Below are 446,688 nucleotides of genomic sequence, written 5' to 3' on the forward strand. Positions count from 1 at the left end.
TCTCAGAGCTCTACGGACAATTATTTTGACCTCATGGCTTAGTTTTTACTCTGACATGCACTGTCAACTGTGGGACCTTATATAGACAGGTGTCTAATCATGTCCAATCAATTGAATTTACCACAGGTGGACTCCAGTCAAGTTGTAGAAACAACTCAAGGATGATCAATGTAAACAGGATGCACCTGAGCTCAATTTCGAGTCTCATAGCAAAAGGTCTGAATAACTAAATGTGGAAAAGGGAAGGGGTCTGAATACTTTCAGAATGGACTGCATGTCATTTTCTTGTAGCAACAAATACGTTTACAAAACATCCTGTTACAACTTTGACATCATTGCAGCCATTTATACCAACTGCGGCTGGGAACAGAAAAAAATGAAATTGAAAAAGTAGTGATTTCATCCTGCACTGAAGACTGGAAGACTAAACATGCAAACACTACACATATTGATGTGAAATAACAAACAAACTCTTCAGCCATAACACCCCACATGAAAGAAATACTATGGTATATTTACATACTATAGTATTCACTGGAGTGTTATAGCAGATGTTACTGTAGTACATTTTTTTCTTATTTTATTTAACTAGGCAAGTCAGTTAAGAACAAATTCTTATTTTCAACGACGCCCTAGGAACAGTGGGTTAACTGCCTTGTTCAGAGGCAGAACAACCTCGTCAGCTCAGGGATTTGATCTTGCAACCTTTCGGTTACTAGTCCAATGCTCTAACCACTAGGCTACGCTCCCACCCCACTGTAGTGTTTTGGCAGACATTACTGTAGTATTCTATAGTATATGCAGTTTTCTACGGTATAAATACTGTAGTATTTCTGTTGTTTTTGTAGACTTTACATATTTCCTAAAGTGATTTTGATAAATCTTATTTGACATAGAAGTGGGGGCTTTCTCCTTGAGGAAACCTACTGGACAAATACGTTTGATACCGGAGCGCCGAGGCATGCATCGAAGCAGCTAACTTCGAAACAGTGTGCCGATGCGTGTATCACTTTATTCAAAGTTCTGTTCTGTGAAGGGAGTAGTACACAGCGTTGTACGAGATCTTCAGTTTCTTGGCAATCCTTCGCATGGAATAGCCTTCCTTTCTCAGAACAAGAATAGACTGATGAGTTTCAGAAGAAAGTTATTTGTTTCTGGACATTTTAAGCCTGTAATCGAACCCACAAATACTGATGCTCCAGATACTCAACTAGTCTAAAGAAGGCCAGTTTTATTGCTTCTTTAATCAGCAAAACAGTTTTTAGCTGTGCTAACATAATTGCAAAGGTGTTTTCTAATGATCAATTTAAAACGATAAACTTGGATTAGCTAACACAACGTGCCATTGGAACACAGGAGTGATGGTTGCTGATAATACAGCTATGTAGATATTCCATAAAAAATATGCCGTTTCCAGCTACAGTAGTCATTTACAATATTAACAATGTCTACACTGTATTTCTGATCAATTTTATGTTATTTTAATGGACAAAAAATTGGCTTTTCTTTCTAATACAAGGACATTTTTAAGTGACCCCAAACTTTTGAACACTAGTGTACGTCATCAATGACGTCCAAAGCTTTGTTTGATTACATGCTTTTTCAAACCGTGTGTTGCAAAATACAAGATCCCACTGATTTTGCTGTGATGCCGGTGCTTTCACTGTACTTACAAGTATAATTAGGATTTTATATTTAGAGCTTCTCCTGGTAGCTTAGTAGGTACGGTAGGGAACTACGGAACATTCGTTGATGTGAGGGTATGAGGTAGAATCCTGTTGAAGACGCGCTGCTTTGGAAAAGATTTATGTGAAACCACACTTTCTGCACTGTTGTTCAAGTTATTTGCTTTATTTAGTATAGTATAAGCTTTCATCCCCCCTCCTCTCCCCTGTAACTATTCCCCAGGTCATTGCTGTAAATGAGAATGTGTTCTCAGTCAACTTACCTGGTAAAATAAGGGTAAAAATAAACAATTAATTCTGTCTTAAGCATCCTAAATAATGGTAAGCCACTGAACGTTCCAAACAAACCCCTTCATTCAAAGAAAATCGAAGGAGCATGACAGATTTGGCATTCTATTTCAATGCAGAGCGTGTCATCCGGACTTGTTTGAACAGGAAATCTTGCATTTTGTTACAATGGTGCACTTACTTGATTTCACCTTTTATGAAAAATAGTTTTTTAACCTTGTTGCTTTTATTTCTTAAAGTAGAATGGAAAAATGTACATATCAGTATTTTGTTTTTATGTATGGAGTGAAACTTATATTCAATACTTATTGTGTGAATTCACATACCTAATAAGCTCCCACCTTTATTTGTCTATCCATGTTACATGTACCTACACCGTGTCACGTTATAAATTTGATTTTTGTTGTGTTATTCATAAGTTACTATTGAATGGCTTGCAGCTTTAAGACTTTTGGTGTAATCAACCTTGGGATGTTACATATTCATAGAAAATAAATTAACTGTACTTCCAGTAAACTACATCCACATGAAGTCAGACTAACACACGCATACATCCCCCTTAAGCTCTACAGCCCCTTCTCCATTCCATTTTCACAACAGAGCCCAGTGTTTTGAACACAACACTCCCTGCGCCCTTTGACCCCCAGCACTTTCAAGTCCCCTGCACCTGCCTCCCCTAGCCAGTGTCTCTCAGAAGGTCAAAGGGACTATGAGGCTCACAGTGGATGGAAGCAGCGGCGGACATGCTGGCTTTGCATATCATTGTGTTCCCCCATGAGGACGGCTAAAAATACATGGGCCACTATAACCACCACCTGCTAGAAGAGGCCGGGGTGCTGGTTCAGGGTCAGATATGAACTTTAATCCTCCTGATGGTTAAAGTGAGGATTTGCGGTTTGGTAATCTGATCCTAGATCTGTGGTTAAAGGAGACTTCTACCTCGAGCGAGTGAGTTTTTGGTACTGCTGGGGAGCACAGGAGGGATAGTTCTGAGCTCTCTCTAGAACAGAACAAGTAAAAAAGTTTGTAAGAACAGAGTTTGTCAACGACAGTCCTGGGTTCCCAATGAGTATGCAGGTTTATGGAAGGGGATTGCCAGTTCAAATCCCAGGTCTGATGGGGAAAATCAGGCAGAATGTGGTCAGCTTCCCTCATACTAAAACCTTTTCTTAGGGCTAAAAAGCAAAACAGATTTGTAGACATGGACCACTTCATTGTATAACCCCAGGAGGGACCTCATCACAAATGTCACGGCTTGAATGGTTGGAGCATAGTGCTTATAAAACTAGGGTGAGGGTTATGGGTCTGAAAATAATTGTGGTTAGACTTGTACTGCTTTTTAAATTGTTATGTATGGATTATGAATGTGTTATGAAGTCCTTATGTTGGTAGCCTTCATTAAAGTGTTACCCAATATGGAATACAGTATGTGTGGATTAACTGTGGATTAAAGTTTCTGTACCATATAACACCACTGATTCCCTACAATAGGGCTGCCCAAACCTCTTCCTGGTGATCTACCATCCTACAGGTTTTCAGTACAGCTGATTCTACATATTAGCTGCTCACCAAGACTTTAGCTAGCTGAATCAGGTATGTTAGGTTAGGGTTGGACTGAAAACCTACAGGACGCTAGCTCTCCAAGAAGAGGGTTGGACAGCTCTGTGCTACATCAAGGGAAAACAACCACATGTAGACCTTACAGTGATTTAAAGTTACCACTAGGTGGTAATATAGCTCCACTGCATTGCACAGAGAACAGCAGGAGCATTCAAATTGCTAACAAACAGAACAATATTCAGCCTTATATCTGGAAGTTGTGATGAAATTTAAATTGTTCCTTTTTCCTGATGCTATCTTGATCTATGTTTTAGAAATTAACACTTGGAATGACAGAGTACATAGGCCTAGACCATTCTGAAAATATTGCATTCTTGGATGGCATATAAACCTGTGCACCTCGTCAAATTAACTATTAATTAAGCCTTTGCCAATTTCATTTGAACTATTTTTATGACATAAGGGCACTGGAACAAATAAAACCAAATCAAATGCAACTTTATTTAGGTCTCTATTCAATCCGCATTGCAGAAATTCAGTGTTACAGCATTATTGTGATGTAAAGGTTCCCATGTTAGTGGAGACTACATTCACAGAAAATTCTGCAAATGTCAGCTCAATAGGAAATGACCTTTAAATGTCTAGCGCCCTATCTGTAATGCTTCAGCGATACAGATTGAATAGAGCCCTAAGGAGCATTTAAACATATCAACACACTTTACATTCAAATTAACAAAGTAACACATATTTTTTTTAAACAAGACAAACTGTTTTATTGTGCGAAAGACAGAAAAAATATATAATAAACATAGAAAGAAGACAGCTTGTTTTGGTTCAATTAGCCAGATGAGGAAACTCCTTTAGGCACTCGGTTCAACTGGCCAATCATCTCACAATTCCAATTGTAGGCTGCAGTCCCTTGGTGTCTCCCAAATGACACCCTATTCTCTCTATAGTGCTCTATAGTCCCAACTCCCAGTTGCCATTTGTGGCACTTGTGAAGTTGGATCTGTGTCAGAGAGGTCAAGAAAGAACATGAATTATGTAGGTGGAGGAGCCTCTGATCTTATCTGTAGGGGGCCTCATTGAACTCACGGCCCCAACTGTTCGCCACCTCTGTCACACAATTCCCCCGTCAGCCACACATGACGGAAAAAACACCCTTGCTAGGGAACATTCAGCACCCTGTCTCTTTCTTGCTTTTTCACACCCGTCCTTGTAACAGAACGACGGATGACACGTGAATTGACAACATGGGGTCTTTCTCTTCTTACACTCAGGAAAACCCCTCCTTTCTTTCGCCCGTCAGCAACACATGACGGACAAAACACCCTTGCTCGGGAATATTATGCACCTCTGTATCTTTCTCACTTTCTCACACCCGTCCTTTTAAAAGAACGACGGATGACATGTGAATTGACAAAATGCGAGCTCTCTCTTCTTATAATCAGGAAAACCCCTCCTTTCTGCATGTTTTTTTGGTTGTTTTTGCTGTCTTTTGTTTAAATATGGATGCCGACTTCTGTTGGTTGGGGTGTGTGGTGTATTGGGGGCCGTAAAGGGACCCGCTGTCAGTTGTGACTACTCTGTGGTAGAGTGAGGTAGTGTGGACTGTCAGACTTTGAAAAGTGGCCCGACACCCATTTGACTTATTCACTGACCCGAGCCCATGGCCCACTGCTTCCATGCTGTCAATCACAGGAAGGTGAAATAAGACTGTATTTTGAGCTACCAAGGCTCTCTCACAAACACGTACTGTATGTACTGGGTATATATACACACAAGCATACATGCTGATGTGAACATTGAAATTCAATACTATAGAGTTAAAATTTGAATACAAACCCTGTGTGGAAATGTGTCACGTGACATCATAATGATGTCATTTTCTGGTTGTAAACTATTTTGGGGGTTTCTTTTGCAACCAGCTAAAGATGTATTTTCATGATGACATTAAAGTTCCAGTTCTCTGCCCCTTCCACTTGGAACAAAATAACATAAAATTATAGGAGCTTTGGTTTACAATAAAGTAATGAAGCAACACAAACATAGGCACAGACACATGCATACACACACATGATAACAAATGTGCTATACACACACGCGTACACATGGATTTTGTGTTGTAGGTATGTGGTAGTGGAGTAGGGACCTGAAATCTGTTATGAATGTATTGTCATGTTTTTAAAATTGTATAACTGCCTTCATTTTGCCAGACCCCAGGAAGATAAAACCTGATAAAATTCAAAAGTTAAATAAAACATTCCAGTTGTTATCTGGTCAGACAACCATATAAAAAAACACTGTGCATTTAGAAAGTATTCAGACACATTTGGTTACGTTACAGCCTTATTCTAATCAATCTACACAATACCCCATAACGACAAAGCAAAAACACGTTTTTAGAAATGTTTCCAAATGTATATTAAAAAAAAAGGAAATATCACATTTACATAGGTATTCAGACCCTTCACTCAGAACTTTGTTGAAGCAACTTTGGCAGCGATTACAGCCTCGAGTCTTCTTGAGTATGACGCTACAAGCTTGGCACACCGGTATTTGGGGAAATTTTCCCATTGTTCTCTGCAGAACCTCCCAGTGAGGTTGGATTGGGAGCGTCGCTGCACAGCTATGTTCGATCGGGTTCAAGTCCGGGCTCTGGCTGGGCCACTCAAGAACATTCAGATACTTGCGTCCTGCGTTGTCTTGGCTGTGTGCTTAGGGTCGTTGTCCTGTTGGAAGGCGAACCTCCGCCCCAATCTGAGGTCCTGAGCACTCTGGAGCAGGTTTCCATCAAGGATCTCTCTGTACTTTGCTCCCGTCATCTTTCCCTCGGTCCTGACTAGTCTCCCAGTTCCTGCCGCTGAAAAACATCCCCACAGCATGATGCTGCCACCACCATGCTTCACCGTAGGGATGGTGCCAGGTTTCCTCCAGACGTGACACTTGGCATTCAGGCCAAAGAGTTCAATCTTGGTTTCATCAGACCAGAGAATCTTGCCTTTTGGCAAACTCCAAGAGGGGTGTCATGTGCCTTTTACTGAGGAGTGGCTTCCGTCTGGCCATTCTACCATAAAGGCCTGATTGGTAGAGTGCTGCAGAGATGGTTGTCCTTCTAGAAGGTTCTCCCATCTCCACAGAGGAACTCTGGAGCACTGTCAGCGTGACTATTGGTTTCTTGGTCACCTCCCTGACCAAGGCCCTTCTCCCCTGATTGCTCAGTTTGGCTGGGCAGCCAGTTCTTGGTGGTTCCAACCTTCTTCCATTTAAGAATTATGGAGGCCACTGTGTTCTTGGGGACATTCCGTGCTTCAGAAATGTTTTACCCTTCCCCAGATCTGTGCCTCGACACAATCCTGTCTCAGAGCTCTACGGACAATTATTTTGACCTCATGGCTTAGTTTTTACTCTGACATGCACTGTCAACTGTGGGACCTTATATAGACAGGTGTCTAATCATGTCCAATCAATTGAATTTACCACAGGTGGACTCCAGTCAAGTTGTAGAAACAACTCAAGGATGATCAATGTAAACAGGATGCACCTGAGCTCAATTTCGAGTCTCATAGCAAAAGGTCTGAATAACTAAATGTGGAAAAGGGAAGGGGTCTGAATACTTTCAGAATGGACTGCATGTCATTTTCTTGTAGCAACAAATACGTTTACAAAACATCCTGTTACAACTTTGACATCATTGCAGCCATTTATACCAACTGCGGCTGGGAACAGAAAAAAATGAAATTGAAAAAGTAGTGATTTCATCCTGCACTGAAGACTGGAAGACTAAACATGCAAACACTACACATATTGATGTGAAATAACAAACAAACTCTTCAGCCATAACACCCCACATGAAAGAAATACTATGGTATATTTACATACTATAGTATTCACTGGAGTGTTATAGCAGATGTTACTGTAGTACATTTTTTTCTTATTTTATTTAACTAGGCAAGTCAGTTAAGAACAAATTCTTATTTTCAACGACGCCCTAGGAACAGTGGGTCAGCTCGGGGATTTGATCTTGCAACCTTTCGGTTACTAGTACAATGCTCTAACCACTAGGCTACGCTCCCACCCCACTGTAGTGTTTTGGCAGACATTACTGTAGTATTCTATAGTATATGCAGTTTTCTACGGTATAAATACTGTAGTATTTCTGTTGTTTTTGTAGACTTTACATATTTCCTAAAGTGATTTTGATAAATCTTATTTGACATAGAAGTGGGGGCTTTCTCCTTGAGGAAACCTACTGGACAAATACGTTTGATACCGGAGCGCCGAGGCATGCATCGAAGCAGCTAACTTCGAAACAGTGTGCCGATGCGTGTATCACTTTATTCAAAGTTCTGTTCTGTGAAGGCAGTAGTACACAGCGTTGTACGAGATCTTCAGTTTCTTGGCAATCCTTCGCATGGAATAGCCTTCCTTTCTCAGAACAAGAATAGACTGATGAGTTTCAGAAGAAAGTTATTTGTTTCTGGACATTTTAAGCCTGTAATCGAACCCACAAATACTGATGCTCCAGATACTCAACTAGTCTAAAGAAGGCCAGTTTTATTGCTTCTTTAATCAGCAAAACAGTTTTTAGCTGTGCTAACATAATTGCAAAGGTGTTTTCTAATGATCAATTTAAAACGATAAACTTGGATTAGCTAACACAACGTGCCATTGGAACACAGGAGTGATGGTTGCTGATAATACAGCTATGTAGATATTCCATAAAAAATATGCCGTTTCCAGCTACAGTAGTCATTTACAATATTAACAATGTCTACACTGTATTTCTGATCAATTTTATGTTATTTTAATGGACAAAAAATTGGCTTTTCTTTCTAATACAAGGACATTTTTAAGTGACCCCAAACTTTTGAACACTAGTGTACGTCATCAATGACGTCCAAAGCTTTGTTTGATTACATGCTTTTTCAAACCGTGTGTTGCAAAATACAAGATCCCACTGATTTTGCTGTGATGCCGGTGCTTTCACTGTACTTACAAGTATAATTAGGATTTTATATTTAGAGCTTCTCCTGGTAGCTTAGTAGGTACGGTAGGGAACTACGGAACATTCGTTGATGTGAGGGTATGAGGTAGAATCCTGTTGAAGACGCGCTGTTTTGGAAAAGATTTATGTGAAACCACACTTTCTGCACTGTTGTTCAAGTTATTTGCTTTATTTAGTATAGTATAAGCTTTCATCCCCCCTCCTCTCCCCTGTAACTATTCCCCAGGTCATTGCTGTAAATGAGAATGTGTTCTCAGTCAACTTACCTGGTAAAATAAGGGTAAAAATAAACAATTAATTCTGTCTTAAGCATCCTAAATAATGCCATAGATTCCGTTTTTGAAAAATATTAAACTGAAGGCAAAAAATGGAAGCATGATGTAAGATGCAAACTTACTCTAGCGTTCCAACTGAATATAGGCTACTAAAGCCAACGACTTACTGCTGCACCACATAGTTTTGCTGAAAACAGTGTATCTGATAATCACACGCCGCTATTTATTGCTGACAAGCAGATGTCACTAATTAAGCTCAATTTGGTGAAAGCCCCAAAGCCTTGGTAATCCTATCATTAACAAATACTCAAAGAGCACATTTCCCATAACCAGGAGGTAAGTCTGGCATCTGAACAGATAGTTTAGAACTTCTGCTCTTTTCTAGAACCTGTAGGGACACACTATATGGTCTATATTTGGGATGTAGGTTTCTCACTAATGGATGGGACAAATTGGGATGATGGGGATGGGTGGGGTATATGCAAAATGAAATACTGTACTGTTAGTATAGTTTTAAAAAACTATTTTTGCGGGACACTGTGGTGTATTTTCGGACTTTAGTTTAGTATTTACAACAGTATTTATTTCCGGATAATACTCTAGTATTTACTATAGTATTCTACAGTTTTCTACAAAATTCAATGGTAACTATTACACAAGATCGAAGGATACCACAATGTGTAGTATAGTATTCTACAGTATACTAAAGTTAACTACCAAATTCTATAGCAAGTTTCATGTGGAACAGCCTGGGGATGGCTTAAAGTGCTATTTGCTGAAGTTGTTGTTAAAGTTATTGTTGTTGATGACTCACCCTGACCAATAAGTTGACCACAACAAACATTAGTGCATTTCTTTTGGTCGGGAACTAGGGGACTGAGATCACACAGATATCCTGCAGATTATTTTGAAAGGGAAATTACTTGATGACCATGCTTCAAAGAGGGAAAAATGTCTATAACATCATCATTTGTAAGTGGAGGTTCCTCTAGGTAGAAAATCGAGGGTGGTTCTCCTCAGCCCCCACTGAAGTGCGTACATTATGCTGTACACACACAGATCATCATGCATGTACACACACACACACACCTTCATGCATACTCACTCACTCACTCATTCACTCACTCACTCACTCACTCACTCACTCACTCACTCACTCACTCACTCACTCACTCACCACTACACCACCACAACTCACCACTCACACAAAACCACCCACACACACACACACACACACACACACACACACACACACACACACACACACACACACACACACACACACACACACACACACTAGAGACCCACACCGCACCCGATCTACCAACTACTACACTATCAGTCGTGCTATTCCAGCTTCTCACAAATGAGAAGGTGTTGTATTTGCCTGCATCAGGACATCGTTCCCCTCCTTTTTGGAGCTTCTTTAGATACCTCCCATCTTAGTCTGAAGCTATTTCAGTTGGGTCATCCAGACGACTAGACAAGGGTCTCCCTCTCCCTGCTTCCCTCGGCCCATTTAAAGGCTGTCACTTCCCCTTTGGTTCCCGCGCCCATCCAGCCTCCCTGGCAGTGCGACCGATGCATGAGTGTTCAAAATGGCCCAGACCGTCTAATTGCATTATCCTCAAATGGCACATCTGAGTCGAAGAGGTTGGAGCATGGTTCAGAGCATTGCTCATTTGCATTCCTTTGGTCGCGCTTGTTCTCTACTGTACCCCCCCATCCATCCCTTCATCCCTCTCTCCCTTCCTGACTCTATCACCACTTGCACAGATTTTGTACACTGACTGTGTCACTTGTGTGGTGATAACTTATGCAGTACATCACGTGTGCGTGGTCTGCTTCACCTGATATCAGATATGCGTGGATCATGCATTTCTGAAATGTATGACAAAGGTCAGTAAATAACGATCCTACTTCCTGGGTATGATACATTTGTTCCTATTTCCTTCTCTGGTATTGGCTGACTTAGTATAAGTCCATACAATACATGGGTGGGACCTAAATTTGAAATCCTATTCAAAATCAGTCCTAGGCAAAAAGTTTGCTTTCATTTTAGAGGGATCCTGGTACACACACACACACTTTTGATTGGCATGCAGACTCGCAGCTGTCAGTTTAATTGACCTGCGGCGGCCCGTAATAACAAACCATCTTCTTGCCGAAGGCAGCCACATGATTGACAGCGAAGCTATCCTTCCACTGAGGAAGGAGCTGCGGGTATGACCGAGCAATCCATCAGCACTCCACGACTTTTGGGGGAAAGCCACAACGACTAATGAGGACGTGAATATTAAGTCTGGGGTCGGCTCACGTTGTTGACACTTTGCTGATAGGATGCTTGATTTGTTGTGCGAGGCGCAAAGCAGAAACACTGGCTTGGTATAATTCAAAACTGCATTGCTGTCTTCTATTGCTTTGACACAGCTTAATAAAAAAAATCCTTTACATCTAGGGAGTCCTGAATAAAAAAAAACTGATTTGCCAGTTTTGACCAAAGGCGCGTTGGAGGAAGGAGTATGTTTTGTTTAAGCCATTGGAAGTGAGAACATAGAATGTGCCATTTCCCACAGCATGAAACTATTCTTTCAAATCTAAAAGTATACAGTCATGTCCCCTGTTAACCCTGCTGAAACATACAGCATAGACCAGCATAGGCTGGTGACCAGACGTCATTGTGTTTTCACTGGTGACCAGCCTTTGTTGTGTTTTCGCTGGTGAACAGACTACGTTGTGTTTTCGCTGGTGACCAGCCTTCATTGTGTTTTCGCTGGTGAACAGACTACGTTGTGTTTTCGCTGGTGACCAGCCTTTGTTGTGTTTTCACTGGTGAACAGACTACGTTGTGTTTTCGCTGGTGACCAGCCTTCATTGTGTTTTCGCTGGTGAACAGACTACGTTGTGTTTTCGCTGGTGACCAGCCTTTGTTGTGTTTTCGCTGGTGAACAGACTACGTTGTGTTTTCGCTGGTGACCAGCCTTTGTTGTGTTTTCGCTGGTGAACAGACTACGTTGTGTTTTCGCTGGTGACCAGCCTTTGTTGTGTTTTCGCTGGTGAACAGACTACGTTGTGTTTTCGCTGGTGACCAGCCTTTGTTGTGTTTTCGCTGGTGAACAGACTACGTTGTGTTTTCGCTGGTGACCAGCCTTTGTTGTGTTTTCGCTGGTGAACAGACTACGTTGTGTTTTCGCTGGTGAACAGACTACGTTGTGTTTTCGCTGGTGACCAGCCTTTGTTGTGTTTTCGCTGGTGAACAGACTACGTTGTGTTTTCACTGGTGAACAGCCTTTGTTGTGTTTTCGCTGGTGAACAGACTACGTTGTGTTTTCGCTGGTGAACAGACTACGTTGTGTTTTCGCTGGTGAACAGACTACGTTGTGTTTTCGCTGGTGACAAGCCTTTGCTGTGCTTTCGCTGGTGACCAGCCTTTGGTTTGTTATCGCTGGTGACCAGCCTTCACTGTGTTTTTGCTGGTGACTAGCCTTCACTGTGTTTTGGACACTAGTGATCAGTTTAAACTGGTCACCAGCGTACCAGCATATACTGGTCACCCGCAAAACCAGCATCAAGCTGGCTTACAAAGTGATGTCTAATTCCTATTGGAATCCAGCCTGAGTGGGGTAGTGACATGCAGTTTATGAACGATTTGTTATTTTTGAACTACTCTTTTTACTGACTCGAGAGTCATGATTCATTTTTTCTGAGTGACACATTTTTGTCATTTGTTTGACCTGCTGGCTGCAATGAATTCTACAGCAGGATTAATACGCAATCCTCCACACCGGAGACGTATTCCGACCAATAACTGGGTGTCATATATGCTCTCAAGCAAAATAGATAATGCTGCAGGCAGCATAGAGAAGAAAAATACATGTTTAGAACTGATAATTGATCTCATTAATTAATGTAATTAATTTATTATTGAATGTTATGATGAACACATCTTTGTAGAACCAACTAGTCTGGTTGCGGCCACAACTAGACCCCTTTTCAAATGTACCAATAAATTATTGTATTTGTATGCCAAGCAATCAAAAATGTGCATTGTTGAAAAGCACGCATTTACGTCTAAGTCACAAATGACAGCACCAATAATCCCTGTATGGTAAAGAAGATGTGAATGAGAGTCTTGTAGAATCATGACTATTTCGAGTGCTCTGGGCATCAATTAATCGAAAGAGTCAGTAAAAGGATCCAATCTTCCCATCACTAGAGTGGGGATAGCCAACAATCTAAACCAGAACAACTATTTCAGTAACGAGTGCAATAAATCGAACTAACAGATTGGATTAGTTGAGAAAAATGTATGTTATTCATCTTTGTGTAGAATAAGATATATTAATTGATTAATTAATCAATGTACATGCAAAAACACAGATATTGAAACAAACAATTCTAAAAATCTAACTGCAATACAGCATGCTGGGAAATATAATAATGATGCATGGTTTTGCAGACCAGCTTGACCAGCATAGACAAAAAAAGGTTATTGAGTGGGTTATTTACTGCTGTGCCACCAGGTCTGTGGGCAAGAGTAAGATTGGTCACAGATTTAATGGCAAGAATTCACTTCTGCACTTTGCTAAAAGTTGCCCAGAATCAAGTCAATAATCATCTGATTATCTGACAACACCAGTGTGCATCAAGGCTTTGGGCATTTATTTGGGCGGAAGTGCATTCATGTTTATGCAGTGCCACCAGGTACAGTACATCTTTATTACCAATAACATACAGCGCCTTCTACACACAATACCCCATAATGTCAAAGTGGAGTTATACTTTTTTATATATTTTTTACATTTATTAAAAATGAAAAGCTGAAATGTCTTGAGCCTATAAGTATTCAAACCCTTTGTTATGGCAATCCTAAATAAGTTCAGAAGTAAAAATGTGTTTAATAAGTCACATAATAAATTGCATGGACTTCTGTGTGCAATAATAGTGTTAAACATGATTTCAAACACAGATTCAACCACAAAGAACAGAGGTTTTCCAATGCCTCCCAAAGATGGGTAGCTATTTGTAGGTGGGTAAAAAAAAGACATTGAATATCCCTTTGAGCATGTTGAAGTTATTAAAATTTGGATGGTGTATCAATACACTCAGTCACTAAAAGTAATAGGCGTCCTTCCTAACTTGCTGCCGGAGAGGAAGGAAACCGCTCAGGGATTTCATCATGAGGCCAATGATCACTTTAAAACAGTTACAGAGTTGAATGGCTGTGATAGGAGAAAACTGAGGATCCACAACATAGTACAGTAGTTACTCGACAATACTAACCTAATTGACATAGTGATAAGAAAGGAAGCCTGTACAGAATACACATATTCAAAAGCATACATCCTGTTTGCAACAAGGCACTAAAGTAATCCTACAAAAAAATAGCAAAACAATTACCTGAATACAAAGGGTTATCTTGCGGGCAAATCCAATTACAACACATTACTGAGAACCACTCTCCATATTTTCAAGCATAATGGTAGCTGCATCATGTTATGAGTATGCTTGTAATCGTTAAGGACTGGGGAGTTTTTCAGGATAAAAAATTAACTGAATGGAGCTAAGCACAGTCAAAATTCTAGGTTTCCACCAGACACTGGGAGATTAATTCACCTTTCAGCAGGACAGTAACCTAAAATACAAGGCCAAATCAACACTGGAATTGCTTACCAAGAAGTGGCTGAGTTACAGTTTTGAATAAAGTCTACTTGAAAATCTATGGCAAGACCTGAAAATGGTCATCTAGCAATGATGAACTACCAATGAACTACCAATCTGAACTACCAACCTCCAGAGCTTAAAGTATTTGTAAATGTATAATGGGCAAATGTTTGGCCGCCTTTCCTTCCTTCCTGCTGCCAATGACTGGAACGAACTGCAAAAATCACTGAAGCTGGAGACTCATATCTCCCTCACTAGCTTTAAGCACCAGCTGTCAGATTAGCTCACAGATCACTGCACCTGCACATAGCCCATCCAAATACCTCATCCCCATACTGTTGTTTATTTATTTTTTTTGCTCCGTTGCACCCCAGTATCTCTACTTGCACACTCATCTTCTGCACATCTATCACTCCAGTGTTTAATTGCTATATTGTAATTATTTCACCACTATGGCCTATTTATTGCCTTACCTCCCTTATGCTACCTCATTTGCACACACTGTATATAGACTTTTTCTATTTTATTATTGACTGTATGTTTGTTTATTCCATGTGTAACTCTATGTTGTTGTTTGTGTTGCACTGCTTTGCTTTATCTTGGCCAGGTCGCAGTTGTAAATGAGAACTTGTTCTCAACTAGCCTACCTGGTTAAATTAAAGTGAAATAAAATACAAAAATGAAACAATGTTGCACATTCCAGTGACTTACCCAGAAAGACACAGCTGTAATCGCTGCCAAAGGTGCTTCTACAAAGTATTGACTCAGGGGTGTGAATACTTATGTAAATGAGATAATTCTGTATTTAATTTTCAATACATTTGCAAAAATTATAACTAATTTGTTTCACTTTGTTATTATTGGATATTTTGTGTAGATGGGTGAGAGAAAAAAATGTATTTTATCCATTTTGAATTCAGGCTGTAACACTACAAAATGTGGAATAAGTCAGGGGGTATGAATACTTTCTAAAGGCACTGTATATCCACACACTCAAAATTTGGGAATGGTTAGGGTACATTGTTTTAGACCATGCCGCCAAATATGCTAATGTGCCCCCACCAGCACATTGCCCCTACCTACATTTCAAAGTGCAGTGAAAGTAAGGTAAACAACAATTCATTTTACAACAATAAAACCTTAATTCAACTGGAAAAATACTGTATTTTTACTGCAACTCAGTAGCTGGTAACTTACTGTCAAATTACAGGTAATTCTTTACAGTGTCTGCCATACGCACATATACTATATACTATAAGTATAACTGTAGAACCTGCAAATGGTCTACCTGGAACCAGGGGTTCTTCATGACAGGGTTGGAACTCAAAAGGCTTCCCCTACAGGGACAAATCAATGGGTTCTACATGGCTCCCCAAAGGGTTCCTCCATTAGGGACAAATGACATAACTCTGTAACCAGAGAGTTCTTCATGACAGGGTTCTATGTAGAACCCAAAAGGGTTCCCCTACAGGGACAAAATGAAGAACCCACGAGGGTTCCTTGGGAGAGGGTTATAAAAAATCTAAGGGTTCTACGTGACACCCAAAAGGGTTCCCCAATAGGGACAAATGACGGAATATCTATAGGTTCTAATCTTTTAATAATCTTTATCATACTCTCCAGCGGTGTATCAGGAAATTCAGGCAACAGAGGTTGTGAGGTTGGCTCCCAAATGGTCTGCAAAACCACGGCCATCATTATCATATTTCTCAGCATGCTATACTGCAGTTTCATTTTTAGAATTGTTTTAGTATCTGTGTTTTTGCATGTAGACTGATTGATTAATTAATCAATTATTGTATATTTTGCTACACAAAGATAAATAACATACATTCTTCTAAACTAATCCAATTGAACCCGTTACTGAAATGGTTGTTCTTGTTTAGGTAGTCTCATTTATGCATTTTTCTGAATGCAGATTATCCACTCTGGCTGAATTCCAATAGAAATTAAAGATCACTTTAGAAGCCAGCATGTTGTGACTTGATGCTGATTTTGCTTTAGTTTATGCTGATCACCAGTGTCCAAGACACAGCAAAGGCTTGTTACCAGCAAAAAGCCTGAATATAATCAAATTATAAAACAACTAACTATGAATGAAGGACAATCCCCGAATGTCATTCATAACACTTTAAAAAAAAATGTTTAAGTGACATCTCTTTGCATTTATCAAATGGCACTGTATGGCCTAATAGTTGGAATAGTTTGTAAGCCTCACATGTAGCATATTATAATATTAACTCCTGCAGAATTAGGTGTTCCTCGCATTAAAATGATAGACCACATGTACATTTTGTCTTGGGAACAGGAGCTGAGAAACATGATTTATTCCTTTCATAATCTTAAGAGAATGCGATTGCGCGTTTAGGGACCTAGTGTAGCCTAAACGTGCAATTTCTTTCAGCAACATAAAAGCTGACAGTATTTCATTTTCAACCACATAAAATACACCTTCCTAATATTGAGTTACACCCTCTTTTGCCCTCAGAACAGCCGGGGGCCCTAATCAGCCGCTTATGTTGCTTATGCCTGGAGCCGACCCAGATTATAGTATATTTAGAAAGCATATAAGTCACTCCAAGCCTTATTCATACAGTTTTGTTGAATAGTAAATACATCAAATGAAATATGTAATATTTCTATATATATATATATATATATATATATATATATATATTTCAACTTGTGTTCTCTATAGTGACTACACCTCAGCAATTTATATATAAAAAAATGACCAGAGAGGTTTAAACCTTTCTTAGAGTATGCAGCATTACTAGTTATTGTTTATGGCCCTCTCATGATAAATAATTACTTTTGGGGAGGGGATTACATACATTACATTTTAGATTACATTTAGTTACATTTAACTGGTTAACTCCTGCGACCTGTACAGGTTTCCTTGAAGTGCGTTAATGCAATCAGTCGTAAAGCAATACAAAGCCTATATTGTACTATGCAAAGGAATAAAGCACACATAAAAAGCCTGTTGCAATAAATGCCTGTATATAGAGGGCCTTGAGGACGAAAAGTAAGTCCCCACTGGGCACACACTGGTTGAATAAACGTTGTTTCCAGGTCATTTGAATGAAGTTCCAAACGTGGAATAGACGTTGAATTGACTGTCTGTGCCCTTCCAACATTGTGTTCATCAAGTTTTTCAGGGCCAAATCCCAATTTGAGATTTTTTGTGGGTTTATTAAATCATGCATTGATATCAGTGAGAAATGTGCACAATGCGTTTTCAAAGGGTTGAGCCCTGATTGATTGGAAACAGTACAATCCCTCCAACAACGTTCCATACAGTCTTGGATTCATTGAGGAAGCAATATGGAACAAACTGACAATAGATCATATTCAATAGTACAATTTTATTGAAAACTAAAAAAAGTCAGCAGGTTGCAATTTAAATTAGTTCAATGCACAATATATATGTATATATTTATTGTTTTGGTATGTGATGCATACATTGTGCAACAACCTTTAATTACTCAAATATACATTAATGGCTTGTTCCAGACACACAACAACATTTACTCAACTCAGACTGGTAGCATATCAACATTTTGTTTCTTAATATTTAATCCTATAAACATACAGTATGTTATTTACTCTGTACACACGATAAACAGTCAAGAAGACAAGTCTTAAATACTGATATTTACATTCATGCTATTTTGTTATACTTATTTTGTACATTATAATACATAACTATGTTCATGTAGTGGAGTTAACTGTAGGTATGGGCTGTAGGTATAGACTATGCAATGAGTGTGTCCAGTATGGTTTCTTTTTTAGCATGAAATGAAGAAGGAAGGACAGCTTGGACATACAGACAGTTAGCTTTGTGTGCAAGATGATGATCTATGAGCTCTGTTATCATTGTATTTTACTCTTCTTCTGATGTGAATAAATGTTTGATTTTAATGTATGTTGAATTTCAGCATCTTAACCCATTATGACCCACTTCCCTACAGCCCACTAAAGCTGTGTATCCTTAGGGAGAGGGGGATTGGAAGAATCACTCTTCAGAAGAAATATAACTTTTTGATCTAACCACGGGCAGATCATTTGGCAAAAAAATATATATATACACACGTCAAAATGTTCCCAATGTTTACGTAGATTAAAGGGATAGTACAACCAAATTACAAAATTACATGTTTGTTTCCTAACCTTCCTAACCGTAAATAGTTTGCTTATGCATCTACTGACCACTATCGACTTACAGCATTTTCCAATCAAATGCAATATTAGCAATGACTTCTAACCAAGTCAATGACTTCTCACCAAGTCATTGAGCTACACAATCCCTTTTGGAGACTTTGGGATGATTTGAGCGTGACATTTAATTCATGATGATATCGGGTACATTGACTTTGAGAAATAATCAACCATGTTAGCTACAATGCTTTTAGGAAACACACCTTGAAAACAATGCAGTACCAGACATATTGTAGGTGGAGTAATTTACCGCGGTAGCAATTAGGGACCGTTAGAAAATGACTGCATGGGAGGGGGGGGGGGTCCAACTCGAGACGTCATTAACATAACATTTTTTTAAAAATGCACCCCCCCTCCCCAACGTCAGATTAAAACAAGTACCTTTTATAAACACATTTCATGCAATTCTAGTCAATGTCAATGTACTGAAGAAATTAGCAAAATGAATTTTTTAATATCCGTTTTTCTGAGCTAATAGTCGTCAGGCCAGAACATAATATAATAGCAGCCCAATTCATAGGCCTACACTATTTTGAACACCATTTTGAACACATCTGTTTAGTACATCACTAATTCAATGACAGTAACATACTCATGTAGATAAAATGCTCTATTTAATCTGCATCGTGGAAGTTCAGCTTTACATCGTGATTGAAATTTAAAGGCAATGTTCACGGTAAACTCTGCATTCGTCAGCTCAATCGAAAATTACCTTTACATTTCAATCGCAGAATCTGTCACGCTTCAGCGTTACAGATTGAATAGAGCCCAAAATGTCTCTAGTGAATTAGTTTTGTAGCTTATGTCTATTTATCTGTGCGTTGATTGGGGAAAAACAGGTAGCCTACCCTACTTTTTATTAGCTCAAAACAATCAGCTTGGTTGCAAGAGAAACTGTCACTCCCAAAATGTCCCAAAAGAAAGGCCGATTTAGAATATAGAAGTTTCAGGGAAGAATGAACAGAGAGATATGTATTAATCTCACCACATTTCTCCGATGCTAAACCAGTGTGTCTTGTTTGCAACTAAACTGTCGCTGTTTGCAAATAATTAAATCTAAGATGTCATATGATTCTAAGCATTGTAGCCTACTTGCCACCCCAGACAGAGAAAAAGTAAGCTTTAACTGCTGGCTGCTCTTCCATGGCTTAACCCAACAAGAGAAGGTCACAAGCGCATCCCTAAAAACTGCCTGGGTTTAAAAATCTTCCCTTTTAGAGAAAGTGAATAGCTCAATTGGTAGCGACAGAGTTCCACATTGTAGGTCTATTAGATTACTTCCCAAGCAAAGTAAAAACTAAAATATTCTCGTCTATAAAACTTCACAGCTCAACCTCTGAATGACAGAGATAAACCAAAGATATTCCCCATATGCATCGGAGTCGCGTCTTTGGGCATTTTGCAGCTTGTTTCTAGCATAAAGCATCGGGGAGAAAAACATTGTTATAAAGTCACTTTATATATGCAGAATCCGTTTTAATTTCTTCAAAATCTTAAGCTAACAAGGGGTATGATTTTTGCCAGTTTCTTTAACAAGAAAGTAGGCTATGGTATACCCTCACATAGGCCTGCCCCTTCAATTCGAGCACTGGTTTTAACTTAACAGACCAAGCCATTCACAGACACAGAGGTATTTAAGGATTGGTGACACTATTGGAGGAATTGGCCGACAAATCTATGGATAGCCGTTAATTTCGTCTGTTAAAACAGGTAGGCCTACCTTTTATTTCTTAAATAGGAAGAAATAGGCTTCAACACAAAGATCTGTTGTTGTTAGTTAATTAGTTGAATTAATTACTAAATTTAGCATAATTTCATCACCATGTGCTGTCCACCTCTTGATTGATTGCACCGTGGCTTCCGCTTCACGTTTCTGCACCACAAAGCTTTCAAGGAAGCACTCGAAATCTGGATTATTCTGAAAAACATGTTGTTTTGTGGCCTTTGGAGAGGCAAATATCAAAGGTGTGACGAGTGTGATGAGTATGAGCCCAGAGCCGACGGCGGCAACCAATGTGGGTACTGTGGCGTAGGCTAGTGTATAAGGAAAGTACCAAAACCCCTTGATAGGGGAGGCGCATGCAAGCAGATGGGTAAAGTTTGCTAGGATGGACTAAATTGTATAGGAAAACCTGCAAAACAGCAAATGTAAACCAGAGGAAAAAAGCCAAAGCCAAAAAAAAGTTACACACCCCTCCCTTATTTTGGAGCGCCCCTCCCGCGCAGTAATTTTATAACTGTCCTTTAGATATTTAGGAACTGCAGGTTAGCCATTAATGAAATGCTGAACCCTGGCTTTGTTAAGGGTGGAAAGCCCATAGGCAAAGCTAACATCCAAAGTTTTCAGTGCATTTAAGGTGTAGGTCATTAACCCAAATCCAGAAGACTGAATCCTGGAGCCAAACTTTCCAATAGAGACTTTGACAAAAGAGCAAAACAAGTACAGAATGCATTTTTGGAATGCATTTTTTGGGGTAACATAATTATAAATAAAATAAAAAAGTGAATTCTACCTTTCTTAAAGGTAGACTCAGCAATATTGCATCATCATACACAGCGGGGCAATTTTTTTAAATGTTTCATTTTATTTGACTAGGCAAGTCAGTTAAGAACAAATTCTTATTTTCAATGATGGCCTAGGAACAGTGGGTTAACTGCCTTGTTTAGGGGCAGAATGACAGTTTTATACCTTGTCAGCTCGGGGATTTGATCTTGCAACATTTTTGATTACTAGTCCAACGCTCTAACCACTAGGCTACGCTGCCACCACAAGCAATAACTAACGAACAAACTTGAAAGACTGCCGCTATTGGCTCTTCCAAATTTGAGCCCCCTCTTGAGGCATGCCCACATTTCTGTAAGCAGGAAGGCGCTCCGCTGTGCATCATGATGTCATATTGCTAAATCCACATTGAATATAGCCCCTGTAGAAACTCTTTGAGTCACATATGTGTATTTCTATGGGCTGAGTTCTCTCATTGATTAATATAGCCTAGACATACTGTAGTACACATACTACAGAAATTAAAATGCAGATCTGCGTCGGAAAGCACTAAACAGAATCCATAACTGATCGGCATTGGATACTCTCACGTCCTATTTTCATAATAAGGAAACAACCCTTGGGAACATATCTCATATCCTTTGAAATTGCATAGTCAGAGACCAAAAGCAATATACTGAACTCTTCACGATGACAGTTCTTCTTTTGTCATATTTTGGTGTACAGACCACTGCAATCCTTGTCCATCAACATGATTTTGTGTTTCAAGGAGAATGTCAATTAACAAAGGCTGATTTGTGCCTTAGTCATCAAGAAACCTTCAGAGGGAGGAGAGGAAGGGGAAGGGGGGAACAAGACAATGAAATGTGGAGGGTTGCGGGAAGTGCAGAAAGAGAAAGACAGAAATCATTGCATTCAACAGAAAGTGCATGCGATTATTTATCCTCTGTATTTTGTGTCGCTTCTGTCCACTTAGGGGTCTCCAAGGTGATGTATGGACTTACAGATTTGGCCAATGTGCTGGCAGCTGTTATCGAGTGCCCGCTAGACATTGAGTCCACACTAGACGAGCCATCCCGTTAAGGCTTCCAGTGCTAAGCCCTCAAGCCCTGCGTGTGAAGGAGTCAGCTACTGAGTTCCAAACCCGGATTAATATATTTATCAATGCTATTCTCTTTCACAGACCTATTTCGGCCAAGCTCTCTTTCATATGTTCCCACAATGGCCTGAAGCATGATTTGCTGTTGGGTTGCAAGTTCATACTCTCCCTCCAACCAGCCCCCCTGCCTTCTCAAAGTCAAGGAGGGCTTCTTGTCATTTCTAGTGGTTTGGGGTTGTGGTTGCCGTGGTCCTTCTATCTGGGCACTTCCTACACCCCTGTGTTGTTGGTGTCCACCGTCTTCTTGCTGCGCGAGCTCATGGCGTACTCCCCTCGGCTTGTTCCATTCTCCTCCTTCCGTAGGGGTTTCCTATGACACAGGTGACAAAAATAATCAGATGTCAACATGTGAACAGTACTGCTCCTGTGACTACATCTGATGCATAAAGTTGTTCTATGTCTTGCGTCTGTGTCCTTTCACTCCCTTGTTGGTGCATTTGAAATCAATTGATTCTGAAGAGTATATCCACATTTATGGTAGAGAAGACAAGCGTTGGCCAACGGGTCACAAGTCAAAAGTGAAATGTGCATGCAAACTCCACAAGCTTCAAAATATTTATGCTTACTACACAAGTGGGGAGAATATTATTTTGACCGCAGATGGATACAATGAAGCTAGCAAGTTAGCTAGATAGATAGGTTCAAATTGTTTACAATTACTTATAGCTATTACCTTACTATTACTGCAGCTACAGCAGCTAGCTAGCCTGCCAAATTGTTAGTTTGCCAGCAACACTCGTCTTACTAGACAAGGCTAGCTAGTTGGCTAGCCATGCACAGAATACTACATATAGCCTATCAAATCCATTACCATTCTAACAAATGCTAGCATGGAAAGTAGCCAAACTGGATGGAAGTGAGCAAACCTCAGTCAACCAATCATACCATCCGACACTACTCTGCAGAATCTGCTCCTTCAGAAATGAGGTGTGTAACATCTTCCATTGCCCTCCACTGAAGCCAATGCGCACATCACTCGTCTTTTCTACCAAAAATCTGTCTTAAGCATAGGTCAAAGATCTGAAGGTCTTGAGATCAATAGCTAATAGAATCCAAGCTACTGTATACCTACTATTATGTTGAAAAGCACTGTGATTAAAACAAAAATCACACAGGAGTTGGTTACGAAAGCCATTAAATATTATGATTGTAGAGGAAGGCCTATCTAAACCATAAATATACTATTGTGTAAGTTACTGGCTGCGCAAAAGGATTTAGTCAGAGTTTAATGCATGTGACACATTAAACTTATCTAATCTAAAAAAATAGAATAATGGCATCTAAATGGAAAACGTGACAAACACACTTCTCCCAAGAGGTATACTTCCCTGCGGATAGTTAAGACGTAAATCCACACAACATCTTTAATTTGTAAATATGAATAAAAAATGGCCACCAGCGTTTGAGAGCTTAGACCTGGAGAGCTTAGAGCTGGGCCTGGTATAATGCAGCCAGTGAGCAGTATATTGCAGTGGCTGATTCACAGCTGCTGAGGGTCATCAAAGTGAGTTATCCTGTTCTCCAAATGACTTTCTGCCGCCTTTAATGGCCCCGTGAGCGAACACAGTGGCCTCCTTCCCTAACTCAACCTACCCATCCTGTCGCTCCCCTAATTAAGAGATCCAAGATATGTGACCCTTTCAGGCAAGGACCCAAATAACTCAATTATGGGTCCCTGCAGGGATGGCAAGACTGGGCTTGATCAATGTGTCCAGGAGGTCCTGGGAGGGCTCTGTGATCGTTCTCCCCATAATGTCACTTTTAGATGATGTGGACCGTCGTGCTGTGTCCATAATGGTAACAGTAAAATAAGATGGACATACAGATCTCTTTAAGATCTCAGCTTTTTCAACCAGAATAAAGTCTAGATATGCTGTCTGCTTTTTCAGGGAAAGACACTGAAAATGACTATATGCTCCTCATACGTAGCTGTAGTGTGAGACAATCACCTTTGTTGGCATTATAATTTTTCACCCCATACTTAATCCGCATATGGAGGGTGAGGTATCTCAACTTTGCCTGGTGACGGTTTTGGGATACAAGGCCTCGGTCTGTCTGAAACCCTTAAAAACAAACTAATGGGAAACTTTCTCAGTTCTGAAGCCACTCAGCCCATACACATTAATCCAGTCACTTTCCCCACTACTTATCTGGGGTAGCACCTCTATCAATGTTTCAGCAATGGTCGGGAATGCTTTTGCTCATTTGTCGTGATACTGTAAAAACAATCTGGGTCCCTCAGGGATGGGTGGATGAGACACGTCCTGTAGCCAGGCCATCTGTCCTCCAAACATGATTTTGATTGAATATGGCCCATCCTCAAGGACTTGGGGTTTAGTACCATTTTCTGTTTATCATCAAACATCACATTAGAGTGATGCGCGCACATCCCAACATCAACAAGCTCTGTAGCAGGATAGCTAATGCTGGGACCTTGGCAAACTTAACAGTGAGCGAGTGATGACCATGAAAACGCGCAAAACTGTTGGCTATAGCTATGTTCAACAATAATATTATTCTTCTATTACTCTATTTGTGATATTTTACTATGCCTCACTGGATTGCTAGGTAATCAATCCTCTGATGACATCTGTAATGTTGTAGACGATAAGCATGTGATTACGTGTTTGTTAACTTGCACGAGCTGCATTTGAAATTGCATGTGATCGTATCCACTGCTAGGTACACAAAGAGGTTTCGGAGTTGCGCGTGGAACTTTTCATGTTACGGACAGGAAATGGGTCTATACGATCGAGCATCCTTTACGATGCCAGAAGAAACTATGAGCAATCTTTACGATGAGCTAACTGTATTGTTCAAATGCAGTAAGCTCAATCAGCCATTTAAAAGGTCAAATCTTTTGTGAGGAGACAATCTTTGCAGACCGCAACAGCCTCCTACCCTTTCATGCCCTTCTTCACACACCGATTTAATGCATGGTACAGTACCAGAGACTGACGTTCACAGCAAAGAAATTCACAGCACACGAATTGAGGGCCCCAGATGCTTTCAAACATACTCTGCTGCTACAGGCTACCATGCCATCCAAGGGTCATTACCCTAATACATACACCAGGGTCCATTAGAGAAGACAACATGGATCATTGCTGAATATGAGTCAGGGCACGAAACTCCCAGTCTTTCATTGTCAAGGCTAACGCTAATTCCTTCTGCTGACCATATAGTCATTCAGTGGCAGAGGAGTCAGTGACACAACCACAGAATAAATATTCTCAAGTAGAAGCCATGGGTCTGTGATTCATTTACTATAATCACACCATCACCCCTGTCCCTCTGCTAGTAAGCCCTCTGTCTTTTTCAAGGAGTCATCCTGAGCAAGTGAGCAACTGAGAACTATCAAGCCCAACAAAATGGCTGCTGAGGGGGCCAAAAGCCACTCCTGTGTTGGTTGTCCCCTCTTCAGATACAAAGTAGTGAGTCAAATGTTGTAGGGCCTATATCAAAGTTGAAAGTCCCTGTGCTTCTGTTAGAAGTAGACTAAACTGCCTGATCTGTTTAAAAAGAAGCCATTTATGAGCCAGTTTCCTTCTCAAGATGTGTAGGCTATAGGCAGCACTAGAAGTTCTGTCGTTATTTTGATGGCTGTAGTCTTTTTGTTGTTTTGGCCACTGGTCAAGCCATACCCATTGTAACTGGCAGCTCTGTGGTGGCTTTCTGTTCAGGGCCTTGGGGCGCTACATAACGTGCCAGGGGGAGAGTCAAGAAATTAGCTTTCAGCAGAGTCGCTGTGTCACTCCTTTCATTTGGGCTGACTCAGCTGGCAAACACGCACACTCACACACACTCAACCTTCCTCTCCTCCTTTCCCTGACGGACTGCAAAACCTTGAGACTGAGGTCCTAGCAGCGACCAGACCCTTTCCCATGGTCCTTAAGAGGACTTGGCGACTGCCTTGGTTGACTGTGTGTGTGTGTGTGTGTTTGTTTGTGTGTGTGTGTGTCTTCACAGGGAAGTGGAAAGGCAAACATGTCTTCCAGTCACAGCACTGACTTCAATCACCATTACCAGCAAATGGAGATCATGTAAACATTTACAAGTGCAGCACTTCTTATCTCTATGTACACAATGATACACTATGCAGTAAATACTACTGTGACCCAAAACAGAGACTAATGTTTCCTGGAGCTTGAATGTATAAACATTTCCAGCAATTAAACAGATGCAACGTTGAGCGTTACTCAAATATTTAATTTTTTTTTACAGCAGCATAAAAAGGAAAAGAAGCATAAAAAAACCTGACAGCATGACACATTCAGGATAATAACTGAAATGTAATCTTGGTTAACCCAGAACTAAAGTCTTGTGTAATTGGTCAGATGCTCAGTTAAGTTCTGGGTCCATATGTGTTAAGAGAAGAGATAAGGAACCGTAACGAAGAGCACCAACCTCTCTCTTTGCGATTCACGGGCAAGTCTATGGGCCAAATGTCCCCTCCTCTTCTGAAATTCAAAAGATGCTAACACCTGTGAAATCGTGATTTGTCCAAAGCACCGGAACTAATGCTGCTCGTTATCACACGCATCCCGTTGTATCATGACAGAACTACGGTACCATTTATGTTTATGTACTGTAGGACGTCCACCAGAGATTCGTTGAAATTCAAATTGGGATATTGATATGGGTGAACTGTAAAACACCTCTCAAAGTGTGAGTTCTGGAAAAGTTCAGGAGTTCAGCAGCATGTTTTTTGCAATGTAATGGTAAGTTCCCATGGTTCTGGTAAATTCCAGAACTTCCAGATTAACTTTTATGACATGGGTGTCCACATTTAAATACATTTTTGAGCAGACAAATCTGTGAAAAGGCTGTTCGTCCAAATTTTGCACAAACTGTTTAAGATTATTTTATGTCTTCTCAACAAGAAAATTGTCAATCATATTACGATCAACTTTACCAGCCAACCAGGGAAAGATGTCATATTATGGTTGTCTATTTTGATCAACCAAAAATTACATCAATAAGACGTGTCAGATTTGCCTATTGGGCTAGATCCCTTCCCTGTCTTGACCTGGGCTCAAAACAGGTGGATCGAAACAACAACACTTCATACTCATGGAGTACAGTCCTACCACTGACCTAGAAAACCCAGTGAACTTCTAGGTCTCAGGGCGATGACGTCATCACCACACAATGTCTGCTACTAACGCACACACGGCTAACTACAGGTAACTGCCAAAATAAAGGAAACACTTGAGTAAATGAGGGATAAAAAGAATACAGTACCAGTCAAGTTTGGACACACCTACTCATTCAAGGGTTTTTCTTTATTTGTACTATTTCCTACATTGTAGAATAATAGTGAAGATATCAAAACTATTAAATAACACACGGAATCCTGTAGTAACCAAAAAAGTGTTAAACAAATCAAAATATATTTCCTATTTGATATTCTTCAAAGTAACCACCCTTTGCCTTAATGACAGCTTTGCACACTCTTGGCATTCTCTCAACCAGCTTCACCTGGAATGCTTTCCCAATAGTCTTGAAGGAGTTCCCACATATGCTGAGCACTTGTTGGCTGCTTTTCCTTCACTCTGCAGTCCAACTCATCCCAAACCATCTCAATTGGGTTGAGGTCATGTGATTGTGGAGACCAGGTCATCTGATGCAGCACCCCATCACTCTCCTTCTTGGTCAAATAGCCCTTACTCGGCCTGGATGTGTGTTGGGTCATTTTCCTGTTGAAAAACAAATGATAGTCCCACTAAGCGCAAACCAGGCAGGATGGAGTAACTCTGCAAAATGTTGTGGTAGCCATGCTGGTTAAGTATTCCTTGAATACTAAATAAATCACAGACAGTGTCACCAGCAAAGCACCCCCACACCATCACACCTCCTCCTCCACGCTTCACGGTGGGAACCACACATGTGGAGATCATCCGTTCACCTACTCTGCGTCTCACAAAGACACGGTGTTTGGAACCAAAAATCTCAAATTTGGATTCATCAGATCAAAGAACAGCTTTCCACTGTTCTAATGTCCATTGCTTATGTTTCTTGGACCAAGCAAGTCTCTTCTTCTTATTGGTGTCCTTTAGTAGTGGTTTCTTTGCAGCAATTCGACCAGTCTCTTCTAAACAGTTGATGTTGAGATGTGTCTGTCACTTGAACTCTGTGAAGCATTTATTTGGGCTGCAATCTTAGGTGCAGGTAACTCTAATGAATTATCCGCTGCAGCAGAGGTAACTCTGGGTCTTCATTTCCTGTGGCGGTCCTCATGAGAGCCAGTTTCATCATAGCGCTTGATGGTTTTTGCGACTGCACATGAGGAAACTTTAAAAGTTCTTCAAATCTTCCACATTGACTGACCTTCATGTCTTAAAGTATGATGGACTGTTGTTTCTCTTCGCTTATTTGAGCTGTTCTTGCCATAATATGGACTTGGTCTTTTACCAAATAGGGATATCTTTTGTATACCAACCCTACCTTGTCACAACACAACTGATTGGCTCAAATGCATTAAGAAGGAAAGAAATTCCACAAATTATCTTTTAACAAGGCACACCTGTTAATTGGGGCGGCAGGTAGCCTAGTGGTTAGAGAGTTGAGCCAGTAACCAAAAGGTTGCTAGATCGAATCCCCGAGCTGACAAGGTACAAATCTGTTCTGCCCCTGAACAAGGCAGTTAACCTGGCTTAGGCTGTCATTGTAATTAAGAATTTGTTCTTAACTGACATGCCTAGTTAAATGAAGGTTAAATAAAAAAATGTAAAAGCATTCCAGGTGACTACCTCATGAACCTGGTTGAGAGAATGCCAAGATGTGCAAAGCTGTTATCAAGGCAAAGGGTGGCTACTTTGAAGAACATAAAATATATTTTGATTTGTTTAACACTTTACTATATGATTCCATAAGTGTTATTTCATAGTTTTGATGTATTCACTATTATTCTACAATGTAGAAAATACAAAAAATAAAGAAAAACCCTTGAATGTAGGTGTGTCCAAACCTTTGACTGGTACTGTATATTGTAGAAAGCAGGTGCTTCCACACAGGTGTGGTTCCAGAGTTAATTAAGCAATTAACATTCAATCATGCTTAGGGTCATGTAGTGCATAAAAATGCCCAGTTGCCCAATAGAGATCCAGACACTTGAAGAATCTATGCAAAGGCACATTGCAGCGGTTCTGAAGGCTAGTGGTGGCCCAACGCCCTATTAAGAGACTTTATGTGGGTGTTTATTTTATTTGGGCAGTCACCTGTAGCTAGCAATTATAGCCGCAATGTGTTGGTGAGTTTTTTCCTGCCCTTTTAGTCTGTAATTTACTGTGTGGATGTACACTCACATTTCACATTACCTACAGAGTATCCCTGGACAGGGAACTCCTAACCAATAAGGCCACTCTACTATTTATATTTCTAGCCTGTCCCAGTTTGGAATGTGCTGTGCTAACTCTCCCCCTTCTCTTTAGAAATGTATTCGCTAGCACCTGCAATCCCCATCCATCCACATAAGACTTGGAGTGTGTGTGTGTGTTGTATGGTAGAGCGTTGTGCGTGCAGGATGGCACCATGGGGATGTTTCATTGCAGAGCTGAGTTCGGGGCCAAAAATAACCCAGCTGCCCCCCTCGTAGGGCCGCACACAGACGGGCCCTCAATGTGCCCTCGGCTCTGGCCCCTCAATAATAGATAGTGTGTAGTACACACATGACAGGTGGCTCATAACACATTGCAGGTGGACATAAATATTTCAAGACCCTTTTACGCAAGCCTCTCACTTTGTAGAAACCGGATGGACAGTGTTTGTGAGATTGTGTTTTCGCAATATTTTTCTTTTTTTACATTTGCAAAAGTACTGTCTTTGGCGGTTGCTCTGGTAACAAGCAAGTCCACATAAAAAGTACAACAGTTTACTATAGAATACTATAGTACTTACTATATAATTATATGGTATTCTGCAGTAAACTTTAGTATACTGTAGAAAACGATACTACAAACTGAAGTATCACTCAATTGCGTAGTGCTTAATAAAAGTTTTTGTAGTATACTGTAGAATACTATACTCATACTGTAGTATCCCTCGATCGTGTAGTGCTTACTATATCATTTTGTAGTATACTGTAGAATACACTACACACTGTAGTACCTTTCAGTCAATACCGTTTTTCTCAATCGCGTACAAGCAATCTGTGGATATCTGTTGAAGCGTATCTATAGCAGAACAGCACTGTTCAAATGCTCAAATACATTTACAGAACTTCGGATACTTTTCTTGCATTAGTACCTGACTTACATATCTTAGACCAACATTTGCAAAACCTTAAATACAAATCTCATCAGTGAATACAAAATTCACTGTTAAGTGTTCTGTTCACAGAATATAACACATCGCTTTCATCAAAAGAGAAATATGTGCAATTGTGATCACTGTTACAGAAAATCAGTAAAATATTACTGCACAAAATTCTAAATCATTACTGCACAAAATTCTAAATCATTCTATCAGTGTCATACCATGTACAATATATGGAAAGGGGACTGTCATTGTTATGATTTTTTACAATATTGTGGAAATGCTGAGATGCAGAGAATGCAGTTGGTCACTTCTAAGTAACTTTGGGTTACTCCTAAGTCATCATCTTCAACATTGTGGATACTGTTGCTGTGCACCAATGGAACGTCTACAGAACAATGAGCAAACCAGCCCTTGTATTGAATACATGGAATAGGATTGTGATGATACCGATGAATGAATCCTGCAGACAATGTGCTTTTAGTTTTTTTTAAATGATCAAGAACACAACTTGATTTGATGTGTATGAAATTGTTTGTTTGAATATGCATAAAAGGAGAGTAATTGCCCATAATTCTGCAGCTTTGCATAGTTATTCTTCAAATTATGATCATCATGATTTAGTGACTGCAAAGAAAATGTATTGATCTACTGGAATTTTTGTCTGCTTGGACTCAAGATCTTTTCGCAGGCAGTCATGTTCTTTTGATAAATCTAGTTGTAAGTTTGATGGTATAATGTAGTTTTGATGAATGTATTTATGTTTCGAGAAGGAAAAAACATTTTGAAAACGCATTTACTGTTTTGCAAAAGGCCACAGAATTCTGTGTCTTGTGGACTCTGTTTTGAAAATTGACAACATTGTTCCAAAAATAATGCTTGTACCCATTTGTGAAAAACTGTAATACCACTCACTTACTATAGCATTTTGTACTACACTGCAATAGACTGTCCTATAAGACAAAACCCAGTCCCTACCTGCTGAGCTGCTGTTCAGGTGCTATAAACTGATCAAAATCTAACTACATTGGTAAATAGGGTGTCAGTGTTTGAAAGCAAATAGGGTGTCGGTGTTTGAAAGCAACTTTGCATAAAAAAAAACACTGGCACCACATCGAAATCAGTGGGATCTCGCATTTTGCAACACACGGTTAGAAAAATCATGTGATCAAAGGAACCTTCAGACATCATTGATCACGTGCTACTGTTACTTTGAAACTATCTGTTTATGCTTTGAAATGAGTAACATATTATTTATTTTTTTACAAATAAAACATTTACTTAAGACTGTGGCTCCATTGCATGATTTAGGATGTTAAATAAACAACTGAACAGCCTATGATTATCAAAACACATAATTTAAAAGTTAGAAATACAATGTAGCCAGTGTTTCACAGAAAATAAAAATAATATGGTGATTTGATCCTGTGCCTCCACAAGGCAGGAGACTCAATCACCACTGCTCTAGAGGCAGAGCAATCCAAGATGGCGTAGCAGTCAGATGTCTTTGTCCTTCGTCTTGTCGTGACCCATGTATATATTTTTTTATATATTTTTCTTCGCACATCTTTTTCATATATTTTTTTCTAAACCTCAACTTCAAAATACTCTCCTGCAACCCAATTAGCCTGGAGATAGCCCATGCTAAGCCCTTTCTCCCGGCTAGCTAAAGAGGCCCATCAGCCACTCCTGGGCTACAATACCCGGACCCCTTCTACTGCTGGTACGGGGCACGGAAGCCCGCCGATCCTTCACGACTGGACTACGACATAATCTGCTCGAGGGGGTACTCAACTGGCCTCTACATAGCGACGTCCCCTAAATGCCCATCTGCTAGCCGCGGCCCACTAATCCATCACGACTGGTCTATCGACGTCACTGCAAGCGGAGGCTAAAACAGACTTTCCTCCGTCGAGACGTCCCTCTAAGGCCTGTCTGCTAGCTTGCTAGCCCCGGCCTGCTAGCTGTCTGAATTGCCGTGTCTCCAGCCAGCCCAACCACTCACTGGACCCCTATTGATCACCCGGCTACGCATGCCTCTCCCTAATATCAATATGCCTTGTCTATTACTGTCCTGGTAAGTGATTATTGTCTTATTTCACTGTAGAGCCTCTAGCCCTGCTCAATATGCCTTAACCTACCATGTAGTTCCACCTCCCACATATGCAGTGACATCACCTGGTTTAAACGTCTCTAGAGAAAATATCTCTCTCATCATTACTCATTGCCTAGGTTTACCTCCAATGTACTCACATCCTACCATACCTCTATCTGTACATTATGGCTTGAATCTATTCTATCGCGCCCAGAAACCTGCTAATTTACTCTCTGCTCCGAACGCACTAGACGACCAGTCCTGATAGCCTTTAGCCATATCCTTATCCTACTCCTCCTCTGTTCCTCTGGTGATGTAGAGGTTAATCCAGTAGGAGCTCCACTCCTACTCCCCAGGTGCTCTCATTTGTTGACTTCCATAACCGTAAAAGCCTTTGTTGCATGCATGTTAACATTAGAAGCCTCCTCCCTAAGTTTGTTTTATTCACTGCTTTAGCACACTCTGCCAAACCGGATGTCCTAGCCGTGTCTGAAGCCTGGCTTAGGAAGACCACCAAAAACCCTAAAATGTCCATCCCTAACTATAACATTTTCCAACAAGATAGAACTGCCAAAGGGGGCAGTGTTTCAATCTACTACTATCGAGGTCGGTACCCAAACAATTTGAGCTTCAACTTTTAAAAATCCACCTTTCCAGAAACAAGTCTCTCACCGTTGCCGCTTGCTATAGACCACCCTCTGCCCCCAGCTGTGCAACATGCTTAACACCCCGGCCATCCTACAATCTAAGCAAGATGCCCTCAATCTCACACAAATTATCAATGAACCCACCAGGTACAACCCGAAATCCGTAAATATGGGTACCCTCATAGATATCATCCTAACCAACTTGCCCTCCTAATACACCTCTGCTGTTTTCAACCAAGATCTCAGCAATCACTGCCTCATTGCCTGCATCCGTAATGGGTCTGCGGTCAAACGACCACCCCTCATCACTGTCAAACGCCCCCTAAAACACTTCAGAGAACAGGCCTTTCTAATCGACCTGGCCCGGGTATCTTGGAAGGATATTGACCTCATCCCATCAGTAGAGGATGCCTGGTTATTCTTTAAAAGTGCCTTCCTCACCATCTTAAATAAGCATGCCCCATTCAAAAACTTTAGAACCAGGAACAGATATAGCCCTTGGTTCTCTCCAGACCTGACTGCCCTTGACCAGCATAAAAACATCCTGTGGTGTTCTGCATTAGCATCGAATAGCCCCCGTGATATGCAACTTTTCAGCGAAGTTAGGAACAAATATACACAGGCAGTTAGGAAAGCTGAGGCTAGCTTTTTCAACCAGAAATTTGCACCCTGTAGCACAAACTCAAAAAAGTTCTGGGACACTGTAAAGTCTATGGAGAATAAGATAAATCCACTATAATTGAGAATTTCAGTAAGCATTTTTCTACGGCTGGCCATGCTTTCCACCTGGCTACCGCTACCCCGATCAATAGCCCTCCCCCCCCAGCAACTCGCCCAAGCCTCCCACATTTCTCCTTCACCCAAATCCAGATAGCTGAATTTCTGAAAGAGGTGCAAAATCTGGACCCCTACAAATCAGCCAGGCTAGACAATCTGGACCCTCTTTTTCTAAAATGATCTGCCGAAATTGTTGCAACCCCTATTACTAGCCTGTTCAACATCTCTTTCGTATCGTCTGAGATTCCCATAGATTGGAAAGCTGCCGCAGACTCAACAGCCTTGGTTTCTCAAATGACTGCCTCGCCTGGTTCACCAACTACTTCTCTGATAGTTTGAGTTCAGTGTGTCAAATCGGAGGGCCTGTTGTCCGGACCTCTGGCAGTCTCTATGTGGGTGCCACAGGGTTCCATTCTCGGGCCGACTCTCTTCTCTGTATACATCAATGATGTTGCTCTTGCTGCTGGTGATTCTTTGATCCACCTCTACGCAGACGACACCATTCTGTATACCTCTGGCCCTTCTTTGGACAATGTGTTAACTAACCTCCAGACGAGCTTCAATGGCATACAACTCTCCTTCCGTGGCCTCCAACTGCTCTTAAATGCAAGTAAAACTAAATGCATGCTCTCAACCGATCGCTGCCCGCACCTGCCCGCCCGTCCAGCATCACTACTCTGGACGGTTCTGACTTAGAATATGTGGACAACTACAAATACCTAGGTGTCTGGTTAGACTGTAAACTCTCATCCAAAGATTCACATTAAACAACTCCAATTCAAAATTAAATCTAGAATCGGCTTCCTATTTCACCACAAAGCATCCTTCACCCATGCTGCCAAACATAATCTCGTAAAACTCACCATCCTAACGATCCTTGACTTTGGCGATGTCATTTACAAAATAGCCTCCAACACTCTACTCAACAAATTGGATGCAGTCTATCACAGTGTCATCCGTTTTGTCACCAAAGCTCCATACACTACCCACCACTGCGACCTAGTCGCTCTCGTTGGCTGGCCCTCGCTTCATACTCATCGCCAAACCCACTGGCTCCAGGTAATCTACAAGTCTTTGCTAGGTAATGCCCCGCCGTATCTCAGCTCACTGGTCACCATAGCAGCACCCACCTGTAGCACGCGCTCCAGCAGGTATATCTCACTGGTCACCCCCAAAGCCAATGCCTCCTTTGGCCGCCTTCCAGTTCTCTGCTGCCAATGACTGGAATGAACTGCAAAAATCACTGAAGCTGAAGACTCATATCTCCCTCACTAGCTTTAAGCACCAGCTGTCAGAGCAGCTCACAGATCACTGCACCTGTACATAGCCCATCTGTAAATAGCCCATCCAACTACCTCATCCCCACACTGTATTTATTTATTTATCTTGCTCCTTTGCACCCCAGTATCTCTACTTGCACATTCATCTTCTGTACATCTACCATTCCAGTATTTAATTGCTATATTGTAATTACTTCACCACCATGGCCTATGTATTGCCTTACCTCCCTTGTCCTACCTCATTTGCACATGCTGTATATAGACCTTTTCTACTGTATTATTGACAGTATGTTTGTTTATTCCATGTGTAACTCTATGTTGTTGTTTGTGTTGCACTGCTTTGCATTATCTTGGCCAGGTCGCAGTTGTAAATGAGAACTTGTTCTCAACTAGCCTATCTGGTTAAATAAAGGTGAAATAAAAAATAAATAAAAGAGCCACCTGCCAGGTGAGAAATACTGTAGAGAAGAATATGTAGACAAAGCCTGGAAGTAGTATCCAGCAGAAGTCAAAGCTTTGTACGTCATTTATCACGTGGTAACTGCTTGTCAACTTTGGGTTTAAAATAAACTTTTTCGAATCACTTTTACATATTACCAAAACACTTTGGATCCAGGGGCGAAAATCTGATATCAACTTTGGGGGGGACAATTACATGACATTTTCTCAAGAGCAATTCCTGAGGGGGACACCAAAAGTAGTGCTGTAACACATAGCCTACATTGTAATATGGTAAATGTATATTGAGGAACCAAAGAAATAAGGTGTTTGCCGTACTCCTAACTACCGGTACCCAAAACTACACAACTATTCACAACAGCAATACCATTGCCTTTAACAAATCTTAGTTCAGTCACCAGTTTAAGTTGAGTGGGGGTATCCATGGCATTTTCCAATTATGTTCCTATTTTACAAGTAAAAAAAATGGAGAACCTTTCATAATGTTGCCAAACAAAGACTCAACAAACTTACCTGAGACTCCCTGTCTATGCCAGTCTGTCCCTGCATATCTGTCCCCAACTCTGCTGTCTGTGTGCAATCTGTTGCCTGCTCTGCCTAATGACATCATTGTGAAACATTTCCATTAGAATTTCATTTCTTTCTTATGAACATTTTATCAACTAGTCTTTGAGATATTAGGCTACTAGGATTCTTACTTTGCGTTTTGGTGTAGTGAAAAATACTCTGATGTCCGTCTTTTATTTTTCTGCCATTTTTCTACCTGGCTGGCTGGCTACACACACACACAGTGTGTAGGTTATTTACAGTAGGAGATGGGCTTCTATCATCTTATCTTTTATCATTCTATTTGGGCTTCGATCTAAAAGGTAGCTAGCAAATGTGAAACGGATTAAAATGACAAGAGTTGACAGCTGTATGAGTTCACCATTTACATAACATATGCTGCAACCTTTTGTAATTTTAATAGTTTGTTTCATATTGGCTGGCTTCCAACAATAGCTGAATTTGCAAAGCTAGCGAGCACCAATTCAGTTTCAGTGGTGTTTGCTATAATCTTTGCTACCTGGGTTAAATCAGTTTATCGCTAACCTTATCACAGGGACTTTGAAGCACTAACTTACGTCATCTGCATGCTGATCTCGGAATAAATTAACCATAGCAAAGATTCCATCTTTGACGAGGCCACATAAATGGAATAGGTACTAGCTAGCTTAATAGTTAATATTTGCGCTAGCTGTGCATATTCAGCTAGTGTGTGTGCGCGATTGACTGGATTAAGCTCACGTCAGTTACGTTCATTGAGTGCCTTTCAGACAGTGGCTACGACCCCTCTGTTACCTTGCCAGTGGATCAAACCATTGTGAGGAAAAGGGTGGGGGGGTCGCAATCTTTTGAAACTTAAAAACGCGCTGTTAAGTGTCTATAATCAGCACAATTGCTTTCATTGCGTATTATTAATATTATTTAAATTACATAGTTATGTTTCAGTGATATATTTGGGGGGGACAAATCATATTTTTCCCAGGATGGGGGGGTCGTGTCCCCCCCGTCCCCCCCGCGATTTCCGCCCCTGTTTGGATCAATAATGTGATAACTAGGGACTGTGCGTTATTTACAGTGCCTTCGGAAAGTATTCAGACCCCTTGACTTTTTCCAAATTTTTGTTACGTTACAGCCTTATTTTAAATTAATTAAATCGTTTTTTCCCTCATCAATCTACACACAATATCACATACTGACAAAGCAAAAATTGATTTATATCACATTTACATAAATATTCAGACCCTTTACACAGTACTTTGTTGAAGCACCTTTGGCAGTGATTACAGCATTGAGTCTTTTTGGGTAAGGCGCTACAAGCTTGGCACACCTGTATTGGGGAGTTTCTCCCATTTTTCTCTGCAGATCCTCTCAAGCTGTGTCAGGTTTGATGGGGAGCGTTGCTGCAGAGCTATTTTCAGGTCTCTCCAGAGATGTTCCATCAGGTTCAAGTCCGGGCTCTGGCTGGGCCACTCAAGGACATTCAGAGAAGCCACTCCTGAAGCCACTCCTTCGTTGTCTTGGCTGTGTGCTTAGGGTTGTTGTCCTGTTGGAAGGTGAACCCACACCCCAGTCTGAGGTCCTGAGCACTCTGGAGCAGGTTTTCATCAAGGATCTCTATGTACTTTTCTCCGTTCATCTTTGTCACCTCCCTGACCAAGGCCCTTCTCCCCCAATTGCTCAGTTTGGCTGGGAGGCCAGCTCTAGGAAGAGTCTTGGTGGTTCAAAACGTATTACATTTAAGAATGATGTAGGCCACTGTGTTCTTGGGGACCTTCAATGCTGCAGAAATGTTTTGATACCCTTCCCCAGATCTGTGCCTCGACACAATCCTGTCTCTGAGCTCTACGGATAATTCCTTCAACCTCATGGCTTGATTTTTGGTTCTGACATGCACTGTCAACTGTGGGACCTTATACAGACAGGTGTGTGCCTTTCCAAATCATGTCCAATCAATTGAATTTACCACAGGTGGACTCCAATCAAGTTGTAGAAACATCCCAAGCATGATCAGTGGAAACAGGATGCACCTGAGCTCCATTTCTAGTCTCATAGCAAAGGGTCTGAATACTTATGTAAGTAAGGTATCTTTTTAAATGTTCAATACATTTGCAAAAATTTCTAAAAACCAGTTTTTTTTATTTAATCCATTTTAGAATAAGGCTGTAACTTAACAAAATGTGGAAAAAGTGAAGGGGTCTGAATACTTTCCGAAGGCACTGGACCTCTCTGAAATGAAAATGGATAGCCCTCCCTTCAGTAAAATATATTTTTACCCGACCCTCCCTGAACGCTTGAAATCAACAAGTCACCCTCCCCTATACCCAAAATAATAATTAAAACAAAGTGGATAACAGAGAACATGCTTAACGTTTACCCTCACTCCTAGGACAGACCAGATCCTTAGATATGCAGTTTTAGAAACTGTTCTTCGTTTTGTAAGCATTACATGGCAAAGTAGCCTGAAGGTTGTGGATTCGCAGACCACCGCGGACAACGATAGAGGTGAAAAGATATAAAACCACTGCATGAATCTATAATCTTATTTGCGCTCCGAGAAAATACAATTTCATCTGTCAAATAGGTAGGCCTACCTCTTATTTCTTGAATAGGAAAAAATAGCCTCCAACACAAAGTCCTCTTGTTGTTAGCAGCCTAAACTCAAATTAAAATGAAGACTGTTTAAATGAATTATGCCTTCTCAAATTAGCCTACATTCAGCACCCATGCTCTGTCCATCTCCGTGGCTGCTGCTTGATAGTAATGTCAATTATGTAAATTACCAGAATATTTCTTATTGTGAGGTCAATAAGTGTGATAAATAGCTTCATTAAGGGCAATGAAACATATTGTTTTTATTCAAATCAATTATAGCAGGAGCAAGCTTACCTCCGGTGCTCCTTCTCATCTTTGCGTTCTCCCTCTCAAACTAAACAGGACATTAGTAGGCCTAGTCCACGCACACAGATATTGCATCCACAGCACAGTCATTGGTTAGGCAGCACAAAAGTGTTTACATCAGCAAGAGCAGTGCAAGCTGGGGCTCATGATTGAGAACACCTATTCATTACAGTGTGTAATGCAGTGTAGCCTAGTTTTAATGGCGCCGAGGGGATGGCTGCCGTTTTATGGGCTCCTAACCAACTGTGCTATTTTGTGTGTTTTTGTACATAATGTTGCTGCTAACATCTCTTATGACCGAAAAGAGCTTCTGGATATCATAACAGCGATTACTCACCTCAAACTGGACAAAGATTTTTTCTTCGTCCGACACGAAGGATATACTGCTTCTCCGAGACCAAGCCCAAATCCCCGAAATTTGCGTGAAGACGGAAACACAAGGGGCAGAGTTTGGGGTGCCTTGTTAGAATTTGTCGTTCTATTGGCCAACGTGCAATCACTGGAAAATAAACTGGATGATCTCCGGTCGAGACTATCTTACCAACAGGACATTAAAAACGGTAATATCTTTTGTTTCACCGAGTCGGGGCTGAACAACGACACAGATCATATACATTTGGCTGGGGGTGGCTACTTTGAAGAATCTCAAATATAAAATATATTTTGATTGTTTAACACTTTTTTTGGTTACTACATGATTCCATATGTGTTATTTCATAGTTTTGATGTCTGCACTATTATTCTAGAATGTAGAAAATAGTAAAAATAAAGAAAAACCCTTGAATGCGTAGGGGTCTCCAAACTTTTGACTGGTACTGTATTTACTAGGCGGTGTCTGAGAGAGGCCCAAAAAACTGTCAAAGACTCCACTCACCTGTCATAGACCGTTCTCTCTGCTACCGCACGGCAAGCGGTACCAGAGCGCCAAGTCTAGGTCCAAAAGGCTCCTTAACAGCTTCTACCCCCAAGCCATAAGACTACTGACCATTTAATCAATTGGCCACCCGGGACAATTTACATTGACACCCCCCTTTTTGTTTTTGCATTGCTGCTACTCACTGTTTATTATCTATGCATAGTCACTTTACCCCTACCTCCATGTACAAATTATCTTGACTAACCTGTACCCCCGCACATTGACTCGGTACCGGTACCTCCTGTATACAGCCTCGTTATTTTATTGTGCTACTTTTTCTTTTCTTTTTTACTTTAGTTTATAACTATATTTCTCGAACTGTGCTAGCATGCTCTTCATATATCCTAGGCCTACAGACTGTAGTATAGGCTATGGATCATTTCATTGAGACCAAACTAGGCACACTTGATGTTGCATGACCCTCCCCCATTTTCCTCCAGGTAACAATTATGTACATTTTGACCGCTCCATTAACAATAACAACTACTAGAGCCGTTTCATTTACAATTACTGTTGGAGAAAGAAAAAACATCTAAATAGGATCTCTCAAGAGTTGATACTAGAGTGCTACAATTTCCGGATAGATTCCTCCTCCTTGTGACAAAAAGCTTCCAGCGGAGGTCGGCGACAAGTTCGACACCTGTCAGATGGTAATGTGAATTGTTACTTTGATGCAAGCATTGATACGTTGTGTCAAATCAGTAGTGCTTTGAAAACTGCATCAGTGTGGCGGAGCTCTGGTATCAATCATCCCATCACTAGTGAATACGATAGTTTATAAATATAGTAATACTACAGTATTTATACCATAGACAGTAATTATACGATAGTATTTTTTCATGTGGGAGAGTATCTCCGAATACCTTGATCAACATAGATGCTTAGATCATGGGTTCAATTACCTCTAAGGCCATCCATATGAAAACTGTATGCATGACTGTAAGGGGCTTTGGATAAAAGCGTCTGCTAAATGGCATATATTTGACAAAACCATTTGAAAGGTTTGACCAGTTTAACCATGTATTAACAAAACCATAACCCTATCCAAATCAGGCATGGGCAATCCCTGCGAGATCAGGGATCTAATGTACTTGCCCTCTTGCTCAGTTGTGCACCGGATCCTCCCACTACTCTTTCTATTCTAGTTAGAGCCACAAATAGGCTACAATAAAACTGCCCTAGAGAAGACATAAATTGGTCCTAAAATTGTATCTGTTCTTCATCTAGGTCACAACAATAGACAAACACAGTCTGTAATCAATTATAAGTTTTGATGTCTTTATTGAAAACACTGTGTAAACATTCACAGTGCAGGGTGGGAAAAGTATGTGAACCCTTGGATTTAATAAATGGTTGACCCTCCTTTGGCAGCAATAACCTCAAATAAATGTTTTCTGTAGTTGCGGATCAAACAGTTTTGGTCATGCCACAGCATCGCAATCGGGTTGAGGTCAGGACTCAGACTGGGCGACTCCAGAAGGCGTATTTTCTTCTGTTGAAGCCATTCTGTTGTTGATATACTTCAGTGTTTTGTGTCATTGTCCTGTTGCATCACCCAACTTCTTCTGAACTTCATTTGGCGGACAGATAGCCTAACATTCTCCTGCAAAATGTCTTGATAAACTTGGGAATACATTTTTCCGTCGATGATAGAAAGCTATCCAGGCCCTGAGGCAGCCCCAAACCATGATGCTCCCTCCACCATACTTTACAGTTGGGATGAGGTTTTGATGTTGGTGTGCTGTGCCTTTTTTTCTCCACACAGTGTTGTGTGTTCCTTCCAAACAACTCAAATGTAGTTTCATCTGTCCATAGTGCGACGACTTCCGCCGAACTCGGTCCCTCTCCTTGTTCGGGCGGCGTTTGGCGGTCGACGTCACCGGCCTTCTAGCTATCGCCGATCCACTTTTCATTTTCCATTTGTTTTGTCTTTGTCTTACACACCTGGTTTCAATCCCCCAATTACGTGTTCATTATTTAACCCTCTGTTCCCCATGTTTGTTTGTGAGTAATTGTTTGTATGTAAGACGGTCCGTTATGTCGGCTCGCTTTATTGTATTATATTTGTCTATTTTGAGTAAATTAAGTTTATTTACTCATATCTGCTGTCCTGCGCCTGACTCCTCAACACAAGCTACACACAGACCACATTACACATAGAATATTTTGCCAGTAGCGCTGTGGAACATCCAGGTGCACTTTCGCAAACTTCAGACGTGCAGCAATGTTTTTTTGGACAGCAGTGGCTTCTTCCGGGGTGTCCTCCCATGAACACCATTCTTGTTTAGTGTTTTACGTATCGTAGACTAGTCAACAGAGATGTTAGCATGCTCCAGCGATTTCTGTAAGTCTTTAGTTGACACTCTAGGATTCTTCTTAACCTCATTGAATATTCTGCGCTGTGCTCTTGCAGTCATCTTTGCAGGACCGCCACTCCTAGGGAGAGTAGCAACAGTGCTGAACTTTCTCCATTTATAGACAATTTGTCTTACCGTGGACTGATGCACATCAAGGCTTTTAGAGATACTTTTGTAACTCTTTCCAGCTTTATGCAAGTCAACAATTCTTAATCTTAGGTCTTCTGAGATCTCTTTTGTTCGAGGCATGGTTCACATCAGGCAATGCTTCTTGTGAATAGCAAGTTTTTTTTATAGGGCAAGGCAGCTATAACCAACATCTCCAATCTCATCTCAATGATTGGACTCCAGGTTAGCTGACTCCTGACTCCAATTAGCTTTTGGAGAAGTCATTAGCCTAGGGCAGGGCTGCCCAACCCTCTTCCTGGAGACCTACTGTCCTGTAGGTTTTCAGTCCAACTTAATTTAGCGTATCTGATTCAGCTAGTTAAGGTCTTGTTGAGCAGCTAATTAGTAGAATCAGGTGTGTTAAATTAGGGTTGGACTGAAAACGGCAGGACGGTAGATCTCCAGGAAGAGGGTCGGGCAGCCCTGGCCTAGGGGTTCACATACTTTTTCCAACTTAAATTATTTATTCAATATATTCAAGAAAAATACAATAATTTGTGTGTTATTAGTTTAAGCACACTATGTTTGTCTATTGTTGTGACTTAGATGAAGATCAGATCAAATGTGATGTCCAATTTATGCAGAAATCCAGGTAATTCCAAAGGGTTCACATGCTTTTTATTGCCACTGTAAATGGACTGACAGGACCATGAGGGGCTTCATGGGAGTAACGGTCCATTACATGGTCCATGGAAGAGAAAAAAACTCCCAGACTGGAGTCAGTTCTGTTGAGCTGTTATAGATTCACAGGGTCAAACACTGGGGAAAGAATCAGTGATACATGTGAAGTAATCTGTGATAATGTTGCCATAATACATACATTTGATTATATTATATGTGATAACGCGGCAAATATGAAAAAGGCCTTCACAGTTTGTTTCCCCAAAGCAAGCAATGACCATGATGATGATGATGATGTGGATAACCCCAGCCTATGGGAAGAATTTGGTGAAGAGTACAGTGCTGATGTAGAAGCTATCCAAACCAACTGCAGGCAACAGCGCTTACAGTGCTTTTCCCGTTCATTACAACTGGTGATTAGAGAAGGACTGAAGGAAACAAAAAACATAAACAGTGTGATGGCTAAGGTAACTAAACTTTGCAGCTTACTACATACTACCTGTGGTCTGAAAGAAGCATTTGAAGCTGTGTTTGGAGCCAATCGTAGTATCCCTGCTGCTGTGTCTACCAGATGGAATTCCATCCTCCGGCTTGTTAAAGCAATCACCAATCTGAATCAATAAAGCCTCAATACTCTACTTGAGGCCCAGGGAAACAAGGAGCTCTGCTTATCACCAAGGGAATGGAGCCAGCTATTGGAGCTAGTGGACATTTTGGACCCTTTTTGTCCAGGCCACCGACCTTACTCAGGGGGAGAAAGTGGTGACTCTCAGTGCTGCCCTTCCTTGTGTACTGTCACTCAACTATCACCTGCAAAGTATACTGAGCACAAGTCGTCACCTAGTCAGTCTAGTAAAAGCACTGCAGTAGTCACTCAAACACCGATTCCAGGGGGTGTTTGTGAATGTCAGAATGGAGCACTTGGATGAACAGGCAACAAAACTTCCATTTGGTGACAATGTACATACACTACCGTTCAAAAGTTTGGGGTCACTTAGAAATGTCCTTGTTTTTGAAAGAAAAGCACATTTTTTGTCCTTTAAAATAACATCAAATTGATCCGAAATACAGTGTAGACATTGTTAATGTTGTAAATGACTATTGTAGCTGGAATATCTACCTAGGTGTACAGAGACCCATTATGAGCAACCATCACCATCACTTTGAGAAACAGACGCCTCACAAGTCCTCAACTGGCAGCTTCATTAAATAGTACCTAGTGCCTAAAAGGCCAGCATCCCAGAGTCACCTCTTCACATTGAGACTAGTGTTTTACATTTTAGCAGACGTTCTCATCCAGAGTGACTTACAGTAGTGAATGCATACATTTCATTTCATCCATTTCTTTATTTTTATAATTTTTTTGTACTGGTCCCCCGTGGGAATCGAACCGACAACCCTGGCGTTGCAAACACCATGCTCTACCAACTGAGCCACAGGGTACTCTTTAACGAAGTTGCCAGTTGAGGACTTGTGACACTGTAATGTACTTGTCCTCTTGCTCAGTTGTGCACCGGGGCCTCCCACTCCTCTTTCTATTCTGGTTGAGCCAGTTTGCGCTGTTCTGTGAAGGGAGTAGTACACAGCATTGTTCGAGATTGCAAATGGGTTTTCTAATGATCAATTAGCCTTTTAAAATGATAAACTTGGTTTAGCTAACACAACATGCCATTGGAACACAGGAGTGATGGTTGCTCATAATGGGCCTCTGTACGCCTATGTAGATATTCCATTACAAATTGTCATTTACAACATTAACAATGTCTACACTGCATTTCTGATCAATTTGATGTTATTTTAATGTACAAACAATGTGCTTTTCTTTCAAAAACAAGGATATTTCTAAGTGACCCCAAACTTTTGAATGGTAGTGTATACATAATGGCTGCACTGCTGGGCCCATCTTTCTGCCTGTTCTGGCTTGATCATGATGTCCGCATACCACATGAAGATAAAGCTGAATTGAAGGAGAGTCTGATTGGTAGGTACAATGCATTGCAACATGCAACGTTTCTATGTCACTTGCATTCAAATAATAATGTTATTTTTTTCATGTACAATGTGTACTGTTATATTCTTGATCATATACATCATTTAATGAATTTTTTTCAGACCTTGTTTTGGCTGAGGCACGGAAAGTCACCGTTACGGAGAGCAGCAGTGGAGAAGAACAACCACCTGCCAAAACCTCCAGACTGTTCTCTGGCTACCGCAACAAAATCAGCAAGAAGAAAGGAGACATAAAGTAATCTGTCATAGCAGAGATTATTCGCTACATTGAAGTATCTTCTGATGAAAATGAAGTTGATCGCTTGGATTTTTAGAGAATCCATGCAAAAGACTTTCCAAGGCTCAAGCAGGTAGCAATAACAGTGTTGGCTGTGCCTGCCACCAGTGCCCCAGTGGAGAGGGTGTTTAGTCATGGAGGCCTCATCATGCACCCTCATCGTGCCAGGTTCAGTGCAAGAATGCTGACAAATTTGATCTTTCTGAAATGTAACCTGTCTGCAACATAAATGTTCTCTGTCTTAGGGCACAGCATGTAATTTGCTACTTGTTACAGGAAATTGTATTTCTGTTAAGTGTCCAGGTCAGTATTATATTTTAGGGATTAAGGTCATTATGTTTGATATATAGGACATTTTAGTAGTGCAGTTATTGAACAGTTGTCAGTCATTTTGGTTTACATTCATGCTTGTCATTTATCTTCCCTCACCTACAGATTTTCTGTTTGTGTGACAGAATGAAGTGAAATATAGACATGTTTGCCACAAAATACCATGCTGCACTTTAAAATATTATGTTTGCTTTTTTTTCATATCCGGTACAATTACTTTTATTAATGTAAACTGTCTACATTTTAAAAGGACATTTATTTTGATTTAAATAGTGCCTGATGTGCTTTCTTTCATTCAAGTATGGACTAATGAACATGGCAGTCTCTTAATTTAATTTACAAGGTTTATAGACCTAACTCACAGCAGGAAGAAAGCCATTGCCCAAAGGGTCTTGAGACTTGACTTAGACTTGGTCCTAAAAGACTTGAAACTTGACTTGGACTCTACCTCAAAGACTTGTGAACATCTCTGGCCTCTAGGCACGCCTCTGTTCAAAAATATAATTTTGGTCTGGGCACTCCTGTGTCCCTTTTCTATCTCTCTCCTATCCCTCAACCTCTTTCAAGGAAACATAAGTCAACAACAGCACAACAACAACTGCTTTTTCAGAAGGGGGGGGGGCGGCAATGATTGTTTATGCCCAAGACCACTGTCTGCCAACAAGAGGGATGCCCTAATGTTCGGCACCCTTTGGATATATTTTATCTGTGCTGATATTAGTCTTCCAGGAGCAAGCGTCTCCACCCTCCATCACCCCCCCCCCACATCTACCTATCATCCCCCCCATCCCCATTCCATCTATCCCTCCCTCCCACACACCCCCAACCCAACCTCTTTGTCTCTCTGGCAAATGATGTACAGGTATCCTTTCGAAGAAAAACCTATCCCTTCTCCTTCCCTTCTTCCTCCTCTGTGTCATCTTTCCCCTCCATCAGGACAGGAGTCTCTCCCTCAGGCACCCTGGCAAGGCAATAGCCTGTTCTCCAGTACACTTGGAAAGCCCATGGTTGACACTTCTGCAGAGTTATATAACTCTGTTATTTCTCCCATGGCCAAACCTTTCACATATTGTTATTGATTGAGCCAATCCATATGACTGGCCCAATACAATTACAGAGGGTAGGACACAAACTATACATTCAATGACACCCGCACATGCACGCACGCACACACACACCCACACCGTATTTGATAGCCAAATGCCCTGGTTAACCTCCCAATAAGGAGGTGTCTCACCAAAACAAAGAATGGACCACTGACCAGCACTTCCAGATTCATGATTCAATCATCCTCATGTCACAACAACACAATGCAAGCCTTCCCCTCAAGGCTGCCTCTGCTCTCTCTCACCAGTCAGCATTTCCTTTAATGACATGTCGTTACCGTAGCGATTCTCCTAAGCTTTTAGAGTATGGCGGCTGTAAAACAGTGATAAGGTAAATGGTCGGTGTGTTTTTTGTGATGGTGTGCTCTTTGTGGGAGAGACTGAGCCCCGTGGCACTGTTTTTATTCCACTGTTCACTGAGCGTCACTGAATAATGGGTCTAAATGCCCATAAAGAAAGACATAAAAAAAAAAAAAACAGACTCTGCTAGACTTAGCATGCTCATTAGGGAGAAAATTGCTGCCAGCTGGGGTTCCCATCCTGAGTTTATTTGCCCCCACTCAAATTCTCAGGCACAGAGAAAGAGAGAGAACAAGAGGGGGAGGGGAGGAGGGGCAGACTGCACATGGGAAATGAGTGCACCCTGGCACATTTACAGGAACGCCACTACAGACGTGACAACAAAATATACAGTTTATTTACAGTAGCTATACAAATTGGATATACTGGATATTGCATACTGGATATCTAGTGCCATAATTCAGGCGCAATACTTCTGAAAAACCTGTCTCAGTGCTGGTCAGATAACATTTATTGTGAAAATATATTCACATGTATCATTTATGACAAAAAGTTAGATTTTTGGTTCCAACCGCTGTGTCTTTGAGAGACGCAGAGTAGGTGAACGGAAGATCTACACGTGTGGTTCTCACCGTGAAGCATGGAGGAGGAGGTGTGATGATTTGGGGGTGCTTTGCTGGTAACACTGTCAGTGATTTATTAAGAATTCAAGGCACACTTAACCAGCATGGCTACCTCAACATTCTGCAGCGATACGCCATCCCATCTGGTTTGCGCTTAGTGGGAGTATCATCTGTTTTTCAATATGACAATAACCCAACACACCTCCAGGCTGTGTAAGGGCAATTTGAACAAGAAGTAGAGTGATGGAGTGCAGCAGCAGATGACTTGGCCTCCACAATCACCCGACCACAACCCAAATGAGATTGCTTGGGATGAGTTGGACCGCAGAGTGAAGGAAAAGCAGCCAACAAGTGGTCATTATATGTAGGAACTCCTTCAAGACTATTGGAAAAGCATTCCAGGTGAAGCTGGTTGAGAGAATGCCAAGAGTGTGCAAAGCTGTCATCAAGGCAAAGGGTGGCTACTTTGAACAATCTCAAATATAAAATGTATTTTGATTTGTTTGACACTTTTTTGGTTACTACATGATTCCATATGTGTTATTTCATAGTTTTGATGTCTTCATTATTGTTCTTCAATGTGGAAAATAGTACAAATGAAGAAAAACTCTTGAATGAGTACGTGTGTCCAAACGTTTCATTGGTACCGTATATCCCAAATATATAGCTTATATGCATTTTCTCAATTTCAGGTGCTTGTCAATATGTTGTTGTGAGAAAAGTGCAGCAAGTTTGCAATCCAAAAACTGTGGCCTACTACAGTACATCAAACAGGCTGCTAAAAATATCAACAAAAATCTACTTTGAGTCTGCCGAGACCTAGAGAAAGGAGATATATTTAGAATCCTCCTGACCCTTTATGGGAGGAACAAGCTTATGACTAACTATAACAAGCCACAGTAGTAGCTACCCTGTCACTGGATGACTCAATCATTGGAAAGTGAAAATGAGCCCAAAACACATTATACACAAAGGTTTATTCAGAGGATGTTTCTTGAGGAAACATTATCAAGAGAAAAGCTTGGCAGAGGACAAAGATAGTTAGAAAAGTGTGAGTAGTGTGATATCTTATTTTTAATTTTTTTTTGGGGGGGGGGGGTTTCTTAAAACTGTATTGTTGGTTAAGGGCTTGTAAGTAAGCATTTCACTGTAAGGTCTACCTACACCTGTTGTATTCCTCGCATGTGACAAATAAAATTCGATTTTGATTTGATGTCTTTTTTTCTCTTCATTGCCTTTCTATGACCCTATTCATCCCTCGGAAAGTGTGCCTCCCTCTATTTCTTCCCCCTGTTCCTTCCAGTCTGTCACAACCTCATTGTTTGCCTCTGAGGGTGGAACACAACAAATCAGATACCCTTCTCACAAATAAGATACCCTTCTCACTCCATTTCCCTGAACTATGGCATTGCCTCAGAAAGAGAGAGAGAGAGGGAAAGAGAGAGAGAGAGGAGGGGTGGAGAGAGAGGTGGGGGAGAGACAGGTGAGACAGGTGAAAGAGAGAGAGAAAGAAAGATGGCGGGATGGAGGAAAGGAGGGGGGGTGACAGAGGGAGAAAGGGATAGAGGGATTTGATAAGAAACATATATTTGCCAGGCCTGAATATTTGGGATAATAAAATTGAGTGATGTGGTGATATGGGGACAGCAGCCAATTCCAAAAAGCTCCAGTGGATTCCTGGGGAAAGCCTTAAAACTGGCACATACCTTTCTGGTTCTGTGCGAATGAATGAATCCGTCTGCCCTCAGATCAGCCAACTTCTATGCCTGAGCAGATCAGGCATACATAATAACTCACTCAATCCAAATCCCAGGAGTCTCCTTCGATTTTGACTGCTCTGATGCATCTGTTTGGGGCCATTTCCCTTGAAGCTCTTTTTTTGGCAAGTCTTTTATCTACTTCCCTAACGGTAACGGTATGTCAATGTTAGCTAGACTCAAGTGCAGCTCAGGACACATAGGCACATAGGCACTGACACACACACACCACTCTTCTGGCTCCTAGCTCACCTCAAAGAGTAGCTGGATCAGGCTGACATACTGTAGCTGGATAAGTCTGACATACTGTAGCTCAATCAGGCTGACGTACTGCAGCTGGATCAGGCTGACATACTGTAGCTGGAAAAGCCTAATATACTGTAGCTGGATCAGGCTGACATACTGTAGCTGGAAAAGCCTAACATACTGTAGCTGGATCAGGCTGACATACTGTAGCTGGATAAGCCAAACATACTGTAGCTGGATCAGGCTGACATACTGTAGCTGGATCAGGCTGACATACTGTAGCTGGATAAGGGTGACATACTGTAGCTCAATCAGGCTTACGTACTGTAGCTGGATCAGGCTGACATACTGTAGCTGGATCAGGCTGACATACTGTAGCTGGATAAGCCAAACATACTGTAGCTGGATCAGGCTGACATACTGTAGCTGGATCAGGCTGACATACTGTAGCTGGATAAGGGTGACATACTGTAGCTCAATCAGGCTTACGTACTGTAGCTGGATCAGGCTGACATACTGTAGCTAGATCAAGATGGCGTAGCAGTCAGACGTCTTTGTCTTGTCGGGTCCTTTGTATATCTTTTTACATATTTTTCTTTGCATATCTTTAAAAAATATTTTCCTAAATCTCAATTTCTAAATACTCTCCTGCAACCCGCCTCACCCAATGTGGCGTGGATCTGCTTTTTTTTCTAAAGTATTTCTATTTACTTCGGATCTGGAATCCCTCAACTGAACATAAGCTTTTCATCTGGATCTTCACAACTAGCTAACCGCAATCCCGGGTGACTACTCCTGGCTAGTTTCCATCCCGGAGCAAGCACCAATTAGCCTGAAGCTAGCCCGGCCAGGGCTCCTGTGCTACCACCGAAGCCCACTCTTGGGCTACAATATCCGGACCCATTCTGCTAACCGCGGCCTACTAGCTACCTAGAGCTACTTGGAACCCTACTAATTCCACGACTGGTCTATCGACGTCACCGCACGAAGAGGCAAAAACAGACTTATTCCCATCGCGAAGTCCCACAAAAGGCTAACTTGCTAGCCCCGGTCTGTTAACTGCTAGCTTGCGTGCCCCGGTCTGCTAACTGCTAGCTTGCCTGCCCCGGTCTGCTAACTGCTAGCCCCGGTCTGCCAACTGCTTGCTTGCTAACCCGGTCTGCTAACTGCTAGCTTGCCAGCCCCGGTCTGCTAACTGTTAGCTTGTTAGCATTGGCCTGCTAACTGTCTGAATCGCCGTGTTCCCAGTCAGCCCAACCACTCAATGGACCCATATGTTCACTTGGCTACGCATGCATCTCTCTAATATCAATATGCCTCGTCCATTACTGTCCTGGTAAGTGATTACTGTCTTATTTCACTGTAGAGCCTCTAGCCCTGCTCAATATGCCTTAACCAACCATGTTGTTCCACCTGCTACATATGCGATGACATCACCTGGTTTAAACATCTCTAGAGACTATGTCTCTCTCATCATTACTCAATGCCTAGTTTTACCTCCAATGCACTCACATCCTACCTTACCTTTGTCTGTACACTATGAATTGAATCTATGCTATCGTGCCCAGAAACCTGCTCCTTTTACTCTCTGTTCCGAACGTGCTAGATGGCCAGTTCGTATAGCCTTTAGCCGTACCCTTATCCTACTTCTCCTCTGTTCTTCTGGTGATGTGGAGGTTAATCCAGGTCCTGCAGTGCTTAGCTCCACTCCCACTCCCCAGGTGCTCTCATTTGTTGACTTCTGTAACCGTAAAAGCCTTGGTTTCATGTTAACATTAGAAGCCTACTCCCTAAGTTTGTTATACTCACTGCTTTAGCACACTCTGCCAACCCGGATGTCTATGCCGTGTCTGAATCCTGGCTTAGGAAAACCACCAAAAACCCTGAAATCGCCATCGCTAACTATAACATTTTCCACCAAGATAGAACTGCCAAAGGGGGCGGTGTTGCAATCTACTACAAAGATAGCCTGCAGAGTTCTGTATTACTATCCAAGTCTGTACCCAAACAATTCGAGCTTCTACTTCTAAAAATGCACCTTTCCAGAAACAAGTCTCTCACTGTTGCCGCTTGCTATAGACCTCCCTCTGCCCCCAGCTGTGACCTCGATACCATATGTGAATTGATTGCCCCCTTTCTATCTTCTGAGCTCGTGCTACTAGGTGACCTAAACTGGGACATGCTTAACACCCAGTCCATCCTACAATCTAAGCTTGATGCCCTCAATCTCACACAAATTATCAATGAACCTACCAGGTACAACCCCAAATCCGTAAACACGGGCACCCTCATAGATGTCATCCTAACTAACTCGCCCTCCAAATACACCTCTGCTGTTTTCAATCAAGATCTCAGCGATCACTGCCTCATTGCCTGCATCCGAAATGGATCTGCGACCAAACGACCACCCCTCATCACTGTCAATTGCTCCCTAAAACACTTCTGCGAGCAGGCCTTTCTAATCGACCTGGCCGGGGTATCCTGGAATGAAATTGACCTCATCCCGTCAGTAGATGATGCCTGGTTATTCTTTAAAAGTGCCTTCCTCACCATCTTAAATAAGCATGCTCCACTCCCCAAAAAATTGAACTAGGAATAGATATAGTGCTTGGTTCACTCCAGACCTGTCTGCCCTTGACCAGCGCAAAAACATCCTGTGGTGTTCTGCATTAGCATTGAATAGCACCCGTGATATGCAACTTTTCAGGGAAGTTAGGAACAAATATATACAGGCAGTTAGAAAAGCTAAGGCTAGCTTTTTCAAACAGAAATTTGCATCCTGTAGTACTAACTCAAAAAAGTTCTGGGACACTGTAAAGTCCATGGAGAATAAGAGCACCTCCTCCCAGCTGCCCACAGCTCTGAGGCTAGGAAACACTGTTACGACAGATAATCCACTATAATTGAGAATTTCAATAAGCATTTCTCTACGGCTGGCCATGCTTTCCACCTGGCTACCCCTACCCCGGTCAACTGCCTGGCACCCTCCACAGCAACCCGCCAAAGCCCCCACCATTTCTCCTTCACCCAAATCCAGTTAGCTGATGTTCTGAAAGAGCTGCAAAATCTGGACCCATACAAATCAGCCGGGCTAGACAATCTGGACCCTCTCTTTCTAAAATGATCTGCCGAAATTGTTGCAACCCCTATTACTAGCCTGTTCAACCTCTCTTTCGTATCGTCTGAGATTCCCAAAGATTGGAAAGCTGCCGCGGTCATCCCCCTCTTCAAAGGGGGTGACACTCACCCAAACTGCTACAGACCTATATCTATCCTACCCTGTCTTTCTAAAGTCTTCGAAAGCCAAGTTAACAAACAGATTACCGACCATTTCGAATCCCACCGTACCTTCTCCGCTATGCAATCTGGTTTCAGAGCTGGTCATGGGTGCACCTCAGCCACGCTCAAGGTCCTAAACGACATCATAACCGCCATCGATAAGAGACATTACTGTGCAGCCATATTCATCGACCTGGCCAAGGCGTTTGACTCTGTCAATCACCACATTCTTATTGGCAGACTCGACAGCCTCGGTTTCTCAAATGATTGCCTCGCCTGGTTTACCAACTACTTCTCTGATAGAGTTCAGTGTGTCAAATCGGAGGGCCTGTTTTCCGGACCTCTGGCAGTCTCTATGGGTGTGCCACAGGGTTCAATTCTCAGGCCGACTCTTCTCTGTATACATCAATGATGTTGCTCTTGCTGCTGGTGATTCTCTGATCCACCCCTACGCAGACGACACCATTCTGTATACTTCTGGCCCCTCTTTGGACACTGTGTTAACTAACCTCCAGACGAGTTTCAATGCCATACAACTCTCCTTCCGTGGCCTCTAACTGCTCTTAAATGCAAGTAAAACTAAATGCATGCTATTCAATCGATCACTGCCCGCACCTGCTCGCCCGTCCAGCATCACTACTCTAGACGGCTCTGACTTAGAATACGTGGACAACTACAAATACCTGGGTGTCTGGTTAGACTGTAAACTCTCCTTCCAGACTCACATGAAGCATCTCCAATCCAAAATGAAATCTAGAATCGGCATCCTATATCGCAACAAAGCATCCTTCACTCATGCTACCAAACATACACTCGTAAAACTAACCATCCTACCAATCCTTGACTTTGGTGATGTCATCTATAAAATAGCCTCCAACACTCTACTCAACAAACTGGATGTAGTCTATCACAGTGCCATCCATTTTGTCACCAAAGCTCCATACACTACCCACCATTGCGACCTGTACGCTCTCGTTGGTTGGCCCTTGCTTCATACTCGTCGCCAAACCCACTGGCTACAGGTTATCTACAAGTCTCTGCTAGGTAAAGCCCCTCCTTATCTCAGCTCACTGGTCACCATAGCAGCACCCACTCGTTGCACGCGCTCCAGCAGGTATATCTCACTGGTCACCCTCAAAAGCCAATTCCTCCTTTGGTCGTCTTTCCTTCCAGTTCTCTGCTGCCAATGACTGGAACGAACTGCACAAATCTCTGAAGCTGGAGACTCATATCTCCCTCACTAGCTTTAAGCACCAGCTGTCAGAGCAGCTCACAGATCACTGCACCTGTACATAGCCCATCTGGAAACAGCCCATCTATCTACCTACCGTCATCCCCATACAGTATTTATTTATTTATCTTGCTCCTTTGCACCCCAGTATCTCTACTTGCACATTCATCTTCTGCACATCTACCATTCCAGTATTTAATTTCTATATTGTAATTACTTCGACACCATGGCCTATTTATTGCCTTAACTTACCTCATTTGCACTCACTGTATATAGACTTTTTGTTTTCTTTTGTTCTACTGTATTATTGACTGTATGTTTTGTTTATTCCATGTGTAACTCTGTGTTGTTGTATGTGTCGAATTGCTATGCTTTATCTTGGCCAGGTTGCAGTTGCAAATGAGAACTTGTTCTCAACTAGCCTACCTGGTTAAATAAAGGTGAAAAAAAAAAAAGTAAACCAATAAAGATCAGGCTGGCATACTGTAGCTGGATAAGCCTAACATACTGTAGCTCGATAAGGCTGACATACTGTAGCTGGATCAGGCTGGCGTACTGTAGCTGGATACGCCTAATATACTGTAGCTGAATCAGGCTGACATACTGTAGCTGGATCAGGCTGGCATACTGTTGCTGGAACAGGCTGACATACTGTTGCTGGATCAGGCTGACATACTGTAGCTGGATCAGGCTGACATACTGTAGTTGGAACAGGCTGACATACTGTTGCTGGATCAGGCTGACATACTGTAGCTGGATCAGGCTGACATACTGTAGTTGGAACAGGCTGACATACTGTTGCTGGATCAGGCTGACATACTGTAGCTGGATCAGGCTGACATACTGTTGCTGGATCAGGCTGACATACTGTAGCTGGATCAGGCTGACATACTATAGTTGGAACAGGCTGACATACTGTAGCTGGAACAGGCTGACATACTGTAGTTGGAACAGGCTGACATACTGTTGCTGGATCAGGCTGACATACTGTAGCTGGATCAGGCTGACATACTGTAGCTGGAACAGGCTGACATACTGTTGCTGGATCAGGCTGACATACTGTAGCTGGATCAGGCTGACATACTGCACTCTTGCCCCAGCTGTCAGCCGTGATCTTTTCACCCATTTTGAGGATAGAAGGGGAAAATATTCTACTGGAGAGCCACATTCAGTGAGTTGATTAACATCCACTGAGGTTCGCTGACACTGAACCCATCTCCAACAGCTTGAGGTGTCAGCATGCTCACTTTGAAACTATCACTCTGATAACCATGTTAGGGCTAGCAACATGATAGGAATGGCTCTGAGTATGTCTTTGTGGTGTTGTATGTTGATATGAATTATTTTTTAAAGCCAAATATTAGGTTCAATACTGATCAAATCACAGGAAAAAAAGTATTGGCATGGGGAAGATTGGACAAAGCTAACTATGGACCAATCACACTCTTATAAGATCTTTACAAAGGGTTTACAAATACTATATATAAGGGATTATCCACATGATCTGTGGAATCATGTTGTATTACACTAAGGCCTCTTCTATAGAAGTAGAGGTGAAGACAATGTTACCAGCGTCAGACTGAACATAGATTATCCTAAATGTATCCCAACATGTTTGGCATGACAAGGAGTGGTAAGGAAAGGAATGTTAGCACTAACAGACTGGATTTATCCAGACTATCAGGTTATAGATTGTGTCCTAAATGTTTACACAGTGTCTTTGTTCACAATCTACTGCCAGTGCACACACACTTCTTCTGAAAACTTGAAGCATCAACCTGTGAGGTGGGTTTACCTGGTAGGATTATATATATATATATTTTTTAAGTATCATATTGTAACACTCATGTTTAACCATTCTGTAATTTTCTGTGACCATGGGAGGAAAGAGCTAATGCGTAAATAGCCCAATGCAAGTTCAATGCAAGGGGGTGTGTACGAGTCAGAAAGAGTGAGGCCTACCTCTTTATGGCCTTATAGCAGATGATGACCATCAACAGCAGGAAGGCAACCGAGGCACAGCCCACCGTCCCCAACACCACGATCTCCTTCCACCACGGCTTCATGGGAGGCACTGTGGAGGGAGCCACTGCAGAGAAAGGCAGAAGGGAGGAAGAAAAAGAGATGACCTTATTCAAGTTTAAGTTCATTTTCGTTCAAGTTCCATTTCACATCAAACACATGAAGGAGATAGTAGGACCCAGTGAGTGAAATAACCAGTTTACAACCAACTGATCTCTGTTACAACCAGGTAAAGCTGGCATTTTTATGAGGAGATAAAGACATCATGGGGAAAGCCGTCCTATTTCAGTTGTTATCTGGTCAGTTAACAAGATGACAACCACATAAAGTTGCATTATATGATGAAAACAAAGATAGATGAGATAAAACAGTAGAGACCAAAATATGAAACAGCCAGATAGTCTAACAATAAAATCACCTGATGGCTTGCATTGCTCAATAGTAAAGACATGGCGCCCCACTCCAGATCATCCATCATGAATTACCCCGAGAGAGAAATTCTATAGGTTCATTACACCGCTAACTCAGCCAGCAACCTATTAGCGCTTTTGCGGGTCCTGGACATTGGCTGTGCCACTTCAAAGTTTGGATTAGTTTCTACTTTTTCAGTGTGGGGACATTATGAGCAGCAGTGTTTTATCGAGCATGGGTTTGAATGGAACCATAAAAGGCAGGATCATCCAGAAGGGGACGGCTCATTCACGGCTTAATCGCCCGGAAGCATCAGATGGGCGAGCAGCCTGTTCTGTGGGCCCACCGAGGCACTTTCTGAATGGATGTATGGCGTGGTGTGCTAGCTGTGTTATTTTGTCTGTTCTCTGTGTGGCTTTGGGTCTCACACTCAAGGCCTGGGGGCAACATCTGGCTTAAAACCAGGTGTCTTATGGCCCCGCACTGATATTTGAATCAATCTATCTACATACACATACATTCATACATACATACATACATACATACATACACACACACACACACACACACACACACACACACACACACACACACACACACACACACACACACACACACACACACACACACACACACACACACACACACACACACACACACACATATATATTATGTGTGATAAATTCACACGAACAAACGATGTCTCAATTGTCTCAAAGCTTAAAAATCCTTCTTTGACCTGTCTCCTCCGCTTCATCTAGACTGATTGAAATGGATTTAACAAGTGACATCAATATGGGATCATAGCTTTCAACTGGATTCACCTGTTCAGTCTATGTCATGGAAAGAGCAGGTGTTTTTAACGTTTTGTATACACAGTCCACAGTACAATCTATAGTATATGTTTCTTTCTTTCTTGTAATACTGTTTCCTTGCACTGTCCAACAATGATTAAAGGTGATACAAACAACAAGGCCAAAAATAACTTGAGTTGTCCTTGGGCCGTATTATAAATGTAGAATTGATTTGGGAGGGGGAATCTGAGATGGATAGCCAGGCGATCCCCTACCCCCCTCCCCACTTGGGGTTAATTGTTTCCGGGAACACTCAAGCCTGGTTCTCCGGCTGATAAGCACTTCTCCGGAAGGATAAGTAATGCATCTCTGTCTCCTCTGTGACAGCCGATAAGATTCCTCGGATAAACCTTCAAAAGGGAAATGGAGGGAACACCTTAATCGAGTCTGTGACGAGACCCACCTGTTGTTCACTTGCGTCACACCACTCCAACTCCTGGCAGAGGCTTTTCAAAACTCTGTGTCTGATTTACTGGGGGATGTGTGTGTGTCTGCTAGCGCCATGTTGATCCCAGATCATTGCAACATTACATCATCTCCAGAGCATTAGACCCTGCACATCCCAGCAGGTCATCTTCAACATAAGGTTTGAATGTTCCCATATTAGGAATGGTTTAAATAGCCAAAAATAAACAAGACTTTGCAACAGTAATCATTCAGACTAATATTATTATTGGGGGAGAGGGCAGTCTTTTTCAGTGTTTTCCCAAAGTGCTACAACAGTGTAGCTCCATCAAGGGCATCAAATCCGTGATGCATTGAATGACAGGCTGATCTACAAATAATAATGAGTAGTTATTTATCATGCAAGGTGATGTGTAAATCAGTCAGTCGACAGTCGCCGACTGCAATGCAGTCGATGTTAAACAAGCCCATTGTAACGGCCGTCGTATGAAGTAGACCAAGGCGCAGCGGGTTGAGTGCTCATTTTAACGTTTTATTTTAATACACTTGAACACTTAACAAAAATAACGACAGCTAAACAGTTTTGCATGCTAACCCTAGCAGTGCAAAAACATAATATATATTTTGACAACATTTTGTGACATTTTGTTCATTTTTGCAAAGGTTTTTTCTGCTGTTCGTGCACACAAATTTTTCTCGAGGCAAGCCAAAGTTTGGAAGCCGAATTTCACGCCCCTTCGTCGGTTATTGGTCAGATTTTTCAATTAAGTGTTTGTTGTCATTCAACGATAGACGTTTTTATGCACATTTTGTCACTTGCGAAATACTGCACCAAACATCTTAGTTAGATGTAAAACTGTACAACTAAAATCTCCTCGGCAAAAACGTCAACATTAATGACACATTTCTTGAGTTATCTTAGATTAATTCTGACTATTTTGAGGAAGTGTATACTGGCTATGGCGTCTCAAGATGGACAAACAGTGCTACTGCCGCTTTTAAGGGAGTATGTGAGCACACTCGTTCGGTTCGCCTAGCTGAGTTCGGCCTTTAGTGTAACAACGCATCCCCCATTCCATCTGTATGAAGGAAATCACCAGATGGCTCTGATCCCAGGTGACTAAAACACACACGTACCCAAACACAAGTACCACAAACACTCAAAAACACACACACAAGCCCACGTACACGCACACACCACACACACACTTACATGAGCATGCAAACACATACACACAATCATAGGCAACTGCACTCATAAGGTGCAGACACACACTTGGATTTATTAGGTAAGAAACCCCAAATTTGCACGACCCAAAGATAGGGAATGAATGGCCAGTATTTATTTCAAGCATTAGGCAGAGAGAGAGAGAAAGAGAGAGGGGGAGAGAAAGACAGACAGAGACATAGCGAGGGGCAGTGGGGATGCCAAAAGGGAGAGTGCATGCGCTCGCTGAGCTCCCTGCCACCACATCCCCAGTCCCTTAGACAAGCAGGGATGTCACTGTCCATCTCATCCCTAGTGCTGACTCCTAAAAACAACACCAATCCTCACTCACACACGCATGCACAAACAGACAAACACGATCACACACACGGCACATGCACATAAAGACAAGCACACACATGCACACACGATCACACAATCACACACACACAAACACAAGGACCCATAAAAAATTACTGTTTGATCCTTCCACTGCAACATTCTTCTGATGTTTGATTCTTACACTTATTTGGAGTGACTTGTGCATATGTTATGGCTGGGGTGAGGAAGGACCCAGAGCGAGGACTGACGTGAATAATCTCTGGTTAACAAGGGTGCGAGGCCAAGGGCCCCTAAGGCTCCTACTGCAGCCTCAGACTGCTACAAACGACACGCAGCCTGTCCTCGGAAGACTCCTCAACCTCAACTGCCCCAACCAACGCAGTTCAGCCGCCACCAAAGCAATATGTCTGCCTCCACAGCGCCCTGCAGGCCTCCGGGTTAAAGAACCCGATAATTGGACTGTCATACGTTTCCTGGGAGGGAAGTAACAAAAGGAGAGATACCAAGGGAGAAAGGGAAGAGAGTAGGGAAGAGAGGTGCCCACTGCGACCTACAATATCACGGCTTCTTCAACGTCATTGTAATACATTGGTTAAACAGCTAGGATTACTGTCCCTGCTGCGCATTCAAAATATTTCATGTGTGTCAATATGAGTGTCTATGTACGAGTGGTCCAGGGAAATAAACCCACATGCAAACGCCATGCTCTACCAACTGAGCTACGGAGGACCACCCAAGTACCACCTTTGTACCAAACCAAAGACCATTAGCTTACTGGGTAACGATTGGTGAATCATTGGCATTTGAAAATGTTGCACTTACAATTACATCACTCTCTATCTGACACCATTTCACTGTTTCCTTTCCCTTCCCTATAGTGACTAACATAAAATGAGAGAGAAACTTTAAATTTTATAGCTAGAGATGAGAAAACAATAAATAGTACATTATTTCTTTGTTGAGCACAAAAAAAAAAAACTGCTCTCTTGATGGCACTGTCATTTGCTTTTGTTTGGATAGGTCACTCAGTCACCCTGTATAGGGACTAAGCTGGGGTCTGGCATGGCAATGCGATTCATCGATGGTTCCGCAAGGAATACAAAGGCCTCAGTCACTGAGTAATAGGGATAAAGCTGTAATGGTCAAGGACCAGGATGTAGGACCTGTACTGTTGTCATATGATCTGTCTCACCCATTTAACTATAACGTCACATGGGTTCAGAAGTGGGAACTGAATCATAGCCTCCACTTGACTCACATCGCTCTACCTAATCCATACAACTGTAACGTAACAAATAGCTGTGTAATAGGCTGTAAAAGGCTAGTTATGCAGTACTTATCATTTTTTTATGCTTTTATGCTTTTTTTTGTAAGAAGGGTTTCCGGAATTGTTACAGAAATTTTCAATGGGAAGTTAAGCCCGGGAATTTGGGGACCTTTCTAGGTCTTGTAACACATTTTGGTCAAACTATCCCCAATTTAATGGAATTGCAACCCTCTGCATGCACAATGCATTCTTCCATCACATGTGTTAATTCACCTCTCTCTCTGGTCACCCCTAAAGCCAACTCCTCCTTTGGTCGTCTCTCCTTCCAGTTCTCTGCTGCCAATGACTGGAACGAACTACAAAAATCTCTGAAACTGGAAACACTTATCTCCCTCACTAGCTTTAAGCACCAGCTATCAGAGCAGCTCCCAGATCACTGCACCTGTACATAGCCCATCTATAATTTAGCCCAAACTACTACCTCTTCCCCTACTGTATTTATTTATTTTATTTATTATTTTGCTCTTTTGCACCATATTATTTATATTTTAACTTTGAACTTTCTTCAAATTATAAATTCTACCATTCCAGTGTTTTACTTGCTATACTTTATTTACTTTGCCACCATGGCCTTTTTTTGCCTTTACCTCCCTTATCTCACATAATTTGCTCACATTGAATATAGTCTTATTTTATTTTTGTCTACTATATCATTGATTGTGTAACTCTGTGTTTTTGTATGTTGTCGAACTGCTTTGCTTTATCTTGGCCAGGTCGCAATTGTAAATGAGAACTTGTTCTCAACTTGCCTACCTGGTTAAATAAAGGTGAAATAAAAAATAAATAAAAATGTGCAGTGCACTCTTCCATCACATGTACAGCTGATTCTCAAGATCTTGCACACTAATGAGATGCTACAGAGCCCACACTACTACACTGTCTGAGCCAAGGACTACATGCTTTCTGGTAAGTTTTGATTACAATACTGGGGTGGGGTGAATATATTTTATATGACATACATGCTTTTTTGTTAACTAGTTAATAGTAGCCTACAGTAAAGTGTGTTTAAATAATGTCTAACTTGTTAACCTCTTATGGCTAGGGGCCAGTATTTTCACGGCTGGATAAAAACGTACCCGATTTAATCTGGTTACTAAAACTACCCAGTAACTAGAATATGCATATACTTATTATATATGGATAGAAAACACCCTAAAGTTTCTAAAACTGTTTGAATGGTGTCTGTGAGTATAACAGAACTCAAATGGCAGGTCAAAACCTGAGAGATTCCTTTACAGGAAGTGGCCTGTCTGACCATTTCTGGAACTTCTTTGCCATCTCTATCTTTTACTAAGGATCTCTGCTCTAACGTGACACTTCATACGTCGTCCATAGGCGCTCAGAGCCCGGGAAAAACCTGAATGTCGTCATCCCAGGCCCAGGCTGAAACACATTATCGCCTTTCTCAAGTGGCCGATCAAGGGACTGTGGGCTTAGGCGCGTGACCTGGCCGCCCCCGTCTTTGTGATTTTTTCCTCTGTTTGCCGAAAAGGAGATCCCGGTCGGAATATTATCGCTTTTCTACGAGAAAAATGGCATAAAAATTGATTTTAAACAGCGGTTGACATGCTTCGAAGTACGGTAATGGAATATTTAGAATTTTTTTGTCACGAATTGCGCCATGCGCTAGACCCTTCTTTACCATTTCGGATAGTGTCTGGAACGCACGAACAAAACGCCGCTATTCGGATATAACGATGGATTATTTTGGACCAAACCAACATTTGTTATTGAAGTAGCAGTCCTGGGAGTGCATTCTGACAAAGACAACAAAGGTAATGAAACTTTTGTAATAGTAAATTGGAGTTTGATCAGGGCTAAACTTGGTCGGTGTCTAAATGGCTAGCCGTGATGGCTGGGCTATCTACTGAGAATATTGCAAAATGTGCTTTCACCGAAAAGCTATTTTAAAATCGGACATATCGAGTGCATAGAGGAGTTCTGTATCTATAATTCTTAAAATAATTGTTATGTTTTTTGTGAACGTTTATCGTGAGTAATTTAGTAAATTCACCGGATGTTTGCGGGGGTATGCTAGTTCTGAACGTCACATGCTAATGTAAAAAGCTGGTTTTTGATATAAATATGAACTTGATTGAACAAAACATGCATGCATTGTATAACATAATGTCCTAGGGTTGTCATCTGATGAAGATCATCAAAGGTTAGTGCTGCATTTAGCTGTGGTTTTGTTTTTTGTGACATTATATGCTAGCTTGAAAAATGGGTGTCTGATTATTTCTGGCTTGGTACTCTGCTGACATAATCTAATGTTTTGCTTTCGCTGTAAAGCCTTTTTGAAATCGGACAGTGTGGTTAGATAAAGGAGAGTCTTGTCTTTAAAATGCTGTGAAATAGTCATATGTTTGAAAAATTGAAATTTTTGTATTTTTGAGGAATTTGTAATTCGCGCCACGCCTATCATTGGATATTGGAGCAGGTGTTCCGCTAGCGGAACGTCTAGATGTAAGAGGTTAACAATTTCTGCTAGTTAGTTTTTGCTACCATGTGCATTTTAGCTTGCTTGAACCTGCTACCTGAGGAGTGTTAATTCACCTGTTTCCATACATGTTTCTGTAAGGTTCTGCTTTACTTTTCTTAGTCAACCTTGTGTTATTTTTCTTTGTGTTCTTGAACGTCGCACTGTTTCTTTGTGTTATAGAACGTAGCCATGTCTTTCATTCTTGTTCATTGTTTTCACCTGTGTTCGTTTCTCACCTGGTCTCATCAGTTCCCTATTTAGTTCAGTTCTTTCTGTTTGTATGGTTGTGAGGTATTGTTTGTTTTTGTCTGCCTGCCTGTGACCACGATTCCTGCCTTCTGCGAAGGTTTAATAAACATCTGCCACTCTCTGTTCGTGAATCTACACCTTTTTCTCCCTGAGTATTCATTACAGTTTCATTTTAAAACATGTATCTTACAAAGGAGTTGTTTAATCTAACTACTTATCTGTACATGGATTTGTATTTGGGGTTTTTTACTCATTTTTTTCTAATCTTTACAGGAAAATGCCTCAGCCCTATCTGATGTGTGGAGACATTTTACTGCAGCTAATGTAGAAGGAAAAGCTGTGTACATTGGCAAATACTGTGCCAAATCATATGTGAAGAATGCAACAAAGATGCAGAATCATCTGACCAAGTGCATGAAGTTCCCTCAGCGCTCACAACAAGCAACCTCTGACAAAAGTCCCTCTACTTCTATTCGAGGTGAAAATGATGAATCAGACACCATATCAATAGCAACAGCTCATGGTCCTCCTGGAATCAGATGTTTTTTTGACTCAATGGAGGAACGTAGTCAGAGAAATGCTGATGAATGTCTTGCTCAAGGTGTGTATGCAACTGGTTCACCTCTGATGCTCACAGGCAAAGTGTATTGGAAGAGATTTCTGAATGTTCTTCGCCCAGCATACATCCCTCCAACTAGACATGCTTTATCTAGTCATTTGCTGGATGCAGAGTTCAAGTGAAGGTCAAGCAAATCATAGGGAAAGCAGACTGTATTGCAATCATCTCTGATGGGTGGTCGAATGTTCGTGAGCAAGGAATAATTAACTACATCATCTCCACCCCTCAACCAGTATTCTACAAGAGCACAGACACAGACACACCGGGCTCTACATTGCAGATGAGCTGAAGGCAGTCATCAATGACCTTGGACCACAGAAGGTATTTGCACGGGTGACAAACAATGCTGTGAACATGAACGCTGCTTGGTCTAAAGTGGAGGAGTCCTACTCTCACATCACACCCATTGGCTGTGCTGCTCATGCATTGAATCTGCTCCTCAAGGACATCATGGCGCTGAAAACAAGAGAGCCAAGGAAATGGTTAGGTATGTGAAGGGTCATCAAGTTATAGCAGCAATCTACCTCACTAAGCAAAGTGAGAAGAATAAGAGCACCACATTGAAGCTGCCCAGCAACACCCGTTGGGGTGGTGTTGTCATTATGTTTGACAGTCTCCTGGAGGGGAAGGAGTCTCTCCAAGAAATGGCCATATCACCGATATGGACAGCTCCATCAAGAGGATCCTCCTGGATGATGTATTTTGGGAGAATGGTAAGCAGTCTGAAACTCCTGAAACCTGTAGCAGTAGCCATTGCACGGACTGAGGGAGACAATGCCATCCTGTATGATGTTCAGACTCTACTTGCGGATGTAAGAGAAGAAATCTGTACTGCCCTGCCCACTTCACTGTTGCTCCAAGCAGAGGAAACTGCAGTTCTGAAATACATCAAAAAGCGTGAAGACTTCTGCCTGAAGCCCATACACGCCGTAGCGTACATGTTGGACCCAAAGTATGCTGGCAAGAGCATCCTGTCTGGTGCAGAGCTCAACAAGGCCTATGGTTTCATCACTACCGTGTCTCGCCACCTTGGCCTGGATGAGGGCAAGGTTCTTGGCAGTCTGGTGAAGTACACTTCCAAGCAAGGGCTTTGGGATGGAGATGCAATATGGCAGTCGTCCCAACATATCTCATCAGCCACCTGGTGGAAGGGACTTTGTGGATCTGAGGCTCTTTGCCCTGTTGCCTCCATCATCCTCCAAATCTCACCAACATCAGCCTCCTCAGAGCACAACTGGTCCTTGTTTGGGAACACACACACCAAAGCACTCAACAGGCTGACCAATACAAGGGTTGAAAAATTGGTGGCCATCCGGTCAAATTTGAGGCTTTTTGAGCCCGACAACAAGCCATCCTCAACAAGGTTGGAAAGTGACAGTGAAGATGAGGCCTCAGAGTCTGATGTTCAAGAGGTGGACATTGAGGAAGTCTAGGGAGAAGACATGGAAGCCCTAGAGCAAGACAACCAAAGCTTTAGTTTCTAGACTATAATTTTACAGATGTATGTTGAAAATGATTTTGGGAGATGCGATGGATCATTGGGGTTCATTCAATATTCCCTTTCTTTGTTGTTCAGTGAAATCATCCCATGTGAAGAGTCAACTCATTTAATTAAAGTTCAATTCATAGCTAAATTGTTTTTTTAATTTCTATTGGAAGGATTTAATAATTTGCAATTATGTCTACTTATGATAAGGTAAAAGATGTATGTTTCTGTCTCCATATGATATGGTAAATATATTCAATGCAAAAAACATCTACATTTAAATGGTATTAATAGGAATTTGCATATATTTCCGTTAATGCCCATATATTCCCGTTAATTCCCACGGAAAGTTTCCACCTCTGAATATTCCTCAAAACGTGCAACCCTAATGGTAAGTAGCAAAACAGCATACATACAGTAACTCCCTTCTTAAGTGTATTCCCTTGTAGACTATAGTATGGTCCCTGTCTTCGTCTACTGCTGGCTGACAAGACAACCACAATTTCCCCCTCTGGGGATCAATAAAGTTTACTCAAAATTCGAATGTAAAGTGTTGCCAGCAGTTCCTCTCATGAAAAGCTCTGAGGACATTACCAATTCCTGTGGGTTCATTCCAAGAAACCATGGTGTAAACACAGCTGGGAATTTCCTGTTAACGCTAGCTATCATCATGAGCCCTTTTACCCCGGAGCAAGACCCCAGAGACATTGACTGGTGAAAACAACATCCCAGAATACATAACCCATGGGACTTGACTTCACACTGCTGTAGGTTTGGTCAATGTTTGTAAAAATGTGTTGGAGAGTGAGTGTGTGTGTGGGGGGGGGGGGGGGTTGTTCCATGCATGAATCTGTGTGTGTGAGTATGTCTCTGGTAGCATCCATATCCATGAAGTATACTGTGTGTCTGAAGTGTGTCTGTGTCTGTGCGTGTGTGTCTGTGCACCTGTGTGTGTGTGTGTGTGTGTGTGTGTGTGTGTGTGTGTGTGTGTGTGTGTGTGTGTGTGTGTGCGTGTGTGTATGCTCCTGCACAGCGAATACACATTACACACTTCACCGGGGATGACTGTGATAGATACCCCCCTTCTCTCTTAGACAGGAACAACACAAGTATACATACGGTAAGGAGCCAGGGCAGCACCATGACTTCAGCAAAGGAGCAGGGCTATTAGATTAGGCTATTTTTATACCTGCCCTGGACGTTAATGGAGTTATGAGGCTCTGCATTGCCAGGCCAAACTGATTGCAGAACCGAGTGAACAGATAGCATGCAGGATACAAATACAAACAACAGTCCTCGGCCAACAAGGTTTTTTACATTTTCAACATGGAATGCAAGGCCCTACTATTTCTTAATGTTGCTGGACACTAGGAAGAGTAGCTGCTGCCTTGGCAGCCACTAATGGGATCCTTAATAAATAAAATACAAATACACATTTCAAACTTGTTGTGTTTGGCCCGTTGTTCTAGTCCAGCTCTGTCTGGCGAAGTTCTCTTTAAGACCAAAATATATTTGGATACTGAACAAAAATTTTAACGCAACATGTAAAGTGTTGGTCCCATGTTTGATGGGCTGAAAAAAAAGATCCCAGAAACGTTTCCATATGCACAAAAACCTTATTTCTCTAAAATGATTTGCACAAATTTGTTTACATCCTTGTTAGTGAGCATTTCCCCTTTGCCAAGATACTCCATCCACCTTACAGGTGTGACATATCAAGAAGCTGATCATTATACAGGTGCACCTTGTGCTGGGGACAATAAAAGGATACGCTAAACTGTGCAGTTTTGTCACAATGCCACAGATGTTTTGAGGGATTGTGCAATTGGCATTCTGACTGCAGGAATTTCAACCAGAGCTGTTGCCAGAGAATTGAATGTTAATTTCTCTACCATAAGCTGCCTCCAAAATCATTTTAAAGAATTTGCAGTATGCCCAACCGGCCTCAGAACCGCAGACCACGTGTAACCACGCCAGCCCAGGACCTCCACATCCAGCTTCTCCACCTGCGAGATCGTCTGAGACCAGCACCAGGACAGCTGATGAAACTGTGGGTTTGCATAACCAAAGAATTTCTGTCAGAAACCATCTCAGAGAAGCTCATCTGCGTGCTCTTCGTCCTCACCAGGGTCTTGACCTGACTGCAGTTCAGCATCGTAACCGACTTCAGAGGGCGAATTCTCACCTTCGATGGCCACTGGCACACTGGAGAAGTGTGCTCTTCACGGATGAATCCCAGTTTCAACTGTACTGGGCAAGCGATTTGCTGATGTCAACGTTGTGAACAGAGTGGCCCATGGTGGCGGTGGGGTTATGGTATGGGCAGGCATAAGCTACAGACAACGAACACAATTGCATTTTATTGATGGCAATTTGAATGCACAGAGATACCGTAACGAGATCCTGAGGCCCATTATCGTGCCATTCATCCGCTGCCATCACCTCATGTTTCAGCACGATTATGCACGGCCCCATGTCGCAAGGATCTGTACACAATTCCTGGAAGATGAAAATGTCCCAGTTCTTCCATGGCCTGCATACTCACCAGACATGTCACCCATTGAGCACGTTTGGGATGCTCTGGATCGACGTGTACGACAGCATGTTCCAGATCCCACCAATATCCAGAAACTTCGCACAACCATTGAAGGGGAGTGGGACAACATTCCACAGGCCACAATCAACAGCCTGATCAACTCTATGCGAAGGAGATGTGTCGCGCTGCATGAGGCAAATTGTGGTCACACCAGATACTGACTAGTTTTCTGATCCACACCCCTACCATTTTTTAAGGTATCTGTGACCAACAGCATATCTGTATTCCCAGTCATGTGAAATCATAGATTAGGGCCTAATGAATTTATTTCAATTGACTGATTTCCTTACACGAACTGTAACTCAGTAAAATCTTTGAAAGCATCACACAGTAGCTAAGTAGCTCAGTTTGTAGAGGTAGTGGCAACAATATCAAACATAATATATAATAATATATGCCATTTAGCAAACGCTTTTATCCAGAGCTACTTAAAGTTTTGCGTGTATACATTCGACGTGGTCCCGGGAATCAAACCCACATCGCCATGCTCTACCAACTGAGCTACAGAGGACCACCCGAGTACCACCTTTGGACCAAACCAAAGACCATTAGCTTACTGGGTAATGATTGGCGAATCATTGGCATGAAGTAGCACCTCCCAGGCACTAGGAATGCGGGTGAGCCGGTGGCAACCATTCATATTGGTGACAATTGAATATCAACAACTGAATATCAACGTTGCCCATCTGAGCGCCTAATCACAGAAGGCATGAGGGTGATTGGTTTCAATGCCAGTGCCATGTTGTTTGGATGGGGGCTGTGACCATTGAGATCCTATATGTAATTATATGGCTGCGACTGCCTGTCTGCCCCGGGGCTTTGGGGTGGACAGTGGAAGAGCTGGACTGGACGGAATACGCCCCCCAGTGGTCCCACTTGGCCATCCCAGAATCCCTTGCTGGGCTCTGGCTCCCTGACTGAGATGGTTGCTCATCAAGCTGACAGGCCTCCAGCCCAGAGACTGAGTCACTGCCACGGGGGGGGTGTGTGTGTGTGTGTGTGTGTGTGTGTGTGTGTGTGTGTGTGTGTGTGTGTGTGTGTGTGTGTGTGTGTGTGTGTGTGTGTGTGTGTCTGTCATCGGCCCAGTAAACAGAGAATGTTTGCTTAACGTCAGGTAATATTCCCTTCAATTCAGCCAATTCAGGAACTGAATTGAAATTGTAATGCATTGAAATTCTAATCAATTCTAAAAGAATGAAACTATCCTCATTGAAAATATAAATAGCTATTTTCAATGTGGAATTTCAAATAATCTTCTGAATTGACCGAATAAAAATGCAGTTTACCCGAACACAGTTCCAAAGGTTATAGCATAACATGAACAATGTTAACCCAAAAACATTCTGAGAACATTGTCAAACAGTTTAACAACTGGAGTATATGGTGGACCGTTAGGAAAACATTCAATGCCATCGAGCCCACACCGATGTATTACACTCTAGCATATTGTGAAAATACCAATTAGATTCCCCTTGCAGTCAGACGCCAGTCAGTTGCCAGACCAATGAGTCAAATCAACTAAAATAGCATTTTAATTGTGACATGCTTCGTAAACAACAGGTGTAGACTAACAGTGAAATGCTTACTACGGGCCCTTCTGTATTGTATATAATAATATATAATAATAGCTGTAATAATAATAGAAAAATGTAAAACAGTAACATGAGGAATAAATACAAATTATAGCTTGGCTATATACATGGTACCAGTACCAAGTCAATGTGCAGGGGTATGAGAAAATTGAAGTAGATATGTACATATAGATAGGGGTAAAGTGACTAGGCAACAAGATAGATAATAAACAGTAGCAGCAGCTTGTGTGGAAGCGTGTGTGGCGAATGTGTTCCTGTGTGTATTTGTGAGTGAGTGTATGTGTGAGTGTGTTGGTAGAGTCATAAAGTCAAAAAGTGTTAGTGCAAAAAGGGTCAATGCAGATAGGCCGGCTAGCTATTTGGTTAACTATTTAGTAGTCTTATGGCTTGGGGGTAGAAGCTGTTCAGGAGCCTTTTGGTCCCAGACTTAGTGCTCCGGTATCGCTTGCTGAGCGGTAGCAGAGAGAACAGTCTATGACTTGGGTGGCTGGAGTCTTTGACCATTTTTAGGGCCTCCCTGTGACACCGCCTGGTATAGAGGTTTCTGCCTCCTGGGGGGTTTGCGTTTGGACAGTGATAGCTCCTTAGCAATGTGGGCCTATCCACTACAGCACCATCGATGGCCCTCTGTTTACTGTAGTCGACGATAAGCTCCTTTGTCTTGCCCACGTTGAGGGAGAGGTTGTTGTCCTGGCACCACATTGCCAAGTCTCTGACCTCCCGATAGGCTGTCTCATTGTCATTGGTGATCTGGCTCACCGCCGTTGTGTCATCTGCAAACTTGATGATGGTGTTAGAGTCGTGCGTAGCCATGCAGTTGTGTGTGAACAGGGAGTACAGGCGGGGACTAAGCTCGCACCCCTGAGGGGCCCCTGTGTTGAGGGTCAGCGTGGCGGATGTGTTGTTGGCTACCCTCAGAAAAGAGAACTCTTTGTGTGACTGTGGTTCCCACATAACGGGGGGTTGGTATTGTCTCGTAGGTGGCTCATCCACATGCTCGCCTGCCAGCGTGCAGCTGCTTCAAAGGTCATCTCAGCGCCCGCTGCTCCACAGCCAGCTAGCCTCCCCCAGTCCGCACTCTCTTACTCATCACAGAGAGAATGAGAACAACTGGTTCGCAACTATCACCATCTCCACAATCCACCAACAGCAGGATGCCATGAGCTGAGGCCATTTTCAACTCACATCAAAGGCAGCGGGCCCCTTGGGAGTAGGTTGGAGTTTTTCCTGGACCATTGATACAGGGTCAGATGTTTTGTCCTCCTGATAATGGTTAGAGTTAGGAATGGGAGTAGGGTAATCTGATCTGTGATTAGAGGTGACTTCAACCTGGAGCATCCTGTTGTCATGTACCATAAATCGAATTTGTCGAATCACGGCCAGCTTTTCTCATTAATGTTAAAGAAAGTTAAAATGAGCAAAATGGCAAAGAACAGAGAGCTGCCTATACATGGTGTAGGGAGGAGTGTATGTGTGTCTGTACTGGTTGTGCAAAGACACAGAAGAGGTCTATATTGAGAGAAATATTGCCGCCTAGGCGCCTACCAATGTAACCAATGAAAGTTTCCTGAGGTGCCATGGCTGGCTGGGGCAGCAGGAGAGAGATCTACAGTCGATGGCTCAGTCAAATCCCTGGCCCACCTCTTAAATCCTGCTTTAATTAAAGTGGAAGTGCTGGAGCAGGTCCAGAAAGAGAGCGTGCATACTAGAAGGATACTCGCACTGGTATCCTTTTAACCACAGATCTAGGATCAGGTTCCCCTACCACCGATACTAACCGTAATCATTAGGGGGATTAAAATATTTATGACCCTGGATCAGTGGTTAGGTTAGGAGAAATTCTGACCTCCTTTCATGGGGTTTCAGGAATGAGGTGAACACCTATAGTACACTACCCTCACTGGGGTACTCGGAAATAGGTCAACCTTAGACGGGCATTATGCCAGACAGAACACCAGGATTTCCCCCATTCCATCCCTTATCTCCCATCTCCCATCCTATGAGGTAGGTAGCTGAGGCAGGTCACAGTGCCATCAGGGCTGTGACAGTCATGGAATTTTGGATGACGGTTATTTGTCTGCAAAATGTCCGCTGTCACCATTATAGTTGTTTGAATAGCAAATATATATTTTTTAAAACATAAACAATAACTGTATGTGCTGCTGTTGTTGCAGAGAGGGGGGGGGGGCAGTTCTTCTACAACACCTTGCTGATACAAGGAGCAACAGCGTTTCATCACGTTCTAAAGAGTCCTTGTTACAGCGGATATGCGGACGTTCCATCTTTTTGAAAGCCCGACCATCACAAATCAAATCAAATCCAAATGTCATTTGTCACATGATTCATAAACAACAGGTGTAGACTAACAGTGAAATGCTTACTTCTGGGCCGCCCTTCACAATGATGTATAGAGAACAATAGAAAAATAATAACACAAGGAATGAGTAACGATAACTTGGCTATATACAGTACACGTGGTACCAGTACCATCTTCAGTCAGCTGTTCCACAACACAAAATTCTAAAACTGGCTAGTTTGCATCCTCTCGTCTCTTCTTATATCGTCTGTTAGATGTAAACCAGGCTTATTTATACTTTGCTGCATTTGGGTAAAGTTTTTACGACTTGAATATGAAGTAGATTTTTTTTTAATGACAGTCTTCATCCATATTTGTCAGGGCTTTCAGAAGGATCGGACCAATACGCAGCGTGATCGTAGTTCCACATCTTTTATTCAATCGTGAAACTAATGCAATATACAATAAACTTAAAATACAAAACAAGAAAGCCGTGACGCAGAGCAGGCATACACTACTCACAAAATGAACAACCCACGGCATACAAATGGAAAACCCCCTACATAAATATGATCTTCAATCAGAGGCAACAAGAAGCAGCTGCCTCCAATTGGAGATCAACCCCAAACAAAACCCGACATAGAAATAGAAAGCCTAGAACCCAAAACATAGAAATAGCAACCCAGACAACCAACCAAATACCCCCTGCCACGCCCTGACCCATCTACTATAGAAAAATGACTTCTTACAATGGTCAGGACGTGACAATATTCGTAGGCTACACGATTATAAAATGACTGTGCCATCTCTAAATAGCACACGTGTCCACGTGTCCACACACACACACACACACACGTGTCCACACACACACACACACACACACACACACACACACACACACACACACACACACACACACACACACACACACACACACACAGTAGGATTAATCAACAGATTGTAAACAAGTGGTTGACAAAGCCCTCACACTCATTCACATTATCAAGCTAATTAACCTTAAATTAGGCAGCAGGTATGGGTACATAAAGAAATCATTTCACTGACTTTAAATGTTCAAGGCCCCTCACATTCGTATAACCTGTCCTCCATTCACTCACTTACCGATGCCTTATTTACTTTCTTACTTATTGACTGACTGATAAAATGTACCTTTGCCAATAACTGCCAATCTTCTAATGCCCCACATTACTAATGGGTGCTGAATAACCTGGACCGGAGCTCAAGATCAATCTGGGGATCCCATCAACAAGATTGGCTGCTGGATAAATCTGAACTCGAGGAAGTGTGTGTGTCTGTGTGTGTGTGTGTGTGGTGTGTGCATATGCCGTGGGGGTGGTTAGGCTCTTCTATATTCCTCTGGTTATAATGTATTAGTTATACGCATTATGACAGTTTGTATTATGAAGATGTGTTCTCAATGACTTGTTCAAAGATGAAATAAATAAGTAAATGGGGTCTCTGATCAGTTTAGAGGGAAGGAGCCCAATCAGACAACTACTTTAGATAAGAACTTTAAAAGCTTATTTGGCTACAAATGGAACCAATGTTATTAAATGTTGCTGCATTTTTCTGTAGTTACTGCACTTTTCAGTACTGCACTTTTCTGTAGTTACTGCACTTTTCAGTACTGCACTTATCAGCAGTAACTGGCCAATATAAATCAATAATACAGTGCTCTTTGTTACGAAAACAACTACGATGCTACATATTGCAAGAGCAACTTAGTGCTAAGTGCTACTAACAAGCTAGTGTGGCACAACAATAGCCTGGTACTGGGTAGTGGGTACTGTCTGACATGTTTTTCCCTTTATTTCAAATGACAGCTGTATGCTGAAGGCACAGAGTCAGCTGTATAAGGCAGAGACACTTGCTACATCCCAAAAAGGCACCCTATTCCTCCCTATGGGCCCTGGTCTAAATGAGTGCATTATAAAGGGAATAGGGTGCCATTTGGAACATAGACACTGTAGAAACAAGAGGCATCTAATGCCAACCGCAAACTAAACCCAGCACTATCAGAGATGGGTTACTTTTGTACACCTTAGGACGTATTATGCATTTATATAACTTGGCCCGGGAGAAATGGAGAAGTTACTTTACACCTTGCTTTCAGTGGTGCTGCTATGAGAGACTTCTCATCATCAGTATGTACAGCTACATGGCACAGCCCACATCAGCTAACCACTTCAGTGTTGTGGGCGCCGCATGTCAACATACAGGCCTGGACTAGTAAGCCACGTGGGCTCACTTCAGCAAACACTCCAGTGCCGAAATACTTCACGATCTAACTTACACAGTTGTGTAACGCCACGCCAATGCGGCATTTAAGTGTGACGGTGTTAGCGTGTTATCTCCGGCAAATGCTAATGCGAGACCATTTTCCACTTCTGATTTCGCAATCTTTCCCACTTTGCCGCAGGTGGAGAAAGGAAACAGTATCGTTCCTGTACACATTCCTGAATAATTAAACAAGGAGAATGATAGGGGTGTGGGGTGGGATACAGCAATCGGCATGTTTTTTATGTTCTGACCACGACAGTCGGCAGCACCTGACTGATTCGGTTCGGAGACAGCTGAGCCAAATGGCGAAACAACACCCCCCCCCAACACACACACACAGTCTCTCTCTCTCTCTCTCTCTCTCTCTCTCTCTCTCTCTTTGACTTCCTACATGAACCGGCTGCCTAATTACTCTTGACATGGTCTGAATTAGCATAAACAGGCATATGAACTCTACGCTAGCTAGCACACTCACTCGCAAAGCCCCTGCGGATTGATAGCCCGGCAGGCTCGATGGGCTCTTAGTCTTTCTTTCTCTCCCTCTCTCTCTCTTACTCTCTCTCTCTCTCCTCCCTCTCCTCTGTAACGTTGATTGACAGGAGGGGGAGTCAAGCCGACAGGCCTCCAGGGAGGAAGCTGACACGTAAAGAAGAGCCCTTGTCATATCAAAGCGGCGCACGTCACACCGTTACTTACTCACACACGCACTTCAAACCTCATCATGTCTCGTCACGGACGAAGGGACGGGATTCAGTTTTTCAGGTGGGTCTGAGACTAATTGAAAATTAACAAGGGCTGAATAGTCACCGGGCTATTTTCAACAGCGGCTTTATTTAGCAAGGGTGAACAACAAACACCCCAAAGAAAAGCCAGGGGGATAAATAAAGATAGCCTACATATCTGTTCAAAGACCATCATTCATCTTCAAATTGCTGGAAAGATGAGAGCGATAATACTTTTGTGATCCGTGTACTTTGAGATAAATCTTTGCTCGTTAAGGAAAAGAACACCCTGGATTGAATATGGCTGTCTATTTATAACCTCTAAATCCAGTACTAAATCTTCCCAACAGGATAGTTTGATAAAACCCTGTTATTTAAGTAAATTCCTAAGTAAAATCCTTAATGAATTAAGGTTGCTCAGACACCCAATGGTCCAAATGCCCAGTGTATGTATGAGTAACAACTCCTTATAGATATGACGATTGTTACAATGGCTCAGTGGGTTAGAGCATGCTGCTGGCAATACCAGAGGGGTATACTACGAATCTAGCTAGATGTACTCAGGCTTTTCTGAAATTAGCAAGCTTCAGTTATCATCACATTCCAGCTCAGGCTTCATCCATGTTACGAAGGTAGATTTTGATTGTGCACCCGCCGCTTACTTAATCGCTCGAGCCGGGCTTGTAACTGAATGTTGGTGCCTCACTGCTTCCACTGAGCCGGGAAAGGGAGGTGGTGGGGGGGGGGTTAGTGGGAGATGAGGTGGCCGCCACACGTTAGACCCACTCACGTTTGTTTGAGTCGGAGCGCTGCTGAGCTGAGGTTTCCCGTGGTCACCCAAGGGGATACACTCACTCTGCAGTCGGCGGTTCTCTCAGACCTCGTGCATGACAAGGCATCAGCAAGCGGAGCCTCACTGTGCTGCACCGGCAAGTCACTTTGGATGTTAAAATTTACTGCAGCCTGAGCCAAACTTCAGTTTTAATCCTCAGTTTTTGGGGATGGCTGTAGGCTTGAATAAAATCAGGGCTAAGTAGACCAGAACGTTTAAAATGCCTTTTTTGTTGTTGAAGCTACTCTTTTTTTACGATTCTTTCTCTCCTTTAAATCTTTTATCACTCTCTCCCTCTCTGTACAGACAGGTGCAGGAGGCTTTGTTGGCCCCCTAACTTTCTCATGCATATTTGAGGCATTCATTTTTAGATATACTTATGTTCTTCCCCCAAAAAAGCCTACTAGATTTTCTCACCAAAAAGCCCTCAAGTCGAATCTTCACAAGAATACCATTCAGGCCATATCATTCAACACACCCTCATCCCTAAATGCATCCACACAAGCTTAGTGAGAAGTCATACTTCTGTGGAGGAGGTGTTTCGAGGTGGTCTCACAGAACCATGTTTGTTTATAAGTCACAAAGTAGCAAGGCCTCAAAATCCCAGGTCATGTCAACAGAATAAATCTGAACACCAGAAATGAATGTTTCCTTTTACTTACCAGAAAAATTGAAAGAAAGACATGGTAGAGAGAGAATTTTAGAGAGAAAGGGAGGATGATAAAAGCCCTCTTCTGACTGGAGCAAGGAACCAGACACACTATCAATAAAACAAACCCCAGCTTCTCCCTCACTTCTCACTGGCTTGTTTTCTTTTTCGCTCCATCCATCGCCCAAGGTTTAAACAAAAGCCTGGAACGAATAGCTGTCAAAAGCATTATAGCAGATTGATGGCGCAACCTTCACCGTGCCATACCCACGAAGTATCACTGATCAATAGTCTCTCAGTGCATGAGGCCAGGCTAGCTAGAGGCTCAAAGACAGATCTAAGATATAAACCTCTAGATGGGATGGAGCTGCCAGGCTGTCACCGCTAACAGCCTCATACTTTACGGCCAGGCCCACAATTCAAACCGAGAGGCCAGTTCTAGGGAAATTTGAATTGCGTAAAGAAGGAAAGCAATTTGCTAATCTGTTGACTGGCCAAAATGTAGGTGCGTTCAATGCTAATTCTATGGGTTTAGCGCTTAGCTAATCTTGATGGTGATGGCTAACATTGGCAGGAGTGGTGAGGAAGGAATAGCTATGATATGAATACTTAGTGACTTAATTTAGTGCTCTCCATTTTCAGAAAACCTGATCATTCATGAGTTGGATACCATATGGTGTATGTTACCTACATGTCGACTCAGTGACACTGGGCTGTGGGGCTGGACTCATAAGGGTCCTAGTTCAATCAATTGTAGATAACGGAAACTGCACTGCCGATTTAATCTCAGTGTTTACGCTGTGGGGCCAAGAATTTAGACTGTGATTGTCTTTGGCCTATATTACAGACTGGGGAACGGTGAATTCACTCCCCACAAGGAAACAGAGAGCCATGCTGTGGTCACACAGACAGTGCTGCTGGCTTCTACTGGTTGACACCATCCTGCTCAGGTCCAGATTAGCATAAAATTGGGTATTTGGCATTTGAGCCTGAAAATACAGTATAGCATGCTAATAGGGTAACATTTACATCGTTTTTTTTGGTTAGAAAATAACATAAGCAGTTGATGGCATTGGCTTGTTTAACAAATTCAAAGTGTGAATTGCAGTCTCTCGTTGCCCATATAGTGCTTTAGAAGTAATGAAACAAGTACATTTGTAATTTGGCTGAACTATTCATTTAAGCTGCCCATAGACCAAGCTGTGATAGTAGCATTTAGTATGCACAGCCAAATTGACGCATAAGAATATATCTACTTCAGAAAAAATTTGCATAACTGCCCTTAGCTGCCGTGAGTCAAACAGGGGCCTTTTAGACATCCTGGGGTGAGATGACTTATCCGTTTTGCCTGCAATAACGATATGCTATTGGTGAGGCGGTGTAGTTTGTGACCACAGGCAGTTCACAGCTGCAGTTCACGAATCGTCCTCACTTACTCATTTTCAATGAGTTCAACTGATAATTTACTTCAAAATATAAAAATTGGCAAATGTTTGATGTTTTCAAACTTCAAAAAGGGTTTGTAGTTGAGACTAACCCCCATCCCACCCCATCTGTTGTGTAGCTCCATCCAGCTATCACTTGAACTCCTTTGAGTATGTGGTGGGTTGATTTGGGTGAGACTTGGCAACAACCTCTGATCCCTGCAGGAAAGTATCAAGGCTGGAAGCACCTCATGAGTCATGTCACCTTTCAGGTTGAGTGATACCAATGCTCTGCCTTACGGCAGTAGGCTAGTAGGCTATCAATCAAGTCATCTAATTGCTGAGGGTGGAATGAGGGGGGGCGGGATGTTACTTTGCAAACCAATCAGGCCAGTGGCAAAGTCATCATGTACGAAAGTCCAATACTTACCAGTGAAGACCAGAAGTCTGGGGGGGTGGAGGAGGTGGTGGCGGGGGTGGCAGGGGAGGGTAGGGTCTACATTGGCACGCCAGCTGGCAGCTCTCACCCGCCCTCTCTGCCACGTTCCGCGCACATGAACTCTGGGGCTCTCCCTGAGTGAACTGCACAGCAGACGGAGAGAGAGTGGGAGAGGGAGAGAGAGGGAGAGAATTCAAGCCAATTGGTAAGGCAACACCACTGTATAGCAGTGCTTATTTAATAATCCCAACAAAATAGTAATTAGTAAGTATTACATAATTACCATATCACCATTTCATTCATAAGTAAAATGTAAGTAAATAGTAGCTAACAGGTGGACTGTTAAATTAAGGGTATCTATTGTTCTGGCTAGTCTAGGACTTGATAGCGTGGATGGATGGGAGCCGGTGGAAAGGGAGAGGAATCTCTTATGACGTTCAAGAATATGTATTTGGTACCCTGGTTGGTGAGAATTCCACAAAATGCATACTTAAGATGAGTGCACTATAAAAGATGCTTGGTGAAAGTCTACACACCCCTTGCACTGTTTTCACATTTTTCTGCCTTAAAATGAAATCTAAAAAGGGATTACAATTTATTTTCTCTATGTATCTATACAAACTGCTCCACATTTTGAATGTGAAAGAAAAATTATATCAATTTGTCTTAATTAATACAACATTTAAAACGAAGATGTCTTGATTGCATATGTCTTCACACCACAGAGTAAATACTTGGTGGAAGCACCTTCGGCAGCCATTGCAGCTGTGTAAGATTTTACCAAATCTGCACAACTCTTATTAGGGAAACATATAATTATTGTTTTTGTCAAAACAAAAAAACTCTCCTGCTGGTGACAAGCATACACATAAAACGATGCTGCCAACACAATACTTGAAGATACAGAGGGTTTCACAACATTGCATTCACTCCACATTACTGGCCTGTATAACAAGATGAAAAGAAGGAAGCCGGTGTTAAAGATTCCATTCCAAATCGTCCATTATGTTCGCAACAAGGCCCTTACCTTAAGTAATACTGCAAATATAACATGACAAATAAATATTTGTTTTGTCTTAAATTGAAAACTTCAGGTTTGGGTCAAATCCAATACAACACATCACATATGTGTATCTTCAAGTATTGTTGTGACAGCGTCATGTTATGGGTATGCTTGTCACCGGCAGGGACTGCCGGGAGTTTGTCAGGATCAAATTAAATATGAAAGGAGCAAAGCCAAATCAAAAAGTTACAGGACAACTTGACCCAGTCTTCTGAACACATAACCTAGTTTTATTTTTCAGCAGAACAATTACATACATTTAAATACCAAAAGCACACCAGAATGCCTTTTCAAGAGGTGTTGAGTGTTCCTGAGTGGTCCAGTCTCAGTCCTGGCTTGAATCTGCTTGACAATCAGAGACAAGGTTTGAATATTGCTAAATTTACTGAGCTTGAGCAATTTTGACAAAAACATTGGATATACAGTATGTTTCCCTAAGTTGTAGAAAGTTGGTAGAATCTTATTCATGATGTTTCACAGCTGTAATTGCTGGCAGGGGTGCTTCCACCAAGTTTTCACTCTGTAGTGTGAAGACATATGAAAATAAAGACATCTTCGGTGTATTTTTATTAGTGAAGATACAGTACATTTCTAGAATGTTTCTTTCACTTTGAAAATGTTAGCAGGTTGTGTAGATACGTATGAAAAAAACCTAATTCAATTCCTTTTTAGATACAGCTTTAAGGAAGCAAAATTTGAAGACTTTCACTAGGCACTGTACACTACAATTACATGATGCTAGCATACCAAGGTGTTTACATTGGGCAGAGAGATCCAGAATACCTCACTATACTGCAAAACAGTACCTAGTACTTGGGTCCTGGATCCTGGACCAACTACTCAGGTAGTTACCAGAACTTGCTTAGCCCAGGGTGTGTTTAGATTTAAAAAAAGTATGCTTAACAACGCAGATCAGGGTACCCTAGTACCAAGAACCTTGATTTCCACTTTCCTAATGAGTGTAATTGAATCTAGGAAATAGGACAAAATGGGAGAGACTACTGCCCTTTTCACACGGAGCCAAGCCGTGCAGAACTGATCTATACCATGCTTACCTGGTCGTATATCAGTGACCTGCAGTCAGGGTAGGCAGGGTAGACAGTACTTACCCAGTGATAATCTAATATGAAAAGCTGTTATGAAAAAAAATATATATATACAAAATTGTCATTCTTTTTTGTTGTCTACTGTTTTTTTCTCAACGATGATGGTGTTTTTTTTGCTCAAAATCTCATCCCGGGATAACCTTTTCATGCATTCAAATCCATTCAACTGATGACACGCGCGGCAGTTCCTGACTCCAGTCACTGTTAATGGACAGGGTCAGCATATAGGTACCTATAGGCGTCGCTGCTTTGCAGCTTTGAACAGAGCTTGAAGTAGCTTCATTTGTTGCAGGCGAACAGTGAGTACTGGACTGTCCACTTGTCTAAAACATCATTACCAAATAATACTTTTTACCCAGACTTTTACACATCTTGGACATTTACAGTGCATTCGGAAAGTATTCAGACCCCTTCACTTTTTCCAAATTTTGTTACATTACAGCCTTATTCGAAAATTGTTCCTCATCTATCTACAAAACAATACCCCATAATGACAAAGTGAAAAACATTTTTTCTGCAAATTTAGAATTTTTTAAAACAGAAATACTTATTTACATAAGTATTAGGACCCTTTGCTATGAGACTCGAAATTGAGCTCAGGTGCATCCTGTTTCCATTGATCATCCTTGAGATGTTTCTACAACTTGATTGGAGTCCACCTGTGGTAAACTCAATTGATTGGACATGATTTGGAAAGGCACACCTGTCTATATACGGTCCCACAGTTGACAGTGCATGTCAGAGCCAAAACCAAACCATGTGGTCGAAGAAATTGTCCGTAGACCTCCGAGACAGGATTGTGTCGAGCCACAGATCTGGGGAAGGGTACCAAAAAATGTCCGCAGCATTGAAGGTCCCCAAGAACAAAGTTGTCTCCATCATTCTTAAATGGAAGAAGTTTGGAACCACCAAGACTCTCCTAGAGCTGGCCGCCCGGCCAAACTGAGCAATCGGGGGAGAAGGTCCTTGGTCAGGGAGGTGACCAAGAACCCAATGGTAACTCTGACAGAGCTCCAGAGTTCCTCTGTGGATATGGGAGAACCTTCCAGAAGGACAACCATCTATGCAGCACTCCACCAATCAGGCCTTTATGGTAGAGTGGTGAGACGGAAGCCACTCCTCAGTAAAAGGCACATGACAGCCCACTTGGAGTTTGCCAAAAGGCACCTAAAGGACTCTCAGACCATGAGAAATCAGATTCTCTGGTCTGATGAAACCAATATTGACAGCTATGGCCTGAATGCCAAGCATGTCTGGAGGAAGCCAGGCACCGCTCACCACCTGGCCAATTTCATCCCTACGGTGAAGCATGGTGGTGGCAGTATCATGCTATGGGGATGTGTTTAAATGGCAGGGACTGGGAGACTAGTCAGGATCGAGGGAAAGATGAGCGGAGCAAATTACAGAGAGATCCTTGATGAAAACATGCTACAGAGTGCTCACCTTCCAACAGGACAACAACCCTAAGCACACAGCCAAGACAACGCAGGAATGGCTTAGGGACAAGTCTCTGAATGTCCTTGAGTGGACCAGACAGAGCCCGGACTTGAACACAATCGAACATCTCTGGAGAGACCTGAAAATAGCTGTGCAGCGACTCTCCCCATCCAATCTGATAGAGTTTGAGAGGATCTGCAGAGAAGAATATGAGAAACTCTCCAAATACAGGTGTGCCAAGCTTGTAGCGTCATACCGAAGAAGACTTGAGGCTGTAATTGTTGCCAAAGGTGCTTCAGCAAAGTACTGAGTAAATGGTCTGAATACTTACGTAAATGTAATATTTAGTTTTTTGCTCAAATTTCTAGAAACTTGTTTTTGCTTTGTCATTATGGGGTATTGTGTGTAGATTGATGAGGAAAAAAACGATTTAATCAATTTTAGAATAAGATTGTATCGTAACAAAATGTGGAAAAAGTGAAGAGTTCTGAATACTTTCCTAATGCACTGTACTTTCGCTTTGTGGACGTAATGGGAATGGGGCTTCTCCTGCCACTCACTGCGGGCCTGAGCCTTGGCTTCGACAAGATTAATGCAACTAAGTACAAGGATTCTACGTGCGTGGGGGCGCACTCGCGCTGGAGGATTCTGCTCTCCGACCGGCTGTATGCCCTAATGGATGGTAGAGTTGCACGGTATACCAAAACTTCAGTACTTTTTCAGATACTAGAACATGAAAAAACGGTTTGGTACTGGAATTGTTGTTACTTTCGGTACTTCTGTCAAATGTGTCACACGTCGTCTACTGATTGAGAGAAGATCAAATCTGTCTATCAGCACAGCTTACTCGTTGCTTGCTTTAGCCTGCCATGAGGAACCACTGAACTCACTTGGAGTCTGGGCTGCATCACCGTTTATGTTATGCTGCACAGAAGTTAACACACTTGAATAATCATCAAGATCATCTTTGCTCAAGCCTGGAATGGACTTTGTGTGTGCATGACCTCATGGGTCTTAAAGAGAAGTTGCGCACTTATATAAAATAAGAGATTGCTTGTTCTATGCAAATGATGTTGCTCAGAACAATAAAATAGGTCCCAAATTAAAGGTCAACAGATTGTTTTCCATCTGTCGACTCATGAAATCAGCCAAAACAAGCTCAAGAACTCAATGCATGCAAACACTGCTATTCAATACGGATTCACCTGTATTGTGAATCTGATTTACCCAGTTTATCAATAGAGATTTACCATTCAAATAAATGATAACCATTAGGTTGTTATGTAGTTAGATTTGTTAAAAAAAAATGTATTGTATAATTCATTCATTAATGCATACATAAAAAAAAATCAAATGTAATGATATTGAACTGAAAAGATCTGTCTGGATCAAGTGCCATTCTGTGACTTTGGCTATTACGCCTTCTTTTTTTCCCGTGGTATCGTTTTCATATCATTTAGGTGTCAGGTATCGTGATGGTATCGATTATCGTGCTACTAAACCTGGTATCGGTATCGAAGTCCAAGTTCTGGTATAGTGTGAGCTGCGTGGGAGAACTGTGCTACCAGCTACTGTTTGTGTGTCTGTGACTTTTTATGTCAGTGTGACATTGAAACCGAAGGAGACCTTGGGGATGCGTCTCCCACACGACCATGGGCCTTCAGTGTGCATGCAGAATAAAATAATGGACATGGGGTTCTGCTGTGACTTCTACAACGCTGTCACAGAGAGGTTCACCCTGAAGGACAGACAAATGGACTAAGGTACAGTAGGCTAAATGCAATTTCCTTAACAATTTGCGGGTTAGACTACTGTTGAATGAACATTAGAAAAGACAACATCCCTTTGATACATTTGATTTATGAAGCTAGAATTTTGTTTTGCTTAGAATTTCTTTTTTTTACTGTATTTTTCAGTCATTTCAATTGTTGATATGGAAATTTCGTTATAACCTTTTTATTATGTGTGTGGGTGTAATAATATTTCATGTAATAATATTATTGTGTGTGTGTGTGCGTGTGTGTGTATGTGTGTGTGCAGTGCAATGGAAGATTTATACATCCATTGTGAAAGGCTATGGAGTTAGCATTGCTAACTATTCAGGTGAAATGCATCCATATATTGGTCTTTTAGTGCCACATATTGGTTGTAACTGTGGCTGCTACATCGGTCTACGGCTGGGCTGAGTTGAGCAGTGTGTCATTTTGTTGGAAGATATGAAATATGCCACAATCTGTGGCTACGTTGGTATTTACATTTGGTGATTTCATTTTTTTTATATTTCAGTTATTAGCCCATGTCACTCTGGTGGAGCTATCTGTTGTATGGTGAACTTAGGCTTCGTCAGGGTTAATTTGTGAATACATCTGGCTTTGATAATAGCCAGTGCCTATCCAGCCACCGACCACACCGCACGTCACTGTCGTACATCAACCAAAAATGTATGCACTGGCATTGGATAAAAGCACCTGCTAAATAGCATTCTCTATATTATTACATTATATTATAACCATAGTTGCTGGAACTGCACCATTTGAAAATAAACAGAACAGTATGGTTTGCGTCATTATGATAGTATGAAAAGGGTATAAGATACCAAAGGCTCCATCCAGTATCTGAGACAGGCGGCACTATGCGAAAAGACCCTAAGTCAGACTTTGATGGCGTTTCATTAGTATCCATAGGGCCCACTGTAGGAGATCCCATCCTCAGTGCTAGGCAGCCATGTGGCCAGCTTTCCACCACAGATGAGACTCCCACCTGAACCCCAAGGCCTCACACTCTCTGTTACACACTCCTGCACACATTCTCAATCCCTCACACACACATCTGCACACAGATATGCCCGGCAACCACCCAAATACTTAGTCCCTCACACACATGCATGCATGCACAACATACACTCCATCACAGTTCACACACATGCATGCACGCAGGAACACATACACATACACACACATACACTCTCGCCCTTCACACACTAATGATCGAGAGAAGAGATTCCCACCCACTTACAAGAAGGGTAGGAGAGAAGAAAAAGGCTAAGGGCTCGTCTAGGAGAATGCCCACCCCCACTCCCTCCCTCCCCCACCCCCCAGAGGTGAACCCTGACACTGCCTCCCCCAGCAGTGAGCCTGGTGGGCAGCCCCGTGGAACGGGAGAGGAGAGCAGAGCGCTGGAGAGCTCAGGGGCTCTGGAGTAGAGATCTAGTGCATGGTGGGTAGCAAAGCTCTTTGCCTGGGACACTTCAAGCTGAAGCTCCCTCCTGCACCCACGCCTCTGAGAGAGCGCCTAGCATTAGCCACGCGCCCAGTTGAATGCGGCGTCTAAGCGCATTAGCTCTCTCGCCACTGATCCAAATCAAAATACAATCGCCCGCACCCCTTCCCCCGCATTGTGCTTGTCATAATTGTGCATAGGAGCTAGGTATTCTACCAACGTGACCATTCTACCATGTATCAAACCTGGATTGTCCTCGAATATTATCCTTTGTTAGCACGCTGAGTTTATGCCTAGGTTTTAGCTCAGAGGCTAATAGGTCTCAAAGAATGTTACCTGTCACATAGCTTAGGAACACAGGAGGCTGCTGAGGGGAGGACAGCTCATAATAATGCCTGGAACAGAGTGAATGGCATGTCATCAAACACATGGAAACCATGTGTTTGATGTATTTGATACCATCCTGCCTACTCTGCTTCAGTCATTACCACGAGCCCATCCTCCCCAATTAAGGTGCCACCAACCTCCTGTGTTCAGGAACAACCTCTGTTACATATCCTACATAGCATGATACCAGGGAACTTGTAACAATGGTATAGTGTGTATGTGTGTCTGAGAGAGAGAGAGAGAGAGAGAGTGAGAGAAAGAGGAAATTAAATCATAATTAACACATGGCTCAATGGCCAACTTGGTCAAATATACATAAGCATATTTTGTCTTGTCCAGAAACCCCTCTCTACAGTGCCTATACCCTCTCTCACCCACTCCCATTCCCTCTCTCAAGAACACCAAACACAGGCACTTACTCAAGAATGCATGCACCCTCACTTACACATGTTATGCATACACATTTCCAATTGACTCAGTGAGACAGTAGGAGTTGCATCATCAATCAACTGACATTAATTACTTCCAGATTATCAACTCCAAAAATTGGTGCCATGATAAGTGGCAGTCAACTGTAAAGCGACTATACTTTAACCACTGATGCAGAGTATCTTGTCAGTACAATGTACCCACTCATTTCATGGTGCATGAACCGATAACTTGGCAATTTATCATCATTATTCCCATTACACAAACCCCCTTCCCAACATCACATAGACAAAGCTTAGTGGTATAAGAATGGTGCGTAAACTAGTATGATGTGCTACAATAGAAAACGTAATTAACCCACCTGGAAAAAAAGTAAAAACGACGTTAGAAAGCAGTGACCAAAAACAAAATACGAAAAACCTAAAATGAGCGGCAATATCTCTCGGACCAGCATTCCTCCTTCGCTCTCACAGCCCTCGTGTAAAGGAAACAAGCATGAGACGCATAACACTCGTCTATTTTCAAGAACTTAATCCAGTGTCGACTCGACAACGAAATCTCTATCGGACGTTTCCAAAAAGTGATTCTGCCACATTCTTGTCCTGTTTTCACAATTGTTGGTGGCATGAGAGAGCTTGAACAACCATCCGTCCTGCATCCACAAACCTAGTTAATTTAATTAGGCCTACTAGAAAGTTGGAATCACCGCGCAAATGTGCAGCGCTTTTTGGTTGGTATCCACAGCTGAAAAGTCCAAAGTTCTCCAATATAAATCAGCGGGCCGTGATGTTTTAGGTGGTAGTCGCAGTTTTGGAGTCATCCCTGTCCTTGCATTTAACTCGAATGACGGCCAGGGATGAGCCACGAAAGTTAGACATGCTGAGAATAAGCGCACGCCGCCTATCCCTATAATTTATAATTCCGTGTACATGCCTACTGAATGAGCTACGCGGCTCTTACTTGGTAATATGTCTTGGTTTATTGAGGCAAAAATTGCGGAGGCATCTTCAGAAGCCAGAGGGTGAACATTGCCTGTACACATAGGCTACACTTGGGTAAAAGCGCATTAGGAAAAATACGTGCAACATTGGTCCCGCGCGAAATTCGGTGGTGAAAAAAGCAACAATTCTGCCTATAACGGCTCTAATGCATTAACATCAAATCAATGCACATTCACTCTCTGCAAAGTGTCACTGAACATGTTAAAAATAACTGTGTAGAGAAGAGCGACGGTGCGCGGGTATCAATATCAACTCCGCATGTAATGATGGGCATCTACAATTGCTTGGGTAAGTCACAGCGTAATTTCAGTCAGCAAACACACACACACATTCAGCGATTTGAGCTTAACAGACAGAGATGTTAAATGAAGAAGATACTGTACGACCGCGTTGGGGGAGTGAGAGAGATATGTGTGTGTGTGTGTGTGTGTGTGTGTGTGTGTGTGTGAGAGAGAGAGAGAGACGGCGAGAGAGAGACATTTCTCATGTCTCTATATAGGGTTATCTTGGTTTCCTGCAGTTAGTGTGAGAGGTGCATGCTCCTTACATTTGCACTTGTTTGGAATATTTATTTCGATGCATATAGTGTGTCAAGATAATGTAAATGTGATTTTGGTGCATCCTAGGAGCAGGCACAATTCATTTGAATAATAATTCGGTATTCAATTCATTATGAAACTCATGTGTGCATTACCATGTCTTGTATAGTTCTGTAAATACATAACTTGATAAGGGCAGAGAAGAAGAAAAGAAGCACTCTTCCATTACTAACAAGGCATGTTGACTGTCAACAGCGGTTTATTTATGTGTATTGTAAATGCCTGGTCATGCAAGTGTAGTGGAATTGCTAAGAAGGGGAGAGGAAAATGCACCACCCCAAAATTCATGCAAGACAGAACTGTTTTGTTTATTTAGATTTAACCTTTATTTAACCACTGTAACTACTAGCTAGCACTAGGACTATCAGTTGAATTTCCTTCCCAGGCAAGTGAATGCTTTTGTAACAAGGTTGGTTATGTTTCCAGTTGTCAGTGCAGAAATATTTATTCAATATTTCTGTATTTATATTGGTTGGTTCAAGTCAGATGTCAATAAGGTGTTATGTAATTGGCTACGCTTGCAGATAGGGGGTGATCCCGAACTTCAATTCTTCACAGTTTAATAATGACATGCAAGCATAGGTCATGTTCTGAAATAGTGCATTCTATTTACGTATTTAAAATGGGTATGAGTTCACTATGTACATTTCCTGACAGACAGACAGACAGACAGACAGACAGACAGACAGACAGATAGATAGATAGATAGATAGATAGATAGATAGATAGATAGATAGATAGATAGATAGATAGATAGATAGATAGATAGATAGATAGATAGATAGATAGATAGATAGATAGATAGATAGATAGATAGATAGATAGATATTGTCGGCTTCCTGGGATGTGCTTTTGTATGTTATTGCTGTATGAGCGAGTTAGCTAGCATGTTCTAATTGTAATGGCCGCATTAGCTCCATGCTAATTCACAGTTATTTCCATGCAAACAGAGGAATCTTCAGCCATCAATATACTGTTGTCCTGCACATCTAATGTGCTTCCTTGTGTCTATCGTCAGGTACTTACATTTATTTTATTTTATACTATTTTTGTCATTGTTTTGATGTATGATTACAAACTACTCAGTATTGACATGCAAGTGACGAATCACGAATCTACAGTCATCAACGTACTGTTGTCCAGCACATTTAATGTGGTTCCTTCTATCGTCAGAATAAACACCAATCAACTGGGGGGGGGGGGGGGCAGTTCTTTATTTAAAAACACAACGCAAGAGAGTTACGAAGTACGATCACATCTGCTACACTGGTCCGAGACCCGTGTTCTTGTCTTTGTGGGATATCTGTTACACTTTCATGTGTTTAAAACCCTACAATAAAACACAGATAAAAGATATTTTGTTTTTACACATGTCAAACTGTGCGACCGTCACATCACAAATTGTCTGGTGTTACGGTGTGGTTACTACATGATATGGCCCTACAACGCACGTTACACACACTTCACTTATTGGCTTGCTCCACTTGTAGGAACATCTAACTTATAAAAAACAAGTAAGTCCAGGACAAGGTGTAGCCAACGAGTACCCTTGATGAGACTCTCACACTCAGAGAAGTTCATCATTCATATTGATGGTGGTAATAACAAACAATTCTGATAGTATTCACAATTTGTTACATCAATGTATACTTTCAGAATGAGTGGCCCAGCATTTGAATTGAAAGTGTCCATACTATATCTTGTAGTGGTGTTAGTCCATAAGGCTCCTAGTGTCTCATTAGTGTAGTATAAGCTGTTGCCAGAAGAGGCGCTGTGGCTTTTCATCACTCTAAGGTGGAGCATGTTCCCCGCCGTCCTCGTATGCCACAGATAATCTCCTGGAGCTGCAACAGCTGCAGACCTGCAGCCATGAGCTAATTAAAGTATACACTTGCCAGCCCAAAGTATACACCTGCACACTCTCTATTTAGAAACGGTGGATATTCCCTTCAGCCAATGCTTACACCAAACTTATGCTTTAAAACCCTCCATATACACCACACCATTTTTTTAAACAATGAGCCTTATCCCACTCCAGTAGCAAAGTTGAGGTGAAGGGTCACTTACCGTCATTAGCCAATGGAGCCATGACGTAAAGTTATGTTAGATCAGTGCTCAAAAGGAATACACGAGAAAAACAAGTGGTCCATAAGTTACGATATCGGCTAACGATAAAAGTGCCAGCCATTTCTTTCTCCCTCTCAAATGGAAAATTCATGGGCTTAGTTAGCCAGAGAGATTTATCATAAGAAGGAGACCTCCCCCCACACATATTGCTGCCAAGGCACAGCGGCAGCGAGCTAGTGTAGACAGCTGAAGTTTTACTGCACCGGGCAGGGCTGCAACCTGTTCCCCCTTTTATTTGAATTAGTCAGAGGCGCCCTTCAATGTGATTATCCCAGACGAGGTCTCTCCATTAGATAGCAGTGGCGGTAAATCCTCTCAAGAAGACATATTATATAAATGCATTGGCCTTGTTCTATGGACCGAGCAGTGGAAGCTGCCTACACACACACCCAAAAGAAAAACATCCTGGGAATTGGTTGTTTCTGCGATCATTAAGGGATGGATTTACAACGGCTCCATGAGAAATTCACTTGTACCGGCTGCTCTGCTGGACAGAGTTGTCGAGACTATAGCCCCAAGCTTAGACTCAGATTGAAGCAGTGGGGCCAAATAATTTAGCACTATTCCCAAACTTGCCAAGGCTGGTCTAAGTGAGAGAGTAATTTTTGTTGTTGTTGGTTTCTGCTCTCTTCAAATGTAAAACGTCAAAGACACTAGACAACCTGCTTTGCTTTGCTTGGACCCTCCCCCCAGTGGAAGAATAAAGGGGAAGCTGCTGACCTTCATCAAGGCGAATGAGGGCCTGCCATTAGTGATAGGCAAGAGGCCGAGTCAATGCCATTTCATTAGGGGAGGCATGGGGGGAATCCGGGGGAGATTAAAAGCTGGCAGTTGAGGAGGGAGACGGAGAGGAGATGGGCAGCTTGGTGCTGCTCAAACGCTGCCAGGAACCCAAGACAAGCTTGGGTCTGCATCGAGGGCCCTTTTTTCTCAAGCCCTTCCTCCCACATTCCCTCCCTCTGTCTGGGGTGCTGACCCAGCTGAAAGAGGGGCATAATCTGATTGTACATTCAAACTGCAATATCTAACTTTTTGGGCAAGCTGACCTAATTCACATAGAATTTGTCATTCTCATTGAAAGCAAGTTCAAGAAGTGGTAGATCTGTTCTATGTGCGCTATTTATAAGCTTCTCGTTTATAAGTTTTGTTTTTTGCATCTTTCATTTACGGTTTTGTACACCAGCTTCAAACAGCTGAAAATATAATATTTTAGGTTATGGAAAATATAGTTCACAGCAGTTTAGATGGTACAATGATTCTCTACACAATGACTGCTTGTTTTGTCACATAAACTGAAATTAGGCGAACATTTTTGCAACCAGGAAATGGCAGAGCGATTTCTGCATATTGTACCTTTAAGGTAGATTTGACTGATAGTTCATTCAATTGAGTAGAGACCATTAGGCCATGGCTCAATTACGATTGGCATTTTTTCTCTCTCTCTCTCTCTCTCTCTCTCTCTCTCTCTCTCTCTCTCTCTCTCTCTCTCTCTCTCTCTCTCTCACTCCTCTCTCTCTCTCTCTCTCTCTCTCGTCAATGTTGATACTTTATCTCCCTCTCTCTCCTTAAAATGTCCCTTGACATCCCTTGGAAGGTACGAGTCAAGTTTTCTCCAAAACCGATGATGGCTCAGAGGGTGGCTCTAGCCGATACAGATGACGATGGGGAGAACTGTATGGCACCAATTAAGTATATGCGTGCCATGGCATTGGCGCCATCCTCATAGCTATAAAGCTGTCAGACAGACCTTTTAAATGTCTCCTCAGGTCTGTTTTATGAGAGTCCAAATGAAATCATTGCCGTAACTCCTGCGATGACTGCCCTGAGACCATAACCATCAACCATGTTTACAGACAGTAAATAAATCATTTTAATGACACTGATAATGCCAAAATGATGAGGTGAGAGAGAAGTGGATTTAAGGCGATTAAATATTTTCACCGTCTCAATTGCTCCCCAGTGACATCATTAGCTGCAAATGAGGTCTGGTCGACCAAGATGTCTTTTAGTACACTATGGAGAAGTGGTTTGTCTTACGTTGTAATAACGTTAGGAGGTATTTTCACATGACAACCTTCAGTCTGACCTCTCTTTCACTGGACACTACTGTGGATATTACTGTGAGTTGACTCGTTATCTGCTGTGACTACATTACAGGAGAAGTGTCAATAGAGTAGTGTTGCCCAAATGTACTACCTGCCTACACTTGGCTGAGCATGCCTGTTTTTTAAGGCTTGTTACAGGAAACTGAAATTGGACAGATCTGAATGGCGCTATCAAGCTCTGCAGACTGCCTTTTGTTTTGATCAATATATGATATATAGAGTGCATTCGGAAAGTGTTCAGACAACTTCCTTTTTCCAAATGTTGTTATGTTACAGCCTTATTCTAAAATGGATCATTTGTATTTATTTTCTAATCTACACACAATACCCCATAATGACAAAGTAAAAACAGGTTTTTCAAAAACAGAAATAACTTATTTACATAAGTATTCAGACCCTTTGCTATGAGACTCGAAATTGAGCTCAGGTGCATCCTGTTTTCATTGATCATCCTTGAGATGTTTCTACAACTTGATTGGAGTCCACCTGTTTGATTGGACATGATATGGAAAGGCACACACCTGTCTATATAAGGTCCCACAGTTGACAGTGCATGTCAGAGCAAAAACTTAGCCATGATGTCGAAGGAATTGTTTGTAGAGCTCAGAGACAAGATTGTGTCGAGGCACAGATCTTGGGAAGGGTACCTAAAGGACTCTCAGACCATGAGAAACAAGATTCTCTGGTCTCATTAAACCAACAAACTCTTTGGCCCGAATGCCAAGCGTCACGTCTGAAGGAAACCTGGCACCATCCCTACGGTGAAGCATGGTGGTGGCAGCATCATGCTGTGGGGATGTTTTTCAGCGGCAGGGACTGGGAGCCTAGTCAGGATCGAGGGAAAGATGAACAGAGCAAAGTACAGAGAGGTCCTTGATGAAAACCTGCTCCAGAGCGCTCAAGACCTCAGACTGGGCCAAAGGTTCACCTTCCAACAAGACAACGACCCTAAGCACACACCCAAGACAACACAAGAGTTGCTTCAGGACACATCTCTGAATGTCCTTGAGTGGCCCAGCCAGAGCCCGGACTTGAACCCGATCTAACATCTCTGGAGAGACCTGAAAATAGCTGTGCAGCAACGCTCCCCATCCAACCTGACAGAGCTTGAGAGGATCTTCAGAGAAGAATGGGAGAAACTCCCCAAGTACAGGTGTGCCAAGCTTGTAGCGTCATACCCAAGAAAACTCGAGGCTGTGATCGCTGCCAAAGGTGCTTCAACAAAGTACTGAGTAAAGGGTCTGAATACTTACGTAAATATTATATTTCAGATTATTTTGAATAAATTAGTAAAACAATTTAAAAACCTGTTTTTGCTTTGTCATTATGGGGTATTGTGTGTAGCTTGATGAGGAAAATAAACAATTGAATCCATTATAGAATATGGCTGCAAAGTAACAAATTGTGGAAAAAGCCAAGGGGTCTGAATACTTTCCAAATGCACTGTAAGGTCCTGTGTGGATCAGTTGGTACGGTAGAGAATGGTGCTTGTAACGCCAGGGTTGTGGGTTCGATACCCACGGGTGACCAGTATGAGAAAGTATGAAAATGTATTTATTCACTACTGTAAGTCGCTTTAGATAAGAACGTTAGCTAAATGACTAAAATGTCAATGTAATCAATACTCCCACTCCGTGTCCACCTCGGCTACGGGTTGCCTCTCCTAGCAGCTGGCCGTGTCTGTAATGGAAGTATGGGCAGCTCAGGCCTTAAATGGCAATCTGATCGCTGCTCTGTGAAAAGTAGGCTGCTGGAGAAAAAGAGTGCCATTTTAGGTGCTACTGAACTGCATTATAAAAAAATAATGCACCTTTTCTGTCATAAACTGTCTCGCCAAACCAAACATTTGCGCATTATTTTGTCTTTGAAGAGCGTTTTTCTCTTCGACTCAAGCTTGTCCTGATGTGGAAGACAGAAAATGAAAGAAAGAAAGAAGCACCATCTTGATGCACACTAAGCTGGAATGCTGAGGAGAAATTACTTTTGTTATCACCTACACTCATACAATTGGTTTGACCACCCATGCAAGACTATTGCCAAGTCTTTCGTTTTCTCTTTCTTTTCCGAATGAAATGTAATTAAACTTGTCCGGTGCAAACTGGGAAGACTAGAAGAGAGCTTAATTTAGTCTGAGGACAAAGCAAGGCATTTATCTATCAAACTCATCTTAAAAGGAGCAGCCAGACGTTGTGTGTAATTCTGAAGTGCAGTTAACTGGGAAACCAATTGTTAGAGACCTACGGTTCAATTTATGTTATTTATTACTTCAGGGTGCTGTCATAGGAGCCAGAGTGGACTCTGCTCCAGCATAATCGTTCCACGGTTGATAAGATTACACGTGCCTTTGGCAGTGCTACTCTCCTCAGAAATGTTTTGCTTTTGCTCTCTGAGAAGAAGTAGAGAGGGGAGTTGGCTTTTCAGTGGCTGCTGGGCTGTCTGAGCCCCTCCTGCCCCCACCTTGGTCGGAATCGATAGCCCGAATGAGGCCGTAAATCACAGAGCTGTTGACCTGCCGACTCACTCTTAAGTCCACGACTTGACAAAAAGCGTGTGAGAGAAACGAGGACCTGTCACAACACCATCTATCACCAACACACCCTTTCCTCTGGACATTTTCTCCCATCACAGCTCCTTCACTGCCCTCTGAGGGTTTGCACAGTTGGCAGGGGCTCGCTGCCTCTACCCAGATAAGCTATGGGTCTCCGTGGGCCAAGACAGGCCATTCCATCAGTGAATAATGGAGTGTGCAGCTAAGACTTACAGCTGTATTTTGGTATCCATTACTAGAAGTGAAATCAGCTGACAGTTTTATGTACATTGCCTTCGAAAAGTATTCAGACCTCTTGACATTTTCCACATTTTGGTAGGTTACAGCCGTATTCTAAAACTGATTATACAGATTTTGTTCTCATCAATCTACACACAATACCCCATAATGACAAAGCAAAAACAGGTTTTCGTACATTTTTGCTAATTTATTCCAAATAAAAAACTGAAATATCACATTTAGTTAAGTATTCAGACCCTTTACTCAGTACTTTGTTGAAGCACCTTTGGCAGCGATTACAGCCTTGAGTCTTCTTGGGTATGACGCTACAAGCTTGGCACACCTGTACTTGGGGAGTTTCTCCCATTCTTCTCTGCAGATTCTCTCTGCATGTAGATTGCTGAGGATTATTATTTTTAATACATTTTAGAATAAGCTGTAACATAACAAAATGTGGAAAAAGTCGAGGTGTCTGAATACTTTCCGAAGGCACTGTATCTCACTTACTTTGCTCTCATAGTGGACGGGCGTCAATGGGAGTTATATACTCATAAAAATACATGAAGGTAGTAGTAGAATTTGGGGATAAAGTGTTATTCAAGGAAACGATATACATGACTATAAAACCATACGTATGTCTCTTCTGTAGCTCAGTGTGGTCCTATGTAACTCAGTTGGTAGATCATGGCTCTGACAACACCAAGATAGTAGGTTCAATTCCCAGCACCACCCATACATAAAAAATGGATGCACGCATGACTGTTGTTTCTTTGGATAAAGTGTCTGCTAAATGGCATATATAATTACAGTTGAAGTCAGAAGTTTACATACGCCTTAGCAAAATACATTTAAATTAAGTTTTTCACAATTACTGACATTAATCAGAGTAAAAATTCCCTCTCTTAGGTCAGGTAGGATCACTACTTATTTTAAGAATGTGAAATGTCCGAATAATAGGAGAGAGAATGATTAATTTCAGCTTTTATTTCTTTCATCACATTCCCAGTGGGTCAGAAGTTTACATACACTCAATTAGTATTTGGTTGCATTGCCTTTAAATTGTTTAACTTGGGTCAAACGTTTCGGGTAGCCTTCCACAAGCTTCCCACAATAAGTTGGGTGAACTTTGGCCCATTCCTCCTGACAGAGCTGGTGTAACTGAGTCAAGATTGTAGGCCTCCTTGCTCACACACGCTTTTTCAGTTCTGCCCACAAATGTTCTATAGCATTGAGGTCAGGGCTTTGTGATGGCCACTCCAATACCTTGACTTTGTTGTCCTTAAGCCATTTTGCCACAACTTTGGAAGTATGCTTGGGGTCATTGTCCATTTGGAAGACCCACTTGCGACCAAGCTTTAACTTTCTGACTGATGTCTTGAGATGTTACTTCAATATAGCCACGTAATTTTCATCCTTATGATGCCATCTATTTTGTGAAGTGCACCAGTCCCTCCTGCAGCAAAGCACCCACACAACATGATGCTGCCACCCTCGTGCTTCACGGTTAGGATGGTGTTCTTCGGCATGCAAGCCTCCCCTTTTTCCTCCAAACATAACGGTGGTCATTATGGCCAAACAGTTCTATTTGTGTTTCATCAGACCAGAGGACATTTCTCCAAAAAGTATGATCTTTGTCCCCATGTGCAGTTGCAAACCGTAGTCTGGCTTTTTTATGGTGGTTTTGGAGCAGTGGCTCTTCCTTGCTGAGTGGCCTTTCAGGTTATGTCGATATAGGACTCGTTTTACTGTGGATATAGATACTTTTGTACCTGTTTCCTCCAGCATCTTCACAAGGTCCTTTGCTGTTCTTCTGGGATTGATTTGCACTTTTCGCACCAAATTATTTTAATCTCTAGGAGACAGAACGTGTCTCCTTCCTGAGCGGTATGATGGCTGTGTGGTCCCATGGTGTTTATACTTGCATACTATTGTTCGTACTTATGAATATGGTACCTTCAGGCGTTTGGAAATTGCTCCCAAGGATGAACCAGACGTGTGGAGGTCTACATGTTTTTTTCGAGGTCTTGGCTGATTTCTTTTGATTTTCCCATGATGTCAAGCAAAGAGGCGTTGAGTTTGAAGGTAGGCCTTGAAATACATCCACAGGTACACCTCCAACTGACTCAAGCCATGACATCATTTTCTGGAATTCTCCAAGCTGTTTATAGGTACAGTCAGCTTAGTGTATGTAAACCTTTGACCCACTGGAATTGTGATACAGTGAATTGCAAGTGAAATAATCTGTCTGTAAACAATTGTTGGAAATATTACTTGTGTCATGCACAAAGTAGATCGACCTGCCAAAATTATAGTTTGTTAACAAGAAGTGGAGTGGTTGAAAAACGAGTTTTAATGACTCCAACCTAAGTGTATGTAAACTTCTGACTTCGACTGTTTATAAATCTTCATGGTGGGCTTTAACTAGACCAGCTTAGTTTCATGGACCAAACTGTGTCATGTCATTTGATTTATTTTTACCCTTAGCTCCTCCTGAAATAATTTAAACAGGAGAGAAAGATAATAATATATTTTAATATATTAATACTCGTAATATCATCTCCCCCTCGCCGCATCATCATCTCTCTGAAGTCTGAATTCATTACTCATCCCAGAAAGGTACCTAAAGCCACTGAAGTGAGCTATTCTTTTTTTTAATCAAGCCTAACCTCATTCCTCTCTCTTGCGCTGTGTAAAGCAAATGCAAGGATGCAAAGGGCCTGGAACATCAAAGTACCCCATCCAAATAAAATTTGGGGCCATGGAAGTGAGACTGAGTGGCCGGAGGCTATGGGACAGTAACAGTGAACATATCTGCTGACTGGATGGCTCCTTGGGGCGAAGATGGAGCATAAAGACTGGCGCATGGGGAGCCTGGTCTGGGACACAGTTGAGCTTCAGGGCATGTTAAAAGGGATAGTTCTTCCAAATTACAAATTGTGACAGTGGCCAATGCATGAATTGCTGTCTTACCTTGTCCATAGACTGCTTATGTAGTGGACGTCACGCTGCTTGGTTAACGAGTACCGCTTCCTCCTTATTCAGCTCACACCAAGGCTCAAACCAAGACCTCTGCCTTGCTAGCACGTGATCACTCTCCCAAAGTGTCTTACCAGTCGCGCCATGTGAAAAGCTAGCTATTCGGCGGCACAAGTGGGAACACTTCAGGCTGACACACATCCCCATGTGCTACATTCACCCACCAAACCTACTCCACAGCGACCCCAGCATTGTGCTGAGCGCAACTGCAGTCAAGGCACCATTTGTAACGGATGTAACGCTGCTTGCTAAGCGAGTACCGCTTCCTCCTGATTAAGCTCACACATCTCTTGTGTATATCCTGTGCAATGGCAACCTGCTCTTGTACTGGCTTATGTACAGTTGTGGTTCTGCTTGTTGACTTTATTAAGCAATTACAGACTCTATTGAAGTGGGCCTATGCAGAGGATTTCTAAGGGCTAGTGTTGCCCTTCAAACTGCCTGTCTCATCTTGGTGAATCCCTCCTATCAGGTTATTATGCTCCCCTATTTGAATACCGTGGCTAGGCCCTGGAGTGGGTTTATCTATTTATTTCAGCTCCAATGTCATATTTAAATTACATCTGGGCAGAAAATGGCTTGCAAGTGCTGCCACTAAAGCCCTCCATGGTCAAGTTGTGAACAAGAGACAAAGATAATGGTTCTTTACTGACAATGGGGACCTGAGTGCTTTTGGAATTATTATGGGGGAGAAGGGTACCCTCAACACTTTCCAGGCACCACCTCTCAAATCGAAGTCCTTACATTGGTTTCTGACTCTGACACAGAGTGTAAATTATACTGGGACATTCGGGGGGTCTTTATTTTTTTCACAGGACTTCCTATTTGTGCCCCCCCCCCCCAAAAAAACAAATGGGCCTAATAGTAAAGACATGTATTTTAACGGTAAACATGTATACCTGTTAATGTGGCATGAACACAACCAGTCGTTATGTTTTAATCTGATTGTCAAACAAATCACTTCAAAAAGCAGGCTACCTGCACACGTTCGTCCACTCCAAAATAGGCCTAATTCCAGCATCCAAACAATACACTGTGCACCGGCAATTTGATGAAGAGAAAGAGACATTTGTTAAAAAACACCCAAAAGTGTAATGACATTCTGCGATTGTCATTAGGCCTAAATGAATTGATGCGTCTTGCTGACAAATGGTAATTTTTGTTGTCAAAGGAAAAGTCGGTACACCTGAAACGGGGCTGAAATACACAAATGCAGCTGTGTTGGTCCTGAGCTCATGAAACAATGTTGCAAGTTCGCTAGTGGGCTGAAACCAGTCTATACAATTTTGCAAGTTTGCTAGCAGGCTGAAACCAGTCGATAGTATGTAGCAAGTTTGCTAGCGAAAGCTCAAGACAGACTTAGTGCCTGTGCCCAAGAACACTAAGGTAACCTGCCTAAATGACTACCAACCCGTAGCACTCACTTCTGTAGCCATGAAGTGCTTTGAAAGGAGTACCAGTACAGGATCAGTACAGGATCATGGCTCATATCGACACCATTAACACAGAAACCCTAGACCCACTCCAATTTGCATACCGCCCCAACAGATCCACAGATGATGCAATCTATATTGCACTCCACACTGCTCTTTCCCACCTGGACAAACGGAACACCTATGTGAGAATGCTTTTCATTGACTACAGCTCAGCGTTCAACACCATAGAGCCCTCAAAGCTCATCAATAAGCTAAGGACCCTGGGACTAAACACCTCCCTTTGCAACTGGATCCTGGACTTCCTGACGGGCCGCCCCCAGGTGGTAAGGGTAGGTAACCACACATCCACCACACTGATCCTCAACACAGGGGCTTCTCAGGGGTGCGTGCTCAGTCCCCTCCTGTACTCCCTGTTCACTCATGACTGCATGGCCAGGCACGACTCCAACACCATCATTAAGTTTGCTGATGACACAACAGTGGTAGGCCTGATCACCAACAACAACGAGACAGCCTATAGGGAGGAGGTCAGAGACCTGGCCGTGTGGTGCCAGGACAACAACCTCTCCCTCAACGTGATCAAGACAAAGGAGATGATTGTGGACTACAGGAAAAAGAGGACCGAGCACGCCCACATATTCATTGACGGGGATGCAGTGGAGCAGGTTGAGAGCTTCAAGTTCCTTGGTGTCCACATCACCAACAAACTAACATGGTCCAAGCACACCAAGACAGTCGTGAAGAGGGCACGACAGAAACCTATTCCCCCTCAGGAGACTGAAAAGATTTGGCATGATTCCTCAGATCCTCAAAAGGTTCTACAGCTGCACCATCAAGAGCATTCTGACTGGTTGCATCACTGCTTGGTATGGCAGCTGCTCAGCCTCCGACTGCAAGGCACTACAGAGGGTTGTGCGAACGGCCCAGTACATCACTGGGGCCAAGCTTCCTGCCATCCAGGACCTCTATACCAGGCGGTGTAATGGGAAGGTCCTAAAAATTGTCAAAGACTCCAGCCACCCTAGTCATAGACTGTTCTCTCTGCTACCGTGCAGCAAGCAGTGCTGGAGCGCCAAGTCTAGGTCCAAAAGGCTTCTAAACAGCCATAAGCCATAAGACTCCTGAACACCTAATCAAATGGCTACCCAGACTATTTGCATGGCCCCCCCCCCCTTTTACACCGGTGCTACTCTCTGTTGTTATCATCTATGCATAGTCACTTTAATAACTCTACCTACATGTACATATTACCTCAACTAACCGCGCACATTGATCCTGTACTGGTACTCCCCTGTATATAGTCTCGCTATTGTTATTTTACTGCTGCTCTTTAAATACATGTTACTTTTATTTCTTATTCTTATCCGTATTTTTTTAAACTGCATTATTGGTTAGGGGCTCGTAAGTAAGCATTTCACTGTAAGATCTACACCTGTTGTATTCGGCGCATGTGACTAATAACATTTGATTTTATTTGATTTGAGAGAGGCAGACATGCAGAGTACAGAGATTAATGCGATTGAAAGAACCTGACCCAACTGTCACTGGTTTAAACCATGACAGAAAGGCGGGGTATGTTCATTTAATTGGGAATAAGCTTGTATTTTCATATTTATCACTGTAGCAGTACAAAATCGCATTTTAAACAAATAGGAGAATGGTTAAATTAGAGACCCCCCCTAAAGTTGAACTTTTGTTGCATTGAGGGGAGCTCATGTCTCATTCTGTGGGGGCTGAGCCCCTACGGCCCCCCTGTAATTCGCACACTGCTTTCACATTTTCTGCACCAGTTCAAACAGGATACAACAAGGTGGAATAACAGAGAAATATGTGTCACATTTTTGGTCAATAAGACAATGTATTGAATAGTAAAATAATTAACTTGGAAGCCCACCCAAAATATCCCTTGTAGCAGGCCTTTCAGGATAGTTTCTCTCATGACAAGATTTTATTTTACCTTTATTTAACTAGGCAAGTCAGTTAAGAACAAACTCTTATTTACAATGACGGCCTAGGAACAATGGGTTAACGACCTTGTTCAGGGGCAGAACGACAGATTTTTACCTTGTCAGCTCAGGGATTCGATCTAGAAATCTTTCATTTACTGGCCCAACTCTCTAACCACTAGGCCACCTGCCGCCCCTGATATGCCAATTATGATTACATTTTTCTCACACTAGAAAAACATACTTGACTGGAATATCATACTTGACTAGCCGTTACTGACACTTAAAATGGATAAATAAAGTCCAGACCCTGGAGAATGTTTACGTTGTGTGAGTCGCAGGCTTGCGAGTTGTCATAAATTCTTGGGACTTGGCATAAAAAAGTGGCACAGAGTTTTTTTAAGTCAGTAGCTCAACCTGAATAAGTCTATGTACCTAACAAGGAATTGTGGGGAAGTATCACAATCACATAGGCCTTTTCTCATTTGGCCAAAAGTCTGTTCTCCTCCTTGACCCAGCAACTGATAACTGGTTGAGTGATTGAGGAGATGTCAGTTCGTTAGTAGGCGAATGGAAGTGTCCTCCCCACCTCAATAGCCACCTTTCATCGAGGATAGTATTGTGTATTAGGCTTGGGTGTTGTCCAGATTGTCATACCAACATACCTACCTTTTGCCATACTGGGATATTCGGTAATACCGGCACTGAACACACTGTTTTTAAACCCCACTGATACTCTGTAATCCGAAGGTTAACAATGCTAAGAAGTACATGTAAAATCCCATTGAGAATGCTAACTAAATGCTAACGAGTCCAATATGAACATTTTGTACAGTTTCTGACCTAAACTATACAAAAAAAATGCTACCCACAGTTTGCTCTTGATCCAGGAGGAGATTCTCTGCTGTTACCAAGCAAATGCTTGATTTGGGAAGAAGTTAACCACTTAGCTAGATAGCTAACTAGCTACTAAATTAGCAAACCAAATTTACAACTGCAGAGCATTTAGCACATTTTAGACAGTTAACTTAATAGTTATAAGATATCTAGCTGGCAAACATTTAGTTGTGAATTCCATACTGTAATTAGATCACCTGGCGCATACTGCACAACAGTGAGTGACTCTCATCATTGTGTGCTTGTAAACAAACACCACCTGACACACGGCTGGGGACTACGATAAGCTTCATAATAATGTAACAGGTGAAATTACCTAACGTATTGCACAAGTTGACTGCAGATATTTATTTAGAAAGTAGCTACAAATATTCACATTTATTAAAAACACTTCAAATACATAGTTTCAACGATATTGATGGTATTGAAAAACCATCCCGTGGCTTTTTCCATATACCTCGGTATGTATATATGGTATACCACCCAAGCCTAATGTGTATCCTACCTAAGTCCTTCATAACTAAGCCTGCTACACCCTCTTTGAATCAACTTTTATTTTCTAGGAGGAGAAAAGCATGCACACATTTAAAAACAATATGCTACATATCTATAAAATGTCTTGCACAACTAACTTAATTCGTTTTTATCACTTTACACATCCACCAATGTAAACATAATTTCCCTGATGACACGAGAGTGGAGAAGGAGAGTCTCATTTCACACAAACTTATTTTCTTCCTTGGTCCCTCTCCTTGCCGCCTTTCCTCGTTTACCTTTGACCTTTTTCAAAGGGAGGCGAGAGAGGACAGAAGAGAGAGGATGCAGGAGTTGATCAAATCTAACTGAGAAAAGACAATAATACTGAACGCTGTGAAAGTAACCAGGAAGTGACTACCCCCTCAGCCTTGTAGTTTTTCAACTTTTTTAGTTTTTTGAATGGGTCTTCAATGCCAAAAACGTAGCGCTATGGCCTTAAAGTGCAAAAACTTCATACATAACAAACATAATATGCACATATATTTATACTGACTCTACACACCCACTCACATGCAAGCTTCTGCTACTCTGCTTATCTTATATCCTGTTGTCTAGTCCCCTTACCCATATACATATCTACAGTTGAAGTCGGAAGTTTACATACACTTAGGTTGGAGTCATTAAAACTCGTTTTTCAACCACTCCACAAATTACTTGTTAACAAACTATAGATTTGGCAAGTCGGTTAGGACATCTACTTTGTGCATGACACAAGTAATTTTTCCAACAATTGTTTACAGACAGATTATTTCACTTATAATTCACTGTATCACAATTCCAGTGGGTCAGAAGTTCACATACACTAAGATGACTGTCCCTTTAAACAGCTTGGAAAATTCCAGAAAATTACGTCATGGCTTTAGAAGCTTCTGATAGGCTAATTGACATCATTTGAGTCAATTGGAGGTGTACCTGTGGATGTATTTCAAGGCCTACCTTCAAACTCAGTGCCTCTTTCCTTGACAATATGGGAAAATCAAAAGAAATCAGCCAAGACCTCAGAAAAAAAATGTAAACCTCCACAAGTCTGGTTCATCCTTGGGAGCAATTTCCAAATGCCTGAAGGTACCACGTTCATCTGCACAAACAATAGTACACAAGTATAAACACCATGGGACCACGCAGCCGTCATACCGCTCAGGAAGGAGACGCATTCTGTCTCCTAGAGATGAACATACTTTGGTGCGAAAAGTGCAAATCAATCCCAGAAAAATAGCAAAGGACCTTGTGAAGATGCTGGAGGACACAGGTACAAAAATATCTACGGTGAGGGAAAAAAGTATTTGATCCCCTGCTGATTTTGTACGTTTGCCCACTGACAAAGAAATGATCAGTCTATAATTTGAATGGTAGGTTTATGTGAACAATGAGAGACAGAATAACAACAACAAAAATCCTGAAAAACGCATGTCAAAAATGTTATAAATTGATTTGCATTTTAATGAGGGAAATAAGTATTTTACCCCTCTGCAAAACATGACTTAGTACTTGGTGGCAAAACCCTTGTTGACAATCACAGAGGTCAGACATTTCTTGTAGTTGGCCACCAGCTTTGCACACATCTCACAGGAGGGATTTTGTCCCACTCCTCTTTGCAGATCTTCTCCAAGTCATTAAGGTTTCGAGGCTGACGTTTGGCAACTCGAACCTTCAGCTCCCTCCACAGGTTTTCTATGGGATTAAGGTCTGGAGACTGGCTACACCACTCCAGGACCTTAATGTGCTTCTTCTTGAGCCACTCCTTTGTTGCCTTGGCCGTGTGTTTTGGGTCATTGTCATGCTGGAATACCCATCCACGACCCATTTTCAATGCCCTGGCTGAGGGAAGGAGGTTCTCACCCAAGATTTGACGGTACATGGCCCCGTCCATTGTCCCTTTGATACGGTGAAGTTGTCCTGTCCCCTTAGCAGAAAAACACCCTCAAAGCATAATGTTTCCACCTCCATGTTTGACGGTGGGGATGGTGTTCTTGGGGTCATAGGCAGCATTCCTCCTCCTCCAAACACGGCGAGTTGAGTTGATGCCAAAGAGCTCCATTTTGGTCTCATCTGACCACAACACTTTCACCCAGTTGTCCTCTGAATCATTCAGATGTTCATTGGCAAACTTCAGAAGGGCATGTATATGTGCTTTCTTGAGCAGGGGGACCTTGCGGGCGCTGCAGGATTTCAGTCCTTCACGGCATAGTGTGTTACCAATTGTTTTCTTGGTGACTATGGTCCCAGCTGCCTTGAGATCATTGACAAGATCCTCCCGTGTAGTTCTGGGCTGATTCCTCACCGTTCTCATGATCATTGCAACTCCACGAGGTGAGATCTTGCATGAAGCCCCAGGCCGAGGGAGATTGACAGTTCTTTTGTGTTTCTTCCATTTGCGAATAATCGTTGTCACCTTCTCACCAAGCTGCTTGGCGATGGTCTTGTAGCCCATTCCAGCCTTGTGTAGGTCTACAATCTTGTCCCTGACATCCTTGGAGAGCTCTTTGGTCTTGGCCATGGTGGAGAGTTTGGAATCTGATGACTGATTCCTTCTGTGGACAGGTGTCTTTTATTCAGGTAACAAACTGAGATTAGGAGCACTCCTTTAAGAGTGTGCTCCTAATCTCAGCTCATTACCTGTATAAAAAATACCTGAGAACCAGAAATCTTTCTGATTGAGAGGGGGTCAAATACTTATTTCCCTCATTAAAATGCAAAGGAATTTATAACATTTTTGACATGCATTTTTCTGGATTTTTTTGTTGTTATTCTGTCTCTCACTGTTCAAATTAACCTACCATTAAAATTATAGACTGATCATTTCTTTGTCAGTGGGCAAACGTACAAAATCAGCAGGGGATCAAATACTTTTTTCCCTCGCTGTACAACTGGACTCCATATAGCTGGTTTAAAGCCACAATATACAACCTTATATTTTGAGTTATAATGGAGTAAGACAGTTGCACTAAGATCATAAGGCATTGATAAGATAGAACTGTAATTTAAATTCAAGAACAAAAAAATCTATGGGTATATAGAGTTGAAGTCGTAAGTTTACATACACCTTAGCCAAATACATTTAAACTCAGTATTTCACAATTCCTGACATTTAATCCTTGTAAAAACTCCCTGTTTTAGGTCAGGTAGGATCACCACTTTATTTTAAGAATGTGAAATGTCAGAATAATCGTAGAGAGAATGATTTATTTCAGCTTTTATTTCTTTCATCACATTCCCAGTTGGTCAGAAGTTTACATACACTCAATTAGTATTTGGTAGCATTGCCTTTAAATTGTTTAACTTGGGTCAAACGTTTTGGGTAGCCTTCGACCAAGCTTTAACTTCCTGACTGATGTCTTGAGATGTTGCTTCAGTATATCCACATAATTTTCACCCTCATGATGCCATCTATTTTGTGAAGTGCACCAGTCCCTCCTGCAGTACCCCCACAACATGATGCTGCCACCCCTGTGCTTCGCGGTTAGGATGTTGTTCTTCAGCTTGCAAGCCTCCCCCTTTTTCCTCCAAACATAACGATGGTCATTATGGCCAAACAGTTCTATTTTTGTTTCATCAGACGAGATGACATTTCTCCAAAAAGTACGATTTTTGTCCCCATGTGCAGTTGCAAACCGTAGTCTGGCTTTTTTATGGTCGTTTTGGAGCAGTGGCTTCTTCCTTGCTGAGTGGCCTTTCAGGTTATGTCGATATAGGACTCGTTTTACTGTGGATATAGATACTTTTGTACCTGTTTCCTCCAGCATCTTCACAAGGTCCTTTGCTGTTCTTCTGGGATTGATTTGCACTTTTCGCACCAAATTATTTTCATCTCTAGGAGACAGAACGTGTCTCCTTCCTGAGCGGTATGACGGCTGCGTGGTCCCATGGTGTTTATACTTGCGTACTATTGTTTGTACAGATGAACATGGTACCTTCAGGCATTTGGAAATTTCTCCCAAGTATGAACCAGACTTGTGGAGGTCTACAAATTTTTTTCTGAGATCTTGGCTGATTTCTTTTGATTTTCTCATGATGTCAAGCAAGAGGCACTGAGTTTGAAGGTAGGCCTTGAAATATATCGACAGGTACACCTCCAATTGACTCAAATGATGTCAATTAGCCTATCAGAAGCTTCTAAAGCAATGACATCATTTTCTGGAATTTTCCAAGCTGTTTAAAGGGACAGTCAACTTAGTGTATGTAAACTTCTGACCCACTGGAATTGTGATACAGTGAATTATAAGTGAAATAATCTGTCTGTAAACAATTGTTGGAAAGATTACTTGTGTCATGCACAAAGTAGATGTCCTAACCGACTTGCCAAAACTATAGTTTGTTAACAAGGAATTTGTGGAGTGGTTGAAAAATGAGTTTTAATGACTCCAACATAAGTGTATGTAAACTTCCACCTTCAACAGTATGTATATGGGAAATTATTTCAGATTGTGCCTTTAACACAACAGAACATAACATACTGCCTGATGGTAAAAAATGTCTGCTGCTCGATGATTGGTATCTCTTGAGACACAATTTCAGCAAAAAACGTCCCGCTAATTTGAGATTGAGGGTATAAGATGCTCGTGGAATGGACTTCACCATTGCCCTTGGTGTTGGCCTTCCCTGACTCAACGCATTGTCAGCAGTGTGTGTGAGTGGAAAGGTCACAGATGAGGAAGGAGGTCGGCTGAGACACAGGAGTAATGTGCTGAAATGTCAAAGTGACCTGACCGCAAATAACTACACACCCTGAAGGACAGTAGAACTGACGCAAGACACACACAAACACACCCACAAAGTAAGGAGTCAAACACATACTCATAAATATCATTGGACAGGAATTCAGGCTACTTTTTATCTGCATATGCCTGCAAATTAACAAGCACTTAGATTTTAGTCTCTTATGTCAAGGTAAGAAAACAAATCATGTATGTACTGTACATTTGTAATTTGGGTGAACTATCCCTTTAAATGTGGACAGACTACCAATGACTTACAAAAAGCTAACCTTAGAACAGGGAGCCCAGCTGGCAAAACTGGTTGCAGTGACATCATTCTGACGTCTTTTATGACATTAGAGGTGAGTTCAACAAAGGTTGTGTTTGCGGCGAACATGTTACTTAATAACAATTTCAGTTGAAGGATTTGAATGAAAATTCCTAAATGTTACAGTGAAGCACCAAATAGCTCCTTTTAGTAAGCATTACTTTGCTTTTTTAGTGGTAATATTCACACTGCAAATTACTTTGCTATTCTTATTATGTAATAGAAAACCTACATGGCCACATTATTATTTGTAGTGGCAGATAAACCCGGAACAGACACTTACGTTTGCCGCACACTACCTTCTCAGACTGTTCGCTAACATTAGAGGATGGGGCCAAGCCACCAGCAGAATACCCTTGAAATTGCTATAACTAACAGGAGACATAATAAGGTTTGGCACATCCTGACAGCCATTGTAAAACATAGCTGTCCTTATCACAAAGTAGAAGTTGCCCCACAGATCTAGGATCAGATTCCCTCCACCTCAAACCTAACCATTAGGCGGAGGAGAAATCTGACCATGGATCAGTGGTTAGAGGAAAGTACCTACTTCTTGTCATGGGGCTGCTGCTGTAACTTTAATGTATCCAGAGGATACTGGTGAAGTCAGTGCCATCCTGGGTGACTGAAGCTTATGTTCCTCTCTCTCCTTTCCTCTTTTATTTGATCCTGTGGGTTCAAATCAACGAGAAACAAACCTTTTAACCGAAAGGCCATCCAAGTTTTTGATGCAAGGCCAAAACGAAAGGAACCGCAGTGAGACATTTATATCCCCCCTCAGTAAGACTTCAATGCAAAAGGACAGATTTGCTTGTTTGACGACAAGAACTCATGGAAGATGTCCACAAGTCCAGGTTCAGGATCAAAGCTCTATCGCTCTAATGTTTAAGGTTGTAAAATATTCGACCAATTAACTGCCATTTGCATCACAGAGGAACAACAGAATCAATATGTCGTCCATCGCCAATTCATAAAACTGAAACCGAAACATCAAACCTTAGCTTGATTAACATTTAGATTAGGAACGGTCCAATTTCATTTTGAATTATGGTGCTAGGTCTCCTCAGAAGTTGCCCTTTTATTCAAAGGTGTGACCCTGTTACTTGAATTAGATTATTCATTGGGTTTGTCATTTGTTCTCTTATTCAGAATAATAACCTTCAATCAATAGTTCTCTTTGGTGACAAGTAGCCTTGTCTAGGCCAGAACAACCCATAAAGCAGGAGGCTACAGTATCTCCTGTTTCTGTAGAGTGAGGCATCTTGAAATACAAGTACATCCCCTGGACAGGATGCTAGTCTATCACAAGACATTTGGTGACAGACACTAGCTAAATGCAGATGGACCAGACTTTTCTCCTAATGCTGGACTGGCTTTGTAATGAGGGACTCAGGTACTCCGACTTTGTATACCAATGCTGATGATAAGCATTTCATACATCTGATAATACATCTAGTTAGCACTTCTTAGGAAGTCATGAATGATTGGCAAAGCAGATACGGAGAAGACATGAAAGTAGTGATCACTGGGATCGAACCCTCTGCCGCTAATCTAGAGTCAGTCCGGAGTCTGCAGTGCTAACACTAGACTAGACCCGACTTAGCTCCTCTTTTGTCACGCATGTCCCTCTGTTTCATCCAACCGTAGCTGGAAAAAAAGTGAGGTATGGTTAGTATACGATCTCCTGTGTTCAAATAGTATTTGATTGGGCCTACCTGAAGTACAAATGGGAAGACAAGTGAAGTGCCAAATTGCACCAGACAGGCAACCTCAATCAAGCACAGCTAAAGTGTGAACCCAGATCTGGCTAATATTGTATAATAGAATAGATACAAATACATAGAAATTGATGTCAGAATCTTCTAAAATTCCATATGCATGATGCCCCTGTATTCCTTTCGCCTTAATGGTTAGATTAGCAATCTCCCCTCCTTACTTAGCACTTCTTCTGAGCGATAGCACTGAGGGCAAACCTGCTTTTCTTCCCCATTCAGGCCGCCAACTTCCCCATTAACAATGATGGAGTGTGTTTTGGGAACAGATTGTGTTTATCATTCCAGAGTCCCCCACTTCTCATTTGTTTGTGACAGGACAACAGGCCATAAGGCTCACACAGGGACAAAGACAACCCACCGCCTCCACTTCATCACTTTGTCTTAATTTTGGTGTCTGCCGGGACCCGATCAATGAAACCCTGTATTGGGGAGGTAAATTACAGAACAAACACATGCATACAGACAGACACACACACACACACACGCACCGACCCACTCACCATTGCTCTCCAGGGTCCAGGGGAGTTTACCCTGCATGGCCTAATATGAGAATTTATCAACATTTTCTCTCCCTTTGGATGGAGAGAGTGAGCACGGGCAAGAGGGAGGGGTAGAGAATTGTTACTGAAACAGAGAGATGTGTCATTGTTAGCTGATGTGTATCACCCATCTCTCGTCTCCCTTGCAAACACCATCATTGAGTTAAAATGGGGATCAAAAGTTATTTTTAACATTTCAGTCTTTTTACAGTCCTACATAAAATAATGACTTTTGTCATCCCAAAGCCTGTGTTATCATGATGGAGATACAGTACTATGTTACTAGCAGCACAGCATTCTATATATCCCTCAAACTCAACTGTGGACCTCGAAGCCAGTCCCTCTGCTATTTTTCATTATTCCCCTCTAATCAGGGATGGACTTAGACCTGGGACGCCAGCTGGGTGCAATTCATTATCAGGTAGAACAGAAAACCAGCAGGCTCCGGACCTCGTAAAGTAAGAGTTGAATGCCCCTGCTATATACTGTAGCATACATTCTCAGAAATAAAGGTTTAGATTTGTTCTTAGAGGAGTAGAACCGCTTATCACTGGGGTGGTACCGTGTAAGGTCATCGTTTGTACGTTTAGTTATAAGTACATAATTGTACCCCAGTTGATACCTCAGATAGTACCTGTCTTACATATAGTCCACAGGTACAAAAGTGTGTTGTTAGAAAAGGTAAATGTAGCCTTTATAGGGTGCCACCACAGTGACAAAGCTATATGTTCCATGTAAGTGACAAAAATGTACCTCTACCATAGATCACTTAAACTGGTACAACACTTCCACTCACAGGAAAGCCAATATAATTTTGTGGTGTGACTTGCCTTTTTGAGTAAATTGTGGACTTACCACCCATGACTGTATCTGTTAGTGACAGAGACATGGTTGTAGAATTAATTCATTTTCAGTCCCATGGCCTTCACCAAGTGAGTTCCTAGGAGTATGTTATCATTACATTTAAACTCTTTATGGCAATACATTAATATTTAATAAGGGATTATTTTGAAGCCTAGTTTTACCCTAATACAGTGGCCTGAAACTCATGGTTTATAGGCCACATCAGGCCTGCAAGTAAGGTTGCAATATTCCCATAACTCCCAAAACTCCCAGATTTTCAAGAAATACTGGTTGAAAGATTTCCAAAGCATAAGATTAATCAATCAATCAAAGTACATGCAAAAACACAGATATTAAAAACAATTATACATTTTAGGGTACCACCCCGGTGTCAAAGATATTAGTTCCTTTTAGGGGGAAAACATTCATCATTGAACTTATGGTGGGTATTCAGGGCATTGAGGGTACACAAAATACGTTTGTACCCTGGGAAACAGAAATGTACCTTCACTCTGTAACCATTTTTTTGAGAGTGAGTATGTGATTTTTGTACCTTTATGTTCAAAATATTGGGTACAAAAATGTACCATTATACCATGTGAAATCATTATGTGTACCTAATGAAGGTGCATTATATGTATTTTGATATTCTTATACCTCAGTGAAAAATACTCTACCCTAACCGTACCCTTATTTCTAAGAGTGAAGCACCAGCCACTCCCTAGAAAGGCAATGGGTCTCCACTAACATTTGACAGCTAGGTTATTGGAAAACATTTTAACTGCTCTTTCTCAAATTCTATCTTAGTCCCAGTAATTGGTAAATTAGCAAATGAAACTCATAGAACGAGCTGGACTCTTTTCTCAAGACTTCATTAACTTGGATGCCATACTTAACTGCTGAGCAAGTGAGGGGGAGAGTGAGAGTCGGCTTACCATAAAAATGTCTGTCCAAAACAAGAAAAAACAAGCCTTTTTTGTATTTTCCTCCATATTGCTAACAGAACGTATTCCTACAGATTCCTAAACTAACCTACACATTTTTTATTTTTTTTCCCCCTGGTGATGATGAGAATGCGTGGCCTTTGTTATTTCAGTAAACAATTTTTTCTCAGGTGGTTTGTCCCCAGGCTGTGCTGTGTGAGCTAAAAAAGACAGCATCTCACTGCAGCCCCAGCCTTATCTGATTCTTAAAGGCCCAGTGCAGTCAAAAAAAAAAGATTTTCTGGGTTTTCTATATATCTCCACACTGTGTTGATGACTAATACTGTGAAATTGTAAAAATTATGATAATGCCCTTTTAGTGTAAGCGCTGTTTGAAAAGACTGCCTGAAATTACAGCCTGTTTTGGTGGGATGCAGTAGTAAATTAGTTAATAGACTAATAAGAAAGGGAATTCCAAACTTCTCTGCCAAAAGCAGCTAGTTTTCAGTTTTCCAAACCACTCCAAGACAGTCCTAGTTAAATTCTTGCTTGAAAAATTGCACTTTGCTAAGAAGCTATTTTGGTTTCTTTTTTACTATTTTAATTGAAAACAATCACAGTAAGCTACTTAATTGTTACCCAGAAATGATTTGATATTGAAAAAAATAAAGGCTGCATTGGACCATCAAACAACCAGGTCCCCTTCAGTTATCTTGACAGTTTCAGCGGCTGCCAGTCTGACTGCCAGTCTGTCTACCACACTGTATACAGAGGAGGATGCAAGGGGGGTGGGTGGTCTGGGTGTTCAACAGGGGAGGGAGGGGTGCAGACAGAGTACCTCCCATGACATCGATTACATAAGATGCAGATTAATGAGCCTTTGAGCAGATGTCACCTCAGCTTTGGGACCAGAGGACAGTTCAATGGATGGAGCAAAGAGCAAAGGCTGATGAGTACAGGAGGAGGGCTGTGCATGAGAAGCTGATGTCCTCTGGCATAATTAAAAACATAAGGTAAAAGTTCCTAACCACAGATCTAGGATCAGATTACCCAACCTCAAATCCTGTGCTTCACCATTAAAGGGATGGACCAGTGGTAACAGCTCAATTCTACCACCTTTTGATAAGACCTGTGTATCATGGGATAGGACGATGGAGATTGTGTATAGACACTGGGTGCATTCCAATTTTCTACCATTCTCCAGAAGTGTGCACTCATTCACTCCCCCTCATGCATTTAAAAGCATCTGATCGATGCAAGCATGGCTGAAAGGAGTTTCCACCATATTCCTCACAGCAACCCATTATTTTTAAGTCCATGAGGGGGAGTGTAGAAGTATACACTTTGGGATAATGGGAACATAGCTACTGATCTAAGGTCATTTTTGTGTATCCCCCTAACGGTTAAAGGAGGGGGGGTTGAAGAGTAATCTTCACATTATAAAATATTGTTGTTCTTGTTGCAGAGATTTGGACAGCACTGGACTGTATCAGCCTGTTTCATATCCAATTAGAGATGTTGTTGTTGGACGTCTGGTTTATTGGTTTGGGGATATTTATGAAATTGAGTCACCGAAGCATGGCAAATAACAGAGATCAAATTCTGGGCCAGGTCTCTCTCGCAAGAAAAGACATTATCTAAAAAAACTAAACTGGATGAATAATGGTTAATAAATACAGAGAGACCTGGTAAAGGGCATCCACATTTGCCTTGGCTTATCTTCCATCTCCCTCTCTTCTTGATAAATGTCACAAGAATCATATTAGACAAACTCTCAAATGATATCTGTTGTCCATCTAGCCATACAATAGGCAAAGGATGGAGAAGCACTCGGACAAAGCTTTAGCTCGCAAAAGGCCAGATCTGAAAGTCATCACCGATGTGCGGCAATGTCATGCAAATAGCAGCAGACAAGGGGAGAGGCGTAACGAAATGAGGCCCAGATTCCATTCGATAGATATATAGCCTGGCCGGAATGTCTTCCTCCCTGCCCAGACGAATGGGCTACTCCGATCTAAATGAAATCTTACAAGCAGGTTTTATCAGGGCTAATGAAATCAGGCTCAGAAGTAATGGCGGCCTATGGTCTTATAACTGTTGCTGCAGCAGAGGGATGGAGAGAGAGGCTGACAAGGCTGTCTTCTCATATTGTTTGTTTACCCAGCATCTGTCCTACTTATTGGGTTTATACTGGCCACCACTGTGGACCAGGGTAAGGTATATTATACAGAGAGAGGGTACGACAGGTATGCCCATTTTTATGTCCAATATTTTATGTCTAAACGCTTAATTGCCATTGTCAGATGCAATTAGGCACTTGAGTAAACATTAATAATGTATTCATAATCAAATGATAAGCCATAGAGACCTTCAACAATAGCATTTTCCAAGTGTAATCCATTGCCCAAATTTAGATTTTGCCTGTTGTGGAGCAGAAAATCATATTTTTTTTTAATACTTTTTGGGGTGAATCCTTTGCAAAATAGTTCATTGGACCCTGATCAAAAGTAGTGTACTTAATAGGGAAAGCTATACCGTTTGGGACATGTCCATAATGCCTGTTCTGAATACTCTGATGACAACATCACTAGAATTGAGTTCACTATTATATATTGAAACACATCTAGGCTTCATTAGTAAGGGATTTGGTATCTGGTGTGTAGTTTATTTGAAAATGCCAACTTTTGAAATACTCAAGGTATAGTTTATATAGAGTTTCAACTGAAAGGCGACTATTTTCTTTGATATTCAAAAACAGGTTTCAGAAAAACAAATAATATTTTGAAAGTATTTTGAATACCTCTCAGAAAACCAAATAATATTTTAAGGTATTTGAATATATGCAAGTTATTTGATGGCTGCCAAATATTTGATGAACTGCAAACAAAAACTACAACAGTTAGTTGAATTAGTCTAAATATATGATCATAAGCACATGGTTTGGAGGGCTCTTAGATATTAATCATAATATAGCCTGTAGTCGAGAATTAAATACATGGCGGACATGGAATCATCTCAAAATTAGAGTAGACTGGCAACAGACAAATAGAGAACACAGGAATAAATACCCTGGGAATAATGGGGAAAATGGGTGACACCTGGAGGTGGGTGGAGACAATCATAAAGACAGGTGAAACAGATCAGGGCGTGACAAACACATATACTAAGTATACAAAACATTAACATTTCCATTTCATAGACTGACCAGGTGAATCACTTTTTAAATCCACTTCAATCAGTGAAGATGAAGGGGAGAAGACAGGTTAAAGAAGGATTTTTAAGCCTTGAGACTATTGAGACATGGATTGTGTATGTGTGACATTCAGAGGGTGAATGGGCAAGACGAAAGATTAAAGTGCCTTTGAACGGGGTATGGTAGTATGTGACGGGTGCACCGGTTTGTGTCAAGAACTGCAACGCTGCTGGGTTTTTCACTGTCAACAGTTGCCCATGTATATCAAGAATGATCGACCACCCAAAGGACATCCAGCCAACTTAACACAACTGTGGGAAGCATTGGAGTCAACATGAGCCAGCAGCCCTGTGGAACACTTTCGACACCTTGTAGAGTCCATGCCCTGACGAATATTGAGGATGTTCTGAGGGCAATAAAATGTTGATCCAATAGTAATTACAGTTTTATTACACAGACACAAGAGCAGTTGGTCCCGCTTTAAATGAGGTACAGCTTATAAAGGCTTCATAAAGCCTTCTACAAAGCCTTCATAAACACTACATAAATGTGTCACACATCCTCTATAACTGTATGTCATACTCTATAAAGGGTTCATAAATTAGGCATATCTGCATAACCCACTATGTCAAATATGACCAAATCTGTGCTTTATAAAGGGTGGCATAAGCACCGCTCAATAAAGGCTTAATAAATCATATTAAATTGAGGCTTCACAAAGCATGTATAACCTTGTCATGCATATTCGTAGAGCATTGCAACGCAACGATAGTGGGTTCGATTGCCAGGACCATCCATACATAAAAATGTATGCACTCATGACATGAAAATCGCTTTGGATTAAAGCGTTTGCTGAATTGTATTCATTATATTACTCTAAAACAATTATAAGAATGCCCAACCTCTTTCCCTTTTGGGTGCATAGCCAAATTTGGCTCAACTTTGGAAGGCCTTTTTTGTGTTTACGGACATATTCAGCAAATCCCTATCCCAGTCTGTTGTCCCCACATGCTTCAAGATGGCCACCATTATTCCTGTTCCCAAGAAAGCTAAGGTAACTGAGCTAAATGACAATCTCCCCATTGCACTCACTTCTGTCATCATGAAGTGCTTTGAGACACTAGTCAAGGACCATATCACCTCCACCCTACCTGATACCCTAGATCCACTCCAATTTGCTTACCGCCCCAATAGGTCCACTGACAATGCAGTCGCCATCACACTGCACACTGCCCTATCCCATCTGGACAAGAGGAATACCTATGTAAGAATGCTGTTAATTGACTACAGCTCAGCATTTAACAGCATAGTACCCTCCAAACTCGTCATTAAGCTTGAGACCCTGGGTCTCGACCCCGCCCTGTGTGACTGGGTCCTGGACTTTCTGACAAGGCCGCCCCCAGGGGGTGAAGGTAGGAAACAACATCTCCACCCCGCTGATCCTCAACACTGGGGCCCCACAAGGGTGCGTTCTCAGCCCTCTCCTGTACTCCCTGTTCACCCATGACTGCGTGGCCATGCACGCTTCAAACTCAATCATCAAGTTTGCAGACGACACTACAGTGGTAGGCCTGATTACCAACAATGACGAGACAGCCTACAGGGAGGAGGTGAGGGCCCTCGGAGTGTGGTGTCAGGAAAATAACCTCTCACTCAACATCAACAAAACAAAGGAGATGATTATGGACTTCAGGAAACAGCAGAGGGAGCCCCCCCCCCCATCCATATCGACTGGACAGTAGTGGAGAAGGTAAAAAGTTTTAAGTTCCTCTGCGTACACATCACGGACAAACTGAAATGGTCCACACACACAGACAGCGTGGTGAAGAAGGTGCAACAGCGCCTCTTCAACCTCAGGAGGCTGAAGAAATTTGGCTTGTCATCGAAAACACTCACAAACTTTTACAGATGCACAATTGAGAGCATCCTGTTGGGCTGTATCACTGCCTGGTATCACCGCCCTCAACCGCAAGGCTCTCCTGCTGCTGGGTTGTTGCCCTCCTACGGCCTCCTCCACGTCTCCTGATGTACTGGCCTGTCTCCTGGTAGCGCCTCCATGCTCTGGACACTACGCTGACAGACACAGCAAACCTTCTTGCCACAGCTCTCATTGATGTGCCATCCTAGATGAGCTGCACTACCTGAGCCACTTGTGTGGGTTGTAGACTCCGTCTCATGCTACCACTAGAGTGAAAGCACCGCCAGCATTCAAAAGTGACCAATACATCAGCCAGGAAGCATAGGAACTGAGAAGTGGTCTGTGGTCACCACCTGCAGATCCACTCCTTTATTGGGGGTGTCTTGCTAATTGCCTATAATTTCCACCTGTTGTCTATTCCATTTGCACAACAGCATATGACATTTATTGTCAATCAGTGTTGCTTCCTAAGTGGACAGTTTGATTTCACAGAAGTGTGATTGACTTGGAGTTACAATGTGTTGTTTAAGTGTTCCCTTTATTTTTTTGAGCAGTGTATTCTGTATTCTACACTGCATCTTGCCTTTACCCCATCGCGCATCCAGATATTTATATGTACATATTCTTATTCACCCCTTTACATTTGTGTGTATTTATGTGTATAAGGTAGTTGTTGTGAATTTGTTAGATTACTTGTTAGATTTTATTGCATAGTGGGAACTAGAAGCACAAGCATTTCGCTACACTCGCATCAACATCTGCTAACCATGTGTATGTGACCAATAACATTTGATTTGATTTGAATTGCTAGCTAGCTAGCTAACACATTTAGCTAGCTAGCAGGCTCGGCTAAATAAAAATCCTCATAGATACAGCCACGTCTCATAGTCACGTCATGAGATTTGTAAATGAACATGCAGTACTTCCAGCAAGCAAAAACGCAAGAACCACTCATCCGCCAGCTCAGGGAAAAGCTACACGATTCACAGCCCTGTGTATTGTTCAATTTCTTTGCATTGCTGGACGTTTTGAAACTTAATGTATTTGTATTGTTTTAAAAATGTTAAAATAAAAAGATACATCTATGGTTTAAACATGCTTTTAATGTTTATTTGTTTTATCAGTTAGTGATAATTCCCTAAGTGTTAATACATTTGTGTTTACATCATTAAGCCTTTTTGTGTATGTTATTAATGACCCAAGGTGTCCGACTTTATTGTAAGTACAGCGTCATATGATACAAGGCATTTATGTATGTGTTATACATTATCAAAGGGGTCTGACTTTAAAGTAAATACAGCGTCATTTGATATAGAGTCTTAATGGATGTGTAATGAAGGACCAAAGGTGTCTCACTTCAAACAAAGTATTACAGGACACTACAGGAAGTGTCATTAAATATGTTATTAACGTTTTGCTGATTTATGTAGGTTGTCTCATGAACCACAGGTTACTGTAGGGTGTGTGAAGTATTTAAATGGGTTGATGGACCTGCAAAGCTTGTGTGTGTGTGTGTGTGTGTGTGTGTGTGTGTGTGTGTGTGTGTGTGTGTGTGTGTGTGTGTGTGTGTGTGTTTGCTTGCTTTTGTGCTGAGTTTCACTATTTATCAAGGCCACTTGATAGGCTACTGATGTTTTCATCATTTGACCGTGAGTTGTGACTGTGTGTCTTGGTAGTCGTGGTGTTTTTTTTCTTTTGTCATTGTAAAAAGAAGCTGTTACCGTGTTCCAACACATATGCTTTCGGTTTCATAATTGTAAGAAAGGCACTCCACAAATAAAATTGATTGACCAATTATTTTATTTTTTTACATATTCCCTACAGTAACATAAACTAATGAAAATGCTATTGTGATATTTCAAATAAAATGAATATAATGTTCTAATGTTACCTACTAAAATATTTTTTTTGTGATAGCATATTAAATGTATTAATTACACTGTTAGAACGTAAGCTCAGGAACCTGGGAATGGACACCTTCCTCTGCAACTGGATTCTGGACTTCCTGACGTGCTGTCCCCAGTTGGTGAGGGTAAGCAACAACACATCCGCTACACTGACCCTCAACACGGGGGCCCCTCAGGGGTGCGTGCTTAGTCCCCTTTTGTACTCCCTGTTCACCCACAACTGCGTGGCTGCGCACGACTCCTATACAATGGAGGTCAATGACCTGGCAGTGTGGTGCCAGGACAACAACCTCTCTCTCAACGTCAGCAAGACAAAGGAGCTCATTGTGGAGTACAGGAGGAAACAGAGGACCAAGCCCGCCCCCATCCACATCGACGAGGCTGTAGTGGAGAGGGTCGAGAGCTTGAAGTTCGTCAGTGTCCACATCACTAAGGAATTATCATGGTCCACACCACCATCTTCGTGAAGAAGGCATGACAAAGCCTCTTCCCCCAGGAGGCTGAAAAGATTCGGAATGGGCACTCAGATCCTCAAAAGGTTCTACAGCTGCACCATTGAGAGCATTTTGCCTGGCTGCGTCACCACTTGGTATGTCAAGTGCTTGGCATCCAACCATAGACTACTGTTATTATTTATTATCTATCCTGTTTCCTAGTAATTCTATCCCTATCTACCTCAATTACCTCGTACCCCTGCACATCGACTCAGTACTGGTATCCCAAGTATATGGCCAAGTTATCGTTACTCATTGTGTATTGATTCCTTGTGTTATTATTTTTCTATTATTTAAATTTTTCTCTCTCTGCATTGTTGGGAAGGGCCCGTAAGTAAGCATTTCACTGTTAGTCTACACCTGTTGTTTACGAAGCATGTGACAAATGCAATTTTATTTGATTAATTTAATGACCTGGCTCCTACCTTCCCCCACAAAGTGGCACAGTTCTGAAAGGATTGGATTGGTGAATGCAATATAGCTCCACTGTGCTCTCTGATACGCTCAATGGAATTTTTGCCATGTTGCATAACCTATTGAACCTATTGAACCTATCAGATCTATCAGAAAAATTGGTATTGGGTATCTAGGGTGTCAGTCATGAAGACTGTGGCCCCCAGTTAACACAACACAAGGCCTTTACTAGACACATTTGAATTGGGAGAGCTCTCCTCTCCTCTCTCCTCCTCTTTTTTTTTGAGGGAACAGTAGGAAGTGTGCACCAGAAGTTGCCACAAAGATGTAGGATCAGGTAACTTTACCCTCAATTCCAACCCTGACATTTAATGGAATGGCAAAATATCTGACCCTGTGTTAGTGTTTAGGGCAACGTCTACACAACTCACTTGTAAATAACCCAGCATTATACTGCCCTCTAGTGGGGCAATATAAGTACATTTCTTGTGTTGAGCTGTATTTACACTGAATGAACATTCTGTATGTATATGCCTATGGTTGATATTATTTGAATCTCTGGTGCAGAATTTGATATCTTTACAGATTACACAAATCAAACAAATATGGTCTGAACAAGTGGTCAGATGACACGGATGCTATACAGGACTGTTCTGCTAGCAATCCAATGGCATTGCGGAGTATACCACCTCAGTCACCGGCTTCATCGATAAGTGCATCGACGACATCGTCCCCACAGTGACCGTACGTACATATCCCAACCAGAAGCCATGGATTACAGGCAACATCCGCACTGAGCTAAAGGCTAGAACTGCCGCTTTCAAGGAGTGGGACACTAATCCGGATACTTATAAGAAATCCCGCTATGCCCTCAGACGAACCATCAAACAGGCAAAGCGTCAATACAGGACTAAGATTGAATCCTATTACACCGGCTGTGACGCTCGTCAGATGTGGCAGGGCTTGCAAAATATTTCGGACAACAAATGGAAACCCAGCCGCGAGCTGCCCAGTGACACAAGCCTACCAGACGAGCTACAGTGGCAAGAACAAGCATGTGTACCCTTTGGAATTACCTGGAATTCTGCATAAATTGGTCCAAAAATGTTATCTGATCTTCATCTAAGTCACAACAATAGACAAACAAAGTCTACTTAAACTAATAACACACAAACAAGTATACGTTTTCATGTCTTTATTGAACACTGTGTAAACATTCACAGTGTAGGGTGGATAAAGTATGTGAACCCTTGGATTTAATAACTGGTTGACAGGCAGCAAGAACTTCAACAAAATGTTTTATGTTGTTGCGGATCAGACCTGCACAACGGTCAGGAGGAATTTTGGACCATTCATCTTTACAAAACTGTTTCAGTTCAGCAATATTCTTAGGATGTCTTGTGTGAACCACTCTCGAGGTCATGCCACAGCATTTTAAATCCGGTTGAGGTCAGGACTGTAACGCTTGGACGTCGTGGGTGTGGAGTCAGGCGCAGAGGCAGAAAAATGTTTGGTACAATATATATATTTAATAAGTACCACAAAAGAGGAAAAAATGCCCAAACACAACAGGGCGTAACAAATCCAAAGTCCAACACGATACACAACACGAACACAGAAAAAACACGTAACAAGCCCGCACATAGAACAGGTGGAGAGGCGGGCTTAAATAATATCACTAATTAACTAACAGAACACAGGTGCAACTAATAAAGACATGACTAACAGAAAAACGAAAAGGGGATCGATGGCAGCTAGTAGGCCGGTGACGACGACCGCCGAGCGCCACCCGAACAGGGAGAGGAACTACCCTCGGCAGTAGTCGTGACAAGGACTCTGACTGGGCCACTCCAGAAGACATATTTTCTTCTGTTAAAGCCATTCTGTTGTTGATTTACTTCTGTGTTTTGGGTCGTTGTCCTGTTGCATCACCCAACTTCTGTTGAGCTTCAATTGGTGGACAGATAGTCTTACATTCTCCTGCAAGATGTCCTGATAAACTTGGGAATTCATTTTTCCGTCAATGATAGCAAGCTGTCCAGGCCCTGAGGCAGCAAAGCAGCCCCAAACCATGATGCTCCCTCCACCATACTTTACAGTTGGGATGAGGTTTTGATGTTGGTGTGCTGTGTCTTTTTTTTCTCCACACAGTGTTGTGTGTTCCTTCCAAACAACTCAACTTTAGTTTCATCTGTCCACAGAATATTTTGCCAGAAGCGCTTTAGAACATCCAGGTGCTCTTTTGCGAACTTCAGATGTGCAATGGCTTCTCTCTAGTACAGTCGTGGCCAAAAGTTTTGAGAATGACACAAATATTAATATCAACAAAGTTTGTTGCTTCAGTGTCTAGATATTTTTGTCAGATGTTACTATGGAATACTGAAATATAATTATAAGCATTTCATAAGTGTCAAAGGCTTTTATTGACAATTACATGAAGTTGATGCAAAGAGTCAATATTTGCAGTGTTGACCCTTCTTTTTCAAGACCTCTGCAATCCGCCCTGGCATGCTGTCAATTAACTTCTGGGCCACATCCTGACTGATGGCAGCCTATTCTTGCATAATCAATGCTTGGAGTTTGTTTTTGTTTGTCCACCCGCCTCTTGAGGATTGACCACAAGTTCTCAATGGGATTAAGGTCTGGGGAGTTTCCTGGCCATGAACCCAAAATATCGATGCTTTGTTCCCCGAGCCAATTAGTTATCACTTTTGCCTTATGGCAAGGTGCTCCATCATGCTGGAAAAGGCATTGTTCATCACCAAACTGTTCCTGGATGGTTGGGAGAAGTTGCTCTCGGAGGATGTGTTGGTACCATTCTTTATTCATGGCTGTGTTCTTAGGCAAAATTTTGAGTGAGCCCACTCCCTTGGCTGAGAAGCAACCCCACACATCAAATCAAATCAAATCAAATGTATTTATATAGCCCTTCTTACATTAGCTGATATCTCAAAGTGCTGTACAGAAACCCAGCCTAAAACCCCAAACAGCAAGCAATGCAGGTGTAGAAGCACGGTGGCTAGGAAAAACTCCCTAGAAAGGCCAAAACCTAGGAAGAAACCTAGAAAGGAACCAGGCTATGAGGGGTGGCCAGTCCTCTTCTGGCTGTGCCGGGTGGAGATTATAACAGCACATGGCCAAGATGTTCAAACACATGAATGGTCTCAGAATGCTTTACTGTTGGCATGACACAGGACTGATGGTAGCGCTCACCTTGTCTTCTCCGGACAAGCTTTTTTCTGGATGCCCCAAACAATCGGAAAGGGGATTCATCAGAGAAAATGACTTTACCCCAGTCCTCAGCAGTCTAATCCCTGTACCTTTTGCAGAATATCAGTCTGTCCCTGATGTTTTTCCTGGAGAGAATTGGCTTCTTTGCTGCCCTTCTTGACACCAGACCATCCTCCAAAGGTCTTCGCCTAACTGTGCGTGCAGATGCACTCACACCTGCCTGCTGCCATTCCTGAGCAAGCTCTGTACTGGTGGTGCCCCGATCCCACAGCTGAATCAACTTTAGGAGACAGTCCTGGCACTTGCTGGACTTTCTTGGGCGCCCTGAAGCCTTCTTCACAACAATTGAACCGCTCTCCTTGAAGTTCTTGATGATCCAATAAATGGTTGATTTAGGTGCAATCTTACAGGCAGCAATATCCTTGCCTGTGAAGCTTTTTTTGTTTAAAGCAATGATGACGGCACGTGTTTCCTTGCAGGTAACCATAGTTGACAGAAGAAGAACAATGATTCCAAGCACCACCCTCCTTTTGAAGCTTCCAGTCTGTTATTTGAACTCAATCGGCATGACAGAGTAATCTCCAGCCTTGTCCTCGTCAACACTCACACCTGTGTTAACGAGAGAATCACTGACATTATGTCAGTTGGTCCTTTTGTGGCAGGGCTGAATTGCAGTGGAGATGTTTTTTTGAGATTCAGTTCATTTGCATGGCAAAGAGGGACTTTGCAATTAATTGCAATTCATCTGATCACTCTTCATAACATTCTGGAGTATATGCAAATTGCCATCATACAAACTGAGGCAGCAGACTTTGTGAAAAGTAATATTTGTGTCATTCTCAAAACTCTTGGCCACGACTGTATACTCTTGTATTCTTTAACCTCCTTTAGCATTCTGCACTTTCCAGCTTTATGCAAGTCAACAATTCTTAATCTTAGGTGTTATTAGTTTAAGCACACTGTGTTTGTCTATTGTTGTGACTAAGTCGTTGATCAGATCAAATTTTATGACTAATTTATGCAGAAATCCAGGTCATTCCAAAGGGTTCAGATACTTTTTCCTCCCACTGTAAATGGCTTTTATTATGCTCGCTTTGAGGCAAGCAACACTGAAGCATGCATGAGAGCACCATCTGTTTCTGGATGACTATGTGATCACGCTTTCCGTAGCTGATGTGAGCAAGACCTTTAAACAGGTCAACATTCACAAAGCCGCGGGGCCAGACGGATTACCTGGATGTGTACTCAAAGCATGCGCGGACCAACCAGCAAGTGTCTTCACTGACCTTTTCAACCTCTCCTTGACCAAGTCTGTAATACCTACACTTTTCAAGCAGACCACCATAGTCCCTGTGCCCAAGAAAGCAAAGGTAACCTGCTTAAATGATTACCGCCCCGTAGCACTCACATCGGTAGCCATGGAGTGCTTTGAAAGGCTGGTCATGGCTCACATCAACACCATAATGCCGGAATTCCTAGACCCACTCCAATTCGTGTACCGCCCCAACAGATCCACAGATGGCGCAATCTCAATCGCACTCCACACTGCCCTTTCCCACCTGGACAAAAGGAACACCTATGTGAGAATGCTGTTCATTGACTACAGCTCAGCGTTCAACACCATAGTGCCCACAAAGCTCATCACTAAGCTAAGGACCCTGGGACTAAACACCTCCCTCTGCAACTGGACCTGGGCTTCCAGACGGGCCGCCCCCAGGTGGTAAGGGTAGGCAACAATGCATCTGCCACGCTGATCCTCAACACTGGTGCCCCTCGGTTGTGGGTGCTTAGTCCCCTCCTATACTCCCCGTTCACCCACGACTGCGTGGCCAAGCACGACTCCAAGTTTAAGTTTAAGTTTCATTAAGTTTGCTGACGACACAACAGTGGTAGGCCTGATCACCAACAACAATGATGAAACAGCCTATAGGGAGGAGGTCAGAGACCTGGCAGTGTGGTGCCAGGACAACAACCTCTCCCTCAATGTGAGTAAGACAAATGAGCTGATCGCGGACTATAGGAAAAGGAGGGCTGAACAGACCCCCATTAACATCGACGGGGCTGTAGTGGAGCAGGTTGAGAGTTTTAAGTTCCTTGGTGTCCACATCACCAACGAACTATCATGGTTCAAACACACCAAGACAGTTGTGAAGAGGGCACGTCAACACCTTTTCCCCCTCAGGAGACTGAAAAGTTTTGGTAGGGGTCCCCAGATCCTGAAAAAGAGCTACAGCTGCACCTTTGAGAGCATCTTGACTGGCTGCATCGTCGCTTGGTATGGCAACTTCTCTGCATCTGACCGTAATGCGCTTCAGAGGGTAGTGCGAATGGCCCAGTACATCACTGGGTCTGAACCTCTATACCAGGCGGTGTCAGAGGGAAGCCCTAAATATTGTCAAAGGCTCCAGTCACCCAAGTCATAGACTGTTCTCCTTGCTACTGCACGGTAAGCGGTACCGGAGCGCCAAGTCTAGATCCAAAAGGCTCCTTAACAGCTTCTACCCCCAAGCCATAAGACTACTGAACAATGAATCACATGGCCAGCCGACTATTTATATTGACCCCCCCCTTTGTTTTTACACTGCTGCTACAAATACAATTTGATTTGATTTGAACTACAACCCCCGTTCAACCCACAGTCTTCTATAACAGTGTTTTCGAATACTTATAATGGATCCTTCCTTCCTTCCATCCATCCTTGAGGAAATGACTGGTCTGACAAGGTTTAATAGACAAAAGCAATACTTAATACATTGTTTAATATTTTAATAATACTATTAATAATAACTGTTTTTGCATAACACCTCTCATACACATTGCAGCCCAAAGTGCTACACAAATGATAAAACATATAGGTTAAATAATAAAAACGTGATAAAATAACAAAATATAAAACAATATGATAAAAACACTTGAATAATATAAATATTATATAAATATATAATGTAAATATAAAAGGAAATAATTATGAGAAAATCAACATATTTAACTTATACAAGAGTTGCTGAATATCTTTCAGACAAATTAATTCCAGACATGACTTTGTCAACCCAACAGCACAGTTTATCTAAAAATGCTAGCGGGAATCTATTGTTAGCTAGCTCTAAATTTAGCCTTCAGTACTGTATAAAACATCATAGAGCACTGTTCTTAAAATGCACTCTAAAAATAGGGATCTGAATGTTTGATAAACACAGGATCAGTTTAAGTTTGCTGACGACACAACAGTGGTAGACGACACAACAGTGGTAGGCCTGATCACCACTTTTGTAAGTCGCTCTGGATAAGAGTCTGCTAAATGACTTAAATGTAAATGTAAATGTACAAATCTGTATAAAAGGATCCTTCTACCTTAGGGTCAGATTATTTTGAATTAATCGCCTAATTCTCTCATTCTTTCTCCTTTCCACTCAATAGAGTATAATATAAATAAATGAATAGAATAGAATATAGCTTTATTTCAGAAGAAACTCCAGTTTTGGCAAGTGTGATAAGATGTAAATAGATGTAGATATATAGAAAACATATAACAGCAAAATGCACACATAACAGACACAAGTGCTATTCAAGGTCACATAAGTCACACACATTTCATTTTCATTTAAAAGCCGTACTGATGCCGGTACAAGCCTGTTAGTGGCTCTCTTGTTTTGAGAGATAAAGACCATCTCTCCCACTTTCCCATAGTTTTTTCAAACAGCAATTGCATAGACCCACAATTGTAATTGGGTAATAATGCATGGTGACTTCTCCTGACCGACCTTAACACACTATGAACATTTTCTGCAAATCTCTTTTGTATTGTAGGTAGTAAAACACATCAGATGCAACTGAAAGGTGCTTAAAGTATAGTAAGTCCATGCATCAAAATAGAGTTTCCAAATGTAAAAGTTAGGTGTAATAAATTGTCTTGGCATATTAAGGTCGTTTTTTAGCATTTATGTATTTTATGACATGAGTAGTGAAGTGTAGTAGTGAACAGTTCTTCACTTGGACTGAAATAGGTGCTGATATTCATTTACTCGTCTTCCAGCCCAAGTCAAGCACTGGTAGTAAAGCAGTGAAAGCCATTGCCCAAGAATCTGCCAGATCCCTATATTTGTTTTTTGCGATTGTTTTCTTTTTTAAAGTGATTTTGTGATTGTGTTTATAATGGAAAACTATTTTAAAAATACATCTATTATTACATCTATTATTAGCAGAGGTGGGACCAAGTCATTGTTTTACAAGTCACAAGTAAGTCTCAAGTCTTAGCACTCAAGTCCCAAGTCAAGTCCCAAGTCAAGACAGGCAAGTCCAAGTCAAGTCTCATGTCAAGACCGTCAAGTATCAAGTTAAGTCTCAAGTCCTAAACTTTGAGTTTCGAGTCCTAAACAAGTCATAATGTGCTCTTCACCAAATGAAATACCATTTCATATTTTTAACAAGAGTAATATTATATAACATTAACGCAAATCATGAATGCTTTTAAAAATATCTATATATTTATTACTTTCCAAATAAATGTTATATTTCCATGGAAATACATGGGTAGCCATGAGAAAGACACACCCCCAATAGTGATCGACTATCGAGGATCGCTATGGGGCGCAATCGGCGATGTAGGCTTGTACACAATCGCCCAACCTTAACACACATACACACACTCTCTCTGTGCGGTTACAGTAGGCTAACGTATGTCAATAGTTTTAGGAACAGCAGTAACATCAGGCAGGATTTAGGCTACCAGCTGCCTAGCCAGTTGTAGCTCAACCTTGGGTGCAATGATCATGTTCCCGCACTGACTGACTGTGTGGAGGCTCATTGATTTAACGTTACGTTAGTCTACATGATACACCAGTAAAGTAATAAAATATATAGCTGTCGGCTATATTAGCCATGACTTAACGTTCTTTGTGCAGCTTCAAATGTCGAACAATGTTGGAAATTACTGCGCCTCTGTAATTTTCTTCCCGCATGTTTTGCAAGTTGCAATCCGTTTTTTGTTGAGACAGCGTTGTCTTTATATCCGAAAATAATAATTTTGGGTATCATCTTTCCAAGGGTTCCATCTGAATTCACCTGCCGATGTTCCTTTGCACTGCCACGCACAACTTTTTCTCAGTTGGCACAATTTGATTGGCTGCTCATTTTTAATATTTGTGCTTGGGGAAGGTATCAAGTCAGGTCGAGTCATAAGGCTCAAGTCCAAGTCAAGTCACAAGTCATTGGTGTTAAAGTCAAAGTCAAGTTGCAAGTCATCATATTTGTGACTCGAGTCTGACTCGAGTCCAAGTCATGTGACTCGAGTCCACACCTCTGATTATTAGTGTCACAGAACCCCCCGATACTGCTGCTCATTCCGTTCACCAGCTCCGGAGGTCTACGTCACCGGCCTTCTAGGTGTCACTGAACTGGATTCATTACACCAACCCCAGACTGTCTTGTCTCATTACAGACACCTGGTTCCCATTCCCCCTGATTAGTATGTTATATATGTGCCCTCTGTTCCCCATTGTCCTTGTTGGTTATTGTTATCTTGTCCATTGGTCCTGTGAGTACCTGTGCTGTTGAATTGGTGTCCATGCTACGTGTATTTGTGCACTTGTTTTATGGGACTCGTCCCATGTATTATTTAGAGGTTTACATTTCGCTCTTTTGTTTGGGTGGAGAAAATAAAACTCCTTATTGCGTATTCCTGTGACTGTCTCCAATCATTAGACAATGTGACAGAATAACCAACCCAAATAAATGGAGACAGCAGGAAAGACCGAGCTATCGACCATCGTAGAGACAGTCCAGCATCACGAGGACTGTCTCTCCAGACTTGGCAGCGCCATGGACAGCGTGCTGGCAACCATCATGCGCTTGGTGTGGAATGTGCAGTCCCTACAATCTCCAGCACCAGCTCCGGCACCAGCCCCCACACCACGACCTGCCTCTGTCTCATCTGAGCCGGCCTGTGGAGGAGGTACAGATGGAGTTAGCCTGCCGTGATGACAACCTGTCACTCGACCAGCTCATCAGTATGGCGATTCGTTTGCACAACCCCCTGGGGTCCCGACGAAGACCTGAATGGAATCTGGAGCCCATGACTACACCTGCTCCGTGGCCAGAGCCAATGGAGTTGGGCTCTGCACGTTTGCCCGAGGCAGAGCGTAGGAGAAGGAGGAATCTGGGCATCTGCTCCTATTGTGGGGAAAGGGGTCATTTCTCCCCGACCTGCCCTCTATCCACAAATAGGCGAGGAGGTGACAAGCCAGGGAATTTTCTTGCTCCAACCCAGGTAGGATGCAAGATCTCCCCTCCTTTTCTGTCAACTCAACTAGTGTGTTTTCCAATTAAATTCCCTGAATACCCTAGCCCCTCTCTCCAGTTAGCTCTGATTGATTCCGGAGCTGCCGGGAATCTTTTAGTTAGCGCACTGGCCACTGCTTTACGCATTACTTTGGTTCCCCTACAGTCACCCATTCCGGTTTGAGCCCTGGATAATTGTCCAATTGGGACAGGGCTCGTACTTCACATCACTATTCCCGTTTCGCTGCCGACCCATGACACTCATTTAGAACAGATCACCTTTTTGATTATAGACACCCCCACGCACCCCGTTATTTTAGGTCTACCCTGGTTGAGTTGGCATAACCCTGTTACTTCCTGGTCCAAGAGGCGACTGCTGGGTTGGTCGCGGGAGTGTCAGGCGAGGTGTCTCGGGTGTCTGTCAACACCACTACAGTGGAAAGTCCGGACCACGCCCCTCAAGTGGAGTTACCGGAGGAATACCAGGATCTGCACCAGGTTTTCTCTAAGACCCAGGCTACATGCATGCCTCCTCATCGCCCCTGGGACTGTGCCATTGACCTGCTGTCTGACGCAGCCCTCCCGAGAGGACACGTCTATCCCCTCTCCTATGCAGAGACCGAGGCCATGGAGACCTACGTACAGGAGAGCCTCCAGGCGACCGGGTCTGGCTCTCCGCCCAGAACCTGCCCCTTCGCCTGCCCTGCCGGAAGCTGAGCTTGCGGTTTGTGGGGCAGTTTAAAGTCCTGAGGGTTAATGAGGTAATGTAGTGTTTGTAACTCCCTGCTGATTACCTCATTAACCCGACTTTTCATGTGTCTCTCCTCAGGCCAGCGGTGCCTGATCCCCTTGCTGAGGCTGGACCTAGTGACGCCCTGCCTCCTTGGTCCTGTGAGTACATATGCTGTTGAATTGGTGACCATGCTACGTGTATTTGTGCACCTGTTTTACGGGTCTTGTATTATTTAGAGGTTTACACCTTGCTCTTTTGTTTGGGTGGAATAAATAAAAAAACCCTATCACAAATTCCTGCGCCTTTCTCCAATCATTAGAAAACATGACAATTAGTAGTAGAATTGACTGAGTCACAAGTGACTTTATAAGCAACCTGTCAAAGCTAGAGAGAGAAATGTTATAACCACCATCCTCATTCACATTACTGCCTTTTGAATAGGTCAAAGGTCAACAAAATGTTCTTGTGCCCCAACATAATATACAAATGAGACGACATTTCAAAATCCGTTTTGTGGCATTTAAAAAATGCTGAGGAACGTCATTAATGATTCATACCTCTTTTATTAGGCCATGCAAATTAATAAATAATGAAATATATTTTTTCCCCATTCACTTATAAAATATAAAACAGACAGATTGTTATCAGAGTCTGCATGCTGGATCTATTGGAGCATTGAGAGATCCCAAAGGTGCTTAAAGTTGGATAAATCCATGCATCAAGCAGAGATAAGACTGCATAGGGGGTAGGGCCTTGGTGTGTTTCTGGACAGGGCCCATGTCCCGCTCTGGGGCAGAAGCCTAATAGCTCCGGGGTAAAGTTCCCCCTAGGTACAGATCGACGATCAGGTTCCCCTCCCCCAATCCTAACCTTAACTATTAGTTGGGGAAAATGCAAAACTGACCCAGAATCAGCGTCTAGGGGCAACGTCACCCTACTCCAAGAGCTATTAAGAATGATCGACAACTATTGTATTCTTCTATTCCACCAGCAGGGAGAGTACTTGTACCATGGGAACTTGTCAATCATCCCAAGTTGCACAGTAGCTTCATAAGACCTTTTCCTATCTAAATATAATCATTTTGTGACCTGATATTGCATGAGCTACAATATACTAAAGGAACGTCATGAAACACTACACCTACACACCAGATCTGGGATAACTATAGTTTTAGCTATGCTTTGTGGAAAGTACACACTTTTCCTGGGGAACAAATAGTTACTTTGGCTTTGACTACAACTACTTGAATTACAGATCCCCAAAAAAGTACTACTTTTTAAAACTATTTGAATACAGATCTTGGAAAGTGACTACTTTTCTGAAACTATTGGATTAGCTGCCTTCAACTAATGGCAGGGTTGTATTTTAATATGTGTATATATATATATATATATATATATATATATATATTTATTTATTTATTTATTTATTTAACTAGGCAAGTCAGTATCTGGAACTGCATGTTGAAGACATAAATAAAATGAATAGAGCACACAATCTCCGATACTATTCTCCGATACTATTCCAATCTATCTGACAGGCATATTTGACTACACAGCAAATTTCTATCTGAACATTTCATAAATGTCCATTCTCCTGACTGTCCATTGCCCCAGGTGTACATAATCAAGTCAAATCAATTAATCAGTGATATTTTGTATAAATAAGTTGAGGCTCAACGACTGTATGACTCTTTCAACATACCACTAATTTCGCAATTCATTTTATGATACCTGAAAATACTGCAGATGGAGGCATCTGACGATAAGTGTTCTTGTTTCAAACACACACTATAGCATCTTTAAAGGGATAGTTTACTCAGAATATAAACTAACATGATTTCTCAACCTACTGTACCTATATAGTTGATTCAACAATGCAGTGGGATATTTGGGATAGTTTTTCCAATCGACACTTAATAGCCATATTTTGTTACTGTTAGCATTAACAGTAACACTTAATATTAAACTGTTTGATCACACTTCAAATGACGTTCAGCTTATAAAGGCTTCATAAAGCCTTCATAATGCTCTCATAAGCACTACATACTGTGTTACAAAGCATCTATAACTGTATGTTATGCTTTATAAAGGGTTCATAAATGTGGCATAACTGTGTGACACGATCACCAATGTCAAATGTGACATAACCCACTATTTCAAATATTGTATAAACATGTGCTTTATAAAGGGTGACATGTTGTGCTGAAGGATGACACACGCTCTAAAGTGAAGTCATGTTAGTCACATTACACCTAATCTCGTTCCCAGATATTTCCGCTGAAATGCGCGGAAGGTCTGGTGGACCAACACATCAAACTTGGCCTTCATTAGTTAGGGTTAGGTTTCAAATACAATTTTAATAAGAAGAGAAATTGTGGAAAAGGGCAGGGTTTAGTAATAAGTATGACTTTGTGCCTGTGTTAACTAGTTAATGACCAGGGGGTAATTGTTTTTGCTAGCAAAGGACATAGCCTGATGACAAATACCTTACTCATTAAGGTCACTCCCATATAATTCTATGCTCACTCCCACTAAGGCCAACTTTGAATGGTTGATATCCCAGGCATATATGTGCTGTGTGCACAGTAGCCTGGGGACAACATTACACTAAGAAACACTTAACTTGATGAAAGCCCTGAACATAAGGACATTGAAAGTGGCTTTCTCTCGAACCAAGTTACATATTCCACAGAACACAAACACAACAATATAATGAGCCATACAGTGCAGTGCTAGGCCCAGTCAGGTCTTTGACACATTCACTCACTCCCCCACTGAAAGATCAGCAACAAAATGCTGGCACCGTTGTAACAGGTAGTAATCAAGCCCTGGTCTCGAGCATGGGAACAGAAGAGGAATACCTGGTGTGGTAGTCTCAGGCTGGACCACTCCAAATCATCTTGGCTCTGACACACACACACAAGCACAAGCTTTGCAGGTCTATCAACCCATTTAAATAACTTGCACACCCAACAGTAACATGTGGATCATGAGAGAACCTACATAAATCAGCAGAACATTAATAACTTATTTATTGACACTTTATATAGTGTCCTGTATTATTTAGTTTGAAGTGAGAGACACCTTCGGGCTGTGAATAGTGTAGCTTGTCCCTGATCTGGCAAACCAATGGTTCTTGCCTCTTTGCCTGATGGAAGAACTGCATGTTGGTTCCAACCTTAAAAGTAACAACAACGACAGTTAGCAGGTGTGTTAGGAAATACTTTTGAATGGGGACATTATACTATAAATGGGGACATGGGAAACTCCATTCGATTCGCATTATTATATTCCTCTTTCATTTACAAATCTCATGATATGACTATAAGACATGGTTGTATCTACGGGGATTTTTATTTAGCTGAGCCTGCTAACTAGCTACACCTCGTTAGCTACATTTCGTTGCTACAATTGCTGTGAAGACAGAAATTATTTGAAATAAGGATTGAGGTAGCTATGTAATCTAACTCAACACTTTACTACAAATTAATTGAAAGGTTAACTTACTTGTTTTTCACTGTCCAGTGGCACCACAAGTGGGCATTTTATATGTGAACTCATCACATGTGCGCTTACTGTGCTAACCAAACAACAGTGCAGGGAATGTGCACTGAATTAAAGGGCAACATTATTTTCCCCAGAACTCAAAATGTGTCCCCTGATGTGGTTAAAGCATTGTTGTGAACACAGAACATTCAAATTTGTGGTTTTCTATTTAAAGAATTGGGGGGGGGAGGCCTTCCAATGTTTTTTGCTGTGAGAGTGTGTGTCATCCTGCAGCATTGCATTTTGGTGAATGTTGATGTCAGGTCCAATATTGGCTATGCACCCAAGGGGGAAAGCGTTTGGGCCTTCCTAGAAATGTTTAAGTGTAATATAATATATACGATTTAGCATACGCTTTTATCCGAAGCGACTTTTATCCGAAGCGACAGTTATGCGTGCATACATATTTACATATGGGTGGTCCCGGCAATCAAACCCACTATCCTGGAGTTGCAATGCTCCACCAAGATGCATGACAAGGTTAGAAATGCTTTGTGAAACCTCAATTTAATATGATTCATAAAGCCTTTATTAAGCTGTGCTTATGCCACCCTTTATAGTAGGTTATGTCACATTTTAGATTGGTGGTTATGTCACAGTTTCACCACATTTATGAACCCTTTAAAGAGCATGACATATGGTTATAGATCATTTGTGACAGATTTATGTAGTGTTTATGAAGAATTTATGAAGCCTTTATAAGTAGGACCCACTTGGGTCATGAAGCCGGTAACCGATGTGGTAAACTCCTCAATGTTATTGAATGAATCCTGGAACATATTCCAGTCTCTGCTAGCGAAACAGTCCTGTAGTTTAGCAACGAAAATACTTCCATATTGGTACTTCCTGTTTGAGTTTTTGCTTGTAAGCAGGAATCAGGAGGATAGAGTTATTGTCAGATAAGTCCCATAACTCCCATAGAGGGACAGAAAACTGGCAGTACTGATGACCTCAAGGTCTGGATATGAGAAGGGGGAGGACTAGGGAAATGGGCTACAGGGGGTTTAGAGTTAGCAAAGGACTACAACAGGTGTCTAACCTTGTTTAATTTCAGATAATACCATGGGCCATATACTGTAGAGGCCCTTTGAATGTGTACTGTGTCACTGTTGCCAGAATATCTAATCTGTATCTATCTATCTATGAGCAGCACAGAAGTCACTTGAGTGCATAGGAATCTATCCGGTTTAATCAACAGATCTCAGGGATTTTTTTTGTGCAGATTGAATCTGTTGACCCAATGTTATTTAGTCTGTGCTGGATTCTGTGGCGACAAAAGATGCACAAGAATAAACAATAAAGACCCTGCGTTGCGTTCGTGTAATGGTTGTCGTCTGGAATGGAGGACCAAAACGCAGCAGGAATGTGGATACTCATCTTGATTTATTTCAAAATAAAGTGAACACCAAAATAACAAACAATGAAGAACTCACAAACAACAAAACAGTCTTGTAAGGCTCACACAGGCAAAACAAGAAACAATCTCCCACAAACACTAAACCAAACAATTACCCATATATAGGACTCTCAATCAGAGGCAACAAGAAAGCACCTGCCTCCAATTGAGAGTCCAACCCCCCATTAACCTACACATAGAAATACACCAACCCAGAAAGAACATAGAAGTACAAAACATAGAACATAAACCAAAACCCGGAAATAATAAATCAAACGCCCTACTAAGTAAACCACCACCCCGAACCACATAAAACAAATACCCTCTGCCACGTCCTGACCAAACTACAATAACAAATAACCCTTATACTGGTCAGGACGTGACAGTTCGCCAGCACACATTTGATGCTGTTTGTATTTTGCTCCACTGGTTTTACCCCTGCTGCATTTAGTGTGGCTGCATTTAGCCAACAATAGGCCAGGCTGTCACTCATCAACCTCACGAGGTATCAACCAGACATGGGTTCAAATACTATTTGAAATGTTAACACTTTGAGGCTTGGCTCAAGCCTGCCTGGAGTACAGATGGATGGTGTTTGCAGTTTTGGGACTATTCTATTGTTAAGCCAGGCAAACTAAATCAAGCATAGATCAAAAAATGAATAATTTGAAATAGTATTTAAACCCAGGTCTGGTATCAACACTACAGTTGGTACAACTGGTGGCATTGTATCGTTTGTACTGAGGACATATTCTTCTGTTACACCTGATAGGTGTGCATCGGATAAGTGCAAACTCTTTTTATGTGCACTGCAGTTCCTTGGTTCCAAATGCCTTATTTATGGGTGCTCCAGTTTAGTGTACACACTCAGTCCCAAGCCATGTAGTTAGTATACCACAAAGTTAGTATACTTCATAAAACAATGTGTAAGTCCCAAATGGTACCATATTCACTATATAGTGCACTACTTTTGACCAAAAGGCCTATATAGTGCAAACAGAGCCTATGGGCCCTGGTCAGACTGTATATGAAATAGGGTGGCATTTGGGACGCACCCAATGTCTTTAACGACAACATGAGGATGTGTCATCGAAGTAGATTTACCCATGCATTTTGTTCTTTACAAAAATGCTATTGTTTTCCATTCATTCTGATCCGATCCATATTTACCAAGGCAAAATAGGCCAACAGAATACAAGTGATTTGTATTTTTAGTTGCCAGTTCAGAGAATGTCTAAGACATGAATTCATGTTACTATTTAAAATACGCAGCGCAGTCTATTTGCATGAGTGGTTTTGTTTTCACAGCCTCCTTCCAAACTGAAGTTACAGATATGCTAATGTGTGTTGTGGAATATGCTCTTGTCAGCCAAGACAGCACAGAGTCAGACAGAAGTAGCTAGTAGACTGCTTTTGCTAAGAAACTCTGTCCTGTCCCTCAAACTCAAGTCAGGAAGAGACAGTAGTAGCTAATGAAAACAAACCATCGTCCCTAAACGATAACAATCAGTCCAGCGGCATCACACAAACGTCCGCCACAAACGCCCCAAAATCCTCAAAGGCTGCTAACACAAACAAAACAAACAGAGAAGGAGAGCACAGTGTGGGAAGAGAAGCAGCAAAAAACTGATTTTTTTTTTTGGGGGGGGGGTGATCTATGTCCTACAAATTTAGACTTCATGTTTTTGGTTATGTCACAAACCTGGAAACCAAAAAGCACCTTACCATATGAACAAGTTATTTTGCATTTTCAAAATAAATGTTACTTTCGGTAAGGGGTGGAGGGGAAGGGGTGTGGGACCCTCTGATCCCCCATGGGAGCTTTGTTCCCCCTGGGCTCTCACACTCCAGTTCACGTCTACAGCGACTTCCCTCGTAACATGACTGTGATCACGTACAGATGCTAAGGATTGGCTAAGGACCGTACCACAGCTGCACAGCTATACGTAGGGCTAGATTCAATCAAGTAACATCCGCATAGCGTTGTTTGCCGGTGTTGGAGGTGGAACTGCATTAGAGCTGTCAAAGCCACAAGCGGCTCGTTGCATAACCTTATTGCGGACACTGCCATTGGATGCAACGAAACCATACCCGACTATAATCCGACAAATCCCATGCAGCTACGTTAGAAGATCATGCATCCGCGTTACAATTTCAAATAATCGAATTAGACTGATAGGCATAATTTCCCCTCCAAATGACCATGAAAACATGCATTATCCTAACATCAATGGTTTTGACATTTCAGAGTCATTATTTTTAACATCGATAGAGCCTACACTTTCTGGCGTAGTTTTTAAATTCTAACGTGGTAGGGATAAAAAGGAAGGGAGTGGTTTGTGACACACGAGCATCCTCTCACTGATATGTCAGCTCATACTGCAGTCAGGGCCAAATTAATGCATGGGTTTACCGGGGCCCAAGAGGCAGCAAACAAAATAATTATGAATTATATATACAGTATATTATATTGTATATATTTAGTTTTTTTTTCACTGCAACCGCCAACCACAGGAGGACTTAGGAGCCCTCTCTCAATGAATGAAGACAGCCTGCTGCTGCCTGCTGTCGCTCTTCTAATCATCAGATGGGGGGAGGAGAGGAGGTACATGGGTAACTGGGGGGCCCTGCCTTGACTAGGTTACTGATTAATACAAAAATAAAAATACACTGCATTATAAATATATGTGACTTATCAAGTGTGTGAGTCAGGGTCTGGGCCCAAGCCGGTAGGGGGCCCAGGAGGCAAAACAAATAGAAATTACATAATTGTTTTATCCAAACACAAGAACCCGCTCTCAATCTTCAAAATACACCAGTGAGCATCATTTAGCCACAGAGGATCAATAGTTTCAAAAAAATAACTGTGGATTAAGTTTTATCACAAGCACATACAGGTAACTGCCAAAATAAAGGAAACACCAACATAAAGCGTCTTAAAGGGGTGTTAGGCCACCACGAGCTGCCAGAACAGTTTCAATGCACTGTGGCATAGAGTCTACAAGTGGACCTAAACCAAGCCAGGAAAATGCACCCCACACCTGATACATATACTTTGTATCCCTCATTTACTCAAATGTTTCTTTTATTTTGACAGTTACCGGTATGGCTACAGCCAGGAAGGCCACAGTTTGGGCAACATGCATGCCAAATATGCAGCTTGTTTGGTTGTTTTGGAACCTCTAAACCTGGCAATTTCACTGTAAAACTCATGTGTACATTAGCAATGGCTGCTAGTCCTGACTTTAATGGGAACTGCCATCTAGGGATTCTATTCCTATGATTGGTTGTGGCTGTAGGTTTTTTTTTCTTTACAGATTTCAAAATACAATCGTGGGGAAAACGTAGTTTGGAAAGTAAATGCCTACTGTTGAAAAGAGAAGACTAATCTGTCTGTAGAACCAATAGAAGAAAAAATTAAAAATATATTCTCAACAATAAATTCTAAATTTTTTGCGAACAGCAGCACTGTTTTTCAAAGTAGATCATTTCGGTTATTTGTGTGGTATTAAAAATGATTCAGCCAATGTCTTTTGTCATGTAAAGGAGGTAGAATTGCATAACATTTGTTTTTAAAAGGCAGATTTGTTTTGCTGAACCTGATTTTTTTTAAATGTGTGGAAATCCCTAAAAACGGCTGTGCTCAACTGTGGCCTATACCACATCTCAAATGTTAAGACTTTATTATAAAGAGGCTTTTTCTTCAACAGTAAATTTACCACACATCGAATTGCATCTTAGTACACGGATTTGTTTACAGAAAATGACGGTGTGCCACAAAGCCCTTAGGCCTATGATTTCTTAATCCGGCCCTGACCGAAGTGACACCTCCAACACCGCCAAAACATCTTTGTGGATGACGCCCAATGCTGGTAAAAACTGGTTAACGCTCAATCTCATTGAATCTAAGCCTTATTCTTAAACAATGTTGATCAAATTCTCAGAGATAGACAGATATAAAAATATATATTATAGGCCTATAAACAGCAATCGTTATCATATCATGTGCAATTAAAAAATATATTTTTTATTTAAGCTTTATTTTAACAGGGAAGACATATTGAGACCTAGGTCTAATTTTGAAATGCGCCCTGTATAATACAACATAATTATTATTTGTACCCCTTTTTCTCCCCAATTTCGTGGTATTCAGTTGGTAGTAACAGTCTTGTCCCATCGCTGCAACTCCCATACGGACTCGTGAGAGGCAAATGTCGAGAGCAGTGCGTCCTCTGAAACACAACCCAGCCGAGCTGTACTGCTTCTTGACACAATGCCTGCTTAACCCGGAAGCCAGCCCCACCAATGTGTCGGAGAAAACACTGTACACCTGGCAACCGTGTCAGCGTGCATTGCACCCAGCCCACCACAGGAGTCACTAGAGCACAAAGGGACAAGAACATCCCTGCCGGCCAAACCCTCCCCTAACCCTGGGAAAATTGCGCGCCACACCATGGGTCTCCCGGTCGCGGCCTGGACTCAAACCAAGATCTCTAGTGCCACAGCTAGCACCGAGATGCAGCGCCTTAGACCACTGCGCCACTCGGGAGGCCCGGAATACAACATAAATATACACATTGTGCACTATATATATATATACACACACACACACACCAGTCAAAAACTCATCAAACACCAGTCACCTACTCATTCAAGGGTTTTTCTTTATTTGTACGATTTTCTACATTTTAGAATAGTACAGTAGTGAATACTTCAAAATTATGAAATAACACATATGGAGTCATGTAGTAACCAAAAAAAAGTGTTAAACAAATCAAAATATATTTTATATTTGAGATTTTTCAAAGTAGCCACCCTTTGCCATGATAGCTTTGCAGACTTTTGGTTATCTCTCAACCAGCTTTATGAGGTAGTCACGTGGAATGCATTTCAATTAACAGGTGTGTTTTGTTAAACGTTTATTTGTGGAATTTCTTTCCTTCTTAATGAGTTTGAGCCAATCAGTTGTGTTGTGACAAGGTAGGGGTGGTATACAGAAGATAGCCCTGTTTGATAAAAGACCAAGTCCATATTATGGCAAGAACAGCTCAAATAAGCAAAGAGAAATGACAGTCCATCATTACTTTAAGACTTGTAGGTCAGTCAATGCAGATAACTTCAAGAACTTTGACATTTTCTTCAAGTGCAGTTGCAAAAACCATGAAGTGCTATGATGAAACTGGCTCTCATGAGGACCGCCACAGGAAAGGAAGACCCATAGTTACCTCTGCTGCAGAGACTAATTTCATCAGAGTTACCAGCCTTCGAAATCGTCAATTAACTGCACCTCAGATTTTAGCCCAAATAAATGCTTCAGAGTTCAACTAATAGACACATCTCAACATCAACTGTTCAGAGGAGACTGTGTGAATCAGGCCTTCATGGTCAAATTTCTGCAAAGAACCACTACTAAAGGACACAAATAGTAAGAAGAGACTTGCTTGGGCCAAGAAACACGAGCAATGGACATTAGACCGGTGGAAATCTGTCCTTTGCTCTGATGAGCCCAAACTTTTGATTTTTGGTTCCAACTGCTGTGTCGTTGTGAGACGCAGAGTAGGTGAATGGATGATCTCCGCATGTGCGGTTCCCACCGTGAAGCATGGAGGAGGAGGTGTGATGGTGTGGGGGTGCTCTGCTGGTGACACTGTCGGTGATTGATTTAGAATTCAAGACACACTTAACCAGCATGGCCTACCACAGCATTCTGCAGCGATATGCCATCCCATCTGGTTTGTGCTTAGTGGGACTATCATTTGTTTTTCAACAGGACAATGACCCAAAACACACCTCCAGGCTGTCTAAGGGATATTTGACCAAGAAGGAGATTGATGGAGGGCTGCATCAGATGACCTCGCCTCCACAATCACCCGACCTCAACCCAATTGAGATGGTTTGGGATGAGTTGGACCGCAGAGTGAAGGAAAAGCAGCCAACAAGTGCTCAGCATATGTGGGAACTCCTTCAAGACTATTGGAAAAGCATTCCTCATGAAGCTGATTGAGAGAATGCAAAGAGTGTGCAAAGCTGTCATCAAGGCAAAGGGTTGCTACTTTGAAGAATCTAAAATATATTTTGATTTGTTTAACACTTTTTTGGTTACTACATGATTCCATGTCTCTAATTTCATAGTGTTGATGTCTTCACTATTATTCTACAATGTAGGCAATAGTAAAAAAATAAATAAAAGAAACACCCTGGAATGAGTAGGTGTATCCAAACTTTTGACTGATACTGTATATCTACACATTAAAATACAAAAACACAGTCACGGTAAGCACAAATAAAACATCACAAATAAACCAATCCTGTGATAGGCTTAGGCAACTCAGGTGTCTATACTTCAACAGAAAATGTAAATAAGACGGAAGTTTATGAAGTAAGGCGTAATGCAGAGATCTACAGTCTTTAGCAAAGTCCAAACAACCTTTTGATACAGGATGCAGTGATGAGTATCAAAACTGTCACCTGTAACAAAACGAAGAGCACTATGGTAGACGTTATCCAAAGGTTTAAGCGTAAAAGCATCTGCACTTTGATAAATAATATTACCATTATCAAGAGCAGATAAAAAAGGTTGACTGAATAATCTTCTACCTACAGCTTAGAGAAAGGCACGATCTGTTTCTGTTGAAAAAGCCAACTTTAAATCTTAGCTTCTTAACCAGCTCATCAGGTATCAAGGTAAGACCCAGATACAGACCTTGTCGAAGTAACAATGTTTATTACAGCAATACGGCAAAGGTACATGACAGCAGGCAGGCTCAGGTCAGGCAGAGGTTGGTAATCCAGAGGTGGAGCAAAGGTACAGGACGGCAGGCAGGCTCAGGCGGGTGGGTACAGTGTCAGGACAGGCAAGGGTCAAAACCAGGAGGCCAAGAAAAGAAAGACTGGGGAAAAGCAGGCGCTGCCAAAACCGCTGGTTGGCTTAACAAACAAGAGGAACTGGCAACAGACAAACAGAGAACACAGGTATAAATACACAGGGGATAATGGGGAAAATGGGTGACACCTGGAGGGGGGTGGAGATAATCACAAAAACAGGTGAAACAGATCAGGGTGTGACACATCTATATGTTTTTTAAACGGCAAATGCATATCACTCCAAATGCCTAAGTATTTATATGCGGGAACATGTTCAGTTGGAAAAACATCTAATGAGTGAACATGTAGTTCATCTAAAACTGTCACGATTGACATATAAATAATTGGACCAAGACGCAGCGTGAGTAGAGTTCCACATTTTAATAATAGTGAAACTTCTCAAAGAAACAAAGATATAACGATGTGAAATACGTAGCGCACATAAGCACACATACAAAACAAAACAATATCCCACATCGCAGGTGTGAAAAGGAACACACTAAGTATGATCCCCAATTAGAGGCAACGATTATCAGCTGCCTCCAATTGGGAACCATACACCAACATAGAAATATACTATCTAGAACCCCCCCTAGTCACGCTCTGACCTATTACACCATAGAGAACCCAGAGGGCTCTCTATGGTCAGGGCGTGACAGTACCCCCCCCCCAAAGGTGCGGACTCCGACCGCGAAACCTGAAACTATATGGGGAGGGTTAGGGTGGGCAACTAGCGTCGGTGGCGGCTCAGGTGTGGGACGCAGCACCGGCCATGGCTCCGGCCATGAAGCGGGACTGGACGCCGTGCCTGGACTGGGCACCGGCGCAGAGGAAGGCTCCGGCCATGGAGCGGGACTGGACACCGTGCCTGGACTGGGCACCAGCGCAGAGGAAGGCTCCGGCCATGGAGCGGGACTGGACACCGTGCCTGGACTGAGCACCGGTGCCGAGGAAGGCTCCGGCCATGGAGAGGGACTGGACACCATGCCTGGACTGGGCATCGGCTCAGTGGAAAGCTCCGGCCATGGCACCGCTCCTCAGAGTGAGTGCGGGGAGCCGGCACTGGTGCGTGGAGCCGGCACAGGTTTCACCGGACTGATGACACGCTCCTCAGGGCGAGTGCGGGGAGCCGGCACAGGACGTACCGGGCTGGGGAGGTGCACTGGAGGCCTGGTGCGTGAAGCCGGCACAGGTTGAACCGGACTGATGACACGCTCCTCAGGGCGAGTGCGGGGAGCCGGCACAGGACGTACCGGGCTGGGGAGGCGCACTGCAGGCCTGGTGCGTGGAGCCGGCACAGGTTGAACCGGACTGATGACACGCTCCTCAGGGCGAGTGCGGGGAGCCGGCACAGGACATACCGGGCTGGGGAGGTGCATTGGAGGCCTGGTGCGTGGAGCCGGCACAGGTTGAACCGGACTGATGACACGCTCCTCAGGGCGAGTGCAGGGAGCTGGCACAGGACGTACCGGGCTGGGGAGGTGCACTAGAGGCCTGATGCGTGGCGACGGCACAGGTTGAACCAGACTGATGACACGCTCTTCAGGGCGCCTGTGCTGCAGAATACACCTAACCAACATCTCTCTCCGATCTCCCTCCTCCAACTGCTCCATCGACTCCCAGACGGTCTCTGGCTCTCTCCTCGGCTCGGCCGACCGCCCCTTGTGCCCCCCCCAAAAAACCTGGGGTTGCCCTTGGGCTGTTTGTGGCCGCAGACCCCGGTGTCGTCGCTGTACTTCTTTACTCCTCGGCGACTCCCGCCAAGGAAGGGTCTCGCATCCACCCAATATCTCTTCCCATGTCCAACTCTCCTTCACCTCCTGGGCACGCTGCTTGGTCCTGTAATGGTGGGTTATTCTGTCACGATTGTCATATAAATAATTGGACCAAGGTGCAGCGTGAGTAGAGTACCACATTTGAATAATAGTGAAACTTCTCAAAACAACAAAGATATAACGATGTGAAATACGTAGCACACATAAGCACACATACAAAACAATATCCCACATCGCAGGTGGGAAAAGGAACGCACTAAGTATAATCCCCAATTAGAGGCAACGATTATCAGCTGCCTCCAATTGGGAACCATACACATACACCAACATAGAAATATACTATCTAGAACCCCCCCTAGTCACGCTCTGACCTATTACACCATAGAGAACCCCGAGGGCTCTCTAGGGTCAGGGCGTGACAAAAACATTCTTAAGAGAGTTTAAAAACAACATGTATTTTGTTTTGCCCATATTAAGCACAGGTTTTAAATCAGCAAGGTATTCCTGCATAGCTATAAAATAGTTTAGCACAGCCAGATCAACAATCAGGGCAAATGCATACATAATAGCATAATCCGCATATAGATGAAGTTTACCCAATTTTTTTTTACAGATTTACAAATGGTTGTTTACAGAAATAGTGAAGAGAAACGGTCCAAAAATGGACCCCTGTAGTACACCTTTACTTCAAGCTATTCAGACCCCACCAATCACAATGGCCTGAGTTCTGTCACTAAGATTATCATGAAACCATGAACAGGCATCAGAGCTCAGAGCTTATCGAGGACAACTTATTCAATAAAATGTGGCTCAGTTGGTAGAGCATGGTGTTTGCAATGCCAGCATGGTGTGTGCAACGCCAGGGTTGTGGGTTCGATTCCCACGGGGGGCCAGTACAAAAAAATGCATGAAATGTATACATTCACTACTGTAAGTCGCTCTGGATAAGAGCGTCTGCTAAATGACTAAAATGTAAATGTAAAATAGCATGATCAACAGTATCAAAAGCTTTTGACAGGTCCACAAACAAACTGTCACACTGATCTGTTTCACCTGTCTTTGTGATTGTCTCCACCCCCTCCAGTTGTTGCCAATCTTCCCCATTATCCCCAGTGTATTTATACCTGTGTTCTCTGTTTGTCTGTAGCCAGTACATTTTGTTTCGTGAAACCCTACCAGCGTTTTCCCCCTTGCTCCTGTCTGGTCTAGTTCCTGTTTTCTAGTTTTTCCAGGTTTTGACCATTCTGCCTGCCCTGAGCCTGCCTGCCGTTCTGTACCTTGCCACACCAAACTGGATTATTGACCCCTGCCTGCTCTGACCCTGAGACTGCATGCCGTTCTGGACCTTTTGCACACTATCTGGATTACTGACCTCTGCCTGCCCTTGACCTGTTGTTTTGTCTCCCCCTGAAACCTGTCAAAATACGTTATGTTCAATAGGTGGTTGAATGCCCTGTCTGATGGTTGGTATTGCTATAGTTGAAATGGCTATAAGATTGCATAGAACTGCACCATTGGCCTACAGTGCATTCGGGAAGTATTCAGAACCCTTGACTTGTCCACATTTTGTTACCTTATAGCCATATTCAAAAATGTATTTAAAAAATCCTCATCAATCTAACCACAATACCCCATAATGACCAAGCAAAAACAGGTTTTCGAAATATTTGCAAAGTTATAAAACATTTTTTTTTTAAATATCACATTTACATAAGTATTGAGCTCCTTTACTCAGTACTTTGTGGAAGCACCTTTGGCAGTGATTACAGCCTCAATTCGTTGTGGGTATGGTTGTACAAGCTTGGCACACCTGTATTTGGGGAGTTTCTCCTTTGAAGCTCTCTCAGGTTGGATGGGGAGTGTCGCTGCACAGCTATTTTCAGGTCTCTCCAGAGATGTTCAATCGGGTTCAAGTCCGGGCTCTGTATGGGCCACTCAAGAACATTCAGAGACTTGTCCTGTAGCAACTCCTGCATTGTCTTGGCTGTGTGCTTAGGGTTGGTGTCCTGTTGGAAGGTGAACCTTCACCCCAGTGTGAGGTCCTGGGTGCTCTGGGGCAAGTTTTCATCAAGGATCTCTCTGTACTTTGCTTTGTTCATCTTTCACTCAATCCTGATTAGTCTCCCAGTCACTGCCTCTGAAAAACATCCCCATAGCATGATGCTGCCACCACCATGCTTCACCGTAGGGATGGTGCTAGGTTTCCTCCAGATGTGATCCTTGGCATTCAGGCCAAAGAGTTCAATCTTGGTTTCATCAGACCAGAGAATCTTGTTTCTCATGGTCCGAGAGTCTTTAGGTGGATTTTGGCAAACTCCAAGCAGGCTGTCATGTGCCTTTTACTGAGGAGTGGCTTCCATCTGGCCACTCTGCCATAAAGGCCTGATTGGTTGAGTGCTGCAGAGATGGTTGTCTTTCTGGGAGGTTCACACAGGAACTCTGGAGCTCTGTCAGAGTGACCATCAGGTTCTTGTTCACCTCCCTGACCAAGGCCCTTCTCCACCGATTGCTCAGTTTGGCCAGGCGGCCAGCTCTAGGAAGAGTCTTGGTGGTTCCAAACTTCTTCCATTTAAAAATGATGGAGACCACTGTGTTCTTGAGGACCTTCAATGCTGCAGACATTTTTTTGGTACTCTTCCCCAGATCTGTGCCTCGACACAATCCTGTCTTGGAGCTCTACGGACAATTTCATCGACCTCATGGCTTGGTTTTTGCTCTGACATGCACTGTCAACTGTGGGACCTTATACAGAAAGGTGTGTGCCTTTCCAAATCATGTCCAATCAATTGAATTGACCACAGGTGGACTCCGATCATGTTGTAGAAACATCTCAAGGATGACCAATGGAAACAGGATGCACCTAAGCTCAATTTCGAGTCTCATAGCAAAGGGTCTGAATACTTATTTAAATAAGGTATTTCTGTTTTTTATTTTGTATAAATTTGTTTGTTTTTTTCCCGCTTTCTCATTATGGGGTATTGTGTGTAGATTGATGAGGAAAACAATTAATTGAATCCATTTTAAAATAAGGCTGTAACGTAACAAAATGTGGAAAAAAGTCAAGGGGTCTGAATACCTTCCCAAATGCACTGTATCCATATTAGTAATTGAGGTAGGAGAAGAAAGGGTTAACACCATAGGGCCTGACGCCGCAGCCAATGTCAATATGAGGATCACCTTAGTGTAACCAATGGCGGAATGTTATTTTTATTTATTTTTTGACATTTTATTTTACCTTTATTTAACCAGGTAGGCCCGGTGAGAACAAGTTCTCATTTACAATTGCAACCTGGCCAAGATAAGTGCGAGACAAACAACAACACAAAGTTACACATGGAATAAACAAACGTACAGTCAATAACACAATAGAAAAAAAGTCTATAGACAGTGTGTGCAAATGGCATGAGGAGGTAGGGCAATAAATAGGCCATAGTAGCGAAGTAATTACAGTTTAGCAAATGTGTTAGATATGCAGATGATGATGTGCAAGTAGAAATACTGGTGTGCAAAATAGCAAAAAAGTAAATAAAAACAATATGGGTATGAGGTAGGTAGATTGGATGGGCTATTTACAGATGGGCTATGTACAGCTGCAGCGATCAGTTAGCTGCTCAGATAGCTGATGTCTCCAACTTCAGCGATTTTTGCAATTCGTTCCAGTCATTGGCAGCAGGGAACTGGAAGGAATGGCTGCCAAAGGAGGTATTGGCTTTGGGGATGACCAGTGAGATATACCTGCTGGAGCGCGTGCTACAGGTGGGAGTTGCTATGGTGACCAGTGAGCTGAGATAAGGTGGAGCTTTACCTAGCAAAGACCAGTGGGTCTGGTGACGAATATGTAGCGAGAGCCAGCCGACGAGAGCATACAGGTCGCAGTGGTGAGTGGTATATGGGGCTTTGGTGACAAAACGGATGGCACTGTGATGGAGTTTTACGAGGGTATGTTTGGCGGCGTGAGTGAAAAAGGCTTTGTTGTGAAATAGGAAGCCAATTCTAGATTTAATTTTGGATTGGAGATGTTTAATTTGAGTCTGGAAGGAGAGTCTACAGTCTAGCCAGACACCTAGGTATTTGTAGTTGTCCACATATTCTAAGTCAGAACCGTCCAGAATAGCGATGCTAGTCGGGCGGGCGGGTGCGGGCAGCAATTGGTTGAAAAGCATGCATTTAGTTTTACTAGCATTTAAGAGCAGTTGGAGGCCACGGAAGGAGTGTTGTATGGAATTGAAGCTTGTTTGTTAACACAGTGTCCAAAGAAGGGCCAGATGTTTACAGAATGGTGTCGTCTGCGTAAAGGTGGATCAGGGAATCACCCGCAGCAAGAGCGACATTGTTGATATAGACAGAGAAAAGTGTCGGCCCGAGAATTGAACCTTGTGGCCAGGGGCGGAAATCCCGGGGGGGACGGGGGGACACGACCCCCACATCCTTGGAAAAATATGATTTGTCCCCCCCAATATATCACTGAAACATAACTATGTAATTTAAATAATATTAATAATACGCAATGAAAGCAATTGTGCTGATTATAGACACTTAATAGCGTGTTTTTAAGTTTCAAAACATTGCGACCCCCCCACCCTTTGCCTCACAATGTTTTGATCCACTGCCAGTTCCTTAGTTGGCAAGGTAACAGAGGGGTCGTATCTACTGTCTGAAAGGCACTCAATGAACGTAACTGAAGTGAGGTTAATCCAGTCAATCGCGCACACACAGTAGCTGAATATGCAGAGCTAGCGCGCAAATATTAACTATTAAGCTAGCTAGTACCTATTCCATTTATGTGGCCTCGTCAAAGATGGAATGTTTGCTATCGTCAATTTATTCCAAGATCAGCATGCAGATGATGTAAGTTAGTGCTTCAAAGTCCCTGCGATAAGGTTAGCGATAAACTGAAGTCCAAACTGAACAGAACTACACTCTCTTCCACCATTGTCTTAAATATATTTAATGGTCTCGTTGCAAAAGCTAAATTGTCGCAAGGGAACTTTTATTTATTTATTTATTTTATTTTATTTCACCTTTATTTAACCCGGGTAGCAAAGATTATAGCAAACACCACTGAAACGGAATTGGTGCTCGCTAGCTTTGCAAATTCAGCTATTGTTGGAAGCCAGCCAATATGAAACAAACTATTAAAATTACAAAAGGTTGCAGCATATGTTGTGTAAATGGTGAACTCATACAGCTGTCAACTCTTGTCATTTTAATCCGTTTCACATTTGCTAGCTACCTTTTAGATCGAAGCCCAAATAGAATGATAAAAGATAAGATGATAGAAGCCCATCTCCTACTGTAAATAACCTACAGTGTGTGTGTGTAGCCATCCAGCCAGGTAGAAAAATGGCAGAAAAATAAAAGATGGACATCAGAGTATTTTTCAGTACACCAAAACGCAAAGTAAGAACCCTAGTAGCCTAATATCTCAAAGACTAATTGATAAAATGTTCATAAGAAAGAAATGAAATTCTAATGGAAATGTTTCACAATGATGTCATTAGGCAGAGCAGGCAACAGATGGCACACAGACAGCAGAGTTGGGGACAGATATGCAGGGACAGACTGGCAAAGACAGGGAGTCTCAGGTAAGTTTGTTGAGTCTTTGTTTGGCAACATTATGAAAGGTTCTCCATTTTTTTGACTTGTAAAATAGGAACATAATTGGAAAATGCCATGGATACCCCCACTCTCAACTTAAACTGGTGACTGAACTAAGATTTGTTAAAGGCAATGGTATTGCTGTTGTGATTAGTTGTGTAGTTTTGGGTACCGGTAGTTAGGAGTACGGCAAACACCTTATTTCTTTGGTTCCTCAATATACATTTACCATATTACAATGTAGGCTATGTGTTACAGCACTACTTTTGGTGTCCCCCTCAGGAATTGCTCTTGAGAAAATGTAATGTAATTGTCCCCTCCAAAGTTGATATCAGATTTTCGCCCCTGCTTGTGGCACCCCCATAGAGACTGCCAGAGGGCCGGACAACAGGCCCTCTGATTTGACACACTGAAGTCTATCTGAGATGTAGTTGGTGAATCAGGCGAGGCAGTCATTTGAGAAACCAAGGCTGCTGAGTCTGCCGATAAGAATACTGTCACGTCCTGGCCAGTATATAAGGTTAATTGTTTTGTAGTTTGGTCAGGGCGTGGCAGGGGGTATTTGTTTTCTGTGGTTCGGGGTGGTGTGTTTTGTGTAAAGGGTGTTTGATTTAGTAATTCCGGGTTTTGGTTTATGTTTAGTAATTCTATGGTTAGTCTAGGTTGTGTGTTTCTATGTTTGGTTGATTGGGGTTGGGACTCTCAGTTGAAGGCAGGTGTTGTCTATCTGCCTTTGATTGAGAGTTCCATATATTAGGGTGTGTTTGTATGTGTGATTTGTGGGTGATTGTTCTGTGTTTCGCCTTGTGCCTTACCAGACTGTTTTTGTTGATCGTTCGTGTTTTGTATGTTCGTTTTGAAGATAATTAAAAATCAAGATGAGCATTCACGTACCTGCTGCGTATTGGTCCTCATTCACCGACATCAACCGTGCCAGAATCACCCACCACCAAAGGACCAAGCAGCAGAGGAAGGAGCAGACGGAGTTCGAGTTGGACTGGCGGGAGAAGTGGACTTGGGAGGAAGTTCTGGACGGGGCCGGACCCTGGCATCAGGCTGGGGATTATCGACGCCCGCAGTGGGAAATTGAGGCAGCCAAGGCAGAGAGGCGGTGGTACGAGGCCAAGTACGCGCTGAAGGAGAAGCACGAGAGGCACCCCCAAGAAAATTTTGGGGGGGCACACGGGTAGTTTGGCTAGGCGTAAGAAGAGCCGGAAGCCAGCTACTCGTGGTTATATGGAGGAGCGTATGGGGTGGAGAGCGCTATGTTTCGCTGAGGAGCGCACTATCTCACCCATACGCACGCACAGTCCGGTGCGCGTTATTCCAGCCCCTCGCAGGTGCCGTGCTAGAGCGGGCATCCAGCCTGGTAGGAGGATGCCTGCGCAGCGCATCTGGTCGCCGGTACGCCTCCGAGGACCAGGCTACCCAACTCCCGCTCACGCACGGCTACCATCAGGCCCCTGCACAGCCCAGTCTGCCCTGTACGAGCACCCCGCTCGTACAGGGCTACTAGTTCCATCCAGCCAAGGCGGGTTGTGCAGGAGGTAAGATCTAGACCGGCTGTGCGCCTCCATAGCCCTGGGTTTCCAGCTCCTGTCTCTCGTGCGGACCCGGAAGTGCGTCAACCCAGTCCGACTCGTCCTGTTCCCGCTCCCCGCACTAGCCTGGAGGTGCGTGTACATAATCTGGTAATCCCAGTACCAGCACCACGCACCAGGCTACAAGTGCGTCAACCCAGCCTCGCCAGTCAACAGTCTTCATCAGAGCTGCCCGCCAGTCAACAGTCATCATCAGAGCTGCCCGCCAGTCAACAGTCATCATCAGAGCTGCCCGCCAGTCAACAGTCATCGTCAGAGCTGCCCGCCAGTCAACAGTCATCGTCAGAGCTGCCCGCCAGTCAACAGTCATCGTCAGAGCTGCCCGCCAGTCAACAGTCATCGTCAGAGCTGCCCGCCAGTCAACAGTCATCGTCAGAGCTGCCCGCCAGTCAACAGTCATCGTCAGAGCTGCCCGCCAGTCAACAGTCATCGTCAGAGCTGCCCGCCAGTCAACAGTCATCGTCAGAGCTGCCCGCCAGTCAACAGTCATCGTCAGAGCTGCCCGCCAGTCAACAGTCGTCAGAGCTGCCCGCCAGTCAACAGTCGTCAGAGCTGCCCGCCAGTCAACAGTCGCCAGAGAGGTCAGACTGCGCTGAACTGCCGGAGTGGTCAGACTGCGCTGAACTGCCGGAGTGGCCAGACTGCGCTGAACTGCCGGAGTGGCCAGACTGCGCTGAACTGCCGGAGTGGCCAGACTGCGCTGAACTGCCGGAGTGGCCAGACTGCGCTGAACTGCCGGAGTGGCCAGACTGCGCTGAACTGCCGGAGTGGCCAGACTGCGCTGAACTGCCGGAGTGGCCAGACTGCCCTGAACTGCCGGAGTGGCCAGACTGCCCTGAACTGCCGGAGTGGCCAGACTGCCCTGAACTGCCGGAGTGGCCAGACTGCCCTGAACTGCCGGAGTGGCCAGACTGCCCAGAACTGCCGGAGTGGCCAGACTGCCCAGAACTGCCGGAGTGGCCAGACTGCCCAGAACTGCCGGAGTTGCCAGACTGCCCAGAACTGTCCGGAGTGGCCAGACTGCCCAGAATGTCCCGAATTGCCAGACTGCCCAGACTGTCCCGAATTGCCAGACTGCCCAGACTGTCCCGAATTGCCAGACTGCCCAGACTGTCCCGAATTGCCAGACTGCCCAGACTGTCCCGAATTGCCAGACTGCCCAGACTGTCCCGAATTGCCAGACTGCCCAGACTGTCCCGAATTGCCAGACTGCCCAGACTGTCCCGAATTGCCAGACTGCCCAGACTGTCCCGAATTGCCAGACTGCCCAGACTGTCCCGAATTGCCAGACTGCCCAGACTGTCCCGAATTGCCAGACTGCCCAGACTGTCCCGAATTGCCAGACTGCCCAGACTGTCCCGAATTGCCAGACTGCCCCGACTGCCCCCCGGCGAAGCCAGAGTGGCCCGACAGCCTGGAACGGCCGGAGCCAGAGCCACCTCCAGAAATAGGTGGGTTGGGGAGGGGGGGTGTAGCACAGTGCCGTCGTTGACGGCAGCCACCCTCCCTTCCCTCCCTTTAGAAAAGGGGACTTTTTGTTGGTGTTGCTTGGGGTTATTTTTTGTTAAGGTGCTTCTGGGGTAGCACCTTTAAGGGGGGGGGTACTGTCACGTCCTGGCCAGTATATAAGGTTAATTGTTTTGTAGTTTGGTCAGGGCGTGGCAGGGGGTATTTGTTTTCTGTGGTTCGGGGTGGTGTGTTTTGTGTAAAGGGTGTTTGATTTAGTAATTCCGGGTTTTGGTTTATGTTTAGTAATTCTATGGTTAGTCTAGGTTGTGTGTTTCTATGTTTGGTTGATTGGGGTTGGGACTCTCAGTTGAAGGCAGGTGTTGTCTATCTGCCTTTGATTGAGAGTTCCATATATTAGGGTGTGTTTGTATGTGTGATTTGTGGGTGATTGTTCTGTGTTTCGCCTTGTGCCTTACCAGACTGTTTTTGTTGATCGTTCGTGTTTTGTATGTTCGTTTTGAAGATAATTAAAAATCAAGATGAGCATTCACGTACCTGCTGCGTATTGGTCCTCATTCACCGACATCAACCGTGACAAATACGGTGATTGACAGGGTCGAAAGCCTTGGCCAGGTCGATGAAGATGGCTGCACAGTACTGTCTTTTATCGAAGGCGGTTATGATATCGTTTAGTACCTTGAGCGTGGCTGAGGTGCACCCGTGACCAGCTCGAAAACCGTATTGCACAGCGGAGAAGGTACGGTGGGATTCGAAATGGTCAGTGATCTGTTTATAAACTTAGCTTTCAAAGACTTTAGAAAGGCAGGGCAGGATGGATATAGGTCTGTAACAGTTTGGGTCTAGAGTGTCACCCCCTTTGAAGAGGGGGATGACCGCGGCAGCTTTCCAATCTTTAGGGATCTCAGACGATACGAAAGAGAGGTTGAACAGACTGGTAATAGGGGTTGCAACAATGTCGATAATTTTAGGCAGAGAGGGTCCAGATTGTCTAGCCCAGCTGAGTTGTAAGGGTCCAGGTTTTGCAGCTCTTTCAGAACATCTGCTATCTGAATTTGGGTGAAGGAGAAGCTGGGGAGGCTTGGGCAAGTAGCTGCGGGGGGTGCGGAGCTGTTGGCCGGGGTTGGAGTAGCCAGGAGGAATGCATGGCCAGCCGTAGAGAAATGCTTATTGAAATTCTCGATTATCGTGGATTTATCGGTGGTGACAGTGTTTCCTAGCCTCAGTGCAGTGAGCAGCTGGGATGAGGTGCTCTTATTCTCCATGGATTTCACAGTGTCCCAAAACTTTTTGGAGTTAGAGCTACAGGATGCAAATTTCTGTTTGAAAAAGCTAGCCTTTGCTAACTGACTGCGTTTATTGGTTCCTGACTTCCCTGAAAAGTTGCATATTCGATGCTAGTGCAGTCCGCCACAGGAAGTTTTTGTGCCGGTCGAGGGCAGTCAGGTCTGGAGTGAACCAAGGGCTATATCCGTTTTTAGGTCTACATTTTTGAAAGGGGCGTGCTTATTTAAGATGGTGAGGAAATTACTTTTAAAGAATGACCAGGCATCCTCTACTGATGGGATGAGGTCAATATCCTTCCAGGATACCCGGGCCAGGTCAATTAGAAAGGCCTGGTCACAGAAGTGTTTTAGGGAGCGTTTGACAGTGATGAGGGGTGGTCATTTGACCGTGGACCCATAGCGGATGGAGGCAATGAGGCAGTGATCGCTGAGATCCTGATTAAAAACAGCAGAGGTGTATTTGGAGGGCAAGTTGGTCAGGATAATATCTATGAGGGTGCCCATGTTTACAGATTTAGGGTTGTACCTGGTGGGTTCCTTGATCATTTGTGTGAGATTGAGGGCATCTAGCTTAGATTGTAGGACTGCCGGGGTGTTAAGCATATCCCAGTTTAGGTCACCTAACAGAACGAACTCTGAAGATAGATGGGGGGCAATGAATTCACATATGGTGTCCAGGGCACAGCTGGGAGCTGAGGGGGGTCTATAACAGGTGGAAACAGTGAGAGACTTATTTCTGGAGAGATTCATTTTTGAAATTAGAAGCTCGAACTGTTTGGTTATAGACCTGGATAGTATGACAGAACTTTGCAGGCTATCTCTGCAGTAGATTGCAACTCCTCCCCCTTTGGCAGGTCTATCTTGATGGAAAATGTTGTAGTTGGGGATGGAAATCTCCGAAATTTTGGTGGCCTTCCTAAGCCAGGATTCAGACACGTCAAGGACATCAGGGTTGGTGGAGTGCTAAAGCAGTGAGTAAAACAAACTTAGGGAGGAGGCTTCTGATGTTAACATGCATGAACCAAGGCTTTTACGGTTATAGAAGTCAACAAATGAGAGCACCTGGGGACACGCAGGGCCTGGGTTAACCTCCACCTCACCCGAGGAACAGAGGATGAGGGTACGGCCAAAGGCTATCAAAGCTGGTCGTCTAGTGCATTAGGGACAGATAATAAAAGGAGCAGATTTCTGGGCATGGTAGGATAGATTCAGGGCATAATGTACAGACAGGGGTATGGTAGGGTGTGGGTACAGTGGAGGTAAACCTAGGCATTGAGTGACGATAAGAGAGGTTGCATCTATGGACGCACTAGTTATGCTGGGTGAGGTCAGAGCATGTGTGGGAGGTGGGACAAAGGAGGTATCTGAGGCATGTTGAGTGGGACTAGGGGCTCCGCCGTAAACTAAAACAATGATAACTATCCTAAACAACAGTATACAAGGCATATTGATATTAGAGAGAGACAAAGCGAGGCATAAAGCAATCACAGGTGTTGATTGGGAGAGCTAGCTAAGACAACAACGGGTAAGACAACAACAGTTAATCAGCTAGGACAACAACAACAGGTAAAATGGCGATGAATGGGCAGAGAGGGTCAACTACACACAGGGCCTGAGTTCGAGGCTGGGGTCGACAGATAAACAAAAATAAACAAAAACGGAGTACCATGATTAATGAACAGTCCAGCAGGCGTCAGCTATGTAGCCCAAGTGAACAGCAATAGATGAAACAGGGAAGCCGCTAGGTAGCTGTTACTACGTTATAAAGTGACTTACATGGGCTTTGGTTGCTATTGTGCAACAGCCCAAGCCCTCTACGTGATTTGAAGACTGAGGTGGTTTTCAAGTTTATGGAATTCACATTTTAACTAAAAGCACTGGGTGAGCAGACCACAGTGGGCTTCTCTTTTAAACTAACGATAGCAGAACTAAGAGTTGAGTTCAAACAAATGGGTACAAGATTACAACTGACAATAACCCTGGCAGTGTAGATAACAGTACGATGATAATGCTTAGAAAGGATGGGAGATATTACCTGAGTTCGGCTTATTCTGTCTGTGAGTTGATATTGTAGCCCTTTCCTGCAATCAAATGACCTTGTGACCTCATGGGTGGAATGTTATTCATATTTTTATTTCAAAAACCCACAGTAAATCCTGTGTTTCTATGTCAGACGGTTTTGTTATATTTCAGTCTTCTGTGATGTATATAAAGTGTAATAGTGGGATGCAAACTCAAAATTGAGTACATTTCAACTATATCTGACATGGTACATGTGTCTTCCTTTTTTTAAGCCCATAACCATGTGTGTGAGGTGAATACTTTTGTTTCAAAGTAGATTTGTTTAAGACTACCAATAAACACTCTGTGTGACCCTGATTTAGCCCACTGCAGTAAAATCTTCATCAATGAGCTATTGCTGTCACACACCACTAAGCAAGCTCAACAAGTACATATTAAATGTAATTCAAGAGCAACAGAAAATATATTGTGGTTAGATAAGGATTGGCTGAGGTTCCTATTGGATCCAAACCTATAACCGTTTCTGATTTGCACTGTGAAAAATGTGGATTCAATTTAATTTGTTTTCCTTTTGGACTTTCCCATCTATCAAATGCATTTCCTAGAATAAGAAATCTCATGGAATCGCACTGAACCCTTGAACTTCAAATCCATGTATGTGGGAAAGAAGCCAAAAAACTAACTTTCCGACAAACACACATGCTAATAATAATAAGGATAATACGCATGAACACTTGTGATAATAAACATTTTGGAGATGACTTAATTCTGAACCATGAAAATTCTCATGATTCAAACTGTCCCCTTCCTTCTGGGTCATCCCTATCTGACCATGCTACAAAAGATAGAATTACTATTTGATTTTATTTTATTTGATTTTATTTGGATCTCTTTTAGTCCCCATTTGGACTAATCTTCCAAGAGTCCTTAAATATTAAAATACAATTTATATACGAACACAATTTCACATATAACACACTATTACAAACATACATAATATACTAACGTAATAAACCAATAAGTAATCAATCTAAAAAATATGAATTCTTCATCTACTGTAATCCCACAACATTTCTGTGTATTATATTTAAATTGTTTTAAAATAATGTTTAAATTTATATATTGAAAGGTTTCTGATTTGCTCAGTTAATTTATTCCATTTCTTTATTGCTCTAAATCGAAATGTTCTTTTGCCTATTTCTCTTTTCTGTCTGGGTAACGCATAGATGGTGGACAATCTATTCCTAGTATTTACGGAATGTCTGTCTCTTACCAACTGATTACCGTTGTGAATAGAACTTGGCCGTTTTAAATGATGTATATTATGAAATAAAATAAGCATGTTTTTTTCAATTATCTTGTCGATTGATGACCAACCAAGAACATTGCGTATGACTGCAACAGAAAAACCATATCTCCACCGTAAAACAATCCTTGCTGCTTTGTTCTGTGCAATCTGCAGCCTCCTAACTTCACTTGATGATGCATTTCCCCAGACCACAGAACAGTAGTTCACTTGACTCTCAATTAAAGCTTGTGTTATTTGCTTAAGAATTTTTCCTGGTAAATATTTAGCTATCCTTCTGATTATGCATGCTGTTTTAATAATTTTTTACATAGATTAGTTATTTGAGATGACCATGATAAGCAGCTGTCTAGCTGCACTCCTAATAGTTTGGTTTCTGCCACTTCTTCAATTTGTACTCCTCCCATACTTAATTGTATCCCATGCTGTTTTGGCCTTTTCCTAATGGAACAGACCAACATAACTTTGGTTTTCTTGGTGTTTAAAACAAGTTTATTCTGGCAAACCCACTCCCTAATATTCTCCAAATCTCCTTGTAAAGCTTGCTGTACCTGTTGGACCGATTGTCCTGCTGCATAAATTGTAGTATCATCGGCAAATATAGTAGCTTGAGTTTCAGCTACTATTCAGTGCTCTCTTCCCACAAATCACATAATAGTCACACAACAAACAGTTCAATATACAAGTTTAATTTGATCTGAAGGACATGAAGCACAGGTATCAGAGAATTAACAGAGGTCATTGAACATCTTTCTAAACAGGAAGTTTTGATCCTCTAAAAAAACCTAAGGAATTAATCTCAGAATTCCAAGTCGGAAACTCAGGCATCTTTCTAGACCTCCAATTTTACGACCTGGAAATCACCGATGTCATGATTTGACCTCAGTTATTTCCGAGCTCCCAGTTGTCTTGAAAGCACTAATAATGCAGGTCAATCTCATAGGAAACAATCAAATGCTATAAATACAATCCAGTTACCAGGAAGAATCAAATCAATTCTTTGGAAAAATAAACAAGAGATCTGAGAACTGAACGCTCCAACTTCCCAACATCTATCTATTCCTATTGAAACTCCCATCAAAATTCCCATCAAAACTCTTTATAAGCTTCATCCCTAAACACCATGGGAAGGTTTCCCAGACACAGATTAAGCATAGTTATAGAGATTCTCTATACCACGTGTAAGTGACATCATCCTATAGTGTACTTCCGGGGCCATGTCCCGACTCTTTTGAATAAGCTTCGAAATGTTATCATAGAATTCATGAAAAAGTGGTCATATAAGATATATACAGTACCAGTCAAAAGTTTGGACACACCTACTCATTCAAGGGTTTTTCTTTATTTTTACTATTTTCTACATTGTAGAATAATATTGAAGAAATCAAAACTATGAAATAACCAAAAAAGTGTTTAACAAATCAAAATATATGTTATATTTCAGGTTCTTCAAACAGCCACCCTTTGCCTTGGTGACAGCTTTGCACACGCTTGGCATTCTCCCAACCAGCTTCATGAGGTAGACACGTGGAATGCATTTCAATTAACAGGTATGCCTTGTTAAAAGTTTAATTGTGGAATGTTTCTCCTTCTTAATGCATTTGAGCAAATCAGTTGTGTTGTGACAAGGTAGGGGTGGTATACAGAAGATAGCCATATTTGGCAAAAGACCAAGTCCATATTATGGCAAGAACAGCTCAAATAAACAAAGAGAAATGACAGTCCCTCATTAATTTAAGACATGAAGGTCAGTCAATTCGGAAAAACTTCAAGAACTTTTAAAGTTTCTTCAAGTGCAGTCGCAAAAACCATGAAGTGCTATGATGAAACTGGCTCTCATGAGGACTGCCACAGGAAAGGAAGACCCAGAGTTAGATCTGCTGCAGAGGATAATTCATTAGAGTTACTAGCCTCAGAAATTGCAGCCCAAATAAATGCTTCACAGAGTTCAATTAACAGACAACATCAACTGTTCAGAGGAGACTGTGTGAATCAGGCCTTCGTGTTCGAATTACTGGAAAGAAACACTACTAAAGGACACAAATAATAATAAGAGACTTGCTTGGGCCGAGAAACACGAGCAATGGACATTAGACCGGAGGAAATCTGTCCTTTGGTCTAATGAGTCAACATTTTTGGTTCCAGCCGCCGTGTCTTTGTGAGACGCAGAGTAGGTGAATGGATGATCTCCACATGTGTGGCTCCCACTGTGAAGCATGGAGGAGGAGGAGTGATGGTGTGGGGGTGCTCTGCTGGTGACACTGTCGGTGATTGATTTAGAATTCAAGACACACTTAACCAGCATGGCTACCACAGCATTCTGCAGTGATACGCCATCCCATCTGGTTTGCGCATAGTGGGACTATCATTTGTTTTTCAACAGCACAGTGACCCAAAACACACCTCCAGGCTGTCTAAGGGCTATTTGATCAAGAAGAAGAGTGATGGAGTGCTGCATCAGATGAATTGGCCTCCACAATCACCCGACCTCAACTCAATTGAGATGGTTTGGGATGAGTTTGACCGCAGAGTGAAGGAAAAGCAGCCAACAAGTACTCAGCATATGTGTGGAACTCCTTCAAGACTTTTGGAAAAGCATTCCAGGTGAAGCTGGTTGAGAGAATGCCAAGTGTGTGCAAAGCTGTCATCAAGGCAAAGGGAGACTTTATCTGTCTGGGCAACCGCCCCCATGTACTGTACTCTCTGGCCCTACCTGCTGCCCAAAACAGCTAATTTGGGAAGAGCTAAACCAAAAATGTACCTCCTTCTGTCCTCATCCGTACTCTGCTGGAGAAAATACAAGTTCCCCCTAACCACTGATACAGGATCAGATTACTGGTCATTCGTCACTTACTGCGCAACATTTATCACTTCCAACTGAATGAAAAACAAAATACTGGTCACTCACACTTGGTTTGTTGTTTTAATACTTCTTAAAACTTCAAGATTTCTGTTTTAAGTGTTTTATTTTGGGTGTTCCGCAGGTCCGAACCCAAAAATATGCCTGCTGGACTCTTCCGAGTCTGATCTGTCACAGGCAAAAAGGCAATGAAGTGCTAGACATGTTCACGGTAGTAAAGAAGCAGGATTTTACAGACCTATACACTTGTGATAGGTGTAGACAACTGTAGACAAGTGTAGACAAGTGTAGACAACTCAGTGTCGCAAAAGAACGGATCATTGAAAAATTAGAGGAAATCAAGCTCCTAAATGACCATCTGCTTTTAATGCCACACTGCTAAACAATCAAGGGGATCATCCCGGGTGCTCGACATGACTGGGGTTCTCTGCAGTAGCTGCTGTGGATTCGAAATTGGAGAACCCTTCTGAGTTCCATGTCAACCCTCTGTGGAAAGAGTTCTACATGGACTCCAAAAGGGTTCTACCTGGAACCAAATGTGTTCTACCTGGAACCAAAAAGGGTTCTTCAAAGGGTTATTTTATGGGGACGGACGAATAATCCTTTTATTTTCCAGGTTTATTTTCCTGTATTGGAAAGCGTCACGCCTGGAGGAAACCTGGCATCATTCCTACAGTGAAGCACGGTGGTGGCAGCATCATGCTGTGGGGATGTTTTTCAATGGCAGGGACTGTGAGACTAGCCAGGATAGAGGGAAAGATGAACGGAGCAAAGTACAGAGAAATCCTTGATGACAACCTGCTCCAGAGCGCTCTGGACCTCAGACTGGGGGCGAAGGTTCACCTTCCGACAGGACAATGTCCCTAAGCACACAGCCAAGACAACGCAGGAGTGGCTTTGGGACAAGTAACTTAATGTCTTTGAGTGGCCCAGCCAGAGCCCGGACTTGAACCCGATTGAACATCTCTGGAGAGACCTGAAAATAGCTGTGCAGCCACGCTCCCCATCCAACCTGACAGAGCTTGAAAGGATCTGCAGAGAAGAACAGGAGAAACTCCCCAAATACAGGTGTGCCAAGCTTGTTGCTTGAAGAAGACTCGAGGTTGTAATCGCTGCCAAAGGTGCTTCAACAAAGTGCTGAGTAAAAGGTCTGAATACTTATGTAAATGTGATATATCCTTAATTTTTGTATATTTTTGCAAAAAAATCTAGAAACCTGTTTTTGCTTTGTCATTATGGGGTATTGTGTGTATATTGATGAGGAAAAAAACAATTTAATACATTTTAGAATAAGGCTGTAATGTAACAAAATGTGAAAAAAGTCCAGGGGACTAAATACTTTCCGAATGCACTTTATCTTTTGATTTCTAAGTAATTCTAAGGTTTGTATCATTCACAACTAAAGTTGCCAAATAATTCTAAATCTAGCATATAGGACCAGTTTCAAATGATCACTTTTAAGCTCAACATAGACACTTCATATCCTCACTCTCGCTCCGGAATGGGAAAATTACTATTTATATTTCATTCAGCTAAGTTAATTTATATTCTTCTTATTCAGTGGATTATATGTGGCTTATATGCGTGGTGGCCTGGAGATGCTAAATGTGTTCATTTTAATTAAGAGTCAAACTGGCAGTCTTTTGCATGACAATAAACGGCTGACAAAATTTCATGACCGCCACAGCCCTACCCATGCGTCAATCTAAGTAACATAATAAAGAATTCCCATCAAACTCCAGCAGGTAGCCTAGTGGTTAGAGTGTTGGCCCCTCAGACTGGGGGCGAAGGTTCACCTTCCAGTAACCGAAAGGTTGCTGGATTGAATCCCTGAGCTGACAAGGTAAAAATCAGTCGTTCTGCTCCTGAGCAAGGCAGTTAACCCACTGTTCCCCTGGTGCCAAAGAAATGGAGGTCAATTAAGGCAGCCCCCCGCACCTCTTTGATTCAGAGGTGTTGGGTTAAATGCAGAAGACACACTTCAGTTGAAGATATTCAGTTGTACAACTGACTAGGTAGCCCCCTTTCCCAGTTTAGGCTATAGATATCTGTTTTTTTGCAAGGGCTTTGTCTTAATGCACTACATCCGCCCATGTCGGCCTTCCCCATCTGCGGTGTACGGTGGCCGAGCTACAGCGGTGTTTGTCAGAACATGAGACATCCAAAAAAGCTGTCTTCTCACAAAAACGTCTGGTTTGGCCAATAAAATGTCTCCCACAAAAGACCCACGGGACTCATCTAACGTTGGTACCACCAATGTGCCAACTTCTGTTTGTAGCGTCCAAACCGTTTGGGCTACAACCAATGAGTAACAATTCATGTCTGATCTGCGATTGTGTGACTGGGGGACTGTGTCATCTATCTCTGACTTGGATCAGGCCCTTAAATGTTTTACTTCTCTGTTTAACACTGTTGCAGATAAGCATGCTCCGTATAAAAAATGAAGCGTAAAGGATAGATCAAATCCTTGCTTCATGCATGAATTGTCGGAAAAAGTACAGGAAAGAAATTTAGCTTGGGCTAAGGCTAGATTGACTGATACTACGTCTGACTTGCAGTCCTTCAGGCATTTGAGAACTATAAGTTTATCTCTGTTTAGAAAAACAAAGTCAACACACTGTACTTCTTGAACTGTGTATCTGACAATGTTGGGAACCCAGCAAACTTATGGAAAGTAGTTACATCTCCGAAACAGCACTCCACTCCCCCCTCATTACCCCAGCAGGTTATGACAGCCTCTGGTCCCATAATAGACCAACTGGAAATGTATGGTGCTTTTAATAACCATTTTGCCTCAGCTGGCCATACATTTGAAAGAATAGTTTCTGTAAATTCCTATAATTCCAGTAGAGGGTGTCCTTTATTCACCTTGAAACAGACTGTAGAGAATAATGCACTCCCAGATACACATTCTCTAGTTTAATTTCAACCATTTTATATATATGATGTCGTAAGTGCCTTGCTGAAAATCACTGTAAAAAAAATCCACAGTGGCTGATTCTCTTGATACCTTCTGTCGTGTCTTTGGGGTACCATTAAACTGAAGACATGTTAATCAATTAACTCCCTGTAATTATTATCACGCGATTAAACTGATTAATCGTTTAATTGTAATTAACTAGGAGATCGGGGCACCAAGGAGAATATTCAGATTACAAAGCTATAATTTTCCTAATATAACTTTCCTGTATTATAATATTATATTCTATTATAGTATAGGCCGATTATCTTCTGGTTTAAATGGTGTATTTTACCTCGAGTCCAGTCTCATTCCAAACGTCATAAATTGTTGTATCTGCACGAACCCAGTCTTTACTAAAATCATCCATACATCAATTGTCTTAAAATCATTTATTTACTACACTAAGTAATTAACAGAAAACATACAAACAGTAATTATCGTCACAAAGGATTGGTATAGTAATGTGCCCTAATGGCTAACAGGCATGGCTGGTCTGTTAGACAATGGTGTCACGTCCTGACCAGCAGATGGAGCTGGTGTAGTAGTTTGGGGGTCAGGACGTGGCAGTCTGGTGTGTGTCTTGTGACTCCTGATCAGGAACAGCTGGGAATCGTTGTTCCTGATTGGGAGTCACATATGTAGGAGTTGTTTGTCACTGGGGTTTGTGGGTAATTGTTTCTTGTTTAGTGTGTTTGCACCTGACAGGACTGTTGGCTGTCAGTTTCCTTGTTTTGTTTGTTATAGTGTTCTTTCTAATTAAATTGAAAGATGAATACTAACTCCGCTGCATTTTGGTCCATTCCTGAAGACAGCCCTTACAAATGGGTCATAAACGGTCAGCTGAGAAGTTACACAGAGTTCATTAATATTAACAATTGACAATTGAAGGCTCACTCATTCAGGAACAATTGCAATCAATATATATTTACGCTCAGTGTGTCGTCGTGATCCTTGTTCGAGCGTCGTTCTGATGGAGAGCTCTCTCTCTCTCTCTCGGTTAGAATGGATCTTTCAAAGCGACATTCATTAATGTCGTTATAGAATGGATGTTTCGTTGGTCTTCGCGTTCAATGATATAATTTACTTAGCTGCAGACTAATAATTAATATCAAAGACTTGTTCTTATTCTGTCGGTATCAATAGTCTAAAAGTTAACCATGTGGTATAGTTCACTTTCAGTAGAGGAATTGGATGGTAAAACCTATTGGCCATGGAGTGGAGGCCTGGTCTCAAATGTAAATCAGGGTGGGTTTTATAGTGACCCTTGAACAGGCTTGTCAAATGACGCCTGGTCCTGTCTGTGTCCCTTGGGGGCGTGCCGATGGCTGAGTGAAGCTTGGTACAGAAATCCAATTCTATCACATTAACATCAGTACATAGCATCTCAATGTATTACAAATAGCTTTATCCTTATTAATACATTTTATACAACCATTATGATGCAAGTCTCAAGCTGAGGCTATTATATAAACAGTTTTATGGTAATATGGCTATATTGTCTCTTCTGAGTATCACAAAATTGTACCAAGCGGACAGGTTCGTAGCTGGATTCTTCACCAATCTTCCATACCTTCTCCAGAACACAAATGTCGCTTGGCTCCCCAATTCTGTGAGTTGGAAGAATTTCCTGTGTCTCTCTATGGGCCATGTGGCCAGAGACTCTCCTGGAATTTTACAACCCTTTCACACAGGGACTGGGTGGGGGAAGGTAGGTTGGGGAATGGTGCAAAAGGGGAGGGGGTCAACTGTCCTCCCTGTACCAAAAGAGGCCAACGTCATGACATACCCCCCCGGTGGTTTGGATCTTGTTTATCCTGCAAGTTACAAATCAACATAAAATCATGACCACGTGATGTCCCATTGGTAGATCATTGTTGCAGTCCTCTCTGGTGGTTGAACTTGGTAGGCTCTCTGAAAGCGGAGCCGTCCACCACAAGGATGGGCAGTTGATGTCCGGTTGGTGATCGCCGTTGCGGTCTCCTCTAGTGGTGTACCTTGGTAGGTTCCCTGGAAGCTGTAAAGTACCCCAGGAAGGGCCAGGGGATGTCCTGGTTGGTGATCGCCGTTGCGGTCCCCCCCTCTGGTGGTTTACCTTGGTAGTCTCTCTGACAGCGGGCACCCACAAGGATAGGCTGTGGGTGGCCGGATTTGGGGTCGCCGTTGCGGACCCGTCGTCCAGACTGGAAGATCTGGGCAGTAACTTAGGCAGATGTTAACAACGCACGCACACACACTCATGAAATATATATAATTACATTCATTCCCCAATGAGCGGCGTTGTGGCACTAAGTGATGGTTGTATGGGGACTTTGTTTATGGCTCTATCACTTCCTAAGTGTCAAAGGAACTGAACCGAAAAGGAATGAAAGCATAAACAAAACAAAAATATACAAAATATAGTTCTCACACAAAAAAAAAAAAAATCTGATTGGACTGTATTCTATATACATCCAATGTTCTGGCAAAATGATTATCATGGCATTGTCTCTAATGCCATATCTAGGGTTTTTCCTACTTGGGGTGTTGCTTAGGCGCTATCCTAAGTTTAACTATATGATAAGTCTACAGCTGTAATGCACTAGTTTTGGGCAGTCTACAGGGATGACCTATGGACTTCTGGGAAGAAAACTGGTGAGTGCTGTAGAGTCAAAGGCCTAGAAGTAAATGTTCAACTTTACTAAGGCTGGTATATTGCTTGGGCCCTTAAGTGGTCCTAGCATAAATCCTAATTGGATGTTCCGTTGTGCATGTGAGTTTATGCTTACACAAGCGCTCATGTCAAGGGAAGAAAACCAAGTATCCGGGCAGATTACAACTTGTTCAGAATGAGTCTGACGTAGTCAGGTAATTTTCAGGTCAATGCCTGGAGGTCAGTCAGAATTGGTGTCAAGGGAGTCTGTAGTAGTTTTTCTACAAGTCACTGTGTCTTCCACTACTGTAGTGGCGATAGGTATGAAGTCTATTTCATAGCTATGTTATCCACGGAGGAGCTAACCTCACGACGGAAGTACTCTTTAAGTATTGGACCAGTAATACGTGGTGTGATCATGGTTCATGACTTCTAATAATTTTCCTCCTGAATGGAGGGTCCTATTTATTAGTGACGTGTGTTAACCATTGGAAGAGTGCACTGGAGATTCCCCTCCACGTGTTGCACTCTGAGTGACTCCTATGTCGCTGTTGTCAATGGTAATTTGATTGGTTAAATCTCTAACCTTCTTACTGATTGTAGCTGGACTGACTGTTGCTAGTATTGGTACTGGTACTCAAGGGGACCAGTTATCCAACCGATTTATTCTGAAATATTATCTACCGGAACACATGATTGGAGCATTTTACTAGTTGTATTGTATTTGGCAAAGAATGATTATTGTTGCCATTTGTTTTGGAGGTGGACAAGTCCACTGGACTTCCTTTACGACCAGTGTGGTACACCTCAGTACTATCTTAGATGTCTTCTAAGATAATCCCCGTCTAGGGGCCTGTCTGCTCCTCACTGTTCTCATAGGAGAGTTTACAACTAGATTTGATTTATGCTCTGGCGGCCTCGTACGGTGTTGTCCGTAGTCTTGACCCCCCCACCGGCCTCGATGAGGCTCATCATGGGTCTGGACTACTATTCCCCCCCTTTGTGCCTCGGGACCCCCCCACCAGCGGGTGGTGTTGGTGTCCGATGCGCAAATGAAAAGGTCGGACCCTATGTACGAGTTGTCAGCGGCCGCGTTGTTATGAGAATGGCTGTAACCTTTCAACCAAATCTCCTGGTGTATGTGCTTCAAAACGCTCAGTGGCTGTCGAGGCATGTCAGTCACCACCGCGTCCGCGTGTGGCAACCTCTTCAGTACCTGCGAACTGAGACGAGGATATCGGTCTGTGATATCGCAAAGTGTTTCACCAGTGGGAGTCATCGGGTCAGTTGCTGGACTGATGCCATTAGTGTCATTGTAAGGGGTGACAGTCCCCAACAAAGCGGAAGGTGTATCATTGGAAACAGAGTATACTCTGCGCATCAATGTTTTTCTTGCTGAGACGGCCGCAGTGCTTGCGGAAGTGTCCAAAGGGCAAGAGAAGTTCATCTCAACTATCGTATTGCACGACTGCAAAGAGGAGGGAAGTTGCTTATTCACAGAGACAGCTGGCTCGAAATCATGAAAAGAATGGTCAATCAGATTGGCTGATGGAATGTGTCGAGATATCGTAATATCTCCGTGGATCGGATTCTGTACCAAGAGGTTTCTAAACGTCTTTTTCCCAAGGGGTGCTTTCGACAGATACCCCTCGTGAAGGACTGCGTTGCAGCTAGCGTTAGGGGAAGACAGTGTAGTCAGTGGAGAAGGCACTGTGGCCTGTGACCATACCTGGTTGGTTTTCCAATCCATCAATGGGAGTAACCGATCCATCAAGTCTGCTCCAAGTAGCAGGGTTACAGTTTCGAGGCTGGTAACATACACAGGGTGAACGAGCGATACGTCCTGGAAGTGTAGTTTCATCATGACTCTCAATGTGAGAGGCGAGGTAGTCTGAGTGACCCCTCGAAGTTTAGTGTCGCATCGTTCCACTTTTAACCAACGTTTAGTTGGCTTCAAAGCCCTTTTGAGATCATCAAACAATGTTTGAGAGATGAGTGATATTGTCGCACCCGAATCAATTAGCGCATGACAAGCTAAGCAGTCCTCCAGGACTGTTTCCAGGTATGGCCGTTTAGATTCGTGGTTAGTGGACATATTCCCCACAAAGTGGAGTGGTCGTTCGCAACGACGTGATGTGCCATGTCTGTTCAAGATGGAAGCAGATTGACTTTTCAGATTTTGAGTGGGCTTGGCTTTAACGAAGCGTTTGACCTTTTTCTTCGCAATTTTTGTATCAGAGTCTATAGACAGAGCCCGGGGGCTTGTTTCTTGATCAAGCGGGCCCTGGATAGGGTCTTGAATGAGAGCGGGAGAAATTTGAACTTTAACGTCCTTGCTATGGGTGTTAATTCCTGCGGACCTTGTGTCCGGTAATTCCCCGTCTAGTCCTTGTGACTTATCTTTTACCCTTTTCTCAAATTGTTCTCGCTTAAGTTCTTCCCGTAGTGGGACTTCTGGAGAACATTGGTCTACGTTTTGATCGTCCTTCAACCCTTTGTTACCCTTTGTTACCCTTGTGCTCTGACACTGTTTGTGGGTTGGGTGCAGGAACGTAGCGAACGGGTCGATTGTAGCGGTAGTCATGTGATGGCTACGTACTTTACAGTTATTTCGACCGCAGAGGTTATTGGAATCATGGTTTCGTGGTAGAAACTGTTGTTGTGCGTCATCTCTCAACGCTCCAATACCTGATAATGCACCCTCTAACTGGAGTGAGTGCTCCTGGTTAAACTTCAAAACCGAGTGGTCAGGGATCTTAGCATTGTGAACTTTTGATGCCTCAAAAGCTGTGCTTGCAAGCTCTCTGAGTTGTAAGATAGGCAAGCCAACGTGGGCGGCAGAGCCCAAGTAGGTAATGAAGGTGGGATACATGTTCGACAGAAACATTTGTTTGAATGGTAACAGCTCTTCCATTCCTGTTTCTGTGAGTAGGCCAAAGTAAGCTGAACGAAGCCTATGATAGTAAGCTTGTGGGTGTTCGTTCCGAGCTTGTTTGACGGTGTTAGCCAGTGAGCTATTGTGTTTGCGAGTCGCAGAACCACTGAATTCTAATTTCAAAGCTGTGGCAAGTTTAGCGTAGTCATTTAGCACGTGTTGCTGTTGTAGGCGAATGAACCTCGTCACGTGTCTATTCGACGTTCGCTTCAACAGGTAAACCCTGTCAGAACCCGTAGCATTCGGGTAGCCACCCAACGCGTCCTCTATGTCAGCTAGGAACGTCTCAGTATCGTTTGGCTGACCTGGAACGGGGTCAAAGGTGGGGAAATTCTTGATGAGTTTGTCAAGGTATTCCGCGCCAAGCGGGCGGAGAGGGTTGGCTTCATCCTGTGGAGAGATTGGGGCCGAAAGGCCAAGAGAGGAAGCCAAGCCTTGTTGTTGTTGGCCAAGAGGCGCCATATTACTCAGTGCCGAAGGGCCAAGAGGAGAAGACTGAGGGACACATGAGGGAGGCAAGGTCTGAAACCTATTGTCTTCACTCCTGTGAGTACAGGGCTCCGGTTGCTTGGATGGGTAGTCGCGCCGTAGAGCGTGACCATTCTGGATTTCCTCCAGATGGTACCTAAGGGTGGAATTCTGCTGCATTGCAGAGTCCACTTGAGCGCTTAGAGTACCGATTTTGGACACGTGAGTGTCACACCTGCTCCTTTCGGTCTCAAACTTATCTGTCATGGTTTGCAGATAGAGGTCTTGAGTACGGAGCGAGAGATTCAGTGATGAGATTTCCTCTGCTTGCTTAGAAATCAATATTTCCATCCTCATCACCTGAGTTCTCTCATCATTCATTTGGTCAGCGACTTCAATAAGTTCTGCTGATTTATCATCCAACTTTGTCATTGTGTTCATTAACTGATCGTCTTTGGTCTGCAGCGCTTTGAGGAGAACCGTGTTATTTTGAGTAACATTCAACAAAACAGCATGCATGTTGTCAAGTTGAGCGCTCCTGTTTGTAGATATCTCTTCAGATTTATCTAGTTTGGCGTGGACATCATCGTATTTAGTTTTGGCTAAATCGACTTGTTCCTGTAGCATATGATTTTGTTCCTGTAGAAAACGATTTTGTTGAAGAGCTTGTGCTTGTTCATCGTCATACGTTTTTGCAATTACATTTAATTGTTCAGTTTTCGAACGCAGTTCCATAGCTAGCAGAATTTTTCCCTTGTCTGCATTGGTCATTGGTTTCCCGGTTCTCTCCACCTGTCCCTTTATGTCTACCGTTACCTGCTCGTGCTTCAGCTGTGCACTGCGGTATTGGACAGATGGCAATCTCGGATGGCAAGACATCAGAGCTAGACTGGAGAGAACCTTTACGAGGCCTGCGCCCGATGGTTGATTTTGGAACATTGTTGTCTGCTTTTCCACTAATGGCATAATTAGGGTTGTTATCGCTGCTGAGGTCAGAGATCAATCCATTTACGGGTGGAGGTTCACTAATTAGCGGGCGAGTGGGGACCACCCCCTCTGATAGCCTGCACATTATTAGAACATTTGAAAGGAAAAAATTTTTTTCCTAATTTTCCAAAATTTGGTTTTGGAATGTGGAAAACTGCAAAGACGATTTTAATCTATTTATAGACGTTAATGAACCATCAGTACTGTACAGTACTGTGGAAGTTGGACGTGAATGAATTTGCCAAAGCAAATTGAATTAATCAATGCCAATGATTAGTCCTACCTGGGTAGACTATCTGGGTATTAAACTTGAATTACCTGAGAGGTTGCTTCATCAAGGTTAATATGCAAAGTTTAAGTTCTCATTTAATTGGAAGAACCTAGAAAGGTATGTTCGACAATTTAACTTATTAAATTGGATGAGACGATAATCCATACAATCTCCATTGATTGGATATCATAAGTGTAAACCGTAGGTCAAATGTTGGGACCCTTCACCACTAGGGTACGCTCCTCCCTGGGGCTGAAGCCACATGGGATTCACTCCCGTCAGTAATGGGTTTGGTGAATGTGCTTTGCTAAAGCAGATTTTACTGATTCATCTATTTATGATATATCAAACCTGTATAGGCTATCTGGGAATTAACTTTGAATTACCTGAGAGGTTGCTTCATCAAGGTTAATATGCAAAGTTTAAGTTGTCTCATTTAGTTGGAAGAACCTAGAAAGGTATGTTCGACAATTTAACTAAATAAATTGAATGAGGCAATGATACCCAAGCAATTCAGATTGCGGGGTTATCATAACAGTAATGTAGTTTAAATGTTTAGGGTACATTCACCGCTATACTTTCCCTTAAGGCCGAAGCCACATGGGGTTCACTCCTTGAGTAATGGGTTTTACTGATTAATCTATTTATGATATATCAAACCTGTATAGGCTATCTGGGAATTAACTTTCAATTAACCTGAGAGCATTGCTTCTTCTAAGTTAAGTTTGGAAAAAGTTAATCATGTCTCATTATGGACGCCCAATCAATTTTGGATATTTTTTAAAAGATCCACTTGAAAAGGTAAATCTGGCAATTTCACTTGTTAGTTAAATTGAATGAGACGTCATATCCAGTCAATTGCGATTGTCTGGATATGTTACCGTGCTCCACGTTTGAATTTCCCCTAGAGATGTACTGGCAATTCTTCACCACCAGGGTGCAGAATGCTGAAATTAAACGGAAGTACAAAGGTCGGACTTCCGTCGCGCTACGGAGGAATTTTAAATGTGGTACGGAGGAGGGTAAAATGTTCCCTCTCTGTTAGCTTGCCCGTAATGCTAAGCTATTGCTACTTGGTTCAGGATTCAGAATTTATCCCTCACTGCTATCGACATAAGACCGGAGCTACTCTAAATAGCTTCTCTCAATGGAAAATGCACAATCACTTTGTTTAGATAGCAGGCTGTTTGTACAATTCTGTTTGCACAATTGATATATAGAATTTCACAGCAAAGTCCAATTCTATCTTAGATTCCTCGCACGGGGGCTCCATATATGTCGTGTCTTTTGGGTACCATTAAACTGAAGACATGTTTATCAATTAACTCCCTGTAATTATTATCACGCGATTAAACTGATTAATCGTTTAATTGTAATTAACTAGGAGATCGGGGCACCAAGGAGAATATTCAGATTACAAAGCTATAATTTTCCTAATATAACTTTCCTGTATTATAATATTATATTCTATTATAGTATAGGCCGATTATCTTCTGGTTTAAATGGTGTATTTTACCTCGAGTCCAGTCTCATTCCAAACGTCGTAAATTATTGTATCTGCACGAACCCAGTCTTTACTAAAATCATCCATACATCAATTGTCTTAAAATCATTTATTTACTACACTAAGTAATTAACAGAAAACATACAAACAGTAATTATCGTCACAAAGGATTGGTACAGTAATGTGCCCTAATGGCTAACAGGCATGGCTGGTCTGTTAGACAATGGGTCATAAACGGTCAGCTGAGAAGTTACACAGAGTTCATTAATATTAACAATTGACAATTGAAGGCTCACTCATTCGGGAACAATTGCAATCAATATATATTTACGCTCAGTGTGTCGTCGTGATCCTTGTTCGAGCGTCGTTCTGATGGAGAGCTCTCTCTCTCTCTCTCTCTCTCTCTCTCTCTCTCGGTTAGAATGGATCTTTCAAAGCGACATTCATTAATGTCGTTATAGAATGGATGTTTCGTTGGTCTTCGCGTTCAATGATATAATTTACTTAGCTGCAGACTAATAATTAATATCAAAGACTTGTTCTTATTCTGTCGGTATCAATAGTCTAAAAGTTAACCATGTGGTATAGTTCACTTTCAGTAGAGGAATTGGATGGTAAAACCTATTGGCCATGGAGTGGAGGCCTGGTCTCAAGAAATGTAAATCAGGGTGGGTTTTATAGTGACCCTTGAACAGGCTTGTCAAATGACGCCTGGTCCTGTCTGTGTCCCTTGGGGGCGTGCCGATGGCTGAGTGAAGCTTGGTACAGAAATCCAATTCTATCACATTAACATCAGTACATAGCATCTCAATGTATTACAAATAGCTTTATCCTTATTAATACATTTTATACAACCATTATGATGCAAGTCTCAAGCTGAGGCTATTATATAAACAGTTTTATGGTAATATGGCTATATTGTCTCTTCTGAGTATCACAAAATTGTACCAAGCGGACAGGTTCGTAGCTGGATTCTTCACCAATCTTCCATACCTTTTCCAGAACACAAATGTCGCTTGGCTCCCCAATTCTGTGAGTTGGAAGAATTTCCTGTGTCTCTCTATGGGCCATGTGGCCAGAGACTCTCCTGGAATTTTACAACCCTTTCACACAGGGACTGGGTGGGGGAAGGTAGGTTGGGGAATGGTGCAAAAGGGGAGGGGGTCAACTGTCCTCCCTGTACCAAAAGAGGCCAACGTCATGACACTTCCTACTGCAGCTCTCTGCCCTACTTATTGCAGAATCATTAACCTATATTCTTAACTTGGCAATTGTTTCTGGTGGCACATGTCCTCCCCCTACACAAAGGAGATCCTTCTGACTTAGATGACTACTGTCCAATTTACAAGTTATCTTGCCTTACCAAAATTGTTGAATCCCTGGCCAACTCTCAGCTAAGAAAGTTTTTAACTTCTCATTCTTGTATTTTTTTATTTCACCTTTATTTAACCAAGTAGGCTAGTTGAGAACAGGTTCTCATTTGCAACTGTGACCTGGCCAAGATAAAGCAAAGCAGTTCGACACATACAACAACACAGAGTTACACATGGACTAAACAAACATACAATCAAAAATACAGTAGAAAAATCTATATACAGCATGTGCGAAGGAGGTAGGATAAGAGAGGTAAGGCAATAAATAAGCCATGGTGACGAAGTAATTACAATAACTATTACATAACTATTCTACTCTAAATATACACCAGTCTGGTTTTAGAACTGGACAAAGCACCGTTTCAGCTGCTATGCTTGTTCTAGATGATGTGTTAAATTGCTTAGTTCATAAAAACCATTGTGCTGCCTTATTTGTAGACCTTTCCAAGGCCTTCTACACTGTTACACAATTACATTCTCATTCAAAGGCTGACTGAAATAGGCCTGGATCAGGCTTCTTGCATGTGGTTTGAGAATTATCTGTCAGATAGAACACAATGCGTGATTTCTGATGGTGTCGAGTCTAGTTTCCTGGATATTACAACAGGGGTCGGTATTGGGACCTGTTCTTTCTAATATTTATATAAATAATATTGGTCTATCTGTTAAAACTTGTAATATTCATCTGTATGCAGATGACACTGATATGTATTCCATTGCCAAACTCTTGACCAGGCTATCTTAGAGCTGAAATCTGACTTTGTTGCCTTACAGAAAGCCCTGGTTAGTTTCAAACTTGTACTTAATGTGGACAAGACTAAAAATATGTTGTTCTCAAAAAAGTTTCAGATGATCTACATATTTATTAATTGGATGTCTCTCCCATCAATTGGGTTCCCACCTAGAAATATCTGGACATTTGGATTGACAAGATTTAATGTTTAAAAAGCATACGGATGTGCTAGTTAAAAACCTACAGTGGCTTGCGAAAGTATTCACCCCCCTTGGCATTTTTCCTATTTTGTTGCCTTACAACCTGGAACTAAAATAGATTTTTTGGGGGTTTGTATCATTTGATTTACACAACATGCCTACCACTTTGAAGATGCAAAATATTTTTTATTGTGAAACAAACAAGAAATAAGACAAAAAAACTGAAAACTTGAGCATGCATAACTATTCACCCCCCCAAAGTCAATACTTTGTAGAGCCACCTTTTGCAGCAATTACAGCTGCAGGTCTCTTGGGGTATGTCTCTATAAGCTTGGCACATCTAGTCACTGGGATTTTTGCCCATTCTTCAAGGCAAAACTGCTCCAGCTCCCACAAGTTGGATGGGTTCCGCTGGTGTACAGCAATATTTAAGTCATACCACAGATTCTCCATTGGATTGAGGTCTGGGCTTTGACTGGGCCATTCCAAGACATTTAAATGTTTCCTCTTAAACCACTCGAGTGTTGCTTTAGCAGTATGCTTAGGGTCATTGTCCTGCTGGAAGGTGAACCTCGGTCCGAGTCTCAAATCTCTGGAAGACTGAAACAGGTTTCCCTCAAGAATTTCCCTGTATTTAACGCTATCCATCATTCCTTCAATTCTGACCAGTTTCCGAGTCCCTACCAATGAAGAACATCCCCACAGCATGATGCTGCCACCACCATGCTTCATTGTGGGGATGGTGTTCTCGAGGTGATGAGACATGTTGGGTTTGCGCCAGACATAGCGTTTTCCTTGATGGCCAAAAGCTCCATTTTAGTCTCATCTGACCAGAGTACCTTCTTCCATATGTTTGGGGTTCTCCTACATGCCTTTTAGCGAACACCAAACATGTTTGCTCATTTTTTTTCTTTAAGCAACAGCTTTTTTTTCTGGCCACTCTTCCCTAAAGCCCAGCTTTGTGGAGTGTATGGCTTAAAGTGGTCCTATGGACAGATACTCCAATCTCCGCTGTGGAGCTTTGCAGCTCCTTCAGGGTTATCTTTGGTTTCTTTGTTGCCTCTCTGATTAATGCCTGGTCCGTGTGTTTTGGTGGACGGCCCTCTCTTGGCAGGTTTGTAGTGGTGCCATATTCTTTACATTTTTTAATAATGGATTTAATGGTGCTCTGTGGGATGTTCAAAGTTTCTGATATTTTTTTATAATCCACAACTTCTCCACAACTTTGTCCCTGACCTGTTTAGAGAGCTCCTTGGTCTTCATGGTGCCGCTTGCTTGGTGGTGCTCCTTGCTTAATGGTGTTGCGGACTCTGGGGCCTTTCAGAACAGGTGTATATATACTAAGATCATGTGACACTTAGATTGCACACAGGTGGACTTTATTTAACTAATTATGTGACTTCTGAAGGTAATTGGTTGCACCAGATCTTATTTAGGGGCTTGATAGCAAAGAGTGTCAATACATATGCATGCACCACTTTTCCGTTTTTTATTTCTTTGCATTTTTTTAAACAAATATTTTTTTTCATTTCACTTCACCAATTTGGACTATTTTGTGTATGTCCATTACATGAAATCCAAATAAAAATCTATTTAAATGACAGGTTGTAGTGCAACAAAATAGGAAAAACGCCAAGGGGGATGAATACTTTTGCAAGGGTCTGTAAGATGGGCTTCTGTTTTAGAAATAGATCTTGCCTCTCCCTAAATAGCAGGAAGCAGATTGTACAGTCAACTTTCCTGCCAGTTCTTGTCTATGGTGACACCATTTACCAGTTTGCAGCAGCCACTACTCTTAAACCTTTGGATGCCGTCTACCATAGCGCCCTTCGCTTTATCACAGGTGACAGTTTTAATACTCACCACTGCATCCTGTATCAAAAGGTTGGCTGGTCCTCATTAAAGTCCTGCAGATCACTTCATTATTCCCTTTTTGTTTACAAAGCTCTCCGACTTAACCAACTTCACTGTTAGAATATAAAAACATGAGACACCAAACCTCTGATTGACAAAGTTGGTTTACTCGTGATGTTCCTCAGGTCTCTATCAAACTAGGTAAATCCACTTTTAGATTTAAAGCGCCTCATTGCTGGAACCATTTACAAAATACATTACAATTTGATGTTCTGGTGCCGCTCGGGCAATTTAAAATATTGATTGGGGACCTTCTTATTGGGGAACGTAATTGTTTTTCTTTAATATTTGTGTTGTGTTATTGAATTTTTTATTTTGTCTATGAAATTGTATATGCAGGGCCCCTTGTGAAAGAGACCCTTGTCTCTATGGTGACTCCATGCTTAAATAAAGGTAAATATAAATATATTTTTATAACGCTAACAGCTAAGGTTAGCATTAGGATAGTCTAATCTGATTCCAGATCAGATCTTAAACTGTTCTGGTGGAGTTTTCCTTCCCTCGTCCCCGATAGGGGTGATAAACATGATCCGTGGTCAGGCAGTATCCTGTAAATGTTGTTGTTAAGAGTGTTATCAAGGGCATCTCGGTTGAGTTTAATTGACCCCCATAAGGCTCACTACACAGACCACCCAAAGGGAGATGGAGAGGGGTGGGTAGGAGTTGATATAGGCTTGGGTGGTGTGATCTATTTTAGGCTGTGGTCCGATTCCCTCTCCCTTCTCCCTGAACAAGTATACACCCATCATAGGACCTGGTAGAATACTCTGCAAATGCATCCTTCCTTTTTTGCTTCCTTGAAGTAATCACTGATCTGACATAATGTAATTGGTGAAGGTTATAATGGAAAGCTTGCTCACACCAATCTAGTTATATTAGTGATTACTTCGAGGAAAGTAGAGGTTCATTTTAAGAGTATTCAAACAGAGCCATTCATTTAAAAGGATTGTATAAGAAATATGTCCGAAACTCCACTCTAGCCCCACGCTTACACCAATCCAATGTTTTTGAGAAAGGTGTAGAATGGGAAACCAACCAGTGACAAACGTGTTGATGTCTTCAATAATTATTAATGTCTTAAATAATCTTGGTGAACTTTTTTGTTTTACATCCAAAAGCCTTCTGCTCTTCTCTTCAAGTATGGTTATTACAACCTAATTGACACAGCTCTGTACATCATGCATGTATATAATGCACATGTCACGATAGGATAAGTATAAAGGTATGGTAATTCAGCTTGACAAATGCAATGAACAGACACAGACAAACATTGCCAACACAGCATGTATTTATTGATGATGGCAGTGAGTTGGCAGTTTTACAGACGTGTCATTGCAACTGGATGCCGCAGTGACATTAGGGGCCATATTCATGAGACATTAGACACCATGCTACTGCAATAATCAGAATATTAAAAAAAAGACATCATACAAAAACATACTCATGACAGTCATGCAGAAATGTCTTCCATGGTCCCTTCAAAGTGCATGTTATTTTCCCGTTATTATTGTGGCCATTGAATATCATTTATACTGTAGATAATGTGTGTTGTTATACATTAGCAAGGTACAGTATTTGATAGCATGGTGGCTAATATGTTGAATACAGCCGTGGTTTGTAGCGTGTGTGAAGACGTTGGGGTCTTCTTCTTTACGACGTTCTTGATGAAGGACGTGGTCTTTGGCGGTACTCTGGGATGTGGTGCATGATCCAGCCAGCCGGAGCAAGCATGCCGACAGCAAAGACGGACATGATAAAGAAGCTTTGCTGTGAGGGAGGAAGGGAGAGGAGAGTAGACGAGACAGATAATAAGAGACAAAGTAAGAGCCATACGTATGCACTACTGTACTAAACCTTCGAAGCCACTTGAACATTTCACAGAGGACCATAACATAATATTATAAGCCTTATAATAGGACATTATAATAAAACATTAAATAAGAACATTATGTGCGTGTTCATACAAATAGTAAAGCCTTATACCTGCAGGCTTTAAGTGTTAGTAAAATATAAATGAGAATATTACTGCCATCTGATATTTAGAGCTAACATGTCTTCTGTTTAATGTCCAAATCTCCAATCGAGTTTGCTGTATTTGTATTTTGTATGGCTTCAATTAGCAATATAAAGGAAAGCTTAATTTCTTCATTCTATTGAGTATACAAGTGTCACTCGAACTACTCCACCCACAAGTATCAAAGGAACTTGTGTTTGAGCCTTCCTTTCTCTTTAGTGGTAGTGTTACAAATATATGAAGGCTTGTTGTGCAATTAACTTTACTATGTCCCTGATACAAATCCCAGGAAAGTATGTCTTCAACTCATTTCAGCCCGGCTCATTTCAAGTTGAAGAACTTATTTATGTCTGCAATAAATTCCCATATCAAATATCAACACCAATATCTACTCTGTATTTATTTCATCACTTCAAAAAATGTGCTCTGGGTTATTGGAGTATGGGTATTATCAGAGGGGTTGGGAATAGTCCATTGCGGCCTACACACTGCAGCAGGGATGGGGCCCACAAAAAATCTGAATTTATCATGAGGGGCCACAGTTGCTCGCGGGACTGCGTACCTGTCACGTGTGCTCCCTCTCTGGCCTCTAGGTCACCAGGCTGCTCGTTAGGGCGCACACCTGTCACCAGCATTACGCACATAATGACACTCAACTGGACTCCATCACCTCTTTGATTACCTGCCCTTTGTATGTAACTCCCTTTGGTTTCTTCCCCAGTTGTCATTGTTTCTGTTTCATGTTTGTGTTTCTTGTTTTGTTAATTTATTTATTAAATGTATTCACTCCCTGAATTTGCTTCCCGACTCTCAGCGTACATCGTTACAGTACCTGTAGTGTATATCATTTTTTTTTAATCCAATGTCCTTCAAAAGGGAGCGCGGCCAGTGGGCCACCAGTTACCCATCCCTGCACTACAGCTAAGCGTCTCAAAGACTACACACTTTCCCAGGAGGTCTAGGCAGGCCACATTGATCCACATCAGAGCCACCTGCCCCGGGCAGTCGATTTTATTATATCCCAGGCAGCTCCCTCATGGAGCTGAGGCGTTCATTGTGTCCATACATTATACATTAGTAACCCTTTACATACTTCCAGCCAAGAGGAAAGCCTATTTTATAGCTCCGGCTTAGAGCTTTCTGGCGCATCCTTGTCTGTCCATTAAAGTCAGTCTCAACCTCTAAGTCTGAACTCAATCTTTGATGTCTGAATTGTCTAAATTGTTTACTTCCGTCATGTATTCTAAACAGACTGTAAAATATAAGCAGGGTAGAAGTATGGAGAGGGGTGTCAATCAATAGACATGGATCACATCCTTCCTTACCAAGGCTTTTATCCACATGGCAGTTCTACGTGTGAAACACATCAGTCTTTCTATAGTGGAGAAATGGCTCTGTGCTTTGTTTGAGAGCACTCAAAAATGCAGACATAGCGGAAGAGCCATGGCAGGACACAGCAAAATAAACATTTACCCTGTGTCCTTATCAAATCTACAGCGTGATTATCCTGGTGAAACAACCACCCAATCCAAAGACAAGCTTGCTGCTCTCTCTCTCTCTCTCTCTTTAAATTAAATGGAATGTTTGTGGCAGGACAAACAAAATGCTGGTCTGTCCGTCTGGTAAAAGTAAACTGGAACTTGGGGAGCACAAACCCAAAAATGACTAATCAAGTCAAGCATCACCTGATGTTTAAGTTATTTCAGTTTTTGCTGATTTTTTGTTGATGACATTATTAAATGCGTGAGTTCACCTGCGATATGAAGGATGACAATACAGGGCACTATGACAGTTATTGTAATGTTAATACATTAAAAGGCATTTTTTCGGCTACAGATTAAGCCTAGTCCTGGTCAAAAAAGCTAACTCAATGGAGAATCGCCATCAAAAATTTGTTTTAGTGCCGGACTAGACTTATTTATTAAGTTTTAACTTTGAAATATGATGGTAAAGAAACATCAAACACAATGGGCTAGTTTAAGCCTAGGACTAAAAACCATGCACAATAAAACATCTAAATCCTTTGAAACTTCTTTTAAGTTCAGGACTATGCTTAATCTAGGCCTCAGGAAACTGTCCCTGAATGAATATAGAAGCAACAGTCCCTTGGCACATTGAGTGAGTTCCAAATTAAAGAGGGCTGTCTACTGTATCAGCAGAGAGTCCCTCAGTGCAACACTCACCCCAGGTCCGATCTTGGTCTTGGGTGGCTTGCTGTAGATGCTGGACCTCCTGTCTTGCAGGACCATCTTAGCCCGTACCAGACACGCTGCCTGGGGGACCCCCTTCAGGGCCATGACCATCCCGACAGCTGTGGATGTGTGTGGATGTGAGGGATGGGGGAGGAAGTCAGCGCATGTAGCTCTTGAGCTTCGGGTCTCAAGAGTGCTGAGGAACCTCCCGACACATGTGAAATAGACCCAAGGACCAGTCACATTAACATGGGTGGAGTCAGGAGGATGGTTTTTAAGCAATCAGAAAGGGGGGGGGCTATCAGGGCCATGTTGTTCAACAATACATCATGTTGTCGTCAGGCAGATTTGTGAACTTGAGGACTGCATGGAGACACTGTCTGGAACTTTCTGAGAAACCATCTGTTGGATGGCCTTAAGTCAACGTAGGGTTCGGCATGATTTGTATCTGTAAAAAATGTTGAGCTAAGGCTGTGTCGAAGACTTGATTTAAAGGGAGTTGGTCTTCGATTGATGTCAAGGTAGTATTTAACCCTGACGCCATAAACCTTTTTTCCCCAATGATCCAACTTTATGGACATGAACAAGTGGGCCAGAGCTCATCGTCCTCTAATGATGTAATAAGCATAAAAAAACAAAGCATCCTTCTGCTTTCATGACTGATTAGTACTCATTATCTGATTTCAGTATGTCTTGGTCATTAAAGATACACTTGAAAAGTTTAGTTGCTAATTGTTTGTCAGATTTTGGCTTGAATGTTGGATTTAGGGTTCATAAACATATGTTAAAACAATTTCTTATCTCATGAAAACCAAAAAATCTGGCAAACATTAGTCAGACAATATAAGCTTTTGCTCATAGAGGTCTAGTCTGGACAATATTTTCTATAGGGGACTCCTTTTTGCTCAAAAGGCAAAGGTTTCCTATAGCCTCTCTATTCTACTATAGGCCTACAGTGATTTTACATAATTTTAGAGGGAAGAAGATAATTAATAAAGGGTGATAAATAGAACCTGATACACAACAAAACACGGCACCTGGCCCTCTGGTCTTTGTCTGTCCAGCAGGTGTCTTAATTGTGCCTTCAATGGCCGCCTGATTGGTAATGATCTGATTCTCCATGCAGATCAAAGGAGGATAAAAGGTGTAGGGGGAAACAGACAGCTGTGTTTTGTGTCATCTGTCAACATGGGGCTGAAAAGTCATGCTTCACCAGTGACAGCAGCACTGTTGTGGACTAAAGTAACACGGAACGCAGTCACTGTAATCTACGGGGGTGGATGAAGAAGTGTTTCACTAAATACAACGCCATTTGGTATAGGGAAAAGTGTAACGGAACCAGACCAACGAACGCAATTTAATTAGTGTATATCTCAACAGCCAATGGAGTCAAGCTCGACGGTAGTATGTGTATGGTCAATTATTATTATTATTTATTATTATTTATTTATTATTAAAACATTTTATTGTAATGCGCTTTTCAAAAACCCAAAGTCTGCAATGTTTTCTATTTGTTAAAACACATTACTGGCGTCAGACCAATGCTTAGGGCCCACAACCCCCTACCAAACACTGTCCTGTTTAGAGTATGAAGGTAGGCTAATATTGAACCACGTGGGTCAATTGCAACCAAGGGGGAGAACTGCATAGCGGCGCATTAAAGGCACTGCATGGTCAATCTGACATCTGCATTGGCCGTGCAGCATTTACAGTGATATGGCCTCTACAGAAGTCTGGGCATTCATACTTCTTGCACTTCGCGGAGCAGCGCAGAGCTGTTGTGAAGGAAGTTGTCAAGGAAGTGAGTTTGTGCTTATACAGGAACTCCTGCCCCCACATACCGACAACCAATCATGTCAACGCGAAGCTATTTTCGGCTCAAGCATAAATTGGCTCTTAGTGCTGGATTTCTTAAAACGCTACCAATGGGAGATTACATGCACCTGCATGTTAAAACAAACTTGCTTGCAACCAAAAACCAACAAGAATAACCCAGCAGATCAGTTGATCGCATGTTGTTAATGTGTCAAAATATTTTGAAACTCACAGAAATATCAACCTATCGGAAACATTAAAGATCGCAAGGTTGGAAATGTATCTAAAATACTTATTGTAAGAAAGTGAGGTCCTATTTCTTACAAAACATTTAATCTTAAATGTCAACGTAATAAGAATATAAATTGAGTCACTTAAAATAATTTGATGAGACTACAATTTAATTAAAACAGATTATATACTGCTCAAAAAAATAAAGGGAACACTTAAACAACACATCCTAGATCTGAATGAAAGAAATAATCTTATTAAATACTTTTTTCTTTACATAGTTGAATGTGTTGACAACAAAATCACACAAAAATAATCAATGGAAATCCAATTTATCAACCCATGGAGGTCTGGATTTGGAGTCACACTCAAAATTAAAGTGGAAGACCACACTACAGGCTGATCCAACTTTGATGTAATGTCCTTAAAACAAGTCAAAATGACGCTCAGTAATGTGTGTGGCCTCCACGTGCCTGTATGACCTCCCTACAATGCCTGGGCATGCTCCTGATGAGGTGGCGGATGGTCTCCTGAGGGATCTCCTCCCAGACCTGGACTAAAGCATCCGCCAACTCCTGGACAGTCTGTGGTGCAACGTGGCGTTGGTGGATGGAGCGAGACATGATGTCCCAGATGTGCTCAATTGGATTCAGGTCTGGGGAACGGGCGGGCCAGTCCATAGCATCAATGCCTTCCTCTTGCAGGAACTGCTGACACACTCCAGCCACATGAGGTCTAGTATTGTCTTGCATTAGGAGGAACCCAGGGCCAACCGCACCAGCATATGGTCTCACAAGGGGTCTGAGGATCTCATCTCGGTACCTAATGGCAGTCAGGCTACCTCTGGCGAGCACATGGAGGGCTGTGCGGCCCCCCAAAGAAATGCCACCCCACACCATGACTGACCCACTGCCAAACCGGTCATGCTGGAGGATGTTGCAGGCAGCAGAACGTTCTCCACGGTGTCTGTCACGTCTGTCACGTGCTCAGTGTGACTGAGCACGTGCTCTTCATCTGTGAAGAGCACAGGGCGCCAGTGGCGAATTTGCCAATCTTGGTGTTCTCTGTCAAATCCCAAACGTCCTGCACGGTGTTGGGCTGTAAGCACAACCCCCACCTGTGGACGTCGGGCCCTCATGGAGTCTGTTTCTGACCGTTTGAGCAGACACATGCACATTTGTGGCCTGCTGGAGGTCATTTTGCAGGGCTCTGGCAGTGCTTCTCCTGCTCCTCCTTGCACAAAGGCGGAGGTAGCGGTCCTGCTGCTGGGTTGTTGCCCTCCTACGGCCTCCTCCATGTCTCCTGATGTACTGGCCTGTCTCCTGGTAGCGCCTCCATGCTCTGGACACTACGTTGACAGACACAGCAAACCTTCTTGCCACAGCTCGCATTGATGTGCCATCCTGGATGAGCTGCACTACCTGAGCCACTTGTGTGGGTTGTAGACTCCGTCTCATGCTACCACTAGAGTGAAAGCACCGCCAGCATTCAAAAGTGACCAAAACATCAGCCAGGAAGCATAGGAACTGAGAAGTGGTCTGTGGTCCCCACCTGCAGAACCACACCTTTATTGGGGGTGTCTTGCTAATTGCCTATAATTTCCACCTGTTGTCTATTCCATTTGCACAACAGCATGTGAAATGTATTGTCAATCAGTGTTGCTTCCTAAGTGGACAGTTTGATTTCACAGAAGTGTGATTGACTTGGAGTTACATTGTGTTGTTTAAGTGTTCCCTTTATTTTTTTTGAGCAGTGTATATTAACTGCCGAATGGTTTGATTTAGTTACTCACAGTGGAGTGTATTCATAGCTGCCAAGGGAAGCCAGGCTACCCTAAAATAATTAACAATATTATTTTTACATTCAATCATTTATCTTCATCTCTCTGTGTTTCATAATTTTCCTTCAATTCGCAAGAGGCTGAATGTATCTCACAGGAGAAAGAATCTGAGCGAGCGAAACAGCGTCCCTCTGTCTCTTTAGGTGTAGGCCATCTATCTGATGCTGTCTGGTCCAAATTATTATGACATTGTTGCCGACCTGTAGCATTGAAGGCAATGGAAGCCAGCGAGCATATGGCCTCCCTTGACAACAAAAAGTATAAAAAAATTGCCAATCAGCATTGAGCTGAACTGAGCGAGCTGAACTGTGAATGGTGCTTGTGCACCAAAAAAAAAGTGTCAAGGGAAGCCAGCTTTCATTTGAGAGCAAATGTCATTGACAGAAAAACTTTAATTGTTGCATCTCATTGTGTTGTTGTCCTCCGGTGGCTAGCTAGCCAGCTGACTAAAATTGTCCCTTTCCTAAATTAGCCATGAATGGAGATAGGGATTTGGACTTGTGGTTTTACTTAATTCTCTGTACTGGCCAATGATTGTAATGGTGATTCTGATCCAACCATTAACTCCCTGGCCTAACAGGATGGAAGTTCAATATGTAGCTAGATGTAGAAGGCTAATATTAACTAGCTAACGTTGCCCATGAATGGAAGTTAGGCTAGCGGGCAAGCATTTTAGCCAGGACAACAAAGCTAGGACAACAAAAAATAAAAGCGTGTACTGTATGACAGAGTGATAGACTGTTTCGTCAACATGAAAATGAGGAGGATGACATTGGCATTTCTCTCAACATGTTTTTCTACTTGCACAAACTTGCACACACAAACACACACACACGCACACAGAAATCAGACCCATGGACAGCCACATCATATTTAGCTTACGTTGATTGGACTAAATTGTTTTTGGGATCTTTTAGTTGTCACAAGTTATGTTCTGGTGTGCGACGGGTTTTGCACGCTCTTATTTATTTTGTATATTTTTGGTTTTCTGAGTTTTTGTATATTCATTAAACTGCTCCATTTATACCAAGTTCACTCTCCTGCGCCTGACTTCCCTGCCACCAGCACGCACCCTTTACAGGAATAGTGGAGACAGCTCCTGTTTTCTTTGCGACTTGCGGTAACTCTCTGTGGTTCTAAATCAATAGTAGTTTAGTGGTTCGAAAATGGCGGAAACATTAACTTGAATGACCATGCTGTAGGTCATGTAACTGACTGTTACTGTACATGCAATATGCTTTGTGGACTTCACTGGACAGAGGTTATTATCCAGTTTTGTGATAAAACAAAGGTGTGGTTGGATTTATTCTGCCACTGTGTCTTCTTATTGTCTCGGCCTTTAAGCCTATATATCACGGTCGCAGGGCATATGTTAGGTTATAGAGCAAACAACGCAATTATCACAACATATGGGGAGGGGGGGGGGCTTGGCTTCCCAGGTGATTTTACTGTTTTTGAGCCTGTTGTTCAGAAAATAATCGGATAGGATCATTCTGATCCAGATGCCACAATATAAAGATCACAGAATCCCGATTTTCAGTGCTTTGGATAGTTCTCAACATTTTGTTTAGCCAAAAAGAAAGCCCAGTTTTTCAAAACTTTTTATCCGGATTCTGTAGTCCTCTTTTTTCTATCGACAATCAGATCACTATGGCTATTTTTTGGCTGTTTTTTCATAAAATAATCGGATAAGATCATTCTGATCCAGATGGCACAATATCAAGATTATATTAGAGCTCCTAAAGAACTCTCAGACCATGAGAAACAAGATTCTCTGGTCTGATGAAACCAAGATTGAACTCTTTGGCCTGAATGCCAAGCGTCACGTGTGGAGGAAACCTGGCACCATACCTATGGTGGTGACAGCATCATGCTGTGGGGATGTTTTCCAGTAGCAGGGACTGGAAGACCAGTCAGGATCGAGGGAAAGATGAACGGAGCAAAGTACAGAGATATCCTTGATGAAAATCTACTTCAGAGCGCTCAGGACCTCAGACTGGGGTAGAGGTTCACCTTCCAACAGGACAACGACCCTAAGCACACAGCCAAGACAATGCAGGAGTGGCATCGGAACAAGTCTCTGGATGTCCTTGAGTGGCCCAGCCAGAGCCCGGACTTGAACCCAATCTAACATCTCTGGAGATACCTGAAAATAGCTCCCCATCCAACCTGACCGAGCTTGAGAGGATTTGTAGAGAAGATTGGGAGAAACTCCCCAGATACAGGTGTGCCAAGCTTGTAGCGTCATACCCAATAAGACTCAAGGCTGTAATCACTGCCAAAGGTGCTTCAACAAAATTCTGAGTAAATGGTCTGAATACTTATGTAAATGTGATATTTCCATTTGTATTTTTAATACATTTGCAAATTCTTCTATAAACCTGTTTTTGCTTTGTCATTATGGGGTATTGTGTGTAGATTGATGAGGGAAAAAAACTATTTAATCAATTTTAGAATACAGCTGTAACGTAACAAAATGTGGAAAAAATCAAGGGGTCTGAGTATTTTCTGAAGGCACTGTATAAACACTTTAAAAAAAGTGTTAAATATTTAACAAAAGTCACAATCTCACTGGATAACTAAAATAATTCAAAACACAAATCTATATTGTTCAGAAGTCTTCCTCATCTGAAAACGCAACCCCAGCATTATTCAAGCATGCTTCAAGTAAGCAAATGAAGTTGTTGGAGCATGGTTAACTTGATCTGCTCTTCAGCTAGACAAGTCTGCTTTTTTTGCCCTCTGTTTCCTTCTTCACAAGATTTCCATAAGCATTATCACTGGTGTATTTCATTCTAATCACTACCTTTGAGTTTTGAAAATGCAAAAACAACATTTAATCCTGATTTAAAGGTGAGATTGGAATACCAAAAATCCTTATCCCTATCCGGAGGATCAAAATCAAATTTTTTAGTTTTGAAAAACCCAATTCTGACATTTAATCCTAGCAGATAAGTTTAATAAACTGGTCCCTGAAGGGCTAAAATGTCTTGAAAGATTTTTGTTGAAAGCAGGACTAAAAGTTAACACTGACAGCTTTAGGGAACGGTAATGCGATGGCCAATAATGGTGGCAATTGAGATCAGCTGTGCAGGGAATTTTTGTGGCAATTGATGGTTTAACAAGAGAGCAGCTGGCGATAATCTGGTGGCCATTGATGATCACAATTGACAGAGTATGCCTAACTCCAGTCCTCGAGGGCCAGTGTGACTGCTTCAGCCATGAATAACCTAAAGTACAGAGTAAGGCATACATTTATTTTTGTTTTGACAAACTATGACACATGGACAGGGTCAGTGATTAAAAAATATATAATTTATAACAAAAGTATTTATTTGAGAAGTATGGAAAATAAATGGAGTGAAGAGGAAGACGAAATGGAAGTAGGTCAAAATAGAAATACACGGCACTTGTCTCAGAAATAAAGTAGCTATTGGTCACAGAGGTGCACTAGCCAGAAGAATTCAGCATGTTAGCCTAACATTTTAGCATGCCGACAAAAGAGTTTTATTAAAAACGAGCATTTTTTCTTTTTGATTTGTCAGTTGGGATAATTAGGAGTAACGTGCCATCTACCATCCCTGGATTGAAGTACATTTTCCAAGCCATGTCTAGCGCCGGCTCTGCTCTGTCCTGATTGTAGTTGCTTTCACAAGTTGAGCTGAAATTTTCAACATAGACACAGAATTCACATGTTAACACCACCTTTTCACGTGAGGAGAATAACTTGTTTTCACCTCACATGTGACTTGCAGTTTCCCCATGTGAAAATCACTTTCAGTTTCACTTCACATGTAAGACAACTCCCCATGTGAAAATCTTACTTTTACATGTGGAATTGCAAGTTCACATGTGGGGGGAAATATACCTAGTGTTACCAGGGGAGGCATTAAGCGTGTTACTGCTGCAGGCACGCCTCTCTTCTTCATATGTCGGTCCATGACCGTTGGAGGAAGCCCAGTAAAAAGAACGGAAAAGCTAGCTCTGTCTACTTGTTTTTTTTTATCCTGTTTTCCCATTTCTATGCATGGTTACATTTTCAAAATCTAGAGAAAACATATTTAAGTAAACTGATGAGTTTTCTGGTTTATAGATTCATAGTTTTGACCGAGTGAAACATGTGAGATTTGTTCGATTTACATGAGTGTAACCAAGCTAAGTAGCTAGTTAGCTAGCTTACACTTGTATGCAAGTCAATGAAAACAAGATGGCATTTTGGATGATTTTAAAATGTCTGTTCTATTAATGTTTTTCCCCATTGTTTTTTTTTAAACGAGGGCTCATATTGAGTGTATTTACATGTGTACATATGAACCACGCTAATGATAGGGAAGCATTAGAGTCAACATGGGCTAGTATGCCTGTCGACACCTTGTAGAGTCCATGCCCCAGCGAATTGAGGCTGATCTGAGGGCAATATATTGGTGGTGCAATTCAATGTAAGGAAGGTGTTCCTAATGTTTTGTACACTCAGTGTATGTTAAGACAATTTATTATCTCATGAAACCACACAAATCCTGCAAACTATGTTTTTGCTCATAGCGGTCTGGTCAATATTTTCAATATGGGACTCCTTTTGACTCAAAAGGCAAAAGTTCCCTATAGCCTCTCTATTCTACTGTAGGCCTACAGTGATTTTACATAATTTTAGAGGGAAGAAGATAAATAAAGGGTGCTAAATACAACCTGACACACAACAAAACACGGCACCTGGCCCTCTGGTCTTTGCCCAGCAGGTGTCTTAATTGTGCCTTACAATGGCCGCCTGATTGGTAATGATCTGATTTTCCATGCAGATCAAAGGAGGATAAAAGGTGTAGGGGGAAACAGCCAGCTGTGTTTTGTGTCATCTGTCAAGATAGCGCTGAGAAGTCATGCTTCATCAGTGACAGCATCTCTGTTGTAGACTAAAGTAACACGGAACGCAGTCACTCATCTAGTGTGGGTGGATGAAGTGTTTCACTAAATACAACGCCATTTGGTATAGGGAAAAGCCTTACGGAACCAGACCAACAATCGCAATTTAATTAGTACATAGCTCAACAGCCAATGCAGTCAAACTCGATGGTAGTCTGTGTGGTAAATTATTAATACATTTTATTTGTAATGCGCTTTTCAAAAACCCAATGTTGGCTTGTTTGATGTTTGTTAAAACACATTACTGGCCTCAGACCAGTGCTTAGGGTCCACAACCCCCTACCAAACATTGTCCTGTTTAGAGTGTTAAGTTAATATTGAACCTGGTGGATCAATTGCAACCAAAGGGCGTAGCTGCAGATTAGTGCTTTATTTCTTAAAAAGCTATTAATGGGGAGATTACATGCACCTGCAATTTAAGACAAACTCCCTTGCAGCCAAAAACTCTAAAGAATAAACCAGCAGATGTAAAATGTGCACTGGGAGTCAGGAAGCAAGTTCAGGAAGTGAACCATTTAATAAATAAATTAAACATAATACAAAACAAGAACCACAAACACACATACAGGAAACAGAAATAATGACACCTGAGGTAGGAACCAGAGGGAGTGACATATATAGGGCAGGTAATCAAGGAGGGGATGGAGTCCAGGTGAGTGTCATTATGCGCTGATGAGCACAACGATGGTGACAGGTGTACGCCATAACGAGTAGCCTGGTGACCTAGAGGCCGGAGAGGGAGCACACGTGACAGCAGATCAGTTGATCGCATGTTGATAATGCGTCAAAGAAAGTCTGATACTCCCGCCCTCAATGAAATATCAACCTATCAGAAACATTAAAAATCACAAGGCTGGAAATGTACACTACCGGTCAAAAGTTTGGGGTCACTAAAATGTCCTTGTTTTTTAAAGAAAAGCAGTTTTTGTCAATTAAAATAACATGAAATTGATCAGAAATACTATGTAGACATCGTTAATGTTGTAAATGACTATTGTAGCTGCAAAAGGCAGATTTCTTTATGGAATATTTACATAGGCGTACAGAGGGCCATTATCAGCAACCATCACTCCTGTATTCCAATGGCATGTTGTGTTAGCTAATCTAAGTTTGTTTTAAAAGGCTAATTGATTATTAAGAAACCCTTTTGCAATTATGTTAGCACAACTGAAAACTGTTGTGCTGATTAAAGAAACAATAAAACTGGCCTTCTTTAGACTAGTTGAGTATCTGGAGCATCAGCATTTGTGGGTTCGATTACAGGCTCAAATTGGCCAGAAACAAAGACCTTTCTTCTGAAACGCATCAGTCTATTCTTGTTCTGAGAAATGAAGGCTATTCCATGCGAGAAGCTGTGCTAACATAAATTGCAAAAGGGTTTTCTAATGATGAATTAGCCTTTTAAAATTATAAACTTGGATTAGTTAACACAACGTGCCATTGGAACACAGGAGTGATGGTTGCTGATAATGGGCCTCTGTACACCTACATAGATATTCCTTTAAAAATCAGTCATTTCCAGGTACAATAGTCATTTAAAACATTAACAATGTCTACACTGTATTTCTGATCCATTTGTTATTTTAATGGACCAAAAAATGTGTTTTCTTTCAAAAACAAGGACATTTCTAAGTGACCCCAAACTTTTGAACGGTATTGTATCTAAAATACTTAGTGTAAGAATATGGTTATATTTCCCACAAAAGTTCATCTTAAATGTCAAGATAATCAAAATGAATATAAATTGTGATTTAAAATAAATTGAATTAAAACAGATTATATATTAAGTTAGATTTAGTTACACATTTTATTTGTGGACAGTTTATGGATATTTACTTTTCCCCTTTTGATAATAAATTACCATACTGTATTAAGACAAGTTATTGTTAATGGATTACATCAATTGGAAATGAAAAAGTAAGTACACCAACATGAGTTTTCCCTTCATAAAATGTGTAGGATAATTGCCCATTAGATTTTCCATGGTATACTAGAAAATATTTCAGTTGTATGGAATGATTATCACAGTTATATTGATGCTTAGTCTGGTCAATGAGTATGTTTATTATATCCTGAAGATAATGGGGACAGTTTTTTTAAACGTTTAATTTGGATCAGAATGATACAGATTCTGTAATGCTCTTTTTTGGATGTTTTTGAGCTGTTTTCTTTCCAGAAAATAATCGGATAGGATCATTCTGATCCGGATGCAACAATATCAAGATCACAGAATCTGGATTTTCAGTGCTTTGGATAGGTCTCTATGTGGTCATCTACTGAGCGAGTTAAATTACAACATTTTGTCTAGCCAAAAAGACAGCCCAGTTTTTCATAAAAAAATTAAAAAATCTTGATCAGAATTAGCCAGATTATGTAATCCTCTTTTCTCTATCCACGATCAGATCAATCTTACTATTTTTAATAATAGGATCATTCTGATCCAGATGCCACAATATCAAGATTACAGGCTCTATTAAAACATATAGAGCTTGCATATCACTTATAAGTAAGTAGATGCATTTATTTGACACTTCTCAATATAACAACTGACCACATACCTATACTGCAGTTAATTTAACATAATGAACCTTTGGTTTTCAGATGGAAGAATGTTTTTTTTTTAACCTCCTCACCACGCTAATGATATGTACTTTGGTTACTTTTAAGGAAATTTGTATCTAACATTAATAGTTACATGCTAATTGTTAACCGCTAGCTAGCTTAGTGCTAGGCGCTAGCTTAGTGCTAGGCACTAGCTTGGCTGCCATTTCGTCCGAGATAGCTATTTTTTGCTTTTTTTATGTTAACTGTCTATTGTTTTTTCTTACATTTAATAGATAGGCCTAAACATGGAATGAATGTAAACAGATGTAAATAGGTACTTTTCTACAAAGAGATGATTTTGAATTGAACAGTCAATATTGTAATGAAACAGGCAGGGAGCAGGCCTCAAACCCTCCCAGGGTCGTTACAATATTCTGAGATTGAGAGAAATTGACAATAAATATAAATTGTAAGAGAAACCCAGTAAAAATGAACTCTACGTGTCTCCTTATTTATCCTGTTTAACATGTTAAAATGTACATGTGAAAGTGTAGCGGACATGAGACAAGTCACAGTTGCTCATGGTCACATGATAAGGTAGCCACTCCTGCAACTTCAAAATCATTGTTGGCCCTCTTGGTCTAATGGTCAAGACATATCCTTTAAGGCTTTAAAAGTTTTCTTACACTATATTTTTTTTAATATATTTTTTTAATTTAACCTTTATAGCAAGTCAGTTAAGAACACATTTTTATTTGCACTATGACTTTGACACCATGACTGAACATTCAAAGCAACTGGGAAATGTTCATGGTAGGCATTGTGGTCACTTTAGCTTGCTACATAACTTCTGAGTGGAAGCTGGTGACTTGAAAAAATTAGGAGGATGGGAGACCCACGGTATAGGTGCGGAATGCACGGAGACTACAAAGTGTGTTTCAAAAATCAAAGACAAATTACTTTAACCTAAAGCATTTAATAAAGACATTTATAATACAATATTATGGGGAAGGGGAATGAGAGGGCTACTTACACAGTGTTGGAAAGGGATCACAGCAGTGATTGAATGAGGGTATGTGGCATGAGTTGAGGTGTTGAGGCCTGACCAGTGCAGGACAGGATTTTACTGGGAAGACAAAAAACAATAACACAAGACACTACACAGTTAGACAAAAGAGCTAAGAATTAGTTAGTCCAAGCAAGGAGTAAAATCTTTGATGTGTAATAATGTGATTGTGTATGTGATTGACTCTACATTCAGTAATGAGAAAAAATTGATAGGGGTACTCACAGTGCTTGGAAGGGAAACATTCAATGTGCCAGTAGATGAGCGGGCACATGAGACGTTGTGGCTTCAGTTCATGTCAGGAGAAAGTTGACAATGGTAGTGGAGTAGTCATCACCTCTTAATCAGGGAACATGAGGGGACTTAGCTGTAAATAAAAATAGCAGATACAATCTCAAAATTCATAAAGTCAAACACAGACTGTGCATCTCGCCCACTTGACACATCAAAGTAGCCCAAGAAACGTTCCTGAATAAAGCCCTGATCATCCACATACCTGACAATAACTGACAACTGCAAGCTGACTGGTGGCACCATAGGCCCCTGGGCGGTGGGGCAAAATGTACCCCTTGGAGTCTGGAGTTTTTCCTTATATGTTAATCTAACTAGGAAAACTCTGGATCCTATAAGGTATGACGGTGATTAATCAGTTGTAAAAAAATGTTTTATATGGGCTATGATGGGACCAGTTTTTCCTAATCAAGTTTTAAAAATCTCCTGAAAAAAACTCCTGGCCCTGGGGGGATGAAAACCCTATCAAACTGCAGCTACCTTATATTTGTTTATATAAATTATATTTAGACTAGATTAGGTGGGTGATTTCCCCTACCCAGATACATAGACAACAACTGATAGACAATAGAACTCACAGGGCTGAGCTTGCTATATGCATGTTTGCATCATGCAGGCATATGCAACTGTAGGCCTTATAAAATAAATTACTCACATCTGCCATCTCTATTATGTCGATTGAATAATTCCAGGTAATCATTTTTGATTAAAAACGTATTGGCAGCCTAGCCAGCCCAATTTTGAATATAAACTAAATTTGATCACATTCACATTTTCTCCTGACACACAAATGGACTATAAATACATAACGTTACCAATTAGTTTACCCTGACCAGATGAACAGGGCGCATAGGCTGTATGCAGCTGCTCTTATTAGTAGCCTACAGTTGATCAGACGTAAAAATAGTCTCGCTTTAATCACATACAGCATGTTAGATTTCTAATGTTTAGGTGTAGCCTTTGCTGCTGCATAACATGTACGTCATGAGTTTTTGCTTGTGTCTGTGAGGGAGAAAGTGCAAAGCCTACTTGAGCGCATGCGAAAAAATGTGCTGCGTCAACCTCTTTCTTTAATCTAACTTTTAATGGATGATGCGATGGAAGCTAACAAATCATTCAGAATTGTTTGAGACATCCCAGAAAAGATGTTCAGCATGTAAAGCATCGTAACATGCAATTACAGGCGGCTTGATGATAGGCTCCCTGTTGACCAGTTATACATTTGATACCAGTTGGCATTGAACGTTCTCACCTTTTCACCCTTCTTCATGAAACTGATCCTAGGTAGAGGTCGACCTTCGCTTTTAATTCGCACCTTTTCCGTGTACCCTAGAGAATGAAAGGGGTTCTTCAACAATAACTCCACAACATTTTCGGCAGCGTTGGCCATTCTACCATTCTGGCGGAGAAAATTGCACACTGGCGCTGGTAGCTAGCTAGCTACTGAAGTTAGCAAGGCAAATGAAAATAAATTGCACTAACTGGACACAAAAATAAAGTTCTAAACCCAAACTCCTGTAATTTGAAAAAACGAATTTGAATTGAATATTTCCTAAAAATGCTCAACTACCACTCTTAATCTTCATCCAACAATGTCACCGAGCTTCTCAACATATAGAACCCCATAATGCTCTGTGGCACAATACAAAACACTAGATTCGTTATCTGATCCTACATCTATGAATGGATGGGCAACATGTCAGTTCATACTGCAAAAGCTTTGATTGGTTGGAGACGTCCTCTGGAAGTGGTCATAATTACCATGTATGTCTATGGAAGGGGTGAGGCTAACCAGCCTCCTAGGTTTTGTATTGAAGTCAATGAAGCCAGAGGAGGAAGGAAGCTAGCTGTGCTCCGGCTACACCATGGTGCTAGCCCAGAAAGTGCTGTTGAAGTTACTGTAGACCTTCAATGCAAAACAGTGTATTTTAACCAATTATTTGGTGACATATGCATATATTTAGTAAAGTTTTATCTAAAAAGGATAACTTTTTTAATGTTCACTATTTTTATGAAATTGGTCCTCCTTCTCTTCCTCCTCTGAGGAGCCTCCACTGATACAAATAACACAAGAGGGAGCCCAACGGCAATTGATTTGGGCCAGGCTCTGTCTCTCTCTCTCTCCTCCCTGCTTCAGTGACCAGGGACCAACAATGTTTATCGCGCTGTCCGTGGTGCTGAAGCTGCAATATAATTAAAGACACTTCTACTTTCTTACTTAAAAAGTTCTGTTACCGAAATGCATATTTTTCTTAAGAAAAACATTCCCTATTCCCTCAACCCTTGTTCTTTACGTGACACGTATAGTATGCATTGCATGCATGTGAACAATAGGGCCTGACCTATAGCATATCATTATCACATCAATAAATTGGTCAAAACAAACTCTGAACACCATAACACGTGACAGCATAATGGATGCAGAGGACATGACAAATAAACTCAAAATTAGTTTACTGGTTTCTAAGGAGGGAAAGGGGAAGTCCGATATGTGTAAGACTTTTGACTTAGTTGTGGGAGCTTACAATCCCACCAAAATGGACCATTTGGAACAGTATAAACGACATGAAATAAAGTATAAGTGTACCAGAGAATCTGATCTAATGAAAAAATATTGTAAAGCCTTTATTAATGCAAAGACTAAAAACTGTTGCATGCATTCGTGAATGAAATTGTCGACATGCGGCAGTTTATTTATTGTTTAGGCTAATTATTCAAGGCTCCCTTTGTTATAAAAAAAAATGCTTGATGGCATTTCAAAGCATGGATGACTTGTACTGTATGCTGACAAACAAATTAATGATTGATTTATTGACACAGTATCCTATAGGCTACATTGAAATATAGGCCTAAGTTACGGTATTAAGGCAGCAGCTAAACAGGACGCACTCTTAGGCCTACAGCACGATGTTGGTTATACAAGGCCACTATACTAAGCCTACTAATGACAACGACATGAGTTATTATAATGATGATCATAATAATAGTAATAATAACAATAAGAAAAATGAGGGTGTAGGAGCGAGAAATTGCTTTATCCAACATGTTGCAGTTGCGTGAGGCTTAAGAGCTCACAGAATCAGTTGGCTACTAAACAAATTCTCAAACAGGCAACTGAAGCAGGATCTGTCTTATTTCTTTAGATATATATGGATGATTTATAAACATGCACAATAGGCTATTGACTACAGAGTACAGACCTAATTAAGTTGCGGTTTAGACAATTAAGGCAAGGGCTGTTTTCTCTTCTCACTCTGTTGCTGTCTCCGCCACATTGCTTTCAACACCAATATGTGGATTAACTTTGCTATTATGCATATAGCAACATGGTCTAGGAAAAGGCTCCAATCCAACGGCACACTGAAGATTAGGCTAAGTTTCAGAAACGCAGAAAGCGACCGCTATCCAACACACGTGAAAGCAAATTGGTCATAAAATAATATTATTTTTATTAGTGTTGCACCCAGGGCTGCAAAATTACAGGAACTTTCAATAAATTCTCTGGTTTTCCAAAAATCCTGGTTGGAGGATTTCCTGCTTATTCCATTCTGGTTCTGACACACCTCCAACTGAGATTTAGTAATTAAGAACTCACATAATCAGTAGGCTATTAAACAAACTCTCAAACAGGCAACAGCAGCAGGGTCTGTCTTATTTCTGTAGTTCTGGCACAACTCCAACCTGGTTCTGGCACACCTCCAACCGAGATTTAGGGAAAACCAGGGAATTTATTGAAAGTTCCAGTAATTAAGAGCTCACAGAATCAATAGTCTATTAAACAAACTCTCAAACAGGCAACAGAAGCAGGATCTGTCTTATTTCTGTAGATATATATGGATGATTTATAAACCCATGCACATTTAACAGTTAGGCTAGCTAGCTAATTAACTACAATTCCCTGGTTTCCCAAAAATCCTGGTAGGAGGATTCCGGATTTCCTGCTTATTCCATCCTGGTTCTGGCACACCTCCAACCGAGATTTAGGGGAAACCAGGGAATTTATTGAAAGTTCCAGTAATTTTGCAACCCTAGTTGCACCATTGTTCGTACATAATATAACCATATACAATTTCAGTAGCACATATTTTAGAGTATTATATTAGTCCACTGAGACAGGCGCGAATCAGACTGGTGTCTCGTGCACCATGAAAAAGTATATATAACCTCAGCAAAAAAAGAAACGTCCCTTTTTCAGGACCCTGTCTTTCAAAGAAAATTCATAAAAATCCAAATAACTTCACAGACCTTCATTGTAAAGGGTTTAAACACTGTTTCCCATGCTTGTTCAATGAACCATACACAATTAATGAACGGTCGTTAAGACACTAACAGCTTACAGACGGTAGATAATTAAGGTCACAATTATAAAAACTTAGGACACTAAAGAGGCCTTTCTACTGACTGGAAAACACCGAAGAAAGATGCCCAGGGTCCCTGCTCATCTGCGTGAATGTGCCTTGGACCTGCTGCAAGGAGGCATGAGGACTGCAGATGTGGCCAGGGCAATGAATTGCAATGTCTGCGCTGTGAGACGCCTAAGACAGCGCTACAGTGAGACAGGATGGACAGCTGATCATCCGCAGTGGCAGACCACTTGTAAAACAACACCTGCACCCTATATATAGGGTTAGATGGCAGTGCAATTTCATTCCCCCCATTTATTTTGTGAGCAAATTACATTTACATTACATTACATTTAAGTCATTTAGCAGACGCTCTTATCCAGAGCGACTTACAAAATGGTGCATTCACCTTAAGATATCCAGTGGAACAACCACTTTACAATAGTGCATCTAAATCTTTTAAGGGGGGGGGTTAGAAGGATTACTTTATCCTATCCTAGGTATGTGCTATGCACTTTCCAAACAGTGAAAGGCAGCAATATGCAACATAAAGTCTAGTCTGCCGCAAAGCCATATGAAGAAGTAAAGTGCAATGAGGTTATCTTGAAGCTAGTGGGAGCACGCGACCAACATCACCTGCCTAACCAGAATGTGCAACACTGGAGTTTTCCATTTGGCCACAGCGCCTCTTCTACTCGTCCACAAACCAAACAATCAGCAAAGTGTCGTGCAGTTGACATCAACCAGGGTCAGTGTACCTTTTGGCCAATGGATTTTGCAGTATAACGTGGAACCTGACACTCCAAAGTGGAGTAGCCCACTGTTAGCAAAAAGAGAAGTCTAGTTTACCCATTTTAGACAGTGGAAAACGGAATACCAGAAACCAACGATCCACAGTTGACACTCGAGTGCGAGAGGACTACATTTATGTATTTGGGTTGTGTTGCTTTAGCTAGCTAAACTTGCACACCACCGTGGGGACTGTTAGCTAAAGTAGCAACCCAAACGAATAGTCTACGAAGTCAAATCATACCGTACGAGGAAGAGGGCTGCAAAATCATACTTGACCCTATGAGGTAGGCTTGCTTACACTTATGTGGAGTTCATAGCTATGTCTAAATAGCTAGCTATATTTAATTGTACTTGCATTAGCTAGATAACTAATGTTGCTTCATATCCTATCGTTAGCAATTGCAACACCATCGACAGCGACAAACCACGGGTAGTTAGCGTTAGCACGAAGCTAGCTAACTTAACCGTCCCAACGTTCTTGGTCGCGCAGCTAACAAACGTTAGCTAGCTATATAACGTTTCTATCGTTAGTTAGCTAGGTATGATTTGACGTTAGCAAGTGACTCACTAACTAACCTTAGTTACCGTTACAGGTAACGTTAAAACTAGCTAACGAACGTTAGTTGGAAAAATGATCAACGCTAGCTAGGTAGCCTAACTACAGTAGCTACCTAACTTATTACGTAAACTAACGTTAACCGACTCAGATAGTTTGCCCCACAGACCAACTAACGTTACCTTAGCTAACTATCACTTTGAAGTGGACAATAAGCCTAGACTAACGGAGTACTGTAAAGTTGCGAAGGACAATTAAGCGTTAACGTTAGCTATTTGAGGATGTAACGCGTTAGTTAGCTATCCGTGTTATAATTCTAAAATATTTGATTAAAGCGACTTTCTAGCCAGGAGAAGTGGGATTGAAGTTGGTTGCTAGCTACCATAGAGATCATGTTACGTTGCTACAGCCAGCTAGCCAGACAACGTCACCAAGCAAACCAGGTTAGCAAAGTACTTTTTTATTCTTGTGTATTGGCCAACCTGTACTTTGATTTGTTGTGAAACTATAACGTTAGTTAAGTTGAGGGTTTCGTCATGTTTTGGTAGCTAAGTTAGCGAGGTTAGGTATCACGTGACCAACATCAGACCATGGGTTATGCATTTTTGTATCGACTTTTCTGCCTTCCTCTTCTCGTTACTATCTGCCCTTACACCCCATGCGATATAGTAGAATCAAACATTTGTTACAGAAGCAAGAGTTCGCGACGAAGTAGGCTACTTGCATGCCATTTACAGAAGATATGAGTGATCATTTGGGGGTAGCCTTTGATCATGACGCTCAGTTCAATTACACAAGTCATTGGACAAAGGCGTCTTCTGTAAGGGGGAGTTTTGTTAAGATCCGCGATGCTTGGTCTGAATATTAATGTATGGTTTCCACCACTTCCGAATTCCCCAGTCGAAGTTCCGCCCCCATGCCCAGGGGGTTGTGGGAACTGAGCGTCGCGAACCCTGCAGGCAGAGCTAAAGGCTGCAGTCCAAACACGTCATGTTCACCCCCTCAGCCCTCGCAATAGCCACTTTCCCTTAGGGGAATCTCCGTCGAAACTGGATGCAGTTTGATTGCCATTGTAAGTGGGAGGTCCAATTCACTAACGTCGCATTAATAGCTTTGGGTTGGTTGTTTTTTAAGCTCAATTTCAAGCTTTCCACTAAGGACGTTGCTCCTCCGATCATCACTGTCCTTGGCTTGGTCAAGGGACATTTAAGGTACGCTATGTAAAACGTCATTCAAGGGCTGAGAATTTAGGGCCAAGGGCAGTCTACTTTTAATTTGGACTGGAGCCATAGTCCAAAGTGCACGTGGCCAATGCGTTAACCAATCAGCTAAGGAGCAGATGTTTGCTCAAATCTTCTGTTCATGAAACAGTTCCGCCTGTCATTAGTTCTGGGCAAGCACAACCAAAAAATATGGAGCAAATCCAATCATCGCTGTGTCTGGTTTTCCAATTCTATATAATTTTGCTTTGCTAATTGGATTATGGTATTGTAACATTAGGATTTTCATATATTTAAGCAATCCGGCCTGAGGGGGTGTGGTCTGATATACCACGGCTGTCAGCCAATCAGCATTCAGGGCTTGAACAACTCAGTTTATAATAAGGCTTATGGCTCTTTCATTATACTTGTCATGACATTGATTATTGCTCACTCTGTAAAATACATGCACATGAATGGATACTTTGGGTGAAGGGAGTTGTGGTTGTGCAAATCTCTTTAGCCATCAACACCAACATCTCTGCTATCCTCCTCCATGCCGTTTACCTTCTGATTTTGTCTCTATATTCTAAAACAATTTTCATCAAATAAACGAGGTAGAATTACATGCTACATTATTTTCCTTTTTGATATTTTGAATTAGCATACAAATTGCCAGCTCGTTATTTTTATGTACAGTACCTCGAATACAAGGTTGGATTGGCACTATACAAATTCATGTCAGAAATGTCATGTAGAAAATCTGGCTTAGGGTTAGCCTCATACATTATCTACTGGTATGATTTGAAATTGAGAACGTATAGCTAGCTCATCAATATGCAAATTATGTGTGTTGAGCTATTCTCTGCTTCAGATGTACAATGACAAGGGGCAGATAGATTGCACATGCCCATTAGGCCAGTTATGCCATTATACTGTAGGCTTGTGGCTGCATTGGTGACGCATGCCATTATGATAAGCTGCGAAATGGTTTCACATGGCTGATATCCTGAGAGAGCGACAATCAAATAAAACCGATTGGGGAGCTCTTAACTTTCTCATTTGAGAAAGCAACACAAACGCAGACAAATTAGAGACATCCCCTTCATACCTTTTTATTGCTGAATTGGGATTTGTGATTAATGAACATTGACACTAGTTTGTCTTGAATAATGAATCAAAATATTGAATTAAAATATTTCAAAATGTACAAATAATTTAACGTATTTATAGATGTTAGACATCTTAGTAAGTAGGCTATTATTATTATTATTATTATTAATGCATAATTTTGGGTGAACAAACAAGTCCATCCCAGAGGTGGCCAACCTCGCTCCACTCCCTGATCAACTGAGTGAGCAGACTTATATTCCAGCCCAGCAATAATACACATTATCAACTCATTAGGTTTGATAAGTTGAAATAGTTGTTAGTGCTGGGCTGGAACAGAAGCCTGCTCACCCAGCATTAGGGCTCTCCCTGGCAAAAAAAAATCTTAGTCGACTAGGAGTCTTCTGTTCTTTCGACCAATCGAATGGTCTAAATTTTCAAATGTTTATTTTTATAGATAGACACACTGTGTATTTTAATAAAATCAACTATATGTAGGCTACTGAGCTTGTCTGATGCTTTAAGCACGCTGTGATTTAAATAATTAAGACACACAAATCAATCAAATGTATTTATAAAGCCCTTCTTACATCAGCTGATGTCACAAAGTGCTGTACAGAAACCCAGCCTAAAACCGTTAACAGCAAGCAATGCAGGTGTAGAAGCACGGTGGGAAGAAAGGTTCCTCTCTAGGAAGAAACCTAGAGAGGAACCAGGCTATGAGGGGTGGCCAGTCCCCTTCTGGCTGTGCCGGGTGGAGGTTATAACAAAACATGGCCAAGATGTTCAAATGTTCATAGATGACCAGCATGGTCAAATAATAATAATCACAGTGGTTGTAGAGGGTGCAACAGGTCAGCACCTCATGAGTAAATGCCAGTTGGCTTTTCATAGCCGATAATTCAGAGTATCTCTACCGCTCCTGCTGTCTCTAGAGTTGAAAACAGCAGGTCTGGGACAGGTAGCACGTCCGGTGAACAGGTCAGGGTTCCATTGTCGCAGGCAGAACAGTTGATACTGGAGCAGCAGCACGACCAGGTGGACTGGGGACAGCAATGAGTCATCAGACCAGGTAGTCCTGAGGCATGGTCCTAGGGCACAGGTCCTCTGAGAGAATTAGAGAGAGCATACTTAAATTCACACAGGACACCGGATAAGACAGGAGAAATACTTCAGATATAACAGACTGACCCTAACCACCCGATACAAAAACTATTGCAGCATAAATACTGGAGGCTGAGACAGGAGGGTTCAAATGACTCGAGGGAGCCAGAGAGCCTAACCAGAAGAAAAAAAACTTTTCCCGAACCACCCGAATTTCTCAGAACAAGAATAGACTGCCGAGTTTCAGAAGAAAGGTCTTTGTTTCTGGCCATTTTGAGCCTGTAATCAAACCCACAAATGCTGATGCTCCAGATACTCAACCAGTCTTAAGAAGGCCAGTTATATTGCTTCTTTAATCAGGACAACAGTTTTCAGCTGTGCTAACACAATTGCAAAAGGGTTTTCTAATGATCAATTAGCCTTTTAAAATGATTAACTTGGATTAGCTAACACAACGTGCCATTGGAACACAGGAGTGATGGTTGCTGTATTTCTGTATAATTTGATGTTATTTTAATGGACAATATTATTATTATTTTTTTTAATCTTTAAAAACAAGGACATTTCTAAGTGACCCCAAACTTTTGAACGGTAGTGTAGGTAGGGGTAAAGTGACTATGCATAGATAATAAACAGCGATTAGCAGCAGTTTGACAACTCCCTCACCCTTTGTTTTTAATGTAAATAGTCCGGGTGGCCATTTGATTAATTGTTCAGCAGTCTTATGGTTTGGGGGTCGAAGCTGTTAAGGAGCCTTTTGGACCTAGACTTGGTTTTCTGGTACCACTTGCCGTGCGGTAGCAGAGAGAACAGTCTATGACTTGGGTCACTGGATTCTTTGACAGTCCTGGATGGCAGGAAGCTTGGCCCCAGTGATGTACTGGGCTGTACGCACTACCCTCTGTAGCGCCTTACGGTCGGATGCCGAGCAGTTGCCGTACCAGGCGGTGATTCAACCAGTCAGGATGCTCTCGATGGTGCAGCTGTATAACTTTTTGAGGATCTGTGGACCCTTGCCAAATCTTTTCAGTCTCCTGAGGGGGAATAGGTTTTGTTGTGCCCTCTTCACGACTGTCTTGGTGTGTTTAGACTAGAGGTCGACCGATTATGATTTTTCAACGCCAACCCCGATTATTAGAGGACCAAAAAAAGCCGAAACCGATTAGTCAGATGACTTATGTGTGTTTTTTTATATATATATATTAGTTAGTTAGTTAGTTAGTTAGTTAGTTGAAGTCAAAGTTTTCATACACTTTAGCCAAATACATTTAAACTCAGTTTTTCACAATTCCTGACATTTAATCCTAGTAAAAATTCCTTGCCTAAGGTTAGTTAGGATCACCACTTTATTTTAAGAATGTGAAATGTCAGAATAATAGTAGCGAGAATGATTTATTTATTTCAGCTTTTATTTATTTCATCACATTCCCAGTGGGTCAGAAGTTTACATACTAATTGGGTGTATTTGGTAGCATTGCCTTAAAATATTTAACTTGGGTCAAATGTTTCGGTTAGCCTTCCACAAGCTTCCCACAATAAGTTGGGTGAATTTTGGCCCATTCCTCCTGACAGAGCTGGTGTAACTGAGTCAGGTTTGTAGGCCTCCTTGCTCACACACGCTTTTTCAGTTCTGCCCACAAATTTTCTATAGGATTGAGGTCAGGGCTTTGTGATGGCCACTCCAATACCTTGACTTTGTTGTCCTTAAGCCATTTTGCCACACCTTTGGAAGTATGCTTGGGGTCATTGTCCATTTGGAAGACCGATTTGCGATATATCCATATCATTTTCCTACTTCATGATGCCATCTATTTTGTGAAGTGGACCAGTCCCTCCTGCAGCAAAGCACCCCCACAACATGATGCTGCTACCCCCGTGCTTCACGGTTGGGATGGTGTTCTTTGGCTTGTAAGCCTCCCCCTTTTTCCTCCAAACAGAACGATGGTCATTATGGCCAAACAGTTCTATTTGTGTTTCATCAGACCAGAGGACATTTCTCCAAAAAGTACGATATTTGTCCCCATGTGCAGTTGCAAACCGTAGTCTGGCTTTTTTATGGCGGTTTTGAGCAGTGGCTTCTTCCTTGCTGAGCAGCCTTTCAGGTTATGTCGATATAGGACTCGTCTTACTGTGGATATAGATACTTTTGTACCTGTTTTCTCCAGCATTTTCACAAGGTCCTTTGCTATTGTTCTGGGATTGATTTGCACTTTTCGCATAAGTACGTCCATCTCTAGGAGGCGGGATGCGTCTCCTTCCTAAGCGGTATGACTGCTGCATGGTCCCAGGGTGTTTATACTTGCGTACTATTGTTTGTACAGGTGAACGTGGCACCTTCAGGCGTTTGGAAATTGCTCCCAAGGATGAACCAGACTTGTGGAGGTCTACAATTTTTTTTCTGTGGTCTTAGCTGATTTCTTTTGATTTTCCCGTAATGTCAAGCAAAGAGACACTGAGTTTGAAGGTAGGCCTTGAAATTCATCCATAGGTACACCTCCAATTGACTCAAATGATGTCAATTAGCCTATCAGAAGCTTCTAAAGCCATGACATCAGTTTTTGAAATGTTCCAAGCTGTTTAAAGGCACTGTCAACTTAGTGTATGTGAACTTCTGACCCACTGAAATTATGATGCAGTGAATTATAAATTAAATAATCTGTCTGTAAACAATTGTTGGATAAATTACTTGTGTTATGCACAAAGTAGATGTCCTAACTGACTTGCCAAAACTATAGTTGTTAACAAGAAATTTGTGGAGTGGTTGAAAAACGAGTTTTAACGACTCCAACCTAAGTCTATGTAAACTTCCGACTTCAACTGTATATATATTTGTATAATGACAATTACAACAATACTGAATGAACACTTATTTTAACTTAATGTAATACATCAATAAAATCAATTTAGTCTCAAATAAATAATGAAACATGTTCAATTTGGTTTAAATAATGCAAAAACAAAGTGTTGGAGAAGAAAGTAAAAGTGCAATATGTGCCATGTAAAAAAGCTAACGTTTAATTTCCTTGCTCAGAACATGAGAACATATGAAAGCTGGTGGTTCCTTTTAACATGAGTCTTCAATATTCCCAGGTAAGAAGTTTTAGGTTGTAGTTATTATAGGACTATTTCTCTCTAAACAATTTGTATTTCATATACCTTTGACTATTGGATGTTCTTATAGGCACTTTAGTATTGCCAGTGTAACAGTACAGCTTCCGTCCCTCTCCTCGCTCCTACCTGGGCTTGAACCAGGAACACATCGACAACAGCTACCCTCGAAGCAGCGTTACCAATGTAGAGCAAGGGGAACAACTACTCCAAGTCTCAGAGCGAGTGACGTTTGAAACGCTATTAGCGCGCACCCGGCTAACTAGCTAGCCATTTCACATTGGTTACACCAGCCCTCATCTTGGGAGTTGATAGGCTTGAAGTCATAAACAGCGCAATGCATTGCGAAGGGCTGCTGGCAAAATGCACGAAAGTGCTGTTTTGAATGAATGCTTACGAGCCTGCTGCTGCCTACCACCGCTCAGTCAGACTGCTCTATCAAATCGTAGACTTAATTATAACATCATAACACCCAGAAATGCGATCCTTTGGTCATTAAAATGGTCAAATCCGGAAACTATCATCTCGAAAACAAAACGTTTTTCCTGTAAGTGAAATGCGGAACCATTCCGTATTTTATCTAACGGGTGGCATCCCTAAGTCTAAATATTCCTGTTACATTGCCCAACCTTCAATGTTATGTCATAATTACGTAAAATTCTGGCAAATTAGTTCGCAACGAGCCAGGCGGCCCAAACTGTTGCATTTACCCTGACTCTGCGTGCAATGAACGCTAGAGATGTGACACAATTTCATGTTAGCACGCAATATTAACTAAATATGCAGGTTTAAAAAATATATACATGTTTATTGATTTTTAAAGAAAGGCATTGATGTTTATGGTTAGGTACATTGGTGCAACGACAGTGCTTTTTTCGCAAATGCGCTAGTTAAATCATAATCCGTTTGGCGAAGTAGGCTATGATTCAATGATAAATTAACAGGCACCGCATCGATCATATGCAACGCAGGACACGTTAGATAAACTAGTAATATCATCAACCATGTGTAGTTAACTAGTGATTATGTTAAGATTGATAGTTTTTTATAAGATAAGTTTAATGCTAGCTAGCAACTTACCTTGGCTTTTTGCTGCCCTTGCATAACAGGTAGTCAGCCTGCCATGTAGGCTCCTCGTGGAGTGCAATGTAAGGCAGGTGGTTTTTAAATCGGCAAATCGGTGGCCAAAAATACTGATTGTTATGAAAACTTGAAATCAGCCCTAATTAATCGGCCATTCCGATTAATTGGTCGACCTCTACTCTCCATATCTGAGGACAGACATCACGAAGAAACAGGCTTCATTTTATTACAATTAGACTGCCCTGACTTCTCTGTTTGCCTTTGTAGTTTTCCTCTTTAAGAGAATTTTCATAATGTCCTCCCACAACCTGCCCTAAAAAATACACCTACTCCCTTTTCTGACAGCTGGAGCAGAAAATACTTTCACCCTTTCCATTGCTTTTATCTAGATATGCATTTGGAACATTCGTTTTTAATTTACAATGATAAATAGGCCTACATCAAATTAACAAGCTAATATTAAATTAACTATTTGATGAAATTTCAGTTAGCTATAGTATGCAAAGTTGCCTAGCTAACAAACAGCTCATTAGCCTACAAAGTGGCCTGCTGTAGCTAGTTAGCTAGCTAATAATATATATATTTTTTAACATATTCAAAATGCATTTACCTGTGCTAATTAGCTGTCTGCGTCTCTGAACACCTGTATGTAAACAGAGACGGATGTCACAAACGTGTTGTCACTGAAAAATACTGTCGGCTGCAACTGTGCTAAATCATTCTACAATAATTGTATATTTTGCATTTGTGAAATTATTTTGATGTGATTTGAAGGTAAAGGGATTTATGTTTCTAGAACCGTACCGCAATTGAGAATCGATTCACGTTTAGATGGAGTATTTGGCTGTTTTAGCTTCGCCATTTAAATCTGCAATATCCAACTTTTTGGGTGACCTGACCAAATTCATATAGAAGTTACATATCTGTCATTCACATTAAAATCAAGTCTAAGAAGCTGTAGATCTGTTCTATGTGCACTATTTCTATGCTTCCTGTTTTGTTTTTGAGTCTTTTAATTTCATTTTTGTACTCCAGCTTCAAACAGCTGAAAATATATTTTTCCTCATGGAAAATATACAGTGACTTCGGAAAGTATTCAGACCCCTTGACTTTTCCACATTTTGTTAGGTTAGTTTTATTCTAAAATTGATTTAAATTGTTTTATCTACACACAATACCCTTGTTCAGAGGAGACTGTGTGAATCAGGCCTTCATGGTTGAATTGCTGCAAAGAAACCGCAACTAAAGGACACCAATAAGAAGAGACTTGCTTGGGCCAAGAAACACGAGCAATGGACATTTAGACCGGTGGAAATCTGTCCTTTGGTCTGATGAGTCCAAATTTGAGATTTTTGGTTCCAACTGTCGTGTCTTTGTGAGACGCAGAGTAGGTGTGGTTCCCGCCGTGAAGCATGGAGGAGGAGGTGTTATGGTGTGGGGGTGCTTTGCTTGTGACACTGTCGTGATTTATTTAGAGTTCAGGGCACACTTAACCGGTATGGCTACCACAGCATTCTGCAGTGATACGCCATCCCATCTTGTTTGCGCTTAGTGGGACTCATTTGTTTTTCAACAGGACAATGACCCAGCACAACTCCAGACTTCAACCTCATGAAGCTGGTTGAGAGATTTCCAAAAGTGTGCAAAGCTGTCAAGGCAAAGGGTGGCTACTTTGAAGAATCTCAAATATACAGTTTATTTAGATTTAACACTCTTTTTTTGGTTACTACATGTTTCCATATGTGCTATTTCATAGTTTTGATGTCTTCACTATTATTCTACAATGTAGAAAATAGTAAAAATGAAGAAATATCCTTGAATGAGTAGGTGTTCAAAAACCTTTGACTGGTAGTGTAGTTTAGGCTTCCATTAGGCCTATATGAATCCTACCTTTTGAATCACATCTAGATGTCAACTTTTGACTGGTGCCGTCTCTCTCATTTTGTATTCTAGAGCGAGCTGTAGAATACAAATGCTTTTTGATATTGATTCGTCACAGCTCTGCAAGAGAAGGGCACCCCAGCCAGCACCCATTCCTCTCAAATGAGTCAGTATTTTTTTATGAAAACATAGAAAGTCATCGGATGCTTATAAAAAGGTAATTTAACCAGTGTCATAAGTGGCTGACAGCTATCGCATGCATTCATCCCCATCTCGACCTTCCCTTCTGGCCTCAAGTGCACAATCTCTCCACTGGCCCCGTTTCCCTGATTCAGCTTTTTGACTCCAGAGTATTCCCAGAAGCCTTCTTGTTCATTTGTGGCTGTGCTGCCCAGGAAGCATTGTTTTAGCATTAAAATTGCTTTTGTAACACCATGGTTAATCACAGTGATTGGCGTATTAACTGTTATCTTGTGTCACAGCACATTTGTCCATATTGAAGGATTACAGCAGCTTGGTGCATTTTCTTTTTCTCAAAGCTGTTTTGAGAGGAAGCAGAGCTGAGAGCGGGTGTGCTTTACAGAGAAGCATGACCGAAGCATGAGGGTTTAACATGGTAGAGAGTGGGCTATGTCTATCCTTGTTTGTGTGCTACAGTGGAGCATGCATTTCTGTGTATAGAGCTGTTCTACAAATATAAAAAGGAAGTCCACAAACTAGTGAACATGGGCTAGGCTATGGGTAAAGGTGCATTTTAAAGGTCCGACGTAGGGGTAAGTAAGTAGAGTTTGGAATCTCCTGGTGAATGTGGAATCGTCATTGGTCCTACCTGCTATTGCCATAGATTTATTCCCCCCTCGGGGGAACAATACTCGTACCAGTATAAATTGCTTGTGGGCTCTCGACCAACTCAGAATGCATTTTCAAGCCATGTTTGTCAAGGATATTTAATTTGGGGTAAAAAATGTATTGGCAGAGGCTGGGGGTCCAGATCAAAACACTATTTCCTGCCCCACAGGACGCTTCTTCCTCATTGCTTAAAATGTTCTGTGCATATTACTTTACAAAACAAATGTTTTTACGTAGTTGCTGCTCACCCTCCCTTCATGTGTAACCACTGTTTTGTGAACAAATGTTAGTCGATTGTGTGAATAAGCCTAACTGTATTTTGTTTCAATCTAAGCACATAGTGGTGCTTGCTGTTGAGTTTTGTCCGCATGAGCAAAAACATTTGACCATTCAGCACATGAGCACAAACATCCTAAAATCTCACAAGACATTTCCTGTTATCTTTAGTCTAACAGTAACGTTATACTGTGCTATTATTTATATATATATATATATATATATATTTATTTATTTATTTTATTATATTATATAACGCCATTCTGAGAAATGGCAGAGTGTCACTAGCCCTGTCTACACATTGCATTGGGGTAAAAACAATCTACATTTTATTACATTTACGTCATTTAGCAGACGCTCTTATCCAGAGCGACTTACAGTACTGGTCCCCCATGGGAATCGAACCCACAACCCTGGCGTTGCAAACACCATGCTCTACCAACTGAGCCACAGTTAGATTAGGGCTTAATTAATTGATTTCAATTGACTGATTTCCTTATATGAACTGTAACTCAGTAAAATCGTTGACATTTTTGCATGTTGCGTTTATATTTGAGATGGATTGCCCGTCTTTGCAATTAGTTATTTGCTAGCAGCCTCCATGGGAATTCACTATTACTTGTGCTAATTTTGTTAGCATTCTGGTAATAAACACAAAATGGGCTTTTTTTTTTAAATCATTTTTTTATCATAAGTAACATACAACTGTTATGTCGCTTCTCAGTAATTAGGCAACACCGCATGATTTGATGGATGGCACATTATTGAAATTTGTCAGATACTGTTCAGTAACTGGAGTTTGACAACATGCCGTCAATTCAAGTGATCAGTCTGCTGCATATAGGCCACAATGTGTGTGTGTGGGCGGTAAATTCGATTTGTGTGGTTAGTTACAATCGACAGAAGTTTGTACAACATGGACAAGGACAAATATGTCTGATCATAGCCCTGGGGTGAATGAAAACAGGAAGAGAGGGGGAAGCATCAGCGGAGGGAGAATCAGCTATGCAAAAAACGGTGTGTAAAGTAGCGTGTAAGGTTGTTTAGCTATGGGGAAGGGGCATCCTGAGAGTTTGGTCATGCAACCCCTCTCTTTTTTATTACTGGAAACCAAACTTTTTGCTTTGATTTGCCTAAGACAACTAAATTATAGTGTGTGTGAGCATATATCAGGTAGGCTTCAATATCAGCAAAAGTTGTTTGTAGATTAGGTTACAAAAAGTGCCCAAAGTAAACGTTTTGTTCTTGGAAATGTATCTCTTCGACATATTTCTTTCAGAACATCATTAAACTGTGCTTTATAGTCATGCATTCTGGTCTTGATGGACTTCTATGCGCTTGAGCAAATTGGAATGCATCACGTCATGAGCTTCATAGTCATCCAGACTGCTGCAGCGATCTGATACGTTCACCCTACATATTTAAAACAAGCACCCTTTTTAGTGTCATAGGACAAAAATAAACATGAAGTGTCCTCCCTCCCCTCTATATTAAACACCATGATCTGATTTTAGATGCTTTTAAAGTCTCATACATTCTGATAGATGTTGGAGGCATTTCTGTTATTACGCCTGCCGTATAATGTGAAAAGATGTCGGACTGGTGGGCTCATTAATGTGATTTAAAAAATAAATAATTTATAGCACGTCCTTGGCGAACATATTGCCAGTTGGAAGGAGGTCGTATTACGACCCATAGTAATGGAAAACCTTCAATTTATCTAGCAATACAGAGACACTTGCTAGACAGTTTGTTCTCATTAAAGTGTCAAATTCCCTATCTCACTTCAGTTGTCCTCTACTGCGTGTGTAGGCCTCTACTCAATGTCAACGTTTAAACCAACATGGACAAATGTTTCCGAAAAATCATATACAAGTGGTAATAGGAATGCCAAAAGGGGCCATCAATCATCATGTGCCAAAGAAATGGGCTAGGCCTGAACAGAAACGGTCACCTTCGAAATGTAACTGTCATTAAGTTTAGTCTGATCTGTCGTTTGAGATCCCAGCGATCATCAGGTGGCCTGCCATGTACCCCCTTCCACTCACGTTAGCACATCACTTAACTGAATCTGCCAGGTTCATTTGTTTCCCACTCCACTGGTGTTGTACTGGACTGATAGTAGTTTCAGTCTGTTAAGACTTCTGATTGTGCTGTGTAGGAATGGCTTCTTGTGAAAATGAATTTGATTAACATCTGATTGTAGCAAAAAGGACATACAAAAGGCAACATTGACATGAGAAAATCCTAACTTGTAGTTGGTCATTGTTTTACATCTTGTACAGTTGGAGTTACTCACTTGTTTTAAGACATGTAGCCACTGCCAGTATGCTATGCCCTCATTTCCCATTTTGTTTTTGGAGGTACACTGTTTTTGAGGACACATTTTCTTCCTTGATATCCTCTCGCAGGATTTGGCCTCATTAAAGAGCTTTTTATGTAGGCTAATCAAAGCCAATTTCCTGCAATTCTACATATTTTGCCATGGTTTATGTAATTTTAGTTACTCTAACATTAAATCAAAATCAATGTGGGCCTCATGCCATGACAAATACTCCTGAATGCTTAATTTTTTACATTTTAGATTCTACCTGACTGTAGCGTTTATTTAGGTGATTGTGAGTTCTGAAATATGATCTTATTAAAAAAATATATAGCAGGGCTTGACATTAACTTTGCGATATCCAATTGGTAGTTAGTCTTGTCCCATCGCTGTAACTCCCGCACGGACTCGGGAGAGGCGAAGGTCGAGAGCCATGCTTCTTCCGAAACCTTAGACCACTGCACCACTCGGGAGGCCCCTGATTTTGTTACTTGTCCAAAAGCTAAAAAAAGGTCTGTAATAGGCTTAGGCGATATACTCTTTTATACCGGGGTATTTCAATACCCTATCTCGGGGGGTGCGTGCTATGCCACTGCTTATTACTGAAATCTAAGATGTATCAAACTATATCCAGCTCAGGCCTCCAGTTATGCATTTGGCTTGCTAACTTGCTAGCTGAGTTTCCCGTGGTGTGCATATTCGGTAATATCGTATTCCCAGGTATGGTACAGAAACGATATGAATATCTGGATATTGCCCAACCTTTTTCTGTAATACAATTATGTAAAAATGCTATGATGAAAGGAACCACTTTACAAAATAAAATGTATTACTATCTTTTTTACCGTAGCGAATCAGACAAATGTAGACTATACTCTGCTTATTGGCTTTTTTGCATATTCAAGCCGGTCTCAATACAACACTGCCCCTTTTAAAGCTCTCCTGGAGAATGGTTGGCCACCCTTGGTAGCCTATGAAATATTGCAACATTACAATCACAGCAAAACACTTTGTCTTTCATAAAATAATTCCCTCTGGAGCTCGAATTTAAGCTTGTCCCGATACTGGGACAGTTCTGGGATGACAGATCCAAAATTCATACAACTACTGCACATTAAAACTTTTAAAAAAAGCAATGAGGCAACAGATCAGACCGTTTAGCTTAAAATGTTAAGTTGAATTTTTTCATATCAGCTCAACAATGCGCACATGGCTGTAGGCTCCAAAATACAAATGGTGCGAGCGGTTTCATGTGACAGATGAAAATATCCTGTATAAATTAAAAGGGAAGATCTAAAGATTCATCAACTAGCATGGGGTACTAATATGAGTAGGATTATGCCTTTGGCTGCTGGACAATAAAATAATGTTGATTTTTGAAAACCCATGGAAAAAAGTATTGTTTTGCATGGCATATGAAGTGTTTATGGAAGAATTCCCTTAACATTTCCATGATTGTATTTTGGCTAGGCCTACCTAAAAAGGTAAGACCTGCTGCATAAAATGACATGTATAACATCCAGGTTTTAAACCATTAAGTTTATGGTTAAATAGTTTTATAATGCTGACTGCCTCCGCTCTGATTCAAGGTGGATGATGTGCACTGCGCAACAGGCATTGTCCGTTACTCTCCAGTGTTCGGTGGTTCGAGTAGGTATGTCGACAGAATCAAGCCTTTAGATGTTAATAATCCTTCATTACATTTTTCAAACATGACTGGTGTTGAGGCCATATTTATGTAATTAAGTCTCATTAAAGTTTGGCTACATTTTATGTTGCCTCCCTCATGTCAGCATTGGTTTTGACATGAGTCTGTAGCCAATATGAATATCACCTATACTTTTAACACGTTGGCGTCTCTGATCCAGTAATTGTTTGATTTTGTGATCTATTTTTTTTATTTGTTCATTCGGATTACTTAAATCTATATTATTGTCTGACCTAATTATTTTTTACTCGTCTTCTTGTTCGGGACAAGCGTTAATGTCAAGCTCTGTATATGTTCGTTATCTTTTCTACGTACTTTGTATCTGGTTTAAGTTTACACTGAAAACATTTTTCCATCCCAAAAATGATAAAATAAATGTTTTATTATTTTACTGTTTGAACATAGGCGGCCCGCCCAAGACTTTTAAGATGCAGAAAAAACCCTGCTAACACATTATGGTGTTGCTCCTTTTCAGCTCTGGGGAGATTTCTTTCAGTGCCAATGACCAGTCTCTTATGCACTTTCTCTTTTGCTCTAACCAGGCCCCTTCCATTCTGGTTATGGAAGTCAGTTTGCCTCGAAAACAGACAATGGGGGAGGCACACGTAAGCTAAATCAGGCCATTTGTCATCTTGTTGGGCCTCAGTAATCCTATACCAGCGGGGTCCGATTCTCTCAGTTTGACCAGCAGTGCATCTCAGTAAACAAGCCAGAGGTCACATCCTTTCTTTTCTATGTGGAACAGAAGTCCTTCTCCCTCTCAATGGAGGTGGGTGTGCTTCTCTTGTGTCCTTTGTTGATTTTCTGGGGTCTATGACCTAGTCATTAGTAGACTACTGGTCTATTTGAAAAGCAATAGAGTGGTTGAACTGCAGATGGTATTGGTGACCAAAACCACTTATTAGTCCACTATTACTGAGTGACCACTTAGGTATTTTTCACACACAGTTCTGAGCTATAGGCCTAGTTTGAGTCATAGCTTGGTTATTTATTAAATCGCATTACATTTATTTTGTAACCGTTGGTTTCACATTGCCAAATGTCAAACGAACTAAAATGCCTAAGCAAAACCACATTTTCATGAAAGTCATTTGTTTATTTTAGAGAGAGGCTCATGTTAAATCATATATGATTATCAAGAAGCATAACTTGTCTGTCACAAGGTTCATATTACTTTCGCTTTGGTCTTCCAACAACATGCGGGAGAAAACGGCGCAATAACCCCCCCTAACTGCCACGTGAATAGGTTATATTCAGAAGCCTATATCCCTGGTTTAGTCCATGTCTCCCCTAATACGCATCAGATGCGCTCATAAATGCTCTGCTACTCACAGAATGTTTCAGAGATGTCAAGTTATGGTATTGCGTGCATTTCATTAAATGCTTGCAGTAAAACAACCAATAATACTCTGCGCCTCTGGTTCTTTTCCTGTGTTTGGTGGAATCGGACCGAGACCACCCTTTTTGAGCGAACCATGTTTTTTTTGTGCACTCCTAGTGAGGATAGTGTTCACACCAGTCCAAACGAACCAAAGGGGGAAAACAGGCCAGAGTATGGGAAAAACGCTCCAAATCAATTTGGTGTGAAAGTCCCCTTAGTCCATTATTTCATTAAGGGGACTAACTAATAGCCGGACAAGAAGAATATACATTTAAGTTATCCGAATGGAGAAGTAGACATGCATTTACATTTCCTATGATTGCCTCAAAGTAGACTTTTGCAGAATTCCACTTGGGACTTGCAACAACGGAAAACAGACTCCTTGTTTAAGTGAGAGTTTTTCTTTGGGAAAGTTGTTTGAGGGTAATCCTGATGTTGTTGCGCAGATGAAAGGAAGTTCACCGCCTATTGAGAGAATGAATTCAGTCAGAGCCAAGCGCAACCAGTTTAGAAGTAAATTACTTGACGATTAGATTACCAAGCACTGACAGAGAAAATGGTGCTAATGAGGAAGCAGTTGCAACTGGCCCAAAGAGCAACACCCATCTCTTCATCCCCTGCCAGGCCAGCCAGCTATGATCCTATAATGTGCTCCCTCCAGGAGCCTCTTAAACAGCAGTTGGTCCTTCAACTGAAGGCAAGGGTGAAAGTGACAGTCTTTTTAAAAAAAAAAATTATTTTTTTTTTTTATATTGGTAACTAATGTATATGTGTTTATGCTATTTGTTATAAATAGATAGATAGATGGATGTTTGGTAGATATATCACTGCTGAATCAAATGCATACTGGGTTTCTAAGAAGGGAATGTGTAATGTAGCATATTATGAAGGTGTTCAACTTACAGCTGCAGGACAGGCAACTTACACTTCCCCAGCACTTTGCCCATGCATAGCAATGATTCATAAGACATCCAAAATGTAGCACATTTTAAAATATTGGTTTCCCTGTGAAGTATTCATTCTGTGGAAGGTCCCTACAGATCCAAAAATACTTTTTGCCTGACCTCTGCCTCCTTTCACCAGAGAGAGGAATTGTAGAGGGAAACGAAAGTGGGATGTGTTTTGTTGTCCTTGGCAACATATTTTTTTCCTCCAAATGACATTCTTAACCAGAACTGGACTGGAACAGATTTTTTCCTTTGTTCAATGGCCCGGCAGCATTGTCCCACCTGGGGTTTCCAACCGCCCATTTTCCCTTACTGTCTGGTCCTCATTGTCCCTCATCCCCCTTCCCATCCCTTCTCTAGCCGTCGCCTCCTCTCCAACCCACTAAATGAATCAATAGGCTGAAAGTGCTCTTGGCATTTGTGGCTTTATCCAGAATGCCGAGTTGCATGCAGAAAGCTCTTGTCTCATTGTGGTCTTGTCGGTTGCAAAAAATCTCTGCCTGGGCAGTTTTTGCATATTTTGTAGGACAACTCTACCACTTTTAACATTTGGGTTGTTATTATGAAGTATTTAGTGATGTCCTACACTGTTTAAGTGTAATTTCATGTCTTGACTGTTTTTAGTGATGAGCTTCTCTGATGTTTTCTAGTAGGATCCCTGAAATGACTAATACAATAAATTATGGACAGTCATTTTCAGAGCTCTATATAACCTGTTTGTAGTGTTCTGATCATATTGAAACTCCCTGCTATATGTTGCTCTAGTTGTCTTTGTCTAATAACATGTAAATATTTTAAATAGACGCTCAGAAATCCATAGAATTATATTTATAGTCTGCAAACTCCGGTTATTCCATTCGGCAAAACCATTCCCACCATCATCGACCGAAGTTTCAACTTAGGCAGCCATTGTGCGCTTTCCAAATAGCCTATATTTTCGTATTGAATTACTTGTAAACATCCTAGTTTTTATTAGTTCCAATTAGGCTTGGGCGGTATCTACACTGAACAAAAATATAAAAGTAAAATGTTGGTCCATGTTTCATGAGCTGAAATAAAAGATCCCAGAAATGATCCATGTGCACAAAAAGCTTATTTCTCTAAAATGTTGTCCACAAATTTGTTTACATCACTGTTAGTGAGCATTTTTCCTTTGCCAAGATAATCTATCCACCTGACAGGTGTGGCATATCAAGAAGCTGATTAAACAGCATGATCATTACACAGGTGCACTTTGTGCTGGGGACAATACAAGGCCACTCTAAAACGCCTCTAACATATTTTTTGAGAATTTGGCAGTACGTCCAACTGGCCTCACAACTGCAGACCACAGGTATGGCGTTCTGTGGGTGAGCGGGTTGCTGATGTCAACGTTGTTACCAGAGTGCCCCATGGTGGAGGTGGGGTTATGGTATAGGCAGGCATAAGCTACAGACAACAAACACAATTGCAATTTGAATGCACATAAATATCATGACGAGAACTTGAGGCTTAATTGTGACACCCATTGTGACACTCATGTATTCCGGGTCATGTGAAATCCATAGATTAGGGCCTAATGAATTTATTTCAATTCTGATTTCCTCATATGAACTATAACTCAGTAAAATCTTTGAAATTGTTGCACGTTCAGTTTATATTTTTGTTCAGTATAGATTGGCATACCGTCATACTGATCTTATGCCGTACCGGGATATTCAATAATACTGGTACTGAACACAAGGGGCGCTATTTAAAAACCCCATTGAGCCTCTAATCTGAATGTTAGCAATGCTAACAAGTACATGTAAAATCCCATAGAGACCACTAACTAAATTCTTACGAGTGTATTGCAAACAGACATCCCAGCTCAAAGTTATACAAGTAATAAAAGAATGCTACACAGTTTGCTGCACACACAAAACAAATATAGATGGCACAGCTCTTGATTCTTGATCTTGAAGCATTTAACCACTTGACTGCAGGTATTTACTTAAAAATTAGCTACTTAGCTAGCTTGAATTGCTAACGTTAGCACCAAATATACAGGCTGAAAAACTAGGATTTCATAATGATTTGCTTGTAAATTTAATAATAAAGGTTCTTCTAACAGGCCTACATGTTTTGTACTGTTTAAGACAGTCGCTAAGATGAAACACTATGATTTTGGATGTAGCAGTCGGGCTAGCAAGCATGCTAACTAGACACGGTAACACTGTTATGGTTAGCGTAGCTAGCTAGCATCTAATTCTAATAATTCTTTGGTGTATTGCAGTTGATTGGTGACAATTACATGAACATATATTTAGCATGGCATTCATGCAAGCGTTATAATGGAGTGATGAATCTGGAGTGATGACTCACGCTTCAACATCTGGCAGTCCAACGGACGAATGTGGGTTTGGTGGATAACGGGAGAATGCTACCTGCGCCCCTGCATAGTGCCAACTTTACAGTTTGATGGAAGAGGAATAATGGTCTGGGGCTGTTTTTCATGGTTCAGGCTAAGCCCCTTAGTTCCAATGAAGGGAAATCTTAAATCTACAGCATACAATGACATTCTAGACGATTCTGTGCTTCCAACTTTGTGGCAACAATTTACTCTTTCAGCATGACAATGCCCCTGTGCACAAAGCGAGGTCCATTCAAATCAAATATTTGTCACATGCACCAAAAACAACTGGTGTAGGACCTTACAGTGAAATGCTTACTTACAAGCCCTTAACCAACAATGTAGTTTTAAGAAAATACCCCCAAAAAAGTAAGAGATAAGAATAACAAATAATTAAAGAGCAGCAGTAAAATAACAATAGTGGGGCTATATACAGGGGGTACAGAGTCAGAGTCAATGTGCGGGGGCACCGGTGTTGAGGTAATATGTACATGTAGGTAGAGTTGTTAAAGTGACTATGCATAGATAATAACAAGAGTAGCAGCAGTGTAGAAGAGGGGTGAGGGCAATTCAAATAGTCTGGGTAGCCATTTGATTAGATGTTTAGGAGTCTTATGGCTTGGGGGTAGAAGCTGTTTAGAAACCTCTTGGACCTAGACTTGGCGCTCTGGTACTGCTTGCCATGTGGTAGCAGAGAGAACACTCTATGACTAGGGTGGCTGGAGTCTTTGACAATATTTAGTGCCTTCCTCTGACACCGCCTGGTATAGAGGTTCTGGATGGCAGGAAGCTTGGCTCCGGGGATGTCCTAGGCCGTATGCACTACCCTCTGTAGTGCCTTGTGGTCTGAGGCTGAGCAGTTGCCATACCAGGCAGTGATGCAACCCGACCGGATGCTCTCGATGGTGCAGCTGTAAAACCTTTTGTGGATCTGAGGACCCATGCCAAATCTTTTCAGTCTCCTGAGGGGGAATAGGTTTTGTCGTGCCCTCTTCACGACTGTCTTGGTGTACTTGGACCATGTTAGTTTGTTGGTGATGTGGACACCAAGGAACTTGAAGCTCTCAACCTGCTCCACTACAGTCCCGTCGATGAGAATGGGGGCGTGCTCGATCACGTAGAAGGCTAGAGGTTGCTGTCCTTGCACCACACGGTCAGGTCTTTGACCTCCTCCCTATAGGCTTTCTCACCATTGTTGGTGTTATCCGCAAACTTAATGATGGTATTGAAGTCGTGCCTGGTCGTGCAGTCATGAGTGAACAGGGAGTACAGGAGGGGACAGAGCACGCACCCCTGAGGGGCCCCCGTGTTGAGGATCAGCAGGATGGATGTTGTTACCTACCCTTACCACCTTAGGGGCGGCCCGTCTGGAAGCCCAGGATCCTGTTGAAGAGGGAAGTGTTTAGTCCCAGGTTCCTTAGCTTATTGATGAGCTTTGAGGGCACTATGGTGTTGAATGCTGAGATGTAGTCAATGAAAAGCATTCTCACATAGGTGTTCCTTTTGTCCAGGTGGGAAAGGGCAGGGTGGAGTGCAATAGAGATTGCATCATCTGTCGATCTGTTGGGGCGGTATTCAAATTTGAGTGGGTCTAGGGTTTCTGGGATAATGGTGTTGATGTGAGCCATGACCAGCCTTTCAAAGCCCTTCATGACGATAGACGTGAGTGCTACAGGTCAGTAGTCATTTAGGCAGGTTACCTTAGTGTTCTTTGGCACTGGGACTATGCTTGAAACATGTTGGTATTGCGGACTCGGACAGGGAGAGGTTGAAAATGTCAGTGAAGACACTTGCCAGTTGGTCCGCGCACACTCGGAATACACGTCCTGGTAATACATCTGGCCCTGCGGCCTTGTGAATGTTGACCTGTTTAAAGGTCTTACTCACATCGGCTGTGGAGAGTGTGATCACACATTCATCCGGAGCAGCTGATACTCTCATGCATGTTTCAGTGTTACTTGCCACAACACAAGCATAGAAGTTATTTAGCTTGTCTGGTAGGCTTGTCACTGGGCAGCTCTCAGCTGTGCTTCCCTTTGTAGTCTATAATAGTTTGTCAACCCTGCCTCATCCGACGAGCGTCGGAGCCGGTGCGGTACGATTCGATCTTAGTCCTGTATTGACGCTTTGCCTGTTTGATAGTTGATCAGAGGCAATAGCGGGATTTCTTATAAGCTTCCGGGTTAGAGTCCTGCTCCTTGAATGCGGCAGCTCTGCCCTTTAGCTCAGTGCAAATGTTGCCTGAAATCCATGGCTTCTGGTTGGGGTGTGTACATACAGTCACTGTGGGGACGATGTGATCAATGCACTTATTGATGAAGCCGGTGACTGATGTGGTGTACTCCTCAATGCCATTGGCGGAATCCCGGAACATATTCCAGTCTGTGCTAGCAAAATAGTCCTGTAGTTTAGCATCTGCATCATCTGACCACTTTTTTTTATTGACCGGGGTCACTGGTGCTTTCTGCTTACATTTTTGCTTGTAAGGATAGGAGGATAGAATTGTGGTCGGATTTGCCAGATGGAGGGAGAGCTTTGTACGCGTCTTTGTGTGTGGAGTAAAGGGGGTCTAGAGTTAAAAAAATGTGTTTGCACATTTAACATGCCGATAGAAATTAGTTAAAACCGATTTTAAGTTTCCCTGCATTGAAGTCCCCGGTCCGCTAGGAGCGCCGCCTTTGGATGAGCGTTTTCCTGTTTGCTTATGGTGGTATACAGCTCATTGAGTGAGGTTTTGTACCAGCATCGGTCTGTGGTGCTATGTGGACAGCTACGAAAAATACAGATGAGAACTCTCTAGGTAGATAGTGTGGTCTACAGGTTATCATGAGATACTCTACCTCTGGCGAGCAAAACCTTGAGACTTCCTTAGATATCGTGCACCAGTGTCTTACCAGAGGCTGCTGTTCTATCCTGCCGATAGTGTATAACCTCCAGCTGTATGTTATTAATGTCGTCGTTCAGCCACGACTCAGTGAAACACAAGATACTACAGTTTTTAATGTCCCGTTGGTTGGATATACGTGCTTTCAGTTCGTCCCATTTATTTTCCAGCGATTGAACGTTGGCTAACAGTACGGATGGCAAAGGCAGATTAGCCACTCGTCGCCTGATCCTTAGAAGGCACCCCGATCTCTCCGTTCCTTTCTCCAGTGAATGACGGGATGAGGGCCTATTCGGGTATTTTGAGTATATCCTTCCCGTCCGACCCAATTCGAGGTGAGTAATCGCTGTTCTGATGTCCAGAAGCTCTTTTCGGTCATAAGAGACAGTAGCAGCCACATTATGTACAAAATAAGTTACAAACAATGCGAAAGAACGAACAAAATAGCACCGTTGGTTAAGAGCCAGTAAAACGGCAGCCATCCTCTCCATCGCTATTCTTATAATGGTGCCGGAGATCGAGATCGATGTGGAAGTACTTGACTGGCCTGCTCAGAGCCCTGACCTCAACACATCAAACACTTTTGCGATGAATTGGAACAAAGACTGCGGGCCTAATTGCCCAACAGCAGTGCCCGACCTCACGAATGCTCTTGTGGCTGAATGGAAGCAAGTTCCCGCAGCGATGTTCCAACATCTAGTGGAAAGCCTTCCCAGTGGAGGCTGTTATAGCAGCAAAGGGGGGACCAACTTCATATTAATGCTCATGATTTTGAATGAGATGTTCGAGCAGGTGTCCACATACTTTTTGGTCATGTAGTGTTGATCAAGGGCCTCATTGCCAAAATCCTGAAGTATCCCTTTAAGAATTGAGCCTTTTGGAAACCCACAACACAGAGGAAATGTTTGGAACTGATTTTCAGTCAAGATTTTAAGATGACAACATACTACCATGCTTTTGCAAAGATGTGACTCATATGCTTCTGTCTTGCACTTGCCTCAAGGGTTTTCATGGCTATAGAAGTCAATCCAGAGAGCATACCAGATGGCGAAAAGAATCCACAAAATATAAGGAGCTGCTTCTTAGTGCCTTCCTTTTGAATTATAGACATCAATGAGGGAACGTTGGGGTTGGCCAGGGCATTTTGAGGGATCCCCGCCCTCGCTGCTCTTGGACTCGTAGCAGTGGAACAGTTGAGAAACTAAATGCCCCTGCCCTTCTCTCACAGTGGGGGGAAGTGAATGTGCAGCAAGGAGCCCCTTTCTGGGCCAGGTTCCAAGAGAGGCTGCAGAAAGGTAAACGCCGGTGTCAGACTTCAGTGAAGTACAGGGGAGAGTGGCGCCTCTAAAACCTGGCATTATGCTCTCAAAGCAGGGAATGACTTGGCCCTTGGGCTTTAGTATACCAGAGTTTCTTTAAGTTCCAAGAGTTCTAACTGGGTTACAGATGGGTATGTGCAATCTCACTGTGCATTAGAAACAGAGGGTAGATGGAGTGAAGTGAATTGCAAGTCCCCCTCGGTGGCTTCAATATCCCCACCATAGGCCCCACTCTTTTCAGTGGCACAGTTTCTTTGCGAGAGTCTTTTCTCAATACACCGTCCCATCCCCTTATGATTGTTACATTGTTCAGCTAATTGAATTTCATGCATTTAAAGAAGGCGAGAAACTGAGTGTTTGTGGGGGGTAGACTTTCACTCAGACCTCAGCTTGTTGATGGAATGCCCAGCTTTGAGGATTGTGGTTTAACTTTTCTGTTTCTGAGCGGAGGGTTATATTTAGGCATTGATTATGCCCTGAGCTGTCTGTTAAATGATGTGGGATGAGAGGATGTCTGATTTAGTTTTTTTCCCTCCTCCCAACAGCCAATATTAGTTCCCCCTATGGAAATAAATGACGAGGAAGTCCCACAGAAGTCTGTTGCACTTGACACTTAGCGAAGCCTCTCCACCTGCAAATAATTCAACTGAAGGAGGAATAAAGCGCTGAAACAGATTAATTTGACGGGAAGCCTACAGCCACCCATTCAGTGTTTTAATATTGCATTATGAGCAGGCAGGTCACCTGTGATACAAGTCAGTATTCGACATCCATTCATGTCTAACTTCTCTAGGGCCAGTGGGACGATTTCGTCCCACCTACGTAACAGCCAGTGGAATCCTGTGGCACGTTATTCAAATACCTTAGAAATGCTATTACTTCAATTTCTCAAACATATGACTATTTTACACCATTTTAAAGACAAGACTCTCGTTAATCTAACCACACTGTCCGATTTCAAAAAGGCTTTACAACGAAAGCAAAACATTAGATTATGTCAGCAGAGTACCCAGCCAGAAATAATCAGACACCCATTTTTCAAGCTAGCATATAATGTCACATAAACCCAAACCACAGCTAAATGCAGCACTAACCTTTGATGATCTTCATCAGATGACAATCTTAAGACATTATGTTATACAATACATGCATGTTTTGTTGAATCAAGTTCATATTTATATCAAAAACCAGCTTTTTACATTAGCATGTGACGTTCAGAACTAGCATACCCCCCGCAACCTTCCGGTGAATTTACTAAATTACTCACGATAAACGTTCACAAAAAACATAACAATTATTTTAAGAATTATAGATACAGAACTCCTCTATGCACTCGCTATGTCCGATTTTAAAATAGCTTTTCGGTGAAAGCACATTTTGCAATATTCTAAGTAGATAGCCCGGCATCACAGGGCTAGCTATTTAGACACCCAGCAAGTTTAGCCCTCACCAAAGTCAGATTTACTATAAGAAAAATGTTATTACCTTTGCTGTTCTTCGTCAGAATGCACTCCCAGGACTTCTACTTCAATAACAAATGTTGGTTTGGTCCCAAATAATCCATAGTTATATCCAAATAGCGGCGTTTTGTTTGTGCGTTCAAGACACTATCCGAAAGGGTAAATAAGGGTTACGCGCCCGACGCGTTTCGTGACAAAACATTTCTAAATATTCCATTACCGTACTTCGAAGCATGTCAACCGCTGTTTAAAATCAATTTTTATGCAATTTTTCTTGTAAAAAAGCGATACTATTCCGACCGAGAAAGCGTGTTTACGTTCAAAGAGAGAGAAAATAAAAACATGGGATCCCCTCGTGCACGAGCCTCAGTCTGATGGTCCTCTGATCGGCCACTTACCAAAGGCGCTAATGTGTTTCAGCCAGCGGCGGGAATTACATCATTCAGCTTTTTCCCGGGTTCTGAGAGCCTATGGGAGCCGTAGGAAGTGTCACGTTACAGCAAAGATCCTAAATGTTCAATAAACAGAGCCAAGAAGCCCAAGGAATGGTCAGAGAGGGTACTTCCTGTACAGAATCTTCTCAGGTTTTTGCCTGCCATATGAGTTCTGTTATACTCAGACACCATTCAAACAGTTTTAGAAACTTTAGGGTATTTTCTATCCAAAGCCAATAATTATATGCATATTCTAGTTTCTGGGCAGTAGTAATAACCAGATTAAATCGGGTACATTTTTTATCCGGACGTGTAAATACTGCCCCCTAGCCCTAACAGGCTAAGAACGTCGAGAGATGACGTTGAAGTTTTGGAAACCCTGTGATGGGGTGTTGTGGATGGTGGGAGGCATGTGCCTCTGGATCGACAGATTGCATGTTCGAATCCAGCGATAGGTTGTTTTTAAATTTTTGTGTTTGGTCCCAAACCTTAACCCATCCCCTTAACCGTTCTGAGTTAATCCGTAGCTTTAAGAATTTGGAGTTAATGCCTAAACGTATCCTTAGAACGGTACAGAGAAGTACCAAAACACTTGGAAATTTGACGTTTGGAACAACTTAAAAAAATGTGATGCTTGAGAAACATGGTTGAACGCCTAATTCTGACGTGAGACAATGAGCTTGTTAAGTCATTCACACATCAGGATTTGCAGAGACTTCAAACAGCTCTCTGTCCGAGCCCTTTAGGATAAAAACAAAAAGCATTCAGCAGTAACCTTAACCATCCCGTCTACACATCAGGATTTTAAACCAACATACTCACTCTGCAGCCTTTTAAGATGTCATGTTGTTGTAGAAAATCTGCAGTTTTTGACTTCAACATCATTCAATAGTCCAAATTGTTCCACATCATAACAGTTCAAATCTCGTCTTTAACATTCTGCTATTGTATCAGTGTGAGCTCTAGTCAATGTATCCACTTAAAGAGAGGACTTGTTTAGAGGGCTTGACTGTAATTTTCCTAACCGCATTACAGTTGGATAGGCTGTTAGCCCTGCCGCTGCTACAATGCGATCCACCCCATCGGACTGCATTCACAGCTCCTCTGTCAAGAAGACCTTTCGCTCTTGTCTGTTAGTGGGTCAGTTTGTAGATAGTCCAGCTTGAGAGGTAGAAAGAGGGCTGCCCCCCCTTCATTTTGCTCACTGTTACCTCCTGTTGCTTAGAAGTTACCCTAAGCTGTGGGGTCGTGGGACCAAATACCATTTTAGATGTTATATAGACCATAGCCTCCTTGACTACAAACTGTAGGCCTAATTGTTGATTCAAGCTAATGCAGCCAGCCTACATTTTCCATGGACTATACTAGTTCCTGACGATATGAAGTCTATTCCTGAACAAAAACCTGATCCAAGGGACTAAATAAAAACAAATGTTTGCAACTTCCATTTGAATTGGACTAACCTCTGAAGGAAGACTTAATCCATTAGCACTCACTTTTGGTGGAAATGATGTACGTCTCACTGATTAAAATAAAATAAACCCCAGCAGCTGTTTTTACTAATGAGGCTTATTTAGTGAACAATAGTGGCTTATATTTTACAGGGCTAGCGTGTCACCCCATAGCACCAAACCTTGTTAGCCATAGCCCAACTGCAAACAGCCTCTGACAGGAAAATGTATAGTATGTGTGAGTAGGATTTCTGTGCTCCCCTTAAGCAGTTATCAGGGGATAATACTGCCATGTAAGCAATGCCTTTTACATAGCCACCATAGTATCGCTTTAAAGGCCCAGTGAAGTCAAATACGTGATTTTCCTGTTTTATACATTTACACACTGAGATGGGAATAATATGTGAAATTGTAAAAATTATGATAATGCCATTTTATTGAAAAGTCAGCCTGTTTTGGTAGGATGGTGTCTTGGCCTGCCTGGTGACATCCCGAGTGGCACAGCGGTCTAAGGCAATGCATCTCAGTGCTAGAGGCATCACTACAGACCCTTGTTCGATCCCGGGATGTATCACAACCGGCTGTCATCAGGAGTCTCTTTGGCCCAACGTCGTCCAGGTTAGGGGAGGTTTTGGCCGTCATTGTAAAATAAGAATTTGTTCTTAACTGACTTGCTTAGATAAATAAAATAAAAGAGAATTGCTTTTTGCTGAGAACTTTATTAACAACAGTAAGGTACTTCATTTTGACCCCAAAATTATTTGATATTGAGATACAAATGGCTGCATTGGATTTTTTTTATTTGAACACAGAGGACGTTCCCTGAAATCTTTGATGTGCGTACTTGATCCTGTTGCAATACATTCACAAGTCTTCCTAGCCCGCTGATCTGTCTAGTTGGAAATTCTTGACTTGTGCAATAGCGTGCAGTGCAAATAAGAATGCTCAGTTTGCTGGGAGTTGAAGCACACAAAACCTCTGTTCACTTTTGAATGATATTTGGAGTCGGCACTCATTTTGTGATCTTACCCTATGCAAATTTGTTCTAAAATCAGATTTCATCTATTGCACAATAGTTTAAGAAATCTGGGTCATTCTCAAAAAACCGACATTTGATTCCCCTAAAATAATAAACTGTTCACCCAAATTCCTCTTGGATGACATAGATTAGATCTGTATTTATCTATTTTATACTTATTATATTGTCTATTGATCAGATATGGTGCATTTGTCCACAATTTTCACAACTACTAATGCAAAAAATTATCATTACGGCAACAGTTTTAAAAGTTACAAAAAGTTACGATATTCTAATATTTTTAAACATTGCTCACCCAATGAAATGTTCTCATTACCGTAATGTACAAGTTTTATTTTTTGCGATTATGATTTTTCAACATCGATACCGATTATTGGAGGACCAAAAAAAGCCTATTCCGAATTTTTTTATATATTTTTTTATATATATATATATATATATAAAAAAAAATATATTCAATTGTATTTTTTATTTTTATATATATATATATATATTTGTAATAAATGACAATTACAACAATACTGAATGAACACTTATTTTAACTTAATATAATACATAAATAAAATCCATTTAGTCTCAAATAAATAATGAAACATTTTCAATTTGGTTTCAATAATGCAAAAACAAAGTGTTGGAGAAGAAAGTAAAAGTGCAATATGCGCCATGTAAAAAAGCTAACGTTTAACTTCCTTGCCCAGAACATGAGAACATATGAAAGCTGGTGGTTCATTTTAACATGAGTCTTCAATATTCCCAGTTAAGAAGTTTTAGGTTGTAGTTATTATAGAAATTATAGGTCTATTTCTCTCTATACCATTTGTATTTCATATACCTTTGACTATTGGATGTTCTTATAGGCACTTTAGTATTGCCAGCCTAATCTCGGGAGTTGATAGGCTTGAAGTCATAAACAGTGCTGTGCTTCAAGCATTGCTAAGAGCTGCTGTTTGAATGAATGCTTACGATCCTGCTGCTGCCTACCACCGCTCAGTCAGAGTGCTCTATCAAATATCAAATCATAGACTTAATTATAACATAATAACACACAGAAATACGAGCCCTTGGTCATTATTGTGGTCAAATCTGGAAACTATCATTTCTAAAACAAAACGTTTATTCTTTCAGTGAAATACGGAACAGTTCCGTATTTTATCAAACAGGTGGCAACCCTAAGTCTAAATGTTACTGTTACATTGCACAACCTTCAATGTTATGTTATAATTATGTAAAATTCTGGCAAATTAATCACCGTCTTTGTTAGGAATAAAGGGCCTTTCAACAGTTTGCAACGAGCCAGGCGGCCCAAACTGCTGCATATACCCTGACTCTGCTTGCACTGAACGCAAGAGAAGTGACACAATTTCCCTAGTTAATATTGCCTGCTAACGTTAATTTATTTTAACTACATATGCCAGTTTACATTTTTTTTACTTGTGTATTGATTTTAAGAAAGGCATTGATGTTTATGTTTATGTACATTATTGCAACGATTGTGCTTTTCACGAATGCGCTTTTGTTAAATCATCACTCGTTTGACGAAGTTGAAGTAGACTGTGATTCTATGATAAATTAACAGGCATCGCATTGATTATATGCAAACAAGCTAGTTAACCTAGTAATATCATCAACATCAACCATGTGTAGTTAACTAGTGATTATGTGAAGATTGTTTTTTATAAGATAAGTTTAATGCTAGCTAGCAACTTACCTTGGCTCCTTGCAGCCACAAGGTATTTTTGAAGCTGCACTCGCATAACAGGTGGTCAGCCTGCCATGCAGTTTCTTCGTGGATTGCAATGTAATCAGCGTCCAAAATGACCGATTTGTTATGAAAACTTGAAATCGGCCCTAATTAATCGGCCATGCCGACCCTAATTAATCGGCCATAATCGGTCGACCTCTAATGAGAATGCATGTTTGGGTAATGAGTGTTGCGTAGTTTGCCATTGAAAAACTGTACTGAGCTCTGTCAGAGATTCAGTAACCCAACACATTGTCAAACTGTCATTTGTTAATCCCAAATTACATGTATAAAGCTAAAATCACTAAATACTAAAATCATATGACAAAAATACCCTTTATTTCAGAATATGTATTAGTACTGTAATTATGTACATGTATTTCTTTGGGACTTAAGTGTAACAAAGTTACTTAAAAAAAATAGAAATAGAAATAAAAGTAATCGATCTATGGTCTTTACATTGGTGTATTAGGATGTGAATATGTGTGGTTGTAAGATGGTTTTTTTCTGGCTTGAATGGGATCATATGGCCAAATGGCATAACATGATATGCCTATAAAGTATCTAAATATGTGAGCTATGGACCAAAAACTGTCATGGGATTTCAAACAACACTATACGTAAGTGTGGAAATGGGTACACATGTCAAAATGGGGGATATCCTCATTTAAGTGGCGGGGATGCTCCTTGCTGAAACACAAACTCGAGATTGTGGCTTTAAGTAAATTTGTATTTATTATGGATCCTCATTTGCCAAGGCATCAGCTACTCTTCCTGGGGTCCAGCAACATTAAGGCAGTTTATACCATTTTAAAAACATTACAATACATTCACAGACCATGTGCTCTCAGGCCCCTACTCCACCACTACTATATATAATATATATATATATATATATATATATATATATATATATATATATATATATATACACACACACACAGTACAAAATCCGTGTGTATAGTGCATGTGTCTGTGCCTATGTTTCTGTTGCTTCACAGTCCCCACAAGGTGTTTTTTTTTCTCCCTTTTTTTTAAAAGTAAAATTTCACTGGTGTTTATAGACCCCATATTTCTTGACAAACCCTACTTAATACTAGAGAAGCCTGGCCTCTCCATCCAGTTCTGAGCCAATTACCAGTCATTTTGACTTCAAAATTCGAACAGTCTAATAAATACATTTAAAGGGAAATTCCACCACTTTTTAACCTCATTTTCATTATTTCCAGCACAATACCAGTGTCTACATATGTGAAAACAGTGTATTTCTACGCTTTGTAGAAAAAAAATATAAAGTTACAAAGTTCTATCCGATGATATCAGCAAAAGTTACATTTTTTTCAAATGGTGAGCTTCGCAGTGATGTGGGGAGTAAGAAAATACCCCTCCCTCTGGCCAGAAACTTGCGGCAGGCTTTGAAAATCACTGTTTTTATTTGTGTCCTACTCGGTGATGTCACAGAAAGCATTTTTTAGGACCTTGTCTTTTTAAAGCTGCACTGTAACGTTTTGGGCGACCCGGCCATTTCACATACAAATGTGAGTTATAGATCTGTCATTCTCAGGGGTGGCAGGTAGCCTAGTGGTTAGTGTTGGACTAGTGACTGAAAGGTTGCAAGATCGAATCCCCAAGCTGACAAGGTAAAAATCTGTTGTTCTGCCCCTGAACAAGGCAGTTAACTGTTCCTAGGCCGTCATTGAAAATAAGAATTGTTCTTAACTGACTTGCCTAGTTAAATTTAAGGTAACATTTTTTTGAATGTAAGTCTAAGAAGCGGTAGATCTGTTCTGTGTGCTCTATTTCTGTACTTCCCATTAAGTTTAGTTTTTGTGTCTTACTTTGTTTTGTACACCAGTTCAAACAGTTTAAAATACATTTTTGGTTATGGAAAAAATATTTCACAGCGGTTTAGATGGTACAAGGATTTTCTACGCTACGTGCTTGTTTTGTGAAACTGAAATAAGGCAAACTATTAGAATTTTAGCGACCAAGAAATGGCATATGTAGATGCTGGTTTGGTGCTGGAGTTAATGAATGAGGTTGAAACGTGACGGAATTGCCCTTTTTAATGCCCCAAGTATTTATTTGCACAGTGATTTGTGCTGCAACAATTAACAGAAAATTGTCGTCACCGATCACTTATTGCAGGTATTTTGCTGATATGTCATTACGATAAGTAGCCTATACTAGAGAATGTGAAGTTTGAAATGAAATGCGTTTGCTAGAACCTCCTGGCCTTTCAGCATATAACTACCTGCTAAAGAACGTTGAGAATGTTGCCGGCTGTCCCATTTAGCATACGCATCAGATGCATATCAACCAGTAAAGTGCGCAAACTTTAGCACCAAGACTTGATAAATAGTGCATAAACAATTGTAAATCATGAATATTAGTAAAAATATAACAGTGGTTATTTGTTTAGAGTCAATGGTATGTTTTGTATAATTCTACAAAGTCCTAATGTTGGCCTAAAGCCAATTTTCAACACTTCCAGCCAATGAAGCACCAACATTCTAACAGTCGAATATATACGTTTCACATATGCTATCGGAAGAAGAAGAATTTGTCTAGATTTCTTTCTAAATTAAATCAACTTCTTCACTTTATCATTCAGTTAGGTCTAATTGCAATTGAATTGTGAAGTAGCCTTCTCAGTTACTGCCCATTCAGCCGTCATTCATTCAGTGAGGAGAGAGAGGCGCATTAGAGCCTGGCTGGGTACCAATATCCTACAGCGCATTATCTTGCCGAGTTATGTCTTTTCTAATAGTGATTTCAAAATTCTGACAAGCGCAATGTAAAATACAATCATTTAGGAAAAGTCAGGAAAGGAACATGACACAGCTTCTTTTTTTTTTTTTTACCAAATCAAACGTCAGTGGCTATTAGCCTATGGCAGTTCTAGTGTTCATGGGACACTACTACCAGTATTAGTTTAAAGGATAATCCAAAAAGCTGGTGCACATTAATGTTATGAACTTATCATTCTATTTATCGCTATCGCATCAATTCATGCAATTTATAGCGAAATTGCATCACTCTAACAGCGATAAAATAAAAATGTGTCTCTATACTCTGGCATTTGAGATCAAATTTTTCATATGAGGTGAGCGTATAGAATGTCACCTTTTTATTTGAAGGTATAACATACGTATTTGAAGTTATTCATACATAGTGCATTCGGAAAGTATTGAGACCCCTTCCCCTTTTCCACATTTTGTTACTTTACAGCCTTATTCCAAAATTGACGAGATTTTTTTTTATCCATCTAGGTTGTCATAATGTTTTGAAAATGTATAAAAAAATGAGATACCTTATTTACATGCGTTTTCAGACCCGTTGCTATGAGACTCGAAATTGAGCTCGGATGCATCCTGTACCCATTGATCATCCTTGAGATGTTTCTACAACTTGATTGGAGGTGGACTCCAAACACACCTGTCTATATAAGGTCCCACAGTTGACAGTGCATGTCAGAGCAAAAACCAAGCCCTGAGGTTGAAGGAATTGTCCGTAGAGCTCCTAGACAGAATTGTGTCGAGGCACAAATATGGGGAAGGTTACCAAAAAATATCAGCAGCATTGAAGGTCTCTAAGAACACAGTGGCCTCATCATTCTTAAATGGAAGAAGTTTGGACACATCAAGACTCCTCCTAGAGCTTGCCACCCGGCCAAACGGAGCAATCAGGGGAAAAGGGCCTTGGTCAGGGAGATGACCAAGAACCTGATGGTCACTCTGACAGAGCTCTAGAGTTCCTCTGTGGAGATGGGAGAACCTTCCGGAAGGACAACCATCTCTGCAGCACTCCACCAATCAGGCCTTTATGGCAGAGTGGCCAGATGGAAGCCACTCCTCAGTAAAAGGCACTTGACAGCTCGCTTGGAGTTTGCCAAAAGGCACCTAAAGACACTCAGACCATGAGAAATGAGATTCTCTGGTCTGATGAAACCAAGATTGAACTCTATGGACTGAATGCCAAGCGTCACTTCTGGAGGAAATCCTACAGTGAAGCATGGTGATGGCAGCGTCATGCTGTGGGGATGTTTTTCAGCAGCAGGGACTGAGACTAGTCAGACTGAAGGGAAAGATGAACGGAGCAAAGTACAGAGAGATCCTTCATGAAAACCTGCACCAGAGCATTCAAGACCTCAGACTGGGGCGACGATTCACCTGCCAACAGGACAACGACCCTAAGCACACAGCCAAGACAACGCTGGAGTGACTTCCGGACAAGTCTCTGAATGTTTTTGAGTGGCCCAGCTAGAGCCCGGACTTGAACCCGATCGAACATCTCTGGAGAGACCTGAAAATTGCTGTGTTGCGACGCTCCCCATCCAACCTGACCGAGCTGGAGTAGATCTGCATATTAGAATGGGAGAAACTCCCCAAATACAGGTGTGCCATGCTTGTAGCGTCTTAACCCATGAAGACTCGAGGCTGTAATCGCAGCCAAAGTTGCTTCAACAAAGCACTGAGTTAAGGGTCTGAATACGTATGTAAATGTGATATTTCCACAAAATCTAAATTTTTTGGGGCATTTTTTTTCTTTGTAATTATGGGATATTGTGTGTAGATTGATGAGGAAAAATAACTATTTAATCCATTTTAGAATAAGGCTGTAACTAGTGACTAGAGGTCGGCCGATTAATCGGAATGGCCGATTACATAACAATCGGTAGTCGGTATTTTTGGCCACCGATTTGGCGATTAATAAAAATAAAATAAAAGATATAAAAAAAATATTATAAAAAATATTTACAATTTGTTTACATTTAAAAAAATATTTATTATTATTATTTTTTTTTTACACCTTTATTTAACTAGGCAAGTCAGATTAAGAACACATTCTTATTTTCAATGACGGCCTAGGAACGGGGGTTAACTTCCTTGTTCAGGGGGGATTCATTTTTGCAACCTTCGGTTACTAGTCCAACGCTCTAACCACCTGCCTTACATTGCACTCCACGAGGAGCCTGCATGGCAGGCTGACTACCTGTTACGCGAGGGCAGCAAGAAGCCAAGGTAAGTTGCTAGTTAGATTATTTTATAAAAATAAGCTATCAATCTTAACATAATCACTAGTTAACTACACATGGTATGATATTGCTAGTTTATCTAACGTGTCCTGCGCTGCATATAATCGATGCGGTGCCTGTTAATTTCTCATTGAATCATAGCCTACTTCGCCAAACGGGTTTTGATTTAACAAGCGCATTTGCGAAAAAAGCACTGTCGTTGCACCAATGTACCTAACCATAAACATCAATGCCTTTTCTTTAAAATCAATACACAAGTATATATTTTTAAACCTGCTTCTCTTGCGTTCCGTGCAAGCGGAGTCAGGGTATATGCAGCAGTTTGGGCCGCCTGGCTCGTTGCGAACTGTGTGAAGACCATTATTCCTAACAAAGACCCAAATTAATTTGCCAGAATTGTACATAGTTATGACATAACATTCAAGGTTGTGCAATGTAACAGGAATATTTAGACTTATGGATGCCACCCGTTAGATAAAATACGTGATGGTTCCGTATTTCACTGAAAGAATAAACATTTTGTTTTCTAAATGATAGTTTCCGGATTTGACCATATTAACCTCTTACATCTAGAGGTTCCGCTAGCGGAACACCTGCTCCAATATCCAATGATGGGCGTGGCGCGAAATACAAATTCCTCTAAAATCAGAAAACGTCCATTTTTCAAACATATGACTATTTTACAGCATTTTAAAGACAAGACTCTCGTTAATCTAACCACACTGTCCGATTTCAAAAAGGCTTTACAGCGAAAGCAAAACATTAGATTATGTCAGCAGAGTACCCAGCCAGAAATAATCAGACTACCCATTTTTCAAGCTAGCATATGTCACAAAAAACAAAACCACAGCTAAATGCAGCACTAACCTTTGATGATCTTCATCAGATGACAACCCTAGGACATTATGTTATACAATACATGCATGTTTTGTTCAATCAAGTTCATATTTATATCAAAAACCAGCTTTTTTACATTAGCATGTGACGTTCAGAACTAGCATACCCCCCGCAAACCTCCGGTGAATTTACTAAATTACTCACGATAAACGTTCACAAAAAACATAACAATTATTTTAAGAATTATAGATACAGAACTCCTCTATGCACTCTATGTCCGATTTTAAAATAGCTTTTCGGTGAAAGCACATTTTACAATATTCTCAGTAGATAGCCCGGCATCACAGGGCTAGCTATTTAGACACCCACCAAGTTTAGCCCTGACCAAACTCAGATTTACTATTACAAAAGTTTGATTACCTTTGATGTTCTTCGTCAGAATGCACTCCCAGGACTGCTACTTCAATATCAAATGTTGGTTTGGTCCAAAATAATCCATAGTTATGTCCAACAGCGGCGTTTTGTTCGTGCGTTCTAGACACTATCCGAATGGTAAATAAGGGTCGTGCGCATGGCGCATTTCGTGACAAAAGATTTCTAAATATTTCATTACTGTACTTCGAAGCATGTCAACCGCTGTTTAAAATCAATTTTTATGCCATTTTTCTCGTAAAAAAGCGATAATATTCCGACCGGGAATCTGCGTTTCGGTAAATAGAGGGAAAAAAAGAAAGACGGGGGCGGCCAGTGCACGCGCCTAAGCCCACTGTCCCCTGATCGGCCACTTGAAAAAGGCGATAATGTGTTTCAGCCAGGGCTTTGAATTGCGTCATTCAGCTTTTCCCCGGGCTCTGAGAGCCCATTGGAGCCGTAGGAAGTGTCACGTAACAGCAGAGATCCTTTGTAATGGATAGAGATGACAAAGAAGGCCAAGAAATGGTCAGACAGGGTACTTCCTGTACACAATCTTCTCAGGTTTTGGCCTGCCAAATGAGTTCTGTTATACTCACAGACACCATTCAAACAGTTTTAGAAACTTTGGAGTGTTTTCTATCCAAAGCTAATAATTATATGCATATTCTAGTTTCTGGGCAGGAGTAATCAGATTAAATCGGGTACGTTTTTTTATCCAGCCGTGAAAATACTGCCCCCTAGCCATAACAGGTTAATTTCCAGACTCACATCAATCATCTCCAATCCAAAGTGAAATCTCGAATTGGCTTCCTATTTCGCAACAAAGCATCCTTCACTCATGCTGCCAAACATACCCTCGTAAAACTGACCATCCTACCAATCCTCGACTTCGGCGATGTCATTTACAAAATAGCTTCCAATACCCTACTCAACAAGCTGGATGCAGTCTATCACAGTGCCATCCGTTTTGTCACCAAAGCCCCATATACTACCCACCACTGCGACCTGTACGCTCTCGTTGGCTGGCCTTCGCTTCATAATCGTCGCCAAACACATTGGCTCCAGGTCATCTACAAGACCCTGCTAGGTAAAGTCCCCCCTTATCTCCGCTCACTGGTCACCATAGCAGCACCCACCTGTAGCACGCGCTCCAGCAGGTATATCTCTCTGGTCACCCCTAAAGCCAACTCCTCCTTTGGTCGTCTCTCCTTCCAGTTCTCTGCTGCCAATGACTGGAACGAACTACAAAAATCTCTGAAACTGGAAACACTTATCTCCCTCAATAGCTTTAAGCACCAGCTGTCAGAGCAGCTCACAGATCACTGCACCTGTACATAGCCCATCTATAATTTAGCCCAAACTACTACCTCTTCCCCTACTGTCTTTATTTATTTCATTTATTTTGCTCCTTTGCACCATATTATTTATATTTTATCTCTGAACTTTCTTCAAACTACAAATCTACCATTCCAGTGTTTTTCTTGCTATACTTTATTTACTTTGCCACCATGGCATTTTTTTTGCCTTTACCTCCCTTATCTCACATCATTTGCTCACATTGTATATAGTCTTATTTTTTTTCTACTGCATCATTGATTGTATGTTGTTTTACTCCATGTGTAACTCTGTGTTTTTGTATGTTGTTGAACTGCTTTGCTTTATCTTGGCCAGGTCGCAATTGTAAATGAGAACTTGTTCTCAACTTGCCTACCTGGTTAAATAAAGGTGAAATAAAAATAAATAAAATAATAACCTAAGGCTCGTATTTCTGTGTGTTATTATGTTATAATTAAGTCTATGATTTGATAGAGCAGTCTGACTGAGTGGTGGTAGGCAGCAGCAAGCTCGTAAGCATTCATTCAAACAGCACACTTCGCTGTGCTTCAAGCATTGAGCTGTTTATGACTTCAAGCCTATCAACTCCCGAGATTAGGCTGGTGTAACCGATGTGAAATGGCTAGCTAGTTAGCGCGGTGCGCGCTAATAGCGTTTCAATCGGTGACGTCACTCGCTCTGAGACCTTGAAATAGTTGTCCTATAATTCCTAAAATAACTACAACCTAAAACTTCTTACCTGGGAATATTGAAGACTCATGTTAAAAGGAACCACCAGTTTTCATATGTTCTCATGTTCTGAGCAAGGAACTTAAACGTTAGCTTTATTACATGGCACATATTGCACTTTTACTTTCTTCTCCAACACTTTTTGTTTTTGCATTATTTAAACCAAATTTAACATGTTTCATTATTTATTTGAGGCGAAATTGATTTTGTTGATGTATTATATGAAGTTAAAATAAGTGTTCATTCAGTATTGTTGTAATTGTCATTATTACAAATAAATAAATGTAAACAATCGTCCGATTAATCGGTATCGGCATTTTTAGGTCCTCCAATAGTCGGCATCAGCGTTGAAAAATCATAATCGGCCGACCTCTAATGATTATGAATAAATTGTGAGCGATAATGAGGGACATGAGACAAAGATCATACCCCCCCTTGAAAAATAATCTCCCATATTATTGGTAATGGTGAGAATTTAGCATGCTTTGTTGAAGCCTCTAACTTTCTCACTGATCATTATTCATGATTCATTCATGATTTGTTTTGTCATGCCATTATCAGGATCTTTTTTGTTGTCACGTACACCGGATAGGTGCAGTGAAATGTGTTGTTTTTACTCGGTCAGCCATAGTAGTACAGTGCCCTTGGAGCAATTTCGGGTTAAGTGCATTGCTCTAGGGCACAAAGAGAGATTTTTGACCTTGTCGGCGCAGGTTTTCAAACCAGCGACCTTTCGCTCTAACCGCTAGGCTACCTGCAGCCGCCACCTATTGAACAAAACATAACACAACCAAAACAAACTGCAATTGCATCCAACAAGTTTGTTGAGTCAAGTTTGATGTAGTCATTGCGTCCTAGGTATATGTTACCAAATACTCATCTTTTCACTACTTTGGTAAACTATATAAGTTAAATTTGTCCAAATACAAAGACATCTTCAAATAGGGGGCTAAATCTATAAAGCACTTTCTTTTCTAAATGGTAAATCAGATAAAATGATTTAGTTGTGTTCACACTGCACACAAATCAGCAAACCGCACTAGGGCTGACCCCATTTAGTTGACTGGTCGATTTGTTTGGTCGATCAAGATTTTTTTTGTCGAGCAATCGCAAATATGCATAAACTCAGCAAAAAATAGACATCCTCTCACTGTCAACTGCGTTTATTTTCAGCAAACTTAATGTGTAAATATTTATATGAACATAAGATTCAACAACTGAGGCATAAACTGAACAAGTTCCACAGACATGTGATTAACAGAAATGGAATGTGTCCCTGAACAAAGGGGGGTCCAAATCAAAAGTAACAGTCAGTATCTGGTGTGGCCACCAGCTGCATTAAGTACTTGCATGTCCTCATGGACTACACCAAATTTGCCAGTTCTTGCTGTGAGATGTTACCCCACTCTTCCACCAAGGCACCTGCAAGTTCCCGGACATTTCTGGGGGGAATGGCCCTAGCCCTCACCCTCCGATCCAACAGATCCCAGACGGGCTCAATGGGATTGAGATCCATGCTCTTCGCTGGCCATGGCAGAACACTGACATTCCTGTCTTGCAGGAAATCACGCACAGAACGAGCAGCATGGCTGGTGGCATTGTCATGCTGGAGGGTCATGTCAGGATGAGCCTGCAGGAAGGGTACCACATGAGGGAGGAGGATGTCTTCCCTGTAACGCACAGCGTTGAGATTGCCTGCAATGACAACAAGCTCAGTCCGATGATGATGTGACACACCGTCCCAGACCATGACAGACCCTCCACCTCCAAATCGATCCTGCTCTAGAGTACAGGCCTCGGTGTAACGCTCATTCCTTCGACGATAAATGCGAATCCGACCATCACCCCGGTGAGACAAAACCGCGACTCGTCAGTGAAGAGCACTTTTTGCCAGTCCTGTCTGGTTCAGCGATGGTGGGTTTGTGCCCATAGACGACGACGTTGCCGGTGATGTCTGGTGAGCACCTGCCTTACAACAGACCTACAAACCCTCAGTCCAGCCTCTCTTCACCCTGTAGCACTGTCTTAGGCGTCTCACAGTACGGACATTGCAATTTATTGCCCTGGCCACATCTGCAGTCCTCATTCATGCCTCCTTGCAGCATGTCTAAGGCACGTTCACGCAGATGAGCAGGAACCCTGGGCATCTTTCTTTGCTGTTTTTCAGAGTCAGTAGAAATGCCTCTTTAGTGTCCTAAGTTTTCATAACCGTGACCTTAATTGCCTACCGTCTGTTAGTGTCTTAACGACCGTTCCACAGGTGCATGTTCATTAATTGTTTATGGTTCATTGAACAAGCATTGGGAAACAGTGTTTAAACCCTTTACAATGAAGATATGTGAAGTTATTTGGATTTTTACGAATTATCTTTGAAAGACAGGGTCCTGAAAAAGGGACGTGTCTCTTTTTTGCAGAGTTTATATACAGTACCAGTCAGAAGTTTAGACTCAGCTACTCGTTCAAGGGTTCAATTTTTTATTTTTTTAAATTCTACAATATAGAATAATAGTGAAGACATCAAAACTATGAAATAACACGTATGGAAATATGTAGTAACCAAAAGTGTTAAATCAAAATATATCTTTGATTTGACATTCTTCAAAGTAGCCACCCTTTGCCTTGATTGACAGCTTTGCACACTTTTGTCATTCTCTCAACCAGCTTCACATGGATTGCTTTTCTTGAAGGAGTTCCCACATATGCTTTTCCTTCACTCTGCAGTCAAACTTATCCCAAACCATCTCAATTGGGTTGCGGTCGGGTGATTTGTGGAGGCCAGCTCATCTGATGCAGCACACCATCACTCTCCTTCTTGGTCAAATAGCTCTTACACAGCCTGGAGGTGTGTTGGGTCATTGTCCTGTTGAAAAACAAATGATTATCTTCTAATGATAGTCCCACGCATCGCTGAAGAATGCTGTGGTTGCCATGCTGGTTAAGCGTTACTTGAATTCTAAGTAAATCACTGACAGTATTACCAGCAAAGCACCATCACATGTCCTCAATGCTTCACGGTGGGAAGCACAAATGTGGAGATCATCCGTTCACCTACTCTGCGTCTCACAAAGACTTGGTGGTTAGAACCAATAATCTCACATTTGGACTCAGCAGAACAATGGACAGATTTCCACTGGTCTAATGTCCATTGCTTGTGTTTCTTGGTCCAAGCAAGTCTCTTCTTATTATTGGTGTCCTTTAGTAGTGGTTTCTTCGCAGCAATTTCACAATGAAGGCCTGATTTACACAGTCCCCTCAACAGTTGATGTTGATGTGTCTACTTCAACTCTGTGACGCATTTATTTGGGCTGCAATCAACTCTAATGAACTTGTACTTTGCAGCTGAGGTTTCTCTGGGTCTTCCATTCCTGTGGTGGTCCTCATGAGAGCCAATTTCATCATAGTGCTTGACTGTTTTTGCGACTGCACTTGAAGAAATGTTCAAAGTTCTTGACATTTTCTGTATTGACTGACCTTCATGTCTTAAAGTAATTATTGACTGTCGTTTCTCATATTTGAGCTGTTCTTGCAATAATATGGACTTGGTCTATTACCAAATAGGGCTGCATTCTGTATACCACCCCTACCTTGTCACAACAGAACTGATTGGCTAAAACTCATTAAGAAGGAACAGAATTCCACAAATGAGCTTTTAACAAGGCACACCTGTTAATTGAAATGCAATCCAGGTGACTACCTCATGATGCTGGTTGAGAGAATGCCAAGAGTGTGCAACGCTGTCATCAAGGTAAATGGTGGCTGTTTGAAGAATCTCAAATATAACATTTTGATTCAACTCTTTTGTTTACTACATGATTTAATATGTGTTATTACATAGTTTTGATGTCTTCAATGTAGAATGTAGTAAAACGAAAGAAAAACCTTTTTGAGTAGGTGTTCTCAAACTTTTGACCGGTAGTGTATATCAAAATCAATTTCTTTCTGGTGCTCCTTTAAATTCTGTTTGGTGCTCAATGTTTTAACAGTTTGTCTGTATCTGTTTGTGGGAGAGCGAGATTGTGTTTAGGAGAGTTAGGGAGACGGAGCGAGTGTGAGGAGTGGAGGGATGTCTGTGTTAACCGAAGTGTTTTCACCTTACTGACACAATGACATGCAGAAAATGTTGCATGTGTATCACAGGAGGTTTGTAGCACCTTAATTGGGGAGGATAGGCTTGTGGTAATGCCTGGAGCGGAATTAGTGGATTGGTATCAAACATATGGTTTCTATGTGTGTGATGACATTCCATTTGCGCCGTTCCAGACATTATGAGCCATACTCCCTTCAGCAGCCTCCACTGATGTATATTTCTTCCTCCCATTCCTCCAGCCAAGTCACAGTTAGGCCTTTGCAAATATTAGCAATTCAGCCATTCTATTATAAGCTGAACAGTGTGTTAAATTCACCCTTCTACTACATAGAATTTAAGTGACAGGTATTTGGAGAATGTTTAGAAAACGTGAACAAGCATCCGGGTGATGGGGTGAATAGGATGCTAGGCCACAGATTTCTGTTCCACTGTGGTGTCGCGATATTACTCTATCGTGATACTTGGCCCGGTATCGTTTGTCAAATGTTGGTATCGTGACAAGCATACGTGTTAATATTATCTTCTAGTTATAATTATAATGTCTCATCTATTAACTAAATGCAATATATTAGCTTCCAGAAGGTAAGTAGGTACACAACATGACAAATTATGTGGACACCTGCTCGTCAAAGATCTAATTCCAAACTCATGGGCATTTAATATGGACTTGGTACCCATCTTTGCTTCTATAACAGCCTCCACTCTTCTGGGTTGGCTTTCTACTAAATGTTGGAACGTTGCTGTGGGGATTTGCTTCCATTCAGCCACAAGCATTAGTGAGGTCGGACACTGTTTGGCCAGTCAAGTTTTTCCACACCGATCTCGACCAACCTTTCTGATTGGACCTCGATTTGTGTACGGGGGCATTGTCATGCTGAAACAGGAAAGGGCCTTCCCCAAACTGTTGCCACAAAGTTGGAAGCACAGAATCATCTAGAATGTCATTGTATGTTGTAGCGTTAAGATTTCCCTTGGAACTAAGGTGCTTAGCCCGAACCATGAAAACAAGTCCCAGACCATTATTCCTCCTCCACCAAACTTTACAGTTGGCACTATGCATTGGCATCTGCCGAACCCAGATTTGTCCGTCGGACTGCCAGATAGTGAAGCGTGATTTATCCCTCCACTGCGTTTCCACTGCTCCAGAGTCCAATAGCGGTGAGCTTTACACCACTCTAGCCGACGCTTGGCATTGCGCATGGTGATCTTAGGCTTGTGTGCGGCTGCTCGGCCATGGAATCGTATTTCATGAAGCTCCCAACAAAATGTTATTGTGCTGACATTGCTTCCAGATGCAGTTTGGAACTCTGTAGTTAATGTTGCAACAGACGATTTTTACTCGCTTCAGCACTCGGTGGTCCCGTTCTGTGAGCTTGTGTGGCCTACCACTTCACGGCTGAGCAGTTGTTGCTCCTAGATGTTTCCACTCCACAATAACAGCACTTACAGTTGACCGTTGCAGCTCTAGCAGGGCAGAAATTTGACAAACTGACTTGTTGGAAAGGTGGCATCATAAGAAGGTGCCACCTCTTCAGTAAGGCCATTCTACCTACAATGTTTGTCTGTGGAGAGTGCAATAATGTGAGCTCGATTTTATACACCTGTCAGCAATGGGTGTGGCTGAACTAGCCGAATCCACTAATTTGAAGGGGTGTCCACATAACTTTTGTGTTTTATATAGTGTATATCTAGCTGTCCGTAAACATGGAATGGTTTGTCCTGCGCTTTGTAAAAACCCAGAGTACATTGAGTGAATGTTTTGAAAAAGATCTTGGTTCTTTTCTAAACATAGCAATGTGAATGCGAAGAGGACTCGGACCACAAAATAGATGAAGTGAGCTAGCGAAAAGAGTTGCTTCCTCATTCAAAGGAAAGGGCAGTGTGAATACAAAGAGAACAGTTTGTTTGCTTTTTTTACCCCAGAGTTCACTTTAAAGAGGACTGAGATCTGTTCTTTTGAAGGGGACTATTTATGAAAACACCCTTTAGAGCATAAACCAATGACTGTAACCACACTTTGTCATTGGATATGCCTTAATTTGTTTTCCGTTAATCAACAATAAGCATGCTAGTTTGTCTCATTGCAATCCATCTTTGTTTGAGCACCATAGACAACCGCTGGGGCAGAATACATTTTATGCTGTGCTTTTCTGTGCCTCTAAACCATGCATTATTTCACCCTTCAAGAACTAGGCCAGCTGCTTAGATACCATGTGCTGCTCAGGACAATAGGCCTCTCTTTTCCTGTTATTTCACCTGGTGTAAAACGTGTGCTCATATCCCTTTTCATGTTATTTCAGTGGTTTATAAATTTGGACTGAACGTCGGGCTTACTGGACAGTTTAATTACATCATGGGTTGCGAGTAACCATTTTTCTGCAAGACAGAGGTCTTCAATCGGCTTTTTCCAACTCTTATTGGGACTATTTTTGTGTCGCATGATTTTATAGATCTGTGTGCTTGGCATGACAGAATTCCTCCTAGTCTGCGTCACTCTTCATTTCTACCATCCCAAGTTGCCCCATCGCCATGTCTTGCTTTCATACATTGGTTATTGCGAGTGTACCCATAGGAGCAAAGCAGAAAGTAAAAGCTTGGTTGAAAAAATACAGGTTAAGACGTGTATTCTAATATCCCATAACTCTGCAAAAATGTTGCTAGTTAACAATGGCGCTGGTCCCAGGAATTTGTTTATTTTCTAATGCTTTCGCATTGAATTATTACGTTGTCTTAACCCAGCTTTTCCTAAATTGGGTCCTGGGGACCCCAAGGGATGCACATTTTGTTTTTTGCCTTAGCACCACACAGATAATTCAAAAAATCAACTCATCAAGCTTTGATTATTTGAATCAGCTGTGTAGTGCCAGGGCAAAAACATAAACATGCACTCCTTGGGGTCCCCAGGACCGAGTTTAGGAAATGCTGTCTTAAACTATCTTAATCCATCAATATGTGCTGTGATTTGTTGATTCAACTCAACTGACATTAAAAAAATAGATTCCATTGCATAAGCGACATCAGTTAACATTCTACATTACCATGGAAATGATTGCATCACAATACCAGGAAGCCGTTGCGAGTGAAGCCTACCCATGAGTTTACCAGTTAAATTGCCAGGGTTAGAGGTTCTAAGCCCATTCTACTCATCATTTTTGACAACACCTTGCTTGTTTCATAGTGCTGAGCGATTAAACGGAATTTCGGTTATTTTTCGGTTTACAAACAACTATTTGACCAACGTCGGTTCAATTATTAATTAATTCCATTTCATTCATCTTAGAGCCTTATTCTAAAATGATTCAATACATTTCCCTCATCAATCTAAACACAATACCCCATAATGACAAAGCGAAAACAGGTTTTTACACATTTTTACAAATGTTATTAAAAATAAAAAATGGATACCTTATAAGTATTCAGACCCTTTCCTATGAGACTTTAAATTGAGCTCAGGTGCATCCTGTTTCCATTGGTCATCCAATCAAGTTGTATTATCATCTCATGCAGTCCACCTGCGGTATATTCAATTGATTGGACATGATTTGTAAAGGCACACACTTGTCTGTATTAGGTCCAACAGTTGACAGTGAATGTCAGAGCAAAAACAAGCCATCAGGTTGATGGAATTGTGTCGAGGCACAGATCTGGGGAAGGGTACCAAAAAATGTCTGCAGAACAGTGGCCTCCATCATTCTTAAATGGAAGAAGTTTGGAACCACCAAGACTCTTCCTAGAGCTGGCTGCCTGCCTGGCCAAACTGAGTAATTGTGGGAGAAGGTCCTTAGTCAGGGAGGTGACCAAGAACCCAATGGTCACTCTCCCACAGAGGAACTCTGGAACTCTGTCAATGGGAGAACCTTCCAGAAGGACAACCATCTCTGCAGCACTCCACCAATCAGGCCTTTATGGTAGAATGGCCAGACGGAAGCCACTCCTCAGTAAAAGGCACATGACAGCATGCTTGGAGTTTTCCAACGGGCACCTAAAGGACTCTGAGCATGAGAAACAAGATTCTTTGGTCTGATGAAACCAAGATTGAACTCTTTGGCCTGAATGCCAAGCGTCACGTGTGGAGGAAATCTGGCACGATCCCTACGGTAAAGTGTGGTGGCAGCAGCATCATGCTGTGGGCATGTTTTTCAGTGGCAGGGACTGGGAGACTAGTCAGGATCGAGGGAAAGATGAACAGAGCAAAGTACAGTGATCCTTGATGAAAACCTGCTCCAGAGTGCTCAGGACCTCAGACTAGGGCCAAGGTTCACCTTCCAACAGGACAACGACCCTAAGCACACTGCCAAGACAACGCAGGAGTGGGACAAGTCTCAATGTTCTTGAGTAGCCCAGCCAGAGCCCGGACTTGAACATCTCTGGAGATGCCTGAAAATAGATATGCAGCGATGCTTCCCATCCAACTTGACAGAGCTTGGGAGGATCTGCAGAGAAGAATGAAAGTCCCCAAATACTGGTGTGCCGAGCTTGTAGCGTCATACCCATGAAGACTTGAGGCTGTAATCGCTGCCAAAGGTGCTTCAACATAGTACTGATTTAAAGGGTCTGAATATGTATGTAAATCTTGTTTTTTTTGCAAAAAAATCTAAAGATTTTTGGGTGTTGTCATTATGTGGTTTTGTGTGTAGATTGAGGCGGAAAAAAGGCTGTAACATGGAAAAAGTCAGGGGGTCTGAATACTTACCGAATGCACTGTATATCAGATGAAGCCCGAACTGTGCGACGTAGTAAGAATTTGTAGTTTCCAACAAGCCAATATTCTACATAGTTAGTGCAGAAAACATGGTAATTACAGTTGAGGTCAGAAGTTTACATACACCTTAGCCAAATACATTTAAACTTGGTCAAACGTTTCAGGTAGCCTTCCACAAGCTTCCCACATTAAGTTGGGTGAATTTTTGCACATTCCTCTTGACAGAGCTGGTGTAACTGAGTCAGGTTTGTAGGCCTCCTTGCTCACACACACCTTTTCAGTTCTGCCCACAAATGTTCTATATGATTGAGGTCAGGGCTTTGTGATGGCCACTCCAATACCTTGACTTTGTTGTCCTTAAGCCATTTTGCCACAACTTTGGAAGTATGCTTGGGGTCATTGTCCATTTGGAAGACCCATTTGCGACCAAGCTTTAACTTCCTGACGATTGTCTTGAGATGTTGCTTCAATATATCCACATACTTTTCCTCCCTCATGACCATGCCATCTATTTTGTGAAGTGCACCAGTCCCTCCTGCAGCAAAGCACCCCCACAATATGATGCTGCCACCCCCGTGCTTCACGGTTTGGATGGTGTACTTCGGCTTGCAAGCTTCCCCGTTTTTCCTCCAAACACAACGATGGTCATTATGGCCAAACAGTTCTATTTTTGTTTCATCAGAAACATTGGCCGGTCTGTGTAGTGCAGACACGGAGAGAATAGACGAGAAGAGATTGAAGAACGCGCAATCAAGAGCTGTTGCTTTGTGAGGTATCTCGATGTCGCTCAAACTCAACTCTGGACCTTGAAGCCAGTTCCACTGCTTTTTAAAAAAACACTTAGACCTGAGACACCAGGTAAATGCAATTACACTGAACAAATATGTAAAAGATTTTACTGAGTTACAGTTCATGTAAGGAAATCAGTCAATTGAAATAAATTCATTCGGCCCTAATCTATGGATTTCACATGACTGGGAATACAGATATTCATCTGTTGGTCACAGATCCTTTTTAATTTTTAAGGTAGGGATGTGGATCAGAAAACCAGTCAGTATCTGGTGTGACCACCATTTGCCTCATGGGTCACGAGACAGCTCCTTCGAGTAGAGTTGATCAGGCTGTGGATTGTGGCCTGTAGAATGTTATCCCACTCTTTTTCAGTGGCTGTTCAAAGTTACTGGATATTGGCAGGAACTGGAACACGTTGTCGTACACGTCAACCTAGAGCATCCCAAATATGCTCAATGGGTGACATGTCTGGTAAGTATGCAGCCCATGGAAGAAACATGGAGCCATGCGTTATCATGTTGAAAAATGAGGTGATGGTGGCAGATGAATGGCATGACAATGGGTCTCAGGATCTCTTAACGGTATCTTTGTAAATTCAATTTGCCATAGATAAAATGTCATTGTGTTTGATGTCGGTAGCTTACGCCTGCCCATACCATAACACCACCGCCACCATGGGGCACTCTGTTCACAACGTTGACATTAACAAACCCCTTTCCCACTCGACGCCATCTGCGTGATACAGTTGAAACTGGGATTAATCTGTAAAGAGCACATTTCTCCAATGTGCCAGAGGCCATTTGAAGGTGAGCATTTGCCCACAAGTCGGTTACGATGCCAAACTGCTGTCAGGTCAAGATCTTGTTGAGGACAACGAGCACGCAGATGATCTTTCCAGAGACGGTTTCTGACAGTGTGTAGAAATTCTTTGGTTTGCAAACCCAGTTTCATCAGCTGTCCCCTTGGCTGATCTCAAATGATCGCGCAGGTGAAGAAGCGGGATGTGGAGGTCCTGGGCTGGTGTTGTTACACATGGTCTGTGGTTGTGAGGCCGGTTTGACATACTGCCAAACTCTCTAAAATGACGTTGGCGGTGTCTTACGGTAGATAAATGAACATTTAATTCTCTGGCAACATCTCTGTTGAATATTCATGCAGTCAGCATGCCACATGCAGGCTCCCTCAAAATTTGATACATCTGTGGCATTGTGTTGTGTGACAAAACTGCACATTTTAGTGGCCTTTTACAGAACAGAAAACCAGCAGGTTCCGGACCTCGTAGGGTAAGAGTTGCGTTCCCCTGGTCTAAGTGATTGATAGTTGGTATTCAGTAGTCATAAAAGTATGCCTTATTTTCTTTAAAGGCCTACTAAGATAATGATTTTTTTTCAGACTGCATACACAGCAGCTTTATAAAGATGAGATGATGAATTGGAATGAAATTCTAAAGTCATCAAATAAAACTAAATATTTTATTAAAGTAATGTAAATAAATAATGGTTAATAAGTGATGAGCAGTAATGGGCAGTCACTACCATCATGGGACTTGTATTAATTGTTTTATTCTGTGTTACAGCTGGTTGAGAGAATGCCAAGTGGGCAAAGCTATCATCACGGCAAAGGGTGGCTACTTTGAAGAATCTCAAATATAAATAATATTTGGATTTGTTTAACACTTTTTTGGTTACAACAGGATTCCATATGTTTTATTTCATAGTTTCAATATTATTCTACAATGTAGAAAATGGTAAAAATATAGAAAAACCCTTGAATGATTAGGTGTGTCTAAACTTTTGACTGGTACCATATATTAATATATATATAAAAGTTGCAGTTATGATGGTTATTTTATTTTCACGATGGTCTTCATCCAGAAATCAGTTATACATTAATTGTGCCAGCCCAAATAGTTTCTCACCATTTTTCTCCTTTGTGAGACTTTGACCCTGACTTGTACAATGATGGTACAGTGTTATTGTCCCGTAGTACATGTCTCATAACTCCTGATTTAAAAACAAAGTAATTACAAGAGTTTGTGGTAGTTCCTCACGGGTGTCTGACCGACTGCTGCTTTTCACCAAAGGGAAATAAAAATCATGTCATTAAACATTCATACAAATCTTACAACAGCCATGGCAGCCTATATGCAGTGGCGGTGATGTCAGTGATTAGAAACTGATACTAACTGATTAAGTTGGTGAATTCATTAAAGATTATGAGATGATTGAAAGTATATTTGCATCAATTTATCCTCTCCTCCTGCACAGGCGAGTATTTCATTTAAGTGGCTTGCTGTACCAGGATTTTACGGTGTCTCTGGCACACAGGCTGTCTTTCCAAGTCTCACAGCATCTGTTAGGTTCATGTACTAAAACACTGGCCAACCTTATCCCCTTATCAGTGATTCCCATGTCAAAGCAAGAGGTTCAATGAAAGCCGGGTCTCATCTGGGCTTGAGACCCATAAAATGCCCTTCTCCTCATCTAGGATACACATCGTTCCCAGCTGCCAAACGGTTGAGCCGTCTCCGAGTTCATCAGCTGGAAAAATCCTGACAGCTGGAATATTGTGAAGATCAACAGTACCGGGAGTTTTCCAGGAAGATGAACCACCCGCTGGGAACAAAGGGATCCTCTCCGATCCATAAACGTGACTTTGCACTTGGGTAACAAGGGTAGCAAAGGCTAGGGGGGTCGAAATCCACAAGTTCTCTAATACGGTGATATTGGGGAAAATGTTTTTTTTTTTTTACAGCAATAATGATGTTGATATTGTAACCTGGCTTAATTGGTTATTTCAAATCCATAAGGGATAGAGGAACCATGGTGTTAGTGGGGGGAAAAGTGGCAGATCAATGTATTTGTCCAACCCCTCGGCAAACCTTTAGCAAGGAACAACCACAACGCCTTGCTCATAAACCTTTTTATTGTGCAATTTCTCCAGCGGTAACTCATACGTTCTCTCTGGAAATTGGGTCTGTTTGTCATTTAATAGAAATTGCTGAAAGCAAGCTGCCCAATTCCCAGGGTGATGAAAACGAGCAAGAAAGGGAAATTAGCAGTTTGGGGAAAGGATGGATTTAGTCTGCCAGCTGGTGCATGAGTTTGAGATCCTGAAGCTGGCACCTGTCCACTTGATGGAGATGTAAAAGACTATTGTCCATTAAGCGTACTAAATACATTTCTTGGTCGACCCCCCCCCCCATTAGCTAATCTTTCTTATGGATCAAGGTGTCTGATGTTTTGCCACGGGGGCGGCATATTTTTCACCGCGCTTAAACAAATTGCTTTATGGAAGGGCATCACAAGAACCTTGTCTGGCTAATTTGTCTTCCGTGAGCTTGACTCCCTCATACATAATCATCCTAGTGCTTAGAAAATAGGCTAATGTAGTGAAATCCTTATTGAGTTGGCTTATTGTTCCTGGCTGAAACTCAAACTAGGGTATATTGACCTGCGATCCAAATGTACAGTGCATTCGGGAAGTATTCAGACCCCTTGACTTTTTCCACATTTTGTTACGTTATGGCCTTATTCTAAAATTGATTAAATCCTTTTTTTTACCTCATCAGTCTATACACTACCCCATAATGACAAAGCAAAAACAGGTTTTTAGATTTTTTTGCAGAACAAAATGGAAATATCACATTTAGATAAGTATTCAGACCCTTTACTCAGTACTTTGTTGAAGCACCTTTGGCAGCGATTACAGCCTCGAGTCTCTTCTTGGGTATGACACTACAAGCTTGGCACACATGTATTTGCGGAGTTTCTCCCATTCTTCTCTGCAGATCCTCTCTGGGCTACTCGAGGACATTGAGACTTGTCCTGAAGCCACTCCTGCGCTGTTTTGGCAGTGTGCTTAGGGTTGTTGTCCTGTTGGAAAGTGAACCTTTGCCCCAGTCTGAGGTCCTGAGCACTCTGGAGCAGGTTTTCACCTCGGATCTCCCTACTCTGCTCTGTTCATCTTTCCCTTGATCCTGTCTACTATCCAAGTACCTGCTGCTGAAAAACATCCCCACAGTATGGTGCTGCCACCTCCATGCTTCACCGTAGGGATGGTGGCAGGTTTCCTCCAGATGTGACACTTGGTATTTAGGCCAAAGAGTTTAATCTTGGTTTCATCAGACCAGAGAATCTTGTATCTCATGGTCTCATTCCTTTAGGGGCCTTTTGGCAAACTCCAAGCGGGCTGTCATGTGCATTTTACTGAAGAATGGCTTCATCTGGCCACTCTACCATAAAGGCCTGATTGGAGTGCTACAGAGATGGTTGTAATTCTGGAAGGTTCTCCCATCTCCACAGAGGAACTCTGTTCTTGGTTTGGCTTGGCGGCTAGGTCTAGGAAGAGTCTTGGGGGTTCCAAACTTCTTCCATTTAAGAATGATGGAGACCGCTGTGTTGTTGGGGACCTTCAATGCTGCAGACCTTTTTTGGTAACCTTCCCCAGATTTGTGCCTTGACACAATCCTGTCGCGGAGCTCTACGGACAATTCCTTTGACCTCATGGCTTGGTTTTTGCTCTGACGTGTACTGTCAACTGTGGGACAGGTGTGTGCCTTTCCAAATCATCTTCAGTCAATTTAATTTACCACAGGTGGACTCCAAGTTCTGGAAAAATGTCAAGGATGATCAATGGAAACAGGATGCACCTGAGCAATATTGAGTCATAGCAAAGGGTCTGAATACTTATGTAAATAAGGTATTTCTGTTTTGTATTTATTTTTGCAAAAATGTGTAACCTGTGTTCGTTATGGGGTATTGTGGGTAGATTGAGGAAAAAAATAAATGTAATCCATTTTCAAAACAAAGTTTATTTGTCATGTGCGCCGAATACAACAGGTGTAGACCTTACAGTGAAATGCTTACTTACAGACTCTAACCAATAGTGCAAAAAAGGTATTAGGTGAACAATAAGTAGGTGAAGAAATTAAACAACAGTAAAAAGACAGGCTATATACAGTAGCGAGGCTATATACAGTAGCGAGGCTATAAAGGTAGCGAAGCTACATACAGACACCGGTTAGTCAGGCTGATTGAGGTAGTATGTACATGTAGATATGGTTAAAGTGACTATGCATATATGATGAACAGAGAGTAGCAGTAAGGTAAAAGAGCGGTTGGCGGGTGGTGGGTGGGACACAATGCAGATAGTCCGGTTAGCCAATGTGCGGGAGCACTGGTTGGCCGGCCCAATTGAGGTAGTATGTACATGAATGTATAGTTAAAGTGACTATGCATATATGATAAACAGCAGCGTAAAAAGAGGGGTTAGGGGGGCACACAATGCAAATAGTTCGGGTAGCCATTTGATTACCTGTTCAGGAGTCTTATGGCTTGGGGGTAAAAACTGTTGAGAAGCCTTTTTGTCCTAGACTTGGCACTCCAGTACCGCTTGCCAGAAAAGGCTGTAACGTAACAAAATGTGGAAAAAGTCGAGGGGTCTGAATACTTTCCGAATGGACCTTTAGAACTTTTCTTGGCCTCCTTGCCTATTCAGTTTGCCACTATTCTGTTCCTCCCCATGCTGGTCAAATGGTTTCTCATAGGATCTCTGTCCTTTGCTGTGGGGTTATCATGCAGCTATTTTTATGATTGTAATGGTCTGCGTGACCGCTGTCACTCACTAACAGGGACTTTGTCCGACATCAAAGTCCCTATGAAGAGCGCATAGTGAGATTAATTGAGGAGAGTGCTTGGCTTGCTCAAGGGCCTTAAAATGCCAGAAGTAAGATAGATGCTTGGTTTCAGGAAGGGGCTACCGTAAACAGGATGTAGTTTATCCGCCTAACCATTTAAAACAATTGTATTTGGAGGCATCTGCCAAGTGTCTAATGGCTGGTAGGGTGCATTAATTACTCAGAGAGAACGACTGTGAGCTAGGCCGACATCCCCTCCGAATTGGGGAAGTGGGGCCTTTGAAAGCCATCCCTTTAGACAGCTGGCGATTTTGAAGGTCAAAAGACTGCAACATCCCGACTCCAGATGAAGAATATTGTCAGCATCAAGCTTTTTCATTTAACATTTAATTTTTTAGATAGAGGTAAAGAGTTATTGCCATGTTTAAATGTTCCCTGCAGTAATCAAGGGACGTCAAGCCTTGACCTTAGATGATGAGGCTGAATGGGTTCCTGGTTTGTGGCATTTTGGGGAACCACTCCCTCTCCCCTTGCAGATATGAGCTGATACCAGTGAGGTCCTGTCTCTAGGAGATGAGCCTTCGAGGGCTTGCAGCAGTGCATAGTCTAAGTTTAGCTATCAGCATGCTACATAGGCTAATGACTAGCCACATGTGTTTTATAAAAGTATGAGTAGGGATGTGACTATATTGGTAATTCTGCAACGTGAACATTTTGAATAGCCTATGTGTTGATTTAGCCAGTCCTCGTTAGATTATTGTCAACCGAGGAGAATCCAGTCAACAGTGCTGCTATTGTTGCGTAGCTTGGCATGCTGTGCTTGGCTTCCTCCACAGTAACTGAAGAGGCCTTTTCTGTCGCCTTCTCATGAAAGGGGGGTTGGGGTCAGTAAAAATGCCACAAAGTGGAATGGAACTGCTATCTCTCCATGTTTTTCACTGTTATTCTTCTGACCCCACACGTAGAGAACAAAGTCATCAAACAAGGGACCATGAGATACTTTCCATCGTCTCGTGATAAATCACTGTCATTCAGTTGTTATTACCACAGGAACGGCTGCTTTACCACCCTCCCTCTTCTTTGTTTACCTCAGGAATGTCAGAGATTTATCTGCTATTTGGTGCATGCCTTCATTAAAATGAGTGTCTCCGAGGACATTCAAACAAAAGTGTCTGGATATTCCTGTCTTTTAGTTTTTTCCTTTGCGACTGATTTCCATCTCCATTACCCCGCAGAAATGTTTTTGCTACGAGGCCAAAACTCCCCCGAAACATCCTGTTGTCTTGTGGCTGCGCTGACCTTTAAAGCCTAATTAGATGTTTTTTTTGTGGTATTGTATTAGCTGAAGCTCAAATTTGTGAGGATGGTTGGGGGCGGGGTGTGTCGGTTAGAGCATTCCTTGAGCTCTCTCTGCGAAAGGGTAAGCGTGTCGGCAGAACAGCGTGAACTCTGAAATGTCAGCCCTCCTCCATCGTCCTCTCCTCTAAGCTGGACGGATTCATGCACCCAGCGGTCAAGTAACCGGGACGGAACAGGACGACATAATGGCTGCTACACTTCACCCAGGTTGAGGCTGCACATTGGTAGTGGATGACACAATGTAGGCCTAAAGCACTATGAGACTTGGTCAATAATGCCATATTGTTACTGAAGTGCCGGGACCCCAAACTAGGGCAGAGAATACATTAGTAGGTTTGGGCTCAGTCAGGATGTGCTGAGATCCCAGCCTCTGACTTTTAAGTTCCTGGTGGAGTAGTCACAGTGACTGTTGGTGCTGTTTGGACCAGACAGGATGACCTTGACTGAGGAAATTGGCAACAGCCTGCTGGAAATGAAGAGGTCCATCTCACCAGGAACTCAAAAGCTGAGGCAAAGCAGTTGTTGGGCCTATTTTATTATAATAAACATTCCAGTAGAACATTGCTTTTGCTATAACAGTATCAGACAGGTGAAAAAAAAAAGCCCCATTACTGCAGAATAATATCTTTACTAATAAAATAGCAGCATTAGAACATATTTTTTTACTTATTGTCATTCAGCTACATCTATTCTGACTTATCGACATTTTGGATGTTAGATATGCAGAGACAAAGCCTGAGAAGTTGGTGTGTGTGTGTGTGTGTGTGTGTGTGGTCGACACTGAGGGGAAACCAAACGCCACGAAACCTTTATGCTTTGATGTCCCATGAGGTCAATGTCTGATTCGTGCTGGTTTATGAGGAAACAAAGGCACTGGTGTGCATGAACAGGAAGATAAATCTTTAGCTGCTTCAACTTTATTTTTTACCGTATCCTCTGCATTCTGTAGCCTTTCAGGGAAGAATTTAGATCAGGGTTCCCCTATGGAATTGTCATTGTTGGACATAAAAGACTAAAAACATCAGGAAATCAGCTCCAAGTGATTTTTTTTTTATTTAAGAAATCTGTTCCAAATTTTTCCCACGCATAATAGAGAGACACGTGATCGTATACAACTGTAAGAAGGTTTGAAATTGTTTTAGTCAAACAAATCTGTTTGGGCTTCTTGCGGTCAATTTGCAGTCTACAAATTATTTGTAATTATACAACGGTAGGTCTAATCCTGAATACTGATTGGTTAAAACCGCATTCCAGCCTGTGTCTATTCCACAAGTTACCACCGGATAAATCTATGATGTTAAAATGCCTATTTACTCTATTCCATCTGACTACGCAGTCCACTGTCTCATCAGCCCAGCCAGGCAAGTTATAAACTTGATCTCCACTATAAAAAGCATCTAGACATTATCTCACATTTCTTTTAGACTAACATTTAGTTTTCAACAGCGGAGATTTGTTTAAATCTTGTTGCCTGTCTCTGACATTTGCAACATTGTTTGCAAATGTCGGAGAGCATAATTTTTATGGATGTATACAAAGAACTATCAATAGAAAACAGGTAAAACGAAACAAAGTGCAGCTAGTTTGTCTTTCGAGCTTCAGTTTAAAGTGATTGTGTTCGCTGTGTTGTTGTCTAGCTCCTCTGAACAACAGTGTCCTGATGAGAGAGAACATTAGCTTATTGTTATGGATGTATCCAAATAAATGACTAGAAAACAGCTTAAACAAACGTAAATGTTACTTTGCTGTTATTCGTGACTGTAAATGACTATAAATTACGTAACTGTAAATTAGATGTAGTAGGCTAGCTAGCCAGTATGGCAATGGGACATTTAGAACAAACTGTCTTTTAGAAAACAAGACTGGGCCTGGCAACTGAACCAATAGAAGGAACGACCAGCTTGGGTAACAACCTTAGATTTGTGTCTGGACAATATCTTGTGGAAGGATGAAATAGTATGAATAATTTCATCAAAATTAACTTTTTTTAATGAAAATATGTAAATCAATTATTTGAATATGTTGGTAACCTGTTTGCCGGCCCTTGATTTAGTCTCGGGCCTAACACCTATGCCAGTATATCCTTCAAACACCGGCTTCTCGGGCATTATCACTTAATTATTTTCCGGACCCCAGACCATCCGCTCATAAATCTAGTTGATGATCCCTGATTTAGATCCTGAGAGTATTCATGTATTTCAATACCAGAGTGAAAAATGCACTCAGACATTACAATCTACTCATGTTTAGAGCCATGCTGTATATTGTCTGTCTGAATAGACCTTTGGGAGTGGTTGTGAAAGCGAAAGACTATCTATTATAATATGACGCAGTCAAAATGAATGGCACGTCTGGTAGTTAATATTTTACAGTGCATGGGACTCTCATTAGCAACTTGTCAGTGTGATAATGTTTTCTTTGCTCATATTTGAGTTGACATTGACAGCCACGGTCCAAATACGCAGGCAGCCCTCTGACAACTGGCATTCTGGTTGTTTTTGAGCTGTTTTCTTTTTGCTTTGCTCCCCGCTCTAAGTGTGTCTCCAGCATTGGGATGTCATGGTTGGGGTCGAATCATTTAAATTGTCAATTCTGCAAATGAGTTGGCTATTCAAGGCAAAGACCCTAACTAAGCGAGTCAGCTTAGGGATGCACCGTGTTGGGTGGAGCAGTGGCCTTCGGGCCAAGGCAGAACCAGGGGCCTAAGCCCCTGGAGCCGCTCGGTGTGAGAGGCACTGTAGGGTGGATCAGACAACCCGCAGCTGGCCTGGTGCAGCTTGGCTCTGTCCCCTCTCATTAGTCTCACATAATCCAGCCTGCCACGGCCTTCAGGAAGCAGCCACAGACCAGGGTGCCTCGTCGCCCCCCCTTCCCTTCTTTCTGCCAATCCTGAGAAGTTGCGGAGGGCCTGGAAACAGAGGGCTCTTTATCCTTACTGATTTATGTTGAATGGACATTGCTTTTGCTCAGTGGTCTGGTAAAGTGTTGTCCCCTGAACACTTAACTTTCACTCCCACGTTGCCGGCTCTTGAAAGTAAGAAGGAAAGAAAAACTCTCACGCTGCTGCTAAGCAAGCTTTCATTGTGCATGATTTGTAATTTGCCTATTGGTGGAAAGCAACACACGCTGAGAATGTGTGCTTGTTAGGGTATGAGTGGGATAACAGAGCAAGTACTCTTCTGAGTGGTAAAACACTGCTTTGACAGTCTTGCGCACTGTTCTCCCTCCTATCAATTGCCTTGTTTACTGTCATTCGAGACAGCAAACTTCCTCCTCTTTATATCTTAATGTCAGTGTGTGATTTGCTCTTGTGCTATGTGTTGGGGAACATCTCGTATGTTTGCTCAGCTATACAGTGGTCCCACTGCGTTAGTGGAGCTGACCTCCGGGACAGATTAAATCTGATGTCCGGACACACCCACAGAGCTGGGCACACCCAGTGAGCGCTGATGGCAGATCCTCCTCTCTCTGGGTTGAATGCAGTCAGGGAAAAGTTCACAGCCTGAATGGCCTCCATCTTCAGAGATTGCGACTGTAGCCACCTGACTTAAAAAGGCAAACGGGTACATCGTGGAGCTGTGATTCTGAGATAACCCTTTATTTTACCGGAGTGGCTGCGGATCCGACTTTTTGGGGATCATTAGACTCTAAACCTGTTTTTGCTTTGTCATAACACTAAAAGATCCGTAGCTTTCCGATGCTTCTGCACATGTGCAGGTCTCATTCTGCTAATGTGTATATTCTCTACTTTAAGCACAGATAACAGGCTACTCAGGCGAATGGTCATGGTGCTCGTTTAATAAAGTTAGATGAAAGCTGGATGATATAACGATCACAGTATTCTACATAACAGAACAAATGTTATCAAATCAAATTTTGTCACACGTTCTGAATACAACAGGTGTAGACCTTACTGTGAAATGCTTAGTTACAAGCCCTTAACAATTTTTTTTTTTTTTATGACGTAAGGGGAAAAAAAAGAAAATGGCAGAATAGACTAAAGGAAAAATAATACCGTAAATTCCGGACTATAAGCTGCAACTTTTTTCCCACGCTTTGAACCTCGCGGCTTAAACAATGACGCGGCTAATATATGGATTTTTCCCGCTTAAAAACACATTCTGTGACGTGCTCAGTTTTTTGGCGGCATGAAGCTTTCATTAGACCAATGAAATTGCCAAATGGGTTAAGGTCAAACAGTGACGAGAGCGACAATGAAAACGATCCGATATCGGATGAAGCAATTCTGCGGCTATTCAACTCCGACACCGAAGGAGATGACTTCAGTGGTTTCAGTGCACAGGAGGAGGAAGATGGTGACCAATGACTTCCTTGGTAGGCTACTGTTTACTGCAAATGTTTTGTTACCAGCCGTGCTTCGTTAAAGCCTGTAAAGTTCATTTGTTTCAATGTACCGGTAGGCACCTGCGGCTTATAGACATGTGCGGCTTATTTATGTTCAAAATATATATATTTTTTTTAATTCAGTGGGTGCGGCTTATATTCAGGTGCGCTCAATAGTCCGGAAATTACGGTAACCCAAAATAATGAGGCTATACAGTGCATTCGGAAAGTATTCAGACCCCTTCACCTTTTCTACATTTTGTTACGTAGAAAATATTATTTTCTTATTATTCTAAAATGGATTAAATAAAAACAATGAATCATCAATCTGTGCACAATACCCCCATAATGACAAAGAATTACCTTATTTACGTAAGTATTCAGACCCTTTGCTATGAGACTTGAAACCTGTCACCATCCCTATGGTGAAGCATGGTGTTGACAGCATCATGCTGTGGGGATATTTTTCAGGGACTGGGAGACTAGTCAGGATCTAGGCAAAGATGAACGGAGCAAAGTACTGAGATCCTTGAGGGAAATCTGCTCAGGACCTCAGACTGGAGTGAAAGTTCACCTTCCAACAGGATAATGACCGTAAGCACACAGCTAAGACAACACAGGAGTTGCTTCAGTACAAGTCTCTGAATGTCCTTGAGTGGCCCAGCCAGAGCCTGGACTTGAACACGATCTAACATCTCTGGAGAGTCCTGAAAATAGCTGTGCAGAGACGCCTGACCGAGCTTGAGAGGATCTGAAGAGAAGAATGGCAGAAACTCCCCAAATGCAGGTGTGCCACGCTTGTAGCATCATACTCAAGAAGACTCTAAACCTGTTTTTACTTTGTCATTATGTAGTTTTGTGTGTAGATTAATGAGGGGGAAAAAAACTATTCCATCCATTTTAGAATAAGGCTGTAACGTAACAATGTGGAGAAAGTCAAGGGGTCTGATTACTTTCCGAATGCACTGTTTACAAGGAGTACGGGTTAGTCAAGGTAATTGAGGTAATATATACATGTAGGTAGGGGTAAAGTGACTATGCATAGATAATAAAGAGTAGCAGTGTATGTGTGTGGCATCAATATGCATGTGTGTGTGTTGGAGTGTCAGTGTAGTGTGTGTGTGGTTAGAGTCCAGTGAGTGTATATCAAGCCTATGCAAGAGTCAGTGCAAGTAGTCTGGGTAGCCATTTGATTAACTGTTGAGCAGTCTTATTGCTTGGGGGTAGAAGCTGTTAAGGAGCCCTTTGGTCCTAGACTTGGTGCTCCGGTACCGTTTGCCGTGCGGTAGCAGAGAGAACAGTCTGACCTGGGTGGCTGGAGAATTTGGCAATTTTTAGAGCCTTCCTCTGACACCGCCTGGTATAGAGGTCTTGGATAGCAGGAAGCTCGGCCCAGTGACGTACAGGGCTGTACGCATTACCCTCTGTTGCGCCTTGCATTCAGATGCTGAGCAGTTGCCATACCAATCAGGATGCTCTTGATGGTGCAGCTGTGGATCTGAGGACCCATGCCTAGGGTTGCACATTTTGGGGAATATTCAGAGGTGGAAACTTTCCGGGGAATTAACGGAAATATATGCAAATTAATATTAATACACTTTAAATGTAATGTTTTTTTGCATTGGATATATTTACCATATCATATGGAGACAGAAACATAAACCTTTTACCTTATCGTAAGTAGACATAATTGCAAATTATTAAATCCTTCCAATAGAAATAAAACTATTTAGTTACGAATTTAACTTTAATTAAATGAGTTGACACTTCACATGGGATGATTTCACTGAACAACAAAAGAAAGGGAATATTGAATGATCCCCAATGATCCATCGCATCTCCCAAAAACATTTTCAACATACATTCTTAAAATGATAGTCTAGAAACTAAAGCTTTGGTTGTCTTGCTCTAGGGCTTCCATGTCTTCTGCCTGGATCTCCTCAATGTCCACCTCTTGAACATCAGACTGAGGCCTCATCTTCACTGTCACTTTCCAACCTTGTTGAGGATGGCTCATTGTCAGTCTCAAAAAGCCTCAAATTTGCCCGGATGGCCACCAATTTTTCAACCCTTGTCTTGGTCAGCCTGTTGAGTGCTTTGGTGTGTGTGTATTCCCAAGCAAGGACCAGTTGCGCTCTGAGGCGGCTGATGTTGGTGGGATTTGGAGGATGATGGAGGCAACGGGGGAAAGAGCCTCAGATCCACAAAGTCCCTTCCACCAGGTGGCTGATGAGATGTTGGCATGACTGCCATATTACATCTCCATCCCAAAGCCCTTGCTTGGAAGTGTACTTCGCCAGACTGCCAAGAACCTTGCCCTCATCCAGGCCCAGTTGGCGAGACACGGTAGTGATGAAACCATAGGCCTGGTTGTGCTCTGCACCAGACAGGATGCTCTTGCCAGCATACTTGGGGTCCAACATATTCGCTGCGGCGTGTATGGGCTTCAGGCAGAAGTCTTCATGCTTCTTGATGTTTTTCAGAACTGCAGTTTACTCTGCTTGGAGCAACAGTGAAGTGGGCAGGGCAGTACGGATTTCTTCTCTTACATCTGCAAGTAGAGTCTGAACATCAGACAGGATGGCATTGTCTCCCTCAGTCCGTGCAATGGCTACTGCTACAGGTTTCAGGAGTTTCAGGCTGCTTACCACTCTCTCCCAAAATACATCATCCATGAGGATCCTCTTGATGGGAGTGTCCACAATTGGCCCAGCATCGTCCGGTTTTGGCCGGGTTAAGCCGTCATTGTAAATAAGAATTTGTTCTTAACTGACTTGCCTAGTTAAATAAAGGTTAAATTAAAAACAAAAAATGTATAATGCATATCGGCAGACTGTGATATGACAGTTTCTTGGGAGAGACTCTTTCCCCTCCAGGAGACTGTCAAACATGATGACAACACCACTGAAACGGGTGTTGCTGGGCATTTTCAATGTGGTGCTCTTATTCTTCTCACTTTGCTTGGTGAGGTAGATTTCTGCTATAACTTGATGACCCTTCACATACCTAACCATTTCCTTGGCTCTCTTGTAGAGTGTATCGAAAAAGCTCTGTGACCCTGTAGGGTCCAGTCATTTAGACTGGTCTTACTCCCTCAATTTTCAGAATACAAGCCTGAAACAATTTCTAAAGACTGTTGACATCTAGTGGAAGGCATAGGAAGTGCAATCTGAGTCCTAAATCAATGGATACTGTAAAGGCATTCAATAGAAAACTACAAAATTTAAAAATCCTACTTCCTGGATGGATTTTTCTCAGGTTTTCGCCTGCCAAATCAGTTCTGTTATACTCACAGACATTACTTTAACAGTTTTGGAAACTTTAGTGTTTTCTATCCAACTCTACCAATTTATATGCAGATCCTAGCTTCTGGGCCTGAGTAGCAGGCAGTTTACTTTGGGCACGCTTTTCATCCGGAGGTGAAAATAGTGCCCCCCTACCCTAGAGAAGTTAAGCAACTGGACAATTTCCAGAAATGTTTCCAACCTTTTTGAAAAGATTTGGCATGGTTATATTCTCCTAATGGGTAATAGGCATGGTCATGCCCTCTTCACGCCGGTCTTGGTGTGTTTGGACCATGATAGTTTCTTAGTGATGTGGACGCCAAGGAACTTGACGCTTTCAACCTGCTCGGTTATAGCCCAGTCGATGTGGATGGGGGAGTGCTCGGCCCTCCGTTTCCAGTAGCCCACGATCAGCTCCTTTTGACTTCTTCACGTTGAGGGAAAGGTTGTTGTCCTGATTCCCAGGTCTCTGACCTCCTCCCTATAGGCTATTTAATCGTCGTGGGTGAACAGGGAGTACAGCAGGGGACTAAGTGCGCACCCCTAAAGGGGCCCCTATGTTCAGGGTCAGCGTGGGAGATGTGTTATTGCCTTCCCTTACCACCTGGGGGCGGCCTGTTGCAGCATAGTATAACATTACTGTGGCCAAAACTCAAGTGTGCCCCACTAGGCAAAATACACAGGTATGGTATGCTACAGTTTAACGCCATTTGCTCTATCACGGAACCCAAACCGGCTGCGAGCGCGCCATCGTGCATACATTTATTTTGTCCCCCCACACCAAACACGATCACGACACGCAGGTTAAAATATCAAAACAAACTCTGAACCAATTATATTAATTTGGGGACAGGTTGAAAATAATTAAACATTTATGGCACTTTAGCTAGTTAGCTTGCACTTGCTAGCTAATTTGTCCTATTTAGCTAGCTTGCTGTTGCCAGCTAATCTGTCCTGGGATATAAACATTGAGTTGTTATTTTACCTGAAATGTACAAGGTCCTCTTCTACACCAATTAATCCACACATAAAACGGTCAACCGAATCGTTTCTAGTCTTATCTCTTCCTTCCAGGCCTTTTCTTCTCATGACTTTATATTGCGATTGGCAACTTTCATAAATTAGGTGCATTAACGCCACTGACCTCGTTCGTCTTTCAGTCACCCACGTGGGTGTAACCAATGAGGAGATGGCATGTGGGTACCTGCTTCTACAAACCAATAAGGAGATGGGAGAGGCAGGACGTGCAGCGCGATCTGCGTCAGAAATAGAACTGATTTATATTTTAGCCCTTGGCAACGCAGACACTCGTTGGCACGCGCGAGCAGTGTGGGTGCAATAATTGAATAACATAGATTTCTAAATTTATTTTGCGACGCGAGCGGTGTGGTCAGCCTGTAAGGTTCGTTCGCTCCATCATTCAAAACAAAACTGTAGGCTACTTCTAAACAACACTGTATAACTCAAGAAGATCTAAATGCATATCCCCATGAAACTGATTGAGATCAAATGGTTTGCCAACTATGCAGAATGGTGCTGCATGTATGTTTCACCATTAAAACTTGAAGAATTATCATGCACTATTGAATGGGTTGGTGGTGTTTTACGGTAACGTTATACTATGCCAGGGGTCGGCAACCCAAAATTTTGAAAGAGCCATATTGGACCAAAAAAACAAAAAACAAATCTGTCTGGAGCCGCAAAAAATTAAAAGCCTTATATAAGCCTTATAATGAAGGCAACACATGCTGTAAGTGTCTATATTAACTATATTAGCCTACTATCAAAATGATAAGTAGGCTACAAATACATAATGAGCATTCATGATTAAACGTTTATTTTACCTGCAGCGCATCCTGGAGAGAATGACGCACCACGTGACTACTCTGCTGTACGATGGTGCTTTAAGTTTAACTTCCATTATAATATTAATGTATTAGGTTTCGTTGCATTGATGAAATTATAGAAATACAGAAATCAGATTTTTGATGTCATTTTTATTTTAGGATTCGAAAAAACAACAACAAAATGTGCAACGTGAATAATAGGCCTCCTGTAATTTCAGACCTCCCCAGGGAAATAAAATGCTTTTCAATCCTCAATAATACCATACAATCCTCTTCTCTCTTCCTCCTTATCTGGGCAACAGACAGAGTGCAATAAAACAGCAGCCTTTTGAAAAGGTAAAGTATATAAAATTAAAATAATACAGTTTAAGTTCGATTTCTGTGCATTATCCTCTTCTCTTTTAGTTTTCTGCAAATGTGCAAGGGTAAAATGCAGCAGCACCCTCTTCTCTTTTGACACGCACAATACAATGCAGCCATCCTCGGACCTGAGCAACAAAACACAATAATATCCCTATGTGTCATTCCAAATATATACTGACAAAAATCAGAAATCACTTTATAAAAACAGCCACTTTGTTACTAAATATGTGCCTATGACAGGATTGTGTTCTTACCCGTTTAATGTGACTTCTGTTTTCGGACATCACTGGACAGCTTCTCAACATCGTGCATGTAAGATGTAACTTTAATCTTCACGCAGGACTGCAAGCTCTCATCTGGGAGAGTGGATTTGTTCAATGGAACGAGGGTATCAAGTTATCTTCAAGTGTTGTTTTTGTGCTCAATAGTGGATCTATTCATAATTATTTAAAAAAAATACAAAATTGAAGGATGATTATGAAGACTAAACACAATGTAAATGTTTGAGGACAGGGTTTTGTTCTCTCTGGATTCCATTAGAATGACGATTGTGCGGTATTTGGATTTTATGTAGTTCATGTTTGAGAATATCTGCTCGCACAGGTATGTTGATCCAAAGATGGATAATACTCCAAATGCATATTTCTTCATGTTCCTATAACTGTCAGGAAGAATGGAAATGTCTTTCCACGTTACTCTTTTTGTTAATTGACAACTTCTCATTACAAAGCAAACATGCAGGCAATCCTTCCGCATTGGCAATGAAAGCAAATGATTCGTTCCAAGAACTGTGGAATCCTCTGTTCTCCTCAGCTATCTTTCTCTTTTTCCCTTTGGGGTCCATGGCCCATGACACACCCGCCGGTTTGTTTGCAACAGCCACCTGTCTGGCACTACGCCGAGCTGAAAGAAACGTGTGTCGCAGGCTATGACGTAAATCTTCGTTGACAGAAATGTTGAAATTAAATATTTATTATACAAATTTTTACAGCATTGGATAATAAATTATATTAAAACAAAAAAAATATATTCACACCATCTTTTTCCATTTTCATATTTTTGAAAAAGCTCCAGGGAGCCACTAAGGCGGCGCTAAAGAGCCGCGGGTATGCTATTATATACGGCGCTTATGTAGAATACTGTGATCATTATGTGATCTTTCAGACACTGATTCATCTTGGATCTAACTTCATTAAATGAGCACCATTCGTAGCCTCCTCTCTGCGCGTAAAGTATACTCATGAATATACACATGCTCAGAATGTGATCCACACATTAACAAAAGCTTCGGGATGCTCCTGATATTTGATTGCAGTGTACTAAATATCCAGAAAAAAGTCAGATCGTCTGCCTTATTTTACAGCCCGGTATTTACTAGACTTCACTAGACTCTTTGCTCTGAGTCAAACCATGGATGGTGTCCCCAACAGTGAGGACTATAGGGGATGGAGAAGATCTCTTTTATGTTGGAGCGCTAATAGGTAACGGGGAACTTGTCTGTCATACCTTCAACATGCTGTCGTGTCAGAGATTTTTCTCTTGCTTCTTAAAATAAATACATGTACACACATTGGAAAGGTTTATCAACCTAGTACAATCCTCTGGCCATGGGTTCAGTCCTTGCCTCGAGAGATTTCATCAAAGTTGTGCCTATTTTTTAAATAAATGTATGTTCCTCACCCATGAAGAAGTGAGGAGAATGTTCCTGTTTTTCGTCCTTAGCATAGAGTAAGGAAAATGAGGCTGCTCTCTGTGACTGGGTAAAACTGGCAGCCCTGCAAATTGTTTGTTGAACCAGTAATTTGGACGATTCTATGTTCATGATTGTGAGAATGAGGGAGGGGGGGAAAAAAGAGGTTGGGAGAAAGAAAAGCACTGTGACTATGGGGCTGTTTTCCCAGTCAAATTAGGCAATAAGTTATTCATATCAAATTCCCTCAAATGCACCCTGAAAGAAATGCAGTGCCACAGTGGTCTTGGATGGGTAAGATCTGGTGCCATGTACCTGGATGTCCCCACAGTTTAAAATGCATGTTGTAGGACAAAGAACTTGAAGTAGAAGTTTTCTAAGACTAGAGGTCATTACGGATCCACCTGGACCTGAGACCTGATCCAGGACCCGAGCCGATCCAGAATTCTAAATGGTCTGGGTCAGATCTGATTTGTCAAGGGTCTCGGGTATGTATAATTTTAGCTGAAGGACAGGCTACTACAACCAAGAGCCAACTAGGTAGGCAAGCTGCTACTTAATATTCTGAATGGAGTTATTATTTGTAACTGTAGCATGAGTAAGCACATGCACTGCAGCCTCAGTTAGCCTAGCTATCGTTAGCTAGCTTAATTAGCTTCTCCCGGTTTGATGAAGTCCAAGACTGGTACTATGTAATCATATATGATGATAAATAACCTAGCTATGGCAGCTATAAGTCTACTAAGGCGCGAGTCAACTTGTTTGGTTGCTGTCCCTCCCGCCCTCCTCCCTGCTTCCCATGTCACTCGCTCAAAGTACGGCCCTTCCCCCACCTGCTAGAGCGGCACCGCCCTTCCGCACGTGCTTTATCAGCTCTGCTTAGTAAAGTAGCCTAAATGACTTTTATGCTGCTTCCCTCACTCGGATCGGACCATGTCTGGATCCGACCAGGTCTATACGGAACGGGTCTAGTTGTCCTTGGGTCTGTTCGGAATGGGTCTCTATATTAAAAATAAATGATGCATATCGGGTCTGGGTGGGAAAGCCCCAGGTCCATTTTGCAACTGGTCCAAGTCCAGACATCGTTTTTGTGATTTAACTTGTTTTTTGAGAAACTTACAGCAAATCACTTCCTCATCCTTGTTTTGTAGTATGGGGGCCCTGAAAAACATGAACAAAGGCTCCAAAAACACACAAATACATCCTTTTAGAAACAACACAGCTCTCAGTATAGTGATGCAGGTCTTTAAATGTTGTACATTATCTGTGTAGCCTGCTTTTACAGGTAACTGCCAAAATAATGGAAACACCAACATGAAGTGTCTTATACGGCGCTGAGCCGCCAGAACAGTTTCATTGCGCCTGTCCATAGATTCTACAAGTGTCTGGAACATTTGTTGTATCCCTCATTTACTCAAGAGTTTCCTTTATTTTGATAGTTACTTGAATAATTAAGGTATTGCAGATAATGTTCAGAATGACACAATTTCAAAACCTCTGCTTGACAATTATTTTGAAGAAGAAAAAAAAGTATGGATTTGCCCCTGCGAAATTGGTCTTCTCCCTTAGCCATCGAGGGCAAAGCAGTATGTCAGCCACTCAGCGAACAATATAAACATTCTCAGCATCAATATGGTGAGGCGTTGAGTCAAGCGGAACAGTCACAGAGGTAAAATGAGGGAGGCATCAAGAAAGCACTGGACTGAGAATATCGCTATCTTTGTAGCTACCCTTCTAGTTTCCGCATTCTTGCTGTGACCCCTCAACTACAGCCACTTTGCTCCCTTTCTTCCTCATTTTCTGAATCATAGTTGTCGTCTTGTTTGAGGAAACATTTTCTATTGTGTCCCTTTTGCCAGTCATTATGGTCATCCCAATGGCAGGGCAAGGGCTCTTGATGCTCATAGCCAATGGAATGTTCTGCCTCCCACCCTCATTGCATCACTTACATAACCTGTCAGCTTCTGTTTTGGCGCACCACACCAGTCAGAGAACTAGCCTGTTAATTTATTCCTTCTCTACTTATGTCACTCAAATTGATAGTCCTTGTCCCAGCCAGAATTTCTCTCAGCAATTTGCGCAGTCTATGCCTTTCGCATGCAGTCATTATTTTATATTCTTGTGAAAGTTTTAAAGTAATAGCAACTTGCTTCAAAACCACACTGTCAAATTCGGAGAGTTCATTGTCTAGAAAGTTGCCTACTTATGTAAAATCCAACCCAATGACTTTATGACAAGGATTCTCTCAGAATATTTCCACTGTTAGTCAGAAAAGAGAATGATATATATAACGATCAACCATCAGCAGCTGGAATGTTTTTATTTTCTTCCTTTACTGAAATACATGAACATAGTATAGAAAAAATACTGCCTGTATTTCATTTGATACCTAGTCTATTTGTGATGCATAATATTGAATAGGTATTTCTAAAAGGGCATTCAAACTCTCAGTAGTTAGGCTATTAGATGAATGTGGAAGAAAAGTGGATAACATAGGGTATGTGACTGAAATCCCTTTACTTTATGAATCGATTTGTGAAAAAGTAGCCTTAGTCAGGCTAATTCCTAAAGAATTATACTATCACATGTCATTTTACCTACATTGTAGAGGCAAGTTCTGACTGTCCAACAGTAGTGTTTTGAAAACCATGCCTCCCTGGATTGAAAAAAAGTATTAGGCTTAAAAAAATGTTTTATGAAAAATGCATTCCAGACACAAGCCACATATCAGTCAAAACATACATGAAGGGTACCCTGGCATTTTGTCTGAGCCATGAAATTGTGTTCTCCATCTGCTTCCATTCCTGCTCGGTGATGACAAAGTGTGGTGCTAACCCAAGTGGTGGTAACCCAAGAACTCCATCTATGTCTCCCCTCCAGGGGATTTCACAAATGAAAACAATTCACTTCGGGGTGAAGGAGATGGAGTAGCCTATGCCAACATTTTGCAGAGTGGTCCATGCTTAGAAGTTTTATCTGGTTGAAATTTCCAGAGAGAAATGCCTCGCACCGCCTGTTAACGTAGCAAGAGGGAAGTTTAGCCCTGATGTCTCCCAAAGCTGCTGAAGCCAGGCTACCCCCTGGGCAGTTTCTGGCACTGCTAGATTGGACTGTAAAATGAAACATAAATATCAGGATGTAGCAATAGCCTCTTTGGGAAAAAGAGCTTAAAAATGGTTTTATATTGCAATACTTACCCCCCCCCCCCCCGAAAGGCTTTAACTCTTAGGCTACTTGCCAAGCAAACAGCAGCAGAAAAGTTTTGGTTTTGAATTCTGGGGACTGACAAGCTCTAGTCACTCTACTGAGGGTTTTCCAGTATTTCCATAATAATTAAATATTTTGAGGTTGAAAATGTATCTGAGCAAATTAGTGAGTACAAATGAGTGTTTGATTTAGATTTTTGGACAATGTGATAGCCCTAACTAACAAACTATCCCTCTTTACCGTGTCTCACAGGGATGGCTGGTAAAGCTAGACTCCATGAAGTCCTGGCTCTGAGTCTGTCCAGGCCCTGAGTGGAGGCACTTTTGCTCGGGCAGAATGAGACTGCAAGGGTGGCCCCAGCGGTCTATGTGAAAAGGAAGTGGAAGAAGGAGAGGATGGGTGTCAATGCCTCCAGCTATCCCCATTCGTGCTCACCCCGATTTGGTAGCAACTCACAGAGCCAGCAGACGTTTATAGGTGAGTGCTTCTATTGGTATATATCCCTTATACCCTCATGCTGGAGTCAAGGAATCCAATGCAACCCACTTCTAAACTAAATGTGAAAATGTAGCCTATTGGCTTTATAACAACTAAGGTCACTCTGAATATTCACAGCAGAACAAAAATGATGCTTCACAATAGGTGACTGAATGGGGGCACTAATGTATTGTTGCCTACTTTTATTTTTTTTTTAAATTTAAAAGTTGCGTAGTAGCCTATGTTTTCTAGTTTGTTTGGCACTCTTGGTAAAACAATCAAAGATCAATAGTCTTTTGGTTGAGAGAAGTCTACTAAAAGGCAAAGCCAAGGCATTAATCTCGTTTTTCAAAGAGCTCTTATTAACCCCCTAGAGTAGATTTCCTTGGCCCCGTGGAATTCCTATTATAATAATAATAAAAATCCCCATCAAAATCCGTCTATAGGCTAGAGATATGTTTTTATTTATTGGATGCGTCTCAATCCACCACTCTGCCGATATTGCCCTTAAGCATCTGCGGTGGCAGAGCTACAGCGGTTTTTGTCAGACCATGAGATATCCCAAAAATCTGTCTTCTCACGAAATCGTCTGTAGCGCCCGAACGGTTTGGCCTATAAACTATTATGTCAGAAAGATGACTCGATAGAAAGATGAGACTCACGAACGATCTACCCATTTCTGTCTGTAGCGTCCGAACAGTTTGGGCTACACACTAAAGGCTTCCACATGCTTCCTAGCCAAAACAGTTTGGAAGAGTTCGTGCATGTATTATGAAGACATTTTGGGACGTTTTTGTTAGTTTTGGACTTCGGTAAGGAGTTTTTCAGCTGGGATTCTTCAATAAAGTCTTGTCATTCAACGAGTGACGACTCATTTTCATGTACATTTTTTAATTGAGAAATACTGCATCAAACATCTTAGTTAGATTTAAGATTGTGCGACTTAGATCTCCTCTGCAAAAACATCAAAATTAATGAAAGATTTGACTTATCTTTAATTATAACTATTTTGAAGAAGTGTATACTGTATATGGCGTCTCAGAATGGACAAACGGTACTATTGCCACTTTCTCGTTTCTCAAGCGAAGGTCTTTTAAGGGAGTATGCGAGCACACTCGTTCAGTTCGCCTAGCTGACTTTGACTAGCCGCCAGCCGTACTGAAGCATGCTGACGCCTTAATATGACTCCTCTATGGAAAGGTGAGTCTCACAAACATGTACCTGTTGTTTTACTCTAGGATGAACACATCTGAAGGTACTCCGGTACAAGTTGGAAAAAATGAATGGAAGTACAGAGAGCTCCAAATGTATCGGGACGATTACTACTTTGTTGTTGTTTTTGGTTGTGTACTCCAGCAATTTGGATTTGAAATGACTAGGAGGTTAAACTGCAGACTGTCAGCTTTAATTTGAGGGTATTGTCATCCATATCGGGTGAACCGTTTACCAAATGTATTGGGACAAATTCACTTGTGTGTTAATGTTGTCATCAGTTTAGTATTTGGGCCCATATTCCTAGCATGCAATGATTACATCACGCTTGTGACTACAAACTTGTTGGATGCATTTACTGTTTGTTTTGGTTATGTTTCAGGTTATTTTGCGCGCAATAGAAATAAACGGTAAATAATGTATTGTGTAATTTTGGAGCCACTTATATTGTAAATAAGAATAAAATATGTTTCTAAATACTTCTACGTTAAGGTGGATTCTACCGTGATTATGGATAGTCCTGAATTCATTGTGAGTAATGATGATTGAGAAAGTTACAGATGCACAAATGTCATACCCCCAAGATATGCTGACCTTCTCACCATTACAGTAGCTGGGGAGGTTAGATTTTTTGTTGTTGGGGGTATATTTTTTCACGACTCATTCAGCACTATCTGTAATCGTGGTAGCATCCATATTAATGTAGAAGTGTTTAGAAACATATTACTATTCTAACATACAAGTCTGATCCACATCTTGCACAAGGGGTTTAATTGAAATTGTACAAATCTTAATTTAAAAGCGATCAACTTGTGGCTAGAACAAAGTTGTAATTCGCATTTGGCGGTGAGTATACATTTACACCTCCTGGGGAGGCAGGGCTCGAGAGAGAGAGTAACTTCTTTTCATCACCATCCCAGAATCATCCTGAAGTCGAATTCCCACCGTCACAAATTGAAGATGAACCATCCCAAATTAAAATACTTGTTTTTTTTTTATAATGTAGGATTATTAACATTAACGTCTAAAGGCTTTATTCTTTCAACATAGACTCACAAGGCATGGTTCATTCAGATTAAATGGTTACAAGAGAGGAGAGAAAGGCCAGTGCCTTGCAATCTGAGCGGAGGCAGTCCGCATTTTTAAACAATTAAGTGTATGGTTAAATTGTTTGTCCTATATGTTTTTGTTTGAAATGTTGAGGAAATTATTTTATAAACACTTCCTCATATGCCATTGAAACCAGCATTTATCTTGTGTTCTATTGATTTTCAATTAAACTTTCTTAAATTGTCCAGCAGCCAAATGCACAATTCTAGTCATATTAGCAACCCATGCTAGTTGTTGCATCTTTACATCTCTCCATTTATACATTTCTAACCAATTTTTTTTCATCTCTTTCACATGAAACTGGTATGTGCAGTGCGCTTTTGAGAATGTTTTTTACCCCTGCTAATTGCATTTTGGAACATTCGTGCGTAGCCTACTGCTGTGTGCGCATTGCTGCACTTATAAACGTTCTGATCTGTTGCATTAGCCTAACTTTTGATGTACAGTGGTTGTATTAATTTTGCATCTATTGTCCCAGAACCGACCTTAATTTCGAGCCCTGGCTGGGGGACCTTTCCATTCCTTCCTTTCATAGTGGCTGCCACAAAGTGTTTCAAGTAATGTTAATTTCTAGGTATTTCAAATTAATAAAATGTCATGTTTGGCATTGCGATAAGATAAATGCCTTTTAAGAATTTGCAGTAATTGGACACTGGCCTTACAGGTGATTAGCACCATTTTAATGTAAAACAATCACAATAAGGTACTTAAAGGAGAAGTTGACCTATAATCTAAAATTCTCTAGGTTATTCCATACATTGAAACTAGTTAGGTGGAGTTGGCCTTCTCCCTTTCTCTTTCCCTGCAGTCTAGAACTGGAAAGCTGCAAAAATGGGTCATGGATGTCTGTGCACCGCCAACTCTGCTCTGTTGACAACAACCTACAAACATGTCTGACGATGAAATATTCGCAAGTGATGAAGAGTACTACTGGAGGGCTGCTGATTTTGTTTATTATCTGAAATTAAAAAAATGACCATGGGACTAAAAGTAATATATTTTTAGGATACTCATGGCCACTATCGACAGGGGAAAGTGGGGGTTACGAATAGACAATAGACCAGAATACATGCAACCAAATAGGCATATCCCAGGTTGTTTCTGGGGCCATGTATGTCACGCAAGGCTATACAGTTGTTAAAAGCATGAAATGTTGTCATGCAAATGGCTTGCCAACACATCAGACATGGATGATTATGAAAAAAAGCGAGTAGACCCGATCCTAAGTAATTAAAATGCCCCTACATCTTTCATTTTTCTTCTGTCTATTCTACAATGTAAGGTGATAATTACTGTCCGTCTTCTCAACATATGCTAACTGGTAGAGCATCTAGGCTACAACACAATAAGATCAACTCGAACTGCAATGATTAGACTACTTACCTCCGCAAACTCGCTTTGCCCTTTCTCAAAAGCGCCTCTGTATTTTGGCACCTCACCAGATCCAGTCCATGGGAATATTTACATAAGGCCAAATCTACACGAGTTGCTTACTAAGAAGACAGTGAATGTTCCTGAGTGGCCAAGTTACAGTTTTGACTTAAATCTGCTTGAAAATCTATTGCAAGACCTGAAAATAGTCTAGCAATGATCAACAACCAATTTGACCAGGCTTGAAGAATTTTGAAAAGAATAATGGCAAATGTTGCACAATCCAGGTGTGGAAAGCTCTTAGACTCGCCCACAGCTGCCGAAGGTGCTTCCACAATGTATTGACTCGGGTGTGAATACTTATAGAAATTAGATTTCTGTATTTCATTTTTAATACATTTGCAAAAAATACATTTTCATTTTGTCATTATAGGGTATTGTGTGTTGATGGGTGAGGAAAAACAATCAAGTTTAATACATTTTTGAATTTAGGCTCTTTCATAGTCATCATCGATGAAGTGCTTACTACACACACATAGATTGGCAAGATTGTCTGTAGGAGTGTTTCATCATATTTCCTTCTGCATCTGTCTGTCTTTCAATTGAAAACAGTGACATTTTGTGCCTTCCCTAGATATCTTGTATAAAGTGCAGCCAGGTACCCCCTCCTATAAAACTCACATCTGTGACGTCAACTTCCAAGTAAGGCCATATACGTCAGAGTTGCCCCATGAGAGCACATATGCAGAGCTGTTACCCATCTCCACTGTTGCAGTCAGCCACATGAAATAATGATAGAAAATAATTGCAATCATTTTAGGTGGAAAAGTACACATTTTTTGGCTCAAAACCAATAGTACTTTTGATAAAATATCTAATTGAATTCATCCACAATTTGCAGATTTCTTAATCGTTCTTTGACTGACAATGGAGCAAAGCTACCAGTGCACAAAGAGTAACGTGACCCGTTTTTGTAGCTTTCCAGTTCTAGACTGCAGGGAGATAGAGGGGGTGAAGGCAAACACCTAATTATACTGAACACAAATATAAATGCAACAAATTCAAATTCAAAGAGTTACCCTTCATAGAAGGAAATCAGTCAATTGAAATAAATAAATTAGGATCTAATTTATGGATTTCACATGACTGGGCAGAGGCGCAGCCATGGGTGGGCCTTGGAGGGCATAGGCCCACCCCCTGGGGAGGCAGGCCCAGCCAATCAGAATGAGTTTTCCCCACAAATAGGCTTTACTACAGACATAAGTACTCTTCAGCACCCGGATGCCGGATGTGGAGGTCCTGGGCTGGCGTGTTTGTGAGGCCGGTTGGACATATTGCCAAATTCTTTAAAACAACGTGGAGGCGGTTTATAATATAGAAATTAACATTAAATTATCTGGCAATAGCTCTGTAGGATATTCCTGCAGTCAGCATGCCAATTGCACGCTCCGTCAAAATTTGAGACATCTGTGGCATTGTTGTGAAAAAACTGCACATTTTAGTGGCCTTTTTATTGTCCCCAGCACAAGGTGCACCTGTGGCAAAGGAGAAATGCTCACTAACAGGGATGTAAACAAATTTGCCCACAATTTGAGCTAAATATGCTTTTTATGTAAATGAAACATTTCTGGGTTGTTTTATTTCAGCTCATGAAACATGGGACCTTTGCATGTTAAGTTTTTATTTTTCTTCTGTACAGTTTCAAAACATGGAATCACTTGGGACATTTTGGTTTTTAGGTAAACTTCCGCTTTAATTGTTACCCAGAAATTATTTCAAAAATGGTTAATTGGACCTTTTAAATAAGATTGTTAGTTCTAAGAAGACAATCAGCAAATTAAAATTCAGCAGTTTTTTTGTCATGGCATGGGGCCCCCATTGATTTTGTTATAATGTTTGAGTCACTCAGATGGAACACGGCATAAACCATGGCAAAATGTGTAGAATAGCAGGAAATTGGCTTTAAAGGGGCAAAATTTGACTCTGTGGCCAAGAGGGCCTCTATTTTTCAGTTGGAAACTTTTTTTTTTTTACCAGAAAAAACCCAGAGTTAAAAAGTTGATTATCGTATCTCAGTCAGGGAGTTGCCCTAAAACCAACATGAATTATAAGTTGGCTCATCATTATTTATTATTATTAAATCTCATTCGTAAACCACTACTCTGTTCCTCACCCACCGATTCTGTATGTTACTGTCTCCTTTCAGGGACATCCTCCTATGGCTCCCAGGGCTATGGAGGAGAGGGGAAGCTCTACAGCCTGGAGTCCGGCCCCGAGAAGCCCCAGGACAAGAAGAAGAAGAGCTCAGGCCTAGCCACGCTCAGGAGGAGATTCATCAAGCGCCGCAAGTCCAGCCGCTCGGCCGACCACGTGCGACAGATGCGTGAGCTCCTCTCAGGTTGGGATGTGCGTGACGCAAACGCCCTGGTTGAGGAGTACGAGGGCACAGCGGCTCTCAAGGAGCTGAACCTGCAGGCGGGACTGGCGCGGGCTGAGGCCCGGAGCCTGCACCGCGACCTGGCCGCCCTCTACCAGCACAAGTACTGTACGGACGTGGACCTCATCTTCCAGGATGCCTGCTTCCCTGCGCACCGCGCTGTGCTGGCTGCCCGCTGCCCCTTCTTCAAGACACTGCTGTCGTCATCGCCAGGCTACGGTGCTGAGGTGCTCCTGGACGTGGGCACGGCGGGCATGGACGCAGCCATGTTCTCGGCACTGCTGCACTACCTGTACACGGGCGAGCTGGGCCCAGAAGTGGATGCGCGGCTGCGGAATATGGACGTGCTGGTGCGCCTGAGCGAAGAGTTTGGCACACCCAGCTCGCTGGAGGAGGACATGCATGGCCTTTGCGAGCACATGTGCTTCTACGACTCACTGCTCAGCTTCTCATCTGACTCGGAGCTGGTGGAGGTCTTCAGTGCCGGGCCAGCTGTTGGGGTAGCAGCTGGAGGAGGAGGGGGACCGGTCATCCAAGGACCTGCGGACGAAGAGCTGCGCGCCCACAAGGCGGTCCTCTCGGCCCGCTCTCCTTTCTTCCGGAACCTCCTGCAGCGGCGCATCCGCACCGGCGAGGAGATCACAGAGCGCGCTCTGCAGACGCCCACGCGCATCATCCTGGATGAGTCCATCATCCCCAAGAAATATGCCCGTGTCATCTTGCACTGCATGTACACAGACGCTGTGGAGCTAGCACTGGTGTTGAGGGGAAGCCCCTCGGCGGGGAGTCTGGGGGAGGTGCAGGCCCTGGTGGCCGGAGGCAGGGGAGTTGCCAGTCGTGCTGAGGAGGCAATGGAGCTCTACCACATTGCCCTCTTCTTGGAGTTCAGCATGCTGGCCCAAGGTGAGTCTCGGAGCCCTGATTTGCTCCCCTATGTTTCCTGTTCGCTCACCTCACCTTTTGTTTACCTCATGAATTCACAAGCTTTTTTTAGAGGGAGGATTGGGGGGCTGGGAACTGGGGAAGGAGCGGCTGTTGTAGCACTCCATGCAGTGATTAATGTAGTAAAGGAATTCCCTGTAGCTCTTAAGTCAGATGTTAGCACTTTCCTTCCATTGTGGCTCCTTTTGGAACCAGTTGAGATCCAACTCTTCTTTAGGGAGGAGGGAGTGCAGAGTTTCAACATGTCTCGACGTTGCAATCTCAGTGGACGTTGTTGTTGCCTATGTTTTTTTTGAATGGCCTCAATGGTCAGACAAATTGTACAGGCTTGATGGACATCTCCTTAAAGAGTTTGGGTTTCAATCAATCGTGATGTAGCTTTGTGTTTATGACCCACTTGGAAATAAATCTAGGTATAGACTGACACACACACACCTTTTTGGCATTGGAAGTAAACACTTAGGCTAAGCATTGTGATTTCTGAATAAGGCATATCTCCTCTTATTCAAAAAGCTGGTTGAGATTTGATATGAGAGATGTGCCTTACGAGAATTGATTAGTCAGGGAGGAGGATTTATAGTTATGTGAACCTCCTCCAGCGGCAGGGTAGCCTAGGGGTTAGAGCGTTGGACTAGTAACCGAAAGGTTGCAAGATCGAATCCCCAAGCTGACAAGGTAAAAATCTGTCGTTTTGCCCCTGAACAAGGCAGTTAACCCACTGTTCCGAGGCTGTCATTGAAAATAAGAATTTGTTCTTAACTGACTTGCCTAGTTCTAAATGAAGGTTAAAAAAAAACCTTGCCAACATGAATGATGCTTAATCCAGTGCAGGTTTGATTTAACTCATTTCACTTTATCCATGGATTTTATTTTTGTTGTTTATTTACGGAATCCACCAAGACCAGCACAGACATGCTGTCCCTGACATTTTGAGGTAGACAATGAAACGTTTCCCTAGAAAGCATAAAAAATAAGTGTTGCTTTCAGGTCACAGTACAATCACTGCCGATCTCCATGCAAGGATTCAGTTTGCCTGTGTCCGCCCACCTTTCAAGCCTCCCCGTCAGCATCGATAGGTAATGGATATCGATCGGATGGTGCCCTGTAAGCTTTTCTGATGTTTTCTCCTCTAGCTTTTGGTTTTCAATTCGAAACATCCCATTCTGCTAGTGACAGCAAGGCTAGGCAAAGCAATCATTTGTCATTACATGAATTTATGGATTACTTCAGTTTTTCACTTTCTCAATGGAACGTTTTAATGTGTCATAGTACACACAGTTGTGTTTAAGGAAGGTGGATGACAGGGCAGAGTTATGGGTGCAAAACAAGACGTCAAGAGGATTGTGGTATTTGTCCCTCCACAAAAGAGTTAATTATACATTTACATTTTAGTAATTTAGTAGATGCTATTGTCCAGAGCGACTTCGTTGGTGCATTCACCTTAAAGCTAGAATCCTTAGTTGCTACATCCATTTTTAGGACCTATAAATTAATGCTATATAGGCTACCCATTGATTATTGAAGACTATAATTTAAATGCCTCATGAGCTGTACCCAGTCACAACCCAAAATATGTTTGTTATACTCCAATGTTTGTAAACAAAGTAAATATAAACAAAAAGTGTAGCTATAGCCTCAAAACATGGTTAATACTATAATGTTGATATCATTGATGGTCAGTCCTTGCATAGCTCTCACTTTGAATTTGAGGGGTTACTTTTCTCCAGGCCCATCCTCAGCATTTTACCAAAACACAGGTGGGGTGACCGCTTTATTGTTAAATCAGGGATTCCAGCTTTAAGATTACGAGGTGAGACAATCCACAAAGTTGTAGTACATTTTCCTCAATAAAGAAGTTATCAGCAAAGTCTGCTAGTATAGAAAAAGACTTGCAGTTATTTTTTTTTGGGGGGGGGGGGGGACTGAGATGTCTTATTTAAGATACTCTTTGAAGAGGTAGGGTTTCAAACGTTTTCAGGAATGTTAGGGATGTGACAAACTGACAATTTTCCAGCTGCATTGTGAATTCACAACGCTGCTGCCAGTAACGGTTTGTGTCTCAGTGCTTCCCTTTCAGATGGTTCAGCACTGTACCGGTTCTACCATTACTGTACCTCAATTCCACCTCCCAAAGTTAGCATTTCATTCTTAACTTAAAGCATTACCATACAGGACTTCGCTGGTGTCCTTGCCTTTCTCTGCCTTTTTTACAACTGTTGACGACAATGTCATAGTCGTAGAGAGTCGACTTCAAAATAATGAATTCCTTGCACGTCGTCTCCTATTTTCCCATTCAGTATTTTTGGAACAGAGGAGACTTAGTTGCCATACTTCCAAGAACACAAACACTTGCATCTAAGCTATCAAAGGACAGAGAGAGGCGAAAGGGGCACAGTATAGGCAGATCTACCACCAGGCACACAGTCAGAACTGTGCACTAGGCCTATCTAATGGCTTGCAGTGTCTCACAACTTCAGTAAAGCAGGGCCTATCATTTTTTAAATGTATTTAACCTTTATTTAACTAATCAAGTTAGTTAAGAACAAGTTGTTATTTACAATGACAGCCAATGACAGATGCAGTGCCTTAGACCGCTGCGCCACTCTGGAGCCCTTTTCAATGAATAGGCTAGGATATTCTACACGCAACAGACCGAAGACTGAGCCAGCATAAGAGGGAGCGGTGGGAGCAGGCAGAGTCGTGCGCCTATGTCTTGGTAATCTGTATCTCGCAATGTCTTGTCTTGCATGCCTCGCAGCTAGGGTGTTATCAAACAGGCCTTCTAGTTGAGTCTAGAAAAAAACGGTCGGATAGACTCACGCTATGATCAATTAAGGCTGGGTGGTACACCGTATTTTACGATATACCGGTATTAATGCACAGGCTGGTTTGGGTTTTTACTTAAGCAATAAGGCCCGAGGGGGTGTGGTATATGGCAAATATACCATGGCTAAGGGCTGTTCTTATTGCCGACGCAACGCGGAGTGCCTGGATACAGCCCTTAGCCGTGGTATATTGGTCATATACCACAAACCCCTGAGGTGCCTTATTGCTATTATAAACTGGCTACCAATGTTATTAGAGCAGTAAAAATAACTTTTGTCCTACCTGTGGTATACGGTTTGATATACCACGGCTGTCAGCTAATCAGCATTCAGGGCTCGAACCACCCAGTTTCTAATTTACCTTTTATAACGGTATTTGAATGTTTGTTTTGTTAAATGTCGTATGCTGTGTATAATGTCAATTTTTACAGTTTACTTTGCTATTAAGGTAATTTCTCTCCGCTCTCTCTCTCTATGCTGTGTTCCACACAGATCTAGCCCCGCCCCCTGTCACTCAAGGAGCGCATTTGTTGTTGCTTGACCACAAGACACTTGCGTTCAGTCTGCATGGCCAATGTAGCACAAGCGATTTGCTTCTATTAGTTTGTGTTTCTTACATCTGCAAACAGATAGTTTATCTTTACTTAGCAAGTTGGGCCTAAATTTTGTTAGCCACTAATCGCTAGTTAGCTGGCTAGGTAGCTAGCTAATAAATGTACTGAGTCAGAGCAAATGTAACTCGCTATACAGCCTGATAATACAAGTGATGGTGTAGACCTAAATCAGCATGTGTGTGCAACAGTGTCTTCTAAATCAAAGAGGAATACGCAAAGCATGAATATGTTAGCTACATGAAGTAGCTATGTGAGCATTCAATGTAGCCAAAGGTTGACGCTCCAGAGCGTCAGCTAAATTACTAAAATGTAAATGTGTAGGGTCCCCCCAGGAAACACTTATCAACACTTTGGTTCTTACCCTGCCACAATAACTCCTCCCTGTCATTTTCATTCATTGTCATTTCAAACCACACTATGCAAAGTGCTCGCTATTATATTCTAACTATAGAATTCATTATTTTTCAGTTCACCTAAGTGTTTTGCTCTAAATCGCAAGTCAAATTACAATTGCAACATTTGGTTAAAGATGAGGCCTAGAATGTTTGCCCATATCGTGCAGCCCTACGTGGCAGTGTGGAAATGATCTCAAGAGTCCAGGAAATGCAGAAATTGCTGATAATAGTTTTTGGTTGAATTGAACAGTATACAACAATCAGAATGTTTTGTGGACACCTCACATTATCTCATAATCATGGGCATTAATATGGAGGTGCCCCCCCCCCCGCTGCTGCTCTGTGCAGGCCAGTCAAGTTCTTCCACACTGATCTCGACAAACCATTTCTGTATGGATCTCTCTTTGTGCACGGGGGCATTGTCATGTTGAAACAGGAAAGGGCCTTCCCCAACTGTTGCCATAAAGTTGGGAGCACAGAATCGTCTAGAATGTCATTGTATGGTGTAGCGTTAAGATTTCCCTTCACTGGAACTAAGGGGCCTAGGCAAAACCATGAAAAACAGCCCCAGGCCATTATTCCTCCTCCACCTAACTTTACAGTTGGCACTATGCATTGGGGCAGGTAGCGTTCTCCTGACATCCACCAAACCCAGATTTGTCTGTCGGACTGCCAGATGGAGAGGTGTGAGTCATCACTCCAGAGAACACGTTTCCACTGCTCCAGAGTCCAATAGCGACGAGCTTTACACCACTTCAGCTGACGCTTGGGAGTGCACATGGTAGTCTTAGGCTGCTCCGACATGGAAACCCATTTCATGATGCTCCCGACGAACAGTTCTTGTGCTGATTTTGCTTCCTGCAGTTTGGAACTCTGTAGTGAGTGTTGCAATCGAGGATAGACGATTTTTACGCGCTTCAGCACTCGCCGGTCCCGTTCTGTGAGCTTATGTGGCCTACCACTTTGCGGCTGAGCCGTTGTTGCTCCAAGATGTTTCCACTTCACAATAACAGCACTTACATTTGACCGGGGCAGCTGTAGGAGGGCCAAAATTTGGTGGCATCATGTGACTGTGCCACGTTAAAAGTCACTGAGTTCTTCAGTAAGGCCATTCTACTGCCAATGTTTGTCTGTGGAGATTTCATGGCTGTGTGCTCAATTTTATACACCTGTCAGAAACGGGTGTAGCTAAAATAGCCAAATCCACTCATTTGAAGGGGCGTCCATATACTTTTGTGTATATAGTGTATGTGTTGCTACCCTTGGGTCTCGCACTACCCATAAAGCAAATCTTTAACTTTTATTATTCAAAAACATAAAATACAGTCAAAAATGTAAATATTGTGATATGATATTTTGGCTACATCACCCAGCCCTATGATCAATTCTGTTCTGATTGGAACTTCTGTTTCAAGCTCTGTCTTTATACTTATCACCCTTGAAATCCCCCCATATTCACATCTCCATCACACAAATGAGTGTGTGTGATCTAGATGTGAATATTAAGACCTCTCTTAATCTTTGCTGTTGGATATGTCTCCTCAGGTAACAGGTTGTTAGGTTTTTGCTGGGACCAAAGCAGCCCACCCTCGGCTATAGATGAAGTGCTTTCAGCCCAGCCTGCTGCCACAGCCAGCTGCTTTGTCTCAGCCACTCACCCATCACACTGTCTCAATAGTGTGCTAATTCAGTGTCTTTCTATTCCAATTTTGTTTCTGACTCCAGGTGTCTCATTTTGTTGCGCCTTTCACTCATCGTCTCATTGGCATCTCACAGAGGTAGAATCTGGGCAATTAGACGCTGAGTGAGAAAGGGACTCAGACAGACATAACCCGCGGAGCCACAGTCTCACTCAGCCGCTGTCAAACTGGGTCTCATTGCTGCCTCATTGAGTACCTCACTGTCTGTCTCATTGTTTTGCGCTCTGCATGCTGTCGGCTACATCTCAATGCTGTTTTGCAGCATCTCATTCAGTTTCATCCTTTCACTAGAATCTGGAGTCTCTATAGAGAGATGTCTCACTGGACATTTCTCCCTGAACCAAAACCTCTATATACGGTTGTTTGTGACTGATGTACAAAGGAATAGTCGCCGTGAATGGCTTTTCTTTGATGTTAGTTTATAGTAGCTGACTGCACACTACCATTTCACTTCAAAACCGTTATCAAGCTCTTACAGTAACTTCAAATGACATTTAATCTCCCATTCAACGCAAGTGTTTGCTCTCCAGGGTCAGCCTTAGTTGTCATAAAGAGCTTTCGATTTAGTGGTGGCTCATTCAATTGACAAAGCAAAACCCTGGTGTAGCTTCATGAGGAACATTAGGCAGCTCCCAACTGCACTTTCATATCACCTGGGTAAATGTGCTGCACATGGTTACAAAGAAATGCACATAAACAAATTGCTCATGTCGTAGGCTAATCGTCATAGTCAAAGATGTAGGGTAAGCGAACCTACAGTATTAAGCCCTCCCCAAAAATCTGTGTGACATTTCAAATACAACTAATTCCATGACTTGTTACTAGCAGTTTGCATGTTAACCATGACTATCTGATTTCCAACATAACCAAATGTGTTACATGTGTTCATGACTACACCACCTGTGAGAATGCTATGAAAGGCAATAGGTACTAAGGTATGAATGAATTGATGCTTTGAGTATAACACAAATCATGTAAAACTAGTAGTTCACTGCTATATCTAAACTGCTCCATTGGTTTCCCAGCTGGCCTGGAAAGCACTGCGTGGAGGAGGTCTGGTCAGTCCACGATTTCTCAATGTTGACGCCGCTAGACTTGTAAAATGTTAATTGGGCACTGGCCATTGGAAGCCAGTAAAGTATGACAAAATCACCTAACGCAACATCAAAGTTATTTTTCATGGCTATCACCCAGAAAGCTGTCCATATGGATAAGATCGGATGGTGACACTACTGAAACTGTTGCTTCAAAAAATATATAATACAGTACCTATAATACAATACCGATGAAGCGAAATGAACAAAGCAACAAAGATGGGCTACAGTGGTGAACTATCTCCAAAAGACTGTTCGAGCAAAGGCCCAATCGTATCTGGGAACCACTTCACAGGTTCATCTCTAAAGGGAGCAGAACTTTTTTGAACGAAGCACACCAGTACGCCGACTCCTCTTAGCAGATGGATAATCACCCCCACCCCTGGCCATCCATGTTGGAATGAGTCATGGATCTAAATTGCCGAGTTCTCCCCCCGCACCCCTCAGCGTGTGAGATGAACTCACGCTCAGCAATCTGGTCAGTTTGGATAAGGCTCGATCGATGGCCCCCGCTCTGGCGGCAGCGCCAGTCTATCACTGAATTGCCCAGCGTTAAGCATTACGAGTCAGATTAACTGAGAGCGAGTCTCGGGAGACAGGTGGGATCTCACAGAAGCTAGGGAGGAAGTCAGTGAGAGCATGTACACTGAACGGTGAATGCTTGGTGCTTTACAGATTAGCTCAATTGGAGAATGTGCGTCGAGCCGAGGGAGAGCTCTGTATTTCTTTCAACAGGTACTCAGGAAGAGAAGAAGCCTTTCCTGAAGAATGATAGATGGCCCATGAAGACTTAATACTGTATGCTAAGTCTTAGGATTACTACTGTCATCTCTGTTAATTGCCCTTAATTAAGGTGGGGACATTTTAATTCCCAAGTTTGTTGTAGATTATTAGGAACACTGTCCATGCTGAAGCCAGAGCAGACTGTGACATGAAAGACAAAGTCACTCTTGAGGAAGTATCAGATAAAATAAAGGTATCCCACGTTTTTATTTTACTACTGGATGGACTTCTGTGTTCAATTATAATCGTCATTATGTAAGAACTTCCATCTCTGTCTCACTGCCTACACAATCCAGTTGTGGTTACACACATGCGCGCACACAAACCCATGCAAAAAAAAAATCATGCAAACACACTCACTAAGAAGAATGATTTAGCACCTGCATGCCGAAAGCCTCCCGGACAAAATGGAAGTTGTGACCTCTGACAAATGGAACCACTGCGTAACTTTAACACCGGTGTGGCGCCTTGCACGCAGTTAGATGGGCAGGGATAATTAATGTGTCTGCGGAGCCCAAGCCCAGTTTCTACAAACCGGGGGTAGTCGGCCTCCAATTCACTCAGCACAACGAGGGGGATCATTATTACACTTGTTCAATACACGACGGCGCCAATGTCAGCCTCCTCGCCAGAACCTGATGTTCTGGCAAGGAGATACCTTGTTGTAAAACGGGGGCAAGTCTGGCCCTGGAGGGAGGATTCTCTCATCCGTCTGTCACACAAACCACTCACCACCCATTTCGCACCAATCTTCTATTCCTTTATTGGAGAAAAGTGGGAGATTTGGGTTGCTTTAAACGTTGCCTCGTCTCTCATCTTAGTTGGAAAGCTCTGATTTTGTTATGACAATGCTAATCGATATCTTATAGTTGTGTAGGCACATCCATTATTTGACCATCAAACGTTCACTTGTTTTCACACATGCTCACTGTAAAGAAGGAGCAATGTAAAGAGACTAGAAGTTTGGTTTGTTTGGAGGACATTAGCAGTGCTGAAAATGGATATCCTATCTGCCTGTAATAAATATGCCATTGCATATTTTGCACACAGTTTAGTGGAAACCATTTTTAATAGATTCCCCCTTTCAGAAATCTGGGCCTCTGTCTGGATGTCGTCCTTCCTGTCTAATCAGGAGACTTATCAGACATGGGGCATCAGGGTCATCATTTATAAATAACTGTTGTGTAAGTTCCACACCAAATATCTGGGGTGCCATTTCTGAAAAGAATGGGTTCTTATAAAAAATATTGAGCTTTATTAACTTGGCATACACAATACATATGCATGCTTCCCATTATAAATCCAACCTGTCCAAAAAAATCTGCATTTTCAAGCCGCAGACCTTCAAGAAATCTGCGTTTTTTTAAAAACCATTTCACCTGTTATATCGAAGGTAAACATTGTTTATTTTTTTACATTTTTGCTTCAGTAGAGTGATCAGGGGCATGCAACTATAATTTTCCTTCACATTAGTGCAACACATTTGGCAGAAAATAGCTTCATTTTCACCAGATGACAACAGAAGTGCAATACTATTTGGCTGGCAGTCACAGGTAAATGAGCTTACAATGAAAAAGCAAGGTATTTTTTGCAAAAAACGATGCATGGCTATCATATTTCTAATATTTATCATAGAATGTAGCCAGCTACATTTCCTTATGTTTTGCTTAAAGTTAATCTTGCATTTTACCAGAGAAAAGTTGCCTACACCAAGAAAAGTAGCTACACATCAGAGCGCTGTTAGAATGCCTGTTTATGAATTCTCATCCAAGTGGAGAAGTGCAACTGAAGCACAACATTAGTCTGATGCCGAGCAGAAATTATTTGTTTTATAATATTTTTTTGTATTTTTCCCACTCCAGATACAAAGTATGCATACCAACAACAACTTAGACGCACACAAACAATGACTACATCTCATCTGCCCAGACCCGCATGCTCACACCCCATCCCTAGTGCCTGCATTATTGTTTGCCACATGGCCAAGAACAGCTCAAATAAGCAAAGAGAAATGTTAGTCCATCATTACTTTAAGACATGAAGGGAAATCAATACGGAAAATTCCAAGAACTTTGAAAGTTTCTTCAAGTGCAGTCGCAAAAACCATCAAGCGCTATGATGAAAGTGGCTCTCATGGGGACCGCCACAGGAAAGGAAGACCCAGAGAAACCTCAGCTGCACAGTACAAGTTCATTAGAGTTAACTGCACCTCAGATTGCAGCCCAAATAAATGCTTCACGGATTTCAAATAACAGACACATCTCAACATCAACGGTTCAGAGGAGACTGTGTGAATCAGGCCTTCATGGTCAAATTGATGCAAAGAAACCACTACTAAAAGACACCAATAAGACGAAGAGTCTTGATTGGGCTGAGAACCATGAGCAATGGATGTTAGACTGGTGAAAATCTTTCCTGTATAGTTAAAGTGACTATGCATATACGAAAAACAGAGAGTAGCAGCAGCGTATAAGAGGGGTTGGATAGTCCGGGTAATCATTGGTTACCTGTTCAGGAGTCTTATGGCTTGGGGGTAAAAACTGTTGAGAATCCTTTTTGTCCTAGACTTGGCACTCCAGTACCGCTTGCCATGCGGTAGTAGAGAGAACAGTCGATGACTGGGGTGGCTGGGGTCTTTGACAATTTTTAGGGCCTTCCTCTGACACCGCCTGGTGTAGAGGTCCTGGATGTCAGGCTGCTTTGCCCCAGTGATGTACTGGGCCGTACGCACTACCCTCTGAAGTGCCTTGCGGTCGGAGGCCGAGCAATTGCCTTACCAGGCAGTGATGCAACCGGTCAGGATGCTCTCGATGTTGCAGCTGTAGAACCTTTTGAGGATCTGAGAACCCATGCCAAATATTTTCAGTCTCCTGAGGGGGAATAGGCTTTGTCGTGCCCTCTTCACGACTGTCTTGGTGTGTTTGGACCATTCTAGTTTGTTGTTGATGTGGACACCAAGAAATTTGAAGCTCTCAACCTGCTCTACAGCCCCGTCAATGAGAATGGGGACGTGCTCGGTGCTCCTTTTCCTGTAGTCCACAATCATCTCCTTAGTCTTGGTTGCGTTGAGGGATAGGTTGTTATTCTGGCACCACCCGGCCAGGTCTCTGACCTCCTCCCTATAGGCTGTCTTGTCGTTGTCGGTGATCAGGCCTACCACTGTTGTGTCGTCTGCAAACTTAATGATGGTGTTGGACTCGTGCCTGGCCATGCAGTCGTGGGTGAACAGGGAGTACAGGAGGGGAGCACGCACCCCTGGGGAGCTCCAGTGTTGAGGATCAGCGTGGCAGATGTGTTGCTACCTACCCTCACCACCTGGGGGCGGCCCGTCAGGAAGTCCAGGATCCAGTTGCAGAGGGAGGTGTTTAGTCCCAGGTTCCTTAGCTTAGTGATGAGCTTTGAGGGTACTATGGTGTTGAACGCTGAGCTGTAGTCAATGAATAGCATTCTCACATAGGTGTTCCTTTTGTCCAGGTGGGAAAGGGCAGTGTGGAGTGCAATAGAGATTGCATCATCTGTCGATCTGTTTGGGCGCTATGCAAATTGGAGTGGGTGTAGGGTTTCTGGGATAATGGTGTTGATGTGAGCCATGACCAGCCTTTCAAAGCACTTCATGGCTACGGACGTGAGTGCTACGGGTCTGTAGTCATTTAGGCAGGTTGCCTTTGTGTTCTTGGGCACAGGGTGGTCTGCTTGAAGCATGTTGGTATTACAGACTCAATCAGGGACATGTTGAAAATGTCAGTGAAGACACCTGCCAGTTGGTCAGCACATGCCCGGAGCACACGTCCTGGTAATCCGTCTGGCCCCGCAGCCTTGTGTATGTTGACCTGTTTAAAGGTCTTACTCACATCGGCTTCGCAGAGTGTGATCACACAGTCGTCCCGAGCAGCTGATGCTCTCATGCATGCCTCAGTGTTGCTTGCCTCGAAGCGAGCATAGAAGTGATTTAGCTTGTCTGGTAGGCTTGTGTCAATGGGCAGCTCGCGGCTGTGCTTCCCTTTGTAGTCTGTAATAGTTTGCAAGCCCTGCCACATCCGACGAGCGTCGGAGCCGGTGTAGTATGGTTCAATCTTAGCCCTATATTGACGCTTTGCCTGTTTGCTGGTTCGTTGCAGGGCATAGCGGGATTTCTTGTAAGCTTCCGGGTTAGAGTCCCGCACCTTGACAGAGGAAGCTCTACCATTTAGCTCAGTGCGATTGCTGCCTGTAATCCATAGCTTCCGGTTGTGGTATGTACGGTGAGTCACTGTGGGGACGACGTCCTCAATGCACTTATTGATAAAGCCAGTGACTGATGTGGTGTATTCCTCAATGTCATCGGAAGAATCCCGGAACATGTTCCAGTCTGTGATCGCAAAACAGTCCTGTAGTTTAGCATCTGCTTCATCTGACCATTTTTTTATAGACCGACTCACTGGTGCTTCCTGCTTTAATTTTTGCTTGTAAGCAGGAATCAGGAGGATAGAGTTGTGGTCGGATTTACCAAATGGAGGGCGAGGGAGAGCTTTGTACGCGTCTCTGTGTGTAGAATTTTTTTCCCTCTGGTTGCACATTTAACATGTTGATAGAGATTTGGTAGAACTGATTTAAGTTTCCCTGCATTAAAGTCTCCGGCCACTAGGAGCCCCGCCTCTGGGTGAGTGGTTTCCTGTTTGCTTATTTCCTTACACAGCTGACTGAGTGCGTTCTTAGTGCCAGTATCTGATTGTGGTGGTAAATAAACAGCCACGAAAAGTATAGCTGAGAACTCTCTAGGCAAGTAGTGTGGCCTGCAATATATCACAATATACTCTACTTCAGGCGAGCAAAATCTAGAGACTTCCTTAGATTTCGTGCACCAGCTTTTTTTTTACAAATATGCACAGACCCCCCCCCTCATTTTACCGGAGTGTGCTGTTCTATCTTGCCGGTGCAGCGTGTATCCCGCTAGCTGAATATCCATGTCGTCATTCAGCCACGATTCCATGAAACATAGGATATTACAGTTTTTGATGTCCTGTTGGTAGGATATTCGTGATCGTACCTCGTCTAGTTTATTGTCCAATGATTGCACGTTGGCGAGTAATATTGACAGTAACGGCAGCTTTCCTACTCGCCTTCTGCGGATCCGGACTAGGCATCTGGCTCTTCGTCCTCTGCGTCGCTTCCTTTTGCGAATAATTGTGATGTCTGCCCTGCGGGGTGTTTGGAGAGTATCGTGTGAGTCCTGCTTGTTGTTGTTGTTGAAAAAATCTTCGTCTAATCCGAGGTGAGTGATCGCTGTCCTGATATCCAGAAGCTCTTTTCTGCCGTAAGATATGGTTGCAGAAACATTATGTACAAAATAATTTACAAATATCGCGAAAAACCCCACATAATAGCACAATTGGTAAGGAGACCGTAAAACGGCGGCCATCTCCTCCGGCGCCATTTCCATATGTGTTATTTCATAGTTTTTATGTCTTTGCTATTATTCAGAAAAACCCTTGAATGAGTAGGTGTGTCCAAACTTTTGACTGGTACTGTACATATTACCTCAATTACCTCGACTAACCTGTGCTCTGCACATTGACTTTCTACCGGTACCCCCTGTATCGGCTGCTCTTTAATTATTTGTTACTTTTTTTTCTTATTTTTTTTCAAACTGCATTGTTGGTTAAGGGATTGTAAGTAAGCATTTCACTGTAAGGTCTAAACCTGTTGTATTCAGCGTATGTGGCAAAGCATTTGATTTGATTTGAGCGTCTGCTAAATGACTTAAGTGTCAAATATGACCCACCACCTGGATTCGGTTCTATGTAGCAAAAAGTGCTTTTACATTGGATAAATGGTACTGTATTTGTTTTTTATTTGTAATAAATGTTTTTTTTTTTTACTGTAATTATGGGGTATTGTGTGTAGATTGATAAGGGAAAAATGTATTTAATAATAGATTTTAGAATAAGGCTGTAATGTAACAAAATGTGGAAAAGTCAAGGAGTCTAAATACTTTCTGAGTGCACTGTACATACACATGCATCTACAGGTTTTGGAGTGGTGCTGGGGGCTGTTGTGTGGGGGTTTAGTGCCTTGCTCAAGGCTACAGCAGCAGGTAATGGCATTTTGGATTTGATACAAGCAACCCTCTGGTTGCTATCTCAATTCCCGCCACGTTTTTCACGTCGGACCCAGGATTCCGGTTGCTGCAACAATATACTGAACTTAAATATAAACGCAACATGCAACAATTTCAAAGATTTTACTGAGTTATAGTTCATATAAGGAAATCAGTCTTAAAATAAATAAATTAGGCCCAAATCTATGGATTTCACATGACTGGGCAGAGGCACAGCAATGGCTGGGCCTGGGAGGACAGGCCCTTCCACTTGGGAGCCATGCCCACCCATTGAGGAGCCAGGCCCAGCCAATGAGAATCGTTTTGTCCCCACAAAAGGGCTTTATGAGAAATACTCCTCAGTTTCATCAGCTGTCTGGGTGGCTGGTCTCAGACGATCCCACTGGTGAAGAAGCTGGATTTGGAGGTCCTGGGCTGGTGTGGTTACACGTGGTCTGCGGTTGTGAGGCCGGTTAGACGTACTGCCAAATTCTTTAAAACAATGTTGGAGGCGGCTTATGGTAGAAAAATTAACATTAGGTTATAGAATGCTAGTGGATTTATATTAAGGAACAAAGTGAAAACCGCATCGTTGTCATCAATTGCTGCATGTGTCTTGTGGTCGAGGAACAAAAATTGTGATCCTTGAGTGAAAAGCGGCATGGAGAGAGACTCAAGTAGCGGAGTAAACTCAAAAAAATGTACGTTACACATGGTGTCACGTTTAACAAACCAAACATTCAAACCCCCCAAGGTGTCGAAAGCATTTCACAGGGATGCTGGCCCATGTTGACTCCAATACTTCCCACCGTTGTCAAGATAGCTGGATGTCCTTTGGGTGGTGGAACATTCTTGATACACACGGGAAACTGAAAAACCCAGCAGTGTTGCAGTTCTTTACACAAACCGGTGCGCCTGACACCTACTACAATATCCGTTCAACGGCACTTAAATATTTTGTCTTGCCCATTCGCCATATGAATGGCACAAATACACAATCCTAGTCATATTAACCCATGCTTGTTGTTGGGTCTTTAGATCTTCCCTCTTTCAACATTTCGGAAGGATATTTTCGTCTGTCATATGAAACCGCTTGCATTTGTGGTGCACTTTTGAGAATGGTGTTTTCTCACTAATTGCATTTTGGAACATTTGCGCTTATAGCCTACTGCCGTGTGCGCATTGCTGTGCTTATAATGTGAAGAAGTATCCTAATAGTTTATGAAAATATTAAGCTAAATGTTCTGATCTGTTGCATCAGCCACATTTGTTTTTTGATGCAGAGTGGTTGTATTCATTTGGGAACTATCCCAGAGTATGTTTTGGAATAGTTCTTTCTCGCACAGAACGACAAGCTGACCAATATAATAGGTCAACGTTTGTACTATGGGGGATAGTAGATTGACATAAGCTTGTGATTTGGCTGTTTGTTACTCATCTTGTTGGCTGACAAAGTAAATGTGGACAGTTCTAGTATGCACCTCGGAATTCGATAAGAAGAATGTGCGCCATTGCATCCCCGACGTGTCTGTCTTCACTTGTAGCCTACTGCCCAATGTCCACCAGATGCATATGCGTTTTGTTTTGCCAGATGTCTAGCGCGCATTGTGTACAGGTCCTTGCGACATGGGGCTGTGCATTATCATGCTGAAACTTGAGGTGATGGCGGCAGATAAATGGCACGACAATGGATCTCAGGAGCTTCTCAGGAGCTTCTCACGGTATCTCTGTCCATTCAAATTTCCATCGATAAAATGCAGTTGTTCATTGTCCGTAACTTTCTCATACCATAACCCCACCGCCACCATGGGGCACTGTTCACAACGTTGACATCAGCAAACTGCTCGCCCACACAAAGCATCTGCCTGGTACAGTTGAAACCAGGGTTCATCTGTGCAGAGCACCCTTCTCCAGCGTGCCAGGGGCTATTGAAGGTTAGCATTTTCCCGCTGAAGTCGGTTACGATGCCAAACTGCAGTCCGGTCAAGACCCTGGTGAGGATAACAAAACATGTAGATGAGCTTCCCTGAGTGTTTGACAGTTTTTGCAGAATTCTTCAGTTGTGCAAACTCAGTTTCATCAGCTTTCTGGGTGGCTGGTCTCAGACGATCTCACAGGTGAAGAATTTGAGAGAAATAAACTTCTGTTTCAGCTCATGAAATATGGGACTAACACTACATGTTGCGTTTATATTTTTTGTTAAGTGTATATTCAGCCCAAGAGCACAGCAGCCACTTTGGCCGTAAGGCAAGGATTTTTTTAGAGGGCTTTACGGACATCGATGCTGCTGGGACATTCGAGGCCTGGTCATGTGTACTAGCAAGGCTGAGGTCCAGGTTTCGAGCCTCTGAATGAGCTGTATCAGGAGGAGGTGGTACTCGCAAAGCAAGCAGTGTGACGTCCTTTACGTACACATGGTCTGACTTTTGTGTAGAGGTGAGCACATTCTCACGCCAACTTCAGTATTTATAAATGCCAGCTTTTGCGTTAAAACTGCACATGCATGTTTTGGAGTATATTTTGTGCATGTACACAATGTTTATAAATGAGGCCCCAGGAGAGTGGAATGTCTGGCCAATCGGTGACATGAATAAATTGCGGAATTGACAGGCAAATGATGGCAAACAAATTGCACCAGAGAGAAAAGAAAACAAATACCCTTTCAGGTTCTGAGCAGACTACCTCTACAGTAGATGCTTATGTTGGTGTCTTAATTTCCGTGCTGCTGTTTTGGAAGAAGCACATTTTCCATTGGCCTACAAACAAAGGGTGGAAAACCCCGGACTGTTCAGAGTCGTCGTCTTCGAAAAATCTACACAACAAGGCCATGCCTCGAATGCAGAAGAACGGGAACAAACTGCACGGTACAAAGAGAGAGTAGGGGGAATTGTCAATTGGAAAACGGGGGAGAATGAATAAATAAACAAGTGGTCTCATCGGTTGCTGTCTCTTGCCTGAGTTGAGCTCGTGAGGATAACGTTAAGTGGCACCCTTCAGCCGGCCGAGCTGGTGGGTTCAGTAGTGCAAATGAGAAGCAGCGCCGGCGGGCCCAGACGCTGTCACATCGCCACGGAGACACAAAGCAGATACTTTTTTTTTGCCACACTACCTCCTCTCCGCCTGGGTCCTCGGGCACCTTAAAAATGCATTACTTCTCGAGGGGGAGGGAGGGAATCGCCTACTTCCGAGGTTTCCGTTTTTGAATGCATCTTGGCACTCAAACATAAAGGCTTGATGCTTTTTAGTGCATGTTAGAATAGTAGAAATGTGATTGTGCATCAAAAGTTTTTCTCTCGTTATGTCAGTCACTGCTCACTCAATTAACCCATGTCAGTTAAAACGTTTTAGATTGGTAAATTAGTCTAGTGGCTAGCCATCTAAACTTAGTAATCATGGTCGAATTACCAGTCGGGGCACCCCTTTGATTTTGTTAGTCAGTCTCCCTCAGATATCATATTAAAACCTGCAAACATGTCTCTCCACCCTATGGAAAAATGTGTAGAATGTCAGGAAATTTGCTTTAAAACAGCACATTTTCCACTTCACCCCATGGCAAAATTTGAGGAATTGCAGCAAACTTGCTTAAAAATGGCAACACGGGGGAAGATGCACAAGTGGGTAGGCAGCCCCGCGTGCAACTGCAGCCTCTCATTAGTTCAGATCGGTTTAGAAGAAATGTTTGTTTTGGCATAGGGCCCCAAAATGAGTAAGTGTGAGAACTTGAATAATCCATGAACCCCAACAAACCAGAGTGCTCTCTGGCTTCTCTTAGGGGTTGGGTTGGTGGTGCTGTCAGCAAGGAAAGATTACCAAGATTCAGAAATTGGAAAGGATGAGGCTTGTAAAATCCTTCTGGGCAATCTTTACCTTACAAGACATTGGATGGAGGCTAATACAGTTTTGTACCCACATTGTAAAGAATGTTAATAATGATGGAGAAGGATCTTTACATTAAAAGGTACACCTCATTTTTCAGGCCTCTCCAAAGCTTCAATAATCGAACCATGCATCAAACCTCCTGTGATGATATACCATTGAAAAGAGATGACAGTAGGTGGCCATCCATACTATCATGGTATTGATTACACATCACAACTCTAGCTTCCTTAAGTTACACACAGCCTCTTAATTCAGTGTTTGTGTGGTTTAAGCTCCGGTTTCCTGAGGGGTGCTATCAGCTAAACTGAGTGCAATGAGACCTTTGTCATCCAGATTTGACCTCTGTGTCCTCTCTCCCTCAGGACTACGCTATCTCTCTCTCCCTCCCACCTTTTCCCTTTACCTTAGTTATTCCTCATGTTATCGTATCTCCATCTCTTGCCTTCTTTCCCCCCTCTCAAATTCATTTTTCATTCCTGACTTTTCTACCTACAGTACAAACCCTTATCATTTGTCTACATCAATCTTCTTTTTTTTTTTTTACCTCTCCTCCCTCCACCCTCTGCCCTTGTTTTGTCTTTCTCTGCTCACTTCTCCCCATTCCGTTTTCCTTTTCCCAGTTCTCTAAAGGTCTCTCTATCAACCCCTCCATCCCTACCTCCCTCTTTTCCCTTGCCCGCCTACAGTATCTCTGGCTCCAGGGTGCAAGTTAGTTAATTAGAGAGCTTCACTTGTTCATGGCCTGATGGATGTATCCATGAATGGGCTTCAACACCTGTGACCTCCACACTTCCAGCCTTCCTCCAGCCCTCCCCGCACCCTTTCCTCATGTTTTCTATGCCCACTTTGCTTTTCCATATGTTTACCAATGTGTAAAATGATCCCGGTACATCTGTCCTGCTGTATTTTACATGGGATGACCTTGCTGCAGGTCTTCCTTTGTAGAGAATTTCATATTGGTGTCAAGGGGAAGGATTGAACAAGTGCCTCATTGTGAACCAGGACAGTGTTGCTGTAGGTATAAGACATTAGTTATCACTTAGATGAACAGATCTTTTTATTTTCATTGAAACTATTTACATACTCTCATAAGGTGCTTCCAATGTCATTTGTGCCGAGTATTTGACCCCATGGTTTTTGGAGCATTGAATAATTTTTGGGTTTTCAAATTCTATCTCCCAGTGACCAGTCATTTTCGATGAAAGGGGGAAACAAGAGGAGACAAGAAGATAACCCCCCCTACTGTGTTGAACTAATGAGAGCAGGGACTGATGGACTGATGCGCTATTCTCAGTACGAGAGAGTGCCTGGAAATGTTGACAAAATACCCTCGGCTAGACCTTATACTGTAATCTAAACTTGCGAACTGGTCACGTCTCGACCGCTACCTCCGGAGGTCGCGGCGAGCCTTCCTCGAGAGACCAATCTCCCAGCCATCAGATGTGAACAGAATTATCTTGTGTAGCCAGATGCTCCTACAGTAAAGATCTTAATAGCAGAGCAATGTTTTTGTCACTCTGAATTAAGCTAACGTCTTAAGGCGCCTTTTGCTTAACTATATCCCATGTAATGATTTGCATTATAGGATAAAACGAGGCCTGGTTTGTTTTGAAATAATTTGCTCAAATTGTAATATAATCCAGATGGCTGGTTTAGCTAACGTTAGCTGGCAATGTTAATTATGTGACGCATAGCCTACATTATTTGTTTAGCTTGCAACCTGGCTCTGTATAATGCAGATTATACTGTATAACGTTTATGCACTTCTGTATTTGAGAAGTGTAGCTAATAGTTTTTGATAGCTAGGCTTGGTGGTAGGGATAGGGGCTGTTACAGTGACCATATTACCGCCACACCGGCAATCAAGAGTCATGACCGCAGTCAAATTCCAGGCTTCTGGGCTTCTCCAAAACTGCGCTGTTATGCCACTAATGGTCGTTAGTAGCCTACCAAACTCGCTAACCGCCAGTCGCTAATGGCCTGGTACTCTGTGTTATATTGTCCCTCTAATCACTTTGACATCAATGCAAATGATGTCAGTGTTCTGACAGGTGCATGATAATGGCCCATTCTAAATCAAAACAAATGTCACACCTATGGTGCATTCAGAGAGTATTCAGACCCCTTGACTTTTTCCACATTTTGTTACATTACAGCCTTATTCTAAAATTGATTTTTTTATATATATATATATATATATATATATAGTTGAAGTCGGAAGTTTACATACACTTTGGTTGGAGTCATTAAAACTCGTTTTTCAACAACGCCAAAACTATAGTTTGTTAACAATACATTTGTGTAAAGTCGGTTAGGACATTTACTTTGTGCTTGACACAAGTCATTTTTCAAAAAATAGTTTACAGACAGATTATTTCACTTATAATTAACTGTATCACAATTCCAGTGGGTCAGAAGTTTACATGCACTAAGTTGACTGTGCCTTTAAACAGTTTAGAAAATTCCAGAAAATGTCATGGCTTCAGAAACTTCTGATAGGCTAATTGACATAATTTGAGTCAATTGGAGGTGTACCTGTGGATGTATTTCAAGGCCTACCTTCAGTGCCTCTTTGCTTGACATCATGGGAAAATCAAAAGAAATCAGCCAAGACCTCAGAAAAAAAATTGTAGACCACCCACAAGTCTGTTTCATCCTTGGGTGCGATTTCCAAACGCCTGAAGGTACCATGTTCATCTGTACAATAGTACGCAAGTATAAACACCATGGGACCACGCAGCCGTCATACCGCTCAGGAAGGAGACGTGTTCTGTCTCCTAGAGATGAACGTCCTTTGGTGCGAAAAGTGCAAATCAATCCCAGCACAACAGCGAAAGACCTTGTGAAGATGCTGGAGGAAACAGGTACAAAAGTATCTATATCCACAGTAAAACGAGTCCTATATTGACATAACCTGAAAGGCCGCTCAGCAAGGAAGAAGCCACTGCTCAAAACCGCCATAAAAAAGCCAGACTACGGTTTGCAACTGCACATGGGGACAAAGATCGTACTTTTTGGAGAAATGTCCTCTGGTCTGATGAAACAAAAATAGAACTGTTTGGCCATAATGACCATCGTTATGTTTGGAGGAAAAAGGGGGACGCTTGCAAGCCGAAGAACACTATCCCAACCGCGAAGCACGGGGGTGGCAGCATCATGTTGTGGGGGTGCTTTGCTGCAGGAGGGATTGGTGCACTTCACAAAATAGATGGCTTCATGAGGATGGAAATTATGTGGATATATTCAAGCAACATCTCAAGACATCAGTCAGGAAGTTAAAGCTTGGTCGCAAATGGGTCTTCCAAATGGACAATGACCCCAAGCATACTTCCAAAGTTAAGGACAACAAAGTCAAGGTATTGGAGAGAACATCACAAAGCCCTGACCTCAATCCTATAGAACATTTGTGGGCAGAACTGAAAAAGCGTGTGCAAGCAGCCTACAAACCTAACCCAGTTACACCAGCTCTGTCAGGAGGAATGGGCCAAAATTCACCCAACTTATTGTGGGAAGCTTGTGGAAGGCTAGCCAAAACGTTTGACCCATGTTAAACAATTTAAAGGCAATGCTACCATATACTAATTGAGTGTATTTAAACTTCTGACCCACTGGGAATGTGATGAAATAAATAAAAGCTGAAATCATTCTCTCTACTATTATTCTGACATTTCACATTCTTAAAATAAAGTGGTGATCATAACTGGCCTAAGACAGGGAATTTTTACTAGGATTAAATGTCAGGAATTGTGAAAAACTGAGTTTAAATGTATTTGGCTGAGGTGTATGCATCTTCTGACTTCAACTGTATATCAATCCACACACAATACCCCACAATGACTGAGCAAAAACTGCTGTTTAGACATTTTTGCAAATGTATTAAAAAAAAAAAAAAAAACATAACATTTGCATAAGTATTCATACCCTTTACTCTAACTCAGATCCTCTCAAGCTCTGTCAGGTTGGTTGGGGAGCATCGCTGCACATCTATTTTCAGGACTCTCCAGAGATGTTGAATTGGGTTCAAGTCCAGGCTCTGGCTGCGCCACTCAAGGACATTCAGAGACTGGTCCCTAAGCCACTCCTGTGTTGTCTTGGCTGTGTGCTTAGGGTTGTTGACATGTTGGGCGGTGAACCTTCACCCCAGTCTGAGGTCCTGAGTGTTCTGGAGCAGGTTTTCATCAAGGATATTTCTGTACTTTGCTCCATTCATCTATCCCTCAATCCTGACTAGTCTCCCTGCTGCTGAAAAACATCCCCACAGCATGATGCTGCCACCATGCTCCAATGTAGGGATGGTGCCAGGTTTCCTCCAGACGTGACGCTTGCCATTCAAGCCAAATAATTAAATCTTGGTTTCTTCAGACCAGAGAATCTTGTTTCTCATGCTCTTGAGTCCTTTAGGGTGCCTTTAGACAAGCCCCCAGCCGGGCTGTCATGTGCCTCTTACTGAGGAGTGGCTTCCGTCTGGCCAATCTACCATAAGGACCTGATTGGTGGGGTGCTGCAGAGACGGTTGTCCTTCAGGAAGGTTCTCCCATCTCCACAGAGGAACTCTGGAGCTCTGTCAGCGTGTCTATTGGTTTCTTGGTCACCTCCCTGACCAAGGCCCTTCTCCCACGATTGCTCTGTTTGGCTGGGCGGACAGCTCTAGGAAGAGTCTTGTTGGTTCCAAACTTCTTCCATTTAAGAATGATGGAGGCCACTGTGTTCTAGGGGACCTTAATTACTGCAGACATTGGTACCCTTCCCCAGATCTGTGCCTCGACACAATCCTGTCTCGGAGCTCTACGGACAATTCCTTTGACCTCATGGCTTGGTTTTTGCTTTGACATGCACTCTCAACTGTCGGACCTTATAAACAGTGGTTGCGCCACTAGTGAATGGGCGACATAAACCTAAATAGAAACTAATATTTGTGCACGACTTCAGTATTTCTTACTAAAACTGTTGTTACACTAAGGTTTTATTTTGTTAGGTTTGTTTTGCTCTTACTGTAATACTGTAGGCCACTCCCGACCGGTCACGTTATGCAGAACCTGAGTGGCACCTGCAGCACACTGCATAGCAGTGCAAGCTGTGTTGCTACAGATGCTGGTTCAATACCTCAACTGGGAGACCCATGAGATGATTGTAGGTTTTTGGTTTCTCTCCCTCCTAAAAATTGAAATAAATAATTCTAAATAACAAACTGGCTTTATTTACAAATTAGTAACAATGTCTCACCCCATGTTAAAGGATGGCCTTTTTATCGCTGATTTTACTTTATTTGAAAACAAAATCACAAATATGTTTTTTTTTTTACATTCTCTAGTACAGCCATTATTGAAGGCTATCAAATGCTTCTCAAAGATGCCCTCTGATGGTCAAACTAGCACTAACTAGCATTAATGGTACCAGTGGTTCACGCTTAGCGTGCCATAGAATTCTGCGGCACCATGCAACTTTTAAAGGACAAACCACTGTAGACAGGTGTGTGCCTTTCCAAATCTTGTCCAATCAATTTAATTTACCACAGGTGGACTCCAGTCAAGTTGTAGAAACATCTGAAGGATGATCAATGGAAACAGGTTGCACCTGAGCTCAATCTTGAGTCTCATAGCAAAGGGTCTGAATACTTATGTAAATAAGGTATTTTTGTTTATTTTTAATACATTTGCACAAAAATAAAATGTTTTGCTTTGTCACTATGGGGTATTGCGTGTAGATTGATGAGGAAAACAATTTAATCCATTCTAGAATAAGTTTGCAAAATAACAAAATGTGGAAACTCAAGGGGTCTGAATACTTTCAAATGCACTGTACACTACATGACCAAAAGTATGTGGACACCTGTTCGTTGAATACCTCATTCCAATGTCATGGGCATGAATATGGAGTTAGTCTTCCCTTTGCTGCTGTGACAGCTTCCACACTTCTGGGAAAGCTTTTCACTAGATGTTGGAACATTGCTGTTGGGACTTTCTTCAATTCAGCTACGAGAATTAGAGAAGTCGGATACTGATGTTGGGTGATTAGGCCTGGCTCGCAGTCGTTGTTCCAATTCATCCCAAAGGTTGTCGATGGGGTTAAGGTCAGGGCTCTATGCAGGCCAGTCAAGTTATTACACACCAATCTCGACAAACCATTCCTGTATGGTCCTCGCTTTGTCCACGGGGGCATTTTTGGAAGCAAACCATTCGATTTTGTCTCTGCGTTATATTGGCATCGAACATGTCACCCTCCTGAGGAGAGGGGGTGACCTTGATAATTTATTGTTAAAACGAGAGGCTGCCTGGATCTTTAATTTAAAGACCCTCGCTCCCTTCGGTCTCAACATAGACTTTGATCTGAAGCCATTCTTGTGATTATTGTGATTTTGCCATTGTAATTGTTTGTTAGATACATTTTAGACTACAAATGCTATGATCGTATGCTATCCATTTGTTTGTCTTTTTGTATGTTCTTTGTATGCCATTTTTTTTATATATATTTGAGTTAACCAATGATATTAGGCCATACTTGGCCATGATTACAAACACCTGTGTGTCTCTTGACACTATATAAACGAGTCATCTCACAGTGTTTGTGATGATACCCTGATGAAGACAGCTTCGCTGTCGAAACGTTGGTTATTACATTTTTGCATCTGAGCTCTTAGAGTGTGCGGCTTTCCTTTGTTTTCTAGTGTTCTGCTCCGCTGGCCAGCACCTCGCCTTTATAGGTGTGCGTTTCTTTTTTTCTAGATTGCATTGTCATGTTTAAACATGAAATGGCCTTCCCCAAACTGCTGCCACGAAGTTGGAAGTGCAGAATCGTCTAGAATGTCATTGTATGCTGTAGCATTAAGATTTCCCTCCACTGGAACTAAGGGGCCAAGCCCAGACCATTATTCCTCCTTCACCTAACTTTACAGTTGGCACTATGCATTCGAGCAGGTAGTGTTCTCCTGGCATCTGCCAAACCCATATTTGTCCATCGGACTGCCAGATGGTTTCCACTGCTCCAGATTCCAATGGCGGCGAGCTTTGCAACAGTCCAGCTGACGCTTGGCATTGAGCATGGTGATCTTAGGCTTGTGCTGCTGCTCGGCAATGGAAACCCATTTCATGAAACTCCCGACGAATAGTTCTTGTGCTGACGTTGCTACCAGGGGTAGTTTGGAACTAGATAGTGAGTGTTGAAACTGAGGACAGGCGATTTATATCCCCTCGCTACGTGCTTCAGCACTCGGCGGTCCCGTTCTGTGAGCTTGTGTGGCTTACCCCTTCACAGCTGAGCCATTGTTGCTCCTAGACGTTTCCACTTCAAAATAACAGTACTTACAGTTCACCGGGGCAGCTTTAGCAGGTCTATATTAGTAGGCTATATATAAAGACCAGGTTAAATTGAGAATAGTCTGATGGGTGAGGAATGTTATCAAGCGCTTGTCAAATTGTGAATGAGAGACTGAAGTGTGTGCAGCCTGCGCAAGAATCTCAGCAGGGCATGCCTTTCATGCAGCTTTTTTCTAATTATCGTTAGTCGCATCATGCAGCCTTAATCTATATCTTTTGAGTTCTAATACATTCTAAGGTTTGTATCACAACTAAAGTTGCATAAATAACTCAAAATGAAGGATATAGGAGGACCTGTTTCAAATGATCATTTTGTTAACCACTCAACACAGAATAGTTGTCGTTTTTATCTATTTACACTGACTGACCACAGGTGAAAAAATGAAAACCTTATTGCCTTGTGATTGAAAAAAGTTTTCCCTGGAAGTTCTGAATGTTTCAACACATGCCGGTGTTGATGCTTTGAGCTTGCATAGCAAGGGTAGGATACACCGTTTTGGCTACATCAACAGCTGTTATAAATCTAGAATACACAGCTTGAAGTGAGACCAGTTAATTTGCTCCGTCATGCTGATGAAAACGAAGGAGTGAACATAATGGGATTAACAGCATATATATTCTACGTGTGTGTGTGTGTGTGTGTGTGTGTGTGTGTGTGTGTGTGTGTGTGTGTGTGTGTGTGTGTGTGTGTGTGTGAGTGAGAGACAGGGAGACTTCTTGTGCGAGTCGCTATCAGACCCCATCGCGTATCTTTCCTTCTAATCTCTACCTTGAAATCAGGCTGTAGTCACAGTTCAGTTGGTTGATGCCCGCAATAATCTTTTGGTACATCTTCAATTCCTATCATACACACTGCAGGGGTGCTGCTGCTGCTTCACATTTCAGGCCTCAGTTTCTGGTGAGCAAAAGGTGTTTTCAAGGCCATGGAACCATTTTCAAATGGAGAAAACAAAACCGGTAACTATCACTGAAATGTCTTGTCGACGGTGAAGACGGATTTTTTTCTCCAAATGTGAATAGTTGGTGTATACAGTACATGTAGTATTTTTGTGAAGTCCTGGCTGCACAATGATTTTCCATACTGGGACAATTAAGATATGGAATTGAAGACTTCTCAGGTCCAATTGTTCCATGTCATCTGAGTTAATCTTTAATCAAACAATACACAGGCTCTTCACTGCTGAAATATTCCGTTTGAAGTTGGATGGACTGGACTACAGTCCATTAGAAACCCAAGCTAGCGCTCCTCATCCACAGCCGCCCTCAGGAGAGCAGAGAAGCGTAAGCCAGCTTTCTGCGGGGCGCTCCACAACCCCATCACTAAAGTGACATTTTCATTTAGTTCTCTGATATCAGTAATATGGCTTAGCGTTTTACTGCCTCAACGCCGCATACTCTCGTTGCTCCCCTGTCCCTTTAGAAACAAAGAAAGAGCTAAATAAAAACTCTCCAACATAATTTATTTGTTTTACAGTTGCGTGATTTTTTTTCTTCTGGCCTTCAGTGATATGACAAGAGTAAAGTTTAAGTATTGATCCAGCAGCCATGATAGTAGTGGGCGTCTGTTTGGAGAGGAGTGGGAGAAAAATACTGATTTACGTTTTTAAGTATAGAGCCACAAGCTTGTTTAGGAACGACTTCCAGTGTAAAAAACTGGTAATGTACAGTTGCCCTTTAGTTAAGGAATGATATAGAAAATCTGGGCAATTTCTTAGGGTAACATTTAAGGAGTTGTAAAGTACTGATACTTTAATTAACCTTATAGGAACTTTGTGTAGCTTAAACGGGCTAATAATGCAATGTATCAGGCAGCAGTGGACCTGCAGTGGATCATTCCATTAATATCTCAGTAATTTTGCTGCGGGTCCTTTCCCACAGACGCATAACAAGAAGTAGGGCGTTCACTCACTGCTCTAGAATGTAGTGAAATACCGGTAAATTCAAGAGGGTGCTACTAAATTGTCTAAACATAGGCTAAAGAAAACTGTCATTATTATTCACACAATTCATTATTAGATTGTTCTCTACAATATTATAACCTTAATATGCTTGTACTTAACAGTATTACGTAAGAACGTTAGTTTGTTGTGACTGTTAATTTTTACTGCACAGCTTGGTTGTATCTCTTCCATGTTTCTGCGTTGGGAGGTGGTGACGTTTGGAGACGTGTTTGTGCTTTGCACCAATCAAAATAAACTTGATACCATCTTAATCTCCATATCCGTGGCTTTCTATTCCTCTAAGCCCGGTCAATCAACATTGACAAGGGCTGTTTCTATGGCGATTTAAAGGGGGGTTCTTTTTTTCTCATCTTATTCAACTGTTACTATGCACCTGCAAAAAAGATAGCTCAGATGTGCGCATGCCTTTTTGAATGTTGATTTAAAGGGAAAAACTCAGAAATACACCATCTCGATTGAATTAACACATTTTCATAAACATTTAATGAAATCTATTTATGGGTGAACACCCTACAATAAGTGCTAGGAGCACACTAGAAACTCTAGAGCAAGTTTGTGGAACGGAAAAGAGCGCTGACCTTGCATGACTTATGTCATATCCAGCCTCAGGGCCAGCTCGCTGAGCTGACATTTAAGAACAGTGCGGTCCCACCACATCAGCAACACCAGAGTGCACAGCCACGAGCGTGTCAGCAGCCACACAGGTTGTGTCCAAGTCTACAGACTAAGCTAATGAGACCGGCATGTTTGCATGATCAACTAGCATTTGCGCTAACGCACCGCAGGACCTAGTCAACAAGGAGACATGCTAGTTTGCTGATCGCCACCACAGATGTCAGTAGGACTGTCAGACTTTCAGATTTTTAGCAACAGTGAACATTAGACTAATGATTCAATGGCACACAGCTCTGAGCAACCTCCTATATCACCAAGAAGTCAGTTGATGTGTGACTGATTTGTGGTGTCCTACGCATGCCACAGAGCTTTATGAGCTCTGTCAGTCTTTCTGAAATTATGTGTGAAGCATGGCTCAATGTGTTACACCTTTAGATGTTGACAGAAATTGTTCTGGGTCGTGTTCATTTGGCACCTGATGGAACAAAACGAACTGGGACAACAGGGAGGGACTATCTTGACTTGTCCAATAAGAAACACACACTCACTTTCCTTTGCAAATCTTTTTTAATATGTTTTCTGTAGCTTGCCATTGTCTGTTTTTTTTAGATTTACGGTGTTAGATGAACTGCAAAAATGACTTGTACACACACCCGTACGTACACTTTGACACAAAGGTTACTAAACAAAGTCAGGGTGGAAAGAGAGATGAGGGATGGTGTTGGAGAGGAAAAAATAAGCCTTTTGTGAATAACACCCTTCCTAGCTCTGACTTTGTTGAAAGCTAATTTGACGAAAAATGTACTGACTGACTGATGTGGTTGCCCCACCTAGCTATCTTAAGATGAACGCACTAACTGCTAATAAGAGCTTCTGCTAAATCACTAAAATGTAAACATCGATTTTTGAGAACTAGTAACTTTCAGATTATATTCTGAGATTGATTGCTTTGTGTGTGGAACGCTACTACACTACAGCAGTGTGTGCAATCAAGTGAATTATTAATTGATCCCCACTGTACCATTTAATTCTTCTCAGATATACATTCCTATCAATATTTATAATGTCGTTATTATGCATGTGTATTTTTGGTCCCACTGTAACTCGATTCCTCTTTCTTTCTTTCACTCTCGTGCTAACATTTGCAGTACTCAAGGTTTATGTTATATATGACAGTCGCATCCTTGGCTTTAGACTTTGCATTACATTCAATTCAATTACCAGACGATTTTATTCAGTTCAGGGACAATGAAGTGTAGTACTAAGATATTGCAGTCATGCAAAGCAAAACCTTTAAAAAAAACAACATTTTTGCTCCTTTATGTCCTCATAAACCTACCTGTCCTTTTCTCTCCAGGTTGCGAGGACATTGTGGTGGAGAGCATCTCTCTGGACACGGTGGTGCCCATCCTGAAGTGGAGCTCGCAGCCCTACGGCTCAAAGTGGGTCCACCGTCAGGCCATGCACTTCCTCTGTGAGGAGTTCAGCCAGGTCATGACCTCTGATGTGCTCTACGAACTGGGCAAGGAACACCTGGTGGCTGCCATCCAGTCAGACTATTTGCAGGTGAGAGGCAGGCAGATGCATGCACACACACGCATGCATACGTGTGCACTCATATGCACTTACTCACTCGCTTTGTCTAGCGTTAGTAGGCCAGTTTAGGATGCATCATGTCATATTTTGGCACACTTGTTACAAACCAAGCGGAACTAACTAGACCTTGAATTTGGAGGTTTACAACATCCCTCTGGTGGCCAAGTTAACCTATTTTAAGAAATTCTATTGGTTGGTGGCCAGGCTTATACCGCCTAGAGTCTTTAATTGGCTGGTGCGGAATTTGTTTCAGGAAATAATCATGCTGGTCGTGTTAGCATAGTGGCTAAGTATGTCACATTATCTCATGGGAAAGCTAGCAAATAGCATTTTTGAGAAAGAGTTTAAACAAGTGTTCATAAGTGTAGACCCGGAATTTTGAGAATAACAGGAAAATAAGCAATAAACCAAATCCTGGTAAGAATGCACTTTTATTTTTACCATTGTTAGTTGAATCCGATGGTCTTGCAGGAGATACTGTTGTCCTTGTTCGACTGTTGGCACCAAATGTTCCAAACAACATTGGTGCCTAGTAACAAAACATTCTAACATTTTAAATTCTACTAAAGCTGCTCTTTTCCATTGTGATATCATATTCGAATGTAATTGTATTCTTGCAAATAGAATCACAATGGCAAATAAATAGAATGGGGTACAAATTCACACTGGCTCTTGTCGACCAAACATTTAACATTTTAAACATGCCATGACAATTAAAGATAATGAATGGATGTACTGTCCATCATATAATGTAATTTTTTACATTGAACCCACTAACAGTGGCTGAGTTTAAATTCACTAACACAGAAATGCACCAATCACCCAGATATGCAAGTTGCCACTCCCTCTATGCTTTATTAAAGAGTTTGGAAGAACTGCACCAGACACAAGTGCACACCCGCACACACTCACTTATACAGTCATCAGTAAAACATGGCTGTCGTGAACGAGTCCATTTCAGTTCGTCAGTGAGTGAAAGAAATTGAAAAATTTGAATTCATGAATTAAAGATAACTCATTGAAGAAAAGTTTGGGGTTTCAGTTGCCTAAAGTACTTGCCCATTAGAACTGATTAAATGCTTGATTCGCCGACATTGGAGCGACATGAGGGTATCGATAGCCAATCCAGTGCAGCTTGGAAGCTATATAGCGCCTTGATTGGTCAATTGTGTTGTGATATCGCTGAGCATTTGCATAATATTGAGCTTTTCTCAATTTAAGGCCGGCCCTGTTCACGTTCTGTTTGCCGAGCTCCTCTCTCTCGGCTTACTACGCCCTTAGTGGAAATTCGGTCTTAGAAAGATGTACAGAAGCATTGCTAGGATTGCAAAAATCCAATACATTTTCTAAAATTACCAGGTTTTCCAGAAATCCCGGGTTGTAGAATTACTGGATTTCCTGCTTATTACCTCCTGATTCTGGAAATCTCCCAACTGGGATTTTTTGAAAACCTGGGAATCTTGGGAAAGTTACGGGAATTTGCAACACTAAGCATTGCTCTGTGATTCTATATGTCCCTGTTTGTTATTACCAGAAGAATTTGCACAGATAACTGACTCCAGCCATTCCAAATGTAAAGGGTATAACTTAACAGGCTAACAGAAACAAATGACATCACTAATAACTAAGGAACTCAGGATATATTCAGCCAACAAAGGAATTATACTAAGGGGAAATGGTAGCGTCATCTATGAAATCCATTTGGCAATAAATACAAAGGCTAGGAAGTTAGCATTATACAATCTTCAAACACATGAAAAGGCACTCAGGCATGCACAACACAATGAAAAACAAAGGAAATGGGCTGCCCTATGCCACCACAAACCCTGAACAACACTGGATAGGGTGTCCACCCACTGCCCAGAGTGGGTGAAAACGCGCTTTCGGGATGAAATTTCACTTCCTTATGTTATAAAATACATTTTACCAAGACACATGATTCATGTTCTGAATCGTTCAGTGGAGTCTTTCTCAAACATACTGTATTGACTTTATATCTGAAAAGTCGGATTTCGTAACCAAATACATCCGATAATAAAACAGCTAAATTAACATGACACGAGCTGATTTAAATATAAAAGACTTTGAAAATAAAAAGCTTGCGGTACACTCAGGGCTCGGTTGGCATTTCAGCGATACACTTGTTTTTCTGAAGTCTTCGGAAATATAACAGGAATTTCGCATTAATAAGAAAAGCATATACTTAAATATGAAAATACTACATATGTCTCAAAATCAATATCCATCTTACCTCCATTATAGCCTCCGGATTTGAGAAGAACGATGACGAGTTCAACGGTGAGCCTTAGTTCTAGCACAGCATCCCGCCTAGCTTTCCTCTGGCCTCCATTGATTTAGTTACCCTAGGCTTGGCCATCCTACAAGGGTAAAAAGTCCTGTAGCTTTTTAACGGAATATGATAAAGATATGAGGTTTTAGACCGTTGGTTTTCTTAGAGGGGGTATCTACACAATTAACGATGAACATTTTACCCCTTGGTCAAAAGATGCGTTTTTGATTGGACACCCTACCTACACTGGAGTGAGAATCTGATGCTAATATAGAGGCGTTTTTTGGTTTACAAGCTAACGCCATGTTCGAGGATTCTGTATCCACTCCCATGTAAAGAAATATTTTTTTTCTGATTCAAACTGCTTTCTGATTCAAACTTTTAATGACACGGCCGGGAAATGGGTCTATAGTTGAAGGGGGGCGGAAAGGTCATTATCAGAGAGGAGACGGGTATGGTGAGTTGGCAGGAAATGGCATGGTCCTTCAGAACACCCACTTCCTCCCTTCCACCTCCCCCTTTCTCTCGCTCGCTCTTCTCCCTCTATCACTTACTAGTGCCAGTGTATCCTTATTGAGCTCGTGTCTGTGTTGACCATTACACTCTGTATTATACTGTAGGTGTTTAGAGCTTAACGAGTATCTGACGGGCTTCTGCTTCATTGCTGGGAAATGTATATGCCTTTGAGCTCTTTGGAAATAGACTGGATATGAGGGGGGATTTGCTTGTAGAAGTTGATGACGATAGATGATATTAGAACTGGTTAGTGGTCGTGTGCTGTTAGACAAGGCTGTTTTATGAGGGCTCTTTGTGGCATAGAAATAGGCTAACTGTTTGAGGACCAGACCAGTTTGAGGACCTTGGGTGGCATTTCAGTCTTCTAAACGCACACAAGCAGAGTGCCAAGTAACCGCAACACATTTCCACATTCCCACATTCACAGACGAGAAGTTTTGAGATGTAGGCTAGCCTACAGAAAGCTCTGCAGGTAGTGGCGTGTGTTTTGTGTGCGCTGTGAGCCTGGGTGCTTTTAGAGGATAATGTCATGTCACCCATGGATGACTAGGCTGTTCGTGTGAAGAAGATTAAGCTGGGGTGTATTTATTAGTGCACACCTGACCGTAGCAAACCTTGACCAAGCACTTTTCAACAAAAATGCAAGTTTCTATTGGACAAATTAGGGTAGGTACCACCCCGTTTCGTCCCGTTTGCTTCCGCTTGGTTCCTAGTGAATACACCCCAGGCAGTGTAGGGACCTGCCAGGCCTCGGAGCAGCATCCTTGAACGGTGCTGGGAGAGCTTCCGGCATCGAACATCGTCAAATCCCCAGCCCAAACGGTCTATGATGAGCAGATTAGTGTCCGCCACAGGGGTTCCTGGCTCAGTGTTACATTCAAACACATGCAGGAGAAGAATCTCTAGCATACACGAAGACACAGACGCACACACACAGGAATGCATACGCGGGGAGATGCACGCGGGCAAGCATACATAGTAAGGCATTACACATTTTCTGAGACATGCACACACACAGGCTAGTTTACACTTTAATTCTCTCACTTTCACACATGACAAAAAAACATGCATAAGCTCATAGTATACAAATACACACGCATGGCACACACGGTGCATGCCAACGCACAGCAATGGTTTGGTCAATTATCTGCCTGGAGGTCAAAGTCATGGCATCAAAGACAAACCCATTGCCCTCTTTCACCCACATCAAAGCTGAAACGCTTCACTCAAAGCAGCAGACACAGGAGGACTGGACCTGGCGTTCTGTGCTTGTTTTTTTAGTCCAGAACGAATGTATTTTATTCCCGAAAGAGGATTTAGAACAAACACAGGGAGCTCACATCCTGGTAACATTCCTGGTACACAACGAGAGGCAGTTTGACTCTCATTCATTTTTCTACAGATCCAAAACACATGACATTACAGGTAGAGTTCAAGAGGACAAGTCTTAGTGGGTCATCTTCCTTAACTTCGCCAATAAGAAACGTTTTTGTTTTCGTCGCAAAACGTTATGGTACGATGTAAATACACGCCTCATCTCCCATGGCTTCTAATTATTGTCTCGGTATACAGGCCAGCGAGCAGGACATCCTCAAGTACCTCATCAAGTGGGGAGAGCACCAGCTTATCAAGAGGATGGCTGACCGAGGTGAGAGACCCATTCCTCCCGCTTTCTCCCTCCCTCTCTTCTTCTCTCCCTTTGGCCCTTCTCTCTCTTCTCCCCTCTCTTCCTTTGGAGTAGGTGAACGATACTCACAACCACTGATACAGGCTCAGATATTGTTTCATCCCCCAAGCCCTAATGGTTACAGTTAGGTTTGAAGGTAAGGGTTTAATCTGATCCTAAGTCTGTAGTTACGGGGCAACTTCTGCAATCAAAGCTCTTTCCTTCTCTCTCCTTATTTCTCTACCCCTCTTTCTCTCTCTCACTCGCTCATTCTATACCTCTCTCTCTCACACACACACACCGCCCCTGACAAACTGCTCTGGGCCAGTGATTTATGCCCTCATCCAGTTTAAGTGGAGTAATAACTAAGCACAGGGAGACTTTGCTGAGTAGGGCTGGACGGGACTTAGGTTGGCATGACTCGGTCTAACCAGCCATAGGATGCTGTCCAAATGGCACCCTAATCCCTACTTTATGCACTACTTTTGACTAGAGCCTTATTGGCCCTGGTCAAAACTAGTGTACTACATAGGGAATCGGGTGCCATTTGGGACACAACCATAGTCAGATGAGTGTTTGGCCCAACCGGAGAACAGGGATGTCATGCTTACTCCTTCTCTACACTTTCATTTGTCGTTCAAGATGAGGAGTCTATTTTGGGTGCAGCTAGGTATTTTGTTGGGAAGATTCTTCATTGGAAATTGGAAAACCGTAGCTCTCTCCCAAAGGGGTTCTTCCTTGGCGCGTGAAACCAGTTACTCCAGATACGTACACAAAAAATACAGCAGGACCGAACTCAAAAAGTAGTTTGAAGCAGCTTATGTCATTTTCCAGTGCCTTAAATGACTTTGTTTGCACGGAGGGATGGATCATACACATATGTTTTGGCTTTATGTGAAGAAGTGTGTGTGTGTGTGTGTGTGTGTGTGTGTGTGTGTGTGTGTGTGTGTGTGTATGAAAATATATACCTTACTGCAGGAGTAAGCAACTCGATTTAGCCGAGGGCCGGAACACAATTATTAATCATTTTTACACAGCAAATTGACCACAAGTAAAGCCGAAGAGATTAGGCGGAATTTTCCTGTGGCAAAAACGGCTACGCTCTGAACTAATGCACCGCAACGTTCTAAAGAGTGGGAGCTTGGATACTGTACATCCCGATTGCATTGTGTGTGTGTCTTACTGTGTGTGTGTGTGTATCCCCCCTCAGAGCCCAACCTCCTAAGCGGCACGGCCCACAGCGTGAACAAGCGGGGGGTGAAGAGGAGAGACCTGGACATGGAGGAGCTCAAGGAGATCCTGTCCCCTCTGCTGCCCTACGTCCGCACCGAACACATACTGCCCGCCCACAGCGAGGTCCTCTCTGACACAGTGAGTGTGTGTGTGTGTGTGTGTGTCTGCACCGAACACATACTGCCCCCCCCGACAACGAGGTCCTCTCCGACTCGGTGCAATGTCCTGATTCTCTGTGGTCATTCCATGGCTCTTATCGCAAGAGTTGGGACGTGTCCTGGTTAAATTCCTAATCTAACCCCTCATACACTCATGGCCACCTGATCATCCCCAGCTTTCAGCTGGTTCATTCATTTCCTTAATTCTCCCTACAACTCTTCCCCAGCTCTGGTCACTATATAGGGAAGAGGGTGGCATTTGGGACACAGTCAACGTACCTGGTCAAAATAAGGGTTAATAAATAAATAAAGGTGTGTTTTCCCAGGCTAAAACAGTCGTTTTTACTAATGTTTTCATTGTAGTCCTTTTCGTTGTAGATAATATTATGCACTATATACTGTGTCTTGTTGCAGTGTTTGGTTTAAGTTGAGGTAGCCAAATGCAGCTAGTATTTTTGTTGCCCATCTTTTTTCAGTCTATGAAGCCAGCAGGATCAGTCTGGCTGTAGTGTACGTTGCATTCCTCCATTTAACTTGACTGCCCCTCTCCTTCCTGCTTTCCTTCTCACTCTCCCTCTTTTCCCCACACCTCCTCGCTCTTTCTGCCTCTCCTCTCGCGCTCTTTTTTCGCTCTCTCCCTCTCCTTTCCTTTCCCTTGCCACTCTACCCCCTCCCAGATGAAGAGGGGTCTGATCAGCACCCCTCCCTCAGACATGCTGCCCACGGCGGAGGGTGGAAAGGCCAACTCTTGGCTGAGGCAAAAGAGTGCCGGCATCTACGTGCGACCCCGCCTCTTCTCGCCCTACGTGGAGGAGGCCAAGGTTGGGACAACACCACACAACAGAACCACTACGTACGCACACACACTGTTTGTACATCACAACATGAACAATGGTGGGCATCGTCACATCTAAGATACAAGGGGTGGATTAAAATTTCCCATGCTATTGTCCATTATTCTCTATGAAGATTCATTACAATTCGCCTTCGGAATTGACTGAATTGAAACCTGAATTGACCCCAACCGTGTCTCTCTCTCTCTCTACACACACACACACACACACACACACACACACACACACACACACACACTTCTTCACATAAAGCCAAAACATATGTGTATGATCCTAACCCCCCTGTTGTTGTGCTGTCTGTCAGTCTGTGCTGGATGAGATAATGGTGGAGCAGACAGACCTGGTGCGCCTGCGCATGGTCCGTATGTCCAACGTGCCTGACACCCTTTACATGGTCAACAATGCTGTGCCCCAGTGCTGTCACATCATCAACCACCAGCAAATCGGTGGCAGCCAGACGACCCCACCCTCAGTGGTGGCCAATGAGATACCAGGTGGGTGGAGTTGCAAAGCTAGCTTTCTTCCAGCTTCCCAAAATGAAAATGATCAAAATGTGGCTGTAGATTTTTTGTCATTTTGTAGCTCTTATCCACAGCGTCTTAGTCAGTTCTTCCTGAAAAGATACTAATGCAATTGTAACAAGGAAGAAATGGTGTTGAGAAAGCTGCTATGACAAACATGGATAACGTGACGGAATAAATCCCGCCTCTACCAATTTGCAGTCTTCCTACAAACTCCAATGGTCGACAGAAACATGTAGGAGATCTCATGAAAATGTGGTGCGGGTCAAAGTTGGCCCTTAAGTACCGATCTAAAGTCTGTGAGGTTTATTCCGTAACGTTTCAGTGTAGGTTTGGGAATAATGAACAGAACCTGGACCTGCGTTAAGGCGCCACTTCTGTTATGGCTATTTCTCTTCCATACAAGATAAGACTTCCCCTCCTCCATCTATCCTCATCCCTCCAACAAGTGATGAACCTCTTTGTTTTCTTATCTCATTGCCGATCCACTCAGTGCCCAGCGAAGAGGCGGTTATGCGTTGCATATATTGTTCATCTCCACCACGCTGCCCTGACAGGGCCTCAAGTTCTCAGTTAGCTCTTGTTTTTCTGGGTTTGGAAAGGCAAACCTTTGCTCTTGGCTGCGGGCACCCTACTCCCTTTATAGTGCACAACTTCTTGACCAGAGCCAATAGAGCATTTTTTTAGGACTGTGTGGGTATATTCTATATTCTTCTATGATCTCAGACGAGCAGTAGTTATTGGCATCATTGACAGAGATGGGACGACCTGTGAGATGACCCTTTCACCCTTCATCTCGGTCTCCCACTCTCTCTCATCCCTCTCTCATCATCCCGCCCTCTCTTTTTCTCCTACAGTTTTCTCCCTTACCATAGAGAGATGACACACTCTTTCCCGCCTCCATCCCTTTATCTTTCTGCTTTTCTTTTGTCTGCCCTGCCTTTCTTTTTTGTATGATTCCCCTTGGCCTCCACCATTGGCCTTGCTTTCACCTCTCCTACTCTCTCCTTCTCTTTTCTCTCTCTCCCATTTCTCTCGCTCCTTCTGTCCTAGTGTTTCTCTCTCTCACCCCCATTCAATTAAATGACGTTACTAATTCCTCAGGGACTTATTTCAGGAATTGCTAACCGTACAAATAGCAATGTTGGGATATTTGGAAAGCCATAATAAATCAACAATATAATAATACTCCTTTTCAAAATATTAATCTTGAACTTACAATCTGTAGATACTATGCGATAAGAAAGGTTCAGAGTTTATGTGAAACATCACAGTACATTTGAAAAAAATATGGCACATGGAAATCATAAGGGGGTGGTTTACGGAGATAGGTAGGATCATCAAATGTATTTATAAAGCCCTTCTTGCATCAGCTGAAATATCAAAGTGCTGTACAGAAACCCAGCCTAAAACCCCAAACGGCAAGAAATGCAGGTGTAGAAGCACGGTGGCTAGAAAAAATTCCCTAGAAAGGCCAAAACCTAGGAAGAAACCTAGAGAGGAACCAGGCTATGAGGGGTGGCCAGTCCTCTTCTGGCTGCACCGGGTGGAGATTATAACAGAACATGGCCAAGATGTTCAAATGTTCATAAATGACCAGCATGGTCAAATAATAGTAATCACAGTGAACAGGTCAGGGCTCCATAGCCGCAGGCAGAACAGTTGAAACTGGAGCAGCAGCACGGCCAGGTGGACTGGGAACAACAAGGAGTCATCATGCCAGGTAGTCCTGAGGCATGGTCCTAGGGCTCAGGTTCTCCGAGAGAGGGAAAGAAAGAAAGAAAGAAAGAAAGAAAGAAAGAAAGAAAGAAAGAAAGAAAGAAAGAAAGAAAGAAAGAAAGAAAGAAAGAAAGAAAGAAAGAAAGAAAGAAGGAGAGAAAGAAAGAAGGAGACAAAGAAAGAAAGAGAGAAAGAAAGAGAGAATTAGAGAGAGCATACTTAAATTCACACAGGACAGCAGATAAGACAGGAGAAATTCTCCAGATATAACAGACTGACCCTAGCCCCCCGACACACAAACTACTGCAGCATAAATACTGGAGGCTGAGACAGGAGGGGTCAGGAGACACTGTGGCCCCATCCGATGGGCTGAGAGTAGCTGAGGGGTTGGATTAAAGCTCATGATCTATAATAGTTAAGACTGAAAACACTATATAATATATACTGGATATGTTTAAGTACTATCTATCAGGATGTAGTGTATATCAAATAACTATATTTGCTACGTACAGTAACTACTGTGTAAAATTAGAATGTAACTTGTCCTCCGAAGACTTGATGGGCCAGTAAAGAAGAAAATAAATTCCCTCCGGGACCATTGAAAAGGCTAAATATTTCCATATCCTCCAGCGCACACAATACATGCAATATTTACCATTATGTCATGATTTTATGTTTGAGTGGTCCCCAGCATGTAAAACACCTTATCTAATTTTGTTATTCAATTATGTTTTTAATTATATACAAATTCGAACCTATGGCAACACCGTAGACGTGTGCCAGAGGCTGCGGCATTACAGCTAGACCAACCTGGTCACTCAGTTATGTTTTTGTAATGAACTCTCTCTCAGTTCCCAGGCTGGCCGTGGTGAAGGAGATGATCCGGAGGCTGCAGGACCTGCGTCACACGGACCAGGTACAGCGTGCGTACGCCCTAAACTGCGGCGAAGGTGCCACGGTTAGCTATGAGCTGCAGATCCGCGTGCTCCGCGAGTTCGGCCTGCCGGACGCCGCCGCAGAACTGCTGCAGGTGAGATGCCAATCAATCTTTTTATTTTTTTTATAGATTTGTTATGTGTTGTTGAACTTAGTAAAGCTGTAGGTTGGCACAAAAGAGCACAGACAAGTGCATACAAACAATCATCTTCAGCACAATTAAATGTTTTACTTTTCTTCAAAGATATTATTTCACCCGAATTTTGTAAACTGCATGATGCAGCTGATGCACGCAATCAATCGCCAGTTGCGGTATTTGGTGCTCGCATAGGATAATGTGCCTACTGCCGTCTATTTGAAATGTTATGGTAATTTGATCAATGCTCGCTGCCATGTCCTCGTGCAACCTTTCGCCAATAGTGTGAAAATGATATGATAGCGAACGGATTCTCAACTACTTCATCCGTCTACAGAAGTGCCTGTGGCCATCCACAAAAAGGGATGCTTTGTACCCGTCTCCCTTTTGGGTATATTCTAAGCATGCGTTGTAGTCCCCCATTTTCCCTCAGAACAGCCTCAATTCATAGGGGCATGGCTCTACAAGGTGTCGAAAGGCTTTCACAGGGAGGCTGGCCCATGTTGACGCCAAAGCTCCCACAGTGGTGTCATGTTGGCTGGATGTCCTTTGGGTGGTGGACCTTTCTTGATACACATGGAAAACTGTAGAGAGTGAAAAACCCAGCAGCGTTGCAGTTCTCGACACACTCAAACCGGTGCGCCTAGCAACTACCACCATACCCCATTCAAAGGCACTTAAATGTTTTGTCTTCACCCTCTGAATGGCACACATACACACAATCCATGTCTTAATTGTCTCAAGGCTTAACAATTAATTATTTAACCTGTCTCCTCCCCTTTGTCTACACTGACTGAAGTGGAATTAACAAGTGACATCAATAAGAGAGCATAGCTTTCACCTGGTCAGTCTGTCATGGAAAGAGCAGGTGTTCTTAATGTTTTGTACAATATGTCAAATAATAGGAAAAAAATAGGCTATATATCAATATCTAATGTCTAGGCAGTAATGGATTGGTCAACAACCTAAAGAATACAGTGACGAGATGTTGTTTTCATGCTGTGTTCCTTTTTGTTTGGCTGTGTTTTTCATTTAATGCTCTGAAGGCCTCTGTCACCAGCGTGCCACTTTAATGACAAACGTCTCAGGAATTCTGGCTGGAGCACATCAGGCATTTTGTCCCCCCTCATTACATTTTATTTAGTTTTCCATTGAGTGGTGACTGGGCCAAAGTTAACTCAAACTTTGTACTTCCCCCGGTTAGAATCACTCTTTTTTTATTTTTTTACATAGCCGTAATGTAGCAGACTGCCTTTAAGACGAAGTACATCCAGTTTCTTGAGTAGCTTTGGCAAGCCGTTCCTCCGCAATTTTGGACTAATTGTTGTGTGCTGTGCTCCACCCCTCATAGAACCCTCACAAGTTCTTCCCGGAGGAGCGCTTTGGCGACGAGAGCCCCGTCCTAGCGCTGCGCCAGCCGTCGGGTGGCAGCCGTAGTGGAGGGCGTTGCCGGGTCAACAGCAGCCCAGTTGTGGAGAGCATGTTCACCGATCTGGAGGCCATGGCGGGCTTCCACCCGCCGCTGCCCCCTCCCCCGCCGCCTTACCACCCACCGGCCACGCCCACTCACAATGCCCAGCTCAAAGCCAGTGGATGGAGGCCTGGACGTGCCCCCAGCCAGCCCCCGTCACGCTCTTTCTCCTACCCCTGCAACCACAGCCTGCTCCACCACACGGCGAGCTCCTCCTCCAAGCATGGCAGCCCCGCCTACCCACCGGCGGCCAAGCCCCTGCCGCCAGACTGCACCAATCGCCAGGGCGGGGGGGTACGCACCCCGCATCAGGATAAACAAGGGGTGAGTAGAGGTCTACAGGACTCCAGAGCTGTTGTGTTCCCCTGAGATGGTGGTAATGACAGGGCCTACGGGGATAGCGGGAATGCAGAGCTGGAATTGGGTGGGAATGTGGGGATGCCATTTTGATTGAGGGGAGTGTCCTGAGCTATGTTGAAATGTAGGTGGCAACAATGTGTAATGGAAGAGAGGAAAGTGGGGTCCTTTTCTCAAATGTACTTCTGAGGGAGAATGAGAGCTTAAATGTCCTCATCTTGACATCCCCAATATATCGTATCAGGTTGCTATTGTCTTAAGGTTTGTTTGTATCTGCAGAACGTGGCGCCGGTCATCAACGAGTTCATGCCGGACATTGCCATGGGCGTGTCGGCCATGACCCTGAAGGAGCGTCGCCTGCCCGAGGTCACCATGGAGGTGGAGCCTCACGACCCGCACCCTCACCCCTCCACGGCCCCTCCCGCTGTGCCCCACTGCCACCTGGGCCTGAACCGCCACGGTCCGTATGCCTCCCGCAAGAGGCACGCTGCCGAGCCCAAGCCCGAGGCCCAGGCGTCGGAGTATCCTGACTTGTACGAGTTTCCCGGGCGCCATGTGAGCTCCTTCGCCGGGCCGGACCTCTACAGTCACAGTCGAGTTCCTTCGGGAGGGGGCCTGGTCCCTCCACAGTACTCCCCCGACGAACAGCAGCCAAACCCCTGCCGCGGCCCAGTCGGCACCCCACTCCGCCTGGATGTTCTAGAGCAACCCCCCCAGAGACTAGATCTGGCTCTGGCCATGCAGAGCGGAGGAGTTCAAGCAGCCGGGCCATCACACAACCCGAGAGGACGCACCCGAACTGAAACAGACCTCACTTGCGGACTGGGACAGGCGCGGCCCGCAGAACCTTACTCTGAGGAGGTGGTGGGGGCCAGGGACCGCAGGTCGCCCAACAAACCTGAGTACCCTTACAGGAAGTCTGCACTCTGACCCTCCGCAACTAAGACTGTCAGAGGCCTCGGGAAAAGGCAAGAGCGCTAAAGGACGTTTCCTGTAGGGGGATTTGGGGTTGACGGCGTAGCATCAGTGGTTGGCAGTGTCTCCGGTGACAGAGTGGTCATACTCACGCTCAGTTCAGGGCAAAGGCACTAAGCACACATAGTAGTCCCCCACTCCCCCCTCCCCCGGTGAGCCCCAGGTGCTGCACCAACTAACGAGGTGCGGCGGTCACAGTGCCTTCAGCACAGAGCCATGGTGGGGGATGAGGAGGGAAGGCTCGGTTTGGTTGAGAATTATTTGTCCAAATAGATTAGTCTCATGAATTAACATAATGGGTCCTAGCCCTTCCCATCTCTCAGATTGGATCCACGCTCAACTACTTGTCCTCCAATCACCTTTATTCTTCTCAAAATGAAAGTCTTGACTGGTCATCGAACTTTGAATAAATCCTTCCCTTTCCGCCCAGTGTTTTGGATTTTGACAACGCACAGTCATCGTTTCATTTCCATTACACTCATTTCCTGCATCAGGATGAGGGTACTGTAGAGTTATATATTTATATTTTTGTCCCGGTATGCTTTCCTTAGAAATAAATTGAAAAATGCCAAGGCAATGAGTTGCAAACTCATTTCAGCAACCTGCCCATTACAAATAGCTCCTCCTTTTGAAAAAGGTGGAATTGCAGTAATAGCAGTTGTAATACATTATGACCCATGGGCTGTATGTCAGTACGGGCAATTTAAGATTTTAGCAAGAGCACAAAGAGGAGAAGAGAAAAACAAATTAAATCTTCCTACTACTACCAATGTGGCTACAAGGCAGGAATAATAATTGCATAGCTGCTTTTATTAGAAGTGACTATAGAAGTCATCCACTTTGCATACCCATAGTTAATGTGAGTGGTCGCCACTGCTCAGCACTATCTCTTGGTCCTCTCCCACGATTACCCTTTGCAGATGTCCTTTTTACTTTAACCTCACTGTAATATTCAATAGCCTGAGTGCTGGGCACTGTAAGTCGTTTGAACCCTGGCTAGTATTCCAAACCACATTTCCCACTTTATTGATCTATTACTGTCGATTGGCCAGAATGTGCATATACACCTGGTTTCCGGGGTCTAAATTCAACCTCAATAATTAAAAAGGAGGGATAGCACAATAGCAACAGCAAATCAAGAACTGAAGTAGAATATCCCTGCCTTAACCCCACAGCAATTTGTGGAGATTTTTCAAGATGCAGGCCCCATGACTGTGCCCTTTGCCTTTTCCATAGCTCAGCATGGCCGGCGGCCATCTTGGATAAACTTCAACCAAACCAAAGCCCAGTTCCTCAATCCAATGACTCCCTGTCTCCCTCCATGGTGATCTGAACAAGACTGCTTCGGTCACCATCCTTACTTTGACGTACTGTACCCAACAACCAACAATTGTGATGATGTCAATGGAGTTTTGTGGAAGGAGAATTAAAGCGGGGGGAAACAGTTAAATGGTTCCTCTTGAGGATTTGTTTGTCTTGTCCACCGGTCGAAAAGACTTACTCACAAAACCAGCGTAGCTTCTATTAAAACACGCTCACTCACGGGTCCTCCCTTTCGATTCAGAATCTCAACACATTTTCCATCCCATTTTTCACTAGCCCCTGTTGCGCCGCATTGTCAAAAAATGACATTGACTTGGGTTCACTGTAATTATCTTCCTTCTGTTACCATCTCCTCGCACACGGAGAAATGAAATTGCTGTATTGTGCCCCTGCTATACTACCATTCACACATTCGCTAATGTTTTATAACGTTTTCCGTTGCGTGTCCTAATGAACATGACCTGGCTCTCTGTATAATGCTGATGCCTCATGTTTGTGAGGCAGACTCACCTCTGATGGTTGGCAAATGATGTTTCTCTCACAGAAAACCTCACATGAATACCTTCCTTTATCTCAGCAGTTGAAATTACTAATTTCTGTATTCCTTTTCAGTGTGTGGTGATTCTCAAGGCAGAAGGTACTGGAGAAGCATAGAAATCCCTACTTGTTGGTGATTTTTTTGTATTGTTCTTTTGAACCTGGTTGGTCAACTGCAGGGAGACAGACTATAGTTATTGTTTAAGGCGTTTACCTAGTCAATTTCGGAAGTTGGATGAAGTCCTCCAGTTGGTTTTGATTCATTCATGCATGTATGAATGGTGGGACATGGAATACTCTTTCTATCAATTCATGAATGAGGTCGGATTGTGAAGCAGGTTGGGATAAGGTTGGCTAAGTATGTTTGCAGGCTTTTTGATATGGCTTTTTGTCACCCCTCGCTTTCGATGGTGGCGACTTGAAGACTAATGTACATCACCAAGACATAGATGAGTATCAATTAGAATTTATTTTGATTGTCACTGGCATGCTCAGAACCTTAGTTTGGGTGTTGGCTCTTGTGTCGAGGGTCAAAAGCAGCATCTGTCGTCTGATATGAGTTATCCCTCTAATGGCTCTGTTGTTTACTTTTCCATTGCTCTCTCCTCCACCCCCCTTCTGGGCTCATTGGCATTTGATGGTGCAATTCCTCAATCCAAACTTGGGTCCCTTTCAGTTCTTGTCTTAGCCTGGTCCCAGATCTGTTTGTGCTCTTGTCTACTCCATTGTCAAGCTAAATGTTTGGTATGACAATTCCATAAGGAGCTGGTGAAAGAGCAGAAACAGACTTGCAACCAGGCTATGTCTTGTCTCTACCCAGACTTCTTCACTTACTATAGACACTCCACAGTACTTTAACCTTAAAGGCTCTCATTTTATGCCAAGCACTCCCTCATTTGAACCTCTGGAACTCATATACTGGAATGCAAATGATTAGAACTGTACAGTAGTGCTAATATCTTTGAGATCTATCTTGATGTCTCTGTGGCTGTTTTGCTAAGATCATAACCTGCAGAAGATTGTTTTCCTTGGCTTTTCTGCTAATCTTTTCGACCTCCCGCGGGTGAGTGCTCACTGCTGCCGCTGCTTGAGGCTAGAAGGGGTGGTGTGTGTTCTCACGTCACGGTGGGTGTGTGTTGTTGATGCTCTGTTCTCCACCTTAAGGGATGAGCTCAACAACAGCTTAACCATTGTCCATAGTGGGCTGTCTCTCTTACTAATGACCGTGGACAGTACTGTAGCTAGTATAGTTGTGAAAGAGCGGTGCAGTTGTCATTGGAAGAGGAAGGATGTCTCGAGCGGGAGGTTGCCAGTCTTGGGTAGTTTGAATCATTTCTATTTTTGGGTGCTGGGTTGGAGTTTTAGTATGGATACGTTTTTTTTTTAATTACATTTTTCGAAGACCTGACTACTCTGCAATATGAGACTGTCAGTCTATAAGGAGGGGAGAGAAAAAAGTGAGCGAGTCAGCGCAGCCCTTTGCAAACAATGGGCCTGTCACTGTGACTGCTGCAGCAGTGAGCTTAGAAGAGAGTTCGCCCTCTCAGCACCTTCCTCCAGACCCCTCCTCCAGACCCCTCCTCCAGACCCCTCCTCCAGCACCCTCCACCAGACCCCTCTGTACTTGAGCCTTATTCTCTCACTTAATGCCCAGAGTACCCCCACGTAGACACGTTGCTGCACCGTACTGCAGCCCCCGAGGCCAGAGCCTCCCCTTCCGCCCTGCATACCGCCAAGGTCATCCAGACCTGACCTACAGAAGATGGAGGGAGAGGCAGAGATGGAGGGGAGTAGATGGGACAGCCATGGGAGTGGGACAAAGATATGAGAGAACCATGAGATGTTATCTCCTGTTTATCCCATTAGCGAAGGGCTCCCCCGGCAGTAACGTAGAGATGGGAGCTTCAGATCTAATAAACACGTTGCCCCCCTCCAAGCAGCAGGAAGGGAATGCCAGGCCGTGCTCTATTGGCCCACTTTTCTCCTGGGCTTGTTTTAACCTTAAAGGGAAGGTCTTCACCCCGAGACCCTGTGTGATAAAGTGATAACCAACCAGGCACGTTGGAATCTGATTCTGCAGCCCCTGAGGACTGCAGCCGGAGGTCTCTTGAATTAAATAACAGTCAAATAAAATCTCCTGATGCAGCTTTCCGCAAACTGGCAAATACAGGTTTGAGCTATATTCGTTATGTATTTGGACTCATGAACTAATTTCCTAGCCAAAATAGTTACCCGTTTACTTTACGAAAACTGCACATGTATGAGCTAATTGCTATGCTAATATAGTTATGAGCTTATGGCAGTTTGGCAAACACAGGTGGTATGATCTGTTTTCTCTCCAAATACTAGTGAGGCCATTTTCACTGACACAGGAATGAATTGATTTTGATGGTCATTCAGGTATGAGCTCATCTATTTTAATGGAAAATGCAGAGGTCTCTTTGAAGTGTAGAGACGACCCCCTGGTCTGCCCTGAACAGTGTCTCATCTGTGCTGAGGATGAGGGCTTGACTCCTGGCTTTGGACAGAGTGAGTAGACGAGCATTACCAATCCTACAGTTTGTTCGGGTTTTTTTTGCCTTTCATGGGTTAGGCTAGATGACTAATTCCATTGTATTGTTGTAATATTGTGTGTTTTACCACAATGGTTGGACAAACATGACTGTTGCAATAAAGATGAAAGCTGGTAACCTGCGGACTGTTAACCCTTTAGAGAACCAATATGATGATGCATACCCACTCATTTGATTCAGAATGATAGACATTGACAGCAACTTGTACAGAGGGCCTCACTATTGCACTAAAATGATAATCTCACAACAGTATTGTATGTTTGTTTTCACTGATGAGTAGCACTCCTGTAGGTAGAATGGAGATGTTCAGTTGATTGTCCTCTTGGGTAGTTTGAGCTTGGTGGGTCACACATTTCCTTTCACTAACCACGTTTCTGAGTAGTCATTACAGTATTTAAAAAAACCATCATGACAGCTGTGATGGAACGTGGACGTTTCGGTACAATTTTATAAATTCTGACAAATCATTTTGTTTGACTTGGTGGGATCTTTTTGTGTCTGTAAAATTAATTATGCAAGCAATGGAGGTGGAATTGCCTTTATGCGCAAATATTGATATAATAACCATCCTCCCACTATGACGCTGAAAGCATGTAGTTTATTAGGCTACAGATTAAATAAATGATGATGAACGTGCAAGGTGTTGAGCTTGATGCTGCTTTCCAATAAATATTGAGGGTTTTATTCTGGTGACATGATGATCGATGCTCGACTGCCGTTTGACAAACACAAATGTTTTTCTATCCATAATAATCTCATGTAGACTAACCTACCCCAACAGCGTACCCGCGAGCTGTTGGCTAGAGCGCATGCGCCAAGACCAGAGTGGGTACATTTGCTGTTTAACGCAACGTTTTTTGTGACAAAACTATCGGTAGAGTTGAAAATGTGATGGAAAACCGTCGAACTTTAGATTTTTCTTCAGTACATAAAATTTAAGCGAAAAAGTACATTTGGTGTGCACTGTCATCATGCACTGCTTTTTATCCGCAACAAGTCTGTTTGGTGGAACCGTGCATATTTTCTTTATGCAGATTTTTTGAATATTTGCATGAAAATCTGTCACCATTTTAGATGTAAACCTAGCTATTGTCTATCAAAAAAGTACTATGGTATGTTACCTTTGCATTATGAGTTGACTTTAATAGACCCTTAATTACATGATCATGTAAGCTACTGTATTTAGAGATGCACTCACACTTTCTCTAGGTTTTCACATGGACCAGGTTGGGGGCTGGGTATGTAACAGGCTGATACCATACTATGTGCTGTAGCCAACTCTTCTATTGTTGTCAAGCCGTATGTACATGTTTGGCATGTCAGCGAATTAACTCGTACTTCGCTAAAGCACAAACAGATCTGGACCACCAGGCTAGATATAATAACCCATTTCCTGCTTTCTGGTTTGCATTAGGACATCCGGTATCAGCGGCAACGGGAGATTTCTTCATTTAAGACTGTTCTGTCGGTTCCTCTAGATCCTCCTTTAGCGCCCCCCCCCCCCCCCTCCCTCTCGTATGGAGACGAAAGAGTGCCTTCCCTGCCAGTGGCTGGGCATCCTTATCTTCGTCCTATGCAAACATTTTCTACCAGCCCACTCAACCAGTCTCTTTGTAATAGTGTAGCCAATGCTTCATATACATAGTGGTTTCAAAGAGTATTTTTTTATTTTAGGTACTTTTGAACAGTCTCTGAAATGTTGTTTTGTTGTACATATACATTTTTCTATATATAAAACAAATATGTCACAAGTATTTGTTGTATATATCACGAGAAAAAAAGCTTTCTCTCGTAGACTTAAGGAATTGTGGAAAGTCTATTTTTCTACTCTTCTCAGTTGGGATTGTAACAGTGGTAAACTCAAATCTGCAATTTAGGTGACTGACATCTTCAAAATAAACAGCTTTGATAAAAATTATCAAATGGCTTGAGATTCTTTCTTTTGCAGTGAGTAAAGAAAAAAAAGGTCCCTGACAAGGACTCCCGTCCATGAAAAGTTACGATACTGTATTTCTGTTTTTAATGGTTACTTGAATGCTTCTGCACAGGGTCAACTGGGTCAGTAGCATCTTCAAACGTCAGTATTAGAAGTCAATTTCCTGCAGTTTACAAGGACTAGCCTGATCCACACCACTGCGCTCATCATACTGTGTAAACTCAAACTCGCAAGATCAGGATGGTCTAATGAGGCTAGAGAAGGACCACATGATGACTTGTCAATCATTTAAAAAATCAGTCAGCAAACGTATCCAACTATTGCATATGCTAATGTTAGCAACTCATTCAAATGGATGGGTATAATTTGAGATCTCACAAGGAAGAGATTTATTACCATCTGAGCGATTGGCTAAACTCCAATGCTTGTTTGATTAAAATATCCCCTTATTAATGGTTTGCCAGATGTCAAATCAGCATGTGGGGTATTAAAGCTAGCAAAAAAATATTTAAACTTCCATTATATTCTCTAATGGATGGGTCGATGGTTCCCAGGTGTAACTGCTGTAAGTAACAACGCTAAAACAATTTACATTATTCATAGCTTTATTTCTTAGAGTGAACATTAAAAAGGAACAGGGAAACCAATGGTAACATTTAACGTGGTCCTTTAAAATACAAACCGTACTAATGGGCCAGGGTTCTGCAATCATGCGATCTACAAACAGCTGTAACGGCACTAAGGAAATGGCAACTAAGGACAAAATTATAAATTGTCAAAGGAATGAGTTGAAAGAAAGCATGTTGTGGGAACGATGACCAGCTTTGATAATGCATTGTTTGAATGAGCTTTAAGAGCAAATCCATTGATGTTTATTCAAATAAAAGGTCAAGGGGTCACTGCTCTCTGTTGTCTGGAACACTTGCTATCAGGCAAACTGAACTTAAGGCTTTCTCTCCAGTTTAAACACAACGTGTTTGAGGGAGAGCCATGATAGCCTAACCATTCCCTCTAGAAAAAGATAACCAAAGTATCAACCAAATGCCAGTTCATTAACCTGCTTAGCATCAATAGACAAATCACATTGCAGAGCCGAGTACAGTACAACAAAGCATACTGCCCAGAACAAGAACGCAAAAGCTCATACAATGTTCAATAGACCTTTTTTTAACTGCATTTTTATTTGTTTAAACATAACGTCTGAGGAGTTGTACTAGAACATGATATTGGACGCAAGGCAATGACATTCAGTGGGAAGAAGAAAAAGGAATACAACTCTACTGACAGGTGTTGGGGAAATGTGGAGCGGGGGAGACCGGGAGTTGTAGGAATGGAGACTGCTCAGCTGCAGTAGTACTGGCCCGCGTTGGCCCGTCGCCTCTTGCGGTTCTGCTGCTGTTGGAAGAACTGACGGATGTCCTCGGGAGTCACCACCTGGGGGGGGGAGAAATGGGGCAGAAACTTTTTATGCCTCTTATTGGGTGTAGCGACTTTGGCTAACAAACAAAAGATGGAGTCAAGGTCATGCTAGGAGTATGATTTTCATCGGACAGTTACTTGAAATAAAGTTTGATCTCATGGTCACACACCAAGGACAGGACCGCCAGGAGGCGCATTCCAGATTCAGGGACCACAATGTGAAGAGAGCAAAACAATCCTCATCAATACTATCATTATAGTCCTATTTACTGAAGGCTGGTTTACGACACTGGGATAGTGAACATCAACTGAGGACCAAAATACCATGATGCTGATCATTCAACTAAATAGTGTGTATGCTGATAAATTTGCAGGTTTTAATTACCTTTCCTTCTGCAGCAAATCTCTGCAGGAAATCCTTCAGCTCAGTCTTCATGTCATTGTACCCTGAGAACAAAAATATATATATTGTTTTAAAAAGCAGCTCTTTTCTGATTGCAGTACCGCTAGTTGTCTCCACACAAAATAAATTAATTCTGTATTTCAATCAATACAGTTGAGGGAATGGCTCTAACTACTCATCCAACACCTGCCTCACCTCTTTCCTTCATTCACTCTCTCCCTGTCAGATGGTCCAAATTCTCTCCCTACCTAACTACTCATCCAACACCTGCCTCACCTCTTTCCTTCATTCACTCTCTCCCTGTCAGATGGTCCAAATTCTCTCCCTACCTAACTACTCATCCAACACCTGCCTCACCTCTTTCCTTCATTCACTCTCTCCCTGTCAGATGGTCCAAATTCTCTCCCTACCTAACTACTCATCCAACACCTGCCTCACCTCTTTCCTTCATTCACTCTCTCCCTGTCAGATGGTCCAAATTCTCTCCCCTACCTAACTACTCATCCAACACCTGCCTCACCTCTTTCCTTCATTCACTCTCTCCCTGTCAGATGGTCCAAATTCTCTCCCTACCTAACTACTCATCCAACACCTGCCTCACCTCTTTCCTTCATTCACTCTCTCCCTGTCAGATGGTCCAAATTCTCTCCCTACCTAACTACTCATCCAACACCTGCCTCACCTCTTTCCTTCATTCACTCTCTCCCTGTCAGATGGTCCAAATTCTCTCCCTACCTAACTACTCATCCAACACCTGCCTCACCTCTTTCCTTCATTCACTCTCTCCCTGTCAGATGGTCCAAATTCTCTCCCTACCTAACTACTCATCCAACACCTGCCTCACCTCTTTCCTTCATTCACTCTCTCCCTGTCAGATGGTCCAAATTCTCTCCCTACCTAACTACTCATCCAACACCTGCCTCACCTCTTTCCTTCATTCACTCTCTCCCTGTCAGATGGTCCAAATTCTCTCCCTACCCCTAATGCTTTGATGGTTGCAGGTCTGTACGGTGTAAGCAATAATGCTGGGAACTCCTCTACTTCACGTACCTACCCAGAACCTTTAGACCCGCAAACATCAAAGGGATAGGGAGAGAACTGGTACCGTCTCTTCTTTAACCTCCCCACCACCACCTCGTACCGTGGATTATCTCCAGCTGCTGAACCCGGCCCAGGGTATTAAGGGCCGACATCAGGGGGTCGCGACCCTCGGCGGTCCCCGCCTGCTCCTGTTCTGTGGTCTTGCCTTTATTCTCGTAGGCTAAGACCGTGTCCGACTCATCCAGGAGAAAGGACATACCAGCTTCAGCGTAGGATTTCTGCTGGGGGGAGGAAACGGGTGAGCAGAGTTTTCCTATTGTCAATAGTAATTCTACGAACAATATAGGCCTACTCAACGACATAAATATGCAGTAATAATTCTGATCATAAACCTTTTTATTGGGGTGTATTATGCCTTTGACTTGTTTTGCAAGATACTACTTGTACATACACACCAAATTGAAAGGCCTAAACAACATGCATGTATTTACCTGTTCTACAATAACCGGTGTATTCATTTGTGCACACTGTGGCAAAACATTTCCCAACTGAAAATATTTTAAACTGAAAACCAGCGTTTCTTATTGGGCAAATTTAGGTTAGTCCCTCCCACATTCAGCCCGTTTGGTTCCCAGTGAATACACCTCAGATTGTGGCTGTTTGACTTCCTTCTAAAGCAGAGAACAGAGTAGTAGCCGGGTTGACGGGATAAGTGGTGAAGACATACCTTGCAGCTGACACAGGAACAGAGTTTGGTTCTCCAGGCTGAGGGCCAGAATACAGCTCCAAACTCTGCTCTCTCTGTACCTGTGCCCCCCAGCTCCTTGAGCCTGCACTCGGAGGGGGCTTTGGAGGGCGAGCCTCCCTCCATCTCCTGGTGCCTCCTTTTGCAGCCTGGCACCCCATTAGATTTGACCTGGGAGTAGGACAGATATCACACAACGTCCTCTGAACACTCAAAAGATGAATCTTTCCATCCTCAATATGATTACAAAAGGTTAGACATGAAGAGGTTGAAAGTGGACACCTTGCTTTAACTTATCGCGCCCGGTATGATCTGTTAAGTCTAAGGAAAGGAAATATTTCCTAAGTATCTTATCAAGGCCCATTACCTTGCACTACCTCGCCAGTAGACAGACCACTCCCTTAAAACCCAAACCAAAATTACGAGGACACGCCAAAAACAGTTGCCAGTTGTAGAAGAGTTACTTCTGTCTTTGGTGCACACAAATGTGCGAGCTCACCGGGACCCTGCGGGAGGGGGCAAATCGTGGGCTGCCATATTTTCTGTCAAATAAGGCTGGCTTCAATTTGCTGCTCGCCTCAGAGGCTGACTAATGAAATCATTCTTGTTGATGATATGCGGGCGCCGCAAAGCCTTGGGGCTGCTCCCCGCAGACCAGAGAATCTGCACATGGCACGGGCCATTTATCCCCTAAATACCCACAGGAACCTAACACAGCCTGGTCCTGTGCACTCATCTCATGCTGACTGTTGGAGGACTGAAGCCACCTGGTGGTTAATACCGACAGTCTCCTTTCCCTGCTCTGCATGGATGCAATGCTGTCAACAGTGGTGAAAGCAGAAACTTAACTTCTGAAACGTGTGTACTTAAAGCATAAGAAAACAACAAAATGCATGAAGCCGCATTGGAAACCTTTTCCACATAATTTTGTTCCATCTGTTTTATCTGGTCATAATATCCCTTTCTCAGTGATACTTTTAAACCCCGATACCCATTACTGGTTCATTCATGATATTCAATGTACTGCAAGAAATAAAATGCTATTCATTGTCCTCGTAACATTGAGTGTATATGAAGCTTTGTATGGAGAGAGGTGGAGTGAGTACCTTCTCTTCACCCTGGTCATTGAGGCTCGTGGAGGCCTCCTCTGTTGTGTTCTTGCCCTCCTCACGGTCCCCCTCTTCGTTCGCCACCTCCCCTTCTGCTTTGCAGGGGCTGGCTTTGGTCGCAGCGGGCACTGGAGGAGAAATACAAAACAACATGGAGCCACTTAGAGCTGACAGGCTCTTTGCACCGTTTTACTATGGCTGTATTTATCAATCTAGCAAGGCAATATTTTCAATAATGTAGTAGTTTCCCACACTCATTTATCGAACAGCTATCTAAGTTATATATTTAGAGCCGCCTGTTCGATAGGATTCCAGCAATGTTTTTGTCATGTCTGTGTTGTGAGCGAGTCTACCAGCAGAGGAGCTTTTCTAAGGCCGCCCTTTTGATGTGACAAGGAAAACAGGTGAGGGAGTACAGTTACGGCCGGAAGTGACTTTTCGTAGCAGGTTAGGACAGCATTTTAGCTAACCCTAACTCTTTTCTTGACCTTTAACCTAAGTCTCCTAACCTGCCAAGTTAATTATCCTAACCTGCTGCGTAAAAACACTTCCGATCGTAGCTGTACTCCATCTAGTCAGAACCCTGGATGGAGCCAGAGACAAGTTTATTCGACTGTCCTAGGAATGTCTAGTGTTTTATTCTGACTTATAACACGGTGGGAAATTATATAATACATATGGAATCATGTAGTAACCAGAAAGCGTTAAACAAATCAAAATATTTTAGATTCTTCGAAGTAGCCACCCTTTGTCTTTGACAGCTTTGCACACTCTTGGCATTCTCTCAACCAGCTTCACCTGGAATGCTTTTCCAACAGTCTTGAAGGAGTTCTGAGCACTGAGGTGGCTACTTGTTGGCTGCTTTTCCTTCACTCTGCAGTCCAACTGATCCCAAACCATTTCAAATGGGTTGAGGTTGGGTGATTGTGGAGGCCAGGTCATCTGATGCAGCGCTACATCACTGTCCTTGGTCAAATAGCCCTTACACCGCATGGAGATGTGTTGGGCCATTGTCCTTTTGAAAAACAAATGATAGTCCCATTAAGCGCAAACCAGATGGAATGGCATATCACTGCAGAATGCTGTGGTAGCCATGCTGGTTAAGTATGCCTTGAATTCTAAATAGATTAGGGTCACCAGCAAAGCACCCCCACACCTCTATGCTTCATAGTGAGAACCACACATGCGGAGATCATCCGTTCACCTACTCTGCATATCAAAGACACGACGGTTGGAACCAAAAATCTAACATTTTGACTCATCGGACCAAAGGACAGATTTCCACCGATCTAATGTCCATTGCTAGTGTTCCTTGGCCCAAGCAAGTCTTTTCTTATTATTGGTTTTCTTTAGTTGTGGTTTCTTTGCAGCAATTTCATCATGAAGGTCTGACTCACACAGTCCCCTCTAAACAGTTGATGTGTCTACTTGAACTCTGAAGCATTTATTTGGGCTGCAATTTGAGGCTGGTAACTCTAATGAACTTATCCTCTGCAGCAGAGGTAACTCTGCGTCTTCCTTTCCTGTGGCGGTCCTCATGAGAGCCAGTTTCATCATAGCGCTTGATGGTTTTTGCACCTGCACTTAAAGAAACTAAGTTCTTCATTTTCCGGATTGACTGACCTTCATGTCTTAAAGTAATGAGGGACTGTCGTTTCTCTTTGCTTTGCTTTGCTTATTTGAGCTGTTCTTGCCATAATATGGACTTGGTCTTTTACTAAATAGGTCTATCTTGTGTATACCAACCCTACCTTGTCACAATACAACTGATTGGCTGAAATACATGAAGGAAAGAAATTCCACAAATTAACAAGGCACACCTGTTAATTGAAATGCATTCCAGGTGAGTACCCCATGAAGCTGGTTGAGAGAATGCAAAGCTGTCATCAAAGGGTGGCTACTTTGAAGAATCTCAAATAAAATGTATTTGGATTTGTTTAACACTTTTTTGGTTACTACATGATTCCATATGTGTGATTTCATAGTTTTGATGTCTTCACTATTATTCTACAATATAGTAAAAATAAAGAAAAACCCTGGAATGAGTAGGCGTCCAAACCTTTGACTGGTACTGTATATATTTCCACACTGAGGTTGGAATAATACTGTGAAATTGTGAAAATGATAATGCCGTTTTAGTGTAAGAGCTGTTTGAAAAGGCCACCTGAAATTTCAGCCTGGTTTGGTGGGATGGAGTTTTGGTTGGCGTGGTGATTTCATTAGTTAATAGACCAATGAGAGAGTCTCAAACCTCCCTGCCAATAAGAGCTAGTTTTCAGCTTTCCCACTCAGACAACTCCGACAGTCCTAACATAATTCTTGCTTGAGAAATTGCTCTTCGCTAAGAAGCTATTTTGTTTCTTTTTGACCATTTTAATTTAAAAGAAATCACAGCAAGATAAATCATTGTTACCCAGAAATGATTTGATATTGAGATCAAAACGGCTGAATTGGACCTTAAAAATCCTTGAGGGGGCATGAAATCGTGCACATATCAACCCCAATAGCTAATGGCACTTTAGCATTTTAGTCACCCATTGAAGTAAACTGCTCTACCGCAAACCATAGCCTCTTGTTCACTAGTTACTGCAGGTTTCATTAGTACTGTACAGGTAACTTCCAAAATAAAGGAAACGCTTGAGTCAGTGAGGGATACAAAGTATTTTGAAAGCAGGTTCTTCCACACAGGTGTGGTTCCTGAGTTAATTATGCAATTAACAAACCATTATGCTCAGGGTAATGTTTAAAAATGTCCAGTTGCCCATTATTTTGGCTACCATGGCTAGAAGAGATCTCAGTGAACTTGAAAGAGGGGTATTAAGTCACCAGATGTCAATCCAGTTGAACACTTATTTGGGGTTTTCCCAACACCAACAAAACACCAAATAATGGAATTTCTCGTGGAACAATGGTGTTGCATCCCTCCAATAGAGTTCCAGACACTTGTAGAATCTATGCCAAGGTGCATTGAAGCTGTTCTGGTGGCCCAACACCCTATTAAGAAACTTGGATGTTGACGGTTCCTTAGTTTTGGCAGTTACCTGTACGTTCGCATAAACAAAACACAATGTGGTAGGTCTAAAGAATGTCTCCTATCCTGAAGTGTGTTTTCTTTCTGAATTTGTTAATTGGGGCATGCCAGTAAACTGAAGGTAAGGAGAGTACCCATAGAAGTACATAATCACTGTGAATTATAGGATCTCTAGGAGTACCTGCCAGATGGGTGGCGTAGGTCCACAGGAAAGGAGCATTGTTCATGCAGGACTCACACACCATCTCCTGGAGCTCCACACACTCTGGCACAGGGCAACCCAAGTGCTGGATAAAAAAAACATAATGACACTCATATACGATATACATATGCTCATATAGCAGCTATGGCATCAAGGGTACACAGTCAAGACCAGGGTAAAGACCAGGCCGGTCTTGAGTTAAATACTCGGGATGCGTTACAGATATAGGACTACAGATTCTGAGCAGGACGTCACAGATTATAGGATCCGTATATTATCTTGATGTGGTTCCCAAGATGTTAAACCAGGGTTCTCCAACTCTGGTCATGGAGAGCTACTGGGTGTACAGGCTTTTGTTCTAGCCCGGCACTAACACAATTAATCAATAAATTATGGGCTGTGTTCAGTAGGCACAAAACATGAGAAAGCATTTTGAAACAGAGCTCCTATCCAAACCTGTCCAATAAGAATGCTCATTTTCGCTTTCCGTTTTAAAAAGTTTTACTATGTTGCTTCCTACTGAACAAACCCCCATTCAATTTGGACCATGATTAGCTGAATCCATTGTGCTGGGTTGGAACAAAACCTTGCACACCAAGTAGCTCTTCATGACCAAATGTTTTAGAACCCTGTGTTTAACACTTCTCCTTGCATTGTAAAGATCTGATCTGTCCAAGGCCTATATTCACAAATAATATCATACCCCCTAAAGAATACAAACATTCCGTTATTGGTAATGGAGAGAGGTAAGCATGTCTTGGGGATATGATCTTTGTCCTTCTATAACTTTCTTGCTCATGATTATCCATAATCATGGTAGCATCCACATTAATGCAGAAGTATTCAGAAACATATTAAAATAAAAGTAACTCCCAAATGACAATACATTATTCAACATTCACTTCTATTAAGCACAATATAATCTCAACCACAACAAACTGCAAATTCATCCAACAAGTTTGTAGAGTCACTTGCTGGATGTAGTCAAAAGTATGTGGACACCCCTTCAAATTAGTGGATTTGGCTATTTCAGCCCACACCCTTTGCTGACCGGTGTATAAAAATCGAGCACACAGCCATGCAATCTCCAAGGACAAACATTGGCAGTACAATGGTCTTAACAAAGAGCTCAGTGACTTAACGTGGCACGTCATAGAATTCCACCTTTCCAACAAGTCAGTCAAATTTCTGCACTGCTAGAGCTGCCCTGGTCAACTGTAAGTGCTGTTATTGTAAAGTGTAAACGTCTAGTAGCAATAATGACTCAGCCGCGATCACAGAACGGGACTGCCGTGTGCTGTAGTGCGTAAAAATCATCTGTCCTCGGTTGCAGCACTCACTAGAGTGTTCCAAACTGCCTCTGGACGCAATGTCAGCACAAGAACTGTTCGTCGGGAGCTTCATGAAATGGGTCTCCATGGCCAAGCAGTCGTACACAAGCCTAAGATCACCATGTGCAATGCCTATTGTCGGCTGGAGTGGTGTTAAGCTTGCCGCCATTGGACTCTGGAACAGTGGAAATGCGTTCTCTGGAGCGATGAATCACGCCTCACCATCTGGCAGTCAGATGGATTTGGTGGATGCCAGGAGAACGCTACCTTCCCCAATGGATAGCGCCAACCGTAAAGTTAGGTAGAGGAGGAATAATGGTCTGTTTTTCATGGTTCGGGCTAGGCCCCTTAGTTCCAAGGGAAATCTTAACGCTACAGCATACAATGACATTCTAGACGATTCTGTGCTTCAAACTTTGTAGCAACAGTTTGGGGAAGGCCCTTTCCTGTTTCAGCATGACAATGCCCCCATGCACAAAGCAAGGTCCATACAGAACTGGTTTGTCGAGATCTGTGTGGAAGAACTTGACTGGCCTGCACAGAGCGCTGACCTCAACCCCATCAATCACCTTTGGGAAGAATTGGAATGCCAACTGCGAGCCAGGCCTAATCACCCAACATCAGTGCCCGACCTCACTAATGCTCTTGTGGCTGAATGGAAGCAAGTCCCCCAGCAATGTTTCAACATCTAGTGGAAAGCCTTCCCAGAAGAGTGGAGGCTACCAAGGGGCGACCAACTATGAATGCCCATGGTTTTGGAATGAGATGTTTGACGAGCAGGTGTCCACATACTTTTGGTCATGTAGTGTATAAGTGAATTTGCCCAAATACTTCTGACATCTTCAAATGGGGGGGACTAGATACATAAAGTGCTGTCATTTCTAAACGGTAAAACAGATGTATGAAAATACCCTCAAAAAGGTTACATTCTGTACCGTCACGTCATATGAAACACTTGATCGCAAATCCAAAATGCTGGAGTATAGAGCCAAATAAATACATAGGGGAGTGTACATGCCCAGGGACCTGTGCATCTTCAACACATCCTTATGCTTTGGTGCTCCACAAAAGCCTTACCCTGCCATGAAGCCAGTCCTCACAGACAATGCACTGTATCATCTCATCTTCAACCTGGGAAAGACATGTTTTGGTCAATAGATCTTCACTGGAATACAGATTTATTTATTTTTTTAAACCAATTCATAGCCTATTTGAGGTGAATGGTCCAACTCTCACCGGGTCTTCTGGGTCTGGATATGGCCTGTTACAGGTGCAATACAGACCAAAGAAATTGTGGCTGTATTTGTTCTCCATGTTCAACTGATCCTTGTCCTAAAAGACAGTGAAATCAGTAACATCATGGACCATGCAGTACTCTGCCTTCATCAAAGTCTCTCAATCAATGGTCCTGGGTACCCAAAGGGGTGCAGATTTTAGTTTTTGCCCTAAAACTAACACACTTCATCATCAAGCCTAATTATTTTGGGTCCCCAGGACCAGATTTGGTTAACACTGGCCTAGATGTATAGTTTCAGACAAATATATTGCCACCCTTGCACTTTTCTTAAATTATTTCTTTAAATTGAAATTAAAATAAAAACTCACCACACTTTTATTGGATTTTCAACATCGCAAAACTACTTTTATTTTTGTATGCTTAATTTGATTATTTTAATTGAGAAAACAAAGACCAATGGCATGGACAAAGTTGTTGACACCCTGAAGCTAGTACTTGGTTGCACAGCCTTTGGCCAAGATAACTGCAGCAAATTACTCTTCATCTTCAAACTGCAGAAAAATAACTGCAGCAAATTACTCTAATTCTTCAATGTTTGAGAGTTGCCCTGTTTTTGGTCGTCAGTAAACACAGCACTGACCTATTTCCAAAGAGCTCTAATTTTGTTTATTGGTACAGAGAATATTTTCTCCTGGATTTAGGCTTGTTTAGGTGGGTTGTTGGAAGTTCAAATCAGGCTTTCTTGAGCCTCCTTCAGCAGTTTACCAACAACCATATGAAGCATTCAAAGAAAAGAACACCCTCCCTAAAATCAAACAAGGGGAGGTTTGATAATACTGTGAGGGTTTCTCAGCTGCCTCTAGTGCAAGACATCATAAAATCAGCAGCTTATCAAGGTGTTTCGGAGTGCAGTCCAAAAACTGTGTATCTGTTGAAGGTTGTGGGTTTTCAAGCAACCCAAACACACATCAAAAGCACCCTGGAATGGTTTAACACTGGACTGTTCTGGAGTGGCCAGCAAAAAGTCCAGATCTGAATCACATCCATGACCTATAGGAAGCTGCAAACAGCAGTTTGCTCACAAAATGGTCAAAAATAAAATAAGTGTCATTGAGAATTACCAACAGCTTTCGATGTCCAAAAAAGTTAAACACATTACTATTTTTAAAATTTCTCCCTAATGAAAAGGCCTGAGTTAAACATAACTGAAAATGAAATTATAATCAAATTAAATATAACTTTTTCAGCAATGAGAAGGCGAAGTGGGGTAAACTGGGTGTTTGAGAATAAGAACCTCATTTTGAAGGCATATAAGCTTATACATTTCGGGGCTCCCGAGTGGCGCAGCAGTCTTAAGGCACTGCATCTCAGTGCTAGAGACGTCACTACAGACCCTGGTTTGATTCCTGGCTGAATCACAACCGGCAGTGATTGGGAGTCCCATAGGGCGGCCCAGCGTCGTCCGGGGTAGGCCATCATTGTAAATAAGAATTGGTTCTTAACTGACTTGCCTGGATAAATATTTTAAAAATGATCAAATAAAACTTAACTTGTGCTCATCTAAGGACTACTCCTCTAGATGACGCATCATCACTTTATTTAAAAATTGATTGGAGTTTTTACACAAACTAGTCCACAGACAGTGTTTAAACTATAGTATTTACTATGTACAATGTAAATGTTATGGTTTATGGACAAACTACAGCAACATATTTGGTTTGTTAAAATAAGTTAGGTTTTTCTCAAGTCAATTTTTATTTTTATTTTTTTTAATACCAGAAATTAATCTGGACGCATTTCGGTAATGAGAATTTGGGGTGAAAATGTACAAAATTCAGTCGAAAAATGTAAATGAATTTACAATAAGATACTTCCCAGAAACCACACATCTTAGTCCTCAGAATGATACTAGATTTTGTGCAGATTCATCATGATTTTGTAACTCAATTTGCTACAGACATTTTAAAACTGGTTTAATTAGAATCACCCAGTTGGTGGAGGGCATCCCTCAAACATTGAAGAATTAGAGCAGTTTGCTCCTGAAGAGTGGGGCAAACTGCCAGTAGAAAGGTACAGCAAGCTCTTTGATGGCTACAATGCCATTTTTCTTTACATTTTACCATTTGAATTTAAAAAATAAAGATGCACTATGCAGAAATCGCTCCGCAATTTCCTGGTTACTAAAATTCTAATAGTTTCAGTTTGTGACAAAACATGCAAGTATAGTGTAGAGAATCATTGTACCATCTAAACCGCTGTGGAGTATTGTAAAAAATATTGTATTTTCAGCTGTTTGAAGCTGGGGTACAAAACTGAAAGTAAAAGACGCAAAAACTAAACTTTAAAACAGGAAGCACACAAATAGCGCACATAAAACAGATCTATCGCTTCTTAAACTTGCTTTCAATGAGAATGACAGATCTTTAACTCGCATCTACAGTTGAAGTGGGAAGTTTACATACGCCTTAGCCAAATACATTTAAACTCAGGTTTTCATAATTCCTGACATTTAATCCTAGTAAAAATTCCCTGTCTTAGGTCAGTTAGGATCACCACTTTATTTTAAGAATGTGAAATGTCAGAATAATAGTAGAGATAATAATTTATTTCAGCTTTTATTTCTTTCATCACATTCCCAGTGGGTCAGATGTTTACATACACTCAATTAGTATTTGGTAGCATTGCCTTTAAATTGTTTAACTTGGGTCAAAGGTTTCAGGTAGCCTTCCACAAGCTTCCCACAATAAGTTGGGTGAATTTTGGCCCATTCCTCCTGACAGAGCTGGTGTAACTGAGTCAGGTTTGTAGGCCTCCTTGCTCGCACACGCTTTTTCAGTTCTGCCCACAAATTGTCTATGGGATTGAGGTCAGGGCTTTGTGATGGCCACTCCAATACCTTGACTTTGTTGTCCTTAAGCCATTTTGCCACAACTTTGGGTCATTGTCCATTTGGAAGACCCATTTGCAACCAAGCTTTAACTTCCTGACATGTCTTGAGATGCTGCTTCAATATATCCACATAATTTTCCTCCCTCATGATGGCATCTATTTTGTGAAGTGTACCAGTCCCTCCTGCAGCAAAGCACCCCCACAACACGATGCTGCCACCCCCGTGCTTCTAGGTTGGGATGGTGTTCTTCGGCTTGCAAGCATCCCCTTTTCCTCCAAACATAACGATGATCACTATGGCCAAACAGTTCTATTTTTGTTTCATCAGACCAGACGACATTTCTCCAAAAAGTACCATCTTTGTCCCCATGTGCAGTTGCAAACCGTAGTCTGGCTTTTTTATGGCAGTTTTGGAGCAGTGGCTTCTTCCTTGCTGAGCGTCCTTTCAGGTTATGTCGATATAGGACTCGTTTTACTGTGGATACAGATACTTTTGCACCTGTTTCCTCCAGCATCTTCACAAGGTCCTTTGCTGTTGTTCTGGGATTGATTTTCACTTTTCGCAACAAAGTACATTCATCTCTAGGAGACAGAACACATCTCTTTCCTGAGCGGTATGACGGCTGCGTAGTCCCATGGTGTTTATACTTGCGTACTATTGTTTGTACAGATGAACGTGGTACCTTCAGGCGTTTGGAAATTGCGCCCAAGGGTGAACCAGACTTGTGGAGGTCTACAATTTATTTTCTGAGATCCTGGCTGATTTCTTTTGATTTTCCCATGATGTCAAGCAAAGAGGCACTGAGTTTTGAAGGTAGGGCTTGAAATACATCCACAGGTACACCTCCAATTGACTCAAATTATGTCAATTAGCCTATCAGAAGCTTCTAAAGCCATGACATAATTTTCTGGATTTTTCCGAGCTGTTTAAAGGCACAGTCAACTTAGTGTATGTAAACTTCTGACCCACTGGAATTGTGATAGTCAATTATATGTGAAATAATCTGTCTGTAAACAATTGTTGGAAACATTACTTGTGTCATGCACAAAGTAGATGTCCTAGCTGACTTGCCAAAACTATAGTTTAATAAGAAATTTGTGGAGTGGTTGAAAAATAAGTTTTAATGACTCCAACCTAAGTGTATGTAAACTTCTGACTTCAACTGTATGTGAATTTGGTCAGGTCCCCTAAAAGTTACATATTGCACAAAAATAAAATCGGTTCTGCAATGTTAAATCTAATAACATGTTGTGGAGACCAAAAGTTGTTAACAATTTCAACTTATTTTAGAAGAAATAGGGAATTATTTAAGAAAAGTGCAAGGGTGCCAATATATTTGGCCGGACCCGTAATTGGCTTCATATAGAAAACATGCCTATCATGCTGTTATTGGCCTGAAGTCTCTATAACCCAAACTACAGTATCACATCAGAACTACCACAATTTCAATAAATGTAAGGAAACTTACTGAGTATAACTTGCACCTCATCTCTTCAAACTTGCCGTTTCCACAGTCACAGCGGAAATTCCTGCAAAAATTCCCAGCTCAGGATTAACTATAGGAAAATTCTGTTCGTAACTGCAATATCCCAGATAAAGCTAGAGTGCTGTGGTTAATTATTTTATTTATTTCACCCTTATTTTAGTAGGTAAGTTGACTGAGAACACATTCTAATTTACAGCAAATACCTGGGGAATAGTTACAGGGGGAGGGAGGTATGAATGCGCCAATTGGAAGCTGGGGATGATTAGATGGCCATGATGGTATGAGGGCCAGAATGGGAATTTAGCCAGGACACCGGGGTTAACACACCTACTCTTACAATAAGTGCCATGGGATCTTTAGTGACCACAGAGAGTCAGGACACCTATTTAAAATCCCAGCTGAACAACAGCACCCTACACAGGGCAATGTCCCCAATCACTGCCCTGGGGCATTGGGATATTTGTTTTAGACCAGAGGAAAGAATGCCTCCTACTGGCCCTCCAACACCACTTCCAGCAGCATCTGGTCTCCCATCCAGGGACTGACCAGGACCAACCCTGCTTAGCTTCAGAGACAAGCCAGCAGTGGGATGCAGCGTGGTACAGGACAAACAAGGCAACAGTAAACATGTCATCCCCCACAAATGATGCAACCCCCATCAATGAATTACTATAACTCCCACCTTGGCCCGATCAGTGTAATTTTGTAAATGCCAGATCTCTGTGGCAAGACACATCTCTGTCTGAGATATCGCGTGTGACTAGTATACAAAGAAACGGACGGACGGCGACAGATCCACAGTCCCCTCCCCGATTTAATTGTGTGGGACAATAATACCTTTGAGCACAGATATAGGGGCACACACAGCACTGAAATATTGTCCTACAGTATTTCTGTTCATTTCCCGACAATTCTGCATCACCTCCGTTCATCGACACCCAACATTTGATATATTGTGCATGGCCCACGTTTGTGTTGGTCTGTCTTATCCTTTAGGTGTCCACTCCACGTCTCTATCTGAATTCGTCATCCCAGCTCCTCACCTCCTCAACCTTATTGGAGGAGTAGGTCCATGGTTCCTCCCTTCAGACCTTCTTCTCCAATAGGTTTTGAGAAGGTGGCAAGGAGAGAGGATGCAAGGAATTGAGGAAAGATTAATTGAAAAAAATGGTCAACAATGCAGTGAAACTCACCTTTTGGTGTAGAGCTCAAAAAGGTCATGGCCTTCATGGCATTTGTAGGAGCAGGCCAGGCAGACTCCGGCTGGCTGGCCCCCCTTTGGTGTGCAGGTGCTGCAGGCATAGAGGGCTTGTCGCTTCACATAGCCCTGCAAGACCACATCAAAACAAACACGTGTGAAACTGACATCATCTTGAGTCCTTCAGATAGAGCATAAATGCAATGTGTACCATGACAATGAACTATTAAAGGGAAAATGTAACGTTACATTTGATAAAAACCACAGGTTACATTTTGTTATAACAAGTTCAGAAATTCAAATCAAGTTAAATTTGTCATTTAGGTTGGCGGAGACATACGATTGGTGACGTCGCTAAAGTTTTTATTTTTCAAAATCCATTTGAAACTAAACACTGGCTTAGACTGCAAAGCTGTATTATAGCTAACTTAAATTTGGGTATTTTGTTTTCCTCTAACAATGTGGAGCAAATAGCCTACCTCGGGATAGGAACACTTCTCAGAATCACTACCAGCTAAAACAGCAGATGCCTCATTCTCCAACTCTTCATCTTCTTCCAAAACATCTACCAAAGAAACAGTAGCCTCATCTCCCTCATTTGCCGCCATTCTTGGAAAATAGAAGGTGAAAAAAGTGTGAATACAAGTTCCTGTTCCAGGGTAAAATGTAGAGCGCCAGATAAATCTAAACAGGGACGTCCATGACTCGAGAAGATGTATCAAAATGCTCTGTTCACCAAAAGATACAATAAATTAGGCACAATAAGCAAAAAAAGATTGGAGCGCACAGGACGTTATGTTATTCTCAAACCCGATACACTGAGGGAGTTATTTTACACTGGCCCAGGTTGAACCGGGAAATGGGCCGGCACGTCATCTGGCGAAAGCGGGAGGGAGGATCGCCCATCTCAAAATGAACAGTAATCTGCGCCGTTCGGTCATGTTGTTAACAAGACATCATGTTGCATCGTCCGGAAACATACATCTATTTTCCATCAAATAAATGTTAGCAATGTCAAATCAGTTTTCACTTGGACGGCAGAAAAGCAATCACTTTGCATGGGAAAAGAAACAATCCTACTCATTACTGCACTTGCTTAATTACGTCACTATTGTTTTGAGCAGATTTGGATAGAGCAGAGCAGCTGGCTCACGCCAGGGGGGCAGCCCGGTTCCAAATCGAATGTAACCAACTTTCAGCCAAAGCAAGACATGCTTACACGGGCGCCCGGGCTAGATTAATCGAGCCCCCTTACGGTAGCTCTCTCACAATGACAACTTCCGCACGATTTCCGGATTATGCTAATATTTCACCCTGTTGGCGGGAGTTTCTGAAACGCACTTCTGAGATCTTAACATTTTGATGAAAATTAAAATATTGTCTACCTTTTGGTTTAGTTAGTGGTTGTTATTTATATATGTCTTTGTGCAAATATGGCTAAAGTCTCAGAAAGTATAAGGCTCTGACCAAATCGATTGTCCGTCAAAATGCCGCTACGACTCGGGTCAGAGTTTAAACTAGGGTCATGGTTCAACAATCATGGCAGCTACTGAGATACGAGGAGAGCTAAAATACAGGGATGGCCTGAAGAAAGAGATTATCATAAAAACAGAAAACAACCTGACTTCTATGATAGTGGGGATTAAGCAATTAAACGCAGACGTATCGAGGCTCCTCACTGATCTCGTACAAGAACAATTTTGCGGAGGAAATGACAAGGGGGATTTGCAAGTCGACGACGGTGAGCTTGGTTAGCTAGCTAACGTTACTGGTAGCTCATTTAACAATACGCTTAGCTACCGCAATGGATGTTTGTAAAAAAAAAAAAAAAACAACGTTCGCGAATTGCTCTTTCTATTGAGGCTAGTTATTGTTTATTTTTCTTGTGGCTAATGTCTCACGAAACCTATCGATTTTGGTTGGCTAATCATGACCTGGAAGAACACAACACCTTTCGGAAGATATAGCTAGTTGCTATGAAAATCATTATATAGACAAATCCCAACCTTACTAAATCTTTGGATGATCAGATAAACCGCCCACGTTGGTCAGATAATTAATTTAGATAACTCTCTGGGCTAGCTACTTCAGATCTTCCCAGCATCAAACCGACTAGCTTGCTAGGCTACATATATATTTTTTTTGTCAGCATGAACACGTTTGTTGTGCTTAATGATGCCACAGTGACGTACAAACATATCTTGTTACTACGTGTGCATGTTAACAGATTAATTGATTCCGTCATCGGAGTACTGATGTGATCATTGAGGTTTCCCGATATCACAATTTATCAAATTCCAAGGGTTTAAAACATAAAGCCTGCAGCCTGTCATTTCAGATGAAACGATGTTCTATTCCTCCATCTTGAGACTATGGGTAGGCAGCCTATGACATTTGAAGACGTTATGTATATCAGAATAGGCAGATGGCTATCAAATCAATCAGCTTTGTGTCATGCCTGCATCAGTGTGTTATCAAGCTGCATAAATTGTCACCATAGATTTGATGTGAATATTCCTCTCAAACATTAAAACATGCATCTCTGACATAACTGGTATTTGATCACTGATATGTAATCATGATAAAAAAAATTATAAAATGGCTTGGTCAAATTATTTTATTGAACCTACCTCAGTTTAATGAAGCCTCTCACAGACTATCTAAAATGAGTCCAATATTAACATATGGACTACAACACTTGACAGTTTTTAAAATCACTATATAGGCAATGTACTTTAAGCAGGTCCTATGGGTGGGAAGGGGAGGAGGAGATAAACTTTATTTGTGTAATGTCTGGTGGTTTGTTTTCATTCTGTCAACTTCCCTCCCCCCCCAAAATGTAACTTTCTGTCATCTGTTGCAGGTGAGGAGGAGGAGGATGATGAAGACACAAAAGCCCCTATTATGCAGCCTCCTGCAAAGCGGTCAAAGACCTTGAGGGCCTGACAAGGGCTCTGTCCCAAATGGCACCCTTTTTCTTATATAGTTCACTCCTTTTGACTAGTGCACTAGGTAGGGAATAGGTTGCCATTTGGGACTTAGAAGAAGGGAGTCTGGTGGTCCTGGCATACAAGACTGGAGGACACTGTTTTTGGGGGCAGATATGTCAGCCCTTATTATTCAATCCACTGGGTGGCTATTAATAATTCATTCCCACTCATGTATGGTATTGCTCCTGCCTTGGCAATCATGATCTACATCTTTCTCTTTAATATTTGTGTAAATGTCAATCACTTAAGTGGAATGTATTTCATAGAAATGTTGTTAATGGCCATTAATTGGATAATAAAATTGCACTCTTCTTCCCCCCCGCATTTGCTTGCTGTGAGAAATTACATGAACGGTCTGCAGACATTTTCCCATAACATGTTTAATTTTCTTACAATCCAGACCTTTAATCACAGTGCATTTAGATTTGAAAGGCAATAAAAATCAGAAGCACCAACGTGAATAGCCACTCATTCTTTTAGACAGACCAAACAAGCCCATATTATTATTTTTTTCTTCTAATATTCCTTTTCAATTAACACTTTTTTTTAAATAAACAAACCTAGAGGAACCATGACAGGCAGTGTCTCTACGTCCAAACTATCATATAGGACTTGTGTAGGTTGAATCAAGGGTGGACAACTCTGGTCGAGTAGGGAAGCTTCTGCAAAGTATGATTTTGACACTTATTGATCAAATCAGGTTAGATACAATGTCACCACATTGGCTAGCTTGAGGTTTCAGTTAGTGTAGTCAGTTAGTACTTTCAGTAGGAGAAAATGAAAAAAAATTATCAAAATGAGCATTCCTATGAGTTCAGGTAGTAACTCCTTCTGTAAATGTTTCTTCCATCTTATGCCTACTGAACATGACCCTTTGTAGACACTGCAACTCCTGAGGACCCAAGTTGTGCACTAAGATGTTAATGGGTGCAACATAGTAAAAATAGATGAAGTTGAAACGGGGTGGAGTGAAAGACAATAGTTCGGTGAAAATGTCATGTGAGCCACTAAAAACACCCAGTCCAAAACCCAAGTAGATGATCCTTTGTAGCAGCGCAGCCCCCCTCCTCCTGCACTTTTGTCCTAGCACTACACAGCTGATTCAATTAACCAACTCATCAAGCTTTGATTATTTGAATCAGCTGTGTAGTGCAAGGGCAAAATCAGGGTTGTGTTCATTAGGAAACAAACAGAACTGATAAGCATGGAAGGATTACCTGGACAAATGTATTTTCTGTGCCTTAATGAACACAAGCCAGCCCAATTCCCTTTCGGTCAGGTCACTCGACGCAGCACATGCCACTTCCCTGTGTTGGGAGGAAGGTCAAATAAACCTTTTGTACATTCATTACTGTGCTAATGTAGATGGAAAGTTAAATCAAAACTTAATCAGAATAGTACCATCTCGAATCAATTGGAAACATTTAAAAATATGGAGGTTGACCATCAACACAACAAAGAGTAGCCAACGATGATTTCAAAACAATGTTCAAATGAAGAGTATTTTGCAGAATTGCTTAAGGACACTACCTGCCATATAAATTAATGTGGCACAAACATTTAAGATCATATAGGAAAGCCATATTTGTCCCATTGCTCATTTCAAGATAGGAAATTATCTTTTTTGGCAGTGAACATTTTCCTCGTAACTTACATATGTGAAGGATTCCACAACTCACTGATCATACAACACATTTCCACATAAATGTCATACAAAAAAGGGACCAGGGATCCTCATAAAAAAGGCAATAACATTGACAATTTCATGTCACGTTTTTGTCACTTTATGGCACACAAGGACAAACAATGGCTGTAGTAGAAGATTAGAAGAAGTATTTTTCAAAAGCATGGTCCGTGTGCTTTGTGTGGACTTTCTTTGACTTTACTTGGGGGGGGGGGGGGTCCTTAAAGGCACAAGATATTTATCTTATACAAATACTGGATAGATGGACCAATTGACAAATCCCGAAACACTTCCTAAATATTGCAAGTAATAGAATGACAAAAAAAGCATGTAGAAGGAAATTACTGAGCCAACACAGCAGTAAATAACAATACAAAATACATTCAGACCAATAACAAAACAACACTGCAGTACTTATCTAAGAATCACTACTGGTCCACTAAGACAGTTTTTTTAAATGGCATCACATTCCTAAAACTGTCTGTACAAATTATTTGACACGTCATATTTCACCTTACTTCGAGTCAGTGGGGTGGTAATAGTTTTGGGATGATGATTGAACCAATATGGCTCTCAAACTTTCCTCACAGAATTATTTGCTCAAAAAAGTGGGACCTTGCAGTGAACGGATAAACCCTCAATGATTGGTGTCTGTATCATAGTCAGGTACTGTGGTGAGACCCTGGAGCGCGTGGCACCCTTTGGTCCAGCCTTTGTTGAATGTAAGAAATCACAAATACAAAGGGTTGTGAAACGCGTACCATTGTTCATCTCAAGAACAGCACACATACACATCAACAAAACCACCACCCCCCCCCAAGTGAATTGCCTAGTGATGCCTGGTAGACTTAACACGTCACACAGTGTACTAGGTGAGTGTTAAGCATCCTGTAGTTCAGGTGTGAGAGTAGTAGGCCTCCGCCTAGTTTGTGTGCAGCATGCACTAAGGCTGCTCACCCCGCCTCTCATATTATCCACCGTCTCAATCGGTTGGACACTTTAGGTGTCAATCAGCTGCAGCCGGCTGATCTGATTGGACGCCTTGGCAAAGGTCTGGTGGCGGTTGCAGAGTACCGCCAGGCATATGGGCAGGATGCAGTAGCCCACCGTCTTGGGGTCGGTGCGCGTGCACGAGTAGAGGAAGAGGAACACCTGAAGGTAGGGCACGAGGAAGATGGTGACCCACACCCAGAAGGGCAAGAGGAGCAGGCGAGTTTTGAGACTCTGGGTCCAGGTGGGCAGTGAGGCTGAGGATGGGGGCCCAGAGGATGTGGCGGGAGGCGTGTTGTCCCCTGCCAGAGGTCGCTGCTCCTCAGCCACCCGCTCCACGTGCTCCAGGGTGAGACGGTTGTATGTCTGGTCAATCTCAAAGACATAGTAGACGACAGCCACGCTAGCCAGAAGGTACAGCCCCACACCGATCCATCCCATCCGCTGACGGAAGTTCATCATTCTCCATACTCCTCCCTGGAACAGAAAAGGGCCTTAGTTTCGTAGTACTACTCAATAGCTTGCATTATGCATACCCATTTTCTTACCCAGTTGGCCACCCCTGGTTGAAAAAACATTTGGGCTACATTCAGTACGATTTATTTTTTACTGTAACAGTCAATTAAACAAAAACAGTGCTGTTCTGAACGACCAGTTCAAAAATGGTGGGGTTGTGGGTTGGGGAACGCTGTCAGCTTGTCCGCTGCCCTTTAAATATGCCACGCATTGCTTCAAGCCACACCCCGCCACCCCCACCAAACAGTAAACGTACCTCAAAGTCTGGGGCGTATTCAATACTCCGATTCTGTTGCAAAACGTTTCTTTAAACGGAACAAAACGGGGAGGGACCTACCTGAATTAGTCCAATAATGATTACATCCTTGATGAAGAACGTTGAATGTTTTGGGGAAATGTGACGTTCAGTACAAACCATTATGCAACGTAGTAAACATTTAAATCAAACTGAATGCACCCCAGGAGAACCGCCTAGGCCAGCCTGGTCTCAGAGTAGATGTAACATAGTAAATGTAAATCAGGGATACTCAAATTAGTATGATATGTTACATTTGGCAGCGTTTTCCACAAGCGCAGGCTGTCGGCTATACAGCCGGTTACAGACAAAAATGTAATTATCTAGGCACATTTTTTTCAATACAGAAGTCATTTAAAAAAGTCAGCCGAGCCCTCTCCCGCTAGAATGAACGATATGCATCTTTTAGCGATCTATTGATAGGACAGGCGCCTGTCAGTCACAAAGTGAGCGATGGCGGGTTTGACAGTCTGCCGTCTGTCCTGCCTCCCAGTACCTGTGTGTGTGTGTGTGTGTTGTGTACACTGTGCTTGTAGCCAATCAATCTGTACACGGAGGGAGAGAGCATGATGCTCCTTCATCGTCTATGTCAGTCAATTTGACCGTCCCATATAATGTGGTAACGATGAGTCAAAATCCACTTATCCTACTGTTTTCTGGCACATTAATTTATTTTATTTTGCGTGTTTCATATGCAGCCATGAAGGGTTGGAGCATAGTATTACTGTAAATTGATTGATTGATGAACAGCAAGCTTGACTAATTTATAAATGGTGTTGAACTGACTGAATAAAGTCGATCTCATATCCTTCATAAATCATACAACGTAGTTATAGGTCCATGGTATCGCATCGTGACAAGTAAGCTAAAGATCGTGTTTGTATTTTCGATATGAAATCCATCAGGACTTGCCAGACAGTGACGTAAAAGTGATTGACTCGTCAGTAGCCTACCGTATTGCATTGGTAAGAGAGATGTTCATTTGGCTCCCTAACTTGCATACCGGTAAGTTTTTGCAGGGATGCAAACTGGTGAGGACCCAAAAAAGGTGACACTTTTTGTTACACTGAAATATGCAAAAAATCCTTGCTAGGGGGAAATGCAGCTTTGAACTAATTAAACAACAAAGAATATGATCCACATGATCAGTCTCTCTGTGTAAAATAAATGGTTAATGTGAACCTAACTCACAGCAAAAAAAAATTAAGAAAGCAATCCAATGTTTGTTGCCTAGACTTTACTACAAATGACAAGTCTTAAGAAAAAAACAATACACTAATATTGCAGTTAGCCATGACAGCCTTTATAATATAACGCTTGTTACCACACCCACACATCACCTTCTCACCCGTCTCCGTGGTCAGGCTTCACCTAACCGTTACCGTTCAGGGGACACGCTGCTGTACCTGCCTTTCCACTCTCCGCTGTCTTTCTAGAGCGCTGTAACTAGCAAGTTGTTTGTCTCTTCTCTCTTCAGTCGTATGCTGCATTCTGTTATGTGAACGATTGGCTGAGCCTTGGATACAGCCAGTACTGCTCCAAACGCGCATCACTCGTTCGCTTACAGCCAGTAGTGATCCAAATTTAAAAAATAAAATAAAAACCCTTGAATGTGTAGGTGTCCAAACTTTTGACTGGTACTGTACATACACACACAGAGTGTACAAAACATTAGGAACACCTGCGCTGTCTATGACATACAGACCGACCAGGTGAAAGTTATGATCGCTTATTGATCTCACTTGTTAAATGCACTTCAAATCAGTGTAGACGAAGGGGAGGAGACAGGTTAAAGAAGCATTTTTAAACCTTGAGACAACAGACATGGATTGTGTTTGTGTGCCATTCAGAGGGTGAATGGGCAAGAGAAAATATTTGTAAGTGAACGGGGGTTTGGTAGTAGGTGCCAGGCACACCGGTTTCAGTGTGTCAAGAACTGTAATGCTGCTGGGTTTGTCAAGATGAACAGTTTCTTGTGCGTATCAAGAATGGTCCACCACCCAAAGGACATCCAGCCAACTTGACAAAACTGTGAAAAGCATTGGAGTCAACATGAGCCAGCATCCCTATGGAACGCTTGACACCTTGTAGAGTCCATGCACTGACGCATTGAGGATGTTTTGATTGCAAAAGGGTGTGCAACTCAACTTAGGAAGGCGCCCTAATGTTTTGTACACTCAGTGTGTACACACACACACACACACCAGTTTATTACATATACCACCCCATTCATGAAACTGGATTGCTCTTACAGACAGTGAGTTACGTGGCCATGGCTTGCTATATAAAAGCAGGCAGAAAGACATCCAGTTACTGTTTATTTGAACGTTAGAATGGGCAAAACGAGTGACCTAAGCAACTTTGAGCGTGGTGTGAAGGAAATTTAATTAAATGAAGAAACAGTCTTGAAAATGTAAATCTTATCCTTGGTGTCGTAAACAATCCTTGATTCCTGCCTGTCCCTGGTAAAGATATGAGGGGGCGTCATGACCTTCTCCTTAGGACCATCTGGCAGAACGCCCAGAATATGTTCTTTAAGTTAAGATAGGAGACGGTGCCAGATACATGCTGGAACCAACCCTATGAACTACGCCTATGTAACATGTCTGTAACCAGTATATAAGGGAACTAACAGGACTGCCTCGTTAGAGCTCCTGTTCGACATGTGTACATGGTGCATTGAGGTGGTTGGAACCTCTCCAAAGCGCTGAGAATAAAGAATGATTCATTTAAGATTGACTTCGAGTGTCCCTGGTGTAGAATTTCCAAGACAATTTGGCGTCACGAATAGAATTATTGAATCTACCTGCGGAGCTTTCCAGTGGGGGTCTGCGAGGGAAACTGCTGGCGCATTTTATGAAGTGTGAGGGAAATTCCCATGTGACCAAAAAGAAGACAAGGCCCGCACAGACCAGACCCTTACTGTGAGCTGTCCAGGAGGAGACACACCATCCGCGAACAATTGAGGGAAGGCAACTGATTTCAGTAAGTCAATTGAAATAAATCTGTATAAATTGTTTTTTAAAGGATTAAAAAAAGGAAGAAATCAAGGCGAGTAACACATAAAAAAAGGTACCCATAGTCTTATAGAGAGAAGACCATTCACTAGTTTTAAGAGAAGACTAGAGCGAGGGCAACGCTACCATGTAAAGCCCCGCTGACAGCTGTCTATAGGCATTTAGAATAAAGTTTGATGTGGTCTGCAGCCACAAAAAAATAACACAAGGTATTTTTGAGTATGTGGTGTTATTTATATGTATAGCAAGTAACGGCAAGAGCACAGTTGACGATACATATTGTGCATATATTTCAGAATATGTTCTTTAAGTTAAGATAGGAGACGGTGCCAGATACATGCTGGAACCAACCAGTGACAGGTTAAAGGAAATACTCATAGCCTGTTATACATTAAAAAGTATTAGTAAGTTCATAGTATGTGAGGATCTTAAAACATCTAAGGTTAAAAAGATCATGCATTCTGTATTAGTTGATAGAGATTGATAACATTCATATAATTGTGTTAAAAAGTTAAAATCCATCAAGCGTACAAAGGGTAAGAATTGTAAAAGGATTGTGTAAACGTTATATTGATTACTTTATTTTGTGGTGCCTAATTGAAGGGGAAAAGTGTTAATCTGTGATCTACTAAATGCTCTTAATCTATGAGCCTGAGATCGATTGCTCTGGTCTCCACCCAAGTTCGCGGGGAAATCGCAGTCTTTTCCTTATTGCAGTAAAAGTTCTCAGTGAGGAAACAATACCGTATCACACTCATGATTATTTCTCCCCTTTTTCAGGTACGTTATTGATGATAAAACAGAGTAATTTAAATGTAATAACTCGCTAACATGTCAAGAGTGTTTAAGGTGTGTCTTAGTAACATCTTGAGGAAGTTGGAGTTAAGTTTGCAGAGAGTAATATGAGCCCTGCTCGGTTGCAGCAAAGGCTAGCTTCGTACTGAGAGTAGCTGCCATTTTATGTCGATCGTGAATGAACATGTGCGTTGTTAACAAGATATTTTGCAGTGTTATTTGTATAATGGTTTTTCAAACACTTTATTGACTGTTGATAAATTGAGTTATGGTTTACTGAGTTAAAGCTTTGTGCTTGACAGTTATATTGAAATTAGTGTATGTTTCAGTGAATTACAGTGTATACTGTTGTGACTTGAATAAGCCTTGTACCCTACAACACTAGCTCTTTCCTGTAGATCTGTTGTTTTGTAAAATGTGTTACTTTGGTAAAATGATTGCAGTAAAAGTTCTCAGTGAGGAAACAATACCGTATCACACATAGCAAGTAATGACGGAGAGAATCATAGACGATGCACGTGGGTAATGAGGAGATTTCCGAGTGTGTTTGGAAATAGTACTAAGTGAATGTGGATGTGAAAGTTGTGTGATTGTGAGATATGGAATAATAAGTTGAAAGAAATGTGGTAAAACAAAACAGATTGAAATTTGGATAACAAACGATTAAAATTATTACTATTAGGAATTTGGATAATAAGATAAGAGGATTGAAATTGAGCTACTAAGTATTGAGTGAATGAGAGCGGTCAGGGGACTAGCTTACATGTGAAAGAGGGGAATGAATGCCACAACCTGTTCCATGTGAGCTGATTAGTAATGTTATCTAGGGGTCTGTCCAACACCGCTGTTGGATCTACAGGTAGAGGATAACATGTCTCAGAAATCTCAGAGGACAACATGTCGTCTCGGAAGATACATGTTATCCTCTTACAATGAGACATGTTAACGAGGATAACATGACTTTAGATTATATGAGGATACTATGTCTCATTAGTGGAGTTTGATGTATAAAGTTATTATATATGGAGATACAGTTGAAGTCGGAAGTTTACATACACCTTAGCCAAATACATTTAAACTCAGTTTTTCACAATTCCTGATGTTTAATCCTAGTAAAAAAAAATCCCTGTTTTAGGTCAGTTAGGATCACCACTTTATTTTAAGAATGTGAAATGTCAGAATAACAGTAGAGAATGATTTCTTTCAGCTTTCATTTCTTTCATCAGATTCCCAGTGAGACAGAAGTTTACATACACTCAATTAGTACTTGGTAGCATTGCCTTTAAATTGTTTAACTTGGGTCAAACGTTTCTGGTAGGCTTCCACCAGCTTCCCACAATAAATTGGGTGAATGTTGGCCCATTCCTCCTGACAGAGTTGGTGTAACTGAGTCAGGTTTCTAGGCCTCCTTGCTCGCACATGCTTTTTCAGTTCTGCCCACACATTTTCAATAGGTTGAGGTCAGGGCTTTGTGATGGCCACTCCAATAACTTGACTCTGTTGTCCTTAAGCCATTTTGCCACAACTGTGGAAGTATGTTTGGGGCCATTGTCCATTTGGAAGACCCATTTGTGTCCAAGCTTTAATTTCCTGACTGATGTCTTGAGATGTTGCTTCAATATAGCCACAATTTTCCTTGCTCATGATGCCATCTAGTTTGTGAACTGCATCAGTCCCTTCTGCAGCAAAGCACCTCCCACAACATGATGCTGCCACCCCTATGCTTCATGGTTGGGATAGTGTTCTTCGGCTTGCAAGCTTCCCCCTTTTTCCTCCAAACATAACGATTGTCATTATGGCCAAACAGTTATATTTTTGTATTATCAGACCAGAGAACATTTCTCCAAAAAGTACAATCTTTGTCCCCATGTGCAGTTGCAAACCGTAGTCTGGCTTTTTTTATGGCAGTTTTGGAGCAGTGGCTTCTATCTTGCTGAGGGGCCTTTCAGGTTATGTCGATATAGGACTCGTTTTACTGTGGATATAGATACTTTTGTACCCGTTTCCTCCAGCATCTTCACAAGGTCCTTTGCTGTTGTTCTGGGATTGATTTGCACTTTTCACAACAAAGTACATTCATCTCTAGGAGACAGAACGCATCTTCTTCCTGAGCGGTATGACAGCTGTGTGGTCCCATGGTGTTTATACTTGTTTGTACAGATGAACGTGGTACCTTCAGGCGTTTGGAAATTGCCCCCAAGAATGAGCCAGACTTGAGGATGTATACATTTTTTTTCTGAGGTCTTGGATGATTTCCCCATGATGTCAAGCAAAGAGGCACTGAGTTTGAAGGTAGGCCTTGAAATACATCCACAGGTACACCTCCAATTGACTCAAATGATGTCAATTAGCCTATCAGAAGCTTCTAAAGCCATGACATCATTTTCTGGAATTTTCCAAGCTGTTTAAAGGCACAGTCAACTTAGTGTATGTAATCTTCTGACCAACTGGAATTGTGATACAGTGAATTATATGTGAAATAATCTGTCTGTAAACAATTGTTGGAAAAAGTACTTGTGTCATGCACTAAGTAGATGTCCTAACCAACTTGCCAAAACTATAGTTGGTTAACAAGAAATTTGTGGAGTGGTTGAAAAACAAGTTTTAATGACTCCAACCTAAGTGTATGTAAACTGCCGACTTCAACTGTATGCACAAACTGTCACTAAGTTCCCCACTGAGTTCAGTGTGTACTGGCGGCTAGTTATTGTTCCACAGGAAGGTTCTCTCTAATCCAAACAACAGATGACGTAAACACGAGAGCAGTGAGCAGCCTCTAATTTAATATCTGTCCCAATGCTCAATCCCTCTGGTTGTGTTTGAATACTCATACTAACCATACTATTTGTGATGTGAATTGAGTATATAGTATGCTTATTAGTCATAGTATGGATATTTTCGGCCCTTTTTCAGGACCCTGTCTTTCAAAGATAATGCGTAAAAATCAAAATAACTTCACAGATCTTCATTGTAAAGGGTTTAAACACTTTCCCATGCTTGTTCAATGAACTGTGTTCAATGATCAGTTCCTGCTTCAGTTAAGGGAGGAAGATGACGTGGTGTCGTATTTGTGCACCTTCGAGAGGGAAGGCCCAGAGGGAAGGATGGCCCCAGCCCAAGTGGGCCAGCCTGTTGGCACCCTACCTCTCTGGGAAGGCCCAGAAGGCCTACTTTGATTTGAACACTGACCAGGCCGCAAATTATGAGGGACTCAAACGGGAGATACTGAGCCGTTATGGGTTCAATCTCGCACGCCGTGCACAACGGCCTTTGACCCCACCCTTTCCCCCCGTGCTCAAATGAGCGACCTGGTGCGCCTGACCAAGGGCTGGCTACTGACGGAAGTACCATCCCTCCCGATGCTCGACAAGCTCGTCCTGGATAAATACCTTCGGGCCCTGCCATACGAGATGAAGAAGACGGTGAGCATGCAGAACCCCCAGAGCCTGGAGGAATTGCTCACCGCGGTGGAAATTCACCAGAACACCCAGGACCTGCTGAGAGGGGCCCGAGCGGAGAGAGGAGACGCGGCGAGGGGGACGAACAACAGAGAGGCGAGGGGCTGAAGGGGGCCCAGACGGAACCAGCCGAGGCTGTGAAGCGGGAGGGTGACCCAGATCAGAGACGCTGCTATGAGTGCGGTGAGCCGGGGCACCTCGCGTGGAACTGTCCCGGCCGGGAGGAGGCCATGCCCTCTGCATCCCCCAGCTCAGGGATAACCCGGATGGCGAGTTACGTCACCTCCTGTTGGGCGCACACCGAGACGGACCCTCCGATGGTTCCTGTACGAATCGATGGCAGACACCAGCACTCTGCTGGACTCCGGCAGCATGGTGACCCTGGCCCACCCACAGTGGCTCACACGAGAGGGGGAGGAGGAACCAGGGGACGAGGAGGTGACAGTGTCCTGTGTACACGGGGATACGATGAGGTACCCAATGGTGCCAGTGAGGATAACCACCCCAAGGGGGGAGTGCCAGACGCGCCCTCTCTTTCAGGCCCTGTGGAAGAGGGACCTGGGGAGGCGAGCACAGGAGGTAGGAAGAAAAGGAAAAAGGACGGTGGCCTGGGCAACCCAACCCCGTCACGAGGGGTGTCCACTGGGCCCAAGTCGGACCCGGAGGAGGGAGACGACCCAGCTCCGGCAAGCGAGCCACTGTGCGAGGAAGACCTCAGGCTCCCATTTATGGAGGTGGAGGCCCTAGACAGACCTCCCGACACTGGAATCCTCACGGGTCAGTTCGGGACGGCCCAGTTAGAAGACCCCATTCTCCAGAACGCTAGGGGCCAGGCGATTGCGGTGGATGGCGTACTGTTACCTGGGGTAAGTGATTGGCACTACCCCCACTTCGCAATCAAGCATAATTTATTGTATCAGGTAGTAAAGCATAAATGGGGAGACAAAAGACTTGTTACTCATACCCAGCCAGTATGTTAGGACTGCGTTGCAGCTTGCCCACACCCACCTGCTTGGGGCACACCTGGGGATGGAGAAAACCAGGGAGCGGATTGGGAACCGGTTCCACTGGCCCGGAGTCAAGCGCGCCGTGGAGGACTACTGCCGTAGTTGCCAAAAGTGCCAGATCACAGCTCCGAGGATGCATTATCGAAACCCTTTGGTTCCCTTGCCCATTATAGGAGTGCCATTCGAGCAGGTGGCAATGGATCTGGTGGGTCCGTTGGTGAAGACCGCGAGGGGACACCAATAAATCCTGGTCATCGTGGATTACGCCACCCGGTATACTGAGGCAATCCCGCTACGCACGGTGGCAGCAAAAGGTATCGCACGGGAGTTCTTCTATTTATTTAGCCGGGTGGGTACTCCACGGGAAATCCTGACGGACCAGGGCACCGCGTTCAAGTCTCGGGTGATGAAAGATGTCTGCAATCTGTTACAAATAAAACAGGTGAGAAACAGCGTGTACCATCCACAAACGGACGAGCTGGTGGAAGAAGGTCATCGAGAGAGACGGGAGGAACTGGGAACAGCTGCAGCCCCACCTGATGTTCAGTGCACGATGTACCCCCAAGCATCCACGGGGTTCTCCCCCTTTGAGCTCCTGTATGGCAATCGGCCCCGCGGGCTGCTGAACCTAGCCAAGGAAGTCTGGGAAGAGCAGCCGACCCTCCTTCGCAGCGTAGTAGAACATGTGGAGGAGATGAGGGAGAGGATGATGGCGATTTGGCCAGTGGTGAGAGAGCACATGGCCCAGGCGCAACGTGCCCAGGGGCGTGTCTACAACCGGGGGGCCCAACCATGAGAGTTCCAACCAGGTGAGAATGTCTTGGTGCTGATCCCTACAACGGAGAGTAAATTCCTGGCTACGTGGCATGGGCCCTACGACATCGTTGAGCGGGTAGGTGACGTCAACTATAAGGTCCGCCAACCGGGGAGGAGAAACCCCTTCAGCTTTACCATGTGAATTTACTGAAGAAATGGCATGCACGCGAGGTGCTGTGTGTAACGTGGACCCGGCCACAGCAGGGCCCACCCTCGGTCAAAGTTGCAATGGGGGAAGACCTCAGCCCGACCCAACGACAAGAGCTCAGAGAGTTGGGCCAGCGGAATACGGCCGTGTTCTCCGAGGTGCCGGGGCACACGGATCTCGTGGAACATCATATCCACACCCGCCCGGGAGAAAAAGTGCGTAAACGGCCATACTGAATACCAGAAGCCCGGAGGGTGGCGGTCCAGCGGGAAGTGGCAACGATGCTAGAAATGCAGGTACTGGAGGAGTCACACAGTGAGTGGTCTAGCCCCATAGTGCTGGTTCCAAAACCGGACGGATCGTCCGACTCTGTAATGACTACCGGGGCCTGAACGAAGTCAGTAAGTTCGATGCCTACCCCATGCCCCGGGTGGACGAACTGATCGACCACTTGGGGATGGCGAGATACGTCAGCACCTTGGACCTGACGAAGGGGTACTGGCAGGTGCCACTGGCCTCCCGGGAGAAGACTGCCTTCTCCATCCCAGGGGGGCTATACGACTACCGGGTTCTGCCTTTTGGGCTCCACGGGGCACAAGCGACCTTTCAGCGACTCATGGACCGCGTCCTGCAGCCGCACAGTGAGTATGCCGCTGCTTATCTGGATGACATAATTGTGCACAGTGACAGTTGGGAGTCACACCTTTGTAGGTTACAGGCCATGGTGGATGCGCTAAGGGATGCAGGTCTAACCGCAAACCCCCACAAGTGCAAGCTGGGCTACACCAAGGTGGAGTACCTGGGCTATCAGATCGGGAGGGGAAATGTGAAACCCCAAGGAAAAAAATACAAATCGCTGCCATTAGGGGATGACCGGTCCCCTGAACCAAGAGGCAGGTGAAGTCATTCCTGGGGTTAGCAGGGTACTACAGTAGATTTGTACCTAACTTTGCCGTAATAGCTTCTCCCCTCACAGACTTAACAAAGACACGACTACCCCAGATGGTGCGATGGACGGAGGACACAGAGGCGGCATTCCAGGCCCTGAAGGATGCGCTATGTTCGCACCCGGTACTCGTAACCCTGGACTTCTCAAAAAACCTCCTGGTCCAGACAGACGCGTCTGATACAGGGGTAGGGGCCGTTTTGTCCCAAGAGCAGGAAGGCGAGGAGCACCCAATCATGTGAGTCAGCAGGAAACTCCTCCCGAGGGAGAAGAAATACTCTATTGTCGAGAAGGAGTGCCTCGCCGTGAAGTGGGAACTGGACACTCTCGAATTACCTCCTCGGGAGGAAGTTCACCCTGATCACTGACCATGCCCCCCTTGTGTGGATGGCAAGAGGTAAGGACATGAATGACCGTGTCACCCGTTGGTTCCTGTCCTTACAGCGATTCTCTTTCTCTGTCATCCACAGGTCGGGGGCCCAGCACGGCAATGTGGACGCCCTATCCTGGAGGGATGCAAACCTAGCCCTTAGCATGCCTCGTGTGGTATCCCAGGAGGTCTACCCCGGGGGATGGTAATAGAGGGGAGGTACGTGAGGCGACATTGGCTCCCTCTGCTGGGAATACGGGAGCTAGGCACCCCGACACGGACAGCTCTAAGTGGAGGTAATTAGAGGAAAGTGCCAACCAGCCGTGGAGGCCAATAAAAGGAGCACGGTGGCACACCACGAGAGAGAACGGGGAGAGACCGACACCAAGCCACAGTAGAGAAGAAGGACCCGGCCAAACCTAAGTGATTTTCTTTGTTATGTTTATTTATTAACATAGGACACTAAAGAGGCCTTTCTACTGACTCTGAAAAACACCTAAAGAAAGATGCCCAGGGTCCCTGCTCATCTGCCTGAACGTACCTTAGGCATGCTGCAAGGAGGCATGAGGAATGCAGATGTGGCCAGGGCAATAAATTGCAATGTCCGTACTGTGAGACGCCAAAGTTGTGGCAAAATGGCTTAAGGACAACAAAGTCAATGTATTGGAGTGGCCATCACAAAGCCCTGACCTCAACCCTATAGAAAATTTGTAGGCAGAACTGAAAAAGCGTGTGCGAGCAAGGAGGCCTACAAACCTGACTCAGTTACACCAGCTCTGTCAGGAGGAATGGGCCAAAATTCACCCAACTTATTGTGGGAAGCTTGTGGAAGGCTACCCAAAATGTTTGACCCAAGTTAAACAATGCTACCAAATACTAATCGAGTGTATGTAAACTTCTGACCCACTGGGAATGTGATAAAAGAAATCAAATCTGAAATCATTCTCTCTACTATTATTCTGACATTTCACATTCTTAAAATAAAGTGGTGATCCCAACTGACCTAAAACTGGGAACCTTCTCTGATTAAATGTCAGGAATTGTGAAAAACGGAGTTTAAATGTATTTGGCTAAGGTGTATGTAAACTTCCGACTTCAACTGTAATTGTATGTCAATGCAACAGTTCAAAAAGATTAAGATTACAAGAGAAGTGTTTACTTCAGAAGGTGGCCAATTCAGCTATACGGGACACCGTATCATCTGGTATGTCTTAAGTATAAATGTGTCTTGAGTATAATTCTGTATACACATGGGTTTATTGAGACTTCCTGCCCAAGATGCAGTAAACTCTTAATTTATTAAACCTTCATTTAACTAGGCAAGTCAGTTAAGAACAAATTCTTATTTACAATGACGGCCTAGGAATAGTGGGTTATCTGCCTTGTTCAAGGGACAGAACGACAGATGTTTACCTTGTCAGCTCAGGGATTCGATCTAGCAACCTTTCAGTTACTGGCCCAACGCTCTAACCACTAGGCTACCTGTCACCCCATGATTAAGAATTTTAAGGACTGATTAAAATGTAGCATAGTGAAAAAATAAACATGTTCTTAGTTCTTTCTTCCAGGACTGATGGAATATCCACTACCAAGTATTTTTTCTGAGATTCTGTATCTCTCCCTTTGAAAGGGCTTCCTGAGGCAGGTGAATTGGGAGAGCAGTTAAAAGTGCCTGGATCCAGCTGTCAAGGGATCTCCAAAATGAAGCAAGACCTGGCCATTTTGTTTGTGTTTGCTAGGGATGCAACGGTACACAGTATGTTGTCGAACCGTTCAATACGCACACGTGAACCGCGTAATTACGATATGCCTGTCATTTTCCTATAATTTCCAAAACGTGCTTATTATGCTGCAGACTACACGCACGTTGTACATTCAGATCCACAGAACCAAAAAGTGCAGCTTGTGAACAGGCAAGGTAGGCAACTGCTTGGGGCCCCAGGCCGTTGGGAGGCTCCTGAGGGCTGACAAACTTTACTCCATAGCAATGTCTCAAACCGTGGCAACTGACCGCCACCCCCTCCCCCTTTAAACAACCAATGGACGATTTGTAATGACATCTCATTAGAAAACTTCCATAAAGGGGCCCCATGAAGAGAGGGGAAACTAAAAACAAATATTTTCTCAGCTCCAACGTGACAATGGTGAGCGCTAGCGAGACAGAGAGAAGCTAATTTGAAGAGGCACCGCCGTTTTTATTTGTCTATAGGCAAAATAAAGAGTTCATTGTTTAAAGGGTGAGTGTTTTTATTTTTATGTATAAAGATACCGAAACCGTACCGTTACTGTGGCCCACAAACAGAACCGTGGGCCCACTTGCATCCCTAGTGTTCATTTTTGCCACACACATGCCAGCACCCATACACAACCCACCTGTCACCTGTTAATGAATATTTGTTAGTGGTTAATACTCTGATTTAGAAGTGTGGGTCTTTTTATTTGGTTTTAGTGGGTTTTCCAAGGGTTAGAAAGGTATACAAATTAAAGTTTATTGTCAGAGTTTTGGTTGCACACATGTAAGTTCTCTTGATTAGAAGAAATATACTGAAAAACACAATATTTAAAACTTTTGGTGTATATTTAAATAATTTCTTAGGTACAGGAAAACAAACACTCACTTCTGATTTCCTGGTGAGGCCTGATCACCCTTACTAGGAAGACAGGAGATGTTTTTATGGGCTATGTAAAAACAAATAATTAAAGAAGAAGTTAATAATTTATTAATAGTCCTGTGCGAGATTCGGACTAGACTTGACGAATCATGCAGCTTTTGTATTCTGATCATGGTGTTCTGATGATGGAATTCCGAAAACATCATGCATCTACATCTAAATGTCCAAATTGTGTCCCAATTCACTTTTCCACGCGCTATATTCAAATGCCAAATGTTGTTGTTGATAGCACAACAACAACTTGATGGCAGTAGCAAACTATTGTAGCGAACTAGCCAGCTAACCTCCAACTAGCCAGCAAGCTAACTAACAAAGTTAAAGGAACAGGTTAGCATAACTCTAGCAAAACAAAAAAGTGTCTAAAGAAGGTAGCTGGCTAGCATTTATGAAGCCAGCAACCGCGTTCCTCACACACTAGGAAAGTATTTTCTCCAACGTTTAATGAACACACACTCCCAAAACACACGTTCTCTGATGACGTCGCCCAATGTATGCAATTTCGGTAGCCTGATTGCATCCAGACAGAGAAGAAATCCACACACAATAACCCCCTTACCACCTGAATGCATGGCACTTAAGTCAGAGATTTCCCAGTTCCCAGTTATTAAAATTAACTTATTGGTCCACCAGCCACTGTTGCAGGTAGATGTAAAAATCAAACAGGCACTCAGCAGCGCACAATTGGCCCAGCGTCGTCTGGGTTTGACCGGTGTAGGCCGCCATTGTAAATAAGAATTTGTTCTTAACTGACTTGCCTAGTTAAATAAAGGTTAAATAAAAAAAAAATACCCCCTCACTCACCGGGCTTCATCAATAAGTGCATCAACGACGTTGTCCCCACAGTGACCGTACGCACATATCCCAACCAGAAGCAATAGATTACAGGCAACGTCAGCACCGAGCTACAGGCTAGAGCCGCTCCTTTCAAGAAGCGGGACACCAATTCGGACGCTTATAAGAAATCCCACTATGCCCTCAGATGAACCATCAAACAGGCAAAGTGTCAATACAGGACTAATATTGAATCCTACTACACTGGCTCTGACGCTCGTCGGATGTGGCAGGGCTTGCAAACTATTACAGACTACAAAAGGGTAACCCAGCCGCGAGCTACCCAGTGACGTGAGTCTACAAGACGAGCTAAATGCCTTTTACACTCGTTTCGAGGCAAGCACACTGAAGCATGCATGAGGGCACGAGTTGTTCCGGACGACCTTTAAACAGGTCAATATTCACAAAGCTGCGGGGCCAGACGGATTACCAGCACGTGTAATCAAAGCATGCACGGACCAACTGCAAGTGTTAGTGAACATTTTCAACCTCTCCCTGACAGTCTGTAATACCTAGAAGTTTCAAGCAGACCCCCATAGTCCCTGCTCCCAAGAAAGCAAAGGTAACCTTCCTAAATGATTACCACCCCGTAGCGCTCACGTCGGTAGCCATGAAGTGCTTTGAAAGGCTGGTCATGGCTCACATCAACACCATCATCCCGGAAACCCTAGACCCACTCCAATTCGCATACCACCCCAACAGATCCACAGATGACGCAATCTCAATCAACACTGCCCTTGCCCACCTGGATAAAAGGAACAGCTATGTGAGAATGCTGTTCATTGACTACAGCTCAGCGTTCAACACCATAGTGCCCACAAAGTTCATCACTAAGCTATGGACCCTGGGACTAAACCAACCTCAGCAACTGGATCCTGGACTTCCTGACGGGCCGCCCCCAGGTGGTAAGGGTAGACAACAACACACCGGGGCAGCAGGTAACCTAGTGGTTAGAGCATTGGACTAGTAACCGAAAGGTTGCCAGATTGAATCCCCGAGCTGACAAGGTAAAAATCTGTCTTTCTGCCCCTGAACAAGGCAGTTAACTTCTTATGACTTGGGGGCAGTATTTCGACGTCTGGATGAGAAGCGTGCCCAAAGTAAACTGCCTGTTACTCAGGCCCAGAAGCTAAGATATGCATATAATTGGTAGATTTGGACAGAAAACACTAAAGTTTATAAAACTGTTAAAATAATGTTTGAGTATAACAGAACTGATATGGCAAGCAAAAACCTGAGGAAAATCCATCCAGGAAGTGGGATTCTTTTGATGTGAGTATTTTCAATTGAACACCTATAGAGTATCTAATGGGTTAGGACACAGATTGCAGTTCCTATGGCTTCCACTAGATGTCAACAGTCTTTAGACATTGTTTCAGGCTTGTTTTCTGAAAAATTAAGAATGAGACCTTTCTGTCTGTGGACTGAGGAAGAATGCAGAGCTGGGTTGCGCACGTGACCGAGTGCGCGCCCTTCGTTGTTTTTCCTTTCTATTGAAGACGCTATTGTCCGGTTGAAATATTATCGATTATTTAGACAATTGACAGCCTGAGGATTAATTATAAACTAGAGGTCGACCGATGATGATTTTTCAACGCCAATACCGATTATTGGAGGACCAAAAAAAGCCTATACCGATTAAAATCAGTCGGTTTTTAAAATGTATTTGTAATAATGACAATTACAACAACACTGAATGAACACTTATTTTAACTTAATATAATACATCAATAAAATCAATTTAGCCTCAAATAAATAATGAAACATGTTCAATTTGGTTTAAATAATGCAAAAACAAAGTGTTGGAGAAGAAAGTAAAAGTGCAATATGTGCCATGTAAAAAAGCTAACGTTTAAGTTCCTTGCTCAGAACATGAGAACATATGAAAGCTGGTGGTTCCTTTTAACATGAGTCTTCAATATTCCAAGGTAAGAAGTTTTAGGTTGTAGTTATTATAGGAATTATAGGACTATTTCTCTCTATATGATTTGTATTTCATATACCTTTGACTATTGGATGTTCTTATAGGCACTTTAGTATTGCCAGTGTAACAGTATAGCTTCCTTCCCTCTCCTCGCTCCTACCTGGGCTTGAACCAGGAACACATCGACAAAAGCCACCCTCGAAGCAGCGTTACCCATGTAGAGCAAGGGAAACAACTACTCCAAGTCTCAGAGCGAGTGACGTTTGAAACGCTATTAGCGCGCACCTGCTAACTAGCTAGCCATTTCACATCGGTTACACCAGCCTAATCTTGGGAGTTGACAGGCTTGAAGTCATAAACAGCGCAATGCATTGCGAAGGGCTGCTGGCAAAACGCACGAAAGTGCTATTTTGAATGAATGCTTACGAGCCTGCTGCTGCCTACCATCTCTCAGTCAGACTGCTCTATCAAATCATAGACTTAATTATAACATAATAACACACAGAAATACGAGCCTTAGGTCATTAATATGGTCGAATCCGGAAACTATCATCTCGAAAACAAAACGTTATTCCTGTTACATTGCACAACCTTCAATGTTATGTCATAATTACGTCAAATTCTGGCAAATTAGTTCGCAACGAGCCAGGCGGCCCAAACTGTTGCATATACCCTGACTGCGTGCAATGAACGCAAAATGACACAATTTCACCTGGTTAATATTGCCTGCTAACCTGGATTTCTTTTAGCTAAATATGCAGGTTTAAAAATATATACTTCTGTGTATTGATTTTAAGAAAGGCATTGATGTTTATGGTTTGGTAGTCGTGCAACGATTGTGCTTTTTTCGCAAATGTGCTTTTGTTAAATCATCCCCCGTTTGGCGAAGTCGGCTGTCTTTGTTAGGAAGAAATAGTCTTCACAGTTCGCAACGAGCCAGGCAGCCCAAAGTGCTGCATATACCCTGACTCTGTTTGCAAGAGAAGTGACACATTTTCCCTAGTTAAAATAAATTCATGTTAGCAGGCAATATTAACTGAATATGCAGGTTTAAAAATATATACTTGTGTATTGATTAAGAAAGGCATTGATGTTTATGGTTGGAGCAACGTGTACCTAAGCGATTATATGCAACGCAGGACAGGCTTGGTAAACTAGTAATATCATCAACCATGTGTAGTTAACTAGTGATTATGATTGATTGATTGTTTTTTGTAAGATAAGTTTAATGCTTGCTAGCAACTTACCTTGGCTTCTTACTGCATTCGCGTAACAGGCAGGCTCCTCGTGGAGTGCAATGTAAAGCAGGTGGTTAGATCATTGGACTAGTTAACCGTAAGGTTGCAAGATTGAATCCCTGAGCTGACAAGGTAAAAATCTGTTGTTCTGCCCCTGAACAAGGCAGTTAACCCACCGTTCCTAGGCCGTGATTGAAAATAAGAATGTGTTCTTAACTGGCTTGCCTAGTTAAATAAAGGTAAAATAGAATTTAAAAAATCTGCCACGCTAATGTGTAGTTGCAGGGGTGCTTGCTTAGTCTCCTCCTGTACTCCTTGTTCACCCACGACTGTGTGGCCAAGCATGACTCGAACACCATAATTAAGTTTGCTGACGACAACAGTGGTAGGCCTGATCACCGACAACGATGGGACAGCCTATAGGGAGGAGGTCAGAGACCTGGCAGTGTGGTGCCAGGACAACAACCTCTCCCTCAATGTGAGCAAGACAAAGGAGCTGATCGTGGACTACAGGAAAAGGAGGGCCAAACAGGCCCCCAATAACATTGACGGGGCTGTAGTGGAGTTGAGAGCTTCAAGTTCCTTGGTGTCCACATCCCCAACAAACTATCATGGTCAAAACACACCAAGACAGTCATGAAGAGGAAATGACAACACATTTTCCCCCTCAGGAGACTGAAAAGATTTGGCATGGGTCCCCAGATCCTCAAAAGGTTCTACAGCTGCATCTGACCGTAAGTCACAACAGAGGGCAGTGCATACCGCCCAGTACATCACTGGGGTCAAGCTTCCTGCCATCCAGGACCTATATACACTAGGTGGTGTCAGAGGAAGGCCCCAAAAAATAGTAAAAGACTCCAGTCACCCAAGTCATTGACTGTTCTCTCCGCTAACGCACGGCAAGCGGTACCAGAGCGCCAAGTTGGTAGAACATGGTGTTTGCAACGCCAGGGTTGTGGGTTCGATTCCCACGGGGGACCAGTACGGGGAAAAAAAATTAAAATGAAATGTATGCATTCACTACTGTAAGTCGCTCTGGATAAGAGCGTCTGCTAAATGACTAAAATGTAAAATGTAAACACCTTCTACCCCCAAGCATCTAATCAAATGGCCACCCGGACTATTTACATTTGACCCCCCACTTTGTTTTTACACTGCTGATACTCGCTGTTTTTTTATCTATGCATAGTCACTTTACCTCTACCTACATGTACAAATGACCTCGACTAACCTGCACCCCCGCACATTGACTCGGAACCGGTACCCGCTGTATATCGCGTCGTTATTGTTATTTTGTGTTACTTTTTTATTTTATATTTTTTCCTTTAGTTTAATTTAGTAAATATTTTCTTAACTCTATTTCTTGAACCGCACTGTTGATTAAGGGCTTGTAAGTAAGCATTTTACTGTTGTATTCGGCGCATTTGCCAAATAAAAATGTATTTTATTTGATCATGAGCTGGTCAGTATGTGTTGGTAATCCTTTCTAACACTACTTTTTTTTCAAGATTTCACGTAGTAGAACTGCATAAGTGTTGCTCACCACTTTCTGGAGGACCGAGTTTTGAAATCAGTGTTATTTCAGTATGACAGCTAAAGAGAAGGAAAAAAATCTGCCGTTTGATTGCAAATATGCCGACAGAGTCGAAAAGAGAACACACAGAAGGCTGTTGTATAAAACACCTGTCTCTGGATTACATCTTCAAACTAAGGACAACCATGGCATCCGTGACAGAGGGAGAAGCGTCCATCCACATATACAGTAGATAGTCTAGCTAGCTACATTTTCAGATATTACACATTTCTAATTTTATCAGAAAGTTGTTTTCATTTCAAGTTAAGCTAACGTTAGCTGGCTGGGTCCCTAGCTAACATTGTGTATGATCTGTATAGTACTATTATTTGTATCTCAGAGCCATTTGCATTGCTAGTTTATAGCCTAATTTTAGCTAGCCATGTTATGAGTTGGGATTATGGTTCATTGTTTAACTAGCTAGCTACGTCTAAACAAAAGACTCCACTACTATACAAGTAACCATTTCAATTGAATGTTCATGATGTCACTGCAACAACTGTCGATAGACATAGCTGGTAAATTCGCTCTGGCTATCTACTCCGATTTCAGAGCCCTCTCGTCTGAGTGTGCCAGAGTGCAGAATAACTGACGAATTTACGAACACTCAACAGCTGTTGATTATGGCCAGTGTCGGTAAATGTTGGCAAAAAAAACAATTAAATTGTTGCCAGCAGCACAGGTGCAGTCACTAATACTGTGGATAACAAAAACAGCTTAACCTGTTATGGCTAGGGGGCAGTATTTTCACGGCTGGATAAAAAACGTACCCGATTTAATCTGGTTACTACTCCTACCCATTAACTAGAATATGCATATAATTATTGGCTTTGGATAGAAAACACTCCAAAGTTTCTAAAACTGTTTGAATGGTGTCTGTGAGTATAACAGAACTCAAATGGCAGGTCAAAACCTGAGAGATTCCTTTACAGGAAGTGGCCTGTCTGACCATTTCTTGAACTTCTTTGCCATCTCTATCTTTTACTAAGGATCTCGGCTCTAACGTGACACTTCCTACGTCTTCCATGGGCGCTCAGAGCCCGGGAAAAAACAGAATGTCGTCATCCCAGCCCCAGGCTGAAACACATTATCGCCTTTCTCAAGTGGCCGATCAAGGGACTGTGGGCTTAGGCGCGTGCCCTGGCCGCCCCGTCTTTGTGATTTTTCCTCTGTTTGCCGAAAAGGAGATTCCCGGTCGGAATATTATCGCTTTTTACGAGATAAATTGCATAAAAATTGATTTTAAACAGCGGTTGACATGCTTCGAAGTACGGTAATGGAATATTTAGAATTTTTTTGTCACGAATTGCGCCATGCGCACGACCCTGATTTACCATTTCGGATAGTCTCTGGGACGCACGAACAAAACGCCGCTATTCGGATATAACGATGGATTATTTTGGACCAAACCAACATTTGTTATTGAAGTAGCAGTCCTGGGAGTGCATTCTGACGAAGACAAAAGGTAATTAAACTTTTATAATAGTAAATCTGATATTGGTGAGTGCTAAACTTGCCGGGTGTCTAAATAGCTAGCCCGTGATGGCTGGGCTATGTACTTAGACTATTGCAAAATGTGCTTTCACCAAAAAGCTATTTTAAAATCGGACATATCGAGTGCATAGAGGAGTTCTGTATCTATAATTCTTAAAATAATTGTTATGCTTTTTGTGAACGTTTATCGTGAGTAATTTAGTAAATTGTTAGCAAATTCCCGGAAGTTTGCGGGGATGCTAGTTCTGAACGTCACATGCTAATGTAAAAAGCTGTTTTTTGATATAAATATGAACTTGATTGAACAAAACATGCATGTATTGTATAACATAATGTCCTAGGTGTGTCATCTGATGAAGATCATCAAAGGTTAGTGCTGCATTTAGCTGTCTTCTGGGTTTTTGTGACATTATATGCTAGCTTGAAAAATGGGTGTCTGATTATTTCTGGCTTGGTACTCTGCTGACATAATCTAAAGTTTTGCTTTCGCTGTAAAGCCTTTTTGAAATCGGACAGTGTGGTTAGATAAAGGAGTCTTGTCTTTAAAATGCTGTGAAATAGTCATATGTTTGAAAAATTGAAGTTTTTGTATTTTTGAGGAATTTGTAATTCGCGCCACGCCTATCATTGGATATTGGAGCAGGTGTTCCGCTAGCGGAACGTCTAGATGTAAGAGGTTAACCAACTCTGCTAGGGTGAGTAAAATGGTCAGAGTGAGCTGTTCTCGCATTTGTGTCTGGAAGTACCTAGCAAGCTAGCCAATGTTAGCTTGGGTGCATGACTGCTACTGTTAGAACAGAACGCTCAGATCAACCCTACTCTTCAGCCAGAGGATCCAGTGTGCGCTCTGCCATGGATAAAGAGCCAAGTTAGCTAGCTAGTTGGCTGTCAAATCTTCATATGACAGATGCTTTTCCACTGTTTAGCCAGCTAACGTTAGCTATCTAGCCAGCAATGTGCAGACAATCCAATGCCAAGGTGGTGGACTAACTAAAGCCAGCTAGCTAACGTTATGGGCTGGGACGCTTCTTCGGGTAGCTCACCACAGCACCAGGCTGAACGCTCCGGGAGCAAAACATTCTGAATTAACGAACGGACAATCTGACAACGCTCTGAGTGTACGAACACCCAGAGCACACTATGGCACTCCAGATTAATATACAAACACACCTGTAGTATAAACCAGCCTTTAGTCTTGAAATCTTTGGTTGTTTAGTACATGGCCTCACATGTGAATCCTTAAAAAGATAGGTGGGAAAGAGGGTGGTGAACGATGCTGAGTGGGCGTAGACAAAAAAAGAGCTCTCCAGTAGGTGTACCAAAACATTCAAGGGCCATTTTCTCAAAAGTGAGGTTACAAGTTAATCAACTTTCAAAGCATAATTACTTTCCCTTTGTTCCTCATACCACTTTCTAGCTCGGAGTCTCTACTTTTATCCAATGTAAAAAACAAAATGTCACATTTTGCTACAGAAGATCGAATCGAGCTGGTCAGTCACATATAGGATTCGTAGTTATTTGACTTTGTGCGATTAATTTAACAGCTATGAAACAAAACGGAGGAAATAATTTTAAAACTGCTTATGCGGCAGTTATTTTACTAGGAATGTGATCATACTATTTTTTTCACAAATGCGAGTGAAATGCTCGCACTGTAGAGCCCTGACCACCCGCCAACGTGGCTATGAAATATACATTTTACCCGCCAATGCTAAAATCTACCCGCATTTGGCAGGTGTTAATTTTAGGCCCTGTTCATCATATTATCTCTCTAGTCTAGTCGAAACGTTGCTAATGCCACGATCAGGACAACGCGCATCCGGCGTGAGATTTGGCACGGAAAATGTACCTCAATGGCAGTGCACTCCTAATTATCCCAACTGACAAATAGAGAAGATTAAAATACTGCTAGACTTTAATGACTGCTAGTTTTTTTGCCAGCATACTAGGCTAACTAATGCTACAGCAACCCATTTGATTAGACAACCCTTCCGGTAACTACTCACCCCCAACGCTAGACGTCGCATTTTCATGGAATCCAATGGGCTGCTATAGCATTAGCTAGCCTAAAATGCGGACGAGAAACTTGCTGTATTTGAATCTTCTAGATTTGTTAGTTCGGATAATTAGGAGTACAGTGTCATCCCCCATCCCTGGATTGAGGTACATTATATCTCGCGCCGCGTTACGACTAGAGAGAGAATGTAATTAACATCTAGTCGGATTCTGGCTAACTAGCTAGGCAGTCAAGTTAACGTAAGCCTAGTTAGCTGAAAATGGTAGACCACATGATTTGACAGATGGAAAGTGTGTAACATTAGCTAGCCATGAAGCTCACCTTTCTTTACATGACAAACAGTTTCGTTGACGAGGCAACTTGCTGTGATTTCATTTTTAATCCATGTTCATATTATTTCATAACCCCAGGCCATTTAATAAACCAACAACAACACCGATTGCCTTTCTTCCTTGTCATATGACTGACCAGAGACATTAGAAAATGAGATAATGCCGCGTTCATAACAACTAGGTACTCGGAAATCTCGAACTTCTGACTTCAGGTCGGAAAGTCTAGAAAGATGCCCGTGTTTCCGCTTGATATTCTGAGTTGGGTGACAGTTCACAACGAATTTTCCTTGTCGGAACTCATTTTTTCCGAGTTATCTTGAACGCTTGGAAGCCGGGGATTTCCGAGATTCCAGTTGTTTTGAACGCGGCATATATACCAACAGGAAATGAATGGAGAAATGTATAACGCTCCGCCCAGCCGACTGTCGACCAATCGCGTTTATGTTGTCAGTTTGCGTCACAGGTTGCTAAACTGGTCGTCGCGTAATCCCTTCTAAAGGTCAGGGTTTGAGTCGAGAAACCTGCCTATTTTGCTCGAAAGTACACGTTAATTATCTCAAATCCTGGAAAATAGGTTTTAAAATTGAGCTTCTTGTTCATTTAATTCGTGCTCATGTTGGGTTTTTGACTCCTTGAAGACGAGAGGTCCTTGTCCGAGTTTTTGTAGAATGCACCGTACTGACTAATGCCGGGTTCAAAACAACTGGGAACTTGTACATGTCTAACTTCAGTGCGTTCAAAACAACTGGAACTCAGAAAAAACGAGCTCCGACTGGAAATAATTGATTTGAACCGTCATCCAACTCGGAATTCCAATTGGTGAACTCGGGCCTCTTTCTAGATCTTCGACTTTCCGACCTGAAGATCACTGACGTCATGATTTGACCTTGTGTTTTTCGGAGTTCCTAGTAGTTTTGAATGCGGCAAATGTACGGACAACGTGAAATCCATAGATAGGGGGCCTAATGAATTTATTTCAATTGACTGATTTCCTTATATGAACTGTAACTCGGTAAAATCGTTGAAATTGTCTTTGTTCTTTATAGTTACAGACATGTATTTTTCGGTAACTGGTGACGACCCGATATTCGGGATACAACAGCGTCACAGAAGTTGAAATAAGATATGTTGCTTGTGTAGGCTACTAGAATATAGAGTTTTTAAGGGGGATATATACGTATTTAATAAGGCACTGTATGCACGCAAAATTGTATGCATTTGTGTTGCACATCCACATTCATACAGTACAGCATGCCAGGAAAAGTATTCCAATATATAGTCTACCCGTTGTCTGTCAAATGAATGGCCTACCACTAGATGTCGCAATGTGAGCAGTGCACCTTAGCCTAGTAGTCTACCGGTATTATCTTATCTTTCTACCGTTTTGTGTAGATATCATCCAACAATCATCAACATTTATTTAGCCAGTGTGCGCAATTTTGACCATGTTCACTTTAGCATATTTTCCCCATTTCACCCACCTCAATCTATGGATTGAGTGAATTGACAGCTGAGCTGATTGTGTCACCCAATAGGTAACTTAATTGGTGCCTCCTCCCACTGATATGACAGCACGACATTCAAGTTTATTAAAAGCTTTTCACAATTCATCTGGGCCTGTTATTATAGGAATAGCGTCCAATGCATCATCTTTTCTGAGCTGACCATTTGGGCATATCAGGTTCTCTTGCAATTATTTGACTGTTCATCTTAACCAACAATCAAGGGACCTGTTGCGGTGAAGACCAGATCAGGTACGTGGTGTCTAATTTTGTAGGCTAGCAAGTATTAACCCAAAATAGCCTATTTGTGTGTATGTTTTGGTGGTTTCTGGGCTACACAAAGGCTACAATTAATAGGGCTATAGCCTAACACTAATTTGAAGAGGTTCTATGCATTTTTCCAATATTTCATAAGCAGAAACTGACCAAGTTGCTTTGTACAAGTCCAATATCGGCCACTTCCAAAAACAATCGAGCGCTCTCGGTCTCCCCCTCTGATTGTGATTCAAAGCAATGGAGTGAGCATTTTTCCCGTTCCTATGCGCACAACAGACGTTTGCAAGCTCGCGGAAGGTTTACAGCACTTGTAGGCCTACGATTTTCAGCCACAATTCACGTCTGGAGTCACATTTAGGCTACTTCATCCGATAAACATCAAGAAATGAATTAATTACTTATAAATGACTCGTAAATGCATTCAATTTCTCAAAGCAAATGTTTCTGGCACGGAATATCGGCACTTTGGGCAAGAGAGGGACACAATTGGAAGGGAGATCGTGGTCAGTTAGTGTCCTGCACTAAGGATTGTTGGTAACCAGATTTACCTGAAATACAGCTGGAGTAGCCTATGGTGCATACCTGGAATACAGATCGTGTCTAGGGTATTTAAAGGGCTCACAGTTTGCAAGAATGAAAACATTTCAGGGGAGAATTAGCTATCTTTGGCACAACAACGGCAAGAAGAGCTGGCTTTTATGAATAACTATCTTTCATTATGTCATTGTCAGCAAGGGCACCAACGCATATTATTGAGATGCAGACTCTTCTGAAGGGCAGAAGAGTGGGCTACTGGCTCAGCGAGAAGAAGATCAAAAAGATGAATTTCCTGGTATTTGTGGACATGTGCAGGTAAGAACATTTAACATGCTATTAGCCTACCAATACATTACGTAACCACGAACGTATTCGTGACGTTAAGCCAATAGTTTCCCGTCACTTCACAATGGTTTCACGACTTTTACCGTGTGAAACCTGTTGCTGAGATGTAGAGGCTGTTGCTGCCTTCTAGAGGGACAGTTTAGTCGTTTTCCCTAGTCGGACATGCATAATAATATCAATGTGATTGGATTACAGTCAGTGATTTTCATCCAGATGTTTCCACGTTGACCCATCGCCGGGGTGCTGCAGCAGCCCCTAAAAAATTAACAAAAATACACTTTTACCCCAAATCTTCACCTCAAGAAGTTGCAGGGTGTGGCAAGCTTGTCTTAACATGTATTCAGAGAGGCTACCTGGCAGACAGGTTTTACAGGTTATTCAGATGGACTATGACGTTTTACTGAAGCCAGTGATTGGACATGACATAGTCCGGTCCAAAATGATTGGCACCCTTGATGAAGATAAGACTGTATAAAATAAATGATACAAATACTGAGCTATAGTGTATGCTCCAACAAATTGGGAAATTATATTATTTTGTACTAATACAATTTCTCAAATGTATTTTGTTTAAATTAATAAAAGAAAATAGGTGTCACAATTATTGGCACCCCTGTTTTCAGTACTTTGTGCACCCTCCCCCTGTGAGGATGGCTATGTGGCTATGCTGGTCCAAATGAAGGTGTCATTAAGCCCCCCCCCAAACATTGTAAATATTTTCACATGACCCTTCCCTTGTACTGTAAAATTAACACCCTCCCTCAGAATTAACTCAAAATAGTGTTTACGACCCAAAATAACTTAGCCACGCTTATAAACAGTGTGATCGACTTTACCACTTCAGCATTTTTAACAGGTCTCTTTCCATTCATCAACTGGCCACTGAACAGTTTGGATTGATTTTATTTGTCAGTAAAGAAATGGATATCAATCATGACCCAAGGTATGTGGATACTCGTCGAACATCTCATTACAAAATCATGGGCATTAATATGGAGTTGGTCCTGTCCTTTGCAGCTATAACAGCCTCCACTCTTCTGGGAAGGCTTTCCGCTAGATGTTGGAACATTGCTTCTGGGACTTGCTTCCATTCAGCCACAAGCATTAGTGAGGTCGGGCACTGATGTTGGGTGATTAGGCCTGGCTCGCAGTCGACGTTCCAATTCATTCCAAAGGTGATTGATGGGGTTGAGGTCAGGGCTCTGCAGGCCAATCAAGTTCTTCCACACCGATCTCGACAAACCATTTCTGTATGGACCTTTCTTTGTGCACGGGGGCATTGTCATGCTGAAACAGGAAAGGGTCTTCCGCAAAGTTGGAAGCACAGAATTGTCTAGAATGTCATTGTATGTTGTAGTGTTAAGATTTCCCTTCATTGGAACTAAGGGGCCTAGCCCAAACCATGAGAAACAGCCCCAGACCATTATTCCAACTCCACCAAAATTTCCTCCCGAGTGGCGCAGTGGTCTAAGACACTGCATCGCAGTGCTAGCTGTGCCACTAGGTTCTGGGTTCGTGACGGGGAGACCCATGGGGTGGCGCACAATTGGCCCAGCATTGTCTGGGTTAGGGGAGGGTTTGGCCGGCAGGGCTGTCCTTGTCCCATCAGGCACTAGTGACTCATGTGGCGGGCCGGCCGCAGTTCACGCTGACATGGTCGCCAGGTGTACAGTGTTTCCTCCGACAAATTGGTGCGGCTGGCTTCCAGGTTAAGTGGGCATGTGTCAAGAACCTGTGCGCCTTGGTTGTGTTTTGGAGGATGCATGGCTCTCGACCTTCGCCTCTCACGAGTGCTTACGGGAGTTGCAGCGATGAGACAAGACTAAGTACCAATTAGATACCACGAAATTGGGCAGAAAAAAAGGGTAAAAAATATTATATATAACACACAACCCTCCCAAAGCAAAAAAATTAAGTTTGACAACCATCCCCTATTTTTGGACCACCCCTGCCCCACAGTCATTTTCAATCTGTCCTTTAGCAATACTGCCAGTGACTCAAGTGGACAGCAAACAAACAAGATAATAAAAATCCAGACCCTTTTCCTTCAAAATATTTGCTTTTAGAATGTCAGGATATTGTAAAAGAAATGAGGAAATGAATCCATAACCTGGTAATGAGTGCAGGGTTGGAGTAATGGATTATTAAAAAAAAAAATGTTTTTAACTGAATGTAATCTGTTAAATTACCAGCTAAAATATTGTAATCAGATTATAGCTACATTTTAGATTGCATTTAAATTCAGACAGGATGTTTGCGAAAAAATCGTTCAACGTTCTGTTTTCTCAATGACTTTCAAATCAGCATTTGAAAAAAGGCGCATGTTGAGTCAGAGACCACTTTGACACACCAAATGCATTTGATGGATCGCGGGAAAAGAGCAGGAATAGGCTTTTCTAGGCTACAGTCCAAGCTAGATCTTCCAATGGTGCAACGGCTGTCGGCATCCAAAGATATCGGAGTTGAGTAAACGCTTGGAGGTAAGGACAACAACAGTGGTGTAGCCTATGGGAAGAAATGGATATCACTTATTATTGATATCGACATGGCACATTGTCGCACTGCTGCTCTCATTTAGCTATTTGCGCCTTACCGATTTGTGGTGGATGACTGTTAACAAATATGTGTGTATTTTAACCCAATGGCTGAATTGCTTAACTTTTAAGCTGCCTATCAATTTTTGTTTTTAACTATTGGACAGCCAGTGAAAAATATGCTTTTGCAACCGCTGCATAATGCGGATCCCAACCTATGGAATAAAATTGAGGGAGTCCCTACCTTCTGAACTGTGGTATTGTGTTCATACTGTCAGAAACAAGTTTAATTCAACAAGACCACGTGGGGCATACACATGCTAAAACTTGCCACTTGATAGTTGCTAAATGTTTTGACTTTAAAAATTAAGAATATTCTTCAAGAATCAATCAGTGCATTCGGAAAGTATTCAGACCGCAACTTTTTCTACATTTTGTTACGTTACAGCCTTACCCAAATGGATCAAATTTGTTTTTTGTCTTAATCTACACAATACTCCATAATGTTTTTTCCCCCCACATTTTTAAGAATAAATAACTGAAATATCACATTTTATGTAAGTATTCAGACACTACTCAGTACTCACTTTTGGCAGTGATTACAGCCTTGAGTCTTCTTGGGTATGGCGCTACAAGCTTGGCACACCTGTATTTGGGGAGTTTCTCATTCTTCAGTGCAGATCCTCTCAAGCTCTATCAGGTTGGATGGGGAGCATCGCTGCACAGCTATTTTCAGGTCTCCATAGATGTTTGATCAGGTTCATGTCTGGGCTCTGGCTGGGCCACTCAAGGACATTCAGAGACTTGTCCCGAAGCCACTCCTGTGTTGTCTTGGCTGTGTGCTTGGGGTCGTTGTCCTGTTGGAAGGTGAACCTTCGCCGCAGTCTGAGGTCTTGAGCGCTCTGGAGTGGATCAAGGATCTCTCTGTACTCTGTTCCTCAATCCTGACTAGTCTCCCAGTCCATGTCGCTGAAAAACATCCCCACAGCATTATGCTGCCACCACCATGCTTCACCGTAGGGATGGTGCTGGGTTTCTTCCAGACCTGATGCTTGGCATTCGGGCCAAAGAATTCAATCTTGGTTTCGTCAGACCAGATAATCTTGTTTTTCATGGTCTGAGAGTCTTTAGGTGCCATTTGGCAAACTCCAAGTCGGCTGTCATGTGCCTTTTACTGAGGAGTGGCTTCAGTCTGGCCACTACCATAAAGGAATGATTGGTAGAGTGCTGCAGAGATGGTTGGAGAACCTTCCAAAAGGACAATCTCCACAGAGAAACTCTGGAGCTCTGTCAGTGTCCATCAGGTGCTTGGTCATCTCCCTGACCGAGGCCCTTTCCCCCCCGACTGTTCAGTTTGGCCGGGTGGCCAGCTCTAGGTAGAGTCTTGGCGGTTACAAACTTCTTCAATTTTAAGAATGATGGAGGCCACTGTGTTCTTGGAGACCTTCGATGCTACTGATATTTTTTGATAACCTTTCCCAGATCTGTGCCTCGACACAATCCTGTCTCAGAGCTTTACGGACAATTCCTTCGACCTCGTGGCTTGGCTTTTGCTCTGACATGCACTGTCAACTGTGGGACCTTTATATAGATAGCTGTGTGCCTTTCCAAATCATGTCCAATTAATTGAATTTACCACAGGTGGACTCCAGTCAAGTTGTAGAAACAGCAAAGGGTCTGAATACTTAGGTAAATAAGGTATCTGTTTTATTTTTAATACTTTTGCGAACATTTTCTAAACCTGTTTTTTTTCTTTGTCATGGGATATTGTGTGTAGATAAGGGGGGGGGGGACCATTTTAATACATTTTAGAATAAGGCTGTTACGTTACAATGTGGAAAGAGTCAAGGGGTCTGAATACTTTCTGAATGCACTAACTTTTGTAAATGCCTCATGAACTAGTTCAACTGTCACACCCCACGAGAATCTATAATATAAGCTTGTTTTTCTCCAATGTTTGTAAATGTAAACAAACACTGTCATTGCTTTCAAGAGGGTGCAACTTCCTGTAAGTTGCTGTTAAAATTGCTACAAATAGAGCTCACATGATTCTTTAGTCTAGATGTCAGCGGCATGTCTGTTCTACACAATATATGCATATTTTTATATGTTCCACAACATGGTGTACTGAATGTGCGGGGCCCTGCTGTCCCTAGCTGTTTTTGTGGGTGGACCAAACCATTCCACGCTAAACCCCACCGCCTGATGACCGTCTTCTTGGGCTGACCCAGATCTTGCCTGGAAACCCGTTCAGTCCTCGGGGGGCCGGAGTGGGGTCACACTTTTTCCCCATCCCTAGTAAACACAGCTGATTTGAATCTAACTGCATTCAAAACTGAAGATCATGATTTAGTCGATTATTGGAGTCTGGTGTGTTAGCAAGGGCTGCGGATAAAGTGACATAAATTGGCCCCCGAGGACTGTTGCCCATCCCTGACCTAAATAAAAGCATGTCCCAATTGTCATGTTGTAAAATATATAATTTGAGACTCTTGCATATCTATTACATCAATAATACACATCTAGCCAAGAGCATATTCAGTAAAGGCTTAACCCCTTGCTTGACAGTGCAATGAAGAATCATCAGACAACTCACATGGATGCTAATGCTAGGTGCTGATTGTTTGGTTTTGAGGCTTTAGTATTTGTAGCATGATGCTCTGTACTCATTACATTGCTGTGTGTTTGACACTCATTTCTTTTCTAGTCAATTTGAGCATTTCATTCCAATTCAAATAATTCATTGACCGTTTTAAATTGGTGTGCGCTGAATACAATTCATTTGCTGGTTGTTATGCATTTCCTGGTTATGTAACAAGACATTTATTCCATTGTCATAGCTTTGTGGATTTATTGGAGAAGGGTTTCTCATGGTATTTGTCAGTCACAAAGACACCTGTGGTTGAAGTGTCCCCTAAACTGGTTTATTTTTGGGGGAAATATTTTGGTACTTTGACTGTCAGAATAGGATGCTGCTCATTTTGTATATTGCCAGAAGCAACCTAGCAAAATGTTACAGCCCGAATTCAAAATGGATTAAATGTATATTTTTCCCCTCACCCATCTACACACAATAACCCATAATGATAGTGGCAATGTTTCAAGTTATTTTGCAAATTTATAAAAAATTAAATGCATATCTAATTTACAATTATTCACAATCCTGAGTCAATACTTTGCAAAAGCCCCTTTGGCGGTGATTATATCTTTGAGTATTGTGCAAAACTGATACAGACATACCCATCTGGATTTGTGGATTTTCTTCCGTGCCGATTTTCTCAACCTCTGTTACGTTAGATGTGGAGCGGCGGTCAACAGCAATCTTCAAGTCTTTCCACAGATTTTGGATTTGGCTGTGCCACTCAAGGACTTTTTAACTTTGTTGTTCTGAAGCCATTCCAGCATTGCTTTGACTGTATGCTTGGTCATTGTTCTGTTGGAACGTAAATCTTTGCCCCAGTCTAAGATCATTTTTACTCTGAAGCAGGTTCTCAAGGATTTGCCTGTCTTTTGCTCCATTCATTGCTCCCTCTATCCTTACCAGTCTCCCAGTCACTGCTGTTGAAAAGCATCCCTATAGCATGATGCTGCCACCACCATGCTTCGAGTTAGGGATGGTTTTATATATATATATTTTTTTAAAGTAACCTTTTATTTAACCAGGCAAGTCCATTAAGAACAAATTCTTATTTACATTGACAGTTTACACCGGCCAAACTAGGACGACGCTTGGCCAATTGTGAGCCGCCCTTGGCACTCCCAATCACGGCCGGTTGTGATACCGCCTGGACTCAAACCAGGGTGTCTGTAGTGACTCCTCTAGCACTGAGATGCAGTGCCTTAGACTGCTGTGCCACTCGGGAGCACAAGTGGGTAATGAGGTGTGCCTGGTTTTCTCCAGACACAGTGCTTTGCATTCAGGCAAGAGTTCAATTTGTATCAGTCCACAGAATCTTGCCTTATGTGCTGTCTTTCACGTGCCTTTTTGCGAACTCCAGACGTGCTGTCATGTGCCATTTTCTCAGGAGTAGCTTCCATCTGGCCACTCTCCCATAAAGCCCAGATTGGTGAAGTGCTGTAGAGACTGTTGTCCTTCTGGGAGGTTCTCCCATCTCAGCCAAGCAACTCTGTAGTTCTATCAGTGGTCATTAGGTTATTGGTCTCCTCCTTGACCGGTTGCACAGTTTGGTTGGATGGCCAGCTTTAGGCAGTCTGAGTAGTTTCCCAATGATGGAGACTACTGTACTCTTGGAAACTTTCAACACTCTAGAAATAGTTTTATACCCTTCCCCAGATATATGCCTCATCACAATTACATCTCTGAGATCTACAGACGGTTCCTTGGACTTCGTGGTGTAGTTTTGTCTGACACGTTCAACTGTGGGACCTTATATAGACCGGTGGGTGTCTTTTCTAAATCATGTCCAAACAATTGAATTGGCCACAGGTGGACTCCAACCATGTTGTAGTGACGTCTCAAGGATGATCAAAGGAAATTGATGCACCTGAGCTCCATTTAGAGTGTCATAGCAAAGGGGTGTGAATACTCATGTAAATTTAGGTTTCTGTATTTCCTTTTACAGTACATTTCTAAAAACATGTTTTCACTTTGTCATTACAGGGTATTGTGTGTAGATGGGGGCGCATAATCCATTAATCCATTTTGAATTCAGGTTGTATCACAGAAACATGTGGAATAAGTTAAGAGGTATGAATACTTTCTGAAGGCTCTGTATACCAACATAGTAGTGCTTCGATATGTTCTCCTTTTCTATCAAACACCTTTCGGTTTTTGATCTGCGGATCATGGTACAGGTCTTGTGACAAAATGAATGTCGCAGGATAGTCCACTCTGTAACAATAGCCACTGTTTTCCAGAGTCCTGATGCAGTACAGTGTACATTGTTGAATAAATCCGTGAGCCTGTTTTCATAAAATCCCTTTGACTTTTTTTAACTGCGTAGTCATTTCAGAAAAATATGGAGTAGCCTTCACTGTAGTTTGACTGTATTTGTGTTTGTCAATTCATTATCACATGTAAATCCAGTATCTTTTCCAATCAGCTCAACCAATACTGGTTCGTTTGAATTTTAGATTAAGTGGAATTTCCCTTTAATCTTCAGCTGACTGCTTGCAAGTCTCGCTAATTAGCTGATTGCACACACCTGTGCTTCCATTTGTTTTTAAATGGATGATATTCAGGGTGTTACGGCTGGTTTGTCATGCAAGTTTTAATTTAAAAGAAACTTTATTATATCCCAATCTGTCTTGTCAATATGAGAGGGTATCGGCCAGCTATCTCACAGTAGACATGTTAAAAGGACTTATCTGATGTCTTCTCTATTGCCACAAAGTTGTAATGAGGATTCCTTTTCTCCTTTTCCCTTAGGAAACGAGGCATAGAAATGGTTCAGGTAAGTTTCATTTAGATTGTTTATCCTAACCTCACACCAGTCATACTGGTGTTTTCTTGTCCTTCAATGCAAGATACAGTTCTGATATGGGGAACCAAACCTAACTCCAATTTGATTTGCCACATGCGCTGAATACAACAGGTGTAGACCTTACAGTGAAATGCTTTCTTACACACCCTTAACCAACAATGCAGTTTTAAGAAAAACAAGTGTTAAGTTAAAAAAATAACAAATGATTAAAAATAATGGATTTAAATAACAGTAGCGAGGCATTATACAATGTTCTGGCGCACAGGTTAGTCGAGGTAATTGAGGTAGTATGTACCTGTAGGTAGAGTTAAAGTGATGGTGTGTAGAGGTTAAAGGGGGGCTGAACTCACAAAATCTGCATGTATTTTTCTGCTACCTCATTAACACTAGAACCGCCAAGACGGTTAATCTGACTGTTTTCAAGTTTGTAATTTTAAGTTTTAACCTTGAACCCTCCTGTCCCTGACTTTTCCTAAATATGTGTATTTTACACTAGCAGTACTTTGAGAACTATTGTTGGATTCTGGGGTAAACTTTGAACATTGTTATACTCCGAGTATAGGAACATTAGTTACAAAGGAGACATGAGGTGTGCCATAATGAAGCTTGGGAGGGGCTGAGTGCAGGGAAAACAATCGCATGTGACAGTACTGATAAGGGGAGAAACCGTTCTTGCTTAGCAAGAATGATTCAATGTTTAGTGATCAGGAGACTACACCCAAAGTGGGGTATGAATACCACCACGGGGGAAGCCATGTCTTGGTCTGAATTACAGCTGTAACGACCCCTTGGGAAGAATTACACTTGGTTAATCTTCTCTAGTGTCAATTAGAACGTAACAATATCAAAAGACAACTTTCTGAGCGTTTCTACGTCAAAGAGCCATGCCTGTCAAAATGGGTATCAATAGCCACCAGTCTAATAAATCCATTTAATATACACAATCACAAAAGTCATAAACATAATACAGTCTTAGTATTTAAAAAGAACAGAATAGCGTGTTGAGTGTTTCTGTGCTTAATGGACTTTGTCTGTGCAATGGCAATGAAATCAACTTGTTAATTTAGCAGACATCACGTTATTCCTCTGCCCTACCAGTCAACACATGTTACAGCATAAATACAGTATAACAGAATAAAATAGAAAGGGTATTTTTCCCCAAAATGTCTATTGCTGATTCCTTATTTGTCAATGCACGCTGCACTGGTTATCACTCTTCATTCTTAGTTTGACAATTGATAATATTTTCACCCATTGTCAATTTCATCTTGTCTTAATCTATATGTGTATGACGATGGGTCAATATCACATTGAAATTGGTTTTAATATAGTTTAGGTATAGTTTGGATGGGACATTAGCTGGGCAGGCAACTGTCTTAAGCCTCGTTCACACTGAAGGCATTAATGATCAAATTCTTTATGGAATACTGACCAAACGTTAAGTTACAGGTGACCGTATCAGATCTGTGTGTTCAGACGGCAGTCACTTTCTGTCATGGCTACACTAGTTGTCATAGTAATGACGGGGGTGTGCGCAGTGGTGTAGGCTGATTGGTGCTCACGCTTCATATCACTCAAGTTATGTAGCAAGGTAAGGCAACAATAATGCCTGCCATGGGCCTTTCCCACTTGCTTTGAATGTTCAAAATCAGTCTAAGAACACATTTAAAGCCTCAGATAAGATTATCCAACTTCCAAAGCAAGTCCTATTTGGCGAGCCACAGCTAGCTAGGTAGCTGTTAAGCTTTCTAGCACATTCACTCATTTGTTTGTAAACAATTAACAAGCTACTTAGCTACCTACCACCTGTTCTTGTCAAACTGTCAGAGTAGCTAGCAAGCAACAAGATATGCTAAATAACATCTAACCACTTGAAGGCAAATAAACCAGATTTGACCATTCAGACAAGTCGCAGAAGGTGGTTTGGAATGTCAGATTTCATGCACTTTTTGGCTGTTCAGACTGCAGGAAAAATGAGATGAAACATTTTACTGATTTACATTTGGTGTCCTGAGGTTTGCTATTTAATATGGAATATTTACGCAATTGATATATCATTGTCAGAATGACCCTGGCCATTCTAGTAGTTAAGGAATTCAATCCCTCTTAAGTTACTAGCAACATTTCACCCTCAAAATAAATCAAGAAATGTAATTAATTTCGAAGTTGTCGCTGAGGAGGTCTTAGTCACTCAATTTTACATCTCGCTAAGGCAGGGTTTCCCAAATTCGGTCCTTAGGATCCCAAAGGGTGCACATTTTAGGTTGTTACCTGAGCGCTACACAGACGATTCAAATAATCAAGCTTTGATTATTTTTATCAGCTGTGTAGTGCTAGGGCAAAAACCAAAACGTTCACTCCTTGGGGTCCCGAGGACTGAGTTTGGGAAACGCTGCGCTAAGGCATTTTGCGGTATTTCTCAAGTAAAAAAATGTATGGAAGAAAGCTAGTAGTGCACTGCAGAGTATCGAGTCAGCTGCTGCACTCAGGACGGATTTATGAGAACATGTCTAACTTCAGCAAGCTGTCAAACAATGCAAATAAAGTATACATGCTGTTTCAGTGCCCAAAATCTCTAGCTAGTTCCATCTGTCTATGAAGCTAGCAGGCATATTGAGCAGGCAGGCCACGTTAGCTAAATCAACTTTCAAGTCACTGGTGAGTTGAAAAGTGCTTTGGTGCAGTTTTTTAAAAATATTACCGTAGTGTGCATCTGTCTGGCAGTGTTTTCATTTAAGCAATAATACATGAGGCCATGTGTTATGACATTTTTGTCATAGCCATGAGGCGAAGCGGAGTAACCACCATTGTCTAAAGCAAATTATATTACAAAACAGGTCGCGGCGGGACACAAGATGCTCACGAATGGCTTTTGAAATGTGGAATATTGACAAGTGGCAATTGTGATGCAAGCGTGCATCGTTTCAATTATAATTTTGCCAAAAAGTGGTAGACTCTTGGGATCACTCTCAATCACATCAGCAAGTGGCCGCTCGATAAAGGTTTAGGTCAAGGGTTCTTTCAACAACATTGACGAGGTGTGTCTTATGCAAACAAGTCTGAGGCTCTGCATAATGTGGGCAGGTCTGTCTCACTCTGTAGATTCTGCTGTATGATTGGATAGAGCGCTATCAGCGCAGCTGTTTCTCCGTGCATGACAATTCTCCCTTGGTGTTACCATGCACATTTTTTGTTGTTGAAAGGATCTGTTTTGATTCAGTTTTGCCTTTTTTTAGACGAGGGGGACCTGATCCTAGATCAGCACTACTACTGACACACTTGACACATACAGCACCTGATACCATTACGCTGACTGCAATGATGTAACGGTGCTTCAAGTTAATCTATACGATCAATCACACAATTGAAGCTCCTACACACACACATCAAAAACACACAAATACTGAAGACATTGTTTGCAGTACATTTGTGACGACCCTCTGTCCTGCCAAGTCAAAATTGATTTAAAAAATAAATAATTGTTGCCAAAAGTGAAACTACAGATTGAAGTTTTCAGGGAGGTCAGGCGTATGATGTAACATGTATAGTCGGTTTTCAAAATGGAGGCCTGTGTGGAAAGTTGAATAACCTTTCTAGTTGCAAAGACTCTGGGGATACGCCGTATACTCTGAAATAGAATTTCTCATCTTTGACCTAAACTGCAAGGAAGGGTAAAAATGTGAATTGGATCATATTGGTAGGTCGAATAATTTTAGCTTACTGTAAGAGGGACATTGCAGTCTTCATCTGGTTTTGGTAGACATCAAATCAAATGTTATTGGTCACATACACATGGTTAGCAGATGTTAATGCGAGTGTAGCGAAATGCTTGTGCTTCTAGATCCGACAGTGCAGTAATATCTAACAATTTCACAACTACCTAATACACACAAATGTAAAGGGATGGAATATGTACATATAAGTATATGGATGAGTGATGGCTGAGTGGCATAGCCAAGATGCAATAAATGGTATAAAATGCAGTATATACATATGAAATGAGTAATGTAAGATGTGTAAAGATTATTAAACTAGTTATTAATTTATTAAAGTGGCTAATGATTTGAGTGTGTGTTGGCAGCTGCCTCTCTGTTTGTGATGGCTGTTTAACAGTCTGATGGCCTTGAGATGGAAGCTGTTTTTCAGTTTCTCGGTCCCAGCTTTGATGCACCTGTACTGATCTCATCTTCTGGATGGTAGCTGGGTGAACAGGCAGTGGCTCAGGTGGTAAGCATTTCACTGAAAGGTCTACACCTGTTGTATTCGGCGCATGTGACAAATAAAATGTGATTTGTTGTCCTTGATCTTTTTGGCCTTCCTCTGACATTGGGGGCTGTAGGTGTCCTGGAGGGCAGGTAGTTTGCCCCTGGTGACGTGTTGTGCAGCCCGCACCATCCTCTGGAGAGCCTTGCGGTTGAGGGCGGTGCAGTTGCCATTCCAGGCAGTGATGCAGCCCGACAGGATGCTCTCAAAAGTGGGGGGAAAGGAACCATATTTCGGTAATAGAACCAGTTGAAAATATGCGTTGGTACTTAACCTCTCTGGGTTAGGCGGGACGAATTCGTCCCACCTACGCAACAGCCAGTTGAATCCCGTGGCGCGATTTTCAAACACCTTAGAAATGCTATTACTTCAATTTCTCAAACATATGACACTTTTACAGCATTTTAAAGACAAGACTCTCGTTAATCTAACCACGAGGCTTCCCGGAACATTTCCCAGTCCGCGTAATCAAAACGATCTTGAGGCATGGAATTGGTCAGACCAGCGTTGAATGGTTCTAGTCGCCGGTACATCCTGTTGGAGTTTCTGCCTGTAGGAGCAAAATGGAGTTGTGGTCGGATTTGCCGAAGGGTGGGTGGGGGAGGGCCTCGTATGCATCGCGGAAGTTAGAGTAGTAGTGGTCCAGTGTATTGCCTGCACGCGTGCTACAGTCATTGTGCTGATAGAATTTAGGTAGCCTATTTCTCAAATTAGCTTTGTTAAAATCCCCAGCTACAATAAATGCAGCCTCTGGATATATGGTTTCCAGTTTACATAGAGTCCAGTGAAGTTCCTTGAGGGCTGTCATGGTATCTGCTTGGGGTGGGGGGGATATACACGGCTGTGACTATAATCGAAGAGAATTCTCTTGGTAGATAATGTGGTCGGCATTTGATTGTAAGGAATTCTAGGTCAGGTGAACAAAAGGACTTTGAGTTCCTGTATGTTGTTATGATTACACCATGAGTCATTAATCATGAAGCATACACCCCCGCCCTTCTTCCCAGAGATGTTTACCCATGAAGAAACCCGGTGGCTGTACCGACTCCAACATATCCCGAGTGAGCCATGTTTCCGTGAAACAGCTAATGTTACGATCTCTGTCTCTCTGGAAGGCAACTCGTGCCCTAATTTCATCCACCTTGTTGTCTAGAGACAGGACATCGGCCAGTAATATACTCGGAAGCGGTGGGTGGTATGCACGCCTCTGAAGTCTGACCAGGAGGCCGCTCCGTCAACCCCTTCTGTGGCGACGTTGTTTTGGGTCGGCCTCTGGGATTAGATCCAATGTCCTGGGTGGTGGTCTGAACAAAGGATCCGCTTCGGCAAAGTCGTATTCCTGGTCGTGACTTTGGTAAGTTGACGTCGCTCTTAGAGCCAGTAGTTCTTCCCGGCTGTATGTAATAACATTTAAGACTTTCTGGGCTAATAATGTCAGAAATAATACATTAAAAAAAATACAAATACTGCATAGTTTCCTAAGGGCTCAAAGCGAGGCGACCATCTTTGTCAGCACCATCTTGCTACCCACATTGCCCCCAAGCACAGATATAGGGTGGATTTTAAGACTGATGGACTATTCAATTAGTTTCATTGGGGTCAGGAAAGCTCAATCAAGCGCAGTATTTTGGGGACACACACACTTTGAACCAAGGTCATTTTTACATGCTAGGGGTTAAGGTAAAGATTAGTTGGGGAAGGCAGATCCTACTTCTGCAGTGAACGGCAACGTCTGTTTGGTACCCGGTTTCCATAATTGTAGTCAATGATCGAAGACATGTTTTGAATGACTTAATGGTGCCAATCATGTTGCTTTTTATGGCCCTTTAATTGCAACATTAGGGAGTTACAAATGATCTGTGTGGCTCCCCGGAATGAATGAATGAATGAATGAATGAATGAATGAATGAATGAATGAATGAATGAATGAGAGATTAGAGAGCTGGTCTTCTTTAGATCAGTTGGCAGAGCATGGCGCTTGCAATGCCAGGAAAGTGGGTTTGATTCCCGGGACCGCCTGTACCTAAAGTGTTTGACTGTTAGTCTCTATTTTTGGGGGCCTTTTCCATTCTACATTTGGTTTAGATATTTATTCAATCACCAGCATAGCTGATTTAACTAATCAGATGCTTGAAGACTAGTTGAATCAAGTGTTGGAGTGAACCAAATGTGGAATGGGGGGGTGGATGTGTAATGACCAAGCTGGGAAACACTGGGGACATAGAATTGTACCGAGGCAGCTCTAGAAAAAAAGTGTTCTTTAAGCTTACAATCTGCATGAAGTGAGTGCTATCGTTTATATATTTGGAGCAGAGCGGAGGTCACTGGTGTCTAAGAGGGTTTAAGCAGAGGTTAGAACCACTCCAATTCCACAACACACAGGCTTTGTCCCAAATTGTACCCTCTTCCCTAATTTAGAATGTGCTTTTCAGAATGTGGTTAAATCTTGTATAAGTTCTCAATGAAAATTAGCTTCATGAGTACTACATAATATAACATGCTCATCATATTTGTATACAATTGCATGTTTAAATGCCCCTAGTCTCGAAGTGGACACAAACTGAACATTGTAGGGTGGCAGGTAGCCTAGCATTCGGTGTTGGGCCAGTAACCCAAAGGGTGCTAGTTCGAAACGGCGAGTAAAATCTCTGTGCCCTTGAGCAGGTAGTGCTGAGCTTTTTGGGTGTCTGTTTGAGTATTTAAAAAAATCATGGTTTCGATAATATTTTTTTAGACATGCATTATGTGGGTTGAATGCTGTAACGACAGAATAAAACAATTTAACACCTGTCCCATGATGGTAGTGACTGCCCATTACTGCTTATCACTTATTAACCATTTATTCACATTACTTTAAAGTATTTCAGTGGTGTAGGCCTATTACTTTTCATTCCAGGTGATCTCATCTTTAAATTGCTGCTGTCTGACAAAATAGTTTTTTTTTTTTTTACTTCTTCAAAGTAAATAAGGCGTACTTTTATGACTGCTGAATATGAACTATCAATTGCTTAGGTCATGTATTTTCAGGTATAGATACCTTCCAAAGCAACTGCTCCATCCCACTTGCGTGTTCTTCAGACAAGTATGGTGGATTCGGGAAGTATTCAGACCCCTTCACTTTTTCCACATTTTGTTACATTACAGCCTTATTTAAAAATAAAATAAATATCCATCAAGCTACACAATACCCCATAATTAAAATGCAAAAACAGGTTTATACTTTTTTTTTGTACATTTATTACAAATCGAAAACGGTACCTTATTTACGTAAGTATTCAGACCCTTTGCTATGAGACGTGAAATTGAGCTCAGGTGCGTCCTGTTTCCATTGATCATCCTTGATGTTTCTACAACTTGATTGGAGTCCACCTGTTGTAAATTCCATTGATTGGACATGATTTGGAAAGGCACACCTGTCTATATAAGGTCCCACAGTTGACAGTGCATGTCAGAGCAAAAACCAAGCCATGAGGTCGAATGAGTTGTCCGTAGAGCTCTGAGACAGGATTGTGTCGATGCACAGATCTGGGGAAGGGTACCAAAACATGTCTGCAGCATTGAAGGTTCCCGAGAACATAATGGCCTCCATCATTCTTAAATGGAAGAAGTTTGAAACCACCAAGACTCTACCTAGAGCTGGCTGCCCGGCCAAACTGAGCAATCGGGGGAGAAGGGCCTTGGTCAGGGAGGTGACCAAAAACCCGATGGTCACTCTGACAGAGCTCCAGAGTTCCTCTGTGGCGATGGGAGAACCATCCAGAAGGACAACCATCTCTGCAGCACTCTACCAATCATTCCTTTATGGCCGTGGCCAGACTGAAGCCACTCCTCAGTAAAAGGCACATGACAACCCGTTTGTAGTTTGCCAAAAGCCACCTAAAGGACTCTCTCACCATGAGAAACAAGATTCTCTGGTCTGATGAAACCAAAATTGAATTCTTTGGCCTGAATGCCAAGTGTCACATCTGCAGGGAACCTACGGTGAAGCATGGTGGTGGCAGCATAATGATGTGGGGATGTTTTCAGCGGCAGGGACTGGGAGACTACCTAGGTTCGAAGGAAAGATGAACGGAGCAAAGTACAGAGATCCTTGATGAAAAGCTGCTCCAGAGCACTCAGGACCTCCGACTGGGTCGACAGTTCACTTTCCAACTGGACAACGACCCTAAGCACACACACGAGTTGCTTCAGGACATTTCTCTGAATATCCTTGAGTGGCCCAGCCAGAGCCCGGACTTGAACCTGATCAAACATCTCTGGGGAGACCTGAAATAGCTGTGAAGTGACGCTCCCCATCCAACCTGACAGAGCCTGAGAGGATATGCAGAGAAGAATATGAGAAACCCCCCCCAAATACAGGTGTGCCAAGCTGGCAAAGGCTGTAATCTCTGCCAAAGGTGCTTCAACAAAGTACTGAGTAATGGGTCTGAATATATTTGTAATTAAATGGGCAAGTCAGTTAACAAATTCTTATTTACATTGACGGCCTACCCCGGCCAAACCCAGACGACGCTGGGCCAATTGTGCAACGCTCTATGCGACTCCCAATCACCAGCTGTGATACAGCCTGGATTCGAACCAGGGACTGTAGTGACGCCTCTTGCACTGAGATGCAGTGCCTTAGACCTTTGCGCCACTCGAAAGCCATGTTTGTATATGTGAGATTTTTTTTACCTTCTAAAAACCTGTTTTTGCTTTGTCATTATGGGTTGTTGTGTGTAGATTGGGGCAACAATTTAAGACATTTTAGAATAAGGCTGTAAAGTAACAAAATTTTGAAAGTCAAGGGGTCTGAATACTTTCCGAATGCACTAGGTGCAGTTTTGTCACGCCACACAATGCCACAGATGTTTTGAGGGAGTGTGCAATTTCCATGCCTACTGCCGGAATGTCCGTCAGAGCTGTTGCAGATAATAGAATGGTTATTTCTCAACCATAAGCCGCCTCCAACGTAGTTTTAGCAGTAAGTCCAACCGGCCTCACATCTGCAGACCACGTGTATGGTGTTGTGTGGGTGAACAGTTTGCTGACGTTGTGGGGTTATGGTATGGGCAGGCATAAGCTACGGACAACAAACACAATTGCATTTTATCGACGGCAATTTGAATGTACAGAGTTACCGTGACGAGATACTGATGCCCATTGTCGTGCCATTTAACTGCGGCCATCACCTTATGTTTCAGCATGTGTGGCCCCATGTCACGAGGATCTGTACACAATTCCCGAAGCTGAAGATGTTCGTTTTTCCCTGGTTCGCATGCTCACCAGACATTGGGATTGACATGTGACAGCTTTTTCCAGTTCCTTCCAATATCCAGCATCTTCGCACAGCCATTGAAGGGGAGTGGGACAGCATTCCACAGGGCACAATCAACTGCCTGATCAACTGTATGCGATGGAGATGTGCTGCATGAGGCAAATGGGGGTCACACCAGATACATACTGGTTCTGATCCATGCCCCTATCTTTTTTATGATGTGAGCAACAGATGCATATCTGTGTTCCCAATCATGTGAAATCCAGGGCCCAATGAATGTATTTCAAATGACAGATTTTCCTTTATGAACTATAACTGAACTTTGAAATTGTAGCATTTTTGTTCAGTATACATCACTGTTCGGGCTTGATCTGCTTTATCTCTAGATAAACTGCAGTGAGAATGTATGTTGAGCTCAGGGGGGGAACCCAAACAAAATGGAATTCAAATAATTCAACTGATGTCGTCAACAAGTTTTTTTTTTTTTTTTTTTTTTAACTGAAAAAGAACAAATGTCAGTTAATCACTCAGCACTAATTGCTCCAGGCTGACCCTGGCCGTGACCCCACTCTGAGGGTGTATCAGGGGGAGTTGTGATATGCAAAAATCTAATTTCCAGTTCACACATGCATATAATACACACATGCATAAGCACCCACCAAATTATGTATTAGACATCACGATTTAGAGCTGGCATGATTGCTTACTCTACATGTCAGTCACGTTTGTTCTATATAATAGATTTCTTTCTGAATGTTCCATGTGGTTTATGTGATGCAGCCCTTGTATAATGCCTGTGATCATTAGACAAGGGTCATGTAATGTTTGAATCCTTAATGGTGAAACTGTCACGTCTGTTTGGGATATTACAACAAAGTTATTTACCACGCTGCTGGATGCTCCTCGCCTCTGTTTTGTTAACAAAATAAAAATGCTGAAGGCCCTGGGGCGAACAGTGTCGCTGTTTCACATAATGCAGAGGTGATCTTTAAGAATATGAATCACTAGGTGTTAAATAGGTGGGTTAACGTGGATTGCCATTTGCTGTGAGTAAAGCAATGCTCCCTATATTTTAAATGCATTTTTCCTCAATAGGTGGCTAAACTCCTACGCAAAATAAACGGTGCATAAACAGCGTTTGCGTGTGTTCACACTGCTGCTCGCATGCAATCCTTATACAGAATTGGGCCTAAGTCTCACCAATATATATTTTATCTTGGGCTTCTGTTATCCTGCTTGCACATTACAGGTGTATAACATTTGACTTTGCAACATTTGCAAGACGGCTTTATCACAATGACATGGTTCTGTTTTAAACTGATGAAGTACAGGTAACTGCCAAAATAAAGGAAACACTAACATAGTGTCTTGGGAGTTGAGCCAGAACAGCTTCAATGCACCTTGGCATAGATTTTATAAGTGTCTGGAACTCTGGTGTCTCATCCCTCCAATATTCTTCCACGAGAAATTCAATTGGGTGTATTGTTGATGGTGGAAAACGCGGTCTCAGACGCTGCTCCATAAGTGTTCAATTGGGTTGAGATTTGGTGACTGAGATGGCATATGGTGGACATTTGTTTTCATGCTCATTAAACCATTCAGTGACCACTTGTGTCCTGTGGATGGGGGGCATTGTCATCCTAAAGTATGGGGGCATAGCCATGGTAGCCAAAATATTGACCTGGCCAGCATTGACCCTACGCATGATACATTTGATCTTGCAATGTGCATACATTTAATTTTCATTGCCGTCTGTCCATTTTGAAAAGATGTCCTGGTAACTGTCCCAAAGTCAGCATGTCTTTTTGTTTTAAGAAGGTAGATGTGAAAGGCAAGTGAACCACTTTGTATAAGCTCTCTCTGGGACCTGCCGCATCTACGCAGACGCACATGTCACACACGCAAACACAGACACATTTTAAATGTGCATCAACAAAGAAACGAGCACGCAGTCACGTGTGCATAGACATAAAAATGTCTGCATTTTTAATCTAACCAATTCGAGTACAGTTGTGTACATTGATTGTGATGCCAACCACCTCTCGGGTTGAGTTTTATCTATGGACGTGAACAGGATTAAGATAAGTATTTTATGTGTTTGGTCTGGCAGTAGCGCTGCTTCCAACTCCAGACCACACGTTGCCCTAGAAGACCGGGGTTTGATCCCCAGCTCTGCCACTCTCATGACTATCTTCACCCCAGTCTTGCAATGGGTAACTTTATACCTACAGTTGCATGCAATAAAAAGTTAGGTTGCGCCGCAGTACTGGCCAAATAATCACTGCAATGCGTCTTCTAGTGATGGCTTGTCACAACCACCAAACCTGTTGTAAAAAATTGTTTTAGTGCCCGCAACTTTACCATAATGTACCGAAATTTAAAGGGTTTAGGGCTTCCCTCCAGCTGTTTACTGTCTGCCAGACAGTTCAGCTGATAAGAAACCTGTGAGCACTAAGAAAGAAGGACCGCTTTTTCTCTGTCCTCAGCCTGGATTTGTTTTTTTAACAATGATTGTGACTAAATGTTAACAATTGTTTATCCCATTTTTTTTTTGTTGAAGTAGCCTATCATTTGCAAATAGAGACTTGGGCTACTATGTTTTAGTGCAACTATTGTTCAGGTGCTATCGACGCACCTTACATGGGAACTAACAATGGTCTTAATGCTACCAAGATACTAGAAAACCATTTGAACAAATCCACATTATTGTATTGAAGTAGGAGTGGACTTTGAGTAGATTCCTTGTCACATGTCATCCTTGGGCGGGGAACACCCAGTCATAGGTCGGTTGTCACAAGAGACTAAATAAATATTTGTTAATGATCAACTTGTTGCGTTAGTGGTAAGCTATAGAACACTGCTCAATTAGGCATGGTCTAATACTTTCTTCACTTTCAACGTGAGTCTTAGTTTTTTTTCCGTGTTTTTGTTGGACCCTTTGTGCTTAGAGTATTCCATCAGGCAACAGTAAATTACACTTATAAAAAAGGTGCTACCTGGAACCTAAACCGGTTCTTCGGTTTTCATAGGAGAACCCTTGGAAGAACTCTTTTTGGTTTCTGGTAGAACTCTTTCCAGAGGGTTGTACCTGGAACCAAAAATGGGTTCTCCTATGGGAACCCATTCTGAGTGTTGCAACGCGCATGCCCCACCCACCTGAACTCTCCTTTTCAGCCACCTATTTCCTGTCTTTGAGAGGTGCAAAATCCACTTGTCACTTTAATTTGGCTCTGGTGACACTTTCCCACTTTTGCTTGTGCCAGTCGGTTTTCCCTGTTAACGACTGTGGAAACATTTGTAATGACATGGGCGGACTTAGTGATTTGGAGGCCTCAGGCAGAGGGCATATCAATTACAGAAGTATTCATACCCCTGAGTCAATGCATGTTAGAATCACCTTTTGACAGCAATTACAGCAGTGAGTCTTTCTGGGTAAGCCTGAAAGAGCTTTGCACACCTGGATTGTACAATAACATGATGCAGCCACCACTATGCTTGAAAAATGGGGTGGTACTCAATGTATTGGATTTGCAGTATTACTTTAGTGCCTTGTTGCAAACAGGATGCATGTTTTGGAATATGTTTATTTTGTAAAAGCTTCCTTTTCTCTCTGTCAATTAGGTTAGTATTGTGGAGTAACTACAATGTTGATCCATCCTTAGTTTTCTATCACAGCCATTAAACTCTGTTGAAGTCACCATTGGCCTCATGGTGAAATCACTGAGTGGTTTCCTTCTTCTCTGGCAATGGAGTTAGGAAGGACACTTGTATCTATGTAGTGTAATAACTTTACCATGCTCAAAGGTATATTCAATGTCTGCTTTTTTTATTTTATTTTTAACCCATCTACCAATAGGTGCCCTTCGCAAGGCATTGGAAAACCTCCCTGGTCTTTGTGGTTGATTCTGTGTTTTGAAATTCACTGCTCGACTGCGGGACCTTAGAGATAATTGGATATCTGGGGTACAGAAGTCATTCAAGAGTCCATGCAACTTATTATGTGACTTGTTAAGCCTAATTTCTATTCAGGTTTACCATAGCAAATGGGTTGAATACTTATTGACTCAAGACATTTCAACTTTTTAATTTAGCATTTTTAAAAAACATTATTCCACTTTGACATTGGGTTATTGTGTGTAGGCCATTGACAGTCTCAATTTTAAATTCAGTCTAACACAACTATGTGGAAAGGGTGTGAATACTTTATGAAGGTGGTTGTATGACCTAATTCACTTTGTTGAAGGCCTTTTTTGTTGTCAATGTGGCCTCACTAACCTGGCATGTTCATACTTGAGTAAAAATGAACTGTGATCGGTCCAGAGGGGTTCCGATCTATGCTGTAGCAAGGGTTGGTGTAAACAGAGGGTCGGCTTTTTAAGTTGCAAAAAATCATAATTATGTATTTAATGTTCACAGAATGTCCCTTGGCCGGTTCAAGAAAGGGTTAATGAAATCCTACCTCAACCAGAGCACTTTACTTACAAACCAAAGATGCTTTCCATAATCACCTAATTAAATGGTCTTTTGTGGCTAATCTTGGCTTTGGCTCGCTGCACTGGGAATCACTCATAAATTCTTAAGCTGTTCTTGGTCTTTCAATGTTCTGTCCTTTGTTCTATGTATCGCCTTATTTCTTTGTCCGTTCCTTTCTCCATTCTCTTTTCTTTTTTTTCTTGTGCGTAATAGCCTCCGTCCTTTGACTTGCGCCGGTAATAAGGGATGCTTTCAGGGATTCCCGGAGTGTCCCCGCCCCTCTGAAACCAATTGGCCTCTGGATGGTTTACAATACCTTAATAGAAAATTACTCTCGTGAAAGTCACCAGTAAAAACCTACTTATGTAAAAGTATCTGGTTTAAAATGTTCTTAAATACAGTGGTGGAAGAGTACTCCATTGACATACTTGAGTAAAAGTACAAAGTAAATACTATAAATCGAATTCCTTATATTACGCAAACCAGACTTTACACCACTGTAACCTGGGCACAGTGGCCAGGCAAAATGCCCCCTTCCTCTCCATTTCCTTTTCTACTTTGAATCTTCCCACAGATTTTGCTGAACCAACCTGCTGAACCGAATAAGAGCGATGCGCTGAGCAAGCCCACAACAGTGGGTCATTTTGGGTGGAGGGTTGTGGGTCCTCGAGCGGAGCATGCGGAGGGGGGCCTCAAGTTGATACATTATTAGTGTTTTATACAGTACCATTCAAATGTTTGGACACTTACTCATTCAAGGGTTTTTATTTTATTTTTACAATTCTCTACATTGTAGAATAATAGTGAAAACAAACTATGAAATAACGCATGTAGTAACCAAAAAAGTGTTAAACAAATCAAAATATATTTTAGATAGTTAAAAGTAGCCACCCTTTGCCTTGATGACAGCTTTGCACACTCTTGGCATTCTCTCAAACAGCTTCATGAGGTAGTCACCTGGAATGAATTTAAATAACAGGTGTGCCTTGTTAAAAGTACATTTGTGGAATTTCTTTCCTCAATGCGTTTGAGCCAATCATTTGGGTTGAGACAAGGTAGGGTTGGTATATAGAAAATGGCCCTACTTAGTAAAATACCAAGTCCATATTATGGCAAGAACAGCTCAAATAAGCAAGCCAAACGACAGTCCATTACTTGAAGGTCAGTCAATCCAGAAAATGCCGACTTGCTGCAAAGAAACCACTACTAAAGGACAGCAATAAGAAAAGACTTGCATGGGCCAAGAAACACGAGCAATGGACATTGGACTGGAAATCCTGTCCTTTTGGTCTGACGAGTCCAAATTAGAAAAGTTTGGTTCCAACCGCTGTGTCTTTTTTATGAGACGCAGAGGTGAACGGATGATCTCCGCGTGTGGTTCCCACCGTGAAGCATGGAGGTATGATTGTGTCGGGGTGCTTTGCTGGTGACAATGTCAGTGACGTATTTAGAATTCAAGGCACACTTAACCAACATGGCTACCGCAGTATTCTGCAGCGATATGCCTCCCCATCTGGTTTGCACTTAGTCCCACTATCATTTGTTTTTCAATAGGACAATAATCCAACACACCTCCAGGCCGAGTAAGGGCTATTTGACCAAGAAGGAGAGTGATGGAGTGCTGCATCAGATGACCTGGCCTCCACAATCACCCGACCTCAACCCAATTGAGATAGTTTGGGATGAGTTGGACCACAGAGTGAAGGAAAAGCAGCCAACAAGTGCTCAGCATATGTGAGAACTCATTCCAAGACTCTTGGAAAAGCATTCCAGGTGACTACCTCATGAAGCTGGTTGAGAGAATGTGCAAAGCTGTCAAGGCCAAGGGTATATTTTGATTAATTTTTTTGGTTACTACATGATTCCATATGTGTTCATTAGTTTGTCTTAGCTATTCTACAATGTAGAAAATAGTAAAAATAACTCTTGAATGAGTAGGTGTCCAAACTTTTGACTGGTACTGTATATTTTGGTATTATGCCCAGCTCACGAGGCCCCTTGATTTGAGGCCGGTAATGAGCTCAATTGAATACATTGGTGTGCTTCGTCTGGAATTTAAAGCACTCTCTCGACACTTGCATCACAAGAAATAACGTGATTTTGGTGGGTGTATTTTTTTCTGCAATTGTACAAAAGATAATGTTTAGTACAGTTGAAATGTTTACAAATTAGATGCGTTGAATGAAAGCAACTCTTGGATTATAGTGATGTAAGTATGTATAGATGGGTGTAATCTAGAGCCAACCATTAAGATCTGTAATTGTGTGGGTATCCCTTTCTTGACACTTGTTGAATTATGCAAGTGAACAACGGAAATGAATAATTGAGGCAGTCTAGACGGCACAGGTGAGCACGGGTAGGCCTAGACCAAGCAAGTTTTTGGTGGTTGCAGCCATGTCCATCCGCTTTATATTAATTTTGTAATGTATGCAAATAAATCCAGCATACATGAAAATGAGGCACAGTTTTCTTAACAAAGTATAAAAACTAATATACTAAAATGTATGAGTGCATTATAAGAAACTTGCATTTTACAATAAATGTAATACCTGAATTCTCACCATTACCTGAACTCCATTATTTGTCTGCCAGTACATTGTTTTATGTGCTGTAAATCAATATCTGATTTTAGATTTTAAAATGAACAGCTTGGAGTATTTTCATCTATTGTCCAACTGTTGCTTTTAAACCTTTTTTTTCACAATTGAGTGTTGCTACAGTAAAGCCAGCCCCAAATGTCTTGCAGATTATTGTTTGCGGAGTAAGTCTACGTATTTGAGATTCCTTATGTAATGAAAAGTGCTATATAAAATATTTTATTATTACCTTAAGGCAGGGATTAATCCCAACTAGTAGGGATTAACTGAGCTGGGATTGGGTCATTTTAATCAAATCAAATCAAATTTATTTTTATATAGCCCTTCGTACATCAGCTGATATTCTCAAAGTGCTGTACAGAAACCCAGCCTAAAACCCCAAACAGCAAGCAAAGCATGTGAAAGAAGCACGGTGGCTAGGAAAAACTCCCTAGGAAAAACTCCCTAGAAAGGCCAAAAACCTAGGAAGAAACCAGGCTATGAGGGGTGGCCAGTCCTCTTCTGGCTGTGCAGGGTGGATATTATAACAGAACATGGTCAAAATGTTAAAATGTTCATAAATGACCAGCATGGTCAAATAATAATAATCATAGTAGTTGTCGAGGGTGCAACAAGCACGTCCGGTGAACAGGTCAGGGTTCCATAGCCGCAGGCAGAACAGTTGAAACTGGAGCAGCAGCACGGCCAGGTGGACTGGGGACAGCAAGGAGTCATCATACCAGGTAGTCCTGAGGCATGGTCCTAGGGCTCAGGTCCTCCGAGAGAAAGACAGAAAGAGAGAATTAGAGAGAGCATATTTAAATTCACACAGGACACCGGATAAGTCAAGAGAAATACTCCAGATGTAACAGACTGACCCTAGCCCCCGACACAAATACTGCAGCATAAATACTGGAGGCTGAGACAGGAGGGATCAGAAGACACTGTGGCCCCATCCGATGATACCCCGGACAGGGCCAAACAGGCAGGATATAACCCCACCCACTTTGCCAAAGCACAGCCCCCACACCACTAGAGGGATGTCTCCAACCACCAACTTACCGTCCTAAGACAAGGCCGAGTATAGCCCACAACGATCTCCGCCATGGCACAACCCAAGGGGGGGCGCCAACCCAGACAGGAAGACCACGTCAGTGACTCAACCCACTCAAGTGACGCACCCCTCCCATGGACGGCATGGAAGAACACCAGTAGGCCAGTGACTCAGCCCCTGTAAAAGGGTTAGAGGCAGAGAATCCCAGTGGAAAGAGGGGAACCGGCAAGGCAGAGACAGCAAGGGCGGTTCGTTGCTCCAGCCTTTCCAGTCACCTTCACACTCCTGGGCCAGACTATACTTAATCATAGGACCTACTGAAGAGATAAGTCTTCAGTAAAGACTTAAAGGTTGAGACTGAGTCTGCGTCTCTCACATTGGTAGGCAGACCATTCCATAAAAATGGAGCTCTATAGGAGAAAGCCCTACCTCCAGCCGTTTGCTTAGAAATTCTAGGGACAATTAGGAGGCCTGCGTCTTGTGACCGTAGCGTACGTGTAGGTATGTACGGCAGGACCAAATCGGAAAGATGGGTAGGAGCAAGCCCATGTAATGCTTTGTAGGTTAGCAGTAAAACCTTGAAATCAGCCCTTGCCTTAACAGGAAGCCAGTGTAGGGAGGCTAGCACTGGAGTAATATGATCAAATTTTTTGGTTCTAGTCAGGATTCTAGCAGCCGTATTTAGCACTAACTGAAGTTTATTTAGTGCTTTATCCGGGTAGCCGGAGAGTAGAGCATTGCAGTAGTCCAGCCTAGAAGTAACAAAAGCATGGATTAATTTTTCTGCGTCATTTTTGGACAGAAAGTTTCAGATTTTTTTCAATGTTACGTAGATGGAAAAAAGCTGTCCTTGAAACAGTCTTGATATGTTCTTCAAAAGAGAGATCAGGGTCCAGAGTAACGCCGAGGTCCTTCACAGTTTTATTTGAGACGACTGTACAACCATCCAGATTAATTGTCAGATTCAACAGAAGATCTCTTTGTTTCTTGGGACCTAGAACAAGCATCTCTGTTTTGTCCGAGTTTAAAAGTAGAAAGTTTGCAGCCATCCACTTCTTTATGTCTGAAACACAGGCTTCTAGCGAGGGCAATTTTGGGGCTTCACCATGTTTCATTGAAATGTACAGCTGTGTGTCGTCCGCATAGCAGTGAAATTTAACATTATGTTTTCGAATGACATCCCCAAGAGGTAAAATATATAGTGAAAACAATAGTGGTCCTAAAACGGAACCTTGAGGAACACCGAAATTTACAATTGATTTGTCAGAGGACAAACCATTCACAGAGACAAACTGATATCTTTCCGACAGATAAGATCTAAACCAGGCCAGAACTTGTCCATGTAGACCAATTTGGGTTTCCAATCTCTCCAAAAGAATGTGGTGATCGATGGTATCAAAAGCGGCACTAAGATCTAGGAGCACGAGGACAGATGCAGAGCCTCGGTCTGACGTCATTAAAAGGTAATTTACCACCTTCACAAGTGCAGTCTCAGTGCTATGATGGGGTCTAAAACCAGACTGAAGCGTTTCGTATACATTGTCTTCAGGAAGGCAGTGAGTTGCTGTGCAACAGCTTTTTCTAAAATTTTTGAGAGGAATGGAAGATTCGATATAGGCCGATAGTTTTTTTTATAATTTCTGGATCAAGATTCGGCTTTTTCAAGAGAGGCTTTATTACTGCCACTTTTATTGAGCTTGGTACACATCCGGTGGATAGAGAGCCGTTTATTATGTTCAACATAGGAGGGCCAAGCACAGGAAGCAGCTCTTTCAGTAGTTTAGTTGGAATAGGGTCCAGTATGCAGCTTGAGGGTTTGGAGGCCATGATTATTTTCATCATTGCGTCAAGAGATATAGTACTAAAACACTTTAGTATCTCCCTTGATCCTAGGTCCTGGCAGAGTTGTGCAGACTCAGGACAATGGAGCTTTGGAGGAATACCCAGATTTAAAGAGGAGTCTGTAATTTGCTTTCTAATGATCATGATCTTTTCCTCAAAGAAGTTCATAAATTTATTACTGCTGAAGTGAAAGCCATCCTCCATTTGCGAAGGCTGCTTTTTAGTTAGCTTTGCGACAGTATCAAAGAAATTTCGGATTGTTCTTATTTTCCTCAATTAAGTTGGAAAAATAGGATGATCGAGCAGCAGTAAGGGCTCTTCGATACTGCACGGTACTGTCTTTCCAAGCTAGTCGGAAGACTTCCAGTTTGGTGTGGCGCCATTTCCGTTCCAATTTTCTGGAAGCTTGCTTCAGAGCTCATGTATTTTCTGTATACCAGGGAGCTAGTTTCTTATGACAGATGTTTTTAGTTTTTAGGGGTGCAACTGCATCTAGGGTATTGCGGAAGGTTAAATTGAGTTCCTCGGTTAGGTGGTTAGCTGATTTTTGTCCTCTGACGTCCTTGGGTAGGCAGAGGCAGTCTGGAAGGGCATCAAGGAATCTTTGGGTTGTCTGAGAATTTATAGCATGACTTTTAATGCTCCTTGGTTGGGGTCTGAGCAGATTATTTGTTGCAATTGCAAACGTAATAAAATGGTGGTCCGATAGTCCAGGATTATGAGGAAAAACATTTAGATCCACAACATTTATTCCATGGGACAAAACTAGGTCCAGAGTATGACTGTGGCAGTGAGTAGGTCCAGAGACATGTTGGACAAAACCCACTGAGTCGATGATGGCTCCGAAAGCCTTTTGGAGTGGGTCTGTGGACTTTTCCATGTGAATGTTAAAGTCACCAAAAATTAGAATATTATCTGCTATGACTACAAGATCCGATAGGAATTCAGGGAACTCAGTGAGGAACACTGCATATGGCCCAGGAGGCCTATAAACAGTAGCTATAAAAAGTGAGTGAGTAGGCTGCATAGATTTCATGACTAGAAGCTCAAAAGACGAAAACGTCATTGTTGTTTTTTTTTTGTAAATTGAAATTTGCTATCGTAAATGTTAGCAACACCTCCGCCTTTGCCGGATGCACGGGGGGTATGGTCACTAATGTAACCAGGGGGTGAGGCCTCATTTAACACAGTAAATTCATCAGGCTTAAGCCATGTTTCAGTCAGGCCAATCACATCAAGATTATTATCAGTGATTAGTTCATTGACTATAACTGCCTTGGAAGTGAGGGATCTAACATTAAGTAACCCAATTTTGAGATGTGAGGTATCACAATCTCTTTCAATAATGGCAGGAATGGAGGAGGTCTTTATACTAGTGAGATTGCTAAAGCGAACACCGCCATTTTTAATTTTGCCCAACCTAGATCGAGGCACAGACACGGTCTCAATGGGGAAAGCTGAGCTGACTACGCTGACTGTGCTAGTGGCAGACTCCACTAAGCTGGCAGGCTGGCTAACAGTAGATAAGATGAGAGCACCCCTCCAGCTAGGATGGAGTCCGTCACTCCTCAACAGGCCAGGCTTGGTCCTGTTTGTGGGTGAGTCCCAGAAAGAGGGCCAATTATCTACAAATTCTATCTTTTGGGAGGGGCAGAAAACAGTTTTCAACCAGCGATTGAGTTGTGAGACTCTGCTGTAGAGCTCATCACTCCCCCTAACTGGGAGGGGGCCAGAGACAATTAATCGATGCCGACACATCTTTCTAGCTGATTTACACGCTGAAGCTATGTTGCGCTTGGTGACCTCTGACTGTTTCATCCTAACATCGTTGGTGCCGACGTGGATAACAATATCTCTATACTCTCTACACTCGGCAGTTTTAATAAATCCTTGTCTCAATGCAGCCTTTTAACGCTGTAAAAGGATCCAGGAACCCAAATGATTTGGGTGGATCCCTTCCTCCTTTATGAAACGAGCTTTGTTTCCAGAAGGGATCAAAATTGTCAATCAATGTTACACCCACAGCTGCAATAGTCCCGTAGCCAGTTAGGGAGGGTTAAAAGTCTGCTGAAACGTTCAATGCCACGATTTAGGGAGGGCACAGGGCCAGACGTTATGGGGCGGTTGTTGGTGTCAAGCAGAGACCAATCTTTATTTTATTTTTTTACCTTTTTAACAAAGCAAGTCAGTGAAGAACAAATTCTTGTTTACAATGACCCAGGCATCAACACGATGTGTTGATGCCTGGAATTGAACCAGGGACGTAAGTGACGCCTCTTGCACTGAAATGCAGTGCCTTAGACCACTGCACCACTTGAGCTACCCTTCATAATGACATTGAATCCCACATGAACTATGATAGACTGTTTGCTGATGCAGGTTTAAAATCTTTGGGGGCAGCTTATTGATGTCCTGTCATCGTGCTCCTGGATAGCACAACGTTTTTGCTCCATGGACTGAGTAATTTCTCACCATTTGAACTGCCCAATACAACGGCTGGAGAAGGGGATGGGGAAATCCGCCCATTCCTCCCACAATTCGTGGAACATTTCACAGGCCCACAAGAAGCAGGATAGCATTCGCCTGCTGCTCCCAGCGATAGGTCCAGAAGCTATTCCTCATGTCAATCTGCTCAGAACGTCTAGCAGACACTCCAGTCTGCTTAGCAGCATGCCGTTGCCTTCGGTTTCCACAACTTGTAACATTGTTCCAATCAGCGCTGGTCTCATCTTCTTGCTGTTCTCCGTCTACTCCACTACGCGATGGAGACGACTTCCTTGATAGGCAAGTTCCGGTAGCACAGGCCATTCAGATAGGGACTAATGACAAGGTAGGGATACATCCATCAGGCCCGAGCGGTTTGTCGCCACGAGTTGAGAACGAGAGTTCCAGTTTGCGTTTTCCCCGTAAATTAACGCAGAATTAGAATTTGCTCCAGATTGTCAATATTTTCCCTGGCAAGAGCATAATGAACACAGCTTCTACAGCGCTGGAATGGTTCGTTAGCTATTCCAGGCGAAGCGGGCGCCATTGCAACCTGGCTAGCTAGTAGCAGGTGTTGACACAAACACTTACAAATACAACTTTGGAAACGAGGTCTAGGTATCCGAGTTCATGACAGGTCATTTTAGAGTATTTACACCACCTGCCTTGTTCAAGATTCCTTGGATTCCGATCTCCTTTCTATAATATATTTGGCAACAGCACCATGCAATGCACTAAAGAGGCAAACACCTGGCCAGACCTCGTTTCCAAAGTTTTACTTTGTTCATAAGTGTTAGTCAACACCTGCTAGACCCTCTGTTAAATTACACATTTCTCGAGGTAGGAATATCGCAAAAAGATGTTAAAAGGCTCATTCGAGAACACCCTCCCGAGTTATGACATCGAACAGAATTGAAATCTGTGAAATCATCTGTCATGCATGTCAATCTCTAAAAGTCGTATTCCTATTAACTTCCAGTGTAGTGAGAGCGACTTTATCACAGTGCTACGTCATACCGGACGGATTTCTGCCTGCTTGAATGCCAATAACAGATACACATGAAATGACCCAGGGAAACGATAGAACATCAGAGATAATAACATTCAAAATCGGTGAACTTTTATTTTTAAGGTTTATGTAATAGCTGATTACTCGTCAGTTATTGTGCCACGATCACTTCCCCTCCCTCTTTTTATCGCCTCAGCTCTTGAATTCCTCGGTCTTCATTATTACCATATCATTGCCTGAGCCACCTCCCCATTACTACAGACATGACCCTTCTTTATCAATGTTTTTGGGTCTAGGCAGATAAGATACAATGGTTGCATTGCAAATGGTGTGCTATTCCCCATGTAGTGCACTACTTTTGACAAGGGCTATGGGCAAAAGTAGTGCACTGTATAGAGACTAGGGTACCATTTTGGATGCAATCTGTCACATTTCAGTTGTTAATCAAGGGCTTGGGGATTGCGATTGAACAGCTAGAATTCGTTGTTCCAAAGGTTGTTCATGGATTGTGTTGAAATCATTTGCCTAGAGAGCTGTCCAACCTGTGACACACATTCTTCTCTTTGGGCAACGTTGTTTTCTTCATGTCCAATTTAGGTCATTTCTGGATAATATTTGGGGACCCCTTTTTGTGTCAAGAGCAACCCCCAGAGACACAAGTTCTGTGTAGTCGGTGTCTCAAACCAGTGTTGGTTATCGAACTGGCAGAACAAATCTCAATCAGATTTGTTGAGCGGAAACTTTGGGTATTTCCACCAATGTCAGACTGAATAGGGATTCAAAATAAGACAAACCTAAAAGAAATTGTTAATCCCAACCTTGCATGCGTACTATATCTACGATATGGAAGGTATTGTTTTCTTTGGAAGCCTCAATCTCCTTAGGCGAAGCAATGCCCTGCATTGACAAGTCCACCAATCTTGTTCGATACATACTTGATAAATCATCTCCGCTGCCATAAATATTACATGAGCTGGGAATATTAGGCCTGTCTGGACATCCTCGCCAGAAGTTGGAATTGAATTGGTCTATCTTTTCGGATGTCTGTTGGCAATGCCCAAAGACAATAAGGTTGCACTGCGATCATGGACCTTGTTTGACAATAGAATAGATACTTTGTCAACTTTTCTATGGAAATCAATTGCTTTCTAAAAAAACACACACACACACACACACACACACACACACACACACACACACACACACAGGTCAACCCTGTAGAACCAGGACTATTTCAAACACAGATGGTTGACTATGGTATGTGGGAGTTGAAACCAAACAGAATCCGAACCGGGAACAAAAGTGATCTATACGGTTCCGGAACAGTCACACAAAAAAATGCAACAAAGAACCTATGCAAAGCTTTTCCAATTGTCAATCAAACTTCTTCCAGTGTCTGTCTGCTAGCTGAAAATCTTTGCCAGTGTGTAGGCTACCTGCCTCTCCCCTTCCGAAGCATACAGTTGAAGTCGGAGGTTTACATACACCTTAGCCAAATACATTTAAACTCCAGTTTTTCACTATTCCTGACATTTGATCCTAGTAAAAGTGCCCCGTCTTAGGTCAGTTAGGATACCACTTTTATTTTAAGAATGTGAAATGTCAGAATAATAGTAGTGATTTTTTTTTCAGCTTTTATTTCTTTCATCACATTCCCAGTGGGTTAGAAGTTTACGTACACTCAATTAGTATTTGGTAGCATTGCCTTAAACAATTTAAACTTCGGTCAAAGATTTCAGGCAGCCTTCCACAAGCTTCCCACATTAAGTTGGGTGAATTTTGGCCCATTCCTCTTGACAGAGCTGGTGTAACTGAGTCAGGTTTGTAGGCCTCCTTGCTTGCACACACCTTTTCAGTTCTGCCCACAAATCTTCTACAGGATGAGGTCAGGGCTTTGATGGCCACTCTAATACCTTGACTTTGTTGTCCTTAAGCCATATTGCCAGATGTTGCTTCAATATATCCATATCATTTTCCTGCCTCATGATGCCATCTATTTTGTGAAGTGCACCAGGCCGTCCTGCAGCAAAGCACCCCCACAACATGATGGTGCCACCCCGGTGCTTCACGGTTGGGATGCTGTTCGTGGGCTTGCAAGCCTCCCCCTTTTACCTCCAAACAGAACGATAGTCATTAAGGCCAAACAGTTCTATTTTTGTTTCATCAGACCAGAGGACATTTCTCCAAAAAGTACGATCTTTGTCCCCATGTGCAGTTGCAAACAGTAGTCTGGCTTTTTTATGGCGGTTTTGGAGCAGTGGCTTCTTCCTTGCTGAGCGGCCTTTCAGGTTATGTCGATATAGGACTCATTTTAATGTGGATATAGATACTTTTGTACCTGTTTCCTCCAGCAGCTTCACAAGGTCCTTTGCTGCTGTTGTGGGATTGATTTGCACTTTGCGCACAAGTACGTTCATCTCTAGGAGACCGAACGCGTCTCCTTCCTGAGCGGTATGACGGCTGCGTGGTCCCATGGTGTTTTTACTTGCGTACTTATGTTTGTACAGATGAAGGTGGTAGCTTCAGGCGTTTTGGAAATTCCTCACAAGGATGAACCAGACTTGTGGAGGTCTACAATGTTTTTTCTGAGGTCTTGGCTGATTTCTTTTGTTTTTTTCCGATGTCAAGCAAAGAGGCAGTGAGTTTGAAGGTAGGCCTTGAAATATACCCACAGGTACACCTCCAATTGACTCAAATGATGACAATTAGCCTATCAGAAGCTTCTAAAGCCATGACATAATTTTCTGGAATTTTCCAAGCTGTTTAAAGGCACTGTCAACTTGATGTATGTAAACTTCTGACCCACTGGAATTGTGATTAAGTGAAATCTGTCTGTGAACAATTGTTAAAAAAAATTACGTGTCATGCACAAAGTAATGTCCTAACCGACTTGCCAAAACTATAGTTTGTTAACAAGAAATTTGTGGATTAGTTGTGTAACGAATTTTAATGACTCCAACTTAAAAGTACGTAAACTTCCGCAGACGCTTGGTCGCGCGTGAGCAGTATGGGTGACATGATTGAATAACGTATGTGTATATTTATTTTCCAGCGCACGCAACATGGTCTAGTTTGGGTGTACAGTGCCTTTAGAAAGTATTTAAACCCCTTGACTTATTCCACATTTTGTTACAGCCTGAATTCAAAATGGATAAAATTAGTATTTTTGCTAATTTATTGAAAATGAAATGCAGAAAGTATTCAAACCCATGAGTGTACATGTTAGAATCACCTTTGGCAGCCTTACCTCCTTACTTCATTTGCACACGCTGTATACAGATTTTTCTAATGTGTTGACTGTACGTTTGTTTATCCCATGTGTAACTCCGTGTTTTTGTCGCACTGCTCTGCTTTATCTTGGCCAGGTCGCACTTGTAAATGAGAACTTGTTCTCAACTGGCCTACCTGATTAAATAAATGAATACAGCTGTGAGTCTTTCTAAGCGCTTTAAACACTTCGATTGTACAACATTTGTACATTCTTTAAAAGTTATTCAAGCTCTCATGTTGGTTGTAGACGGCTATTTTCAAGTCTTGCCGTAGATTCTCAAGTGGATTTAAGTCAAAACTGTAACTTGGCCACTCGGGAACATTCAATGTCGTCTTGTTAAGCAACTCCAGTGTATATTTGGCCTTGTGTTTTAGGTTATTCTCCTGCTGAAAGGTGAATTTGTGTCCCAGTGTCTGTCGGAAAGCAGACAACCAGGCTTTCCTCCTAGAATTTACCCTCTGCTTAGCTCATTCCGTTAAAAAAAAAAAAAAATGGTACTTTTTTTTTTAGCTCCTGTCCTTATCAATTACAAGCATATCCATAACATGATGCAGCCACCACTATGCTAGAAAATATGAAGAGTGGTACCCAGTGATGTTTTATTGGATTTGGCCCAAATGTAACATTTTGTATTCAGGACAAAATCTTAATTGCTTTGCCACATTTTTATATACTACAGTATTACTTTAGTGCCTTGATGCAAACAGGATGCATGTTTTGGAATATTTGTATTCTGTACAGGCTTCCTTTTCACTGTCAATTAGGTTAGTTTTCTCCTTAGGATGGCTCAACAACATTGTATTTACTCCACAATACTATCACAGCCATTAAACTAACTGTTTTTAAGTTGGCATTGGACTCATGGTGAAATCCTGAGTGGTTAAGGCAACTGAGTTAGGAACGACGCTTGTATCTTTGTAGTGACTGGGTGTTATGATAACCTCACCATGCTCAAAGGGATATTCAATGTCTGCTTTTTTGTTTTACCCATCTACCAATAGGTGCCTTTTTCTTTGCGAGGCATTGGGGAAAATGTCCATGGTCGTTGGTTCAATCTGTTTTGAAATTCACTGCTCGACTGAAGGACCTTACACATCTGTATGTGTGGGGTACAGAGATGAGGTAGTCATTCAAAAATCATATTAAACACTAGTATTGCACACAGTGAGTCCATGCAACTTATTTGACTTGTTAAGCACGTTTTCTATTCCTGAACTTATTTAGGCTTGCCATAACAAGGGGGTTGCATATTTGACACAAGTTGTTTTGAATTAATTTATAAGTTTCAAAAAACACAATTCCACTTTTACATCATGGTGTGTAGACCAGTGACCAAAAAAATCGACATTTAATCAATTTTAAATTGCTGCAACACAACAATGTGTAAAAAGTCAAGGGGTGTGAACTTTCTGGAAAGATGTTGGCTTTGCTAATGCACACATTCCCCTCCAATTGCTCACTGCGGTTTACAAATCTGATCAATTGGAAGATGCACAGTGCTGGCGGCTATAAATGGTGGCTTTCATGTTCCTATGAGCCTTTGCCAAAAGGAGTTCTGTACACAAATCCATTCTCTGCAGTCTCACTTAGGACACAAGTAGGAATGACAGTGTCTTGGCTCTGGGGTGAAGTTTCCCCTAGGTACCAATCTAGGATCAGCTTCCCTCCCCCAATCCTAACCATTAGTGGGGGGAAATGCAAAACCCAAGATCAGCGTCTAGGGACAACTTTTTACCCTACACCTTCAACCTACATGACAGCACTGCTGTTATTTGATCTATGGGCTTGGAGACATGAAAGTTATGAGTTCCAAACTCAAGCTGAACTCATCAGCCAGCCTCTCTGCCTGCCTCCTCATGATTGTTTTCCTAAATCAGCCGAGAAGAAGGCTCTGATCCCGCCGCTAGAACATTTCCAGACTTGTGCGTCCCTAACAGCACCCTATTCCGTGTTTAGTTCACTGCTTTTGACCACGGCCCATAAAGTAGTGCACTACATAAGGAATAGGGTGCCATTTGGGATGTAGACATCCCCTCCCCGATTTAAACTAGAGCCTTGTATAGAACAGGCCCCAGAGGCCTCCCGAATAAAATCTTCCCCCTCAATTTCATCCCATGACTTGGTAGGTCTGTGGTCCTTTTCTGCTCCTTTATTTGGTGCCAGCGCTGGACCGTTGACCATATGACCGGGTCCCCACTCCTTACATAATGTCTCCCAAATGACAGGACCTTGCCAAAAGTAGTACACTATATAGGGAATAGTGTCATTTGGGAAGCAGACAATGTTCCTTGCTGCTTTTTTTCTTCTCCCAGCTGTTGTTACCAGAACCAGTCTGCAAAGCCCATATGGTTGTATTGTTTTTGGCAAGAGAGGGGGGGTAAAAGATGCTTTGAACGGGCCTAATCTTAGCAACAAAAAAATTGACCTGTTGGGTTAAAGCCCAAAGGATTGGCCTAAGTGTATTCATCACCCATAGGGCTCTTGTCAGAAGTAGTGCATTATATAGGGTGCATTTGGAACAGACCCCATATATTATCAACTAATAAAACAAGGTGTCATGATTTGTATCTTGCCTAACTTCTGAGCCCTCTCTCACTCCCTGTGTGCAGCTGGATCTGAGTCGGCCCCTGGAGGAGCAGGGCCCTCTGGATGTCATCATCCACAAGCTGGCGGACCTCATTCTGGCGGACCAGAACGACACGCAGGCCCTGCTATTGGTGCAGAGTGTCCAGGTAAGCCAATCGGCACCGCTAAAACATTGTAAGGGTGGATCACAAGCTCTTCACCTAATGGGGGAAGTTGTTCTTTGACAGGTGCAGCCATTTCTTTGAGGGCTAAGGGTCTGAAGGTACTGTAGGATGTTTCTCTTTGAGGGGTATGTCTTTGGTGATTACATCCTTCTGTAATTTTGCTCAGAGATTTTGGTGAACGTTTGGTGTTCCTGGATAGAAATGGGATAATGAAATTATTTTTATATTATTATCTGCAGGAGCTCTCCTAATCATGACTTAATCCAGTGTTTATTCAACTACAGGTAACTGCCAAAATAATGGAAACCCTTGAGTAAATGAGGAATACAAAGTATATTGAAAGCCGGTGCTTCCACAGTGTGGTTCCTGAGTTAATTTAGCTATTAACATCCCATCATGCTGGTCACTGAATGGGTTGATGCGCATGAAAACCATGCTCGCTCACCACACATTCTAGCTCCAAGTGCTATGCTAACCAACAGAACGACATATACAAATGTATTCCTCTCCCTTTCCACCAATAGGATCTGATCTGAATGAGCACATGATTGATGTGGTCATAAATAAAAAAAGTTGGACTGGACATTTATTTTGGCTACCATGGCTATGCCCCCATAGAATGCCAATGCACCTATCCACAGGGCACGAGTGGTCACTGAATGGGTTGATGCGCATGAAAACAATGTCGGTCACCAGAGTGCAACCCAATTTATGGGAGATTCTGGAGCGTCACCTGAGACAGCGTTTTCCACCACCAGAAAGCATCCCTCCAATAGAGCTCCAGACACTTGTAGGATCTATTCCAAAGTGCATTGAAGCTGTTCTGGCTCGTGGTGGCCCAATGCCCAATGAAGAAACTGTTGGTGTTTCCTTTATTTTGGCAGTTACCTTTTATATTCTTACGGGGGCCAGATTTGTAAAAGGTTACTTACAGGGGTACAGACATCTTCTACATATGATTTACAACGGCTGAAAGTAGATTTTTGAATTTTTCTTCGTATAGAACCTCCTATGTATGAAATGTTTTTTATGGGCTTAATGGTAAATGAGTAATTTAACTGTAAAAAATATTACCTTTTTAATGTGGCATGAACATGTATTCATCTGATTTGTCAAACAAATCACTTCCAAAAGTAGGCTACCTGCGCACGTTAGTCCAATCTAAAATGATTTAGGTAACAGTGTAGCCCAAATCAAGTGTAGGCCTCTTATTTTACTCAATAGCGTATAGGCAGCTCCAAAAGCCCACGGAGGTTGTGAAATATGAACATGACTCGAATGCTTTTGAAAATATAGAATAGATTGCAATTATTTTCTATTGGTATCATGATGAAGATACTCCATGTGCGACCCTATGCCTGCTCCCTGACAAGGCAGGGTGAAGGTAGGAAAGAAATGAACGTGGATCAAAAGCTGATCACGGTAGTATGTCTTGTCTGTTTTAATGAACAAAATAACTATTGATTTCCATACAAGCTGCACAGACCAGTAACATAATTCAACTCAAAATATACCTTTCTTTTCTTTTGAAAATAGGACCTGCCTAAATAAATTTAATAATGGAATTATTTTTGATGGGAGGTATAAAAGGCAAGAATGTGGTAAAAATGGGCCTGTTTGTAAGCGGGTTATACCTTGCCCCCAAAAAATGTCCAGGCGAAATAGCATAAATCCTATGTGAAAGCAGTATTGTGGAGTAACTACAATGTTGATCCATCTTCAGTTTTCTACCATCGCAGCAATTAAACTATCTTTTTTTTAAATCACCATTGGCCTAATGTGAAATCCCTGAATGATTTCTTTCCTCTCCAGCAACTGCGTTAGGAACAATACCGTGTTTTTTTTTTTTAACTGTATTGATACACCATCCATGCTCACAGGGATATTCAGTGTCTGCTTTTACATTTTTACACATTCAATCTGTGACCTTTGCGAGACATTGGGAAATCCTCCCTGGTCTTTGTGGTTGAATCATCAATTTTTTAAATAAACTACTTGACTTAGGGATCTTACAGATACTGTACGTGTGAGGTACAAGCTGGTGTAGTCATAAAATAAATGATATTATTGCACACAGAATGAGTCCATACAACTTATGTGATTTGGACACTTTTACTCCTGAACATTTTTTAGGCTTGCCATAACAAAGGGGTTGAATACTTTGTGTAGGCATTTGTGTAAAAATTTCAACAAAATAAATTAACTTTGACATTATGAGGTGTGTGTGTATAGATCACTGCCACAAAATATTTCTGAAGGCACTGTAGGCCTACTTTGGAGTAAACATTTAATTGGCAAAGTTTTGTGTATGTTGATTGCCTATTTTCTCCTTCCCCTCCTTTCCATCAGGCTTAGCTGTCGTTTTGTCTTCGGGGGGTGCCTCTGCTAAGGATTTCTGAGATTGTGTGTAAAACCTAAGCTAATAAGTTAATGTTTTTTGCCTTTTATTTCCCCTCCAATTCGAGCCCTGAGTGTAGGGAATTTGAGCATTTTGTTTGAGATCAAATCAGAGGAGAAAATAACACTTATGAAAAGCAGTCCCCGATCATGTCAATTGTTTTATCCCCCCCCTCAAGCATTTTTGCTAGATATGTATTGGCTTGCTTGTGACGGCCATTACGGAGAAAAGCAACACTCTCCTCCCTAAGCTCACTTACTCTCTTGAAAGCGTTACCCTTGCTTATCGACCTAATGTCATTATGTAAAAGTTGATCACGATGCTCTGCAGACATGTCTTTCAGCAGACTACGAAACAACCGATGTTGGTGGAGTGGTGTCGCCAGATGTTTGCAGCTGCAATTGGCTGATGTTGGCAGCTCTGATTTGGCTGTAACTGGTACGTTGGGTGATATTGATTGACAGCACTTAAGTGGTGGGACTACAGGAAAACAGATGATCCTATTGGAGAATATTGAGCAAGGGCTCATTTTGGAACTATACATTGTTTTTTTACAGGGATGTTTTTGTGTGGATTTTTATATTAATGTTGATAATTGATCAAAGGGCCATTCTAAATTGATAAAGGGGCCAGATCTAGCCCATGGGCCGCCAGTTGAATAGCCGTGACTAGAGGTCGACTGATTTAATCGGAATGGCCAATTTAATTAGGGCCGATTTTCAAGTTTTCATAACAATCAGTAATCGGCATTTTTGGACGGCGATTATATTGCAATCCACGAGGCGACTGAGTGGCAGGCTGACCACCTGTTACGTGAGTGCAGGCTGCAAGGAGCCATGGTAAGTTGCTAGCTAGCATTAAACTTATCTTTATAAAAAAACAATCAATCTTAACAATCACTAGTTAACTACACATGGTTGACATGACTAGTTTAACTAGCTTGTCCTGTGTTGCATATAATCAATGTAGTGCCTGAAATTGTCACTTCTCTTGCGTTCAGTGTAAGCAGAGTCAGGGTATATGCAGCAGCTTGGGTCGCCTGGCTCATTGTGAACTGTGTGAAGACCATTTCTTCCTAACAAAGACCGTAATTAATTTGCCAGAATTTTACATAGTTATGACATTGAAGGTTGTGCAATGTAACAGTAATATTTAGATTTAGGGTTGCCAACCATTCGATAAAATACGAAATGGTTCCGTATTTCACTGAAATAATAAACATTTTGTTTTCTAAATGATAGTTTCCGGATTTGACCATTATTAATGACCTAAGGCTAGTATTTCTGTGTTTTCTATTATATTATAATTAAGTCTGATTTGATAGAGCAGTCTGACTGAGCGGTGGTAGGCAGCAGCAGGCTCGTAAGCATTTATTCAAACTGCACTTTCCTCCGTTTGCCTGCAGCTTTTCGCAATGCTTGAAGCCCAGCGCGGTTTGACTTCAAGCCTATCAACTCCCAAGATTAGGCTGGCAATACTATAGTGCCTATAAGAACATCCAATAGTCAAAGGTCTATGAAATACAAATGGTATAGAGAGAAATATAATAACTACAACTTAAAACTTCTTAACTGGGAATATTGAAGACTCATGTTAAAAGGAACCACCAGCTTTCATATGTTTTGAGCAAGGAACTTAAACGTTAGCTTTTTTACATGGCACATATTGCACTTTTACTTTTTTCTCCAACACTGTGTTTTTGCATTATTTAAACCAAATTGAACATGTTTCATTATTTATTTGAGACTAAATTGATTTTATTTATGTATTATATTAAGTTACAATAAGTGTTCATTTTTCATTCAGTATTGTTGTAAATGTAATTTATTATAATGACATTTTCAACAATACTGAATGAACACTATTTTAATATAATACATTAATATATAAAAATAAAAATCGGCCGATTTTTAATCGATATCGGCCTTTTTTGGTCCCCCAATAATCGGTATAGTTATCGGCGTTGAAAAATCATAATCGGTCGACCTCTAGCCGTGACCTAATCCGTAGGTGGGTTCGCAGGAGTAGGGGAAGATCAAAGGGTGGTGAATGTAGTGCATGTTGCCCATAACATGTTGGGGTGGAGTACATCGGTGACCTCACACCTTCCTTGAGTCATCTGCCCCTCACGGAGGGACAGACTATTCAGACTAGACGGTTGCCTTAAGTTGCTATGCAGAAGGTTGCTAGTTTGTCTTTCACGTGGCAGAACAGAATGCACTGTTACACTCCCTAGCATCGCAGTGAACCACATTAGCTTTCGCAACAGCTAATGGGAATCCTAATAAAATCCCAAACATTGGAAGGAAACCAAGTTCCACATTTCGTGAGCTTTTTAGTCAGTGCACTGGTCTGCTGTCCACATCTACATAAAACACATGTAATTGACTCCTTAAACTTACCCACTCCTTCAGTCCTCTTTTCTCTAGACACCATACAAACCTAGAGCTGATATATGGCATACTTTAATGCAGAATTTGTTTTCAGTTCCACATGATAAAGTCTGGTCGATTTTTAAAAGCTTGACACGTTTAATGATCCTCAGCAAACTTGGATTAGGTTTATAGGCCTATTTTCAGCTTTATATGACTAATGACTCCCATTTAGATTCTTTAATGGTCATTAGTTTACCCGTTTACCCTGGACCCCCTCATTCGTTTGAAGAGCCATTGCACTCAAATCACATTTTAGCAGATGTTTTCAGACCTCAAAAGTAGTCTGTCAGAGGGAGTCCATGTCCCATGCCAGCTGTTTTGTAGATCCATCTACGTGCCACAATCTAAAACTAATGGAAAAGATAAGAACTGTGTTTATTTCCAGTTTCTGTTCTTATCCTGTTTCATTCATCTGACGACATGGGATGTGGACTGCTTTTTTTCAGGCCTGAAAACATCTGACAACTTCTGATTGTGAAGGAAAATGTCCCTTTTTAAAGTGGCCCAGTTTAAAGTTGATATGTCTAAGCCACAGGGATTAGAGCCGAGTTGCTTTCATACAGTGACACTACTCCAGCACTTTGGATTTTAAATAATACAATGACTGCGGTTGAGGTGCAGACTGTCAGCTTTATTTGAGGGTACTTTCATCCATATTGGATGAACTGTTTAGAAATTACAGCACTTTTTGTACAAAGTATTTTGACAAATTCACTTATGTCTATTAAAGTAGTCAAGTTTAGTATCTGGGCCCATATTCCTTGCACATAATGACATCAAGCTTGTGACTATAAACCTGTTGGATGCATTTGCAATTCGTTTATCACGTGGGATTACATTAATGTGGATGTTACCATGATTGCGAATAATCCTGAATGAATCGTGAATGTGTGAGAAAGTTAGAGGCACAAAGATCATACCCCCAAGACAGAAAAATGCTTAGCATATTTATGTCTAACTTTCTCACTCATCTTTATTCACAATTCTTTCAGGATTATCCGTAACCATGGTAGCATCCAGATGAATGTATACGTGTTTAGAAATATATCATATTCTTATTTACAATAAGTGACTCATATGACACTATACATTATTTACCATTCATTTCTATTGGGCACACAATTATCTGACACACAAACAAAACATACTACAAATGCATCTAACAAGTTTGTAGAGTCACAAGCTAGATGTAGTCATTGTGTGCTAGGAATATGGGACCAAATACTAAACTTTTGATTACTTTAAAATGTGAATTTGTCCTAATACTTTTGGTCCCTTAAAATGGGGGGAACAATGCCCAAAAAATGCTTTTCTTTCAAAATGGCCTCGAATTAAAGCTCACAGTCTTCACTTTAATGTCATTGTGCTGGAGTACAGACCCAAAACAACAACTGTGTCACTGTCCAAATGCCTTTGGACCTCACTGTTCACCAAAACAGACCAATGAATGTCATAAACAGAAGGATGGTAAATTTAGCCACTTGTTTTTATATCACGTGGATTTCCCTGCATTCTTTCATCTTGTAAACATTAGGTAATATGCACTACGCCATATGAATACATGTTTTCACCCTTAGTTGTTCCTGGAGGTGTTGCTTTGCACACCTGCAGTCTCAGAAAAACAAACACAATTCCTCTCCTTCCTCTTCGTCTCCTTTTAAGGTTTCATTGACTTTAGATGAGGGCGAAAATGGGCGCTCGAAATGGCAACATGCTAAATTGGCGAGTAGCCAAGCCTTTCATTTCAAATGTACTTGATTACATGGAGTTCCTTTTTGATTGTTGTAGTGCGTACAGAGATATTAATACATAAGCACAGACATGAAAATAAATGGCTTCTACTGTGCTAGCACAAGGAAGTGGAGAACAGAACAGTACAAAAAACGTTATTTGTTAGACTACGAAAAGGTTAGCTTGGAAGTCGACTGTATACTTTCTGAAGTTTAGTATACATTATTTAAACATTCTTCAGATTCATCAGTTGAGTGGCTTTGTTGCTTTAAGGCTTGCTGAGGCTGTAATATAATTCCAATATGTTCATTAGGGTGCAGAATATTTTAAAGCTATTTGCAATGGAAAATGAAAATGTGCGTTTCTTTTTGAACAAGTCCAGGAAGTCCCGCTCAGTTTTTGGTGCCTAATAAACATGGCCTGGTGGTGTTTTTTTTTGTTGTACAGTGTGTTGCTGCGGTGTGCACTATTGAATACATACCTGATGTTGTTTTGGGACTGTCTTCAGGATTACATCGACACCCATCCTGAAATGGTGGTTCTGGACCCGCTGCCCGCCATTAGGACCTTGTTGGACCGCTGCAAGTCCTACCAGCTCATCCGCAGGCTTGAAGACTGCATGAAAGGTATAGAGACAGGACTGCCACCCAAAGTACACACACAAACTGACATGCACACAGACGCACGCACACACGCGCACGCATGCACGCACACAAACTATCACAAATCCCCATAGCCATGAATTCACATATCCCAAAACATAGACACTACACAGTCACTTGCCTAGACATTCTGTTAAGCCTTTGTGAGTTTTACGTCATAGCATCGACATCATAAGTAACATTCAAATCAGTTACTCACATACTGTGTATACACTTGCTCCATTTACCTCTGACCTGGGGCTAACACACCTTCTCATAACCCGGCAATGCCATCTGTGTTTGTGTGTGTGCGCGTGTATGAATTTTTGTTTCCCTTTGGGTTGGGAAAGCCCGGAATTCCAAAATACAAGAATCCCCAAATGGCCTGTGTTCATGTTGCTACTGGCTACCTACGTGAGCCCGGCGCTTTCCGTAAGACTTTTGTCCCGGGCTGGATGTCGAAAGGCAGGCTTCATTTTGGGGCTTTGCACAAGGGAAATGTGTGGCTTAGGGTGGGTTTATTCACGGAGTGTGTATGAAAACTGCAGAGTGGCTCGTCCTTTGTCCTGCGCCATGGGGCATTCCCAAACTAGCTAAACAAAGGGGATCAGGGTTGAAGAGGCCGAAGGGTTAGCGTTGCTAGCTGCATAGGCACATAGTGTGAATCCCAGATGAGACCCTATTTCCTACATGGTGCATTACGTTTGACCAGTGCCCTATGGGTGCTGGTCAAAAGTAGTGCATTATGTAGGGAATATGGTGCAATTTGGTATTCAGTCATAGGCTCTGGCATGACTGTTTTATAGTCTGTGCTTGGAGTTGAATGACTGTAGACTCTGTGCTCACTTTAGGTGCTGGTACTCCATTTAAATATTGCAGTACGTGTTCATATTTAAGAGTGAATATTTTTATGAGCTGCCGGTCTTCAAACAATCGAACAATCGAGGTGTTTGCATCAGCCCAATTCAAACACTGGTTATCGTATGGAAGTAAGGCTAGTTTCTATGTGCACCTATTTGGAGATAATAAGTTAATAAGTAAATTAGGATAGTTTCTGTGACCAATCTATCCTCTAAATGATGGGAAAGCTGTGTACTCCGACCAGTCAATTCGTCAGAATCTATTGGCGCTTTTACATCAAGCGGCACGACTTGTAAACAAGAGACATTTTGTTTATGGAACTAACTTAATAAACTAATTCATTTAGTTTATGTACTCTCCCCTCAACTACTTGAATAATATTTAAAATACTGTTTTTAATTAAAACCAAACTTGATTTGAAGATGCATTTATGAAGCCTTATGTGGTAATATGAATTATAAAACATGCTACTGTATAAGCATTCATAATAGCTCATTGCACCTTTTTGAGAAACTAGCTACATAGACTACTGAAAATACTTAGTTACCTAATACCTACAAATAAAATGATCCCTTAAAGTGACTAACCTATCCAGCTGACCTCCAGGACTGAACTTCCAGAGCAAGTGCACTCGACCTGGGGTAGTGTGAGGTGAACCATGGGTCTTGGCTCCAGCTCCACAATTCTATTTAAAAATACCTCAGCAGCGAGCGAAGTGTTTTCTGTGGCTGTCCTTCTCCCAGGCAACCACTTCCATGGCAATTAGCCGGTAACAGTACAGACTGGAGAGAATGGGATCCTGGGAAAAAACCGCTAACACTCGGTTAAACTGTGGCTTTATGTAAGAGGCTATTTGAAGGCTTTTAGACTCCTATCAACGCACAGAATGAATATTCTCCGGGTCATATCAGCGCATTACATTGTCTATTTAGCGCCAAGTTTACTCTTTTCTTTTTGGTGTTCTTTACATTTTTCTCTGGTAGGCCTAACTTTAAATGTTACTTTCCACGCGATTTCCGGTCATATTACAAAGGGCCAACTTTTTGATCCCTTCAGGGGATTTTAGCATTCATGAAATATTGATCGGATTATCACCGCCAGCCATGTATGGCATGTTAATAGTCTGAGGAGTTGGCTAAAATACATACAGATCTGGAACCAGTCGTTCTTATAAAACCTCTTAAGAATCCTCAATCCAATTTAGGTTGAAAGATTTTTGGGTGAAAGCTACTGGTAAAAGGTGGTTAAGCTCAAACTTACAGCGACGTGTAGAAGTAAAATGAAAGGATCTATGCATGATATACGCACGCACACTGCACTTTTGACCCTAGACAGGAGTTATAGTGTACTTATTTGTTTGAGTCTGTCAGTGTCATCATTTGTTACTTGTATCAGCAAAACAATAAATAATACCAAAGTAAACCATAGTAACTGCAGCCCTTAGCTTGGCGAAACCAAGTAAAAAAGCAATGACTGATGTGAGTGCAGTTAAATCAACTTTCATTGGTCGCATAAACATTTAGCAGATGTTATTGCGGGTGTAGCGAAGTGCTTGTGATCCTAGCTCCAACAGCGCAGTAATATCTAACACACAACCATACACACATTTTATAAAGTAAAATAATGGAATTAAGAAATATTAGGATGAGCAATGTCCAAGTATTCAAACCCCTTCCCATTTTGTTACGTTTCAGCCTTCCTCATCAATCTACAAACAATACCCCGTAATGTCAAAGCAAAAACAGGTTCTGAGAAATGATTTCACATTTATAAAAAATAAGATACCTTATTCACGTAAGTATTCTGACCCTTCACAATGACACTTGAAATTGAGCTCTGGTGCATCCTGTCATCTTTGATGTTTCTACAACTTGATTGGATTCCACCTGTGGTAAATTTCAATTGATTTGGAAAGGCACACACCTGTCTATATAAGGTCCCACATTTGACAGTGCATGTCAGAGCAAAAACCAAGCCATGAGGTCGACTGCGTTGTCCGTAGAGAGCCGAGACATGATTGTGTCGAGGCACAGTTCTGGGGAAGGGTACCAAAAAACATGAGATTACCTGGTCTGATGAAATTAAGATTGAACTCTTTGGCCTGAATGCCAAGCATCACGTGTGGAGGAAACCTGACACCATCCCTACTGTGAAGCATGGTAGTGGATGGCAGCATCATGCTGTGGGGATGTAATTCAGTGGCAGGGACTGGGAGACTAGTCAGGATCAAGGGAAAGATGAACAAAGCAAAGTACAGAGATCCTTGATGAAAACCTGCTCCAGAGTGCTCAGGATATCACTGTGGCGAAGGTTCACCTTCCAACAGGACAATGACCCTAAGCACACAGCCAAGGAGTAGTTTTGGGACAAGTCTCTGATTTTCCTTGAGGGGCCCAGCCAGAGCCTGGACTTGAACCTGATCAAACATCTGAAGAGACCTGGAAATGGCAGTGCAGCGACGCTCTCAATCCAACCTGACAGAGCTTAAGAGGATCTGCGGAGAAACTCTCCAAATACAGGTGTGCTAACCTTGTAGCGTCATACCCAAGAACACTCAACGCTGTAATCTCTGCCAAAGGTGCTTCAACAAAGTACTGAGTAAGGGTCTGAATACTTATGTACATTTCATTTTTTTTATGGGAAACAGTTTAATCCATTTTAGAATAAGGCTGTAACGTAACAAAGTCAAGATGTCTGAATACTTTCCAAATGCACTGTATGTACAGTACCAATCAAGTTTGGACACCTACTCGTTCAAGGTTTTTTCTTTATTTTTACTATTTTCTACATTGTAGAATAATAGTGAAGACATAAACTGAAATAACACATATGGAAACATGTAGTAACCAAGTGTTTAAACAAATCTAAATATATTTGAGATTCTTAAGTATCCACCCTTTGCCTTGATGACAGCTTTGCACACTCTTGGCATTCTCTCAACCAGCTTCATGAGGAATGCTTTTCCAACAGCCTTGAAGTAGTTCCCATATGCTGAGCACTTGTTGGCTGCTGTTCCTTCACTCTGCGGTCCAACTCCTCCCAAACCATATCAATTAGGTTGAGGTTGGGTGGTTGTGGAGGCCAGGTCATCTGATGCATCACTCTCCTTGGTCAATTAGCCCTTACATAGCCTGGAGGTGTGTTTTGGATCATTATCTTGTAGAAAATCTAATGATGGTCCCACTAGGAGCAAACCAGTTGGAGGCGTATCGCTGCAGAATGCTGTGGTAGCCATGCTGGTAAAGTGTGTCTTGAATTCTAAATAAATTACTGACAGTGTCACCATCTACTATGTGTCTCAAAAAGACAGTGGTTGGAACAAAAAATCTCAATTTGGACTCATCAAACCATTAATATGAAGGGGCTAGAAGCGTCTTCTATGGTGAGCTACCGAGTGGCTAGGACAGGCAAGCCCCATACTATTGTGGAGGACTTAATTCTTCCTGCTGCTGTGGATTTGACTGGGACAATGCTGGGGTAAAAGCCCCCAAAAACTATAGACAATGTCTTCATAAAACTTTCATAATGCATCAGTGACATGGCAGGAGATGTTTTGAAACAATTACTATATTCAATGTTTGGAACAGATTTCCACAAGTCTAATGTCCATTGCTCGTGTTTCTTGGCCCAACCAAGTCTCTTCTTATTGGTGTCCTTTTTTAGTGGTTTGTTTGCAGCAATTCGACCATGAAGGCCTGACTCACGCAATCTCCTCTGAGCAGTTGCTGTTGAGAAATGTCTGTTACTTGAACTCTGAAGCATTTATTTGGGCTGCAATCTGAGGTGCAGTTAACTCTAATGAACTTATCCTCTGCAGCAGAGGTAACTCTGGCTCTTCCTTTCCTGTGGCGGTCCTCATGAGAGCTAGTTTCATCATAGCACTTAATGGTTTTTGCGACTGCAATTGAAGAAACTTTAAAAGTTCTTAATTTTCCGTATTGACTGACCTTCATGTCAAAAGTAATGATGGAATGTTGTTTATTTTTGCGTATTTGAGCTGTTCTTGCCATTTATATGGACTTGGTCTTTTACCTAATTGGGCTATCTTCTGTGTACCACCCTTGTCATAACACAACTGATTGGTTCAAATGCATTAAGAAGGAAAGAAATTGCACAAATTAAGGTTTAACTAGGCACACCTGTTAATTAAAATGCATTCCAGGTGAATGCCTCATGAAGCTGGTTGAGAGTGCCATGATGACAGCTTTGCACACTCTTGGCAAAGGGTGGCTACTTTGAAGAATATTAAATATATTTCGATTTAACACTTTTTGGGGGGGTTACTGCATGATTCCATATGTGTTGTTTTGATGTGTTCACTATTATTCTACAATGTAGAAAATAGTAAAAATACAGAAACCCTAGATTGAGTGGATTGGGTATTTCACAAAGGTACAGCGAGATGGCAAGCTGCCACTCTGAAATGCTTGTACATATTTCCAGGTTCATTTAAAAAAAGCAAAATCTGAAGCTAATATCTCATCACCCACAAGAATTATCTGTCTGGCCAATCTCGCTCTCATTTATCCGATAACAGATTAGCTCTTATGTGTTCAGGCCTAGTTGTTTATTTTTTTACTTAGCTTTTGTTTACCACTATTAGAACATACCTTTGCTCTTGTGTGTATCTGCGACCCCCCCCCCCATCCGACTGTCTTAACCATAACAGCTTGTTTTTGTATATGTCCCCTCCAAAATTATTGCCAACCTTGATGATGAATATGAGCAAAAAAGACTGTAGAAATACTGAGGTATATTGTATGCTCATTTTAATAATCTATATATTTTTTCATTACACAATTAGACAGACATGGAAAAACTACAGGTAATCTAAAAAATACATGTTTAAGAAGTAATAACTTTATTCTCTCAAAGATACAGGTAACTCTCAAAATAAAGTAAACACCAACATAATATCTTAATAGGGTGTTGGGTCACCACGAGTTGCCAGAACAGCGTCAATGTGCCTTGGCATAGATTCTACAAGTGTCTGGAACTCGGGTGTCGCATCCCTCCAATATTCTTCCATGAGAAATTCCAATGGGTAGTAGAGGTTATTTATTAAATCTGGAGTCAGGCTTTATATGTCAAGTGGACTTGAAGGATGTTTCGTAATTAAACCCGCCAATATGATACTCCGGGCAGGCTCAATTAAATGCTTGAAGTGTGCAAAAAATATGTCCACTGTTGTGCCAAAATGTCAGCAGTCAAGTTTTCAAGATGGAGCACTTAATACTGTAATGGTCGATAATTGGGAACCTTGTGGATTGTGAGGATGGAAGACTGTCCTCTTACATGTACCCCTTAAAGACATTCTCCGGTACTTTGGCGACTAGTATGATCTACGAGCAGAATTTACTGTTTTAGCAACCTCAGTTAACCATGAAATCCCTAGTTTGAAAGTGACTGTTTTCTGGAAGCTGTGTGGCACCATTTCCCCTACATTTATTCCACATGGTACAGTCCCCTAACAATTCGAGTTTCAGCCAATGAGCTTCAGCCGCTTGCCTTTTGAGTGACAGCTAGCAAGACAGATCTATCTCAACGAGTGAGAGTGCAGTCTTTCTCTGTCTGTCTGCTTAGTGGTGTATGTGTTGCCCCGTTTCCATCATGACACATTTAATTAAGCCGTACGTAATCTTTACGGATAAGTGTAATGTTTGTAACGCAAGAAGGAGAGACGATCTCTCGTCAGATTGCATTTATTTTGGGAGATTGCAAAATATGACCTTTTGAATCAAGACAGGATAAATATATTGTTTCCAGTGAAAATGGAACATGATTTTAGTTTTTCATAAACTTGTTTCTCTAACTTATTAGCAAGTCAAGCTAGCTTGCACTGCAGAGCTGCTAGCTAGGTTGAAGATACCATTATAGCTAGCGACCTCCAATTAAAAATAATCATTACAGCACAAACTTAAACAGGAGGCAACAGTCATATAATTGGCATAACAGCCAATGTGTATTTAACGTTACGATTTAAAATAGTACTCACTTATAGGAATGGTTAAATGTTTACAAGTTGCTAGCTATCCCATAAAGCCATCACCGAAAACCATATTTTAATCTTCTGTGGTTTGGTAACTTCCTGTTCTTCGTCAGACTCTGGCTGGACTGAAGATGATGCAAAGTTAGAAAAATGTCAAAGTATGTGGTGTCCGTCTCGCAACGGAGCCTTCAACCACAAGGGGGCGTTGCGTCTCCAATCCGTTGTGGACGTCCCCATTTGAAAGGCATGACATCCGGCGCAATGATCGGAGTGATTATATGTAATGTGAACGAGGCTTGTGTGTATGTGTGTGCGCTCTGCCCCAAGGCCCTCGTTTGTCTCAGGGTCTTTGTATGGCCGGGTGACGAGGCTGGTCGCCATGGCGTCCTTGCTAAGAGATGCCCCACCGCCTGTCCCTGGCTTATAAAAACACACTGAAACAGAGATCGAGGGTCACAGTGAGCAAATATAAACATACCACTGGACGCCTAGATGACGCCCAGAGGAGCATAATGAGAGAGATAAAGGAAAATAGTTATGGGGAGGGACTGGGAAGAGATTACAACCTCAACTGAGAATGAAAGGGTTGATGGAGACAGAGACCGGTTAGACAAACCACAAAGGGAGAGTGAACATGTTGCAAAGCAAGCAGACTTTTTGCGTGCTCTGCTAGAAACCGCTGCACCAAAGACGGCGCGACTCGAAGCCATCACAGCTGAACGGCTCCCCTGAGACCTTAGAAGGAAGAGGAGATATTGGGGGGAGAGAGCTGTAGTAGTTGACCTTTTTAGTGTGATTTAAAGTAATGGTTTTCACGCGGTCTCAACCCCAACAGACAAGCACGTGGTTAAACGCATAGCACAGCAAAGGATTGTTACATCTTCCCTAACTGATTAAAACTTTTTTTCCTACTTAGTTTCAGTCCCCCTATTTTTTTTCCTTAACTTGTTATATCACAGTCAGTGATAACTGTTTAAAGTTAATGATTTTATGACGCTCAGGTATGTAGTCGTATTTACACACACACACTTTCTTAAATAAATCTCCTTCCTTTTCTACGTACTTACATTATTAGGGAATTTATACAAATAAGCATGATTATAGTAAACAGTATAGTGATGGCAAGGATAGAATAACAATCTCTTTCTCTCCCTCTTTCCTCTAGATGAAAGGATCTGCTCTCCTCCCTTTATGGTTCTAAGGAGTGAGTGTGGAACCGACACTCTCAAACACATCCAGAAACATGGCATTACCTTCCCTTTCAGTACGTAAGATCACATTCTCTACATGTTTGGTTACCAGAACATTTCTGGAGACTTCTACAGGGTCTCTTCTAAAAAGAATCAAGTCTAGCTTAATTTTCAGGACTTTGCTTGACTGAATAGAATGACGTCCTAATCTTTTCACCTCCACAGTTTGTAAAACTCCAAACTCCAACTCCCATGAGGTAAGAGTTTTTTTTTTATTATTACAATATCCCATTTGTGCCTGCATTGACTTAATTGAAATTAAATTTGCCCCAACCCTGACTTCATCCTGTCCTTATGTTACCTACCCTCACAATCACTACCTACTCTTGTGAAAGCTTTTAGCAATATTGACCTAAAGGGAAATTCAAGACCATAATGTCACTAATGAGTAATGGTATTACGAGTTGGGTCTGAGTAAGCCTACAGTGAGGTAGTCATGTGCTTTTGTCATTGTGTACTCAGACTCGCCTTGGTCATAAAAATAGGTTGGGTTGACAGGCTATTCTGTGAAAATGGTTGTGATAGAATAGTGGTTCAGAATATGTGTGGATTGTAAAAGAATCACTAGACATTGGATTGTCCACACCTTTTTTTGCATAGATTTCTACCAAAAATGGAAACCTCAAAACAAAATCACAAAACACCAAAAAGGATATTAGGTATTAGTGTCGTCTATCTGGTGGGGAAACATTGCGGCACTGATCATTTTATTGAGATAGTGGTAGAACATTTTTAGTTATTGCACAAAAATGTCAGTCATATTTTTGACAATTGGTTTTGAGGATCTTTCAAATCGTTTAACTTGGCTGGTGCGATAAACTAATGGAATAGTCCCAAAAGTGCAAACCCCACTCATCTGGCACTCCAGATTATGGCTCAATCAATATCCATGTATTTCAGAGAAGATGAATACAATTTGAGTATAGCTGAATGAGATCAGACAGTAGACTCTACCCGTCAATGAACTGACAGAGGGATAACAAGGGAGGATAGATGACGTTGAATGAACAGATGCACGAGTCTTGCATGTTATTCCCCCCCATAGATGGCCATCATCTTCAGTGAGGAGGACCTGAAGGATGTTAAGCCCCCGTGTGTGATCCAGAACTTCATTAACCACGATGCTGTACTCTACAAGGTGTATGTGGTGGGAGAGGCCTACTACGTGGTGGAGAGGCCTTCTATCAGAAACTTCCCTTCTGGACCTGCAGGTCAGATATACCCAATTCCCAGCTTCAAGATGTACTCATTCCCAACAGTTTACAACACATAGCCCCTGCCTCCTATACACTAAAATGGTATTGAAGTAAACATGACCATTTCACCCTATTCCCATGTTTCTTATACATATTCAATCTTTTCAAATCTACATGAAGTATGTAGGAGTTAGGGCTATTTTTTTTTGTATCATTTTGTTTTGTATTAGGCCATAGGGTTGGGCGGTACCCAGATTTTCATACCATCATACTGTTTCTGGGGCATACGGTATTACCAAATGTGCACACAAGGGGCGCTATTTCAACAACAAAAACCACATAACAATTTAGGCAACAGGGATCTTGATCCAGAAGGGGATTGAATGCCTCTGCTGAGCTTGACATCGAGCCACTAGGCTAGCAAGTTACCTAACTAAATGCATAGCTGGAGCCCTGAGCTGCATATCAATTATTTGACACATTTTAGATTTCTTATAGTTATACTTAAAAGTTTATTTTGTTTTGCGTTATTGAAAATCATACTGTCGCTATTTTGAAATACCCCAGTAGACGGTGTAGACTGTATATAGACTGCCCAAGCCAGATACTGAGTCTACTCAAGCCCCCTTACCTGAACTCATAGCAGATCCATTTAGCCAAACCTTGCCCTATTCTAACCCAACTTGAGCTTATCCCATTTCAAATGTCAGAGTATAGAGTAGGTTTCAATTGTGCGTTTTTGATTAGAAAAGTGTTAAAAGCACAGATGGTGTCCGAGTTGTAGTGGACGCTAAGTCTCCTCACCAGCTTATTGAAGTTTGCATCTGAAATGGCACCCTATTGTCATGCATTACTTTTAACCAGTCAGTGCACTATATAGGGAGTAGGTGCCACTTCAGAATTGCCCCGTTTCTTAGAGACCGCTGTAAACTGGCACATTACCTTATAAAGACACTTGATTTACCACCGTTTATAAACATGTCCTCTGTTTAAGCACGGCATGGTGCCACATGTCGAGTTAAATGACCGTTAATGGGATTTCCGAGTTGCTGTTTGACGCAAAGCACCGCTGATGCATTCCCAAACAATTCCCTGCTTTGTGTCAATGTTTGTGCCCATCCCGTGTTTGTGTATAGGTTCAATTTCCCTGGCTCACTGAGCAAGGTATTCATTAGCATGCGGGTCACTCACAGGAGTACAGTCATCAGAGTGGATCAGACTTTTAGTTGAATCTGCATGGACATTTCTGCCCCCTGCTGTGCTAATGCTAAACTGCCACACAAAAAACATCCTGCTTAAAGAGTTAATTTACCTCTTTTTTTATTATTATTTTTTTTTTTTCATTTGCAGTTTACAACAAGAGCCTAGGGCAGGGGTTTTCAAATCTCTCCTCGGGGACCCCCAGCCATTCCATGTATTTGAACTATTTAAAGGGCTAGCACACCTGATTCAACTTGTCAACTAATTATCAGGACCTTGATTCGGTAAATCAGTTACCTGAATTAGTTCAGGGCTGTAACAAAATGGAATTGTCTGGGGGGTCCCCAAGGAGAGATTTGAAAACCGCTTCCTTATAGAAGTTGGAAATGAACTGGAACCGACAGGACATTGTATTTTTAATTGAGAGAGCTAGTCATTTTAGTAGACATTTTTATTTTCTAATCTATCAGAAATTGGCATTAGAGGTAAAATGTGTACTTTTAGCGATGTCCACATTGGGGAACTGTAATATGTAACATTTCCACCTGCAACTAGCCCCAACTGTCAATTGCATACCAGTAGTATCAAAGGAATATAAATCCATAGGAGTGAAACATACTTTTTAGAATACAGTGTGACGGCTAATTAGGATTTTTACTGCAAATTAGCAATTTGGCAACTAGACGATACATCTGGTGTGTGTGTGTGTATACAACTTACTGAATTACAATTGGTTCTCATTTACGAGGATGACGATAGAAAAAACATTAGCAATACAAAACTTCTTCCCGTTCTTGCAACTGATATTTTGGGGATTATGATCGGGTAAAAAGCAGAACTAAGCCATTTTAGGTGTTTCTCAGCAGTGCCCTTAACTGAAGAAATTGAATGTGTGGCTGAAATGTTACATGTAGCAACTTTAATTTAATGTGGCTGCTCTGTGACTTCATTAGTGTCTGTTCTTTACAAACCTAGTCAACTGCCTGGTTTCTGTTTTCCAGAGAGAAAACCAATTTTTTTCCACAGTCACGATGTGTCCAAGCCAGAGTGCGCTTCCGACCTGAATTCTGTAAGTGAAAGCTCAGACCAAAGCCTGTTCTGAAAATGTGCACAGCCATTTTGATTGGCAAAATATGGCCAATATACACTGCTCAAAAAAATAAAGGGAACACTTAAACAACACAATGTAACTCCAAGTCAATCACACTTCTGTGAAATCAAACTGTCCACTTAGGCAGCAACACTGATTGACAATAAATTTCACATGCTGTTGTGCAAATGGAATAGACAACAGGTGGAAATTATAGGCAATTAGCAAGACACCCCCAATAAAGGAGTGGTTCTGCAGGTGGGGACCACAGACCACTTCTCAGTTCCTATGCTTCCTGGCTGATGTTTTGGTCACTTTTGAATGCTGGCGGTGCTTTCACTCTAGTGGTAGCATGAGACAGAGTCTACAACCCACACAAGTGGCTCAGGTAGTGCAGCTCATCCAGGATGGCACATCAATGCGAGCTGTGGCAAGAAGGTTTGCTGTGTCTGTCAGCGTAGTGTCCAGAGCATGGAGGCGCTACCAGGAGACAGGCCAGTACATCAGGAGACGTGGATGAGGCCGTAGGAGGGCAACAACCCAGCAGCAGGACCGCTACCTCCGCCTTTGTGCAAGGAGGAGCAGGAGAAGCACTGCCAGAGCCCTGCAAAATGACCTCCAGCAGGCCACAAATGTGCATGTCTGCTCAAACGGTCAGTAAAAGACTCCATGAGGGTGGTATGAGGGCCCGACGTCCACAGGTGGGGGTTGTGCTTACAGCCCAACACCGTGCAGGACGTTTGGCATTTGCCAGAGAACACCAAGATTGGCAAGTTCGCCACTGGCGCCCTGTGCTCTTCACAGATGAAAGCAGGTTCACACTGAGCACGTGACAGAGTCTGGAGACGCCGTGGAGAACGTTCTGCTGCCTGCAACATCCTCCAGCATGACCGGTTTGGCGGTGGGTCAGTCATGGTGTGGGGTGGCATTTCTTTGGGGGCCGCACAGCCCTCCATGTGCTCGCCAGAGGTAGCCTGACTGCCATTAGGTACCGAGATGAGATCCTCAGACCCCTTGTGAGACCATATGCTGGTGCGGTTGGCCCTGGGTTCCTCCTAATGCAAGACAATGCTAGACCTCATGTGGCTGGAGTGTGTCAGCAGTTCCTGCAAGAGGAAGGCATTGATGCTATGGACTGGCCCGCCCGTTCCCCAGACCTGAATCCAATTGAGCACATCTGGGACATCATGTCTCGCCACGTTGCACCACAGACTGTCCAGGAGTTGGCGGATGCTTTAGTCCAGGTCTGGGAGGAGATCCCTCAGGAGACCATCCGCCACCTCATCAGGAGCATGCCCAGGCGTTGTAGGGAGGTCATACAGGCACGTGGAGGCCACACACGCTACTGAGCCTCATTTTGACTTGTTTTAAGGACATTACATCAAAGTTGGATCAGCCTGTAGTGTGGTTTTCCACTTTCATTTTGACTCCAAATCCAGACCTCCATGGGTTGATAAATTGGATTTCCATTGATTTCTTTTTGTGATTTTGTTGTCAGCACATTCAACTATGTAAAGAAAAAAGTATTTAATAAGAATATTTCTTTCATTCAGATCTAGTATGTGTTGTTTAAGTGTTCCCTTTATTTTTTTGAGCAGTATATTTTTTTTTTATAGTTTTGTTCTTGCTTTGTCAGGGCCTTACTATATATTTTTTCTTTTCAAGTGTCTCTTAATTGGTACAACGGCATTCACAGAACTGACCGTCTGTCGACCTATCGATCTACCTCTCTTCTAGTGTAGCCTTGCAATTTGTGTTGGTACTAACAGCATAACCAGAATTGATCTTGTCAACTTTCCCTCTTTACTATGTGTCTCTGGCCATCCGTCTTTCTATTTGTCTGTATGGTGTGTAGAGGGACAATGTGGAGGGGGTGTCCAGGGTGCCTATCGATGACGTCATCAGGGAGATCTCCAGGTGTCTGCGGCGAGCACTGGATGTGTCCCTGTTTGGCATCGACATAATCATCAGCAACCAGACAGGGCAGCATGCAGTCATTGACATCAACGCATTTCCAGGTACGTGCCATTCTCATGTTTCCACAGGGTGGTGGGGGTGTCATTCAATGGACCTATTTCAAGCTGCAGCTATGGTGTTCAAAAATCAGATGGAGTAGGAAGCAGTTGTGGTCCATTAAAGTCAAATTCTACCATTTTTAAATGAAGAGAATGAATAAACTGAAAAGTTATACTCACATATGCCAAACCTAACCAACATTGTTTTATTCTTAACCATCTTAGTTTTTTTGTTGATGTGTCTTGTGACAGCAGCCACATTTTAAATAATGTACAACTTATTTCTGACTTATTATACATGTAGTTATTCTTTGGAATGCTACTCTTACACAGTTTAAGCTAGAAACGCCATTTAAACTTTAAAACGTGTCGACTGGTCAGGACCAGTGTTTGCATACTATTTGGATAATATTGAAGCTATTAAACTCCCATTGTTAAAAAAAAACTCCCATGACTTTCTATTCACTGTAAAGAATATATATATATATATATATGAGAGACACAAATCAGCTACTTTTACCACTTTGACAAAAACTTAAAATAAATATTTTCTACCAGGGATTTGACAAGTTTTTCAAGAATGAAAAAAAATAAGGTCATGAATTAACATTCAAATACATGTTTAGTCTTTGAACTGAAGATTGTTTAAAATATAATATGTTTATAGCGTAGCCTAGTGGTTAGAGCATTGGACTAGTAACCGAAAGGTTGCAAGGTCGAATCCCCGAGCTGACAGGGTACAAATCTGTCGTTCTGCCCCTGAACAAGGCCGTTAACCCACTGTTCCTAGGCCGTCATTGAAAATAAGAATTTGTTCTTAACTGACTTGCCTAGTTAAAGGTAAAAATAAATAGGATCCCTGTTTAGTCCTGTGAAAATGTCATACTATAATTTGCTATATTTATACTTTCCTGTAAATGTCTCAAAATATATTTTCATATTTGCTGACCATTTCACATGCATACACATTGATAAATGCAAATTAATGATATCTTGCAAGCAGCCATATTGTGGTTCTCACTTGCTAACACTGTTTTTTGTGAACTTCTTAAAATAATTTCCTGTAAATAAAATAAATGTACACCAAAAAACATTCAAATAATTTTGTCTATATAAATGACATTGCTGTAGTTGGGGGGGGGCAGTATTGCTCTAACTGGAAGCATTTGGTAATTGTATGACACAAGGTTTTAAAGGAGCAATCTGGGATTCAAACAATAACAACAAAGCAAACCCCACGCCACTTTTTCTGGTGGTCGACAGCTTGTCTGCAGCTGGATAAACATAATCACTCTCAGATTCATAGACTAAGCTGTGGATGCAATGATTGCTCATTCATGAGAGCAAACTCGTATCTGGTTTTTCACCAATCTCAGATTGCCCCTTTAATTCCAGAGGGCAGGCTTTGAAAGCTATTGAAGTCATTAAGCAGATCTTAAGGTATACTGTACATAACCGCATGCTAAGTATTTGTTTGGCAGGTACATGGTAACTAACATGTATCATCAAAACGCAGCATCATATGACGCGAAAATGCATCATACGGGCCAGATTTCAGTATTTTGAAAGTTGGACAACTTGATTGCTGACATGCAAGAAATGTGGGACTATATCAGCAATGGACTAATGAAACAAATACCAAAATAGTTTGAAGTTTTAATTTAAGCTAGCTCTGCTAGCTTGCTGCAAAGCAAGCTAACCATGCAAGTCTACATGCATCATGGTATTGTGGTATTGCTTGTGTAGAAATTCATTCTACCTCTTGGTCACCCCTCTGGTTAGCTAGCTAGTGTGACTCGGCTAGCCCATAATGCAAGGCTTGGGCTATCTCGGCTGGCTCACTGCAAAGCAAGCTAACCATGCGTTTCTACCTGCCACACGGTAGTACTGCTGACTATCCCCTTTGCCTAGTTTAGCTTGCGTTTGCTCGCCTGTGCTAGCTAAGCGGTTGATCCAGCCACATGGCTCTTCTGGTCATCAGGGTAAGATAACCTGAAGGCTAATGCTATCCTATGTAGCAGCCTAATATTCCACAAATGACTTTGTAATTTGAATGACAGGTATTTGTATCAAATTTTTACTTAAAAAAAAAAAAACAGGGTTTCTAGAGCACAACATGTGCTTCAGAAGTACAGTAACTCGAATAGGCTCATAGGCTATATCTCAGTTGATTTGGCGAAAAAATGTATTTTCTAGTGTCCCTAAATTTTGTTGTGCTCCTAACTTTTTCTTACATTGGCAGCATCAGTGCTACCAATGGAACATAAAAATTTAGAGCTCTGGTCATGAGGCAAAGTTTTTTTGAAAAGCTTGTATGTTCACCTTAATCTTTAATAATAAAAACATATTTTGAAATTAAATGTATGCAGAAGTTAAATATTCACCGCTTTCTTATACCAATTTTGCAACCCTTTTGTTCAAATTCAACATCGGACGGTTGCACCATATGACATTTTCACCCTTTGACATGCCAGTAATGTCAATGTATCGACATCAACTTTTATTTTCTCAACCAACTGACATTTTGACCACTTTTCCAGCAACTTAAACAAACTTCAAGAGTATGAAATCTTGGTCAATGTCTCTGCTATTCAAATCTGAAATCGGAATATAATTATCTTCTACCAATCAAACGATACACTTGTTCTAGTAACCACAAACTACATTTTATCTAAACGTTTACAAACTGACATTTGTACCACTCTCCCAACAACTTGGACAAAATCCTAGAGCGTATGAAATCTTCTCTGCTTTTCAAATCAGAACAGAAATCTTCTACCAATCAAATTATAGCACTGGGGAAGCACGACTTATTATTTGATTTAACCTTAACCAGGAAGGGCTCACTGAGATTTGAGATCTCTTTTTGAAGAGCGTTCTGGCAAAGATAGGCAGCACCAAGTCATTACACAATTAGACAGACAACATTGAAAAAGTAATCTAGTAAAAACCATAGAAATCACAGGAGTATAACGAAATCCTAAAACTGCAAATTAAAAACATTGACGGGTGAAGGAATCGGCCTCAATATCCTTCATCAATAATTTAAAAACACCAACCGGGACAAGTTCTTCCAGTTTAACTATTTTGTAAGGCGTTCCAAGCCGATGGCGCAGAGTACATAAAAGCCCTTTAGAACATTTGGAACAGTTAGCAGGATAAAGTCCTCTAAATGAAGAGAGTACCCAGCACATTTCTGAAGAATAAAACTGCCCAAATAAAATGGTAGTTAAAAAAAAAAAAAGTATATAAGTGACTGAGCATACAAGTGACTAGAGAAGGCCAGCTAACCCTGGTATATAAAGTGCAGTGGTGTGTGAGGGTTTTGCAGTTTGAAATAAATCTCAATGCTCCATGGTGAAGGGTGTCAATAGATCTCAAACACTGAGAGGAAGCATTCCTATATAAAATATCACCATAGTTTAGTATAGGCATAAATGTCGCTGATTCTAGCCACCTCCTGGCTTAAAAAGAAAAACAGGCCTTATTCCTAAAATAAAATCCCATCTTCAGCTTCAATTATTTTGTAAGTTGTTGAATATGCAATTTAAAATGTAAAAAAATCCAAGATATTTGAGGTTACAGCCTCAATCTCATTACATAGTTACGTTTGTTGTGATGTATTTTGTGAATGCCTGTATTTTTATGAAACATCGGAGTTTGTAAATCTGCTGCCCATCTTTAAAAAATTCAGATTATTTAATGGTATTTCTATAAAAATGAACTTTTCTATTATTCAGGTTATGAGGGAGTCCCGGAGTTCTTTGACGACCTACTGAGTCATCTCACAAGTGTTCTCCAGGAGCAGGCCTTTGAGAGGACCAGCGTGGTCGGGGGACAGCCCCCCGCCGCAGCCCTGGCCGACTGTGGGAAACCCTGCATGCTCCTGGGAAACGAGGCCAACACCTGGATTGTGGAGGGAGACTGCGTCAAGAGGGGAGGCAATCAGGGACTGGGGTGCGACTCTGAAGTTTCGGCCAACTTCCAACAACATTGTGTGTCTGCCATCCCCACCAAAGCCTCCTCGCAATAATGCCCAGCCCCTAGTAGTGAAGAACAAGCTGTTGTATGTTATTTTTTTATATATATATATATACACACACACACACACACACACACACACACACACACACACACACACACACACAGTGGGGTCCGAAATTGACACCCTTGATAAAGATGAGAAGAAAATGACCATCAAATAAATAATTAAATTACTGAGCTACATTGTATGCTCCATTTTTGTGTTATATTATACATTTGATCAGAAAGAGTCATCTTTTTAAATGTATCTGACCATAGCACTGGTTTCAATCCAAGTGCCAATTCCATTTAGCAAACTCCAGGCATTTACACTTTTGGAAATTCATGAAAATAGAGCTCTTTATTTTTGTTATTTTTGCTTATCTTCATCAAGGGTGTCAATCATTTTGGACCCCACTGTATGGGGTCCAAAATGCCAGAAAAGCTTCAATGCATCTTGGCATAGATCAGGGTTCTCCAGCCTTGTTCCTGGAGAGCTACTGTCCTGTATGTTCTCTCCAACCCTAATCTAGCACACCTATTTCTAGTAATTAGCTGGATAATAAACTGAATCGGGTTATTTACAACAGGAAGGTAGCACTACGGGAACAGGGTTGGAGAGCCCTGGCATAGATTCTTCACATGTCTAACTCCATCATTTGGTGTTTCATTGGTGGTGGAAAACGCTCTCAGGCGCCACTACAGAATATCCCATAAGTGTTCAATTGGGTTGAGATCTGGTGACTGAGATGGCCATGGCATATGGTTTAGATCAATGTCATGCTCATCAAACCATTCAGTGACCACTCATGCCCTGTGGATGGGGGCATTGTCATCCCATGGGGCCATAGCCAGGGTAGCCAAAATAATGGCCTGCCCAGTATTTTTATACATGACCCTAAGCCGGATGTGATGTTAATTATTTAATTAACTCAGGAACCACGCCTGTGTGGAAACACTTGCTTTCAATATACTTTGTATCCCTCATTTACTCAAGTGTTTCCATTATTTTGGTCGTTACTAATTAATGTACTTGCTGTGGGCAAGACCACAAGATTTCTTACATATTCTTAATATCAGTGTGCTTGCAGAAGGCAAGACCACTCTGGATTTCATACATAGAGTTAAGTGTGCTTGCTTAAAGCAAAACACAACTTTAGAAACTGTTCATACGTATTATTCCGCTGGAACCTTTAGTGCCAAAACTGTAAAAGCTACCAACACCAAAACAACTTTTAAAACGTCCAGACAGCCACTGCTCAGGTTTCTTGAAAAAAAGTCTACGTTTTGATACTACTAATACGTTTCACACTACAACCGTATTTGCATAAATCCCAATGCATTTCAATGGAATTCTGGTCGTAACTAGTCTTCCACCGTTTAAACTAGAAATGCTATTAAAACTTTAAAACGTGCAGACTGGTCTGGAATAGGTTGCTTGTAAACGGCTTTTTGATGCCATTTTTATTATTTTTGAACTATAACTGTTTTACATGTGCATAAAAGCTCCATAGGCTTGAAGGGGAAGTTTTTTTTATTTTAAAGCGAACATTTTATACAAAGTGAAGCCAAATACTCAAAACCCCTTGGTTGTCCCTATCCTCATGCCCACCCATCTCCACGCCTGCCCACCCCTGGGAAGTATTTGGATTTGTGATTGCTCTTGAACCATTAAAGCTACAAACACCAAACCAACGTTGACTTGTACACGCTGACTCAACGTAGATTGCTTGTCAATTTTTTTTTTTTAATGCTTTTTAAACTATAACGATTTTTAAATTTGCTTCAAAGGCAAAATGTTGATTTACCACTGCTCTTGATCCGTTTCAGCTACTACAACCACCCCAATGTTGACATATGCTGACTGACTCAACTTAAATGGCATCAACAGAGCTTTTTTCTACCATTCCTGCCTCAAACTATAAAGCTTGTTGTATCCCCATCCATTTCAATGGTGGAATGCGGGCTTCAACATTCTTAACTGAAATCACTACCACAACTTTCAGAATGTTCAAACAAAAACATTTTGAAGAGCTTAAAAACACCTTATAGGGCTTATGATGACATGGAACTCACTCTAGCCTACTATACTAGCCCACTATAACTCCACACCTACAAACCACCCCAAAATAAGTCACCATAACACAGCCTATGAAAACCCTACTACTGCTGTCAATACAACTATTTCACAACCATAAATATTCAATATTAGCAAGCACACCACGTTTACTACAGTAAATGTCCTTTTCTAGCTGTTCTATTTATTCCCCTCAATATAGTCCTGAAATGATTTCAGCTATTAACATGAAACCAACTTCCAAATGTGCAGACTAACTCAAATTACACTGAGAATCTTTTTGATAGCATTTATACTTTTTGAACTACAACAATATTTAAAATGATCTACAATGCATTTCAATGGCAAAAAGATGGTCTAGGTGTCAATATTGAAAATTCTAGACTCATCGCTTTCACTGTTTTTAAGCTATCAACACCAAACCAACTTTGAGATGTTCAGACTGACCCGACTTACATTGCTTGCATTCAGATTTGTTATACTTTTTGACCTATAACCACTTAAAATTAGCATAAATTGAACATGGGTTTCAATGAGAACAATAGGAATACAGTGTTAGCTATTCAAAATTGTCCTTGGCCAATTATGCTACAAGACCAACTTTAAAACATTCAGGTTTTATAAACTATTTTACTTTTGCATAAGAAAACAGGGGTAGACATTTTAAATGCTACTGCTCTTTAACCATTTCAGCTACACACAACATTAAAACGGACATTTTCAGAATTTTTTTAAACTATAGCAATTAAAAAATGTCAAATTGGCATTTAATAACCCACCAACAGTAATAGTAACTCTTGAACCATTCAAACTAGACCCCAAACCAACATGTTCAGGCTATCCAATCAGTCGTTCCATCTACCGGCTTTTCAACTATGACCAGTCACTACCATTACTACTTCAGTCACTATCACTACAATCATTTATTTCACAACCATAAATACTATAAAGATGTCCTTCCAGTGATATTTGAACTTTTCCTGTTGAATAGCAATAGCCCAAGTAATGTACACCCACTTAAGAGTAAAAATGTTGTGAGCAAAATGTTTTTTAGACAACTGTAAACTTCAAGGAGTAGGGCATTCAAGGTGGTCTGATGTCATTGCACCCCCCCGCTTGAGGAATAATAAAGGAGCAATAGAGACCCCCCCCCCCCCAATCCCACTTGTCATATCATAATCGTACCTGAATCACCTTGAGATGTGTTTTTTAAGTAAATCAGGTGTTCAATGAGGTGAAAAGACTGGAACAGGACTTTAAGACGAGCTCGCAAGCACGAACATTACCTTTAGGAAATGTACTTTTCTAGTTAACTTGCTAGTGCTGAGAAGGAAGATATATTTTTTTCATGATTTCAGTTGTTCCAATTTGTTTGTTTTGATCCACTGGTTTACTGTGATCACATCCCTGCTGTTGGATCTCTGTCATATCAATGACTTTGTCAAATGTGTCTATAGGTTCCTACTGAGCCGACATGGTCATGCTCTCCTGTAGGGGAGGGCAAGGGGACCCAGCAGCCTTAATTTAATTGTGTGTGTGTGTCAGTCTGATCTTCGAGATGCGTATATGATAATTTATTATATTGTATATTGTGAATATACATTGAATGCACAAAACATTAAGAACACCTAATATTGAGTCCTCCCACCCCTCTTGCCCTCAGAACAGCCTCAATTTGTCAGCGGCATGGACTCTACAAGGTGTCAATGTTGATTCATACTTCCCACAGTTGTTAACTTGGCTGGATGTCTTTTGGGTGGTGGACCATTCTTCATACACACGGGAAAGTGAGTGTGGAAAAACCCAGCAGCTTTGCAGTTCTCGACACAAACCGGTGTGCCTGGCACCTACTACCATACACCGTTCAAAGGTACTTATATCTCTTGTTGCTCATTCACCCTCTGAATGGCACACATACACAATCCTTGTCTCAAGGTTTGAAAATCCGAACTTTAATAAGGGGTGAAAATCCTGACATCAATAAGAGATAATAGCTTTCACCTGGTCAGTCTGTCATGTAAAGAGCAGTTGTTCTTAATGTATTGTATACTCAGTGTATATGATAAACAATATACTGTATATCTTTCAGGATAGAACATAGCTAGTATACTACTCTGTAAAATCCAGAATAAATCTCAACTACTTAGGGCTAGATTTAATCAGAGCCGCCTTAATTGTTTCTGTTTAGGCGAAGTTGGATATGTAACCGCGTTGGCGCTGTCATATCGGCAAGCTGTTCCCGGCGTTATACAGATCGTGGACATTGCTTTTGGATACTCCTTGTCGCATTTGTAGAAATCCCATGCAGCCGTGCTGCACATTTTTCCACGGGTTTGTGTGTTGTAATCTACACCTCGATTAGGCTGAATTAAATCATTATTTTGTTTTAATTTGATTGTCATTATTTCTATATAGCCTACACTTTCTCATTCTGAACTTCTAACTGTGGGATGGGCGTGGCCACAGATTGGACAGCTCCAACACCGTTACTCTGACACCACCTAAACAAAAACAATGATATGCTATGCAGTTTGCCAGTTATCGCTGATTTGTTTGAATCTAGGCCTTGCTGTTTTATTACTTGTTAAAAGGCTGTGAGTGCAGCATAGATAAATTTCTATAGAGTTTTATAACAAATTTGCTAAATTAGCTTTGGGGACTTACATTTATCAAAGAAGAACCAAGTAAAGATCAATTTGGGGAAATTAAAAGTTCCAACTTGAAATGTGAGATGAATGTTTGTAACCATTTTCCTGATGTATGCTATTGAACAAAATGTGTATGTTGTATAAATTGTCAATATGGACATATTTATACAAAAAACGGAGACAATAAATCAAGGAAGACAAACAAATGTACACCAGAAAGTTTTTAATGGTTTGGTGAGATTTGTGTTGCAAGGGGAACAACTTTCCACAATACTACTTTTGCTTCTCCCCAGCCATAATTGGGGTTGGTATTGAAATGGGACCTAATCTATTAAGGTACATTTGAAGTCGGAGGTTTACATACACCTTAGCCAAATACATTTAACCTCAGTTTTTCACAATTCCTGATGTTTAATCCTAGTACAAATTCCCTGTCTTAGGTCAGTTAGGATCACCACTTTATTTTAAGAATGTGAAATGTCAGAATAATAGTGATTTATTTCAGGTTTTATTTCTTTCATCACATTCCCAGTGATTCAGATGTTTACATACACTCAATTAGTATTTTGTAGTATTGCCTTTAAATTGTTTAACTTGGGTCAAATGTTTCGGCTAGCCTTCCACAAGCTTCCCACAATAAGTTGGGTGAATTTTGGCCCATTCCTCCTGACAGTGATGGTGTAACTGAGTCAGGTTTGTAGGCCTACATGCTTTTTCAGGTCTGCCCACACATTTTCTATGGGATTGAGGTCAGGGCTTTGTGATGGCCACTCCGATACCTTGACTTTGTTGTCCTTAAGCCATTTTTCCATAACTTTGGAAGTATGCTTGGGGTCATTATCCATTTGGAAGACACAAATGCAACCAAGTTTTAACTTCCTGACTGATGTCTTGATATGTTGCTTCAATATATCCACATAATTTTCCTTCCTCTTGATGCCATCTATTTTGTGAAGTGCACCAGTCCCTCCTGCAGCAAAGCGCTGCCACCCTCGTGCTTCACGTTTGGGATGGTGTTCTTCGGCTTGCAAGCATCCCCCTTTTTCCTCCAAACATAACAATGGTCATTATGGGCTAACGGTTATATTTTTGTTTTGTCAGACCAGAGTACATTTCTCCAATAAAGAACGATCTTTGTCCCCATGTGCAGTTGCAAACCGTAGTCTGGCTTTTTTATGGCCGTTTTGGAGCAGTGACTTCTTCCTTGCTGAAAGACCTTTCAGGTTATTTCGATATAGGACTCGTTTTACTGTAGATATAGATACATTTTACCTGTTTCCTCCAGCATCTTCACAAAGTCCTTTGCTGTTGTTCAGGGATTGATTTGCACTTTTCGCACCAAAGTACGCTCTTCTCTAGGAGATGGGAACGTGTCTCCTTCATGAGCGGTATGACGGCTGTGTGGTCCCATGGTGTTTATACTTGCGTACTATTGTTTGTACAGATGAACGTGGCATCTGCAGGCGTTTGGAAATTGCTCCCAAGGATGAACCAGACTAGTGGAGGTCTACAATTTTTCTGAGGTCTTGGCTGATTTCTTTTGATTTTCCCATGATGTCAAGCAAAGAGGCACTGAGTTTGAAGCCTTGAAATACATCCACAGGTACACCTCCAATTGACTCAAATTATGTCAATTAGCCTAACAGAAGCTTCTAAAGCCATGACATAATTTTCCAAGACAGTCAACTTAGTGTATGTCAACTTCGGGCCCACTGGAATTGTGGTACAGTGAATTATAAGTAAAATAATCTGTCTAAACAATTGTTGGAAAAAGTACTTCTCATGCACAAAGTAGATGTCCTAACAGACTTGCCAAAACTATAGTTTAACAAGACATTTGTGGAGTAGCAGCTGCGGTTAGCGACAGATTCTACCAACTCTGCATCTGATTGGTTGGGGGGATGGGGGTAAACCAATATTTAAAACATGGCTAAAAGAAAATGGGTAGCATGGGTGGGAGGCAACGCAATGGGTATGTCTGCAAGAACACAAGAAGGTAGTTTTTTGACCTTTTATTTAGAACAGGTTTGTTAGTCTTTTTGTAGGCTGCAAATGTCATGTGGTGATGGTGACGGATGTAGGAGTTTTCTATTAAACAAGGAATAAATTAGTTTGACACATGGGAGTCAAAACTACACAAAGGACTGTATTACATGATTGAGCTTAGGCAAGCTAATAAAAGCAGTGGTCAAATACATGGCAAACATCACTAACGATGAGTACAAAACTTGGACACGATTCAAACACTTAGTCAATAGTGCATCCTTGGATTATAACGAACTTCGAAAGTTAACCTCTATGGGCTAGGTGGGACGCTAGCGTCCCCCCCGTGGTGCACTCCATCAACAGCAGGTGCATTTCAAGAGCGGCAAATTTGAAACCAAATAAATGTCAAAATTCAAATTTTTCAAACATACAACTATCTTACACCCTTTGAAAGATAAACATCTCCTTAATCTAACCACGTTGTCTGATTTCAAAAAGGTTTTACGGCGAAAGCATAAAGTTAGATTATGTTAGGAGAGTACATTGACAATAGCTGTGTGTAATGTTTTGTAAATTCAAAGACAGGGTCACCAAAACCATATAACCAGCTAAAATGATGCACTAACCTTTTACAATCTCCATCAGATGACACTCCTAGGACATTATGTTAGACAATGCATGCATTTTTAGTTCTATCAAGTTCATATTTATATCCAAAAACAGCGTTTTACTATGGCATTGATGTTGAGTAAATCGTTTCCCTCCAATAACCAGCAGTCAAGTCAGCACCACAAATTAAATAATTAAAATTAGAAAACATTGGTAAAATATTATATTGTCATTTAAAGAATTATAGATTTACATCTCTTGAACGCAATCAACTTGCCAGATTTAAAAATAACCTTACTGGGAAATCACACTTTGCAAAAATCTGAGCACTGCGCCCAGAAAAATACACGTTGCGATACAGACTAGCCGCCATGTTGGGGAGATCTAAAATCGAAAATACTATGTAAATAATCCATTACCTTTGATTCTCTTCATCAGATGTCACTTCCAGGTATCACAGGTCCATAACGAATGTAGTTTTGTTCAAAAAAGCTCATCATTTATGTCCAAAAATCTCCGTCTTGTTAGCACATGATCTAAGCCCGCCGGACTTCACTTCATGAACGAGGGGAAAAAATATATTTACGTTCGTTCAAACATGTCAAACGTTGTATAGCATAAATCATTAGGGCCTTTTTTAACCAGAACATGAATAATATTCAAGGTGGACGAATGCATTCTCTTTTATAACGTATTGGAACGAGGGTACCCAACATGAACTCGCGCCAGAGTCTAATCGGCCATCACCGTTCCATGGCTCTTGTTCGGTCAGATCTCACAGTAAAAGACTCAAAACACTTTGTAAAGGCTGGTGACATCTAGTGGAAGCAATAGGAAGTGCCAAAACATTAATCAACCCCTGTGTGTTTCAATGGCATAGGCTTAAAGGTAATTCAACACATCAGGTATCCACTTCCTGTCAGAAAATGTCTCAGGGTTTTGCCTGCCAAATGAGTTCTGTTATACTCGCAGACACCATTCAAACAGTTTTAGAAACTTTAGGGTGTTTTCTATCCATATATAATAAGTATATGCATATTCTACTGGGTAGGATTAGTAACCAGATTAAATCGGGTACGTTTTTTTATCCAGCCGTGAAAATACTGCCCCCTAGCCCCAACAGGTTTTAAGGACAATAAATTACTAGCACAACACTTCTCCAAACACCTAACACAAACTTCCAGTCTGAGGTAGCCACACTGATTATAGTGCAGGTGAGTGTTGTTGAGGTGTGCTGGGGGCGGGAAGTCCTGCCCCTTGCAGGAACCGGGATATGTGTTTGACTGGTAATTGGTGGAGACTGAGGACGTGAGTGGGCAATTTTCAACGAATATGGTGAAGATTTTGCCTAGCCAATCTGGCAAAGTAGAGCTATTACAGTACCATATTACTCATACAACTGCAGTCCTTTCAGGGTCTGTATACACACATACTTTCAGAGTAGGAGAGCTGAGACAGGATCGGTTTTGCCATTCGATCATAATGAAAAAGTTTATTTGGATAGAGGGGACAGTATCCAAGATCTACCCTCCTACTCTGAGACTATTTTTGAATATGGTCCCAGAGTTACATTAAGTGCCAAGAAGGTAGCGGTTAGACCAGGCCCCACTTACAACTCCCTGCACATAACCTGTGATCACACTGTTGGTGTGCTGAGTGACACAATAACACCACAGTATTAAATATGTTCACTATTTTTACCTACATGTATTATTGTGATTTTGGACCTGAAGAGTTATTCCCCTGAAACAACAGGGAAATATTAAATATATGAATATCGACTTTGAATATGTCATAGAACTGGCACAGTTGGCTATTCAGCACGTTCAATTATACAGTAATATGTTTTACCAGTCCTTGCCTTACCAATGACGCTCAATCGAACAGTAACTGAATGCCTCGATGCCTGTCTGCCTGCTTTATATAGCAAGCTATATGTCTGTAGGAGCAAACCATTTCTGTGACCTTGGTGGTGTACCTAATAAGCTGGCCTCTGAGTGTATATGGACATGTCCAAATTGAAATGCTTCCAACAAAGTTTTCAATTATGGGCAATGTAAGAGTTAACATACTAGCAACAAAAAACAAAAAAATGTTATTATCAATAAGCTCTGCATTTCAGAAATCACCTTTGTAAGCACCCCAAGGGCTTTAATTAGGGAGGAATGCTTTCAAAACTTGTCAGAATGACTGATTTGTGCAGACTCAAGATGGTTAGCGGCAGTTGCTATCCAGCAGAGCATTATGATTTGTTTAGCTTGTCAATCAAGTTTAATTTTCTTCTAACATTGCAAGACAGTTGAGTAAGTGTTTAATATCTTTGTACTGTGCATATAAATATGTCTCTGGAGTGAGCAACTATTTCTTTCTCTGATTTAGGGTGCGATTGTAAATTCAATCTGGCGATCTACTCCAATTTCAGAGCACTCTCACCTGAGTGTGCCAGAGCGCAGAATGACTAACAAATTTATAACGCTCGACACCTATTGAATATGGCTGGTGTCAGTATAAAAAAAAAGCGCAATTAAATTGTTGCCAGCAGCACAGTTACAGTCACCAACACTCTGACTAACATGGAAACACCCTAACCAGCTCTGCTAGGGCGAGTAAAACGGTCAGTGGGGTGTTCTCTCGTCTGTGTTTGGAAGTAGCTAGCCAACGTTAGCCAGTTAGCTTGGGTGCTTGATGTTTCTATATATGTTAGATTAAAGAATAAAGACGGACACAAATGTCAAGTTCAATAGCCATGTTCAAGTATTGTACAAGTCCCTACATACGGGGTCTGGGGAACAGCCCAGCTGGTCGATTACCTATCAACTAGACTCTTTAACACTTGACTGCTGTTGTGAGGTCAGAACACTCGGATCAACCCTACTCCTCTCCATTGTGAACTCGAACCCTCGAAACGCTCTGAATTTACCAGCGGACAATCTGACAATGCTCTGAATTTGGAACCCCCAGAGCGCACTCTGGCACTCCAGATTGAATTTATGAACACACCCCTCGAGTTCTTCTTTTTTGGGGGTTTAATGGCAAGTGTGCAAACCAATATTAGGTGCATTACCACCACCTACCGGGCTAACGTTTGATATACTATGCCATAATATAATAAATTGTTTGGACACGCTCTGGCCTTTTCACATGTATTTACAAAGAAATTGTGGCTACTCATTCATCTAAATATTTTTTTTTGGGGGGGGGGTGACTCACCATGTTCATACCACACAGTGGCAGTGTTGAGACACCAGAGGATAAACATTTTCAATACGTCAGTCAGTCACCAACAACAACATGAAACATACATGCAATACATAACACACATCAGTGATGTCGAAGGTTTTCAAAAAAATATAACGTTAGAATAAGCAAGTGTCATTGGATTCTACTCAACTCATTACTCTTTTTTTTTATTTTTTAACAGTTCTCTCATTTTCTTTTTTGAACTTTATTTGCCATGAAAACAAAAACAATCAAGTATCTTCCAAAAAATAAGAGTAAAAATTCTCAATGTACAGTAAATATATCCCTTTCCCACCCCCCCCCTACTCCACCTCCAAATCTTATATGTATTTATTTTCACTCAGTGGTTACAAAATAGTACAATTGTACAGGTTTAGTTTACAAAATAGTACAACCGTACAGATTTAGAATTTCACTTGATGGAGGCAGCAACAACCAAGATACTCAGTGGGCTATGGGTTGGCTAACCCCTTCAACAATATATGTGCACACTCATCTCCTATAAACTGAACTACAGGGCTCCAGATGTGCAAAAACTCGTCAAGTAATGGTTTTAAGAAGGCATCTCCAAAACACCATGAAATATGCTGTAAGACTGTGCCAGAATATAGACCTTAGTCCATCTTCCTGTTTTACAAAACAGACTGCATTTCCTAGAGTAAGTTGAGATGAATAGACTGAAATAGATGAGACACAAACACAAACTGTTGGCTCAGCAATCATTCTTGGGCAAGGATACACGGTGTGTCAATCAATATCCTCCTTTAAACCCTCTCTTTATTCATTTGTCTAGCTGACCAGCTCTCATTATTCCAGGAATATATTGCCATCACCCCACAGAAAATTGCAGTGTGACATTGTAATCTTGTCAGAGCACCTACTGGGCACAGACGTTGAATTGTCAACTAACGTGAACGAAATGTGAAATCAACAAAAAATGTCACCATGTCATTGGATTTAGGTTAAAAGTGGGTTTTTTTTTTTTTTTGCAAATCCAATACATTTTCCACGTTGATTAAACTTCATCATATTACACTTTTTGGTGGAAATGACATGGAAACTGTTGATTTAGCCAGTTTTTGCACAATGGGCAGTTACTGTACAGTTCTGTAGAGAAATAATATATATATATATTAGGCCCTAGAACAAGGGTAGGCAACTAGATTTAGCTGCGAGCCGATTTGTTTTTTTGAATGGCTGGTCAGACGACCGGAACATAATTAAACAAAATTGTACACTGCAAAATGCTCAATTAGATATTTATGACAAAAACAATATTTCACCAAAGAGACAGGGTGCCATTTGGGATGCAGTTTCAAGCTCTTTGAAGTCCAAGAGTCCCATTGCTTTATTTTATTTATATACCCTTCTTCACCAGGTGACCATTCTGTTATTTTTTTGTTCTGTTTTGGCACATGAAAACATTTGTCTCAGCAGAACGTTCAAATAGAAATGTATTGTACAACAATCTCCCTTGCATCGGCGGGGCCTCACCTTCGCTTGCCAAAACGCTCCAATCAGGCGACCTCTTCACAGTTGTCTAGGGGACCATTTAACAGACACTGAATGGTCATTGGTCGCCTTAGTGGGGAGTGCTTGATCGAAGACAAAAACAAAACAAAATGGTGTCAATGAGCTCTTCAGTGCTGAATAGGCCATCTGTCTCATAAGAGATTGAACGTGAAGTCCAACAGCACTTTTGCTAAAATACTAGATTTCTGCAGTGTGGCACAGTGATTCAGTGTAGCTAATACTGTCTGTACATCTTCAACCACTGAATTGTCTTTTGTTAGTGTTTCTATGGTGATGCCTGTAAAGCAAACTTGTACCCTCATTGTACAAAGGTACTGTGCTTTGTGAATGAGGGAACAGTTTTTTTTCTGTCTCCGTCTGTCCATTCCTCTCTCCCTCTATACATATTTCATATATGGACATCTGAATATTATTCATCTATATAAACATATCTGTGAATCCTTGTAGAAGGAAAAACTGTGTTGGAGATTTAGAGTTGAACATTTGTGAAACACTGTGTGCTATTTGGATGATTCATGTTTCCTGCTTCCCGCCCACGGAGATGAACAGTTGAGGTTCACACCATCTGTGTTAATCAATATTACTGTATCCCGTGTGTGGTGTTGCTACCATGTTCTATAAAAACTTTGCTACCCTTGTGTGTGTGTGTGTGTGTGTATTGTTTACTTATTTATTTCACCTTTATTTAACCAGGTAGGCAAGTTGAAAACAAGTTCTCATTTACTATTGCGACCTGGCCAAGATAAAGCAAAGCAGTTCGACAACATACAAAAACACAGTTACACATGGAGTAAAACAAACATACAGTCAATAACACAGAAAAAGAAGTCTATATACAATGTGAGCAAATGAGGTGAGTTAAGGGAGGTAAAGGCAAAAAGGCCATGGTGGCAAAGTAAATGCAATATAGCAAGTAAAACACTGGAATGGTAGATTTGTAGTAGAAGAAAGTAGAAATAATGGGGTGCAAAGGAGCTAAATAAATACAGTAGGGAAATAGGTAGTTGTTTGGGCTAAATTATAGATGGGCTATGTACAGGTGCAATGGTCTGTGAGCTGTTCTGACAGCTGGTGCTTAAAGCTAGTGAGGGAGATAAGTGTTTCCAGTTTCAGAGATTTTTGTAGTTCGTTCCAGTCATTGGCAGCAGAGAACTGAAAGGAGAGACGGCCAAAGGAGGAATTGGCTTTGGGGGTGACCAGAGAGATATACCTGCTGGAGCGCGTGCTACAGGTGGGTGCTGCTATGGTGACCAGTGAGCGGAGATAAGGGGGGACTTTACCTAGCAGTGTCTTGTAGATGACCTGGAGCCAGTGGGTTTGGCGACGAGTATGAAGCGAGGGCCAGCCAATGAGAGCGTACAGGTCGCAGTGGTGGGTAGTATATGGGGCTTTGGTGACAAATCAAATGTATTTATATAGCCCTTCTTACATCAGCTGATATCTCAAAGTGCTGTACAGAAACCCAGCCCAAAACCCCAAACAGCAAGCAATGCAGGTGCAGAAGCACGGTGGCTAGGAAAAACTCCCTAGAAAGGCCAAAACCTAGGAAGA

General features: G+C 42.1%; 5 protein-coding genes and 1 long non-coding RNA gene across 13 annotated transcripts; 2 read left to right on the top strand and 4 right to left on the bottom strand.

The window, feature by feature from the left end:
* Window positions 1-177,127: 177,127 nt before the first annotated feature.
* Window positions 177,128-180,306, bottom strand: si:dkey-85n7.8 (COX8 domain-containing protein). The gene is made up of 2 exons (XM_014145137.2): window positions 180,055-180,306; window positions 177,128-177,624 (listed from the first exon to the last, which is right to left on the bottom strand). The coding sequence occupies exons 1-2, from the start codon at window positions 180,172-180,174 to the stop codon at window positions 177,508-177,510; spliced, it is 237 nt and encodes a 78-aa protein (XP_014000612.1). The 5' UTR covers window positions 180,175-180,306; the 3' UTR covers window positions 177,128-177,507.
* A 17,426-nt stretch (window positions 180,307-197,732) lies between these two features.
* On the top strand, window positions 197,733-323,375 carry btbd7 (BTB (POZ) domain containing 7). 2 transcript variants are annotated; one of them, XM_014145060.2, is made up of 11 exons: window positions 197,733-198,186; window positions 268,045-268,269; window positions 274,169-275,302; window positions 303,954-304,162; window positions 308,571-308,646; window positions 309,875-310,035; window positions 310,733-310,876; window positions 311,214-311,403; window positions 314,001-314,179; window positions 315,573-316,016; window positions 316,329-323,375. In XM_014145060.2, exons 2-11 carry the CDS (start codon window positions 268,188-268,190, stop codon window positions 316,977-316,979), a joined length of 3,270 nt encoding a protein of 1,089 aa, XP_014000535.1. In that variant the 5' UTR covers window positions 197,733-198,186; window positions 268,045-268,187; the 3' UTR covers window positions 316,980-323,375. The 2 variants fall into 2 exon arrangements, with proteins under 2 accessions (XP_014000535.1, XP_014000537.1); XM_014145062.2 differs by lacking the exon at window positions 197,733-198,186 and adding an exon at window positions 198,216-198,901.
* Window positions 323,376-323,980: 605 nt separating this feature from the next.
* On the bottom strand, window positions 323,981-341,621 carry ubr7 (ubiquitin protein ligase E3 component n-recognin 7). 3 transcript variants are annotated; one of them, XM_014144711.2, is made up of 12 exons: window positions 341,492-341,621; window positions 339,965-340,094; window positions 339,481-339,614; window positions 338,270-338,330; window positions 333,911-334,006; window positions 333,752-333,805; window positions 331,323-331,428; window positions 328,108-328,238; window positions 326,984-327,172; window positions 326,357-326,537; window positions 325,198-325,259; window positions 323,981-324,827 (listed from the first exon to the last, which is right to left on the bottom strand). In XM_014144711.2, exons 2-12 carry the CDS (start codon window positions 340,091-340,093, stop codon window positions 324,735-324,737), a joined length of 1,236 nt encoding a protein of 411 aa, XP_014000186.1. In that variant the 5' UTR covers window position 340,094; window positions 341,492-341,621; the 3' UTR covers window positions 323,981-324,734.
* A 1,218-nt stretch (window positions 341,622-342,839) lies between these two features.
* Window positions 342,840-368,901, bottom strand: tmem251 (transmembrane protein 251). The gene is made up of 2 exons (XM_014145063.2): window positions 368,588-368,901; window positions 342,840-345,626 (listed from the first exon to the last, which is right to left on the bottom strand). Exon 2 carries the CDS (start codon window positions 345,609-345,611, stop codon window positions 345,159-345,161), a length of 453 nt encoding a protein of 150 aa, XP_014000538.1. The 5' UTR covers window positions 345,612-345,626; window positions 368,588-368,901; the 3' UTR covers window positions 342,840-345,158.
* A 206-nt stretch (window positions 368,902-369,107) lies between these two features.
* On the top strand, window positions 369,108-437,979 carry itpk1a (inositol-tetrakisphosphate 1-kinase a). Of its 5 annotated transcripts, XM_014145056.2 has the most exons (12): window positions 370,623-370,879; window positions 371,108-371,228; window positions 379,182-379,206; window positions 408,075-408,197; window positions 415,288-415,405; window positions 423,436-423,534; window positions 423,686-423,717; window positions 424,566-424,731; window positions 426,918-426,985; window positions 428,862-429,024; window positions 432,762-433,087; window positions 436,851-437,979. In XM_014145056.2, exons 1-11 carry the CDS (start codon window positions 370,792-370,794, stop codon window positions 433,052-433,054), a joined length of 1,296 nt encoding a protein of 431 aa, XP_014000531.1. In that variant the 5' UTR covers window positions 370,623-370,791; the 3' UTR covers window positions 433,055-433,087; window positions 436,851-437,979. The 5 variants fall into 5 exon arrangements, with proteins under 5 accessions (XP_014000533.1, XP_014000532.1, XP_014000531.1 ...); XM_014145058.2 differs by lacking the exon at window positions 370,623-370,879 and adding an exon at window positions 369,108-370,352 and having other exon boundaries at window positions 432,762-437,979; XM_014145057.2 differs by having other exon boundaries at window positions 370,621-370,981; window positions 432,762-437,979.
* Window positions 396,522-416,957, bottom strand: LOC123727281 (uncharacterized). Its single transcript, XR_006759191.1, has 3 exons — window positions 416,869-416,957; window positions 415,261-415,444; window positions 396,522-396,581 (listed from the first exon to the last, which is right to left on the bottom strand). It is a non-coding gene; the product is annotated as an uncharacterized lncRNA (long non-coding RNA).
* Window positions 437,980-446,688: the final 8,709 nt, after the last annotated feature.

The sequence above is a fragment of the Salmo salar genome, chromosome ssa15, assembly GCF_905237065.1.
Source record: "Salmo salar chromosome ssa15, Ssal_v3.1, whole genome shotgun sequence".
Taxonomy (NCBI): domain Eukaryota; kingdom Metazoa; phylum Chordata; class Actinopteri; order Salmoniformes; family Salmonidae; genus Salmo; species Salmo salar.

What these genes read in the sequence shown, in the direction of transcription:
- si:dkey-85n7.8 (XM_014145137.2), bottom strand. Translation starts at nt 180,174, where the DNA reads ATGGTCATGGCCCTGAAGGGGGTCCCCCAGGCAGCGTGTCTGGTACGG. An exon ending in AGACCAAGATCGGACCTGGG is followed by an intron (nt 177,625 to 180,054) that starts GTGAGTGTTGCA and finishes CCTCCCTCACAG; the next exon opens with CAAAGCTTCTTTATCATGTC.
- btbd7 (XM_014145060.2), top strand. Translation starts at nt 268,188, where the DNA reads ATGGGTGTCAATGCCTCCAGCTATCCCCATTCGTGCTCACCCCGATTT. An exon ending in TCCAGTCAGACTATTTGCAG is followed by an intron (nt 304,163 to 308,570) that starts GTGAGAGGCAGG and finishes CTCGGTATACAG; the next exon opens with GCCAGCGAGCAGGACATCCT. An exon ending in CCGCCGCAGAACTGCTGCAG is followed by an intron (nt 314,180 to 315,572) that starts GTGAGATGCCAA and finishes CACCCCTCATAG; the next exon opens with AACCCTCACAAGTTCTTCCC.
- ubr7 (XM_014144711.2), bottom strand. Translation starts at nt 340,093, where the DNA reads ATGGCGGCAAATGAGGGAGATGAGGCTACTGTTTCTTTGGTAGATGTT. An exon ending in TGAGGTGCAAGTTATACTCA is followed by an intron (nt 334,007 to 338,269) that starts GTAAGTTTCCTT and finishes ACTGTCTTTTAG; the next exon opens with GACAAGGATCAGTTGAACAT. An exon ending in ATGACCAGGGTGAAGAGAAG is followed by an intron (nt 327,173 to 328,107) that starts GTACTCACTCCA and finishes TCCTACTCCCAG; the next exon opens with GTCAAATCTAATGGGGTGCC.
- tmem251 (XM_014145063.2), bottom strand. Translation starts at nt 345,611, where the DNA reads ATGATGAACTTCCGTCAGCGGATGGGATGGATCGGTGTGGGGCTGTAC.
- itpk1a (XM_014145055.2), top strand. Translation starts at nt 370,792, where the DNA reads ATGCATTCAATTTCTCAAAGCAAATGTTTCTGGCACGGAATATCGGCA. An exon ending in CTTCCCTTCTGGACCTGCAG is followed by an intron (nt 424,732 to 426,917) that starts GTCAGATATACC and finishes TCTGTTTTCCAG; the next exon opens with AGAGAAAACCAATTTTTTTC. An exon ending in GCGCTTCCGACCTGAATTCT is followed by an intron (nt 426,986 to 428,861) that starts GTAAGTGAAAGC and finishes TATGGTGTGTAG; the next exon opens with AGGGACAATGTGGAGGGGGT.